Below are 557,018 nucleotides of genomic sequence, written 5' to 3' on the forward strand. Positions count from 1 at the left end.
CCTATCTTTAGGACATCATTCATTACCCTATCTTTAGGACATCATTCATTACCTTATCTTTAGGACATCATTCATCACCCTATCATTAGGACATCATTCATTACCTTATCTTTAGGACATCATTCATTACCCTATCATTTGGACATCATTCATCACCTTATCTTTAGGACAGCATTCATTACCCTATCATTTGGACATCATTCGTCACCTTATCTTTAGGACAGCATTCATCACCCTATCATTAGGACAGCATTACTACTTACATGTACTTTAGGATGATATAGTATTAAACACAGCAGAAGAAGGAGAGGAACTCACGGACGGAAGTAGACGGGAGGGGTCACAAAGAATTGAGGGGGAAACTTATGAGGACAAAGGAGTAACAGGAAAAACTGCATACATGGAATTAAAACCGGATTAGAATATTATTGGTGGTATAACAAGGCTTAAAACATTTACAAGGTTAAAATACATTTCACAAAGTCTAAGTACACGTTCATTTACTGTATCACATTAACTTGGAACCACATAGTTTTCTGATATTCATTGACGTACAAAAGTGTTACCATCTGTTTTCTGTACGATATTGGAGGAAGTGTTTAGAAGTTTCAGCAGACTGGTTACAAATACTTATGGGACTATCGTCCAAGTTACTAAAATGAATGATTATTAAGGGAACTACTGCTCATCCTCAGTCGAGCGTGGTGAATTTGGCCGAATATACTTCTGCAGTAATAGGATGGAACTAACTGACTACAGTAAATGGTCTCAAGGGACTTCTTAAGGTGAAAAGCTGATGGATTTTGCTTAACGTCGTCAGGAAATACATTCCATAAATCAACCGAGGAGGGTAAACATGAATCTTTGTGAAGTTAAATTTAACTAGGAGGAGGATTAGATTGTTCAATATCACATCACGATATTCTAACAAAGAAAGTAAATCAAATAGTGTGAAGTTTTTTTCCGAGCCTTTGTTTATAGTACTGTTGCTGTTCGGCCGTGCGTTTCCACAATCGGCATAGTCTACACTTGGTTAAGCTCGCCCATATCTCACAATATTGGTGTCAGAAGTAGCTCAGACCGGCCAGATGACTACATGTAGAAAGTCAATGGGTGTCCCATTGGGTTTAGCTTTAGAACCTGGTGCTGTCTTGCGTGTGGTGTCGGTCTCTCAGTCTATTGTGACTCAACGTTTAAGAGAACATTCCTTGATGGAGGAAAAGAGGAAGTTGTCTTGCAGTCGTTATTGATCATGACTCATGGCCAGACAGCAAGTGCATGCCCTCATAGTCCGAGTTTGACTTCATACGAAGGTCGGTTCTATGTGGCGCCCTCTTGCGTAGATCAGAGCAACCGCGATGCGCTGGGGTTGCTCCTATTTCATAGACTACCCTTCAGTATGCCGGCTGGCGTGCTTGGGGCTCCGCCAGTAGTCCCAATCCAGAGGGACCGTGTGTCATTGAATCGAATGTCTTTTGCGTAGTATCTCTGTTTACCGTGGTGAAGGGATCGCTGAAGATACATCGGATGGATGGAGAGCAGGGTTTGCTCTATTGAATGAGGGTCGGTGTTCTGTCGGTCGTGCTCATATAGACTGGGACTGGTGTCGACTTCAAAAATGGCTATGTTGCAGTGTGTCCTTTTCCCCACCAGTGGCGGGTGCATCGTCGTTTGTTACGACTAACCCTGGGTACTTTGGAGACGGTTGGGCGCGTCCCTCACTCTGGGTTTGTATATCCCATGATGGCCTCGGACTTGTCGTTGGGGATGATGACCGTCTCTCGGAGATGTTCGTTGTTATGGATGCTGCTGATCCGGGGGGGCAATACCCAAGCTGATGATCTCGGTTTACGAATCAAGGTCCTATGATGAATCGAGGAGAAACACTCCTGGTTGGCAATATTGTCAGATGGTCTGCATTCCTGCACAAGACATGTTATTGGTTGGATGGGTTCCCTGCCTGTTTCCCGTGGTAAGTGGATATATAGTTACCTGTCGGTTGAGTGCCGGTTAGTCAGGGACGCCATCCAATGCTGAGATGCCGTGCGTGACTAACAATCGGCGTAGTCTACACCTGGTCAAATTCGTATTAGGACGTATTTGACGCACCTATACTTGTTTGATTAAGTGAAGACTATGCCGATTGTGGTCACGCACCGCCAAACATCAACTTCGGGACGAAGTGACATAAACACTTCGTTTAGAGAATCAGCTCGCCACGTACGTATACAACAATTTGCTGAATATGATCAGCCATATTTCCATTGCAAGACTCCAAGGTGTTTGTGACATATTATTTCTGTTAATGGGATGATGTCCATAGACAGAGGGAGTGCATTGGTTTGTCATTGTCACTTGCTAGGGCCCTGAAACAAATAGTGTTAAATTGGAGCACGCTTGACGATTCCTATTGAATTCATGAAATGCCCATTTGTACTGCTCACTAGTACTACTACATGTATTTGCGTTATGAGTATTGGCGTGTGCATTGTCAGATCGTATGTCTAGTCTGTTCGCCCTAAACATAACTCAAAGTTTGACCACGTGTATATTTTTCCAAAAACGAATACGTACAAGTGTATGTCTAGTCTTACTAAGCATGTTCTTCTTAGTGTAAGTTGTTCTTTCGTTCATATATTGTTTTTTGCTTTATCGATATTGCTGTAGAATTGCTTATTACGTTACTGCTTTTATCTAGTGCTCTAGTCATGAATATATCAGGGTATGTTTAGGAAAAGAGTCATTCTAGAGATGAAATTAATCAGAAAATACTGGCGTATTAGGGTGTCACTCACTAAATGGGCTGGGATAAAGGCTGGGATAAATCGGGCTATAAAGTGCCCCTTAACTCGGTCACGTTTACAAATGCACTGTTCTCAAACGACCTTAAAGCGTTGGGGAAGGCCGAACAGTCACCACCACCAAAACACTGCTATGACCATATGTTCCAAGGACATTTATAAAGTCAAAGTATCAAATTGATGTTTGATTTTTAGCAAATATTGTAGTGAAACGCATCAATTTTTTCTGGTATTCCAATGGCGCAATATTACTGGTAATCTGGTGGCACAGACTACCTGGTAGTGTATTGGCGCAGTAAACCTGATAGTCTAGTGCCGCAGTATACCTTGTAGTCTAGTGCCGCAGTATACCTGATAGTCTAGTGCCGCAGTATTCTTGGTAGTCTAGTGCCGCTGTATTCTTGGTAGTCTGGTAGCGTAGTATCCCTGGTAGTCTAGTGCCGCAGTATACCTTGTAGTCTAGTGCCTCAGTACACCTGGTAGTCTAGTGCCGCAGTACACCTGGTAGTCTAGTGCCGCAGTATTCACGGTAGTCTAGTGCCGCAGTATTCATGTTAGTCTAGGGCCGCAGTATTCACGGTAGTCTAGTACCGCAGTATTCACGGTAGTCTGGTAGCGGAGTATACCTGATAGTCTAATGGCGCAGTATTCATGGTAGTCTAGTGCCGCAGTACACCTGGTAGTCTAGTACCGCAGTATACCTGGTAGTCTAGTGCCGCAGTATTCTTGGTCGTCTAGTGCCGCATTATACCTGGCAGTCTAGTGCCGCAGTTTTCTTGGTAGTCTGGTAGCGAAGTATACCTGGTAGTCTAGTGCCGCTGTATACCTGGTAGTCTAGTGCCGCAGTATACCTGATCGTCTTGTGGCGCAGTATACCTGGTAGTCTAATGGCGCAGTATTCATGGTCGTCTAGTGTAGCCGTATATCTGATAGTCTGGTGGCATAGTTATGCTGGTAGTCTAGAGGGGCAGAATACCTGTCTTTGTCTTTGGCAACCAGTCTTCGATTACCTGATTGTAGGGGTAAAAAAGGGAGCTCATCTGTTCAATCACGAACGTTTTCTCAGAATTCAAGTGTCGTCGTACATAAAAACTACTGCAGAAAATATGTGATATTTATAATACATTTTGTGTCGCAATTACTATAAAATGGATCAAGTTTAAAGTGTTATTTTTCGAAAGAGAAAAATATCGGAATTCTTTATAGCGAGTCGTTTTTTTTTACTGCGATCAAACACCAATAAACCATCAGATAAATCACCATCCGGTTACTATAAAATGAATTTTGTGCTGAACGATACAGCATTTTACATTTGTATAAGCATTGTCCAAACAATCTCGTCAAACATTCTATCAATTGTATAATATTATAGATATTGACGCCTCGCAATCAATATCAACAATCTAAACCCGAATGACATCGATTATGAGCCAAAAAAAAAAAAAACGTATCAGTGGAATATGCTCCTGATAATAAAATATTAAAATACTGAAGATGAAAACATCCCAAGGAGAGAGAAAACATACAAAAAAATGTACAACATTAATATTTGAATTGTGCTTAACGATTCGAATAACCTTTTGTTTGCATTGTCTTTTGAGATCCTACTCCCTTTATGCGAAAACTCCATTTGAATATTTGCAAACACAAATTGGAACCATATTTAAATTTGCACAATTAATCTATTTATTGCTCTAGTGACATCATAATCGTTCCCGTCGACAGCAAGAATTATGATAAAAACTTGCGATTGTCTAACTCCTCGGCGCTCTTTACAGAAGAGTAGAGAATATCAAAATAAACAACTATTAAACCAGGAATTACAATAAAACCTTGGAATCAATTCATAAGAAAAATGTTTTCAACATCATGATCATTCTTGGCAGGTCGAGTAGAAGAATTCCTCCAAATGTCGTGGCCAGAAGCGCTATTCCAACGTATCCAACATAAGCAGAGGATGGGCGTGGGTCACTGGCACTTGTCCTCGCCCTAATCGTCGATGACAAATTCTCCTCGTCAACCTTGGTTTCTTTCTTCAGAGTATCCAATTTCAACTGTAGCTCCTCGGTGATGTTTACGACAGAGTAAAAAATTAGTCCATTTGCATCACAATCACAAGAACAGGTGTTGCTCTGAGTAGATACAAGCACGGCCGTAGTTGCTTCACCCGTAACGTTATCGCTTGACACTTCTGAACCTGTACATGGATAAAAGAAAAATATGATTAATAAGTCTGTACATACCCTGATCCTTAACATCTAAGGATCATTAATGACATTACACGTTTAGATGAGATATAGAGATCTGTAGTCTGTGACAATATATGTCTAAAATTGCCTCCATCACGCTTTAACTTCCTGAATATGGAGTCTGAGATCCTTTATCTAAGGTTCGGTCAAGAATAATAGACACAAGTATTTCGCTGCTTTTTTTTTTTTTTTTTCTTTTTAATTTGTGTCTTCTGAAAGCAATGTTTTAGGCTGATGGAGATAGAATGGAATAGTATTTGTCTCTATGCGATGGAGGGTATGCAACTTAAATGACATGAATAAGAAAGCATCATCTCGAATCTACAAATTGTCTCGCTGAAAAAGTAAACATTGAAACTGTGTTGAATGGTTACCATGGAAAAGTCTTATCAAATTTATTTTTGTTATTTACCAAAGATTTCCGTCTATTTAAGGATAAAAATAATCTTACTTGTATGATGGCACATAGCAATACTCAGAATCTGCATCCCACAAAACAGCGTTTTCCACGTCATGATAAGCGCATGAATTATGTAATATTCCAATATTTCCATGCAGTATATGTCAACCTAAAATAACCTGCCGTTAGAAGCTCACATCTAAACATTTATAATATGCTGCCTTGTCCGAGTAATCTAATTCATAATATATACTTCTAGTTAATCTATATACTTATGTTGCTACAATGTTTGGCGTATTGTTCTGAGCCATAACCAATGTTTACTCAAGCTCCATCAGCTTTTAGCACTTCAAGGTTCCATTAAACTAATCTACTAAAACTATTCGCGATATCAGTTCTCTATTTACATATGACCTACCGATAGTGGGCAAATTATGTACAAGCAGAGAACAAATAAATCACTTGGTTGTCAGCTTATTGAATACTGAAATTAAGAAAGAAGTCTGTAAAATATATTTCACGAGGCCTTCACAACATTCCATTCATGAAAATGCATAAAAGTAAGCAAAACAATCAAACGTCATTGTCGGCGATGTGAATAATTTTATTTTACAACAGAGTATGTGATTATACTTAGTGAGAATATCACAAATAGTAGCACTCTATTCATGAACATTCACCAAAGCTGATTGTTCACACAACAACACAAGACCACAATAACAACGGATGGCATACCAATGGCATAACAATGTATATTCACGAATCGTATCTGACAACAATGTATTCGCATCCGACAACAAAATTCCTATAAGACAAGTTGTTTCTAACAGATAACACTTTATTCGTATCCGACACTAATTTATAATAGTATCAGAAATTTATGTTTTTATAGCAATGATTATTGCACCTGATTATATACAAATGGGTGCCTGAAGGCATGTTGATAATTTACGTCTGGCAGTAATTAGCTCAATTAAATATATGAATGATCATTTGAGGAACAAATAGATATAAACAATGCGTACTTGTTCACATGCTTCAAATCAAGAAAGAAAATGGATACGTATTGTTAGTTTTCCATTTATAAATTAGAACATCGCTGCTTACCTACCATTCAGTATTCAATGGATTGTTCCCATCAATACGATTTTCGTGGCAGCTATTGACTACTGACGGAGAAATTAACAACACAAATATTCGAGAGAGGAAAGTTGGCGAAGACAATGAGAAAGTGTTACGGTCTACATCAGTATCTCAATTAGAAATGTTATATTGCTTTATGCGATATAAAGTCGGGCGTGTCTGATGCTTGTTTATGCGATATGAAGTCGGGCGTGTCTGATGCTTGTTTAAGCGATATGAAGTCGGCCGTGTCTGATGCTTGTTGTTATGTACAGTGGTTCCGAAGTCATCACCGTAGTTTCCACTTATTCTATCTTGTTCTCTCCTAGAGGTAACAATTAGTATATGAATAAATAAACATTAACATATAATATAATGGGATGTATTTCGAAAATTAAGCATAAAGCAAATACCGAACAAACATAAAATACGTGTTTAAATATATGGACAATATCTGATAATTTTATTAAGATATATTATCTAAACTTACCCATAACTTACCCGAATTTGACCTTGAGACGTATGTTGTTGTCGATGAAGCAAAAGGCGCTTACTCTTCCGAAACACCTTGTCTTATTCTCCTTGTATATTTCCATGGGTATATACTACATCAAACATTACTTTCATTGCGTGACAAACTTACCCTTCTTTATTTTAGGCTTGAAGCATGCTTTCCTCAGTACTTGGGTTATTATCTATATTGATTTGATTTCCTTGTGTGTTTTGTCAGTATGCTACTGAATTATTTGAGTGTTCCAAAACGATGACTATTTTAATTTGCTCAGTGTTCTACCGACATTTTAACATTATATTCTTAACATTCTTTTTTTTTCTTGGTTTAAAAGTTCGATATTTAGATAAGTCTTCACGCACTAGATTCGAAACGAAACATAAGTATCCAGATTTTTATCATCCTTTTTATCTAGCTATGACAATAGATAAACGTAATATTGGTAAAACACATTGCCATTAATGAATTTGTTTGTTTTTAGGGGGTTTTGTTTTATTTATTTATTTATTTATTTATCTTATATTTTATCCGTGCACTCTGGATGATCACTTTTTGCGTTCGTTATTTATTATTAATGGAATATAACTGTAGCTGGTTAGCAATCTCGAACACTTAATATTGGACGATATCTATCGACGTAAGCACAGGATGTTAACATTAGTGGAGTAGATATTGATTTGCTTTTTAATGGTTTCTATCAGTGTATAAAATACCGAGCAAATTAACTTACTAATGTATTGAATTACCAATCATGAAAATGTATCGAATTCAAACAATATACATTTGTATATGAACAACTATAAAATTCACGAAGTGTGAGTTTCAATTTTACTTTTGTTTCGACCTTCTGTTCCTTTACGCTGCCGAAAATTGATATTGATAATTGACTTCAGGTCATATTATAGATACATACCATCAACATACAAAGCTTTATCGGGACATGTTTACTTAATTAAGTGCATCATCAATACGATACCACACCGTCGTAACGCCTGATAAATGATTTTATTAGCACCTCTCTTCTACAGACAACAACAGTTAAAATCTCAGTCTTTGTTGTTGTAGTTGTAGAAGCTTCACCATGCTATGGAACTTTCTGACCAGTATATTATTACTGGCGAATTACCCAGGTAAGATTATGGTCTTTGTATAGATTTCAACATCTTTTGTGTTTGTTGCAGTTGTTCTTATACTATATTACAGAGTAGAAAAAATATTTTCAAATGAATGTCAAAATAGCGTATAAATCACGGACATACTGAATTAGCAAAATTTTTAATCGTTGACAAATATGTCGTTATTGTGTATAATTCGTATCCCTGTACGTATATACATTACAGTAAAGGTATTCATATCATCTAACAGACGATTTGTCACTATGAACAGTGTACCACTCGACCATTTCTCTACCAATGAAATGTTCGATAACAGAACGTGGATGTGGCGCAATGGTATCAGCTGCGGGTATTACTGGCTAGGCGAATAGGTGTCGAAGGTCGTGAGTTCGAGGCTGGGTCAGGGCACATGTCATAAAATTGTCTTCCTTCGTCAGTTGTGACTGTCAGTTGTGTCAATATGTGTCTTGGTTCGTAAACCAGATATATCTTTTATTTTCTAGCATACTGTATTTTCTCTTCAGGGGGATATTCACAATGTCAAAGCGGTGCCGAGTTGTACTACCTTTTCCCACACGGAGATATTTGTTACTGGATACTGAGTTTATATTCGCCGAGAAATGCGGCAGACAGTGAAACTGGCTGTAGGAGTGAGAACGGAGAGCTAGCTTACATCCCCAACATATATGCTCTCATCACAGTGATGCAACTATTATTGAATAATAATGCGAACGTCAGGTTAGTGACACTTAGTCCATTTAAAAACTGTTGTACAATATATTTAAGGAGGAACATCTGTCTGATGACATGTTGTATGATTTCCAGTCTTTATTATATCAATGCCAAGTGAAGCTTTCAACGTATCAATTACGCTATGGGGTAGGAAGCAAGTGCATGATATCTTTATTTAGACTTTTGTTTTAGTATTTCCTTACTTTGATATATGATTTGTTTCCTGATTTTAAACTGATGATTATATTGTGACAAAAAGGTAAGTATTCCATTTTTGTCAAAAATGATATAAAATATATAAAAACAGATTTCTAGATTCTTCATATGTTAGATAAAGACATTGAGAACTAGGCGTGTAGAAAAATAATTTGTACGCATGACAGATGACGTCTAGTGTGGCCGATAAAAACCGATCATATTTTTTTCAGAATATAAGTACTGTGTTGTCAGAGATTCGTTACCAATTTAAACAAAGCTTTATTAAGGTAAACTTGTTAATATTAACAACTAATATACCGCCAAAGCATGTGACACATCTTTTTTAACATGGCTGTGATCGGAATTTTTTATAATTTTTTATAATGTTGAACGCAAGAACACAATTAGTTGATAGTGAATACACGTGTAGATTGAATAAATTTCTTTTCCATTTCCGCATTTTCAGCGGCTGGTATGCTTACTTGGGATATAGTCGGGTAACCTCTTCCACTACATTATTGGAAATACAAAACAGTGGCGTTTACCAAACGTGGATACCATGGGACCAAGTGATGGGCCAACCATTACAAAGCAGCTTGGGATGTATAGCACTTCATGGCACCTCGGGGCTTTGGCATGACATGCACTGTGCTAATAACATAAGGGCAATATGCTCAACGCCTTATCACACAGGTATGCCAGTAGTTTTTAAATAAGCTACATTTCAAATAAAAATGACATACATTTCAATCAGATTTTTTAAAATTAGTTATGTCATTGTGAAAAACTTAAACACACTGTCTTAGCTAGTAATTTCATTGTGAAACACTTTAACATACTGTCTTAACTAGTAATGCCATTGCGAAACACTTGAACACATTGTCGTAACAAGTTATATAATTGTGGAACACTTGGATACAATGTCTTAACTAGGTATGTCATTGTGAAACACTTGAACATACTGTCTTAATTTTTATGTGACTTGGAGGTGAAACAATTTATTTAGCAGCCATCAACAAAACAATGAAGGGTAACAGGTAAAATTATTTGAAAGGACTATAAGCATTCCAGTTACGACAAGATACCAATTTTTAATCGATTCTATTAGTATATCATCTTGTTATTCTGTGATATTGTCGTATTGGATTCCATGTTCATTATTATTACTACAGATACAACACAGGCCCCAACGATCACCTCTACAACGACACGGGTCCCAACAACAACCACTACAACCACCCAAGAACCGACAACCACTACAACAACAACTCAGGAACCCATAACAACAACTACTACAACAACTCAGGAACCCACAACAACAACCACTACAACAACTCAGGAACCCACAACAACAACCACTACAACAACTCAGGAACCCACAACAACAACCACTACAACAACTCAGGAACCCACAGCAACAACCACTACAACAACTCAGGAACCCACAACAACAACCACTACAACAACTCAGGAACCCACAACAACCACTACAACAACTCAGGAACCCACAACAACCACTACAACAACTCAGGAATCCACAACTACTACATCAACAACTCAGGAACCGACAACCACTACAACAACAACTCGGGAACCGACGACCACTACAACAACTCAGGAACCCACAACCACTACAACTCAACCACCAACAACAACGGCAACGACCAAGGAACCGAAAACAACAACGACGACGACTACTGATGTACCGACAACAACAACGACAACAACCGATGAACCCACCACAACTACAACTACAACGCAGGATCTAACAACCAGTAGAATAACCATTGAAGAATTATCTACATCGAGCCACACGGATTGCGTGTGCCCATGCGATCATAGTCCTCATACAGAGTTTTTCTCAACCGTTAATATGACTGAGGAGCTACAGGCGAAATTGGACAGTTTAAAGGAGGAAACAAAAGTTGATGAGGAGACTTTATCGTCAACTATCAGAAAGAGGACCAGTGCCCACGATCCCCGTCCGTCCTCGACCTATGTTGGATACTTGGGCATAGCACTTCTCTCCTTTATATTTGGTGGCCTGATCCTTGCAGATCTGTTAAGTGTGATCATCACCTTAAAACTCATTTTATAAAAGTATATCTTCGTCGGTTTGGATGCATATATACAAATAAGGTTGATCCACGTTGCAATGTGCACGAGTGTCGTTACAACCGATATAGACACACTGTACCGATTACCAGTTACAGCATCTTTCCGACCCGTTTATCTACACAAGATCAGTAGCCTATTCGGCACGGTGTGAATATATATACTCTATGTCGATGTTCCATCGAGCAATAATATATAGTTACCATTTCGTCACATAGACATACAGGTAAACATGATTTTCGCTCACACTGTAAGTCAGAGCTTGAAAAGCAACGACACTCCTACATATTGTTACGTATCTATTTGTGTAAAGATAAACCTGGTTTATACATAAATAGACTTTTTCAAAAGGACAGATGTTAAGTAAAGATAAACCTTGTTTATACAAAAATATACTTTTTTTTCAAAAAGGCAGATGTTAGGTAAAATCTTAAAATTTTAATGCAGATTTATACCGAAACATTCCAATGCTGAATCTCAACGAGGAGTTTAGTCAGGAAAACAACATCTTTGAGAGAATATCATTAGAGATAACAACTATGTTACCGTTAAATAACGTCAGATTGACTCAGTCCACATGGATTCATCATCGGCAAAAAAATGTCTAATCATTGTTTATCGGTGAAGTTGATCAAGAATGTTGAGTTACATGCTGCAAGTATTACAAAGTGTGGAAAAAACTAGCATAACTGCAGTAAAACAATGACTTTAATACCTGTTTATGAGGTAACGCTGGTCGGCTTATCTATATTTTTAAATTAGTTTTCAAGAAGGAAAAAACATCTATATTATTATTCATTTAAGCATTTAACTGCGTTCAGATTCGGGCTATAGGAATATGTACGTCCATTGTATGATTACAGAAAAAAAGCATGAACCACAAACTGGGAAGGGGTCCAGTTTAATACTGATGAACTTAAACATTTTCACACTTACTAAGTGCAAAAAAAATAATAACGAGTGGAAAATATTTAACAGACATCTCCAATAGCCCCGGGAATGATGAATTGACGGAACAGCTCGTAGTACATGCTCACTTTCCCGCCACTTCACAAAACCCGTTGAAAAGAACTGGCATAAAAAGGATTTCAATCATGAATCTGTTCAAACATTTTCATTGTTTGTACTGTTCTTGTTTAAAGTGTTGTAAAACCACTTGGAATAATTGGCGTTATTAAAAATGTCATAGTTTATTACATCATGTTGTGGATGCATGTCTGCTAAATTTGAAAACTCAATAAGCGATCGCAATGAATAAAAAAAACCGTCAGCGTCCTATTTTTACAGCTGACTTAAATTGGGTTACTTGATAACCCATATGCATATTGTTAGCCGACTTAACTACTTATAGGGGCATGAGTCATCTCCAGAGACATGTGTGTCCTGTCAGCTTGGTGACAATGCCTACATTATTTTAAACAATAGGCCTACTGAAACGATACTGCACAATCCGACATTCAGAAGACCCATGGCGGACAGTGAGCGAATAAAGGTTGTTTTTTTTCAAATTATCAAGCAGGTTTGCTTGATTCTGTCCAAAAAGTGATAATTGTCAAAACGGAACGTCATTGGACGTGCATGTTTGTTAACATTCAGATCCTGTTCGTATTCGTAATCATTTATGTTCATAATCCTATAAACCGAAACACAGCTTACTAGGTTTACATTGTATATAGTGACACTGCAGCGCAATTGTAAATATTGCTTTCGAAAACTTGCTTTGGCATGGAGAATATAACAAAATGGTTTATGGAATATGCTGTTATATTTTTACCATAATTGAGTATCAAATAGCTTTATGTAATGTTGTTTATAACTTTGTGTTGATAGTGACTTTCTTAATTGTGAACGAATACAATAAAGGCACAGATTTAACAAAGACACTTTTGTCATTAGCTTTTTTTGTGATAGGACTAGCTGTCACAAGGTGTCGGACTATCAGCACTTCTCAGACAATGTAAACATAGTGATTCTTCACTGCACTGCAGAATTCCACAGTAGTGAAAATCGACAATTCTTTGCCGTAAACACATTTCTCAATGGCTTCCCTTTTGGGAATGGAGCAAGTTCTTCTTCAGACTTGTCAGTAATCACGTGTGGAATTACAAGATCGAGACAATACGTGTTATGCACACGTGTTGTCTACCGACTGAAAGATTTACACGTGTGCATGATTTAACCGACACTGCATCGTGAGGCCTATTACGCATTGATATCTCAAACGCTATCAATCCAATCAGTTTTAGATAATAATTGTATTTATATTAAAACTTGTTTTGTTTATTGGGTAATTTGATTTGGACCATGGACTTCACATTTGGCATTCCTAGGCCTAATACTACTAGTTGTACATGTACATGTATTGGGATTTTTGCATAAATTGTAGATGACAGGTATTTTCATGTTTTCGACATTAAAAGGCCGTAGGAATTTCAGTGTTAAAATACTTGTAACTGAGTGTTTCTAGATCTAGAACTCGTCCGAATATTGCGCGTGTCCTCGGTCGATTTCTTTCAGGAACTTTTAAAGGTTCCCCTCAGACATTTTCGCTGACTGTGTGTAATAACGTTCAGAAACATGCGTTCGTCAACATCGCCTAGGCGCTTGTCATTCGCCCGGGCACTCGTATGACTTTCAATTGAATAAATTATGCAAATGAGAGGTTTGGCGAGCGTCCATCGGCCAATCATAACACGTGTATTAATCACCATTGCATTTGTCTGGTGGCAGAGTCTACCGACAGGTGTGTGATCGTGTACACTTGGGCTTTAGTCGATGTAACACCTAAGGATATCCATAATGATATGGAAGCAACACCAGAGAAAGATGTCCTTCATATGCTACAGTAAAAAGGTGGGTGGCGGAATTTAAGCACCGCCGACAGAGCCTTGAGGATGACCCACGTCCTGGAAGGCCTGTCAATGTTGCAACCCCAGAAATGGTCAATAAAGTGCATGATATTGTTATGACTGACAGACATTTCATAGGAAAGAATACATTCCATTCCAATCTTAACCTTGTTGAAGAAGATCCTTCCAACTTTCTTCAGAGATTTGTCACTATGGATGAAATATGGTCCATCATTTTACCCCAGCGGCCGAACAACAATCGAAACAATGGAAGCACCCTGGCTCTCCCCGCCAAAGAAGGCAAAGACTGTTCCATCAGCTGGGAAGGTTATGGCCTCGGTTGTCTGGGATACAGATGGTATTCTGCGGATAGATTATCTCCAAAAGGAACAAACAATCAATAACACATTCTATGCTTCGCTTCTGAGGCAGTTACGGGAAAATATTCAACTTAAACGCTACGGAAAGCTCACTAAGGTGTGTTATTCCATCCGGACAGTGCTCATGTTCACAAGTCTGTCATTGCCATAGCTGCCATTCACGATTGTGGCTTTAAATTTATTGAACATCCACCTTATTCACTTGATCACACTCCATCAGTCTTGCATCTATTTTCAAAACTGAAAGTGTATAGATACTGAATGTGATTATGTCGAAAAAATAATACAATATGTCCGGCAAAATTCAAATTCTTCAATATGAGACTCATAACATATCAATCAGCCCTCGTAATTAAAATCTAGATTGTCATTCTCACTATGTGACATGGATATCTGACGACACTTGGTGACCTTTTGAATTAACCAATCAAATTACTTCTTACAGCATCTTGGAAATGATTTTTGTATAATCTGTCAATCTGTTTAAAGTCATTTTGTCCAACGAAGCATATAACTATAACCATACTGTACCGACATGGTTAGCTTCAGATGCATGAAGTGACGAATGGTTGAGATCGATGACATCGAAAAATTGAAAATTCGACATGAAAGTGAAATATTGAGATAACGAAAGTCATCCTGACTTGACCTGTTATGCGACATTGTTAGATATTCATGTAACGTAATGAGAATAAGCATCAAGATTTTAATTAGATTGTCAGTCGATCTTGTTACCGACACCTCAGTGCTTGTCGTCGGTGTTGTTGGATGCTTTGACCAGAAAATATAGACATAAAATCAGCATATCTGTAAATATGTAGCATCAGAGTACAGTAATATATAAATCAAATTATATTGACATTAATCAAAAGGTTGTAAAAAAAGACATTAGCATAAATACATATATCACAGCCGTTTATACATCATACTAATACATATATAAAGATATCTCCGCTGATCAATAGACAGCGTTACTATGTACGAAATATAGCATCGTGACAACTTGGTGACTGATTGGTTTGATTTGAATATTGATTAGAAGCACGCCCATGAAAGACAATATCTATATGAACAGGTACAAGGTTACCTTTCACCCCACGCTTTACTCAATACAAAACTACTTACTGACCTTCCGGAGAAGCTCCTTGTTTTGTGGTATAATGTTTGTGTAGTAATTGGTCGATGTTCGTTTATTATGTGGTAAGAGGTGGTATTCTGATCTCTGAACAGTGACGTCCGACATGTCATTTCACGAGTGCATCAGTGTTTAAAAAATGGTAAAAACGACTTTATGTATTAATTGTAGTAATGCATTCATTATGTACTGCATATTGTATGCAACATTGCATCATACAGCTCGTTCAACATTCTAGAACATTTCCAGAGACGCTTTGGAATCAAAAACATGGAAATCCAAAAAAGCATTTAAGAAAACACAATATTAATTTATAATATAGAAGAAGAAGGGCTTTTAAACCTTAATCAAAAGGGAGTAAGCAACCAATTAAAAAATAGACTTTTGAGAGTTGCCCCTGTGTATTGTGATTAAGCCAGTATAAAGGCTCCTTAACAGGGAGAAGACATGATGTAAACATATCAACAATCACGTCAACCTTCATATCACACGTGGTGAGATAATGATGTGAGTAAGAAACTTTCCCATGATCCTCATCATCCAGCATCTTTTAAAAACCTGTGTTATAAGTTGTTTTAGCAAGCTACATATTTCACATTCATCGCTATTGGTAAAAGAGTCCCTGGGCATCGAATCAACTTGGATCATGCAAACAACAGAGAAATTAAAATAATCACGTTAATCGTTTATCATTTGACAAGTTGTAAGTTAGAATTGAGATAAGCCGCTGATGTTAAAGAGTCTGCAGATTCCTAGATTTTAAGTTCTCTACGGTATATCTGACATTTTTATATAAATAAAAAATAACTACCATCAATATGCCAAAGGTCAAACTTGATAACATTGGTTTTATTATATCTTTTTGATCCATTAGTATGTGAATGAAAACAAAAAAACAATCCGCCAAGTGAGGGACATCTGTTTTCATAAATGTAATAATCTTGAGGGACATTTGTTAATTTTGTTCCCACAAGTGTACCAATCATAAGGGACATTTGTTCCCACAAGTGTACCAATCTTGAGGGACATTTGTTAATTTTGTTCCCACAAGTGTACCAATCATGAAGGAATTTTGTTCCCACAAGTGTACCAATCATGAGGGAATTTTGTTCCCACAAGTTTACCTATCATGAGGAAATTTGATCCCACAAGTGTACCAATCATGACGAAATTTTGTTCCCACAAGTGTACCAATCATGAGGGAATTTTGTTCCCGCAAGTGTACCAATCATGAGGGAATTTTGTTCCCGCAAGTGTACCAATCATGAGGGAATTTTGTTCCCACAAGTGTACCAATCATGAGGGAATTTTGTTCCCGCAAGTGTATCAATCATGAGGAAATTTCGTTCCCACAAGTGTACCAATCATGAAGGAATTTTGTTCCCACAAGTGTACCAATCATGAAGGACATTTGTTCCCACAAGTGTACCTATCATGAGGGAATTTTGTTCCCACAAGTGTACCAATCATGAGGGAATTTTGTTCCCGCAAGTGTACCAATCATGAGGGAATTTCGTTCCCACAAGTGTACCAATCATGAAGGAATTTTGTTCCCACAAGTGTACCAATCATGAGGGAATTTTGTTCCCACAAGTGTACCAATCATGAAGGAATTTTGTTCCCACAAGTGTACCAATCATGAGGGAATTTTGTTCCCACAAGTGTACCTATCATCAGGAAATTTGATCCCACAAGTGTACCAATCATGACGAAATTTTGTTCCCACAAGTGTACCAATCATGAGGGAATTTTGTTCCCGCAAGTGTACCAATCATGAGGGAATTTTGTTCCCGCAAGTGTACCAATCATGAGGGAATTTTGTTCCCACAAGTGTACCAATCATGAGGGAATTTTGTTCCCGCAAGTGTATCAATCATGAGGAAATTTCGTTCCCACAAGTGTACCAATCATGAGGGAATTTTGTTCCCACAAGTGTACCAATCATAAGGGAATTTTGTTCCCACAAGTGTACCAATCATGAGGGAATTTTGTTCCCACAAGTGTACCAATCATGAAGGAAGTCCACAGTTAACAGGGAGAAACAGATGTACCAATCAAAGAATTCTGTTCACCTTCATATACAAGTGGTGAGATAATGATGTGAGTGTACCAAAGAAGAATTTTTCCCATGACTCATCATCCAGCAATCTTTTAAAACCTTGGGTAATTGTTCAGTGTACAGCAAAGCTACATTTTCCACATGTACGCATCATGGGTAAAAGAGTTCCCTGGCATGTACAATCATTGGACATGCAACACAGAAATTAAATAATACGGATTATCGTTTCATCATGTGACAATTGAAGTTTTAGCAATTGAGATAAGCGTGAATGTTAAAGATCTGAGATTCCTAGTTTTAGTTTTCCTCTACGGTACATCTGAAATTTTTATCCAAATAAAAATAATAGAATTGCCAGGTCAACTGAGGAATTTCGTTCCCACAAGGTCCATAGAATTGTTCCCACTACAACATAGGGACATTGTTTTCCCAAATGTACCAATCTGAGTCATTGTTGTTCCCGCAAGTGTATCAATCATGAGGAAATTTCGTTCCCACAAGTGTACCAATCATGAGGGAATTTTGTTCCCACAAGTGTACCAATCATAAGGGAATTTTGTTCCCACAAGTGTACCAATCATGAGGGAATTTTGTTCCCACAAGTGTACCAATCATGAAGGAATTTGTTCCCACAAGTGTACCAATCATGAGGGAATTTTGTTCACACAAGTGTACCAATCATGAAGGAATTTTGTTCCCACAAGTGTACCAATCATGAGGAATTTTGTTCCCACAAGTGTACCAATCATGAAGGAATTTTGTTCCCACAAGTGTACCAATCATGAGGGAATTTCGTTCCCACAAGTGTACCAATCATGAAGGAATTTTGTTCCCACAAGTGTACCAATCATGAAGGAATTTGTTCCCACAAGTGTACCTAATCATGAGGGAATTTTGTTCCCACAAGTGTACCAATCATGAGGGAATTTTGTTCCCACAAGTGTACCAATCATGAGGGAATTTTGTTCCCACAAGTGTACCAATCATGAGGAAATTTTGTTCCCACAAGTGTACCAATCATGAGGGAAATTTTGTTCCCACAAGTGTACCAATCATGAGGGAATTTTGTTCCCACAAGTGTACCAATCATGAGGAATTTTGTTCCCACAAGTGTACCAATCATGAGGGACATTTGTTCCCACAAGTGTACCAATCATGAGGGACATTTTGTTCCCACATGTGTACAAATCATGAGGGAATTTTGTTCCCACAAGTGTACCAATCATGAGGGAATTTTGTTCCCACAAGTGTACCAATCATGAGGGAATTTTGTTCCCACAAGTGTACCTATCATGAGGGAATTTTTTCCCACAAGTGTACCAATCATGAGGGAATTTTGTTCCCACAAGTGTACCAATCATGAGGAATTTTGTTCCCACAAGTGTACCAATCATGAGGGAATTTTGTTCCCACAAGTGTACCAATCATGAAGGAATTTTGTTCCCACAAGTGTACCAATCATGAAGGAATTTCGTTCCCACAAATGTACCAATCATGAAGGAATTTTGTTCCCACAAGTGTACCAATCATGAAGGAATTTCGTTCCCACAAGTGTACCAATCATGAAGGAATTTTGTTCCCACAAGTGTACCAATCATGAAGGAATTTCGTTCCCACAAGTGTACCAATCATGAAGGAATTTCGTTCCCACAAGTGTACCAATCGTGAGGGACAGTTGTTCCGCCATGACTACTTATCGCCTGTCAGTCCTTAAACCCCCACGACAGATATTGTTGATCAAAAATTCTGTCATTTCTTTCAAATTTCTATTCGGTCGGGTGTTTGCAATTTTCTTAGAAATACAATTAGAAAGTCGCTTTTGAAGTTGTTATTGATATATAACTAATTTGTTATTACATCATGAAAGACTCGTACAACAAAAGGTCAACGAGATCACATGCACAACGTTTTATCAATTTCCGAAATATCTTCGTTTAAAGAATAAAAAGCAATGGCATAAATATACATTACCTGGAATTTGGGAGTTACCAGTGATTTTGTATTACTTACTAAATAGCGCCTTTAATTATAAATTCCATAACAGATTTAGTAAAGGACGATTGATAAGCATAAAAACCTTGTCATACAGCTGTTCCTGCGTACTATTACTCGTCAGCGAGGTTAATTATAAAACCATAAAGTTCAACAGTAGCACTTATTACCCAGCGATCTCAATATTGATTACAAATTAACAAGTCTGATAAAACATAGCTATAGACATACACATTTTTGTGTTTACTTAACTAAAAGCAGGCCTATACGGGTTGTTGTACTCGTAACTCTCTACCTAGACCAAAATGTAATACTCAGAGCGATGGACACAGATTCATTTACCATACTTATTGCATTATACCTACAGGGAGGCACTTTTGGAAGTCACATAGGTATTTTTTCTTAAAGTAGTCTTATTTTTCAGTTTGTTTAACCGAGATGTTTAATTATTGTTTTAAATATATATTTTCACATTGATGCGGAGACAACTATGATCAGCCATTGATTCTATTACATTTCCAATTCTGCAGATGTTATACTATGATGATATAGGTGTTTACTGTTAAAAACGGTCTGGTTTTACCGAGAAGTACTCCTATTATATATTCACAGGTATCGATTACCTCGCTGTATTATCGATTTGATATTACTGTTTCATGTTAGACCTTTTTCAATATATATGAAATAATCGTATTTGAAATTATTTTCAATGCAAATGTCCCACTAGTATTTCCGGTTTTTCGTTATGTTCAATGCAAATATACCATTTGCATTTTCGGTTTGGCGTTATGTGAATGCAAATGTTGCATTAGTATTTCCGGTTCGGCGTTATGTATATTGGAAATGTCACAGTAGTATTTCCGGTTTGGCTTCGTTCACTGTAAATGTAATTTTCTATTTTCCAGTTTGGTGTCATTCACTTTGTAAATATACATCAGGTTCGGTGGTTCCATGCTATTGTACAATATTTGTTGTCTATGTGTTTGCTACTAGAACCAAACATATTGCTGATTTGTATGTTTGTCATTCCTTCAGGATGCCCAAGCGAAGGAACAGTATTGACAGATAGCATATACAACGAGACATGCTTCTGGATAGTGCAGACTAGACAACAAATCCAAGTTGGGGAAGATAGGTGTGCTACAAATGGAGGACACTTGGCAGTTGTTTCCAGTGAATCCATTGCGATCATGCTTTACTCCTTCATAACGAACACAGGTGTTTCGTATGTATTTATTGATGACTATCTTCACAATGTACATTGTATTCAGAATCATAGTGATTTTGTCACAACAAAGATTTCTTTAATTTTAGCGAGGCTCAATTTGGCGATTTGGCGGCGCCGTATATAGATCGCAAAAATTTAATCCGCCAAATTTTAACACCGCCAATTAAGATGAAGCGAAAATTTCATCTTCATATTTGATAACTCCTCTAATGCTTCGATACTCCGAGATTAACTATTAGTGCGTATTGTTGGTTGTTGCCTGACAACTTTAGACAATCTAGGACGATTTTATTTTAATTTAGGTATGATGTCTTCCTATCCAATTAGTCATGTACATATAATTCAATATCTTTCCTGTAGTAGTCAATGATTTACCTGCATTCCATATATTCGTATAGACTCGCATGAGGTTTTTTTCCGGCCCGCTTGACGACAATTTAAAAATATGATTTTTTTTAAAAGAAAGCCTCTACAATTAAATTAATATTAGCAGCTTATCTATCCGTATATGTATCATACAATAGACGACCGGCAATATTATACAGTTTATTAAACACGCTTCATTATGCCATTTATTCTCTTTGTCTGTTGCATGTACATGTAGCTTATTTGTACGTATTCGTTAAAACGCTTGGTATTACGATCGCGAAAATGTTCCGCTCTCCCCACCCGTTCATTCTAACGACTTGTCCGACAAGGAGTCTCTCCATGAGTTTGGTATTGATGGCTTTATTGCCGTAGAGATCAAAGCAACCTGTTGGTGATAAGAAAAAAGTCGAGATATCTTTTAAAGACGCATACTCCCAAATAACCTAAACTTTTACATACACATGTACTAATGACAATCCAAGATGCTCATTCACGCTCTCCTAACATTAAAATGACCATTAGACTAGACACTTGACCGGGGGAATCCTGGCGACTTCAGTGTATGAAAATACTTTGCGGTATTTATTTTTTATCGCGAGATTTGCCATGAAGCCTAGAACGAGGCTACAAGAACGTTCACTACACATAAACTGCACACTAATCAATATAAACAAACATACAACTAAATACCTGATTTTGAAATATAGCAATATGCATACAACAAAACATCGATAAAATTGAGATCGGTGAAGTGGACACAATGTTCGAGGAATACGGTAAAACCTAACCAGCAATCCAATAGACGTCCGGAAAAATCGGAATTCGAATCTATTTCTATTTCCTCTCCTGATGAGTTCCAACGAATCGATTCTTTTCCCAGGGAAATCCTGAGGTTTTGCCGATTCTAGTCCTTTTTAAGTTTTTTTTTTTTTGGCAGAATCTGTCTGCGTTTCTAGCTGGCCCACGCTTTCGGCGTTTTGTCATTTTGTGTTTTGTTGACCGTTTCATTGAGGGACTAATTTGCATTGAAACCTGGTCCACGGACCCAGTTATTATTTTATGGAATTTTCCGTATAGTTTCATAAAGACACATTTCCTTCCAGTTTTTGATTCGCGATAACTTGTTAGGTATATATATGAAGTCTGAAAACTGTAAAGAGGTCAAAATGTAATCATTTATATATATTTCATTTGGGAAAGAAAAAAAACGTGTGCCACACAGCATGCATTTCCGTTAGTTTAGTTTATTTCATTGCCAATATACAGCAAAAGGATTGAGCACAAGTTATATGAACATTACAGACGCCCGTTGCTAATAATATAATTAAACATATGTATACATCATAAGATGGTTAAATAGTGATAATCATGTACAATACTAGTTTAATTGGATAAGAAAATTAAAGGGGATAGATAATGATATATCCATGAACCGAAGGAAAAATAACAAGGACATAGTCGTCAAGATCCCCCGCCCATGCAAAAATTGTATTACATGAAATTAAAGTGGGCAACATTCATAAAAACATGAAAAACATGACATTTAGCATTTAGAATCATTACATTTATATTCATGTTCAGGCAGCAAGTTCCTGTGAAAGTAATTAACATAATTAGTAACAATTAAATAAGATATTATACTGTACAGTGAACTATCAAAATGGGCTAATCATGCTTGTATTCTCCCTTTCTTCCTACTAGATAGATCTGACTTAATATGGTTGGAAGTGTATCGACAGATGACTGTTTTGACATGAACCATACAATTAAGTTTTTCATTGAGGCTCAGATGGTTGATACAGTGCATTCCTCTTTATATCATGTTGTATTTGTCAGACAAAAACATGATATTAACAGAAATGTGAGCAATCAGCTAATCAGGTCACAGCAGCCTCATTAAATATGCGCGGAATATGCCGATGATCGAACTTGAACGAGGGGTTCAGGTTATAAGTGTACCAAGCAAGTTTCATCAAAATTCAATCATTCCTTCAAAAGATATCGTCCGAAAAGCAATCAGCCAATCAGGTCACAGCAGCCTCATTAAATATGCGCGGAATATGCCGATGATCGAACTTGAGTGAAGGGTTCAGGTTATAAGTGTACCAAGCAAGTTTCATCAAAAGCCAATCATTCCTTCAAAAGATATCGTCCGGAAAGCGAATCCAGACGGACGGAAGGACCCCATTTGTATATCGTACTTCGTTGGGCGGGGGATAATAAATAATATTTGTTACTATTTAGGTAGGTTAGGCAGCGGCATATTGACAATAAACATCAATAACAATCTTGAAAACAAATCCCTAATGGGTGCACGACAGTGAAAAACATTCAGTCTGCGATTGTTTAGTCTATGAATTAAAAAATAATAAGGACATTAAAGTTTGGAAAAACTTATTATTACCATAGGTTTGTCATATGCTTGTCCCTGGCTAAATAAAGAAGTAAGGTCGTTTCCCGTTTACCTTGACCTAGGTTTAGGCCACGATACAGGTAATGAATTACGTGACACCGGTGATTCCCACAGCACCAAAATACACCGCCATGGTCCATTGGCGCGCTGTGTGATATGAGCGGATTATGTAGTCAATCAATAACATATGAAATAAAGTTTATTGACATACCAGATAGGAATTTTACACTATCATGTTTAATGTACATTTAACGTTAAAAATATTTTTTCAAATACGACCAAGAAAAAATGAATGGTGTTAAGAAAAACAAAAACAAATATGAAAACATACATCTTGGTAGGTGATTCGAACTCCGAACCTACGGTTGCCTAAGCGTTGCGGTGCGCCTTTGGTTCTACCATATAAATCAAAATATTTTATCAACTACGCTTTTTCGCTTTTTCGATGTTAGGATTTTAATTGTCTTTTACTACATAGAATAAAATTATGCATTGTAAAAATTGATCTTCCGATGCACTCTATGTCAAATAAAGATTTGAATGCAGGAAAAAAACCCACGAACGTTGCAAATAGCTCGACTCATACCATTATTGTAGGAACATCACACGCGACATGTGGCTGTTTGATACGTTTTTTGTTTCTTTCTCGTTAATTAAGCTCGTGTCATTGTATCTTATGTATCTAACTTGAGTATTATTAACGCCGTATCCAACAACCACTTGTTTCCGTGCAACCTCTATTTCATCTGCTATTAAGTAGTTCTTCGGGAAGTGATAGCTCATTCGGTAGAACTTCGGACAGCAGCTTTAGGGGAATTCGAGGTTCAATCCCTACCCGAAGAGATTTATGTTTCTCAGAGAGCTAAAAACACGAACAGTTCTGTGATGTAGTGGCTGTTTCATGCGGCAAGATATTTCACCCCAAATGATCTTGTTGACATGCAACGGGCCTTCCGTATTGTGCCCAAGGAGATAGTCAACAGCTGTTACAAGGACACTCCGCCTCCAAATTACACTGGCTCTTTACTGAGCAATAAACGCAACAAAATACGCAAACTTATAAGTATTCAACGAATACAACCAAGTTTCATAATGCATAAAAAAAGTAAAAAATACGATAAGTATAAGAGTGAATTAACATCGTAATGATATGCTAATTAAAAGGCTACATTGTTTTATCGTATATTTTTAAACTTATAAATACTGTCTTGTGAATACGTTACACATTTAAATTATGCTGATATATATTCTAATATTTAACCTAGTGAATTGTTAAAGTTGAAAATTTTAATGATGTAGGCATTAATTAAATACAAAGCCTATTTTTTGTTTAATCAGATCAAACTGGCTATATATGGGATACAATGAATACAATAACAAAGTCACAGTGAGACGCACAGGGGAACAACAGTTGTGGACTTATTGGGACAATAGAGAACCAAACGACAGAGTCTCTCCTGAACCATGTATAGCTATCAAGGTGGCCAACGGCAAATGGCATGATATTCCATGCACGTGGAATGTATGTGCGTTATGCTCGAAACATCTCCATACAGGTTTGTCTTACTTGTTAACAAATCTTATGCATCTAAATCTAGCAGGTTTTCTTACCTTTTAAAAAAAATAATATGCATTCATTACTAGATCAATGTTAATGCACACTTGTATCAATTGAAGGCTCATTTTCCAAACATTGTTTCGATTGATTTACAGTAGGAATAAATAAAAAAAACAGTCTAAAGTTGTTAAATGTTTATAGATCTGTTTATGTAGGCTGTGATTTCTGGTCTTGGTTTTCTATGGTAAACATGACGGTAGCACTAATTCACCACTGCACTATTCTGTTGCAGTTCTGTAAAATTTAGATTATATCATTTAAGATGACTGACGCTTTGCATATCCTAACCATTTTTTTAAAATATGTTTGGTAGTAGTATTTAACGTAGAGTGTTCTAACTAGACGATTCAAACAAACAATTGATCTTAGAAATATATATCTATATGTCATCGGTAAAATAGTCAATGTATTTTCTATCTATTGACGTAAATAAGTTTTGGAATTTAAGTCAAAGTGCTTTTGATCCGGCTTAATGACAAAAACTTTTTTTTTTTAAGTGATTATCAAACCGAACGATTAGATTCATTGTTGAACAAAAGAAATAACATTCTCTTCCTACATATTATTTAGTTGACTTTGTAGAATTTCAGCAAGCCATGCATGTTCATTTAAAGATGTAATTAATTATTGTGTCAGTTAAACATAAAGAAAAGCACAAATTGTAAATATTTTTTAAATACTGTTCCCATAGATACAACGACTGAGGAACTAACAACTGAAAAAACAACTCAGAAGCCTTATAATACAACCCCTCCCATTCCGTCAGGAATACCAACCACTTCACCTCAGGAACCGACGACCAATAAAACAACCCAGGCACCGACAATTACTACAACAATTTGGGAACCGACATCCATCAATGCAACAACACAGGCACATACAACAATCACTGTAACTCAGGAACCCTTAACATCAACCACTAAAACAACTCAGGAACCCACAACAACCACAACACCAACTCATGAACAAATAACCACAACCATTACAACAACTCAGGAACCCACAACAACAGCCACTACAACAACTCAGGAACCCACAACAACAACCACTACAACAACTCAGGAACCCATAACAACAACCACTACAACAACTCAGGAACCCACAACAACCACTACAACAACTCAGGAACCCACAACAACAACCACTACAACAACTCAGGAACCCATAACAACAACCACTACAACAACTCAGGAACCCACAACAACCACTACAACAACTCAGGAACCCACAACAACAACCACTACAACAACTCAGGAACCCACAACAACCGCTACAACAACTCAGGAACCCATAACAACAACCACTACAACAACTCAGGAACCCATAACAACAACCACTACAACAACTCAGGAACCCACAACAACCACTACAACAACTAAGGAACCCACAACAACCACTACAACAACTCAGGAACCCACAGCAACAACCACTACCTTAACTCATGAACCAATAACCACAACCACTACAACAACTCAGGAACCCATAACAACAACCACTACAACAATCACTACTACTCAGGAATCCATAACCACTTCGACAAGCACGACAACATCAAAGGAACTAACAACAGCCAGTACAACAATCCAGGAATTGACAACCATCGTTGCAGCATCTCAAGAAATAACAACTTCAAAAAAGCAGAAGCCATCAACCACTACTTCAACAATTCGGGAACTAGCAATAACTACAACAGCTGGGGCTCAAACAGCATCCACTACAACAACTATTGAGAACATAACAACACCAATCCTCATCGCCTGCTTTTGTCCGTGTAGACAGAGTAACTACACGGTCAGTGAGCTTGAAGCCAAACTAGAGAATTTAAAGGAGCAGACAAGAATTGACGAAGAAACGTTATCGTCTACGATAAGAAAGAGGACTTGTGCCGACGATCCTCGTCCCTCTGTGGCCTATGTAGGATACATTGGAATAGGGTTTCTAACTTTCATATCCTTTGGAATTTTACTGCCGGACATTTTTCAAATGATACAAACACTAGAACGACTTCGTGAAACAAATTAAAACAGTGTTAGAAACAATGAAACACTGGTGACATTACCAAAATGGTGGAAAACATTAAACAGTGTGAGAAACAATGAAACACTGGTGACATTACCAAAATGGTGGAAAACATTAAACAGTGTTAGAAACAATGAAACACTGGTGACATTACCAAAATGGTGGAAAACAGTAAAACAGTGGCGGAAAAAATTATAACGGTTGTCGAAAACATTGAAACAGTGGTCGAAAACGTTAAAGTACTGATGGAAAATATCATAACAGTGCTGGATAACATTAAAACAGTTGTGGAAAATATTAATACAGTGGTGGAAAATATTAAAACAGTGTTTGGAAACATAAAAACATTGGTGGAAAATATCAAATCAATAGTAGAAAAACATTAACAAAATGGTGGAAAAAATTAAAAAGGTGATAAAAAACATTAAAACGGTAGTAGAAAACATTAAATCGGTGGTTGAAAACATTAAAACTATGATGGAAAACATTGAAATAATGATGGAAAACATTGAAACAGTTGTTAAAAACATTAAAAGAGAGCTGAAAACATTAAAACAATGGTGGAAAACATCAACACAATGGTGGAAAACATCAAAACAATGGTGGAAAACATTTAAACAGTGGACGAAAATATTAAAACAATATTGGGAAGCATTCAAACAATGATGAAAAAAACTAAAACAGTGTTGGAATCATTAAACATTAAAACAATGGTGGAATCATTAAACATTAAAACAGTGTTGGAAAGCATTAAAACAGTGTTGGAATCATTAAAAAAAGTAGTAGAAAACATTAAAACAGTGACTAAAAGCATTGAAGCATTGGTTGAAAACATTACAACGGCGGAGGAACGCATTAAAACAGTGGGAGAAAACAATGGTAAACTAGAAATTGTCATGGACAATTTAACGGGCTTTTCACACCTCTGACAAACTTAAGGGAACATTTACCTTCATGACCTTGAATGTAGGTAAAGGTCATTCATTTAAACAAACTTGTTAGATCGTCATTCAAGCATGCTTAAGACCCAATATCAACTCCATGGGCCTCTTGGCTATTCAGAAGACATTTAAAAATTTCGGCCAATTTGACACCTGTGACCTTGAATGTAGACCAAGGTCATTCCTTTGAACAAACTTTTAAACCTTTACCCAAGCATGTTACTGGCCAAATATCAAATCCTGGGTCTCTAGGTTTTTGAGAAGACTTCAATTTAAAGATTTATTAATGATTGTGCAATCATGAATTTTTCAAAATGGCGTACCACCTGAACCACCTGAAAAACTGAAGGTGCCAAAATCATCAGAATGATATACGGCATTGATCTATGTAAAAACATTTCAAAAATCAAAAAGTTTTAAATTTTGTGACCTTTGACCTCATAGCTAACTTTATTATCTGACCTCTAACCTTAAACTTTTGGTGAGTAAAGGTTAGCGCCAGGCATTATCTACAAATAACATAATTACGTTGCCTCTGTTAAATGAATCCTTTTTGAGTTATAGCCATTTAAAACTTTTCAATACATGACGTCATGGCAGCCATGTTGGATTTTGGACCGACCCCATGATAATAAGACTTGGTCAGTATCATCTAATAGTCATTTTGTCAAAGTTTGCGCAAAATAGCACCGGTGGAATTTGAGAAGAAACTGAAAATGCGAGCTGTGGCATACCAAATAGAACAAAAATATTCAAAATGGCGTAACGCGTTAACGACAAATGTTACCGAAAAAATTAAACATATCAAAATCATCAGAATGACCTACTGCATCATACTATGAATTTTGTTTTGAAAAAAAATTGAAAAATGAAGATTTTTTTTAAAATAGACAAACTTGACCCCTGGCGAGCTTTTTTATTTTACCTCTGACCTTTAATTTGTAATTATATAAAAGCTAGCCCCAGTACGAATGCACCATAACATTATAACATTACCTTTGTTTTTTTAAATACTTTTTGAGTAATGGTCATTTTTAACTTTTTAGGAATGACGTTATGGCGGCCATATTGGATTCTTGACCGACTTTTAAAACGTTTTTGACACATGTTTATACCTTGGCCAACAACATGCGTGAAAGACAATTAGCCTAATATTTACCAATCAAAATATTAATACCCTACAAAAACGGCAGAAGAATAATAAGAATAAGAATAAGACCATTGGTGAAAAGCCCTAAAAATCAAAACGGTAGCGGAAAACATTAAAACAGTGTTTTGAAACATCAAAATAGTGGTAGAAATGATTAGAAATGGTGGTTATCAACATTAAAACAATTGTGGAAAACATTTAATAATTTGTGGAAAACAGTACAACAGTGTTTGAAAACGTTGTGAGTAGTAGGGAAAACATTGAAAGAGTGGTGGAAATCGGTTTTGGAATATAAATTAGAGAAAAATACATTAATTACTATGTATAAAGCATTCATCAGACCAATACTAGAATATGCCGATGTTGTCCTGGACAACCAGTAATAATTCATGTAAGCAATTAATCAAATCAGTTCAAATAGAAGCTGCAAGGATTGTTACAGGGCTTTGGAAAGGAACATCCCAAAACACACTTTACAAAGAACTAGGATGGGAAACTCTTGAAAACCGCCATAAAAACATAAACTTACATTAATGTACCAAATATTACATAATACTACACCCCAATACCTAAGTGATATTGTCAATCAATACATAAATGATACTGAAAACTCTTAATCTTCGTAGACAACGATTGTTTAATCCTCCTTTATGTAGATCTGACAGTTACTTTACCAGTTTTTTCCCCAACAATGCTGCGTGAATTTAATTCCTTGGACTCTGAAATCCTAAACTCGCCTTCTTTGAGTAATTAAAAACCGTATTTCTCCCTTCAACATAGAACATATTCATACTGATGTATTTAAAAAAAACGGGGGAAACAGGAAAGAAAATATTATACTTTGTCAACTTCGAAATAATGCAAGCAACTTAAATTTTGACAGACATAAAGCCCATCTGGTAGATTCATCATTACGTAGATGTAACAGAGGTGATGAAACGTAATATCACTACTTTAATGCTATCAATATGAACAATTAAGGCAGCAATTAAGGGATAAAATAAACAATTCACAACAGTTTACTCTGAAAGTACTGATTCCATTCTGGAATCTGTTCAAGAATGTATTACAGATCAAAAACGTTTTGAATAATAATAATATTATGAGAAATTTTCTGACCTTTTAACGCTCTAATGCTTTTAATGCATTTTTGTAATGTATTGACATTGTACCAGCAAATTAATGGATTAATTGATTTATGTACATCATGTATGTCTAAATTTAATTAATTCACTATTGCATTATTTATACACGATAATATTCACTTATAAATTTTTATTTTGTTAATTAACAACATAATATTTATGAAAGCTTTGTTGGAGTTTTTGGGAAACCGGTCTGAATCTAACACACCTGGGTGGAAGGCTAGAGAAGGAGGAGTTAATGGACATGTAAGCTAGAACCACTTGTGTTGATAGATTCATGACTTGATGCCATTAAAACACTCCAACAATACATGTAGTTACATGTAATACCTCTTAGAAATTTTAATAATAAAATACATGTAGTATCTACTTTTGGATATACCTACTGCAAATCTAAATGAAGTCATGTCCTCCCTTTAACAAATAACAACTTATCAGTACAAAAATGACATCCCTATATTGACCAATCTATATCGGGATGAACATTAAAAGTGTACCATGTTACACTTTTAAACGGTACACATTTGACTGATTGTTATGCCATTGATGTATCGCGCAACAACATTCTTATTAGACTTCCTTTGCTCTTAAAAGTGCACCGTATCTGACGGCCAAGAATGGCCACGGGACACATTTAATCACAAAATGATAAACGTTTCGTATTCAAATGTGTCTCTTACAAAAAGTAAATAAAATGTGTAACATATGTATAGCCAGCCGGTACAGTTTTGAACAAAAAATGATTTAAATGTGTACCATAGCCGGCCGGTACAATTTTGAACAAAAAAATGATTTAAATGTGTACTATAGCCGGTCGGTACAATTTTGAACAAAAAGTAATTCAATGGATAGTAAAACAAGTCAGAATGATGATTTCATAAAGAATGATCGTTTAGACAATTTATTAAATACGTTGAAGTCCATTCCAAACATTACTTTACGGGCTCGATGTAGCGAGGATACGACTGTTCATTTGGTAGAAAACTATTAGATCTTTGTAAAAACAAGTAGGCGGCTAAGAATTCTAAATAAAAGGCATTTAGATGATTATAATGGTAGTGTAGCTTTTTAATAGTTTGGGTTCTAGTCTGAAAGGTCATTTACTTGTTAATGAGTCGAAACATGTTTGTATATCCAAATTTAAAAGCGGAGGATTTAATAAGTTCTCAGATCATTCGCCATTCATTTCTAATATTATATCTAACTTATGTAATATTGTTAATGTAAACGAGGTATCTGGTTCGAGTGAGTTAAAATTCAATGGAATAAAGACAATTAAGATATTATAAAGGAAGAGTTACGTTTAAATCTATTAGAAGTGATTTGTAATGCCGATGATGTAGCAGTAGATACAGTTGTTCGTCAGTTTACTGAACAATTTAATCATGTGCGTAATTAATTTGGTGTACATAATTTATGTAGGCTATTTACCTAGTTTGATAATTCGGTTATTGCGTTTTGCTATCGCTCAATTTAGTGCTAGAAGCTTATAAAAGGTCAACAGGTGAACACGTGTTGATAAGAATAGTATTTCATCCATAATTTGAAAGTCTGTTGTTTACGATGGTTTGACGGTACCAGTTCATCTGTCACTAACTAGGGCGTTATGTATGCCTTTCTGTTTTCGTTTCGACTTACTCGATTCCAGAATGTCTGGGATCGGATTCAAAATTAGGTGACAGTTCTAGTCATTTCGGGTCATCCATCAAAGTCCATGACATTCCACAAACACGTGAGCATTTTGTATAAATACTGGAGGGGTACAACACCCGCGGCACTTCGGTCAGAACCATCATACTAGATCTGCTGCTAGTCTAGTAGTCTGTTAGTCGAAGAGGCTTGGGGTTACCTTTCAGGACAGGAGAGAGAAGATAGAGAACAAATACATGGATTATACCAGGAAATACCAGGATACAGTGCATTTTTTCTTTCAATGTTCTTTATATTCCAATTCAAGACATCATATTACATCCATTTATAATTTGTTAGGTTATGTAAATCTTCACTCTTTAGTATCTGGTATCCTCAATGCACCTGATCATTTAAATAATTCTATTCTTAATCATGTTAATCTATATATTAAATCTTCAAAGCGTTTTTCTATGTAACATGATAAACTACATGTAATAAAGATACAGTCATTATGCATATAATATTTGCAGCAAGTTTCTTATTCTTATTACTGTACATTATACCATTCTAGTACAAATGTGTGAATGAATTTGCTAATTTTCATTTTTGGGTCTGGCATTGATATGTTATGTTTCCACTCAACTATTTACCAATTCTATTTTGGAGAATTATTCCATTAATTGAAATTATCTCCCTTATATATAAGACAAGAGAGAAATTTTAGTTTTGGCATTTAATGAAACTAAAAAATACAATACAAAAAGCCCTTTCACCCCAGATCGAAATATAGAGTCACATTAAAGCTCATTCATGATAAATCGCTATGAATTCTGAACAGGGTGAAAGGGCTACAAATATGAGAATAATTTAATTTACATATGAGCCCTATAAAGCAGACAATCAATAAATTAAATGTGTTATATTAATTAAGCACATCAAACATACTATACAAGTTTCCACTCTCGCACAAATAGCACCAAATACTAATATTACATACAATAGATAAGCAAAAGTTCTCTAAATTTTATATTAAACCTATGTGAAGACAATAAATTAAAGATAATTTAACATGCTTCAAGGGAGGGTGGTTGGGTTTTTGAAGATTTCTGACCAAATATCAGTACATCCCGACACCTCAGGATTCTAAAATGGAGTGACCCAAGCTACAAAGAAAAAACAAGAGAAAAGTCGCCCAATAGGACTGACCAATGAAATTTCAAGGCTAATAAGGGGTCACCCCACAGACAGGTCAAGCACGTGCCAAAACTGGAAATTGAAACTGGAGGTGTGAACATATACAGGGAGGTAATTAAACATTTTGGAACAAATATCCAAACTATTTCTATTTTTGATATAACTAATACTATACTACCATCTATTCAGTAAGCAATATTGCTTTTTAGCAATATATCATTAATTTAGTATCTAAATATGGAACATAGCATCTTTCTGCCAGATCCAACCGGATTTCTTCAGAAGAAGACTTATATAGGCTTAGCCTGTTGTCTCATTCTTTTGACAATACCGTATTTTATATGTGTATTGTTAATAAAATATTTTGAAATCGAAAAAACAAATACATGATCACCGAGGAACCACTATACAATGTATACAAAAGCTAACAGCAATCCAATATAGACGTCCGGCAAAATCGGAATCCGCTTTTCTTTTCTCGCTAAGTTCCAGCGAATCATTTCCTTTCCTAAGGACACACTCGAGTGTTGCCGATTCCACTCACCTTTACGTCTTTTTTTGGCAGAATCAGTCTGCGTTTTTCCAGGTCCACGCTTTCGGCGTTCCGCCATTTTGTATGGACTGCAACACCCGCTGTTGCATTGTTGGACTAATTTTCAGAGAAACTTGGTCCGGCAGCCACAGTTATTATTTATGGGAATTCCCCATATACTTTCATAAATACACATTTTCTTTCTGTGTCTGATTCACGATAGTCTGTTAGGTATGCATCAAGTCCGAAAACTGTAAAAAGCTCAAAATGTAAACATTGATATATGTTTCTTCGGGAGTATGTGGCTTTAAGTGAAGTATAGAGCTTATAAAAACGGCTTTGTGGAGGTCTTATCAATGTAAATCCAGGCAAATCACAATGAAATTATTGCCAAGAACAAATGTTACAAGAGAATTTAAAATAGACTAAAATAAGAATACAAGAAACATAGATGTTATTTGATGAAATTTCCAAGAAAACATAATCTGAAAAGTTTTATAAACTTTTTAAAAGAAAGAAAAACTATTAAACCAATTGTATATAATAACAAATGAAGAGTTTTTACAAGAATGTGACGAAAATAGTGATGCAATATCGCTGTAATATGGTTGAAACAGAGGTTAAAATGTAGTAAATAATCTTAACCATAACAAGGCATGTGAATTAGATGGTTTGTATAATGAAATGTTTATTTCAATAATAGCTCACCACCATATAGATAATAGCGTATCGCCTCCGGCAGCCCATAATTTGCATAACAAAAATGAAAATAAATATCCCGTGAGAGGACCCTTAATGCCCGATACGAACGCACCGCGCATGACCCAAAACCGCACTTCCGCTTATGGCAGCCATCATCCCAGAAGGATTTTGACGACAGCTCGTTTTCCCAGGGTTTTTGTTGCATTTAATTAGTTTTTCTTTTGCTTTGCTTTCGTAATTTGTTATTCTCATCTTTGTTGACAAGTTTTTCATTTTCGTTTGAACTGTCAGTCCGTTTGTGTGTCGTATTTCGTCTTTTTTGTCGAGTGGTTACTGCACACGTGGACTGTCTCGCTACGGTACCGCGGTCTAGTAGACCACTTCGGTGTCTATTTTTCTCGCTTTATTTGCTACCGTTTTGCTTTTGTCAACTCAGTTGTTTTATTTCTTTTTCATTTTGTACTTTTCTGTACTTATTTCCAGTTTACGGGACGTTTTTCCGTAATTTTATCGGTGGATTTTTCTTCCGTTTTTTGGCTGGATTTTCTCGTTTGCTGGAAGCTGCCCGCCTAGCAGAATGCGAGGTAAGAGACTTACTTCGGGTCCAAAAACTCGGTCAGGAGACTGCGGTCATGTCATCCTCGATGGGGATGACCATGACACCTGTTCTACCTGCCGAGGCTGCTCCCGGGACAACATGTGTTCCGTCTGTTTGACATGGTCAAACACTTTGTGGGACAGGGTGTTGTCCCATCAGTCTGTCGCCCGTAATAAGGGTGCTAAGTCTGGGGCAGACAGTAAACGTCAACCTAAAGTCCAGTGTGGTGCTGTTGTCAGCCTCCCACCTGGCAGTGAGGCATTTTTACCCCCTGAAGGGGAAGTAATTTTGTCTCACAGTGGTAGGCACTCTTTGGCTACAGAGGGGCCTATTCACACACATATTTCTGAGGCGGTAGGGCCTTTGGGTTCTATCGGTCATCAGAAGGGCACTCACCCGGGAATCTCCTTGGAGGTCGAAGGGAGCGAGTGTCCAGGTACCATCTCCGTTAGCGGAATGGTTACCGAACAGGCCAGTCATGCGACCCGGGCCCCATTGAGGGGTGCCGGCGTACCCACTGACAGTAGGCCGGCTGGTACTGCCAGTTTTTACGGTGGTTCTGGAGAGGCTGCACTAGGAGCTGGGAGTGTCTCTGTTTCACTCCCAGGCATTGGTTTACCGTATTTTGAGTCTGGTTTGGGTTCCGGGGTTATGCACCCGTCGGTTCCTAGGTCTGCCTTGCCTCTATCTGGTCCTCCTCCAGTTAAAGCTCCTGGCTCAGTGGGGTTTATGGGTGCTCCAGGGCATCCCCCACCTTATCCCTACCCTCATTCTGCACCCGGGTTAGGTGGTAGTTTGCAGTCTCCTGGCAATTTTGGCCATTTTCAGCCATATTGGCCAGGCAGGTCTCCAGTAGGGGCAATTCATTTCCTGGTCCTGCGGGTGTCGGAATGTTGCCTTCTCCCCAGTATTCTGGCTTCGGTCAACACTGGGGCCCCTCCCAGTCTATGGGATTTCCATACCCTGGGTATGGTCAAACCTTTCCAGGTTACACTGGTCAACCTTGGGTTTCCTCAGCTGTCTATAATCAGTCAGGTGTTGAGTTGGGTCCCCCCCCCCCCCCCTTCTCGCTCACGCCCTGTTAAGTCTAAAAGGGTTCACCGTCCCTCGAAGACATTGGCTGAGACTCCCAGGTCATCGCTTCCCCAGCAGGGTTAAGCGTAAAGTCAACTTCTCTCATCTTAGTGCTGGCCTTTCTTCTGCTTCTAAGTGTAGGAGAATGGAGGCTCCAGACCAGACTGTGTCTCGGTCAACCTCCAGTTTTGGCCAGTCTCCTCAAACTGATCTTCAGGAGACTGAGGATATGGATTTTGAGGAGTCCGAGACTGAGGATGTTGGTCAGCTGACTTTGCCTGATGATGGGGACACTCTGTCGTTGGAGGCTGGGTCTGATGTGGATGCCGAGACTCGCTCATGGCTCCCATCAGTACCTACCGAGGGGTCAGATCATGAGTCTTTTCACTCTGAGGCTGATAACCCCGACTCAGATTTAGGTCTGGCTGCATCTCAGGCAGAGAGGAATCTTGATTCCTTTCGTAGCCTTCGTTTGGAGGTTGCTTCCCTTTTGGGAGTTGAATTTTGTCCCCCTCCCTCTGCTTCTAGCCTCCCAGAAAGGACTTCAACTTTAAGTGCCTTTCTTCCCTCGGAGCCAGAAGCTAAGGCATCAGGTAGGTCTTTGGCTGAAGGGACTATGGTCTCTTCAGCATTGGCCCAAATTGAAAAGGTTCTGCAGGCCAAAGGTTCTTCTAATAGGAAGCAGGATCTTTCTGGTTTGCTTCTGGGGGTTAGCGATATCGAGGGGTTTAGTCCTTCTCGATATTCTGTGCACAATTCCTCAGTTGAACCTACTCCAGCTAAGGTGGATCTTATCTTAGACCATCGCTGGCCTGGGAGATCAAATGATATTGTTCATTTATCTCCTAAGGAGCATAGTCGCATGGAAAGACTGCTTCGTCTTGCCATTCATGTGCTGGCTTATGCAGATTCTTTTTCCTCTGCTTTGTTCGTAGCATCTTCTCATTCTGAGGAGAGCCTACCTAACAAGACTAAGCTTCTGGCTGAACTCAGCAAGGCCATGAACCGGGCCCACATGGATGGAACCGCGCTCATTTTGGCAGTTCTTGCTGATTTTGTTTTGGCCCGCCGTGCAGCAGTTCTGAAGCCCAGACTAGCTGTAGGTGAGCCATTCATTTCCGATCTCATGACTGCTCCCTTGTCTGGCTCAGAAATGTTTGGAGGTATTCTCACCTCTGTCATGGACCGAGTCAACAATGACAAGGCGGCTTCAGCTAGGCTTGAGAAGCATAGGGCTAAGCCTAAACCTGGCCGGGTGCAGCGTCCAGGTAAGCCTAAGAGGGGTGCTCAGACAACTCAGTCTCAGATTCAGACTCAGCCTCCTGTAGCTTCGGCTGTTCGAGGTGGGCACTCTTCTCGGGGTCGGGGCAGTCAGAGTCACAGAGGGGGAAGGGGTGGAAAGAAGAATCCCAGCAAGAAGGGACAGAGTTCCTGACTCTTTCAGGCCCTCGGTTCCTCATTGTCACTTGTCCTCCCCATTAGACGATCCATGGTCAGGTCTCCAGCTTCCAAAGCCAGATCTGCCCGTCGGGGGTCGTCTATCCTCCTTCCTACCAGAATGGAAGGAGCTCACCAAGGACAAGTGGGCAATTTCGGTGGTTTCCGAGGGTCTAGGTATTCCTCTCTTGAAGGATCCTCCTCTGTCTGTGGACCCTATCTTCTTTCCTCCACCAGGCGATGTAGAGAAGGCTCAAGCCCTCTTAGACGAGGTCAATTCCTTGATAGCCAAGGGTGCTGTGGAGGAGCTTCCAAGGTCACTCTGGACTCCAGGCTTTTACTCCCGGATGTTTCTTGTCAAGAAGAAATCCGGGGCCTGGCGTCCGATTATAGACCTCAGTGCATTCAACAAGCATGTAGTCTCGCCACACTTCAAAATGGAGACACCTCGAAGTATCTTGACTTCGGTAGCTCCAGGTATGTGGGCGACCTCAATCGACCTCAAGGACGCTTATTTCCATATACCGATAAAGAAATCGGTCAGGAAATTCCTGAGATTCACTTCTCAGGGCAGAGTGTTCCAGTTCAAGGCCATGCCCTTCGGTCTGACCACCGCCCCTTTGGTGTTCACCAAGCTACTTCAGGTGGTTGTGGGCTATTTACACAGTCGCGGAGTAGATATCCATATTTATTTCGACGACTCCCTGATGCTGCATATAGACCCAGTCTCTCTGCGTTGCAGCACCAGGTCGGTCTTGACAACTCTTCTACGCCTAGGTTTTATCCCTTCACGGGAGAAATCCGAGGTTCTTCCATCCAAGGACTTCATTTTCCTGGGAAACCGTTTCCTTACGGATCGGGGCCTCGTTCTTCCTCCTCAGTCCAAGTTCCAGAAAGCCAAGGAGTTGGTTATTCTGCTCAACAGTCTGGACTATATTCAGGTCAGGTGGTTTCTGAGGCTTCTCGGATTCCTCAATTCCCTTTCGGATGTCGTACCCCTGGGTCGGCTCCATATTCGCCCTCTTCAGATGTTTCTTCTTTCCAAATGGAAACCTGCATCCCTCGAGTGGGATGCTCGGATTCCATTGGAAGCTTCCGTCAAGGCCTCGGCCATGTGGTGGGCTTTGGAGGCCAATGTTTTGAAGGGCGTCTCTCTTCAGAGAGCGTCCCCTACAGTAACTCTGTATACGGACGCATCTATGACGGGTTGGGATGCCTACCTCAACGGTCAGTGTCGTTCAGGGGTCTGGCAGGGGGCTCAACTCCAGGAACACATCAATGTGCTGGAGATGAGAGCAGTTCTGCTAGCCATTCAGTCCCTACAGCCTCTGCTGCAGGATCAGTCCATTTGTCTGGCTACAGACAATGCTACAGTGGTAGCTTATTTGGAGAATCAGGGGGGTACAAAGTCTCACAAGCTATGTGCCCTCACTATCAGGATTCTTCTTTGTCAGGATATGGGTCTGTCCCTCTCAGTGAGGCATCTTCCAGGGCACCTGAATGTTTTAGCAGACACGCTATCCAGATCACGGAGTCCAGTTATCACAGAATGGACCCTGAACAGGTCTATATTCAGGGCCATCTGCATGGTTTGGGAGACTCCTCTTGTAGATCTGTTTGCCACAGCTCTGAATTTCCAGATTCAGACGTTCGTGTCTCCAGTTCCGGATCCTTTGGCTTGGGAAGTAGATGCTCTATCCCTGAGCTGGGAGGGTCTTCTGGCATATGCCTTCCCGCCATTCAACCTCCTGGGCAGGGTACTTCACAAGGTCAGGAATCACGATTGCTCGGTTCTCCTGATAGCACCTCTGTGGCCCAGACAGCCTTGGTTTCCGGCTCTTCTGGATTTGCTGGTAGATCTCCCCTTGGCCATTCCGGCCAGGTGGAATCTCCTCAGCCAGCCCAAATCCAGACAGTTTCACCCCAATCCGGAACACCTACACCTTCACGCGTGGAGGCTATCTCGGTCTGTCTCTTGCAGGCAGGCTTTTCTGCAGAAGTTACCGATGGCATCACAAGATCTATTCGATCTTCCTCATCTGCCATCTATGAGTCCAGATGGTCAGTCTTCTGCAGTTGGTGTATCAGCAGGAAGATTGATCCACTCGGTGCCTGTATTCAGTTAATAGCGGAGTTTTTCCTCTACCTTTTTAAGGTTAGGGAACTAGCGCCTAGCACCATTCGAGGCTATCGTTCAGCCTTAGCCAATGTATTTTCTTTTCGGGGTCGTTCAGATGTTGGAACATGTTCCACTCTCTCTAATCTCCTCAGGTCTTTTTCGTTGGAGAAGCCTAAGGTAAGAATCTTGACACCCCAGTGGGACTTGGCTTTAGTTTTGGACTCTCTTACAAGGTCTCCTTATGAGCCTTTGGCTTCTGCTTCTGTTAAGTTCCTTTCTTGGAAGACTGTTTTCCTGATTGCACTTGCCTCAGGTAGGCGGAGAAGTGAAATACATGCTCTTTCTTCTTCTCCGTCATGTCTCAGGTGGTCACGAAACTATTCCCTAGTGACCCTTCTCACTGACCCCTCCTTCTTGGCGAAAAACCAGGTTCCCAATTTTTCACCAGATCCTATTAAGATTCCTGCCTTAAAGGCTGTCTCTGGTCCCAATGATCAGGATCTGCTACTTTGTCCTTGTAGGGCTTTGAAGTTTTATCTTGATAAAACTAAGGGGGGGGGGGGGGGGGGGGCGGCAGGGTCCTAGACCTCGTCTGTTCTTGTCCATCAAGGTAAAGCAGTCTGATATATCTTCTCAGACTATTTCCAGGTGGATCTGTGAAACTATTCAGAAAGCCTATGAGGGGTCTACTGCAGAGACTCGTGACAGTGTTCGGGTTAGGGCACATGAAGTTAGGGCTCTATCTGCCTCTTGGGCTTTTCTCAATGGAACCTCATATGATGAGGTCATGGCATCTGCCTTTTGGCGAGGCCGCAACACCTTTGCAGACTTCTATCTGCGGTCGCTGTCCTCCCATGCAGATGGGTTATATTCTCTGGGTCCTCTTGTCACTGCTCAGTCAGTCACTTGTCCCCCAGTCAATCCTTAGGGAGGTTCCATTGCGGTTTCTGTTTTTAAAGAGTTTTATTGTAAATATCCCAGACCCTTAAGGAGTTTTTAACTGATGTCTTTGTTGCGGTCTTTTCAAGAGGTCATTGTCCTCGGAGACTCCTCTACGGTAAGACAAATTCGCTATTATCTATATGGTGGTGAGCTATTATTGAAATAAACTTGAGGTTTTTGTAGTAAAACCAATGTTTATGATATAATACTCACCACCATATACTAGAGTTCCCACCCTCCTCCCCTCGTCTCCTCATCCAATTTATTTGGTTGCGGAAGTGAGGTTTTGGGTCATGCGCGGTGCGTTCGTATCGGGCATTAAGGGTCCTCTCACGGGATATTTATTTTCATTTTTGTTATGCAAATTATGGGCTGCCGGAGGCGATACGCTATTATCTATATGGTGGTGAGTATTATATCATAAACATTGGTTTTACTACAAAAACCTCAAATTTATGGTAGATAAAGATATTTTAATCGCGGAATTACTTTGGTTAGTTGTCTTGGTAAAGACTGGTCGTAGATGGTAGGCTGTATTCAAGTGTTGAAACTGGTAGATACCAAGGTTTCTCCAGAGCCCAAAGATTTTGTTTATTACATATATATTTATATGATTTGAAGATGAAACCAATTTTATATTAGTATGTCCCGTTTGTTAAGAGTTGAGAATTTTTACATCAAGCGGTATTTTTATCGGCGGTTCTCTCTTTATATTCTAGTTACAAATGTAACTGAATTATTTACAAGTGAAATGTTAACACATTGAGGAAATTTCAGTAAATAACAATTAGTGTTCCGAAGTGACCGGTCGGTATCGGCTTTCATAGAGCCGTAGTAGTCATGAAACTAGGCGCGTCACTCCATAATCTCCATCGGCATTTCTGGAAAGCTTGTGCATTTCTTTGATATGTCAACGTGAGATAAAACAAAGGAGTATGTGTATGACTTTGTGCTATACAGAAAAAAAACTTCTGGATTACGCAATATAATGCAAGAACCTTTTAATGGAAAATTACGATGTAGATGCATATACGGTCACTCACGTTTTCATGTATATCAACTATTACGACGCTGGCTTTGAATACAAGTGTTCGACTCTATGTTAAAGACAAAATAGCAATTGAGAGCATTCAGTGTAGATCTACCAAACGTGTACCATCACTTCGAGATAAATCATATCCAGAGAGGCTGTTATCACTTGGTTTACCAACTCTAGAATACCGTCGCGAAAGGGCCGACATGCTGTAAGTGTTCAAAATTCTGAACAATATTGATGTTCTTGACCGGGAAAAATTATTTACCCTATGTGACTATAGAGCAACGAGAGGTCATTCGAAAAAGTTGTTCAAGAGACCCTGTAAGAAATATCTTGTGTCCAATTATTTCAGCAACCGAGTTATAAAGCCATGGAATGCTCTACCTGAACATGTAGTCTCAACCCCCAGTGCCAATTGCTTCAAGGATAGATTTGACATAAATTGTGTTTTTAATTCAAAGAAAAGTTCTACACCAGGAATTGTCAAGATACATATATATCAAGTGTAAATAGTATGTGTAAATAAGTGCACATTATTTTAAGTGTACAAAATGTGCATTACCATATGTATATCTATTTAGTGAAGAAACAACCAATCCGAAGTCGCTAACCTTCTATTTGACAAACCTCATTCTGTAATGACATGGCGATAATACATCACACAAGCTATTTAAGGCTTACATCGATGTCATACTGTGATTACTGTAATTCTACTTTTTGTGTGATGATAATGATAATAATTGTTGTTGTTGTTGTTGTTGTTGTTGTTGTTGTTGTTGACGCTTGCTTTTCCGGAACAACTTATTCATATCTTGCCTTTGGCCTGGGTATATAATGAAACATGTAAGGGCAGTTGAATTGTTCATGCATTATTTGTGTACAAAGTAAGGGACTAAAAGCGCATTTAATCCCATATTTTCATAAAAATTAAAATGTCAGTGTATCCGTTATTTATCATAATATTATTTTTATTTATTTATTTTGCTCACTATAGCGGCACCTTTGTATGTAGTTGTAATAGTACTTTAGACATACCTTGTAGAAACTTACAGAATAAGGAACATGCTCCGGATAGGATTTCGTAATGCCAGATTTTTAATGCTATAATGTAGTTATACAGGCTCCTATTGACTGAAATAGTTCTAGGAGTGAAAAGTGCAGATAGTCACTTCCATGTTTTGTATTCGTTTCAGCACTATAAAATCTCATGCTAAGGTATCATTAAGATACCGTCATTTTATCAGGCTATTTTCCTCTGTGATAACATCCTGTATAAGTACGGTGTTATAACGAGGACCGTCCACTATATGGATTTATCTCCTATTGTCGCTTTATCAAACGTTCTCTTCAAAACAAATACTTTCTGACATATTTTAAAAGTTAAGCACTTAACGATTGATTTCTGATTATGATGGAAACAGTGGATTTCACAGAACAGCTCTATGTATACATGTATGTCCAAATATAAGTATAATTCTAAACAATGAGTAATGTGTCAAATCGAGCCATTGGCAGGGTAAATAGGTAAAGAGCGACAACAAATGTATATGAATTGAATATGTTTATAACAACAAGAAATGTATCTATGTATTGATATGTAAAGAAAAATAACTATATATGTGTGAGTGTGTGTATTCATCACAGTTCAACTACGACAGGAAATTCAAATCTTTACCTTCGGATAAACAACAAAAAGCACATATGATACATTGTGCTAATAATTACATATATATAGCATAGTAACACGTATGACGAATGAAGACAACTTAAGGACTCGTGCCCTGGCCGGGTTTCGAACTAACGATCTATGGCACCCAATCGCCCAGCCAAAATACCCGCAACTTATACCGCTGCGCCACATCCACAATCTCATAAAATGTTTCAATGGCGCAGTGGTGGTCGGCACGATATCCTAACATGATCACAGTGACGAATCGGCTATTAGATGATATATGGTAATGCCTGGGACCGCAATGTATATACCTACATGGATTCGAATTGTACACATATTATAAATATTCATCCCAGTACAACCACAAATTAAAATGAGTCATTAAATTGTCTTCCTTCATCATTTGTATTGCTAGTCTAAGGTACCAATATCATTGCGCTGTGTCTGAGTTCAATCATTTGACATGAGAAGACCCTTTATAAGTGAATGACAAATTGTTCAGCGGGCTTAATTTTAAACATTCCATATCACAAGTGACGTGTCATCAAGTTTCTTTTTTTTTCATTTAAGATATTTGTATCATATTTAGGCGCGGAGGACAAGGCTACGCTTTGCGACTCCTTGTTTTATCATACTATAAGTTAAAGCTTGATGTAGACTCCAGTAATGTACGTGTGTGTTTCACTTGAAAAGGCACAACTAGGGCACTGACCTAATGTATATAGGAAGTTTTGGTAAGCTGGAGTAATTCTGTGTTTTTGACTATGTTTCTATGTGGCAACAGAAATAAATAGATAATTAAATAAATAAATAAAATGTCGTCGATATCAAAGGCACAACTAGGGACCTAACCTGATATATACAGACAGTACGGTTTTGAAGTTACATCCCTGAAAAAATATTAGGACGGACGGACGAACGACGCACAGGCGGACGGACGGACGGACGGAACCCAATTAAATAATAAGTGATTTTTTTTGACATTTTTATCACTGTTTGACCATAATTTCGACTTGAATGGTAAACGTTCCATCAACACAACAATCAACGGACGTCATACGCATACCGTTATATGCATACAAATGTATATTTACCATTGTATGGCACTGCCACTATATAACCCTACCAATTCAGTTGCGAGTTCACCAGCTTATGAACTGCCAACTGAAATTTGAATTTAAAAATTTAAAAAAAAAAATCGCACGACAAATAAAAAAATCGCATATGGTAAATATAAGAGCGCGCTTCATGTTGAATTTGCCTCTGTCCAGTTGGCATTCATATTGACTATGAATGCCAACTGAAAGCCGTTCAATGCTTAAATGACAGTACGTATTGACCAAAGGTGCCTGACTCGTTTTTATAAAATAATAGCATATAGAGTACATGTACTCTATATGTTATTATTTTATAAAACGAGTCAGGCACCTGTGTATACACGTATACGCTAGCAACTACTTTCCGGATCTACGCAGCTACCACTGTCAGCTATTAGAATGTACACCTTTACTTCCGGTATATTGATGGCGGAATTTTTAACTTCAAGTTCTGTGTGTCATCAGGTAATAGTTTTGAAAACTTAAGGACATATATCTGTCAATTATATATATTTATCTATGTTTATATCGTGTTAAATTTGAAATTGATTTGAATTCAACTATTACATTGCTGTGGATTAAATGTAATTTGACTGACATTCCAGGAAATGTCATAATTCGAATTCGATGCGTCTCGGCCTGTCTCACGACAGGATGATGGTTGTGAGTTTCAACCGCCCGTATCCTACGTATACTCTCGTCGTTTTCTGTTTTTGTCCATGGTCATGAATCAATATATGGGTATTCTCATTGGCTTGATAAACATGCTTCTCGGTGTGTGTGTGGTGGTGGTGGTGGCTCTATCTCCGACAATACTTGTTATAATTTAGTTTGCTGGTCATGGGTTTATCGACACAATCACGACAGCACTGACCAGCCAATGACTCAGCTTCCCATAGTGCAAGCCAATACGAGTAGCTATATAGGGAGCCAAAAACCGCGGATCTTCACCTGAGGTCCACAGGTACTTGTGGACATGATTATGATGTTTCTAATTCAAATGTTTCATTATAGACGAGTAAATTATTGTATTACAATCGCATGCTTAATTTCTAAAAAAAAATATCGTACCTCGGCCTTATAAATAAGCATGCGATTGTAATACAATAATTTACTCGTCTATAATGAAACATTTGAATTAGAAACATCATAATCATGTCCACAAGTACCTGTGTCATATATATGGCCCCCTAGCAAATCTAACACATCTACCGTTTACTTCTTTTCCAATACCTCCAATGCACATATAAAATATTATTTAATCAATTACAATTTTAATTTTGGAGATGTTTAATTCCTTTGAAAGTTTTTTTTTTTTTTATTATTATTATTTCTGATATTTCATAGGCCTTTCCAAAATTCTTTTATCTGCAGGCAGCCTGATAGTAATCTTATATCAAATTTATAAAAGGCTGACAAAATATCAGAAACCTTAGTATAACCAATAATGTTTGACACTAAAATCAGTAAAACTTCTTTACTTTTAAAATCCAACTAATCCTTGAGATACTTGGTTTAAGGGTATTGCGCATGTCATACTGTTCGGAAAATAATAATCTATAAGCTAGCCCCCTTCCATTTCTTTTGGAACCAGGCCTATATTCTGTAATAAGCCTCCTCCCAGGTAGTTCATGAAAAGGAAGAATAGTAATTTGTATTTTTTTTTCTGTGTGATAAATTGAACATATGTGCAATCTCCCCATAGTTATTGGATATTAAATTGTAACAGGAGAAGGAGAAAATGTAGCAGCCAGACTGGGTTCGAACCAGGGACCCTCCGAACTTGAGACGGACACTCTACCACTGAGCTACCTGGCCGCCGATGATTGACCAAGTCCAGTTCCGCTACATTCCTTCCTCCTTTTTTTCAAGACTTCGTCCCCGAAGACCACAAAGTTCAGATATCACCTTGCTAAGCAACTCCCAATGCTTTAAACAAGGGTAGGCAATGCAAGCTAACCAATTATGTAAAAGGAGAAGGAGAAAATGAAGCAGCCATACTGGGGTTCGAACCCGGGACCCTCCGAACTCTAGGCAGACACTCTACCACTGAGCTACCTTGTCGCCGATGATTGACCCAGTCCAGTTCCGCTAGAACATAATATACATCCCCAGGGGTCTATAGAATATTATTCATGGGGCCGTGGTGGTCGAAACCCATGTGGAGAGCTAGCAGTTGCCTGGTACTGACCATAGGCTGCCGCTGGTGGTTTTTCTCTGGGTACTCCGGTTTTTCTCCACCTCCAAAACCAGGCACGTCCTTAAATGACCCTGGCTGTTAATTACATCATAAGACATTAAGCAAAATAAACCAAACAAAATCAAGCTTTATTAAATACTTATAAAATATATTATTCATTATTGTTGTAGGGGACTAACCATTAACATAAACTGCTGTTTGAAATGGACCTGGTGCAACAAGAAACAGAAATGATTTAACTTGAAGTTGAGAATATAAGTGTTATTGAGAAGGAATAATTGGGAAGATGACATCCACCCGACGTGATGATTTGGATTTGGCTGTGGTGTTACAGAAATGGGCCACGGAAGAGATGCGTTTTCGTCCACAGGGTGTAGGTGTCCGCCAGCCTACTGCAGATGACTTTAAGGAGTAAGAAATTGAATATATATTATGTATGCTCACACTAGTCTTTTGATACATCGTAAAGAGGTTAATCCTTCAGTTTTAAAATTAATTATTTGAGGTACGATTACTGTATGACCATTCAGTGCTGTACAGTGAATCTGTGAAAGTAAAAGTATAATGAGGGATGTATAATAAAAGTTAAAACAGTCAAATATTTATCATAGTCAAAGGTTAGTTGTAAATCATGTATTATTCTAATATTGTTCTCCTAGCTCGATTTTGATGAAAAAGTAAACACTTGATTGCAAGTGGAAAAATAGTTTACCGGTATCATTATTTCTGAAAACATTTTTTTAAAGGGAAATAACTACTGTACAGCAAATGATCTCCCTTGTAAATGAAAAGAAAAATAAATTATGTAAATAAATGATCTCCCTTTAATTAATTGTTATCAGTCTTGCGGATCCCGGTGCGTGTGAAAAAAATGGCACTGCAGGTTCCTCCATAGTAAGATCTGAAGCCATGGTGAACTCTGTAACTATTGAAATAATCAAAACTTTTGGAACTGTTAATTTCACTTAAAAGTGTAACATATTTTAATAAATTTCGAGTGTTTTTAGGTCTAGTAATTGGCTAGAAATGAACTTAATTGTCTGTGTTGCCCAACATCAAACATGGCATTCCGAGCCCTAATTCATGAGCAACAAAACTCTGACATACAATTCAAATTCATTTCTAAAATAAGAAAATATGAGAATAATTATGATTAGGTAACAGACAGCTGCATTTTCCTGTCTGTGTAGGAAGCATTAGGCCATTCAATGCATGACATTGCATTAACAACATGTGATATACTGAAATTGAAACTAGAAAAGTCACATCTGATATGGGGATGATAACATATTTATATAAAATTAAAGAAAAAAAGAAAACAAAAACATACTATAATACATCTGATAATTGTGCTTGATGATATCTTCATTTTTTTTTAATTCAGTTAGAAAAAGTTAAAAAAACATCTAAATACATAACATACAGTAGAAAAACATTTTTAGTATGAAAAAAATAATGAACCTTGGTCATATGAGCATAAGACTGTGGTGCTTTATGATGAGGAGGATCGTAATAACTAATAAAGCATGTAAGAATAAGTATTTAATCTAATAGTAAACACATTCTAAAAGGAAGGGCCAAATTATTTATCAGAAATAACTGTAGCATATTTAAAAAGCAACTAAAAAGATAACTTGAGGCAATATATTTTATAATATGAAACATTTTATAAAAAAAAAAATGATATTCAGATCACCATAACATTAAACCTCATTCACTATACATCTTCCATTACTTTATGATTTCTCATCCGATTCTCAACACTAAGTCAGAATCATTTGAACTAAATTTGTGTATATACAATGTATACTTAATAGCTCATTATGAATAAGGATTTTAATGGTAATTTCATTAATTGTATATATAATGCATTTGTTTTTCTGTATATGAAAATTTTGTTTATACATATTCATGAATGATATCTTATTTTCATATGAAAGTACTCCAAGTACCATTGTATTTAATCACTAGAAATTATGTAACAGAAGTCTAGAAAAAATATGTCTTTTTAATTATTCCATTATCATGATCACGTACATGTATGTAACTACAGTATTTAACCATTAGCTTATTTGTTTCGTTTCAGCGTATGTCGTGGACAGATGAAAGACATATGGAAGTTTGTTACATCTCATGTTTACAGTGCACAGTAAGTCCTTTGTTTAGATGGAACTCAACCTTAAAATGTACACGTAGCTGTTCAGTGATCTCCATTAATCTTTTTTCAGAAATCTTATATTGATTCTTAGAATTTTTAAAGTGTCTGTCAAAAAGCCAACAGAACACTGACTACAGTCTATGAGATGAAATCTAGCAATAATGGGCAGTGTTATGTAGGTGGTAAACCATTACCTAAAAAAATCTGTCAATGATGGCACAGAAAACATTGAAACTGGTACAGGATGTACAATTGGTACAGGATGTACAGTTGGTACAGGATTTACAGTCGGTACAGGATGTACAGTTGGTACAGGATGTACAGTTGGTACAGGATGTACAATTGGTACAGGATGTACAGTCGGTACAGGATGTACAGTTGGTACAGGATGTACATGAGTCAAGTCCAGAATTATATTGTGTGTGACAGCTCAATAACTTATCATACTGCATGTGGTTATTTTGAATGAATCATTGCAGAAGAGATATATACATGTAGACTGAAGATTATTACATGGTATAATTTAATATGCCCCGCTAAATATTGTATATATATATATGAGACTCTTCAAAATAAGGAAAATACTAAATGTTTTTTCTAGCAAAGTTCTAATTTTTCAAATACATTGATTTCTAGGAGTAGTAATAATATCTTTTATTTTACAGGGTCACTTATTTAGACATGGTGCATGTACACTGGCTACTTACTGTAAAACATTATAATGTATTTCTTTTTAAATACATCTACACTGCACAACTGTTTATCAACATCACTAATGTCATTACATAAAACAGAGCACTAATAGAGTGTTTGAAAATATGTGTTTATAATTACTATAGGGACATACAGTCTATGTGATATTATAGAAAAGTATCACCAACAGTAGAACATTTATTCAACGTCTCTGTTTATTTCTTTCAGAACTGTAAAAGAAGTGCAGGGAAATTTAACTTTGTATCCTTGATCATATATTTTCAAAGTGCTATGGGGCACCAGTGCAATTAATACTTGAGTTAAGAACTGTACCATGATACCATATTTGTTGGCAGATGAGGTAATTTGGGTTACATGTAAAGATGTGTGTCTGGTATCCAGAAATCAGATTTGTTCCCTTTAAAATCATTTTAATCGCAATGAAATCACAAAAATAGTGTTAAAATGTATATTATAAAATTCCATTGCGATTATAATGATTTTAAAGGGAAAATTAAGTTAAAATCTGTTAAATTGAATTCTTTAACTGAAAATAAGAAAAGGAAGGAAAAAAAGGACCTACAAAGTTCGTTTTAAATCCGATGAAAAATATGACAGTGAGCGACAAAATTTGTTGGATAAGCGAGTTAGACTAGCAGGAGAAGTAACTAACATCATCACAGATCTGAATCACTTGGAAAACGACTTAAAAAGACAGCAACAAGAACTATCAGACACACGTAAGTGTTCAAATTCAATTCATAATATATATTTTTGGCAACCAATTTTCCTTCATGTTCTGCAAGATACAAACAGAAACTCAAAGGCACAGGATTAGTTGTATTTAGTACCTGTCTATGTTAATCCTGTGATATGGTGCTTTAGCATCCCATGTGCATTTGATTTGGAACTTTGTGTTGTGTGTAAAAAAAATGCCAAGAGTTTTAATGGTGTACTGTATTATTTATTTTGTGAACTGAATTTGGAAATCCATTTCTGCATAATGCACACTCCTAGATTACTGGTCTGCAATTTATTAAGTTTATAAACTGTAACATGTGCAAAGTAAAAGCAAATTGATATGTTTTCTACATGATTTAAACATGCCTATACTTTTCCAATTTTCCTCCTTCATAGAAAGAAGCTATTCTCTGGCATGTTCAGCATTAACAGACCTACATAGAAAGTCGGCCCTGTTCCAGGCTTTCAACATACAGGGACAGAATACTAATCACATGTATGAGGAGTTATCTCACAGAGTCAACCGCCGTATACACCACATCACAAGCAGAGCAAAGTAGGTGTTTACTTATGTCACAGAGAAAGCTGATTATTGATTCCTTAATAAAAATCTGCGATCGGATATATATAAATGTATTTCTCAAAACAATAATTCACAATTCATGATACGAGGAAATATATTTGAATGTTTCTTAATATCTTAATTGAGACACTTTATCACTAGCCCTCCACCTCTGGGTCATGAGTTCAACATCCACATAAGGGCAGTTGTCTGGTACTGGCCGTAGGCCGGTGGCTTTTCCCCGGGTACCTGGCTTTCCTCCACCTCCAAAACCTCCCAAAAATCTTGCGAACAAAAGAGGAGAGTACGAGAGGCCAGATGATCTGTTTTCTAGCCCACCATCTGATGGTTGGCTATTCAAATCTATGTGTGTGGTCTGTTGTCTTGTTATGAACTGTTGTTTATAAACATCTGCATATAAATTTGTTTTCATTGACAGCAAAGCTACTGAGTCTGATGAATACTACAGTCGCAAGCATAGCTCTACAGACGATGACCACTACAGTAACACTTCAGGGCTTGAGACAAGATGCAGTGTTAGTTAATATTTTATGTTTTGACTTGTTAGAAGTCTGTTACTGCAATGCATTCAACTGTTTCATATCTAGACAGGGTTCTCTGTAACAGTAAATCTGTTAACTATTGGAATAAACAATATCTATTGTATATAAAATGTTTTTTTTCTCATTTAATACATATACCTTTTAAAACTGACGTTCATCTATATACATCAGCAGTTTTTTCAATGAGAACTTGTATAAAGATATGGTGGCATGTGCTTCAACAATTTTAGAGGATTACACGAGGAGAAAACTGTGATGGGTACGGTACCTTGTAGCGTGTCATGACAAATAATCAAACAGAGACCTTTAGCTAGCTGAAGTTGGTGGCATAGATAATTTTTAAAGTCTTTTTCATGCAACGGACACTTGATAGGATTTGGGTATATTTTGTAAGTCTTGATTCATATGTACGACATAGAACAACTTAAAAGCTACAGCTTTAGATAAAAAATGAATGCTTAAGTACATTACAACAACAAAGACACACGATATTGGAGTTCAATGATGTTGAAAGTAACAGAAAAGGTATTGAATGTAAAATGTTAATTGATTGTTAGTAACATAATGAGAAACAATTGTTTTACAGAAAAAGGCGAGGGAAACATGTGATTCAGTGGGACTTTTTCTGAACACTCTCCTACAGGGGTCTTATGACACAGAAAAAACTGCCATGTGAGTATTTGATACAATGGGTATACTAAATATATCTTATTTATGAACTCCAATGTTGAATACACAAAGAAAAGTAAATAGAACACAAACAGTCTGTTAGTAGGTAAAAAAAGTAAAAAAAAATTCAGGCATCTTCATGATGTCAAGTCGATGAAAAAAATCATCCTCAACTGTTACATTAATTTGATATCCCACAATAAACTCTTGAGAGTATTTTCTTAATCCTAACATGACTGTTTTACATCTGTTTTGACCCTTCAGATTTCTGAAAACCAAGTGTAAACAGTAAAGCTCTATTATTTGCATTGCTATAAAATTTTTGTGTATATATTGCTGGCTTTTACAATTTTAGTCAACGCAAGAAAGAGTTACTATGGAGTGAAGTGGAGAATGTTCTCCGAGAATTCTCTGTACAACAGACCTACTCCTCCATATTGGTAAACACACAGGAGTCTAGTCTCACTCTCCGTGACAAGACAAGCTCCATTGATCTTCGCAAAGATGCAGAACGCTTACGGTGAGACTTACTTAGGAGACAAGACCTGATAATGTAATAAATATGATAGGTCTGAACCTCATAATGTAATAAATAAGATAGGTCTGAACCTCATAATGTAATAAATAAGATAGGTCTGAACCTCATAATGTAATAAATAAGATAGGTCTGAACCTCATAATGTAATAAATAAGATTGGTCTGAACCTCATAATGTAATAAATAAAATAGGTCTGAACCTCATAATGTAATAAATAAGATAGTTCTGAACCTCATAATGTAATAAATAAGATAGGTCTGAACCTCATAATGTAATAAATAAGATAGTTCTGAACCTCATAATGTAATAAATAAGATTGGTCTGAACCTCATAATGTAATAAATAAGATTGGTCTGAACCTCATAATGTAATAAATAAGATAGGTCTGAATCTCATAATGTAATAAATAAGATTGGTCAGAACCTCATAATGTAATAAATAAGATAGGTCTGAACCTCATAATGTAATAAATAAGATAGGTCTGAACCTCATAATGTAATAGATAAGATAGTTCTGAATCTCATAATGTAATAAATAAGATAGTTCTGAACCTCATAATGTAATAAATAAGATAGGTCTGAACCTCATAATGTAATAAATAAGATTGGTCTGAACCTAATAATGTAATAGATAAGATAGGTCTGAACCTCATAATGTAATAAATAAGATAGGTCTGAACCTCATAATGTAATAAATAAGATAGGTCTGAACCTCATAATGTAATAAATAAGATTGGTCTGAACCTCATAATGTAATAAATAAGATTAGTCTGAACCTCATAATGTAATAGATAAGATAGGTCTGAACCTCATAATGTAATAAATAAGATAGGTCTGAACCTCATGATGTAATAAATAAGATATATATAGGTCTGAACCTCGTAATGTAATAGAAAAAATAGGTCTGAACCTCGTAATGTAATAAATAAGATAGGTCTGGCAGGAGAGTGTTGTTTTCTTATTCAGATCTTGTAGGCCATCATTTTAATACACCTGTCAAATTTGATGGGAGTATTATGGTATGACATCCATCCAGCAATAACTTTTATTGTACAGTTTTCCAAAAATCTCTTCGAAGCGTGGTATGTACATGTATTACAATTTTGTAGGTGTATTTCCCTGAACGACTATTTTTGTGAATGTTATTCCCCATTATCTATTTCAGTATTTGATTTTTTTTGTCCGGAGATCTCCTACATTTTCCGACGGATTTCTTTAAAACTTCATAGGCTTTAAATTCATGATACATAGTTATGTTTCCCTGTATGGAATCTTGATTCAACAATTTTTGCAAAAGTTATTCTCCTTTGCTTATTTCTAGTACATATATGTATTAAATTGAATTGTGTCTGGAGATATGTATTAAATTGAATAATGTCTAGAGAACTTCTATTAACGTTGTTTTAAATCAATTAATTTGAAGCTTGGTAGGCTTTAGTTTTATAGTCATTATATGTGACTGTTTCCCTAAACAGCAATTAGATTCAGCTATTTTTACAAAAGTCACTGGCCTTAGTTTAAATGAGTATTTGATTTTGTCTGAACAGCGTTTTGATTCAACTGTTTTGCAAAAGGTATTCCACTTTGTTATTTCAGTATTTGATTTTTGTCTGAACAGCATATTTATTTTAATCATGTAATACCAGTACCTGAAAAATTTATAATAATTTATAACAGAGACTTAGAATGGAAAAAATACCATTCAAAACCCCAAGTTGCATTTGAATTTTTATAAGGTCACCTGAGACGAAGCTTGATCGTATGCACATGTTGGCCCTGACTGACCCCCTCGGCTAATGGGCTGGGCTTAAAAGGGTCAATTAAATAAATATATTTCAAAACTCAGGTGACCGTTAAGGCCTGTGGGCCTCTTGTTTTGATATCTAACACCATTTACAGGTATGAATTACATTATACCAGTGGGATAATGACACAGCAAAAAGAAAATGTAAAAATATTTCCTCTTTATTTTCAGTTTTAAGTATGAGAAGCCGGGGGAAATGACCAATCTTTCCACCCCACCATCCCTGTTACAAAGTGTCCACCAGCTATTAGAGGTAAGCACATGTCTATGATGCTGAATCACTGATAAACTACTACCATAGTATGTTTCAGTTCATACACCATACCATCAGGCACTTCTTTTGTGCTTGGTGACACCAACTATAAATGTCAGTCTTGATAAATTCTTCTATTTGATTGAAATAATCTATAGCGTTAAATGATTAAATGATGATGTTGGTTAAAAAAAATCAAAGTATTAAACAGGTAATACTGAGACATATATTATAAATTTTAAATGTCATAATTATACATATAAATGAAAACTTCTAAAGTTCCTAGTGTTTTAAAACTTGATGATAAACTTTCATTCTGTATAACATGAAACATTCGTAGTGTATAAACTTTCATTGCTATCGTGGTTGCTATGGAACCACCAATATAAATACAATAAATATCGTTGTATGTATCTTTGTTATATTATTGTTGCATAATTATAATACATGTACTACGAAAGTTTGTACATATGAAATAATTTGACAGCTCCAAACCATGAAAGAAAGTACACTCAGATATTTCATGTTATACATTATAAAACATATAGCACAGATTTGATCTCTCTGCATGTTTTGTCATTATGAAAAAGTTTCATAGAAACAAATTGTGGATATGCTAGGAATTTTTTTAATTTAAGTGTCTAATTTTCTATTTATTCAGATATTAAGAAAGTTTTGGAAAGTTATCGCAAAATTGATCCATTAATTATAATATCTACAAAAATGTTGAAATTAATGGATTCAGGATGACGATCAGAAGGCCACAAAATAATTATGTGAATTTTGAAAATATTCTTAAAGCTAACAAGTCTTTTCATAATTGGCTTGGAATATATCAAAACCAATGTCAGCGTTTGCCTTTTGAAGGAAAGTCAGCTTAAACAAATCCAGAGATTTATAGAGACACAGAGACATGAGAATGAGACATGGGATCTGGACGACCAGCTACACACTGTGAGACAAAAGATTGATGACCAGTTGAAAAAAGTGTTCAAACAGACAGAAAGTCTAAAGAAGGCTAGGTAATTACACACAATCAAACAGACAGAAAGTCTAAAGAAAGCTAGGTAATTACACACACTCAGACAGACAGAAAGTCTAAAGAAGGCTAGGTAATTACACACAATCAAACAGAAAGTCTAAAGAAGGCTAGGTAATTACACACAATCAAACAGACAGAAAGTCTAAAGAAGGCTAGGTAATTACACACAATCAAACAGACAGAAAGTCTAAAGAAGGCTAGGTAATTACACACAATCAAACAGACAGAAAGTCTAAAGAAGGCTAGGTAATTACACACAATCAAACAGACAGAAAGTCTAAAGAAGGCTAGGTAATTACACACAATCAAACAGACAGAAAGTCTAAAGAAGGCTAGGTAATTACACACAATGTAACAGACAGAAGGTCTAAAGAAGGCTAGGTAATTACACACAATCAAACAGACAGAAAGTCTAAAGAAGGCTAGGTAATTACACACAATCAACAGACAGAAAGTCTAAAAGAAGGCTAGGGTAATTACACACATCAACAGAAAAGTCTAAAGAAGGCTAGGTAATTACACACAATCAAACAGACAGAAAAGTCTATAGAATAGGCTAGGTAATTACACACAATGTAAACAGACAGAAGTCTAAAAGAAGGCTAGGTAATTACACACAATCAAACAGAAAGTCTAAAAGAAGGCTAGGTATTACACACAATCAAACAGACAGAAAGTCTAAAGAAGGGCTAGGTAATTACACACAAGTAACAGACAGAAAGTCTAAAGAAGGCTAAGGTAATTACACACAATCAAACAGAACGAAAGTCTAAAGAAGGCTAGGTAATTTACACACAATCAAACAGACAGAAAGTCTAATGAAGGCTAGGTAATTACACACAATGTAACAGACAGAAAGTCTAAAGAAGGCTAGGTAATTACACACAATCAAACAGACAGAAAGTCTAAAGAAGGCTAGGTAATTACACACAATCAAACAGACAGAAAGTCTAAAGAAGGCTAGGTAATTACACACAATCAAACAGAAAGTCTAAAGAAGGCTAGGTAATTACACACAATCAAACAGAAAGTCTAAAGAAGGCTAGGTAATTACACACAGTCAGGAACACAAATGGCAGTATTAAATGTCATGGCATGCATAGGTAGTATACTAGGTGTATATTTGGAGTGAAAAACATTATATTCAACTGTAATCAATATCAGTTCTTAAGAACATTTACATTGTACATTTTGGAAAAAAACACTATTTTTACACGTTTGAATTTTGAAAGTCCAGTTATTAGGGCATGTTATTTAACATGGAAACAAATTCATGATTAGTAGATTTGCCATGGAGATAACTAGAGCTGTGCATTTGATTGATAAAATTAAATTTCCTTTTCATAATTGACATTTCATTTTTAGCTCACCTGGTCCAAAGGACCAAGGTGAGCTTATTTTATTTGACTTCTTCTTCTTAACCGCTGATCAGAATTTAACCAAAATTGCTAGGAAGCATCCCTAGGTGGTTGACTCCCCCCACCTCCCCCCTGACTATATTGCTATAAAGGACTTCTTATATTTTTGAAACTATTGAGATCCCCAACCCCTAACCATATACAGTAGGTGTATAGCATTGCTGGGAATCAGAAGATAAACACATTCATGTTGTAAAAATAGGTTCTGAGGTTTTTTCCCACCCTTGAATACTTGTTTATTTTGTTACGTCTTTGAAACCGTTCATATCCCCACCCCATAACCATATATAATTTTGCTGGGCATCAAGATCAAGAGATGAACACAATCCTGATGTAAAAATATGCCCATTGATCCCACAGAAACAAGTAAAAAACACAAAATTTCTGTTTACTCTCTTTCCAGGCTTCAACTTCAAAGCCGTGTTCCACTCAACTACACAAAGACACCATATTCTATATATATAAGTTAGTGCCCTTGTTGAGCCTTTTCATATTAAACACACATGGGGTCTGCATCAACATATAAACTCTTAAAATAAAGTTGATATATATGTTTCATATTTGGGTTTTCACACCAACAGGTGGGCGTGGGGGATGATGCCATGCTTTTGCAGCTCCTTGTTTAACTAACTTTTAAAAACAAAAAAAGATATACCTTATTTTTCTGTTGCCCTGAACTAGAGAGCTGATTGAGTACGAGTTAGAGCTCTCAGGCAAGCGTGCTGCCCTGACTTGCTGTATAGATGAGGCCGAAACACTGAAGGAGAAGATTGTCAAGTCCCTTCGAGACAAGGATATGTTGATGGTGAAATACCAGAAAATACAGGACTTCAGACAGATTGCTGTGAGTTTGCATCCCACACATTAAAACCATTCAATAACTACAGAATCCCCCTTTTCAGGAACAGCGGTGGAATAAAATAGCATTCAAATTATAAAGAAAAAATGAATTTCTAACGCTGAAACCAATGTCAGTATCTTAAGTTCGTCAGTGGCTATAAATGGCCAAATTTTATAATTGTATATTGATACATTTCATCCACTTTTGGCTACTGAACAGGTAGATCTCTCTTTTGGTGATAAAGATCAAGTAAAATTAAAGATATAAATAAATACAGAAATATGTTTACTCAAAGACAAGATCTGAGCTTTTAAGTAACATTAACATTTGTTAATCTTTTCTTTGACCACATGTGGTTCTGTCTCAATATTTCACTTCATACAATACATGTATTAATTTTATTTTGCTTTATATATGTTTATCGGTATTGAAATATCTATACACATGTACTAAGTTGCTACCATTAAAACACAATACCTTTTGTCCATAATATAATTAGCTATACCATATGTTTATTTCAAACTTGGCTAATTTAATTTTTCAGGATAAAAAACAGAACTTAATCCGTGTTCTTATTAAACAAAATGCAAATGCAAAATCAAGGCTTGATGAACAACAAAGGGAGGTAAGTCTTTCTGCAGATTTTATAGAGGCAAAAATATTATAAGTAACAATGACAGTAAAGTCAATTATGAAAGTATAATAACAAAGGGAGGTAAGTCAATTAAAAAAGGAAAAGAAAGTTTTCCTGTAAATTTTATGGAAACCAAAGTATTACATGTAACTAAAAAGGGAGATAAGTCATTTAGAAAAAAGATTTTTTCCTGCAAATTGTATGGAAACCCAAACCATTACAACCAGGGAAGTTCAGTCAATTAAAAAAAATCTCCTGCAGATTTTATAGATAGTATTTAGAATACTTTAAACAGAAGCTTTGCATTAAAGTGCTTGTTGAATATAAGGATATAAACTTAATGGATCACATGATGTTTGTGATATTGACCCCGATCATATGTGTATTTAATTTGCCAACCATAATATTTACCCTAGACTAAGACATAAATTTATGTTGTTTTTAGATACAGCAGTATATTCAGCGATCACTTCTCTCACATCAATTGGAAGCAAAGTCCTTAGCTAATGGCCTTCATGGATGTATGGTCAGTGAAATGGACAAATTTGTTGGACTGACCCTTCCTTGTTTGCTATTCTCCAGTCAGGCTGACAGGTAAATGCTGACCAGAGTTCTTAGATCTTCCTTAGGTTTTATATGAAGGTTTTCCTTAGCATCAGATTATTAAAAGGAAAGAAGAAAGAATGTAAAAGTAGAGTAAAGATCAATACTACAGAGCACCAATAAAGATCATACAGTGGTGGGTGCTTTTGTTAATATATCCCCACCACAAAGTGAAGGTGTAATACAGGAATCAAGTTGTCATCTTGTCTTGCCATCTATCACAGATTTGGTTAAGCCATATATTTATTGATAGCAAGTGATGCTGATATTTTGAGTACTGTTTGGGTCCAAACATCAATACTACACCACCAAAATGGAAAGTCATTTAAATTTTCATACTCAGTAGAAGTAAAATTAATTTTTGTACCTATGCATGCATACATCCACACAAAGCTTGGATTCAAGAAATCTCACAAACTCAAGACATTTAGTCCAAATTTACACTGTATTACCATTCCACCATCAAGTTCTACACCTGATTTTGGTGATCATCTGTCAAGTTTATAGCCAAAGGTTGCACTTTAATAGACACTTTCTAAATATAAAGCTTGTGTACAAGATATCTTGTGTTCAGAATTTCAGGTCATAGTACCATAATACCGGAATCAATGTCTACACATGATTACATTGCAGTAGTCATCAGTCAAAATTTAGGGTCAAAATATAGAGCTAGTGTAAGATATCTTGTGTTCAGAATGTCAGGTCTTCATACCATACACATGATTTCATTGCAGTAGTCATCAGTTAAAATTTAGGGTCGAAGATCATGCTTGACCAAGTATTATTTTTAAATATATGTATATAATTAGATAATCACATAACACTACTTATATGAGGCCCTGTTCAGTTTGCTTTTATTTTCCAACTTTTCATATGTTTTGGTCATTGGTTGAATTTTGCATTTAGTTTCTGGATTCGCCGTACCAAAATATTTTCACTGTTTTTATGTTCCAGTCCTTTCAAAGTTGCTGTAATGGACTTGTCAATAAACCAGACAACAAACCAGGTTGCCATAGCATCTCGCCAGGCCTTACAAGATGTCTTCCATTGCCTACAGTTTCCTGCTTACCTGGTACATAACTGTTGGAATGCTATTTAAATAATGATAATGGAATTCATTGTTGCCATACTGAGCCTTTGGTTGCTCGTAAACCTGAGTTTGATATTGTAATGACTTCACATTGGGATGGGCAAATTTTCTTTGTTTTTGTATGCTTGATATTGTGCTGTCCTGTTTAATTGGGAAACTGAATGTAGAAAATGTAATTTTTAGGCTGATCCATAGTTTACCCTTTTATATCAGTTTGCTTTTCTAACCATGGTATTGATCTTGAATTAGACGAATATCATCAGAGGATTTTGAATTCCTTTTCATGTACATCACTCAGAATCAAAATCCAGGTGTTAATCAAGGATTTGAGGAATACATGTACAACCCATTATGATATTTAGAATTTTGAATTATTCTTTTAACTTTACATTTTTCATCTATTCTTTGCAATAATTTTTACATATTTCATAAAAATTTGGTATTTCCCCTGTTTTGGAGAATTTTCCCCTATTTTATGGCATTTTTGCTTGATGGGGAATTCGCTTTTATTCAAAGGCGAAAACAGCATCTGTGAGGAATACTTTTTGGTTGTAAAATTGGTCTAGATTAACCTCTGTAATCGTTTGAAATTTCAAATGACACATATTTCAAATGATACATATTTCAAATGAAGCCTATTTCAATAGTTGTGTCTGAGAGTTTCAGCTGGAGTAATGGTCTGTTACAGGGACCAGAGGTGATAATGTCACATTGTCTCGGGGAAAAGTCCAGATCCAGGAATATCTCATTACTGTTAGATCACCATGACAACATGCTCCATCATTTTGGAACAAAGAAAGGCGACAAAGATGCTGTAGAGGTCATCATAGGTAGGTCAAATTAGTCGGCAGGTGTAACTTGCGAAACTCTTTGTTTGTGTTGAATGAGCTGGTCACAACATGCTGTGGATGTATAGAACATTGATTATTCTGTGGTGATATAATACTTATATTGGGGTGGTCAGGTGGTGCAAACTTGTAAAGTATGTAAGACCTTGACCAGGGAACTCATCAGTTTATACTGGTTTCCATGGTTACCATTTGGTTCATACTGTGTTCTCAGCAAGTAAGACATTGATCAGGGTAGTGAGTATAGGTTGATATACCAGGAAAGGTATCATTTTTGAACCGATTCTTTAATTCAGACCTTTGTAAAGACATCAGCGAGCATGACAGGAAGCAGATGGATAAACTACTTCCTGTCATTCAAGACCGAATTGAAAGAGCACAGAGGTGTTTAGTTGGGGCAAGCACTGCAAATCAGACTGTACAGGACTGGTGAGTAAACAACTACTTATACTGTAAATAACTAAAAATACAATTTTACAGACTTTCAGTTGATATGTCCAACTGGCCTGTTACTTAGCTGATGAGGAGTATACCTTGTACATTTCTGAAACTATTGTCTAAGCGTGTTATTACAAGTGGTCTACTGTTAATTCAGATAACAGTGAATGTTTTTGGTTCAATATTTAACATGAATGTTTTTATTTGGTTTTACAATGATGGTATGAATTAAATTTGTGAAAATTTTTTTTTTTTTTTTTCTTAATTGACGTTTTTGACGTTGATGTTTGGGAATTTTTTTTGGAGGGGGGGAGGGGGGATTTTGTGAAACAAATTTGATTTAGTACGGCCAGGTATGTAACTGTGAATTTGTGTGAAGGACTAAAAAACATTTAATATTAAGTAGTTCACTGTAGTTTTAAATACTACATGTAAACTCTGATTACTAGATATTTTGCAAAAGATTCTTTATTGTTAATGATCTATTTGAATCTTCTTTGAAAAGGTGGGAACAGCCAGCCCAGGCCACTGTACCCTGGGTACAAGTGGACCAACACAATCTGCAGCAATGGCGGAACCGCTGGAATGTCGTCGTTACCAAGTTGCGACAGGCTATGCTTCAGAACATGGACCAAAATAAAAAGTGATGCTTTGGTGCTACATGCATTGGCAACTGATCAGACACTTTAAAAAATTACTGTGTTGTTATGAATTGTTATTGAATGTTGCCTTTTATTTCATTTCCTTCAAAGTCTTCATGTATTAGATGTAAAATGACATATATCTTAAATTCTCAGAGTAGTTATGTATGAATGTATGGTAACTGCATTTTTAGCCTGAATTTCTTATTTTGATCACCGTCAGATGTACATTGTAAGGAACATCTCATTTAGTAATTATAGATTTTCTGTAGTTCCTGAATCAACAGTCTCATTAAGTTATACATTAAGGTGCACTCACTCCTGTAAACTACTTGTACACTCAGCTGATGTAGCAGTGTGTAGTTTACAGAACAGGAGTGTAGAGTAAGATATGATTTTTACTGTTGATCAAGTAATGGTAAAACTTAGGAGATGGGTGCTGTGTTTCTCTCAAAAGTGTATGGACACTTAAAGGTGCTACATCTCCGACAAAGAGTTATTATTGATAACTTGAAATGGCTGTTGTAGGTTTTGATACATTAAAATTAAACATTAATTAATTATTTAACATACTTATGCTATTACCACCCTTCAAACATTTGAACTAATTATGTCTTTTGAATTTAAAGTGAATAAAAAATATTTTGTATCAAGAAGAAGTTCTTTTGTGCTCCACCTCTTTTCTTTTCTGTGTAACTTTTGATTTTATAAGTGGTCATTATAAGAGTATGTTATTGATTTTTATGTGCCTGTCAAATTTGACTGGAGTATTATGGTTTGGTGTTGTAAATGTATGTCCCTCCATCCGCCCGGCGTAAACTCCAACACCTTTCAAACTCGGTATACATTATGATCATGATATGAAGTTGTGTCTGTCATTTCAACAACTTCTTCTCAATAACCAAGAGGCCCAGGGACTTGATATTGGGCCTGTAGTATCCTGGGCTGAAGGGCTGCAAAGTTTGTTAAAATGAATGACCTCGACCTTCATTCAAGATCACATGGGTCAAATAGGCTAAAATCTTCACCTTCTGCTCAAAACCTACTCCAACAATGTTAGAGGTTTTACACGGCAAGATAATTTTGACAGGTGCCGTGTAATTACCTCTAACTGCCCATAGCTGATTTTCCCGATGCTGACGATGAAATTTTTCAAGATCGTATTTTGAAAAAAATATAGTGTGTCAACATACATTTAAATGATCAACAGGGTCCAATATATATTCCTTTCCATAATCCCATGATTAAATGAGAATAATTTTGTAGCAAGCACACAAATTATTTTTTTGAAGTTTACTTCTTCTGAAGCGAAGCAGAGCTCAAGAAGACAATATGCCGGTAGTGAAAGTAGAAATACCACATGATTTGCCAGTTAATACAAAAATGGATTACAAGCTATGTCCTACAGGAGGAATACAACAAAATCTGTATCATTTTGTTCCGTTTGAAATACCCAGGACTGTATCAACCTTTAGGCAGCCATTTTTAAAGCCGACTAGAAAAGTGCTACAATGGCATTGACATGTATTGACATGTATTTTGTGTATTTTTTACTGGATTATACTATATATTTGTGTCTGTGACATATATATTGCTTGAATGGTGCGTAGACATCATTGTAATGACCTGTCAACCACTAAGTGGTTTTTCAAGCATATTTCGTTGCATTTGGATTTCAAACGCAAGCTGCATCAAAGAATTAGTACTTAGGAAATAAGAGGTCACAGTCGGCAGAATCATATCTGATAGAAAAAAGAGCCGACCTGCGACCTCTTATGTTATAGGAGTACTCAATAACCAAGAGGCCCAGGGACTTGATATTGGGCCTGTGGCATGCTGGGGTGAAAGGCTACCAAGCTTGTTCAAATGAATGACCTTGGCCTTCATTCAAGGTCACATGGGTCAAATAGGCTATAATCTTCTTCAAACAACTTCTTCTCAATAACCTAAAGGCCCAGGGTCTTGATATTGGGCCTGTAGCATGCTGGGGTGAAGGGCTACAAATTTGTTCAAATGAATGACCTTGACCTTTATTACCTAATGTTCTCTCCAGTACCCAGTGTCACTCCTGTACTTTAATGCCTTCTCCAGTACCCAGTGTTCACTCAAGTACCCAGTGTCCACTCCAGTACCCAGTGTCACTCCAGTACCTAGTGTTACTCCAGTACCTCATTTTCACTCCAGTACTTAGTGTTCACTCCAGTACCCAGTGTCCACTCCAGTACCCAGTGTCCACTCCAGTACTTAGTGTTCACTCCAGTACCCAGTGTCCACTCCAGTACCCAGTGTCCACTCCAGTACCCAGTGTCCACTCCAGTACTCAGTGTTCACTCCAGTACCAAGTGTCACTCCAGTACCTAGTGTCACTCCAGTACTTAGTGTTTACTCCAGTACCCAGTGTTCACTCCAGTACCTAGTGTTCACTCCAGTACCCAGTGTCCACTCCAGTACTCAGTGTTCACTCCAGTACCTAGTGTCACTCCAGTACCTAGTGTCACTCCAGTACTTAGTGTTTACTCCAGTACCTAGTGTCACTCCAGTACTTAGTGTTTACTCCAGTACCTAGTGTCCACTCCAGTACCAAGTGTTCAATCCAGTACCCAGTATTCACTCCAGTACCCATTGTCCACTCCAGTACCCAGTGTCACTCCAGTACTTAGTGTTAACTCCAATACCTAGTGTCCACTCCAGTACCCAGTGTTAACTCCAGTACCCAGTGTTCACTCCAGTACCCAGTGTCCACTCCAGTACCCATTGTTCACTCCAGTACCTAGTGTCACTCCAGTACCTAGTGTCCACTCCAGTACCAAGTGTTTACTCCAGTACCAGTGTCACTCCAGTACCTAGTGTCACTCCAGTACCTAGTGTCCACTCCAGTACCCAGTGTCCACTCCAGTACCCAGTGTTCACTCCAGTACTTAGTGTTAACTCCAGTACCCAGTGTTAACTCCAGTACCAGTGTCACTCCAGTACCTAGTGTCACTCCAGTACCTAGTACCCAGTGTTCACTCCAGTACCCAGTGTCACTCCAGTACCTAGTGTTCACTCCAGTACCTAGTGTCACTCCAGTACTTAGTGTTCACTCCAGTACCCAGTGTTAACTCCAGTACCTAGTACCCAGTGTTCACTCCAGTACCTAGTGTTCACTCCAGTACCCAGTGTTCACTCCAGTACCTAGTGTTCACTCCAGTACCTAGTGTCACTCCAGTACCTAGTGTTCACTCCAGTACTTAGTGTTTACTCCAGTACCTAGTGTCACTCCAGTACCCAGTGTCACTCCAGTACCTAGTGTCACTCCAGTACCCAGTGTCACTCCAGTACCTAGTGTCACTCCAGTACCTAGTGTCACTCCAGTACTTAGTGTTCACTCCAGTACCCAGTGTACTCACTACCAGTACCCAGTGTTCACTCCAGTACCTAGTGTCACTCCAGTACCAGTGTTTTCACTCCAGTACCAGTGTTCACTCCAGTACCTAGTGTTCACTCCAGTACCTAGTGTCCACTCCAGTACCTAGTGTTCACTCCAGTACCCAGTGTCACTCCAGTACCTAGTGTTCACTCCAGTACCTAGTGTTCACTCCAGTACCTAGTGTCACTCCAGTACCTAGTGTTTACTCCAGTACCTAGTGTCACTCCAGTACCCAGTGTTCACTCCAGTACCCAGTGTTCACTCCAGTACCCAGTGTCACTCCAGTACCTAGTGTTCACTCCAGTACCTAGTGTCACTCCAGTACCTAGTGTACTCCAGTACCCAGTGTTCACTACAGTACCTAGTGTCACTCCAGTACCAGTGTCCATCAGTACCCGTCACTCCCGTACCTAGTGTTACTCCATGTACTCAGTGTACTCCAGTACCGTGTTAACTCCAGTACCAGTGTCACTCCAGTACCTAGTGTCACTCCAGTACCTAGTACCCAGTGTTCACTCCAGTACCCAGTGTTCACTCCAGTACCTAGTGTTCACTCCAGTACCCAGTGTTAACTCCAGTACCCAGTGTCACTCCAGTACCTAGTGTTCACTCCAGTACCTAGTGTCACTCCAGTACCCAGTGTTCACTCCAGTACTTAGTGTTAACTCCAGTACCCAGTGTTAACTCCAGTACCAGTGTCACTCCAGTACCTAGTGTCACTCCAGTACCTAGTACCTAGTGTTCACTCCAGTACCCAGTGTTCACTCCAGTACCTAGTGTTCACTCCAGTACCCAGTGTTAACTCCAGTACCCAGTGTCACTCCAGTACCTAGTGTTCACTCCAGTACCTAGTGTCACTCCAGTACTTAGTGTTCACTCCAGTACCCAGTGTTCACTCCAGTACCTAGTGTTCACTCCAGTACCTAGTGTTCACTCCAGTACCTAGTGTTCACTCCAGTACCTAGTACCCAGTGTTCACTCCAGTACCTAGTGTTCACTCCAGTACCCAGTGTTCACTCCAGTACCTAGTGTCACTCCAGTACCCAGTGTTAACTCCAGTACCTAGTGTTTACTCCAGTACCTAGTGTCACTCCAGTACCTAGTGTTTACTCCAGTACCCAGTGTTCACTCCAGTACCAAGTACCCAGTGTCACTCCAGTACCTAGTGTCCACTCCAGTACCCAGTGTTCACTCCAGTACCTAGTGTCCACTCCAGTACCCAGTGTTCACTCCAGTACCCAGTGTCACTCCAGTACCCAGTGTCACTCCAGTACCTAGTGTCCACTCCAGTACCCAGTGTTCACTCCAGTACCCAGTGTCACTCCAGTACCTAGTGTCACTCCAGTACCTAGTGTCACTCCAGTACCTAGTGTCACTCCAGTACTTAGTGTTCACTCCAGTACCCAGTGTTAACTCCAGTACCTAGTACCCAGTGTTCACTCCAGTACCTAGTGTTCACTCCAGTACCCAGTGTTCACTCCAGTACCTAGTGTTCACTCCAGTACCTAGTGTCACTCCAGTACCTAGTGTCCACTCCAGTACCTAGTGTTCACTCCAGTACCCAGTGTTCACTCCAGTACCCAGTGTTAACTCCAGTACCTAGTGTCACTCCAGTACCTAGTGTCACTCCAGTACCCAGTGTTCACTACAGTACCCAGTGTTCACTCCAGTACCCAGTGTCACTCCAGTACCTAGTGTTTACTCCAGTACCTAGTGTCACTCCAGTACCTAGTGTTTACTCCAGTACCCAGTGTCACTCCAGTACCTAGTGTTTACTCCAGTATTCAGTGTCCACTCCAGTACCTAGTGTCCACTCCAGTACCCAGTGTCCACTCCAGTACCCAGTGTTCACTCCAGTACTTAGTGTTAACTCCAGTACCCAGTGTTCACTCCAGTACCCAGTGTTCACTCCAGTACCCAGTGTTCACTACAGTACCTAGTGTCCACTCCAGTACCTAGTGTCCACTCCAGTACCTAGTGTCACTCCAGTACCTAGTGTTTACTCCAGTACCCAGTGTCACTCCAGTACCTAGTGTTTACTCCAGTACCAGTGTTCACTCCAGTACCTAGTGTTCTCCAGTACCAGTGTCAACTCCGTTAGTGTCACTCCAGTACCTAGTGTCACTCCAGTACCTAGTGTTTACTCCAGTACCTAGTGTTTACTCCAGTACTCAGTGTTAACTCCAGTACCCAGTGTTCACTACAGTACCTAGTGTTAACTCCAGTACTTAGTGTTTACTCCAGTACCCAGTGTCACTCCAGTACCTAGTGTTTACTCCAGTACTTAGTGTTAACTCCAGTACTTTGTTACTCAGTACCCAGTGTCACTCCAGTACCTAGTGTTCTTACTTTACCAGTACCCAGTGTTCACTCCAGTACCTAGTGTTTACTCCAGAGTTGTACCCGTCAGTGTTACTACAGTACCAGTGTCACTCCAGTACCTAGTGTTTACTCCAGTATATTACCCATTACAGTGTCACTTCCAGTACCTAGTGTTACTATCATTCCAGTACCCAGTGTCACTCCAGTACCTAGTGTTTACTCCCGTACAGTGTTACTCAGTACCTAGTGTCATCCAGTCCCAGTGTCACTCAGTACCTAGTGTCACTCCAGTACCAGTGTTTCCTCCAGTACCAGTGTCATACTCAGTACCAGTGTTCACTCCAGTATCAGTGTTCACTCCAGTACTTATGTTATCCAGACCCAGGTCACTCAGTACCAGTGTTCACTCAGTACCTAGTGTTACTCCAGTACCAGTGTCACTCCAGTACCAGTGTACTCCAGTACTTATGTTACTCCAGTACTAGTGTTCACTAGTACCAGTTTAATCCAGTACCAGTGTTCACTCCAGTACTAGTGTTACCAGTACCAGTGTCCTCCAGTACTAGTGTTTACTCATACCAGTGTTCACTCCATACTAGGTACTCCATATTCAGTGTATCATTCAGTCCCAGTGTCCTCCAGTACCCAGTTACTCCAGTACTAGTGTTCACCCAGTCCCAGTGTTTCCAGTACCATGTTCACTCCAGTACCAGTGTCACTCCATCCAGTGTCCTCCAGTACCTAGTTCACTCCAGTCCAGTTACTCATACTGTGTTCACTCAGTCCAGTGTACTCAGTACCATGTATCCTCCAGTGTCTCGTACCAGTGTATCCAGTACCAGTTATGTACATACACTGATACTAGTGTATCCGACCTATGTCAATAAAGTGTTCGTGTAAGTGTTCATATATTCACTCAGACCGTGTATCCAGTATAGTTCCTAGATCCTGTCATCCAGTACATATCTCCACCTGTATAGTGTCTACAATCAATAAGACAGTACTGATCTTTTCAATAGTATCATACAGGAATCCATACTAGGTATTACGTTGCCACGTTGTTTCCATCATACGTGTATAGACATTTATATAAATATTTCCAAAGAAGTTACTTACTTTTTCGATTCCACTTCAATTTTGTGACGGATTATCTAACATTTAAAAAAAATACGTCTATGAGTTTTTGCCGTTTCCCTCCCAGTGTTAACTCCAGTACCCAGTGTTAATTCCAGTACCTAGTGTCCATTCCAGTAACCAGTGTCACTCCAGTACCTAGTGTTTACTCTGGTACCTAATAATCACACTGGTACCTAGTGTCCACTGCAATTACTTTCTAAGATGCGGAAATCTTATTCTAGAAACATGTAATACAGATATATTTGAAGAAAATGATCGCATGCATAGCGAATTCAGTATAGGTATTGACGTTGTCCACGAGTGTTTGCACATTCAGCAGGGAATAGAACATTTATATAAATATTTCAAACAGTTAAGTTACCGAAACATTTCCTCAACCCGTGCACATCATTTTAAGTAAAATAGATATGCTTAGAAAAAGTAATTTTGCCTGTCGTTTTGGTGCCGACTCCCCCATGTACCAAATACCACATCCCCAATTGTGAGGCTGCACACGGGGATATGTCCTTGGTAGTGTATGTGTGAGGCATAACAACACTCGGTTAATAAATGTTTGGAAAGGTTGGGAACGCTAACTGAATTCTTAATTCTTTAAATAATTATAATAATAAGGAAATCACAATTAAGTGCTAGAAATATTTGTATTTGGAACATCATACTGTGTTGAGTTATCGACTACTGTGTGATATGAATTACATTTATATATATATAATTATACAAAAATGAAAAAAGAAAGCGTGTGGCATTTTAGCGTTTTCATTGCAGGAATAGTCATTACATATTTCATGTTTCGTGAGAACAAAAAGAGTGAATTTTATTGTGTCTTAAAACATCACAATATAGGTAGGCAATATAAACAGCGTGAACGGGAACTGACGGAGGTTGTTATGCCTGTTTGCTTCCCCGCAGAACATTTAATATACGTAACATGAGGCTTTGCTCTTCGCCCTCGTCTTTCGATGAGCGTTTTGGTGATGGATGGGTTCTTTTAAGTCCTGTCTGACGCCGATCTGGTGATGGTTGTCTCTTCATATCTGCTTTTACTCTGTCAATAAAGGCTTCCATTTCTCTTTTTGAATTAGACGTTCGAGGTGGATGGGTTCTTCGGGAGCCGGCAGGACGGGTTACCCTCGGTCCCGGAGGAGTTGTTTTTGGTGATTTTGGTCTTCCTGTGGGTTTGGATTTTCCATTTCCGCCCGCCTTTTTGCCTCCACGGACAACATTTGATAAATGAAATGAGAGATTTCGCTCGTCATCATCATCATCGTCGTCGTCGTCTTCTTCCGATGAGTCTTTTGGTGGACGGGTTACCTTCGGTCCTGCAGGAGTTGTTTTCGGTGATTTTGGGTTTCCTGTCGGTTTGGATTTGCCATTTCCACCCGCGTTTTTGCCTCCACGGAGCAAATTCAATATACGTAATATGAGAGTTCTCTCATCATCATCATCGTCATCGTCGTCGTCGTCGTCGTCGTCTTCTTCTTCCGATGAGTCTTTTGGTGGACGGGTTACCTTCGGTCCTGCAGGAGTTGTTTTCGGTGATTTTGGGTTTCCTGTGGGTTTGGATTTGCCATTTCCACCCGCGTTTTTGCCTCCACGGAGCATATTCAATATACGTAATATGAGAGTTCTCTCATCATCATCATCGTCGTCGTCGTCGTCTTCTTCCGATGAGTCTTTTGGTGGACGGGTTACCTTCGGTCCTGCAGGAGTTGTTTTTGGTGATTTTGGGTTTCCTGTGGGTTTGGATTTTCCATTTCCGCCCGCCTTTTTGCCTCCACGGACAACATTTGATAAATGAAATGAGAGATTTCGCTCGTCATCATCATCATCATCGTCGTCGTCGTCTTCTTCCGATGAGTCTTTTGGTGGACGGGTTACCTTCGGTCCTGCAGGAGTTGTTTTTGGTGATTTTGGGTTTCCTGTGGGTTTGGATTTTCCATTTCCGCCCGCCTTTTTGCCTCCACGGACAACATTTGATAAATGAAATGAGAGATTTCGCTCGTCATCATCATCATCGTCGTCGTCGTCTTCTTCCGATGAGTCTTTTGGTGGACGGGTTACCTTCGGTCCTGCAGGAGTTGTTTTCGGTGATTTTGGGTTTCCCTGTTGGTTTGGATTTGCCATTTCCACCCGCGTTTTTGCCTCCACGGAGAATATTCAATACACGTAATATGAGAGTTCTCTCATCATCATCATCGTCATCGTCGTCGTCGTCTTCTTCCGATGAGCCTTTTGGTGGACGGGTTATCTTCGGTCCTGCAGGAGTTGTTTTCGGTGATTTTGGACCTCCTGTGGATTTGGATTTGCCATTTCCGCCCGCCTTTCTGCCTCCACGGGCAACATTTGTGTCATCATCATTGTCTTCTTCCGACGAATCTTTTGTAGCTGGAGATGGAGAGGGCTTGTGACCTCCATCTATCAGACCGTGAACCAATTCATTATGAGTGTGTGTGGCGTAGTCTGAAAACAAAATGTTATATATAAATTTAGAAAGACAATTCTCAGAAAGTAATGGTAGGTACAATATCCATGTAGTACAATATCAATGTAGACATTTCTGTATGTTTCATTCAAGTCTATAATACAATAAAGTCAAACACAAAATTTGAATCAAGAAATTGCACACTGGTCGATACATACATGTATATGTATCTCATATGGGTTTCAGTCTTCATTGTACAGGTAAAGTATACATAATGCAAACCCGGAGATGTTTTAATATAATTAGCGACAGGTGACTTACGGTACTTCATTTGTATACCTCTATTTTATAACTTTTCCCTGCATTTTGTGGATTATAACACCGCGATTAATGACGATAAATTATGCAAACATCCAACTCTACATATGTACTAAGTATATTGTGATTTCGTTTACCTTCCTTATTCATGGTTTACATAAACTATTGAAATTTAGAAAAATCATGCATGAAAGAATTGATCGAAAAGCTTTCCTTGTTTTATTTACGCTCATCCAAACTTTAAAGACAACGCACCAGATATGACACGAATCACAAAATCATTTTGGAATTTGAGGAGGTGAGCCATCTCTACTACTGCATCCTCAAGAAAAAGCAGCCGCTCTCCAACAATCTGTTTCGTCAGAGTGTCCCCTAAAACAAAACATAATAACAATGATTGTTTTGATCACAAAAGCCAGGGTCACTTAGACGGGTCGTCAGGTGAATAAATACATGTATAAGACACGTCTAAAAGGGGAATACATTTATAAGACGGGTCTATAGAGGAATACATGTATAAGATGGGTCTATAGATGAATACATTTATAAGACGGGTCTATAGAGGAATACATGTATAGGACGGGTCTATAGAGGGATACATTTATAAGACGGTCTATAGAGGGATACATGTATAAGATGGGTCTATAGAGGAATACATGTATAGGACGGGTCTATAGAGGAATACATGTATAAGACGGGTCTATAGAGGGATACATGTATAAGACGGGTCTATGGAGAGATACCTGTATAAGACGGGTCTATAGAGGGATACATGTATAAGACGGGTCTATAGAGGAATACATGTATAATACGGGTCTATGGAGGAATACATGTATAAGACGGGTCTATAGAGGAATACATGTATAAGACGGGTCTATAGAGGGATACATGTATAAGACGGGTCTATGGAGGAATACATGTATAATACGGGTCTATAGAGGGATACATGTATAAGATGGGTCTATAGAGGGATACATTTATAAGACGGTCTATAGAGGGATACATGTATAAGATGGGTCTATAGAGGAATACATGTATAGGACGGGTCTATAAAGGGATACATGTATAAGACGGGTCTATAGAGGGATACATGTATAAGACGGGTCTATGGAGAGATACCTGTATAAGACGGGTCTATAGAGGGATACATGTATAAGACGGGTCTATAGAGGAATACATGTATAATACGGGTCTATGGAGGAATACATGTATAAGACGGGTCTATAGAGGAATACATGTATAAGACGGGTCTATAGAGGGATACATGTATAAGACGGGTCTATGGAGGAATACATGTATAATACGGGTCTATAGAGGGATACATGTATAAGATGGGTCTATAGAGGAATACATGTATAAGGCGGTCTATAGAGGAATACATGTATAAGGCGGTCTATAGAGGAATACATGTATAATACGGGTCTATGGAGGAATACATGTATAAGACGGGTCTATAGAGGAATACATGTATAAGGCGGTCTATAGAGGAATACATGTATAAGACGGGTCTATAGAGGAATACATGTATAAGGCGGTCTATGGAGGAATACATGTATAATACGGGTCTATGGAGGAATACATGTATAAGACGGGTCTATAGAGGAATACATGTATAAGACGCGTTTATAGAGGAATACATGTAAAAGACGGTCTATAGAGGAATACATGTATAAGACGGGTCTATAGAGGGATACATTGATAAGGCGGGTTTATAGAGGAATGCATGTATAAGACGGGTCTGTAGAGGAATACATGTATAAGACGGTCTATAGAGGAATACCCTTTGGAATTTCTATTGCTGTTCACGTATATTACGACTTTGTATATTATAACATGTGCTAATGGGCAATATGGCCCACAGTTAATAAAGAAATTGAAATTGAAATACATTTATAAGGCGGGTCTATAGAGGAATACATGTATAAGACGGTCTATAGAGGAATACATGTATAAGACGGGTCTATAGAGGAATACATGTATAAGACGGTCTATAGAGGAATACATGTATAAGACGGGTCTATGGAGGAATACGTGTATAAGACGGGTCTATGGAGGAATACATTTATAAGACAGGTCTATAGAGGAATACGTGTATAAGACGGGTCTATGGAGGAATACATTTATAAGACAGGTCTATAGAGGAATACGTGTATAAGACGGGTCTATGGAGGAATACATGTATAAGACGGTCTATAGAGGAATACATGTATAAGACGGGTCTATAGAGGAATACATTTATAAGGCAGGTCTATAGAAGAATACGTGTATTAGACGGTCTAGAGAGGAATACATGTGTAAGACGGGTCTATAGAGGAATACATTTATAAGACGGGTTTATAGAGGAATACATTTATAAGACGGGTCTATAGAGGAATACATGTATAAGACGGTCTATAGAGGAATACATGTATAAGACGGGTCTATAGAGGAATACATTTATAAGACAGGTCTATAGAGGAATACGTGTATTAGACGGTCTAGAGAGGAATACATGTATAAGACGGGTCTATAGAGGAATACATTTATAAGACGGGTCTATAGAGGAATACATGTATAAGACGGTCTATAGAGGAATACATGTATAAGATGGGTCTATAGAGGAATACATGTATAGGACGGGTCTATAAAGGGATACATGTATAAGACGGGTCTATAGAGGGATACATGTATAAGACGGGTCTATGGAGGAATACCTATATAAGACGGGTCTATAGAGGGATACATGTATAAGATGGGTCTATAGAGGAATACATGTATAAGACGGGTCTATAGAGGAATACATGTATAAGACGGGTCTATAGAGGAATACATGTATAAGACGGGTCTATAGAGGAATACATGTATAAGACGGGTCTATAGAGGAATACATGTATAAGACGGGTCTATAGAGGAATACATGTATAAGACGGGTCTATAGAGGAATACATGTATAAGACGGTCTATAGAGGAATACATGTATAAGACGGGTCTATAGAGGAATACATGTATAAGACGGGTCTATAGAGGAATACATGTATAAGACGGGTCTATAGAGGAATACATGTATAAGACGGGTCTATAGAGGGAATACATGTATAAGACGGGTCTATAGAGGAATACATGTATAAGACGGGTCTATAGAGGAATACAATGTATAAGACGGGTCTATAGAGGAATACATGTATAAGACGGGTCTATAGAGGAATACATGTATAAGACGGGTCTATAGAGGAATACATGTATAAGACGGGTCTATAGAGGAATACATGTATAAGACGGGTCTATAGAGGAATACATGTATAAGACGGGTCTATAGAGGAATACATGTATAAGACGGGTCTATAGAGGAATACATGTATAAGACGGGTCTATAGAGGAATACATGTATAAGACGGGTCTATAGAGGAATACATGTATAAGACGGGTCTATGGAGGAATACATGTATAAGACGGGTCTATAGAGGAATACATGTATAAGACGGGTCTATAGAGGAATACATGTATAAGACGGGTCTATAGAGGAATACATGTATAAGACGGGTCTATAGAGGAATACATGTATAAGACGGGTCTATAGAGGGATACATGTATAAGACGGGTCTATAGAGGAATACATGTATAAGACGGGTCTATAGAGGAATACATGTATAAGACGGGTCTATAGAGGAATACATGTATAAGACGGGTCTATAGAGGAATACATGTATAAGACGGGTCTATAGAGGAATACATGTATAAGACGGGTCTATAGAGGAATACATGTATAAGACGGGTCTATAGAGGAATACATTGATAAGACGGGTCTATGGAGGAATACATTTATAAGACGGGTCTATAGAGGAATACATGTATAAGACGGGTTTATAGAGGAATACATTTATAAGACGGGTCTATGGAGGAATACATGTATAAGATGGGTCTATAGAGGAATACATGTATAAGACGGGTCTATGGAGGAATACATGTATAAGACGGGTCTATAGAGGGATACATGTATAAGACGGGTCTATAGAGGGATACATGTATAAGACGGGTCTATAGAGGAATACATGTATAAGACGGGTCTATAGAGGGATACATGTATAAGACGGGTCTATAGAGGAATACATGTATAAGATGGGTCTATAGAGGAATACATGTATAAGACGCGTTTATAGAGGAATACATGTAAAAGACGGGTTTATAGAGGAATACATGTATAATACGGGTCTATAGAGGAATACATGTATAAGACGGGTCTGTAGAGGAATACATGTATAAGACGGGTCTATGGAGGAATACATGTATAAGACGGGTCTATGGAGGAATACATGTATAAGACGGGTCTATAGAGGGATACATGTATAAGACGGGTCTATAGAGGAATACATGTATAAGACGGGTCTATGGAGGAATACATGTATAAGATGGGTCTATAGAGGAATACATGTATAAGACGGGTCTATAGAGGAATACATGTATAAGATGGGTCTATAGAGGAATACATTTATAAGACAGGTCTATGGAGGAATACGTGTATTAGACGGTCTAGAGAGGAATACATTATAAGACGGTCTATGCTGGTAATACATGTATAAGACGGGTCTATAGATGAACGCGTGTATAAGACTCGTCTATTGAATAATACATTTATAAGACGGTCCCTAGGGTAATATATTTATAAGACGTAAGTTCATGTTGTAATAATAGAGTTTTCGCTATAGACCTCACCCAATATCAAATTGGCTACCATGGAAAAGTTTGAGATGAAGGATATGACTTTTAAAACCCTTATTAACTGTTATATGATACCCTATACTTTTTGTTTTGAATCATCATGGCAAAATTGAATTCAAGAATCATAATGACGTAAACAGACCATTTACACTTCTATGGAAAAGCAATTGGGGGTTTGTCCCTAGACTGGAATGCCAACACAACTTCGCTATTCAAGGGTGTTCAAAGGATAGCCTCCTTTTCGTGTTGAAAAGAAGAGTATTGTATTGAACACCCTTGGCTAGCGAGGTTGACAACAATCATGCCGGCATGAAAAACCGAAAAAGATCCTAAAATCGGGGCAACGACATTAATGTGGTCTCTCCAATATCACAAGACACCCTGTACAACCCCTACCCGGGAATAGGTAAAGATCCCTAAATCGTGGCCGCGAGATTAATGTGGTCTCTCCACTATCACAAGACACCCTGTACAACCCCTAACCGGGAATAGGTAAAGATCCCTAAATCGTGGCCGCGAGATCAATGTTCGTGTCTTCACTATCATAAGATACTCTGTACAATCCCTACCAGGAATAGGTAAAACAAATGTCTATTTATAGACATATTTTTGTACGATTAAGCTTCACACATAAATTGGTTGGTATGAATGTAATTATAATATGCTAATTATTGTCTCCCCAATGGTCAAGGGTCATTATTGCCACTGAGGGGCCTAAGTGACCCCCATGCTAAATCCATAGATTTGATTGGTCAAGGGGCCCAGCCCCTGCAACACCAAGGTTATCCCCACTATAGAGTTAATCCCTGTAAGTTTATGACGCCATCTTGGAAAGTTTCTAAATAGGTGAAATCAATTTTGTTTTGATTGAGAAGAATTAAGTTTTAGAGTTATTTTAAAAAGGACATTCTCTGCTCCTTTCATCAAGTGGTATGCCAAGATTTTACAGCCATTTACATTGTTTGGTATTTCATATTTTATAATTTTGGCGCAAACAGAGCTCGAGGTATGGACCAGATTGTGTAGCTGCAGATGTGATAGGTGGATATTGTTTTATAATCTTTAACTTTAGAGGACAAAAATATCCATAAATCGTGGCCGCGAGATCAATGTTCGTGTTTTTACTATCATAACACACCCTGTACAACCCCGACCCAGGAATAGGTAAAGATCCCTTAATCCACAGGCGTCTGAAGTTCTGACAGTTAACTGAGATATAATACCATATAAAAAATAAGAGTATCTACTATATTTTTTATATGGTATTATATCTCAGTTTACTGTCAGAACTTCAGACGCCTGTACTTAATCGTGGCCGCGAGATCAACATGATCTCTTCACTATCATAAAACACTTTAAATCAACTCCAACTCACCGGAGATGTCAGTCAGGTCGACCAGGTCGAAAGCAAACTGGATTCCTGATACTTGACACACGAAAACCTGTCGAAAGACTTCGTTGAGAAAGTTCCTTAGGTCTTTGATCTTATCAAAGTCTGTGTTACGGGCATCTGTGTCAAAGATAATAACTTCTTAACACTTAATGCTAATGATGTATTCAAAGTTGTGTCTCTAATTGTCATACAATGTTCTGATCATTGTCATACAGTGGTCAGATACAATGGTCAGATCATTGTTATACAGTGGTCAGGTCATTGTCATACAGTGGTCAGATCATTGTTATACAGTGGTCAGATCATTGTCATACAGTGGTCAGATCATTGTCATAAGTGGTCAGATCATTGTCATACATTGGTCAGATCATTGTCATACAGTGGTCAGATCATGATCATTGTCATACAGTGTTCATATCATTGTCATACAGTGGTCAGGTCATTGTCATACAGTGTTCATATCATTGCCATACAGTGGTCAGATCATTGTCATACAGTGGTCAGGTCATTGTCATACAGTGGTCAGATCATTGTCATACAGTGGTCAGGTCATTGTCATACAGTGGTCAGATCATTGTCATACAGTGGTCAGATCATTGTCATACAGTGGTCAGATCATTGTCATACAGTGGTCAGATCATTGTCATACAGTGGTCAAGTCATTGTCATACAGTGGCCAGATCATTGTCATACAGTGGTCAGATCATTGTCATACAGTGGTCAGATCATTGTCATACAGTGTTCATATCATTGTCATACAATGGTCAGATCATTGTCATACAGTGGTCAGATCATTGTCATACAGTGGTCAGATCATTGTCATACAGTGGTCAAGTCATTGTCATACAGTGGCCAGATCATTGTCATACAGTGGTCAGGTCATTGTCATACAGTGGCCAGATCATTGTCATACAGTGTTCATATCATTGTCATACAGTGGTCAGGTCATTGTCATACAGTGGTCAGATCATTGTCATGCAGTGGTCAGATCATTGTCATACAGTGGTCAGATCATGATCATTGTCATACAGTGTTCATATCATTGTCATACAGTGGTCAGGTCATTGTCATACAGTGTTCATATCATTGCCATACAGTGGTCAGATCATTGTCATACAGTGGTCAGGTCATTGTCATACAGTGGTCAGATCATTGTCATACAGTGGTCAGGTCATTGTCATACAGTGGTCAGATAATTGTCATACAGTGGTCAGATAATTGTCATACAGTGGTCAGATCATTGTCATACAGTGGTCAGATCATTGTCATACAGTGGTCAGATCATTGTCATACAGTGGTCAAGTCATTGTCATACAGTGGCCAGATCATTGTCATACATTGGTCAGGTCATTGTCATACAGTGGTCAGATCATTGTCATACAGTGGTCAGATCATTGTCATACAGTGGTCAGATCATTGTCATACAGTGGTCAGATCATTGTCATACAGTGTTCATATCATTGTCATACAGTGGTCAGATCATTGTCATACAGTGGTCAGATCATTGTCATACAGTGGTCAGATCATTGTCATACAGTGGTCAAGTCATTGTCATACAGTGGCCAGATCATTGTCATACAGTGGTCAAGTCATTGTCATACAGTGGCCAGATCATTGTCATACAGTGTTCATATCATTGTCATACAGTGGTCAGGTCATTGTCATACAGTGGTCAGATCATTGTCATACAGTGGTCAGATCATTGTCATACAGTGGTCAGATCATTGAACATTAAACCGAACATAAATCAGAAACTGTTTCTTACATGTACGTATTGAAAGAGGTTTAATGAATATGTAAAATTTATAATCGGACGATTTATCAACAATGTACCATCATAGAGTACCATAAAGGCACTGATGGTGTTGATACCGTTCCGTAACCTCGGGCGGAGATTAGAGGTGCGTGGTTCTACGCCCCTTCCTGTGTCAGTTTGTGTTTCTCGGGAAGCCGAGAAACGGAGCGATGTGTTGTGGTATCCTTGAGCAAGACACTTAACCTTAATTGATCTGGATGGCATGCTTCGGGCCTCCCGTATGTTGTTCAGTGAGATAGCTACCAGCTACATCAGGGAGACCCCGCCTCAAAATGATCTCTCTGTTCACAGAACGATAAACCCAATAAACAAACACGAAACCTAACAAACCTTCAACACACTGGTTAAGAAACAGCCAGTCGTCCATATTGCCGGTAAGGTCTGAAATATAAAATAATGCATATATAAATATATATATATCGTGCATACGATGAAAAATAATGAACAGTACTTAATAAAAAGTATGCAAATAGGGTGCAACACAATACCAAGTTTGTGTCAATAACTTTGATATAACGACCTAATGAAACGGCAATTGTATCATAGATAAATACACGTGTATGTCGATTGCATTATAGATGAATACACGTGTATGTCAATTGTATCATAGATAGATACACGTGTATGTCAATTGTATCATAGATAGATACACGTGTGTGTCGGTTGTATCATAGATAAATACACGTGTATGTCAATTGATTGCATCATAGATGAATACACATGTATGTCGATTGTATCATATATATATACACGTGTATGTCAATTATATCATAGATAAATACACGTGTGTGTCGGTTGTTTCATAGATATATACACGTGTATGTCGATTGTATCATAGATACATACACGTGTATGTCAATTATATCATAGATACATACACGTGTGTGTCGGTTGTTTCATAGATAAATACACATGTATGTCGATTGTATCATAGATAGATACACGTGTATGTCGATTGTATCATAGATAGATACACGTGTATGTCGATTGTATCATAGATACATACACGTGTATGTCGATTGTATCATAGATACATACACGTGTATGTCGATTTCATCATAGATAAATACACGTGTATGTCGGTTGTATCATAGATAAATACACGTGTATGTCGATTGTATCATAGATACATACACGAGTATGTCTGTATAAGACGCATGTCAATTACTATGATAACATATAAGATATATTGACATAATGATAAGTTATCTTACCTGGTAATTTATTCACGTCCATTTCAACATCAGTAAATAACGAGCCCAACTCTGCTGACAACTTTTCAAACTTTGGCTTGAGTTGGTAAGATTCGTCAAGGATACCTGTTAGAGAAGTGCATACATTGCTGTTAAACATGTCATTTTGAAAGGTCGTACTTTATAATGCTGATCTGTTGATGTCCACATCATATATTGTCGTTTGATTTCATACTAAATTAAATAATACTTCTAATTACAGAATTGATTAGTTGTTTTGTCTAGATAAGTTTGCTAATATCGCGTAGAAATTAATAGTTTACATGCACACCTACCGTTGATTGCGGCGATTTTCTTGGCGATATCCAATGCCTTGTTGAAATCGTTTCGCAGTTTTCCAGCTCCAACACGGAGTTCCGCTAATGAGATTTTTTCCAGTTCTACATTTTTAAAATGAATTTATATATTGAAGTTGTGATGGAAGAATTTGGTAACAAAAGGACTGTTAAGGTATCATATTAACATTTTCATTATATATCTTTTTATCAAATGTTAGATAGACTTATTTTGTTTTACTAACTGAGAGCAGACTTTGGGAATCTATAGTTTTGAGTTAGGTGTATTTTTGACTTTGGGAATCTATAGTTTTGAGTTAGGTGTATTTTTGACTTTGGGAATCTATGGAATTGAGTTACGTGTATTTTCTTGGACTTTGTTCTGTATCAAAATCGTGACATTTTCAGGAACAAAATTGTCGAAAAGATTTTCTAACCGATGGAAAAGCATGTATTCAATTAACAACAGGATATTTTTAAACCTGTTCAATTAAACGCTATATTTGAAGGGATATAGCTGGTACCGTCGGAGGAATTGTCTGCTCATTAGATTTATAATTGATGGTTTACCTTTTGCTAAATTGGCTTTATCGGCAACAAGATCCAAAACATTTTTCAATGACTGGAACAGAAAAAAAATGTTTACAGTGGGTGAAGTACATGTACATGCATATATTTTAAATGTCGTTTGCCTGAGATTTTCCCCCAGACTTGTATATGTAGAAATGCCTAAATACCGAAATACCTACATACCAGAATAAAGTAAGCAGTGTCTGCTATCATACGTTGCAAACTGGAGGAAAATATCATCAATGATATCACTAAGAAGTTTGCATAGAAACTGGTATTATGATGAAACAATTATAGTTGGGCAATTTCGCCAATAGTAACACAGACCAATGCAATATATTTAGCTTTTTATACTTAGGTTTGGAACTTCAAATAACTCAAAACGAAATATATAGATAAAACATGTACGTATCTATTATCTAGTGATACACAAGTGTCCCTACGTAAAATCACTTAGAGTAATGTGGTAATGCATTCGAATGGAAGGTTAAACATTACATGATAATAAAAAAAACAAGAGGTTTCCCTCCTCTTGCATTCTTGTTTCATTTAAGTTCTATTTTCCATTATAATTTTCCTATTGTGTACACTTGTTATCAGCCAACCTATTTCCTTACTTTCTCTCGCTTTATATTAGAGGTGTGATCACAGCAGCTGAACCCAAATATATTCTCTCTGTATATTTCTGTATACTTGCCATGTATCAAACAATTAAGCATAGACGTTTTGACAACACACGACAATATATGTTTACATTATTAGAAAATTCCTCACAATGTATCGACATATATCACTACAACATTATATATACCAACACATTATAGAATTGCTTTGATTACGTCTTTTAGCACATACTCTGCATATTGAAACTGGTCGATATTGAAATACTGTAAGAAATAAACGTCTGTGCAGAGTTTGTCACTCTGGTGACATAAAAGATGAATATCACTCCCTGTTAATTTGTCCAAATTGTCAAGTTTGAGGATCAAGATGTATTCAAAAGTATTACTGTAAATAAAATCATCGGTATTCAAACTGATCCACTTAATTAGTACAACAAACTAAAGATTTAACAAGGTTCAGTAAATACGTATATGTTGCCACACAATTAAAGAAAATCTTGATATAATGTCTAAATGTGTTAACGGATTTGTCTATTCTCTATACATATTGATACTACACTGCTATATTCGTAAATATCCGAAAATAAACGTAAAAGATCACGATATGAACCTTCGAAGTCTTATATTATAGGACTAATATTTGTATTGACCGACAATGCATTGTATTGTATGCTATCTGTACTGATGAGCTGTAAAGCTCAGTCAATAAATTAAATGTATAATGTCATGTAACTTGTAAACTGTCTGCTAATCTAATTATAACAACCCAGTGATTATTTATATGGTGTTTTGTTTTTATTATTTATTTATTTATCTTTAAACACACATTAGTCGTTTTCGTTTTTGTTTATTGTCATTATGCCAACACATCTGTAAAACTTCCTTGAAATTTTGAAAACCATCTTACAGTATCAGAAACAATACTACATGTAATATCAACCCCGCCTTCAGTTATTGGAATGTATTTAAGGCTGCAGTTCTGAATTAGGCCATACAACCAGATAAAAGAGAAGTTTACATTAAATGTACCATCCCAAATCGTCCTCCTTATACCGTACTATATACGACTCCTTGAACGATCGGTATTTAAAGTTACACGAGTTTCCGATGGACCCAAAACTTGTTAGACTAGTTACAATAATATCAAAATGCCGTTCCATAATTACATCTGCTTAAAGAGATACACTTATTTAGTGAAATAACAACAGGCGAAGTAGCCAATTTGATTTAATCGGCAGGTTATTCTTCTTTGAGTGAATGAATTTTAAATCCGTCGTGCTGGATTTTAAGGATACACCTACGCGTAAAGCGCATTCACAAACCACACAACGTGGAACAGTGGAACAGTGCTGGGTATTAAACATGCTGACTCGTTGTTGTCACACGTTGTTTTCCTTTCCACCATTAATCTGATGGGCACAGGGTCATGAAATTAAAACAGGGATTTACTGCCCACACGTACAGACTGTTTTCAGTTTGTATTACAACAGGAATTTACTGCCCACACGGACAGACTGTTTTCAGTTTGTCTTACAACTGGGATTTACTGCTCACACGGACAGACTGTTTTCAGTTTGTCTTACAACTGGGATTCACTGCCCACACGGACAGACTGTTTTCAGTTTGTCTTACAACTGGGATTTACTGCCCACACGGACAGACTGTTTTCAGTTTGTCTTACAACTGGGATTTACTGCCCACACGGACAGACTGTTTTCAGTTTGTCTTACAACTGGGATTTACTGCCTACACGGACAGACTGTTTTCAGACAGACACAACGCAAACTATAGTTACCCCGGTTCCAGATGAGAGATTAAAAATTGGATTTAGATTGTTTGCGTTGCGGACAAAATATATTCAACTATTAACCTAAATATCAGAGTGTACAACACTCATTTAAAGTGTCTTACTTAGCATTACTACATTTAAATATACATTTTGTGCTTACATATATAAAACTATATTAATTGTGACGTATTTTACAATTATCAAATGTCTCTATTTTACAATTGAGAACCAATCTGAACCCGAACCCCTGCCACCCCTACCTATCATAACAATCTAGGGTAAAATTCAGTATTTTTCAAGGATATACTTCAAACTGAAAACAGTCTGTCCGTGTTGGCTGTAAATCCCTGTTGTAAGTAAAAGTGTCCGTCCGTCCGTTCTTCCACACATTATATTGTTCGGGCTCGATCTACTACAATACATGACACTGGAACTTCATACTTTGGGCTTGCTTCACCAATGTGAGGCGGTGTCATGTATTAAAAGTAGATCATCCTGACCTACATCAAAGACAAACTTTGTCCGGGCTCTATGTCTTAAACTTCTTGTCACTGGAACTTCATACTTGGGGTGTGGGTTCACCTGGAACTTCATACTTGGGGTGTGGGTTTACCTGGAACTTCATACTTGGGGTGTGGGTTCACCTGGAACTTCATACTTGGGGTGTGGGTTCATCTAATTTATTACGAATGTATGCGTTTTCCCCAACATATTCTCACATCCAAAGGAGGACTCGAATTCTCCAAATTGTGCTGTTTTTATTTGCTATCGTGAATTTCACATGGGCTAAAATTATCTAAACGATCTAATGGACAACATAATTGGGTGTTCAATTGAAAATGGGACCCGAAGGAGCAAATTCTAGTCATGTTTTTATATGATAAAATGACAGTTAAAAGTTAATACAAAAACAATTGATAATTCAATATATATTTTTATGATGACTAGTAGGAAATCTCCTTTCATTACAGAAAACTAAACTAAACTAAAATCTTTATCAATAAATATGCCTGATATTAAGTTTAAGCCCTACACACAACTAACACAGTGCTATAATACTACTGTATTCAGATAAGGTACTCACACTTTCAGCCGAACTCCCGAGGACCAGCCCCAGAAGGAGCAGCGATACGGAGACACCCTTCATGACAGCCGACGACAATCCGATGGTCAGTTAACGGTCAAGCTTATATACCCCCTATGAGTTCGACTGTGATTTTATAAATCTTTATTTATATAGTTTAATGTGTTTTTATACTCCGCACTTTCTTAACACGTTGCGAGACGGATTGCTTTAATACGGCTTTATCCCTGGAACAATTGTCAATACACACTGACCTTTAATTGTAGCACGGCCCACTGGACGATAGCCATACCAAATTGTCAAAAGTCTGGTCAACTTGTATTTGTATTATTAAATTAGAAAACGTGATATTGGAATTAAGGAAACTTTAGCAGAGTCAAACTTCTTTATTTTCAACTTTCGCTTTCATCTACCAGTATCAATGTTGGTGTCGCCTCGAGTCAGTATTGAAGTTTTGTGTTTTTAGGATTGTCTAGGTTTGGTGATCTTTAAAGGACCTTCTTTGAGTTTGATGCCATAATTTATTTCTTTAAATCGGTTATCTAAATACAGAATAATGTCACGTAGACCGAGTTAATGTTTAGCATTTTGTAGAACTTACATAATAGAACTGTAAAATCATTGCCACTGGAATGTGCTGACATGCATATTGTATAAAATTAGAGGACTCGAATGAACCAGAAATCAACGAAAAACGTGTTTTGGTTGCTTATTCAAAGGAGCGTCTAACTAGCGATCCTATTACACGGTCTAATGACACAGGCTTCGTGACACATCTGCGGTAACAGTTCTAGTGGAAAGTCGTATATATCCCGAGCAAAGAATTGAAGTTTGACCCAATGTAACAATAACCTTAGACGTATTAACTGATGTAACATATATTGTGTTATAGACATCTATACAATTATCTCAGAGGAACAAATAGACCAGGAAATTTTACTTAGATTTTATATACATTCATGGTTTGTTACTATTTTTATCTAGGCCCTTTAGGATGTTGATGTACAGTCACTCGCTCTTCGCTAGCCAAGGCTACACTCCACCAACTCGTGGGGCCTTGGCTAGCCAAGGCTTCTGATTACGTTACTCTCCACCAACTCGTGGAGCCTTGGCTAGCCAAGGCTTCTGATTACGTTACTCTCCACCAACTCGTGGAGCCTTGGCTAGCGAAGATGTTCATTCCGTTTGATGACGCCTATAATCCTTCCAGTTATTAGTTCTTTGAGCCTGTTCGTACAGCCTTTCTTTTTCGGCATAGCCGTATAATATTCTTTTGGCAACGGATATGACGCGACAGGTGGCGTTACTGGTCAAGATGAAGTATGTGATTGGTCAATGTAGCGGTCAATGCAAAATGCAGATATGCAGATAAAAACGAAATAAAGTTAAGATTGAATGCAAGCTGAATAAGTGGATGTATCTTTTCAAATGACACATTAATAAAATCATATTCCTGATTCAAATGCAGTCTTATTATCACCAAAAATGATTCAAACTGATATAATTTTGTTATCTGTGCTGAAACACATTAGTTCGTTCATTCATTTCACCAGCAGTTTAAATTATAACCACCAGCATTAAAACTATGCCGTTTATCTTTTTTAAGGATATTTCTTGTTTTCATTCCGTTTGATGACGCCTATAATCCTTCCAGTTATTAGTTCGTTGAGCCTGTTGGTACAGCCCTTCTTTTTTCTAATCATGTTTCGCTCTTTACTTTTCAAACATGGTAATCATTTCTTGTTTGCCCATAGCATCGCGTAGGTCCTCTTAGAAAGTTTCAGAGAACACGTATGTTAATTTGATAGTCTTGCTCTAATTTCTGTTTTCGGGAAGTCTTCCTTTAGTTTGTTCCAAAAAGAATTAATATCGGTAGACTACCCTCACTGTTGATGAATGGTAGATATGTTATCATCATGTCTATAACTACCATGGTCCGATATACTGTAGGAGCTCTTGGTAAGACTTAGATTTGTACATATGAAGTCCAGCATATTGGTCTTGCAGTTGTGTCAGTTGTGGCCCAGTTTATAATGTTGATAAGTAGGTTTACGTTTCCTTTGTATTCTGTCGCCTTATTTTACTGTCACGCTGTTCCAACAAATATCAGGGAAATTGAAGTCTCCAGCCAAGATTAGACTTTGTTTTTCCAGTTCAGTTAAGTCCAAGTTATTCCTATATGGCATGTGGAAAGATCCTATAAGACCCCTTTCTCCTTGGAGCTTGATTTTCACCTATTCTACATGTTTAGTTCACAATCTGTAATATGTTTGGATGTTCCCTAATGTTACGGATGCTTTTCACAAGAATAAAAAACACCTCCTCCTAAGGTCTCTCTTTCATTTCTGTAAACGTCACATTCAAGTGGAAACATTTCGCTAGATTTTATTGCGTCCTTTTTGGGGATTGATCCCGGTTTTAATGAGCCATGACTGTTCCACAAAGAACGTCCAGATTGGTGTATACCAGTGCGGCTTCCAGTTCTTGTCTCCAATGCCTCAGCAATATTGCCAGTAAGAATTCTGAGATTATCTTTATGTGGTAGGTGACAGACTGAACCTTCGTTATTTTTTACAGATGTTGTCTGTGATGATTTCGTTTTAAATGAGCTATCCCCCTCCCCACTAATATCTTCGGGATACATTAGAAATATACATGCACACTGCCAATGCAAACAATCTTAAACTCGCTTCATAATTCTTTTTTAAAATTGAATTTCCTGAATGTTCTTGGACATTCGTCGCCATCATCATACACATAACTATCGCCCAATCCTGACGTCGTGACTAAATGTGTGAACGCTGAGGCTGCGGGGTCGGAAACCGGTGTTAGTGACAAGACGTTAAACGTTGGACCATGCAGCCAAACACGCCTTTTATTTTTAGTTTGTATATTTGGATCTGACCTCTGAACTTCCATAAGGCATTGTCTAATGATATGATATAACAATTGGAGCAAAATAGTGTGTAAAGAATACGTGTAAACGGGAGCTTGGGGGAAGCACAATTTTGGTTTGTTTTATTTAACGTCCTATTAACAGCCAGAGAAAAACCACCGGCCTATGGTCAGTACCTGGCAACTGTCCCATGTAGGTTTCGAACTCGCAACCCAGAGGTGGAGGGCTAGTGATAAAGTGTCGGGACACCTTAACCACTCGGCCACCGCAGCCCGAGCACAACAGGGCGGTCGAATTTTCTTTTGTTTTTATTTTTCAGACTGGATTTCATTTAATGACTATCAGTCCTGAAAAGATATTACCAAAATATTGCAATCTTTGTTTCCCAGAGTTTCGTTTTAATTTCAGTTATAATGGGAAATAACTTGTATCGGCCATGTTTAATCCGATAAGTGGTGAGCTCTAAGTTAAAAAAAAAACAAAACAAAAAAACTGACTTTGACTAAGAGCCGCATTATAGATTTTCTGTGATACGCTCTATGAATTCTTTTAGCGCTAATTATAAGGATCTTTCAGTCATAAAATTAAATATCAATGTGTGACTGAAAATGGTTAAATTACTTTCTCAAATTTTGATCCACGCCGTCTATCAAAACAGTTACACGCGAAACTGCCACGAAGGCGATTGTAACCATACTTTTCTTCAAAGTAAAGTGTGAATTGTATGAGTTGAATAATAATTCTTCTTGAAGTAATGGATTTTTATCGGACTTTAAATGCAATCATAACAAATGGTACTCGAGGCCAAACGAACCAATGACATATAGGGTTTGACAAAGTTTAGATTAATTAAAAACCTTACGTTGACGGAAATTTAGAATATAAACCATCTTCACTGAAAACATTAATTTTGTTGAAAGGTTTCATAAACTCTCATATATCACTCAGTTCCATGTTATATTTGTACTGCACTACACATATCTACACTATAACATTGATGCGCTGAACGGATCAAGTAAATACATGTAAGTAAAAATGTACTATGGTAAACCATCGGCTAGATTTGCTGTGTATTCACGGACCTGTGATCAAGGCAACACAATACACATCACGATACAATAACAGTTGTGAACTTAATCTTTGAAGGTCACTCACGGCAGATAATGACTGTTTTGTAGCTTTTATAGGTGGAGGCCTTTTACTGTAAACATTCACGTCTTTATTTGTATAAAATATCCATGTCGGTAATGGGTTCTTTAGAAATGACAAGCATGTTGCATATACGAACAAAATCACCACCCCCGCTGTTAACGTAGTAGTGTCAACAATATCACTGATGCCAAAATTACACAACATTTTTTTTAAACCTTTACACACATCAAGTGTATATTACTTATCATATTCAGATCCAACATCGATAATATGGTTATGTAAATGAGATATTCACAAGACATCTCAAAGCGATAAAAATCCCGTCGCCATTCAACATTGACCAATACGCAACAAAAGCAGGTAAGAAAAGTCTTATCACAATGTCGTCCAGGGAAAAAAAATGCTTAATATCATAATAAGACACAATAGTTGTGTGTAAGTGTTTGAAGTAACATAACTACATATATCCGATAATTGATAAAGTTGGTAGAGGAGTAGGGCGAAAATCTATTGATCGTAAGGGGTTCAAAGTGAATCAATTTATTGTTGTTAAGTGTAACAGGTTTTAGGACAATCATATGAAATTGATAAAGTCGGTAGATTCAGGATATTGAATTTCTTTTATTATATCAGTAACCTTAATTTTGACCCAAGTAGGTTGAAACCCATGATGGTTGTGAAAGAAGTGTATGGGTTCCATGAATATGGGAAAATTAAAAAAAAAAAAAAAAAAAAAAATAGAAATATATTTGTAGTAACAGTGGCCTCAGTTTTGACCTCAGGTTGGTGAAACCTGAACTTACCAAATACAAAAAATGTACAGTTTTAGGTGATTGTTGTGAGCAAGAAAATGAAGTTTCATGATAACCAGTCTTCTAATGAACTCTGATGAGCATGGACTCCAAAAAACTATTTATAGTAACAGTGGCCTCAATTTTGATCCCTGGGGGAGATGATGGATGTATGTGTTTGAAGTTTCAGGGAAAAGGTTATTGATGAAGTCTGTAGAGCAAGGACGTTGAAAATCTATATACGGTAACAATGACCTCATTTGGACCCCAGGTGGTGGAAATGGGAACTCGTAAAAAAAAGTTGATAGTTAAGAGTAATTGATTAATGTATGTAGTGCGATGACGTCACTTGGTTACGTACGTACGAGTCTCTCCCTGGCTCGTCTCGAGCGGATACAAACCGAGCCGATACAAACCGAGCGGATACAAACCGAGCCGATACAAACCGAGCCGATACAAACCGAGCCGATACAAACCGAGCCGAAACAAACCGAGCGGATACAAACCGAGCCGATACAAACCGAGCCGATACAAACCGAGCGGATACAAACCGAGCCGATACAAGCCGAGCCGATACAAACCGAGCCGATACAAACCGAGCCGATACAAACCGAGCGGATACAAACCGAGCGGATACAAACCGAGCCGATACAAACCGAGCCGATACAAACCGAGCGGATACAAACCGAGCGGATACAAACCGAGCCGATACAAACCGAGCGGATACAAACCGAGCCGATACAAACCGAGCCGATACAAACCGAGCGGATACAAACCGAGCCGATACAAACCGAGCCGATACAAACCGAGCCGACACAAACCGAGCGGATACAAACCGAGCCGATAACAAACCGAGCCGATACAAACCGAGCGGATACAATACAAACCGAGCGGATACAAACCGAGCCGATACAAACCGAGCCGATACAAACCGAGCGGATACAAACCGAGCCGATACAAACCGAGCCGATACAACATGCGATGTATAATACCTTCAGTTGAAGTAGAAACATAATTAAAACCGCTGGTAAAACTGTAATTACTTTATAGTCTGGGAAAAGATTTGATTATTATTGTTATTATTTTTAACATTTTGTGATTCCGAGCTTTCCAAAAACGGCTGTTGTTTCCTGTTATTTCCTTTGTCAAAAAAGAGTTCAAATGACCGATTAAAATACTTGACCATCGTTCACTATTCAATATTACATTCTTGCATTCCAATGTTTAAGATACGCATCCCCTAAAATTGTCAAAGTGATACACTAGTAATGCAGGATTTTGCATTCACCTGCTAAAACTCCCACGATGCAACGGCGGGTTTTACAGTCTATACAGAATGGCGGAATGCCGAAAGTGACCTGGGAAAACGCAGACAGATTCTGCCAAAAAAGACGCAAAAGTAAGTGGATTCGGCAAAACCCGAGTATATCCTTAGGAAAGGAAATGATTCGTTGGACCTTATTGAGAAAAGAAAAGGGAATACACTCGAATTCCGATTTTGACAGGACGTCTATTGGATTACTGGTTAGCTTTTGAACATTGTCAACTTCACCGATCTAAAATTTTATCGATGTTTTGTTGTATGCATATTGCTACATTTTAAAATTAATTATTTAAATGTAAACTATACATGTGTTTATTTAGTCAGTTTAGTTTAGTTTAGACCGATTCCCTTAAAATTTGACATGCTTGTTGACAGTTATATATGTGATTAGTTAGTAAAGCTGTTTTTTTTTTCAAATTCAACATGATTTTAACTATCAAAGTTTTTAAACTATTTTTTAAACTATTTTTAAAATTATTTTTGTTTTGTTTTTAATTTAAATATTAGACATGGTTATGTATGTTTGAGGGACTGATTGTTAGATTTGAAAATTTAAAATATATTTATTTTTATTTTTTTAATTGTTTTGAAGGTATTATAACTATTGTATCCAGAGAGACAACATTCCCGACCACCGCCACGGGGAGGCTCCCTCTTTAGGTAGTCATATATATTTGTATATGTAACTTTTTTTGTTGTTGTTACATATTTGTTTTTGAATTTTGAATTCAATGCCTTATTTTCAGGTTTTTACTGTCTCTTAAACAGTTTGTTTTCGCTCCTCGACATAGATGATCCTGAAGCTGATTGTCTCCCCTGCATTTGCTGGATCTAGCTGTCCTCTCCTGTAGTCGGACTTCCGAGCAGACTTGGACGCCTCGCATGATCTTTGTGCTGTACTACCAGTAGCGATAGAGTTCTCTTCTTCATTTTAGGTTTATACTGTGCTGTTAGTTCTTCTGAGCTCAGTTGAACCAGCTTATGCTTCACTTCCCTCCACCACCCTTCTCTGCCTATGGCTGGACAGCATAACAGTAATTGTAAACAAGTGCTGGCTAGTGTGTCTGTGGGTGATCACTCACTGTGATTGGTCACTGCAAGTCTTTATTGTTGCATTTGGATTATTTCATGTCCTTATGAGATCTGATTAATGCTTTGAAAGCAGTTATGATATCAATCTGATAACAAAATTAGAGTATTTTAAAACAAAATTTTAAATTCTTTAAAAATAAAGTTAAAATTTGAAATTGGGAGCAAACTATATATAGTTATATGCGGGGAATATCAAAGTTTCCAAACCAGTTTACAGAATTAAAATATCTCAATTATTGAAAAAAAAACTGTTTCATTTTATCTATCACATGGTATCAGAAATATACATAGTAGCTGTATGTAGAATTGTGTCTTGATTTTCAGTGTCAATGGGGTGTTTTTAGATTTCTCTAATTCCTGTTTTATGTGTCATAGAGTAATTCTGTTTTCACTGCATGATTTCAAATAGCTCAAAGTTTATGAAAAAAAAATATTTTAAGTTTTTGACAAAAATAGTGTCCTTTATGTGCAGCGCACGTTGTTATAGCATCGTTCTCGGCTCCTTGACAAATCTCGCGATAAATATAAATGCGGTGAGTTATTTTTATACACTGATGTCTCGATGACTCCCCCGGTCAAGCGTCCAGGCCAGTGGTCATTTTAATGTTAGGAGAGCGTGAATGAGCATCTTGGATTGTCATTAATACATGTATGCAACAAGAATTTAAGATTGTTTGGGAGTATGTGGCTTTAATGAGTATATTTGTCGTATGTGGAGTTGCAGGAAGCAGTCACTTTCCCTGAAATGTACCCAGGAATCGGTTAAAGGTGATGTTTCAAAATGGCCTAAGAAGCAAATAAGATAGCTTGTATGTGGTATTGGTAGTCCCCGTAGTTCTAAGTTTCCAAATAGGCATGTTAGTCAAAACATGTACATACGCAAGAATCTAGCGCCCTTTTATTCATACAGGTTGACATGTTTGATGAACATCTAATTTACAATTTGGTCCTGATACACAGAATATACATAGACGAATAAACAGGATACAAGCACACAAAAATAAAACACAGGTAGTATCACAAATTTGTTGCACATTTCACATATTTTCTTCATTTTATTTATTTATCTTTTTTCTTTCTTTCTTTATTTTTTTACCATGCAAAGCCAGAAGTTACAATCTTCAATAAATTAGGAACAGGAGATAAAATAAATGAAGAACATGCTCTTTTTACATTAAGCGAAATTTTCTGAAGATTAAAAATACAACGTCCCATTGCAGTCCATTTGTAATTATGTGCTGAAAACAATCTCCAAACAACATACAATAAATTACCTAAAAACAGTTACCCCGTATTAGGATTTTTAGGAGTAATTAGAATTTATTGACAACATTGCTAGGTGATTTGTAGAAGAAAAAACGAGCATAGGGGGAAATCCGCTTTGCATTGAAATATGGTAAAGTGAAGTGGAATATAATGTTTATACTTGGTTTCTTTACTATACAGGGACTGACACCTACAATAATAACGAACTAAAGTGAAATTCCCGCTTTCAGAATGGCCGCAATGTTCCCCGATAACCACAAATATTAAATGTTCTTACAACTTCTGAATCAATTTTCTGACGAGAGCGTTATATGACAGTCGCCTGCGTGCCAAAATGCTTAGGAAAAAAACCTTGTGCTCCAGAATGTTTTCTCTTGTATGATGTTCACGTCCGAGAAACAATGGAAAATAGTTATGTCTAATTTTTTTTACTATGAAATGAAATGTTTTCGATCTACTGGAAACTAACATGTTATTACCTAGAACAGCAGCAGTGCATCATCGTGATTTGGAGTGTAAATATATACCAGTATCAATAGAGGACGAATAATGCGAAAGAATTTCGAGAAACATTTTTCTTGTCCATCCTGTCCAGGCTTCAAAATCTGCAGTATGCAGACAGGAGAAACACAGAGTAAAGAAAGTAAAGGATTATCTTTGATTGGGAAGGTAGCCGAGAAGTCAACATTTCTTTTTCATCATTGCAAATTTCAAAGTTTGGGCTAAGATCTTTCTCTATGAAATGGTGTGAACAAATGTTAAGGACCAAGGACACCACAGTTTGTGATGAAACATGAGTCGGTGTTTCACACGCTTGGGAAAACGTAGATCTTCTATGGATAGCAATGGGATGTTCCGCCTTGTCGGGTCGTTTATCAATTTTAATATATTTTTTTAATGTGGAACTATATTTTGTAGCTATGTAATATTTTGAAATGTGAATTTATCCCGATCAGCTGACTGGATCGGTTGTCATTTAGACGGATTAGCCAAGCTGCTTTCCAGTAGGCAGGTTAGGTAAAAAAAATGAAATCATTTTAAAGCCTCCTTCGAAAGGAAATAAAGTAAAAATATGGCCTTTTTTCACTCGTGCCACGCACTCTTGAAAATATGAAAAAAAATCTGCCATCGTCGTGAAATATGTTGATCAAACGGCATTCCATTGAATATCCTCTAAATATAAATAAGGCTTTCATTGAAGCGCACGATGAGTCGTAATGTAGGAGAAAACCGGAGTACCCGGAGAAAACCGACTATTGTATTGTAGAAAGTGAACAATTACATGATATTAAAGTACACCGTTTGTAGATTTCTAACTGAAGGACACTCTCACGGTACAACCACCGTGTTTTAATCGGTGGGCTAGCCTGGGGTGGGTGTAGTAACAAAACATCCACGTCTATTATCTGAAGTGACAATGCAGTAAGGTATAAACCAGGTTAAATCCGTGGAAAATTGAATGGGCACGTGGTTGTGTACCTGAAAGATACATTTAACCAATGTCACCATCAAAAGAAATCTATTTTGGTATTTGCTTTGTGAGTCAGGCTATTTAAATGACACAACAATTCATAATTGTTTTCACAGCCCCACACGGGTCATCACCTTTTGGATTGGACGACCCGTGTATTGTATCGAAATATTGCTTATATGAAATATCTTGACCGAAATCACAAGATATTACCGCATTTCAATACGATTGAGAGTTAAATGCATTAAAATGTCTTAAATTCAAACCATGGCAAACCTAAGAGATAAGTCCGCCAGCAGTGTCTTAAACCGATCTTTGCACTTTTTAATACAAATTTGGTAAAGCAACCATATGATAAATCAAACTGCATCACACAGCTGTTTTGTCCTTCTAGGACTCGTCAGTGATGTTAGGGACAACATACAGCTCTTTCGTCCTTTAAGGACTCGTCAGTGATGTTATGGACATCATACAGCTCTTTCGTCCTTCAAGGACTCGTCAGTGATGTTAGGGACATCATACAGCTGTTTCGTCCTTCTACGACTCGTCAGTGATGTTAGGGACATCATACAGCTGTTTCGTCCTTCTACGACTCGTCAGTGGGACATCATACAGCTGTTTCGTCCTTCTACGACTCGTCAGTGATGTTAGGGACATCATACAGCTGTTTTGTCCTTCTAGGACTCGTCAGTGATGTTAAGAATAACATACAGCTGTTTCGTCCTTCTTAAACTCGTCAGTAATGTTAGGGACATCATACAGCTGTTTTGTCCTTCTAGAACTCGTCTGTGATGTTAGGGACATCATACAGCTCTTTCGTCCTTCTTAGACTCGTCAGTGATGTTAAGAATATCATACAGTTGTTTCGTCCTTCTTAGGATCCTCAGTGATGTTAAGGACATCATACAGCTGTTTCGAAGTTCTATGACGCGTCTGTTATGCAACGGGCCTTACATGTTTATGGAAAGATCATGTACTTAAACAGTAAGGAAAGAGCATGTACTTAAAACAGTAAGGAAATATCATGTACACTGTACTTAAACTGTAATGAAAGAGCATGTACTTAAAACAGTAAGGAAATATCATGTACACTGTACTTAAACTGTAATGAAAGAGCATGTACTTAAAACAGTAAGGAAATATCATGTACTTAAAACAGTAAGGAAAGATCACGTACTTAAAACAGTAAGGAAATATCATGTACTTAAACAGTAAGGAAAGATTATGTACTAAAAACAGTAAGGAAAGGTCATGTACTTAAAACAGTAAGGAAAGATCATGTACTTAAAACAGAAAGGAAATATCATGTACTTAAACAGTAAGGAAAGATCATGTACTTAAAACAGTAATGAAAGAGCATGTACTTAAAACAGAAAGGAAATATCATGTACTTAAACAGTAAGGAAAGATCATGTACTTAAAACAGTAATGAAAGAGCATGTACTTAAAACAGAAAGGAAATATCATGTACTTAAACAGTAAGGAAAGATCATGTACTTAAAACAGTAATGAAAGAGCATGTACTTAAAACAGAAAGGAAATATCATGTACTTAAACAGTAAGGAAATATCATGTACTTAAAACAGTAAGGAAAGATCATGTACTTAAAACAGTAATGAAAGAGCATGTACTTAAAACAGTAAGGAAATATCATGTACTTAAAACAGTAAGGAAATATCATGTACTTAAAACAGTAAGGAAATATCATGTACTTAAAACAGTAAGGAAATATCATGTACTTAAAACAGTATGGAAAGATCATGTACTTAAACAGTAAGGAAAGAGCATGTACTTAAACAGTAAGGAAAGGTCATGTACTTAAAACAGTATGGAAATATCATGTACTTAAAACAGTATGGAAAGATCATGTACTTAAACAGTAAGGAAAGAGCATGTACTTAAAACAGTAAGGAAAGGTCATGTACTTAAACAGTAAGGAAATATCATGTACTTAAACAGTAAGGAAATATCATTTACTTAAACAGTATGGAAAGATCATGTACTTAAACAGTAATGAAATATCATGTACTTAAACAGTAAGGAAATATCATGTACTTAAAACAGTAAGGAAATATCATGTACTTAAACAGTAAGGAAATATCATGTACTTAAAACAGTAAGGAAAGATCATGTACTTAAAACAGTAATGAAATATCATGTACTTAAACAGTAAGGAAATATCATGTACTTAAAACAGTATGGAAAGATCATGTACTTAAACAGTAAGGAAATATCATGTACTTAAAACAGTAAGGAAATATCATGTACTTAAACAGTAAGGAAAGATCATGTACTTAAACAGTAAGGAAAGATAATGTACTTAAACAGTAAGGAAATATCATGTACTTAAAACAGTAAGGAAAGATCATGTACTTAAAACAGTAATGAAAGATCATGTTCTTAAAACAGTAAGGAAATATCATGTACTTAAAGAGTAAGGAAAGATCATGTACTTAAAACAGTAATGAAATATCATGTACTTAAACAGTAAGGAAATATCATGTACTTAAAACAGTATGGAAAGATCATGTACTTAAACAGTAATGAAATATCATGTACTTAAACAGTAAGGAAATATCATGTACTTAAAACAGTATGGAAAGGTCATGTACTTAAAACAGTAAGGAAATATCATGTACTTAAAACAGAAAGGAAATATCATGTACTTAAACAGTAAGGAAATATCATGTACTTAAAACAGTAATGAAAGATCATGTACTTAAAACAGTAATGAAATATCATGTACTTAAAACAGAAAGGAAATATCATGTACTTAAACAGTAAGGAAATATCATGTACTTAAAACAGTAAGGAAAGATCATGTACTTAAAACAGTAATGAAAGATCATGTACTTAAAACAGTAAGGAAATATCATGTACTTAAACAGTAAGGAAAGATCATGTACTTAAACAGTAATGAAAGAGCATGTACTTAAAACAGTAAGGAAATATCATGTACTTAAAACAGTAAGGAAATATCATGTACTTAAAACAGTAAGGAAATATCATGTACTTAAAACAGTAAGGAAATATCATGTACTTAAAACAGTATGGAAAGATCATGTACTTAAACAGTAATGAAATATCATGTACTTAAACAGTAAGGAAATATCATGTACTTAAAACAGTATGGAAAGATCATGTACTTAAACAGTAATGAAATATCATGTACTTAAACAGTAAGGAAATATCATGTACTTAAAACAGTAAGGAAAGAGCATGTACTTAAACAGTAAGGAAATATCATGTACTTAAAACAGTAAGGAAATATCATGTACTTAAAACAGTAAGGAAATATCATGTACTTAAAACAGTAAGGAAATATCATGTACTTAAAACAGTAAGGAAATATCATGTATTTAAACAGTAAGGAAATATCATGTACTTAAACAGTAAGGAAAGATCATGTACTTAAAACAGTAAGGAAATATCATGTACTTAAAACAGTAAGGAAATATCATGTACTTAAAACAGTAAGGAAATATCATGTACTTAAAACAGTAAGGAAATATCATGTACTTAAACAGTAAGGAAATATCATGTACTTAAAACAGTAAGGAAATATCATGTTCTTAAAACAGTAAGGAAATATCATGTACTTAAAACAGTAAGGACATATCATGTACTTAAAACAGTAAGGAAATATCATGTTCTTAAAACAGTAAGGAAATATCATGTACTTAAAACAGTAAGGAAATATCATGTACTTAAAACAGTAAGGAAATATCATGTTCTTAAAACAGTAAGGAAATATCATGTACTTAAAACAGTAAGGAAATATCATGTACTTAAAACAGTAAGGAAATATCATGTATTTAAACAGTAAGGAAATATCATGTACTTAAACAGTAAGGAAAGATCATGTACTTAAAACAGTAAGGAAATATCATGTACTTAAAACAGTAAGGAAATATCATGTACTTAAAACAGTAAGGAAATATCATGTACTTAAAACAGTAAGGAAATATCATGTACTTAAACAGTAAGGAAATATCATGTACTTAAAACAGTAAGGAAATACCATGTACTTAAAACTACACGTTTGGATAAGAACAGACTGTACTGTTTTATCAAGTTTAAACAAGTAGACCGAACCGGTCATTTCAAAATTAAGAGCAGATTACTAGATTAAAAAAAATGACTGAGAAACACTTTGATCAGTAAACATCTTAACATTAAGAGCAGATGATGTTCTTCTAGGTGTGAAAAAACAGACCATGTGATTTTAATATCTAAAGCAGGTTTTTGTTTTGAAAACTACTAGAAATATCCAATTTTGCGTTTTAAAAAGCATACTCGCCACTTTTATCAGTTAGCACAGGCTGTGAGCTTTAAAGAGTTCAACAGACCCTGTATGTTTAGGAGTTCAACAGACCCTGTAGTTTAGGAGTTCAACAGACCCTGTATTTTAGGAGTCCAACAGACCCTGTATTTTAGAAGTTCAACAGACCCTGTAGTTTAGAAGTTCAACAGACCCTGTATTTTAGGAGTCCAACAGACCCTGTATTTTTAGGAGTTCAACAGACCCTGTAGTTTTAGGAGTTCAACAGACCATGTATTTTAGAAGTTCAACAGACCCTGTATTTTAGAAGTTCAACAGACCCTGTATTTTAGGAGTTCAACAGACCCTGTATTTTAGAAGTTCAACAGACCCTGTATTTTTAGGAGTTCAACAGACCCTGTAGTTTTAGAAGTTCAACAGACCCTGTATTTTAGGAGTTCAATAGACCCTGTATTTTAGGAGTTCAACAGACCCTGTATTTTAGAAGTTCAACAGACCTTGTATTTTAGAAGTTCAACAGACCCTGTATTTTTAGGAGTTCAACAGACCCTGTAGTTTTAGAAGTTCAACAGACCCTGTATTTTAGAAGTTCAACAGACCCTGTATTTTTAGGAGTTCAACAGACCCTGTATTTTAGGAGTTCAACAGACCCTGTATTTTAGAAGTTCAACAGACCCTGTATTTTTAGGAGTTCAACAGACCCTGTATTTTAGGAGTTCAACAGACCCTGTATTTTAGAAGTTCAACAGACCCTGTATTTTTAGGAGTTCAACAGACCCTGTAGTTTTAGAAGTTCAACAGACCCTGTATTTTAGGGGTTCAACAGACCCTGTATTTTAGGAGTTCAATAGACCCTGTATTTTAGGAGTTCAACAGACCCTGTATTTTTTAGGAGTTCAATAGACCCTGTATTTTAGGGGTTCAACAGACCCTGTATTTTAGGAGTTCAATAGACCCTGTATTTTAGGAGTTCAACAGACCCTGTATTTTTTAGGAGTTCAATAGACCCTGTATTTTAGGAGTTCAACAGACCCTGTATTTTTAGGAGTTCAACAGACCCTGTATTTTTTAGGAGTTCAACAGACCCTGTATTTTAGGAGTTCAACAGACCATGTATTTTAGGAGTTCAACAGACCCTGTATTTTAGGTGTTCAACAGACCCTGTATTTTAGGAGTTCAACAGACCATGTATTTTAGGGGTTCAACAGACCCTGTATTTTAGGAGTTCAACAGACCCTCTAGTTTTAGGAGTTCAACAGACCCTGTATTTTAGGAGTTCAACAGACCATGTATTTTAGGGGTTCAACAGACCCTGTATTTTAGGAGTTCAATAGACCCTGTATTTTAGGGGTTCAACAGACCCTGTATTTTAGGAGTTCAACAGACCATGTATTTTAGGAGTCCAACAGACCCTGTAGTTTTATGAGTTCAACAGACCCTGTATTTTAGGGGTTCAACAGACCCTGTATTTTAGGAGTTCAACAGACCCTGTATTTTAGGAGTCCAACAGACCCTGTAGTTTTAGGAGTTCAACAGACCCTGTATTTTAGGAGTTCAACAGACCATGTATTTTAGGAGTCCAACAGACCCTGTAGTTTTATGAGTTCAACAGACCCTGTAGTTTTTAGCCGTAAGATCACGCGTTAGATTTGTGCTGTAAGAACTGACATTGTACTTTGACAGCTACAATTGTCGACATTTATAAAGAGAAGCAAAAATATTTCTACTAAATCTCGTGTAAGAAGTTTTTTTTTGTTAAAGCGACAATTGTACCATATCACTATTATTCACGCGCCGTGCGTCGAGTGTCTTACATAATAATACTGCCTATTTACACCGGGAATCAGATTGTCAAGACTAGGTGTTCAGAGCTTACGGAAGCCGGTTAGTGCCACATAAAGTAAAATTGTAATGGCGTAATTATGACTTATTATGTCGTAATTACGACTTAGTTATCTCGTAATTACGACCTAATATGTCGTAGTAATTACGACATAGTTATCTCGTAATTACGACGTATGGTTTCTCGTATTTGCGACAATGCTCAATATCGTAGACGCTCTCATTGGCCGCGGTGCTCTCTAGGTACCTGGGACAGTTTTTCTCAATGAATTTTCCTGAATTTTGCTGTTGATAGACCGAATTTAACGAAAATTTTCAGTTGAAAGGGATTGTTCATTGATTTCCGTTGCCTTTAACCAAACTATACTATGGTGAGCACATAAAGGAACACAGTGCCGTGGGAAATAATTTGTTGTTTAATCACTGCCTACGTTAAATCTTGTTAATAACACGCGGAAACTATAAATGTTTCAAAATATCATCAAGTAGGACTGTACTGGGCATCGAAACTTTTGTGGCTAGGTTTCGTGCCAAACTACGACGCGTAAAATTGTATGTATTTGATAAGCTATAGCAATGCGAAAGATTTAGTTTACATCAACACTTTGAGATTTTTTTCTGTGTCTCTTACCCAAATTAATTGATTGATAACTGCTAATCTATAGCAATAGAACTTAATCATAGTCACAATTTAAATATACAAATAAGCAATATACGGCGGAGCCTGAAGTTGGTTCCGAGTTCCGAGTTCCGTTTAAGTATACGGAACTCGGAACTCGAGTTCCGTTTTACTTAAACGGAACTCGGAACTGGTTCCGAGTTCCGTTTTACTTCAACGGAACTCGGAACTGGTTAAACGGAACTCGGAACTCGGAACCAACTTCAGGCTCCCATATACGGAGGCAGTAACGTGCCCCGCCAGCCTCTCCAGTTAAGCTTTTATGTTGTGTAGTTCGTATATGATAATCATCATTATGAAATTGCAACAATTAGGTGTTATATATACCGATATTTATATATCCTAATACATCCTATTCCAGGGAAGGACATTGCAATAGAAACAGACTACAAATTTCATAAAGCATTTCACTTAACCTACCGATTTCGTCTATGATATCGAGTATTGCCGCAAATAAGAGATACCATAAGTCGTAATAACTATGTCGTAATTACGAGATAACTAAGTCGTAATTACTAGATAACTAAGTCGTAATTACGACATAAAAAAAGTTGACCTTATGTGGCACTAACCGGCTTCCGTAGGAACTAATTTGTGACATTACGGAATACACGACAAATACAATTATAACTTGATAAAAAAACTTTCCTTTTCAATATTTACGTCCATGGCTGGTCTCGCTTGTGATACGTACAGCCAATGTTATTCGTTATATTGTCCTGTAAGAACTTCAATGCAGCCTCTCTTTGTACGAAGTTTTTCTTAATTTTTTTGTTTTTTTTGTTTTGCTCTCCGGATTTTGTTTTCGTTTTATACACGGTTTGGCCAAAATTTTATTATCAAACCAGTTCAATATCGATTATCGGTACATGGACATATGTATTTTCTAGATTTAAATACATCAATACTATATATCAACGCCGTAGGGCTTAATTCTGAACTAATATTTTTACAAATCGTATATAAAAGTACAGTTACTCAGTAAACAAGATGATGATATCAACGGATTAATTCTTGTGAAAGAACATGAATTATAAAAGGAATGTAGAGAAGAAAAACATTTAATCGAACGATTACATGTGCTCAAAAATTAAAGCTGTTTTGAAATAAGTGTTATATCTCTATAGCAAACAAACCACCGAGATCCGAGTCCTTATGGAAACAAACCTCGGTGTTAAGATAATATTATTATCTAAGCATTTTATTCGGATCCTACACTTTTTTGCTATACATGTACACGTAGATTGGTGGTTTATGTTCTTCTTGATATGGAAATTGATCCGTGTTCATAGGAAAGTCATGTCTATGCTGTTGGCCTTTAGAGATGGTATTGAAATTATGAACATTTTCCCAGTAAAATTGCAGAAGATATCATCAACTTCAGTAATAAAAACCGTTCACTGAGAAAGATACATGAAGCTAACTCCAGTAATGTACACTTTATCTATTTTACAACAATTGCGAAACAACTTATAATTACGCTTGTTGGCCCGAATGGAAGCAGGCGAGGGGTCTTATTATGGGAGAAAATTACAATAAAATAAAGAAAGTTAAAACTCAGTTATCAATTTAAAACTCACTTTTGATTTTGATATTACTTAAAACTCAAATAAATTAATATGCAAATTACGAAAATAGTGGTTTCAGATAGAAGCGCATTTTGAGGCATGGCGCTGTAAAACACTGTCGTCTAAGACTTGGTCGCAGCTTGAAAACGTTTCTTTTTGAGCTATTGAATCCCAATCTAATCAAGATTAGACATGTTCTCCTCTCCTGTTCGATACTCTACTGTGCAGTATTTTACTCTAATTTTAATTAGATTGATGTTGAATTCCGGACCGTTAATAATATAGATGTCAGAATGGATACTGTACGAGTAGAAATGTTCGTGGCGTGGACATTTTCGCTTATTTCGCGATCATTTAATCTCCGCGAAAATATCCACATGCGAACATACTAACATAATGTCAAGCAAATATTTTCACCAAATAAACTAAATACAACAAATTCCAAGACGCAATTTCCTGGTGGTAAACCATATCGGCATTCAAGCCTAATGTCGCCCGAGATAACTTGTTCTCAAATATACATATGTACATGCCCAATGACATCGCAGCGTGAAAATATAGTTTCAGTATGACTGTCAGCGCGAAAATATTCATACCACAGTTTGGAAGCTGAATAAAATTTCAACGCGTGAAAATATCCACTTTTACAGTAGTAAAGGAACGATTGATCGTCGTAACGAAAATCACTAACAACCAATTATAAGGTGAACCATTCCTATCGTTCTTAGCCTCGGCGTACAAATTGGGGGAAAAGTCTAACTCAGCGGCTGACAAAACAGTAACCTTAATTATAAATTGTATAATAATATTAGACCACCCTGTCGGAGGTCACCTATATCCTATCTCCTGTCATGTTATTACTGTAATTGTTTTTAATTAAATTAATTTCTAAATAAAACAAACACTGTTTTTTACGATGTTTGTTATTATAGCCAAGACGGACACTGTTACCACATGAGGTAGCCACGATCCCTGTAGCTGGGGCGCCTATTCTTAGAGTACAGGTAATAGGATGCCGTTTGGGCGCCTATTCCTGGAGTACAAGTAAAATAGTTCCCAGTACTTAAAATGTTATTATAGCGAAGAAGGACACTGTTTTCTCTCATATCTCGCCATGTTGGATAGAGTTTGCCCATGTAAGATAGCTATGTAAGATAAATCTATCTTACATAGCATTTCACGCGCGCGGATTAATATGCGTTCAAGGGGGACAACTCTCACAACGTCGTCTGCTTGTGTTCACATCCGACAGTCCTTATCGTCGGTGTCGGTTTTGAAACGTTGGACTTAACTATAAAAATACATACATTCTTAGATAAATATATATCTTATCAGCAGTAAATCAATAGGGCTACACGGTTAAACGATTAGACATTTCATCTGAGCGAACATATAACTCCGTTACTGTAACAAACAGTTAGACTACGCCTACAGGCCTGTTGTAACAGTTACAGTACAATACAGACTTGCCTACCCGACAGATTTGTCATTTGTCATTAAAAACATGTAAACACACACAATCACCTGGCAATGACAGGAAGTAAAATAAAAGCCATACATAAAAAAAATATAAAAAAAAGCAGGGGGCCCTGGAATTTGTTTACTCTACGGTACTGTCAGTAGGCCTAACTGTTACAGTAGGCCTACTCAGTAACCTGTGTATTTCGAAGTTGGGAATTGGCTCTTAAATGAACGAACATTCGGTAAAAATGACACCCCTCGATGTTCATATAAAAAATATTTATTTCAATTGTAACTCAGAGTCTATATTTGTGTAGAGTAACCATGAAAACTAACTGCCATCCTAGCCTTTCAATATGATCATCGTTAGCCTATCGACTGACCTACCTTCGTCATTCCATCAAGACAACCGGTTAAACACATAACAATCCTATGTCACAGAAAAGATCGAATACTCGTATAGAGTCACTGTTCGCTGGTTCACACACGAAGTTGCCAAAATCACAGTGAATTTAAAATTACCAGCCACGAAACATCGCCGCGTCATGGCGATCGAGATCGACATCACTCTCATTGAACTATGAATGGAATTCCAATGACAGTCGTGACGTCATGCAGTGACGTAGTATTTTATAAAAAAAAAATTTGACTTGACATTTAAAAGTACAGTGTGTTCTGTGAAATGATTAAATATGTCGAGGTGCAAATCAAATTATATGTGAAGTTGGGAAACTCATTTCAGCGTTGGCTTTCAGTATTGTTGATAGAACTTCTTTTTCTCGGATGTTGACAATTTGATCACGGCCACGTAAAAGTCGGTCAAGTTACGGTAATTTTTATCGGCGAATTGTTTATTCGTTCATCACTTAACCATAAAATGAATGAAATTTGTGTGCAAACATTGTTTGCCAAAAATAGGGTATGATCTTTCAGAATATCATAAGTATATTTAGTAAAAACGTCAAATAAAGAAATTAAAAAATTGAAGAAAATGGATGGCTGAGGGACACTTTCGCCAGAAATTCGGTAATGATATGAGAGAAAAAGACTCTTTCATTATGTGTGTATGTAGGATAGGGATATTCCACCCTCGGGATCACAAAATGTGGTAAAACCCTCGGCAAGCCTCGGGTTTCACCACATTTTGTGACCCCTCGGGTGGAATGTCCCTATCCTACATATACACATATGAAAGAGTCTTATAACCACATGAGGTAGCCACGATCCCTGTAGCTGGGGCGCCTATTCTTAGAGTACAGGTAATAGGACGCCGTTTGGGCGCCTATTCGTAGAGTACAGGTAATAGGACGCCGTTTGGGCGCCTATTCATAGAGTACAGGTAATAGGACGCCGTTTGGGCGCCTATTCGTATAGTAGAGGTAATAGGACGCCGTTCGGGCGCCTATTCCTGGAGTACAAGTAAAATAGTTCCCAGTACTTAAAATGTTTAACATATTGGGTATCACGTTCTCTGTGCGTGTAATACTGGCGAGTTTCAATATACACCTGTTTTTATTTTAGCTTATTTAAAGGACTAACCGAAATAATGGACACCTCAACGAAATGATTAAAAGTATTAGCATTAAAGCCATTGATCAAACTACCTATGAACCATACGATACAAAAAGCTACAAAGGTCTTTTGATTTCATATGAGAACAATAACGTATACGTGACGTGTGTTTAGTGAAGGTGAGTTTGAATGACGTGTGTTTAGGGAAGATGAGTTTGAATGACGTGTGTTTAGTGAATGTGAGTTTGAGTGACGTGTGTTTAGTGAAGATGAGTTTGAGTGACGTGTGTTTAGTGAAGATTAGTTTGAGTTACGTTTGTTTAATGAATGTGTTTGTCAGTGACGTGTGTTTAGTGAAGGTGAGTTTGAGTTACTTGTGTTTAGTGAAGATGAGTTTGAATGACGTGTGTTTAGGGAAGATGAGTTTAAATGACGTGTGTTTAGTGAATGTGAGTTTGAGTGACGTGTGTTTAGTGAAGATGAGTTTGAGTGACGTGTGTTTAGTGAAGATTAGTTTGAGTTACGTTTGTTTAATGAATGTGTTTGTCAGTGACGTGTGTTTAGTGAAGGTGAGTTTGAGTTACGTGTGTTTAGTGAAGATGAGTTTGAGTGACGTGTGTTTAGTGAAGGTGAGTTTGAGTGACGTGTGTTTAGTGAAGATGAGTTTGAGTGACGTGTGTTTAGTGAAGGTGAGTTTGAGTGACGTGTGTTTAGTGAAGGTGAGTTTGAGTGACGTGTATTTAGTGAAGATGAATTTGAGCTATGTGTGTTTAATGAATGTGTTTGTCAGTGAGGTGTGTTTAGTGAAGGTGAGTTTGAGAGACGTGTGTTTAGTGAAGGTGAGTTTGAGAGACGTGTGTTTAGTGAAGGTGAGTTTGAGTGACGTGTATTTAGTGAAGATGAATTTGAGCTATGTGTGTTTAATGAATGTGTTTGTCAGTGAGGTGTGTTTAGTGAAGATGAGTTTGAGTGACGTGTGTTTAATGAAGGTGAGTTTGAGAGACGTGTGTTTAGTGAAGGTGATTTTGAATGACATGTGTTTAGTGAAGGCGAGTTTGAGTGACGTGTGTTTAGTGAAGATGAATTTGAGCTATGTGTGTTTAATGAATGTGTTTGTCAGTGAGGTGTGTTTAGTGAAGGTGAGTTTGAATGACATGTGTTTAGTGAAGGCGAGTTTGAGTGACGTGTGTTTAGTGAAGATGAATTTGAGCTATGTGTGTTTAATGAATGTGTTTGTCAGTGAGGTGTGTTTAGTGAAGATGAGTTTGAGTGACGTGTGTTTAATGAAGGCGAGTTTGAATGACGTGTTTAGTGAAGATGAGTTTGAGTGACGTGTGTTTAATGAAGATGAGTTTGAGTGACGTGTGTTTAGTGAAGATGAGTTTGAGTGACGTGTGTTTAATGAAGATGAGTTTGAGTGACGTGTGTTTAGTGAAGATGAGTTTGAGTGACGTGTGTTTAATGAAGATGAGTTTGAGTGACGTGTGTTTAGTGAAGGTGAGTTTGAGTTACGTGTGTTTAATGAATGTGTTTGTCAGTGAGGAATGTTTAGTGAAGATGAGTTTGAGTGACGTGTGTGGAGTTAAGTTGATTTCGAGTGACGTGTGTTCAGTGAAGGCGAGTGTGAGTGGAGTGTGTTTAGTAAATGCGAGTGTATGTGGAGTGTGTTTATTAGTATAGGTGATTGTTTTCCGAAGTTTTTTTTGTATATGCTGGACTTTTTAGTGTTGAAATGTCCTGCATTTCTCAAAAGTCTAAACCCGATCCCTGTGACGAGGTTGGCAAATTTGGTGATTTCGAATCTAGAATTGAATTACATTTGAAACTACTTCATTAAAGTTACATCGTGTCCATCTTAGGATCAATAGTCTGCTGACCTATCAACCCACCGAGATTGTTAGTAAGGGGAGGTAACTCCGACTTACGGGAATTGCTATCGAATTTACTGTACAAGACGTATATAAAAGGACCGAACGCGTACAGGTTTTCTAAATAGAAAGGTACGTGTGACCTGTGTAATTATACATTTTCGTGATTCCATATTACCTCGCATCTGAAATAACATATATGTTACTTTTGAATGATATGATATTGATTGGAGTATTTTAACGGGTATCGTATGGTTTTTACTCTTCAACTTGTTTTTTTTTCATTTTTGTTGGGCCAATTCACAGCTTTAACATCATCTGGTACTATATCACTTGTTTGTACAAAACAGGAAGTCCGTGCGCTGGCTTAAACCAATAACCTTTTAATGACCTTGCAACGATTGCACCGAGTATAAACTCATAAATTTACTCTCATTAAAGCAATAAAGATAGAAAAACTTCATTTGTCGACTAGATTGTCGCGTATATTAGCTATAGTAATACAGACTGTACCTTAGATCAGCTGTGACAAGTTATGATAGATGGATTGATTTAAGGAAGAATAAATGCATGCAAAAATATTCATGGGAATTTTCGGCTGTATTGCGGTTTTGATGTCAGAATACACATACTATTGATAAAATTGTATACCTTTATTCGCTGAAAGTTAACTGCCTAGAGATATAACGATAATAAACTCTAACATAACCGCATGCACTAGGTCAATGAAATCAAACATTTGCATGTAATCGTTGGTGGCTGAATTCGGCCATGTCGCACTGTCGTTTTGGCGCTCCGTCAAGCGAAAAGCGACAGTGGGTCATACGAAGAGCTACAGTGCGACAATGCACCAAGCGAAGAACGGCAGTGCGCCAATTTAGGAGCGACTGTGCGCCAAGTTAAGAGCGACTGTGCGCCATGCGACAAAATGAGCACACTTCGCTTGGTGCATTGTTGCTCTTCGCTCAATCTAATTAAAATTAGACTTGTAATTTCCGTTCCTCTACGATACACTGCAATACAAGATCTAACAACACCCCGTAGGAGGTCATCTCAGCATGACCTTTGAGCTTTAGATATAAGCCAATGATAATTGTTCAATGACGTCATCAGTCAACCAATGACAAACAGCCTTATACGAGCCTTCGGTTGCGTCTCCTTAGTATTGGAGATTCAAATCAGCGCTTGATTTGAAATACGCAAAATTTCACAAGCTTTGGTAGACTACTCAAATAGCTACGATAATAAAAAAAAAGTTGCTAATCCCTGGGCGTTACATTGAAAGAAGAACAGAAAACGATATTGCAGTGTATCGTAGAGGAACGGAAATTACAAGTCTAATTTTAATTAGATTGCTCTTCGCCTTGCGCATATTCGTCCTTTGCTTTGCGAGGGTGTCAATTCGACAGTGTGACATGGCCAAAGTCTGTCACCATATGATATATCTTTGTAAGTAACATACCAAACATAAATGATTGTTATACATACTCGGAAACAAAGTAGCAACGATCGATGGAAGTTTTTAATGAAAAATAGGTATATACATGGTAAATTGAAGACACGTACATGGAAGTATGCATATATTCATGGATATAGGGAGTTACTATATGGCTAAAATAACCTACACACACTCGGGGTACAGGGTTTTCTTTCTTAATTTCTTTTATCGGAATATCATCATTTATGCATATATCATTTCAAATGAATATCCTGACTCGGTATGCCTGCCAGAGTCTGGATAGTTTGATCCTTTTTGATATTCTTTTATTCGTTAATGTATGGAACCGAAATTCTAAAAAAAAGGCATACTTGTATGCATGCTAATCGATGTCTGTGCACAAGTTTTTCTTTTGATATATATAAATCCTTGATTTAGGGGCATGAATTGAGGTGAAACGTTCGTTAACCGCTAGACAGCAGTTTCTATTCTAATTATATATGTTGTTTTATATCGGACGTTTTTACCGGAATATCATCAAGAATTCAGTCATATATAAATATCGATTGCAGAATTCCAAGGTCATCGGTTGTTAAAAAAATAGTTATCCTAACCCCAACTGTCTGTAACAGAGTTCGGATAACTTTATCCTTTATACATCTTCTAATCATTTTGCATATTAAAGTCCTACTGTTGTGACTTATATATAAAGTCAGTCCTTGACACACACGAAGGCATGGTTTCGTATACTACAATGTATGAGATGGTGACCTTCAACTCTGAGTCCACAGTCCCTTAGGAAGTTCTCTGTGTTGTCTACCTGATAATCGCTCTCAGAAACATCTGAATCTCCACTGGGTATACGGTACCAATAAGACACAGCATGGTCGTACGCAGACTCGGGAAACTTGTTGTCACGTGGGTTATCGTCAACTTCCGGTTCGATGTAAATGATATGTCCATCATCTTGTACAATCCGCGCTGCCTCCAGGATGATTTCTTTGGTGTTTGTATTGTCGTGAGGGACTGCTTGGAGCAACGTTACGACGTCATAGGTCTTGCTCCAGTTCGGTGATAACTCAGTAAAACTAGGAACGGTGAAAAATGTAACGTTTTGCGTATCATACGATTTAGTGTTACAATGCTGTATATTGCTAGTGGATATATCACACCCGTGGACTATCTTTGCCGGGAACTCCTCTGCCAATCTCATAGTCAAATCTCCATGGCTACAATTGATGTCTAATATTTTTCTGACCACTCCTAGAAATGACAAATAGAACAAAGCACAAAGTTTGCATTGATGTTTGTCATTTAATTGGTCTTTTAATTAGTTGTCATCGTATTTGACACTTTCTAATTTAAATTTTCATTACGAAATCAATATCCATGTAAATCCATATTATTCAGACATTGATCAGTATATCTTTTGTAATTATTTAATGATATCAATGCCGATAAGTTACTTTTTACTGACCTTCACTTCGTTCAATTGTAGTCTTTACCACTTCAAGAGCCTCGTCTAGAATGATGGCTCTCCACACAAGGGACCTTTGTTCTGGTGTATACCCTACAACACACCACAATGTAGTAACACACAAGGGATCTTTGTTCTGGTGTATACCCTACAACAGTAACACACAAGGGATCTTTGTTCTGGTGTATACCCTACAACAGTAACACACAAGGGACCTTTGTTCTGGTGTATACCCTACAACAGTAACACACAAGGGATCTTTGTTCTGGTGTATACCCTACAACAGTAACACACAAGGGATCTTTGTTCTGGTGTATACCCTACAACAGTAACACACACGGGATCTTAGTTCTGGTGTATACCCTACAATACACCACAATGTAGTAACACACAAGGGATCTTTGTTCTGGTGTATACCCTACAACAGTAACACACAAGGGATCTTTGTTCTGGTGTATACCCTACAACAGTAACACACAAGGGATCTTTGTTCTGGTGTATACCCTACAACAGTAACACACAAGGGATCTTTGTTCTGGTGTATACCCTACAACACACCACAATGTAGTAACACACAAGGGACCTTTGTTCTGGTGTATACCCTACAACAGTAACACACAAGGGATCTTTGTTCTGGTGTATACCCTACAACAGTAACACACAAGGGATCTTTGTTCTGGTGTATACCCTACAACAGTAACACACAAGGGACCTTTGTTCTGGTGTATACCCTACAACAGTAACACACAAGGGATCTTTGTTCTGGTGTATACCCTACAACAGTAACACACAAGGGATCTTTGTTCTGGTGTATACCCTACAACAGTAACACACAAGGGATCTTTGTTCTGGTGTATACCCTACAACACACCACAATGTAGTAACACACAAGGGATCTTTGTTCTGGTGTATACCCTACAACAGTAACACACAAGGGATCTTTGTTCTGGTGTATACCCTACAACAGTAACACACAAGGGATCTTTGTTCTGGTGTATACCCTACAACAGTAACACACAAGGGATCTTTGTTCTGGTGTATACCCTACAACAGTAACACACAAGGGATCTTTGTTCTGGTGTATACCCTACAACACACCACAATGTAGTAACACACAAGGGATCTTTGTTCTGGTGTATACCCTACAACAGTAACACACAAGGGATCTTTGTTCTGGTGTATACCCTACAACAGTAACACACAAGGGATCTTTGTTCTGGTGTATACCCTACAACAGTAACACACAAGGGATCTTTGTTCTGGTGTATACCCTACAACAGTAACACACAAGGGATCTTTGTTCTGGTGTATACCCTACAACAGTAACACACAAGGGATCTTTGTTCTGGTGTATACCCTACAACAGTAACACACAAGGGATCTTTGTTCTGGTGTATACCCTACAACACATCACAATGTAGTAACACACAAGGGATCTTTGTTCTGGTGTATACCCTACAACAAACCACAATGTAGTAACACACAAGGGACCTTTGTTCTGGTGTATACCCTACAACAGTAACACACAAGGGATCTTTGTTCTGGTGTATACCCTACAACAGTAACACACAAGGGATTTTTGTTCTGGTATATACCCTACAACAGTAACACACAAGGGATCTTTGTTCTGGTGTATACCCTACAACAGTAACACACAAGGGATCTTTGTTCTGGTGTATACCCTACAACAGTAACACACAAGGGATCTTTGTTCTGGTGTATACCGTACAACACACCACAATGTAGTAACACACAAGGGATCTTTGTTCTGGTGTATACCCTACAACAGTAACACACAAGGGATCTTTGTTCTGGTGTATACCCTACAACAGTAACACACAAGGGATCTTTGTTCTGGTGTATACCCTACAACAGTAACACACAAGGGATCTTTGTTCTGGTGTATACCGTACAACACACCACAATGTAGTAACACACAAGGGATCTTTGTTCTGGTGTATACCCTACAACAGTAACACACAAGGGATCTTTGTTCTGGTGTATACCCTACAACAGTAACACACAAGGGATCTTTGTTCTGGTGTATACCCTACAACAGTAACACACAAGGGATCTTTGTTCTGGTGTATACCCTACAACACATCACAATGTAGTAACACACAAGGGATCTTTGTTCTGGTGTATACCCTACAACAAACCACAATGTAGTAACACACAAGGGACCTTTGTTCTGGTGTATACCCTACAACAGTAACACACAAGGGACCTTTGTTCTGGTGTATACCCTACAACAGTAACACACAAGGGATCTTTGTTCTGGTGTATACCCTACAACAGTAACACACAAGGGATCTTTGTTCTGGTGTATACCCTACAACACACCACAATGTAGTAACACACAAGGGATCTTTGTTCTGGTGTATACCCTACAACAGTAACACACAAAGGATCTTTGTTCTGGTGTATACCCTACAACAGTAACACACAAGGGATCTTTGTTCTGGTGTATACCCTACAACAGTAACACACAAGGGATCTTTGTTCTGGTGTATACCCTACAACACACCACAATGTAGTAACACACAAGGGATCTTTGTTCTGGTGTATACCCTACAACACACCACAATGTAGTAACACACAAGGGATCTTTGTTCTGGTGTATACCCTACAACAGTAACACACAAGGGATCTTTGTTCTGGTGTATACCCTACAACAGTAACACACAAGGGATCTTTGTTCTGGTGTATACCCTACAACAGTAACACACAAGGGATCTTTGTTCTGGTGTATACCCTACAACACATCACAATGTAGTAACACACAAGGGATCTTTGTTCTGGTGTATACCCTACAACAAACCACAATGTAGTAACACACAAGGGACCTTTGTTCTGGTGTATACCCTACAACAGTAACACACAAGGGATCTTTGTTCTGGTGTATACCCTACAACAGTAACACACAAGGGATTTTTGTTCTGGTATATACCCTACAACAGTAACACACAAGGGATCTTTGTTCTGGTGTATACCCTACAACAGTAACACACAAGGGATCTTTGTTCTGGTGTATACCCTACAACAGTAACACACAAGGGATCTTTGTTCTGGTGTATACCGTACAACACACCACAATGTAGTAACACACAAGGGATCTTTGTTCTGGTGTATACCCTACAACAGTAACACACAAGGGATCTTTGTTCTGGTGTATACCCTACAACAGTAACACACAAGGGATCTTTGTTCTGGTGTATACCCTACAACACACCACAATGTAGTAACACACAAGGGACCTTTGTTCTGGTGTATACCCTACAACAGTAACACACAAGGGATCTTTGTTCTGGTGTATACCCTACAACAGTAACACACAAGGGACCTTTGTTCTGGTGTATACCCTACAACAGTAACACACAAGGGATCTTTGTTCTGGTGTATACCCTACAACAGTAACACACAAGGGATCTTTGTTCTGGTGTATACCCTACAACACATCACAATGTAGTAACACACAAGGGATCTTTGTTCTGGTGTATACCCTACAACAGTAACACACAAGGGATCTTTGTTCTGGTGTATACCCTACAACAGTAACACACAAGGGATCTTTGTTCTGGTGTATACCCTACAACACATCACAATGTAGTAACACACAAGGGATCTTTGTTCTGGTGTATACCCTACAACAGTAACACACAAGGGATCTTTGTTCTGGTGTATACCCTACAACACACCACAATGTAGTAACACACAAGGGATCTTTGTTCTGGTGTATACCCTACAACAGTAACACACAAAGGATCTTTGTTCTGGTGTATACCCTACAACAGTAACACACAAGGGATCTTTGTTCTGGTGTATACCCTACAACAGTAACACACAAGGGATCTTTGTTCTGGTGTATACCCTACAACACACCACAATGTAGTAACACACAAGGGATCTTTGTTCTGGTGTATACCCTACAACACACCACAATGTAGTAACACACAAGGGATCTTTGTTCTGGTGTATACCCTACAACAGTAACACACAAGGGATCTTTGTTCTGGTGTATACCCTACAACAGTAACACACAAGGGATCTTTGTTCTGGTGTATACCCTACAACAGTAACACACAAGGGATCTTTGTTCTGGTGTATACCCTACAACAGTAACACACAAGGGATCTTTGTTCTGGTGTATACCCTACAACAGTAACACACAAGGGATCTTTGTTCTGGTGTATACCCTACAACAGTAACACACAAGGGATCTTTGTTCTGGTGCATACCCTACAACAGTAACACACAAGGGATCTTTGTTCTGGTGTATACCCTACAACACACCACAATGTAGTAACACACAAGGGACCTTTGTTCTGGTGTATACCCTACAACAGTAACACACAAGGGATCTTTGTTCTGGTGTATACCCTACAACAGTAACACACAAGGGATCTTTGTTCTGGTGTATACCCTACAACAGTAACACACAAGGGATCTTTGTTCTGGTGTATACCCTACAACACACCACAATGTAGTAACACACAAGGGATCTTTGTTCTGGTGTATACCCTACAACAGTAACACACAAGGGATCTTTGTTCTGGTGTATACCCTACAACAGTAACACACAAGGGATCTTTGTTCTGGTGTATACCCTACAATACACCACAATGTAGTAACACACAAGGGATCTTTGTTCTGGTGTATACCCTACAATAGTAACACACAAGGGATCTTTGTTCTGGTGTATACCCTACAACAGTAACACACAAGGGATCTTTGTTCTGGTGTATACCCTACAACAGTAACACACACGGGATCTTTGTTCTGGTGTATACCCTACAACAGTAACACACAAGGGATCTTTGTTCTGGTGTATACCCTACAACAGTAACACACAAGGGATCTTTGTTCTGGTGTATACCATACAACAGTAACACACAAGGGATCTTTGTTCTGGTGTATACCCTACAACACACCACAATGTAGTAACACACAAGGGATCTTTGTTCTGGTGTATACCCTACAATACACCACAATGTAGTAACACACAAGGGATCTTTGTTCTGGTGTATACCCTACAATACATCACAATGTAGTAACACACAAGGGATCTTTGTTCTGGTGTATACCCTACAACAGTAACACACAAGGGATCTTTGTTCTGGTGTATACCCTACAACAGTAACACAAGGGATCTTTGTTCTGGTGTATACCCTACAATACACCACAATGTAGTAACACACAAGGGATCTTTGTTCTGGTGTATACCCTACAATACACCACAATGTAGTAACACACAAGGGATCTTTGTTCTGGTGTATACCCTACAACACACCACAATGTAGTAACACACAAGGGATCTTTGTTCTGGTGTATACCCTACAACAGTAACACACAAGGGATCTTTGTTCTGGTGTATACCCTACACTACACCACAATGTAGTAACACACAAGGGATCTTTGTTCTGGTGTATACCCTACAACAGTAACACACAAGGGATCTTTGTTCTGGTGTATACCCTACAACACACCACAATGTAGTAACACACAAGGGATCTTTGTTCTGGTGTATACCCTACAACAGTAACACACAAGGGATCTTTGTTCTGGTGTATACCCTACAACAGTAACACACAAGGGATCTTTGTTCTGGTGTATACCCTACAACACATCACAATGTAGTAACACACAAGGGATCTTTGTTCTGGTGTATACCCTACAACAGTAACACACAAGGGATCTTTGTTCTGGTGTATACCCTACAACAGTAACACACAAGGGATCTTTGTTCTGGTGTATACCCTACAACACACCACAATGTAGTAACACACAAGGGATCTTTGTTCTGGTGTATACCCTACAACAGTAACACACAAGGGATCTTTGTTCTGGTGTATACCCTACAACAGTAACACACAAGGGATCTTTGTTCTGGTGTATACCCTACAATACACCACAATGTAGTAACACAGGCGTTGCCAAAGGTACGAGAAACGCATTTTTTAACGAAAAAGCTTTTGTAGAATGCATTGTTATTTGTACTAAAATAATAATGTTGATGGCAGTCGAAACTCATACTTTATAGAAAGGGGAATATATATGGGTGTCATAGCGAGGACAAATGATAAGAACTGTTCGATATTCTGAGATACTCATCAGTTCATTTAACGGAACTGAAAAGTCTACAACATTATAACTTCCATGTGTATGATGTTTGCTATATAGGTTTCTGTTCTTGCCGTAGATATATCACACATTATTTGTTTACCTTCACTGCCAATCCTTGCGCATGCGTACATGACGTCAACAACGTTTTCAAGTTCAGGAGCAATTTCGCATTCATTGATGACGTCAATCAAGTCGTCAGCGTATTCTTCAGGGAAATCAACTTCCCCGTAACAACCAATGTCCAGTATACGAGATACAAGGAGTGACTGGACCATCGCGGAGACATAGCTGCGTGGAGAAAGACAAATCTAATGAAGATACACTAGTAAGAGTGAACATTTGCACCATGTTTTGCTGGCATGATATTGGGGAAAAAAATTCCGGAGTTTGTCTGTATTGTTACACACGTACATATATGTCTGATGTTGTTTCAAAATTGCACCTTCTACTTCTGTAAAGTTTGCTTAGTCAAGTTACAAATATAATTGTTATACTTATATACATGTATCTATTGTTATACTCATCTAATATATCTATTGTTATACTCATCTCATGTATCTATTGTTATAATAATCTAATATATATATTGTTATAATCACCTTGTATATGTATTGTTATAATCATCTAATTTATCTATTGTTATAATCACCTACTATATCTATTGTTATAATCATCTAATATATATATTGTTATAATCATCCCATGTATCTATTGTTATCATCACCTAATATATCTATTCTTATACTAGTAATCACCTAATTATATATAACATATCTATTGTTATAATCACTTACTATATCTATATATTGTTATTATCATCTAATATATCTATTGTTATAATCACCTTATATATCTATTGTTATAATCATCTAATATATTTATTGTTATAATCACCTACTACATATGTATATTTATTGTTATAATCACCCAACGTATATATTGCTTGCTATAACCATGTATACAGGTGTTATTCACATAATATGTTTATATTCAGAATCTGTATAGACCTCAATCTTTTATTTAGAAATCTCATTGGTGAGCTTATTTACATAAACCATTATCTATCTATCAATATCCAGTGAGTCCATACACAATTAGTTTTATATTTTTCTGTTCATTTCCCTTTGAAGTTTCTCTTGTTATCAGCACCCGTCTAATAGCTGTCGTAATTCAACACGTATACGTGCTTGTTGACATTAAGTTATCAATCATATTAATTTGTTAATGATATATCACAGCGTGGCATTTCTTTCTCCTTTCACGAGTATCCGACAATCGATATCTTAAGTGAGCGCTGAACTGGTTTGGTGGAAGTCGTACCCAACTGCTTTCAATTACGTATTTTTAAACCCACATTACAGAATTTATGGAGAATTTCTGAAAAATAAATCACTAGTGTCTACTGTTAAAGTCTACCAGAGATGTATGACCGACATATTACTGGCATACAAGCTTCACAACAGCACATGATATACTACTAAAGCATCCTTACCTTTGTTTCAATCCAGTATTGTGTATGAATTCCTGGAGTTTGACAGTGTATTCGCCTTTCCGGACACCATCAAACAATCCAACATTATCGAACCATTTTAGACTGGATTGAAGCAGATTGCTCTTATTTGCAAATCGTAGATATTTTCTATAAAGTTCCCTTCCTGTCAGTTCCATTCCTTTGCTCCAATCTCTAATACCATTAAATAATGCATTATTGACACATGTAATCATAATCTATATTCCCATCAGAAATTTAGTATACTATTCATTCAGGAAATCCTGTATGCTAAGACCGATTTTTAATCTGTAAGTAATATTGCTCATATGAAAGTTCTAACAATACGCAATATAGAAAGTACAAATGGTAGTATGGAATCTACAGTAAGTATGTGTTTTACCGTGATATATATCAAATTACTTAATCTTAATGTTATTATTAATCTAAAATTATACCTGTAATCTATAGAACATGACTTCTATAGACTCAGTTTGTTGTCTGATTCCTTCCTTAATACATGTTCTGTTATATCTTCTAATATTATCTTTATTTTGCCACAATAAAATATCTGGCGATGTATGCAAATAATTATGTGATATATATTATGATTAATTACTAATGATGGCATACATATAAGATACAGAACATTAAGTTATCAGAATTACTGATTTGTTAATTAAACATATCAATAACATATTACCTTCACCAGTCACCCTCATAAATACTATCGTGTATTGTGGGTGTCTATGTTGAATCTGTGGTCATACACACTGCTATTCAGGAAGGAAACACCGACTACTGAACGGATATGTATATGTATAGAGCCATATCCAACTAAACACATACAATGCAGTACGTCATTTATAATATCTACTCTATATACTCCCATATTCATGTAGGTGTATACAATTCGACTTTGATTCCACAATATGGCTTTATTGTCACAGTACGACTGTGATGTTGCAATATGACTTCGATGCCATAATACGACTTTGATGCCATAATACGACTTCGATGCCATAATACGATTTTGATGCCACAATGCGGCTCTGATGTCAGTCGACAATATGACTCTGATGCCACAATATTACTTTGATGCCATAATACGACTTTGATGCCACAATGTGACTTTGATGCGACCCATTCTTTTGCTTCAGTGTGCTATTTTTAAAGTCACATACACATCATCACAAACACAACCGTAACAGCCACCTTTGATACATGATAAGACAATGGCTCGTGAAACATAACTACATCGGGGGAAATATAATGTACAAATTAGACTTTTTCGCAAAATGGTAGCATAATGTCATCTCGACTTAAACTTATATACTTTATGGTTCCACAATAGTAATAAACTGATGTATAACTGAAAATTCAAACCAATGCTTCATTACATGTAGAAAACGAACATGAATAAAAGCTAAAGTAACAAATAAAACAAGGAATGGTCTCTACTGATGTGCCCACTATTTACACGCAAGAAAGGTTCTTTAAAACCATTACAACATACCCTTTGTGTAAACAATTCTCTATAACAATGATTTTATTTTAGTTAGATGAGATTAGTATGGAAATCCATTGTTGAAGACCTTTATTAAGTTTGTCAGTAATAGAAATCTATTGTTTAATACCTTTACTAAGTTTGTCAGTAATAGAAAGGTCTAATAAAGGGCCACCACTGGTACACCCTACAAACCATTCAATAACGTATACCGTTACATAACAGAACTGGGAGAAATATAGAGCTGATCTGAAGACATTGCCCAGTGATGGTAGACGTTCTAGGTTTCAATATCAACTGAAACTCATGTATCATAACATCGAAAGAGTAATAGAAAATGGCACACCCTTCATTCCTCACTTTTACTTAATTGATTGTCACACAATGGAAAGTACCGATTTTATAGGCCTTGGTTACGATAGAGCGCCCACCCATTCAACAACCGACTCTCAACACTCGCTAAAAACTGTATGGTTGCAGCAGATTTATCCCATTATTACCCTCGTTTCACAACTGTTATGCCATATGATAAACTCCGTAAACGATATGTTTTTTATAAACAGGGCAATGTTTAACCACCTTTAAAGCCCCGATTGCTTACCTTTGACATTGGGCAGAGTGATTTAAACAAGAGTTTTGTTAATAAAACATGCTAACACTACGTTTTATTGTCATCCTTCTGTAGTATTTAGTACAATTACATATTGTACAGGAATCTGAAATAGATAAAACCCGTTCATTGATGACGAACGATATGTTGCCGCCTAGTGATACAGAACTCAGTGGAGCTTGTTACGTGTATAACTATAAAATGTCTGGGGTAAACAAATTCCCAAAGAGGTGACGGTTGTTATTATCTTCATCCAAATCGAGATAGTTAATTTTCCAATTTAGAAAAGACCCGAGCTTTGTTGAGGAACCTTGTCAACACGAAATGTTTAATAACGACGCAGTTTGTAATACATTTTTTTAATTTTATTTTTTTTTTTTTTTTTCGAATATAATGTTTCTTTTGTACAGGTTTCAACTTTATTCGAATATTCATAGATTTATTTATTACTTGAAAGATTTGGGACCTAGTTCCACAAGCATTGTCTACAAAATACGGTTCTCCGAGAGGACTGATTATCTACCAAATGCAATCTTTCCACGGATACATGTCGTATCAAGACAACCGTTCTGGATTAAATTCCAAAGTTCCATCCGCCAATATAGTTCAAAAGAGTACATTGGACATTTTCAACCGTCTCATCAATTGTGCCCGTATGTTAACACTGTACCTTACCCATATCTCATTTCAGTTTTATTCTTATATTTTTACGTTGTGGTATGCCCAGTGTTATCCAATTAATCAGTTTGTAAGACCATACAAATACTTACATTTTAATAGATGTCTTTTATAATTCATGACTTGGTAATCACCTGATAAGTCTACAAAGGATTGTATGTAACGCTTTGGCTTTCACATGATTGATTTCTCAAATTAAATAGCCAGCAATCGTGTTATAAGGAAATTAGAATTCTTTATCAGTTCGACCCCCTACCATGGAACGCACTGCAGCGTCTGCTACTTAGCTCGTCTCCATCTAACGATCGCGTCCTCTCTTTATAACTGCCCACGTGAGATAAGCAATATGCCCTGAAACCGACCTACTAGTAAAACCGGAGTAATATGGTTATACCCAGTTTGATATCATAAGTGCTGTACCCTGGTGTCCTTATACCAGTTTGGTGTCTAGGTGTTGTACCTGGTATCCTTATACAGTTTGGTATCTAGGTGTTGTACCCTGGTGACCTTATACAGTTTGGTGTCTAGGTGTTGTACCTGGTGTCCTTATACAGTTTGGTGTCTAGGTGTTGTACCCTGGTGTCCTTATACAATTTGGTGTCTAGGTGAGTAACCTGGTGTCCTTATACAGTTTGGTGTCTAGGTGTTGTACCCTGGTGTCCTTATACAATTTGGTGTCTAGGTGAGTACCCTGGTGTCCGTATACAGTTTGGTGTCTCGGTGTTGTACCCTGGTGACCTTATACAGTTTGGTGTCTAGGTGTTGTACCCTGGTGACCTTATACAGTTTGGTGTCTAGGTGTTGTACCTGGTGTCCTTATACAGTTTGGTATCTAGGTGTTGTACCCTGGTGTCCTTATACAGTTTGGTATCTAGGTGTTGTACCCTATTGTCCTTATACAGTTTGATGTCTAGGTGTTGTACCTGGTGACCTTATACAGTTTGGTATCTAGGTGTTGTACCCTGGTGTCCTTATACAGTTTGGTGTCTCGGTGTTGTACCCTGGTGTCCTTATACAGTTTGGTGTCTCGGTGTTGTACCCTGGTGTCCTTATACAGTTTGGTGTCTAGGTGTTGTACATGGTGTCCGTATAACAGTTTGGTATCTAGGTGTTGTACCTGGTGTCCGTACAACAGTTTGGTGTCTAGGTGTTGTAACTGGTGTCGTTATACAGTTTGGTGTCTAGGTGTTGTACCCTGGTGTCCTTATACAGTTTGGTGTCTAGGTGTTGTACCCTGGTGTCCTTATACAGTTTGGTGTCTAGGTGTTGTACCCTGGTGTCCTTATACAGTTTGGTGTCTAGGTGTTGTACCCTGGTGTCCTTATACAGTTTGGTGTCTAGGTGTTGTACCTGGTGTCCTTATACAGTTTGGTGTCTAGGTATTGTACCTGGTGTCCTTATACAGTTTGGTATCTCGGTGTTGTACCCTGGTGTCCTTATACAGTTTGGTGTCTAGGTGTTGTACCTGGTGTCCTTATACAGTTTGGTGTCTAGGTGTTGTACCCTGGTGTCCTTATACAGTTTGGTATCTAGGTGTTGTACCCTGGTGTTCTTATACAGTTTGGTATATAGGTGTTGTACCCTGGTGTCCTTATACAGTTTGGTGTCTAGGTGTTGTACCTGGTGACCTTATACAGTTTGGTATCTACGTGTTGTACCCTGGTGTCCTTATACAGTTTGGTGTCTCGGTGTTGTACCCTGGTGTCCTTATACAGTTTGGTATCTAGGTGTTGTACCCTGGTGACCTTATACAGTTTGGTGTCTAGGTGTTGTACCTGGTGACCTTATACAGTTTGGTGTCTCGGTGTTGTACCCTGGTGTCCTTATACAGTTTGGTATCTAGGTGTTGTACCTGGTGACCTTATACAGTTTGGTATCTAGGTGTTGTACCTGGTGTCCTTATACAGTTTGGTGTCTAGGTGTTGTACCCTGTTGTCGTTATACAGTTTGGTGTCTAGGTGTTGTACCCTGGTGTCCTTATAACAGTTTGGTGTCTAGGTGTTGTACCCTGGTGACCTTATACAGTTTGGTGTCTAGGTGTTGTACCCTGGTGTCCTTATACAGTTTGGTGTCTCGGTGTTGTACCCTGGTGTCCTTATACAGTTTGGTGTCTAGGTGTTGTACCTGGTGTCCTTATACAGTTTGGTGTCTAGGTGTTGTACCTGGTGTGCTTATAACAGTTTGGTGTCTAGGTGTTGTACCCTGGTGTCCTTATACAGTTTGGTGTCTAGGTGTTGTACCCTGGTGTCCTTATACAGTTTGGTGTCTAGGTGTTGTACCTGGTGTCCTTATAACAGTTTGGTGTCTAGGTGTTGTACCTGGTGACCTTATACAGTTTGGTGTCTAGGTGTTGTACCTGGTGTCCTTATCACAGTTTGGTGTCTAGGTGTTGTACCCTGGTGTCCTTATACAGTTTGGTGTCTAGGTGTTGTACCCTGGTGTCCTTATACAGTTTGGTGTCTAGGTGTTGAACCTGGTGTCCTTATCACAGTTTGGTGTCTAGGTGTTGTACCCTGGTGTCCTTATACAGTTTGGTGTCTAGGTGTTGTACCCTGGTGTCCTTATACAGTTTGGTGTCTAGATGTTGTACCTGGTGTCCTTATACAGTTTGGTGTCTAGGTGTTGTACCTGGTGTGCTTATAACAGTTTGGTGTCTAGGTGTTGTACCCTGGTGTCCTTATACAGTTTGGTGTCTAGGTGTTGTACCCTGGTGTCCTTATACAGTTTGGTATCTAGGTGTTGTACCCTGGTGTCCTTATACAGTTTGGTGTCTAGGTGTTGTACCCTGGTGTCCTTATACAGTTTGGTATATAGGTGTTGTACCCTGGTGTCCTTATACAGTTTGGTGTCTAGGTGTTGTACCTGGTGACCTTATACAGTTTGGTATCTAGGTGTTGTACCCTGGTGTCCTTATACAGTTTGGTGTCTCGGTGTTGTACCCTGGTGTCCTTATACAGTTTGGTATCTAGGTGTTGTACCCTGGTGACCTTATACAGTTTGGTGTCTAGGTGTTGTACCTGGTGACCTTATACAGTTTGGTGTCTCGGTGTTGTACCCTGGTGTCCTTATACAGTTTAGTATCTAGGTGTTGTACCTGGTGACCTTATACAGTTTGGTATCTAGGTGTTGTACCTGGTGTCCTTATACAGTTTGGTGTCTAGGTGTTGTACCCTGTTGTCGTTATACAGTTTGGTGTCTAGGTGTTGTACCCTGGTGTCCTTATACAGTTTGGTGTCTAGGTGTTGTACCCTGGTGTCCTTATACAGTTTGGTGTCTAGGTGTTGTACCTGGTGTCCTTATACAGTTTGGTGTCTAGGTGTTGTACCCTGGTGTCCTTATACAGTTTGGTGTCTAGGTGTTGTACCTGGTGTCCTTATACAGTTTGGTGTCTAGGTGTTGTACCTGGTGTCCTTATACAGTTTGGTATATAGGTGTTGTACCCTGGTGTCCTTATACAGTTTGGTGTCTAGGTGTTGTACCTGGTGACCTTATACAGTTTGGTATCTAGGTGTTGTACCCTGGTGTCCTTATACAGTTTGGTGTCTCGGTGTTGTACCCTGGTGTCCTTATACAGTTTGGTATCTAGGTGTTGTACCCTGGTGACCTTATACAGTTTGGTGTCTAGGTGTTGTACCTGGTGACCTTATACAGTTTGGTGTCTCGGTGTTGTACCCTGGTGTCCTTATACAGTTTGGTATCTAGGTGTTGTACCTGGTGACCTTATACAGTTTGGTATCTAGGTGTTGTACCTGGTGTCCTTATACAGTTTGGTGTCTAGGTGTTGTACCCTGTTGTCGTTATACAGTTTGGTGTCTAGGTGTTGTACCCTGGTGTCCTTATACAGTTTGGTGTCTAGGTGTTGTACCCTGGTGTCCTTATACAGTTTGGTGTCTAGGTGTTGTACCTGGTGTCCTTATACAGTTTGGTGTCTAGGTGTTGTACCCTGGTGTCCTTATACAGTTTGGTGTCTAGGTGTTGTACCTGGTGTCCTTATACAGTTTGGTGTCTAGGTGTTGTACCTGGTGTCCTTATACAGTTTGGTATCTCGGTGTTGTACCCTGGTGTCCTTATACAGTTTGGTGTCTAGGTGTTGTACCTGGTGTCCTTATACAGTTTGGTGTCTAGGTGTTGTACCTGGTGACCTTATACAGTTTGGTATCTAGGTGTTGTACCCTGGTGTTCTTATACAGTTTGGTATATAGGTGTTGTACCCTGGTGTCCTTATACAGTTTGGTGTCTAGGTGTTGTACCTGGTGACCTTATACAGTTTGGTATCTACGTGTTGTACCCTGGTGTCCTTATACAGTTTGGTGTCTCGGTGTTGTACCCTGGTGTCCTTATACAGTTTGGTATCTAGGTGTTGTACCCTGGTGACCTTATACAGTTTGGTGTCTAGGTGTTGTACCTGGTGACCTTATACAGTTTGGTGTCTCGGTGTTGTACCCTGGTGTCCTTATACAGTTTGGTATCTAGGTGTTGTACCTGGTGACCTTATACAGTTTGGTATCTAGGTGTTGTACCTGGTGTCCTTATACAGTTTGGTGTCTAGGTGTTGTACCCTGTTGTCGTTATACAGTTTGATGTCTAGGTGTTGTACCCTGGTATCCTTATAACAGTTTGGTGTCTAGGTGTTGTACCCTGGTGTCCTTATACAGTTTGGTGTCTCGGTGTTGTACCCTGGTGTCCTTATACAGTTTGGTGTCTAGGTGTTGTACCTGGTGTCCTTATACAGTTTGGTGTCTAGGTGTTGTACCTGGTGTGCTTATAACAGTTTGGTGTCTAGGTGTTGTACCCTGGTGTCCTTATACAGTTTGGTGTCTAGGTGTTGTACCCTGGTGTCCTTATACAGTTTGGTGTCTAGGTGTTGTACCTGGTGTCCTTATAACAGTTTGGTGTCTAGGTGTTGTACCTGGTGACCTTATACAGTTTGGTGTCTAGGTGTTGTACCTGGTGTCCTTATCACAGTTTGGTGTCTAGGTGTTGTACCCTGGTGTCCTTATACAGTTTGGTGTCTAGGTGTTGTACCCTGGTGTCCTTATACAGTTTGGTGTCTAGGTGTTGTACCTGGTGTCCTTATCACAGTTTGGTGTCTAGGTGTTGTACCCTGGTGTCCTTATACAGTTTGGTGTCTAGGTGTTGTACCCTGGTGTCCTTATACAGTTTGGTGTCTAGATGTTGTACCTGGTGTCCTTATACAGTTTGGTGTCTAGGTGTTGTACCTGGTGTGCTTATAACAGTTTGGTGTCTAGGTGTTGTACCCTGGTGTCCTTATACAGTTTGGTGTCTAGGTGTTGTACCCTGGTGTCCTTATACAGTTTGGTATCTAGGTGTTGTACCCTGGTGTCCTTATACAGTTTGGTATATAGGTGTTGTACCCTGGTGTCCTGATACAGTTTGGTGTCTAGGTGTTGTACCTGGTGACCTTATACAGTTTGGTATCTAGGTGTTGTACCCTGGTGTCCTTATACAGTTTGGTGTCTAGGTGTTGTACCTGGTGTGCTTATAACAGTTTGGTGTCTAGGTGTTGTACCCTGGTGTCCTTATACAGTTTGGTGTCTAAGTGTTGTACCCTGGTGTCCTTATACAGTTTGGTATCTAGGTGTTGTACCCTGGTGTCCTTATACAGTTTGGTATATAGGTGTTGTACCCTGGTGTCCTGATACAGTTTGGTGTCTAGGTGTTGTACCTGGTGACCTTATACAGTTTGGTATCTAGGTGTTGTACCCTGGTGTCCTTATACAGTTTGGTGTCTCGGTGTTGTACCCTGGTGTCCTTATACAGTTTGGTATCTAGGTGTTGTACCCTGGTGACCTTATACAGTTTGGTGTCTAGGTGTTGTACCTGGTGACCTTATACAGTTTGGTGTCTCGGTGTTGTACCCTGGTGTCCTTATACAGTTTGGTATCTAGGTGTTGTACCTGGTGACCTTATACAGTTTGGTATCTAGGTGTTGTACCTGGTGTCCTTATACAGTTTGGTGTCTAGGTGTTGTACCCTGTTGTCGTTATACAGTTTGGTGTCTAGGGGTTGTACCCTGGTGTCATTATACAGTTTGGTGTCTAGGTGTTGTACCCTGGTGTCCTTATACAGTTTGGTGTCTAGGGGTTGTACCCTGGTGTCCTTATACAGTTTGGTGTCTAGGTGTTGTACCCTGGTGTCCTTATACAGTTTGGTGTCTAGGTGTTGTACCCTGGTGTCCTTATACAGTTTGGTGTCTAGGTGTTGTACCCTGGTGTCCTTATACAGTTTGGTGTCTAGGTGTTGTACCCTGGTGTCCGTATACAGTTTGGTGTCTAGGTGTTGTACCCTGGTGTCCTTATACAGTTTGGTGTCTAGGTGTTGTACCCTGGTGTCCGTATACAGTTTGGTGTCTAGGTGTTGTACCTGGTAACCTTATACAGTTTGGTGTCTCGGTGTTGTACCCTGGTGTCCTTATAACAGTTTGGTGTCTAGGTGTTGTACCCTGGTGTCCTTATACAGTTTGGTGTCTAGGTGTTGTACCCTGGTGACCTTATACAGTTTGGTGTCTAGGTGTTGTACCCTGGTGTCCTTATACAGTTTGGTATCTAGGTGTTGTACCTGGTGTCCTTATACAGTTTGGTGTCTAGGTGTTGTACCCTGGTGTCCTTATACAGTTTGGTGTCTCGGTGTTGTACCCTGTTGTCGTTATACAGTTTGGTGTCTAGGTGTTGTACCCTGGTGTCCTTATACAGTTTGGTGTCTAGGTGTTGTACCCTGGTGTCCTTATACAGTTTGGTGTCTAGGTGTTGTACCCTGGTGTCCTTATACAGTTTGGTGTCTAGGTGTTGTACCCTGGTGTCCTTATACAGTTTGGTGTCTAGGTGTTGTACCCTGGTGTCCTTATACAGTTTGGTGTCTAGGTGTTGTTCCCTGGTGTCCTTATACAGTTTGGTGTCTAGGTGTTGTACCCTGGTGTCCGTATACAGTTTGGTGTCTAGGTGTTGTACCTGGTAACCTTATACAGTTTGGTGTCTAGGTGTTGTACCCTGGTGTCCTTATAACAGTTTGGTGTCTAGGTGTTGTACCCTGGTGTCCTTATACAGTTTGGTATCTAGATGTTGTACCTGGTGACCTTATACAGTTTGGTGTCTAGGTGTTGTACCCTGGTGACCTTATACAGTTTGGTGTCTAGGTGTTGTACCCTGGTGACCTGATACAGTTTGATGTCTAGATGTTGTACCCTGGTGTCCTTATACAGTTTGGTGTCTAGGTGTTGTACCTGGTGACCTGATACAGTTTTTGTTATATTGTTTTCTCAACCTGTTTAAACAGTGCAAAGGCCAAATTTCGACAGAGCCATACGTATTGTGTTTGCAGTAAGAACTAATGAATCGTATTCCCTTCAGATTTCAGATTATATTTTGTTTTCTTTTGAATCCAGTCGCAAACTACATCAAGGAACCCGATTACCATAGCCATCAATATACATCCAATCTCTCCTCATGTTAGTAATGTAAATCCTTTTTCATTTGCATGTAAAGGTGTGATGTCTTAATCTTGGCTTAGTTGATCAAAAACTTTTAGAATTTTTTAAAGATGATCTATTGATTACATTCATTATTTAACCGAGTAATTGATTTACATGTACCTGTTGTACCTGAACATGCGTTAGATTATTGTATAAATAACCGCTCCTTTAATTTTAGGTATCTTATTAATCTTCCACGGCTCATATTCTGCTGTTTCTGCGTTGAAATGAAGCCATTGAAGATACTATTTTAAATGGCATTTCAGTTTCACCACATGTTATTGTGTAAACCCATCACGTAAAACAAAGTTATATAAAAACAAACTAACATTATATGGTTTCATAAAAAATTTAATCTATAAAACACCGGGATTATATTTCTGCAAAATATTATATATTTGTAAGTTTGGATTTATAGGGAACAGAAGCTAAACAATGATATTGAATTGAACAAAATATTACGTACAGTATACAGCTAACTTAATACATCATTCCGCGTCCTAGTGGTGGGATAACCTTCCTAGTGAGAAGCATATACAGAAATACCAGACTAAATTAACGGATTGTTAACATTTCTTTGTGTAGTGTATTGCAGAAATTAGTTCCTGAGTGTTACACAATACACTATGATTGAGACAAAAGATATCCTGACGTATCAATCATACTGTGTATTGCTATAGCAACACGTGTCCGCTACTAGCCCCGCTATCTGTTATTGACATTTACAAGTAATCTATGAAGTTTGATCCAAATCCCTTAAGGAATGAAGCCGCTAGGACGCTGACAATGATTTCCTAAAAATAGTAATGATGACCTTGACCTTGACCTTGACCTTGACCCAACAACCCTGAAATTCGAACTTGTCCGCGTAAATATGGCCCGTTATCCTTGTTTGAAGTTTAATCAAAATCCCAAAAGAAATGTTGCCTCGAGCGCTGACAAACATTGGCGTTACGTACATGTACATCACGTCCTAGGACGGTGACCACAGAACCACCAGTAAATCAACAGGCATTGAACTCGTATGACTTCACATCACGTTAGGAAATATAATGTTTATAAATGATATCATAATGTCAGCTATACAACTTTCCCTTGGTCTTCATCAATCTGCAACTCTTGAAACCTTGTGTTGTTAATTTCTTAAACGTCTGTCACAGAAATCGTGATAATTGTTATCAAACCGCTGTTACTCCTGTCCAAAATGCCGAGAACCCCCTATAGAGAGTGACACGGATTTACATGAGCAATATATGACAACACTACAATAAAAAATAGTGATTCAGAGTCAATGTAAATAACTAGAAATAATTAGAAAGAATACATCAATAAATGTTACCGTGAAAAGGGCTGTCTTTGGGGGTAATAATAGTCATATGTGTGTTTTTAACCTAAAAAACCGTGATTTCTTTGTGCGTTCTCTGTGGATTTAATCAATTTGATACCATTCTTTCTGGATCTCAATACGATCAGTCACGGGTATCACTGTCAAAGTTCCCTGGGAGTAGAAAAATACCTTCATGATGCAGTATCACTGAATCTATTATAAAACAGATATTTTGGGTGGTCAGATGGCACAGTAGTAACACCCTTGCCTTTAACCTAGGAGGCCGGGGTTCGATTCCCCGACCGGGGGTTAAAAGGTATGAGGTCACCTGGCCGACCACGTGTGTTTTCTCTGGGTACTCCGGTTTCCTCCCATAATAAGACCCCCTGGCGCGCTTCAATCCGGGCCAATACACGGAATTACTGTACGTTGGTATAACTTGTTTCGTAATTATTGCAAAATAAATGAAGTTTACATTATACATTATGTATAAGAAGTTGTGCATGTTCAAATGTGTTATGTATATTATCCTTTCTGTTAATGAACTCATTGTTATTAGCATAGCTTGTATTCAGTTGTAAATAATGACTGCCATATATAAATAAAAACATACCTTTTATGAAGCAGTATCCGTTAACAGTATCGATATTTATAAGTATTCACAGGTATACGATACGGGTCCCCGTGTGAATTTATTGAACCTGAAAACTCCAATCGAATTTCCGTTTTACGTCGTAGCAAACATTATTTCCGGATCAAATTGAATGAGATATGATCAAAATTGTGATTAGTACAAGACTCCATTAATGGGTCATCACTAAAAAGTTGATTGCCGGATGAAGTAATTGAAGCTTTGTAAATATGCTTTTGTTTGCTGCTGGGAATACCACGCCAGCATTTAATTTCTCATCAAATGTGACTTACGGCATTATAAACATTCTTTTGTGTTGTCTCGTCTTTCTTATTTTATCTTCCAGATGGTATCAGTTAACGAGAAAAATGCGAGGGTTAAAATGTCTCAAGTTGGCACCAGTTAACACTAATGTACGGACATATCAAGTGACTCTGTCAACATCGATAGCATATTTCACTGTTAAAAGAATTCTAAAAATGACTATCACTAATCGACTAAATGAAAATACAGTTAAGTGCAGTGCACCTTCAATAACAACAAAAAACAGTCAAAATCGATCAAACGAACGCAAAATAGCAACAAAAATATAGATTTGCATGAAGCCCTTAGACAAAGGACAAAACAATCGGACCGGGCGATACAATTGATATCAAAACAAAAGGAGATGATTACACGAAGCTGCAGTCACAGTTTTGAATATTTGTATGCATCACACCAGGGGTCTACAAAATGTATTTTAACAGAGAACAGACAACAAACGGCGAGATATGAAATACCGTCTGGAACGATATATCGCACTTACCTTCTGTCAAACCTAACACACATACTGTCACACCTAACACTACCCGTACTGTCACACATAACACTACCCGTACTGTCACACCTAACACTACCCGTACTGTCACACCTAACACTACCCGTACTGTCACACCTAACACTACCCGTACTGTCACACCTAACACTACCCGTACTGTCACACCTAACACTACCCGTACTGTCACACCTAACACTACCCGTACTGTCACACCTAACACTACCCGTACTGTCACACCTAACACTACCCGTACTGTCACACCTAACACTACCCGTACTGTCACACCTAACACTACCCGTACTGTCACACCTAACACTACCCGTACTGTCACACCTAACACTACCCGTACTGTCACACCTAACACTACCCGTACTGTCACACCTAACACTACCCGTACTGTCACACCTAACACTACCCGTACTGTCACACCTAACACTACCCGTACTGTCACACCTAACACTACCCGTACTGTCACACCTAACACTACCCGTACTGTCACACCTAACACTACCCGTACTGTCACACCTAACACTACCCGTACTGTCACACCTAACACTACCCGTACTGTCACACCTAACACTACCCGTACTGTCACACCTAACACTACCCGTACTGTCACACCTAACACTACCCGTACTGTCACACCTAACACTACCCGTACTGTCACACCTAACACTACCCGTACTGTCACACCTAACACTACCCGTACTGTCACACCTAACACTACCCGTACTGTCACACCTAACACTACCCGTACTGTCACACCTAACACTACCCGTACTGTCACACCTAACACTACCCGTACTGTCACACCTAACACTACCCGTACTGTCACACCTAACACTACCCGTACTGTCACACCTAACACTACCCGTACTGTCACACCTAACACTACCCGTACTGTCACACCTAACACTACCCGTACTGTCACACCTAACACTACCCGTACTGTCACACCTAACACTACCCGTACTGTCACACCTAACACTACCCGTACTGTCACACCTAACACTACCCGTACTGTCACACCTAACACTACCCGTACTGTCACACCTAACACTACCCGTACTGTCACACCTAACACTACCCGTACTGTCACACCTAACACTACCCGTACTGTCACACCTAACACTACCCGTACTGTCACACCTAACACTACCCGTACTGTCACACCTAACACTACCCGTACTGTCACACATAACACTACCGTACTGTCACACCTAACACTACCCGTACTGTCACACCTAACACTACCCGTACTGTCACACCTAACACTACCCGTACTGTCACACCTAACACTACCCGTACTGTCACACCTAACACTACCCGTACTGTCACACCTAACACTACCCGTACTGTCACACCTAACACTACCCGTACTGTCACACCTAACACTACCCGTACTGTCACACCTAACACTACCCGTACTGTCACACCTAACACTACCCGTACTGTCACACCTAACACTACCGTACTGTCACACCTAACACTACCCGTACTGTCACACCTAACACTACCCGTACTGTCACACCTAACACTACCCGTACTGTCACACCTAACACTACCCGTACTGTCACACCTAACACTTACCCGTACTGTCACACCTAACACTACCCGTACTGTCACACCTAACACTACCCGTACTGTCACACCTAACACTACCCGTACTGTCACACCTAACACTACCCGTACTGTCACACCTAACACTACCCGTACTGTCACACCTAACACTACCCGTACTGTCACACCTAACACTACCCGTACTGTCACACCTAACACTACCCGTACTGTCACACCTAACACTACCCGTACTGTCACACCTAACACTACCCGTACTGTCACACCTAACACTACCCGTACTGTCACACCTAACACTACCCGTACTGTCACACCTAACACTACCCGTACTGTCACACCTAACACTACCCGTACTGTCACACCTAACACTACCCGTACTGTCACACCTAACACTACCCGTACTGTCACACCTAACACTACCCGTACTGTCACACCTAACACTACCCGTACTGTCACACCTAACACTACCCGTACTGTCACACCTAACACTACCCGTACTGTCACACCTAACACTACCCGTACTGTCACACCTAACACTACCCGTACTGTCACACCTAACACTACCCGTACTGTCACACCTAACACTACCCGTACTGTCACACCTAACACTACCCGTACTGTCACACCTAACACTACCCGTACTGTCACACCTAACACTACCCGTACTGTCACACCTAACACTACCCGTACTGTCACACCTAACACTACCCGTACTGTCACACCTAACACTACCCGTACTGTCACACCTAACACTACCCGTACTGTCACACCTAACACTACCCGTACTGTCACACCTAACACTACCCGTACTGTCACACCTAACACTACCCGTACTGTCACACCTAACACTACCCGTACTGTCACACCTAACACTACCCGTACTGTCACACATAACACTACCCGTACTGTCACACCTAACACTACCCGTACTGTCACGCCTAACACTACCCGTACTGTCAACCTACGTCACAGCTACGTCACAAACACGGATAAACCGTGGGTGTTTTAGCTGACGACAACGCCGCTTCGTAGGGTAAGATTGATGATTTTCTTTTGAAACTTTGAATTCTTAAAAAAAAAATAACCTTGAGCACCGTACCCCACATTACTTTTACTTTATCTACGTCCCACCGAAACTGCTGAAACATGTTTCATTCGGTCATAATTGAAATCACAGATCGATTAAGACCAGGATACACACACACATTTCATGTCACGATGACAAAAGTTGGGGTGAACAGTGGTAATATTACCAGCACAAGTATGTAATGGGCATCGTAATCTGTAAAGAATCTACAAAACATTTCCTGAACACTTCAGTACACACACACACACACTTAGGTTAAGCTTACTAATTTTTCTATATACTTAAATTGTATCATTATCTCTCGTATTTATTTACTCAAATGTGACTAGTCTAGAAAGTACCATGTGATCGAAAATACTTGCCATGCCTCCCACAAATTTTAGCTACAGACCCCGCGGTTGCCCAGTCATGTCACCCAGTCATGTTACCACCCCGGATCTAATGTACAGTAACGATACCCTTGCGTGGTGCTTCACGCCAATTTTGTACCTGGAACTCCTCTCTATTGACGTTATACGTAACAATAGTCCCTGAGCATTACCGCGTCATTGACAACAAACATGGCTTCTGAAGCGAAAAGGTACCTTTTCCCCAGCAGACGACGAAATCAGCGGTATTTGATTCCCAAAAGCACTAAACAAATCGTTGCTGGAGGTATGGAGTTATTTATAAGGATATTTTTACGAATTCAAAGGTTTCAATACAAAATCATCAACCTTACCTTACGAAGCGGCGTTGTCGTCAGCTAAAATATCCGCGGTTTATCCGTGTTTGTGACGTAGCTGTGACGTAGGTTGTACCCCTTGACAAAGTTACTGAAAAATTCTCACGAAAAAAAAAAAAAAAAATAACAAACTACCATGAAACATTAGCTACATTACGTGGGTGAAACCATTGTATGTCTTGTTTAACAACACGCACTCATTGTTGACTGCAGTAGGTTTGTTATGAGTACATGCTATCTTATACAGTAATTGACCGCTAATGACTTCTACGTGACTTTTTAATTGTCACCATGTGAAAATTATCCTCTCATTTCCATGTTTCCTATCGGTAAATATGCTACTTAATGCTTATTAAAATGACGTGTTATGTATAGTTGGTAATTATTTTCTCATTTGAAATGGGTGCGATTTCGTCAATATCATGCAAATTGTTCCATTACATGTGGAAAAGCCGCAACAAATTAGAGGCCAGCCCATGCAATGCTTTTGTAGCATTCTTTTGTACGAGAATAAAGCCATATTTGTATTGGGGAGCGTTTGGTTCGAAAACATATTGTTATGTCGTAGAATATAAGTAAAGCAGGCCAAGGAGCCATAACAGTAACTACTTATTGACACAAATTTGTGTCAGAAAACCAAATCATTTTTCGGCTGAGACAGGATATTATTTAAGCATTGCACTGTTTTTGTATGGTATTTATGATTTATTTGAATGCCAGAGCTTTGCAAGCAAACAACATAATGTGCGTTATCACATTATGATTTGTTTCAAATAAATCATAAATACCGTACAAAACACTTCAATGCTTATATTTACATTCCTTTTACTTTTTTTATTTTTCAAATGCTATAATTCATATTTAAAATTCATAGTTCCCGCCTTACCGACAGACAGCAGATTTTTTGTCAGTCGTTGGAACAGCCGGAACATGGTCGCGTGCTTTTTGGCAAACAAAATAGTACATGGATTTTTTTTTTTTAAACTTAGTTTTGTTAATCATTTTATTTTATTTTTTATAACAAACAATGTAGACAAAACAATTAGTCGTTAAACTTAATTAATCTGGATATTGTAGTTCCGGTTTGTGTTGTATTAATACGCTGATAAGTGTACGTAAGTAAACGTACATCAATGCCAGAGCTCTCAAACAGACTATATAGTGACAATGCCAGACAAATGTAAATATAAACAGATAATCAGACTGAATAATGTTAATGATATGAAATAAATCAAATACAATTAAATGATTTGTTCTACTAGTAATTAGAAATTAGTATATAGAGGATATTGAATGGTTTCCCGTTGAATATAACATATATTTCACTAGTATGACAGAATATCGTGCATTTTCTTGAGAAAAAAAAAGTATTAAAAACATCGAAAAATCAGTAACATAGGCTACTCAATGATGTCTTTTGTTACGTTACTCAATGTCAACTTAACGGCGCTGCTTTGAAAGGACTGATCAACGCAATTTAAGTATTTTCTGCTATAAACAGAGATTCTGTGCATGAAAAGCAAACGTCAAGTGGGTATTTTGTCAGGAACTAGTCTGAATACTTCAGAAATACAGCAAAATAACCCATTTACATAGCTTAGCTTCGATTGTAAAAATCAGCAGTTTTCAATGAGTTGAATACAAAGATTTGCTCTGATTGGTCAAAAACGAAAAACTGATATTTTCACCGCAAAACTGATATTTTCACCACAAAAACTTTCATTTTCACCAACTTTTATTTTCACTGCAAAGTCTTATATTTTCACTGCTCATCGATGCAGTGAAAATATAAGCTTCATCCGTTTGATAAATTTCTATATTACACTGACATACATGCAATAAATACATAGATTCGATATTTTACAAATATAAAAAAAATATATACAAGTAGGCTTATATGGCTATACACGTAGAGACATTTTGTTTGATGGAAATATATTGTTTCATTGAATAATAAACTATTTATACATTATTGCATTCTTTTGAGGGCACTCTGATCTGATAATGTTGTTGAGGGATGGCATAGTACACGAGTTTTAAATTGAAGGTAATATTGTATTTCAAGACATTTACTATATTACGACACTTACCGCATTTACTATATCAGTACACTTACTATATCTCGATATTTATCACATCACGACATTTACTATATCACGATATTTATCACAACACGACATTTACTATATCTCGATATTCATCACATCACGATATTTACTATATCACGATGCCTACCACATTAACTACATCAGGATATTCACTATATCAGGATATTCACTATATCAGGAAATTCACTATATCAGGGTATTCACTATATCAGGGTATTCACTATATCAGGGTATTCACTATATCGGGGTATTCACTTTATCAGGATATTCACTATATCAGGGTATTCACTATATCGGGGTAGTTACTATATCTAGACATTTACTACATCACGACATTTACTCTATATCACGATGCCTACCACATTAACTACATCAGGAAATTCACTATATCAGGATATTCACTATATCAGGGTATTCACTATATCAGGGTATTCACTATATCAGGGTATTCACTTTATCAGGATATTCACTATATCAGGGTATTCACTATATCGGGGTAGTTACTATATCTAGACATTTACTACATCACGACATTTACTCTATATCACGATGCCTACCACATTTACTATATCAGTACATCAACTACATCAGGATATTAACTATATCAGGGTATTCACTACTTTGTATATCAGGATAGTTACTATATCAGGGTATTCACTATATCAGGATATTCACTATATCAGGGTATTCACTATATCAGGGTATTCACTATATCAGGATAGTTACTATATCAGGTATTCACTATATCAGGATATTCACTGTATCAGGACATTCACTATATAAGGGTATTCACTATATCAGGGTATTCACTATATCAGGACATTCACTATATCAGGGTATTCACTATATCAGGGTATTCACTATATCAGGGTATTCACTATATCAGGGTATTCACTATATCAGGACATTCACTATATCAGATTATTTGCTATATCATGATATTAACTATATCAAAATATTCTCTATATCAGGGTATTCACTATATCAGGGTATTCACTATATCAGGATAGTTACTATATCAGGTATTCACTATATCAGGATATTCACTGTATCAGGACATTCACTATATAAGGGTATTCACTATATCAGGGTATTCACTATATCACGACATTCACTATATCAGAATATTTACTATATCATGCTATTAACTATATCACGACATTTACTACATCACGACATTTACTACATCACGACATTTACTACATCACAACATTTACTACATCACGACATTTACCACATCACGACATTTACTACATCACAACATTTACCACATCACGACATTTACCACATCACGACATTTACTACATCACGACATTTACTACATCACGACATTTACTACATCACGACATTTACTACATCACGACATTTACCACATCACGACATTTACTACATCACGACATTTACTACATCACGACATTTACTACATCACGACATTTACTACATCACGACATTTACCACATCACGACATTTACTACATCACGACATTTACTACATCACGACATTTACCACATCACGACATTTACTACATCACAACATTTACTACATCACGACATTTACTATATCACGACATTTACTACATCACGACATTTACTACATCACAACATTTACTACATCACGACATTTACTACATCACAACATTTACTACATCACGACATTTACTATATCACGACATTTACTACATCACGACATTTACTACATCACGACATTTACTATATCACGACATTTACTACATCACGACATTTACTACATCACGACATTTACTACATCAGGATATTTACCACATCACGACATTTACTACATCGCGACATTTACTGCGTCACGACATTTACTACATCACGACATTTACTACATCACAACATTTACTACATCACGACATTTACTACATCACAACATTTACCACATCACGACATTTACTACATCACGACATTTACTACATCACGACATTTACTACATCACGACATTTACTATATCTCGACATTTACTACATCACGACATTTACTACATCACGACATTTACTACATCACAACATTTACTACATCACAACATTTACTACATCACGACATTTACCACATCACGACATTTACTACATCACGACATTTACTACATCACGACATTTACTACATCACGACAGTTATTATACATGTATTAGACATTTACTATATCAGGGCATGGACTACGACACGACATTTCCTATATAAGGACCTTTACTATATCAGGCCATTTAATATATAAGACATTTCCTATATCAGGACATGTATTTAAAAAAGTAACGTAGCTTGGAATAGCGAAACATAACAATGAAGCGTGTCATTTGAACATGCCTGTCGAGTGGAGATGATCCAGCTGGCATAATTACAATAGGAATTGTCAGCTACTAATCCACAGAAGCGTAACTCAAATTATAATTCAAACCATTTTTGTGGCGCTGTATCGACTAATGGGTTTCGTAATGGTTGTGTTTTCTTCTCAAATATTGACCTGTATACCTTTAATAATTATAACACGTTTGTAAAAACAGACATGGTGCTGAACTAGTGTTTACCAAGTCTGTGATTACAATCAATGTCGTTACACTGTAAACACACGGACTGGCATTCTCAAGGACCTGCTGTGTGACAGTGCTGACAATAGATGAGATGGAGACACGGATTTCACACAGGCCTTTGGAATCATCGATTATTTGTACTTACATCATGATATAGCTATGATTTATTGATTGCTTATAGAAAGAAAATGTCCGTAGTGTTGCATTAACGAATTGCACATTTGCATAAACTAAATATACAATGTTAATCCCATTAGATACACCTACAAGTATATGTATATATAATTAACGGAACGATACCCCAGTGTACTTTTACGTAAATTGATAAAATGTTTTTTACATATTACGGTGACCTCCATTGTACTTGTGGGTCGCTTATTGTTGGTAACGTTGGTTATATATTCACACATGCATGTATTACGGTGTCCTCCATTGGCTGTGGTGATAAGTCATACTTCAGGAAAACAAACACATATTGTACTCCTGAATGTTAATATATCGGCATGGTTTTTGTTATATTGTAAGCATGTTTGTATTTATATAAAAAACACACACACAAAACTTAGTTACAAAAGTATGTGTTTATTAGGATATGGTATAATACACAATCAGTAAGCAGGACGTTTCCCCTTTAAACTCTCAAGAGAGAAATTGCAATTACTAGAATTATATGCTTTCAAAATATTTTTATATCGAAATCGAACAAAACTTTGAATACTACCACAAAGTACAAATGTAAATTAATTTAACCAAACTTCATGTCCATATCATTTTATTAGTAATAATTTATTGATTTGTATTTCAACATTAATTCCCTTTACCTACTTCACCTACAACATATAATATTCCAATTAAAATGGCAGTGGCACAATATAGATTAATCTAATAAATAAACGCTAGCAATATATATCGCATTCCTTTTATGACGTCATAATTGTAGCCACGGGAACGGCGACAGTTCGACGTCATGTAAAGCTGTTCCATCTAAAAAAATCGTAATATCGATATCGACAATGCATTAACCATTTCAATTTAAATCTTATGTGAATCTACATAAGGCAACAAAAAGTATTCAACTGTTTTACAGTGATCAAAACGACAACGTTTTGTAGGCAGTCATATCATATTGTGCTAACAGACAATAATATCATATTGTCCTACCATGCAATGATATGTGTCCCTGTAAATCTATTTAAAATATCAAATCTAAAAAAAATAATATGGCAAAACACCATTGTTTAAGCACCTAATGTAGTTAGCAAAAGTGTGTTTTCATTTATATTCTTATTTTTTACTCATCATATCATGTCAAAAGAGAAAGAGTTTATTTACTATATCAGCACATGTAAAAAATACAAAGAATAGTGCTTACTACGTAATGCTCTTCCCGACGATTTCGTTAAATTATTACCGCTTTGGCCATAGTGAAATGTTGTTTAGTTTCCTTGACAACACGACAAAGTTACAGCTGAATTGTTGTATTTGGAAATATATGTATTAACAATGACATTATTACTATCGGTTTTTCTTAATATTAGATAACAACATTTGTATTATGAAAACTATAATCAATTTCGAACATGAACATTTCTAATATAAGTACACAATACTACACTTGTATGTACGTTTACTTACTTACCGAATACAGGCACCATTAAACTTTAAACAAAAGGGTAATATCATCACAGCTCATGTTAAGACGGTTTAGTCTGACATGTAACTTTGTCAAGGTTCAACAGATTCCTCATGGCTGAGTTAAGTGGACGATTGAGAAGTGTATGTAGGACGGGATTTATAGCTATCACAGAACTCCCAAGGGTTCCGAGGAAAATTAACACACGAAACATTGAGTATGACAACACCGAATGTCCTATTATATTGTTACTTAAAACAAATACCGGCAGAGGAATCCAACAACATGTAAAAGTCCCCACCAAAATGGCAATTTTCTTTGAAGCTTTATATTCTACTCGCCTGCGTCCATTTTCTCTATTTTTCTTATTCATGAGACACACGGCCCCTAATACGTTTTCTTCTTTGCGCTTGGTCGTTTTCACAGTTCCATCCATTTCAACAACCTGTATAGTGCTGTCTTGTATTGGCGATGGTGTTGTTTCAGCCGCCCTGTTGTTGTTTTGATTATCACTGACGGGGACATTTAGCGTTATGGACGAACATACTGCATTGATTGTAGTTGTTGAATCTTTTGAATCCTTTGTATTTTGGAATGACACACTGAACATCTTTAAATTGTCCATGTTTCTAGCATCGTGATTGTCTCCTATGAACGACGTACTGGCCATCCCGTCATTGACTTTTCGAGTGTCTGGCGCAACCTTTCGTTTGTGTGTATGCCGTGTCATCTTTAATGAATGCTTGACGAGAGTTTTCAGTATCAGACTGTATAGCACAATAATAACACACAGTAACGTCATTCCGAGAGGAAATATCAAATATTGGTCATAATCTGCCCAATTAGGAGTTCCGTCTATAAAGGAACAAGGGAGATATAAAGCACTATCGACGAACATTATCCCCGATACAACCCCTAAAGTCAAAGCAAACACCCATGAAGTCGTTACTAGAATAGCAGACCTTTTCTTAAGACCAACCTTCTGGAATGGGTTCACCACTGCTTGGTAACGCTCAAAACTAGCCAATGCAAGCATAAAGAACTGCATCGTATCACAGAACGTTCTAAAGAATGTTCCGATTCCGCAGACTACCTGGACGGATGAAACTGTTGTATATCCCGTATACAATTGTATTCTGATTGGAAGAAGACATATGCAACCAATTAAATTAGCAATACTCGAACTCGCCAGATTGATATTGATGTATGTCCGAAGATGTCGGTTTTTAAATATACACACACATACACAAATATTGCTGACCAGCCCGACGGCGATAGTTAACGCCATGACTACATCACTCAACAGTATTGTCACTTTGGATGAATGCATATAATCTTCATACCTAGACCGAAAAACGCAGTCGGCATCTGTTGCATTAGTAACCATTTCAGTTTCACTATTTGATTTTGTTTAAAACCATTTCGGTGGTCAGAACCGTGTTACTGTCGGGAGACCGGCAGCATAACTCACCATTCTCGATACATAGTGTCCGAATCCCGGTCATCAGAAATAATACATTCCCATATATGTCGTAATATCAATCATGTTCAATTTCACGTTGCACAACAAAAATGTTATCATTCACAGTTCTTTTCGAGAAATACCGAATATTCCTACAATGTTTAGTTACAGGAAAGTCGGACAATGTCACTTCAACACGATGAATTAAAGATGGATGCACATGTCATTTTGTTCGATGTCGCAAAGACCAGACATATGCATTAAAGTGTGTTAGGAATCACCGCAATAGTTCTTTCTACACACGTCATTATCAGATATGTCAATAATCCATTTTCTTGCAAGATTGTCGCCAAACTTTGTAGAACTGATTTGAAAATGACAAAGCACCTCTAAACACCTACACATGCATCCAACGGTGTTCTACATCTACCGACAGTTTAAATTAACTACCCTCAACAGGGTTACATACAGGATCCAATCAAATGTCACTTCGGCCGCAATATTTACACAACAAATTATTATATGTACTTCCCATCTTTACAGTTGTGCTGAATAAATGTATTGGAAATTGAAATTCTATACTGAAAAATCTATTTCATTAGCAGCACTCATTGATCGAAAGGAACTTGAGTACCAACCGATTCGAGCTCCGTAAACACTATGTGGAGAGAGATGCAATGGTTTACAAATAGACGCCACTTTCTAAGGTTGATTGTGAGCGCGTTATTTCTGGGCGCGTGCAGCATAGAGCAGCTCCTCCGTACGGATATACTTAAATAAAACGGATCCAATCAGTACAACATGCTATTCGTTGACGTTAATCACCTGTAGGTTGTTTTAAGGCATACTTGAATATGTCACTTCATTTTGAGTTCTGATGATGCTTTTTTAGCTGGCGTTATTAAGCTGACAAGTGGCACATCCTCATATATAATAACTTCTCTTTGTAAATAGGTGAATTACTGATACGATTTATCGTATCCTAGCTCCAATTATCAGATGTTTATACCGATGAAATGACGTCGCTATTATTCAGAGTACCGACTTATGATTATTTTTAACTACATTTCAGGCGTTTACTTCTGTTGTTATTCAATATTCATATTGGGTATTTGCACACATCAACTTATACTCTACAAAATATTTAATATTCATAGATACGCAAATTACAAATTAATATGACGCATCCTCAAAGTAAAATAAGTGGGACACACTTTAAAACTATTTTTGCTCGTGCCCATTTGAAATGAAAATATGTTATGCATTTCACTAGCGTACCATGTCTCCAACTCATCCAATCAAAATAAAAGAACAGAATTAGATCATTCGGGGAAACGTTTAGTATAAAACAACAGTATTCTGGCTTGTTAAACTGGGTATTCATTCATTGGATATTTTCTTATAATATATTTTTACATTTTACTATTATTAGATAGTCAAGTTAAGTTACCAAATTATGTATATGGTTGGACGGGTGGCAAGGTGGCAACACACATGCCTTTACCTTGGCGGTTTCCACCCACAGTAAGACCTCCCAGGCGCTTCCATCCGGGCCAACAAGCGTGGTTAATACAAATATATAATTTGTTTCGTAATTGGTGTAAAATAAATAAAGTTCGCAATTTTTCAATGTTGATGTGTCGTAAAATAATTCCTTGACCTATTTATGCTGTCTGAATTTATATTCCAGGTTTGAGGATATTATTGACCATTTTTGAACGATGTGTATTGCAGAGTTAGAAGATACATATGGTATTTTTCTATCTAAAATAACTATGTTGCAAAACCAGTTATGGTACTTTATTACAGACAAAGGGAAATGAAGGGACATGTATCATTAGTCCTCCAAAATACCCGGTCTTATTCTCGTTGTGTTTTTTCAAGGGTTTCCACGTAACTATATATCTGTTCCTATTTAGCCCTCTTTTTTGCCATTTAACCCTTGTTTTTCCATTTTGCCCTCGTTTTTCTATTTTTCTCTCGTTTTACCGTTTTGCCCTCGTTTTTCTTATTTGCCCTCGTTTTTCTTTTTTGCCCTTGTTTTTTTTTCATTTTGCCCTCGTTTTACCGTTTTTCCCTAGTTTTCCCAGTTTGCTCTCTTTTCGCCATTTTTGTCCATTTCAAATATCCGTATGATATGTTGTTTTCATCTAAGAATAACTCACTTTTTAATGAATTCGGCTACCTGCAAATTATCGTGATTCTTATTAAATAACAATACCTATTGACGAAGTAGGATAAATATACTATACGGGGATTTCTGTATGGTGTCGAAAAATGGTATCTTAAAAAAACCCAGGAAAAAATCAATTGTGTTTATTTATCTTAAATCAACTTTTTTTCCGGCTTACGAACATTTTCGTAGATGAACTTGTTTACGTTTCTTCAAACAGGGCGACGCCCTTACATTACGTTAACGAACAAACTATAATCTAATCTCCGTACAGCTACAAAGGACAGTGATCAATACCTCCATGTATCGGGTATTTAGTCATACAGATATCAAGTATTAGCGACGCCTTGTGATCCAAAGAACTGGTTTATTTTTGAGAAACATTTGCTTCAAGGAGGAGTGTTAACATCATTCTGATCTCCCTTACGTCATCAGATCAGTAATTATCAAAGGAATAATGAAAACATGTAACATTCGTCCTTGGCTCGATATCACGATTAGTACAAATTGCATTAAACTTCTTAATGCCATGTCACTGTTTTGCTTCTGTGTACGGTTCGATATGTTTATCATAGTTTTGAGACGTTTGTCCAGCCTATTATCTGACGCTCATTATATATTGGCCTTCTGTATTATTTTTCCTTTTATTAATGAAACATTTCGTCTTGTTTTAAAAGATGAATGGAATCCTTTATGTTGTCCGTACATTTCAATGCATATATTTATTACAAATGTGTTTTAGTATTCGGTTCACCTATACAAAGTTTAAGATAACAATCAATAAATCAATTGCAGATTTGACAAAATGAAACATCCTGACTCTGATCATACTGGTAACCAATAAGACTGTTTAAATATAACTGATACTTATACAAAGTAGGTCTCACAGATCAATTCCAATGTTATCAGATCTAAAACGCTAGATCCCCGGCCTGTTTTTACGGGTTTGCTATCCAGTATTTTTTCGATAACTGTGCCATGATCATATCTAGGAAACCGTCAACATGAAGGGTTTCAGTCTTCACAGAAAACATAGCACAGACATGACAGAAAATTTCCGTACCTCGAGGACATGCATAATCACTGTCTTCGATCGTGTCTGACCAACATTCATCACCAATCCCATGTTTAGACTCTGGTTCAATAATGTTCTGTCTGTATTATAAAGCTCTGTAAGTAAATGTTCTCGGGATTATCAATTTGCCAAAACATTCGCGCAATCATTCATCATATGCAAGATACTCGCGTCAATTTATAAAAATGGCGATTTGAGTTCCTTAGAACATGCGGAAAAGTTATAAAACGAACTAGAAAGACATTAAATTGGACATAAACCCACACACATGTAACAGTACCGATCACTAAACTGAGGAAATATCAAAAGATATTTTGTAGACATTCAATTTTTGCCATTTAACTTTTTCAGAAATAATACTAATGTAACACAAAACATGCCTTGTCTATACACGGAAAACGTATGAAACTTCATTATACATATGTAATACTAATATAAAATACTAGCATTTGATCTCTTAATCAAGGTGTTGAGATCCCGCATCATTCATGTCGTATTTATATCCACCGATCTTACATTTATACTGTGGAGTGTAACTGAAAAATAATCCTTGTGTTATTTTAAACATACCTTGAACGTTTTGGATGAGATCTTCAGGTTAATAAATCGGATGTTGGTTAATGTTTGATTTTGTGAAGGTATCAGGATTCTTATTATTTATTAAATAATGTTCTTTATGGGAAAAGATTTTATGTTAGTGTTTATTATCCGTATTGGCCATCATCTGTAGTACAAGGTTTAGTACAAGTGTGTAATGACTACATATTGACCATATACTAGTGGAAGCAGGCTGACTATGTACACAGAATCAACGTGAGGAATATCGTTCGTGGATTAGTATTCTACTTAATGTTTGACGTAATTTTGACCCTGATATTGTATTTGCCACTTTTTTTAGCTACACTTCTGTTACTGATGTTTATTGTTAATGTTTTATAGAGGTCTAAAATTGTTGTTGGTGAAGAAAATGACAAACATGTATATAGAAATTCCGAGGTCATCTGGACTCTGTTGCATTTTAACTTTCATGTTAAAGATTCTTAAATGGTTAAACCTATGATATAGGGTTCTTTGAGTCTTTCGGGTGGATGAAATGTGTTGGAATAATCTGAGGATTGGTAAGAATGAAACTAGGTGGTTCCCATTGACTACATGTTATGGGAGAACTTCATTTGTGCGTTATTTTACATCTATGAGGTCCTGAGTTGGAATCCTGATCATCCTGTTTAAAACCACACTTAAATAAGCACCAAAGTTAAACTAATTATGTCCACTACGTTGTTCGGTATTTATATACCATGGGAGTGGACCAGCTGTTTTTGTGAGTTTGTTTGATAGTGGGGTATCACTTTACTAGTCACGACGGTTGATTGTTGACTGGGCGATACCATATACTAACCGTAATGACCTTCACAATTTACTTATTTATTTACTTATTTATTTACTTATTTATTTACTCATTTTATTTTGTTATATTCCTTACTGATAAATGCAATTAACATAAATGTATTCAGTTCCTTATCGAGAATCGAATATTCAAAACGTCTTATTGAAGAAGAAAACTCGCCATAAAGATACATTATTTCACTAGTCCTGAGCCTGAGTACCCGGAGAAAAACCACCGGCCTACAGTCAGTACCTGGCAACTGCCCCACGTAGGTTTCGAACTCGCAACCTAGAGGTGGACGGCTAGTGATAAAGTGTTGGGACAGCTTAAACACTCGGTCACCGCGGCCACGTTTATGAAGACACGGAGACCTATAGTATCTTACCGGAAATACCGGCTGTTCTATAAACTGAACTTGCTGACGTCAGTTTTCATGTAGAGGGAAAATATATTTAAGTTGAAGTTATTTTCATTTGAGGTTAAGAAAAGTAAGACAAAACATAAATGTAGGCATTAAACTATCAGATGCTATTACATAATCGATATGAATATAATGTTGGCGATTTATAAATGTCCTTTTATGCCCTTTTTATCTATCACCCGAATTGTATTCATATCGACTGTATACATGTTCTAGTATATGATAACAGTGCAATGCTTAAGAAAACTTTTCAAAAATGCCTTCATCACCAGTAATTAATACGTGTTTTTTATCATGTGATCAGACAATATTCATCTCACCAAGACATCCGTAATCACAGCTTCAGACCTGCAGACTTATCGATTTTTTACTTGTTTTTGAGATGATACAATGGTATGAAATACATATCGATCAATTTCAATTTGTCATTTTATACCAACAATTTGTACTGTATTCCACTGATAGGCAGAGACTGCCCGTCACCCACTCCTGGTCCACACAGTGACTTAATTAGTTTATATATATATATAGATTTATTCCTTAGATACCATGTTAATTATCCGATTTCCCACTCCTTACAGAGATTTATACAGAAACGTTATTGCGGTATTAGATAATTTTATCATGACAGGTACTTCCCTTACCTGATGTGTCTACCGATAGCCTTACCGACCCCAGAATGATATCTATGTAATGTATACTGATAGCCTTACTGACCCCAGAATGATATCTATGTAATGTATACCGATAGCCTTACCGACCCCAGAATGATATCTATGTAATGTATACTGATAACCTTACCGACCCCAGAATGATATCTATGTAATGTCTACTGATAGCCTTACTGACCCCAGAATGATATCTATGTATACTGATAACCTTACTGACCCCAGAATGATATCTATGTATACTGATAACCTTACCGACCCCAGAATGATATCTATGTATACTGATAACCTTACCGACCCCAGAATGATATCTATGTATACTGATAGCCTTACCGACCCCAGAATGATATCTATGTAATGTATACTGATAACCTTACCGACCCCAGAATGATATCTATGTAATGTATACTGATAACCTTACTGACCCCAGAATGATATCTATGTAATGTATACTGATAACCTTACTGACCCCAGAATGATATCTATGTAATGTATACTGATAACCTTACTGACCCCAGAATGATATCTATGTAATGTATACTGATAACCTTACTGACCCCAGAATGATATCTATGTATACTGATAACCTTACCGACCCCAGAATGATATCTATGTATACTGATAACCTTACCGACCCCAGAATGATATCTATGTATACTGATAACCTTACCGACCCCAGAATGATATCTATGTATACTGATAGCCTTACCGACCCCAGAATGATATCTATGTAATGTATACTGATAACCTTACCGACCCCAGAATGATATCTATGTAATGTATACTGATAACCTTACTGACCCCAGAATGATATCTATGTAATGTATACTGATAACCTTACTGACCCCAGAATGATATCTATGTAATGTATACTGATAACCTTACTGACCCCAGAATGATATCTATGTAATGTATACTGATAACCTTACTGACCCCAGAATGATATCTATGTATACTGATAACCTTACTGACCCCAGAATGATATCTATGTAATGTATACTGATAACCTTACTGACCCCAGAATGATATCTATGTATACTGATAACCTTACTGACCCAAGAATGATATCTATGTATACTGATAACCTTACTGACCCCAGAATGATATCTATGTAATGTATACTAATAACCTTACCGACCCCAGAATGATATCTATGTAATGTATACTGATAACCTTACTGACCCCAGAATGATATCTATGTAATGTTTACTGATAACCTTACTGACCCCAGAATGATATCTATGTAATGTATACTGATAACCTTACTGACCCCAGAATGATATCTATGTAATGTATACCGATAACCTTACCTGACCCCAGAATGATATCTATGTAATGTATACTGATAACCTTACTGACCCCAGAATGATATGTAATGTATACTGATAACCTCACTGACCCCAGAATGATATCTATGTATACTGATAACCTTACTGACCCCAGAATGATATCTATGTATACTGATAACCTTACTGACCCCAGAATGATATCTATGTAATGTATACTGATAACCTTACTGACCCCAGAATGATATCTATGTATACTGATAACCTTACCGACCCAGAATGATATCTATGTAATGTATACTGATAACCTTACTGACCCCAGAATGATATCTATGTAATGTATACTGATAACCTTACTGACCCCAGAATGATATCTATGTATACTGATAACCTTACTGACCCCAGAATGATATCTATGTAATGTATACTGATAACCTTACTGACCCCAGAATGATATCTATGTAATGTATACTGATAACCTTACTGACCCCAGAATGATATCTATGTATACTGATAACCTTACTGACCCCAGAATGATATCTATGTATGTATACTGATAGCCTTACTGACCCCAGAATGATATCTATGTAATGTATACTGATAACCTTACTGACCCCAGAATGATATCTATGTATACTGATAACCTTACTGACCCCAGAATGATATCTATGTAATGTATACTGATAACCTTACCGACCCCAGATTGATATCTATGTAATGTATACTGATAACCTTACTGACCCCAGAATGATATCTATGTATACTGATAACCTTACTGACCCCAGAATGATATCTATGTAATGCATACCGAAAACCTCACTGACCCCAGAATGATATCTATGTATACTGATAACCTTACCGACCCCAGAATGATATCTATGTATACTGATAACCTTACTGACCCCGGAATGATATCTATGTAATGTATACCGATAACCTTACTGACCCCAGAATGATATCTATGTATACTGATAACCTTACTGACCTCAGAATGATATCTATGTAATGTATACTGATAACCTTACCGACCCCAGAATGATATCTATGTATACTGATAACCTTACTGACCCAAGAATGATATCTATGTATACTGATAACCTCACTGACCCCAGAATGATATCTATGTAATGTATACTGATAACCTTTACTGACCCCAGAATGATATCTATGTAATGTATACTGATAACCTTACTGACCACAGAATGATATCTATTTAATGTATACTGATAACCTTACTGACCCCAGAATATCTATGTAATGTATACTGATAACCTCACTGACCCCAGAATGATATCTATGTAATGTATACTGATAACCTTACCGACCCCAGAATGATATCTATGTAATGTATACTGATAACCTTACCGACCCCAGAATGATATCTATGTAATGTATACTGATAACCTTACTGACCCCAGAATGATATCTATGTATACTGATAACCTTACTGACCCAAGAATGATATCTATGTAATGTATACTGATAGCCTTACTGACCCCAGAATGATATCTATGTAATGTATACTGATAACCTTACTGACCCCAGAGTGATATGTAATGTATACTGAAAACCTTACTGACCCCAGAATGATATCTATGTAATGTATACTGATAACCTTACTGACCCCAGAATGATATCTATGTAATGTATACTGATAACCTTACCGACCCCAGAATGATATCTATGTGATAGATACTGATAACCTTTACTGACCCAAGAATGATATCTATGTATACTGATAACCTTACTGACCCCAGAATGATATCTATGTAATGTATACTGATAACCTTACCGACCCCAGAATGATATCTATGTAATGTATACTGATAACCTTACCGACCCTAGAATGATATCTATGTATACTGATAACCTTACCGACCCCAGAATGATATCTATGTATACTGATAACCTTACTGACCCCAGAATGATATCTATGTAATGTATACTGATAACCTTACTGACCCCAGAATGATATCTATGTAATGTATACCGATACACTTTCTGACTCTAGAATAATATATAGGTTATAATTTCCTAAATATATGCTGACATCTAGCCCGAGTTTCCTCTAGCCCTGACACCATATGTCTAGTACATGGTATCAGGGCCAGAGGAAACTCGGGCTACCTGACATCATGATTATATTTGATAGTTTTGTGCTTCCTGTCAAGGTCTGGTATCTGAAATCTGTCGTTGACTTATTATATATGAATCTTAATTTCTCCCATAGACATATCTCCTGTTTATCAAACTCTATATATAACAACAACATACGATCACGTGATTGCATGAAATCCATACAAGTTAATTAAATATTTAGATATGAATTAAGTAATCGTTGTACATTAAATGACGTTTGATGAATGTCAAGCTACTGATACAACTGTCTAAACTCAAGGAAACACGTATCACAATATGATTGATATCTGGTGTTCCGAGGGGTAAGTAGACTAGTAGTCAGCTTAAAGGTCAAAGTTATGGGACACATGACTGAATGGCAACACTAATGAACATAATTGAATTCCGCACAAGAAAGTATATTCTCCGATGACAGTCCGACTTTAATATCAGTATTTATAAGCACGATGTTCGATCAAATTGTTCGGTCAATAAAATATGGTCTTCGTTAGATTGTCGTGTCATTTCAATATAATCCTGGACGGCCTTCGTCAACTCGGCCTGCTTCAGCAGGCATCTATAACGGATAGCTCAATAGTAAAGCAATCCCTTGTATAACAAATCAACATAGACATGTTGACAAAATCTTAGCTCATGATCGGAAAAATCTCAAATCAAAACCGTTTTGTTGGTAGAATATGTTTCGGTAAGTATATATAAATATATGTCATCGTATGCACTGTATGTTTCTAATCCGAAGATTAAAATTTTGAATTTCGTCTAAGTTGACTTGTGTTGAAGATATGCTTCCACATATATATATATATATATTGCGATCAGGTATTCATAACATCTAATAGGTGATGTGTCACTATGGTCATGTCAGGTATCGGACCAACCATCACTGCGGCATTGAAACGTTAGTTTTTTGTTTGTTTTTTTTTCTCTAAGATTGTTGATGCGCTTCTAATTGTATCTTTTGAAATTAAAGTGGAAAAATGATTAATTGTACCCCGAAGAAATTCTATCGGTCTCTTCCTCTACCAACCTGTTGTGTCGACTTTTCCTGGAAAACGCAAAGTAGGCGATCTCATTTGTGCGTATGGATAAAAGTTTTGGTTCGTCGAGCACAACACATACATATGGAACTGGCTGAGACATCATCGTAATGAATTAATGTTATATTATACAATAATACTCTGCTCGCTGTGCATGGTTCCTGTATCACACACTCAATATGCCTATACAAACAATTAAAATGAAATGTAAACACGTACATGTATGAAGACTGCGTCGATTTGTATAGGTTAAATATCATTAATTGGTTAAGGTTATAAAACGTATTAACACATTTTGATAATCAACATTTTTAAAAATCAAATTGAATACTCTTAGTTGTCGGAGTATCTCGTTAAATGCTGTATGGGTCGCTACTGAAATTTAGGTTGTCAAGAAAGATGACGGTGATAATGGCATGTATTGGTGTATATAGGCTGTCGGTCTTCTGTTGTATTGACGGCAATCGAAAGGTGAATCGAGCTCAGATCCAGTTAATGTCTTGTTTTCATAATAAGAACAGCGTGACTCGCCTCGTCTGTCGATACACCCAATATATACCAACATATACTCGCCTCGTTACCAATACACCCAATATATACCAACAGATACTCGCCTCGTTACCAATACACACAATATATACCAACAGATACTCGCCTCGTCTGTCAACACACCCAATATATACCAACATATACTCGCCTCGTTACCAATACACCCAATATATACCAACACATACTCGCCTCGTTACCAATACACACAATATATACCAACATATACTCGCCTCGTCTGTCAACACACCCAATATATACCAACATATACTCGCCTCGTTACCAATACACCCAATATATACCAACAGATACTCGCCTCGTCTGTCAATACACCAAATATATAACCACAGGTACTCGCCTCGTCTGTCAATACAGCCAATATATACCAACAGGGTACTCGCCTCGTCTGTCAATACACCCAATATATACTAACAGGTACTCGCCTCGTCTGTCAATACACCCAATATATGCCAACAGGTACTCGCCTCGTCTGTCAATACAGCCAATATATACCAACAGATACTCGCCTCGTCTGTCAATACACCCAATATATACCAACAGATACTCGCCTCGTCTGTCAATACACCCAATATATACCAACAGGGTACTCGCCTCGTCTGTCAATACACCCAATATATACCAACAGGTACTCGCCTCGTCTGTCAATACACCCAATATATGCCAACAGGTACTCGCCTCGTCTGTCAATACAGCCAATATATACCAACAGATACTCGCCTCGTCTGTCAATGCACCCAATATATACCCACAGGTACTCGCCTCGTCTGTCAATACACCCAATATATACCAACAGGTACTCGCCTCGTCTGTCAATACACCCAATATACATGTATACCAACAGGTACTCGCCTCGTCTGTCAATACACCCAATATATACCAACAGGTACTCGCCTCGTATGTCAATACATCCAATATATACCAACTGGTACTCGCCTCGTCTGTCAATACACACAATACATACCAACAGGTACTCGCCTCGTCTGTCAATACACACAATACATACCAACAGATACTCGCCTCGAGTTAATACAGACGATTACCTGTGATGAGAACCGAGGTAGTGACAGCTGAAACAACGGGTAAATCAACGAACAGCGATCACGTCATTTCGTACAAGACAATTATAAAGATGACAATAAAACTTAAATGTAGTCTTCATTAACAAATTGAGAAAAACAAATCAAGTCTATTGATATTAACTACTTTTATTTGATAATCAGTGAAAAGTACACATACTTTCACTTTCGAAAATTACATATAGTGTCTATAACCAAGCAATGCTCTCACATAAAGTGAATTGTTATATATATGTATGTACATGTATAATGTCATACATGTGCCTAGATAATGATTACGATTATAATGCATCCAATATGCAGGTAAACATCCAGTAATTTACAATAGATTTTGTGACAACCAATGGGCTTTATTACATATTAACAATATACAATGTTAAATAATGGCATATTAAAGCTATAATTCAAAACACACCTGTTTAAACGATAATATACAAACGATTTTTAATTGGCATATCATTTTAAAGTGAAGATTAAATTAGGTATGATATGGAATGATGTTGTGATCAAATGAGATTGTCCAATGTATGTTGGTCGTTCTCTCATGTGCATCAAAGCATGTGTAATTATGTAATGCCGTGATTATCTCCTCATGGTATACACGAGAAGCCGTATTGAATCATGAATGAAAGGCCTAGAGTAAGAGAGTTTCAGAAATAATTTGTCTGTGGATCTACAATGACAACTGTTTATCTGGAGTTCTATAGTGACAACCGTTTATCTGGAGTTCTACACTGACAACCATTTATCTGGAGGTATACACTGACAACCGTTGATTTCTACACTGACAACTGTTTATCTAGAGTACTACACTGACAACTGTTTATCTGGAGCTCTACACTAACAACCGTTGATTTCTACACTGACAACCGTTTATCTGGAGTTCTACACTGACAACCGTTTATCTGGAGTTCTACAATGACAACCGTTTATCTGGAGTTCTACACTGACAACCGTTTATCTGGAGTTCTACACTGACAACCGTTTATCTGGAATTCCACACTGACAACCATTTATCTGGAGGTATACACTGACAACCGTTGATTTCTACACTGACAACCGTTTATCTGGAATTCTACACTGACAACCGTTTATCTGGAGTTCTACACTGACAACCGTTTATCTGGAGTTCTACAATGACAACCGTTGGTTTCTACACTGACAACCGTTTATCTAGAGTACTACACTGACAACCGTTTATCTGGAGTTCTACAATGACAACCGTTTATCTGGAGTTCTACACTGACAACCGTTTATCTGGAGTTCTACACTTACAACCGTTTATCTGGAGTTCCACACTGACAACCATTTATCTGGAGGTATACACTGACAACCGTTGATTTCTACACTGACAACCGTTTATCTGGAGTTCTACACTGACAACCGTTTATCTGGAATTCTACACCGACAACTGTTTATCTGGAGTTCTACACTGACAACCGTTTATCTAGAGTTCTACACTGACAACTGTTTATCTGGAGTACTACACTGACAACCGTTTATCTGGAGTTCTACAACGACAACCGTTGATTTCTACACTGACAACCGTTTATCTAGAGTTCTACACTGACAACTGTTTATCTGCAGCTCTACACTGACAACCGTTTATCTGGAGTTCTACACTAACAACCGTTGATTTCTACACTGACAACCGTTGATTTCTACACTGACAACCGTTTTTCTAGAGTTCCACACTGACAACCGTTTATCTGGAGTTCTACACTAACAACCGTTGATTTCTACACTGACAACCGTTGATTTCTACACTGACAACCGTTTATCTGGAGTTCCACACTGACAACTGTTTATCTGGAGTACTACACTGACAACTGTTTATCTGGAGTTCTACAATGACAACCGTTGGTTTCTACACTGACAACCGTTTATCTAGAGTACTACACTGACAACTGTTTATCTGGAGTTCCTACACTGACAACTGTTTATCTGGAGTACTACACTGACAACTGTTTATCTGGAGTACTACACTGACAACTGTTTATCTGGAGTACTGTACTACACTGACAACTGTTTATCTAGAGCTCTACACTGACAACCGTTGACTTCTACACTGACAACCGTTTCAATACAACATACATACCATAACAAGTAATTTGTGTATGACAAGATAGGTTACCTCCGTTTCTTAAAGTCATCAAAGCCATTGATGATAGTTATCAGTTTCCCTTCCGTGATTAGTCTATTTATTCCATGAAGCAACTGCTGAAGCAAATCATTATATAGATTGTATTGTAAAAACATCCACATGAATACTACTGGCGTATGAGCGGTATGTCTAAGTAATATTGTATATCAAAATACAAATGTATATGCATGTTCATGTTGTATATTCATCGAATTTTGAAATTGATTTTATTTTTGGATTCCTACAACAAAATTCCAAGGATGTCTCCTCCGATTTGGATCTAAAATCTAAAGATTCCTTTCGGAATAGCACGCATTTCGCGTCTTGTTCAACTGATAACTCATTACGACTCTCATTGCAACGACAAAAATGGACGAATAAAGCTTACATCTTATTCATTCTGTAAACTATGTGTATCAAATTACCTATTCAGAGATGAATATTCACCCGTGTGCTTTGAATTCGACCTCGTCTTAAAACGACACACATATTCACCAATGATTAAATAGTGTAAGCCACAGGAGAACAGCACCGTGTATATCCTAGTGTTTACCCAACATATGTATACTAAGGATAAGATGTGAGTATGGTGATAGATTTATAGAAAGGCTAATGAACAAGTGTCAGTGTTACAAGACCAGACGTTCAGGTAGAACAAGCGTCCAGGTTGTCGGTAACGTGTTTATGTCTGTTGTATTATTAATTTTAAACTAATATAGCTAATTAGGGATTTAGGAAATAAAACATATCCCAGCAACATCGTTCATTACGTTAATGGCTGTTTATAATATAACTATAATATATATGTATATGCGTTCAAACTGTAGGTGTGCTTGTTTTACCTGTTGTCATAGCAACCCAATGTTTTATTCTTCTTATATAAACTAGAGCTTAGAATGTATAGAATGTATAGACTGTATAGCCTACCAATGATATAATTGTCAATGGAGATCAAGTTGGACACTAACCTATTGTGCGTGTATGTTAGACATATATACAAATTATCATACGTGTCTTAACCTCATAACTCTTCGTGGCAGACTTGATATATACAGTATGATAAATAAAGAAAATGTAAAATTATTGCATGAGTTTTTAAAGAATCTACTATCATTTAAAACTCCTGCCTATGAACTCTAAATAAACTACATATGTTTAATGCACCACAGCTTACTAGGACCCTGTAGTTAAAATACCCTTCCCTTCGCGACATATAGTACTTTTTGTGCTTACTTTCCTTATCTGCTTGTTACGTTTTTGATTCATTTCAATAGTGACATGATTCAGAATATACACAAGTATTAATCGTTTAAAAACTTAAGGTCTTTCACATCCGCCCATCAAGAATTTGATATTTCAGTTTTATCGAGTGTTTGGGTCGCCTCCTATGACGAGTCCTACAATTACGAAACAGCTGTGCGATGTCATTACCCCCTACTGCATGTAACTTTACTTTTGTTCTGAAAGGGTTCAACACCGTGTGTATGTGTTGTACAATCCCTATAGCATGTTTACGTCAGCTTTAACTAATAAAGGTATCTTTCGGCTTCATCAGGTCTGTTGTATAGCATTGGAGGAATGAAGGTAGAAACAGCATATATACCAATATAATGTACTTCCAATTAACATTCTGTATCAAAACAACACGATTACTCATACAACTACTATAGTTATAACGTATTTATCTCTTCATTATACAGCATCCCATCTATATAATTAAGCGACGTACACTAGGACGACAGCAGCAGCATTACAGCCGGGCGACATTATCACCATAAGTGTTGACAACCGAGTAGGGTGGTGGCGCTCCCAGTCCGGTGGGCAGCTGTACATCCGGTCGGAAGAGATTCTTTATTTTCTAAAAAATAATATGGAAGATAAAAATACCTAAAAAAGATAAAACATTTAAAACTGTATAGTTATACTTTATAGTAATGGTTTGAAACATATAAGAATAGATGCTTTTAATATTTAGGCCTATACGCAATAACAATTTTTATAAAACCGTATCAGAAAAGAAGAATATCAAAATCCTTGAATACGGCATGCAAAATCAGTTCATGATTTTACATTACGAAAAATAGGATTTGGCTTGAAAACAAAACATTAAAATAAATCTTTAGTTGGTTTCTTCTTCTTCCAATATAACTACTAAATTTAACTTGCAAAAACAAACTTACAACTCTGAGAGAATTTCCGGGGATTACGGCGGTCTTGTACATCATGTATAAGGGGATGATCATTACGGACGACAGCGCCATTAAGGCGCCTACAGCATGCGCCCAGGTAGGGTATTCATAGTCCATATACTTCACTGCTTTCAACTTAATCAGTCGAAACAGCAAAACACCCTGCGCAAAATACATAAAACTCCTTTTCAGGTCTAATTTCTATTTTACTTTCAAGCAAATCATGTGCCATAAAACAATTACAGAAAATAATAAAAATATGAAATCTTTAGAAAAACAGTTTTCGAATATGTATTGTACAAAGAAGTTTTTTTTTTTTTTTTTTTTTTTTGTGAGGAGGGGGATTAGTAAAACGGCAGAACAATAAATGATTTATATGTTCTACAAGGTTTTCCTTCAGAAATGTGAAAGACATAGCTATTTTTGTTATTGATCAGTTGTTTTTGATGAGTTTTTTTTTTTTTTTTATGGCTTTTTAATGGTTTTATACTCACAAGACAAATTGCTGGTGTCATGAACGTCCAACAGAACTTGAAGAACCTACTTGGATAGAACCCAAACATACTTCGGAGGTTTTCATAGTACCGATTTACTCCTAAAACAACAATAGGCATTATTTCATTCCTAATCTTAATAATGTGTATTGTAAACAAATGTTATAATATCCCCCCTTACTTTACTATCGAAGATGTTAAACTCCCGTATAGACTGCTTGTCACAAAAATGCATCAAACGACACGTATCGTACAGAAATATATGTAATTAACACAAACAGATGGTCAAAGTTAATAACAGATGTCCAAAACATGTCGCTTAATAGATCGAAAATTACATACCAAATGAAGTACAGAATGTCTTCCTGACGCAACTGATTATTTAGTCTCTGTGAATTTAAAAGATGAAATAATCTCAAACTTTTAGAGGGTGGTAATCGCGGGAGTATGTAATGTTTGGATTGAGATGTAACTAACAGTCTGTTCCTGTTATACCTACCCGAGTATACCTACTCTTTGACGGTACTGTTGCATCTTCACTTTTAAATGGCAAATAAATTATTAGTATCCATACGTTTCAGATTTTAACAATGATACTTATCCCTTTCTGCTAAAACTAGAATTTTATGATGCTCATTTTAAAGCATAATATCGTGTTTAACTGTAATGATATATTAACACCGAATCAAGTACGTTGTAGTTGTCATACCTCTCTGGAAATGAGGTAGAGGTGTATTGATAAAGGGAGATCACTCTACAATACGTCTTCAATGACTCGTCATTCAAGAATAATATGATGTTTTGTTGATTATCTGTTACATTTGTGATAGTGAGTTACGATTTACACGTGTATAATAAATAGTGAGTTACAATTTACACGTGTATTATAGATTGTGAGTTTCGGTTTACACGTGTTTTATAGATTGTGAGTTACGATTTACACGTGTATCATATATTGTGAGTTTCGGTGTACACGTGTATTATAAATTGTGAGATACAATTTACACGTGTTTATTACCCTACTGTTGTCATGTGTCTTACCATAGCCCCAGGAAACAGCAATACACTCAAAGAATACCAGACATAGAAGGCAGAGACCGCTAGCGGAGTAATGGTTGAATAGCTCAAAGACAAATATTCCACCCTGTAGTAAACACAAAAGTCTTTACAAAATACAAACCATACTATCATGTCATGTAGAGTATTACACAGTATGATTATTGAAACAATCATTGTGCATTAGTTGTGTCGTTTTCGAAAGTATCTTTAAAATAAAAGAACTATTGTGATAGACTTTATGCAGTTGTTCGACAGTTTAATGTTGAAAAAAGAAAAAAGGAAACAGAAAAAACAATTGATCGCATTGCAAAGATATTACTTTATCGATGTTGCTACCGGGGATGTTTAATGAGTTCCAGGCCATAATTATGATATATAGTATATTATAGATAATCAGTGTATCTAAAACGCTTATTTCCCTATTTTAGAAATGTAAGGAGGTAACCAAACATTATTTACTTTTAAGTTTATGTGAGTCCGTACTATTTTGCTTAGCATCATTGATTACCATTATCATTATTACAATATTATTGATGCTATTATACTATTTATGTATGCAGTCCATTATATCACCAAGGGGAGAGGGCTTAAATAGGCATATGCCTGTTGCCCAATACCCATTGAATTTATTCAATACAAAATTTGTGAAATAAAATGATTAATAGTATTCGTTGAGTTTACATATTAACACGACTGTGTACATCCTGTGCTGACCCTGATAAGATAATACATGTATATAGTTTGTTAGATCAAGTTATTTGACAACACAAATTGAATTTGGTCTCAAAATAAGATAAAAAAAAATAAGAATTAAAAAAAAATTCAATTGATAAAGAGATGATTGTTGTTTGTTAGAAATGAATATCATGACAAAATGAAATACTTTCATAAAAATTAAAGAACTAATTCTTGATAGGCATTTTGTAATTAAAATTTAAAGAATCCAAAACTCATCCCATACCTCTGTCACCATTGATAAGCCTACAAGATAGGACAAGAAACACACGACAGCAATGAACAGCTCTCTGTTCTTCCGTAGATAACGAGGCCACTCGTCAATCAGCGCAGTGAAGAATCCTTCCATGGTACAGAACTAGGAAAAAAGGAAGACTGAACTTCATTAATATGTGTCGTGTTTAAGTACTATATTTAACTATATTGACATGTGTCGTGTTTAACGCCATATGTAACTACATGTTTAACTACATTTACATGTGTCATGTTGAACGCCAGATGTATGTTTAACACCATATTTAGGTACATTTACATCTGTCATGTTTAAATTCATATTTAACTTTCTTGGGGTGTTAAAGAACTGTTGTCGTGTTATCGATGAAAAAAGTATGATTTAACTAATTTCGATATTTTCAATATAATTTTTTTAATTGCTTCAGATGTAAGTGAGCGGTATGTTACCTGGCTGTCCAGTCCCAGCATGAGAACCATCAGGAAGAAAAGTACGGCCCAGAGAGGCGAGATAGGAAGCTTGATAACAGCGTTAGGATAGACAAGGAATGCCAGCCCGGGGCCTAGGATATAAAAGAATGTCAAATACAGTCAAGCTACTAATATTTAAAAAGGTTTCAATGTTGACAAGTGTAGTAACAACGGGCGTTGATGATAACAAGTGTGTAATAACAACCATTGATGGTTTACAGTGTGTAATAACAACCATTGATGATAACAAGTGTGTAATAACAACCATTGATGGTTACAGTGTGTAGTAACAACCATTGATGATAACAAGTGTGTAATAACAACCATTGATGGTTTACAGTGTGTAATAACAACCATTGATGGTTAACAGTGTGTAATAACAACCATTGATGGTTAACAGTGTGTAATAACAACCATTGATGGTTAACAAGTGTGTAATAACAACCATTGATGGTTAACAGTGTGTAATAACAACCATTGATGGTTAACAGTGTGTAATAACAACCATTGATGATTAACAGTGTGTAATAACAACCATTGATGGTTAACTGTGTGTAATAACAACCATTGATGGTTAACAGTGTGTAATAACAACCATTGATGGTTAACAGTGTGTAATAACAACCATTGATGGTTAACAGTGTATAATAACAACCATTGATGGTTAACAGTGTGTAATAACAACCATTGATGGTTAACAGTGTGTAGTAACAACCATTGATGGTAAACAGAGTGTAATAACAACCATTGATGGTTAACAGTGTGTAATAACAACCATTGATGGTAAACAGTGTGTAATAACAACCATTGATGGTTAACAGTGTGTAATAACAACCATTGATGGTAAACAGTGTGTTATAACAACCATTGGTGGTTAACAGTGTGTAGTAACAACCATTGATGGTTAACAGTGTGTAATAACAACCATTGATGGTTAACAGTGTGTAATAACAACCATTGATGTTAACAAGTGTGTAATAACAACCATTGATGGTTAACAGTGTGTAATAACAACCATTGATGGTTAACAGTGTGTAATAACAACCATTGATGATTAACAGTGTGTAATAACAACCATTGATGGTTAACTGTGTGTAATAACAACCATTGATGGTTAACAGTGTGTAATAACAACCATTGATGGTTAACAGTGTGTAATAACAACCATTGATGGTTAACAGTGTATAATAACAACCATTGATGGTAAACAGTGTGTAGTAACAACCGTTGATGGTTTACAGTGTGTAATAACAACCATTGATGGTTACAGTGTGTAATAACAACCATTGATGGTTAACAGTGTGTAATAACAACCATTGATGGTTTACAGTGTGTAATAACAACCATTGATGGTGTACAGTGTGTAATAACAACCATTGATGGTTTACAGTGTGTAATAACAACCATTGATGTTACAGTGTGTAATAACAACCATTGATGGTTTACAGTGTGTAATAACAACCATTGATGGTTTACAGTGTGTAATAACAACCATTGATGGTTTACAGTGTGTAGTAACAACCATTGATGGTTAACAGTGTGTAATAACAACCATTGATGGTTAACAGTGTGTAATAACAACCATTGATGGTTAACAGTGTGTAATAACAACCATTGATGGTTAACAGTGTGTAATAACAACCATTGATGGTTAACAGTGTGTAATAACAACCATTGATGGTTAACAGTGTGTAATAACAACCATTGATGGTTAACAGTGTGTAATAACAACCATTGATGGTTAACAGTGTGTAATAACAACCATTGATGGTTAACAGTGTGTAATAACAACCATTGATGGTTAACAGTGTGTAATAACAACCATTGATGGTTAACAGTGTGTAATAACAACCATTGATGGTTAACAGTGTGTAATAACAACCATTGATGGTTAACAGTGTGTAATAACAACCATTGATGGTTAACAGTGTGTAATAACAACCATTGATGGTTAACAGTGTGTAATAACAACCATTGATGGTTAACAGTGTGTAGTAACAACCATTGATGGTTAACAGTGTGTAATAACAACCATTGATGGTTAACAGTGTGTAATAACAACCATTGATGGTTAACAGTGTGTAATAACAACCATTGATGGTAACAGTGTGTAATAACAACCATTGATGGTTAACAGTGTGTAATAACAACCATTGATGGTTAACAGTGTGTAATAACAACCATTGATGGTTAACAGTGTGTAGTAACAACCATTGATGGTTAACAGTGTGTAATAACAACCATTGATGGTTAACAGTGTGTAATAACAACCATTGATGGTTAACAGTGTGTAATAACAACCATTGATGGTTAACAGTGTGTAATAACAACCATTGATGGTTTACAGTGTGTAATAACAACCATTGATGGTTAACAGTGTGTAATAACAACCATTGATGGTTAACAGTGTGTAATAACAACCATTGATGGTTAACAGTGTGTAATAACAACCATTGATGGTTAACAGTGTGTAATAACAACCATTGATGGTTAACAGTGTGTAATAACAACCATTGATGGTTAACAGTGTGTAATAACAACCATTGATGGTTAACAGTGTGTAATAACAACCATTGATGGTTAACAGTGTGTAATAACAACCATTGATGGTTAACAGTGTGTAATAACAACCATTGATGGTTTACAGTGTGTAATAACAACCATTGATGGTTAACAGTGTGTAGTAACAACCATTGATGGTTAACAGTGTGTAGTAACAACCATTGATGGTTAACAGTGTGTAATAACAACCATTGATGGTTAACAGTGTGTAATAACAACCATTGATGGTTAACAGTGTGTAATAACAACCATTGATGGTTAACAGTGTGTAAGTAACAACCATTGATGGTTAACAGTGTGTAATAACAACCATTGATGGTTAACAGTGTGTAGTAACAACCATTGATGGTTAACAGTGTGTAATAACAACCATTGATGGTTAACAGTGTGTAATAACAACCATTGATGGTTAACAGTGTGTAATAACAACCATTGATGGTTAACAGTGTGTAGTAACAACCATTGATGGTTAACAGTGTGTAATAACAACCATTGATGGTTAACAGTGTGTAGTAACAACCATTGATGGTTAACAGTGTGTAATAACAACCATTGATGGTTAACAGTGTGTAATAACAACCATTGATGGTTAACAGTGTGTAATAACAACCATTGATGGTTAACAGTGTGTAATAACAACCATTGATGGTTAACAGTGTGTAATAACAACCATTGATTGTTAACAGTGTGTAGTAACAACCATTGATGGTTAACAGTGTGTAATAACAACCATTGATGGTTAACAGTGTGTAATAACAACCATTGATGGTTTACAGTGTGTAGTAACAACCATTGATGGTTAACAGTGTGTAATAACAACCATTGATGGTTAACAGTGTGTAATAACAACCATTGATGGTTAACAGTGTGTAATAACAACCATTGATGGTTAACAGTGTGTAGTAACAACCATTGATGGTTAACAGTGTGTAATAACAACCATTGATGGTTAACAGTGTGTAATAACAACCATTGATGGTTAACAGTGTGTAATAACAACCATTGATGGTTAACAGTGTGTAATAACAACCATTGATGGTTAACAGTGTGTAATAACAACCATTGATGGTTAACAGTGTGTAATAACAACCATTGATGGTTAACAGTGTGTAATAACAACCATTGATGGTTAACAGTGTGTAATAACAACCATTGATGGTTAACAGTGTGTAATAACAACCATTGATGGTTAACAGTGTGTAATAACAACCATTGATGGTTAACAGTGTGTAATAACAACCATTGATGGTTAACAGTGTGTAATAACAACCATTGATGGTTAACAGTGTGTAATAACAACCATTGATGGTTAACAGTGTGTAATAACAACCATTGATGGTTAACAGTGTGTAATAACAACCATTGATGGTTAACAGTGTGTAGTAACAACCATTGATGGTTAACAGTGTGTAGTAACAACCATTGATGGTTAACAGTGTGTAATAACAACCATTGATGGTTAACAGTGTGTAGTAACAACCATTGATGGTTAACAGTGTGTAATAACAACCATTGATGGTTAACAGTGTGTAATAACAACCATTGATGGTTAACAGTGTGTAGTAACAACCATTGATGGTTAACAGTGTGTAGTAACAACCATTGATGGTTAACAGTGTGTAATAACAACCATTGATGGTTAACAGTGTGTAATAACAACCATTGATGGTTAACAGTGTGTAATAACAACCATTGATGGTTAACAGTGTGTAAGTAACAACCATTGATGGTTAACAGTGTGTAATAACAACCATTGATGGTTAACAGTGTGTAATAACAACCATTGATGGTTAACAGTGTGTAATAACAACCATTGATGGTTAACAGTGTGTAATAACAACCATTGATGGTTAACAGTGTGTAATAACAACCATTGATGGTTTACAGTGTGTAATAACAACCATTGATGGTTAACAGTGTGTAGTAACAACCATTGATGGTTAACAGTGTGTAGTAACAACCATTGATGGTTAACAGTGTGTAATAACAACCATTGATGGTTAACAGTGTGTAATAACAACCATTGATGGTTAACAGTGTGTAATAACAACCATTGATGGTTAACAGTGTGTAGTAACAACCATTGATGGTTAACAGTGTGTAATAACAACCATTGATGGTTAACAGTGTGTAATAACAACCATTGATGGTTAACAGTGTGTAATAACAACCATTGATGGTTAACAGTGTGTAATAACAACCATTGATGGTTAACAGTGTGTAGTAACAACCATTGATGGTTAACAGTGTGTAATAACAACCATTGATGGTTAACAGTGTGTAGTAACAACCATTGATGGTTAACAGTGTGTAATAACAACCATTGATGGTTAACAGGTGTAATAACAACCATTGATGGTAAACAGTGTGTAATAACAACCATTGATGGTTAACAGTGTGTAATAACAACCATTGATGGTTAACAGTGTGTAATAACAACCATTGATGGTTAACAGTGTGTAATAACAACCATTGATGGTTAACAGTGTGTAATAACAACCATTGATGGTTAACAGTGTGTAATAACAACCATTGATGGTTAACAGTGTGTAATAACAACCATTGATGGTTAACAGTGTGTAATAACAACCATTGATGGTTAACAGTGTGTAATAACAACCATTGATGGTTAACAGTGTGTAATAACAACCATTGATGGTTAACAGTGTGTAGTAACAACCATTGATGGTTAACAGTGTGACGTACAACCATTGATGGTTAACAGTGTGTAATAACAACCATTGATGGTTAACAGTGTGTAATAACAACCATTGATGGTTAACAGTGTGTAATAACAACCATTGATGGTTAACAGTGTGTAATAACAACCATTGATGGTTAACAGTGTGTATAACAACCATTGATGGTTAACAGTGTGTAATAACAACCATTGATGGTTAACAGTGTGTAATAACAACCATTGATGGTTAACAGTGTGTAATAACAACCATTGATGGTTAACAGTGTGTAATAACAACCATTGATGGTTAACAGTGTGTAATAACAACCATTGATGGTTAACAGTGTGTAATAACAACCATTGATGGTTAACAGTGTGTAATAACAACCATTGATGGTTAACAGTGTGTAATAACAACCATTGATGGTTAACAGTGTGTAAGTAACAACCATTGATGGTTAACAGTGTGTAAGTAACAACCATTGATGGTTAACAGTGTGTAATAACAACCATTGATGGTTAACAGTGTGTAATAACAACCATTGATGGTTAACAGTGTGTAATAACAACCATTGATGGTTAACAGTGTGTAGTAACAACCATTGATGGTTAACAGTGTGTAATAACAACCATTGATGGTTAACAGTGTGTCGTACAACCGTTGTTGTTATCAGTGTGTAATAACAACCATTGATGGTTAACAGTGTGTAGTAACAACCATTGATGGTTAACAGTGTGTAATAACAACCATTGATGGTTAACAGTGTGTAATAACAACCATTGATGGTTAACAGTGTGTAATAACAACCATTGATGGTTAACAGTGTGTAATAACAACCATTGATGGTTAACAGTGTGTAATAACAACCATTGATGGTTAACAGTGTGTAATAACAACCATTGATGGTTAACAGTGTGTAATAACAACCATTGATGGTTAACAGTGTGTAATAACAACCATTGATGGTTAACAGTGTGTAATAACAACCATTGATGGTTAACAGTGTGTAATAACAACCATTGATGGTTAACAGTGTGTAATAACAACCATTGATGGTTAACAGTGTGTAATAACAACCATTGATGGTTAACAGTGTGTAATAACAACCATTGATGGTTAACAGTGTGTAATAACAACCATTGATGGTTAACAGTGTGTAATAACAACCATTGATGGTTAACAGTGTGTAATAACAACCATTGATGGTTAACAGTGTGTAGTAACAACCATTGATGGTTAACAGTGTGTAATAACAACCATTGATGGTTAACAGTGTGTAATAACAACCATTGATGGTTAACAGTGTGTAATAACAACCATTGATGGTTAACAGTGTGTAATAACAACCATTGATGGTTAACAGTGTGTAATAACAACCATTGATGGTTAACAGTGTGTAATAACAACCATTGATGGTTAACAGTGTGTAATAACAACCATTGATGGTTAACAGTGTGTAATAACAACCATTGATGGTTAACAGTGTGTAATAACAACCATTGATGGTTAACAGTGTGTAATAACAACCATTGATGGTTAACAGTGTGTAATAACAACCATTGATGGTTAACAGTGTGTAATAACAACCATTGATGGTTAACAGTGTGTAATAACAACCATTGATGGTTAACAGTGTGTAATAACAACCATTGATGGTTAACAGTGTGTAATAACAACCATTGATGGTAACAGTGTGTAATAACAACCATTGATGGTTAACAGTGTGTAATAACAACCATTGATGGTTAACAGTGTGTAATAACAACCATTGATGGTTAACAGTGTGTAATAACAACCATTGATGGTTAACAGTGTGTAATAACAACCATTGATGGTTAACAGTGTGTAATAACAACCATTGATGGTTAACAGTGTGTAATAACAACCATTGATGGTTAACAGTGTGTAATAACAACCATTGATGGTTAACAGTGTGTAATAACAACCATTGATGGTTAACAGTGTGTAATAACAACCATTGATGGTTAACAGTGTGTAATAACAACCATTGATGGTTAACAGTGTGTAATAACAACCATTGATGGTTAACAGTGTGTAATAACAACCATTGATGGTTAACAGTGTGTAATAACAACCATTGATGGTTAACAGTGTGTAATAACAACCATTGATGGTTAACAGTGTGTAATAACAACCATTGATGGTTAACAGTGTGTAATAACAACCATTGATGGTTAACAGTGTGTAATAACAACCATTGATGGTTAACAGTGTGTAATAACAACCATTGATGGTTAACAGTGTGTAATAACAACCATTGATGGTAAACAGTGTGTAATAACAACCATTGATGGTTAACAGTGTGTAGTAACAACCATTGATGGTTAACAGTGTGTAATAACAACCATTGATGGTTAACAGTGTGTAATAACAACCATTGATGGTTAACAGTGTGTAATAACAACCATTGATGGTTAACAGTGTGTAATAACAACCATTGATGGTTAACAGTGTGTAAGTAACAACCATTGATGGTTAACAGTGTGTAATAACAACCATTGATGGTAACAGTGTGTAATAACAACCATTGATGGTTAACAGTGTGTAATAACAACCATTGATGGTTAACAGTGTGTAATAACAACCATTGATGGTTTACAGTGTGTAGTAACAACCATTGATGGTTAACAGTGTGTAATAACAACCATTGATGGTTAACAGTGTGTAATAACAACCATTGATGGTTAACAGTGTGTAATAACAACCATTGACGGTTTACAGTGTGTAATAACAACCATTGATGGTTAACCGTGTGTAATAACAACCATTGATGGTTAACAGTGTGTAATAACAACCATTGATGGTTTACAGTGTGTAATACCAACCATTGATGGTTTACAGTGTGTAATAACAACCATTGATGGTTAACAGTGTGTAATAACAACCATTGATGGTAAACAGTGTGTAATAACAACCATTGATGGTTTACAGTGTGTCGTACAACCGTTGTTGTTATCAGTGTGTAGTAACAACCATTGACGGTTTACAGTGTGTAATAACAACCATTGATGGTTTACAGTGTGTAATAACAACCATTGATGGTTAACAGTGTGTCGTACAACCGTTGTTGATAACAAGTGTGAACTTGTATTTAATTACTGAAAGCACTATTAAAGGGATATAACGGTAAACCAATTTTTATTTTGTATTTTTTCATATCATTGGGTATATATTTAAAATATATAACTTATGAACAATAACCATTCGAATTTGATGATATCTGTACATAAAAACATCAATTATTAATTATAAAAAGGTTATCACAATTCGTTGATCAACAGTCTGGATATGTAAATTTTGCGGCATACACGATAAAACTCATGCGTACAACAAATTACAACACCTGAAAACAAAAATGGCTTCCCACGTGAATCGACCGCGGTTGAAAACAGTAACAGCTTCCGCAACAAAGAGAATAATGGCCAAATGGGTCAAAGACAACCCTAGAATTACACTGGGGAAGCAGTACAATAGATTGGAACAGTTCAAACATGAAAACAATGACTACAGTAATACGGACGCTGCTCGTATTCTGCTTGATTGCTGGTTAGTAGGGCCATAACAAACTTGGTGCAGTCTGTACTAGTACTTTGCTACTGTCACTACTATATGTACAGTGTTTACACTTATATACACATAAATATTTGCGCCTGAATATATGCAGAACGTGTTATTATAACATTAAAACCAATGTATAACATCGTTATCGAACTAACCCAGATGGAATATTTCGACTTCTAAGCTATTGTGTGTTTGTGTTTACAAATGAAAATACCTCGATTTCAAAACAGTCACGTGATGATTCAAAAATAATTTCCGCGCTAAATTTAGAGGGGGTTTCCCAACTAAATTGAGTGGTCAATCTGGACATGTGGATTGGTCGTCAGCTGAAAGGCCGCCAGGCCGTAATAGCGGATGTAAAACCCGTTGAATAAATAAATAAATATGACATGGGGATCGACTGTGAATATTGGGATAGCACAGAGGTACAAAACACGTACATTTAATGAAAATAACAATGTTTTTACCGTGATGTCCCTTTAAGTATCCTCTGTATAGCATTGATATCTAAAGTTCTAGTGGGGAGAATACCAAACTAAATCAAATTTTCAATATGATATGTTCCATGCGAATCAACCTTTATACTAAAGGGATATTACCGGAAACTGCAACATCAGCAACCGCCATCTGTTGTTGTTTCGCCATGAAGCCGATGACAGAAAATATGACGAAGCCAGCAAACATACTGGTGCAGCTGTTGAGGATGGAGATGAGTACGGCGTCTCTGTTTGATAAAAGAACCGAGTTTTATGTTATTTATTACTTCATAGATCGACCATAAAAAATGGAGGCAGATATAGTAGTTCTGGCTGATAATGAGACTAAATATTTATGTGTGATTCATGCTCGATGAACTAACATGCATTATATTTTTACATCGAAACAGTCCCCTCTGTGTAACTAGTCCGAGACCGAATGGTTCTCCCTGGTAGAGTGGGGAAGTCACTAGCATCCTACAAAAGTTATATATACTGCAGGACGTTCAGGTTCCGAATATATTTGGGAAGAGGTATGCCAAGTCATTGGAACCTATTCAGTAAAAACCCTCAACATTTTATATTTTTGAATCAGAAACTAAACAGTCATCAATGGATATATAATCAAGTTTATGATTACCGACATCCATTATAATAAGGTAATATATGTTACACAGCTACCAACCACAACCGGAGTATGAATTGGTGGATACAGGCTTAAATCTGTAATCAATTAATAAATATGTATTCCAGAAAAGACAACACCTAAATAAATACGACGTATCTGTAGGGGATTTGATGATACAACTTGTAGGAGTAGGATTTCTCGTATAGAGCTTTTGGAGAATGTTGATTCACTGGTTGTTTTGTCGGTATTGTCAGTGAATCAATGGTTCTGTATCAACGTTAAAGGGAATGGCTAGTGTCATATTTACATATGTCATATTGACATTCAACCAACTAGTATCTAATTCCCTTTTCATTCAATTGATTTATCAACATACGTTTTGTACATGTGTACAATTGAATAATATCAGAAACACTTTAGGACAATGATGTCGCCTCAGTTGCTATCTTTAGTTACAAAAGTTCAGATAGATTTTACCGAGAAATACAGTGTCGAAAAAATGAAAAGTAGACACCTGTAATGTTTGTTCTTTCATATTTTGAAAGCAATAACAAAAAAAACATTTAAATCATATCATCAACGTTCCATTTGGAAAATTGTAGAAGAAGCTCACATGTTTATGCGTGTACTGGACGTTAAATGAACAAATACATTACACAGAGGTAGTGAATGAAATCTGTATTAGGAATTCATTGTAAATAAGAGACATTGTATCATTGAGCACTGACTTACTTGTAGACGTTGTTGTTATACTTGTTATAACTGCCCAATGCGATGAGGGAGCCCAAACCCAGGCCATAGGAGAAGAAAATCTGTGTCACGGCGTCCAACCATACCTAAAGTATCGACATTACAAATACAGGCTTCTTACGGGAAAATACTTTACATGAATAGCCGAAATCCCTTAAGTCTGAAACGTTATAGTCATAAACCGTTTCTTTTGATTGGTATTAAGAAACTGTTAAAGTCATTCGTAGTGTAGAGTCAAAAGAAATAGAAATATTCAATTTAACTCTTTTCGTATTGTAGTTCCTGTCCGGCTCATCACCGCACTTGCAAGTAAAATGGCGGAATCTTTCTATGATTTTCAAAGACGTGTAAATTCTGCTGAAATAATGCATGTAACTGTAGTCCAATGCTTTTATCGTTTGTATCTTAGCTCAGGCATTTCCATACAAAATAAGATATGACTAAAGTCTTTACTTTATGTTCCAGACCCTTTTTTCATCTGATACTCGCCGCCATATTGTTTACGTTAGTGACGAAAGAGCGACACATATCGCCGGAGATATATACTGCGTAGTTGATCAAAACCTTATCTATCAACTAACTAAGTCACATTTGTGTGAGAATCACCTTAATATATTTAACGTTGTTTACTAGAATATGATGATTAGAAGTTAATTAGCACTACAGTTAATTGTGATGGGACATAACATTATTTTGTCGTCTGTATACGACAACGGCGATGGGACATAACATTTTTTGTCATCTGTATACGACAACGGGGAGGAGACGTCACGTTTTGTTATCGTCTGTTTACGACAACGGTACGGAAAGAGTTCAAACGTGTTGATCACTTTATTGATTAACTGAAGACTATGTTAATCCACTAATCAAGCTAATCTATGAATAATTAATGAAATCCACTAGTAGATAAATGCTTATTCACTTACATATAAGTTATTCAATAATAACTACGTAACGTCACTGATTACTAAGTTAATACACTAATAGTAACATGAACCAACAAATATATGTACATATAACATCCACTAATAACTACATTATCCGATGATATTTAAGTTAATTTACCTAATGACTAAGATAATTAACTAGTAGCAACGTTAATCCACTGATACCTCAGTTAATCTACCAAAATAACGTGCATCATTTAATACATGTATATATTATCCACCAATTTCGCATATAACTAAGCTATCGACTTATAAATGCAAAGTTATCTCTTATGCTCATTACTGAAGTAAACAACGTATTGACCCAATATGATGACTTTAATTCATCCCTTACAAAATGCCAATACAACAATGCATACATAATCAATTAAATGTTAATCAACTAATTGATCTTAGATCGACTAGGCTGACCGTCCACTAACGTCTACAATTATAATTCCCTGACAGCGTTATTCCACTATATAAATTATGTTATATACATAAATAATCATATTATCTTCCGAATAAACAACCAAAATGTCTTCAACCACTGCGTGATTGAATAATGAACTGTTTACCCCTGATTCCGCCAGTTTCGATACATCCGGGTATATGTAATACCGGATGCCGTCCCATGCCCCCGGAAGTGTGACGCCTCTGATGAGGAGTATGGTCAACAGGATGTAAGGAAAGATTGCGGTGAAGTAAACAACCTGCAATGGATAGAATGATATGGCATTGGTCCTGTTGTATAGCTAAACAAACAAGTCCGTTAATATATTCCCAACATTCCTTATTGCAAAATTTGAATAATTGGTTAACGTTAATTAATAGGATATTGAAAGTAAACATACACTTTACTGTTTGACTTCCAAACGCGTGTCTGTATAGTCACGGACGAGCCAGTAACAGCCTTTCCCGTTCAGTTAATACCTCTCCAGATACTGCAGTACCTACCTTTTCTGTCCATCTAATACCCTTCCAGATACTGCAATGCCTACCTTTCCTGTCCAGGTTATACCCTTCCAGATACAGAAATAACACAGCACCCAGGCAAGGAGTAGACACAGTGCCAGCTGCCAACGGACTCGTCCTGGTTCGTCAATTCCAGGGCTCACTTCCAAAACATGTCGTCTAAAAGATTCAATTGTAGTCTTCAAAATATTGCATTACATTTTCTATTATATCCTAAGGTATACTTCTTTCTGGAACTTAACACAAAAACAAAGCTGACATATGACGGTATTGTGTCGTTTCTAGAATTTTATATATGTTCTTTCAGGTTGAGTATATTTAAATGTATATACGTAACATGTGTTATAGAGTAGTATCTACATGGTTGCCCGTATGGTTGTATGTGTATATCAAACAGATTTGATGAAACACTGCTATTATATTCTATAGAACTCATACGGGTCGGCTTTATCTTCAACCAGGATAATGTTACAGCGAAACATGTGCTTATCAAACAAAATATAACTTATTTTTAAGTCACAACGTCTGTTTTTTTGTCCTGAAGCTCCATTATACTACAAGTTATAAAAGTTACTAAATTGGACTCACTCCCAATACTCCCGAACTGGAGATGTAAATGGCATGGCGCTACAGTTGAACCCCGGATACGACATCTCCATGGCAGTAACATTCCCGCCAACCGTCGTGTTGGCTTCCGTCCAGAAAGTCCCATTCGTACAATTGTAAGAAGACCACTGGCGATCGTATTCGGATTTGCATAAGTCACTGTTCCACCAGTTGTCACAAGTGGACCAGGGAAGGATGTTCGTAAAGGAGTTAAACAGATAGTACAGTGTCCAGGCCAGAATCACAACATAGTAGATATTCAGCCAAGCGGCCATAACCGCGGCGGCATAGCCGACACCTGGAGAGGAGATATGACATTTATAAATTCGGGTATTTCGTATTTACATATTGGGTAGTAGAAAGATGACGATTAACAATGTTTAACTTGTTTCCATTTCTCAACGTGACTTTTACTACCCCAAACTATTACCATTTATTTTACCCGTATTAGTGAGGTATTGTATCAACACTACCATTTTCGTAGCTTGGTAATTACGAGACTGATTATATCTCTAGCAAAAGGTAGCAAAATTTTCTTCAGGACTTTACATAATGAGCCAAAACTATTAATTCTTTTGGAAATTACAATTCATATCACGGGTGTTTTTAAGACATGCCTACCGACAATGGTATTCGCCCCTTATGAACTTGAATATAAATAACAGTTGATGTGCAAATGAATTAAACATATCTCTTAACATTTAACCATTTCAATATACCGAAACAGCTTATTGAGAAGATGAAAACGTGGTGTGAAATGGATTTGCCATGACATTTCCTTCCCAATTACGACCATCTTGCGATATAAGTTTAAAGAAAAACTAATAAATTATAAATCTCATAAAAAAGGTAGAGTATTACCTTTGAAGATAGGAGATATCTTCCAGACACCAAGACCTCCAGTACTCTGCCATTGTCCTAGAGAGAGCTCCAAAAAGTACATAGGTATTCCGGCAAACACAGAGGTCAGGAGGTACGGGATCAGGAAGGCCCCTGGGTGTAAACGAGGGACATTTCATTGTAATATAGATCAGGAAAACACTTATCAAACTGACAAAACAACAACAATACCAACAAAAATAGAAAACACCAAAAACAAAAACAAAACAAAAACAAAAACAAAAACAAAACTAAAACAAAAACAAAACAAAAACAAAAACAAAACAAAAACAAACAAAAAACAGAAAACAAAGATGAAAAAAAAAAATCCCAAAAACTGATTGTCTGTATACTGTCTACTATAGATTGCTTTATCAGAAGTTAGATTCTCTGAAAGGTTCAGTAATCTGTCAATTTCTTAAAGATATGAAGTGTATTTTACCTCACCGAGGATATACAAGTGTACCATTACAGGAATATCAAACTACAGGTTATTAAGTCATGTTGTTTTTCAACATTCTTTGCTTGAGATACCTGCATTATAATTGATAACAACATACAAAGTAATTGTAATACATAAGTTTCATCGTCTAGTTTTGAGACTTATCATATAGAATGAACGAAATCCCTGTGTTTTATAACATTTTCTTAAATCATTGCTGGAGTGCTATATTAGATATGCGTTATATACTGAATATTTATCAGTGTTCCTTATATGTAATGAGTTATAAAGTAAACGTAACTTCTTACATACAAATATCAATATTATATTAAAATTACTTTACTTCACCTCACTGTTAGGACGCCGCATTAACATTGCTTTTCACTTCTCAAGAAAAACGTATTTGTAACCAACCTCGCATCAGGTTTCGGGATACATTGTCATTGGCGTCGCTGCTATTGTCATTGGTGTCGCTGCTATTGTCATTGGTGTCGCTGTTATTGTCATTGGCGTCGCTACTATTGTCATTGGCGTCGCTACTATTGTCATTGGCGTCGCTGCTATTGTCATTGGTGTCGCTGTTATTGTCATTGGCGTCGCTACTATTGTCATTGGCGTCGCTACTATTGTCATTGGTGTCGCTGCTATTGTCATTGGTGTCGCTGTTATTGTCAATGGCGTCGCTGTTATTGTCATTGGTGTCGCTGCTATTGTCATTGGTGTCGCTACTATTGTCATTGGCGTCGCTACTATTGTCATTGGCGTCGCTGCTATTGTCATTGGTGTCGCTGTTATTGTCATTGGCGTCGCTACTATTGTCATTGGTGTCGCTACTATTGTCATTGGCGTCGCTACTATTGTCATTGGCGTCGCTGTTATTGTCATTGGTGTCGCTACTATTGTCATTGGTGTCGCTGTTATTGTCATTGGTGTCGCTGTTATTGTCATTGGTGTCGCTACTATTGTCATTGGTGTCGCTACTATTGTCATTGGCGTCGCTGCTATTGTCATTGGCGTCGCTACTATTGTCATTGGCGTCGCTACTATTGTCATTGGCGTCGCTGCTATTGTCATTGGCGTCGCTACTATTGTCATTGGTGTCGCTACTATTGTCATTGGTGTCGCTGCTATTGTCATTGGTGTCGCTGTTATTGTCATTGGTGTCGCTGTTATTGTCATTGGTGTCGCTGCTATTGTCATTGGTGTCGCTGTTATTGTCATTGGTGTCGCTGCTATTGTCATTGGTGTCGCTGTTATTGTCATTGGTGTCGCTACTATTGTCATTGGTGTCGCTACTATTGTCATTGGTGTCGCTGCTATTGTCATTGGTGTCGCTGTTATTGTCATTGGTGTCGCTACTATTGTCATTGGTGTCGCTACTATTGTCATTGGTGTCGCTGCTATTGTCATTGGTGTCGCTACTATTGTCATTGGTGTCGCTACTATTGTCATTGGTGTCGCTGCTTTTGTCATTGGCGTCGCTACTATTGTCATTGGTGTCGCTGTTATTGTCATTGGTATCGCTGTTATTGTCATTATTACAGCTCCATTGTAAGAAATCAGTTCACGTGAAATTTTTCACGTGAATTTCACATGAAAAAATTCACATAAATTTCACATGCTGTTCACATTAGTTTTACTTGAAAAAAACTAATAATCATTGTATTGATAAAAAAAGATGCTAATATGTTATAATTTATAAAGAAGCCTTTCAAAAATATAGCAAACAAAGCAAAAAAACATCAAATAGATTCATAATGTTTTATTCAATCAATATTTAACAATATAACAACATTTACACACCTTACTTACTTAACATCTTCTACCCTCCCTTCCATTCTCATTTTCGTTTCTCTCACAACACTGTTTTTATTTCTCTGTTTTCCTTCTTACTCTTTAACACTAGCATTTAACATGTTTCTCTATTCACCTTTCCTCTCATATTCTTATCTTCTCCCACTTCTCTTTCTCTTTCTTTTTCAACACACCATCCATTAAATAAATCCCCCTAAAAAGTCTTGAATCCTTTTGCAATTGGCAATTTTTTTAAACAGTCCTCACTCATGGCATGTAGCATCTACTGTCAACTGTTAATTAAATGCTAACATAAAACAATACCTGTGTTACAGGAGAAAGCACAACAGTTATAGATTTTGCAGAGTTGATGGTTTTCTTCATAGTACACAATTCTTATGGTTCGTGTGGTTGAACTGATGTTCAGTTCCACAGACTTTAGAGATTCCAGGGCCCGAGAAGCAACACTGTACATGTAAGTCTGGGTAGAAATCCGGATCTGCCTCCTGGGAATTTGTCAAGACATGCTGATTGCTATTCCATGATAATACCAGTTGATCTGATCAAGCCATTCTCACTCGACAAGCTGACCACAACTCTTTCAGTCGATGATGGTCGATGAAGTTTCTTTTTAGTTTTTTTCCTTTAGGACTACAGGCTGAGGGATCAGATCTACACCTCAACACAACAAAAGTGTTTTGGCATATTGTTTTTCAGTCTGGAAAAGAATTGAAACTTTACATTATATAATTTTGGCACAAAGTGTTAAACCAATAAATCAGTATTTATTACATACTGATTTTGTTAAAAAAGGTTTCATAAATCTTAGTAAGCAAACATTGAGACTTCAAAGAAATTGTAGAATTGAAATTACAAATTACTATTGGGATACTTGATTGACCAATAATATTGATCAAATAACAAATGGCCCAGAGGGCCTGCATTACTTACACCTGGATATTTCAGTAATCATGGCAAAATACTATCATGCAAATTGTACTACAAATAGTTTCCTACTTTTTGAGCTGCCTCTCCTAACAATGGTTCTAACTCAAAGGTGGACTAAATCCTGTTATTCTTTAACAAGAAGGATTTTTAATTGTTTTTATTTTTTTTAAGTTTTTTTTTTTCTTCTATTTTTACCCTATTGAGCCCCTTTTTCTGGCCCTATATAGGAGCCATACCATGTGTTTATCATCAGATCCATTCTGGAATTCAGAAACAGTAGAGATTTAAAGGAAATATTGATGGAAGAGAATGGATAACAGACATTGCGCAAGGCGGCCCTTCAGGCAGTGCTGGTATTTAAAACACATGAGCATATTTTTCATGAGGCTTTGTCTCATCGATACCCATATATACCATTAATTAGAAAAATATTTTTGTTAAAATCAGTTAATTACACATTGTGCTTAATATGATGGTGTCAAATACAGTTTGTCTTATAATAATACAATGTGTTAATTTAGGAAAGCTATACAAACCAACAAACTGAATCATTAAAAACCATGAGACTTATCTTGTCTGGAGATATTAACCTCCTTATAATTATCATTGTGTGAATTTTGTTTTAAATATGATCTCAAGGTACATGTATGAAGATGATAGGTCGCTGGAAAACATATAGGGTGCATACACACAACACCCGACTACTGCATGTTTATGTTTCACTGTAACATGTGACCTTTATCTTTTTGTAATTGACACAAAGACATGTACATTTGTACATGAAAAAAATACTAGAGAACGAGTCGTTTTCAATCTTAATAAATTAATATAACACGTCTTGAAGGTACCTATCATGTTAAGTGAAATCCTCTCTATTTAACATGTTTATCCTTACGCAGGGCCTTAATAAAGAATTGATAAAAAACAATCCTATCAAGTTTAAATCACCGAGTACTTATTGAACATTCCGGTCAATTCTCTTCAGCCATCTCGCCTTTAGTAAGCCCACCAAGGCGATTTGCCTGCGAAAGGATATTCCAATTCATCACATTTGAGGAAAACTATCAACGCGAAGACGATTAAGTTGGAATGAAGACGTGTTTTGTAGTATTTTTGAAGTATTTGTCACATTTGGTTGCGAAAGGGCTAACATTGGGAATTTAAACTATCAACGCGAAGACGATTGCATTAAAAGCCAAAACGGATCCTAAAGCAGTTTGGAATTATATTAAATCTAAATCAACAACAAAGTCGGAAATCGGAGATTTGTATACAAAGACCAACGACAAAACCTCAACAAAAGTATCATCAGATATAGGGAAAGCGAATATACTCTGTAAATTCTTCAGTAGTGTATTTGTAAAGGAAGAAGATGAAGTAACTCCACAACTAAACCAACGGGAAGTTATTGAGGAAATGATAACTCTGAATATTACAAGGGAGAAAGTATTTAAACTACTGATCAACCAAAAACCGGAAAAGTCACCTGGACTGGACGAACTCCATCCAATGTTTCTCAAAAATACAGCCTCGTCATTATCAGGGCCTTTAACAACAATATTCAATCAATCACTATCAACAGGAACTCTACCAGACGATTGGAAAAAAGCCCGTGTGAGTGCTATCCATAAGAAAGGCGATAGAAGTGAAGCAGGCAACTATAGACCAGTCAGTTTAACATCAGTGGTATACAAAATTCTGGAGACATTAATAAGGGAACATTTAACCAAATTCATGAGATCTAACAAATATTTTTCGGATAAACAATATGGGTTTATATCTGGAAGATCAACAAGTCTTCAGCTTTTGGAGGTTTTGGATATATGGACAGAAGCTCTGGATAAAGGACAGGTTGTAGATTGTATTTACATGGATTACCAGAAGGCATTCGATACAGTTCCACACAATAGACTCCTCAATAAACTAAATTCATACAACTTCTCCAACCAAATAATCTCTTGGATAGCAAAATTCTTAAAAGGTAGACAATAAAAAGTAACTGTGAATGGTGCAGACTCTGACTGGACTGAAGTCACATCAGGAATTCCTCAAGGCTCAGTTCTAGGACCATTAATGTTTGTCATCTTTGTAAATGACCTCCCTGAAACAGTTCAATCGGATATGTACCTTTTTGCAGACGACACCAAAGTATTCAAAATAATAAAAAGCGAGCACGACAGTGCAGAGCTTCAAAAGGATCTGGACACAATGTGTAAGTGGAGTGGTACATGGCTACTTAAGATGCACCCAGACAAATGCAAACAGATGAGAATAGGCAAGGGAAAAGGAAGAGGACATGATGAACCCGAACCGGACTACCATCTCAACGGGAAATACCTGCAGAAAACCAAACAAGAGAAGGACATAGGAGTAATCATCGACTCCGAGCTTTCGTTTGACGAACATATATCTGAAAAAGTTAAGAAAGCGAACTCTATGTTTGCACTCATCAGAAGGACTTTCCAGTTTATGAACACCAGGTCTTTTATCCCATTATATAAATGTCTGGTAAGATCCCAACTGGACTACGCTAGTCCTGTGTGGGCACCTCACTTACCAAAACACATCGACAAGATAGAAGGGGTTCAAAGAAGAGCAACCAAGTGTCTCCCGGGAATGAAGGAATTTATGGGGCGCCGTTTTACTTTTTATTCCCATTTGGTGATATCACCTATTCAATCAGTGATATCACCTATTCGAATAGGTGATATCACCAATTCATTTTTCAAATAAGTGATATCACCTATTCGAATAGGTGATATCACTTAATGAAACGAATAGGTGATATCACTTATTCGAATAGGTGATATCACTCATTCGAATAGGTGATATCACCAATTGGAATAGGTGATATCACTTAAAAATATTCTAAAGTGATATCACCTATTTGAATAGGTGATATCACTTATAAAATTCTTAAGTGATATCATCTATTCGAATGAGTGATATCACCTATATGAATAGGTGATATCACTTATGAAATTTTTTAAGTGATATCACCTATTCGAATGAGTGATATCACCTATTCAATCAGTGATATCACCTATTCGAATAGGTGATATCACCAATTCATTTTTCAAATAAGTGATATCACCTATTCGTTTCATTAAGTGATATCACCTATTCGAATGAGTGATATCACCTATTCGAATTGGTGATATCACCTATTCGTTTCAATAAGTGATATCACCTATTCGAATGGGTGATATCACTCATTTGAATAGGTGATATCACCAAATGGGAATAAATAGTAAAACGGCGCCCCATAGGAATTGACCTACAGCGAGAGGCTGGAAAAACTCAAGCTACCAACTTTGGCATTCAGAAGAATTAGAGGAGATATGATAGAACTGTACAAAATAATAAGCGAAATCTATGATAAAGAATGTTTTAATGGTATCATTTTATGGAAGGATGCTGCTGAACGCAACAGTACCAGAGGACATACCAAAAAAATATTCCCTAGACTATCCACAAATACGCTAAGAAAAAACTACTTTTCAAACAGAACAGTGTCAATCTGGAATGAATTGCCCGAACAGGTTATATCAGCATTAAATGTAAACTCCTTCAAAAACAAGCTAGACGATCACTGGAAAAACCAAAAACTTTTCTTTAATTACAAAGCATCAAGTAAATCATAAACAATGTACAGTAGACCGGACAGAAGTACTATATCAATCTCATGTATTATTTTGAGTCTGGTATAGAGGACTTTAAAAGTCCTGAACCAGAAATAAACTTATCTTATCTTATCTTATCTTAAACGTGTCAGGTAGGACTGTCGTCTGGTTTTGTAGATCTCGGGCCGGGCCGGCCAGTTGTCAAACTCGCCTAACATCGATATTAAAAGACCGTATTCTAGATTTTGGATGAACAAACATGTGTATTTACATAAAAACCTACCAATTATAAAATAGTCCGGCTGCAACTGACGAAAAATCCTCTTCTGTGCATTAAAATACCCGCAACGCAGCAGCGCGTTGTTTACACTTTTTCCGAGGTCGTAGTCCAGTAGTTTAATCGACGTAACGTTAGTCCGGAAATTATTATAAAAATCAAACCTTTTATTTTATTTTCGGCTGTTGTTATCATAACACTTTTTTCGTCGCTAAAATAAGAACTGTAAATTAAATTTAAAAAAATGATAATATATAATTTACTATATTTCTATGCTGGTTTAAATAAAATAAAAGCTGAAATATGTTTGTGGAACAAATCTTCACTCCTTTTTAATTTTTATGTTAAACACCCGAATTTCTGCTGTATTCAAAACATTTCAACAATTTAATTCAAACCAATATTAATTTCAGAATATTAATGCATCTTGATTGTAATTTCTAACCATAAAAATACAAAACTTAGATTTCAAGAATGTGAGAATAGTGGGGCAGATGACGGGATATAGCTAGGCTTAGCCTACCACATTTAATATTTATAAGATTGTGAGAAGTCCCAAGAGCCAATCATGTATGCGACGAGAAGTATATAAAAATAAATAGATCTAGATAGATCTATAAATAAATAAGAATCAGATCTTACATTTTTTCTTTTAAACTTTGTTGTGTATAAACCGACATTAAGTACAAAGAGACTTAGGCTCAGGATGGTTTATTAATAAAAAACAAAACAAAAACAAAAAAAACCCATTAGCTATTAGCCATTAGGTATATGGAAAAAAAGGGCCAATCATCTAATTTTCAACTGCAATTTATCCTCTTCATAACGCATAACAAGTAATATTGAATTCATATAATGCCTAATGCATTCAGATAAATAGGACAAATACAACGTTAATCAAGTTTTTAACTTTTTCCCCGCGAACCTGAAAAGGATATACATGTATAGGCCTACATCGAAAATAGGCATAAGCCGTAATATCTTGTGTTAGCTTGCTCACAACATTCGGTAAATGTATTCTACGCTTTTTGTCGTGGTGGAGGAGCTGTTAAATACATTTTGCTAGAATTATTTTTGTATGTGAAAAAATCTCGAAAAAAAAATTCACATGAAATTCACATGAAATTTTTCACGTGAAATTCACATGAAAAAATTCCCGTGAATTTCACGTGAATTTTTTTCACGTTAATTTCACGTGAAAAATTTCACGTGGAAAAAATATTCACGTGAATTTCACGTGAAATTTTTCACGTGTGAATTTCACGTGAAAAAATCTCACGTGAAATTCGCGTGAAGAAATATTGCCTGTGTAACACAAAGCAGACTACGTAATACCAGGTATCTGTAAGATATCGACATAATACAGTTCTTTGGAGAAGCCTTAGTCGCCGCCATAGCTGTATCCGAAACGTTTCGGGCACGGATAATACTGTATTGAAGTATATCACAACGATTTTTATATCACTGTAAGCCATTATTTTATGAGGTTTTACTTATGCGAATCAAAAATAGCAGAAAATATGAAAGAAAAATACCACGAAGAGCAATTTTATAGCCCGATTACCGTCCTGTTTTACATAACCACCGTGTACATGATACACCGTACATATAACCAGTGTACGTACGCTTTGTATACCTGACCAGCTGGATGTGGTTAATAAGATTCCATTTCAAGTTGATCTCGCTTAAGATTACATGGGTAAGTTATACATTGTACGGTGGTACGTATATAGTTGTTGCTACCATCCACGATAATTGCTATCGTCAAGGATGGTATCATTCAAAATGGTCGCTGTACCAGCCATATTGCACATGGATACAAATGTATATAATCTGTCTACTTTGATTGGATCGCTAGCATACTTTATACGCAGTGGTTGGTTACCTGTTGTCTGTACTGTCATCATTCGTGGAGGTATACTTGGGGAAATTAATTACAAACAAAATGTTATTGATAAAATCACGGCGACCCGAATATAGACAGAGATCTCTGATACGGCATTGTAGTTTGTTGTCCTTCTATTCCACGCACGGCGGCACTGTTGTTTGGTTATGGTCGGATAGAAATTCTACCGTACCAACTGACCAATAGGGTGATATCCAGGTCGTGAGACGCACTCAACACCAAATTATATCCATTTCTCATAAATAAATTTTCAGCAAACTACGTGAACTTCCTCATCAATCTCAAACTTTACTATAGCTGCTGACTAATAAATATACGCTTTGCCATACAATCTGGATGGTCTATGTAGCCGGGAGAGACAGCCTAGTGGATGGAGGAAGTATACCATTAATTAGACTCGATTGTCTGCCTTAGTACCATTTCTCCCCGCACGGAAGCGCTCTAAATATACTGCTGCAAGTATGTTAATGCAGGGTACGACACGTAAATGGTGAACCGATTGTCATGAAAATAGACTTTGTATCACCATTTGCTGTTGAGGGCAAAAATACCTTATTACTCTGACAAGCTGTACTCAAAACGTAGGTCTGACCTCCGATTTGAAATAGTTTTTCTCTGGAGATAGCATTTTAATATTTTAATATTTTAATATTGTTTTAATATAATATTATATTATTCATATTAATACAGTAATACGACAATATCTATTGGTATTCACCTTACAAATACCGGAACCGTCCGAAACATATATCCGATATTTTCTGTCTATTTGAATTATTGGCATCCAAGAGCATCCATATTTTATCTAGGTAATAGATAAATGCCTCTTATAAAACCATGTTCATGTTAATTTCTGAGCTTTCTGGTCTAACATACCACTTTAACAGCCATCCAGGTCCGGTACTTGGTACGTACCTACCAGCACGTATAGGTCATGACCATAGTAATAGAAATAACATATTTATTAACAGAGACACATCAGGACATTTGCCCGTTGAATGAATGCCAATATCATATTGCATCTTATAAAATGTTTCACCTGTTTTATGTTACACGATATATCGTAAATAAATGTAAAGGGGGGGGGGGGGGGGGGGGGCTTGTTTAAGATCATTTGTATCATGACATTGCGGATTACTTGTAAAACCTTTAATATCACAAAAGTAAAAAATAATTAAATGAAAACATTTGTCGTGCGTACACGTAGTCCGTCGTTAACAATTTACGTTTTCGACTTCTTCTCCAAAACAGCTGAAGCTTCAATGACCAAAGATCAACAAAAAATTTGAATTATATGATGCCCGACTCCAGGGGCCTGAGGGGCGGGACCAAAAAAAGTCAAAGTGACTATAATTTCAAAAATCTTCTTCTAAACTGCCAGATATGATAGAATAAAATACTCTTCATAGATAGAACGGTGGTAAGGTTCCTTACCAAAAGAGTGAATTTCATGCCCCTTGGGTCTCACGTTTGCCTATGGGGAGGTAGTAAACTTTACTATAGTTTATATGAGGAAATCACATTTTTGGCTATCATTAGTTTCATTTTTTATTGGAATTCATTCTAACTGGGTTAATATTATCAAAATCGGATTACAGCTTGATGGTATGCACACGTTCGCTTTGACCGACTCCCAGGGGCCTTTGAGCAGGAACAACTGAAATATTTCAAAACTCTGGTGACCGATAAGACCAATGGCTCTCTTGTTTATCTTTGGAGTAATGCTGATCTAGTACCGAATTATATAGTATATCTTATGGAGTGAATATAATATGAATTATCATAAAGTATTACGATATCTGATATGTTTATAAGATATCCTTCGTAATTTGGTTAATTACTTGATCAGCATTGCTTTAGGATTAAATGATAATTTGGCTTGCCATAAAAAAACATTTCTGCCGAGTGTCCCGGCAGAAATCGAACCCTGGTCTCTGGCGTGATAAGATACCAGAGCCAAAGAAGCATGCTCCGTCAGTTGAGTTACAGAGGGCCGTTACAGAGACCGTATTTAACATTATGTACAAGCTACACTAACCTACTCCTTTTAAATGTACGACCTCCACGTTATACATTTCGTCAGATTTTTTCACGGTTACACTCATGCAGGAGTTCTATCATATTATACTATGTATGACATTTTCAGAAATCATGACATTTAAGTATGTATTTCCGTCTATGTATAAAGTTGCACCGTGATTTAAACCTATCCTAATATTATATATATTTTCTTTAAATGTTTTTAAAATTTTGCAAAGCTTTCAATCATTCAGCAAATACAGTATTATAACATTAAGAATTGTATTCCTAAGTCATTACAGTATTATTTTTGTCGATTTTGCGTGGCATTTGAGGCAGACAACTTTCTACTGAAATACAAGTTAATATCAATCCGCTGGATATACCTACCGCCTCCGTTACGGTAACACAGGTACGGGAACCTCCATACATTTCCGAGTCCCACACAGTAGCCCACACAGGCCAATACAAACTCTAATTTCCCAGCCCAAGACTCCCTCTTGTCCTGTTCCCCAGTGTTAGCTTCCTGTCCCTGTGATTCATCGTCGTTCCCGATAGTCAGCTTCTCTACTTCGTGAACTTGGCTCATTTTACATGTGTGTTAACTTTAGCCGTAACAGACTGTACGTTGTCGTAGGGCCCAGGTCTGTTTTATTTTATTTTAAAACTAGAACGTGAGAGTGACTTTAGTAAGTATATATAATGAAAACAAGTCATGACCTTTAGATTTCACACCATTGGAAAGTAATTTGGCATATAATTCACTTTTTCAGTAATTCATTTCAGAAGATAAATTAATAAATCTGATGATCTATGTTCCCATACTTTTGCATACTTGGAATAGTATAACTCCAGTGCCTTGTTACATATAGTGCAATGACAGCAATTTGGCTAAATTGTGACAAATCACGCTTGGCGCTGGGTTTACATGAATATATTACACATCTAACTGTTTGTCCCTCGTCACATTGTCTGCATTACAATAAGCCTTCAACACTAGACATGCTACATTCAACGTAAAATTCAATTAGTGAATGACTCGTCCTTCGTTCGCAGATATGATTTCTTCGCATTGGTTTTTATTTTCTACTCAAAAGTTGTGTGATCGGGTGGCACGACGGTAACACACTTGTCTTTCATGTAGTCGGCTGGGGTTCGATTCCCTGACCGGAAGGTATGGAGTCGCCTGCCCGGCCACGTGGGTTTTACCCTGGTACTCCTGTTTCCTACCACGTGAGACCCCTCGCGCGCTTCCATCCGGGCCAACAAACGTCATTAACATAAGTTGATAAACCTTGTTTCGCAATTTTTGTAAAATAAAGTTAACATTTGTAATGTTGTTTTACAGACATCAATATTATATGTACCATCACGCTGCGTTTATCACCATTGTCCCTGTATCTGAATATCAAAACTATCACTTAACTAGTTTTAGTGATGTTCAGGGATTCCTAGTCTCCTGTGAAGTAACAAAATACTAAGGTTATCTTCAATCATGTCATTTTTGGAGTAACTAGACTGGAAACGGCTGGACTTTGGTATGTTGCATATATATTTGTGTTAATTTTATCTTATTTAGATTTATGGGTAGATAATTGGCAGACTAGAATAAGATGTCGGTTATTTTTAATTAAAACTGAAGCAATGACACGTGTCACAGGGTCGTGACACACCTTTGGACTCAGTGGTCCGTATATAAATAAACGAGATGTTGAAAATTCCAGCCAAACCAAATTATGTGTATTGTGAACCAAAGTTGATCTTTTATTTATTTGTTTATTTTCATTAAACATTAAAATATTAAAAAGTATTTTTCAAGTATTCTTCTGCATTGAATGTGTGAAAATATTTGCTTAATAACCGGTTGATAAGTTAAATATTTCACATCAGGCATGACAAAATGTTCCTGTGTATCACAGCACAACCTCAATATTCCACGAACATGTTCTGAAGTGTATATCACGTTACATATGTATTTACACTTATGATTCCAGATTTCACAATTATAAAGGAATATTTGATATACCATGTACACATGATTCATAATGGATGCATTTATCATTAAACGGCATGTATTACAACACATTACATTGCTATAAATCACACCATGGTTTTTATATATACTGATTTTAAGGCGAATAACGATAAAAGTGGATGTCACATTGTGTCAAATGTTTGTGTATTAGTTTAATGAATGTGTTCTAGATAATATAAGTATAAATAAATATATGTATATGGATGATCCGTCCCTGGACTATAAACAAGAATCAATTAGTATATAATATTTGATATAATATTTACATTAATAATCATATAAACACTAAAGAAAACCTGTATATATGATCCGAACGCAATCAATAGTTAATAGTTTATATATTAAATATGGGTAAAATAAAAAATAAAAAAAACAACAACAGAATTTGACATTGACATTGTCACAATGAAAGCCTACTTCGTTTGTAAAACCATTGTTCAGGTTAATAACATTGTTAGTTTAAGGCTTACCCATTCTTTTATTCGAAATATCGTATAATCTTGGCTAATATGTACTTATAATAGCCAAAGTAATTGACAAAATTGGTTGGGGTTGAAACATCAACGAAAAATGACTATAAACTATGTAGTTAGTAAAATGGAGATAACCATGACCTTTGATAAGTTGATATTTTATAAATTCATAGTCACGCCACTCATCCATCCACTTTTTCAGGGACACGTGTCGAACGATATGAATTTAGGTAATGGTTCTAAATACTAAAGCAATGTATGGTATTGTTTATATATGCTAATGAAATCATTGAACAACCAAAACAAGCATCTGTGGAATATCTTAATTGAAACTATGGAACAAACAGTCACAATGATATCTATAGGAAATCTGAAACGGCACAAAGTGTAAGATAATTCACAATAGATGTGGATATAATAACAAAAGTTATATTAAACAATACTGTACGTTAAAACGTGGCCAGTACTATGACTGTGTTAATGCTATCAATAGTAAAACACAATATGGAAAAAGAAAATTATAATAGACCCTATTAGTCTTATATATCACAACAGTGAGTACGCCATCTAACGTGGATTTGGATTGTGGAATACATGTCTATGACTTCGTTTAAATTGATTTTCAATGTTGCTTTCAACGTTTTAGTATATGTTGTATGTTCGGCGTACGTGTAGTATTATCTTTTTGATGAAATAAATAAATTGTTGAAACATACATTGAAATAGCTCATAACACTGCTCAAAACCGCATGGTTTCCTTTTAGGTAAAGTTGATATTGAACACTAAATTACATTTCAGTTTTATATTGAATATTTCAGGGGGAATATATCTAAATAATCATTTATTATTTTAAAAAAACTTCACTCAAACTAACGCTACCTAAGGATGCAACAATTTAGATATAATTTGATGTGAAATAATATATATATCGATCTTACACCGGTAGCATTACATCTTACAATAAGGTAATTAAGATATGCTAGGAACTTTATTTGTATGATAAATAGTAACAATTACGAATAACCAGTTAGTATGTATTAACATTAAATTCTTTGTTTCATTTTCGGATTCTTTTCTCGAAATGTTATTATTTCGATCAAAACATTTCAGCGATGTTCTTAAAATCGTTTTCCGTGAGTTTTGACTCATCCTTAAATGAAAATAGAGACAAATGATTTTGTTATTGTGTATACATACCTCCTCCATTTTTGTAACAGAGATAAGGAAATCTCCAAACGTTCCCTAGGCCGACACACTGACCAATACAAGAAAGGATAAACTCTATCTTGTCGTTCCATGTTTCCCGTTCCTCGCTTGAATCAAGTTTCAGCTCCACCGGACGAGAATTTGGAGTCTGTGGTGATTGGCCGCTGGAGTTTGCCGTAAGGCTTGTCCTTTCATTGTTCGGAGCTTGTTGCTGCAATTCTTTGTCTTGCTGTTGTGGAATATTTTTCTCGTTTTCCATTTTGTAGATTGAAACTTAATCAAACGTTCTTATCATTACTCAAAACCAAAATGTGAAAAATAAAAACGGAAGTCGTCACCAGATCCGGATCTTTTAGAAATATAAGAAATTTGTAGATATCAATTGCGTAAAACTTTCTCCTGTTGTAACAAAACGCATCACTGATCGGTAGCTCTATACAGATGCTGTCTCCTTCATCAGAAATAATATCCCTCCAAAGTAGCACGATCTTTCAGCAAATAAGCAATACAGATTATTGTAATTCTCCAAAATAGTTCGCACTGGATGAAACATCGAAAAAAATTGTCAGAATTTATCCTTGAGCTTTCCTGTTTCTGTTCCCAGTTAGGTAATATTTACATAAATAAGTGCTTGTCTAAAACAGGTTTGTGGCAGAGTGCACAAAACCCTATTCTGATGCCAATGCGACAAATGTCCGTCAGATATTTGTACAGAAAGATTTGGGTTATTAGATCAGAGAGGAAAGGTCCCAACAGTTTAATTCGCGACGTTATGAAACAGAATTGTATTGATAAACAGTTGTGATTATATTTTATAAAATTGCTGTCAGTAACAGCCATCAGTTGTTATTGCCAAACTCTTAATAAAGTCGCAACAAATCGGCGGAAATACCAATAAATCGTTCAGAGGAAGCCAAATTAATTCCGGATTTACACGCCGCTCATTTCGGTGTATCGAAATGTCATTTTGAGAAGTGGACTGTGGAGGGAAAATCGCTAGCTGTTACGGCAAAGGGTTATTGACAGCTGTGTATCTAATTTGCAAGGTCTCAGCAGGCCGCTCTAGAACATACGTTTTACTGATTGAATCGTATTGAATTAAATACGTGCAAAATCCGAAATACCGTTATCCGACAAATACGACTTCTAGGTTGCATAAATTGTCACCAATTTTCTGCAAGCTAGCAAAAACATTTAATCAAAACTTCTGGAATCTGTATAATTCATATCAGTATGTGTACACGTCATGTTCTTCAATTGTTTTACACCGTACTATAAAATGGTACTAGTACTCGAATCCATTACAATCAATCTGTAAAGGATTCTTCATCAATTCCTCTTTCAGGATATCGTAATTGTGCCTAATCGAAATTGATACAAAGCTTTTTATTTTGTATGCAAGTCTCTGCATGTTTTAATATTGTTGTAAAGAAATCCATTTAATTAAACTATTCAGCTGTATCTTTAAAGTGTGAATGTATTCAGCAAAATAAGGCAAAGTTTGATTATAACTTCCATGTGACTAGCGTGCGTGTGTGCAGGTTTGTTTCTAGTACAGAAGTTAATTTGATGCTTTAATTGAACTGTAAACGCGGATGTGTCACTGCCAAACAAAAGTCTTTGTGCGCCTACTGCTGAAGAAATGAATCGGCACCGCTAGCAAAATTACAACATGGAGAGAATGGTCTTTATGAATTATACTATTAAAATCACATGTTGAACCATCTGCGATAGCAGCAACTTCGCATAGACGGAATTAAAAATTGTTTGATGTGGGAGTAGCAGGTCGTCAATACACCATTATTTGGACATCGTGATCTCATTCGATAGAACAGTATCTCCTGATACAATGTAACGTTAGATGTGTTCGATGGCGATTGATAAAAAATGGTTACGTTGTCATCATTTATCTTGAGAGCATGACGTTACCAGAATTTGACCTAGTTTTACATGGTCGTCAATGATGCACAGACACTTTCGTAACATCCGATCTTATTATCTGTGGATATTTCCAAGGCTTCCCATGTAAATCTATTTTGTTTTTACCTCTGTCTGCATCAAAGACGATCGACTGTTCTACATTAAAGATAAATAACAGTCCCAGTTGGATTGTACAAACAAAAAGCAAAAACAACAATAAGACATTTAAAGGCGAATATATGCGCAGATTGATAGATAAACCGTCATTATACAGCTGGTTCATCCTATCGTGACTCCTCAGTTTGTCTTCGTAGTGTCAACGTTTTAACGTATGATGCATAAAAAACAAAAAGTATTCATGACATTCATAATCGTAATTACGATCACCAACAACATACAAGACGAGATTTGTCCTCATTTTCAAATCCTAGTAACTCTTCACGTGTAAGATACGGCGAATTAGAACAAGCAAAACGGTCAAAACATGTTAAAAATGTTAATGTAAACATTTTTCAAAACATTTTAAGGAACATTTAGGAAGAGAAAGCAGATTGGAACCGATTTCTTATCTTTAGCTTTATTTTTACTATTCTTGGGAGAAACTATGTAATTGATTGAATTTTGTTACAGATGATTATAGATGATTACCAGTTACTGAAAAATACCTTTTAACACTTTTAAAGACCTATGTCCCACTTAGTCAATATAGCGTGCAACTTCCTCGGTTTAAGAATAAGCTTGGCTCTTATTTGTGCAACATACATGTAGTTTCCTTCAAGATTTTTCATTAAAAATGTAGGATTCCGATGCATGTGTTACTTTAACAAGCGGCTGTTGCAAAACCTTTTCACTAAGATCAAGAGTTTAAGAGTAAAACAAGTACCAGTCCATTCGTATAGATTAAGCCGAAAATAATGCGTTTTCTTCATTATATAAAAACGCACATAACAGCCAAAATGGGAATCGTCATTTTAGATCACCAAAGACATGCACGTGAATGTATGTAGTAAAATATTTATTTAACAATCACTGTAAAAATGGAAAACAAACTCAAGCAGGCAGGAAGACGGGCATAAAGATATATATGTAAACATATTCACAGAATAATCGTTAACATATATACATCGGCAGCAGCAGCATCATCTATAGAATGTGCGAGTGGCTTCCTTTAAGTGAGTTACAACTGGCTGTCATACGTAAATAAATGGCCATTTCAAAAATTATTGTTTCTTCTCTTTCAGTCAATCACTTATGAGACAGCACGCTAGAAAATCACATTGCTGTCCTTAACACTGAATATTTGCTCAGCTTATCAAATCAAACAATGCCCTTATCACCAAATATTGAAAAGGTGAATTATCTGTCAGCGAATATATGGTGTTTTTTCTCCTTTCATCACGGACTCAATGGTCACCTTGAAATATCTGCCATTGTCCTATCATTGAAAGTATAGGGGTTTTAGTCTTATAGCACATCTGACACCTATATCACAGCAATATCCCCTCCCTTTTTATGTGAGGGAACAAATAGATAACATATCCACATTAAAATTCCTATTGAATAGTCTAATATCTTACATATAATATGTCCTGATGTGCTTGTCAGTGAATATTGGTCATCCTCTGATAGGTGGTTTATGATACATGTACAATGTTGGTCATCCTCTGATAGGTGGTTTATGATACATGTACAATGTTGGTCATCCTCTGATAGGTGGTTTATGATACATGTACAATGTTGGTCATCCTCTGATAGGTGGTTTAGGATACATGTACAATATTGGTCATCCTCTGATAGGTGGTTTATGATACATGTACAATATTGGTCATCCTCTGATAGGTGGTTTAGGATACATGTACAATATTGGTCATCCTCTGATAGGTGGTTTAGGATACATGTACAATATTGGTCATCCTCTGATAGGTGGTTTATGATACATGTACAATATTGGTCATCCTCTGATAGGTGGTTTAGGATACATGTACAATATTGGTCATCCTCTGATAGGTGGTTTATGATACATGTACAATATTGGTCATCCTCTGATAGGTGGTTTATGATACATGTACAATATTGGTCATCCTCTGATAGGTGGTTTAGGATACATGTACAATATTGGTCATCCTCTGATAGGTGGTTTAGGATACATGTACAATGTTAATACAATGATGAACCTTAATTTGCATTTCAAATTTATCAATGTCAGGATATCGTTGTAATTAATCAAACGTTTATTACACTTTTCCTGATCATTTGATTTCTGCGGGGATTTTTAAGATTGCTCTTGCATCCCCTGGCGTGGCCTTCTTCAGTTGGATTTCTCTGAGGGTATTATTCACCTCCGCCTTTCGATGATAGTCCCAAGACAACTGAAGTTCCAGGTTCTTTTTCAGGTCGTAATCGGAAGGGTAAGGATATGTCTACAATATAGATTGGTATATAAACATGATGGATTTGTATTTTTCTCTTCGTTCACAGTTTTGTCTCCCGTTTTACTTATTCAAGATTTCATTGTCACCCCATACGGTCTGATTTCTCTGTCACCCCATACGGTCTGATCTCTCTGTCACCCCATACAGTCTGATTTCTCTGTCACTCCATACGGTCTGATTTCTCTGTCACTCCATACGGTCTGATTTCTCTGTCACCCCATACAGTCTGATTTCTCTCACCCCATACGGTCTGATTTCTCTGTCACCCCATACAGTCTGATTTCTCTCACCCCATACGGTCTGATCTCTCTGTCACCCCATACAGTCTGATTTCTCTCACCCCATACAGTCTGATCTCTCTGTCACCCCATACGGTCTGATTTCTCTGTCACCCCATACGGTCTGATTTCTCTGTCACCCCATACGGTCTGATTTCTCTGTCACCCCATACGGTCTGATTGCTCTGTCACCCCATACGGTCTGATTTCTCTGTCACTCGATACGGTCTGATCGCTCTGTCACCCCATACGGTCTGATTTCTCTGTCACCCCATACGGTCTGATTTCTCTGTCACCCCATACGGTCTGATTTCTCTGTCACCCCATACGGTCTGATTTCTCTGTCACCCCATACGGTCTGATTTCTCTGTCACCCATACGGTCTGATTTCTCTGTCACCCCCATACGGTCTGATTTCTCTGTCATCCCCATACGGTCTGATTCTCTGTCATCCCATACGGTCTGATTTCTCTGTCACCCCATACGGTCTGATTTCTCGTCACCCCATACGGTCTGATTTCTCTGTCACCCATACGGTCTGATTTCTCTGTCACCCCATACGGTCTGATTTCTCTGTCACCCCATACGGTCTGATTTCTCTGTCACCCCATACGGTCTGATTTCTCTGTCACCCCATACGGTCTGATTTCTCTGTCACCCCATACGGTCTGATTTCTCTGTCACTCCATACGGTCTGATTTCTCTGTCACCCCATACGGTCTGATTTCTCTGTCACCCCATACGGTCTGATTTCTCTGTCACCCCATACGGTCTGATTTCTCTGTCACCCCATACGGTCTGATTTCTCTGTCACCCATACGGTCCTGATCGCTCTGTCACCCCATACGGTCTGATTTCTCTGTCACCCCATACAGTCTGATTTCTCTGTCACCCCATACGGTCTGATTTCTCTGTCACCCCATACGGTCTGATTTCTCTGTCACCCCATACGGTCTGATTTCTCTGTCACCCCATACGGTATGATTTCTCTGTCACCCCATACGGTCTGATTTCTCTCACCCCATACGGTCTGATTTCTCTGTCACCCCATACAGTATGATTTCTCTGTCACCCAATACGGTCTGATCGCTCTGTCACCCCAAACGGTCTGATTTCTCTGTCACCCCATACAGTCTGATTTCTCTGTCACCCATACAGTCTGATTTCTCTGTCACCCAATACGGTCTGATTTCTCTGTCACCCCAAACGGTCTGATTTCTCTGTCACCCCATACGGTCTGATTTCTCTGTCACCCCATACGGTCTGATTTCTCTGTCACCTCATACGGTCTGATTGCTCTGTCACCCCATACGGTCTGATTTCTCTGTCACCCCATACGGTCTGATTTCTCTGTCACCCCATACGGTCTGATTTCTCTGTCACCCCATACGGTCTGATTTCTCTGTCACCCCATACGGTCTGATTTCTCTGTCACCCCATACGGTCTGATTTCTCTGTCACCCCATACGGTCTGATTTCTCTGTCACCCCATACGGTATGATTTCTCTGTCACCCCATACGGTCTGATTTCTCTGTCACCCCATACGGTCTGATTTCTCTGTCACCCCATACGGTCTGATTTCTCTGTCACCCCATACGGTCTGATTTCTCTGTCACTCCATACGGTCCGATTCGCCTCTGTCCACCACATACGGTCTGATGTCTCTGTCACCCATACAGGTCTGATTTCTCTGTCACCCCCATACAGGTCTAGATTTCTCGTCACCCCATTACGGTCTGATTTCTCTGTCACCCCCAAACGGCTGATTTCTCTGTCCACCCCATACTGTTATGATTTCTGTCACCTCTACGGGTTGATTTCTCTCACCCAATACGGTTGATTTCTTCTTCTCACCCCATACGGTCATGATTTTCTCTGTCACCCAATACGGCCTGATCGATCTTCACCCAAACGGTATGATTTCTCTGTCCAACCCCTACGTATGATTTCTTGTCACCCCAAACGGTTGATTGCTCTGTAACCCCATACGTCAGATTTTCTGTCACTCGATACGGGTCTGATCGATCTGTCAACCCATTACGGTCTGATTTCTCGTCACCCCATACGGTCTGATTTCTCTGTCACTCTCATTACGGTCTATTCTTCTGTCACTCCATACGGTCTGATTTCTCTGTCACCCCATACGGTCTGATTTCTCTCACCCCATACGGTCTGATTTCTCTGTCACCCCATACGGTCTGATTTCTCTGTCACCCCATACGGTCTGATTTCTCTGTCACCCCATACGGTCTGATTTCTCTGTCACCCCATACGGTCTGATTTCTCTGTCACCCCATACGGTCTGATTTCTCTGTCACTCCATACGGTCTGATTTCTCTGTCACCCCATACGGCCTAATTTCTCTGTCACCCCATACGGTCTGATTTCTCTGTCACTCGATACGATCTGATTGCTCTGTCACCCCATACGATCTGATTGCTCTGTCACCCCATACGGTCTGATTTCTCTCACCCCATACGGTCTGATTTCTCTGTCACCCCATACGGTCTGATTTCTCTGTCACCCCATACGGTCTGATTTCTCTGTCACCCCATACGGTCAGATTTCTCTGTCACCCCATACGGTCTGATTTCTCTGTCACCCCAAACGGTCAGATTTCTCTGTCACCCCATACGGTCTGATTTCTCTGTCACTCGATACGGTCTGATTTCTCTGTCACCCCATACGGTCTGATTTCTCTGTCCCCCCATACGGTCAGATTTCTCTGTCCCCCCATACGGTCTGATTTCTCTGTCACCCCATACAGTCTGATTTCTCTGTCACCCCATACGGTCTGATTTCTCTGTCACCCCATACGGTCTGATTTCTCTGTCACCCCATACGGTCTGATTGCTCTGTCACCCCATACGGTCTGATTTCTCTGTCACCCCATATGGTCTGATGTCTCTGTCACCCCATACAGTCTGATTTCTCTGTCACCCCATACGGTCTGATTTCTCTGTCACCCATACGGTATGATTTCTCTGTCACCCCATACGGTCTGATTGCTCTGTCATCACCTAATATGTGACACATAGTACATTTTGGTAACCATACAATAACTTATCGGAAACAATTTAATCACGTCAGGTAAACATTGTGCTGCATTACAATATATGAACAACTGAACCCTGGTTAGATTGATAGTATAAGTACCCTCTACATCGAGAAGGTGACAGAAAGATCTCAAAATCTCATAGGAGAGAAATATCAGGTCTGGCAACTAAGAGCATCCTCGAGTTGGAGATTTCTGTCACACCCTCAAGATAGGAGTAGATTCTAAACACTGGTTGTCGGCTAGAAATTTCACCTCTAGATAGGCATTGCCTTTGATAAACTTCATATTTCATATTGACTATTAAAAGTTATTAAAATACATTTTATCGAATCAGGACCCCATCAAGTAAGTATTTACTAGTTTAAGGTTATAAAGGGTTATACAATATTGACAAACCTTTCCCATTAATCTGACGAGCATATCATTATTGAGGTATTCCTGGTAGAATTTCTTATTAATCATCATAACCTCCACGCCATTGCTGACGAGGCTGAATCCAGGCTGGTTGTCAAAAACTAGTTCTTCTATTCCCTGTAAACAGTAACGGTTCATTGACAGACACGGTGACAATTTATGTATTTCGAGAAATATAGAAAAATCAGATACTATTCAATTATTACATGAATTCATGAATAGCATACCTCAGCCAGAGTAGTTAGTTCATTTGCTGTATAAAATTATTTTTATTTACTTATTCTTGTTGATAAAAATAAAAATGAACACAAATTGGCATCGCTGTAAGGACACTTACAAATGACATTCCTTTCTGAAGGACTCGAACTTCAATAAACGTCGGCGGGTCTTCTTGTGGCGCCGGGGGCATACTCTAAAAAAACAATCCGATAGCAGATGTATGGTATGTTACTTCACATCATTATAATTATGGATAAAGACAATGAGGAGAGTTTATTGACACATGATAGTGTCATAGGACTGAAATGTAAAAGCACAATGAAGAGGAACTTTGTCAGGAAAGTCGGATGCCTAGGAAGACGTCGAAAGGAGCTAACATAAAAAAGTAAACATTGAAAAACAACATATCCGGGATACAATAGATAGACGTTATTTGTTAAACACATCCGAGGAGTTCCGATTGACATACCTCCGGTGTATCCGAACGGATGGTCACTTGTTTCCTCCTCCACTCCAGCTCGGTCTCAAAATCGTCTGCATATGTGGTTGTAGACGAAGGGCGGTTACCTTAGATTTTTGTACAAGAATATCATATTATTCCCAGTTGTATAACCGACAATTTATTAACTACTACTTCAATATCGATTGAATTATTCCTTATTTGTGGAGAAATGAATAAGAAAGGCTATACATTGATGCCAATAGAAAGATATGAATGGTGGTAAACAGCTTCGACAGCCGAGCTAATATGACGCAAGGAACACTTCAGTCATATACACTCATGTTATTTTGACTAAAATATCTTTAACTTTAGGTAAATCAGATCTAGTGTTGTACAAGTGTAATTACCGTCCTCGGAAATTAGTTGTTTAGGCTTTAGGTAAGGGCCCTGTAATAAATAAGAAAAAGCATTTTCAATTGCTTCATAACTGTATTACTTTTTTGTGATTCGATTTCAATAAAAGTCCCTCGTGAAAAACATTTTAACGCAATAAATTAATAATTAAGTGCATGAAAATAATTTCATTTTTTGTATGGGTTTAGAGAATATATTCATTGTTATCAAGAACACAAAAATTACTTTTGGAAATATTTCGGTTATAGTTTACATGATGTTTACCTTTGCGACTAAATTGTGCAGGTTAGCGATGGATTTTTTCCGGAAATTTTTGACCTCCTCCTGAGCATGTTCTCTATACTTAGATTCAGCCTCAGTCACAACGGACTCGGTGTCCCCACCGTGCATAGACATTGCTCCTAAGTTCCCTATCGCTCGCGTGATGCTGTTCTGGTTTATATGCTGGAAATGTAAAGAAGAAAATGTCTAGTGACAGTGCACCCTATCGCAAGCTCATTTGGAAACTTCAGTTTTAAGGAATACGCATTCGATATAGGCACTTATAGTTCAATTATGCTATGATTATTTATTCGGCAATATATATATCTATATATTTATCAAAAATATGAAATAATTATCATAATTTCCAACAATTGTTGAATATATGATAAAAAATAAATGATTTATTAGTGTAATAGTAATTACCAATTATTTACCTCAAAGTGTAATTTCCTCAGTTCTTGATAGGCAGCATTGGTAGCAATGTTTATTTCCGGAAGTGCATAAAAGCGGAAGTAGAGATTTTTCTGCTCGAGTCGTTTGATTTCGTCTTCCCGTAGCAGAGTTATCTGATCTTCATGTGATATGACTTTATCATTCTTTGCCGCCTCCACCACTGAAGGCCAAGCAAACATTGTATACTTTTATGACTAATTCACCTATAAACCACCGTTAGGGATTACATTCACGCTGTCCTCAATTCAACCAATGAATACACAACCAATGAGTACACAACCAATGAGTACACAACCAATGAGTACACAACCAATGAGTACACAACCAATGAGTACATAGCATAAAAAGATATACAATCCAATGTAGCTTTACAAAGAAATTGTACATTTGTAACATATATACTAACACTATTTAAGGTACCATGAAACAATCTCCTACAAAACGTCGTCATTAACGAACATGTAAATATGAAAATGACTTACATTTATCTCTATACTCCAACGGTCGAGTAGGCCTTTTGAACTTTTTTGCATCCACGTGTTCCAACTTCTTGAATATGCTGCAGCTTCCCTAAAATTCGAGGTGTGGTGTCATCAATGGAGACTGTATCACTTTGTTATATATAGACATTGGATGAAGTGTTTATGGTAGTGTATAACTAGAAGGTTTTGATAATGACCAAAGTGGGAATCGAAATAATAATGGTTGATAAATTTGCATAGTTATCTACAGACGATAAATGTTTCATTACTGGGACACGTTGATGAACTGTTAACTTCGTGGCGTATCCAGAATATCTCAAAACACCAGTATTCATGTCGCCGTTGATAATGGAATCATACGCAATAAAACTGACGTCACAAAATGTTATTGACTGCATGTCAGGTCAAAATAAGTTAATATTGGCCCCACAGATAATACCTCGAACAGTAACACTTACCTATGTATTGTGTTTGTTATATATAAACCAAACTTACCGACTTGACCACAAACAACCACTCGCTATGTTTACTGTCAGGTACAAGGATGGTCCCTCTCCTGGAATGTAAGCCATAATGGTCATCATAAATTCTTCGTTACAAACACTTGTTTTAATATATGGGATATCATGTTGTTCTGATATGTGTATAGGAACATTGTGTTGCCCATTTATAGTTAGAACACACTATGTACAAAATTAAGTTATGTCCAATTAGTGAACCAAACTCAATTCAATATGTACATAAACGTTTCTTACTGTTGGCTTAATAAATAACACTACAAGTAGAATATTCCCAGATAAGAATATGATGGTAACCCTAAAAAACGTTCCATAGTCCCTATTCTAAAATCACGTAAATCATCCCCGCTCCCTGTTATTTGCGATATACAGTTTTTACATATTTTGAATTGATTTCCAATGCATATGTATATGTTAATTCCAACTTGTTGAAATATAAGTGACTAATTACCATAGCAACAAATTTTTTGAGGAAAAAAGTTGCAGGGACAATGATCTATTTGTGTGAAGTTTTAATGGAATCGGATCACCAGTGAAGGACGAGTTGTCCAGAAAATATTTCTACGGACGGACAAACAGACAGACAAGCTAATTTCAATATACAATATTATAATTAGCTGGTTCTTGTTTATAATGTGGTAAGCAATAGTTCAAGGTCAGCAAAGTTTCGTACTTAAAATAACTAAGTATTGCTTTCTTCGGGTGTTCTGCTAGTTTTTCCATCGGCCAATCTTCCAGAAATGGGATAGATCTGAAAAAATACAAAAAGAAAGAAAATGATGTATATGGGCATATGGCTTGAAATTGATGTAGTAATTCGATGTGGACACATGTCTATAGTAGCGAAAATCAAACGTCTATTTGGTTCATACCAATACCTAAGGAAGGGATCGTTAGGATCTCTTAGGCCGCCAGACATGAAGATATCCACAAAATCCTAAAAGAAAAATATAAAAACAATATATAAAGCAATATCAATCCTGATGTGAAACTGTGATGCATTGTACAGTAACCTAATGTTTTGAGAGAAATATATCTGAGCCATTGGATCCTTACTCGCACATTTAAAAAAACGTTATATCTCTTAGTAATGTGGTACGTCAGCAGTGTAACAGACTCTGTTTTTTGTTTATCGTTTGAATTTTTCGATGTTCTTGTTGTTGCTATTGTTATTATTATTATTTTTTTTAATTATTTTTTGGTGAGGGGATGTGTGTGTGTGTTTTCGTTTGTTTGGGGTTTTTTCAGGCAGCGACAAGTCCAAACAACAGGCGCCTATATTTACCGTGTCACCCATGACAAGCAGTTCTATCTGTTCACGTGATATGACCGTAGTTTGACGTAAGGACTGTGTCATTATCGCCTGCTCCCCGAAGCTGTCTCCTCGGTTCAGAAAAAGTACGGTCTTTGCCTGTTTGGTTTTAGTGTCCATCATTGAGACGACAGCTGTAAACACAAACCAAAACACTCATTCTCGGTAAACACAAACCAAAAAACTCATTCTCGGTAAGATACTTCATGTTGGAAAATATACTTTATAATCCCGTTTATCCTATTATTCGATGTTAAAACAGCATATATCTATTCGAAAAATACATCAAAATTTTATGCAGGAATAATTATCATGCTGCATCATAATTTCATAAATAATGAAGGAAAAAATAGTTCTCAAACGTGACGTTATTGATTTACCGAGCCACGTTATCATCATTACCTTGTGAGATAAGAAGAATGTTAAAGTAATAAGAATCTCGAAACATGCTTAGTCTCTACAGAATACAGGCTATCATCGAAATATGCTTAGTTTGTACAGAATACAGGCTATCATCGAAATATGCTTAGTTTGTACAGAATACAGGCTATCATCGAAATATGCTTAGTTTGTACAGAATACAGGCTATCATCGAAATATGCTTAGTTTGTACAGAATACAGGCTATCATCGAAATATGCTTAGTTTGTACAGAATACAGGCTATCATCGAAACATGCTTAGTCTCTACAGAATACAGGCTATCATCGAAACATGCTTAGTTTGTACAGAATACAGGCTATCATCGAAATATGCTTAGTTTGTACAGAATACAGGCTATCATCGAAACATGCTTAGTCTCTACAGAATACAGGCTATCATCGAAATATGCTTAGTTTGTACAGAATAAGGACTATTAGCGAAATTGCTATTGAATGTGAGAAAAAAAGAAATGAATGACGTGTGCAAGCCCTCCTGTGAGAGGATATATTTGTAATATAATACAGATGTAACATGTTTTGCCTGAATAAAGACATTAATAAAAAAAAATTGCTATTGAATTAAAGTCGGGGGGGGGTCAGTAATTTCAGGTAAGTGTCATTACTTTTTTTTTAAGTGGATATGTTGCCATATTGCCAAGAATATCTTGCAATATTTTTATTATAACGATTTTTGTGACTATCAGTACAATATAACACTGATTTGTAATCTGTATGAAATCTTGGCCGAGTTGTTCTCCGGGGAATGACTGTCATAGGTCTTCAACACTTCTATCCATGTAATTACAACTCAAGAGGGGCAAATCGATGGTGCTTAACGCAGAACGATCAAAACGAAGCATTCTCTAGTATATTGGTTAAATCGCATTAAAGGAACATCAGCCGACATCCAAGAAGATAGTCTGTAATGCGCATGCAAGATGAATGGAATACAGGGTATTTTCTATATGGGAGTCGTATTGCCGTAGAAACGTGTGTCCAATGTTTGTGTATGTAGAACGAAAACACGTTATGTAAAGGTACCCAGACATATTTAGGTACATGTCAATTGACACGAGAGAGCGTTTTCTACACAGACACAATACATAGAACAATTCTTTAATTGTCTAGCTTTGTATCATTGAATGGTTTCCTTCCATAGTGTTACACTTCTTATTAAAACATTATGGGTACGGAGGTAGCACACTACAGTAGGACACACCCTGGCCATGGGCGATTTATTTGTTAAGCAAATAACTCCTGTATTATGATATGCATAAAAAAATGAAAAAATAAACGTACACTATAACTGGTATATTCAGTATGAAGTAGTACATACAGGCTTCACATTTGTCAAAAAAAAAAGTTAATAAATTGGTTCCGGATTTTCCGAAAGTGTGTTTACACAGGAAATTTAGTTTTGCCTACAGCGAAAAATGGAGGCTCATAATCAAGGTTGGAGAGCGGGAACACTTAATTTACAACATATGACAAAACAAGATAAATTCTGTCTTTGGGATAGAGATATTTAATTTCAAATTCGTTTCAGAAAAAATATTGTGTAGAGAATTGTCATTTTGGATCAAATATCATAATATTTTGCAATTTTTGAGCAATTTTTAAGCTGTTACCATGGTATTCACAGCTGTAAAAATCACAGAAAAAAAGTAATTAACAAAGTGAAACGGACATATGTTGACCATCCATGGTCACTCTTCTTTTAATGACGTCATTTGATAAGCATGTGCGCCAGCCACTGTATTTGACGTCAATGATAGTCGCATGCCGTTTAATTAAAGAGGCTTGCCCGCAGAGAGATCAGAAAAATTGGCTAATAGAAAAAGATTTTTTACACATGACAGATTGTTGGAATTGTTGAGTTTTTCATTTTATTTTCCTTATAAAACGCTGAAAAGTGATATTAAAACTTCATTTTTAAATATTATTTATTTAATCGCAACCCGCAATAAGTCTAATTTGATTGACACATCAAAGAAACAAGCACGTGCACAGTGCCGCACAGTGATAACTTCAAAGGCAGCGGCGATTTACAAAGAAGATTTGCCGTTATATTCCATACATTTCCCTCTCAGGTTGAGTTTTAAAACGTCTTTTAAATACATATTCTGTAATTGTTTTCAAGAAATAAAGTCGGAAAGCCTCTAATTTTGTCACATAGACTGAAGTTTATTTAGTGATCGGAGATGTGCCGTTTACCGGTCCGTCTGCGGGTAAGCCTCTTTAATCAATTATTAGCTAATTAACTTATAGTCATTCAACAATCCATTGTTTTGCTCTGTCCCAAATGATACGCTGAAGCCCTTTTCTACCACTTATGAAACAAAACATTCGGTCATCAGTGCTCGGCCATAAGTGCTGACGATATTATTTGTGGTAAAGTCGCCGTTTCTACAATTACCTGCTCCTGTCAGAATGAAGTAAAAGCCACGAGCTATGTGTCCCTCTCTTACTATCACTCGTTTAGCGCTGTATCTGTTTAAAAATGAGGTACATCATAATAGGTGTATTTTTCCTTGCAAAATATTTGCCTTATATATTACATACATAGTAATTTCTATTTCACAATACATGTAGGTCTGTTTTCCAGTGAATTCGTCTCTGTTTTTCATTGTCATCAGAAATCTATTGTGACGTCATAAATTGGAATGGCGCAACAAAACGACTCTCTCCGCTTCATTTTGTCCTCCACTTAAAGCCTGTCACAATGTAAGTTGTCTGTCTTATGTAATTAAAGGTATTTTAAATTTGTTTATGTTTCATATCATTTGATGAAAGTCGTCTCGAAGTTTTAATTTTTTGCTCGCCAAGGCTCACAAAAATAAAAACTTCAAAGACTCGTATCATAAAACCAAATATGAAATAAAAAGATTTTAGATAATATATATATAATGACTATGGCATAACATAAAAACAATTTAATAATTTCAAAGAATTCAAAATTTCGACTTGATGAATCGAGGCCAATTCGGGAATTGTACTGGCAATTTATAGCCTTCTAATCACACACATTAGAGACAGGTGATCACATGTAATGATCTTAGATTGTGATAATCTTATCAACATTTAATTGTATGATCCAATGTAGTATATATTTGTTATTTACAAATAAAACTCACGATTCCAGCCAGGCTCTCTGAGCGATGAGTTTTTGCATCCTGACAGGGTACTCTGCTATAGATTTGTAGTTCCTCAGCGCCGTCTGTAACTGTAGAAATAGACAAACCATTGTACCACAATATCAAAATTAAATATCACGTCCTTTTAGCAATTATACAAACCTTTCTAACACAGACATAACGAAAACCGAGTCTTCAAAATAGATGACCATTATAGGCTAAATGGAACCGAAAAACACATCACTGAGCCAGAATGTTTAATCGCAGAACAACTGTTGACTATTCATAATTTTAAATCTATTTTAAATCTACACATCTAGTAAGACGTACAATGCGTAACGGGTAGAATTACAGATACTAGTATTAACAGCTATTTCATCATAATGTCTGTTGAATACGAGGTTTAAGTCAGTTACAGCACCCGGACAAGACAATCCCATTGGGCGACTAAACAATTTATTTAAGAAATAATTAACGATGATTCGTGTATTATTGCAGGATATACAACGAGGACGAGGATATTTTGCAATTAAATTAATAACGAAGGCCGCAGGCCTGAGTTATTAATTAGAATTGCAAAATATCCGAGTCCGAGTTGTATATCCTGCAACAATACACGAGTCAAAGTTGATTATTTATATTCTACCATGTACTGTTTAGTTCTGAGATCGACCTCTTTCTAATAGAAAAACAGCAAAGAAACCCCGGGAAAACTTTGTAATTTATTTCTTGAGTATTGTATTATTGGTTGATGAAATATACATGCAATACAGTACTACGATCAAGAGCATCTATCATATGGCATTGATTTTGAAAATTAAAAAAAAAGGGATAAAAAAAAAGGGGGGGGGGGGGGGGGGGGGGGGGGGGGGCTTCCGTAGGATTTGAACTCGCGTCGTGATAAAGATATATCGAAAGACTAACCCATTAGCCCTATCGGCTATAGTAACCTTTTATGAAACGGGTGAATATTAGATATTTAAAATTGTAACAGCCGTGACTCACGACCGTGTATTATTGGCACGAGCGTGGGTTATTGGAAAATAATACATGGTTTTAAACCAATCAAAACTGGCGTTACATAGCAAACATGGTAGAATAGTGCTTAAAGTATCAATTAGGGCAAGCATCTGATCTCTTTTCAGCGCGACGACTTGCTTAAATTATCCAAAAACAATTTTTTTTAATCATTCGATTGTAACTTACGTAGTGAATCTCCTCTTCTGTCCTTTCTTTGGGTCGTTTTTCAAGTATCCTTCTTGTTTCATTAGACACGCTAGCCTGGTAAGTAAAATCATCGAAAGTCAAGCTAAAATGGTAACATAATTTATTACGTAATTATATTTTAGATATATTCGTATTTACCTAAATTATGTCACGTGATTCCGCCTAAAAATTAATATATTGATTCGCCATACAAAAATAATGGTAAAAAGCTGATCATCTGTTAATTCTGACCATTATACGAATTGTCTGCCATTGACCTTTTTCAAAATGTGTCCAAATGTTTTAGAGAAAGTATGTTATTTACGAAAGAGTTAGGAATGAATTTAAGATGAATAATTCCATTGTTATATCTTATCTAATGGCATGTCAAGATACAATTTCAGACATAAATACCTTTTCATATCACAGTCTGATGAAAAAATAATCAGGTGCTGTGTTTATGATGGTCTATTCTATTGATCCATATAATTTGGACTTATTATATTATTGTTACCTGTTTTGAAGCTTTGTAGTCGGTAATGTCAAAAAGTAGATTGGAAGCCCCCGCTGAATTTGTCATGGCATCCAAAGTGTCAAAATGTCCCAGGATTTCACCCACGCTGAAATCGTAAAAAAAAGACTTTTACCCACTCAGTATCACGGATAAAAAACTTTACATCCGTGCATTCACAGGCATTTGTCGTTTTATACTGAATAAATATAAACAATTAGAAATATTACAAACGCCTGTGATGCGTCGTACGTTATAGGAACCAAAAGGATTGGGAAAATACAAGATACTATAGCTTCATATCAATCTCATCAACTTCGAAACAAGTGAATGTAAGGTAATGTCACTATTTTTGTGAACAAAGGAAATTATAGAAGAAATACATACAGTATGTTTTATGTCGCATTGAAACCAAGCATTGATGCTGAGAATAAACCTAGTGCGAGAAAAAAAAAGAAACAAACAAACAAACAAACAAAAAAAAAAAAAAAGAACAAAAAAACGAAAAAATTAAAAATTAAAAACTTCGAAACAAGTAAAATAGAACAAAAATAGCATCATGAAGAACAGATACCTAAACACCGATACAATTATATTTTGTATATTACCCGTAATAGGAAGGAACTCGTCACACACGATATGTAGCACGTAGGTAGGTCACGGATAAACGAACCAGGGACTAATCGGTACAGGATTCATCTCATCGAAATCAATGATATTATTGTATTTCCAATTCGTTATCTGAAATTATTGTGATTAAATATCACATATATTATTGTGATTAAATATCACATTATCCAAAGTACGACCAGTGAAATACTTTCTCATGTCACATATACAGTTACTTACGACTGGGAGTGAATTCTCCAGGCTCTCAGTAACACGACCAAAAATTTGGCTAGACGTCGAAACCTCTGGAATGGCCTTCCCTGGAAGTTTAACGAACTGATCAATTAAAAACAGTATTCGATATATGTATCTAAAAGAAGAATGGGCAAGACACATTATCAGAGTATTTAATCTTATCTCAGCTTTCATCACTGCCGATTAGATTGAAGTGTGCCTATATCCTGTGTGGCGTTTGTACAATCCGTTCACTAATCAGACATTATGTGGCTGTTAACCCGTGTAGCTAAAAGAGCCAAAGACTAACCACTGAAACGAGCCGTAAATCCTCAGTTAGGACAAAACCAACACAAAAACAAAACCAAACAAAAAAACAAAACAAAAAAACAACAAACAAACAAAAAAGCAAACAAAAAAACAGCGCGACTGGAGAAATTCAACCAAGCAAATCGACGTGCATGTAAAGGTAGCATTAATAAATAAAAGTCAAAAATGCAATTTGTGCCGCCTATGGAACCCTTGAGAAGGTTTCCTGTCACCACATGTGGAACCTGTCAGAACGTTTCCTATCAATACATGCTCAACCCGTCCAAACGTTTTCTCTCACAACATGGAGAGCATGTCTGAACGTTCCCTGTCACCACATGTGGAACCCGTCATACACTCCATGTCACCACATGAGCAACCTGTCAAGACGCTTCCTGTCAGCACATGTGGAACCAGTCATAACGTTCCCTATCACTACATGTGCAACCTGTCAAACGCTTCCTATCAACACATGTAAAACCAGTCATAACGTTCCCTGTCACCACATGTCAGCCATTTCCTGTAACCATATGTGGCACCCGCTGCTGTCAAACAATACTGCACTAACATAAATATATCGCCTTAGCATGATTACTTAAGGAGTTCTCTTAGCATCAGTGTTTGATGAAAGATTTTTTTCTTAATTTCAACATTGGATAAAATTAAGGTGTGAAAATTAGGCATGTTGAAGTACAAATGAACTTTGACCACGACCGATAATTTGATTAACTATAGACGTTAATGTTCTCGCTGTTTGATATGTTGTGGTGTCTTGACCATATGCAGTGTTATACCTTGTTATACAGAACATAGCTTAATCTTATAATCCTAATAGGGAACATGTTTAAAGGTTTTAAGATGGATTAATACATGATTAAAGCTCTGGGTCGAAAACCTTTTAATTACCAGTTATTCCGCCAAGTGACAGGTAATCACAACTCTATATAGCAGGTGTTATTGTCCAGTAGTAGGACTGGCCCTGTGATACACGGATGCTCATCAAACCAAATAATTTAAACATTTTTTTTCAAATTACTAAAGTTCATTTGTTTAGATTAGATAGAAAAGCCACAGCCGACGACTACAGCAATAAACGCATTCTTCTATATTATATTATGTTACGTTACGTTAGGATACACTACGCTACGTTAGATTACGTTATGTTATGTTGAATTATGTTATGTTATGTTGTGTTGTGTTGTGTTGTATGTTATGTTATGATATGTTATGTTATGCTATGGTAGGCTATGTTATGTTATATATTATGTCATATTGTATGTTAAATGTTATGTTATGTTATGTTATGCTATGCTATGCTATGCTATGCTATACTATGCTATGCTATGCTATGTTATGTTATGTTATGTTATGTTATATGTTATGTTATATTATGTTATGTTATGTTATGTTATATGTTATGTTATGTTATGCTATGCTATGCTATGCTATGTTATATGTTATGTTATGTTATATGTTATGATATGCTATGTTATGTTATGTTATATGCCATCAACTGTCTGATGTAAACAACTTATAGTTATAGATGTCTGATGTAAACAACTTATAGTTATAGATGTCTGATGTAAACAACTTATAGTTATAGATGTATTAAGTTTCATCAGTATACTACACATCGTGCCTCGCGCCTGATGTACCGGGGCTATATTTTTTCTACTATGTACAAAATGAACAAAATGGATACAGTGTAATTCATACGTCTGATGTACAATATTAACAGTAGCTGACGTACTGTAAAAACAATTATACATTTATGATATTGTAAAATAAATGAGATATGGAGGTATGATATATGCCGTACTTTCAAAGTCCGGTGTTGAAATAATGGTACAACAGCAAATACCATTTATTTGTGGTATACCGTACATACCAATCATTTCAGTTGTATGTCTGGCCCAGTTTTATGTGTCTTTTGTTTTTTGTTTGTAAAGTAAGGTGTACCAAGTCCGTTTTCTGCCTTTCGAGGACATCATAAGGTGATCAACAGAACGATTAAAGTGATCAACGTAACAAGAAAACGGTTGAATTGTTCCTATTGACACGCAGTTGTGTACCTATTTAACGGTGAAAGCACGTGGAAACTAAGACATAGGTAAATACAACAAATGCTACACAAACAAGGAAATCTGATAAGGAAAAATATAAGTACCGCGTCGGCCACTTGTAAAGAAGATTACTTTTCCTCTGTGATCAATACATTGATATCAACTTCATTTGCCTGTTACATGTTACACCGACATTTCAACACCTGTTACAAGTTTTAATATGACTTAGATGTCTGTTTTACCAAATCTTATATTCAACTACTCTACAACATGAATTGAGCTGAATGCACATGTTATCATTTTCTGTAACATTACAGATCGTTGGTCATGCCCACTATTGATATTGTCCATAGAGACACTTATCTAATACATTATAAGGAGTCATAACAATACACAACTGGTTAACTGTGTATGGCTACTGAAGATTCCACCACGAGCTCTATTGGACATTTGATATGTTTAAGAAAGAGTTATTAGATATTTTAACGACACGTACATGTATATAATTATCAAACTTTATTTCTTAAAAGAGATCAGTGAAATACAATGAAATCGGCAGAAAAAAATGAATAAATAGCGAGAACAGTTCTTTTAACGCGGACTGAGAGAACCTGCAAAGCAGGTTACTTATTTCGCGTTCCGAAAGTGTAAGCTAAATTCGAACTGGATTTTAGTATGTAAATTGGTTATACTACATGTATGTACATGAATGTAATTTTCATGTTATATGTACATGTAGTTATTATGTTATTAAAGCGAATTCATTGAAAAAAGATATTCCTTAAAAATCCGCTCCAGCAATTCACGAAAATGCATCTATATGTGACCATAGCAGTAGCTGTATTGTGATAGCATTGTTTTTTGTTGTTGTTTATTGTGGTGAAAGTATACCTACCATTAAAATAAAAGTTATCAACTTGAGTTTTATCCCATACAATCCGAAGGGATAGACTATCTTAAAACATATTGATCCACAATGTCTCCGTCGGTCTTTGAAATGGTATTATTAAAAATATACATGGAATACTGCTTATGTATGTGAAGAATTTATAAGTGCCATTATAAAAAAAATAACAAAAGGGTCTTTACCTTCCTTTTCCGAATCAGTTTTCGACGGAAATTATTAAAAATCTCGCTTCCAGGATCCGACCCTGTTAAAGATGGACGTTTTGTCGGACCGGAAGCCGTGACTGGTGAGGAGTTAGACTTTTTTCTCATTACGTCGACAATTTGTTTCATTTTTTCCTTGTTTTCCTGTGTCGGTTCTGGTGTCTTCACAGGTGTAGATTGCGAAGTCCGTTCGTTCGAATGACTTCGGCGTCGCGGTCTTGTACTTCTATTTGTTGAAAACCCTAGCATCCTGTTCGTTAGACTTGTCTTCTTCTTTAAGGCAAGTTCCTCGTACATCGCCACTTCATTAGTGGTGGACATCTGGCGGTTCCGGTTCCGGTTTGGAAGTTTCGTGCCCATTGAATTCAGGGACTGGAGCATTGCTATCTTCTTCATTTCATACTCTGTCACTTGAATATCAGTCCCCGAACTGTCCGATAAGGTAGATGAACGACGGCGAGCAGCTTTATCGAGGAAAGAGCTTCGTCTACGATGGACACGACTTGTACTTAATGTCGAGAAGACTTCTGATTGCGCATCGTCCATTGCACTGTCTAATGAATATCGATACTTCCGAACAGCCGGTAGGGAGTCTATCTCTTTTAAATCCTGTCGGAGTATGTTAATCATGGAAGATCTTCTCGACTTCTTTCTTTGATGTATCTTTTTCAACGACGGAACATCCGAGAGTTTCGATTGCTCCCGAAGTGCAGGAAGAGGTTGTAAGAACCTTCCGCGTCCAATTGGCGACTCCGCTAGAATTTGTGCCATTGTGAAAAAGTATTAAAAAAGTCCTTTATGATGATATTATTCTGATTTATAAAAGCACATGATTATTTTTTTTATGTACAAACTCAATACATCCAGGTGGAATATGTTCCTTTATCCATAAAGAAATTCCAGGAATTACTTTAAAATCCCATATCATCGGTTAGAATCGGAATTTTGAAACACGTCATTTTACTGTTGGCTAAGTGACAATTCAAATGTCACATGCCTGGTTCCATCCCAGATATCCCTCTGTATGATATAGGACGATAAAATTCTGTCTGAATGTTTTTCCCTTACATTTTTGCGATTTCTCTCCAATGTATGCTTCAGCAGGTTCACCTAGAATAAAACAAAATAGTTTCGTGGTCTGAGAACACGGCCAACTAATTCAGGATACCGTCAATTACTTAAATATAAATTTGCTTATCGATAAGCCACCTGGGATTACTAAGATCAATCACTGAGCAGGGAGATTAACCCAGGTCTGATCGCTTGGTACGTTTTTAGAATTTATGCTTTATTTGAATAAACCTAAATCAATGGAAAACACTTCCACTTTTTTACGTGCGCATTGATGAGAGAAAAAATGATAACTACATTGTATGAGTAAAATTTCAAATGATTTTGTTTTGTACATTATATAAGAGTTAAGTATGGTATAGGATTAGTATATACAGTATATATAGTAGTACATAGCCGTGTTATATAGCGCTAAGTCGTGTAAGTCAATTAGCGATCAGGCGTGATATCAGTTAATCAGGTCACGTGCATTTACTTGTTACGAATATTAAACACTAATACATACAGCAGGACTGATGTTACGAAACCTGGACATTGTATTTACAATTGTTTTCTCTGTCACAACGTAAATCGTTTAAACTCCAGCTATTGACCTCAGCCAGGCTTTTCTAAGGTCAAAATATTTATGTTTATAAAAATATAACGATTTGCACTAAGTCTATATTAAATCTTTTGGTTGGCATTGCTATATGAAAACTTTTTATATTGAGTCATGGCTTAAGAACAAACATATTTATGATACAATTTTTACTTTCAATCACAAGTCTATCAAATATCATATTAATGGAAAGTCATGTCGAGAATGAATTCTATGTGAATGATTTGAAGGCAAACATGAGTGATGCCATGATATACGTAATATGATTACGATATCATGTTCATCGAAAGGTGCCCGAAAAACAAAATGTCCTGCTAGAGGATACCCGAGTTACAACGGGGTGACAGAAAGACAAACGTCTTAATGTCGGTATGATTTATATAACAAGTATTTGTACGATAACATTTCACAACCATTTATTGTTGCCTAGATTTACAGACTGACATTCTAAATCTCAAGTACTTTAGTTGGGTTTACCTTAGCGAGTATTAAAACACATTATTCATTGTTTCTATGTCCGTTATAATGGACGCTGACATATCGCCATATCTACATATCTACTTGAGAGTGAAAACACGTGAAAGTTTTAGGATATGTCATACTGAGCACACCTGGGCAGGTACATATACTGTATAATGTGGATATAATATCCATAATTCCGAAAAGTCAAAAGATTCCAAAATGGAAAACACACTGTAGTACATAAATGTGTGTGATATCCAAGCAGATAACTGTTACCCTCGTGCCGTAATAACAAACTTTCATTTACATCTGAGTAGAGGAATACATAGATAGACCTACAAAAGCCAGGTCCAGCTTTTCTCTCACTTTTATAAACATGTTTCAAGTGTACATTTGTTTAGGCTCATATGGATTCCCGGAGCTGGAGCGTCGTGATTCCCACTGTTTCGTCCTGTAGTATCACCAAAGTCCCCTACCTGACCGGTAGCTGATGTGATGTCAATGTAATGTTTCTATCCTCATAATTAACGTGTGCCTTGTTTACATGTTTACAATAACTATACGAGTAATCTTAATACGAAGTTCTTAGAGTTATATAGTACTATGAACATATACAACGAATACCTCAGACATGCCTTAAGTTGTCTTCTATGATAGGTTTCTGTATAAGATAGCCTTAGTCGTCCTCCTTTACTATTTTTAAATGATTATTCATGACATAAATGATTATTCATGACATGTGTAAGATAAATCAAATGTCGATGAAAGTGACTGTCACTACAGATCGCTAAAAGTAATGTTCATTTTCTATAGAAAACAACAATCTGAATTTATACATGCTTGTCATTCTTTTAGTGGTAATCAACATTCCTGCAAGGCACAATAATGGGGAATTATTAGAAAGTTTTGGACCAAGATATAGCCACAACATTTCAGTCGCCTTTGTCCTGCGGAACTACTGGGACAGTTTAGTTTAACAGCGTACGATCTGTCTACATACATATGATGGTATTGGTGTAATCAAAATCATGTGATGATAGGATGTGTCCCCATTGATGTGACGGTAGGATGTGTCCTCATTGATGTGATGGTAGGATGTGTCCCCATAGATGTGACGGTAGGATGTGTCCCCAATGATGTGACGGTAGGATGTGTCCCCATTGATGTGACGGTAGGATGTGTCCCCATTGATGTGATGGTAGGATGTGTCCCCATAGATGTGACGGTAGGATGTGTCCCCATAGATGTGACGGTAGGATGTGTCCCCATTGATGTGACGGTAGGATGTGTCCTCATTGATGTGATGGTAGGATGTGTCCCCATAGATGTGACGGTAGGATGTGTCCCCGTTGATGTGACGGTAGGATGTGTCCCCATTGATGTGACGGTAGGATGTGTCCCCATTGATGTGATGGTAGGATGTGTCCCCATAGATGTGACGGTAGGATGTGTCCCCATTGATGTGATGGTAGGATGTGTCCCCATAGATGTGACGGTAGGATGTATCCCCATTGATGTGACGGTAGGATGTGTCCCCGTTGATGTGACGGTAGGATGTGTCCCCATTGATGTGACGGTAGGATGTGTCCTCACTGATGTGATGATAGGATGTGTCCCCATAGATGTGACGGTAGGAAATGTCCCCATTGATGTGACGGTTGGATGTGTCCTCATTGATGTGACGGTAGGATGTGTCCCCATTGATGTGATGGTAGGATGTTTCCTCATTGATGTGACGGTAGGATGTGTCCCCATTGATGTGACGATAGGATGTGTCCCTATAGATGTGATGGTATGATGTGTCCCTATAGATGTGACGGTAGGATGTGTCCCCATTGATGTGACGGTAGGATGTGTCCCCATTGATGTGACGGTAGGATGTGTCCCTATAGATGTGACGGTAGGTTGTGTCCCCATTGATGTGACGGTAGGATGTGTCCCATTGATGTGACGGTAGGATGTGTCCCCATTGATGTGACGGTAGGATGTGTCCCCATAGATGTGACGGTAGGATGTGTCCCCATTGATGTGACGGTAGGATGTGTCCCTTTAGATGTGACGGTAAAAGGTATATATGTTGATGTGATGTGCATCCGATTATGAAAATGACTCTTGAAAAAACAGTCAAGTGAATATGACTTCAAAAATTGATTTAGTAATGGATACAACAGTACGGAACAATTTTATATAAATACAAGGGACTAAATCTCTGAGAGGATAATCTCGAATAAAAGTAAAATAAAGATACAGGCATAAAATAGTTGTTTTTCATATCGAAATCAGAAACAAAAGTCTTACCCCATAACTGCTGTCAATCCGAAGTCATCCCTATGTTGGAATGCCATTCTGGGCGTCTTAAATACCGAAATCCAACTCAATACCACTGTACTATACTGTAATACTGATGGTCGTATTGAGTTACATACCTGTAGTCTGGACGGCTGTTATAACGGTATAAATGACACAACTAATCCCTAGATATTAGCCACCAGTCATTACAGTTATAACGGTATAAATGACACAACTTACCCCTAGATATTAGCCACCAGTCATTACAGTTTTGGTGAATACCATACCCAAAACATTTCCTCGTTCACAAATCGACGACGGTAACAATCTTATCTATTTATTTATAAGGTTTTTAATCACACAATGCCACCTTTATGCAGTACTTTTAACTATTTTATAAAACTTTAACCTATTTTGATTTAAAACCCCATTAACAGAAAATCAGCTTCATTTTTTACGGCATTTTTAATAACGTAAGTCAATCTGATTCGTATCCTGGATATTTAGCAGAATTACAGATATTTATCTTTAGAAAGTGAATATTCTATTAGGTATTTTATGAGCGACATTTTGTAAGGAGTTCATTCGTGTCATAGTCAGAATGCTTTTTAAAAGAGCCTCCGTCTCAATAAATCAGATAATTGACTGGAAACTTTGATTGATAATGTTGTCGCCCGGACACCATATACTTTTATGTACCGTCATCGTAATCGCTTTAGTTTGTCCTCCGCGTGCACCTGCTAGCTTAAGCTATTATGTCAGAGGAATTCAATATAAATAAACGTTTTAACATTATATCTATGAATAAGGAATGAGCAATATAAATATTTTAAACTGCACTGTTCTTTCTCCGTATCGATAAATATGTTGATGTGATTGTTAAAAAGATAGCTGAAATATTTACATTAAATTGTTTTCAATCTAACCAGGTGTATTACTACATACAAGCCGGTAAGATCACAGGGATTTGACGGGAATACCCAATCCAAAGTCGATACGTAATGCAGGTATTAGTATTGGTTTGGGAATCCGTGCCAAGTTCCTGTGGGTATGAACGTGATATACAGCCAGAGGAATCAGGATAGGTTGGTGTGAATCAAAACATTACATATATCGCACAAATAGGATTCAAAAAATATATTACATATTTTGGCACGAATTCCATGAGTTGATAAAATATTAATTGCAGCCTGATTTACGACTTTATCTTTTCTGTACACGAGCGTTACGTGCGTCGAGCGAGATCACATTCAGGACTATACTTTTTTCTTTGATTAGTGATTTTTAAAAAGTATATTTAACATTGTTTGATAACAGAACACAGATGAACTTTATGTGTACACCTTCCCATCGTGTTTAACACGGATGAACTTTATGTGTACACCTTCCCATCGTGTTTAACACGGCGTACTCTGTGTATACACCTTCCCATCATATATAACACGGCGTACTTCATGTGTACACCTTCACATCGTGTTTAACACAGTGTACTTCGTGTGTACACCTTCCCATCGTGTTTAACACGGCGCACTTCATGTGTACACCCTCCCATCGTGTTTAACACGGCGTACTTCATGTGTACACCTTCCCATCGTGTTTAACACGGCGTACTTTATGTGTACACCTTCACATCGTGTTTAACACGGCGTACTTCATGTGTACACCTTCCCATCGTGTTTAACACGGCGCACTTTATGTGTACACCTTCCCATCGTGTTTAACACATCGTACTTTATGTGTACACCTTCCCATCGTGTTTAACACGGCGTACTTTATGTGTATACATTCCCATCGTGTTTAACACGGCGTACTTCATGTATACACCTACCCATCGTGTTTAACACGGCGTACTTCATGTGTACACCTTCCCATCGTGTTTAACACGGCGCACTTTATGTGTACACCTTCCCATCGTGTTTAACACGGCGTACTTCATGTATACACCTTCCCATCGTGTTTAACACGGCGTACTTCATGTATACACCTACCCATCGTGTTTAACACGGCGTACTTCATGTGTACACCTTCCCATCGTGTTTAACACGGCGTACTTCATGTATACACCTTCCCATCGTGTTTAACACGGCGTACTTCATGTATACACCTACCCATCGTGTTTAACACGGCGTACTTCATGTGTACATATTCCCATCGTGTTTAACACGGCGTACTTCATGTGTACACCTTCCCATCGTGTTTAACACGGCGTACTTCATGTGTACATATTCCCATCGTGTTTAACACGGCGTACTTCATGTGTACATATTCCCATCGTGTTTAACACGGCGTACTTTATGTGTACACCTTCCCATCGTGTTTAACACATCGTACTTTGTGTGTACACCTTCCCATCGTGTTGAACACGGCGTACTTTATGTGTACACCTTCCCATCGTGTTTAACACGGCGTACTTTATGTGTACACTTCCCATCGTGTTTACCACATCGTCCTTTATGTATACACCTTCCCATCGTGTTTAACACGGCGTACTTCATGTGTACACCTTCACATCGTGTTTAACACGGCGTACTTTATGTGTACACCTTCCCATCGTGTTTAACACGGCGTACTTCATGTGTACACCTTCCCATCGTGTTTAACACGGCGTACTTTATGTGTACACCTTCCCATCGTGTTTAACACGGCGTACTTCATGTGTACACCTTCCCATCGTGTTTAACACATCGTACTTTATGTGTACACCTTCCCATCGTGTTTAACACGGCGTACTTCATGTGTACACCTTCCCATCGTGTTTACCACGTCGTACTGTATGTGTAAACCTTCCCATCCTGTATAGTACAGCGTACGTTATGTGTACACCTTCACATCGTGTTTAACACATCGTACTTCATGTATACACCTTCCCATCGTGTATAACACGGCGTACTTCATGTGTACACCTTCCCATCGTGTTTAACACGGCGTACTTCATGTGTACACCTTCACATCGTGTTTAACACATCGTACTTCATGTATACACCTTCCCATCGTGTATAACACGGCGTACTTTATGTATACACCTTTCCATCGTGTATAACACGGCGTACTTCATGTGTACACCTTCCCATCGTGTTTAATACATCGTACTTTATGTATACACCTTCCCATCGTGTTTAACACGGCGTACTTTATGTGTACACCTTCCCATCGTCTTTAACACAGCGTACCTTATGTATACACCTTCCCATCGTGTTTAACACGGCGTACTTTATGTATACACCTTCACATCGTGTATAATACGGCGTACTTCATGTGTACACCTTCACATCGTGTATAATACAGCGTACTTTATGTGTACACCTTCCCATCGTGTATAATACAGCGTACTTTATGTGTCGTGTTTAACACGGCGTACTTCATGTATACACCTTCACATCGTGTATAACACGGCGTACTTTATGTGTACACCTTCCCATCGTGTTTAACACGGCGTACTTCATGTATACACCTTCCCATCGTGTTTAACACATCGTACTTCATGTGTACATCTTCCGATCGTGTTTAACACGGCGTACTTTATGTGTACACCTTCCCATTGTGTTTAACACGGCTTACTTCATGTATACACCTTCCCATCGTGTATAACACGGCGTACTTTATGTGTACACCTTCCCATCGTGTTTAACACATCGTACTTCATGTGTACACCTTCCCATCGTGTTTAACACGGCGTACTTCATGTGTACACCTTCCCATCGTGTTTAACACGGCGTACTTCATGTGTACACCTTCCCACCGTGTTTAACACGGCGTACTTCATGTGTACACCTTCCCATCGTGTATAACACGGCGTACTTCATGTGTACACCTTCCCATCGTGTATAACACGGCGTACTTTATGTGTACACCTTCCCATCGTGTATAACACGGCGTACTTCATGTGTACACCTTCCCATCGTGTATAACACGGCGTACTTTATGTGTACACCTTCCCATCGTGTATAACACGGCGTACTTCATGTGTACACCTTCCCATCGTGTTTAACACGGCGTACTTTATGTGTACACCTTCCCATCGTGTTTAATACAGCGTACTTTATGTGTCGTGTTTAACACGGCGTACTTCATGTGTACACCTTCCCATCGTGTTTAATACAGCGTACTTTATGTGTCGTGTTTAACACGGCGTACTTTATGTGTACACCTTCCCATCGTGTTTAACACATCGTACTTTATGTGTCGTGTTTAACACGGCGTACTTCATGTGTACACCTTCCCATCGTGTTTAACACATCGTACTTTATGTGTCATGTATAACACGGCGTACTTCATGTGTACACCTTCCCATCGTGTTTAACACGGCGTACTTTATGTGTACACCTTCCCATCGTGTTTAATACAGCGTACTTTATGTGTCGTGTTTAACACGGCGTACTTCATGTGTACACCTTCCCATCGTGTTTAACACGGCGTACGTTATGTGTACACCCTCCCATCGTGTTTAACACGGCGTACGTTATGTGTACACCCTCCCATCGTGTTTAACACATCGTACTTTATGTGTACACCTTCCCATCGTGTTTAACACGGCGTACTTTATGTGTACACCTTCCCATCGTGTTTAACACGGCGTACTTTATGTGTACACCTTCCCATCGTGTTTAACACGGCGTACTTCATGTGTACACCTTCCCATCGTGTTTAACACGGCGTACTTTATGTGTTCACCTTCCCATCGTGTATAACACGGCGTACTTCATGTGTACACCTTCACATCGTGTTTAACACATCGTACTTTATGTGTACACCTTCCCATCGTGTATAACACGGCGTACTTCATGTCTACACCTTCACATCGTGTTTAACACATCGTACTTTATGTGTACACCTTCCCATCGTGTATAACACGGCGTACTTCATGTGTACACCTTCACATCGTGTTTAACACATCGTACTTTATGTGTACACCTTCCGATCGTGTTTAACACGGCGTACTTTATGTGTACACCTTCCCATCGTGTTTAACACGGCGTACTTCATGTGTACACCTTCCCATCGTGTTTAACACATCGTACTTCATGTGTACACCTTCCCATCGTGTTTAACACGGCGTACTTCATGTGTACACCTTCCCATCGTGTTTAACACGGCGTACTTTATGTGTACACCTTCCCATCGTGTATAATACAGCGTACTTTATGTGTCGTGTTTAACACGGCGTACTTCATGTATACACCTTCCCATCGTGTTTACCACGTCGTACTTTATGTGTACACCTTCCCATCGTGTTTAACACGGCGTACTTCATGTATACACCTTCCCATCGTGTTTAACACATCGTACTTCATGTGTACATCTTCCGATCGTGTTTAACACGGCGTACTTTATGTGTACACCTTCCCATCGTGTTTAACACGGCGTACTTTATGTATACACCTACCCATCGTGTTTAACACGGCGTACTTCATGTGTACATATTCCCATCGTGTTTAACACGGCGTACTTTATGTATACACCTTCACATCGTGTATAATACGGCGTACTTCATGTGTACACCTTCACATCGTGTATAATACAGCGTACTTTATGTGTACACCTTCCCATCGTGTATAATACAGCGTACTTTATGTGTCGTGTTTAACACGGCGTACTTCATGTATACACCTTCACATCGTGTATAACACGGCGTACTTTATGTGTACACCTTCCCATCGTGTTTAACACGGCGTACTTCATGTGTACACCTTCCCATCGTGTTTAACACGGCGTACTTCATGTGTACACCTTCCCATCGTGTTTAATACAGCGTACTTTATGTGTCGTGTTTAACACGGCGTACTTTATGTGTACACCTTCCCATCGTGTTTAACACATCGTACTTTATGTGTCGTGTTTAACACGGCGTACTTTATGTGAACACCTTCCCATCGTGTTTAATACAGCGTACTTTATGTGTCGTGTTTAACACGGCGTACTTCATGTGTACACCTTCCCATCGTGTTTAACACGGCGTACGTTATGTGTACACCCTCCCATCGTGTTTAACACAGCGTACGTTATGTGTACACCCTCCCATCGTGTTTAACACATCGTACTTTATGTGTACACCTTCCCATCGTGTTTAACACGGCGTACTTTATGTGTACACCTTCCCATCGTGTTTAACACGGCGTACTTTATGTGTACACCTTCCCATCGTGTTTAACACGGCGTACTTCATGTGTACACCTTCCCATCGTGTTTAACACGGCGTACTTTATGTGTACACCTTCCCATCGTGTATAACACGGCGTACTTCATGTGTACACCTTCACATCGTGTTTAACACATCGTACTTTATGTGTACACCTTCCCATCGTGTATAACACGGCGTACTTCATGTGTACACCTTCACATCGTGTTTAACACATCGTACTTTATGTGTACACCTTCCCATCGTGTATAACACGGCGTACTTCATGTGTACACCTTCACATCGTGTTTAACACATCGTACTTTATGTGTACACCTTCCCATCGTGTATAACACGGCGTACTTCATGTGTACACCTTCACATCGTGTTTAACACATCGTACTTTATGTGTACACCTTCCGATCGTGTTTAACACGGCGTACTTTATGTGTACACCTTCCCATCGTGTTTAACACGGCGTACTTCATGTGTACACCTTCCCATCGTGTTTAACACATCGTACTTCATGTGTACACCTTCCCATCGTGTTTAACACGGCGTACTTCATGTGTACACCTTCCCATCGTGTATAACACGGCGTACTTTATGTGTACACTTTCCCATCGTGTTTAACACATCGTACTTCATGTGTACACCTTCCCATCGTGTATAACACGGCGTACTTCATGTGTACACCTTCCCATCGTGTATAACACGGCGTACTTCATGTGTACACCTTCACATCGTGTTTAACACATCGTACTTTATGTGTCGTGTTTAACACGGCGTACTTCATGTGTACATATTCCCATCGTGTATAACACGGCGTACTTCATGTGTACATATTCCCATCGTGTATAACACGGCGTACTTCATGTGTACACCTTCCGATCGTGTTTAACACATCGTACTTTATGTGTACACATTCCCATCGTGTTTAACACGGCGTACTTTATGTGTACACCCTCCCATCGTGTTTAACACATCGTACTTTATGTGTACACATTCCCATCGTGTATAATACAGCGTACTTTATGTGTCGTGTTTAACACGGCGTACTTCATGTGTACACCTTCCCATCGTGTTTAACACGGCGTACTTCATGTGTACACCTTCCCATCGTGTTTACCACGGCGTACGTTATGTGTACACCTTCCCATCGTGTATAATACAGCGTACTTTATGTGTACACCTTCCCATCGTGTATAATACATCGTACTTTATGTGTACACCTTCCCATCGTGTTTAACACGGCGTACTTTATGTGTACACCTTCCCATCGTGTATAATACATCGTACTTTATGTGTACACCTTCCCATCGTGTTTAACACGGCGTACTTTATGTGTACACCTTCACATCGTGTATAATACAGCGTACTTTATGTGTACACCTTCCCATCGTGTATAATACATCGTACTTTATGTGTACACCTTCCCATCGTGTTTAACACGGCGTACTTTATGTGTACACCTTCACATCGTGTATAATACAGCGTACTTCATGTGTACACCTTCCCATCGTGTTTAACACGGCGTACTTTATGTGTACACCTTCCCATCGTGTTTAACACGGCGTACTTCATGTGTACACCTTCCCATCGTGTTTAACACGGCGTACTTTATGTGTACATCTTCACATCGTGTATAATACAGCGTACTTTATGTGTACACCTTCACATCGTGTATAATACAGCGTACTTCATGTGTACACCTTCCCATCGTGTTTAACACGGCGTACTTCATGTATACACCTTCACATCGTGTTTAACACATCGTACTTCATGTGTACATCTTCCCATCGTGTTTAACACGGCGTACTTTATGTGTACACCTTCCCATCGTGTTTAACACGGCGTACTTCATGTGTACACCTTCCCATCGTGTATAATACATCGTACTTTATGTGTACACCTTCCCATCGTGTTTACCACGGCGTACTTTATGTGTAAACCTTCCCATCGTGTTTAACACATCGTACTTTATGTGTACACCTTCCCATCGTGTTTAACACGGCGTACTTTATGTGTACACCTTCACATCGTGTATAATACAGCGTACTTTATGTGTACACCTTCCCATCGTGTATAATACATCGTACTTTATGTGTACACCTTCCCATCGTGTTTAACACGGCGTACTTTATGTGTACACCTTCACATCGTGTATAATACAGCGTACTTCATGTGTACACCTTCCCATCGTGTTTAACACGGCGTACTTTATGTGTACACCTTCCCATCGTGTTTAACACGGCGTACTTCATGTGTACACCTTCCCATCGTGTTTAACACGGCGTACTTTATGTGTACACCTTCACATCGTGTATAATACAGCGTACTTTATGTGTACACCTTCACATCGTGTATAATACAGCGTACTTCATGTGTACACCTTCCCATCGTGTTTAACACGGCGTACTTCATGTATACACCTTCACATCGTGTTTAACACATCGTACTTCATGTGTACATCTTCCCATCGTGTTTAACACGGCGTACTTTATGTGTACACCTTCCCATCGTGTTTAACACGGCGTACTTCATGTGCACACCTTCCCATCGTGTTTAACACGGCGTACTTCATGTGTACACGTTCCCATCGTGTTTAACACATCGTACGTTATGTATACACCTTCCCATCGTGTTTAACACGGCGTACTTTATGTGTACACCTTCCCATCGTGTGTTCTGTTAAAGAAAAGAAAGTATACTGATGTGGAAAGAATAGACTAACTCTAGCTCACTCAAAGGTAGAGTGGAATACATGGACACACTACGTAACGTTAACGTCTTATATTACATCTACGACATAAGTGACGTTCTCAAAATGAGAACAGTGTTAGTGTTTACGAAACCAGCGGGCATAACAACGAGCATCGCACACGTAAAGAAAATGTATATTTCTTCTGTTGAAAATAGGAAGGTAATTATTATCGGTGCGACAAAATATCGAATGAAACTCCACCCACATTTATGTGCGCCCAAACTGAATCGAAAGCTGCACGTGCGCACATGTAACGTAAGCATGAGACAAGATGTCACCAAAGCCGACGATGACGTGGTCGTAGCAGGCGATAGAGGACCAAACTCTGACAATTTCGCTGTCGAAAAATTAAAGCGCCCTCTCTGCCAAATGTTACAAACAGCATGCAGGCATGCTCCCTAGCGGACAACTTTTAATTAACTAAATGAAACTACATGTAGGTAAGACAACATACATGTGTTTATACATTTATTCGTCCCTTTACAACCAGGAAATTAGGTTGGAAATGATAATACTGTTTTGTAAAATTATTTTTCGATATATGCTGCAACTAATATCAAAGTAAGTGATATGTCCTTTCAAACACAACTTAACCAATCATATTCATAAACATAATGAAAATCTCATAAAATCAACGTTATCAATCAGTCCCGCCATTAATACAAAATTGAATCTTGTTCACCCGATTTTAAACAATACCCTGACATTCATATAGATTAAGATAAATTTTAAAGCATTTACTAAATTTCCCTATGGAACCCGCCCCTCAGATCCCAGGTGGGTCAGATCAACAGCTTATACAAAATTAATTTCCCTTCACCCAAGGAGACTTCAAACCAATATCCTGTTCCTCCTTAAGAAGAAGACGGATTTTAAAGAATTTACTACACTTCTCCTATTAGGTCTTAGTCCTCTGGCCCCGGGTCAGTCTTATCGTTTATACAAAAGTAAATTCTCTTCACGCAATGATGCTTCAGACTAAAATTTCGACAATATCGTGTAATTCATACAGAAAAAGAAGTATTTTTTAAAGAATTTACTATATTTATCCTTTTGAGCCCCGCTACTCCAACCCCTGGGAGACCTGACGACTCACTGTTTATACAAATTGGTTTCCCTTCATCCAACGATGGTTATGACCAAATATGGAACAAATCACTTCATTCCCACAGGAGAAGTAAGATTTGAAAGAAATCGATATATTTCTGCTTTTGGGTCCGTTCCGCAGGCCCCTAAGGGGCCAGACCTATCATTTATACAAAATTGGTTTCCCTCCATCCAGGGATGTTTCAGACCAAATATATGTTGCCTCCCCACCTGGCAGACGGGAGGACGGGCAGCCCGCTACCAGGACCAACTGAGCGGCCGGGTACTGTAGCCACCAGTAATTTGTAATATGTAAATAAATTTGAAAATAAAACCACACCACACGGGCAAAGTGTGTGAATTCCTCGTAGATGTGATATACAGTGTATATAATTAAATGGTAAATAAAGCTACACCACACAGGTTTTACATCATTCTAGCTCCACGCAAGGCACCAAAGTGTGTTAATTCAGAACTAAGGCAATGAATAAATAGTCAACAAAATAATTCATACTTAAAAAAAAAAAATATTTGGTAGAGTTAGGCTATTTGATAATTTAGAATATTAAACATAACAGTTTATAATGTCTTGTCCTCTATCAGACATGGGAGTTTCCATATCAACCTTCGTATAAATGCATTTCAAAACAACATATACCGATGTCTCCACCCATCCTCATATAACCCAGTGATGGATCTCACCGTGGAGAAGGTCCCCTTGCATTAGGGGGCGCAGCGACGGACTTGGAGGGAGCGCGAAGCGTGAATATGAACTTTTTCGATCCGATCTCGGAGAGAGATATCGATATAGCTAATCTAATTTTAATTAATTTTTCCATGTTCAGCAATAACTAATCTATCGTTGTGGGGTGTTGGTTTCAGCGAAGAGGTCGCGATTTTCTCAAGCTAAGGCACATTAATGACGTGAGTGGAGACGAAAGATCGTTGTTTACGATTTCGAGCCTGTGACGGTCTCGCATATACTATAACATCATAAGTAATCAGATTTAGATGCTATTGTAATCAGTAATATTCTAACATGTTTTTGGAAGTTTACACGTTTTGGTTGCTGTGAAACATGTCTTTGTTTTCATCGGTCTAGAAGGGACGGCAGTATGAGGGAGAGTCCTTGTAACTGGCGACGGCGAATATGGAGCACATTCCTTAGACGACTATTGTAGGTATCATACTGTGTCTGTGTTATAACTATATGAACACAGATATATTAAATACGTTATTGTAAAAAAAAACACTGTCGTCTATCTTCGTCATATAGTTATAACACAAATCAAAACTACGCCATGATAAAATGATATATGATTTAAAGCAAAGTTCACAGAACCATTAAATCCTGGTAATTTACAATTCGTTAATTACTTCCAGGTGTTTTAAAATATTGTGCACAATAAAACTCCTCGCGCACTTCAATCCGGGCCAACAAGCGTGATTAATATAAGTTGATATAAATTGTTTCGCCATTGTTGCAAGATGAATAAAATTACATATTTTAAATTGTTGTGCTGAACTGTCTATAAATCTTTCCGGACCCGATAAAACCGAAATGAAGATTTTGAGGAGCCCGGCAGTAAAACTGTTTTGATTACAAGTAATCCAACAATCTTTTATCCTGGTCTCCTAATATATCGCACCTGTTTGTTTACAACAGGTGCGATCAAACTACCGACAATATATTGCATATATATAACCGTATTGTATACACACACCAAACACGGTAATACACCAGTCAACGCCACAGGGTCAGGTAAAGCACATTCCGTACCGAGAATATCCAGTTATGGCTTAGTCTCCTTATAATGACCAAACAACTATCCAAATCTCATATATACTTTCCACTGTTGCATAAGAATACGGTAAAGTGTTACTATTTCTGATGGCAAAATGTTATCCTAACCTAGCCAATATCCAACAGTTAGTGTAACTATACTTTGCTCTGATCGTATAGCATTGTCATGTGCTTCCTTCTGGGTTGTCAGAGTTTTGTCCCCTGGTAACACTGCCCCGTCGACACCACGTGCACAGCCCCGTCGATAACTCAATCTAGATGTACATTACTCCCATTAAGTCACGAGATACGCTCTAATATACAATATATGTAATACGTGTAACGGTTCCGCTGTTTATTTTGCAATGGAGTCTGTTGCTGAGGTTATGTCCAGTCAAGCTCTGTCCCTTACCCCGATCTATTCATCCTTTTTATGTCCACATTCTATCAGACCTAGTCGTGTCAATGACGATTGGTCGAGCTTCATATCAGGGTGGATTTCAGTCTAACTCTCGAGATGTTTACCAAGAGAATTACATGTTTCGGACGTTCGTCTGGTTTGAGTTGCAACCGAAGCCATGTTTTGCAAAATAAAAAAATGTACATGTACATCGATTGACAATACTGCATAGACGTTTCGTCTTTCTTCGAAAAGAAAGCTACAATGTCCGAAGACATTCGGAAAAGCGCAAACTATGACATGGATTCCACTTCCCTCTCCCTCCGCAACCGTTTTCAATTTCAATTTTAACAAATTGTATTGTCACTGAATACGACAAACGACATCAGAGACAACGCGCTATTCTACTCAAATTGTTTTCCCATCTAAAATATGTGAATGAACACGTTGGGCCTTTGAGGTTTTAACTAAACTTTGCGGTAGTGTAAGAGGGGCGAAGCTACAATGTATATATGTGTCAGCATTGCTATCTTGATTAAATCCCGTTAACACCATCATATCATTGAAATATTTAAAACAGAACAAAATATGTTTTAATCAGATGTTTATTTCTACAAGATGATCCGTACATTGGGAATGTTGTATTCTCTACGACGTCTGACTCAAAACATTGACACAATTACGTAATATATCACGTGCTGTATCAACATACATTTAGACAAACGACATTCACACAATTCTCATGTCTCAACTGACACACAACATTCACACAAATCTCACTGATATCTCAACACAGACAAACGACATTCACACAATTCTCACTGTAATCCCAACACAGACAAACGACATTCACACAATTCTCATGTCTCAACTGACACACAACATTCACACAAATCTCACTGATATCTCAACACAGACAAACAACATTCACATACTTCTCATTTTTCAGCAGACACACAACATTCAAATTATTATCAGATCTCAATAGACACAGCATTCTCACTAACTTTCAAGCACAAATATCACTGATATCTCTCTCAGACACATAGCGTCCACACAAATATCACTATCTCTCTCAGACACACAGCGTCCACACAAATATCACTGATATCTCTCTCAGACACACAGCATCCACACAAATATCACTGATATCTCACAGACACACAGGGTCGACACAAATATCACTGATATCTCTCACAGACACACAGCGTCCACACAAATATCACTGATATCTCACAGACACACAGCGTCCACACAAATATCACTGATATCTCTCACAGACACACAGCGTCCACACAAATATCACTGATATCTCTCACAGACACACAGCGTCCACACAAATATCACCGGTATCTCTCACAGACACACAGCGTCCACACAAATATCACTGATATCTCACAGACACACAGCGTCCACACAAATATCACTGATATCTCTCACAGACACACAGTGTCTACACAAATATCACTGATATCTCTTAACAAAGACAGACAGCGTCCACACAAATATCACCGATATCTCTCACAGACACACAGCGTCCACACAAATATCACTGATATCTCACAGACACACAGCCTCCACACAAATATCACTGATATCTCTCACAGAAACACAGCGTTCACACAAATATCACTGATATCTCTCACAGACACACAGCGTTCACACAAATATCACTGATATCTCTCACAGACACACAGCGTCCACACAAATATCACTGATATCTCTCACAGACACACAGCGTTCACACAAATATCATTGATATCTCTCAGACACACAGCGTCCACACAAATATCACTGATATCTCTCACAGACACACAGTGTCTACACAAATATCACTGATATCTCTTAACAAAGACAGACAGCGTCCACACAAATATCACCGATATCTCTCACAGACACACAGCGTCCACACAAATATCACTGATATCTCTCACAGACACACAGTGTCTACACAAATATCACTGATATCTCTTAACAAAGACAGACAGCGTCCACACAAATATCACCGATATCTCTCACAGACACACAGCGTCCACACAAATATCACTGATATCTCTCACAGACACAGCGTCCACACAAATATCACTGATATCTCTCTCAGACAAAAACATTTACACAAATATTACTGATATCTCTCACAGACACACAGTGTCCACACAAATATCACTGATATCTCTCACAGACACACAGCGTCCACACAAATATCACTGATATCTCTCACAGACACACAGCGTCCACACAAATATCACTGATATCTCTCACAAACACACAGCGTCCACACAAATATCACTGATATCTCTCACAGACACACAGCGTCCACACAAATATCACTGATATCTCACAGACACACACAGTGTCCACACAAATATCACTGATATCTCTCAGACAGACAGCGTCCACACAAATATCACTGATATCTCTCACAGACAGACAGCGCCCACACAAATATCACTGATATCTCACAGACACAGGGTCGACACAAATATCACTGGTATCTCTCACAGACAAAAACATTTACACAAATATCACTGATATCTCTCACAGACACACAGTGTCCACACAAATATCACTGATATCTCTCACAGACACACAGCGTTCACACAAATATCATTGATATCTCTCAGACACACAGCGTCCACACAAATATCACTGATATCTCTCACAGACACACAGTGTCTACACAAATATCACTGATATCTCTTAACAAAGACAGACAGCGTCCACACAAATATCACCGATATCTCTCACAGACACACAGCGTCCACACAAATATCACTGATATCTCACAGACACACAGCCTCCACACAAATATCACTGATATCTCTCACAGAAACACAGCGTTCACACAAATATCACTGATATCTCTCACAGACACACAGCGTTCACACAAATATCACTGATATCTCTCACAGACACACAGCGTCCACACAAATATCACTGATATCTCTCACAGACACACAGCGTTCACACAAATATCATTGATATCTCTCAGACACACAGCGTCCACACAAATATCACTGATATCTCTCACAGACACACAGTGTCTACACAAATATCACTGATATCTCTTAACAAAGACAGACAGCGTCCACACAAATATCACCGATATCTCTCACAGACACACAGCGTCCACACAAATATCACTGATATCTCTCACAGACACACAGTGTCTACACAAATATCACTGATATCTCTTAACAAAGACAGACAGCGTCCACACAAATATCACCGATATCTCTCACAGACACACAGCGTCCACACAAATATCACTGATATCTCTCACAGACACAGCGTCCACACAAATATCACTGATATCTCTCTCAGACAAAAACATTTACACAAATATTACTGATATCTCTCACAGACACACAGTGTCCACACAAATATCACTGATATCTCTCACAGACACACAGCGTCCACACAAATATCACTGATATCTCTCACAGACACACAGCGTCCACACAAATATCACTGATATCTCTCACAAACACACAGCGTCCACACAAATATCACTGATATCTCTCACAGACACACAGCGTCCACACAAATATCACTGATATCTCACAGACACACAGCGTCCACACAAATATCACTGATATCTCTCACAGACACACAGTGTCCACACAAATATCACTGATATCTCACAGACACACAGCGTCCACACAAATATCACTAATATCCCTCACAGACACACAGTGGCCACACAAATATCACTGATATCTCACAGACACACAGCATCCACACAAATATCACTGATATCCCTCAAAGACACACAGCGTCCACACAAATATCACTGATATCTCTCACAGACACACAGTGTCCACACAAATATCACTGATATCTCTTAACAAAGACACACACCATTTACATAAAACTCACTTAATCCAACAGACTCAAAACACACCAAGAATTAGCTTCAACAACATTGATTTCCTATTACATTAACATATCTCAAACATTTTTGGGATAAACTCCAAACAATATATCCTCCGAAATCAAATAAAATCTTTAAGCAATTAAGATTATCACACTTATAATTGAAATCAATTTCATTCTTGTACAAAAATTCAATCATCAATCTTTTCCATTTTTATCTTTCTTTCTTAATAAGTTATTATCAATTAAGTCAATTGAACAATATCCTTATCCATAAAACAGTGCTGTGTAAATCTTGACGAAGGGAGGTAACTCTAGTTGAAGAGCTCCCACAAACACACAACTATAGAAGTACAGTGATTTAACTTTGGGGTATACATACATATAGCACCTTGTATATAATGATTTTCTGATTAACTTGTTTAATCCTGGTAAACAAAAATACTTAACACAAGCATAAATCAACTATAGCAAGTTAGCCTCAAAATCGGTTTGTTTGCAGAGCAAACAAAAAGTACAGCTGAATGGAAATTTCAAGCAAAATGAAATACAAATATTGTAACTGAATGTCCATTGAATATTTTTCACTTGCATCTTTTTTTAAAGATTGTTACATACACAGGTATTACATAATATAACTAAATCATATCATTTTCTGATAAATGTATCTGCATGTTTATATTTCACAAATACAAAAAGATAAGTAGACTTTGAACACCTTGGACTATATACCAGTCAAACCCACTGGATATTTTTTATATCATTAATCACAATAAATATATTCCTGTAATCTCACGAAACAAACACAACCATCTACCAGGTACATTGAACCTCACAAGTCTGACTATACATCAATTTTCTGTCACATTTAATTTCCTGAGGTTATTGTTTTGCACATGGTGATTGAAAAAAATGATGCTTTATGTTTTTGAATGAATTAGATAAATAAGAACGTCCATATGTAATATAAAATGACAGTGTGTAATTCCTGTCAGTAAATAGGTATTGATATTGTCAATTTCTAACAAAACCTAATTTGATTCAGCAATAATTTGATGAGAAAAAAAAAAAATTTCAGCTAAATATAAGTTTTCTAAAACAGTCGTGCCATAATTGTAAGTATACATACCAATGAAGTGGAGAACTAAACATTGATGTAATTTGATAAAACCTTTGTCTGAGTCAGATTGATGAGGTTACAATGCCTCTAATAAAACAAGTCAAAACAAATAAATCAACTACATACAGTAATTAAAGTCATACTAATAAATATGATTAAGCACACTCACAATTCAAAATGGAATGTAAACTAAATTAAACGACAACAATGTGCAGAGATAAAAATAAGAGTCCAAATGTGTGAAGACAAAACTAACACTAGACAAATCAAACTTTAACTTTATAGATACGTTTATTTAACAAAGGTTTGAGGTAAATTAACTACCAGTACATCAAATCCAGGTAATTAATTTTAAACAACTCTTGAACTGTGGATGAAAAACTTACTTAACTAAAGAGGTAGAGACTTTTTCCTCAGAACACAATTAATATAAATATTCCTATCTTTTAATGTAAAGTATATTCCTGTTTGTAAATGTAAATTCAATTCCTGTCTGTTAATGTAAACTATATTCCTGTGTGTTAATGTAAACTATATTCCTGTGTGTTAATGTAAACTATATTCCTGTCTGTTAATGTAAACTATATTCCTGTCTGTTAATGTAAACTATATTCCTGTCTGTTAATGTAAACTATATTCCTGTCTGTTAATGTAAATTCAATTCCTGTCTGTTAATGTAAACTATATTCCTGTCTGTTAATGTAAACTATATTCCTGTCTGTTAATGTAAACTATATTCCTGTGTGTTAATGTAAACTCAATTCGTATCTGTTAATGTAAACTATATTCCTGTCTGTTAATGTAAATTATATTCCTACCTGTTAAGTAAACTATTAAGTGTGATATTAAGTGTATGTAGCAGTTAATCACAGCCACTCCTTATAAGGGTTTATGTTGACACTATCCTAACAATGAATGATAATCAACTTTGGTAATGCTGAATACCTTAAAAAGCTCTTTAGCATTCAAATCTACATTTTTTATTTACAAAATGTTAACTTGTTCAATGAAGCCTTATATATAGTTCAACAATTCTTTTTTAATTTTATATCTACGAATATGTTTTTTGTAACGGTACACAAAGTTCAGATTACATTGACCTCTACATAGAAACCTCCGATATGTGTTTTACTTCAGCATACTTTGAAATGACTGTTGAAGTAGAGTATCAATACTTATATATATACAAGTACAAGTATATCTTAATTTAGCAGATGATTTAACCTGCTGAATTATTTCTTAAAATCTTTAAGTACAACATACCAATAATTTAACTACTTTTTAAGTTACAACATTGGTGACGAGTTATCGACTTTATGTTATAACTATAAATAGATTTTATAAATCGGACAACAGAATTACACTTCTCCAACAAAATCAAACACGACACATGGAATATTTTAACCTGTTATATGATAATTGGAGTAAGATGTTTGTCCTAAATCAACACCAGACATTTCCAATCAAACCTAACATCTACTATACTGATCCTTTACCAGGCCCATGGTGTCACAATATAACCTTTACCAGGCCCATGGTGTCACCATATAACCTTTACCAAGCCCATGGTGTCACCATATAACCTTTACCGGGCCCATGGTGTCACAATATAACCTTTACCAGGCCCATGGTGTCACAATATAACCTTTACCAAGCCCATGGTGTCACCATATAACCTTTACCAGGCCCATGGTGTCACCATATAACCTTTACCAGGCCCATGGTGTCACAATATAACCTTTACCAAGCCCATGGTATTACATATAACCTTTACCAGGCCCATGGTGTCACAATATAACCTTTACCAAGCCCATGGTGTCACCATATAACCTTTACCAAGCCCATGGTGTCACCATATAACCTTTACCAGGCCCATGGTGTCACCATATAACCTTTACCGGGCCCATGGTGTCACAATATAACCTTTACCAGGCCCATGGTGTCACCATATAACCTTTACCGGGCCCATGGTGTCACCATATAACCTTTACCAGGCCCATGGTGTCACCATATAACCTTTACCGGGCCCATGGTGTCACCATATAACCTTTACCAGGCCCATGGTGTCACCATATAACCTTTACCAGGCCCATGGTGTCACCATATAACCTTTACCAGGCCCATGTTGTCACCATATAACCTTTACCAGGCCCATGGTGTCACCATATAATCTTTACTGAGCCCATGGTGTCACCATATAACCTTTACCAGGCCCATGGTGTCACCATATAACCTTTACCAGGCCCATGGTGTCACCATATAACCTTTACCAGGCCCATGGTGTCACCATATAACCTTTACCGGGCCCATGTTGTCACCATATAACCTTTACCAGGCCTATGTTGTCACCATATAACCTTTACCAGGCCTATGTTGTCACCATATAACCTTTACCAGGCCTATGTTGTCACCATATAACCTTTACCAGGCCTATGGTGTCACCATATAACCTATCAGGGGGCGGGCTATTTACAGGACAGTGGAATTACATTTGTTTAGAGGCCCTATGTGTGGGCTTATGACCAGGCATGACCTTCTTGCCAGAAAATGTTATAGTTGCATCTTCAGTCAGTCTTATGAAACAATATTACCATAGATACACTTTACTTTATACAGCCTTCTTATTCTGGAACTGTAAACTCGACAATGATTCTAGGTTTTACAATAACTTGAAAATTAAACTTAGTATTCCTAGAGTTTTTTTTTAAATGAAATTGAATTTAAGATAAACAATAGTTCATTGTCTTGTGACCTTAATTACGTTACAGGTGACAAGTACACCTGATAATTAACACTCAATCACTGTTACCAAATGATTCACACATTCTCAGTTCTCTGTCAAATTCAATGTCTGCCACACACAATTAAAATTATCCAGACACTCAGCTAGTTTTCAAAAGTACAAAGATCTCAAGTCACCTGTACTTTGATCCCCAGAATAAAGACATGGTTGATTTCAATATGACCTACTTCTGTCACAGCCAGATATAAATATATATATAACATCTCATACATATACAGGTACTTGTCCTGTCCCGTTTAGTACACATGTACTGGTACATGTAGTGGCATATAATGTAAAAGCATCTCATTCATTAAACAGATGTATTAGACTGATATTCATTGTAATTCATTGATTGGAACACATGTACACCCCTCATTCACATGTAGAGTAGCAATCTCATTCATTCTAGAAAAGAAACTGGAATATTTAAGGTTTTCAAAAAATGATTTCCATCATTTCTTACTTTCACTTGTTGGTGATATTCAGCAGTTTTAATACATCATCATACCACTGTCTTTATTGTTAGAAATCAGAAGTTTATAATCTAGTGATAATTACAGGGCTATCAGCTGTATCTGGGTCAACATATTCCAGCCATGGAGCCACCTTAAAACAGGAAAGACAACTCTGCCTTCCAGTAGATAACGCATGACATTTTTTTTTAACCATAAGAATAGCTTATAACAGGTGAAAGTTAAAGTAAATTATCATCTTTACTGCGTAATCATAATAACTGGAAAATTTGAGTTATTTTGTGGTATCTATTCTGAATATAATTTTCTAGGTCACAATTTATTTAGCAGAAAACAACATTGGTGTTTTTATTACATGAAAATTATTATACAACTACATCTTACACAAAGTAATATCAATTCCTCCATCTGTACAAGTGTCTCTATATACCAGCCTAATCTATATTGTTGCATACACTTTTTTCGCACATTTTAAATTGCAAAGCATTTGGAACACCAATTTCTCCCAGGGTTCCTTACACAAACTATGGAGGGCACTGCAATGCTCTCTGGGAGCCATTGTTTTTAAGTCTATTCAATAATATCAAAAACGTTTAAATAATCCAATTCTTACAGGTATTTTCAGAGGATGAATTATAACCTAGATACTAATATTAAACTACTTAAGAATTTGAAAAAGATGCATTATAGATTTTTAAACAAAATATTAATAATATTTCATAAATAACAAGATTTAATCTACCAAGTTTTAACATGTTTGATACAAGGACCACATGTACAACAGAAAACTTGTACTATCTACCAATTAACTACACAGGGTTAACATGAATTAGTTTTTGTAATAATAATAATTTTGAACAAGAATGTCTGAAAGACTTTGGTATATACCTGTGTCAAATTGTAACAGTAAAAAACAATACACATTGATAACTTGATTAATAATTTCCTACAATACAAGTATTTGTTCTCTGTGGCTCACCAGTAGACTAATGTATACTCTACATCTATTAAATTAAGGAACTACTTTTTCATATCAAATTGTAATACAAATCTATAGTGAATTAATTTATACAGAAATTAAAATCTATTTTACTTAAAATGCAGTGTAAACTTCCTCTGATGTTGCTTTCATCTTCAAATCAAATGCAAACTTACAAATCATTATTGTGATAGAATGAGGATTTACTAAGCAAACTGAACAAAAGCAAAGTACATAATATACATGTATATACATTGTACATTGTAACATAGAATTTAAAACTTATGCATGCTGAAAGTTTAGGAATTGCTAACTCCATCAATTAAAACACGTACTACATGACAAACAATGGCTTCACATCATTTTTCAAATACTATACCTCTTTCACCTAATAAGTGCACCTATCCCTATAAGTACATCCCAACCTTTAATAAAAAGTTCCCTACCTCATTCATCTGCTAATATCATCATCAGTCTTCTAACCAAAGACTCAGGATTATTTTGTTACATTTTTCCACACAAATTTCACATGAAAGTTTTTCCCTGTACATTCATGGTTCTATCAAACACATCCCTTTAGTGTTTTTGTAAGAGTAGTGTGCTTATTAGGTCAATTACAGTAATAAAGTGAGCACAGATTTCCATATGTAAGCAGTACAACACAACCTTTATATAACTGATAAAAACATAAACATGACTGTCTATAACAAAATAACATATCTCACATTATAATTTATTGTTGATTAAGGGACATGTAACACAATGTTTTGTGTTGAACTGCAAATGTAAAAAATTCTAATAGCATTTAAGCACCAGAGCAAAATAGTCATACAAATGATTTTAATTCACTCACTAGAGGGAAAAAATATACCAAAACAATTTTTTTTTAATACATTGTAGTTGGCAAGGTTCATGTATGTAAAACAGTTTTAGTTTTTTTTTTTTTAAATGTTTATACAATAATAATAACAGACTTTTTGGGATAAAATATTGGCAACATTATGTATTATGACATTTGAGACTTAAGGGAACATTGAGACGTTTACTCCGCTTGCTAAAATTTGAGACAGCCGTTGCTGAATCTTATAAAATTATCATACACTCAACAACAATAAAATGATTGGATGCAACTTAAAGCAGAAATTAGATGATATTTATGCTGGTTTTATTTCCGGATAAACATGCATTTCATATTAGCTAGCCATCTATATATGCAGAACTACATCCTTTTATAATTAAAACTGATGCAGTAAATATTCTGATAGAAGGGAGCTAACTCTTTCTGAATAAAAAATGCCAAATATTTGGATGAAAAATAAAACCAAAATTGTGTTGACAACTGTGGACATTGATACAATTTTGGGTGTGAACATAACTCCCATGTAATAGTTTTGTGTGAACATAACTCCCATGTAATAGTTTTGTGTGAACATAACTCCCATGTAATAGTTTTGACCTACACCTGTTCAAATGCAAAACATTCATGAAGACAGATAAAATATTTCAATCTATCAAAATTAAGAAATAAAAAGATAGTTATTTAAATTGAATTCAAGTTTAACAAAGCACCAGTGCAGTATTAAAAGTCACTTTAAATATTTCCCTATCATTATAATGCTGTGTTTATCATTTGAGGCAAAAGTAAAACTGCTTTGACTTTAAAATAGAATGAAGAAAACAAAATCAATGATAATATAAAACATATACAAATTCAAAGAAGGTCCTTTTTAAATCAAATTACTGAGAATGTATAGCATTTCCTTAAAATGATTTACATGTATCATAGTAAAATATGTCTTAGTATTTCACAATATATGAAAATGTAATAGAAAGAATTGATTGTGTAGTACATGTATATATTTTCCACCAATTTGCAAGGTGCATGCCTGAATCCTGAAAATCAGGTTTTTTCTCAACCATCTACAATATATTTTGACCTCTTTAAAACTTTTTGATTGGGCTTTTCCCCAAAACTCATTAATCAGATATGTGAAAAGAATCTTAAAACATGTTCATTTAAGACAAAATTTGTATATAACAGAATAGGACAAAGGAGCATTGGAGTAAAACCAACGTACTAAGGGAGATAACTGGATCACAAATAAATTACTTTTATATTGAGCCAAAACAAATGGAAGACTTTAGAGTTGATGCAAGACACAGCAAGATAAAAGATAAAATTTGAAGAAGAAAAATTGAACTGGATAAATATGTTGTGCCATTAACATCTTTGCATAGAATTAACTATACATCACTAGTGTGTGTCTTTATAGGTAGATATAGTTTCTGCTACAGAATAAACGTCCGTCATTTTAATTCTACATTCATTTTTGCAATTATTAGGCAACTATGACAAAGGCATTCTAACCATACACAATAAAAAAAGCTGTTATCGATAAATATGAAAAAACCTTTCTTCCAAAACTTTTACAAATTTATCTCGCATTTTCAATTTAAAATTTTCATACCATAATATCAATTCTTTCCTTCGTTTTGCTTTATATTCTTGTGACAAAGTTGACTCCCTTTGAAGTAAGTCTTTTAATTCTTTCCAATCTTTGATATATATAACTGGAGCATTTTCTTCTTTGAGCAAACGGAGCGGAACAGAGTCAGAAGTAGGCGACTCGCCACACTGACCAGTGGTCATCACATCCTCTATGACAGGGACTGATCCATATGACATAGCCTCGTAGATCCTGTAGCACTCCGTGTTGATCCCCACTGGGTTGAGGGTAAGGTCACTTTGGGCGAGGGCCCTTAGGTAGGTGTCTCTACTGTCATCCGACTCGTTTGGCAGCCAGCTGTAAAAGGGAACAATGATTCGTACACTCTAGAACAGTATTCATTGTTGTAATATCAAACAAACTTCATGCATTCAAGTTATATTCCAATCATATTCTGAAGTATTTTATACTCATCCTCAATTGGCTTTAACATTTTTTATCAGCGAAATATGACTACCTGGTAACGAAAGTTACAAACCAGTTTTGAATTTGATCTGTTAGTGTTAGACTTACGTGTGCCGGGCTTTTATAAAACAAGAACTCCCTATTGAGCTAGCTGTGAGAGTCTGTACTAACGTCTCTCTAGTCGAGTTTTTATAGATTGTCCCCAAAAAGTTGCATAAGTATTTTCTGCTGTTCATCACTGGGACGTTGTTACCTTTCACCTTCGGAAACTCACGATACCTGAAGCAAATAAAAAAATCATTAATTTTGACAGATTACTTTGCAGACAAACCTATGTAAAAGAGGGTTAGGCTCAGATCTTTCTCTCTTTTTCAGTCAACACTTATTTTCCTTATCAAATCCTTACAAAGACTAATAACACAAAAAAAAACCTTTTGTCTACTATCATTGTTATCTTTATGTTTGACAATATATGCATTACTAAAAATATTGACACCATAGATGTTGCCTCTTATGCAGCTTTAGATATTGACTCTAGAAGAAAACTTATCTTTTTTTGTCACTGGCTTTGTAATCAAGTCATCAGTGCATTATTTCATACTCTTGCATAACTTTCATCAATTTGGAAATTCTGATTTGATCATAATCAAAAGCAATGTAAATCAATATATTGATGATATTTAAATATGACATCAACAATGACAATAAATTAAATCAATCTCAAATTTCAATTATTTCACTCAATTTTGTATTGAAATAATTTAACACAGAATATACCATATTCAGCATGCCTGGGCCATAATGAGTCCAGCCAATATGTCTACTGCAGTTCAGTTAAAATGCTATTTATGATTCTGTAATAAGCCCACCCTTTACTTTGAGTCCAATTTTAAGTCCCCTAGGCCTTTAACAGGATGGAATTATATTTATGTCATTTGCTGAAAAACATGTATTTTTTATACACCGGAATACATGTTATACTTACGTAGCTACACCTAATGGCCATTGATACAAATATTTATTGTCGATTTCTGAACTATCGTAGGTGATAAAAGCAAGCTTGACTAGTCCGTTACGTCTATCCATATACGGTTTCAGCCAATCATTATCACACCGTTCATTGCCTAAAAGCACCACTGCTGCATTCTGAAGATTCGGGAGGGAAGGGAGATAATCCAACCACGTTTTTGCCAATGCAATTTTTGACGGTTCTCGTCCATTCAACACCAACACAACATTTTGTGCATGTTTGGGAGCTTTTGATGGAATCACTCCAGGACCTGTACGGAATCTGAAACATATAAAAATAATAATCTTTTAATGTTTGAAACAATGCTATAAAAATGCTCCAAAGTATGATGATACAATGAAAGGGACAAATGTTTGATCATTTGTTGGCCTGTCCTTCTAGACTGAGTCACTATACATTATAATGCTAGGGGAGTCAAGGATCAGTTGTTGGAGACTGTCCTCCTGGGCTGTACCACTATACATAATGCTAGGGGAGTCAAGGATCAGTTGTTGGAGACTGTCCTCCTGGGCTGTGCCACTACATGTATACATATACAGTACTCTATAATGGTGGATGAGTTCAAGGATCAGTCTGTCCTACTCAGATTGTGCCACAACATCAGACGGGGGGAGTCGAGCATTACTTGTAAGACTATCCTGTCCGGACTCTGCCAGTCTGTAATACCTGGGGAGTCAAGGATTAGTTGTTTGACTGAGTTAGTCTGTAATACCTGGGGAGTCAAGGATTAGTTGTTTGACTGAGTCAGTCTGTAATACCTGGGGAGTCAAGGATTAAATGTTTGACTGTACCAGTCTGTAATACCTGGGAGTCAAGGATTAGTTGTTTGACTGAGTTAGTCTGTAATACCTGGGGAGTCAAGGATTAGTTGTTTGACTGTACCAGTCTGTAATACCTTGGGAGTCAATGCAAGGATTAGTTCTTTGAATGAGCCAGTCTGTAATACCTGGGGAGTCAAGGATTAGTTGTTTGACTGTACCGGTCTGTAATACCTGGGGAGTCAAGGATTAGTTGTTTTACTGAGTCAGTCTGTAATACCTGGGGAGTCAAGGATTAGTTGTTTGACTGAGTCAGTCTGTAATACCTGGGGAGTCAAGGATTAGTTGTTTGACTGAGTCAGTCTGTAATACCTGGGGAGTCAAGGATTAGTTGTTTGACTGAGCCAGTCTGTAATACCTGGGGAGTCAAGGATTAGTTGTTTGACTGAGTCAGTCTGTAATACCTGGGGAGTCAAGGATTAGTTGTTTGACTGTACCAGTCTGTAATACCTGGGGAGTCAAGAATTAGTTGTTTGACTGAGTCAGTCTGTAATACCTGGGGAGTCAAGGATTAGTTGTTTGACTGAGTCAGTCTGTAATACCTGGGGAGTCAAGGATTAGTTGTTTGACTGAGCCAGTCTGTAATACCTGGGGAGTCAAGGATTAGTTGTTTGACTGAGTCAGTCTGTAATACCTGGGGAGTCAAGGATTAGTTGTTTGACTGTACCAGTCTGTAATACCTGGGGAGTCAAGGATTAGTTGTTTGACTGTGCCAGTCTGTAATACCTGGTGAGTCAAGGATTAGTTGTTTGACTGAGCCAGTCTGTAATACCTGGGGAGTCAAGGATTAGTTGTTTGACTGTACCAGTCTGTAATACCTGGGGAGTCAAGGATTAGTTGTTTGACTGTACCAGTCTGTAATACCTGGGGAGTCAAGGATTAGTTGTTTGACTGTACCAGTCTGTAATACCTGGAGAGTCAAGGATTAGTTGTTTGACTGTACCAGTCTGTAATACCTAGGAGTCAAGGATTAGTTGTTTGACTGAGTCAGTCTGTAATACCTGGAGAGTCAAGGATTAGTTGTTTGACTGTACCAGTCTGTAATACCTGCGGAGTCAAGGATTAGTTGTTTGACTGTACCAGTCTGTAATACCTGGGGAGTCAAGGATTAGTTGTTTGACTGTACCAGTCTGTAATACCTGGGGAGTCAAGGATTAGTTGTTTGACTGAGTCAGTCTGTAATACCTGCGGAGTCAAGGATTAGTTGTTTGACTGTACCAGTCTGTAATACCTGGGGAGTCAAGGATTAGTTGTTTGACTGAGTCAGTCTGTAATACCTGGGAGTCAAGGATTAGTTGTTTGACTGAGTCAGTCTGTAATACCTGGGGAGTCAAGGATTAGTTGTTTGACTGTACCAGTCTGTAATACCTGGGGAGTCAAGGATTAGTTGTTTGACTGTACCAGTCTGTAATACCTAGGAGTCAAGGATTAGTTGTTTGACTGTACCAGTCTGTAATACCTGGGGAGTCAAGGATTAGTTGTTTGACTGAGCCAGTCTGTAATACCTGGGGAGTCAAGGATTAGTTGTTTGACTGAGTCAGTCTGTAATACCTGGAGAGTCAAGGATTAGTTGTTTGACTGTACCAGTCTGTAATACCTGCGGAGTCAAGGATTAGTTGTTTGACTGTACCAGTCTGTAATACCTGGGGAGTCAAGGATTAGTTGTTTGACTGTACCAGTCTGTAATACCTGGGGAGTCAAGGATTAGTTGTTTGACTGAGTCAGTCTGTAATACCTGCGGAGTCAAGGATTAGTTGTTTGACTGTACCAGTCTGTAATACCTGGGGAGTCAAGGATTAGTTGTTTGACTGAGTCAGTCTGTAATACCTGGGGAGTCAAGGATTAGTTGTTTGACTGAGTCAGTCTGTAATACCTGGGGAGTCAAGGATTAGCTGTTTGACTGAGTCAGTCTGTAATACCTGGGGAGTCAAGGATTAGTTGTTTGACTGTACCAGTCTGTAATACCTGGGGAGTCAAGGATTAGTTGTTTGACTGAGCCAGTCTGTAATACCTGGGGAGTCAAGGATTAGTTGTTTGACTGTACCAGTCTGTAATACCTGGGGAGTCAAGGATTAGTTGTTTGACTGAGTCAGTCTGTAATACCTGCGGAGTCAAGGATTAGTTGTTTGACTGAGTCAGTCTGTAATACCTGGGAGTCAAGGATTAGTTGTTTGACTGAGTCAGTCTGTAATACCTGGGGAGTCAAGGATTAGTTGTTTGACTGTACCAGTCTGTAATACCTGGGGAGTCAAGGATTAGTTGTTTGACTGTACCAGTCTGTAATACCTAGGAGTCAAGGATTAGTTGTTTGACTGTACCAGTCTGTAATACCTGGGGAGTCAAGGATTAGTTGTTTGACTGAGCCAGTCTGTAATACCTGGGGAGTCAAGGATTAGTTGTTTGACTGAGTCAGTCTGTAATACCTGGAGAGTCAAGGATTAGTTGTTTGACTGTACCAGTCTGTAATACCTGCGGAGTCAAGGATTAGTTGTTTGACTGTACCAGTCTGTAATACCTGGGGAGTCAAGGATTAGTTGTTTGACTGTACCAGTCTGTAATACCTGGGGAGTCAAGGATTAGTTGTTTGACTGAGTCAGTCTGTATACCTGCGGAGTCAAGGATTAGTTGTTTGACTGTCAGTCTTAACCTGGGGATCAAGATGTGTTGACTTACCAGTCAATATGGATCAATTATTGTTACTATCATTGTATATCTTATGTTTGCAGTTATGAGCATATACTAAAATTATGTGACACCTAGATGTTGCCTTGGATCAGTTAGATGTTGACTCTAGAAGAAACTTATCGTTTTGTTTGACTGGCTTGTAATCCAGTCATCAGTTGCTTATGTTCATACTTCCTGGACAAACTGTTTTCACTTCAATCTGGAAATTCGGATTTGTCTAGTCAAGCATGTAAAATCAAGATATTTTGATGTATTTAATATGGGAGTCAAGGATAGTAATTTAATCAATCTTAATTCAATTAGTTTTACTTCCATTCTGTATCTGGAAATATTTTAACACCAGATAAAATATTGTTGACTGAGGCCATATGAGTACGAGTCAAGGATATTGTCTGACTGAGTTCAGTTGAAAACGGGATTCAGGATATTTCTGACATAGCCACTCTTATACCTTGGAGTCCAAGTTAGTTCGTAGGCCTTGTAAACGGGGAGTCAGGATTATGTTTACTGTTCTGAAAAGTCAGGTATTTTGCTTATAAACCGGACAACATATGTTTACTTACGTCGCTACACCTTGGGCATTGCAAATTATTGTTTGTCGATGTCTGAACTATCGTGGTGATCAAGCAAGTTTTGACTTCCGCTGTAAGTCTATCAAGATAGTTGTTTCAGTCCATCGTATACATCGTTATTGCTAACTGACCAGCTGAATCCTGGGGATTCGGAGGGATGGGCAGTATCAACCTGGTTGCCAAGGATATTTTTGACGGTTCGCAGTCGAAACTGGGACCAACACATTAGTTGTTGCTGTGACTGTAGTCCGTCTGTAATACCTGAGGCGAGTCAAGGATTAGTTGTTTGACTGAGTCAGTCTGTAATACCTGAGGAGTCAAGGTTCGTTGTTTTTGACTGTAGCCAGTCTGTTACTACCTGGGTAGGAGTCAAGGATTGCTTAGTTGTTTGACTGACTGTACCAGTCTGTAATACCTGGGGAGTCAAGGATTAGTTGTTTGACTGAGTCAGTCTGTAATACCTGGGGAGTCAAGGATTAGTTGTTTGACTAGTACAGTCTGTAATACCTGGGGAGTCAAGGATTAGTTGTTTGACTGAGCCAGTCTGTAATACCTGGGGAGTCAAGGATTAGTTGTTTGACTGTACCAGTCTGTAATACCTGGGGAGTCAAGGATTAGTTGTTTGACTGTACCAGTCTGTAATACCTGGGGAGTCAAGGATTAGTTGTTTGACTGTACCAGTCTGTAATACCTGGGGAGTCAAGGATTAGTTGTTTGACTGAGCCAGTCTGTAATACCTGGGGAGTCAAGGATTAGTTGTTTGACTGAGTCAGTCTGTAATACCTGGGGAGTCAAGGATTAGTTGTTTGACTGAGTCCAGTCTGTAATACCTGGGGAGTCAAGGATTAGTTGTTTGACTGAGTCAGTCTGTAATACCTGGGGAGTCAAGGATTAGTTGTTTGACTGTACCAGTCTGTAATACCTGGGGAGTCAAGGATTAGTTGTTTGACTGAGTCAGTCTGTAATACCTGGGAGTCAAGGATTAGTTGTTTGACTGTACCAGTCTGTAATACCTGGGGAGTCAAGGATTAGTTGTTTGACTGAGTCAGTCTGTAATACCTGGGGAGTCAAGGATTAGTTGTTTGACTGAGTCAGTCTGTAATACCTGGGGAGTCAAGGATTAGTTGTTTGACTGTAGCCAGTCTGTAATACCTGGGGAGTCAAGGATTAGTTGTTTGACTGTACAGTCTGTAATACCTGGGGAGTCAAGGATTAGTTGTTTGACTGTACCAGTCTGTAATACCTGGGGAGTCAAGGATTAGTTGTTTGACTGTACCAGTCTGTAATACCTGGGGAGTCAAGGATTAGTTGTTTGACTGTACCAGTCTGTAATACCTGGGAGTCAAGGATTAGTTGTTTGACTGAGTCAGTCTGTAATACCTGGAGAGTCAAGGATTAGTTGTTTGACTGTACCAGTCTGTAATACCTGCGGGAGTCAAGGATTAGTTGTTTGACTGTACCAGTCTGTAATACCTGGGGAGTCAAGGATTAGTTGTTTGACTGTACCAGTCTGTAATACCTGGGGAGTCAAGGATTAGTTGTTTGACTGAGTCAGTCTGTAATACCTGCGGAGTCAAGGATTAGTTGTTTGACTGTACCAGTCTGTAATACCTGGGGAGTCAAGGATTAGTTGTTTGACTGAGTCAGTCTGTAATACCTGGGAGTCAAGGATTAGTTGTTTGACTGTACCAGTCTGTAATACCTGGGGAGTCAAGGATTAGTTGTTTGACTGAGTCAGTCTGTAATACCTGGGGAGTCAAGGATTAGTTGTTTGACTGTACCAGTCTGTAATACCTGGGGAGTCAAGGATTAGTTGTTTGACTGTACCAGTCTGTAATACCTGGGGAGTCAAGGATTAGTTGTTTGACTGTACCAGTCTGTAATACCTGGGGAGTCAAGGATTAGTTGTTTGACTGAGCCAGTCTGTAATACCTGGGGAGTCAAGGATTAGTTGTTTGACTGAGTCCAGTCTGTAATACCTGGGAGTCAAGGATTAGTTGTTTGACTGTACCAGTCTGTAATACCTGGGGAGTCAAGGATTAGTTGTTTGACTGTACCAGTCTGTAATACCTGGGGAGTCAAGGATTAGTTGTTTGACTGTACCAGTCTGTAATACCTGGGGAGTCAAGGATTAGTTGTTTGACTGAGTCAGTCTGTAATACCTGGGGAGTCAAGGATTAGTTGTTTGACTGTACCAGTCTGTAATACCTGGGGAGTCAAGGATTAGTTGTTTGACTGAGTCAGTCTGTAATACCTGGGGAGTCAAGGATTAGTTGTTTGACTGTACCAGTCTGTAATACCTGGGGAGTCAAGGATTAGTTGTTTGACTGAGTCAGTCTGTAATACCTGGGGAGTCAAGGATTAGTTGTTTGACTGAGTCAGTCTGTAATACCTGGGGAGTCAAGGATTAGTTGTTTGACTGTACAGTCTGTAATACCTGGGGAGTCAAGGATTAGTTGTTTGACTGTACCAGTCTGTAATACCTGGGGAGTCAAGGATTAGTTGTTTGACTGAGTCAGTCTGTAACACCTGGGGAGTCAAGGATTAGTTGTTTGACTGTACCAGTCTGTAATACCTGGGGAGTCAAGGATTAGTTGTTTGACTGAGTCAGTCTGTAATACCTGAGGAGTCAAGGATTAGTTGTTTGACTGAGTCAGTCTGTAATACCTGGGGAGTCAAGGATTAGTTGTTTGACTGTACCAGTCTGTAATACCTGGGGAGTCAAGGATTAGTTGTTTGACTGAGTCAGTCTGTAATACCTGGGGAGTCAAGGATTAGTTGTTTGACTGAGCCAGTCTGTAATACCTGGGGAGTCAAGGATTAGTTGTTTGACTGTACCAGTCTGTAATACCTGGGGAGTCAAGGATTAGTTGTTTGACTGTACCAGTCTGTAATACCTGGGGAGTCAAGGATTAGTTGTTTGACTGAGTCAGTCTGTAATACCTGGGGAGTCAAGGATTAGTTGTTTGACTGTACCAGTCTGTAATACCTGGGGAGTCAAGGATTAGTTGTTTGACTGAGCCAGTCTATAATACCTGGGGAGTCAAGGATTAGTTGTTTGACTGAGTCAGTCTGTAATACCTGGGGAGTCAAGGATTAGTTGTTTGACTGTTACAGTCTGTAATGCCTGGGAGTCAAGAATTAGTTGTTTGACTGTACCAGTCTGTAATACCTGGGGAGTCAAGGATTAGTTGTTTGACTGAGTCAGTCTGTAACACCTGGGGAGTCAAGGATTAGTTGTTTGACTGTACAGTCTGTAATACCTGGGGAGTCAAGGATTAGTTGTTTGACTGAGTCAGTCTGTAATACCTGAGGAGTCAAGGATTAGTTGTTTGACTGAGTCAGTCTGTAATACCTGGGGAGTCAAGGATTAGTTGTTTGACTGTACCAGTCTGTAATACCTGGGGAGTCAAGGATTAGTTGTTTGACTGAGTCAGTCTGTAATACCTGGGGAGTCAAGGATTAGTTGTTTGACTGAGTCAGTCTGTAATACCTGGGGAGTCAAGGATTAGTTGTTTGACTGTACCAGTCTGTAATACCTGGGGAGTCAAGGATTAGTTGTTTGACTGAGCCAGTCTGTAATACCTGGGGAGTCAAGGATTAGTTGTTTGACTGAGTCAGTCTGTAATACCTGGGGAGTCAAGGATTAGTTGTTTGACTGTACCAGTCTGTAATACCTGGGGAGTCAAGGATTAGTTGTTTGACTGAGTCAGTCTGTAATACCTGGGGAGTCAAGGATTAGTTGTTTGACTGTACCAGTCTGTAATACCTGGGGAGTCAAGGATTAGTTGTTTGACTGAGTCAGTCTGTAATACCTGGGGAGTCAAGGATTAGTTGTTTGACTGTACCAGTCTGTAATACCTGGGGAGTCAAGGATTAGTTGTTTGACTGAGTCAGTCTGTAATACCTGGGGAGTCAAGGATTAGTTGTTTGACTGTACCAGTCTGTAATACCTGGGGAGTCAAGGATTAGTTGTTTGACTGAGTCAGTCTGTAATACCTGGGGAGTCAAGGATTAGTTGTTTGACTGTACCAGTCTGTAATACCTGGGGAGTCAAGGATTAGTTGTTTGACTGAGTCAGTCTGTAATACCTGGGGAGTCAAGGATTAGTTGTTTGACTGAGTCCAGTGTGTAATACCTGGGGAGTCAAGGATTAGTTGTTTGACTGTACCAGTCTGTAATACCTGGGGAGTCAAGGATTAGTTGTTTGACTGTACCAGTCTGTAATACCTGGGGAGTCAAGGATTAGTTGTTTGACTGTACCAGTCTGTAATACCTGGGGAGTCAAGGATTAGTTGTTTGACTGTACCAGTCTGTAATACCTGGGGAGTCAAGGATTAGTTGTTTGACTGAGCCAGTCTGTAATACCTGGGGAGTCAAGGATTAGTTGTTTGACTGAGTCAGTCTGTAATACCTGGGGAGTCAAGGATTAGTTGTTTGACTGTACCAGTCTGTAATACCTGGGGAGTCAAGGATTAGTTGTTTGACTGTACCAGTCTGTAATACCTGGGGAGTCAAGGATTAGTTGTTTGACTGTACCAGTCTGTAATACCTGGGGAGTCAAGGATTAGTTGTTTGACTGAGTCAGTCTGTAATACCTGCGGAGTCAAGGATTAGTTGTTTGACTGTACCAGTCTGTAATACCTGGGGAGTCAAGGATTAGTTGTTTGACTGTACAGTCTGTAATACCTGGGGAGTCAAGCATTAGTTGTTTGACTGAGTCAGTCTGTAATACCTGGGGAGTCAAGGATTAGCTGTTTGACTGAGTCAGTCTGTAATACCTGGGGAGTCAAGGATTAGTTGTTTGACTGTACCAGTCTGTAATACCTGGGGAGTCAAGGATTAGTTGTTTGACTGAGCCAGTCTGTAATACCTGGGGAGTCAAGGATTAGTTGTTTGACTGAGTCAGTCTGTAATACCTGGGGAGTCAAGGATTAGTTGTTTGACTGTTACAGTCTGTAATGCCTGGGAGTCAAGAATTAGTTGTTTGACTGTACCAGTCTGTAATACCTGGGGAGTCAAGGATTAGTTGTTTGACTGAGTCAGTCTGTAACACCTGGGGAGTCAAGGATTAGTTGTTTGACTGTACCAGTCTGTAATACCTGGGGAGTCAAGGATTAGTTGTTTGACTGAGTCAGTCTGTTATACCTGGGGAGTCAAGGATTAGTTGTTTGACTGAGTCAGTCTGTAACACCTGGGGAGTCAAGGATTAGTTGTTTGACTGTACCAGTCTGTAATACCTGGGGAGTCAAGGATTAGTTGTTTGACTGAGTCAGTCTGTAATACCTGAGGAGTCAAGGATTAGTTATTTGACTGAGTCAGTCTGTAATACCTGGGGAGTCAAGGATTAGTTGTTTGACTGAGTCAGTCTGTAATACCAGGGGAGTCAAGGATTAGTTGTTTGACTGTACCAGTCTGTAATACCTGGGGAGTCAAGGATTAGTTGTTTGACTGAGTCAGTCTGTAATACCTGGGGAGTCAAGGATTAGTTGTTTGACTGTACCAGTCTGTAATACCTGGGGAGTCAAGGATTAGTTGTTTGACTGAGTCAGTCTGTAATACCTGGGGAGTCAAGGATTAGTTGTTTGACTGTACCAGTCTGTAATACCTGGGGAGTCAAGGATTAGTTGTTTGACTGAGTCAGTCTGTAATACCTGGGGAGTCAAGGATTAGTTGTTTGACTGTACCAGTCTGTAATACCTGGGGAGTCAAGGATTAGTTGTTTGACTGTACCAGTCTGTAATACCTGGGGAGTCAAGGATTAGTTGTTTGACTGTACCAGTCTTTAATACCTGGGGAGTCAAGGATTAGTTGTTTGACTGAGCCAGTCTGTAATACCTGGGGAGTCAAGGATTAGTTGTTTGACTGTACCAGTCTGTAATACCTGGGGAGTCAAGGATTAGTTGTTTGACTGAGTCAGTCTGTAATACCTGCGGAGTCAAGGATTAGTTGTTTGACTGTACCAGTCTGTAATACCTGGGGAGTCAAGGATTAGTTGTTTGACTGAGTCAGTCTGTAATACCTGGGGAGTCAAGGATTAGTTGTTTGACTGTAGCCAGTCTGTAATACCTGGGGAGTCAAGGATTAGTTGTTTGACTGAGCCAGTCTGTAACACCTGGGGAGTCAAGGATTAGTTGTTTGACTGTACCAGTCTGTAATACCTGGGGAGTCAAGGATTAGTTGTTTGACTGTACCAGTCTGTAATACCTGGGGAGTCAAGGATTAGTTGTTTGACTGTACCAGTCTGTAATACCTGGGGAGTCAAGGATTAGTTGTTTGACTGTACCAGTCTGTAATACCTGGGGAGTCAAGGATTAGTTGTTTGACTGTACCAGTCTGTAATACCTGGGGAGTCAAGGATTAGTTGTTTGACTGTACCAGTCTGTAATACCTGGGGAGTCAAGGATTAGTTGTTTGACTGTACCAGTCTGTAATACCTGGGGAGTCAAGGATTAGTTGTTTGACTGTACCAGTCTGTAATACCTGGGGAGTCAAGCATTAGTTGTTTGACTGTACCAGTCTGTAATACCTGGGGAGTCAAGGATTAGTTGTTTGACTGAGTCAGTCTGTAATACCTGGGGAGTCAAGGATTAGTTGTTTGACTGAGTCAGTCTGTAATACCTGGGGAGTCAAGGATTAGTTGTTTGACTGTACCAGTCTGTAATACCTGCGGAGTCAAGGATTAGTTGTTTGACTGTACCAGTCTGTAATACCTGGGGAGTCAAGGATTAGTTGTTTGACTGTACCAGTCTGTAATACCTGGGGAGTCAAGGATTAGTTGTTTGACTGAGCCAGTCTGTAATACCTGGGGAGTCAAGGATTAGTTGTTTGACTGAGTCAGTCTGTAATACCTGGGGAGTCAAGGATTAGTTGTTTGACTGTACCAGTCTGTAATACCTGGGGAGTCAAGGATTAGTTGTTTGACTGTACCAGTCTGTAATACCTGGGGAGTCAAGGATTAGTTGTTTGACTGTAGCCAGTCTGTAATACCTGGGGAGTCAAGGATTAGTTGTTTGACTGAGTCAGTCTGTAATACCTGGGGAGTCAAGGATTAGTTGTTTGACTGTACCAGTCTGTAATACCTGGGGAGTCAAGGATTAGTTGTTTGACTGTACCAGTCTGTAATACCTGGGGAGTCAAGGATTAGTTGTTTGACTGAGTCAGTCTGTAATACCTGGGGAGTCAAGGATTAGTTGTTTGACTGAGTCAGTCTGTAATACCTGGGGAGTCAAGGATTAGTTGTTTGACTGTACCAGTCTGTAATACCTGGGGAGTCAAGGATTAGTTGTTTGACTGAGCCAGTCTGTAATACCTGGGGAGTCAAGGATTAGTTGTTTGACTGAGTCAGTCTGTAATACCTGGGGAGTCAAGGATTAGTTGTTTGACTGTACAGTCTGTAATACCTGGGGAGTCAAGGATTAGTTGTTTGACTGTACCAGTCTGTAATACCTGGGGAGTCAAGGATTAGTTGTTTGACTGTAGTCAGTCTGTAATACCTGGGGAGTCAAGGATTAGTTGTTTGACTGTACCAGTCTGTAATACCTGGGGAGTCAAGGATTAGTTGTTTGACTGAGTCAGTCTGTAATACCTGGGGAGTCAAGGATTAGTTGTTTGACTGTACCAGTCTGTAATACCTGGGGAGTCAAGGATTAGTTGTTTGACTGAGCCAGTCTGTAATACCTGGGGAGTCAAGGATTAGTTGTTTGACTGAGTCAGTCTGTAATACCTGGGGAGTCAAGGATTAGTTGTTTGACTGTACCAGTCTGTAATACCTGGGAGTCAAGGATTAGTTGTTTGACTGTACCAGTCTGTAATACCTGGGGAGTCAAGGATTAGTTGTTTGACTGTACAGTCTGTAATACCTGGGGAGTCAAGGATTAGTTGTTTGACTGAGTCAGTCTGTAATACCTGGGGAGTCAAGGATTAGTTGTTTGACTGAGTCAGTCTGTAATACCTGGGGAGTCAAGGATTAGTTGTTTGACTGTACCAGTCTGTAATACCTGGGGAGTCAAGGATTAGTTGTTTGACTGAGTCAGTCTGTAATACCTGGGGAGTCAAGGATTAGTTGTTTGACTGAGTCAGTCTGTAATACCTGGGGAGTCAAGGATTAGTTGTTTGACTGAGTCAGTCTGTAATACCTGGGGAGTCAAGGATTAGTTGTTTGACTGTACCAGTCTGTAATACCTGGGGAGTCAAGGATTAGTTGTTTGACTGAGTCAGTCTGTAATACCTGGGGAGTCAAGGATTAGTTGTTTGACTGAGTCAGTCTGTAATACCTGGGGAGTCAAGGATTAGTTGTTTGACTGAGTCAGTCTGTATACCTGGGGAGTCAAGGATTAGTTGTTTGACTGTACCAGTCTGTAATACCTGGGGAGTCAAGGATTAGTTGTTTGACTGAGTCAGTCTGTAATACCTGGGGAGTCAAGGATTAGTTGTTTGACTGTACCAGTCTGTAATACCTGGGGAGTCAAGGATTAGTTGTTTGACTGAGTCAGTCTGTAATACCTGAGGAGTCAAGGATTAGTTGTTTGACTGAGTCCAGTCTGTAATACCTGGGGAGTCAAGGATTAGTTGTTTGACTGTACCAGTCTGTAATACCTGGGGAGTCAAGGATTAGTTGTTTGACTGTAGCCAGTCTGTAATACCTGGGGAGTCAAGGATTAGTTGTTTGACTGAGTCAGTCTGTAATACCTGGGGAGTCAAGGATTAGTTGTTTGACTGTACCAGTCTGTAATACCTGGGGAGTCAAGGATTAGTTGTTTGACTGAGCCAGTCTGTAATACCTGGGGAGTCAAGGATTAGTTGTTTGACTGGTACAGTCTGTAATACCTGGGGAGTCAAGGATTAGTTGTTTGACTGTACCAGTCTGTAATACCTGGGGAGTCAAGGATTAGTTGTTTGACTGAGTCAGTCTGTAATACCTGGGGAGTCAAGGATTAGTTGTTTGACTGTACCAGTCTGTAATACCTGGGGAGTCAAGGATTAGTTGTTTGACTGAGTCAGTCTGTAATACCTGGGGAGTCAAGGATTAGTTGTTTGACTGTACCAGTCTGTAATACCTGGGGAGTCAAGGATTAGTTGTTTGACTGAGTCAGTCTGTAATACCTGGGGAGTCAAGGATTAGTTGTTTGACTGTACCAGTCTGTAATACCTGGGGAGTCAAGGATTAGTTGTTTGACTGTACCAGTCTGTAATACCTGGGGAGTCAAGGATTAGTTGTTTGACTGTACCAGTCTGTAATACCTGGGGAGTCAAGGATTAGTTGTTTGACTGTACCAGTCTTTAATACCTGGGGAGTCAAGGATTAGTTGTTTGACTGAGCCAGTCTGTAATACCTGGGGAGTCAAGGATTAGTTGTTTGACTGTACCAGTCTGTAATACCTGGGGAGTCAAGGATTAGTTGTTTGACTGAGTCAGTCTGTAATACCTGGGGAGTCAAGGATTAGTTGTTTGACTGTACCAGTCTGTAATACCTGGGGAGTCAAGGATTAGTTGTTTGACTGAGTCAGTCTGTAATACCTGGGGAGTCAAGGATTAGTTGTTTGACTGTACCAGTCTGTAATACCTGGGGAGTCAAGGATTAGTTGTTTGACTGTACCAGTCTGTAATACCTGGGGAGTCAAGGATTAGTTGTTTGACTGAGTCAGTCTGTAATACCTGGGGAGTCAAGGATTAGTTGTTTGACTGAGTCAGTCTGTAATACCTGGGGAGTCAAGGATTAGTTGTTTGACTGTACCAGTGTGTAATACCTGGGGAGTCAAGGATTAGTTGTTTGACTGAGTCAGTCTGTAATACCTGGGGAGTCAAGGATTAGTTGTTTGACTGTACCAGTCTGTAATACCTGGGGAGTCAAGGATTAGTTGTTTGACTGTACCAGTTTGTAATACCTGGGGAGTCAAGGATTAGTTGTTTGACTGAGTCAGTCTGTAATAGCCTGGAGAGTCAAGGATTAGTTGTTGTACTGTGTCAGTATTTACTGCTATTGAAAGAATCTGGCAAGACTGGTACAATGTAAAGTCAACTTGACCACCAAAACTCAACAGTAGCTTGACTAAATTTGTATTGCATAAGTTTAAAATGAAGTGCTTGTTTGATAAAGGTTGAATGACTTGCTTTGTATGATTTAAAATATTCATAAAAGGGACCAATACAAAATTTACAAAATTGTTAAATGATTCTAATATTCTGACAAAACTTCAGATAATGTTTGTGTGTAGATCCTGTACTAGCTAGGTGCCACTGACTTCTCTACTGATCATGAGGTAAGTATTGGAATAGTAAATGCTACAATCCAATTACTGCAGTGGCAGTTTTTCTTTTTTATTTACAAACTCTTAATGTTGACTTCCACATCTAACTTTTAACCATTTACCATTTTGCTTCTTTCGAGTAATTGATTTCTATAAAAATTTTAATTACTGATGAGCCTATAGGACCTGATGAAGACGTCGGTTTGTAAACTTAATTTTACGCTGAAAAATACAGCAGTAAGCATTCCTGGATCAATAACTGCTTTTTTTTAATCACAAACTGCATGCAATTATATCTTCTTAAGTAAAGACAAGAATTAATGCATCTACATTATCGACCTACCCATACTTCTAAGAAAACTGTGAAATGGTTAAAAATGTAAAACTTTCTGTAGCTGTTTCTGAAAAAAGTATCTTCTACAAAAGTTGGATTCTGAAAAATGTTTTCCGAGTCATTTGTATGCCTTCTTTTCTTTTTAAGATATATGGTATATGTATTTTTTTATAGGATTTATTTCCATTTACATGTATGTTGTACACAATACTACCAAAGAGTTAGACTCAATCTATCACAAACACTATCTGCATCAACTTCTAAATACAAGACCAAATCCACTCCTATTTGACTAGGATCAGGAGATTCAATTTCAAAGAATGACCTTGACCTTCATTAAAGGATGCCACAGTTAATGAGATTTTCTTTTCAAACAAAGAATTCATAAAAGTAAGAATGACTAGAGTATATTTTGATATATGTGGCAGTATTATGGACAGTATACAGTATACCAATGATGTGATAGTATACAACATCCTAATACAATTGCTAATTAAACCATGAACTTCATTAACCTTTCTGTATGGTTCGTTTCCCAAACAAATGAACAATTTCTCCCCCATACTCTAGTTTTCTAGGTCAAGGCTAACATCTACATACAGTAGTCATCCCAGTGCAACTGTGTCACACCGAGATCTGTATTTCTTTATGTTTAGATCAAGCATTTTTGTTGAGTGAATATTTCTTTTTTATTCTCCCAGACAACCAGTTATTTGTCCACTTGCCTTTTCCAACTTTCAGTAGTAGCCTTGTGATTACATTTTTGTTTAATCATACACTTTTAATTGTTCTTCTTGATATTGAGAGAAACATTTTGTTGTGCTGTTTTTTGCATTGGGGGAAACTTTGGGGTTTTTTTGGCATTGGGAGAAACATTTTGTTGTTTTTGGGATCGAAAAAAAACATTTGCTTGTTTTTTGGTATTGGGGGAAACATTTTGTTGTTTTTGGTATTGGGAGAAACATTTTGTTGTTTTTGGCATTGGGAGAAACATTTTGTTGTTTTTGGCATTGGGAGAAACATTTTGTTGTTTTTGGCATTGGGAGAAACATTTTGTTGTTTTTGGCATTGGAAGAAACATTTTGTTGTTTTTGGGATCGGGAAAAAAACATTTGCTTGTTTTTTGGTATTGGGGGAAACATTTTGTTGTTTTTGGTATTGGAAGAAACATTTTGTTGTTTTTGGTATTGGGAGAAACATTTTGTTGTTTTTGGCATTGGGAGAAACATTTTGTTGTTTTTGGCATTGGGAGAAACATTTTGTTGTTTTTGGCATTGGGAGAAACATTTTGTTGTTTTTGGTATTGGGAGAAACATTTTGTTGTTTTTGGCATTGGGAGAAACATTTTGTTGTTTTTGGCATTGGGAGAAAAACGTTGTTGTTTTTGGCATTGGAAGAAATATTTTGTTGTTTTTGGCATAGGGAGAAACATTTTGTTGTTTTTGGCATTTTTGTTGTTTTTGGCATTGGAAGAAACATTTTGTTGTTTTTGGCATTGGAAGAAACATTTTGTTGTTTTTGGCTGTGCGAGAAACATCTTGGCTATGGGAAACTGATAATGATCTTGGTTCTAGAAGACACATTATGATCTTGGTTATGGGAGATCATAAGATTACCATAAAAATATTACCACTAAAATAAGATTACCCTTCAGATAAGATCAAAACTATAATAAGATTACTGTAAAATGAGCTTACCACTAAAATAAAATTACCACTAAGATAAGATTACCACTAAAATAAGATCACCACTATAACAACATCACTGTTAAAATAAGATTACTGTTAAAATAAGATTACTGCTTAAATCAAAATTAGCACTAAAATAAGACAACCTCTTAAATAAAATAAAATTAGCACTAAAATAAGACAACCTCTTAAATAAAATAAAATTAGCACTAAAATATGATTACCTCTAAAATAAGACTACCTCTAAAATAAGATTACTCCTAAGATAAGTTTATCACTAAAATAAGATTATCTCTGAATTAAAATAAGATTACTGCTAAAATTATATTACCACTAAATAATATCACAGCTCAAATAAGATTACCAATGATATAAGATTACTGCTACACTATGAAAGTTAACAATATTTACATTTAGGTGCTAATTTTAATGGCTCTGATATACATTTGTTTCCTTTAGTGATAGATCAGTTTTCCTTGTCTATAGAGACCCCCCCCCCCCCCCCCCCGATACATTTTGGAATTTTGGAGATAGAGAAGTTTATACACCTCTTTCAACTAGTTAATGAAGGAAGGTAAAAATATTTGATATGCTTCTGGAAACAATTTTTTCTGAAAAAAAATTGAAACAGAAAATTGATTTGTGTGATTAAACATATTATTAATTGTTTATTATATAGTACATCAGCTACAATATATTTTCTTTGTACAACATAACACAGGGAAATATTCCAGCAGATGTACTGTCCTTCTTGAATTAATTTACAGTAGATCTAGAATTTAGACACTTTTTTTTCTTGAATTAATTACCATTAGATCTAGAATGATCTAATAAGACACTTTCCTTCTTGAATTAATTACCAATAGATCTAGAAATTAGACACTTTCCTTCTTGAATTAATAACCACTAGATCTAGAATGATCTAATAAGACACTTTCCTTCTTGAATTAATTACCAATAGATCTAGAAATTAGACACTTTCCTTCTTGAATTAATTACCAATAGATCTAGAAATTAGACACTTTCCTTCTTGAATTAATAACCACTAGATCTAGAATGATCTAATAAGACACTTTCCTTCTTGAATTAATTACCAATAGATCTAGAAATTAGACACTTTCCTTCTTGAATTAATTACCAATAGATCTAGAAATTAGACACTTTCCTTCTTGAATTAATTACCAATAGATCTAGAAATTAGACACTTTCCTTCTTGAATTAATTACCAATAGATCTAGAAATTAGACACTTTCCTTTTTGAATTAATAACCACTAGATCTAGAATGATCTAATAAGACATTTTCCTTCTTGAATTAATTACCATTAGATCTAGAATTTAGACACTTTTTTTTCTTGAATTAATTACCATTAGATCTAGAAATTAGACACTTTCCTTCTTGAATTAATTACGATTAGATCTAGAAATTAGACACTTTCCTTCTTGAATTAATTACGATTAGATCTAGAAATTAGACACTTTCCTTCTTGAATTAATTACCATTAGATCTAGAAATTAGACATTTTCTTTACATTACTATTTGATATTAGTCAGGTGAAGCCTAAACTCCTTTTGTAATCAAATTAACATTCACCAGCAATCAGTAAGAAAGTGCTCTGTTGATCTGTAATAATCTGAGGGGAGACACTAATCGTTAAAACAGGTTTGGTTTTAAACTGCTACGTACAAACGATTTCTTTTAACTAGAAATAACCTTTTCAATGTACTTTTGCAGCAAATATATAAGTTAATACCAAAAGAGGCCAACAAGGTCTAAGACAAATATTGTTCTATAACTGGATGTACATCAGGGAATTCCACCTGTAATGGACTTGAAGACATAGGATTCCATTAATACTGTAAAAGCCATTCCATTGCCCAGATCCAGTGTTAATACTTCTAAGTCAGGTCAAGTCACAGTGTTTGTCCCAGGAAACTATTCATGTGGTTCGGAGTCTGGAGAGAATCATGCTGTATTGTCAGTGTAGCTGCATCCGTAAACATTAGTCACAAAGACATATCACCGGTAATTCACAAACATACCAGGCAGGTCCGCATCTACATGCTTTACATAATTTTTCTTCGTCTTTTTTTTTTTTGTAGAAATGGAGAATGCTGTTTTGGTCAAAGTACATTCATTAACTGAATGCACTTTTGGAATGCTGACAAATATGGCTGCTTGGTAAAAGTCCATCGTAATTTATCTCCTGTGGAATATCCATATATAGACATATGTAGATATTTTTAGGTCTTGATAATTGTACATGTTTCAGAATGTTCAATGTCTCTTTAATTATGATCACAACCATCGATGTGTTGGCGAATAATTAAGCTTATATTACAATGCTAGTTGTAAATACATATATGTTCATGTTGCCCTTAAAGGAAAGCATGGCAACACTAAAATACTGAAAGACATAATTAATTTTCATCAACTAATATGAATTCAGATATTCATATGTGCATATTTACATGTAAAAGCTTCAGGGCAAAAGCATCCTAAAGCTTGAAGTTCATCAGTACTTCAACAAAAATATTTTAGCCTAACATATAAATCGACCTCGAATGAAAATGTTTTACTGACAAGAATAAACAAACCAATCAGTTTTTTGTTTTCTTAAACCAATTCTTTATAAAGTTTCATCAGAAAGCAATTTGGATGAAAATTAAGTCTCAATTTCAAAAGTAATCCAATCATGAGTAATCCCAAGAGAAAAGTTAATAAGATGAAATTATAATTGTTTTTTATTCAATCTAATTTGATACTTAAACATCAGTAGTTCTTTGACATTACTGTGTTCCCACTGTACTTATAAACTACAGGGAAAAGAAATAATATCCAATACAACTTATTTGCACTCTTTGATGAAACAAAAGCCTTAATCTTACGACCCGATGACATCGGTGTGTGTCACTATTCCCGCCATACCCTCGAGTCCTATAATACAATTACGATGATGATAGGAAAGCTAATACCGCTGAAATGGCCTAAGTGTATACAATGTAGGGAATAGTCTTCCATTATGGTCTAATTGAACTCACAAGACTTGTCCAAGGACAAGACATAAATTCTATCGTAGTGCTTTGTGATTAAATCCTGGGACGCTCGCAGACAAAAACTAACAATTGTCCAGCCAGTGGCCATCGTAGATTTCTCCTAGAACAACCTGAGTTAATCTGATTTAGAGGCTTTTGATTAAATGAACATGGGCAGTGTTTACTGACACTGACTGGCTCGATATCGGTAAGAAAATGAGCAGCCTGTTCCCAGACTTCAGTCAATTCTGACTGGCCCAATATCCGTTAGAAAATGAGCCGTCTTTCCAGAGGCATTTGCCCTCTCTGATATATAAGCAGAGGTTAGAGTAGGGGAACTGCTCCATGCACTGAGGCTGATGATTCGATAGAAGGTAATTTTGAGGTGAATCTGATGACACGGTATTAATATGTTCCTACAGGATCGTAATCCTTTATAGTCAAACAGTGACTGGCTTCATATAGCCAGCTTTGCCGTCCAGTCCAGTCCAGTCGACCCCTGTATATATATATAGCTGTCTACTTTGACCTAAGGCTACTTGTGGAATTGAAGTCTATTCTTTATTGTCTCAGGTTATGTGGCATTACGTTGTTATTTCTCTTGAAGTACAATATCAATACTCTACATTAACGCTGAAATCTTGTTATAAATTATACATGATAATATGATATTCTGTTTATCCTGAATTAAACTCAGGAGTTGAAAAAATACCTAAGAAACTAAAAGAAATTGTCTCAATCATATATTATATACCTAGCACACATACCATTAAGTCCAAAAGTCTTTGTTACCAATTCTAGGTCATATTCGGCATTTCTGTATGTCGGACATAACAATCATTGCAGGACTAGTACAACCTAGCACAAAATGATGGATTTCAGCACAACTGTCAGCCTTATGTATTTTTTATAAATGGATATAAAATTTGATACATAATATCTAATGGTTTTCTCACCTAACAATTAAATGTACATTATCTGACATGAATTTCCTGACAAAAATGGAATGCCTCTCAACAAATTATAAACGGCAGATAAAACCTCCATATATCATTTTACATTGCCCATCGTAAATTACAAAAGCCTTGCTGAAAGCTGTGCTACACCCACTAAACCATATACCCAGAGAGCTGTAGTCTGATAATTAATCTAGCTGGCTATACATGGAATACATTAACAACCATACATCACACAAAGGACATCTATCTTCTACCTACACAAAGTCAAACCCTCCATTTACGGCTGGCGTGTGTCGATAGCTTGATGGAAGTCCGATCTTTTGATTGAGATTCTGATCCCCTTCGCTCTAACAATGCTCTACATTTGGCAAACATCAGCTATCAATTTAAAGCTTTTAGGTAAGATTACCAAAGAGTACCTCTGTGTTTTTAAAATAAAGCTATCTCATCTATACTGAGGGCTCCTGCATGAGTTACATTGTAGACCAGCACTGAGATAACATGGATGGGATGAGGATACTTGCTTGCTAAATGAGACATGACAAAATGTGCAGAGCCAGTTCCCAGTGCACATCTAGATGAATCTATGTCTGATGCATTTCTGGATGATGAGCTGGGGCCCAATGACCTCTGTGTGAGCTGCCGTGTCTGGTGTGCCTCTGGATGATGAGCTGGGGCCCAATGACCTCTGTGTGAGCTGCCGTGTCTGGTGCGCATCTGGATGATGAGCCGGTGCCCAATGACCACTGAGTGAGCCGCCGTGTCTGGTGCACGTCTGGATGATGAGCCGGTGCCCAATGACCACTGAGTGAGCTGCCATGTCTGGTGTGCCTCTGGATGATGAGCTGGTGCCCAATGACCTCTGAGTGAGCTGCCGTGTCTGGTGTGCCTCTGGATGATGAGCTGGTGCCCAATGACATCTGAGTGATGAACCCGTGCCTGGTGCATCTCTGGATGAACTGATGTGCAATGTCCTCTGGACAATGAATCTGGTGTCCAATACACCTCTAGATAGGTCAATGGCCAATACAGCTCTGGCTGAGTTAGTGCCCAATACACCTCTGGATGAGTCAGGGTACAATACACCTCTGGATGAGCCAATGTCCAATACACCTCTGGATGAGCCAATGACCAATACACCTCTGGATGAGCCAATGTCCAATACACCTCTGGCTGAGCCAGTGTCCAATACACCTCTGGCTGAGTCAGTGTCCAATACACCTCTGGATGAGCCAATTACCAATACACCTCTGTATGAGCCAATGTCCAATACACCTTTGGCTGAGTCAGTGTACAATACACCTCTGGCTGAGCCAATGACCAATACACCTCTGGATGAGTCAGTGCCCAATACACCTCTGGATGAGCCAATGTCCAATACACCTCTTGATGAGCCAATGACCAATACACCTCTGGATGAGCCAATTACCAATACACCTCTGTATGAGCCAATGTCAAATACACCTCTGGATGAGCCAATGTCCAATACTGCATCAGTTGCAGCTTAATGTGTTTTAGGAAGAGAGTGTTTAAATGATGTATCATTTGGAATTATCAATTACCGCAAATTCCATGAGGTATGTACTAAAATTCCAAAATTAACCCTGATAATATTTCTATGCCAAAAAATCCCCAAAATATGTTTGGCAAAACATTGGCCTACTTTAGAACCCATGGCTTGAGATGTAAAACAAATATCAGAAAATAGATGTATGTCCAGAAATATTGTTGGAGGGCATGAGTTAAAACAATTGACAGAAATAAAAGAAAAATATTAACCCTAAAATACCAAAAATGTAATATCTGAATGTACGTTATAGATATTTCCTATACAATAACAACTAAGTCAGTGAGACTGTTCTGGTGAATCCCCTCAACAGATTTCAAAGATTGATGGGACCGATCTGGGACTGGCCTTATCCAAATGGAATTCAGAGCCGGAGAGACTTACATAGATATGTGATGATGGCCCTAAGCTATGGACAATGTTACAACTGTATATAACACACAGAGCCGTTCTCAAAGTGATCTATCCTTCACAGATAGCCTACAACGATCTACACCCACTTTACATGCAGACAGGGTGGCCCTATGGTACCCCTTCCAGGAAGATGGCTGATAAGTCGGCAGTGTTTTAGATACGACAATGATTCTATCTATCCTGAATGTCTATGAAGCAGGAAAATCACATTCACTTAACCAATGTAGGGAGAGGGGCACATGTACTTCTATGCAAGCCATACCTCTATGTAGTTTGTATTGTGTGAAGAACAGTTCAGTATGATTTGTGTGAAGAACAGTTCAGTATGATAACAAACTTGTATGATTACCAAAAGAAGAAGACACCTTTAAGCTTCCTGGTATAATGAAATTGTATGTTATGTACAACCAACAGACAAATTATATACATGTATGTAGATATATTTAATTACAATGTACATACCTTCCTGAGTGATAGTTTTTGTATCTCAACTGACTATATTTTACACACAGTGTGTAATTAGGCATGCTCCAAACAATATAGCATGCAAGTCAAACTATTGAAAAAAAATGATGGAGTAACAGGCCAGTAACGCTATTGGTCAATCCCTCAGGGAACAACACTATTGGTCAACAGGTCAGTAACACTATCGGACAACAGGTCAGTAACAGTATTGGACAACAGGTCAGTAACAGTATTGGACAACAGATCAGTAACAGTATTGGTCAACAGGTCAGTAACACTATTGGACAACAGGTCAGTAACACTATTGGACAACAGGTCAGTAACAGTATTGGACAACAGGTCAGTAACAGTATTGGACAACAGATCAGTAACAGTATTGGTCAATCCCTCAGGGAACAACACTATTGGTCAACAGGTCAGTAACACTATTGGACAACAGATCAGTAACAGTATTGGACAATCCCTCAGGGAACAACACTATTGGTCAACAGGTCAGTAACACTATTGGACAACAGGTCAGTAACAGTATTGGACAACAGGTCAGTAACAGTATTGGTCAATCCCTCAGGGAACAACACTATTGGACAACAGGTCAGTAGCACTATTGGACAACAGGTCAGTAACAGTATTGGACAACAGGTCAGTAACAGTATTATACAACAGGTCAGTAGCACTATTGGACAACAGGTCAGTAACAGTATTGGACAACAGGTCAGTAACAGTATTGGACAATCCCTCAGGGAGCAACACTATTGGTCAACAGATCAGTAACACTATTGGACAACAGGTCAGTAACACTATTGGACAACAGGTCAGTAACACTATTGGTCAACAGGTCAGTAACAGTATTGGACAACAGGTCAGTAACACTATTGGACAACAGGTCAGTTACACTATTGGTCAATCCCTCAGGGAACAACACTATTGGACAACAGCTCAGTAGCACTATTGGACAACAGGTCAGTAACAGTATTGGACAACAGGTCAGTAACAGTATTGGACAACAGGTCAGTAGCACTATTGGACAACAGGTCAGTAACAGTATTGGACAACAGGTCAGTAACAGTATTGGACAACAGGTAAGTAACAGTATTGGACAACAGGTCAGTAACAGTATTGGACAACAGGTCAGTAACAGTATTGGACAACAGGTCAGTATCACTATTGAACAACAGGTCAGTAGCACTATTGGACAATCCCTCAGGAAACATGGTAGCAGCACTTCTGTACAATCAGGAACAACAGGAGAATCCGATAATTATAAACACATCACTGTCAAACCTTTTAATTAAAATTAAAAATGAGATAATGTATTACATTATTTCCTTTACATGTAATTAACAGCCACTGTGAAGAACAAGCTTTCAATATGATAAACTGGTCCATACAACCCCCTTTTGGATACAATACCACTGCAGGACTGTTAAAGGTTTCAAAGCAGATAGTCAGGAAACTTACCTAAATCATAAGTATTAAGTAACAAAATACATATAATTTTTATTAGCAAACTGTTTCAATACAATGAGTGCATGCCTATATGTACACCTTGGTGAAGTGAGAATGTTCACTATCTTGCATTGTCTGAATTCTCAGCATCACCTTAATATATGGTTTATAAATTAAAACAATCAAAGAAAGCAGAAATCAATAGTGAGATCAGAAACCATTTAAAAACTAGATAAAAGATTTTGAGAAAAAGAAGAAAATCGTAAAATAAAATCTTGTATTAATGATATGATAAAAAAACATCTGTATTTAATCTCCACCATCAGGAGAGTTCACACACTTTCATCAGTATACCTGTCTGGTGCTATTCTTGTAAAACATTAAAGTGATGGACATACCTTTAACAGAAAATCTACCTGGTGTTTCATGTCTGATTGGCTAATTAAACTAGAAATCTAAGCCAAAGGCTATATTATACTGGCTGCTCCAACATAAAAACTCATGTAAAGAAATAATTAAAGGAGCATAACTCTAAGGAAAATTAACACAAGCAATAAAGGTATTCTTCCTGTGTACCAAGTTTCATAAAAAATATTGAGTATGTTAGACAATCTTTCAGTATAACCATAAACCTCCAACTCTCATCACCATGCAAACTCACTTTGTTATGGAGATGGGTATATGGAAAGCAGACCATTGTTGATTGCTAACTTTTGTTTTTACTTTTGAAGTTCTAGCTCATTTAGTGACATTTTCTATGTACCGTATTTGACCTAATAAGGGCGCAGGGCGCGGGTAATTGACAGTGGGGGCGCCCTTATTAAGATTAGTTATTCTGAAGTTTTATGAAACAGACTATACCTTATAGCAGAATACCCAAGGTTGTGGAAACGGTAAAATATTCAGTCATAAAAATATTCCAGATGAAGATATCTATTCATTATCATATATTAAGCTTAAACATCACTTGAATACTCCTGTAAACTTGTTAACCATGCCAGCTGATCTTTAGACCAGAGAACGTGTGTTCCACCATTTATGTTCAAATGGAACTCTTTTGTGTTCTATTTATAGAAACAGGTGATTTCCCAGATCATATCAGACATCGTTTTCTTTGACCTGATAATTGATTTACAATGTCTTTTACTAGCTTTCTGTTCTGAACAAAAGTTATTTATCAACAAGAATGAAGTCTTTACTTTATCTTCAAATAAAGATGGTAAGTTATTATTTGTATGTGTGTTTAGTTTTGGGTGCTCTTTGCACTGACATGTCATCTGTAGCCTGTAGGAATTCACAAAATGTGGCGAAAACATGTGTTTCAGTTACTTAATTTGTTGAAGAAAATTGAACACATAAAGTAGCAAAATATTTCACATGAATTATTACTTTTGAACACCATTTTGACACCATTTTGACACTCAGTCAAAGATTTATTTCCTTGAAAAAAGGTAGGGGCGCCCTTATTAGGGTAGGCGCCCTTATTAGGTCAAATACGGTATGTAGCAATGAGATCAAATTAAGTTCAAGCTAATAAGGCAAAATTGGGACACAACTGTCTCATAAAATCAGGATTTTTTTAAGATTGATCACATATGATTTTTATCAAAGTACATTCTTTAATTTCACTGTGAATAACAATAACTCTGGCTTTGTTTTACAGTTAAGTCCTGAGTTTCTGTCAACTAATGTTACAAAATCAAGGACAAAGCAATAAAATCAGTGCCAACATTTTAGTTATCTTTACTGTCAGACATGAAAAATAACATAACAAGCACATATTCCTTATATAGGACCATTGTTAGCCATAATACCCAACCATAAATCACAAATTGGAACAGCTAAAATGCTATTTTAATTCTTATTTTACAACAGAACTTGTCAGACATATCTTCATTATTCTCAGATCATTGGACATTTCAAAGTAAACAAATTCAATCCGATCAAGATATCATTTTGTATGTTAATCACCAAAGATATCAATGGTGACAGCGATGGAAGTGGACACTGGGTAATACTGTTGCTATGGAAACTTGGTTTTCATCAACATTCCTCAACTTAAGGAAATTCCTTAACTCAAAATTTTTAACAGGAAAGCTGTTGGATTAAAGAGGAAAACCTAGTGAAGGAAATTTCCTTTCATTCTGTAATGCTTTCCTGTAATTTTATTAAGTTAATGAAAAAATCTGATTTGCTTGTTACAATACCACATCAAAATCTTATTATTTGTTACTGTACCAGAGTTAAGTGTAATTTATTTGTTATTGTACCAGAATTAAGTGTTATTTATTTGTTGTGTACCAGAATTAAGTGTAATTTATTTGTCACTGTACCAGAATTAAGTGTAATTTATTTGTTGTGTACCAGAATTAAGTGTATTTTATTGCTGTGTACCAGAATTAAGTGTAATTTATTTGTTACTGTACCAGAGTTAAGTGTAATTTATTTGTTGTGTACCAGAATTAAGTGTAATTTATTTGTTATTGTAGGTGATGAATATATTTCAGCTGAATACGTGTAACATGTATGTATTTGTTACTGTAGGTGATGGATACGTGTAACATGTAGCACCAAATTGTTTTTTGAAGCTGACAAAAAGATATCAATATAAACTCAACAAAATCAAATTATTTTCCAATTTCAGGAAGGAGTTTTAATCTCCAGTTAATTTCTGACATTTAGCAACAGATCAGACCCTGATGTGTCGAAAATGATCAATCCCAATAAAAAATCAAACCATCACAACCCACATTGTTGAATAAAAATTCAATAAAATTTCAATAAAATTTCAACAAAATTTAAGAAAAGGTGCTCTTTTCAAATACCCTGAAGGCTTGTCAACAAGAGTACTCTTTTTTTATCATGCTGGTTTCCGACCTTCTGATGCATGAAATTTTCAATATCGTCTTAAAATTGGACTCAAATTAGCCAACAGTAGAGTTGAGGTTTCATCAACTTTGAATTAGCTACAAGCTCCTTATTTTCCAGCAAGTATTGTATTGGTACTAGATTGGTTTTCCTAAACCAGTGAGGCAGAATCTAACGTGCTTACATGATATTCTGGAACTATATCCTCTTTATAAAACGATTCAAGATATTGATTGGGTCACAACAGTGTAATTGGTCATTACATTATTCTAAATGATTTCACAGAAACCAAAAGTTGTTTAAAAAAAACAAAAAAACAAAGCGATAACTAACATCTAAACATTAATTCATTTTATAGCTTAAGGTGTTCATGAGGTATTTTTCCCAACTTGCTGTATTCATATCAGATTAAAACATACCCATTATATGTAATTTGACAGCTAGGAAATATTTTCACAACAGACTGCCTAAAGGATGACATCTATATACGGTTACCAGTACTTTAAATCCTTGTTTGGAGGTTGTAAAACATGTTCCCTGAGATTCCAGTAGTCCCTTTTACTCTGTGATTATTACTTTCTATCTGGAAAGAACTGCTTGTGAATACGTGTAAGGCACTGGTATTATCTAACTGTTTCTTTTGACAGTGGAAGATTATATATTGGCTTGATAATACTTTCCATGGTGGAAAATTATATTGGTTTGTGATACTTTCAACGATGGCAGATAATATTGGCTCGCTGATTCTTTCCTTGATGGAAGATAATATTGGCTCACTGATTCTTTCCTTGATGGAAGATAATATTGGCTCACTGATTCTTTCCTTGATGGAAGATAATATTGGCTCACTGATTCTTTCCTTGATGGAAGATAATATTGGCTCACTGATTCTTTCCTTGATGGAAGATAATATTGGCTCACTGATTCTTTCCTTGATGGAAGATAATATTGGCTCACTGATTCTTTCCTTGATGGAAGATAATATTGGCTCACTGATTCTTTCCTTGCATGATGAAAGATAATATTGGCTCGCTGTTTCTTTCCATGGTGGAAGATAATATTAGCTCGTTTATTCTTTCCACGATGGAAGATAATATTAGCTCATTGATTCTTTCCACGATGGAAGGTAATATTGGCTCGCTGATTCTTTCCACGATGGAAGAATGGTTTACCGATTCTTCTACCGAGGTTCTTATCTTGAAGCTAATGGCCAAATAAAATGTTATAGTCTTCAGTCAGACTGCAGGTATGGAGGTCTCTAGGAGTAACATCCTCCCCCCACAACAACAACAAAAACAACAACAATCAGAGACTGCAGGTATCTAGGGGAACCCCACCCCCAACAACCAGAGACTACCGGTCACTAGGGGTAACCCCCTACCCCGACCCCCAACAACCAGAGACTACCGGTCACTAGGGGTAACCCCCTACCCCACCCCCCAACAACCAGAGACTAACGGTCACTAGGGGTAACCCCCTACCCCACCCCCAACAACCAGAGACTAACGGTCACTAGGGGTAACCCCCTACCCCACCCCCCAACAACCAGAGACTACCGGTCACTAGGGGTAACCCCCTACCCCACCCCCCAACAACCAGAGACTACCGGTCACTAGGGGTAACCCCCTACCCCACCCCCAACAACCAGAGACTACTGGTCACTAGGGGTAACCCCCTACCCCACCCCCCAACAACCAGAGACTACCGGTCACTAGGGGTAACCCCCTGCCCCACCCCCAACAACCAGAGACTACCGGTCACTAGGGGTAACCCCCTACCCCAATCCCCAACAACCAGAGACTACCGGTCACTAGGGGTAACCCCCTACCCCACCCCCCAACAACCAGAGACTACCGGTCACTAGGGGTAACCCCCTACCCCAACCCCCAACAACCAGAGACTACCAGTCACTATGTGTAACCCCCTACCCCACCCCCCCAACAACCAGAGACTACTGGTCACTAGGGGTAACCCCCTACCCCACCCCCCAACAACTAGAGACTACCGGTCACTAGGGGTAACCCCCTACCCCACCCCCCAACAACTAGAGACTACCAGTCACTAGGGGTAACCCCCTACCCCACCCCCCAACAACTAGAGACTGTAGGTCTCTATGGATACTCTACAACAAGCAAAAGAAAACAAAGCACAGTAAAAGAGAATAAAGATGGATTAAAAGAACACAAAGTACCTTGTGAGTATAAGCATTGCTTAATTTTTGTGTTTTTGATGCCTCCATTGCAGCAAACACTGAAGAAAGTCCATGATTTATATCTACTAGAATTGATCATTACCTTCGCTAGGCCCGCATAATCAATTATTACATAGAAACACACAGTTTGTGTGGCCAAAACATTAATTCTGTGATGTTTCATACTAAAATGTGGTTTTAAAAAAAAAAACAAAAAAAAACCCAATGAAATTAGAATTCAATAGTTTTTAAAATATTTAACAGAAGCCATATATTCTAAATTTTATGAAATTCTAAACAAAAATATCCTGGAAAAGTAGATGGCTTTCATTAGTCATTTATACACCCAGTAATCTACTATGGACAAAGAATCAATCAGTGTAAAAACAGTTAGAATAATATAAATCACTAGGCAGAGAAAGGAATGGTAGAAATCAGCCGATAGTGTAATTAGAGAATAATGTTAGAAATGTTATCACTGACGACAAGGGATGTATTCCATTATAGCTTGTGTGGCTTTTACTACAATAGCAAGGGGACATAACTCTATACTGGGAACTTAAATGTGGTGGTATATTTGTATGTTTATTGTAACAAACACTGTTTACGATACAGTAACATAGGCAGATAATTACTAATGGTAATTCCAGAAAACATTTGAGAAGACAATATGTACCATTTTGATGGCAAACTGACTATATATCCTTCTAGGGTTGAAATAATGGCATCCTTCCTCTGTTTGGAGATAGCTTATCTGTCCTTGTATGGCACAGAGAGTATAATTAAAATGTCTGTCAATCTATCTTTTTTTCCACACCTGCTTGACAGAACCTGTGATTATCATTTACTTTAGGCTTTGAATTGGAATACTCTCAGACAACTGTATACAAACGGGCATCACAATTAAGAGTTTATAAACGATTGTCTGATTAAATGTTACAGCGACTAAATGTTACAGCGACTAAATGTTACAGCGACTAAATGTTACAGCGGAAACAGCCCAGAAAACCACAACATGAGTCATTAAATTAACGTTGATCATCTTTGGATTTTTTATAATAGAAAGTTTAGAAAACAGACACACATCACATAAATATCTTAGAGGAGATTTTCTATATCCTAGATGATATACACATTGAAAACAGACACACATCACATAAATATCTTAGAGGAGATTTTCTATATCCTAGATGATATACACAATGTAAATTTCAAGGCCACTGTGTCATTATTGGATATCTTCCAACTGCATGAACTTGTGACTGATTGCAATTTGTGATCAGTTTGAGTGGCAGGTAGAGGTCAACTATATGACCTTGTATGTCTATGCATGCAAAAGATCACCAAGGTCACAAGGCAAGACAGAGGTCAGGTAGGACTCATCAGGAGTGGGTAGAAATCAATACATACCATAATTGGTATGTAATATATACATATGTACATAGATTTATTGGATAGAAATTCTGTCTTATAAACACAAGAGGGCAAAGGTCAGTCAAGTATGTTAAAATAAAAATTTCAAAGCAAATTTAAATGTCTAGCTTATACAATGTGTTATTTACAACACAAAATCTGACATTTTCAGAAGGTGAATGAAACGACCATAACACTGATACAGGGAATTCAATCAACTTAAGCAATGTATCCCAGGATGGTTCTCCAGAGAGTGGATACATGCAGATTGAATGGATTTTGAACTGCGTGTCCCTTATATAGAATCAGGATGCTGATATCACATCTGCATTCTTCACTCATGCTTTGTAGAGGAAGTCAATCTATTTCAGAAATCTTTCTGATTAAGTCCCAAACTATTTTTTTTTTTTTTTTTTTTTATAAAACTGGAATATTGAAGGTCAATCAATTGTTGTAGGTAATAACGTCTACCTAAGATAATAAGGTATCATAACAAATGTGCTTACAACATGCATGGAGATTTAATGACCTTATAAGAACGATCATGACGTAAGTACTGTGTCTAGATGATGTTTTATATTAGTAAAGCCAATATCAATATATACACACAATTCACCATATTTTCAACGAGAAATACGAATACAACTGATTACAAGGGGAGATAACATGAATATTATTAACGATTACAATTATCCACAAAATTATCACTCAGGACTGAAAGTTTCACTGGACATTTTCAGCCCAACCAAACTTTGACCATGAATATGGGTCAAGGTCTTTTTTTTGTAAAATTCATTGGGCGTCATGGAACCCGATTCAAACTTTGATTCAGGCAAAACAGAAAATCTGTCCCTCCTACACATTTCGACAAATCAGAAAGCCTGTGAATCCTACACCTTCATACAATCAAAGACCTGGCATATGCAGAATGGTGGTCGGGTGGCACAGTGGTAACACTTGCTGTTTGATTCTACGATAAGACATGAAAAGGTTTGGGGTCATCAACTGCCTGATAACGTGGACTCAACCCCCCCCCCCCCCCCCCCCCCCCCCCCGGGGTACTCCCGTTTGATTAATGTTACTTTGTTTGTAATTGTTGTAAAATAATAAAGTTTAAACTTCTGACAAATGAAAATTGTTAATAGGTGACTGAAAAATCCATGGAGGACAAGACATTGCCCACCGAGGATAAGACATTGCCCGCCGAGGATAAGACATTGCCCCGTCGAGGATAAGACATTGCCCACCGAGGATAAGACATTGCCCACCGAGGATAAGACATTGCCCACCGAGGATAAGACATTGCCCACCGAGGATAAGACATTGCCCACCGAGGATAAGACATTGCCCGCCGAGGATAAGACATTGCCCGTCGAGGATAAGACATTGCCCACCGAGGATAAGACATTGCCCACCGAGGATAAGACATTGCCCACCGAGGATAAGACATTGCCCACCGAGGATAAGACATTGCCCACCCAGGATAAGACATTGCCCACCGAGGATAAGACATTGCCCACCCAGGATAAGACATTGCCCACCCAGGATAAGACATTGCCCACCCAGGATAAGACATTGCCCACCAAGGATAAGACATTGCCCACCCAGGATAAGACATTGCCCACCCAGGATAAGACAAGGAAAAGAGATTGAAGCTGAATTTTCTCCAACTGTAGTATTCTTTATGAAGGGAAACCACCATTGTTTTGGAACTCAATCCTTCCTTATTTAACTTCCTGTACACAAAGGAATAAACCCCCATATTAACAGTGGTACCTCGGGTAAAGATATACCCTCATTAAGAGGATGATACAATATTCTCAAAAATGAGATCAGTTGACAAGATCGGACTTGAAAGGTCACCCCTCAACCATAATGATAATATATGTATATGTTGGTTTTATTCCAACAAAGACCTGAGTCATAATGTATATGGATATGACACACGTACTTACCTAAACTTAATGTTTCCAATTGTTTTCTCTCCATAACTCCAAATCCCTTGAAGTCTTTTCTCCAGAACTCCATCGAAAATGTGTTCCCACAAGTATAGGCCTGCAATGACAGAAGTGGAGTTGAAAGTGAGCACTAGATTAGTATGATTTTTAACAGTACATCGAAGTGTATTTGTCATTTATTATACATCGTAACCAATACACAAAGGTCTTTGAGGCCCGTGGGCTACAGAAGCTATGTAGGGGGCTATGTATTAAGGGGGCTATGAAGGGGGCTATGTAAGGGGGCTATGTAGGGGGTCTATGTAGGGGGTCTATGTAAGGGGGCTATGAAGGGGGCTATGTAAGGGGGTTATGTGGGGGCTATGTAGGCGGTTATGTAGGGAGCTATGTAGGGGGTCTATGTAAAGGGGCTATGTAGGGGGCTATGTAGGGGGCTATGTAGGGGCTATGTAGGGGCACAGTAGAAGGCTATGTAGGGGGCTATGTAGGGGCTATGTAGGGGGCTATGTAGGGGCTATGTAGGGGGCTATGAAGTTAAATAGGAAAATAAAGCATCCAGTTTAAAATGTAACCTCAGAGGAAATCCAAGGTGCGTGGTTTGATTCCACCCCTCAGTAACATGTTTAAATTAATGAGTCCCACCCCTAAGTAACATGTTTAAATTAATGAGTCACACCCCTTAGTAACATGTTTAAATTAATGAGTCACATCCCTTAGTGATGCGTTGAAATAAATGAGTCACACCCCTTAGTAACATGTTTAAATTAATGAGTCCCACCCCTAAGTAACATGTTTAAATTAATGAGTCACACCCCTTAGTAACATGTTTAAATTAATGAGTCACATCCCTTAGTGATGCGTTGAAATAAATGAGTCACACCCCTTAGTAACATGTTTAAATAAATGAGTCACACCCCTTAGTAACATGTTTAAATTAACGAGTCACACTCCTTAGTAACATGTTTAAATAAATGAGTCACACCCCTTAGTAACATGTTTAAATTAACGAGTCACACCCCTTAGTGACATGTTTAAATAAATGAGTCACACCCCTTAGTAACATGTTTAAATAAATGAGTCAAACTCCTTAGTAACATGTTTAAATAAATGAGTCACACCCATTAGTGACACGTTTAAATAAATGAGTCACACTCCTTAGTAACATGTTTAAATAAATGAGTCACACCCCTTAGTGACATGTTTAAATAAATGAGTCACATCCCTTAGTGACGCGTTGAAATAAATGAGTCACACCCATTAGTGACATGTTTAAATAAATGAGTCACACCCCTTAGTGACATGTTTAAATAAATGAGTCACACCCCTTAGTAACATGTTTACATTAATGAACCACACCCCTTGGTGACATGTTTAAATAAACGTGTCAAACCCCTCAGTAACATGTTTAAATTAATGAATCCCAACCCTTAGCAACATCTTTAAATTAACAAGTGTTAAAATGTACAAAATCACACAATGTACTCCATTAATTAGGTTTTTGTCCAATGAAACAAATCTCATGAGGACATCAATTCCTGGAAAAAATAAAGGCTGCAATTCTGTTTTTCAATTTTTGTCTACAGCGTACATTTGTGTTTGATTTTATTTCACAACAGTCTGTCAAACAATGACTTTATGTGAAAAGCATAACTCGTAATTTGTACTTAAATTCAAGAAAAATATCTAATAAAGTAAAAGTATTCCCCTAACCTTGATACAGTATTTGTAATCTGTTTAGGTTTGAAATATCATTGAACTACAGACAAAATGCAAAGACTGCAGATCTATACTACCGCTAGACATATTGAATCCTTGGATGTTGTTTTTTTTTATCATTCATTATAAAATCTTCTTCAGAAAGGCACTTAAACATTCTAACAGACCTCTGTATCTTGATTTAATTCCCTGAAATCTTAAAGGTACAGTGGGAGATATTAAAGGGAAATAACACAGTGGGAGATATTAAAGGAATATAACATAGTGGGAGATATTAAAGGGAAATGACATAGTGGGAGATATTAAAGGGAAATGACATAGTGGGAGATATTAAAGGGAAATGACACAGTGGGAGATATTAAAGGGAAATGACATAGTGGGAGATATTAAAGGGAAATGACACGGTGGGAGATATTGAAGGGATATGACATAGTGGGAGATATTAAAGGGAAATGACATAGTGGGAGATATTAAAGGGAAATGACATAGTGGGAGATATTAAAGGGAAATGACACTGTGGGAGATATTGAAGGGATATGACATAGTGGGAGATATTAAAGGGAAATGACACAGTGGGAGATATTAAAGGGAAATGACATAGTGAGAGATATTAAAGGGATATGACATAGTGGGAGATAGTAAAGGGAAATGACACAGTGGGAGATATTAAAGGGATACGACATAGTGGGAGATATTAAAGGGATACGGCATAGTGGGAGATATTAAAGGGATACGACATAGTGGGAGATATTAAAGGGATACGACATAGTGGGAGATAGTAAAGGGAAATGACACAGTGGGAGATATTAAAGGGAAATGACATAGTGAGAGATATTAAAGGGATATGACATAGTGGGAGATATTAAAGGGAAATGACATAGTGAGAGATATTAAAGGGATATGACATAGTGGGAGATATTAAAGGGAAATGACATAGTGGGAGATATTAAAGGGATATGACATAGTGGGAGATATTAAAGGGATATGACATAGTGGGAGATATTGAAGGGATGTGACATAGTGAGAGATATTAAAGGGAAATGACATAGTGGGAGATATTAAAGGGATACGACATAGTGGGAGATATTAAAGGGAACTGACATAGTGGGAGATATTAAAGGGATATGACATAGTGGGAGATAGTAAAGGGATACGACATAGTGGGAGATATTAAAGGGAACTGACATAGTGGGAGATATTAAAGGGATATGACATAGTGGGAGATATTAAAGGGAAATGACATAGTGTGAGATATTAAAGGGAAATGACATAGTGGGAGATATTAAAGGGAAATGACATAGTGGGAGATATTAAAGGGATACGACATAGTGGGAGATATTAAAGGGAAATGATGTAGTGAGAGATATTAAAGGGAAATGACACAGTGAGAGATATTAAAGGGAAATGACACAGTGGGAGATATTAAAGGGAAATGACACAGTGGGAGATATTAAAGGGATATGACATAGTGGGAGATATTAAAGGGATACGACATAGTGCGAGATATTAAAGGGAAATGATGTAGTGAGAGATATTAAAGGGATAAGACATAGTGAGAGATATTAAAGGGAAAGGACACAGTGGGAGATATTAAAGGGAAATGACACAGTGGGAGATATTAAAGGGAAATGACATAGTGGGAGATATTAAAGGGAAATGACACAGTGGGAGATATTAAAGGGAAATGACACAGTGGGAGATATTAAAGGGAAATGACACAGTGGGAGATATTAAAGGGAAATGACACAGTGGGAGATATTAAAGGGAAATGACACAGTGGGAGATATTAAAGGGAAATGACACAGTGGGAGATATTAAAAGGAATATGACATAGTGGGAGATATTAAAGGGAAATGACATAGTGGGAGATATTAAAGGGAAATGACATAGTGGGAGATATTAAAGGAAAATGATGTAGTGGGAGATATTAAAGGGAAATGACATAGTGAGAGATATTAAAGGGAACTGACATAGTGAAAGATATTAAAGGGATATGACATAGTGAGAGATATTAAAGGGAAATGACATAGTGGGAGATATTAAAGGAATATGACATAGTGGGAGATATTAAAGGGATACGACATAGTGGGAGATATTAAAGGGAAATGACATAGTGGGAGATATTGAAGGGATATGACATAGTGGGAGATATTAAAGGAAAATGATGTAGTGGGAGATATTAAAGGGAATAATGACACAGTGGGAGATATTGAAGGGATATGACATAGTGGAAGATATTAAAGGGATATGACATAGTGAGAGATATTAAAGGGAAATGACATAGTGGGAGATATTAAAGGAAAATGACATAGTGGGAGATATTAAAGGGATAGACACAGTGGGAGATATTAAAGGGAAATGACACAGTGGGAGATATTAAAGGGAAATGACACAGTGGGAGATATTAAAGGGAAATGACATAGTGGGAGATATTAAAGGGAAATGACATAGTGAGAGATATTAAAGGGAAATGACATAGTGGGAGATATCAAAGGGAAATGACATAGTGAGAGATATTAAAGGGATATGACATAGTGAGAGATATTAAAGGGATAAGACATAGTGGGAGATATTAAAGGGAACTGACATAGTGGGAGATATTAAAGGGATATGACATAGTGGGAGATATTAAAGGGAAATGACATAGTGGGAGATATTAAAGGGAAATGACATAGTGGGAGATATTAAAGGGATATGACATAGTGGGAGATATTAAAGGGAAATGACATAGTTGGAGATATTAAAGGGAAATGACATAGTGGGAGATATTAAAGGGATACGACATAGTGGGAGATATTAAAGGGAAATGACATAGTGGGAGATATTGAAGGGATATGACATAGTGGGAGATATTAAAGGAAATGATGTAGTGGGAGATAGTAAAGGGAATAATGACACAGTGGGAGATATTGAAGGGATGTGACATAGTGGAAGATATTAAAGGGATATGACATAGTGAGAGATATTAAAGGGAAATGACATAGTGGGAGATATTAAAGGAAAATGACATAGTGGGAGATATTAAAGGGATAGACACAGTGGGAGATATTAAAGGGAAATGACACAGTGGGAGATATTAAAGGGAAATGATGTAGTGGGAGATATTAAAGGGAAATGACATAGTGGGAGATATTAAAGGGAAATGACATAGTGAGAGATATTAAAGGGAAATGACATAGTGGGAGATATTAAAGGGAAATGACATAGTGGGAGATATTAAAGGGAAATGATGTAGTGGGAGATATTAAAGGGATACGACATAGTGGGAGATAGTAAAGGGATACGACATAGTGAGAGATATTAAAGGGATGTGACATAGTGGGAGATATTAAAGGGAAATGACACAGTGGGAGATATTAAAGGGAAATGACACGGTGGGAGATATTAAAGGGAAATAACACAGTGGGAGATATTAAAGGGATACGACATAGTGAGAGATATTAAAGGGAAATAACACAGTGGGAGATATTAAAGGGATACGACATAGTGGGAGATATTAAAGGGAAATGACATAGTGAGAGATATTAAAGGGAAATGACACAGTGGGAGATATTAAAGGGAAATGATGTAGTGAGAGATATTAAAGGGAAATGACATAGTGGGAGACATTAAAGGGATATGACATAGTGGGAGGTATTAAAGGGAAATGACACAGTGGGAGATATTAAAGGGATATGACATAGTGGGAGACATTAAAGGGATATGACAAAGTGGGAGATATCAAATGTAGACATCAAACACGTACACTACCATTAAAATGTCCCTGAAATCTTTTATTCCACACCTGTACACTAAACACGACAATTCAGTAAAAAACACTTTAAACATTAAGGATAATTCCCTGAGACTTTGTGTGCCAAATTAGGAAAGAAGAAAAACAAAATCAAATTCAAACTGGTTTTGATCATGTTCTTCAGAAATTTGGCTGTCAAGAAGTATTTGGATTGCTTTGCGAGGGGGTATTGATGTTTCTGTATTGGATGAACACAGAGAGGCAGCTGCTGACAATGTATTGACTGAGGCGTGAATCCTGCTGGCTCAAAAGCTTAAGATAGAATGGCCGAATCTGTCTGCCTGGTCTCAAACTTGCAATATCCCTGGAATGCGGAAATTGGTTTTTAATAATTCTGTCATCTTTTGTTGTACTTTATGATTTGGATTTTGACACTGGCATCAACAAAAAAGCGTCCTGACGCCAAGGCTATTGACTTAATGTCACAGTATGGTGAGGCCCATGTTTCCTTATTGCCAATACTGAAATAACACTTTTTTTAATCAAACAAAATTAATATAGTATCGGACACAAAATGCAATATTATCATTACATGACTTATAATTTGGTTGTGTGCTCTACGTGTAAATTTATGGAAATGTGTTGCCAAAATGGAATTGTATACAGTATTTTCCCTGAGAGTTATTGATGAAATAATTTATTGTTGTTCACAAATATAACTCCATCGTTGGCTTACTGTAAAATGTTCAATATCACGGGGCTGATATTTTACAATTGTTCCAGTTGGACTTTGATTGTTATTAAATTTTTCGTATAACTACGCCTTGTAAACATTCTGCAGTGAACACTTTATTATAGCATAAAACTTTTTTTTTTCATGTTACATTTAATAGAATCAAAATCCCCTGAGAATATTACCAAAAATTAGTAGATAAGAAAACTTTCTGCCATTATTTATCACTTTCCATTCATTAAGAATCCCCTAGCTCAGATGGCCATTAATAAATGTCACTGACTAAATATAGGTTTTGCAATTATATGTGATATTCAATAAAAACTCCCGAAACTGAATCAATCAATAATTTCTGAGAAATCTGGTTTTTTCTTTCCAGATCACTTCAATTTTCCTTATAGGTATCATTATACAGTGAGTCTTGCCCTGGTGACCACTTGAATTATGCGACTACCTGTCTGATATGTAAACATGACCCCTAACTGTCTGATATGTAACCGTGACCCCTACCTGTCTGATATGTGACCGTGACCCCTATCTGTCTGATATGTGACCGTGACCCCTACCTCTCCGATATGTGACCATGACCCCTACCTATCTGATATGTGACCGTTACCCCTACTTGTCTGATATGTGACTGTGACCCCTACCTGTCTGAAATGTGTCCATGACCCCTACCTATCTGATATGTGACCGTGACCCCTACCTGACTGATATGTGACCATGACCCCTACCTCTCTGATATGTGACCGTGACCCCTACCTCTCTGATATGTGACCATGACCCCTACCTGTCTGATATGTGTCCATGACCCCTACCTGTCTGATATGTGACCATGACCCCTACCTGTCTGATATGTGACTGTGACCCCTACCTGTCTGATATGTGACTGTGACCCCTACCTGTCTGAAATGTGTCCATGACCCCTACCTGTCTGATATGTGACCGTGACCCCTACCTGTCTGATATGTAACCATGACCCCTACTTGTCTGATGTGTGACCGTGACCCCTATACCTGTCTGATATGTGTCCATGACCCCTACCTGTCTGATATGTGTCCATGACCCCTACCTGTCTGATATGTGACCATGACCCCTACCTGTCTGATATGTGACCATGTGACCCCTACTTGTCTGATATGTGACCGTGACCCCTACCTGTCTGATATGTGACCATGACCCCTACCTGTCTGATATGTGACCGTGACCCCTACCTGTCTGATATGTAACCATGACCCCTACTTGTCTGATGTGTGACCGTGACCCCTATACCTGTCTGATATGTGTCCATGACCCCTACCTGTCTGATATGTGACCATGACCCCTACCTGTCTGATATGTGACTGTGACCCCTACCTGTCTGATATGTGACCGTGACCCCTACCTGTCTGATATGTGACCATGACCCCTACCTGTCTGATATGTGACCGTGACCCCTACCTGTCTGATATGTAACCATGACCCCTACTTGTCTGATGTGTGACCGTGACCCCTATACCTGTCTGATATGTGTCCATGACCCCTACCTGTCTGATATGTGTCCATGACCCCTACCTGTCTGATATGTGACTGTGACCCCTACTTGTCTGATGTGTGACCGTGACCCCTATACCTGTCTGATATGTGTCCATGACCCCTACCTGTCTGATATGTGTCCTGATGATGACCCCTCTCAATATTTTTTACTAGACTAGTTACCTAAACCTGAATAAGAAACCAACTGTCATATATGTGACCTCTTGTATTGCCTTCCATGGAAGGTCACAATAAGGTTTGGCTGTACAGCTTGCTACCTCATAACACTTCTATTTCAGGCAGATCAGCAAACAGTGGCTGCTATTTAACATGATAATCCTCATTAGACTCAGTATTTTACTCCCAATTAAACACATATCATTGCCTGTTAAGATGTTCTTGTTGGTACAACATCAGTCAGTGGGTCATGACCATGCTAGAAAATATTTACCAGCAAAACATATTTTAAAGACTGACAATTTGTCAGAGATGGAATCTCAGAGAGCAGACAGAACCAGAATCTATAAACACAACAAAAGGCAAGTCATCCTGTTTGTCTTATAATTTGACATTGGCATTGTGATACATATCATATTAAAGTCTTACAAACATACTTAATATAAGTTTAGGTAAATGTGCCAATTAAGAACTTGAGATATACAAGACCTCACAATTATCAAAGAAATTGGAAACAGAACTGTGCTGTCTGCAACATTAGCACAGAATTCTCAACAACAACTACAAGTAAAATAAATAGATCCTCAATAGATTTCTGGTGTTTGTTTCGGTAAGTCTAGCCTTCCATAATTATACTGAAAGACAAGTAATCACACCTTTCAATTAGGGAAGGTAACCATAACAATCGGTTTTTATCCCTGCTGTGGTTGACTGATTTTTTTCTCCATGGTTGACTGATTTTTTCTCTATGTTTCGAATTGATTTTCAATCTACTGTGTTTATTTAAATAATTTGAAGTTTGATTAGTTGACAGAAAATATCTAACAATTTTCCAAATTACAACAATGTTGGTTTCTTGAAATGCCGAAAAGTCTGGATAAGCATCAAGCATTACAGCTGACTCAACGATTCCTATAGGACATGTAATCAGCTTCATTAGGTCCAGTTGGTGTGGTGACACTGATTAGACAGAGAACATCTAAAGGTCAACAGGTGCTTTACCAACATCAGAACATTGTTCTTACATTAGAGTAACACAAGTGGGAGGTACTTCACAGAAATATACCCCCCTTAAACTGACAAAATGACTACAATCATGCAAGCTTTGATAAGCTGACAAAAATCAAAATCAGCTTACAAATATATGGCTCAAAATATCAAATTATTAACATTTAATTTGTTTTCATCTCAATGAAATAATGTGTAGCGGGCTATGTCAGCCATCTAGTATATGTACATGTAGGCCACTTTTAGATAGCGTTTGTATATAGTATTTCTTCAGTTTTACAATAATGTAGATATTTAAACTGAATGGACAGGCAATACATATATCCTCAAATTAAAACAGTTTGAATAACAAAGAAAGTCTGTGTAAAAAAAGTAATCCCTATACAGAGACATCGGACAGACACAGTCCTTATACAGAGACATCGGACAGACACAGTCCCTATACAGAGACATCGGACAGACACAGTCCCTATACAGAGACATCGGACAGACAGTCCCTATACAGAGACATCGGACAGACACAGTCCTTATACAGAGACATCAGACAGACACAGTCCCTATACAGAGACACCGGACAGACACAGTCCCTATACAGAGACATCGGACAGACACAGTCCCTATACAGAGACACCGGACAGACACAGTCCCTATACAGAGACATCGGACAGACACAGTCCCTATACAGAGACATCGGACAGACACAGTCCCTATACAGAGACATCGGACAGACACAGTCCCTATACAGAGACATCGGACAGACACAGTCCCTATACAGAGACATCGGACAGACACAGTCCCTATACAGAGACATCGGACAGACACAGTCCCTATACAGAGACATCGGACAGACACAGTCCCTATACAGAGACATCGGACAGACACAGTCCCTATACAGTGAGAGACATCGGACAGACACAGTCCCTATACAGAGACATCGGACAGACACAGTCGCTATACAGAGACATCGGACAGACAGTCCCTATACAGAGACATCGGACAGACACAGTCCCTATACAGAGACATCGGACAGACACAGTCCCTATACAGAGACATCGGACAGACACAGTCCCTATACAGAGACATCGGACAGACACAGTCCCTATACAGAGACATCGGACAGACAGTCCCTATACAGTGACATCAGACAGACACAGTCCCTATACAGAGACATCGGACAGACACAGTCCCTATACAGAGACATCAGACAGACACAGTCCCTATACAGTGACATCAGACAGACACAGTCCCTATACAGAGACATCAGACAGACACAGTCCCTATACAGAGACATCAGACAGGCAGTCCCTATACAGAGACATCGGACAGACACAGTCCCTATACAGAGACATCGGACAGACACAGTCCCTATACAGAGACATCGGACAGACACAGTCCCTATACAGAGACATCGGACAGACACAGTCCCTATACAGAGACATCAGACAGACAGTCCCTATACAGAAACATCGGACAGACACAGTGGTAACATTATCACTGCAGCAAATCTAGCACCACTTCATCACTGTCAATACCTCTGTAGCCATTACATTATCATTCTAGCAGGCAATTCGTTAAAATACTCTATGTCCTTCTAGATTAAGCTAGCTGAGCATGTCTTAACAAATACAGGAGTCAGCTAGGATATTTTAACTGTGTCCCAGAAGTGGTATATGCTAATCCTAACAAGAAGTGGTGCTCCAATACCCTAAATCTATCCCTACAAGACTATCCTAACAGGATGTGGTGCTCCAATACCCTAAATCTGTCCTAACAGGATGTACTTCCTGTACAGACAGATTTAGGGTGTTGGAGCACCACTTCCTGTACTGACAGATTTAGTGTATTGGAGCACCACCTCCTGTACAGACAGATTTAGGGTATTGGAGCACCACTTCCTGTACTGACAGATTTAGGGTATTGGAGCACCACTTTCTGTACTGACAGATTTAGGGTATTGGAGCACCACTTCCTGTACAGACAGATTTAGGGTGTTCGAGCACCACATCCTGTTAGGACAGATTTAGGGTATTGGAGCACCACTTCTTGTACTGACAGATTTAGGGTGTTCGAGCACCACATCCTGTTAGGACAGATTTAGGGTATTGGAGCACCACATCCTGTACTGACAGATTTAGGGTGTTCGAGCACCACATCCTGTTAGGACAGATTTAGGGTATTGGAGCACCACTTCCTGTACTGACAGATTTAGGGTGTTCGAGCACCGGTGTGCTAATACCCTAAATCTGTCAGTACAGGAAGTGGTGCTTCAATACCCTATCTCTTTCCTTACAGTGAGTGGTTCTCTCCGCCTTTATAAATCCATCTGCATGTATTTTTTTCATCATCAATTCATGTAAAATAGAGTATGTTTAATTGGCATGCCAAGTAGCATTTGATATCCAATCATTTAGACAATGCATAAAAACCAACTACTGTGTGGAACCTAACCGCTTCAATAATGTTTCGACATGGCCGGAAAGAAGGGAACACAGGAGTACCATTCATCTCAATTATTGAAAACGTCTCCAATTACCGATGCCAGAAAAGGACCAAAATAGGAATAATGATGTTTAAAAAAAACCACAACTGGTGTACAAAGCTGTATGTGTTTTTGTAGGAGTTTGCAAGAATGAACATAAACTGTACTGTGACTTACTAATCAGGAAGCATGATGGAGTCAGTCCGTTCATCAGGGACGAATACTTAATAATGTATGTCTTCATTACTCCGTAGACATAAAATTTGTGGTTCCAACATAAGAACGGGTTTTAATGTGTTTTTAACAGAGGACCATAATACTAGAGACTACTGGTGTCTCTACCTGAGACACTGGTGTTGGGAATGAACAGCCAAAATATCTGTAGTCTTACTCTTTGTGATACTTCATGCTGAAAATAATGATATCATTAATTCCATTAAGATATAAATCCGGAAAATGTCATTATCACTAATTATTTATAAATATCAACCATTGGACTGGCTGATGCCTATTGTATACATTGTACACTCTTATTCTGTAATTTTAAGCATATCACTAAATTGCATACTGATTTATAATACATATACTGTGGGTGTTAGATTTCACCTATATTCAAACTTGAGATTTGGTAATATTGATTGATAGAGTAGAAGCTTGATAATCACACTGAAGCTACATGTCAATAACATTTGAGCCGAAGATGTTATTCTGAAATCAAGAATTTTAAAAACAACATTTAATGAAGTTTTCTTCAATGGCTAATGTCCTTAAGGTTTGGACCTAAGATGACTGATGTTATCAGGAAATGATAAACTTTAAAAGCAACCTTCAAACTTTTAATGCTCTTGCTAGTACAGGTATTCTGTTTTGCCTACTGAGACTTAACAATTGGGCCTCAGATGTTATATTCCAATGCAATCACCATAAAACGTAGCCAAGATTTGAGGCTGGTGCACTGGGCCTCGACCCATCCACTAAATGTACCTTACCAGGTATAAGACTTCACCTTGCTCACATAACCTGCATCTGCTCCAAAACTGTTTTATTTTCCTCAAGTGCATTCTTCACTATATATAGCCTGCGCAATTTCAAATATCACTCACATGTATCTTTGGAATATCACAAACAGAGCATTTTCATCATCTCTGGACAAGCTGCAGTATTTGATTCTTTCAAGACATTTTTTTTTTTTTTTCTTTCTTTTTTTTTTGGGGGGGGGGGGGGGGGGGGGGATAAAATTAAATACTTGAGGTATAAGGTTGATACAATTTTTGATATTAATATATTGATATTTCAAAATCAATTTCAATGCTTTATTAATTTTGTTTTTGTTGGTTAACAAGCGACCCTCAAAACAGCTCTTTTATCTTCAGTAAAAACTGATCAATATACAATTTATAATAACTTACATTGAATTATATTATCAATTTTCATAATTTGTAAAAATTATAATTTATTTGAACAGTTTGGATATACTGCAATGCATGTTTTAATTAATTTACAATGGCCAACATTTTAGACTTTAAGATTGGCCATCTTTTAATACATTTTGATATTAAACCAACTCTCATTTATTTTGGAACAACTCAATCACACTCCAGCTAGGGCTTTGTGATTTTTGGTTTTTAATGCTGTAAGCAGAATGACTATCCTTTAGCACCGATTCCAGTCCAGTTCTCTGTCTTTATACATACACATATAACCATCACTCACAATTGCCCAGCGATCAAACTTTCACCACTGGCCTGAAGATGTCACAACAATCGTTCATGACAAACTGTCTGTGGCTATTTCAGGAAGCACACAGAAGATATCAATACAGAGCAGAATCCACAACTTTCCCTCACATTACTATGATTTAGAACCAAGCTCTTGAAACAGACAAAGGACACAGGTTGTTGATTTTTCAAATTGCCTGAAATGTCAGCCGACTGTGAAATCAATAGCTACTACAGACTCTGTTGGAACCTGTTGTCTAAGTAGAACAGATGGTGACAGCCAGGTACCACTATCGGTAAACTACTGACACACACGTCTCGACAGCCAGGTAACATTATCGGTAAAATACTGACAGACATGTCTCGACAGCCAGGTACCACTATTGGTAAAATACTGACACACACGTCTCGACAGCCAGGTACCACTATTGGTAAAATACTGACACACACGTCTCGACAGCCAGGTACCACTATTGGTAAAATACTGACACATGTCTCGACAGCCAGGTACCACTATTGGTAAAATACTGACACACATGTCTCGACAGCCAGGTACCACTATTGGTAAAATACTGGTACACATGTCTCGACAGCCAGGTACCACTATTGGTAAAATACTGACACGTCTCGACAGTCAGGTACCACTATTGGTAAAATACTGACATACATGTCTCGACAGCCAGGTACCACTATTGGTAAAATACTGACACACATGTCTCGACAGCCAGGTACCACTATTGGTAAAATACTGACACACATGTCTCGACAGTCAGGTACCACTATTGGTAAAATACTGACATACATGTCTCGACAGTCAGGTACCACTATTGGTAAAATACTAACACACGTCTCGACAGCCAGGTACCACTATTGGTAAAATACTGGCATACATGTCTCGACAGTCAGGTACCACTATTGGTAAAATACTGGCACACACGTCTCGACAGCCAGGTACCACTATTGGTAAAATACTGGCACACATGTCTTGACAGCCAGGTACCACTATTGGTAAAATACTGACACATGTCTCGACAGCCAGGTAACACTATCGGTAAAATACTGACAGACATGTCTCGACAGCCAGGTAACACTATCGGTAAAATACTGACACACATGTCTCGACAGCCAGGTACCACTATTGGTAAAATACTGGTACACATGTCTCGACAGCCAGGTACCACTATTGGTAAAATACTGACACGTCTCGACAGTCAGGTACCACTATTGGTAAAATACTGACATACATGTCTCGACAGCCAGGTACCACTATTGGTAAAATACTGACACACATGTCTCGACAGCCAGGTACCACTATTGGTAAAATACTGACACACATGTCTCGACAGTCAGGTACCACTATTGGTAAAATACTGACATACATGTCTCGACAGTCAGGTACCACTATTGGTAAAATACTAACACACGTCTCGACAGCCAGGTACCACTATTGGTAAAATACTGGCATACATGTCTCGACAGTCAGGTACCACTATTGGTAAAATACTGGCACACACGTCTCGACAGCCAGGTACCACTATTGGTAAAATACTGGCACACATGTCTTGACAGCCAGGTACCACTATTGGTAAAATACTGACACATGTCTCGACAGCCAGGTACCACTATCGGTAAAATACTGACAGACATGTCTCGACAGCCAGGTAACACTATCGGTAAAATACTGACACACATGTCTCGACAGCCAGGTACCACTATTGGTAAAATACTGGCAGACACGTCTCAAGGAAACCAACATGGTCTTAGAGCCTTCCAGGACAGTATTTGGCAGTTGTAAAAGCTTCATATTAAAAAATTTTTTCTAGATTTCACATTAAAGATAATTCAATTTGGTAAAACATAAGATTATATATATATAGAAACATTTTTAATAGTGTATAAAAGATGTTCAGCCACAAATGCCTCTGCATTGGCTTATTGGCCTTTAGAAGTATGATAAGTTTGAGTCCCGAAGAAATCCCAATTTGAACTTAGAAGAAACTGGTAGACTAATCGTTGACCTAGGACTTAATTCAGTTTAATTAAACTTCAGCCACTTCCTGTTGGTTCCTGTCTCTGTCACACTATTTGAAATTCATTTGTATTTAATGAACATTTTACTTTTTAAATGCTTAAATCTAAATCATATCCAGTCCAATGATTGGTGGTTTTGAAAAAGAACAAGAGACCCATGCCAATTGGGCCTTAACGGTTACATGACTTTTGAACAAATTCAGTTAATTTGACTCTTTTTGGTCACACCCATCAGCCAAGAGGGTCAGTGAGCTAGACCAACATGTGCATACCATCAAACTTACATGCCATCTCATGTTGATAATTTGAACAAAGTTAGAATGAATTCCAACAGAAATCAAACAAATGCTACTAAAAAATGTGATTTCTCTTATACTCTATATATCTGGTCATTTTCATCCCAAGTTATTTTCACCCTTAAGGTGGATCATAACACTTGTACTCCCCATATTATGCCAGCATTATTATGTAAGCAACACATAACAGCCCAGAAATTCGTGCAAAAATAGTAATTAATTCAGGAATGGCAATAAAATTGTAAATATAACACGTGTTGCTTATGATTTTATCGAATAAAACACAATTGAAAACTAAGTGGGTGTGTTTTGGATCTGCATGACTACAGATGGCTATGTACGATGGTTTATAAATCCTTCAATTCAGCTTGAGATTTTTGCTTGAGATTTTTGCCTTCATCTTAAATTCACCCTATCTTCAAAGACGAAAATAGCAAAAATTAAACGGGGGCAAAAGGGGTAAATGTTACAAAAGTTGGGGCAAAAATTACCAGGTATACAGCATAAGTATATGGTAAAGTTTACCCTCTCCCAAGGGGCAAACGTTACACAAGTGTCATGAAATTCACAACTGTGGTAAAGCACCTTAATGCCCTTCCATCTATGAACAGTACTTGATTCTACCAATGGGGTCTTGAGAAGATGTCTTATAAAATTTCTGTATTTGACATTTTTTGGCCTGCCCAAAGTTTGGGACCATATAATTCAGTTTTCATAGACCTTTGGCCATAAAGGTTTCTGCAAAGTTTCATTGAAATTGGTTTAGGGGTGTTTGAGAAGAAGTTGAAAATGTAAAATGTTTACAGACACATGGCGACGGACAAAAGGCAATTAGAATAGGTCACTTGAGACTTTGTCTCAGGTGACCTAAAAACACTGATTATATATGCAGTGTAACAAAAAATTCCTTTCTTTAATCTACTTCCAGGTGATTGGCCAGTTAATGAACCTACATGTAAACTCAAATACAGATTGGATCTGATGATCCAACGCTCTCTAATCACAAAAATGTTAACGACGAACATTAAAGGTTTAATGGTGATTGGCTGATTCTGAATTTCCACAACACTGTAAGAAAAACTTCAGTCAGAGAATCACTCAACTTCCTCTTGCTTATTTCAAGATTGCCCCACAATAATTTTTGCCATATTTGCAAGACAATTTTAAAACAGTCATTTAAAAAATTACTATTCCAAACTTACACCATCAAAAGTTAAAGTGTATATATATGCCTACAAAACTCATCCATGCCACACCTACAGCAAGCATTCATCCATCCACAGTCACCGTCACCTACAGCAAGCGTTCATCCATGTCACAGCTACAGCAAGCGTTCACCCATGTCAAACCTACAGCAAGCATTCACCCATGTCAAACCTACAGCAAGCATTCACCCATGTCAAACCTACAGAAAGCATTCACCCATGTCAAACCTACAGCAAGCATTCAACCATGTCACACCTACAGCAAGCGTTCACCCATGTCAAACCTACAGCAAGCATTCACCCATGTCAAACCTACAGAAAGCATTCACCCATGTCAAACCTACAGCAAGCATTCACCCATGTCAAACCCACAGCAAGCATTCAACCATGTCACACCTACAGCACGCATTCAACCATGTCACACCTACAGCAAGCATTCAATCATATGTCACACCTACAGCAAGCATTCACCCATGTCACACTTCAGCAAGCATTCAACCATGTTACACCTACAGCAAGCATTCACCCATGTTACACCTACAACAAGCATTCAACCATGTCACACCTACCGCAAGCATTCAACCATGTCACACCTACAGCAAGCATTCACCCATGTCACACCTACAGTAAGCATTCAACCATGTCAAACCTACAGTAAGCATTCAATCATAGCTCATACCTACAGCAAGCATTCACCCATGTCACACCTTCAGCAAGCATTCAACCCTGTCACACCTACAGCAAGCATTCACCCATGTCACACCTACAGCAAGCATTCAACCATGTCACACCTACAGCAAGCATTCAATCATATGTCACACCTGCAGCAAGCATTCACCCATGTCACACCTACAGCAAGCATTAATTCGAATTCACCCATGTCACACCTACAGGAAGCATTCAACCATGTCTCACCTACAGCAAGCATTCAATGGCCATTTTCTGATATTAAATGAGAACGCTATGAGAAATACATCAACACTGTGAAGCTTAAGACAAGAATGATTTCTCAACTTCATCCCTATATTCTAATGATAGCAGCTATAAATCAATAAACCTTTGACTTGAGTGCACTTTACAATTGATATCCAACAACGGAATCCATTGTGTTGCCTTCTATGTAGCAAACAAAATTAATCTGAAATTTTACCGTATTACAATTTAAAGCAATATCTCTTTGACAACATATTTAAAACTGCGTTCCTGAAGGTGACTTCCTGATAAATCTTGATCTAAAAGACAATTTTGCTGACTTAACTATGACAAAGTGATGATTTATAATGTAAGGCTGGCATCGTTATGGTCACTAAGCTGCTTTCACAAGTGAATCTTGGGATACCGCCTCTGGTAATATAATTACTACTTCAGACCATTTTATCTTTGATTGGCACCAAATACACTCAGCTTCCGAAAAATGTAAATTAATTCAAATATCCTTTTCAGGAATAAAAGCAATGAAATATTCATCTGATGGAGATGAAAAGAAATATTCTGACATGATTTTCCGACTTCAACTCTTCCTTTGAAATTTATTTTACCAGGCCTGCAACAAACTGGAGGTGACAATCAAAGTGTTTGTCATTTCAGATCCAAGCGACTGTCTTAGTTCCTAGTGAGACTTTGTATTATAGTTACTGTATAATAACTAGAAGTGCCACATTCATCCACAGATCCACATACATATTCATCTTGTGGAGTGACCTTAAACACTATGACCGATTATATTTAATTGCATTTTGGTTAAACATTGTATTTAGCTCAATTCCTCAATAAGATTTTGTGTGGGTTTTTTTTCCATTTCCACCAAGCAAGGATCAAAGGCATATGAAAGTCAAAATGTTTGCCTCCTTACTTTGTGAAAGTTCTATTACATTTTGATACGGAGAGAAGATATGAAGTTTTAATAAATATAATAAATAAATGATATTTATATTTAAATCTTAATCCTCATTAATCATTTGAATCCTAACCATACTAACTGAAAAAGTGCCTCATCATCTCCAAATCCACCAAAATGTCAGTTCAGATTATTCTGTCTTGCTCTTCAAACAATGTTTAATGTATACACACCTGAGTATAGTTCAGTGAGACAGCACTATAAAGTCAGTTCCACACTATCACAGGGAGACAAACACGTACATACTACAGCCTCCAAAACACACGCATTTACTACAAACATGCTTTTGGCACACAAGCGAGGCCGTCGATATAAAACCAAACCAACTAAACCAAAACTTAAAAAGACGAAATGACAAACAAAGACGCAGACTTATCTAAAATGTAAATTGTCACAACTCAGAACAATCACAGATCAATTTCCTAAACAATGTCTAATGATAAATATCCTACCATAATTAGCCCTGTCCCTGTATAGATGCATATATTCAGAGATATACATGCAATATCAAAATGAATGTCTGAGATCTGATGTCAGCATTAATGTCCGAGATATAACATGATCTGTTTACTGTCACAAATTACGGGTTAAGTTAGTAAACATGTTGAGATGCTGGGACAGAGATCCATCCGTCTCATTTATCTCGCAACAATCTGTCAATTAATCAAAGCCATTCTGTGAAATTACCCATTTGTATAATGTATCAGTGGTTTATCAAGGAATATACATAGATAGTGCCATGATGGTCAGTATTCCAGTAACTCCTCCTTCACAGCTATGTATTTCTGATTGGCCTGAACCTTGGAGAGCAAAAAAAACGATATCATTTACAAACGTTCCAAGTCATTAATGAAAAGTCAATATTTTGAAAAAGATCAATTTTCTTTTGAATGTCAACAAAATTTGGCTACATGACCTATAATTTTAACCATATATATAAATTCTTTAGAACTCCTAACATCACTGCTGTGCTGTGAATTAAGATATTAGTACCAGGAAGCAGTCATCTTCCTGCATCCATTTCAATTATGGAATAGCTATCGAACCATTATTATGCAATAGATCTGGAAGGCATGTCATTTTTATATCTCATTTATTGATATAGATTTCTATATAACACAAGCTAAACTTGGAACCCATCCATTTAAATTTACCAATTTTCATTAGAAAGATTTTGAAATATTCATGATATTGTAGCTTCACCAGAAAAGAAGAAAGATTGCATTGTAAAAAAAAACCTGGTAATGTGTCTGGGTTTTCTTAAATAAAAAATTGAAGTATTATCAAACAAGAAAATAGCATTGTAGTAATACATTATAGACTGATGTAGGAAGTGAACTACATGGAGTTCTTTACATCTAGCTACCACAGTTTGAAGAAAATTGTGGGAATATTCTAGAAAATTTAAAATACAGAAGACATTTTATTGCTGCCATGTTTTTATAATAACATTAAATACAATTATATTTGATGTATATATCCTTAGTCTATTATCTTCATCTATACTACTTCTATCACCCTCATCATGTTGATGCAAAATTAGGTCACCGTGACCCAGTTCATTCAGACCCAAACATTTATGACTGTGAGCTGATTATACGTCTGAATGCTGTGCCAAAAACCTCTGATCTCTTAGGTAGCAGTGTACAGTAAAAATGCCAAATTCTGAAAAATATGGCACATGCTTTAGATATGTAAACATTGCCAGTTAACCTTACATATAACCTCTAATAAAGTATATATATTTGAAATCTGTACAACATTTGCAATTTTAATAGAGCTCTGAAGGATAAGTAAACTGATATTTTCTGTGATTTTTAGAGCTGTGAATACCATGGTAACAGCTTAAAAAATTCTCAAAAATTGCAAAATATTATGATATTTGACCCAAAATGGCACAATTCTCTACACAATTTTTTTTCTGAAACCTATTTAAAATTAAATATCTCTATCCCAAAGACAGAATTGATCTTGTTTGGACATATGTTGTAAATTAAGTTTTTCCGCTATCTTACCTTTTCTGTGGGCTTCCATTTTGCGCTGTAGGCCAAACTAAATTTCCTGTGTAAACACACGTTCGGAAAATCCGGATATTTAAAATCCGGAACCAATTTATTGATTTTTGTTTTAATAAATGTGAAGCCTGTATGTACTACTTCATACTGGATATACCAATTATAGTGTACATTTATTTTTTCATTTTTTATACATATCATAATACAGGAGTTATTTGCTTAACAAAAAAATTGCCCATGGCCAGGCTGTCTTACTGTGGTGTGCTACCTTATACATCACTTTTGTTAATTCTAATTTTACTAAAAACCCCATGAATGTCTAGAATATGTTCCGACGAACAAAATGACATATCGGGTTACTGTGTATCTTTAATAGTCACCGAGTATTGCTGATTTTCCTGAGAGGTGTATTTTGACAACTTTTTCTCCCAATCCAGTAATAAGGGGAGGTAATTTTAAAGATGAAAACTCCCATAATTCTGTATATCTCTTGAATAAAGTTGTGTTTTGAGTTGAATGTGGTACTTTGAGTCTCTGTGCATGTAATCAAGCAAAACATACTATACAACTATCAAATTTAGCCTTGTAATATGACGTCATAGTTACCATGACGTCATCAGTAACTATGACGTCATCAGATGGTATCTATGACGTCATAAATACTCAATGGGGTCATAATAAATAACCAAATTCCTTTCCAAACCTCAGCTTAGCAACACATGCAATATTCTAACTGATAAATCATGACATGACATCCAAGATTTCAAAATGTCATGCCTATGACATCACAGTCATCTGTTTCCACCCCAGTAATTCAGATATGTACCAATGATCATATGAAAGTGTCCGCTGATCCCATTTTATGCGGAAAATGCTATTTTTTCTGCTTTACCGAAGGAAGTGACAATAATTGACAATATTGTATCAACCGTACACTCCATCAATTGAAATTACATGCTTACCAATGTATAAATAAATTGAAAATAATGGTTTCACCAAATATTTCAAAAAATAACACTTACTGTAATAGTTTCCATGGATACGGGGTAATAAATCAGGTAAAACAAACCAGAATTCAGTCTATATGGTTTGTTAGATACCCAATAAGTTATTTTGGGTTTGTTATAAAACATAGAATATCTTTTCAATTTACACTGACTCATTAACATTATGCTTAATTAACCCACCCTTAAAATGGGTAAATATGCGAGTTACCTCCCTTGATTCCTCTAATATGACAAGCCTGATAATAAACAAGTTTTAAATTGTTTTTATGCATTTTTGAGCAATAATGAACTAAAATGAAGCTTAATCAAGCATAATTAAGCACAATTTCCAAAAAATAACATTTTTCAGCCCTTATAAGGTAGCAGTGTACAGTAAAAATGCCAAATTCTGAAAAATATGGCACATGCTTTAGATATGTAAACATTGCCAGTTAACCTTACATATAACCTCTAATAAAGTATATATATTTGAAATCTGTACAACATTTGCAATTTTAATAGAGCTCTGAAGGATAAGTAAACTGATATTTTCTGTGATTTTTAGAGCTGTGAATACCATGGTAACAGCTTAAAAAATTCTCAAAAATTGCAAAATATTATGATATTTGACCCAAAATGGCACAATTCTCTACACAATTTTTTTTCTGAAACCTATTTAAAATTAAATATCTCTATCCCAAAGACAGAATTGATCTTGTTTGGACATATGTTGTAAATTAAGTTTTTCCGCTATCTTACCTTTTCTGTGGGCTTCCATTTTGCGCTGTAGGCCAAACTAAATTTCCTGTGTAAACACACGTTCGGAAAATCCGGATATTTAAAATCCGGAACCAATTTATTGATTTTTGTTTTAATAAATGTGAAGCCTGTATGTACTACTTCATACTGGATATACCAATTATAGTGTACATTTATTTTTTCATTTTTTATACATATCATAATACAGGAGTTATTTGCTTAACAAAAAAATTGCCCATGGCCAGGCTGTCTTACTGTGGTGTGCTACCTTAGAGAAATACTCCAGAAATCGTGTACAAATACATATAGATTGTCTGCTGATCTAAAGGAAAACATTGTTTGAGCTGAAGGGGCATGTCATAACCATGGCAGTCTGTACTATCCCGTAAAGCCACTGAGGGTATAGGCTGACCACTTCCTTGGCTCACTGGCTTATTTTGGTTGGCTCCAAAGTAACAATTTACTATCATATACAATGTACTAATATTTTCATACCCCCTGGGACATACGCATGTTTACATGTCAATTCTCCAAGTATACAACAAAATCACATGCTAGAGTATCATCTTCATTTACATCAATTTACTGTGTCTACAATTCAGGACTTATAATTCCTACAGACTAAATTACCACGATAATTCATGTTTGTATATTTTATATAATCTCCTTTATAGCCAGGATAATACACATATGTTGGGGGTGGAGCAATGACCAACATAAGCAATGAGGAAGTTAATAGATGTATTAAAGATGTCTCTGTTTCAGCTCACAGGTTAACAATTTCATGAAGAAAATCTTCCGATGGGTTCCAAATTAAAGGAACATAAAAAGGGCAACTGCTAACCTTGACAACAGAATGTAAATTAAACCAAGAGTACTGCAGGACAGAGCAATAGTTGTATATATGTAACCGATATGACATATAGATTTTTGTGTAAAAACCAAGAAAATATGGAAATACAGCAAGAAAAAAATGTTCAATTGTATTGCCCAACGGCTTCTAATACAACTTTAGATCAGATCTGAATACTAAATCAGAACACGTCTTGATGCATTCCAATATAAGAGTAAGCTAAGTTTATTGATTTAAACAAATTTTGCAGTACTTCATCCCTGAGGTTTCATGTTATATGACTCAAGGCCTTTGTTGCCAGAGCTACCGAGAAGAAGTCAATTAAGAAGATTTTTGCACATTTGACCCCAATGACTTTGAAAGTAGGTCAAAGGTCAGTTATTTGAACAAATTGGTAGTCTTTTATTCTAGCAATTGCTGCTGCCCCAAAACCTTATGACACTCCCAAGGCCTTTTGGCTAATTAAAAGATGTCTAAAAACATTTGACCTGGCCTTGTGACCTTAAAAGGTCAAGGATGCTTATTTGAATAGACTTTATAGCCCTTTTCCCCCAGAATGCTACTGGACCAATATCACAGCCCTGTGCTTCTTGGCAATAGACATGTGTCAATTTAACTCCACATGCTACATCAGTGAATGGTAAAAGGCAGTCGTCCATTCCACTGTAATGTCATCAACACATGTACTGATTCTTTATCAAAATAGATAAGTTACAAATGTTATGTATGAATCACATATCATGTAAAAGAAAAGGTTATTGATCACTGATATCTTGTTTTTTACTGTTGCCTCCATTATTCATAGGCTGTGGGATCTTTAGACCTATAGACATGATCCATGCCTTCAGGGACCAGACTTTTACATACAATTATATGACCTACCCTCCGGAAAATCTCCACACATGATTTATTAGGAATACTGGAACATCGTTCAAACATACATTTTCACTCTGATTATTGAATTATGGAGCATTATCATCATACACAGTTTGATTGATCTACACAAATATAAAACAGCCTGCTATACAGACTTTCATCTGAAGAGTTTAAACAGGGGAGACAACTGTGAAATGTCATAACCCTTATAGCCCCTCCATCCATCACCTCACAACTTCCCTACATAATAAAGAAATCACTGCTAGGTATGGTGTCATGCTCACCAGGGGAAATAAATGGAACAACTGGTTCAAATCATGTATGCATCTAGGTTAACTGAGGATTTCTACACAATAATGGTATTCAGGAACTCTGCCTTGCGCATTAGATATGATTTTTTGTTAACATTGCTTCCACCTATAATTCAACTACATTCATCCTGACTATTTCATTATTCAGTACAATTATTGTAGAAGAGTATATTGGGTACACAGTTTGCACTCAAATTCATAATGAATTGGTTTGGTTTGAAGTTTTCCAAAACATATTGACAATCAAACTGGAAAACTTTAAAATGTTTTAACCACAAAGTGAACCAATTTTATATTACACTGTGAAGATCGAGTGCCAGACATTTTAATGAGAGAGACAAAACAAATAACAGCTATGTATGACAATGTGTTTTCTCTACCAGAAAGGTGAAGCTTGAGATCTAAAGAATTTGAAAGGACACTATCAAAGAAATATTCATTTGAATTGCATGATGTTAAGTGAGAGATATACTAGAATACATTAAACAGAGACTGTATGTCCATTATCAGTACTATACACGGTCACTTATCCTTCACTTCCATCTCTCTGAACAAGATGGCGGTAGCTTGCAATAGGCCAAAACTGACACTCTGTAGTACCTCAATCGTTTAAAAACTGAAATTTATGGAAGCATATCTGATCATATGTAAGCAAATATAACTATACAGCAAGATAGTTAATATTGGTAGTGATGTAATTTGCTAAACTCTCTAGGTAGAATAAAAAGCTAAAACTTATCCTTGTGGAATTGTAACTTAACACTTTTAGAACAGATGTACTGGACTATACTCAAAGACAATCAAGTTACAGTACCATATTTAATTTATCTAACATTAAAATCCATTAGTTTCCTCTTATTACATATAAATCTTTAGTAAAATCTATTTATAATACCAAAGAGAATGGTTTGCACAAATGGGGCATGTACCCTTAACAGAACACAGATATAACTGGAGCCTTGATAATCCAGCTACCTCTAATTTAAAAGCAGAAGTGATTGGAATGTATGTCTGCTAGATTAATGGTGTAATGTTGTATCAATGTGTCCCCTAAAACACTATAGCTGGATCGACAGACAGCCGGATTACAATAGTCTGGATCGACAAGGCTCCACTGACTGTATATAATGTTTTTACAATACGGAGAGACAAAGGATGCTCAGCAGTGCGGGGGCATGCATCCCTTAGATAACAGTAAAATTCTAGGAAAAAACAGAGAGACAACAGATACTTAGTATAAGTATCAGTTATACATTTCTTCTCTTGTCAAGATCCATTTGTGTCAGAGAATAATTCCCACAAAACTGCAGTAATTTTAGTTTCAAAATATATCTGTGAACATATGGCATATTTTGATGGGGAAAACAAGCATAAAACTTCTCTGTTGATACTGTTTGACATCAAATAGCAAATGTAATTGTTTTTCCTGCAACATATATATACACTGTACAATTTGAAATTGATTTCTATCTTGCATGAAATATATTTCATCATTTTTATAGCTATTGTAAAATAGAACAAATTGTGAAGCATCAAACTCAAAGCCCTTCATTTATAGTTTGAAAGAAATCACTCACATTAGTAAAAAAAAAAGAGTAGGAAGTTAGTGTTGTAAAATCCTTGTATATATAGTACATTATAGATGATCAATAGGTAATGTCTGAAATCTCGAGTCTGAAGACACAGGATCCTAGTTTATAAAATCTCAAGTCTGAAGACAGAGGATACTAGTTTATAAAATCTTGAGTCTGAAGACAGAGGATCCTAATTTATAAAATCTTGAGTCTGAAGACAGAGGATCCTAATTTATAAAATCTTGAGTCTGAAGACGGAGGATCCTAATTTATAAAATCTTTAGTCTGAAGACGGAGGATCCGAATTTATAAAATCTCGAATCTGAAAACAGAGGATCCTAATTTATAAAATCTTGAGTCTGAAGACAGAGGATCCTAATTTATAAAATCTTGAGTCTGAAGACGGAGGATCCGAATTTATAAAATCTCGAGTCTGAAAACAGAGGATCCTAATTTATAAAATCTTGAGTCTGAAGACAGAGGATCCTAATTTATAAAATCTTGAGTCTATCATGATGAGTCAGATGACGGAGCTAGGATCCTAACTAATAAATCTTGAGTCTGAAAACAGAGGATCCTGATTTATAAAATCTTGAGTCTGAAGACAGAGGATCCCAATTTTGTTCAGGGTCCCTTTTCATCAACCTTCCACCATTTAAGACAATTCTTTAACTTAAAATTTTCCATTAGAGAGCATTGTTGGATTTAAGGAGAAATTCTTAGTAATGAAATTTCCTTAAATTCTGTAATGATTTCCTATGGGAATATCAAAGATATCTCTCTAAGTTAAGGAACGTTGATGAACTGGACCCAGGTGTGGAAGAGTGCACTTTCCGCTAGAGAATCATCAGTTTAATTTGTTATTAGCACACTATGAATGCATTCTCATCACATTAAGTATACAAGTCACCCTATCTCACAGTAATTAAAAGCTCGAGACGTGTTACTTTTCCATACCCATAGTGAGAGCCTGACACTCTCAGACTACTATTTCAATGTAGGTATAACCATCTTGTGATTCAGATCGTCACTTCTCTTCCATTCAGCCCTCCGGCTCTCCGGTTACATTATCTGTAGACAGTTCTTTAGTAAAAATTATTTTGCAACATCCATCACCTAAAATATAAAATTACATGGGTGTTTTCACTGAATAACAGATGTACTCGTACATGTGTTATGTAATTTCCTAAACAACCTTTGACATAAGGGTCACATCTCAGGCTGCTTCCAAACCAACTGGTACTTTACCATATACACTGATAGTCAAGACACCGAAAAATGAGACGTTACAGTATAAATAAACCAGAAGGTATGAGGGACTTTAAATGCTAGCTTGGCAATAAGCACCACAACCGACCATCCATGAATTACCTATACCTTCCATGCATTACAAGGAAAAGTCACACCCTTCTTTGACCTTATATCTAGAGGTAATCTACCTCAGTCTAATCTAAAGAATATTACCAGAAAGTCTTTGTTAAGAAAAAGTTGTCCATTTTTGGAAACAACATGACATTTAGGAATAAGGTTATATTATATGTTACCAGCAGCAATACTTATCCTATGTATAGTTACTTTGGCTCCAAAACTCATCAAATATTCACAACTCAGAGAAGATTAAAGTTAACGTTGGTATACCTCTCAGCCCTAGCAGAGATGCATGATCATTGTAATTTGTCCAAAAAAAAACCCAAATACCAAAAAAACAAAAACAAAAAAATACAGAAGACATTTCTGCAAGCTGATCATTTTTCTCTGAAACGTAAACACCAAGAGTACAGTACATTTGGTTAATTTTGAAAAATAATGCTGTCTCACTTTTATTTCCATGCATCAATTTTGTAATCTAACAATCTTCAGCAGTACTGGCTACATGATTGTGATACTCATCATGAACATCTTTCTTAAAGACTGAAGAATCCTGCCTCAGATGACATTTAGTTAACAAATATTCTCACACAGACAGATAAATTTGAAAATTCTACCTAATCAATATAATATTATTAGTTAAAAAGACTTGTTGCAACTGATTCTTAATATTACTGAACCTAATGTAAATATAACCTCTATTTTACACCACTGTTCAGAATGTCCACCGATACAGAGCTCTGATACACAACGATCATCAACCATTATTAAGTGTTAAATAAAATGAAGAAATTCTAACGACCATCAACCAAGTGTAATATAAAATGAGGACATTCTAACGACCATCAACCAAGTGTAATATGAGGAAATTCCAACGACCATCAACCGAGTGTAATATAAAATGTGGAAATTCTAACGACCATCAACCGAGTGTAATATAAAATGAGGAAACTTCTAACGACCATCAACCGAGTGTAATATAAAATGAGGAAATTCCAACGACCATTAACCGAGTGTAATATAAAATGTGGAAATTCTAACGACCATCAACCGAGTGTAATATAAAATGAGGAAATTCCAACGACCATCAACCGAGTGTAATATAAAATGAGGAAATTCCAACGACCATCAACCGAGTGTAATATAAAATAAGGACATTCTAACGACCATCAACCGAGTGTAATATAAAATGAGGAAATTCTAACGACCATCAACCGAGTGTAATATAAAAAGAGGGCATTCTAACGACCATCAACCAAGTGTAATATAAAATGAGGACATTCTAACGACCATCAACCGAGTGTAATATGAGGAAATTCCAACGACCATCAACCGAGTGTAATATAAAATGAGGAAATTCCAACGACCATCAACCGAGTGTAATATAAAATGAGGAAATTCCAACGACCATCAACCGAGTGTAATATAAAATAAGGACATTCTAACGACCATCAACCGAGTGTAATATAAAATGAGGAAATTCTAACGACCATCAACCGAGTGTAATATAAAAAGAGGGCATTCTAACGACCATCAACCAAGTGTAATATAAAATGAGGACATTCTAACGACCATCAACCGAGTGTAATATAAAATGAGGAAATTCCAATGACCATCAACCGAGTGTAATATAAAATGAGGAAATTCCAACGACCATCAACCGAGTGTAATATAAAATGAGGAAATTCCAACGACCATCAACCGAGTGTAATATAAAATGTGGAAATTCTAACGACCATCAACCGAGTGTAATATAAAATGAGGACATTCTAATGACCATCAACCGAGTGTAATATAAAATGAGGAAATTCCAATGACCATCAACCGAGTGGAATACAAAATAAGGACATTCTAACGACCATCAACCGAGTGTAATATAAAATGAGGACATTCTAATGACCATCAACCGAGTGTAATATAAAATGAGGAAATTCCAACGACCATCAACCGAGTGGAATACAAAATAAGGACATTCTAACGACCATCAACCGAGTGTAATATAAAATGAGGACATTCTAACGACCATCAACCAAGTGTAATATGAGGAAATTCCAACGACCATCAACCGAGTGTAATATAAAGCAGAAATGAAATTTCTCAATCAAGTTAAGCTTGATGTACTCTTAACAGCCTTTCATTGTTGCTGGTGAATGGTACCAATAGCTGGTATCACTGATCGTGGTTCAGTGTGACTATCTTTTGCTGCTGACAGGCCCTGATGGTCTGATTGGGATATAATGTCAGGAAATGTTGAGAAGTTTCTGGTAGTTACAGTAATGTGGAAGACTAGAAGATAACACCAGTACAGTGCACTGTAAGTGATCTCGTTGATTGTTCAAGCATTTACAATCAGATATATATCTATTAAGTTCACACAATGTAGAATTATACTTGTCGTTGACAATAAAGTTCTTAAAAGGCTCACTTCCAATTGGGAATTCTAATCTTCAAATAAAGCCCTAAAGAAACCTTAATGATAAAAGGTTTTAACCTGTTAAAATTCTGTTTCAACCCCAAGTATCAGCAATGATACTGAAATCTTGTCAATGAACCAAATTAAGATCTAGATGTAATCAGAACGGCATTGAACGTTCAATCGCTATACCAAAGATCTAGATGTAACCAAAATTTCTGACTGTTTGGATAATTTTATACCAAAGATCTAGATGTAACCAGAATGACACTGCTTGGTATACTGCTTAATGAAAGATCTAGACCTTGCAACCAGAATTACTGACTGTTTGGATAATTTTGTACCAAAGATCTAGATGTAACCAGAATTTCTGACTGTTTGGATAAATGTTTGTGCAGCCAGAATGAGATGGGTATATGCTTGTCATGAAATACTAACTCTCGATTGGAGTACATGTATACCTACATATATACCTACACCTGTTGAATAGAAAGAACATATGTAACACCAATAAAATAAAGGAAATGCAATCTGGAACTGCTAAGAACAGTAATGACTATACAGATATACTATCAGACATGCAATGTCTATTGTGTAAATGGAAGAAGAAATGTTGCATGTTACATTGTAATGGAGACAGGCCTATATTTATCAGGGGGTAAATGAAATATGGGGCTAAAGATTGATAAAATGTTTCACATCTTAATTAGTACATTTGACCTCTATCGCCTACAGTGATTTTACTGTATCCATTGTGACTGTGACTGATACAGGTGATGTATCTTTCTCACAGAATAGTCCACCAATTCTGATGACACACATGTTCCAGTTAAGAAGAAGCAACTTGGTTTGTTTTCTTTTTCTTTTGCAAGAACATCATATATTACAAACACAGATTCAAGAATATCATATATTACAAACACAGATTCAAGAATATCATATATTACAAACACAAATTCAAGAATATTATGCCAAGCAAGTGAAAATTAATATGTATGCCAACAAAAAAAGCATAAAGAATACCATGGTATGCCAAGAGAAACTCAAGACAATGTTACATGATCATGACTATATGCCAGGTGAATACATAACACTAAGCTTAAGATCCTCACCCTGAACACTATTGATGACAGACAAATACGTATATGCTAGTACAGCAATGCTATATGTATATCATGTCTGCTAGAGTGAAGCTTACAAACATGATGTCTAATGAAACAAGAGGCCCATGGGGCCTGTATCGCTCACCTGGTTGGATTTGACCAAATGTCAAAATAATGTTCATGTTCAATTCCTTTTGTTTGTTAACCTCAAACAATGCTATTCATGGTTATAGCGTGGGGATCCCAACTCCTTTAAAGAAATAATGAAGTCCAGACTCTCTGATTTCACAACATGCATTTATAACTTTATGACTAGTAGTGATTTAAAGGAATTACCTCTATTTCCTATATGGGGCCCCGCCCCTTTTGCCCCTCGGGGGTCAGAGTCACCATTTATGCAAAATCTGTTCCCCTTCCCCCAAGAATGTTTCTTACCAAATTGGGTTCAAATCCATTCATAACTTTATGACTAGTAGCGATTTTAAGGAATTACCTCTATTTCCCCATTAGGCCCCGCCCCTTTGGCCCCTTAGGGGTCAGAGTCACCATTTATGCAAAATCTGTTCCCCTTCCCCAAAGAATGCTTCTGACCAAATTGGGTTCAAATCCATTCATAAATTTATGACAAGTAGCGATTTAAAGGAATTACCTCTATTTCCCATATGGGGCCCCACCCCTTTGGCCCCTTGGTGGTCAGAGTCACCATTTATGCAAAATCTGTTCCCCTTCCCCCAATGATGTTTTTGACCAAATTCAGTTCAAATCTTTTCATAATTTTATGACAAGTAGCGATTTAAAGATATTACCTCTGTTTCCCCATTAGGCCCCGCCCCTTTGGTCCTTTGGGGGTCAGAGTAACCATTTATGCAAAATCTGTTCCCCTTCACATAAGAATGTTTCTGACCAAATTGGGTTCAAATCCATTCATACCTTTATGACTAGTAGCGATTTGAAGGAATTACCTCTATTTCCCCATTAGGCCCCGCCCCTTTGGCCCCTTAGGGGTCAGAGTCACCATTTATGCAAAATCTGTTCCCCTTCCCCAAAGGATGTTTCTTACTAAATTGGGTTCAAATCCATTCATAACTTTATGACTAGTAGCGATTTAAAGGAATTACCTCTATTTCCCATATGGGGCCCCGCCCCTTTGGCCCCTCGGGGGTCAAAGTCACCATTTATGCAAAATCTGTTCCCCTTCCCCAAAGAATGCTTCTGACTAAATTGGGTTCAAATCCATTCATAACTTTATGACAAGTAGCAATTTGAAGGAATAACCTCTATTTCCCCATTAGCCCCCGCCCCTTTGGCCCCTTGGGGGTCAGAGTCACCATTTATGCAAAATCTATTCCCCATCCCCAAAGGATGTTTCTGACCAAATTGGGTTCAAATCCATTCATAACTTTATGACTAGTAGCGATTTAAAGGAATTGCCTCAATTTCCCCTATTGGGCCCCGCCCCTCAGGCCCCTTGGGGGTCAGTCACCATTTATGCAAAATCTGTTCCCCTTTCCTAAAGGATGTTTCTGACCAAATTGGGTTCAAATCCATTCATAACTTTATGACTAGTAGCGATTTGAAGGAATTACCTCTATTTCCCCTAATGGGCCCCGCCCCTTTGGCCCCTTGGGGGTCAGAGTAACCATTTATGCAAAATCTGTTCCCCTTCCCCAAAGGATGTTTCTGACCAAATTGGGTTCAAATCCATTCATAACTTTATGACTAGTAGCGATTTGAAGGAATCACCTCTATTTCCCCATTAGGCCCCGCCCCTTTGGCCCCTTGGGGGGTCAGAGTCACCATTTATGCAAAATCTGTTCCTCTTCCCCAAAGGATGTTTCTGACCAAATTGGGTTCAAATCCATTCATAACTTTATGACTAGTAGCGATTTAAAGGAATTACCTCTATATCCCCATTAGGCCTCGCCCCTTTGGCCCCTTGGGGGTCAGAGTAACCATTTATGCAAAATCTGTTCCCCTTCCCCAAAGGATGTTTCTGACCAAATTGGGTTCAAATCCGTTCATAACTTTATGACTAGTAGCGATTTAAAGGAATTGCCTCAATTTCCCCTATTGGGCCCCGCCCCTCAGGCCCCTTGGGGGTCAGAGCCACCATTTATGCAAAATCTGATCCCCTTCTGCCAAGGATGTTTCTGACCAAATTTGGTCAAAATCCAATAAGAACTTTTTGACTAGTAGCGATTTGAAGCAAATGTTGACGGACGGACGACGGACGACGGACGCCGGACGACGGACGCTGCACCATGGCATAAGCTCACTGGACCTTCGGTCCAGGTGAGCTAAAAATGAAGAAGCTAGTGAATTAGGATTAGTGAAGGGCAAGATATCTGGGGACAGGAATTTCCATAAGTTAAAAGTTTCCATAAGAAAGCATTAGAGAATTTAAGGAAAGTTCCTAACTAAGATTTTTTTCTGAGATTCTGTATTGCTTTCATATGGAACATTTTATGTTTAGCAATTTCATAAAGCTAAGGAACACTGGTGAAACACTTGATACAAACCAGAAATATTCCAAGGTGGTAAATGTAGGAGAAAAATTGAAGATTGAAAGAAATGGTCACATCAGAAATATCTGGTATGATATATATCTGTTTCAACAGAATTTATTTAGACATGTATGATGTACTGTTTATATAACCGCTGACCAGTCGTAAATTACATGATCTCAGCACTTTAGCAGTATCATTATGTATATTGATATTATGATAGCCAGATGAATTTAATAATTATCTAAAACCAAGGGAAGCTAAAAAAAGACTGATGGCACCTGTCTCTGGAAAAACTAGATTACAGATAAGGATGAGACGTAGATTGTTCTGGTCTCACTGACTCTTAAAGTCCAAACTAGGTTGAGATGTATCAGCTGGGAATCTCTGACATACAGAGAAGGTAGGGAAAGAAAACAATATTTCAAACCTGCATCTTAGCCATCTGTTAAATTGGACCTGTTAAATTAATGTTCAATAACATGAACTATAGAAATTTGTTATACCACATTAATGTTTCTAAAGGCAAATTTCCATAGAAAGCTGTTAAGTCACTTCAGCCTAAATCTGAATTAATTATAATCTCCAAAGGTCACTACAATTTGTACTCTTTGATCACTATACTGTATTGTTAGAGAACTTTGATGAGTCCCAGACTTGATCATTAAGACACAATTTCTATCCTTGAGTGTGTTCTCATCAGTATACATAGGTCATTAGTCAGTTAATTCATCCAATGTCTGACCAGCTATTCCTAGAGATAGACTGACCAGAGCTTCACAACAGGTGGTGTCCTTGAGATTCAACTGACCATTATATGGGCAGATGTTGACACTTAGAAAAACAACAAACCAGTTCCTTCATGAGGCATCAGGCACAGCATTCACAAGAACAGTGTTTTTTGACTTGACAGATTGATTGACATCTGACCTAAGATGATACTGAACCTTGTGTATGTAGATGAGGAGATGTGGGAGGAGGAGGCAGATCAGCACGGCCCACACAATATCACTGCATGAATTTCTTCTGTAGTAGTATTTTAAACTCATTCTAAAGCTAATCTGTACACCATGCAATTTTTATGAAATACTGTTTCACAGACAGTCTAAATCCTAAATATGCATGCATGCACTTAAAATTTCTGATTCAGTAGAATTTTCAAACTAATGTGTCAAATTAATTCTGATGGCAGTCAAATTTAGGAAAATTCTGTTTGAAAATTACATAACTGATGTTTGTAAAGTTAATTAAAACCCAAATGTTTCCCACTGATAAAAATCATGGAAGTTGAATTATGCCAATTGAATACAGAAAACTAAATTTTTAATCAAATCCTGCCACATTAAAGATAATTCCCATTTCATGAAGTACTCCTGTTACATCAATCGAAAAGTTTCAAAATAAAACTTGTCCTCAAAAATATAAATGCTTCATGTTAATCTGAATAAAAAGAATACTGTGCCCACGCCTGGATTCTAACTATCTACCTGCAATCTGAGCTTGCTACTCCTGCCTAAATGGCAAGCTTGTAATCAGAGATAATTTGGTTAGTTGTGTAAAATCATACTTCAGCACCAAAATGTTCCCTCATGCTGACGTGAAAATGATGTTGACTAATCAGATTGAAATCTTCTCTCAAATGATATGCAATTTTCTTTCCAGATATTGCTGTCTGAGATGGTTGAAATAAGAACAGCTTCTATAAATTTTCCTTGGTGTACATCATTGCTTGGTTGAAAAATATGCCATACAGGTACAATATCAATATACAGCGATTATTTTATATCATTTTACAAATCAAAAAATTAAATCTGAAGCTAGTTCACATCAATACACACTTTATATACCAAATGCAAAAGTATCACATTAAACGTCTATCCAAACTAACATTGAATTAATTCAGATGCGAGTTAAATTGTGTCTGTCGATCATTTTAGAGTAAGCAGGATATGATTCGGAACACCAGCATTTTTACAGTGTATATAAATTTTAAGGACTATATTGGATATCATTCTTTTTTTTTTCAAATCTGTATTTCATTTCAGTATGTATATAATTAATACAGGAATGTTTTAATTTTGGGACATACACGTTTCTAAACCTGTACAAAGAAATGATCTTCTTATCTACTGCACTAAGCTGGGAAATTAAACCTAAATTCCCACAGAAAGTTGTATTGACAAATTACAAATTCTCATTACTACAAAAAGCTATGTTAGATTTGACATTTCGGTCATTATTAGTGCATATGTAGCATTTGAGTGAGAGTTATTCAGCTGTAGATTAATGCACACTTTGAAATTGACAACAGAATCTGTTTTATTGTAGAAATCCAGTGACAGGAAACTGAATTTCAGCTTTACAGCGATCCTCACCGTGCCGGTAAAATCAAAGTAATCACAGAATTTTTAATGGTGTCATAAAAACACCTGAACATTTTGTTTGCATGTTTTCAAGAAGTTATTGTGCATAATTAACGGCCATATTTGTTCTTCACATGAAATAATGTCCATAAAACAGCAAGCCTCAAGGTGGAAACAAAAGATACATGTCTACATTTACAGTCAACTACGAGATTAGAGTCACGATAACCGCAGTCTGCCAATGCATGTCAGCAAATGAATGCAGCGAGATGTAAACAACTGAAGTGATGTAGATTGTGATGATCCAAACCGTTGGTTATGATTAATTATAAAACCTGCTTATCACTATGGAATGTGTCGCTACAACATCGCAGCCCTACAGCAAATTGGCATCGTCACAGAACACGTCACAGAACACGCAAACAAGATCCATTGCTACGTTCTATCATACCAGTTATATAGTGTGCAGTATATACGTTTCAAGTACCAGCTGGCATTCATTCAAAAAGGTGGCTTTCATATCAGATTTATATTTGGACATATGAGGGAAAACAGAGGTATTTTATTTATTCAATGTGTCATTCTATTTTGATAACTATACAGTTAGTATATTTTATGATTCCCTAATGTACAGTTAATTGTCACAGATCTGCAGTAAAGTGATCTGTCCTCTGTCCGCCCTCCCTCCATAACCTTTTACTCACAATACTAAATATTCCTGGAAAATCAATGACAGGAGTTAGTCAGGGTGTTCCAATGTACTTGTGCCTTTATTATAATTGTCATTCTTCATGAGAGCTTGGAGACAGAGTTCTCCCTTTATGGATATTCAGGGGAAATAACTCCACAAGCACTTCATGTCCCCAATTCAGTGCTAGCAGCCACTCAGATGAGATTTAATCACATCTTAATTAACAGAGATATACAGGTAACAATTGAGTTAATTAACAAAGTTATAAAGGTAACAAATCAGTTGAAGTCGTATTCAGTCCAGGTGAACATTTCTATACATCTCAGTGTATTACATTCTGACATGAGAATGTGCATTTGACATTTTGTTTGTTTGTACTGAGAGGCAGCTTTGTTTGTTTGTAATGAGATAGTCGTGTTTGTTTGTAGCATAGAGAAGAAAATAAATGTAATTATCTAGAGTAAGGTTCTACTGTACTAATAGAATTTTTTGTTTTGTCTCTTGTGTTTTATCACTTGAGATTCCAATCAAATCAATTAATCATCAACTGCATTCATAAATTCTAATACTAAATGGAGTACGATAGATTTCAGACATCATTTCAGAGTTCAGACTTGACATCATTCAGGGTTCAGACATCATTTCAGACTTCAAAGACATCATTTCAGTGTTCAGACATCATTTCAGAGTTAAGACATCATTTCAGAGTTAAGACATCATTTCAGAGTTCAAAGACATCATTTCATACCTTTTTTTTTAATCTAACGATACCAAAACAATCAAACAAAACAGAATAGGTATGCATTAAATCAAATATCATTACTATTTCTGTAAAGATTCTATGACTATATGAGGTGCCAAGATATCTCCTTGTGTGGTGTTGAAGACCTTTCTGTTGACATTCTAAACCATTAGTCACACCATAGGGTCAAGGTCATGTACCAGTAATATGTACATGTACCCCATATATATATCACAGATAATTAATGTTGACCATTAACTACAGATATCAATTTACCCCCACATTGCCATCAACCTTGAGTTAGGGAAGCTGACCTATAAATGTTGGTCCAGCTATCAGGGATTAGAGAATGGCCAGCCTCTGTGATAAGGGATAATACTCAGTCATCTATTACCAGACTAATCTGAGTCACATTATCCTTAATTAAACATAAATTGTACTGATATCTGGACTGTGTAAGGTTTTAGGCTCAGCTCTTGTCGGGAGTAGCTACAACAGTTCTCTGACTGTTGGTCCACGTTTAATAGGTCCAGATTATTGTAGCTTTGACCCATATATCATTATACTATCACTGATATCTCACTGCTACCTATATTAGTGAGCCAGGTATGCTGGGGTAGACATACTAAATCTTGTATCCTCTTAACAAACCACTGACTAAATATCATACCATATAACCGTGCATGACAGTTGTCACCACATGTACAACCAAAGATATTGTAATTTTATAAGGTTAGAGTTGTCACATGTACAACCATTGTATAACATGAGAGTTGTCACATGTACAACAATGATATTGTTATGGTATTACATGAGAGTTGTCACATGTACAACAATGAATCATTGTTATTGTATTACATGAGAGTAACCTTTATAAAAGTGTAGACAGAAAGTAGACCTAAGTAATTATATATATGTATGATAACCAGGTGGACAAAAAGTATACCTAAGTAATTATATATATATGTATGACAACCAGGTGGACAAAAAGTAGACCTAAGTAATTACCTATGATAACCAGGTAGACAAAAAGTAGACCTAAGTAATTACCTATGATAACCAAGTAGACAAAAAGTAGACCTAATTAATTACCTATGATAACCAGGTAGACAAAAAGTAGACCTAAGTAATAACCTATGATAACCAGGTAGACAAAAAGTAGACCTAAGTAATTACCTATGATAACCAAGTAGACAAAAAGTAGAACTAAGTAATTACCTGTGATAACCAGGTAGACAGAAAGTAGAACTAAGTTATTACGTATGATAACCAGGTAGACAGAAAGTAGACCTAAGTAATTACCTATGATAACCAGGTTGACAAAAAGTAGACCTAAGTAATTACCTATGATAACCAGGTTGACAAAAAGTAGAACTTAGTAATTACCTATGATAACCAGGTAGACAGAAAGTAGACCTAAGTAATTAGCTATGATAACCAGGTTGACAAAAAGTAGAACTTAGTAATTACCTATGATAAACAGGTAGACAAAAAGTAGACCTAAGTAATTACCTATGATAACCAGGTAGACAGAAAGTAGACCTAAGTAATTACCTATGATAACCAGGTAGACACAAAGTAGACCTAAGTAATTACCTATGATAACCAGGTAGACAGAAATTAGACCTAAGTAAATTACCTATGATAACCAGGTAGACAAAAAGTAGACCTAAGTAATTACCTATGATAACCAGGTAGACAGAAAGTAGAACTAAGTAATTACCTATGATAACCAGGTAGACAAAAAGTAGACCTAAGTTACCTTTATAAATGTATGGACAGAAAATATAACTAAGTTAAATTACCTTTATAAACAGGTAGGAGGAAAGTAGAAATAAGTAATTACCTTTATAAATGTATGGACAGAAAATATAACTAAGTTAAATTACCTTTATAAACAGGTAGGAGGAAAGTAGAAGGAAGTAATTATGTATGATAAACAGGTAGGAGGAAAGTAAAACTAAGTAATTACCTTTATAAACAGGTAGGATGAAAGTAGAACTAAGTAATTACCTTTATAAACAGGTAGGAGGAAAGTAGAACAAAGTAATTACCTTTATAAACAGGTAGGAGGAAAGTAGAACAAAGTAATTACCTTTATAAACAGGTAGGAGGAAAGTAGAACTAAGTAATTACCTTTATAAACAGGTAGGAGAAAGTAGAACTAAGTAATTACCTTTATAAACAGGTAGGAGGAAAGTAGAACGAAGTAATTATGTATGATAAACAGGTAGGAGGAAAGTAGAACGAAGTAATTATATCTTTATAAACAGGTAGGAGGAAAGTAGAACAAAGTAATTATGTATGATAAGCAGGTAGGAGGAAAGTAGAACTAAGTAATTACCTTTATAAGCAGGTAGGAGGAAAGTAGAACTAAGTAATTATATCTTTATAAACAGGTAGGAGGAAAGTAGAACTAAGTAATTACCTAATATAGAAAGAAAGTAGAAGAAAGAATATATTGCTGCGTGGTAGTTTAATACAAGGATCAGTAAGACTTAGGATGGAATGAATATACCAGCATGTTAGTGCATCATCAGAAGCCGGTGTGTGTAACAAACACAATATATCAATATGTATATATGTAGAGATCCTAGAATCTATTGAGTTCCATAGGGAAAATAACATCCTAACTGTGTGAACCCACATTGTATATACATATCACCAATGTTATTGGAATTCTGTATTCGGTCACCCTGTTCGGTGGGCCATGCTACCTACAACTGAGAGTACAGCTTTATCTTTGGCTACATCAACAGTCTTCAAAATACAGTGACTTTCAATCACACTAGCTCTATACAAGGTCCCAAAGGAAAAAAATACAGGCTTGCAAAAAGTATAATGAACCTTGAGGCTCGGAACCATTCAAATTACACTTTTACAGAAAAGTGTGCAGTAGAAATAAACAAGTTGCTATGGTGACTCTGAGGTTGACAGGCATTACATACAATTAAGTTTACTCTAGCTCAGAATCAGCCAGCATTGTGTTCCAAGTAAATTACAACAAAAAACTGTCTTACCCAAACATGTCATCCATTCTCATCTGTCTCAGGGTCTTAATTCAATTAGGCTAATTGAACAAAAATTAAAAATAAATTGTTTTTTGGGAACTGTCAGGTTCACTTCTCGAACAACTGACTTACATGTATGTAGCGTGGTAACAATGGACACAATGTAGCAAAAAACCTGGCTCAGTAATGATGTCTAGTGGTTAACAATTTCAAAAGCAAGCTACCAGTATGCACTTACTAGACTTGATAGGCCACAGTACCTCTACTCTATCTTGTGCTGCAAAACACTACAGGGCAATTTACAACCAAGAAGTAATAATGCTTCCAATGTTATTTCACATAAAACTCATCCAATCTTTGTAAATACGTTTTGCTGGTAGACTGGCTTATAAAGATATTTAAAAGAAAATACAATATTCAACAAATATACTCAACAAGAAAAGAGATATCAAGATGGTCCTTTATAATCTTGCTTTACCAATGCATGTGGTGGTTCTTATCATTCTCTACCAATGTATGTGGTGGTTTTTATCATTCTTTTCAAATGTATATAATGGTTCTTATCATTCTTTATCAATGTATTTGATGGTTCTAATCATACTTTTCCAATGTATGTGATGGTTCTTATCATGCTTTACCAAGGTATGTGATGGTTCTTGTCATTATATACTTTCCCAATGTATATGATGGTTCTTATCATACTTTTCCAATGTATGTGATGGTTCTTACCATGCTTTATCAATGTATATGATGGTGCTTATCATGTTTTATCAATGTATATGATGGTTCTTATCATACTTTCCAATGTATGTGATGGTTCTTACCATGCTTTATCAATGTATATGATGGTTCTTATCATGTTTTATCAATATATATTATGGTTCTTATCATACTTTTTCAATGTATGTGATGGTTCTTATCATCCTTTACCAATGTATGTGATGGTTCTTATCATTCTTTACCAATGTATATGATGGTTCTTATCATTCTTTACCAATGTATACAATGCCTTTAACCATACCTATTTCTGTGGCAATAGTTTGTCTTACAAATAATTTCTTTATAAAATGATCAATTACTTAGTAAAATATATCACCATATTCATATTCAAAATAGAGGGCATAAAATTAAGGCTCATATCATAAGTTGTAATATTGCATAATGATTAGCTATATCTGAATATTGATTTGTCCTGCGAGTGTTTATTTCTATGAGGACACCTGTCTTGATCTTCGAAGATACATGATATGTGTTCTGTAATATGTATTAATGTTGTTATTATATCACATAGATTAAATTGCACTCCTTAAATATTACTCCAAATGTTGTATTGTGTATTATGAAAATTTGATATGATGCAAACACAACATGTGTTGGGATGATGTATTAGGATCGAGTGATACACTCCTCACATGGATCACCAGACATGGATCACCAGTAAATAGTACATTGTCCTTTTGGGTTAGGAGATTGACCTTACCGAGTCAAAGGATTGGATATTTTTACTTACAGAGTTTGTACTGAAGAAGTAATTAATGGGGTTCTCATGATCAATTCTGTATAATCTAATTAAAATTCCTGACAATAAATGGGGGTCCTTTTTAATGTTTTGGCAAAGCCGTTAAAGATCGATTTTCAAAACCTACATCATACAGTTTAGCAGTAAATGCAGTAATTTTCATGATTGGTCAAAAGTAGCATTTAGTATATATTGTGGAGTCATTCTGGGTGAAATGAAATAACACGTCTGCTTCCTGTAGTGACCACAGGTCACCTGCAAAGAACTGCTGTTTCTGAGAAATAAAAATGAATAACACAATCATGCTTGCAACATGAAATAAGCATTTAAAACACATTTGAATTTTAAAATCAGCCAAATGTGCAAAATTCCATAGAGTGGCTGAAACTACTTAATCTGATCATTGGGATAGCCGCTGTGTCATTGTTTAATTCATTTCTGTCGAGAATTAAAGACATCACCAAAACATACAATTCTGTCAACATTTCCTGTTATACTATATATGACTATATAAATACAAACTCCGACCGATAATATTCTGTATATTACAAACAATATTAAATGAGTTTTCATTTGTTATGAGGTTTTATGAAACAAGTCTTAGAATTTTTTATTTCTGTTAAAACTTTGAGACAAGTCTCATTAAATCTTATATGAAATATGTAAACAAATTTAAGACATTCTTTATTACCTAACTCAGAAAAATTACATTTTGATATACAGGTTTTAAAGTAACTAGAAATCTGTAGGACATAAATGCCCTCTCTGCCACTTGATACTCCAAAACACAATGTCAGAATGGACATGGGTAACACTATATGCCCCCCCCCCCCCCCCATGTCATGTAAAGATGTGGAATACTTTATCTAACAGCCATTTTGTTGTGCCATTCACAATTCATGGTGTCACATTATTGTCCATGTTATGACATCATGCAATTTCTGACTGTTTGATATAATAACAATAATATCAGTAATAAAAGTGATAATAGACTCATAGTAATAGACTTCATTTTCATTCGGTTGCACATAGAGCCTTGAAAAAGAGCTCCAGCTTCTCACATGTGGTCAAAATAAAGGCATTTTTCTTAATCACTTGATATGGTTATATGATATGATATGATATATTTTTTGAGTAAGGAAATTATACATATTATATCATAAGTATAGAAAAAGAATGATAGATGTTAAGTCTACCTAGTACATTAGGGTATGGAAAGAGAGAAAAGGAGTCTGCTTTACAACTCTATAAAATACACGAAAATCTCAACTGTAAAGATAAGAGTGGGCCAAGTAATCCATATAGCACTTTCATTTTCATCTATATTACTAACTTTTAAAATATCTACAATTACACAGATTTCTCAATGGAATTCATTTTATATTTGTTCCATTTTAACCCATAACAATGAAGAACCTTCTCAAGACAATATATCCCTTGCTCTTAGGAAGAGGTCTTTCCCGCAAGTCGGTATAGGATTTATATCATGAATAAATAGACTGTCACTCGAGATATTATCTTTGTCCCTGATATATATATAGATATAAAGTGGATTCCCCAATATCAGGTCTGTAGATTTTCTCATTGTGGATAAATCTGTTTTTCTCCAGCACCACATTGTAGCTGACAGAAGTATCAGGAGTTACGTAATTGCTGACCTAAGACATCAAAAGCGAGATAGATCAGCGATTAGTCAACTTCAAAATTTGTTATATACATTTTAAATTTTCTGAAAGATTTTTCTTAAATTTTCACAAATTGCCTGATTTTTCTTATGAAATGTCAGCCAAGCAATTTAGCAAATATTGATTGTCAATTAAGACTTCAAATTACGAGCTAGATACAGAACATTAATATATCATGATAGACAAAAATATTGACTACAGATGATGAGGCTTGCATTGCTAATCTAAGCCACTGAAGGTATCAAAAGCTATGTCTTTACTAATGGTCTGCAGTATAGATCATCTTAAACATGGTCAAAACATCTAAATGTCTACTAACCTTTACTGTACTAAACCATTACAGAGTAGCCCATTATCATAATACACGATGGTCTGTATGATGCTAAACAGACAACATATCACTCTTATAGTGGAATCAAGAACCACAGATATTTCATAAATATGACAAGGTTTGGCTACTCTACGGGAGAACAACTTTTATATTTAGGGGAGTTCAGAATACAGAATATGACAGTATCCAATGCTATAGTGAAATCTAGAATACAGAAAACTGCATAGATTTGATTCTGGAACAGAACAAAGATTCAGTCTATATTGATCAGGATTTAAAGCCACAGAAAACACATTTGCTATCAGGTTAATACCACAGACAGGTAGCATACATGAAAGGAAATCATTCTCAAATACAGAAACAAGAAATAAAAATGTTCTATCAATTACAAAATCTTCTACTTCAGGAAAACCTATTACAAGATGGAACAGAAAGGTTCATCAATATTCAAGCCATCTTAGAGTAGTTTTCTGGGAAAATAACAGAAAATGCATCCAACATATATTTTTACTTTAAATCCTGTCAGTTCAATATTCTTATCACAGCTTTGCTGACTCACACAAAATAAAAGTTCTTTAAAAGACCAGGGCTGAGCTCATCTATGTGTAAATCTTTGTGTTATTGTTGAGATAAAATTTCCATGTATTTCCTCTTTTTTTTTCTCCCGAGTAACAAGAATTTGTACAAAAGATATATATATGTAATCCTTTATGTATAATGACAGGAAGTCAGCATGGAACTGAGCTACCTTTAAATGTCACTGATATCATGGACCCAGTCCAGTTCCGCTATATAGCTCCCTCCTTTTTTTTCAAGTCTTAGTCGCCCTCGAAGACTACAAGTTCAGGTATCTCCTTGCTTAGCGTACTCCAAATGCTTTAAACAAGGGTTTGCATGCATGCTCACCAATTATATAACAGGAGAAAGACAAAATGTAGTAGCCAGACCAGGGTTCGAACCCAGGACCTTCTGAACTCTAGACGGACACTCTATCAACTGAGCTACCTGGTCGCCGATGATGATCAACCTAGTCCAGTTCCGCTACATAATTATTGAAAATTGTAATCCCCTGAGTACTGGCATAGTCATAGACTGTCTGTTAAAACAGTGTTAACAGCAGCTTGGAATGTGTCTATTGATTTGCTGTAAGTCATTAGAAACCATTAGTGTTCAACACCTCCTAAAACTGGGATAGAAATGTTAAAACTTCTGGGAGGTATCTAGTTGTTAAATGTCAAATCTATTGATTACATAAATAAGGTTCATTTGGAAATTCCTCGTGGTACTGTTTGATCATGTGACACATTAGATGCAGACATGGACTGTTTAAAACTACATAAACCTGTTCTATGTTTTGTCTGGAGAACGAATATAAATGAGATTCCCATCATAATTCTTTTAACAAAAATTTGTGTTGACTCAGCATATATAGCTTACATTAGAATCATTTGAAGGCAATAACCAGTTTTCAATAAATAGTAGAAATAATCAACTACTTTCATTGTCATTTTTAAGTGCTGTAATCTGTAATACAAAATGACCAGAGAAAAAGTCTTCGATGTGCTGTCTGACGTATTGTGAAGGGAACCATACTGTCCATTCTATATCGCACCTGACCAGTTTTGTTACAGAGTCATAACTCATCAGAGGTGAAGTTATGAGCAGAGTTGATGTAGGGTTGCATAGGGTGGTGCAATGTGATGTAGGATGGTGTGAGTGGTGCAGGGTGACATAGGATGGTGTGAGTGGTGCAATGTGAAGTAGGATGGTGTGAGTGGTGCAGGGTGACGTAGGATGGTGTGAGTGGAGCAGGGTGACGTAGATTGGTGTAAGTGGTGCAGGGTGATGTAGGATGGTGTGAGTGGTGCAGGGTGATGTAGGATGGTGTGAGTGGTGCAGGGTGATGTAGGATGGTGTAAGTGGTGCAATGTGAAGTAGGATGGTGTGAGTGGTGCAGGGTGATGTAGGATGGTGTGAGTGGTGCAGGGTGATGTAGGATGGTGTGAGTGGTGCAGGGTGATGTAGGATGGTGTGAGTGGTGGGGTGATGTAGGGTGGTGTAAGTGGTGCAGGGTGACGTAGATTGGTGTAAGTGGTGCAATGTGAAGTAGGATGGTGTGAGTGGTGCAGGGTGATGTAGGATGGTGTGAGTGGTGCAGGGTGATGTAGGATGGTGTGAGTGGTGCAGGGTGATGTAGGATGGTGTGAGTGGTGGGGTGATGTAGGGTGGTGTAAGTGGTGCAGGGTGACGTAGATTGGTGTAAGTGGTGCAATGTGAAGTAGGATGGTGTGAGTGGTGCAGGGTGACGTAGATTGGTGTAAGTGGTGCAATGTGAAGTAGGATGGTGTAAGCGGTGCAGGGTGACGTAAGGTGGTGTAAGTGGTGCAGGGTGACGTAGAGTGGTGTAAGTGGTGCAGGGTGACGTAGAGTGGTGTAAGTGGTGCAGGGTGATGTAGGATGGTGTGAGTGGTGCAATGTGATGTAGGATGGTGTGAGTGGTGCAGGGTGATGTAGGGTGGTGTAAGTGGTGCAGGGTGACGTAGAGTGGTGTAAGTGGTGCAGGGTGACGTAGGGTGGTGTAAGTGGTGCAGGGTGACGTAGGGTGGTGTTAGTGGTCCAGGGTGACGTAGGGTGGTGTTAGTGGTGCAGGGTGCCATAGGGTTGTGTAAGTAGTGCAGGGTGATGTAGAGTGGTGTTAGTGGTGCAGGGTGATGTAGGGTGGTGTAAGTGGTCCAGGGTGACGTAGGGTGGTGTTAGTGGTCCAGGGTGATGTAGGGTGGTGCAAGTGGTCCAGGGTGACGTAGAGTGGTGTTAGTGGTCCAGGGTGACGTAGGGTGGTGTAAGTGGTGCAGGGTGACGTAGGATGGTGTGAGTGGTGCAGGGTGATGTAGAGTGGCGTAAGTGGTGCAGGGTGACGTAGGGTTGTGTAAGTAGTGCAGGGTGATGTAGAGTGGTGTTAGTGGTGCAGGGTGAGGTAGGGTGGTGCAAGTGGTCCAGGGTGACGTAGAGTGGTGTTAGTGGTGCAGGGTGACGTAGGGTGGTGTAAGTGGTGCAGGGTGACGTAGAGTGGTGTGTAGTGGTTGTAGGGTGGGTAGTGAGTGGTGTGTAGGTGGGTGCAGGGTGATGTAGGGTGGTTGTGGTGAGTGGTGCGAGGGTGGGTTTTGATGTAGGTGATGTAGGTGTAAAGTGGTGCAGGGTGATGTAGGGTGGTGTAAGTGGTGCAGGGTGATGTAGGGTGGTGTAAGTGGTGCAGGGTGATGTAGGGTGGTGTAAGTGGTGCAGGGTGACGTAGGGTGGTGTAAGTGGTGCAGGGTGACGTAGGGTGGTGTAAGTGGTCCAGGGTGATGTAGGGTTGTGTAAGTGGTGCAGGGTAACATAGGGTGGTGTAAGTGGTGCAGGGTGACGTAGGGTGGTGTAGGTGGTGCAGGGTGATGTAGGGGTGGTGGTGAGGTATTAGGGTGGTAAGGGTGGGTGAGGTAGGGTGGTGTAAGTGGTGCAGGGTGACATAGAGTAGTGTTGTAAAGTGGTGCAGGGTGACGTAGGGTGGTGTAAGTGGTGCAGGGTGATGTAGGGTGGTGTGTAAAGTGGTGCAGGGTGATGTAGGGTGGTGTAAGTGGTGCAGGGTGATGTAGGGTGGTGTAGTGGTGCAGGGTGATGTAGGGTGGTGTTAGTGGTGCAGGGTGGTGGTGGGGGGTGATGTAGGGTGGTGTTAGTGGTGCAGGGTGATGTAGGGTGGTGTAAGTGGTGCAGGGTGATGTAGGGTGGTGTAAGTGGTGCAGGGTGATGTAGGGTGGTGTAAGTGGTGCAGGGTGACGTAGGGTGGTGTAGTGGTGCAGGGTGACGTAGAGTGGTGTAAGTGGTGCAGGGTGATGTAGGGTGGTTGTGGTAGGGTTAAGTGGTGCAGGGTGAGTAGGGTGGTGTAAGTGGTGCAGGGTGATAGTGGGTGGTGCAGGTGCAAGTGGTGCAGGGTGATGTAGGGTGGTGTTAGTGGTGCAGGGTGATGTAGGTGGTGAGGAGTGGTCAGGGTGAGGTAGGGTGGTGTAAGTGGTGCAGGGTGATGTAGGGTGGTGTAAGTGGTGCAGGGTGATGTAGGGTGGTGTAAGTGGTGCAGGGTGAGGTAGGGTGGTGTAAGTGGTGCAGGGTGACGTAGGGTGGTGTAAGTGGTGCAGGGTGATGTAGGGTGGTGTAAGTGGTGCAGGGTGATGTAGGGTGGTGTTAGTGGTCCAGGGTGATGTAGGGTGGTGTAAAGTGGGTGACAGGTGTGTGTGGTCAGGGATGTAGTGTAGAGTGGTGCAGGGTGACTAGGGTGGTGTAGTGGTCCAGGGTGATGTAGGGTGGTGTTAGTGGTGCAGGGTGATGTAGGGATGGTGTAGTAGTGGTGCAGGGTGAGCGGTGAAGGGTGGTGTAAGTGGTCCAGGGTGACGTAGGGTGGTGTAAGTGGTGCAGGGTGATGTAGGGTTGTGTAAGTGGTGCAGGGTAACATAGGGTGGTGTAAGCGGTGCAGGGTGACATAAGGTGTTGTAAAGTGGTGCAGGGTGACGTGGGGTGGTGTAAGTGGTGCAGGGTGACGTAGGGTGGTGTAAGTGGTGCAGGGTGACGTAGGGTGGTGTAAGTGGTGCAGGGTGATGTAGGATGGTGTGAGTGGTGCAGAGTCACTGACTTTGGTGGTGCAATGCTGCACAAGGTATTGTTATTGCATGACTCCACTGAAAGTGGATAGACCACCAGGAAAATGAGACACGTGGGTGTAGGGTTGTTGTGTTATTTCAATTAAAAGAATTAGTTCAGGTTACTGAGAGTTGTTAAAATCTGTTGTCACCTACAAATGCTTACAATGATATATACCAACTGTTATAAATGCTAACAACCAAATTGGTTGTCACCTACAAGTTCTTACAATGATATCAACTGTTATAAATGCTTACCACCAAATTGGTTGTCACCTACAAGTACTTATACAAAATCTATTGTCATTTACAAACATAAAACCAGAAATAGTTTACCAAATAAGTTAAACACATGAATCATTGAGTGCTGTGCCCACCAATAAACTGTATACCTCGGACAGAGGACCATTGATTACCATCATCAAGAACAATATACTAAAACACACCTACAGGCCAATATCAGAATCCTTCCTACTGAATGTCTGCTGATATATATTCTATAAAATGGCAAGATAATGGGAAAATTATGGACTGATGGCAACCATCAAATTATTTGATCTACCAAGATAATAAAATGATCAGCCGTATAGCCTGGTGATGAGAACTCTAGGAAGCAGTCGTGTCATCTCAGACTATCGTCAGTTTGTAGTTCTCCGGCCCTAAATATCGCGTTTATTGTAGTAGCAGTTGTCATTATTGAATTGTTACTGTGTTCAATGGTTACTATGGATTATTCATCAGAATAAAAGTGTGATATTTCTGCCCATTAGGGACTTTTTTATACACACAAAACACCCTAAGCTGATGATCTACATCAGGAAATAGTCTTAGATAATGTTAGACAGTGGGAATCAATAAATAACTTAACGGGCTAGCAAGTTTGGATAAGTTTGTAAATCTTTTGTGAGAATGGGTATAGAATGTAATTACATCTAAGTGTGCATACACAGTAAGTAGATAGCATAGTCTTGTGAATAGGAAAGGTTTATAGCATAGTCTTGTGAATAGGAAAGGTTTATGGCACCATCTTGTGAATAGGATAGGTTTATGGCACCGTCTTGTGAATAGGATAGGTTTATGGCACCGTCTTGTGAATAGGATAGTCTATCGCACCTTCTTGTGAATGGGATAGTTTATAGCATTGTCTTGTGAATAGGATAGGTCTATAGCACCTTCTTGTGAATAGGATAGGTTTATGGCACCGTCTTGTGAATAGGATAGGTTTATAGCACCGTCTTGTGAATAGGAAAGGTTTATGGCAACGTCTTGTGAATAGGAAAGGTTTATGGCAACGTCTTGTGAATAGGAAAGGTTTATAGCACCGTCTTGTGAATAGGATAGGTTTATAATTTGTCTTGTGAATAGGAAAGGTTTATGGCAACGTCTTGTGAATAGGAAAGGTTTATGGCACCGTCTTGTGAATAGGATAGGTTTATAGCATTGTCTTGTAAATAGAATAGGTTTATAATTTGTCTTGTGAATAGGAAAGGTTTATAATTTGTCTTGTGAATAGGAAAGGTTTATGGCAACGTCTTGTGAATAGGAAAGGTTTATAGCACCGTCTTGTGAATAGGATAGGTTTATAGCATTGTCTTGTAAATAGAATACTCAATAGGTTTATAATTTGTCTTGTGAATAGGATAGGTTTATAGCACTGTCTTGTGAATAGGATAGGTTTATAATTTGTCTGGTGAATAGGATAGGTTTATGGCACCGTCTTGTGAATAGGATAGGTTTATGGCACCGTCTTGTGAATAGGATAGGTTTATAATTTGTCTTGTGAATAGGATAGGTTTATGGCACCGTCTTGTGAATAGGATAGGTTTATAATTTGTCTTGTGAATAGGATAGGTTTATAGCACCGTCTTGTGAATAGGATAGGTTTATAGCATTTCATATGCAATGAAACCTTGAATACTAACAGCTTTCAAATTAGTATATATATATATGTGGACTGACCTGAATGCCTGTGGCCAAATAGCTCAAAATACACAGGTTACAGTATCTGACTAGAGTTCAGACTGTCTTGGTTGGGTGTTTTTTCTCTTGTTGCATTTGGTGCCCAACTATATATACCCACAGAAGGTTTTATAGAGTCTTGTGTGTCTTCAGGGTCAAAGACTTTGTAGAAAGTGGGAGGAATGTATTGGTGATTGGACAGGGTTGACTTCAGGTGGCCAGGTTTATAGCTCGAATGCCTAGAGCATCCATCTTATATATAATGCTGGTTTGAGTCCTGGTGGTCTATGGGGCCAGTGGTGGCTGAGTGGTTACAGTGACACTTTATCACTAGCCCTCCACCTCTGGGTAGCGAGTTCAAAACTCAGGTGGGGCAGTTGCCTGGTACTAACCGTAGATATATAGGCCGGTGGTTTTTCTCCGGGTACTCCGGCTTTCCTCTACCTCCAAAACCTGGCACGTCCATAAATGACCCTAGCTGTTAATAGGACGTTAAACTAATTAAACCAAACCTGGTCCTGGTGGTCTGGTTGTTACATTTGTTTTCTCTTGTTACATATGTAGGATGCTCCAACAAAATGGTGACAGTCCAACATAAAAACTTGTAATATCATTAACTGTCAGTATAAATGATCAGATATCTACAAAGGTCAAGATCTGTTCTATATGTCAATAAAGCCTTTAGATTAGTAGGTTGAACGAGACATAAATTGTAACTTAGACAACTCGTTAATATCTAATGTAATAAGATAGCTCAATCAAACAGAACAGGAATAGTGACAAAATTAAACTGACATTTACTGAATTAAACTTCCGAAAAGATTTTTAGAATCTTTTAAACCTTACTCCAGAAATGGACTAGTCCGAATCTGTAGCTTTATATAGACTGAGGAGATAACAAAAGGGGTGACAAGATTTTTAAAATCTTTTAAACCTTACTTCAGAAATGGACTAGTCCAAATCTGTAGCCTTATATAGACTGAAGAGATAACAAAAGGGGTGACAAGATTTTCAAAATCTTTTAAACCTTACTTCAGAAATGGACTAGTCCAAATCTGTAGCCTTATATAGACTGAAGAGATAACAAAAGGGGTGACAGGATACGACCATCTGATCGATGGAGTTATCCTATCAGCTTATCTTCAGTTCAAAGTCATATCTACACAAACTAGCAAAACTTAATAGAGACATTACATTGGTGTAAATGATACTATATATGTCTGTAAGACTATTCTACAAACTACCATGACAACAAGATTCTTTCCTCAGAATCAACTTCCTGTAGAGGTTAAAGGTCAGGATGTAGCCATAGTGACAGAAGCAACAGAACAAGAAGATGTTAATCAAGAAGAACTTGCTCAGGTCAGAAACTTTATGAATACAGATTCCAACAAAGAAACAGATATAAGAAAGGTTTCAGATCATTTGGTAAACAAGACCATAAAAAAGGTTGTTGGTAGATACAAAGATGATGAAATGAATGAGAGGTACAACCTTCAAGGGACTAAGTCAGCCGATGAGGAAGGAAATATGGAAGACAACGAACAAGAAAATAACCAGGAAGTAGAATTAGGAGAGCAAACAATGTTGAAAATTGCAATAAATGTGGAGGATGTCAATGGAAATGCTGAAATAGGAACAAGTTCGGGAGATGAATTATGTTTAAGAGAAGTGACAGTAATTGTACATAATGATGGAAAGAAACAAGAAAATAACACAGACCTACAGCCAAAACATCATCCAGTAGATAACACAGACCTACAGCCAAAACATCATCAAGTAGATGACAAATCAGTAAACAGTGTTAACAAAAAGTGGCCATTTCTGACCGTCATCCTTCCTGAATACACATATGAACTACTACCAAAGGTCAAGTTTTTGTCAGGTTTTATACCAGTAAGTACCAACATGATATATTCTCTCTGCCCAATAGGTGACGGTGGAGCCTGGGTTTCCTACTATTATAGTCGAACGGTCAATCTTGTGGACAATCAAGGCTCAGTCCATCAGGTTGTATCGCACAGCACTGCAATCAATGACATAAGTGTGGCACCTCGGACACAAGACATCTTGACGTCAGCTCAAGGTCAATATCCATGGATATCTCCACAGGGTCAAAGTTTTCTCACACTCCCTGAGGCACCGCAGCCATTGACACCAGCTGATGAAGAAGAGTTTTGGACATCAACCAAGAAGAACAGATATTCCTGGAATTTACCAAACACCACACATGAACAACATCTATGGATGTGTTCTGGTGAGGATCTCGGTATTTGGGAGTGCTGCACTTGCACATCAATAGAGAAACCAGTCTTGAGGTTCAAGACAGAAAGTTCACCAATGAGTTTGTGTGCTACAATGGATGGTCACATCATTGTAGGCATGGATCAGATTCTAACAAAATTCACCAAGGAAGGAAAACCCTTGTTTTCTACAATGGATTTTCAAGTTGGTACTCGTCCTTTGGTCTATTCACCAAGCAAGATTACAGAATGTCCTGTCACGCAAAACATTGCAGTCCTAGATCGTAACTGGTCAACAGGAGAACAGCAGTACAAAAGTTTTGTACTGGTAATGGACTTGGAGTTCCAGGAAGTTCTCCGCTACAAGGGACAGGGTGTAACACCAAACCTCAAACTATCCTTCAGAAGAGGGCAGCAGCGATTTGACCCAGTCGATATCAAGTATGACAGCATCGGAAATCTTGTGATTGGTGACCGACAAGGTCACAGCCTCCATCTGTTCCTGATCAATGGTGAAGGACAGCTCACACATGTACTTCACACAGACAAACTGCCTACTCAGGCCATTGGCATTGACAGGAAGAATGTCCTGTGGGCAGCCTTCGGTGACTTCAATAACAAGCATATCAAAATTCTACAGTACTCAAAGTAGCTGTGGAGGATCATACCGATACTCAAATGAGTCTAAGAGACACTTAAATCAACTGTGACAGTTGTATTAGCACAACAGACTGATTTATTAACTGTTGATCAGGGATAAAAACAATCAACTCATATTTCCCTTAATATTTTATTTTTTAACTGATTAATTTACCATATTTTTCATTTCAATGATACATTATGTATTTTGAAGACATCCAATTATTGATTAATCGGTATTTTCCAAATATTTCAAAAACTCATATTTTCAACATCTGAGAATTTAATTTCAATGATACTGTCAACATATTCAAGAATTAATTGGATATTATAATTCAGCTAATTTAAAAAGCCCATTACTTTGTTTATCTTTTAGATGATTAAAAAAACACATTGCTTTTAAACATCTACATGTATATCATAAATCACTGATAGAAATACACCCAAATGATTACTGTATCTCTCTTTGTTTCACATTCTCAGGATCCAACTTGGTCATTTTGAGCAACTTGGTCACAAAACCAATTCCTTATTTTTTTTAGGATTATTTGAAAAACATATCTGTTTTATACAATTTAAAAAATAATCTCCTTCATTAATTTTTAACTGTTTGAAGTAACAATGCAATTACATATATATATTATATCAATAAATATCACCCAAATGAGAAAGACTGTGCTATAGAGTAAACAGGTTGGTAGGTCAGCTATGATAACTGTCTGACCAACGTGTCCAGCCCTATCACCATACTGACCAGTGGGAAAAGTATGAATTAAATGCATAATAAAGGTATCATCTTGCTTTCTGTCTGTGACTGGAAATAAAATGAATTCTGACGTCTGTGACAGTTATCTATTTTTGATGGTGTCTACTTCTCCATCCAGATAGACAAAGTGACAGAATTTAACTCCCCTGGAATTCTGCTGATATAAAAGGCAGAACTGTTTCCCACAGGAGACATATACATGGTAAAATGTTCAATGTAACCAAGGCTAAAGTCAGAGTGGGCTTGTTGAACATTTCTATACCAACATGGTGATCTTTATTGAACATTTCTATACCAGCATAGGTGACTCCTTGTTGAACATTTCTATACCAGCATAGGTGACTCCTTGTTGAACATTTCTATACCAACATGGGTGATCTTTATTGAACATTTCTATACCAACATGGGTGACTCCTTGTTGAACATTTCTATACCAGCATAGGTGACTCCTTGTTGAACATTTCTATACCAACATGGATGACTCCTTGTTGAACATTTCTATACCAGCATAGGTGACTTCTTGTTGAACATTTCTATACCAGCATGCATGGGTGACTCCTTGTTGAACATTTCTATACCAGCATGGATGACTCCTTGTTGAACATTTCTATACGAGCAAGTGTGACTCCTTCTTGAACATTTCTATACCAGCAAGTGTGACTTCTTGTTGAACATTTCTATTGGGCGTTATTCCATGACACAGCCTGATAGAGTGGGCATTATTCCATGACACAGCCTGATAGAGTGGGCGTTATTCCATGACACAGCCTGATAGAGTGGGCATTATTCCATGACACAGCCTGATAGAGTGGGCGTTATTCCATGACACAGCCTGATAGAGTGGGCGTTATTCCATGACACAGCCTGATAGAGTGGGCATTATTCCATGACACAGCCTGATAGAGTGGGCTTTATTCCATGACACTGCCTGATAGAGTGAGTGTTATTCCACGACACAGCCTGATAGAGTGGGCGTTATTCCATGACACAGCCTGATAGAGTGGGCGTTATTCCATGACACAGCCTGATAGAGTGGGCGTTATTCCATGACACAGCCTGATAGAGTGGGCGTTATTCCATGACACAGCCTGATAGAGTGGGTGTTATTCCATGACACAGCCTGATAGAGTGGGCATTATTCCATGACACAGCCTGATAGAGTGGGCGTTATTCCATGACACAGCCTGATAGAGTGGGTGTTATTCCATGACACAGCCTGATAGAGTGGGCATTATTCCATGACACAGCCTGATAGAGTGGGCGTTATTCCATGACACAGCCCGATAGAGTGGGTGTTATTCCATGACACAGCCCGATAGAGTGGGCGTTATTCCCAGGCACAGCCCGATAGAGTGGGCGTTATTCCATGACACAGCCTGATAGAGTGGGTGTTATTCCATGACACAGCCCGATAGAGTGGGCGTTATTCCATGACACAGCCTGATAGAGTGGGCGTTATTCCATGACACAGCCTGATAGAGTGGGTGTTATTCCATGACACAGCCTGATAGAGTGGGCGTTATTCCATGACACAGCCTGATAGAGTGGGCGTTATTCCATGACACAGCCCGATAGAGTGGGTGTTATTCCATGACACAGCCTGATAGAGTGGACGTTATTCCCAGGCACAGCCCGATAGAGTGGGCGTTATTCCATGACACAGCCCGATAGAGTGGGCGTTATTCCATGACACAGCCTGATAGAGTGGGCGTTATTCCATGACACAGCCTGATAGGGTGGGCGTTATTCCATGACACAGCCCGATAGAGTGGGCATTATTCCATGACACAGCCTGATAGAGTGGGCGTTATTCTATGACACAGCCTGATGGAGTGGGCGTTATTCCATGACACAGCCTGATAGAGTGGGCGTTATTCTATGACACAGCCTGATAGAGTGGGCGTTATTCCATGACACAGCCTGATAGAGTGGGCACTATTCCATGACACAGCCTGATGGAGTGGGTGTTATTCCATGACACAGCCTGATAGAGTGGGCGTTATTCCATGACACAGCCTGATAGAGTGGGCGTTATTCCATGACACAGCCCGATAGAGTGGGCATTATTCCATGACACAGCCTGATAGAGTGGGCGTTATTCCATGAAACAGCCTGATAGAGTGGGCTTTATTCCATGACACAGCCTGATAGAGCGGGCGTTATTCCATGACACAGCCCGATAGAGTGGGCGTTATTCCATGACACAGCCTGATAGAGCGGGCGTTATTCCATGACACAGCCCGATAGAGTGGGCATTATTCCATGACACAGCCTGATAGAGTGGGCGTTATTCCATGACACAGCCCGATAGAGTGGGCGTTATTCCATGACACAGCCTGATAGAGTGGACGTTATTCCCAGGCACAGCCCGATAGAGTGGGCGTTATTCCATGACGCAGCCCGATAGAGTGTGCGTTATTCCATCACGCAGCCTGATAGAGTGGGCATTATTCCATGACACAGCCCGATAGCGTGGGCGTTATTCCCACAGTTATATTACTGGATGAATATGGTATTACAAAGAAAACAACAATATAAAAAGACAAATCCTCGATTCTGTAAAAACCTTTTCTAATTTAAGACCCCAAAAGGACTGTTATAAAAAACGTAAATCATGTTTAAGAACTGAATGTTTCCTTGTATGAGATTTTGTGCTTTACAACTTTATAAAAAATATTCAAATTTCTACACAAAATCACAGTGCACGTCATTCAACTATGTTTGATGTTGTTCTGATCAAAGAACGATTGGAGCCAGATTGAAATAAGATTTGTCTAGAATGATATGTTTTGGACAACAATCCAACAAAAACTGTAGCTTTTGGCCTTAGATCTATAATAAAAGCAAATGTATTTCTAATAATTCATTCCGAGAACCAGAAGTTCCCGGTGTATGGAGTCACCTGATGTGTAGAGTCACCTGATGTGTGGGGTCACCTGATGTGTAGAGTCACCTGATGTGAGGGATAACCTGATGTGTAGAGTCACCTGATGTGTGGGGTCACCTGATGTATTGAGTCACCTGATGTATGAGTCACCGGATGTGGAGAGTCACCTGATGTGTAGAGTCACCTGATGTGTAGAGTCACCTGATGTATGGAGTCACCTGATGTGTAGAGTCACCTGATGTGTGGAGTCACCTAATGTGGAGAGTCACCTGATGTGTGGGGTCACCTGATGTATTGAGTCACCTGATGTATGAGTCACCTGATGTGGAGAGTCACCTGATGTATGGAGTCACCTGATGTGTAGAGTCACCTGATGTGTAGAGTCACCTGATGTGTGGGGTCACCTGATGTGTAGGGTCACCTGATGTATGGAGTCACCTGATGTGTAGAGTCACCTGATGTGTAGAGTCACCTGATGTGTGGGGTCACCTGATGTGTAGGGTCACCTGATGTGTAGAGTCACCTGATGTGTAGAGTCACCTGATGTGTAGAGTCACCTGATGTGTAGAGTCACCTGATGTATGGAGTCACCTGATGTGTAGAGTCACCTGATGTGTAGAGTCACCTGATGTGTAGAGTCACCTGATGTGTAGAGTCACCTGATGTGTAGAGTCACCTGATGTATGGAGTCACCTGATGTGTAGAGTCACCTGATGTGTGGGGTCACCTGATGTGTAGAGTCACCTGATGTGTGGAGTCACCTGATGTATGGAGTCACCTGATGTGTAGAGTCACCTGATCTGCTCGGTCATCTGATGTATGAGGTTACCTGATTTATAGAGTCACCTGATCTGTTGGGTCATCTGATGTATGGAGTCACCTAATGTGTAGAGTCACCTAATGTGTGGAGTCACCTGATGTGTAGAGTCACCTGATGTGTAGAGTCACTGTAACCCTGGTAAATACTAGCCGCAATATATCGCTCGGCTAGAGAGATCTTCTCTTTAGCTCGATCGGTTGAGCGTAAGACTAGTAAGCCAGAGGTCCCGGGTTCGATCCCTAGCGGAGGCAGTGATTTAAATTTTAATTAATCATGCGCTCTGTTACATTGGCGCCCATGTAGGGACCCGGGGAAAATACTCAGGATTGCTCCACAAGCATCGCTGTTACTCCTGGAAACTCGAGGACGAGTTCTTTCCTGGAGGGGGGAGTATGTAACCCTGGTAAATACTAGCCGCAATATATCGCTCGGCTAGAGAGATCTTCTCTTTAGCTCGATCGGTTGAGCGTAAGACTAGTAAGCCAGAGGTCCCGGGTTCGATCCCTAGCGGAGGCAGTGATTTAAATTTTAATTAATCATGCGCTCTGTTACATCACCTGATGTATGGGGTCATCTGATGTGTAGAGTCACCTGATGTATGGAGTCACCTGATGTGTAGAGTCACCTGATGTGTAGAGTCACCTGATGTGTAGAGTCACCTGATGTGTAGAGTCACCTAATGTGTGGAGTCACCTTATGTGTAGAGTCACCTGATGTGTGGAGTCACCTGATGTATGGAGTCACCTGATGTGTAGAGTCACCTAATGTGTGGAGTCACCTGATGTGAAGAGTCACCTGATGTATGGAGTCACCTGATGTGTAGAGTCACCTGATGTGTAGAGTCACCTGATGTGTAGAGTCACCTAATGTGTGGAGTCACCTTATGTGTAGAGTCACCTGATGTGTAGAGTCACCTGATGTATGGGGTCATCTGATGTATGAGGTCACCTGAATTTTCTTTTGTGGTTCCTGAATGCTGTACACATTTATATCTGGACTGAAAAGAGTTGATGTGTTTCATACATGTTTATAAAATAAATAAGGCTTGTTATTTCCTCTATGTAATGTGAACTGAACAGAAACGTCCATGTGTTGTCCATTTATTCCCTCAATTTCCTCTGTAACCTCCATCAATGTGCTCTCTATCCAATGAATGTTGCCCAAAATATAGCCTTGTATCATCCTTCATGATATCTTAAAACAACAGTACATTGATGACATTGAACATAAAATGTCTTAATGAAATCAACAACCAGGAAGCCTGCCAGGGACCTTAAGATTGTAAGATTAATTTTACCTTAATTAAGCCACTGCACTGAAGTGCTTGGAATTAAATGTTAAATGTAAGACCAAAAAAAATAACAGGTTTAGATCTCAAGCAAAACAAATGGCAATGGTTAGGAACTCTCCTAATTGATGCATCGGTATTTCTGTATCAGATTTGTCAGACGGGTTACTCGGTGTACGCGGTGACAAGGTCACATTGGTTTAGATTACAAGGTATTTTGAGGACATTTCATAATGACACCTGGCCCCAGTTTCATCAATGTTCCTTATAACTTAAAGAACATAACTGAACTGTAATATTTCCAATATTAGGAGGAAAAACGCTTAGTTAAGAAATTTCTTTAAGCTCTGCAATGCTTTGCTTCCTTCACAAAATTTTAATTTAGGAATTACTGGAGCTTAATTACAGACCAAAAAATTACAAAAGTTTAATAAACAAGGAATGGAGGACAAAACAATCATTTAAGGAAACCTGCAACATAAATTGACAATATGAAACTTTGTTTTTTTACAATTTATAAATTTTCAACATTATTTAATCTGAGTTATCTCCCCTGTAATGGGACATTGAAAATGAGTACATGTATTACTGTTTGTACGATATGTCAGTTCCCTAATCAATCACAGGTAAAATACCAAAACCTTTCAATTCATGTTTTCAGTAACAAAAAGACATATTGATAGAATCTTTCACCCCTTTGGGGTGAGAAAGGGGGATTGAATCTGACCCCATGGGTTCAGATCCAGCGTCTCACTCCCAAGGCGGTGAATGATTATCTTTATATCTACCTAATATTGATGCTACATCAATCCAAGATAATGTTGAGGTGATATATGTGACTGAACGGTCGACTTGACATCATTGTGTTATTGCCTCGATGTCCAACAATTGTTGAGAACACGTAAAGAGCATCGATGTACAGCAAAGAGCATGTACATGTAGCTGATCTCAACCACAAAACCCCTATGTCCTGGGTTAGAGAAAAGTTAAACTCCAACAAAAATTATTCATGCATTCAACAATTGTTGGTAGATTTAAAATTGACTGTTTCCTTTGCAAGACTGTGTATGTTTACTTGTATACAGTTGTCTAGTGTTTAATGACATACTGACCTTCAGTAAAACTAAACAACATCATCCAAGGTCTAATGCATAAGAACAGCAGTAAACCTTATAGGCTGACAATATTAGATTGTCTGTATAAACCCCTGCCCATATATTTACAGGTTTTACAAGGTTATCCAATCATTTAAATGACAAACATGCATGCTATACTGATATTGAAATACGAACATCAATGTTATTAAAACCACCTGATTAAAATCAGGACCAATTGGTTCTACAAAATCATACTCTGGAGATCAAATTTCTAACAAAATCTCAGTCACTTTAAAAAAGTAATGTCATGTTTATTTGAAGATAAAATATCACTATTTGATATACGCCGGTTGGAGTGGAAAATTGCTTCACACCAATGAGTTCACAAGGAAGCTCAAAATGTTTTTTCATGTTGGAATCAATTGGCACTTCCTAGAAATGATTAAAGTATGTGTGAAATAAATTTTATATCAGTATAGACCGATCAGGTATCAGATTTTTACATTCCATTTCACATAATAAAATTTGGAATAGAATCTCCATTAAATGATATAGGATCATGTTAATGTGCAAAGCAAGCAATAAACGAATGTCACCAGTTGAAACAGAACTGCTGCAAACGTCAGAATGAAATTGGAGATTTCCTATCATTATTTCGAAATTCAAATTACTTGAGAGCAACCTGTAGCTAGTAATCTGATTGGTTGGATAGATTTCAGAAGTACACCCTTCCGTGTTATGGGATACATTAAGAATATAACATCAGGCCAACCTAGAGAATCAGAAACATTATTCCTGTAGCAATTATGTCTGTATCATAATGTATACATCAGGGAAAGTAAAATCAGACTTTACCTGTAGAATATTAGAAAATTAAAATCAGATTTGAATTTAATAACATTACATGTAATAGCACAAATATAATTAAGTCTGCATTAAATATCTATATACATGTAGTACAATATTTTGCACACTATGTGGGTTGAAAGAGACATTTTAACACACACTTTTTTTAATACTGTAGAATTTTACAAGAGGCCAACAGGCCTGTATCATTCACCTGACTCTAAGTAACTTTGAAGTTGATCTAGGTGATTTTTGCAGATACTATGCTGATAACCACTTTATTCAAATATCTGAGTAAACTAGGTTTATTCATTTCAATTAATGTTCTAGTCTTTCATTCCAACATACTTAAATAACTAATATCAGGTCTCGGAGTCTCTCGGCTATCGACAAGTCATGATCATTGCTAAAAAATTTAAACCTATTTGACCCATATGACCTCTAATGTAGGTCAAGGTCATTCATTTGCACAAACTTGGTAGCCCTTCACCCATGCATGCTAAAGGGTCTACTATCGAGTTCCTGGTTATTGAGATGAAGCTGTTAAAAGGAAAACGTTGATGTACGCAGGACAGGACGACGGATGACAGACGACGCACCATGGCATTAGCTCACTTGCTCTTCAGGCAGCTGGGAAGCTAATAATTACTGCCATTGAACCCTATGAGATGATGAAATGAAGTATAACACTATTAATGAAACAGTATATCAATAGAACATTATCCAATATGAATAAACTGCGGCTGACCTTACCAGACCTATAACTGTTATACTATAATGACGTGACCTTACCAGACCTTTATACCGTTATAATGACGTGACCTTACCAGACCTTTATACTGTTATAATGACGTGACCTTACCAGACCTATAACTGTTATACTATAATGACGTGACCTTACCTGACCTTTATACTGTTATAATGACGTGACCTTACCAGACCTTTATACTGTTATAATGACATGACCTTACCTGACCTTTATACTGTTATAATGACGTGACCTTACCAGACCTTTATACTGTTATAATGACGTGACCTTACCTGACCTTTATACTGTTATAATGATGTGACCTTACCAGACCTTTATACTGTTATAATGATGTGACCTTACCAGACCTTTATACTGTTATAATGACGTGACCTTACCAGACCTTTATACTGTTATAATGACGTGACCTTACCAGACCTATAACTGTTATAATGACGTGACCTTACCAGACCTATAACTGTTATACATGTAATGATGTGACCTTACCAGACCTATAACTGTTATAATGACGTGACCTTACCAGACCTATAACTGTTATAATGACATGACCTTACCAGACCTTTATACTGTTATAATGACGTGACCTTACCTGACCTTTATACTGTTATAATGACGTGACCTTACCAGACCTTTATACTGTTATAATGACGTGACCTTACCAGACCTATAACTGTTATAATGACGTGACCTTACCAGACCTTTATACTGTTATAATGACGTGACCTTACCAGACCTATAACTGTTATAATGACGTGACCTTACCAGACCTATAACTGTTATAATGTCGTGACCTTACCAGACCTTTATACTGTTATAATGACGTGACCTTATCAGACCTATAACTGTTATAATGACGTGACCTTACCAGACCTATAACTGTTATAATGACGTGACCTTACCAGACCTATAACTGTTATAATGACGTGACCTTACCAGACCTTCAGTTGATACTGCTACCAGACTTTCATGTTAGGTCGACATTACCAGATCTTTGTAATATATAGATATAGTTTTATAACCAAATTTGGGTCCATTACTAAGCGAACATCCATTTGCCAAATCAACTTGTCTGAGTAGAATGTTACCAAACTGTGATACAAATAAGGGTTGGCATTATGACATCATATCAGATTAAGTGTGATGGCTCACATAGTAATTTGACAGCTTGCCGTTAGTATACTGCGTACTGACATCGGTATATGGCCAATAACGCCCCTTCACATCACCACTACTCCGTCTAATGAGCTTTCTGTGTATGAGGAATAAATAACCATAATCGACAAAAAGGATCTATTTAAAAAAACTTCCAGCTTCATACGTAAATTTCAGTAACATAATTCTAAATAATTCCATTTAATGCCCATCAGTGAAGCTTCAAATCACACTGCAGCACAGACAGAGGATTTGGGGGGAATTATGCAATTCATTGCTAAACTGTCAGACCATGCATTGATCTAGCCTGGTCAATTCTTCAAATTATCTCCAAATGGCGAGAACTGTCCACATGAGCGAGTACACAGGGCAGTCTTTAGTCACCTCACAGAGATTTTACATACAGTGATCCATTCCCTACAGAGTCATATCTGTCTCCCACTTTATACTGCCTTATCAAGCTTAATACAATGTATGGTTAAAACTTAACTTAAAGCTTATCAGTAAGTCATATTAAGTGTAATCTTTATCAGTAAGTCATATTAAGTGTAATATTGATCAGTAAGTCATATTAAGTGTAATATTGGTCAGTAAGTCATATTAAGTGTAATATTTATCAGTAAGTCATATTAAGTGTAATATTTATCAGTAAGTCATATTAAGTGTAATCTTTATCAGTAAGTCATATTAAGTGTAATCTTTATCAGTAAGTCATATTAAGTGTAATCTTTATCAGTAAGTCATATATTAAGTGTAATCTTTATCAGTAAGTCATATTAAATGTAATCTTTATCAGTAAGACATATTAAGTGTAATCTTTATCAGTAAGTCATATTAAGTGTAATCTTTATCAGTAAGTCATATTGAGTGTAATCTTTATCAGTGAGACATATTAAGTGTAATATTTATCAGTAAGTCATATTAAGTGTATCTTTATCAGTGAGTCATATTAAGTGTATCTTTATCAGTGAGTCATATTAAGTGTAATCTTTATCAGTGAGTCATATTAAGTGTAATCTTTATCAGTAAGTCATATTAAGTGTAATATTTATCAGTAAGTCATATTGCGTGTACTCTTTATCAGTAAGTCATATATATTAAGTGTAATCTTCATCAGTGAGTCATATTAAGTGTAAACTTGATCAGTGAGTCATAATAAGTGTAATCTTGATCAGTAAGTCATATTAAGTGTATCTTATCAGTAAGTCATATTAATTGTAATATTGATCAGTAAGTCATATTAAGTGTAATATTTATCAGTAAGTCATATTAAGTGTAATATTTATCAGTAAGTCATATTAAGTGTAATCTTTATCAGTAAGTCATATTAAGTGTAATCTTTATCAGTAAGTCATATTAAATGTAATCTTTATCAGTAAGACATATTAAGTGTAATCTTTATCAGTAAGTCATATTAAGTGTAATCTTTATCAGTAAGTCATATTGAGTGTAATCTTTATCAGTGAGACATATTAAGTGTAATCTTGATCAGTGAGACATATTGAGTGTAATATTTATCAGTAAGTCATATATATTAAGTGTACTCTTTATTAGTAAGTCATATTAAGTGTAAACTTGATCAGTGAGTCATAATAAGTGCAATCTTGATCAGTAAGTCATATTAAGTGTATCTTATCAGTAAGTCATATTAATTGTAATATTGATCAGTAAGTCATATTAAGTGTAATATCTATCAGTAAGTCATATTAAGTGTAATATTTATCAGTAAGTCATATATATTAAGTGTAATCTTTATCAGTAAGTCATATAAAGTGTAATCTTTATCAGTAAGTCATATTAAGTGTAATCTTTATCAGTAAGTCATATTGAGTGTAATCTTTATCAGTGAGTCATATTAAGTGTAATATGTATCAGTAAGTCATATTGAGTGTAATCTTTATCAGTAAGTCATATATATATATATTAAGTGTAATCTTGATCAGTGAGTCATATTAAGTGTAATCTTGATCAGTGAGTCATAATAAGTGTAATCTTGATCAGTAAGTCATATTAAGTGTAATCTTGATCAGTGAGTCATAATAAGTGTAATCTTGATCAGTAAGTCATAATAAGTGTAATCTTGATCAGTAAGTCATATTAAGTGTAATCTTGATCAATAAGTCATATTAAGTGTAATCTTTATCAGTAAGTCATATTAAGTGTATCTTATCAGTAAGTCATATTAAGTGTAATCTTTATCAGTAAGTCATATATTAAGTGTAATCTTTATCAGTAAGTCATATTAAGTGTAATCTTTATCAGTAAGTCATATTAAGTGTAATCTTTATCAGTAAGTCATATTAAGTGTAATCTTTATCAGTAAGTCATATTAAGTGTATCTTTATCAGTAAGTCATATTACGTGTATCTTTAAATATATCAGTAAGTTTTAATTTAAGATTTTTCTCATTTGGAAGTCAACTACAGCGAAAAACCTTTAGTGGCACTAAGTAAAATATTGCTGTCTTATCAGAAGAATTACCTATTCCTTTCCTATTGAAAATGTCACGTTAATGCTTTGTCCTATTTTATGAGTAGAAGTAACCAGAGATTATACTCATAACATCACTTAACACTGTTGCAGTCCTGGGTTGGTTGTCTTGTAGTCTTTCAATCCTAATTAATTATGCAGAGCCAGCTACGGGGGGAAATATTGTTTCAATGAAAATCTATACCTCCCGCCCCAGAATTAAATACATTACCAAATGTACAGTACACACAATTTAGCTATAATTTCTGCCTCAACACAAGAATGATTGTAAACCATCCCAAACTGTCAATACTTTTTGATCTGGATCCACAATTTATACCCTATTTTGGACCAAAGTTTGCACAAAATCTATATAGCTAATGCCATATTTAGCAAATTTAGAAAGAAAAAGAAGGAAAGGAAACCAATCATAATTAAACACTATACAAACACAAATGATGGATGTGTACCTGTTTATTACAAGGATCATTTATTTTCTAATATAGGAGACCAATACAACAAGCCAACATCATCTCATTTTGACAGGCAATCAATGACTCTCGATCATTTTCTAAGGAAAGTTTGACAATTGCAGTTTAAGCACTACATGCATAAAAGTAGAGAGAGAAAATATGCTGATAATGCATGCCTGGAAGAAAATGATGGGGGGGTGGCTGTACCCTCCTGTACTCCAGTGACATGTCTGTATGGTGAATCATAATGATTTTATCCCTACCAGCAGGACAAATGTACAAGTAAGGAAATTAAAGACCTTAACAAGGTATTAATGACCAATTGTGTTGCTGGTCAGTTTGACAATCGGTCACTCTTACTGACCAATGCACAGTATCAGGTCAGCCATGTATATGTAGGGTGCGACCATTACTGGAGACATGGCTTGTCCTTAGGTTGACCCCAGAGATCTGACAGTACACCTGCATCACTTATTAGCCACAGTTTAAGGATCCTGACCAGTCCTTTGACCAGTCCTTTGACCAGCCCTTTGTTGTAAATGTTTTGTTAAGGAAGTCCTAAAAGAAAAATCAATGAAATTTTATCACCAAAACTGTCGAAACATTAAGACAATTTATGCCATCTTTTATTTGTATCTCAGCTGCACAAACAGATTCTTGTGTCCCTAATTTGCAGATTTAAGCACCATGGGAAAAAATTCTAAATTTTCATGCTCTATAATTTTCTCTGATTAAAACTATTTTCTATCATTAAATCTAAAACAAACTTCCAGCAAATGGTTTGAAAATCATTATTAGTTAAAATGTTTATAGACTCAAATCAAAGTTTTAGTGAATGTTGATTAGGTATAAACAGTAGAGCCGTTCTAATGTATGTTTAAATGTATCTGTTATACCATATAAATATCACAGAGAATTTAAACTAAGTGATATGAGACAGACACTAGGTTTTTTATTCATTATAACAAACTCACCCTCAATGCAGCTGTGTTGGGTGTTTCTCAATTATCCAATTACTCGCTTCCTAAAACTGTAATTCCAAAAATTCTTTAGAGCTTAATGTTAAAAGACCTCAATTATCCTTTGAAACCTATTAATTTTTTTAATTTTTTATTGAAAGAAAGAAATCCATATAATTATGTTTACAAACTTGAGCTGAGTTAAGGCGGAAATGTGACAGGCTAAATTTCCGTATGACGGATGTACACCAGTTGACTGTCAGTTTGCAGTGATATTGCACTCAGCAGAATGTAAACCTTTAAGTCTGGTTTTCTCCAGGCCATAAATTAGAGAAGTGAGATGGATACTGCAAATTGTTTGCCAAACAACTTGTTAAAATAAGTGTTAAAAAGTGCTGCAATAGATCTGCTAATTAAGGTGTCCAGACACTTTATCACAAGCTCTCCATCTCTAGGTCATCAGTTCGAGTCCGCGCGTGGGGCATTAATTGTAGGTCAGTGGTTTTTCTCCGGGTACTCTGACTTTCCTCTACCTCCAAAACCTGGCACATCCTTAAATTACCCTGGCTGTTAAATAAATATAATTGGACGTTAAATAAAATAAACCAAGCTACCAAAATGTTCTTGATGGATGTAAAGTGTTCATCTATTTATTTATTTATTTATTTATTATTTATTTATTTATTTATTTATTTATTTATGTGTGTAATTGGTTATTTCTTTTGTGATTCAATAATTATAATATATAATTATGTTCTACATAAAAGGGATGGGGACAGTCTTATAGTTTAGGAATCTCATAGCATTTCATTTACACAATGAACTTTATAACCTCTTGACCCTAATTATGTAACTACATGTATCTCATCTTTCCATTTGTACATTTTTATCAGTATATATATATATATATAGTCACAGAAACACATTAAATTGTCATAGCTGCAGTATGAGGACTACACAGTACCATTCAGACTCTCATCAGCTGAACTCATGATCAGATACAATGTCAAATAGTTGTCAATGGCCAAAGTTTCAAGTCACAAGCACACTGCAGGTCTGACAAATAGGGCAAAATGAAAGTTGGTACCTATAATTAAGAAGCAAATTTTATGTAAGAAGGTAAAAATCACAGCTTATGACACAAAAACAAGAAAATAAAGGTGAACATACAGGGAACTAGAGATTCTTAGAAAAAGGAAATTTTAGCTTCAGCAAGTTAACACTAGGGACAGATTTTAAAGATACAAATGTATTTAAATATTCATTAATACATGTTATTCATCAATGTTTACAATCTATTATATATTGTGTCATTTTTACCATTAGATCAACTTTTATTAATATGGAGACAATGGTCATTTTCTTTAAGTGATATAGTTAAAATGTAATGCTTGCCCTGAAATGTCACAAGGAAATGACTCCCCTTAACCAAGAGGATTACAAATTGAACTGAATTTCCATATAGAGATACAAGAGGAAATTACATGTCTATACTGTATATATCACCCAATGTTCTCAATCATCTGTGACAACTTCGGAGTTACCCTGAAACTGTTAACCCTAATTAGATGGCAATGTCTCTGCATCTGAGAGGCAATCTCGAATAGTTATACAGTAGCAGTGTAATTGAAATCAGAAAATGGCTGTAAAAAGGGTTCCTAGCTAGCTATATAGCTAACTGACAATTCATGTTAACATACACAGGTATATAGCTAATCATTATGATATATTTTAATACTCAGCATCAATTAATGAAAACATTCAGACAACATTTGTTGAAAAAATTGTGAAGTGTTTCTTTTTTATATGTCACCTCATGAAATCAAAATAAAATTCTAATAATATAATTTTTTTCTGTTGTAAATTTTTTGGAGGTAAATAAGAATAGTAGATTAGAAACATTTTGAAATTGAGGTTATATTTTCAGATTGTGAAGCTTACATCCTAAATCCATTCTAAGGTAACCTTGGCCAGAACTGACACCTGTTGATATGAACGGTTTTGACAATATCAATTACTAATGTTTATGTGTTGATGCAGAAGAAAAAACTATCAAATTAAGTGGTTATCACAATACAATGAGTTCTTTATTGGCCTGCGGAGACACAGTTATCATTTTGAGGCAATGCACATGTACACGTGGAGGCACAGAGGTGAACGTCACACCAGGTTTAATTGTTCCTATCAAAATACCACCAGTGTAAAGTTCAGGGAGGGCAATACCGACAACCAAGGTTTGTCTGACAAGGACCATACCCAGTAAAAAGTCTGACAAGTATAATAAGGTCACACCCAAGTACATGAGTAGGTATAATAAATATGTAATGTATTTTTTTTGTAAAATTTAAACACATATATTTTATTACTATATTTTGTGTGAATTTGCATAAAACCAGTTCATCAAATGGACCAATTAAAACAAAACATCATCCATCTGACATACATTAAACCAGAGAACAAAGAGAACATATGTTATCAAACCAGAGCAGGCTGAACATCTAGGGACCCTCTCATAATACCTCAGGGACCGAATATCTATAAGGAACCCAACATACCTCGGGGAGAATCAGGGACCCCAAGCCCACCCCCATACCTCGTGAAGTATTAGGGACCCTGAGGCCCCTATATATACCTCGTGAAGTATTAGGGACCCTTAAAAGCCCACAATTACCTCGTGAAGTATTAGGGACCCTAACGCCCCCATACCTCGTGAAGTATTAGGGACCCTAACGCCCCCATACCTCCTAACGCCCCCATACCTCGTGAAGTATTAGGGACCCTTAAAGGCCCCCAATTACCTCAATGAAGTATCAGAGACCCTAAAGCCCCAATATCAAGTGGTTGTTACCCCCTTCCTCTCTACAAATCTCTATGTACCATATTTATTATATATACACATGTATTAAAAACCAAAAACCTTAACTTTTTTTATCGTAAACAACTCACTTGATTACATGAAACTTGATTATCATTTACTCACTTAATTATCAGACTTGATTATCACTTACTTACTTGATTACCAGACTTGATAATCACTTACTTGATTACCTGACTTTTTAATCACTTACTTACTTGATTATCAGACTTGATAATTACTTACTTGATTGCCAGACTTGATTATCACTAAATTACTCAATTGATTACCAAACTTGATTATCACTTACTTACTTGATTATCAGACTTGATAATCACTGACTTGATTACCTGACTTGACCATCATTTACTTACTTGATTATCAGACTTGATTATCACTTATTCACTTTATTACCTGACCTTTTTATCACTTACTTACTTGATTATCAGACTTGACTATCACTTACTGACTTGACTACCAGACTTTACTCTCACTGACACTTACTGACTTGACTACCAGACTTGACTATCACTTACTGACTTGACTACCAGACTTGATAATCACTTACTGACTTGACTAACAGACTTTACTCTCACTGACACTTACTGACTTGACTACCAGACTTTACTCTCACTGACACTTACTGACTTGACTACCAGACTTGATTATCACTTACTTACTTGACTACCAGACTTGATAATCACTTACTTACTTGACTACCAGACTTGATAATCACTCACTGACTTGATTACCAGACTTGATAATCACTCACTGACTTGATTACCAGACTTGACTATCACTTACTGACTTGACTACCAGACGTGACTCTCACCGACACTTACTGACTTGATTACCAGACTTGACTCTCACTAACACTTACTGACTTGACTACCAGACTTTACTCTCACTGACACTTACTGACTTGACTACCAGACTTGACTATCACTTACTGACTTGACTACCAGACTTGACTCTCACTGACACTTACTGACTTGACTACCAGACTTGACTATCACTTACTGACTTGACTACCAGACTTGACTCTCACTGACACTTACTGACTTGACTACCAGACTTGACTATCACTACAAAGTAATCTAGGACCATCTAAATAACGCTATTTACTATAAAACAGAAGGCAGGACTTTTTAGATACCGTATTTGACCTAATAAGGGTGCCTGCCCTAATAAGGGCGCCCCTACCTTTTTTCAAGGAAATAAATCTTTGACTGAGTGTCAAAATGGTGTTCAAAAGTAATAATTCATGTGAAATGTTTTGCTACTTTATGTGTTCAATTTTATTCAGCAAATCAAGTAATTCATAACTGGAACACAAGTTTTCGCCACATACAAATAATAACTTACTATCTTTATTTGAAGATAAAGTAAAAGACTTCATTCTTGTTGATAAAGTAACTTTTGTTCAGAACAGAAAGCTAGTAAAAGACATTGTAAATCAATTATTAGATCAAAGAAAACGATGTCTGATATGATCTGGGAAATCATCTGTGTCTATAAATAGAACACAAAAGAGTTCCATTTGAACATAAATGGTGGAACACACGTTCTCTGATCTAAAGATCAGCTGGCATGGTTTACAAGTTTACAGGAATATTCAAGTGATGTTTAAGCTTAATATATGATAATGAATAGATATCTTCATCTGGAATATTTTTATGACTGACTATTTTACCTTTTCCACAGCCTTGGGTATTCTGCTATAAGGTATAGTCTATTTCATAAAACTTCAGAATAACTAATCTAATAAGGATGCCCCCACTGTCAATTACTCGCGCCCTGCGCCCTTATTAGGTCAAATACGGTATATGAAATGGTTCAGAACATGTCTATGATCTATATCCAACTAATTCAACAATCTAATCCAAATCTGGGGAGTTGAAAACATACCATCAAGAATCTACTCAAAGCTATTGTAATATATACATATCACATCCTACAATAAACCTCGCTCTCTTACACAAAAATTCTTGAATCAACCTCGCCCTCCTAAAACACTTGTATTCTCAACATCTAACAGTGAATGATGATAGCAGCATTTGAGAGCTTTTCACCAATATAATGAAATATTTAGTATATGTTACAGCCTCAAATTTCTGTGAAGAAAAAACTATTAGCAATATAGCATTTATACCAAGTTTTTTTGTCCACTATCAAATGACACTTTGGAGCTATGGGGGCCAGCATCATAAATGGGAATGTGATTATCACTTTTTTCTTGATGTGACCTTTTAAAACTCTGCTCTTTCTAAGAAACCCTCCCAGAGGACAAAAAATGATGTTATTACTTTATGGTATATAGGCTTACAAACCAAAGGTCAGATGATCGAAACAAGTATTAAAACAAACATTGACAGGCCCCTGGGCCTAAACAGTCATCTGACAAAGACTTACAGCAGGGTACACACCCCAGGGTCAAACCAGTCTCATTTTATATAGATTATGATCATGACTGCTCTTCTCCGCTGATGTCTCAAGCCAAATTTGGTTGCCACTTATATAGAGGAGTAGCATTTAAGCAAACTTTCAGTTAAATTCCCCTTTTGGTGCCCCTCTCCTCTGTAGCCAGAAGACGAACCAGCCTATCCACATAGGATATGATTTCCCACTTTAATATGATGTTTCACACCAAATTCGATTATATTCCATTTAGACATTATAAGGAGGAGTAGGTGTGCATTTTCAATGAACATTTCAGCTAAGTTCCCTGTGTAGCTAGGGCCTTGCAAATTGTCCCTCAGTGTTCCAACCAGCCTCCTATGAATTATGACTGCCCTCCTCCAATGATGTTTCAGATCAAATTTGGTTGTAATCGATATCCATTACAGCATTAATTCAGTCACATTCCATTTTTTGGCCCTGGCCCTCTGTCCCCATGAGGAGTCGAACCATCTTCATTCATATATTTCAGACCAAATATGGTTGTTATCGATTAAGGCATTAAGGAAGACTGACTCAGTAGTGTTTTAAAGCAAAATTTCAGCCAAGTTCCCCTTTTGGGACTCCACCTCTCTGTCCCCAGGGTTAAACCCGCCTCATTTATATAAATCATGATTACCCTCCTACAATGATGTTTTAGACCATTTGGTTGAAATCCACCTTGGGCGTTATAGGAGAAGTAGCAATTTGAATGTATATGTTTATAATGCACTGTGCATGGGTGGACAGTACTAGTGCACAGTGCTTGATGCCAGATCTAGATGAAACACATAATGGCTACAGTAACTAGTTCATCCTGACCGATCAGATGTCTGTGTCTGCATGGACAAAGCATTAATAAGCTCACAGCCTGTTGCAGTTTATGGATATATTTAATTTACAATTAATGCCGGACAATCTCTTTATATTTTTACCAATTATTCTTAATATCAGACTCAGGGACCTACACTGAAATATATTTAACTTATTAGACAAGGATTACAGTTTTCTAATTAATTCCTAATATTGTCTTGCAAAATACATGGATATGTAATACTAACGAAATGTCCTTACTAAACTGCTAATGGACCATCTAGATCTATATATGTTAAACAAAAAATATTCAGCTCATGTACTTGGTACAGCAAAGAACTTAATACATGTACGTACAGCTACCATGTTGGAATTATAGTCGAAACATAAGAAAAATGAGATGAAATGATATACCTCATTCTCATCATTTCAAACATTCAGATGTCCTTAATATTATCATACAACTTGTATAAAACTCTAGTACAGATTAGGGAGAATGGAGTTGTCATCTTGTTTAGAATGATGAGATTCTTCAAAATACAACACCTTTTTGGAATACAAGATGTCTGTTTGATTTAGGTTCCTCTCTGACCTATATAACAGCTTTAAAACTCAATATTGTCTGAAATGTATTGAGACATGAACTATAAATGCATCAGAATATTTCATAAATATTGTGGGGCACTTTAATTGTCACTGAACTACTTTGTCAATTAGAACTAATGATTGCCTGGACCATTTAGGTACAACACGTTATGTCCAGTAACAATTGACCTATCACAATAATCGTCTTTTAATGTCTGGACCATTGGTGACTATGACCTGTTATCAGAAGACAAGCTTTTCTCTGACTTGGACTCAAATCATTTTACCGAGCGTCAAATCAGCTGATGTAGTATCAATCACTACACTTAACGTCGCTGTTAAACCAACCATCGAGGCCGAACAGCAGCCTGACAAAAACATTACGAAGAGCGATCGCCAATCACGCTGCAACACATGTTGATTAAAAGAGATTTTTATGTTTCGTTGATGATCACAGCAGAATCACTGGTGTATATTTATTTTCTTCAGAGGTATAACATCAAAGAAATTTGGGTCTGTAAATTACCACAGACAGTGATTAATTCAGAGGTGGACACTATATATGTTTTATTTAAAATCCTATAATCCACTGAGTATAGATCTAGACTGGTACATGTACAGGAGAAAATCGAAAAAACCTGTCTGGTTTATATCTACCGGTATATGGTTTTGTATCATCAATATCTAAATTGATTTCTATCCTTATGGTAAAAGAAAAAACAAAAGATTTGTATGATATACAATGTATATAGATAGGGACTTTGGGATATAACATTGATGGCTGACAATTGTCATGATAAAACAGGACATGAGATTATTCAATTCCCTAAATTTATCAATTAACTTAAATTACAACTGATTTTACCAAACTTTAGTCAGTCTATCAATAATGCCTTATGTTCATTATCTATAAACAATTTTTCACTGTTTGTGTGTCTGCATCTACCCAATCAGCATTGAATATTACACATACCTCTCGGTATATGGATACTGGAAATAATTCAAACTTCATTTCTTTCTCTGGCAAAATGAAAGAAAGCGTGTTACTGTAAATGAAAGGACTGATGTTGTGACATTCTTTATGAGGAACTAACATATTGGAATGTTGACAATGACTATGTATGGCTTTGTTTAACTGACAGAGAATGAAATGGAACAAACAGACCAAAACCAATGTGTGAGAGGACACTGAAACACCCATATATTTGCTTTTTACTTCTCTGTACAGACATTGTACATTATCACAGCTAAGTTTATTACTAGAAATGTTTGGCTATTTCTCCTCACAATTGGTCTTTATTTTCACAGACATTATGACTATTATAAATTCTGATTCACCAGACAATCATCATCAAATGTCAAGACAGCAGAATTTGTCTTTGACATATATATGTATATACCGATATCAGATACTGTCCAATTAAGTAATGATACCTGGCCATCTGACTAACTGGTGTATAAAATCAACATTATAAGGTGTCCATCAACCCTAAGTATACACTGACATAAAAACTCAATCTTTAGATAACATTATGTCTCAAATTTGAACCACACATCTTTGTAACTAACTGTACATAACTAATTTAAGGACCGATATTAAGTATATATATGTATCTATTAATTTGGTATTTAGACAGCTAGTTGTGTCTTTAATGCTGTTCAAATTAAAATCATGAAGTTTTAACATAGAAAACAGTTTCTATATAAAAACACTAACATACAAGTGACACCCTTATAACCATGTATACGTACTTGAATATCATAAAATAGATTATCTAGACCCCCTCCCTCCACCCCACCTTGACACTCTTTACACAACCTTTAATGGCCACCTAATATATAATCATAAGTCCGCCGAGGCCTATATTAATGAAGCATGAGTCACACCTTAAAGAACCTTTGGACCTCCCTTTCTGGGTTACACCCCTAGAACCTGTATTTAGACAGTGATAATGGTTAAATATTAGTAAGCAGGCTCACAAAGATACAATCGTACTCTGCAATGCATCAAAATTTGTCTTGTTTTCAAATGTATCGACTGCATTCACACTCTAATATCTGTAAGTAGATTTTTTCCAAGTTAATGTCTTGATGACAGATCTTATAAAGGTTAAAGCTAAGAATCTATGTGGAGGCTCAAAACAGAATGTCAACACAAGGTCAAACTGTTGTACCAGCATCAAAGCCGTAAATCAACCAGCAACGTAATTACACAAAGTCATTGTTGTGAGTTCTGGTGGTTCCTCAACATCTTGTTTTGCATCTTGTCAGTCATTAGTTCCTATTGATGAATCCAATATACTGTAGTAGTATATTTTATCACAGATAGAGCCTCTACCAAGGGGAAGGTGTAAGCCACTATGAGGGGGATGTGTAGCCACTACATATATACTAGCTATATAATAGGGGATGTAGAATTCAGAACAAATAACTCAAAAAATCAAAAAAACACTCAGAAGTCATAAAAGTTAAAAACCACAAAAATCATAGAAATTCTGTCATGTTTAGTAAAAACCATATAATCATGAATTTCAGAAGTCTTGTATGTACGCAGTAAAAACCACTAAATCATAGAAATTCAGACCGACATAATATCAGGTAAATCACCAATTTCCATGAACTTGTTTTAATTATAGCCGAAACACTTCAACAATGCTCTTCAATGAATGTGACCATTGAATGAATCGCCATGTTCTTAATATGTTCTTGTATAAATTTCAGAACATTTTAAGAACAGTTCAAGAACTGAAATATGTTCTTGAAATGTTCTTGATGTGTTCTTCAATGTTTTTTTCAATATTTCCAACTGAACAATTGGTTCAAGAATTGTTCTTGAACATATTAGTTCAAGAACTGTTCTTGAAAAATAGTTCAAGAATTGTTCTTGAACATTAAGTTCAAGAAAAATTAGTTCAAGAACTGATGTTCCATTTAACGTTCAAGAACTGTTCCTGAGCATTTCAATAACTATTCAGGAACAGTTCAAGAACAGTACTTGAAGAAAGATTCCAGAACAGTTCAAGAATATTTTTTTAACTGTTCTTGAAATTTTCACTGGGGACCTCGTGTATACATGTACATATACTAGTATATCCACGGCAGATCCGTCTGGATTGCTACATATACTAGTATATCCACGGCAGATCCGTCTGGATTGCTACATATACTAGTATATCCACGGCAGATCCGTCTGGATTGCTACATATACTAGTATATCCACGGCAGATCCGTCTGGATTGCTACATATACTAGTATATCCACGGCAGATCCGTCTGGATTGCTACATATACTAGTATATCCACGGCAGATCCGTCTGGATTGCTACATATACTAGTATATCCACGGCAGATCCGTCTGGATTGCTACATATACTAGTATATCCACGGCAGATCCGTCTGTCTGGATTGCTACATATACTAGTATATCCACGGCAGATCCGTCTGGATTGCTACATATACTAGTATATCCACGGCAGATCCGTCTGGATTGCTACATATACTAGTATATCCACGGCAGATCCGTCTGGATTGCTACATATACTAGTATATCCACGGCAGATCCGTCTGGATTGCTACATATACTAGTATATCCACGGCAGATCCGTCTGGATTGCTACATATACTAGTATATCCACGGCAGATCCGTCTGGATTGCTACATATACTAGTATATCCACGGCAGATCCGTCTGGATTGCTACATATACTAGTATATCCACGGCAGATCCGTCTGGATTGCTACATATACTAGTATATCCACGGCAGATCCGTCTGGATTGCTACATATACTAGTATATCCACGGCAGATCCGTCTGGATTGCTACATATACTAGTATATCCACGGCAGATCCGTCTGGATTGCTACATATACTAGTATATCCACGGCAGATCCGTCTGGATTGCTACATATACTAGTATATCCACGGCAGATCCGTCTGGATTGCTACATATACTAGTATATCCACGGCAGATCCGTCTGGATTGCTACATATACTAGTATATCCACGGCAGATCCGTCTGGATTGCTACATATACTAGTATATCCACGGCAGATCCGTCTGGATTGCTACATATACTAGTATATCCACGGCAGATCCGTCTGGATTGCTACAACTCTCTATACCTACTGGAATGTTGTGTGTCTCCACCCCCTGTATTGATTTGTTTTAATTAGTTTATTTTTGTTTGAAGACATCTGCCATACTCACTTCCATTGGGTATATATATATATGTCGGACATGCTATTTTGTCTGGTCATTATATGACAGACTTTTGTCTATATCTCTGGGCAGAACTGTCCATAATTTATTGCTGTCTACCCTTACCAATTTCCAGTAGCAATTCAGTAGGGTATCAGTAGTTTAGCAGTAGGATTTTGCACTAGCATTGTAGTACTTGGGAAGTAGTATGCCAAATTTATTTTCCCCTCATCTACATACAAATACTGTTAGTTGAAGAATTCTAAAAAGAATTCAACAAGCAATCTTCTCACTACAAAGAAAATCAATCTCACCATATAATGTTCAGCAACACTTTGTTAAAAATGCATTCATGATAAACTTCTGCACTACAAATAATGGTAGCTGTGTCTATTGCACAGTTGTGAAAGAACAATGAGGAAGTGTCTTAGGGTTGTCTGTGGGCTGTGATTGAAGCTTTAAAAACAGGAAATAGCACCTACCTATGGCAGCCTTCCCCCAAATTTCAACAACAAAGTCTGTGGAAGTCGAGACATTGGGGCGTCCAACATCAGGTTCCTTGTAACTCTTGTAGTTTGTTTTTGACTCCTGTGGGACGTGTGCTTGCTGTTTTTGAGCTCTTCCATCCTCCTTCTCAAACTCTTCCCCCCAAGGATTCCAATCTGTATCATCGTCAGTGAATGCTGAAATGGAAATTTACATACAACTGATCATTTTTCCTTATGTGAATTATTAAGTAATAATATCATGTCAATATCTCATATCTTAAGATATTATTTGGAATATATTCATCATTTCAGAAAATCCAAATCACTTGAAACTGGCATGGTATCTGCAAACAAGTGTTTATAGTAAAAATATTGAGCAAGTAATAACTTCGTATACATAAAATTGTCTCAGTCGTTTAAATTTGGTAAAATGCTGTGTGGTGTATAGTGTGGCAGGTTGAGCTATAGATCCTAGGGGATTTTGACCAGCACCATGCTGTGTGAGAGCCCTCCTGTGGGAGGACAACACTATTGTTCAGGGAGATGAACCCAGGGCTCCCCAACCCTGGCAACTCCTACCAATTAAGGATGTGTGTATACAATTATTGCTTTGCCATAATTTTATACACACATTAAAAGTTTTTCCTGCTGGGGGAATAAAATATTTGTACCATCAAAAAAAAAACGAAAAAAACACCATTGTATGATCTTAATTGGTGTCAATATAAAGGTTTGACTTTTTTTATATACAGTATATAATTTGTTTGTGCTTGTTTACCTACTCTATTGACAAGGTTACATTGACATGAATATGATGGTTTAGCTTTGTTCGGTGTATTGTAAGCTATATAAATAAAGAGCAGCTTAAAATGAAGGATATCTAAACGTACAAAATTTCTTAAGACTTAAAAAGTAAATACATGTATGTGCAATCACTCTCACGGAAATTTCAAATAGTCAGCAAGAATGGTATGAAAGAAAGGCATGTAATCAGCCAATAACTAAGTTTCCATCGGATATTCACATGTAATGGTTCTGATACCCTTGTGATACCTGTCGGCGAAGGGATGATGCTCGCAATATAAGTACAGAATAACATCCTCGCTCTAGACCGACCGACTTTATTATTATCATTAATGATTCAATTTTCCTGAAACTCCAGTACACTTACTCAGTACAACCATCATCTCATGGACAAGTTTGGGTTTCAACCACCTTAGGTTAAAATTGAGGTCAGTGTTCCTATAGATTTTCAATATTCCCCCTCTTCATATACACGTGATCAATAATCCATTAGTACATATATATATAATGAAACTTCACATACTCACAGCCATATATCTTGTACAAGTCTTCATTTAACCTCCAGCTCAAGTGGATAAAAAGTTAGGTCATTGATATAATAACTATATATCAATAGATTTTCAATATTTTTGCTCTACATATGATATCTCATTTTATCCATCATAGTACTCTTGTACAAGTCCATGATAAGGTTTTACCCACCTTGGGACCACTGTTACTATAAATAGATTTTCAATGTCCTTGCTCTACACAATTTCAACAGCTCCTTAAATTACCCACACCAATCATGGTTTTATAACCTCCACAGGTCAAAATTGAGGTCAGTAATATAGACATTAATTACTATCATAATCAATAGCTTTTCAACATCTTAGAATTGCTCTACTGACTTCATTACTATAGAGGTGATTATATCTATTTGTCCTGAAACTTCTTACACTATTGTTCTAGCTGTTACGTCAAACTTTAACTTACATTACTGTCATCTCTTGTTATGATATTTATTAGCAGTGTTTTCCTCAGTGGCATTGTGCTAAGACAATTGTTACTATCTTCTATAATGTATTGGTCAATGTTGATTGAATATAGCGAGGGGATTTTTATCACTTGACATGTATGTTGTGTTTGTTGATAACATTGGTTGGTGAGGATTAACTACGAGGAATATAATCCAGTTATCAACAAAATCTTCAATATTACATGTACCAATATTTACATTTGCTACGCATTTCCCCATTGACACAATGCTAAGAGGCAGTTTCCATCATACGCCTATAACACCCAGTGCCTCAGGCTATAACACCCAGTGGGTCCAATGTGACATTAAAAAGGCAAGAATTTTGTTTTGTTGGTTCAGTTTTTTTCAAAGTTGACGAAAATGGTAAGACAACGTATAAGTACTGAACAGTGGTTTAATGCTGCTACAGTTTTTGAATAATGCAGCATGGGAACCCTAACAGGTTAACGGGTTCCCATGGCAACCCTAACAGGTTAACGGGTTCCCATGGCAACCCTAACAGGTTAACGGGTTCCCATGGCATTTGCCCACCATACATCTTGCTGTCATATCAACATAGCAACATTAAAACCACTGTTCATTGCTTAAACATGCACAACGGCAGTATCAGAATCCTCGGCGTTATTTAACAGATACCATTAGTTTTGTCCGTCTTTATATCAATACACTAACTCTAATAATGCCTGTACAGAGTTCTCCCCGTGAAATATTTCAGTTGATCATGCGATTTTATCAGACTGCAATTCCCTTTCTCTGGCATTAACACTTCATAAAATAAAATGTCTACAACTCAATATATGTTTGCCACGGTTTTGCCAATATAACAGCCTCGACTAGTCGCCTGTTCAATATACATCAGGAAGGTTGTCCCACAGGAACCCCTAATGTATAATGCTTCAATGTTATATTTTGCAGGGATATACAAAGAAAATCGGAGTGTCAATGTAAACTGATAAAAAAAAAACCAGTATGACAGTAATTTTATATATCAGACAGCATCTACACTGCAGAAATTCAAGAGAGATTGGCTTATTGTGTCGGACTTTTGTCTGTGTAGAATAACAGGATATCACTTTTTTAATTAAAGATCACATTTAATTCTCCATGAAGTTAATAACTATGATTTTTCTCCATAAACATATAAGCTTTCTCCATCAAGATCACCTTTCTAAATAAAAATCACCTTTCTTCCATAAAGATTACCTTTCTCCATGAAAATCAACTTTCTTCTAAAAAGATCACCTTAAGCTTTCTTCCATAATTATATAAAGATCACCTTTCTTATCAAAGATCACCTTTCTCCATATAAAAGATCACTTTTCTTCCATAAAGATCACCTTTCTCCATATAAAGATCACCTTTCTTTCATAAAGATCACCTTAACTTTCTTTCATAAAGATCACCTTTTTAATTAAAGATCAACTTTCTTAAATTGAGAAACTCTATATTAATGTCTTTGCAGGTTACTTTTTGGCCTGATTTGATTGCAGGTTACTATTTGATCTTGAGAACCCTGAGTGTCACTTGGTCCTATACATTGAGAAACTTCAGGTTAATATGTCTTTGGCATTTTTGCCTTGTTAAATCATCCCCTGTTGAGTGTGTACATCTTTATTACATCATCACATAACAGGAGGCAGTTCTCACAAACAACCACTGACTCATCAAATATCTTTTTAAGTCTAAAGAAAAAAAAATTCTCAAAAAAATTCTCTTAAGACAAATTACTGAAGAAAATATACAAGATTCGATCAGATTGCAGCTGTTATCGTCTTCTTTTTTCTTGACATTATCTTTTACATATTCAAAAGATCACAGGTACCCGCAAGGATCATAGGTAATATACAAATGTATACATATGTTAAAATATATCTCCAAAAATATTTACAAAATCTTTACTTAATGAAGAATATTGTGGGTTTAAAAAAAACATCATTTATAATTGATCATGTACGTACATATATTATACTGGAGAAAAGAAAAAAATGCATAAATTTCCTCCTAAGAACACGTTAGAAAATGAAATATTTGTTCAACACCTTAGAAAATGAAATATTTGTTCAGACACCAGCTTAATTATATATATACTACAGCAGGGAGGATCTCCTTCCTCTACAATAAAACCTCCCCCAATTAAAACATAGCAATTGTCTGGCTTTGTAAGCGTCTTCAATCCAAATAATGTAACCAGATTAAGCTAGGCCAGATCTTTTCCATTTCAACAAGGACTTTGGGTTTAGACATTTTGATTTTGCCACTGACTATAAAAAGTCAGCCCACGTCAGCCCACCTCTAATATAACTAAACGTGTAGGTAGCAATTAAAGTGCATTGTCTTGATTAGATGTGCAGATATGGCCTAGAGACTTGGGATGTGTCAGTGTATGTGGTCAGGTATATGTTATGTTCGCCTTAAATGAGTCTAGATTCTCCCTGTATTGCTCAGATGGGAGGAATAGAGTAAAATTACAAACATGGTGAGCGTTTCACTGACACATTCACACATTTAATTTGTGGTTGAATGACTTGGTGGGGTTACTGTAATGGTTGTAGGAGTTTGATTCTCCCACAGAGTAAAATCCTACTTCTGGTTAACATTCTGAAACAAAACCTCGAGCTCACTGCCATTAGATACAGTGACCAGATCCTGGACTAACCACATATCCTTCCACTTCTTACCTCATATTCTTATAATTATGTCATAACCTCAATTTGTAGCAAGACACCATGCTCAGCCACATGTTGCCAGAGTCTCTCACCATTCCCACAACATGTCCAGCCTTTATGGCCCCCATATGACTGTACTTAGCACTTTGTGTAATATATGGGACCATTATGCTACAGCAACTTATACATGTGTCCCAATGAACATCATTGGGATGAGATGTGTATCACAACTGTCAGAACCCTCCAACTAACTCTACCTAATAGATTACAGCAATGGAACAATATTCCCTTAAAAGGAGTTAACATTCTAAAGAGTTCCATACATAAGAGAATCCATGCAGGAATTATTTGTACAAGAAATATAACCACAGCAGGTATATTTGTAATTGGGGAGCTTGCAATTGGAGTGACTTTAACTAGTATATAAATTACATCAGAAAGACTTTTCTTTACAGTATTGTAACGAGTATAGACATGTCTCTTAGTAAATATATATTGAAATCAAATTCCAAGCAATCATAAGTGATTAATTACATATAACTGCATAATTCAATTATATGTTTCTTTTGGTTCAAGTATGTAGTGTTATTTTTTTAATTTGCATGCAGTTTGAAAGTATAAGTTTTTGTCAAAATTTTTAACATACATTTATACATTTTCTGTTTTACTCGTATAAAAACAGGACACACTGTAGGTGTACTGTGTCTGGGAAAGATGTCCTGAATGACCCAGCTGCATGCTTATATAATCACTGTATTTATGTACATGTCCGTGTAATGAAGAGAATGTAATAGATAGATATAGGGGTTAAAACATTAATGGCCTGTTCTGACAAATTCATCACCAAACTATGTGTGAGAACTTTAATGTTGATGTGGAGGGAGGAATGATGTAATAGTCAAACTACATTGATGGCTACTCCATTTACAGAGAACTGCCTGGGGAGCTTACAACAGCTCAGAAATGGTAGCCTAGTCGTTATCTGTTGAACATACAATTAAATTGTTTTCCTTCTACCAGAAAGACACATTGTGTCTTGTTCATCAGTGTTTCTAAGTTGAGTATGATCATTTCTTACCCGGACGGCTTTTAGTAACTATTACATCAATACACAACCAGTTACAGCATTTGTCCATCTTGTCTACTAGAGTGAGTGGACAGAATTACAGACAGAAATCTATATATAGTTCCCCCCTGGTTTTACTAGTAGTATAGGGTGTGATATGGGAACAAGATGCTACAACGCATCACTATAAGCTTGGAGGAGTTATATGGCCTTATAAATATCACCTAAATTCTTATATGTATCAGTGGATTTGACCCATTGTGGCCCCCGGCCCATCAGTCCCCGGGGGTCAGTCAGGGTCATGAAATTCACAATTTTGGTAATTTAGCATCATAAGGCTCTATATTAAGACCAATAATCATCTATGAAGAGTATTTGATAATAGCGTATATGGGTTTTGAGATAATAGCGTATATGGGTCTTGAGAAGAAGATTTTTGAAATTTCAGGCAATTTAACCTATTTTGGCCCTGTCTATTGGCTCTGTCATACACGCCCCTGGGAATCAGTCGGGGCCAAATTGCAATATGTTCATACTATCAAACTGCCATATCCCACACTGATAAATTATGCTAACAAACTTTTGATTATTTCCACAGGCAATTCAACAAATGATGCTCAAAAATGTTATTTCACTAAATAAACTATAGTAAATAACATTTTACCCCCTCCCTAAGAGAACCCCTTTTTGTCCCGCCCCTGATGTGGGGACCATATAAATCACAATTTTGGTTGATCGTTAGCCATGGAATGTTTCTGCAACATTTCATTGAAATTTGTTCTGGGGGTTTCTGAGAATAGAAAAAAGGTAAACTGTTTAGGACAAAAGGCATTTGGAATTATTGATATAGGTCACTCAAGACTTCATCTCTGGTGATATACTCGAGTTAAAATTAAGTGGAACAGGAGCACAAATATAAACTCTGATATTGTTAGTTTAAACTGTTGATACTGAGCTATAGGTATTAATGTCAGAAAATTAGTGTTAATATTTGGTTTTCACTTTATGCTTATATCATATCACACTGTAGGAATGTAAGATCTTAAATGAAATTTCCTTTCATGAGATGAAACAATTAGAACTTTTTATTTTTGTAGTACTACATTTAGGTTACATATATTACTAACAGTAACCTATATATATATAGCTGAGGAAGGTCACAGTAAATCACCATATATTACTAACAGTAACCTATATAGCTGAGGAAGGTCACAGTAAATCACCATATATTACTAACAGTAACCTATAGCTGAGGAAGGTCACAGTAAATCACCATATATTACTAACAGTAACCTATATAGCTGAGGAAGGTCACAGTAAATCACCTTATATTACTAACAGTAACCTATATAGCTGAGGAAGGTCACAGTAAATCACCATATATTACTAACAGTAACCTATATAGCCGAGGAGGTCACAGTAAATCACCCTATATTACTAACAGTAACCTATAGCTGTCGAAGGTCACAGTAAATCACCATATATTACTAACAGTAACCTATAGCTGAGGAAGGTCACAATAAATCACCCTATATTACTAACAGTAACCTATAGCTGAGGGTCACAGTAAATCACCATATATTACTAACAGTAACCTATATAGCTGAGGAAGGTCACAGTAAATCACCATATATTACTAACAGTAACCTATAGCTGAGGAAGGTCACAGTAAATCACCATATATTACTAACAGTAACCTATAGCTGAGGAAGGTCACAGTAAATCACCATATATTACTAACAGTAACCTATATAGCTGAGGAAGGTCACGGTAAATCACCATATATTACTAACAGTAACCTATAGCTGAGAAGGTCACAGTAAATCACCATATATTACTAACAGTAACCTATATAGCTGAGGAAGGTCACAGTAAATCACCATATATTACTAACAGTAACCTATATAGCTGAGGAAGGTCACAGTTAATCACCATATATTACTAACAGTAACCTATAGCTGAGGAAGGTCACAGTAAATCACCATATATTACTAACAGTAACCTATAGCTGAGAAGGTCACAGTAAATCACCATATATATTACTAACAGTAACCTATATAGCTGAGGAAGGTCACAGTAAATCACCATATATTACTAACAGTAATCTATAGCTGAGGAAGGTCACAGTAAATCACCATATATTACTAACAGTAACCTATATAGCTGAGGAAGGTCACAGTAAATCACCATATATCACTAACAGAAACCTATAGCTGAGGAAGGTTACAGTAAATCACCATATATCACTAACAGTAACCTATAGCTGAGGAAGGTCACAGAAAATCACCATATATCACTAACAGTAACCTTAGATATAGCTGAGGAAGGTTACAGTAAATCACCATATATTACTAACAGTAACCTATATAGCTGAGGAAGGTCACAGTAAATCACCATATATTACTAACAGTAACCTATATAGCTGAGGAAGGTCACAGTAAATCACCATATATTACTAACAGTAACCTATAGCTGAGGAAGGTCACAGTAAATCACCATATATTACTAACAGTAACCTATATAGCTGAGGAAGGTCACAGTAAATCACCATATATTACTAACAGTAACCTATAGCTGAGGAAGGTCACAGTAAATCACCATATATTACTAACAGTAACCTATATAGCTGTCGAAGGTCACAGTAAATCACCATATATTACTAACAGTAACATCACTAACAGTAACCTATAGCTGAGGAAGGTCACAGTAAATCACAATCATTACAGGATGTATTTCGATGACGTATTATAATTATGATACAAAACAATAGCATGATAATTTACTTCACTGATATTTTTGTTTCCTCGCGATCGTGAACTATGGAATTTTGAGGTAGCTGTTCGTAATTTCGTAGTACATGTCAATACTGAATCTGTTTAAATGGTCCTATACATGTCTGTGAATATGTCCTATTTCTAATGCAAACATTTCTCACTGTTAAAGCTAGCTGTGTCAACAGTGACTATTTCTTTGTAAAGATGGATTGAACTTTTTTTAGCTTACCGTCCATAGGTACATGTATACGTATACGTGTGAGTATACATCAATCATAACAACCATACAGCCATTTAACTTATATTACCAACAACCGCACACACTCATAAATGTACATTTTATGTAAAAGAGAATTATCAATACCTGAGTTATGCAACAAGCTGGTCAGTTTACTTTTAAAAACATATTTTACTACATGTACTCAGAATTTTTAAGCATACATATACATATATACATGTACTATACAGAATAATTAACATATAATAAGAAATCAAAGATGCTTTCATTGATCAGTACATCACCGAATTCTTATATAATTAATTGTCAAAAAAAAAAAAAAAAGAATACTTAGATAGTATGGATATCTAATGAACACCAACAAATTAAAACACAATCCTAACTAGATTTGATTAAGATAAAAACACAGAATTTCCATCAAGGAAATGATCGTAGACATGTTATCGTTTTTGACAGTCGCTTTGATACGTATACCTATGTTTTCTCTTCATTTTCTTTTCACTTCCTTCTTTAACCGGTCATTTGAATTTGAACCATGTACATGACCTTTGAACTTTGGCGGTCAAGGTCAACGATTTGCATACCTTTTGTAGCTAGCTATAGTCATTAAAGCTATATATGTGCCAATTATCAAGTCTGTACGTGGTAGTGTATTGAAAGAAAAACATTTGAAATGTAATTATTATATTCTGAATTTTGGTGGGAAAAAGTTTTTCAAAGTGCCGTTTCTTTATTATTATTCGTGATTTGACGTTGAAACGTTGCACACATCTTCATAGGAAAATTTTCTTCTAAATATGATCAAAACCATTTTAAAAAGGATTTTTAATTTTTTATTTTTTATCAATTGACTTCTGTGATCTTGAACAAAGGTAAAGGTCAATGAAAAGCAATGAGTCTTGAAGGCAATCGTACATGGTATCAAAGTGCCAAATATCAAATCTGTATGTGTAAAGATATAGGAGTAGAAGGAAATTAACTGCATTTTGGGAGAAATTTGCCATTTAATTTCTGCACCATTTTTTTATTGCACTATCATAAAACTTGCTCATTTTGTCTCAGTGAATCATGTTCTTTCATATACAATGAAGGGGCCGCGGTGGCCGAGTGGTTAAGGTGTCCCGACACTTTAACACTAGCCCTCCACCTCTGGGTTGCGAGTTCGAAACCTACGTGGGGCAGTTGCCAGGTACTGACTGTAGGCCGGTGGTTTTTCTCCGGGTACTCCGGCTTTCCTCCACCTCCAAAACCTGGCACGTCCTTAAATGACCCTGGCTGTTAATAGGACGTTAAACAAAAACAAATTCAAAACCCAGTGTTCGAAAGTAAAGGTGGTCCGATGGCCCGAGGCTATAGAAAACCTGGCCGGTCTATGTAAAATTTCTAAATGTTGGCCCGATTGGCTATGAAAAGTCCTGACATACATTTTAATTCATGTTAACAACATTCCTACATTTTCTGACAAACGATCATATGAAATCAGAGTTTACAATCAAGGTGTTTTTACTGAGAATAGCGTGTTATTGGCTTCAAACATTTAAGTGAGTATGAACTTGATGATGCAATCTTTTGCGTGATGCAGTTATGCTACTTTAAACAATATATGTTTACAAAATAGGTCTATCGAAAAATGACTTGGGCTAAGGGATTTAAATTTTCTGTAGACCAATTGTCTAAGGAATTTTCATACATACTTTCAAACACTGAAAACCAAATCATATACAATGAAAAAAATATCAATTCTTATTTTCTTTATTTTTGACCATATTTGATCCCTTATGATCATGATCATGACTATTCTGGGATCTTGACCTTGATTTGTTTTCTGATAACATATATATATTACAAAGAAAAGTTAACCCCCAACCATTCACTACACCATGCACTGTGCTAACCTTTTTTGAAGCCACTCTTACATGCAGTTGTTGTGCCAAATATCAAATATGGAATTGAAGTCTAGCTGTATAGATGAACAATTTTTACTACATTTTTTACTTCATTTTTTCAATTTTGGCTGAAAAACTTTTTTTTTCAAAATGTCATTGTTCATCTGATGATAAAAAAGAAAAAAAAGTTACCTCAGACCATGATCTACATGACACACTGAACGCAAATGAAATAGAACGATCTTTGAAGAAGTTATGGTTGTTCGAAAAAAAATTTAAATTATATCTATGACCTTGCATGACCTTCGATTCGAATCACTAAAATGTTAAGGTGCACTTGCATTGACTGCAGCTTGCTGTTCTCTATCATGTGCTTTAAATATAAATGCTTTATCTGCTATTGTTTTTAAATGAAAGCGTTTACAAGACGGGTTAAGAATAATGATAACATGATTGCCACAAAACTTATTTTTCATGAATTTTATCACCCATTTAAAATAACTCTTTTATAGTGATAGAGAACTGTGTATATAATGTCAAGAACATACCGATATTTAACATTGCAGTCCATGGGGAGATCAGCGAGGAAGTCACATGGACAAATTGAGTTACAGAACTGTGTCGTAAATCACTGAGGACATTAGATGACAAATGAAATCCAAATACCAAATGACAATTTCCAGGTACTGACGACAACAACCATGCATACAGAAGTTATATTTGGAACATATATTTTGCCTCCTATAATTCTAGGGGGAAAAGGCTGGCAATTTAGGCAACTCACTCAATGACACTTTCATCTTCAGTGTACACAGTTCAGAACTGGTATATAGCCTACCCACCTAGTGCTAAATTTGTTATAAAATCAATTTGAAATAACTTGACAAATACCTAACTGGTAAATACGTATACTTCGAGAATTCCCTACCATTGTACAAGTTGACAGCACACAAGTACCTCTTGTCCTAGCTACAGATAGCGAAACAAGATGTGTAACCCATGGTAACTCACATTGTCATGATGGTAGAACAGTAACATTAACAAATTATCCATGAAAATGAAAAATAAACAAGAGACCAACAGGGCCTGAATTGCTCACATGGCTATAGCACTTAAAAGGAATAAATTGTAAATAATTATATTTCAAGCTTTCATGTTGACTTTATGCCAATGATGTGTGGGAAGAACATTCTTGAAATTTTGAATTGAAGTTTTGAAGGTCGCTGAAAAACCAGCTATCATAAGGTACCAGTGCTGGCATGAGGCCTTTTGGCCTTACGTATACGTATATATGTACTCTCGAGCAGAAGATTTTTGGAAGAAATTTTCTCAATATTATTCAATCACCTTGAAAAAAGTCAAGGTCAATTACCAGTATATGAAGAAAACTTATACCAATTTGTCCTAGATACCTATATAGCTACTGACAAATCAAAAAGACCCTGTGTCTTCTGGAACTTGTGAATAAGATTCTTCAGGTTTAACATATTTGAACCCTGTAACCTTGATAATAGGTCAAGGTCAATGGCACTAGAAATTTCGATAGCACTCCGGATCCATAGCAGGTACTTTTAACTAGCTGAAGATGAGTACCCAGGTCTTTTAGAACATGAGCAGAGGATTTGCAAAGGAACTTTCAACTATTTAATGGCTCCTATGACCTTGCATGAATATAGATATGTCCAGATCATTTTTATGAGGAAATTTTAATGTACTCTTCCCATGATTGCCTCCTGGCTAAATATCAGTATTCATGAAGGTTTTCTAGAAGAATTTAGTTAAAAGTTGAAGGACAGATGGATAATGGACTACCACATGCACTAGCTCCTGCCCCCATACCTTCTGTAAGCTCCCAGCTGGCACTAATAAAAGAGCTACACCATTGAAAACCAGGGAAACTGATCATGATAACAAAAGAACAATGCTCTCTTATACAAGCAAATAATCTTGATATGGAACAAATAGTATCTGAATTTCCAACGATTCTCAATAAAAAGCCAGAAAATTGCAGCCATTTTTCATGAATCCAAAAATAGAACTGCAATGCAGTCGTGTTAGTTGTACTGGTGTACTATGTAATATAACATACCAAATTTTACAAAAATTGAACAATTCAATACTTTCAATGATTTTTTTTTTTAAATGCCATTGCATGGAGTACAAATAAAAATTTATACAGGTATTTACATTTCTATCAATGAGAAATTACACCTCTAAATTGTCTGATCAGAAAATGGATTTCACCATGGTTTCTCATGTCAATTACCACACCCGTATTATCCACTTTTCATCCTAGGCCTATTCACTGGTTTACAATCTACATGACTCTGCTAACTGACAAAACCTAGCGATGGGCGGAGTCATGTGGTAAACCCGTAAATCTGACAATATCTGAATTTCAACCAATCAGAAGCCTCTAATGGGTGGCCATATATTGTGGACATTGAAATGTCCATTTTCTTTTTGTTTCATCTTGATTATGTCATAACTTATCCATTCAACTAATTTATATTTAGATGTGCTATTTAGAGAAAACTACATGACTCGGTCAATCAGAGGCTGTGGCGGGCCATCTTATAGTTTTGAGAAAAATGTTGGAGAAATTTTCAAGGCAGGAAAAATATAATTCAAATTGTATTGTAGTATGATAGCATATGCACATATAAAATTAAGTACAATAGTTGAACTTTGAAAATTTAGTGCTTGTGAAATCGAAGAGTTCCCCCTTTTTTAACATTCTATAGATCCCATTTCACTCCACCTATACCAGCTGTAGCCGACAGAGACACACAGTGTATGTGATATTGACTGTCAGTAACACCTGAAGATTCTATGGAAGAAATTAAACTTATGGAAATCCTGACAAAAAAAATTCTTTCTGGAATTCCAATCATCCTTGGTACAAGAATGGAGTTGTCTACACACTGCTACCCAACAGTCTGAGCTTAGCCCTAAATAGGCCTGAGGTGACATTTTAACAGTTTCCCAGACAAAATATCCTTTTCTTCTCCCAACAGACTGCCTAATCATTAAAACAATTCATGTACTTGTTGCAGACAATTTATTCCATAAAAACTTGCTAGAATGAAATTCCTTTCTCTCCATACCAGTCACATGTGTTTTATATGGCTGTAAGACTTACAGATTCTGTATTTACAGCAAAAAACTACCTCCTATATATAATTCATCCATTCGGAATTTATGCTACTGTACGTATTGTAGGAAATGGAAACACTGGTTGCGGTCCTTTTGATTTAACGGTATGACCTTTGTGGGTTTATTTGAAATGGAAGCCGACCTGAAAGTACATGTGTAACTATGAAGATTAAAAGATGTCCACATATCCAATATTATTTACATATAAAGAGGATGTTGAATGTTTTCCCATAGATCTTAACACATTACGAGAGCATGACAGAATATCGATATATTCCGTTATAGGATAGAAACATATGTTTATTTCATGGAAAACCATTCAATTTTTTATCTATTTCATTTCTTAAAGAGTAAAATGAGAAAAAAAATATATGCGTCCAAAAACCATGGGAATCAACAGCATAACTTGACATTGTACCGTGACATTGTACCCTGACATTGTACCCTGACATTGTACCCCGACATTGTACCCAGACATTGTACCCCGACATTGTACCCTGACATTGTACGTATATACCCCGACATTGTTCCCCGACATTGTACTCTGGCATTGTACCCCGACATTGTACCCTGACATTGTACCCCAACATTGTACCCTGACATTGTACCCCGACATTGTACCCTGGCATTGTACCCTGACATTGTACCCTGACATTGTGACATTCCCAACAAGACGACACCATTTCAACATTTTTCTGTTGTTGAATTACCTGATATGTTTTGCTTACAAAATTGTTGTGAAATGAGTGTTTTATCACAAGCTGCAATGTATGTTGCAGAAATGCAGCAAAGTTCCCAATCTTCTCCAGATCAGAACAAATAGATGACAAGAAAGTGGTCAATAAACACCATTAGCTTAATATTTACAGCATTCATATTATAATAATTTGCAAAAACATCTTATTAGGTACAATATTGCAAAATGCCAGTTAAATTGCAGGAAATGCGAGTTAAAATTTGGTCTATACTCACAAATTTTTGCTAGTTTGTTTCCCACAACCATCTGTTCATATTCATGATTCATGAGCATAAATAGTGAAAATATGAGTGGAAAATAGATACCAACATTAGAAATTATGATTTTATGACAAATTAAACCTTTCTGATAAGTGGTGTGATTCCTGTATGTTTTCTACTTTGCATTAAAATCAATGACATCACTGCTATAAAGTTTGTTAGTTCAAAATTTCATTTTGTTAGTGGAAATTTTAGGCACTCGCAATATGATAACCTTATATATATGATATAATTAGATAAGCTAGACATGCTGATATATCGACTTGGTATAGAGTGCCTTGTAATTACATTATTACTCCCCCTGTTTCTATATTGAGAGCCTCACATTATTCAGATACAACCTAATTCACAGGAAGGATTCAGTTGTACACGTAGATTAAAGCAGATACAAAATATATGGTACAGGTAATTATCGTCTGGGAACACCTGATTTGGCTCTGTGCTCTCAGATAGATCTCCGTTTTTTGTATCATTTCTTTTGCTTTATTTTGATTAATTGTCAGTTGTGTTGTCATTTTACATTTTTGTTATTTTTGAGGAAATAGAAAGCTTTTCACCACTTTAATTACACTTGGATTCTTACTTCCTAAAGAACCAAAATATGAATAGCTGGGGGAGGGGTTGGGGTGGGGGAGGAGAGGGGTTGGCACACACAATGTGAAGATCGACAAGCTTAAAGCCTCGTGTTTGGGAATTCAACAATCCCTCCCCCCACCCCCGACGGGTTGAGATCCCCCTATCTCACCCCAAAAGGGTTGAACTTTTTCCTAGCTGTGTGAACCATGGGATAACCCTGTGAAAAATGTGAGAAATATTATATACTCACAAACAACTTTAACTTTAATTGTGCTGTCTGTGCATGCATTCAGGAACATGTCTGATGATAATACAATTACTACCAGCACCCTATAATCCACCCATATAGATTCTACTATATCAACCAAAAATCCCTTTACTTCTATTCCAGATCCTAGACCTGTTTCTTATTGAATACTAGCAGACGATATACTCATCATACAAATATATGGTTCACTCAATACAATAAGGTACTGGCAGGCCTATAGCTATAGGTTTTACTTGCTGATAAGACACCTAATTATGAAAATCTAATTATCCGCTAATTCTGAACATGACCTTGTGACCTTAAGGATTGGTGGTACAGTACACACATTCATGTAGTAAAATAGGCTTGGGCATACATAGGCTCTAAACTTCCAACCATGAAAAATGAAACTTGTTATTGACTTTCCAAGTGATTTACACTTGGATTTCATTGGAGAAATATGTGCCAGAATTCTGGACTTATTTTACACCTGTGTTTCAATTGAAATTTTAAGAGAAATTATATACATTAAACTGATTGATTTTCAGTTAAATTCAATTCTGACAGTGACGGTGGAGGTCACAGGATCACAGGCCTAGGGACACCAGATGAATCTCACCTGCACCTTAAATTTGAAGGCATATAATGATCGATTTTTCGTGTCTTGTTTCAATTATTGCATTTACAAAACAACTTTCAAAAACATTGCATATAATGATTCCTTTCCACAGGTATATTTGAATGTCAATATTTTGTTCCTATTTTCTATGTAAATTTAGTTTTCCCCCAAAAAACTGAAATAAAATACCAACAACGATATACAGTACAGTATACACATTTACACTCCATCTCTCGATGGATCAGTGACTAACTTTTTTCTGTGTGAAAGGAAACAACTTACAGGATAAACATTTCTGTATCGATTTTTTATGTGTCCTTGTCAAGGACAAAATGCAGAGTTAAAACATCACGATTCAGTTTGTCATGCAAGAAAATAACACCATATCAACATGTCTGCAAACTTTCAAGATTTTGTAAGAAACTTACTAAATAACACACCCTGGACGGCCATATGTCACTGATATGGTATATCAACACGTGGAATATATATATATATAGTATGCCATGTATATAGTGTACTTTTAAAATGTATTAAAGGTATATAAAATCATTGTCATTTATGATGAAGGAAAAAGAAAATGTCTGTCAGATCAGTAATTCCATCATTTAAAAACAAATACTTTTCAAACTTTGGGCCCTTACTAAAGTAAACCTTTGGCAGCTAAAAGCATTGATAAATACATTATTTGTATGCCAATCAAAGCATCAACTTTAACACTGTCAGACAATTAAAACTATATAATTAATTAAACAATTAAGACAATCCAATCATTATGTTAAGTTGTCAGTTTCTCTGTTTCACTGGGGTAAAATAATTTTGATTTGGTCTTAAACTGTATATATAGTTTTATCATAGACATATCACATTTACGATCACTTACAACTTTATCAGAACAATACTGCATCAGTGGTAATCCCTTTAACTGTGAGATATCATTTTCATTAGCTAATATATAATATATATATAATGTCACAGAATTCAAAACTTGCAGCTATTTTTAATAATGATAAAATATTATTTAATTATTTTTTATACATCATTGTAATATGACTCTGACCCTTTCAGCTGTCACATATAAATATGTATGCCATTACTTTTTAAAGCATCATTTTTAAACAAGCTCCGGTTACTTAGGTGATGTAATAATGTACAGTTTTTGCAGTTGTTGTTCACTGTATTTGATGTTTGAATTAATTGTATATATATGCAACAGGAAATAGGTTTTTAATCTGCAGATAATTTACATTAAACAAAACATGTACAAGGTTCAAAAGAATTGTCAACATTCATTAAACATTGATCATTAACTTTCTAGCCTGAGGAACAAAGCTTTAGTTTCATACCACATGACCTCTTGTTCACCTTTTTACACCTGACAGGTAAAAATCAAACAAGTAACAAACAAGCTGCTCCTCCTACAGGTAATATACAGGTACAGTATATACGTACAGGTGATATGTTGTACTTGATGTTGAGGATGTGAACTAAAACTATGAAGGACCGTGGAGCCGTTACACCAGATAATATATTACACCTAAAGTGTGTAGATCAGATTTTAAATTGTGTCTTTTGATCTTGGAGTAACGACACGGTCAGCATCCATATGGATAATCAGGAAATTGGATCGTTAGATCTGCTAAAACCATCAAGTTTATAAACTCAAACATTTGCCAATTTTTTCTCTATTTTAGAATTTTAAACATGTATACCGTATTTCTTTTTCAAATTCAGGGGAATTAGCTCTGTCCATGTCTTACTTGAAACTGAGACCTCCAATTATGTAGAATAGAAATTAAAAACTGCACTGCTTGATGAAATTGAATACTGATATAATTTTCATACACGTCTAATAATCAACATCTGATTAGTTACGTCATCTTTACATATATATACAACCCCGACAAGGTTGCAGTCATTTTGTGAATTTTGTACCCATTAACATTGTATTATGTTTAATTGCTGTATTTCCTCCCAATAAATAATGCAGACACAGCCCCTATTATACCTGTACCTGTATAAGGGTATTAGACTATCAGGTGTAAAAGTTGTAAGTAAAATAAAATGGATTCACTTAAAAAAATCAATCAAGTATACATTTTACATCAACAGGGACTTTTAAAAATGTTAGTGACAAATGTCAGTGTGTGACACAATACCTATAGAATCAAAGGTCGCATTGTGTTCAACATGTTTTGACACCCTGGTCATAAAAATAGTAATTTATCAAATATCTCATGCTATATATAGCAGGGATATTTAGAAATCTCACTTTAAAGTGCTATGAATGGTATCGTGATCCTCCCCTTGTCGTCACGGACAATATCTATCTAAAGGCTAAAGAAGTGTGTTAGAAACAGGTATTGGACCTAATGTAGCGTGGTATTACATGTAACAGGTATAGGCGATTGTTTGTTACAATAGGACAGGTATATTAGGAGTATGATTTAGAACTGTGTCAGTCTGTGTACAAGTTCACTCAGGCATGGTTCACACTCAAATGCTTGAATTCACAATGAAAGATAACTCGCTTTTATACCCAAGTTTTTTTCCGACTATCTTTATCATATTTTTTGTCGACCACAAACAGAACACTGGTCCCATTTACAGCCTTCGTGAGTCACTTCCTTTATAAGGTGACTATCAACATCTATTAAAGTTATCCTTTTCAGAAAGTCATCTTAAATGTCTACAAGAAACTTATTCGTCAAATTGTCTATAAAATGTATCATATATATAGAACACAATATCATTTAAGACAACACTTTTTTATACCAGAAATGCAGGCAAATTTTCCCCGTGGTAACTGAAGACCGTGGTAACTGAAGACCGTCGAGCTGCATGATACATAAATGTCAGGTCCAGTGAATATCTGCATGCATAATTACAGTATACTCTGTAACATGATCGTTAGCCAGTTATTTATTCAGGTTCCTTATTTCTGAGGGCCCTGATGCATGAATTAGGTTTTGAATTGAATTTGCATTTTCTCCAGTTCTTAAATAATGCACCAGTATATGTACTGATTTATTGAAAACTTTAAAAGAAAATATTGCATTAAAAAGAAATGAAAAATCTACACTGAAAAAAAAACAGTTTTTTGATCACTTTAAATAGTTCTTCAATTGTTTAAAGCCACATACTCCCGAACAACCTAAAATTCTTGTTGCACACGTGTATTAATGGCAATCCAAGATGCTCATTCACGCTCTCCCAACATTAAAATGACCACTGGCATGGACGCTTGACCGGGGAGTCCTTGAGACATCAGTGTATAAAAATAACTCGCTGCATTTATATTTATAGCGAGATTTGTCAAGGAGCTGAGAATGAAGCTATAACAACGTGCACTTCACATAAACTACACACATGGCCGTTGTTTACATATCGAGCATACGTGAACTTTGCCTTATAATGCTTTCAATTAAACATATTAACAGAATATTCGCGAAATACCCAGGTAACTGAACAAAATAAACAAACATAGTTTACATTTAAATACTATAATTTTAAAATGTAGCAATATGCATACAAAACATCGATAAAATCTTAGATCGGTGAAGTTGACAATGTTCAAAAGCTTAAGTCTATAACCAGCAATCCAATAGATGTCCGGAAAAATCGGAATTCGAGTCTATTCCTTTTTCTTCTCTTGTTAATTAAGTTCCAACGAATCATTTCCTTTCCGAAGGAAATTCATACTTGGGTTTTACGGATTCCACACACTTTTGGTTTTTGTTTTTTGTAGAATCTGTCTGCGTTTTCGCAGTTCCACGCTTTGTATGAACTGTAAAACCCACTGTTGCATTGTGGGACTAATTTTCAGAGAAACTTGGTCCGGCAGCCAGTTATTATTTTTGGGAATTCCCTGTATACTTTCATAAATACACATTTTCTTTCGGTTTCTGATTCACGATAATCTGTTAGGTATATATGTATCAAGTCCGAAAACAGTAAAAAGCTGAAAATGTAAACATTGATATATGTTTCTTTGTGAGTTTGTGGCTTTAAGAGTCCATTTTTATACGACAGTTCCATATGTACATCCATACTGGTAAAATCATAAGCTCCTCATGACTAATAGTAATATCTCACTCTATACATAAACGCATACTTTAAACATATAACATAATGTCATACTGGTCTTAATTAGGGCAAGTTAGTCTGTTACTTACTGAGGATTATAAATCATAAGTTTTACATAATCCTATTTCTGTAGTTACATCTAGATCTATATACACATATTCAAATTCATTTAATTCGATTAATCTCTCTGAGTCTCATAATCTTGTGTCCATTCTTATAATTAGGTAATACCGCCCAATAGACCTCACAGCTGTCAACACCCTCGGTGGCAGACATATACATGTATATATATATATAATAAAGACTAAAGTTATCTGGTCCGTGGTCAAAAATCAGAATTGTTGAATATTATTTACTCATAACACATTAAGATGTCCTGAAAGTATTCAAAACGTACAGAATTCTTCTCATCAAACTCAGTAATTGAAGCAGTACATCATAAATCTTAATAAATTCAAACTATCATATCAATAATATCCAGCAGGCAATATATTTGGTCTTACTACCGCATAATTATATCATCCAGCAGACAAAATACTATCTTACTACTGAATATGTCAGTATCCAAAGTTACCATAGACTTAATTCAAGTTTCCATTGACTTCAAGTTACCACAGACTAATTAAGTCATCGGTACCATTGACTTCAAGTTACCAAAGACTTATAAGTTACCATAGACTTAAGTATAGAATTAAAGTTACCATAGACTTACCTAAGTATAGACTTGAAGTAACCATAGACTTAAGTTACCATAGACTTCAAGTTACCACAGACTTAAGTATAGACTTATAGTTACCATTGACTTAAGTATACTCTTAATGTAAACATAGATTTATGAATAGACTTTGTTACCATAGATTTAAGTATAGACTTAAAGTTACTATATATATAGACTTAAGTAGACTTAGTTACAACAGACTTAAGTTACCATAGACTTAAGTATAGACTTAAAGTTACCATATAGACTTAAGTAGACTTAGTTACAACAGACTAAAGTTACCATAGACTTATAAGTATAGACTTAAAGTTACCATATAGACTTAAGTAGACTTAGTTACAACAGACTAAATAAAGTTACCATAGACTTATAAGTATAGACTTACAGTTACCATAGACTCAAAGTTATCAAAGACTAACTTTAGTAAGTTACAATAGAATTTAGTTGCCATAGACAATTGTCTGATTTCTCCTTTGTAAAAGCGTAATATTTCTTGGACAAAGTTATTCCTCAGCAACATTCGAAATGCACGACATAAATTTGCAGGTACATGACCTATCTGTTGATCTGAACAATGCACAACAGAATTTTGTGTGAAAGTTACTATAAACCATAACTTTTGTGTGATGGAATGGAAAACCGTAACTTTTTCAAGAAAAGTTATGAAAAACTATGACTTTATTTTTAAAAGTATGAATAATAAATGCTCCCTGAATGTGTGGAAGCTAAAAGAGATGGATATTCACAACTTTTAACAAAGTGATGGTAAACCATAACTTGACCCACATGGTAAAAGTGATGGTTAGCCATACTTTTTGAAAAGTTATAATTATGGTTTACCATAAACTCCCAGACTGATAGACATAAAATTACCTTTGACTTAAAGTTGATATAGTATAGACATAAATTTATCATAGATTTAAAGTTACCAAAGAAGTCTAATAACACATGGAAATGTTATCTACCTCTGTTTACTGGCATTAATCCGTGTAGATAAAATGGCTTGAAAACCTGCTGGTCTTACACTCTATATGCCTAACAACACCAACATGTACATGATGATTAACCTGTATTTAGGCTAAGGTCTTCCGTGAAAGGCAAAGAATTTCAATTATCCATATATATGTATACTGTAGATCACTTTAGCATGCCTACAAAAAAAAGTTACAGTTATTTGAAGAGTTACACATTCAATAATTGAACATTTTAATCTGGCATATCCATGTATATCTAAAAGACAGTACTTATATAGTCTAAAATACTGCTACCTATAGAACACTAAACATTCTGAAGCTTTTGATCAGTATACATATATATATATAGGCTATTGATTCCCGGACATTTTAATTACATAATTATAGTCAAATGAATTTAGGATCAACCAAACTGTTTGACAACTCAAGCATATTCTTGGATGGTTATTTAAGTCCAAACAAATTTTATATTATATGATATAATGTTCAAGGTATATATACATAAAAAAGGTTTAATATATACGCCTGGTATGAAGAATGCATCACGATGATCAGACATCATAATGCTTCAAAAACACTTTTGCAAACATGACTCTCCTCCAAAACTTTTTCAAAAGACTTAGCTTCTTAGTGAGAAACAAAATCTATGTTCTTTAATTATATAATACTGCTTTTCATAGGAGTTAAGGGTTGTATCAGAAGGAGGATACTGAGGGTCGTAATTATAAACTAGCTCAGTTTCCTGACTTTAAGCTACCTCAAACACAAATGCCTCATTATTTTGGTCTATTTTCAAGATCTTGGCCATCCCTGGCCATTAAACTCTTACCAAATTAACTTCTGCACACAGTTCACCTGTTTGATGTATCATTGCAGCTCTTTAAGATCGACCGTAAAGTGGAATTCTAACAGGATTGGCCCATTGTAACCAATTGCAAACATTTCACAAACTAGTCGTGTCTACGTCAGAGTTAACGTTACTGCATGACTCTAAATTAGACTGGATTATTTAGTCATAAATGGTATATGTCATCATTACTTTAATAAAGGTCTTTCACTATACCCACCTGTGTCCAAGATATACTTATCTAATTATATATATATCTATATAATGTCTCAATCATGTTCTAAAATATATATTTTATTAGTATAGTGTATAGGTACAATTTCAGGAACTGTACTTCCGAGTCAGATATGTATAATTAAACTATTTAATTGCCATGCTGATACAGTGAAAGAATTATACAAAATAATTATGTTAAGTACACCATCTGAACTTTGACTCTCGATAGACTCGAAAATGATTTTCTTCTAATGAATCATTTGAAAACAAAAAGAAATTTAGAAGAAAAAAAAACCTGATTGAATGACCAAAGTTTACAGATATTTGCATGAAAAACATTTCATTCAAATATGATGTGACATAAAAGCAAATGACAAAACCCAAAATCTAGACAATCTGACACATACAGGTTATAATGAAATAATTGTTGAAGAAAGGCCTATAACTCTGGATATAGATAGTACTGCCTGCATGGCTCCAGTAGTGTCTGACTGACCCTCATTAATAGACTTAGTCAGTTAAAACATCACTTTTTAATGTCCAAAGAGGTTATAAACTTGTATAAGTATATATGCAAAATCTTATCAATTATAGAGAATCATATCTGATCATATCAAAAATACTTCAGACAGATCTAGACCAGAAAGAATGAGTCAAAAGGTAATTCAATGAAAATTATGTATATTTTACTTTAGAGAGACTTATGCAAGTCTAGCTTGCAGTGCAGTTTCTATCATAGCTACAATGTATAGGTAAATCAGACCATTCCATTCAACAGGTACTGATGGCCATTCACAACTAACAGGCTATAATAGTATCTAGCATATATACAGGTGAGTGTATAAGTAACATATTTACAGGTAAGTAAATCATCACATAATCAACAGGGTACCTATAATGGTATGTAAATCTCAATTAACAAGCACCTGTCTATAGAACTGATAAATCAACCAGGTGGTGCTGGGAATTCTGGACAAGCTAAATCAGGTTACTGTGAATTCTGGACAAGCTAAATCAGGTTACTGTGAATTTCCCTTGTCTTTCTGTATCAACAACTACACTATTTCTCCAGCATCCCGATACTGCTGGGGCCAGGTAGATCACAATTAGGTAATGGATGATCAGCTGGGATATTATAATTCATCTAATATTGTTACCTTGTCTAATAAGTGTAACATTGCCTTGGGGATAAAACTAGTTGATTAACAAGCATACACATCCAATTAGAGAGCTATTGGCTCATAATTATACAGCTAGGAAGCAGTGCTTTGATTGTTATGACTGATTAATTCACACAGTAACACTATAGAAAGTCAGACACAATATAGCTAGGAAATAATTGCATTTCCACTGACAATTGTATTATGATTTTCAGTTACAACCCTTTATAGTTTAAGTTTCCATAAACATAAGAATTCTCTGGCATATTCAAATTCACTGCCAGCTAGCTTAATATTATGACATATAATCACATACCTAATTATGTCTGATACTACAGGTGTACATGTAAAAAATATAATTTCATTGAAAACCTACAGATTGACCAACTTCTATCCAACAATTAGCACAGCTAGTACATGTACAGTTAACTATATATGACTCACACAGTACATGTACAGTTAACTATATAACTCACACAGTACATGTACAGTTAACTATATAGCTCACACAGTACAAGTACAGTTAACTATATATAACTCACACAGTACATGTACAGTTAACTATATATAACTCACACAGTACAAGTACAGTTAACTATATAACTCACACAGTACAAGTACAGTTAACTATAGCTCACACAGTACAAGTACAGTTAACTATAGCTCACACAGTACATGTACAGTTAACTATATAGCTCACACAGTACATGTACAGTTAACTATATATAACTCACACAGTACATGTACAGTTAACTATAGCTCACACAGTACAAGTACAGTTAACTATAGCTCACACAGTACAAGTACAGTTAACTATATATAGCTCACACAGTACAAGTACAGTTAACTATATATAACTCACACAGTACAAGTACAGTTAACTATATATAACTCACACGGTACATGTACAGTTAACTATAGCTCACACAGTACAAGTACAGTTAACTACATATAGCTCACACAGTACATGTACAGTTAACTATATAGCTCACAGAGTACATGTACAGTTAACTATATATAACTCACACAGTACATGTACAGTTAACTATATATAACTAACACAGTACATGTACAGTTAACTATATAACTCACACAGTACATGTACAGTTAACTATATAACTCACACAGTACATGTACAGTTAACTATAGCTCACACAGTACAAGTACAGTTAACTACATATAGCTCACACAGTACATGTACAGTTAACTATATAGCTCACACAGTACAAGTACAGTTAACTATATAACTCACACAGTACATGTACAGTTAACTATATAATTCACACAGTACATGTACAGTTAACTATATAACTCACACAGTACATGTACAGTTAACTATAGCTCACACAGTACAAGTACAGTTAACTGTCTTTACAAAGAAGTCCATCCCATGTCTTTAATGATTACAAAATCATTAACAGTATTTTATTGTTTAAACTTACAATTAATGATTCATTCATCCATTGATCAACCTGATGCTGGATACTGGGTAGTGAAAGAACGATAATCAAAGAAAACATGTGAATCACTAGGTCTGCATCAAAGGAGATCAAGACATACATTCAAACAAGCTACTATAAAGCACAGCCAGATAACTGAGCCAATATGTCCAATCAGAGATGAGCAGGCAGCAAAAATACTCGTCTAAATCCTGAAATCTCACTATGGACTGTAATATTCATAAATAGATCAGTGTGTGCACTTTTTAAGTATTATATATACTGTATAGCCATTAGTTAATAACATTACCTGTTTGAATTTTTTTTTTAAAGTATTGATTCCTGGTAATTTCAGTTTCTATATACTTCTTTAAATTTGGTATACATCAATTAAATTCAAAAAATGTTTTGTAGGTTTCATATCATTTTTTTTAAATGTTATTATTTTTCTTTTAATGATATTATTCAATATACTTTATACTTACATGTAAATCAAACGGCTGAATTATAATATACATAACCTGAAAGTTTTTAACTCCTTTGTAAGGATAATAATTCAACAACATGTACAAAGGTCTGGAGTTATAACTTATATAATACCAGTAAAGATGTAGACACATACCTCAGGTACATCAGTAATGGTGGATTCTTTTTTTTCATAAAAACATATATATATATAGAGGTTACACAACCAGTGGTTGTTGGATATGGAATTTATTTCACACGAGTAAGTTATTTTTTTAAAGTTACAAAAGACACGAGCTTTAGCGAGTGTTTTTTGCAGCTTTTAAAAAATAACTTACGAGTGTGAAATAAATTCCATATCCAACAATTTCGAGTCGTGTGACCTGTTTCTACCACAATAATATTGGTTTGAATCAAAGGGAAACGTGGCCAAGTATAATTTCGCGTATGCAAATAAAGTGTACCGGTGACGTCCGGGACCCGGTGATGTGACGTCATTAGATTATTTATGATGTCAATAACAATTGCAGCTTGGGTCAAAGTTCACCGTGTTAGCCAATCAAAATGCGTACAGAGTTTATACCACGTGTGGTATAAACAGATTGTTAATCAACAGCTGTAATGATTAACTGATGGTCTGAGAGTTGAATAACACAGGGTATTGTGGTAGAAAGCAGTGTTACTTTATTTCTTAACAGCATGTTATACTCTCAGAATAGTATTATAACTTTTGCAAGCAGATTAAAGAATTAAATGAATAGGTCGAAACACAATGATAGATTTAAACAGTAGATGATAGCTAGAATGGACAGTTATTACCTAAATTAATTAACATAAATTGATTTCTAAAGCAATCCCAATGTCACTGTGAACATTATACCAACCAATCAAATGAACCCAGATGGTTTTGGTCAGATAAAATTTCTGACCATTTATGTCTAATGTTAGGTCAAATTACCAGCTGTCTAGACTCTATACACTATAGACTTCTATACAAGTTTCTGGTGGCCAATGCCTGCAGTAGGACTTAGATCGTGGTGGTTTAACACTGATGCCAATAGCCTCGAGCTCCCTGCCATTTCCAGATAGATCATGGTCCTCCTGTATATTTTACACTTCGTGAAAAATGGCAGTCTGGGATATTCTTTCCATTCTAATTTTTTTATTTTCTTCAAAAACTTCAACACAACTCGGTAAATTCTAAGTACAGATAATAGAAAATCATCACTATTTGATGTAGTTTGAAACCTAAAGAAGAAGTTTTCAGGTTATACCATACTATATCACATACTACTGGTTATACCACACTATTTTATTTACTGATGCTTATACCACACTATATCACTTACTGCTGGTTATACCACACTATATCACATACTGATGGTTATACCACACTATATCACTTACTGCTGGTTATACCACACTATATCACTTACTGCTGGTTATACCACACTTTCATTTACTGATGGTTAGTAAATGAAATTGTGTGGTATAACCATCAGTAAATAAAATAGTGTGGTATTATTTAGTTAGGTTGGCTTATCATGTAAAATTTTACTCTCCTGCAGTTAGGCTTAGTGTAGAATTGCTATATGTCTTAAAGATATTATTTTTACCCGTAACTATTCAGATAAAATCCACATAAAAATCTGTCCTGATTTCAAGATGACAATGCTTTATGCGTGCATATGTTACATAATGATACAGGTGGTCGGTTCTGCTGTCATAGACACCAGTGTGGACACAGATGAACCGCGATCATGACGTGAGATAGCATTGTTTACATTACACAAAAGGTCAAATAGTTCTGACACGAGTCACCAGGGTCAACACGGTCCGATACTATATGCAAGATAACGCACGGACTGGAGAGAACAACTTTAAAACGTAAACTTACTCAACGAAAACTAAACACTAGAATTGTTGTCAGCTTATCTACAAAACAATGTCTACGTTTTCTTTCCATTTAACAGATTAATCTTGTAAACATGTGCTTGTGTACTTACCAGTAAGTTCTCTGATGCGTTGTAGGTCATATCGAGATTTGCTCAAAATCCTCCTTCGTATCAACAGGTAACCGGTGTAACAGGACACAATAAAATAGATCCCTAAAATTCCGAAAGCGATCTTTCGCCAGTTTCGGAAATAAAGCCTCATGTCGGTACCTCCATGGGTCACGAACTGTCACCTCCGAATTCTTGACAAGAAAACGAATACACACAAGGCTTAAATCCTGGTTACACTTGTCGTTTTTTATCCTCAGACTGTTGATATTACCGTGAGCTGACCGATATAATAACAGTCAGCGTGGTTTAGCAACACCTGCTGAAATATCGACCAGTGGAGAATGTGGCCCTCTCGGATCAGCACGTTGTGTGTGTGCACTGAGCGACTGAAAGCTGGGATTTCCCCCCGGAAATAAACTCGTGTGTATATATTTCTAGAGACTGTCATGTGACCAAAAACGAGATTCAAAATGGCGGCACCCATGGAAAACGTGGCCGGTGAAATGTCAGCAGACGAAAAGGAACTATTCTGTCGGATTGAAGCAACTGTACCAACTGGATTTGAGACTACAGCAAAACTTGAAGCTCTTGAAGTATTCAAGACTGAAGTTAAAGTTGCAAGAGGTCATATAGTCGTCAAGGTTCCGATTAAGGATGTCAAAAAGGTAAGCGATGCTTACACGTTAAACATCTTCTGGCATATATTATATAGGCCTAAATCAACGGGGAGGAGGAACGCATTAACTTTATAGTCACAGTGGAGACGAGACAAAAGTTCTCCTCGGTGGTCGACTGGAAGTTGGCTCCAGTCTGTGATGATCTTTATAGAGAAATAACGTTACAAGAGCATTTCAGGGGGCCCGTTTTCGTACATACACCTACAGTATGCTACACAGTCCACATATCTTTGTACACAGCCTTCTAGCTATAGGTTTCTGTATTTTTTTTCGTACAAAATCTTCTTGAAAAGATGTTTATAAGAGTTGCCTCCCCTATATCACCCGTTGAAAGGGTCAAGGGCAACAACACCATGAAGCCTGAATCACTGTTTGAAGAGTATGTCCCACAAAAATGTGTTTGTCCATTAGGCCTACAATCAGACATGATCACTAAATTTCCTTTATTGTAGGTACTGGAACTTGGATGTGTGGACAACTGTTTTGTTATCATGACGGAGATTAAGAAATTTCCATTTGCTGATGATGAAGTAAGTAATTTATAATGCATTAGGAGATGGTAGGTACAGATTTTATTAGACCATGGATGATATTTTCCAGATCAGTTAGAAATCAAAGATGGGCACCATGGAAGCCATCTTGAAAAACAGATTTTAAAATTCTCCAGTTCCACTTGTGCCAGAGAGCTGAAAATATGCAAGGATGTTAAGGAAGGGGAGCCAACAAAGTGTTCTCTAATTTTTCGCCCCCGTGAAAACATTGACATGGCAGCCATGGCGTCAATTTTGTAACATGATTGTACAATCCAATCATGTTTTTCCTGAACACCTATGGGATTCAGCTCTAACTTATCAAAATGATCCTGAGATGGTCCTGACCAGGTGTTGTTATTTTATGGATCGGTCTGAAATCCAAGATGGCCACCATGGCTCCCATCTTGAAAAAAAAAAACACAATTTAAGCTTCTCCTCCAGTTCTGCTGGTGCCATCGAGCTTGAAATTGGTGGGTATCTTAGGACCGGAAGGTAACAAAGTGTTGTTATTTTTTTATATGGTAAAAACTTTGACATGGCAGTCAAGACACTCACTCACTGCCATTTTGTAACATGACTGCGCAATCATGGTTTTCCTGAACAATGCCTATTTTAAACTTCTTCGCAAGTTCCACCCATGGGATTTAGCTCACACTTGCCAGAAATGATCCCGAGATGGACCTGACCAAGTATAATTTTCCAGGTCAGTCTAAAATCCAAGATGGCCACCATGGCCAACAAACAGTATTGCACAATCCCAATTGATGTCTACCACTATATATGTCTACTGTTTATACTACAGGAGTATTAAAGTCTGAATTTATCTAACACAATTTTAGAGCATGAATGGATATTCAAGATGGCGGTCATGTGCTCATTTTTGAGTTAGACATAAATTCTACATATTTTTTGAGAACATTTAAAACTTTTTTGAAGTTAGATGAACAAATATGGCAACCAAGGACCATTTGGATATTTGAAGTTTGAAAATGTGATGTTAATGAAACTTTCAACTTTGGTTCATAGATCAAGCTTACAGTAAAAACTTGTGTAATTTGCGCAGATTTTTGTACTGAAATAAAGTTTAAAGTTGGGGGTGCACAAATTATACAGGTAGAAACGTTTTCAAGGTTTTTTACAGAAAAAAGATCGTCAATTGTCAATGTCCGCCAATCTTGGAAAACGACAGAAATTCCCATTAGGAGCTTGAAGATTAATAAACATACACACAGCAATTTATTCTTGTCAAATATGTCAGATAATGAAGTGATGTATAGCTACCTACTATATGTGTTGATACTTGAGTTAATTAGGGATTCATCACAATTAAATAGAAATCAGTCCTTGTGGCGATATATGCAGAAGTGATTACAAACGTACTTAATTTTACTTTTCTTTGAAAGTGTGTGTAAGTTTGAGCTGACAAATGTTCATAATTCTGTGTGCACGGCGGTTACCTTAGCTTTTCCTCTTACGGTCGATTTAAAAGAAATAAACAATACAGAATTTTGCTATTTTCTCATAACAAATACAAAATAATCAGAATTTTAATCAAGTATTTAGTAGAATGATTTTAAGCAAAGTTTTGTGCTAATCTGTGTTAGTGTCATTTTCATACATCGTTTTTGGTCAAAATTTTTCATGTGCAAAATATACAGATAGAAAGATTTTTTCAGCATTTTCAGCCCGAAAAAGTACCTGCACAAATTAGACTGGTGCGCAAATTACACATGTTTTTACGGTAGTTATTTATGCTTTGTTCTTAGCTCAATGGGATTTTGAAGATGGCCATTATGGGAAACAGATAGCTATACAAATGTACATAGAAAGTATCAGAAATCATTAATAGTATATGTATTGAAAAACCTTCATTCAATTTTGTATAATATTTTCAAATGCAAAATTCAATATTTAGTATTGTAAATATATGCAAAGTTTATACAAGATATTTGTTTGAAACTACATAACATGTGAAACAGAAAATCTTGTCACTGATAAACAATTGTTACCATTCAATTTTGTACATTAACTGTCATTACAATGATTTGGTTTTACAATAATTCTAATATTGTACTGTGTAGTCTTATTAACATTAATGTATTGATTCTAAATGTTTTTAGTTTGGATTTCATGTGTGAAAAGAGCTGATGTTGTTATTGCTTAAATGAAAGTTTAACATGTATGACAAAATGACAGAATTTGTTTACTATCAGAAATGTAATTTTATTTCTATGTTCTGACATCTTAATGTGTCCATAGGGAAATTACATCTCGAAACTTAAGTAAAGTGACTCTCAGATCACTTACTGAAATAAGTGTGATGGAAGCCAATTTATAATTCACGTTTTCTTATGCCATACATTACAAAAAGATTGACCTAACTTGTCAAAATGTCTCACATAAATTGTGTTTTATCTGTTCGCTAATTATATTCTCATGACAAAAGGAAACAACTTAAATGCTAGAGGTACGACTAGCTAGTGTAGTAAGTTCAGAAATAGGCAATTCTGTAATTCTGTTGAAAATAAACCTGAAGTAGATCCAGTACATTGTATTTATATTTAAGTGTCACCACCCCACTATAACAAGGGAAAATCTGTAATTACGAAATATTACTACTCAAGCCTTATAACTCCCCTTGTTCTGCCACACAAACAAATATGGAAATGGTGTCAAAACAAAATTCTATCACTAGAATAAATATTGCACTATAAATCTCTGTTAAAATTTTGCACATATCTGCAACAGCGAAGTGAGGAAAAAAATTTTGGCAATGCAACGGTCCTGAATTTTCATATGTAATACTTTCATGTACAATAACCCGGAAGTATAATTGTTGTCTGAGGCCTATATATATATATATATATGTATCAGACAGTGACATTGCTGCCTCTATTAAGAATACTTATTGTTATGATGCTTGTAACATGATTATTTTAAACAGTTTTTAGCTCGTCTCTTCGGAGAAGAGGGAGAGCTTATGTTTTCACTCAGCGTCGGCGTTGGTTTTTCAAATGTTAAGTTTTTGGTGCAAGTGTTGAAAGGCATAGTAATTTATGGTAATATGGTCCCTGCGTGGATTAAACTTTCCCCTGCCGGACTTAACTAAAAGATTTTTTGGGAAAAAAACAGATTTTTGAAATTTTTTGGACTTGGAATATTTCTGCGTTAATTTTTTGGTGCAAGTGTTGAAAGGTATTAATACATCACTTTATAATTGTACTAGGGTGCTAATATAATTGGCAATAGAGTCTCTCTGGAGTCGAACTATGCCTGGCCGGAGTTAAACTAAAAGATCTTTTGGGGAAAAAACCAGATTTTTGAAATTTTTGGTCTTAGTATATTTCTGCGTTAAGACTTTGGTGCAGGTGTTAAAAGGTATTAATGCATCACTGTATAATTGTACTAGGGTGCTGATATTTGGCATAAGAGTCCCTTTGGAGTTAAACTATCCCCGCCGGAGTTAAACTTAAAGATTTTGTTGAAAAAAAACCCAGATTTTTCAAATTTTTGGACTAAGAATATTTCTGCGTTAAGTTTTTGATGCAAGCGTTAAAAGGTTTTAATACATCACTTTATAATTGTACTAAGGTGCTGATATTTGGCAGTTGAGTCCCTATGGAGTAAGACAATCCCTTCCTGGAGTAAAACTAAAAACAAAATGGATTTTTTCTTTTTAAATCTGTGTTTTTTTGTTATGTTTTTAAATCTTTGGACTTTGTGTTAAGTTTATATTGTGAGTGTTGAAAGGCATAGTAATACATGGTATTAGGTTCCCTGTGGGGGTTAAACTATCCCTTGCCGGAGTTAAACTGAAAGATTTATTTTGGGGGGAAAAAACAGATTTTTTAAATTTTTGTGCAAGTGTTGAAAGCTATTAACACATCACCTTATGATTGTACTAGGGTGCTGATGTTTGGTAAAAGAGTCCCTCTGGAAGTACACTATCCCTTCTTGGAGTGAAACTGAAAATAAAAACGATGTGAAAATACTCACATTAGACAATTTACACCGGTCCACATTTTTCAAGGGAGACAACTCTCATTAGGATAATATTTTATCAAAAAATTGAAGAAATAGGTCCAAAAGCAATTACATTTGTATTTAATATATTCATTCAATCTACAACAGCATAGCTTGTCTCCCAAATGTTTGTCAATAAATAATTTACATATATATATAAATTGGTATGGTTTTGAAAATTGCATGAATACACAATCTGAGTAAGTAAATAATATAAATATTATTAATGCAATTTGCGAAACCATACCAATTAATATAATTTAATTATTTATTGACAAACATTTGCGAGATTAGCTATGCTGTTCTCCCAACAGCTCTTGTTAGTTGGGTGGTGTATATATAGGGCCTCTAGGAAGGAGGTCAGTTCCTCTCGGGTGTGGGGCTATATGAAAAAATGTCATTGATGTATCTCCACCAAACGTGGACAGGTCAGTTTCACAACGATATTGTCTTTTTTTTAATTGATAAATGAAAAGCTTATTTGAAGACAATAGTAGTTTTTCAGAACCCTTTCTATTTCTCCTCCATGATCGTCTTTTGAAGACTTGACAGGTATGTAAAAAATATGGCCTCCATCCTAGAAATTCGAATGACATGGTGACAGCATTTTAGATGTTGGTGAATTGTCTAGTTGTATGGCCCTGCAGTGGACTGCCATATACATATGTACGCAGTATAACATGTTTCATTCAGACAGAAATATGCTGATGTTATAAAAGTATGTGATATAATAATTTTATATTTTCAGATGAAGTGTATGTCACAGTTGCGGAACCTTGTACCAGATTTGGATTGGGATGTGGGACTACAGGCCTGGAATAAAGTTTATGACTTCCCTCACTCCATCGCCTCTCGTCCTTCTGTCATACCAGCTGATCTAGGAGAACCAATCAGCACTAAGAATATCTTCAGACCAAAGAAACAACCAAAAGATCGTGATGCCAGAGATTCTCGTAAAAAACTGTGGACAGCAAAGCGCAAGGATAAAAAGAAACGTAAAGTAGATGATGTCCCATCACCAGAAACAGACACTGTAAAGAAAGAGGATATTAATGTACCGTCACAAGGGGGTCAAGGTGACAGCCAATCAGATGTAGGAACTGTGTCATGTGATGTAGATGCAAATGTCACAGATAAAACTTCTACAGAAGGAAATATCTCTGGCGACACTGACAAAATGGCGACAGGTTCACCACCTTCAGAAAAACCAGATGAACCTCAGTCATATTTGCAAACAGAAGAAGGACCGACCAAAAAACCAAGAGTTAAAATCACATCCTGGGATCCAAACATGCCAGCATTCCGTGTGACGTGTAAGCGAGCAGGGGCAAATCACACGTTTGACTCTATGTGTGCTGCTTCTAATTTTGGGGCGGCCGTCAACAACTACTTCAACTGGAATGTAGATATGATAAAATTTGACATTGAGGTGGTGTTAAATATAAGTGAGAATGACATACGCGTGTGTTTGGCCCTCACCCGAGGTAGTCTACACAAGAGGAATATTGTCTCCTTCGGGCCCACCACTCTCCGGGCGACTATTGCTTACAGCATGCTACGGTAAGACTAGAAATATCCTACGAATCTGATCATGAGTTGGAATTATTTGGGTGACTCTTTTCGATTCTTCCTGTAGCTTGTAAATTCAATATGTAAAACAATTTTATACATTTATATCATTTTGCTTCAACATTAACTAATTAAAAAGACCTATTTCCCTCACAGTTTTATGGGGGTGATAGTGATATCCATGCCTGTCTGTGACATCATGTCACATCCTAATCCCAAATTATAGACATTTTCTAGTAACATTGATTTGTTTATCATACTTTAAGTTTTGTTTTGGCTATATATAGATTTTGGACACTATATTTAGGTCATCTAATAAATGTTAAATGGTAAACTATTGTCATCACTCATTGTCAATCATCTTTCAAAAAATAAATTACATAATTATGATATCCGATACTGCTTGTGATAACCGCTATTAACATACATACAATACTTTTATTTCCAATCTGACATATAACTAAAAGAGAATAATCTTTTAGCTTTCAACATTGAAAGTTTATTTCAATTTTTACTTAGTTAATAAAACCAGGAAAAAAAAGATAAAGAGAATTATTTGTCATACATAAGCTATCATGAACCAAAAATATGCTTTGACATTATTTATATATGAAAAAAATTCAAAATACATTAAGAGTACAATTTGATGTCATTAGAACAAGACTTTTAAACTTTTTGACCAGCTATCCAAATCTTATGATCTAGACCTGACGTTTTTATGCGTCTGACCGTCTATGTCGGTATACATATATATATTACGTCAGAGAAATGACCTAGAGAATCGTCTAGAACTTTCTGATGCTGGCCTATGACATTGTGTTCCAGACAGTGTCAAGTCTCTGAGCTTCTGTCAGTCCCAAAGCTGGTAAATGTTGGTAAAAGTTTGATTTCCATTATAACTCCAGCTAAGTTAATGTCTTTGTAACATGTGTTGTACTAACAACATTCAGTTAAGTCTCCTCATTCTCCTCTCTTCACACCTGTTTGACACTCTTGCTCTAATGTTTTCATTCCTACTGTTAAACACCTGATGTGATCAAAGATTGGATTTTGACTCTGATTTTACTATCCTATAGACTTACAGATTATCAAGCATTGGATCTCCTAATTAGAATTAAAAATACGTAAGCATTGATCTCCTAATTAGACATAAAGATATCCAAACCTTGGATCTCCTAATTAGACATGAAGATATCCAAACCTTGGATCTCCTAATTAGACATAAATATATCCAAACCTTGGATCTCCTAATTAGACATAAATATATCCAAACCTTGGATCTCCTAATTAGACACATAAAATATCCAAACCTTTGATCTCCTAATAAGACATAAAGATATCCAAACCTTGGATCTCCTAATTCGATATAAAGATATCCGAACCTTGGATCTCCTAATTAGACCTAAAGATATCCAAACCTTGGATCTCCTAATTAGATATAAAGATATCCAAACTTTGGATCTCCTAATTAGACATAAAGATATCCAAACCTTGGACCTCCTTATTAGACATAAAGATATCCAAACCTTGGATCTCCTAATTAGACTAAAGATATCCAAACCTTGGATCTCCTAATTAGACATAAAGATATCCAAACCTTGGATCTCCTAATTAGACATGAAAATATCCAAACCTTGGATCTCCTTATTAGACATGAAAATATCCAAACCTTGGATCCTCCTAATTAGACATAAAGATATCCAAACCTTGGATCTCCTAATTAGACTAAAGATATCCAAACCTTGGATCTCCTAATTAGATATAAAGATATCCAAACCTTGGACCTCCTATTATAGACATAAATATATCCAAACCTTGGATCTCCTAATTAGACATAAATATATCCAAACCTTGGATCTCCTAATAAGACATAAAGATATCCAAACCTTGGATCTCCTAACTAGCATAAAGATATCCAAACCTTGGATCTCCTAATTAGACTAAAGATATCCAAACCTTGGATCTCCTAATTAGACATGAAAATATCCAAACCTTGGATCTCCTTATTAGACATGAAAATATCCAAACCTTGGATCTCCTAATTAGACTAAAGATATCCAAACCTTGGATCTCCTAATTAGACTAAAGATATCCAAACCTTGGATCTCCTAATTAGATATAAAGATATCCAAACCTTGGACCTCCTTATTATAGACATAAATATATCCAAACCTTGGATCTCCTAATTAGACATAAATATATCCAAACCTTGGATCTCCTAATAAGACATAAAGATATCCAAACCTTGGATCTCCTAACTAGCATAAAGATATCCAAACCTTGGATCTCCTTATTAGACTTAAAGATATCCAAACCTTGGATCTCCTAATTAGACATAAAGATATCCAAACCTTGGATCTCCCAACTAGCATAAAGATATCCAAACCTTGGATCACCTTATTAGACATAAAGATATCCAAACCTTGGATCTCCTTATTAGACATAAAGATATCCAAACCTCGGATTTCCTAATTAGATATAAAGATATCCAAACCTTGGATCTCCTAATTCGATATAAAGATATCCAAACCTTGGATCTCCTAATTAGACCTAAAGATATCCAAACCTTGAATCTCCTAATTAGACATAAATATATCCAAACCTTGGATCTCCTAATTAGACACATAAAAATATCCAAACCTTTGATCTCCTAATTAGACATAAAGATATCCAAACCTTGGATCTCCTAATTCGATATAAAGATATCCAAACCTTGGATCTCCAAATTAGACCTAAAGATATCCAAACCTTGGATCTCCTAATTAGATATAAAGATATCCAAACTTTGGATCTCCTAATTAGACATAAAGATATCCAAACCTTGGATCTCCTAATTAGACTAAAGATATCCAAACCTTGGATCTCCTAATTAGACTAAAGATATCCAAACCTTGGATCTCCTTATTAGACATGAAAATATCCAAACCTTGGATCTCCTAATTAGACATAAAGATATCCAAACCTTGGATCTCCTAATTAGACTAAAGATATCCAAACCTTGGATCTCCTAATTAGATATAAAGATATCCAAACCTTGGATCTCCTAATTAGACCTAAAGATATCCAAACCTTGGATCTCCTAATTAGACATAATAATATCCAAACCTTGGATCTCCTAATTAGACATAATAATATCCAAACCTTGGATCTCCTAATTAGACTAAAGATATCCAAACCTTGGATCTCCTAATTAGACATAAAGATATCCAAAACCTTGGATCTCCTAATTAGACTAAAGATATCCAAACCTTGGATCTCCTTATAATTAGACATAAACATATCCAAACATTGGATCTCCTAATTAGACATGAATATATCCAAACCTTGGATCTCCTAATTAGACATAAAGATATCCAAACCTTGGATCTCCTAATTAGACCTAAAGATATCAAAACCTTGAATCTCCTAATTAGACATAATAATATCCAAACCTTGGATCTCCTAATTAGACATAATAATATCCAAACCTTGGATCTCCTAATTAGACTAAAGATATCCAAACCTTGGATCTCCTAATTAGACATAAAGATATCCAAACCTTGGATCTCCTAATTAGACTAAAGATATCCAAACCTTGGATCTCCTAATTAGACATAAAGATATCCAAACCTTGGATCTCCTAATTAGACATAAAGATATCCAAACCTTGGATCTCCTAATTAGATATAAAGATATCCAAACCTTGGATCTCCTAATTAGATATAAAGATATCCAAACCTTGGATCTCCTAATTAGACATAAAGATATCCAAACCTTGGATCTCCTAATTAGACATAAAGATATCCAAACCTTGGATCTCCTAATTAGACATAAATATATCCAAACCTTGGATCTCCTAATTAGACATAAAGATATCCAAACCTTGGATCTCCTTATTAGACATAAAGATATCCAAACCTTGGATCTCCTAATTAGACATAAAGATATCCAAACCTTGGATCTCCTAATTAGACATAAAGATATCCAAACCTTGGATCTCCTAATAGACATAAAGATATCCAAACCTTGGATCTCCTAATTAGACATAAAGATATCCAAACCTTGGATCTCCTAATTCGATATAAAGATATCCAAACCTTGGATCTCCAAATTAGACCTAAAGATATCCAAACCTTGGATCTCCTAATTAGATATAAAGATATCCAAACTTTGGATCTCCTAATTAGACATAAAGATATCCAAACCTTGGATCTCCTAATTAGACTAAAGATATCCAAACCTTGGATCTCCTAATTAGACTAAAGATATCCAAACCTTGGATCTCCTTATTAGACATGAAAATATCCAAACCTTGGATCTCCTAATTAGACATAAAGATATCCAAACCTTGGATCTCCTAATTAGACTAAAGATATCCAAACCTTGGATCTCCTAATTAGATATAAAGATATCCAAACCTTGGATCTCCTAATTAGACCTAAAAATATCCAAACCTTGGATCTCCTAATTAGACATAATAATATCCAAACCTTGGATCTCCTAATTAGACATAATAATATCCAAACCTTGGATCTCCTAATTAGACTAAAGATATCCAAACCTTGGATCTCCTAATTAGACATAAAGATATCCAAAACCTTGGATCTCCTAATTAGACTAAAGATATCCAAACCTTGGATCTCCTTATAATTAGACATAAAGATATCCAAACCTTGGATCTCCTAATTAGACATGAATATATCCAAACCTTGGATCTCCTAATTAGACATAAAGATATCCAAACCTTGAATCTCCTAATTAGACATAATAATATCCAAACCTTGGATCTCCTAATTAGACATAATAATATCCAAACCTTGGATCTCCTAATTAGACTAAAGATATCCAAACCTTGGATCTCCTAATTAGACATGAAGATATCCAAACCTTGGATCTCCTAATTAGACTAAAGATATCCAAACCTTGGATCTCCTTATAATTAGACATAAAGATATCCAAACCTTGGATCTCCTAATTAGACATAAAGATATCCAAACCTTGGATCTCCTAATTAGATATAAAGATATCCAAACCTTGGATCTCCTAATTAGATATAAAGATATCCAAACCTTGGATCTCCTAATTAGATATAAAGATATCCAAACCTTGGATCTCCTAATTAGATATAAAGATATCCAAACCTTGGATCTCCTAATTAGACATAAATATATCCAAACCTTGGATCTCCTAATTAGACATAAAGATATCCAAACCTTGGATCTCCTTATTAGACATAAAGATATCCAAACCTTGGATCTCCTAATTAGACATAAAGATATCCAAACCTTGGATCTCCTAATTAGACATAAAGATATCCAAACCTTGGATCTCCTAATTAGACATAAAGATATCCAAACCTTGGATCTCCTAATTAGACATAAAGATATACAAACCTTGGATCTCCTAATTAGACATAAATATATCCAAACCTTGGATCTCCTAATTAGACACATGAAAATATCCAAACCTTTGATCTCCTAATTAGACATAAAGATATCCAAACCTTGGATCTCCTAATTCGATATAAAGATATCCTAACCTTGGATCTCCTAATTAGACATAAATATATCCAAACCTTGGATCTCCTAATTAGACACATAAAAATATCCAAACCTTTGATCTCCTAATTAGACATAAAGATATCCAAACCTTGGATCTCCTAATTCGATATAAAGATATCCAAACCTTGGATCTCCAAATTAGACCTAAAGATATCCAAACCTTGGATCTCCTAATTAGATATAAAGATATCCAAACTTTGGATCTCCTAATTAGACATAAAGATATCCAAACCTTGGATCTCCTAATTAGACTAAAGATATCCAAACCTTGGATCTCCTAATTAGACTAAAGATATCCAAACCTTGGATCTCCTTATTAGACATGAAAATATCCAAACCTTGGATCTCCTAATTAGACATAAAGATATCCAAACCTTGGATCTCCTAATTAGACTAAAGATATCCAAACCTTGGATCTCCTAATTAGACCTAAAGATATCCAAACCTTGGATCTCCTAATTAGACTAAAGATATCCAAACCTTGGATCTCCTTATTAGACATAAAGATATCCAAACCTCGGATTTCCTAATTAGATATAAAGATATCCAAACCTTGGATCTCCTAATTCGATATAAAGATATCCAAACCTTGGATCTCCTAATTAGACCTAAAGATATCCAAACCTTGGATCTCCTAATTAGACATAAATATATCCAAACCTTGGATCTCCTAATTAGACACATAAAAATATCCAAACCTTTGATCTCCTAATTAGACATAAAGATATCCAAACCTTGGATCTCCTAATTCGATATAAAGATATCCAAACCTTGGATCTCCAAATTAGACCTAAAGATATCCAAACCTTGGATCTCCTAATTAGACATAAAGATATCCAAACCTTGGATCTCCTAATTAGACCTAAAGATATCCAAACCTTGGATCTCCTAATTAGACATACCAATATCCAAACCTTGGATCTCCTAATTAGACATACAAATATCCAAACCTTGGATCTCCTAATTAGACTAAAGATATCCAAACCTTGGATCTCCTAATTAGACATAAAGATATCCAAACCTTGGATCTCCTAATTAGACTAAAGATATCCAAACCTTGGATCTCCTTATAATTAGACATAAAGATATCCAAACCTTGGATCTCCTAATTAGACATTAAGATATCCAAACCTTCGATCTCCTAATTAGACCTAAAGATATCCAAACCTTGAATCTCCTAATTAGACATAATAATATCCAAACCTTGGATCTCCTAATTAGACATAATAATATCCAAACCTTGGATCTCCTAATTAGACTAAAGATATCCAAACCTTGGATCTCCTAATTAGACATAAAGATATCCAAACCTTGGATCTCCTAATTAGACTAAAGATATCCAAACCTTGGATCTCCTTATAATTAGACATAAAGATATCCAAACCTTGGATCTCCTAATTAGACATGAAGATATCCAAACCTTGGATCTCCTAATTAGACTAAAGATATCCAAACCTTGGATCTCCTTATTAGACATAAAGATATCCAAACCTTGGATCTCCTTATTAGACATAAAGATATCCAAACCTTGGATCTCCTAATTAGACCTAAAGATATCCAAACCTTGGATCTTCTAATTAGACCTAAAGATATCCAAACCTTGGATCTCCTTATTAGACATAAAGATATCCAAACCTTGGATCTCCTAATTAGACTAAAGATATCCAAACCTTGGATCTCCTAATTAGATATAAAGATATCCAAACCTTGGATCTCCTAATTAGACTAAAGATATTCAAACCTTGGATCTCCTAATTAGATATAAAGATATCCAAACCTTGGATCTCCTAATTAGATATAAAGATATCCAAACCTTGGATCTCCTAATTAGATATAAAGATATCCAAACCTTGGATCTCCTAATTAGACTAAAGATATTCAAACCTTGGATCTCCTAATTAGACATACAAATATCCAAACCTTGGATCTCCTAATTAGACTAAAGATATCCAAACCTTGGATCTCCTTATTAGACTAAAGATATCCAAACCTTGGATCTCCTAATTAGACATAAAGATATCCAAACCTTGGATCTCCTAATTAAACTAAAGATATCCAAACCTTGGATCTCCTTATAATTAGACATAAAGATATCCAAACCTTGGATCTCCTTAAAGAGAATGTAGAAATGACACTCCAGTGTATCAGTCTGTAAAAGATAAAGTTTTTGCTGACAAATAAATGCTCATGACGTCCTAACCTAACAGGCATTACTGTTTATCTGTCACCCAGATTGCATTCATATTGACAATAAATACAATCTGAAGACTGTTCAATAGGTAATTGGCTGACATGTCTAGTTCTCAGTAAGCGAGAGACCTAATTATACAATACGAGGCTAGTGATATGTTCCTATGAAAGTAACATTATGAATTATGTTAATAAATAAACTCAACCTGTATGTTAAAACCTTCAAACAAACAATTCAGAAAAGCCAAAAGGCCCATACATATGCATGGTTATTATATGTGACCTACAGTATTTTCAGGTCAATCATGATTATTAATTTTGTTCACATATATGAAGACATTGACACACATTTTCAAGTTCACTAGGGTAAAATATGTTAAAATATTTAAACTTCTTCTGAATAACATAAGAGGCCTATAAAGTTGTGATCAAATTTGTGTCAATTTGACCCACTTTTAATGTCTTAATTTTGGTCAAATGTATCTAAATATTCCTTCTGAGTAAACAAGAGACTTAGTTTAACCACTTCTAAAAAACCCAGAGGTAATTGGTCATGAGATTGCAATGGCAGGCTGTTTGCTGGAATCTATAATCTTACACTAAATGTTTCTTTGACAGATTATGTGAAATCAAACCTACACTAAATGTTTCTTTGACAGATTATGTGAAATCAAACCTACACTAAATGTTTCTTTGACAGATTATGTGAAATCAAACCTACACTGAATGTTTCTTTGACAGATTATGTGAAATCAAACCTACACTGAATGTTTCTTTGACAGATTATGTGAAATCAAACCTACACTAAATGTTTCTTTGACAGATTATGTGAAATCAAAACTACAGTAATATAAATGTTTCTTTGTTCGACAGATTATGTGAGATCAAGCCTGGTGACGTTGTGTGTGATCCGATGTGTGGTACCGGAAGTATACCTATAGAGGTGAGATTTGTATGCTATCAGAGGGGAGAAAATCCCCTGTAAGAAAAATAGGTTTAATTCTCTGTTTTGGGCTATTTTTCAAGGTTCTTCCAGCAGTTCTTAAACTTCGCTGCTCAACAGGTGAAGTATTCAATTGCTGGGTTTTAACACGTGCAATCAAGGTTTGCTTAGGGTTTGGTCCTTTCGATGGTAATGCTTAGGGTTTGGTCCTTTCAATGGTAATGCTTAGGGTTTGGTCCTTTCAATGGTAATGCTTAGGGTTTGGTCCTTTCCATGGTAATGCTTAGGGTTTGGTCCTTTCAATGGTAATGCTTAGGGTTTGGTCCTTTCCATGGTAATGCTTAGGGTTTGGTCCTTTCCATGGTAATTTAAAGTCTTAAACCTTGGTTCTTATATCGTGGTTCATGGCATTGGCTTAAGGCCGTGTCACAACGTTCCGTGCCTAGCCTTTGCGTACTACTTGAGGGGACACAAAAACTCTCCACAGATGGCCCGAACCTGGCAGTATTTCACACCAGGGATCTTGTCTGAATTTGCCTGCAGGCATGAAAATAAGTCTGAGATACTCGTAGCCAATTTTTGAACATTCTCAAAACATGATTCAGGTAAGTTGAGTGAGTTTTCCCACGGAGATCCCCACAAAAACACCAGCAGGATGCCTTGGTGGCCACAAGGCACATCAGGCAGTTATACCGCTTGAAGAAAGTTCAAGTAGGTTAACTGTGGACCTATGGCCATGTCATGCCAGCCCTTGTAAGCTGAGGGCATGAAGCGGGTGTTTTGTTGGTAAGGAACAGTGTTGTTACTACCAACCCACATGTGGGCTGTCATTTCTGCAGACATGGAGCAAGGTATACAAGGAAAGTGAGGGCATATTTAGGACCAGTTGCTGCCTTCATGCTGGTAATCTGAACACTGGCTGTGGCCAAAATTCTGACATTCTGCAAAAGGACCCCGGGCACGAAACACACCCAAATCCAGTATTTGTATGATCTCACATTTTCCTGACAACTATTGGTAGCCTGTAGTGATGTTTGTGCCCCAGAGCTAACCAAGGCCTCTCTGGAACTTCTCGCACATTATTCAAGCGTCTGGCATGCAGGTCACATGAAACACACAAATGAGTACCATGCATGCACACAGGTACCATGTGTCCAACTGGCATGCAAGCCAGGTTCATGGTGAAACTCACCCAAATCTCTGCCTGCCCACAAAAATTATCCTTGGTGCTGCAAATCCCTAGATCCTAACCATATCAGCATTCTTTCCACATACCCTGCCTGTTCTGTAATTGATTATGCTTACATCAGTTATATCACATGACAACTATGTAATGACAGATTTTTAGCACACCATTATCAGATGTGGTCCGTCGCCTGACTGTCGTCTGTCCGTCCATAAACAATCCTTGTTAAAACTATTTCTTGAAAAGAACTGGAGAGGTATCCCTCAAACTTCATGTGTAGGTTCCCCTTGGTCCCTAATTGTGCCATTTGGATATTGATTTTTGGTCAGGAAAAACAAAATGGCTTACTGGCAGCCATCTTGGTTTTTGAGAATTGAAGTTTGTTATCGCTATTTCTTGTAAAAGTACTGAAGGGATATTCCTCAAACTTCATGTAAAGGTTCCCCTTGGTCCCTAATTGTGCCATTTGGATATTTGTTTTGATTAGGAAAACAAAATGGCTGACTGGTGGCCATCTTGAATTTTGAGAATAGAAGTTTGTAATCGCTATTTCTTGAAAAGTATTGGAGAGATATTCCTCAAACGTCATGTGTAGGTTCCCCTTAGTCCCTAGTTATACAATCCAGTTGATATTTTTTTATCAGAAAAAAAGATAGCCGACAGATGACCATCTTGGATTTTGAGAATTGAAGTTTGTAATGCTATTTCTTGAAAAGTACTGGAGGGATATACGCGATATTCCTCAAACTTCATGTGTAGGTTCCCTTTGGTCCCTTGTTAAACAACCTAGTTGATATTTTTGATCAGGAAAACAAAATGGCTGACAGCTGCGATCTTGGATTTTGAGAAAATAAAGATCACATTTGACAGGTCAATAATTCAGGGGTTTTATATTGATTACAAAGTGTTAACTGATAAAAGGTCAAAGGTCACATCTCAGTCCTTTCAGAATTTTGATTTTGGTGACATTTGCTGAATACGTATATGACTGATTGCCTTCTTCCACAATCCCCAGGAACTTTTTTTTATGGCTCACACAATAAATCTAAAATATGCATTGAGGAAGTAAACATACAATGTAATTTATGTCTGTGTCTTTGCTGGGTGTAATACGGTCATCTTCATCTGTCATAAATGTTTCCATTTCTCATTTTTAAGTGTTTTGTTCAGAATTTATTCGACATTATTTTGGAATTCCCTCTCCTGATAATCGGCTGTAGTTTGGTATACAGGATTTCCCTACCAAGTCTGATCATTACATAACAGTTTCTCCGTCATGGTAATTAGCTGTAGTTTGGTATACAGGATTTCTCTACCAAGTCTGATCAATACATTACAGTTTCCCCATCGTGGTAGACAGCTGTAGTTTGGTATACAGGATTTCTCTACCAAGTCTGATCAATACATTACAGTTTCCCCATCGTGGTAGACAGCTGTAGTTTGGTATACAGGATTTCTCTACCAAGTCTGATCAATACATTACAGTTTCCCCATCGTGGTAGACAGCTGTAGTTTGGTATACAGGATTTCTCTACCAAGTCTGATCAATACATTACAGTCTTCCCATCGTGGTAGACAGCTGTAGTTTGGTATACAGGATTTCTCTACCAAGTCTGATCAATACATTACAGTTTCCCCATCGTGGTAGACAGCTGTAGTTTGGTATACAGGATTTCTCTACCAAGTCTGATCAATACATAACAGTTTTCCCATCGTGGTAGACAGCTGTAGTTTGGTATACAGGATTTCTCTACCAAGTCTGATCAATACATTACAGTTTCCCCATCGTGGTAGACAGCTGTAGTTTGGTATACAGGATTTCTCTACCAAGTCTGATCAATACATTACAGTCTTCCCATCGTGGTAGACAGCTGTAGTTTGGTATACAGGATTTCTCTACCAAGTCTGATCAATACATCACAGTATTCCCATCATGGTAGACAGCTGTAGTTTGGTATACAGGATTTCTCTACCAAGTCTGATCAATACATTACAGTTTCCCCATCGTGGTAGACAGCTGTAGTTTAGTATACAGGATTTCTCTACCAAGTCTGATCAATACTTTACAGTTTCCCCATCGTGGTAGACAGCTGTAGTTTGGTATACAGGATTTCTCTACCAAGTCTGATCAATACATTACAGTTACCCCATCGTGGTAGACAGCTGTAGTTTAGTATACAGGATTTCTCTACCAAGTCTGATCAATACATTACAGTTTCCCCATCGTGGTAGACAGCTGTAGTTTGGTATACAGGATTTCTCTACCAAGTCTGATCAATACATTACAGTTTCCCCATCATGGTAGACAGCTGTAGTTTGGTATACAGGATTTCTCTACCAAGTCTGATCAATACATTACAGTTTCCCCATCATGGTAGACAGCTGTAGTTTGGTATACAGGATTTCCCTACCAAGTCTGATCAATACATTACAGTTTCCCCATCATGGTAGACAGCTGTAGTTTGGTATACAGGATTTCTCTACCAAGTCTGATCAATACATTACAGTAACCCTTTTGTAGCATTATATTTTTAAGAGACTTGCATTTTGTTAGAGCTTTGTCCTTTATCTGTACTGACAGTCTAGTTGAAATATTTTTGAGAAAACTCATATAAAACTAAAAATATTGGGCAAAATGCTTTAAATTACTAGGCATCAACTTTTATCACAAATTCCAAAATCATCAATCTTTTCATGACTAGAAAAAATATGGCAATTCAGCTGAATGTGTATGCTAATTACTCTTCAAGAACTTGAGCTGCATATTTCATAAAACCTGTTAAAAAGTTGAAGCCTGCTAAACTCTGGGGAGCAAGACACGAATAAAGAAAAGAACCAGATAATAGAGGAACAATAGGAAAGTGACAAATTAATGGGTGGTTGGTGATTGGTTGAAATTACTTTGGCAACGTTTCTTATTAAGTGTCCTTCAGCATCTTAAAACAAATTTTGGCTTGTCAAGTTTTAATGAGATTATTGATGAGACTAAAGCAGTATTTCTGTCACTGTATAGCAAACAGTAGAATATGTGTATTCAAGAATTGCAAACAATTCTTTGACATAACTTCACTGTAGACCCTTGTAATAGTTGATGTATAATTTATGAAAATATTCTAATTTGTTTTCTCATTTTCACTGTTTATTTTTTATATTGTGTACCTGACTTAATTACTGATGGTCATCTTATTAAATGATGCATCAATGATTAAATCAATGATGAAACGGTACATCCACAATAATTACTGATAACAATATGCAGAATTTTAAAGCATTTCATTTTCAGAAAATGCTTAAATAGTTTATATTAACATTTTTGCTAGATGTACTAAATTTCCTTGTATTTTTTATTTTTATATCAATATTTATGAAACTGGGTTTGGTTTGGTTTATTTTGTTTAACGTCCTATTAACAGCTAAGGTCATTTAAGGACGGCCTCCCATGCGTGCGACATGCATACGTTTTGTGAGTGCGTATGTGTGTTTTGGGAGGCTGCGGTATGTTCGTGTTAAGTCTCCTTGTGATAGGCCGGAACTTTTGCCGATTTATAATGCTACCTCACTGAAGCATACTGCCGAAGACACCCAGCAGCACACCCCACCCGGTCACATTATACCGACAACGGGCGAACCAGTCGTCCCACTCCTAATATGCTCAGCGCCAAGCAGGAGTAGAAACTACGATTTTTAAAGACTCTGGTATGTCTCGCCCAGGGGACAGAACCCAAAGCCATCCTCACAGGGGCGAATGCTCAACTAAAGGCCAAAAGTGAGGCATTGTCAAGGGAGACATTAGGAAGAAGAAAGCTGATAAGAAAGAAGAGAAAAGATAAGATCCCAAATTTAGTTGCCTCCTACGATCATGCAATGGGTGATATATCATGGAAGTATCATATTGTATAGGATGAGACATAGAGGCAACATTTAGTTTGATTCAAAAAAAGGGTGTTGTTTATTCCAGGGCAATTAAGCATCATTTGCTAGCATTTGACTGCAATAGACATGGTCGTGCTTATCATCAGGCATATTGTTAATGAGATAAATAAATATATATATTTGACAGGGGTACATGTAATTGACAGATATTTAATGGTGAAACTTGCTGATATCCAGAAGAAAAAAAATGTGAGCCTTAAATCCACTATAAGGTTTGATCTCTTCCTATATTTGGTCATGGTTACATGCTCTGCTTACAATTCTGCATAGTGATGTACAATACTGTGCTGTAGGTAAATGAATAGGAACGTCTTAGGCATGCCCTTTGGCAGGGACACAGAAAACCGTTAATGATGACACCATGATGGATGCCATCTCACCACTGATTGCGCTCGACATGAAAATTCATTCACATTCTCTTTTCCCTCGACACTATGAAATTTTCTGATCCATTCCCATGACAACAAGGTCCACCTATATAATTTCAACTAAAAGCTATGTTTTCAATCCTCAATCAATGCTGTACTGCCAGTATGCCAGCTCATGGCCTTGACAAACATCTGTATTTCCTTTGCTGTTGGAAGAATACAGAGGCTAAAATCTAATCAGATTTACCAGTAATACATTTTAGAATCACTCATTAGTGTGATACATTTGGTCTATTTAATCTTCAATATATAGTCCTTGTCCATTTCCATAGAAACTTATATGGCTTAATCATAGCTGGAGTTAGCCCAGATTATTTAATCTGTAATGTATAGCCGTCCACCAGACAGGACTATATATGACTATGTATCTCCTAATACTTCTTCACATAGAATCAGATTGGCTAATGCACTTATGTTTATTGATGGTACAGTGCAACTTCCGAAAACCGAACCTTCTAAAAACCGAACACCTCTGCATACCGAACGAATTGTCATTGTACGGAATTGGTCCTTCTTTATTATAGTATTAAAAAACTTCCAAATACCGATCCCTCTGAATTCCGAACACCGGACTGATTTTGTGTCCGGTTCCTGTTAAAATATACCAAAAATTACTTCTGAAAACCGGCCTTACCTGAGCGATTATGACACGAGGTCAGGCCAGTCAACCGTGAAACAACAACTGTGACGGGTATTGTGTGAAGCCTTATTGTCTCGGGACCTAAGTAGGTGATTTGTACCGGTATCCAATATAAACCCCAAGGGGGCATTATGACGGAAGGCCTAGTGTATAATCAACACGACAATTATGAAACAATGCCACACTTCATTGAAGCACGTCGGTTCGTTTATCTTCTCAATGCAAGTAGAGCTAGAAGCCCGAGTTTCGCATTTAATTTAAATGAGGCCCAAAAGGGGTTGTTTTCGTAAAGAAGCCCGTGATGTTTTTTTTAAACAACAGCGATGTCGGAAATACGACCAGTATCATCTGATCAATTGTAATTGATATTGAAACAAAAGATCTTCACACCCTTTACTATTATTTGATGTGTAAAATATTCTGTATCGGACTATTGGCCCCATCCACATGACGAGGCTTCACCGGATGTAACAAAATGTAGGCCGATCGTAAAGTGTAGTTGTACATGTGAAAATACTGTTTAAAACTATTGTTATAGTCATTTGCCTTTCTTATATATTCTGCAATATATACATTGATTAACTTTCATAATATGCATATTATTCAGACAATCCAAATTGTCTAAGTATGTACGTGCCATTTTGCAATCGGGTGCATTCTAATAACACATCTTCCAACCAATTATATCCGGAATTTGACCGGTCATTTTCGATCAACTTCTCCAAACCGAACCCTCTATAAACCGAACAAATAGTCATGTCCCATGCATGTTCGGTTTATAGAGGTTCCACTGTAGAATGTTGTATTTCAAAAGTAGGTCACAGTGACTTATATTTTTATGGTACTTGGCTATTCAATTCATTCTTTATCCATGGTCAATGGTCTGTCTGTCCATCTGTCCTTAAATAGAAGGATTGTTTTCAAATTCTGTATGTTCAGGTTAATCCCTTGTCCTTAGATGTGTTCTCAATTTTTTGAAACTCATGATCAGAAAAACGACCTAAGGTGGCAGTCTTGAATTTTGACAGTTAACTTTGTACTGAATGGATCTTCATCAAATTTCATGTGTTTATTCATTCTTAGATCTGATCTTCTTTGTCTCTAGTTGTGCATGCTCAATGTCAGAACTAATTATAATATTTTGTGAATACCACATATTGATAGAACCAATCATTATTAAGAGGAAAGAAGAGAAAAGTACTGAAAAGATTAGACTTAGGAACCAATAGCATACAACATGGTGGGCGCCAAGATCCCTCAACCTCGATCTGCATGGATATCAAGTTTGAAGAGAAAGGATCTGGTATCCACCTAACTGATACACTTTATCCTTAAAGCCAAGTTGATTATAGAAAATGAAATTGTGATAAGATATTTGACAATAACAAAAGTTATTGAATTTAAGCAACAAAACAAAATTTACAAGCCAACTTCAAAATAGGTTTAAGAGATTCTTGGTGAAAAAGAATCTATGTTTCCCATTTTTTTAGCTGATCAGTTGTCTTAAGTTAAGTATGCAGTACCATAACAGGCTTGTTGTCTCAATTTGCAGGTATACGTAGGGCGTAAGAATTACCTGCTGCCCCCATTGCATGATTGTAAGAGGTGACTAAATTTGGGATCTTTTCTTTTTTCTCTTAACAACTTTCTTCTGCCTAATGTCTCCCTTGACACTGCCTCACTTTTAGCCTTTAGTTAAGCGTTCACCCCTGTGAGGAAGGCTTTGGGTTTTGTCCCCTGGTCGAGACATACCAGAGTCTTGAAAAATGGTAGTCTCTACTCCTGCTTACCGCTCAGCATTTTGGGAGTGGGACGACTGGTTTGCTCATTGACAGTATAATATGACCGGGTGGGGTGTCCTGCTGGGGATCTTCGGCAGTATGCTTCAGTGAGGTAGCACTATAAATCGGCAAAAGTTCCAGACTATTACAAGGAGATGCGACACGAATATACCACAGCCTTCCACAACACACATTCACACTCACCACACGCATGCATATCACACACACGAGAGGCCGTCCTTAAATGACCTTAAATGTTGATAGGATGTAAAGCAAATAAAACCAAACCAAACCAATGTCTCAACTTTAAAAGCTTCGAAGACTAAAACAGTGTATCTTGGATATTGCTGATCTTTGGTCAGGCGTACAAATTGGTGAAGGGGACTAATTTTCTTTATGAATGTAGAGTCTTGCCCCACATCATAGGGTTTGGCCCAATGATGAGGTTCAATATTCAATCTTTAAAAGTATTGTCCATTTGTACAGATAAAGGGATATTGCCGAAACCTTTGTTAGCCATCAGTGAAGGCCAGGCCTTCAATAACCCCCGGGCTTCTGCAATTTCAGTACACATTCAATTTAAAAAGGATTTATGATATTTTACTATTCATATATATGGAAAATGTTGCATTTTATCTGTAGATCAATTCAGAACATTCTATAAGAATGATAACCAGATCGATATTTAAGGATTGTAAAGACTACTGACAATTTAACCTCCATTTATATATACATGTAGGACTACTGACAATTTAACCTCAATTTATATATACATGTAGGACTACTGACAATTTAACCTCAATTTATATATACATGTAGGACTACTGACAATTTAACCTCAATTTATATATACATGTAGGACTACTGACAATTTAACCTCAATTTATATATACATGTAGAACTGCTGACAATTTAACCTCAATATATATATAGATGTAGGACTACTGACAATTTAACCTCAATATATATATAGATGTAGGACTACTGACAATTTAACCTCAATTTATATATACATTTAGGACTACTGACAATTTAACCTCAATTTATATATACATGTAGGACTACTGACAATTTAACCTCAATTTATATATACATGTAGGACTACTGACAATTTAACCTCAATTTATATATATACATAGGACTACTGACAATTTAACCTCAATTTATATATACATGTAAGACTACTGACAATTTAACCTCAATTCATATATACACGTAGGACTACTGACAATTTAACCTCAATTTATATATACATGTAGGACTACTGACAATTTAACCTCAATTTATATATACATGTAAGACTACTGACAATTTAACCTCCATTTATATATACATGTAAGACTACTGACAATTTAACCTCAATTCATATATACATGTAGGACTGCTGACAATTTAACCTCAATTTATATATATACATGTAAGACTACTGACAATTTAACCTCAATTTATGTATACATGTAGGACTACTGACAATTTAACCTCAATTTATATATACATGTAAGACTACTAACAATTTAACCTCAATTTATATATATACATAGGACTACTGACAATTTAACCTCAATTTATATATACATGTAGGACTACTGACAATTTAACCTCAATTTTTGTCATTTTTTTCCTTTTCAGTTAGCACAAAGTTGGAAAAATAACTTTGTCATTGGTGGAGATGTCTCAAAGAGATTCCTGGCAAGAGCCGTGGAAAATATAGACGATGTTAACAAAAAGAGGGCAGAAAAAGACAGGTTTGTCTCCCTTGATCTCTGATATAACCACAGACTGTTGTGGGTAACGTTGCCAGGCCCCAAAGGATATAAAATGGTATTTAACATAGCATGTAATACAGAGCAATCTATATAAATACAACACTAGATCGACAGAGTTTCCAGACATCTGTCTTCAGTGATTTAGCACCACGACAGTGTAGGGGGTATTGTTAAAACTATAAACTTGTGCATTTTTTATCAAACTATCTCTAACTTTTAAGTGGTTCTAGCAATAATAAATGAACATGAGTTTTCACAAACATGCAGACACCTTTTCTTTTCTTCTTTTTCAATGTACATCCCAGTGTTCAATAAACACCTAATGTAAACCATGTGGGCATACTTACTATAGCCTATCCGCAGCAATAAATACAATGACTGTCATTGTTTTTTTATGCCATACTTTATAACAGAGGAAAGCACCATAACAAAATCAAATCAAATCACAGATTTTATGTGATGTTTCAGGCGATTAAAGTTAAGGTATTTTTCAGAATCTGTGATAATTTGTTGATATTCCTTTAATGGTGTCGGTTATTCTTGCTTTACATAATATAATTGTGTTCTTTGATGGCAATAAAAATCAATATTATTGATGCACAATATAAATGTCCTCAAGAGTAAAGTCTGGGGGAAGTAGTCCCCAAAGGTATCATTACAGGTATACATGTTGATCACTGTAGTCAAATTGTTTGACTGCCAGAATGTTCATTTGTACGATAGAGTATGTAGTTATGGACTTAAAACCTGCTGAATGTGCTGGGATATCGATAGAAGTTTTACTGTATAGTTTATATAATTCATGCATTGTATTAAAAAAAATATGGATAACAATCAGATATAATCAAAAGAGAAAGTTGTGGTCAATAGCACTTGAAAGACGTTATGTGTAAAAGTATGCGGCTGTTATCACTAACCTAGAAGAAATTAAAAACTTCAAAATTAGGGAGATGAGGCTGGTATTAGAATTCTACAAGTCAATTCTTTACAATAGATAATGGGTGGGTGGTGTGTCTATTTTAAAGGTGAAGTCTGTTTGTTTTGTACAGGGGCACTGTAGCTGCAGATCTGATGCACTGGAATGCAAAGAAACTGCCACTAAAGAATAGTTCTGTAGACGTGTTCATTTCTGACCTGGTGCGTATCAAAATGATTCATATAGACTCTGTATGTTGATGTTTTTACCAGTATAGGACGGACTACAGTCGAGTCTTGTTTATTGGCTGTTCCATTATCCAGCAAGAGAGATTTTCATGAACAGGTTTCTTCTCTTTTGATTGAAAAACTTCCCAATAGCCCTGTAAGTCCACAATCAAGACTATTATATAGCTAGGACATGGGTCTAGGGGAAGAGTAACTGTCCCGTCACTACATGAGGGGTATACTGGAATCAGGCTTCTCCTTAAATTTTTAATGAAAATTTGTGAAGCTCCATAGCTGCATTCATCATGCACAGAAGTTGTGTCACTGTTTTTAGTTTTTGGCTCCAGCTATTTGCCCATATACACCCCTCCAAATTTGATGAGTTATGGACATAGCATGTTCATCCAGTGTAATCTTGTGTTTGTCTGTCTAGTGTAGACATTTGTTCGTCCATCCAGTGTAAACTTTGTTTGTCCGTCCAGTGTAAACTTTTGTTCGTCTCTCCGGTGTAAATTTTGTTCGTCTGTCAAGTGTAAACTTGTTTGTCTGTCCAGTGTAAACTTTGTTCATCTGTCCAGTGTAAATTTTTGTTCGTCTGTCAAGTGTTAACTTTTGTTTGTCCGTCCAGTGTAAATTTTTGTTTGTCCATCCTGTGTAGACATTTATTCGTCTGTCCAGTGTAAATTTTTGTTTGTCCGTCCAGTGTAAACGTTTGTTTGTCCATCCAGTGTTAACTTTTGTTTGTTCGTTCAGTGTAAACTTTTGTTTGTCCGTCCAGTGTAAACGTTTGTTTGTCCATCCAGTGTAAACTTTTGTTTGTCCGTCCAGTGTAAATTTTTGTTTGTCCATCCAGTGTAGACATTTATTCGTCTGTCCAGTGTAAATTTTTGTTTGTCCGTCCAGTGTAAACGTTTGTTTGTCCATCCAGTGTAAACTTTTGTTTGTTCGTTCAGTGTAAACTTTTGTTTGTCCGTCCAGTGTAAACGTTTGTTTGTCCATCCAGTGTAAACTTTTGTTTGTTCGTTCAGTGTAAACTTTTGTTTGTCCGTCCAGTGTAAACTTTTGTTCGTCTGTTAAGTGTAAACTTTTGTTGTCCGTCCAATGTAAACCAATGTTTGTCCAAAAATCTCCTCCTGCATTTTCCAACTGATCTCTTTGAAACTTTGTAGGCTTTATAATTCTGATATGTATTTGTGTTTTCTTGAACAGCATTTTGATTCCAATATTTTTTCATAAGTCATTGTCATTGTGTTTGTGTATTTGAATTATTTCATGATTTGAATTTTGTGTGGAGATCTCCTATATTTTTACAGACAATTTCTTTGAATCATGGTAGACATTATATAAGATATATAGTTGTGTTTTACCGATTTTTGCAAAAGTTACTGTATTTTTTTCAGTGTTTGAGTCTTGATGATGATGTATGTAGATCCTCTCCCTAAATTTCCAAGCAACTTTTATCAAACTTTGTATACTTTGCTATGATATGAAATTGTACTCAAGGGTTTCTGATTAGACAATTAATGTCTCATTTACATGCAACAATGAATGCATTTCTTCAGTATGTGGTGGCCATTACATTGTTCCGCCCTGCTGTACTTTTGTTTTGATATTATTCTGATGAAGCTACTTTAATGTCTCTTTTACTATGACTGTACACTTATACTTGTCAGAACAACTCCTCATACAGTTGTTATCAGAACAACTCCTCATACAGTTGTTATCAGGACAACTCCTCATACAGTTGTTATCAGGACAACTCCTCATACAGTTGTTATCAGGATTGTGAGCTCCTCATACAGTTGTTATCAGGATAACTCCTCATACAGTTGTTAACAGGACAACTCCTCATACAGTTGTTATCAGGACAACTCCTCATACAGTTGTTATCAGAACAACTCCTCATACAGTTGTTATCAGGACAACTCCTCATACAGTTGTTATCAGGATTGTGAGCTCCTCATACAGTTGTTATCAGGACAACTCCTCATACAGTTGTTAACAGGACAACTCCTCATACAGTTGTTATCAGAACAACTCCTCATACAGTTGTTATCAGGACAACTCCTCATACAGTTGTTATCAGGATTGTGAGCTCCTCATACAGTTGTTATCAGGACAACTCCTCATACAGTTGTTATCAGGACAACTCCTCATACAGTTGTTATCAGGACAACTCCTCATACAGTTGTTGTCAGGACAACTCCTCATACAGTTGTTATCAGAACAACTCCTCATACAGTTGTTATCAGGACAACTCCTCATACAGTTGTTATCAGGACAACTCCTCATACAGTTGTTATCAGGACAACTCCTCATACAGTTGTTAACAGGACAACTCCTCATACACTTGCTATCAGAACAACTCCTCATACAGTTGTTATCAGGACAACTCCTCATACAGTTGTTATCAGGACAACTCCTCATACAGTTGTTATCAGGACAACTCCTCATACACTTGCTATCAGAACAACTCCTCATACAGTTGTTAACAGGACATCTCCTCATACAGTTATTATCAGGACAACTCCTCATACAGTTGTTATCAGGACAACTCCTCATACAGTTGTTAACAGGACAACTCCTCATACAGTTATTATCAGAACAACTCCTCATACAGTTGTTATCAGAACAATTCCTCATACAGTTGTTATCAGAACAACTCCTCATACAGTTGTTATCAGGACAACTCCTCATACAGTTGTTAACAGGACAACTCCTCATACAGTTGTTATCAGGACAACTCCTCATACAGTTGTTATCAGGATTGTGAGCTCCTCATACAGTTGTTATCAGGACAACTCCTCATACAGTTGTTATTGAGACAACTCCTCATACCCCCACAGATCTGTACATTTTGATGGTAATTCTTCTACTTCTAGCTTTGTTTTGTTTAACTTAATAATAAACAGGTTTTATGGGAAATTGGGAATTAAGAGTGGATTGGAGTGTGAGTCATCCAGGCAATAGCTTGTTTTGTATAGAATTTACTACTCAAGACCTAATAAAGCTAGCTGTAGATTTAGTGTTGAATTCTTTTGTAGAGGACGAAAATGGTCAGAGATTTAATATCTTTATCTGTTCAGATTTTGATCTCTTCAATTCAAAATCTGTTCACATTATCCTAGAATTGCAGTAAAAAAATGACATGCTCAAGGGTTTTAAAGCTCAACAAATGTTTTGAATGCCAATATAGCACGATGACTAACTCAATTAATACATATATGTTTTATTTTACAGCCATTTGGAGTGAGGTATGTATGATAATGGATCCCAATAATTAAGTTGATCATAGAAGTTTTCAGTAAGTTGGTAAAGGTGTAAAATAGGTTTACCCTATTTCTGCCATGAGAAAAAAGTGTGGTCATAAGCCCTGTTTATACACATCCAAGATAATGTTATATGCTGTTAATATTGAATCTGTTAAGGATATTTTGTCACATAACCTTTTGTACTAAAGCAGATACAATGTAGTTAAATTAAACATGTTTATATGGGACTGTATGTATGCTACAGGATGGGGTCCTTTACAAAGAACTGGAAGCTGTATGCTGACTCGATGGAGGAGATGGCAAGGGTCTGTACCCCTTCTACTGGACGGGCAGTTCTCTTAACCCAGGACCAGAAGTGTATACATAAGGTACGTCCTACCCCTCATGTCCCTGTAACCCAGGACCACAGTGTATACATAAGGTATGTCCTACCCCTCACGTCCCAGTAACCCAGGACCACAGTGTATACATAAGGTACGTCCTACCTCTCACGCCCCAGTCCCCCAGGACCACAGTGTATACATAAGGTACGTCCTACCCCTCAAGCCCCAGTATCCCAGGACCACAGTGTATACATAAGGTATGTCCTACCCCACGTCCCAGTAACCCAGGACCACAGTGTATACATAAGGTATGTCCTACCCTCAAGTCCCAGTTTCCCAGGACCACAGTGTATACATAAGGTACGTCCTACCCTCACATCCCAGTTTCCCAGGACCACAGTGTATACATAAGGTACGTCCTACCCCTCATGTCCCAGTAACCAAGGACCAAAGGTGTATGCATAAGGTTTGTCCTACCCCTCACATCCAAGGTTAATCAGGACCAGAATTGTATACCGAAGGTACGTCCTACCCCTCATGTCCCACTAACCCAGGAACAGAAGTGTATATCTAAGATATGTCCTACCCCTCATGTCCCAGTTCCCCAGGACCACAGTGTATACATAAGGTACGTCCTACCCCTCACGTCCCAGTTCCCCAGGACCAAAGGTGTATGCATAAGGTTTGTCCTAACCCTCACGTCCCAGTCCCTCAGGACCACAGTGTATACATAAGGTATGTCCTACACCTCACGTCCCAGTTCCCCAGGACCAAAGGTGTATGCATAAGGTACGTCCTACCCCTCTCGTCCCAGTTCCCCAGGACCACAGTGTATACCTAAGGTACATCCTACCCCTCACGTCCCAGTTTCCCAGGACCACAGTGTATACATAAGGTACGTCCTACCCCTCACGTCCCAGTAACCTAGAACCGCAGTGTATACATAAGGTACGTCCTACCCCTCACGTCCCAGTTCCCCAGGACCACAGTGTATACATCAGGTACATCCTACCCCTCAAGTCCCAGTTCCCCAGGACCGCAGTGTATACATAAGGTACGTCCTACCCTCACGTCCCAGTAACCTAGAACCGCAGTGTATACATAAGGTCATCCTATTACATAAGGTCATCCTACCCCTCACGTCCCAGTAAACCAGGACCAAAGGTGTATGCATAAGGTTTGTCCTACCCCTCACATCCAAGGTTACCCAGGACCAGAATTGTATACCAAAGGTACGTCCTACCCCTCATGTCCTACCAACCCAGGAACAGAAGTGTATATCTAAGATATGTCCTACCCCTCATGTCCAAGTTCCCCAGGACCACAGTGTATACATAAGGTACGTCCTACCCCTCACGTCCCAGTTCCCCAGGACCACAGTGTATACATAAGGTACGTCCTACCTCTCACGTCCCAGTTCCCCAGGACCACAGTGTATACATAAGGTACATCCTACCCCTCACGTCCCAGTTCCCCAGGACCACAGTGTATACATAAGGTACGTCCTACCCCTCACGTCCCAGTTCCCCAGGACCACAGTGTTTACATAAGATACGTCCTACCCCTCATGTCCCAGTCCCCCAGGACCACAGTGTATACATAAGGTACGTCCTACCCCTCACGTACCACTAACCCAGGACCACAGTGTATACATAAGGTACGTCCTACCCCTCATGTCCCAGTTCCCCAGTGTATACATAAGGTACGTCCTACCCCTCATGTCCCTGTAACCCAGGACCAGAAGTGTATACATAAGGTACGTCCTACCCCTCATGTCCCAGTTTCCCAGGACCACAGTGTTTACATAAGATACGTCCTACCCCTCACGTCCCAGTTCCCCAGGACCACAGTGTATACATAAGGTACGTCCTACCCCTCATGTCCCTGTAACCAAGGACCACAGTGTTTACATAAGGTACGTCCTACCCCTCACGTCCCAGTTCCCCAGGACCACAGTGTATACATAAGGTACGTCCTACCCCTCATGTCCCAGTTCCTCAGTATATACATAAGGTACGTCCTACCCCTCATGTCCCTGTAACCCAGGACCAGAAGTGTATACATAAGGTACGTCCTACCCCTCATGTCCCAGTTTCCCAGGACCACAGTGTTTACATAAGATACGTCCTACCCCTCACGTCCCAGTTCCCCAGGACCACAGTGTATACATAAGGTACGTCCTACCCCTCACGTCCCACTAACCCAGGACCACAGTGTATACATAAGGTACGTCCTACCCCTCATGTCCCTGTAACCCAGGACCACAGTGTATACATAAGATACGTCCTACCCCCCATGTCCCAGTCCCCCAGGACCACAGTGTATACATAAGGTACGTCCTACCCCTCACATCCAAGTCCCCCAGGACCACAGTGTATACATAAGGTACGTCCTACCCCTCATGTCCCAGTTTCCCAGGACCACAGTGTTTACATAAGATACGTCCTACCCCTCATGTCCCAGTCCCCCAGGACCACAGTGTATACATAAGGTACGTCCTACCCCTCACATCCAAGTCCCCCAGGACCACAGTGTATACATAAGGTACGTCCTACCCCTCACGTTCCAGTTTCCCAGGACCACAGTGTATACATAAGGTACGTCCTACCCCTCATGTCCCAGTCCCCAAGGACCACAGTGTATACATAAGGTACGTCTTACCCTCACGTCCCAGTAACCCAGGACCACAGTGTATACAAAAGGTACATCCTACCCCTCACGTCCCTGTAACCCAGGACAACAGTGTATACATAAGTTATATACCTTACCCAGTTTACAAATCAATATCTTCATTGAAGTGATATCTATGATAACTTTGTTAACATTTAAGGGTGTCACACCTAATTTCCTATGACCTGACAGGGATTATATTAGATCAGGTTTTCCTCCAGTCATTGCCACCCCATGTTTCATTCTACAATGACAGATTTATAAAGAATCGGATATGAATAATTTAGTGAACAGTGTTTTGGTATTTTTTAACATGCCTTATCAAATTAAAATTAGACTTGTAATTTCTGCTCCTCTACTATATCCTCAGTAAAATCAAGTTTCAATTTGATTAGATCCATGACATGCATTGCGAATTTATGACCAATATAAACCCACTGGCTTAATTGTGTTTGTCAGCAACAGAAAGTTTTTCGGATCATCTTGTTTAAATACTGAATGATATGAAATTACATTCTACTGAAATGATTTTCAGACTATGGCCATGTTCACCAAGTACTGGACCAGAAAAGCCACTGTCGGCATCAACCAAGGTGGCCTGGCCGCGGCCGTGTATGTCCTTGTCCGTACAGCCGAGGCCTATTGCCGAGAACAAAAACCAGACACTGGCACTGCAATAGGCACAATTACAGGGGATGAACCACAAGTCAAAATTCCTGAGGATAATTGATACGTTATTGTCGGAATTAGTCACTGTGATGAGACTGATAATAAAGGTTTTTTGGGTTTCACAAATACACTGTAATAATCCACAAACAAGTCCCCGCCCAGAAATAAGCCTCCTTCATTTTTTGCTAAGTCATCAATTTTAAAATAAGTAAGGTAAAAGTGGTTCAGAAATAAGCCCAGCTCCCCTAACTTCAATACTTAACTTTTACATTACTTTTATTAGGGGAGGTGGCTCATTTAAGGATATATATACATCATGTTAAAATTCTGCTCCTGATGCAGCAGTATGATTCAGTGGTGTTGGTTTGCCATTGTTGTCTGATAAGGTGTATACATGTATTAAGGAAACATGTGGGTCGTCATTTCACATTTCCAAAGTTAACCAAGCCTTCAGTGTAAATGGAGCTTTAACTGTGTACCAGTGTGGTGGACATTGTGAGAGTGTAGATGGTATCGGCATTTATAGTTATATATAGATAGAAAAATAAAAGTGTTTTGTTTTGTCTTCATGACTTCTTTTGTTGTCTGTATCAGTTCTTTTTTATTCGCCCGATGAAAGACGGGATGTTATCATGTTTGCGGGCGGGCGGGCGGTATGGTGTCCGGACCATAACTCCAATACTACTCGACCCAGGCTCTCCATACTTGACACAAATATACATCTTGATGAGCCAGAGTGTCGCAAACCAAAATCATGCCCCTTACTCCTGTATTTGCGGAGTTATTCCCCTTTGATGATTTTACTTGTCCGGACCATAACTCCAGTACTACTCGACCCAGGTTCTCCATACTTGACACAAATATACATATTGATGAGCCAGAGTGTCACATACCAAAATCATGCCCCTTATCCCCTTATTTGTGGAGTTATTCCCCTTTGATGATTTTACTTCGGGCACATATGGTGTCCGGACCATATCTTCAGTACTACTCTACCCAGGCTCTCCATACTTGACACAAATATACATCTTGATGAGCCGGAGTGTCGCATACCAAAATCATGCCCCTTACCCCCGTATTTGTGGAGTTATTCCCCTTTGATGATTCTACTTGTCCGGACCATAACTCCAGTACTACTCTACCCAGGCTCTCCATACTTGACACAAATATACATCTTGATGAGCCGGAGTGTCGCATACCAAAATCATGCCCCTTACCCCCGTATTTGTGGAGTTATTCCCCTTTGATGATTTTACTTGTCCGGACCATAACTCCAATACTACTCAACCCAGGCTCTCCATACTTGACACAAATATACATCTTGATGAGCCGGAGTGTCGCATACCAAAATCATGCCCCTTACCCCCGTATTTGTGGCGTTATTCCCCTTTGATGATTTTACTTGTCTGGATCATAACTCCAATACTACTCAACCCAGGTTCTCCATACTTGACACAAATATACATATTGATGAGCCGGAGTGTCACATACCAAAATCATGCCCCTTATCCCCTTATTTGTGGAGTTATTCCCCTTTGATGATTTTACTTCGGGCACATATGGTGTCCGGACCATATCTTCAGTACTACTCTACCCAGGCTCTCCATACTTGACACAAATATACATCTTGATGAGCCGGAGTGTCGCATACCAAAATCATGCCCCTTACCCCCGTATTTGTGGAGTTATTCCACTTTGATGATTTTACTTGTCCGGACCATAACTCCAGTACTACTCTACCCAGGCTCTCCATACTTGACACAAATATACATCTTGATGAGCCGGAGTGTCGCATACCAAAATCATGCCCCTTACCCCCGTATTTGTGGCGTTATTCCCCTTTGATGATTTTACTTGTCCGGACCATAACTCCAGTACTACACGACCCAGGCTCTCCATACTTGACACAAATATACATCTCTTGATGAGCCGGAGTGTCGCATACCAAAATCATGCCCCTTACCCCCGTATTTGCGGAGTTATTCCCCTTTGATGATTTTGTAATTGCTCACCATTCACTTAATAATGGTATTAGGAGGCTGATTCTTTGCAAAGAGGTTCTTTTAATGTATGTATTCTGTATATAAACATGTGAACTAATTTTTGTGTTGTTGTGTCTAAACCATTAGGGTTTCCCATATTTGCAACATATATACATCTCATCATTTAAAGTTGCCCTTCGGTTTCGACTACACACCATTATGTGTATCAATATCTCCTTCCAACTTTCCAACAATGATACTTCATTTTAAAGCATTACAACCTGTGAAACTACCCCCTTCCAAGTGTCAAATATTGCGGCGGGTAAGAAAACAAATTAAAATGGTATCCATTTTAAGGGGACGAGAGGTACAAATGTTCTACCATCTTCAAAGTCCAAGGGTTTTTGTTCACAATATATTCAGAACAAATTTCCTCTGCATCGGTGAAATATTGTCTTGACAAAATCATTGACTAACAGTAGGCTTCTAATTTAGAGGTTTACAGAAATAGGAATAATTACAGCGGAGATATGTTTTTCATTTATTTATTTTTTTCTCATAAGTATCAAGGTAATAAAACTGGTTGTTGCTTTTGTTGCATCATTGCAGTCTTCAAAAAAGGGCTCATAATTCAGCCTAGTGGACATCATTCTATTTATCTGTCACTCAGATAGCGACATCATACTATTTTTTTGTCACTCGGATAGCATTCATATTGACAATGAATACAATCGGTCCATACTGTTCACTACATTGTAATTCAATAAGTGGTGTGTGAATAATACAATCAGCCCACCCTGTCAATATATTCCGATGACTACAACTTTTTAGCCCACCGATGATGGTGGGCTATTCAAATCGCCCTGCGTCCGTGGTCCGTCGTCCGTCCGTCCGTCCCTCCGTCCGTAAACAATTCTTGTTATCGCTATTTCTCAGAAAGCACTAAAGGGATTTTTCTCAAATTTCATATGTAGGTTCCCCTTGGTGCCTAGTTATGCATATTGCGTTTTGAGACCAATCGGAAAACAACATGGCCGACAGGCAGCCATCTTGGATTTTGACAATTGAAGTTTGTTATCGCTATTTCTGAGAAAGTACTGAAGGGATCTTTCTCAAATTTCATATGTAGGTTCCCCTTGGTGCTTAGTTATGCATATTGCGTTTTGAGACCAATCGGAAAACAACATGGCCGACAGGCAGCCATCTTGGATTTTGACAAATTGAAGTTTGTTATCACTATTTCTGAGAAAGTACTGAAGGGATCTTTCTCAAATTTCATATGTAGGTTCCCCTTGGTGCCTAGTTATGCATATTGCGTTTTGAGACCAATCAGAAAACAACATGGCCGACAGGCAGCCATCTTTGATTTTGATAATTTAAGTTTGTTATCACTATTTCTGAGAAAGTACTGAAGGGATCTTTCTCAAATTTCATATGTAGGTTCCCCTTGGTGCTTAGTTATGCATATTGCGTTTTGAGACCAATCGGAAAACAACATGGCCGACAGGCAGCCATCTTGGATTTTGACAATTGAAGTTTGTTATCGCTATTTCTGAGAAAGTACTGAAGGGATCTTTCTCAAATTTCATATGGAGGTTCCCCTTGGTGCCTCGTTATGCTTATTGCATTTTGAGATCAATTGGAAAACAATATGGCCGACAGACCGCCATCTTGGATTTTGACAATTGAAGTTTGTTATCTCTCTTTCTGAAAGTACTGAATGGATCTTTCTCAAATTTCATAAGTAGGTTCCCCTTGGTCCCTTGTATTGCATTTTTGGACCAGTCTGTCCTGAAAACAACCTTGCAAACAAACAGCCATTATCGTTAAATCTCAAATTTCTTATATAGCTAGGATTCCCTTGTTTGAAAAGTACTGGAGGGATGTCTCAATTTGCACAAATTAGTAAAATGAAGGGAAAAGTAGAGAAAAGATCAATCTGACATGGAACCTATGAAGATCATTCAATGGTGGGCGCCAAGATCCCTCTGGGATCTCTTGTTTATGGACTCAAGTTTCTCCACTGGATTGATGTTTTACACAGGCCGAGACACAGGGGCAAATGAGAGAAGCTCAATTCCCAAGTAAGGGAAGAAAGACAACTCTGTTTTCTAGGATATCCAATTCTTTAGTTAGCTTGCCAGTATCCAGCAGACACAGTGTATGTACGTGTACATTCAACTTTTGAAACATCACCTCCATGTTTTCTTGAGAAATAGCAATTATTTTTCAGAGGACAAACTGGTGAAATTGGATATCCCTTTGGTATATAAGTAGTAACGATGACAAAAATATTGCGTAGTTACAACCAGAAGGATCATGTCCCGCCATCAGATGTTGCATAATTCAACCACATTACTAAGGATCCAGAGACCATTAGTACGTTTATAAAACCACCCTTTGTTTCCTTTCCCTGAGCATTAAATGTCTTTCACTTATTTCCAAACATTTGATTTGATATCAAAAGCTCAAATACAAAACGTACATTTCTGTAACAGTCGCGCACGCGCTCACAGCCACAAGGTCAGGCAAAGCTGCACACATCAGGATGAGAGCTGTACAACATGTATGTCCATTGCTTTGGAAATTCCTCAAGTTAGAACACAATGTTTTGAAGATTGTCAAGCATCAGGTGATCCTCAGTATTTGTATTACTTTATGAGCCGATGCCATATATTTAATCATCATTTGTTCATACTTACTTTTTTTCAAAATTGATTCTTTTTTATTTTGAGAATTTCTATTGCAGAAAAATGAAAACAAAAAAATGAAATTATCATGTTTTTAATATTGTTTTATTCACAAAAATAGCATAATATCTTAAAAAGCAACCTTCACATAACAGTATTCAAAATATACTAAAGCTTGATAAACTATAATACAGTGTATGGCCTATATCAGCATAACGGTAAACAGTACTGAATCGGTACCTCAATACAAAGTTAACATGAAACATCAAGTCAACAACTATAACCAATTATAATATGCTTCAATTCGATATGTTTTATATTTTGATTATTATGCTGCGTTTTGAAGATTTCATTTCTGAATCCAAGTTAAATAATATTTTAAAACCTAGGTATTTTTCAGTTTTCATCTACAGTAAACATTTTAATCCCATGATAGTCAGGTTGAAAAATTGTATTTAACACTAAGATGTAGCGATACTCAATCTTCCTAGAAACTAAACACAATGAAATCCTAATCACAAAGCTTTTACTAGTACTTATCAGTGCTATTGGAACTTGATTCACAACATCCAACAAAGCCAAGTGGACTATCCCTCACTTTCCATTTGAGTATATTAAGTACTTAAGCTACACATATACATTAACAGAAAAATGTTTTGGCTAAACTTTAAGTAATAAACAAATCTCATCACATTTAGGGCAAACAATACAGATTTATGAGCATTAAATAAAACACAGTTTCAGCATGATAAATATTTAAACTTAGTACATCTACATGTAAAGTGCATTTCAGTAAATAAAACAGAAATTAACATTGAATATTCACTTTATACAGTAAAATGTCTTCATTAAGGCCATGAGAGGTGAAACATTTTAGAGACCTAACATAGGATCTTCATTTTCATGACAATATGCTGTAATTAAATCATAAGAATCTGGAATGTTTAAATAATCAGGAACAACAAACTTCTTGGCAAAACAAAAAACTAAAACATAGCACTTGTATACTTTACGTACATTGTTTTCATGTTTTTTTGTCTGAGCATATTTATCCTCAAATAACCCCTCCCACTTTCGCAAAAAGTGTTAAAAGTGAGGAGGGGGCACATTTGTAGGAATCGCACTATTACCAGGGGGTGCGTTTTCAATTCCTCATAAATGTCTGACAATGCACTACCGGGAATTGTGTTGTGGTTAATTAGCAGATAAATACAGTAATAATCAATGATATGTATTCCATAAAAAGCAAACGTCACTAAACTGAAATCATGTAGTATTTAACAGTTGTTCTACTTAAATTTGAAGTCAATGAGTCTCGTCCTGTCACTAGTGACAATGTGCTCCTTTTATTGTTAAGACAGAATTATCTCCCTTTTGCTGCCTCCAGTACAGAGCTTGATAAAAAAAAACTATAAATATACACATCAATGTATGTAATTTTTTAAATACCTTTAACAGGCTGTATATGTACAACTGACAGTTGTTGTTACTGCTTTACATCAGCTTTGATATCTTTTTTTAACAAAGGTTCAATTTTTTTAAACCAGATCATCAAGTGGTACATTTTTATTGTTTTTCTATTTCTCCAATCATTTGAGAAAATTGAAGGTGAGATAACAAGTAATTAGAAATTTAGATTATTCAACTTAATCAACCATCTTATAGTACTGAATCTTAAGTGGAACTGTTATTTATATCTTATTTTTCACAAATCATTGTTCCTGAAAAAATACAAAAAGTAAAATTACAAAAGTAAAGGAAAAACAGTCAGTATCTGTATAAAGGTCATTATTAACTCCAATAAATACAAATTGCATTAAGATATCTTTCCCATGAAAAAGGAATAATGAAATTTGACAATATCATTTATTTCTTCCAAATTGTTGTTAAAATATTGTTAAAGCTAACATCATGTATAATATTACGATACGTCTATAGTTCCTCTCTGACATCATATAATAGTACATTTTATTTATTTGACTAGTAACAATGACTTCCTTCTAAATAATCTTATAAATTCACTCCACTTCCCCCCTCCAACTAAAATAACAATCTTGACTCAATATAAGAACTAAAAATACATGTACTTACTACTTTATATACATATCAAGAGTATAACATAATGATGATGTTACATGTCAAGCATCAAGTCACCTAAACAGTCTCACCTACAAGCAAGGCACATTGAAGTTTTATCCCACAAAATATTACATGGCCCTCTAGGAATCAGTACTGAACCTTTCTCCAAGGAATAAGTACTCTCTAAGTTACAATACAATAGTATTTAAACTATTTATTGAAAAAAAAAAGATTTATTACATATATAAAAGTAACAATGATTACATTTATGTAATAGCAGCTTTTTGTAAACAATCTAGTGCTGGTATATCAATAGATTTATTTTATCAAAACAATTATTTGCAATGAAACAAATTTGGTCTGTCACCAGAATTTTACCTGAATTTTCTTATTTGAAAAGCTACATATGCGTAGACGTATTGTGTACATAATTATGCTTAAGTGTAATTCAGAGAGTGCTTCATATTTCAAAATTTAACTAGAACTGTCGCCAGGATGGCTGACTAATACCCCCGCAATCTGCACGAGTCAATGGTGAATTGGAACTGTTAATTAGAGGCTAACTAAGATAACCCAGTAAAATAGTGACCATAGCAACCATAATTTTGAAAAAAAAAATAAAGTGGCATGCACATCTACACATGGCCCTCTATATTTGTGCGAAGTTTCATTGAAATCGGCCCTTCGGTTTAGGAGGAGTTGTCCGGACAAACTTAAAGTTATGGTTCTTATCGGAAAACCTGTTTATAGTGACGAGCTGCCATAGCAACCATAATTTTGAGAAAAATAAAGTGGCATGCACATCTACACATGGTCCTCTATATTTGTGCGAAGTTTCATTGAAATCGGCCCTTCGGTTTAGGAGGAGTTGTCCGGACAATCTTAAAGTTATGGTTCTTATCAGAAAACCTGTTTATAGTGACCAGTTGCCATAGCAACCATAATTTTGAAAGAAAAAAAAAAGTGGCATGCACATCTACACATGATCATTAATATTTGTGTGAAGTTTCATCGGAATTGGCCCATCGGTTTAGGAGGATTTGTCCGGACAAAATGCGTCTACAGACAGACGGACGGACGGACGGACGGACAACCTGATTCCAGTATACCCCCCTAACTTCATTGCGGGGGTATAACAAACTAAAATGTTCCTCTTAGGAACAGGAAGCCTACAGCTTTTATCTTCTTCTTTTCTCTTAATTATTATGAACAATATTGGCTCAAACATGTATCATATTTTTATGACTTTAACAAATAATGTATTTACAAAGTAACAATTGTATTGTGAACAAAACTGAAATATCACATGGCACATGATTGGTTGTGAGATTCCATCCTAGAGTGGTGATGAATTCCAGCTGAGTACTCCATTACACTCCTCTAGCATGTTACCTGCACCAGGTAAATAGCTTTTCACCTGTTGGTGGAAATAATACAAATTTCATTACCATGGCAACAATTTCATTGTGTCCAATTAAGAATGAATTTGATTTTTTGTTGTTTTTTTTTTTGCTCATTTTTTGCTGACCGACAATAGATCAAGTTTTTGTTTCTTTTCAACTGCCTTAATCAGTTCAATATTTAGCTCACTATCAAAATTATTTTTTTTTTAAAAGAGAAAAAAATGAAACGGGAGAACTTTTGTAGTTTTTTTTTTAAATGTAAGTGGTTTGATATTATCTGTTCTGATAACCAATTCATCAAATCAATATAATACTACACAGAAATTTAGCATCCATCTCTTTTAAAGCTGAAAAATTATCCAAGAAATTTGAATGTTTTAGTAACAAATTGCATAAATTCTTCATATCATTTGAATTAATTTTTGGTATTAGTTCAAACATCAAATACAACAAGAGGCCCCTGGGCCTTGACGGTCACCCGAGTTTCGAAATATATCAGTTTATTCAATTGACCCATTTTGGCCCCACTCATCAATCCAAGTGGTCAGTCAGGGCTAACATGTGCATACCAATATGCTGTCATCCCATGCTGATAATGTTAACAAAGTTATAAGAAATCAAACAAATGATAGTCAAAAATGTGATTTCCCTATATTAACTATAGTAAAGTTTACCCCCTTACAAGGGGCAAACATGAGACCACAGGGTCATGAAATTTTCAATTTTGGTAAAGCACCTTAAGATCCTTCCATCTCTGAAGAGTGTTTGATTCTACCTTATTAGGGTCTGGAGGAGAAGATTTTTGAAATTTCAGTTAATATGACCCTTTTTGGCCCCACCCATCAGCCCCTAGGGGTCAGTCAGGGCCATGAATATGTGCATACCATCAAAATGTCATCTCATGCAAATAATGTTAACCAAGTTAGAATGAATTCCAATAGAAATCCAACAAATAATAGTCAAAAATGTTATTTCCCTATATAAACTATAATAAAGGTTACTCCCTCCCCAAGGCAAACATGAGACCCCAGGGTCATGAAATTCACAATTTTGGTAAAGCACCTTAAGACCCTTCCATCTATGAGGAGTGCTCGATTCCACCATATCTGAGAGTAAAGAAGATTTTTGAAATTTTAGTCAGTTTTACCCTTTTTTGCCCTGCCCCTCACAGGCCCCTGGGGAGAAGGGACCATATTATCAACAAGTTTGGTTGACCTTTAGCCATAGAAACTTCCTGCCAAATTTCATTGAATTTGGTTCAGTGGTTTTGGAGAAGAAGTCGAAAATGTAAATTGTTTACGGACGCACAAGCACGACAGATCATACAGACAAAAGGCGATTAGAATAAAAAATTCTCAGTCTAAAATTAGTTTCTGAAAAGTCTCAAAACAGAACAAACAAATACAGGTACATTATATAAATGAAAACAAAAACCATGCAGTCATGGATGGTAGTTACTGATGCTGACATGCTTATGTACCACATCTATCAAAATCAAATCACAGCCAAAGTGTCGAGAACGCTGATGGAGGATGAAATTATGATTTCAGTGATTGTGGTAAAGTGCATCTACATGGGCGCCAATGTAACAGAGCGTATGATTAATTAAATTTAAATCATTGCCTCCGCTGGGGATCAAACCCGGACCTCTGGCTTACTAGTCTTACGCTAAACCGATTGAGCTAAATAGAATATCTCTCTAGCCGAGCGGTATATTGCGGCAAGTATTTTACCAGGGAGTAATGTTCAGAGATGAGGTGTAACAGTAAGTAATTTCGTCTCATGGTCAGTGTAACAGTTATAGGTTGACAGCTGCTTACAATATACTAGCCAGAGTCTCATGGTTAGTGTAACAGTTATAGGTTGACAGCTGCTTACAATATACTAGCCAGAGTCTCATGGTCAGTGTAACAGTTATAGGTTGACAGCTGCTTACAATATACTAGCCAGAGTTTCCTCCAGACATATCAGGCCACCTCACCCTTGTTACAATAGTACTAGTCCTGATCTACCATTTTGGAATGTCCATGGTATAATTGTCTATATTACCCGATGAAATAAAACAGGAATAAAAATAATCTACCAAACAACAATGGTGTTATTAATCATTATGTAATATCCCAGAGTTTTACATAATGTTAGAGAAAATATTAATAAGATTGTAGCATCCAAATAAGTTGGTTAAATATTAGTATAAATTACAAGCAAACACAAACCTAACACCATGCAGCAGCTCATATGATCACACACTTTTTCTCTTTATCACGTGGACATTTACATCTTTCCTCGTCCGGTACATCCTCCAGTATCACCTCAATATGCTTCCCACATCCTATAAAACAATGCCACCATATATATATTTATACTAGAACTGTGACCAGTTCCTGGGGTTTCTGTATAGATAGACATAAATAGAAAAGACACACAACTGCCATAAAAAAATGTAAAAACAGTAAACACAGGTACACAACTTCAGTGTGTGTTGTCTACATCAGTAAAGTTTGGATAAAACCTGTAGCAGATGGCCAGACAAGATTCAGTCTACAGTCAGAATAGTTTAGGGTAATAACTGTAATAACAAGAGGCCCTGCAAGATGGAGGCCATCGAACTAAAGGCAATTGAAATAGGACACTGAAGACTTTGTCTCGATCAGGTGACCTAAAAGTAGGCAGATTCAAAAATAGGTGCAGGTACACTCATTCAGTGTGTGATGACTACATCAGTGAATTGATTTTTCGAGAAAAAAAATTATGAAAACTATAGGGGGATTTGCCTAAACAAGACTTCAACACAGACATATATATGGGACAATATGATATAGTGTACACAGACATATATATGGGACAATATGATATAGTGTACACAGACATATATATGGGACAATATGATATAGTGTACACAGACATATATATGGGACAATATGATATAGTGTACACAGACATATATATGGGACAATATGATATAGTGTACACAGACATATATATGGGACAATATGATATAGTGTACACAGACATATATGGGACATATGATATAGTGTACACAGACATATATATGGGACAATATGATATAGTGTACACAGACATATATGGGACATATGATATAGTGTACACAGACATATATATGGGACAATATGATATAGTGTACACAGACATATATATGGGACAATATGATATAGTGTACACAGACATATATATGGGACAATATGATATAGTGTACACAGACATATATGGGACAATACGATATAGTGTACATATATATACACGGACATATATATGGGACAATACGATATAGTGTACACAGACATATATATGGGACAATACGATATAGTGTACACAGACATATATATGGGACAATACGATATAGTGTACACAGACATATATATGGGACAATATGATATAGTGTACACAGACATATAACATGTATACGAGACAACCTAGACAACTGTTACAGGAGAGTACCATGAAGATTTATCAATACAAAAGGATACATTACTGTCATATTATTATATTGTAGATCATGCTGCTGACAAGTTCAACATATATACAATATGTACATAATTTACAATCCTTTGACAGTCAATATTATACATTATCATATTCCAATAATATTTCTAATAAGCACTGTTTCTGAATCGATAGCCTAAGCATTAACTTTGATTATTTCTCATGTCAATAACGTGAGTGTTGAATGTGACCCATCCACCAGTTGGCTACATATGAATATGATTATATATTGGTAAACTTCTTGACGCAAATCACGAGTCAAATCACGTGTCAGCTAGTGTTTACTAACAAATGCCATGCCTGATTTTGAATTTTTCTTTTCAAAAAATCAATTATTTATTTCATAAAATACTAAGACAGCTATAATTTTGTGATCTATTGTAATTAAAATCATTGAAATGCAGGAACTGATTTCTTCTGTTTCGCTGGCAATGGCTTTTGAAAATCATGGCAGTACTAGTGTTGTCCATGGATAAAACTTGATATCAAAATAATAGATCAAATGAAAACTGTAATTGCTATAGATATATTGAGAAAATATCATAAATGTATATTAACCTTGTTTTATCCTTGTTATATCATAAATAATTTATGACATTATCAATCCAATGGAAGAGTTCTAAAACGCTTATGAAATGATCTCATAAAACAAACAAAATATCTAGCCTTTCGGCCTTAAAAACTGTATTTTTTCTTTTAAATACATCATGTTATATTTTTGTACAGGACAGAAACATGTTAACATAAAATATGAACGTGACACTTCTAACTATCTATGAAGCAGATGAATAAGCATAGAAATAAAGTCAGAATATAATACGGTACATGTACACTAAAACAAATACAATTGTTTATCAAAGTCATGGCTGAAAATTTAAGGGCAGAGCTGTGAATGTTAACACCATCTTGGTATGAATGCCAATCAATATGCTGGGGCTATTCTTGCAGGTACTGAACAAGCTTTTTTTTCAAAATTTGATGATTTTGTTGCAAGATTATTATATCTAACACATTTAATATCATTTTGTGGCAAAATCTTTTTGTATTATCTCAAAGTAGCAAAAATTATGTGGGAGGAATTTAAAGGCTATAATTATTAAATTACAGGCAATAATAATTAATCTGTCGCTACTATAATTAGACATATATCAAATATTAAAACTACATACATGTAGTGTAATGAGTTATCTACTGGTTTTAATTTGACTGCATCAGGATAATCCATATTACAGCTGATGATACTGAAAAAGAGAGGTGCTGAGCTGTTGTTCTAAGTTAATTCTCAAAAAAACTTCTAAAATCTAATTTACTGGGCGTGGGAGCTAGGGACATAACCACAACTGTATATACACCATCTATATGTACAAGACACATGATCAAAACACAGCATGAACGTGACAATTGTCAAAACATGAACGTGACAATTTGAACTATCAATGAAACAGATGGATAAGCACAGAAATAGGTAAGGTGACTGATTTATAAACATGACCTTGAAACAGGTATATCAATGATATATTGGCACATAACCAGTCAAGGATAAATTATATATAACAATATAGCATATATATTACCATCTGCTTTATAATCATAACATAATTATATTAAGATAAAGTTAATATTCCATGTGTTTTATCGGATTATACCAATATGTCTTCCACTTAAGAGGGATCCGGAGAAACATTAAAAACAGCAGGAAAGAACAGTTTAAACATTTTTCAAATGAATTTTACGAAGATATACATGCATTTTCTGTTTTTGAGACAGCAATGGGGATTAATGGTTTTGTTTTGTGAATTTGTTTCTAGTATGGAAGTCTTGGTCAGCAGTGGGTAACTTCTTGTCATGATCAATATACCAGAAGTCATCAAATTCATTTAAAGCCAAATTGTTTGTTTGAACTAATTTCTACATTTTAGCAAAAATACAATAAAAAAATGACCAAACTAATAAAACATATATTTTCAATGCAATGATGAGCTGTGAAAATATAAGATTTTGCAGTGAAAATATACCAAGTAAGCTTTTCCTTTTTTAGCAAGATCAAGAGTTAGTAAAACTTTGTTTTCCACTGAGTTTGAAAAACAAAATTTGTTGACCCTGATAAAATCCCAGCCCCCCCCCCCCCCAACCCTTTGAAGTTAAATGGTTGGTGCCTAAATAAATGAAATATTCTTTATTTTCATCATTTCCCTGAATTAATGCTCATTTGACAGAGCAGCTTTTTTAAAATCAACGAATCTAACACACTGTACAAAGTCTTGCCGTGAAAACGATCAATATAGCGCACAATCCTTTTTTCCTCGAACCATTATTGACTGGGATAAATTACCATCCGATATCGTTAGTACACCCACTTACAACTCCTTCAAAGCATCTATTTCTTCAACAGACTATCCATAATCTTCTCTTTTTTCTCTCTTCTCTTTTCTGAGCAAGCTTTATGTAGGAAGGGGAGGCCCAATCACTGGTTTGCTCAGTATATTCTCTCCCTCTTGTATAACTTTTTCTTCATAACATATTCTATTTATTATGTATGATTCTACCATGCTTGCTATGCAAAGCCAGTTTTGATTGGTTTAAAACCATGTATTATTTTCCAATAACCCACGCTCGTGAGTCACGGCTGTTACAATTGTATACATGTATATCTAATATTCACCCGTTTCGTCAGCGGTCACCATAGCCGAGTGGGCTAATGGGTTAGTCTTTCAATAAACTTATATCACGACGCGAGTTCGAATCCTACGGAGGCCCCCCTTTTTTCCTTTTTTTTCTTCTTTTCTATCCTTTTTTTTCAAAATCAATGCCATATGATAGAAGCTCTTGATCGTAGTACTGTATTGCCTGTATATTTCATCAACAAATAATGCAATACTCAAGAAATAAATTACAAGGTTTTCTCTGGGTTTCTTTGCCGTTATTCTGTTAGAAAGAGGTCGATCTCAGAACTAAACAGTACATGGTAGAATAGAAATAATCAACCTTGACTCGTGTATTGTTGCAGGATATACAACTCGGACATATTACTGCATTTATATATTGCAATTTTAATTAAAAAGTCAGGCCTGCGGCCTTCGTTATCAATTCAATTGCAAAATATCCTTGTCCTCGTTGTATATCCTGCAATAATACACGAATCATCGTTAATTATTTCTTAAACATAGTCTGTCACTTGTAAAACCAAACCCCTCATGTGAAAAGTCTTCAACTGGTTGAAGGTGGTCACTATGGCAGAAGTAGAAGTAGATCTTATGTCATAGTAAAACAATATTGTTCTCAATCATTATCCTTTCTGCGTTTGATTTGTTTATAGTGCATAGTGAAACATTTCCATGATGTTGATCATAATGATATAACAATCATGCCATGTGATCTTGGCTGCATCTATACGCTCATAGATGCAACCAGACAAACACTGAGGCAATGGGAGACTGGGGTGCCAAAGAGTCACATAATATTTGATGTTTTTCACTCGTTCTTCGCACTAGTGAAAACAGCAATGTAGATCTCTAGATGTTATATATATTCAGACAGAGACCTATATACTAATGGGATTAGTATAGGTCTCTGATTCAGAGACCTCTTGATATATTGAAAGGAAACCATTCAATATCCTCTTATTTGGTATTAATAATTGAATTATTAATATATATGATATAATAACGATTTCTTGGACTAAACGAACTATTTCAATCTGTAGGTACACGTGATCAGCAACGTTGTATATAAAGTTCTGAAAGCGACAGCTAGCTAGCCGATATGTAGAAATCTTTGACTAAAAGAATCAAACAATAAGTTAACTGCTTGCACGGTCTATAGTGAGTAGGCCTTTACGCTATATATCGCCCATCAGTGGCACCACGTATTCTCATCAACACTTACTTACCTGACCATGTGTATTTGCCACATTTTTCGCACTTCACTTTAAAACACATGCTGTAGGTCGGTCTCTTTTCAAATCCCACAGCGTTATAATATCACACCTCCTTCTGTCACAACCAACACAGTGTCAACTGTTTGTGTCGACATATGATACGGACGCCCGTAGGGGCCTTGAGCCAACTGGACGTGGGGACAACTCTGGCGGTGTATGTGACCGAGAACATCCCGTTACGATTTTATTGCGTTCAAATTCAACCAGTTCTAAATAGGTTTATCACCTACGTTAGTGATTCGAAAATTTTGGTCAACACCACTATGCTTTAAAAAATAACCTTACACAGGTAAAATTGTTAGGGAGTTCCGCTATTACCGGCATCCATATTTTACCTGTACAATTTCTAGGATGTCACGCACCTGAATAAAGGACGTACAAATTTAAACTGCATGTGATGCGATAGATCTACAGACGTTATTATTTATCATGACAGACGATAGACTAGCTATAGATACGGTCATATATATCACGTTATCTTCGTCCACTAGTGTAAAATTTGATTTAGAGACACACACGCGCGAGCGCACACACATCCCCTCCCTCTCGCTCTCTCTCTCTCTCTCTCTCAATCAGTCATTATTTACTAGTAACACTGTAGATATTCTACAAGCACTTCAAAATTTGCTGACAATATGGATCATGTATACTACTATCACCACGGTGTAGAAATTGGGGTGTAAAAGTGAAATGTAATTCTGATTACAAAAAAAAAACAGAGACGTATCTGTAGTACCGTATCACCAGAAACATGTATATATATATGTCTTATATGTCTCTGGTAAAAGTTACTGTTTATTATGCTCTAGAAGGCGTAAACTTGTGTAGCAAAGCACATGATCACTTAAAGCTGACAGCGCAAGTTAAAAAGCATCCAATTGAGATTTCCAAAAATCGGTTCCGAGACATCCCTCAGTAACGGGTTTTTGTTTACACTGTGTACGCAATTGCAGAACTTGGATATGGAATTTGAAGAGGTAATTTTATATATACATATATATTTTATTTTACAATAAAAGAAAATATTGACAATACAAAATGTTTAGACCTCAACAAAACATGCACCTAATGAAATTATAAACAGAGTAAATATGAGTAAATTCCTACCTGAGAATTTCCAGTGGGATATGCAGCAAGAATAACTTCACACTTACAGTATTATATCCGAAGTTTCCATCGAAATATTTTCCGTGTCTTCGTATCATTTGTGCACCTGTCATAACGTGATAAAACTGCACTACTGCCCTAGAGTGTAGTGTAGACAATATGAATACATCCGAGGAGTTCCGAGTGCTAGTGTAGACGCGAGTAAAAATCGGACTGTTCACTTGTTATCAAAATGGCTGCACCCACGCATAACAAAAAATAAAATGTCTGCCCGTCCTTAGAAACGAATGTAGGAAATAATATTATTTTTCTTAATCGCAATTGAATGCTTTTTAACTTGCACTGTAAGCTTTCATATTTATTCACTGCCTCCGCTAGGATCCGAACCCGGAGCCTCTGGCTCACTAGTCTTACGCTCAACCGTTCGAGCTAAACAGAAGTATTCAATACCGCTGCCTAAATAGTTTCGTAACTGCTTACACCCCGTGAAGAAAAAGTCTCACTCTCTCTTATTTTAATCTCTAAACATCAATGTCTGTCACTGCTTTACTTACTCAACATAAAACTATATACCTATTAAACCAGTACGATTTTTTACTTTAATTTTCAATTAATGAAGTAGGTAGATATAGCTATGTCTGTTTTGCCAGTTTTATTATAATTTACGATACTTATCAAAACAAACGGTTTAGAGGTTACAATAGACTTTACGTAAACACTAACCATGTGGGTTTTGCGGGAAAATTGCGGTTGAAGGGGCATAAAAGATCTGGTGACTGTGAGTTAATCTTTCAGATATAAGTATGTGAAGGAAACGAAAATTGTTTCAATTAATTGTCTGGTAGCGCTTCTACACACCTTTTTGCATGTCTAATGGCAAATATTCTAAAAACCGGGTCCAAAATCAGGATCCAGAAGCGTACATCGTAGTGTACAGTACAGGCACTTGTTTGTTGTATAACCAGAATTGAAATCCAATAATATCCACGATTCAGCCAGAGTTAAATCCAGTATCAACAATAAATATTATATCGTTGATACTGGATTTTAAATCGGATTGTTAATTGCCATGGTGATGCAGATATATACAAGCCCATGTGCATATACCGGTATATGAATTAGAGGATGTAAGCGCTCTATATTATACTAACTGCATTAGAAGCAACTGAATTAGAGGATGTAAGCGCTCTATATTATACTAACTAACAAAAATAACAAATATTCCAAATATCTGGTTTGTAATACTAACTCACAGTGGCCTGCAAATATGCAACCAGTAAAATGTACAACAGTTTACATTTTAGTTGTTATACACTCAGCTTTTGATGAAGAGTACAAACATCTACATTAATTACAAGTACTGTATAACATACACAGATATGTAATTGTGGCATTTAATGTCGCAGGATATTGAAATGTCAGTATTAATTTATATGTGACCATGATGCAGACCGAATCACTGATAAAGACCCAAGAAAATGCCACTGCTTTTTCTCACTGGTTTGGGAAAGGGACTTTTTGTTTCATTTTGGGAAAAAAATTGGTGAATTGGGAAAGATCTTTTCAGGAGTAAACTGCAAATTTTGTGAATTTCACTTAAATATGAAATAATTTAAAGAAAAGCCCCGAATGCTCACAATATTCTGCGACATTTAACGTCACGATAATATATGTTCGTCGTTGATAATAGGCATGGACACTGTATAGCATTTCCAGTTTAGGATTTCAGTCTCCAAGTTCAGTAAAAATAGGTACATTTGTGGGTTTTTAGGGATACCAAATAAGGTGGTTACTTTATGAGCTGTAAGGGATGCTTAACATAACTACAAATGGGGGGGGGGGGGGGGAGGTGGGTGGCATCTGTAATTGTCACTGTTAACATCAGTACTTGTTAATTGTTATATTTCTACACACTTTCAGAAAAAAACCGACAACTTAGGCCAAACTGAGAAATGGCGCCTAAGAGGAAAGCATCTACTTTAAAGGAAGAAAAATTACAAGAAGTTACAGAAAATACCACAAATGTGAGAAGAAAACGCCAATGTAGAAGTAGACCCAAAAGTAAAATTACTAAACTAAAGGAAGAACAGACAGAAAATGCTGTCATAAGTGGAGGAAGTCCAAAATCACAAGATAAACCAAACAAAATTGCAGTTAACAATCCTTTGGATACTAAAGATAGTGGTTCGCAAGAGAAAAACTTTGGTAAACGTAACAAAAATGCATCAAAACAAGTTACCACTGAAAAATCAAAGCAGCCAATTCATACCAAAAAAAGGAAAGAAAAGCCTGTCAGTAAAAAAAATGACAATGTGAAATTACCATTAGAAGAACCTGAACCAATAAAGTGTGAAATTGGAGTAAATCAGACCAAGATATCTAATGAGGCAGAATCTAGGGAGACATTCAACAAATGTAAAGACAAAACTGTTCAAGTGTATTCTAATCCATTAGGGTGTTTTAGTAGAGAAACAAAAAACCTACAGAATACCTCAGGTTTTGACATTGACTTCATGAGCTCTTGCAGTAGTGAAGACGGCGACTGTGAAGAAGACAACAAAAAGGTGTCATCTTCCTCAATAAATGGTAAAAAATGTTCCATCAATGAGGGTGCAAACCTAATTAAGTATTCAGGAGAATCTGTGGAAAAGGAAAAAACTTTTATTCCAAATTCACCAAAAGTGTCGCATGTAACAGATGGTACAAGATTGTCTTCAGATGATGACTTCGAAACATCACAGATTACAACATCAGGTAGAAAAAGGAAGGCTTATTCAAAGATGAAAGGGAGGGTCAAGCAAGAAAAGGCAATTAAAATTATCAAACCAAAAATTGGAAAACGAGATTCATTGAAAACTAGCACGGGCAAAGGTAATGAAATCTATTCCAAATCTCGAAAATAATGAAAATGTTTTGGAAATGAAAAGGAAGGATGTGAAAACAAACATTGTCAAGACAGTGAACAGAAAAAATCCATTGAAGCATCTGGATGAATCTGATGTGGCGTCAATATTGATGTTGATGGAGGGGGAAAAAAATGCAGATAACTCTGATTCAGTTCCATCAGGGTCTGCTAACAGGTCAAGTCTATCAGATGAAGAGAGTTTAATGGAGAGCAGTGAAGATGAAGAAGGTTGGGAAGATGTCCAAGGTACTTATTTCTAATTAATTTACTACCTTGGTTACTATATGGTATCACACAAGCGGTGGCCGAGTGGTTCAGGTGTCCCAACACTTTATCTCTAGCCCTCCACCTCTGGGTTAACATTGCGAGTTCAAAACCCATGTAGATCAGTTACCAGTTACTGACCATAGGTCGGTGGTTTTTCTCCGGGTACTCTGGCTTTCCTCCACCCCCAAAACTAGGCACGTCCTTAATGACCCTGGCTGTTAATAGGACGTTTAGCTAAATAAACATCATCAGATGGTGGGCTATTCAAATCGCCCTGCGTCCGTAATCCTTCGCCTGTCTGTCCCTCCCTCCGTTAACAATTCTTGTTATCGCTATTTCTCAAAAAGTGCTGAAGGGATGTTTCTGAAATTTTATTTGTAGGTTCCCCTTGGTCCGTAGTTATCAGAAAACATCATGGCCGGCAGGCAGCCATCTTGGATTTTGACAATTGAAGTTTGTTATCGCTATTTCTCAGAACGTACTGAAAGGATCTTTCTCAAATTTCATATGTTGGTTCCCCTTGATCATAAGTTGTGCATATTGCATTTTGGAATTGATAAGAAAAAACATGGCCGACAGGCAGCCATCTTGGATTTTGACAATTGAAATATCATATGTAGGTTCCATTTGGTCCCTCTTATTGCATTTTGGGACCAATCTGAAAACAACATGGCCGACAGACAGTCATTTTTGCTAAATCTCAAATTTCATATATAGGTTTCCCTTGTTTGAAAAATACTGGAGGGATGTTTCTCAATTTACATAGATTATATAAGAGGAAAGGAAAAATAGAGAGAAGATCAATCTGACATGGAACCTAAAAGATCATTCAATGGTGGGCGCCATGATCCCCATGGGATCTCATGTTTAAGTATACATTTTACATAAGTATGTGTCAGATGTGTACACAAGTATTTAACCTTTTGATATAAAACCTTTACCATGAGTGCATAGTAATTGACGCCCTTGAATGATATCTATATGTAGTTCCAGCTCCTATTATTTCCTGTCCTACTTTGGGTATTGGGCTGTAGATCCTAATCAGTGTTTAGAAATGGAGATGTTTTCTCTCCCCTCTTGATCTCTTCCTAGGCCTATATCTCTTTGAGAAAAAAAAATAAATTAAAAAAATAACCTTGGGGGATTAAACCAAATTTCAACCCCAGTTGGAACCTTATAAACACATACACCACTGAAATATACGTGGTTGTATACTGATTTCTCATAGCAAAATTGTTCTGAATGACAGTTTCAAATTGCTTATATATATGGTGACTGTTTTATTAAATATTACCCATTATTTCTATAGATTACAGAAATATGATAACAATTTATTGATTTTACATTGTATGAATACATCGTTCTGTCTATGTACATTAAAAAGGTATGTATTTAATGTGTTTTGCAGATGACCCATCCCAGCGTTCCCCTAAGAAGAACCATCTTCCTGAAGGAGGTGTGGAAATCACAATAGATGCTCCTCAACTTTTCAAAAAGAGGTAAGTTTGTTGATAACCTGGATTTCTAGGCACCAAACCCATGTGAAATAAATAATGTTACAAGTCAGTTGTAGCTTTGAATAGTTATGATGCTTGTATCCGATGTATTGGATATGTACCAATGAAGGACTATGTGGGTGTACTTGTATCCGATGTATTTGATATGTACCAATGAAGGACTATGTGGGTGTCCTTTTCTATTAATTTTTATACAGCCTAGGTGTCTATGTAGCAGAAAGATTGGAACATAAGGAGATTGAGTTCTTATTTTGTAGTTTATTTTTGATCAGGAAAAAGAAACAGTTTGACTGGAAGCAATATGTACAGCGTCAAATCAACAGATTTCAGAAGGGAGTACGAGAGGATATTCATAAGGTATGAAGTAATGAAGGGTATTCATAGGGTAGGGGTTGATCCCAGGGCGATAGTCACAGGGTACATAACTCTGGCCACCCTTGATATAGTTCAGGCACAAGGCACTAGTCACAAGGTACATAACCCTGGCCATCCTGGATATGGTTCAGACACAAGGCACTAGTCACAAGGTACATAACTCTGGCCACCCTTGATATGGTTCAGGCACAAGGCACTAGTCACAAGGTACATAATTCTGGTCACCCTGGATATGGTTCAGGCACAAGGCACTAGTCACAAGGTACATAATTCTGGTCACCCAGGATATAGTTCAGGCACATTAGGCACTAGTCACAAGGTACATAATTCTGGTCACCCAGGATATGGTTCAGACACAAGGCACTAGTCACAAGGTACATAACTCTTGTCACCCTGGATATGGTTCAGACACAAGGCACTATTCACAAGGTACATAACTCTGGTCACCCAGGATATGGTTCAGGCACAAGGCACTAGTCACAAGGTACATAACTCTGGTCACCCAGGATATAGTTCAGACACAAGGCACTAGTAACAAGCTAGGTACATAACACTGGTCACCCTGGATATGGTTCAGACACAAGGCACATAACTCTGGTCACCGAGGATACAGTTCAGACACAAGGCACTAGTCACAAGGTACATAACTCTGGTCACCCTGGATATGGTTCAGGCACAAGGCACTAGTCATAAGGTACATAATATTGGTCACCCTGGATATGGTTCAGACACAAGGCACTAGTCACAAGGTACATAACTCTTGTCACCCTGGATATGGTTCAGACACAAGGCACTAGTCATAAGGTACATAACTCTAGTCATTTTGGATATAGGTCAGACACAAGGCACTAGTCACAAAAAAAAATTAAGGTACATAACTCTGGTCACCCTGGATATGGTTCAGACAAGATGTGTCATTCCTGATGATTTTAAAACTGACCAAATGAAGTTAAATATATAACACATAAGAGACTAATGATCAATCTGAAATCAGCTTTGTAAAATGTAAAAATAACATACTGCTTATACAAAAAGAATATTCAGTAATTCTAAATGATGAATTTGAAATGGTCGACTCAGATTTTCCTGTTTAAAGTCAAGTTGTTAGTTAATTACCTTCTTTATATAGTATGTATGGAAGTGGGATGTATCTGAAATGATTTTTTATGAATGAAAATCTGAAGTACCATAGACTTTATCCTATTTTTTTACAACTCTAAAAGTATTAAATTACTCTAAGATGAAATGTTTGTAAGTGCTTTCTGTAGTTTTTTGTTGAATTTTGCAAAAAAAAACACCAAACAGATGTTTTTACATCACAAACAGTTCACGTCTAACAATAAATTCTAATGGTTGAGCCAGATATACGTTTTCTCATGATATCCTAACTAGTAAATTACCTTGAGTCCCTGACCTCTGACTTTGACCTTATAATTAGGTTCATCTGATGTGCCTGCTGGTAAGAGGTATGTTCCTGAGCCAGCTGTGTAACTGCCCTGAGCTGACAGCCCAGGCAATCTCTATCACACCTAATGAGTTCAGCAATCGTCGTCCGGAGACCATCACCATGGCAGCACTCCATAGAATGGTCCAGTGGTTCAAGTCTGTGATCCCCATCTCAGAACGACAGTCTGAGACAGAACAAATGGTAAACATTAGGGTATTGATCATGTTCTCTGGAATCTGGTAAACCCATTGGTTCATGTATGTCACGTGATGGCTGTAGTTGGTTCCTGTCAAAATAACTGACATAATGTTATGTAATAGTAATACCATGCAAAAGTTCGTTCTCTGCAGCTGGCCAGCAACATCTGCATTTTAAATACTTCACAAATCCACAACTTCATATTGTGCCTAAATTTTAAAAAAACCTGTGTTACCATGGAAAAACATAAACCTTGGGTATTACTTTTTAGGCCTTATGTTAACATGATATGATTTGTGTTTTAGGCATGTATATTACAAAAGGACTTTGAAGAGAAGAAAGCAAACAATATACTGGAGTTTGTACTGGTGAGTAATAACATGAGTGTGTGAATTAAATGAGGCCAATGATGATAAATGCTGTACTCTATACAGATAGACTGGTGGTCATACTGTGGGAGTTAACCGTCTGTGTAATGGATAGACTGGCGGTCATACTGTGGGAGTTAAACGTCTGTAATGGATAGACTGGTGGTCATACTGTGGGAGTTAAACGTCTGTGTAATGGATAGACTGGTGGTCATACTGTGGGAGTTAACCGTCTGTGTAATGGATAGACTGGTGGTCATACTGTGGGAGTTAAACGTCTGTGTAATGGATAGACTGGTGGTCATACTGTGGGAGTTAACCGTCTGTGTGATGGATAGACTGGTGGTCATACTGTGGGAGTTAAACGTCTGTGTAATGGATAGACTGGTGGTCATACTGTGGGAGTTAACCGTCTGTGTAATGGATAGACTGGTGGTCATACTGTGGGAGTTAAACGTCTGTGTAATGGATAGACTGGTGGTCATACTGTGGGAGTTAAACGTCTGTGTGATGGATAGACTGGTGGTCATACTGTGGGAGTTAAACGTCTGTGTGATGGATAGACTGGTGGTCATACTGTGGGAGTTAAACGTCTGTGTAATGGATAGACTGGTGGTCATACTGTGGGAGTTAACCGTCTGTGTAATGGATAGACTGGTGGTCATACTGTGGGAGTTAAACGTCTGTGTAATGGATAGACTGGTGGTCATACTGTGGGAGTTAAACGTCTGTGTAATGGATAGACTGGTGGTCATACTGTGGGAGTTAACCGTCTGTGTAATGGATAGACTGGTGGTCATACTGTGGGAGTTAAACGTCTGTGTAATGGATAGACTGGCGGTCATACTGTGGGAGTTAAACGTCTGTGTAATGGATAGACTGGTGGTCATACTGTGGGAGTTGAACGTCTGTATAATGGATAGACTGGTGGTCATACTGTGGGAGTTAAACGTCTGTATAATGGATAGACTGGTGGTCATACTGTGGGAGTTAACCGTCTGTGTAATGGATAGACTGGTGGTCATACTGTGGGAGTTAAACGTCTGTATAATGGATAGACTGGTGGTCATACTGTGGGAGTTAAATGTCTGTGTAATGGATAGACTGGTGGTCATACTGTGGGAGTTAAACGTCTGTGTAATGGATAGACTGGTGGTCATACTGTGGGAGTTAAATGTCTGTGTAATGGATAGACTGGTGGTCATACTGTGGGAGTTAAACGTCTGTGTGATGGATAGACTGGTGGTCATACTGTGGGAGTTAAACGTCTGTGTAATGGATAGACTGGTGGTCATACTGTGGGAGTTAAACGTCTGTGTGATGGATAGACTGGTGGTCATACTGTGGGAGTTAAACGTCTGTGTGATGGATAGACTGGTGGTCATACTGTGGGAGTTAAACGTCTGTGTGATGGATAGACTGGCGGTCATACTGTGGGAGTTAAACTGTAAAACTATCAGTAGATAACCTGCATCAGCAGACTTTGGTAATTTATTTCAAAAGTGATTGTTAAAAATTGGATGACCTCAAAAAGATAGGTGAATAAGCCTTGAAAAACATGCATGATGAATATGAAAGTCAACCAATATTAGCTAAATAGAAATTGTAAACGTGAAGTGATTGTTTATTCAGTATGAAAATTTCAATTAGAATTTAGTTAGGGTCTTGCACCCTGTTATCATACATGGTCATCAATAACAAGATAGACTAAATCCTCTATTAGGATATTTCAGTTTAAATGTGTGAGAGTGTTACTATAACTAGCATTTACGATTTTCTCTTACAGTTATTTGTCATTTTGCTTCGAAGTCTTGGTCTGGATGTACGTCTAGTGATGTCTCTACAGCCAATATCTGCCAAACCACAGAAGGTATGAGATCTTAGTTATCAAATAATGTGTATGATATATAGGCTGATAAAACAAAGTAGTTAAAATATCAAATAATGTGTATGATATATAGGCTGATAAAATCAGGTAGCTAAAATATCAAATAATGTGTATGATATATAGGCTGATAAAACAAGGTAGTTAGAATATCAAATAATGTGTATGATATATAGGTTTGGCCACAGGATTTTGCACTGTCTCAGCCCCTTTTGACTGAATCTTAACATTGAATGATCAGGATGCCACCCCCATAACCATATCCTTTATTTGATGAACATGATAAGAAGGACACTTTTCATGCTGCAAGGAAGGATCCTTGGGTCTGGCCCTCCCTGCTACTGGCAATGGTCACTTAGTTCCTGGGTCATATATGTCCATAGCATTGAAATGGTTGATTTCCTAGCTCCATGGGTCATATATGTTCATAGCATTGAAATGATTGATATCCTTGTAACAGTAAGGATAACAAAGTTTGAAATAAAATTACTTTGTATGAATTTTATTATCTATCAGGATGATGCATCTTCGAAGATGAAGACGAAAAAATCGTCAACAAAAGGAAAAAATTCTGTGGCTTCTAAACCTTCAACACAATCTTCAAAGGCCAAACAGATAACAACACAGCTTGACAAAAAAAGTAATTCTCAAGCTAAAAAGGTAAAACAAAAGAAAATCGCAAAGTCATCAAAAAGCAAAACATCGAAATATTTCAGCAACTCCGAAATGAAAGTTGTGAAATTGACAGGTAAAAATAAAACTAGGAAAAAAAATACAGAGGAGCAGAAATGTGATTTAGACGATGTATCGAAAAAATACAAGGTGAAAAGTAGAAGTTTGAGATCGCGGGGTTCAAAGGTCAAACCATCTAGTTACAAACAAGGAAGTGATGAGGATGAGGAAGAAGAGGAGGAATCTGATGAAAGTTTTTTATCAGTTAGTGACTATGAGGTTTGTGATTCAGACAAGCAGGAGAGGAATAGGAAAAACAAAAGACAGAAATGTAGAAAAAGTAAAGTTTCAAGAGAAGTAAAGTCAGCAGAAGCTCCAAGCAGTGAGAATGAGAGGTAAGGACTTAGGTAGATAACTTACCTTTGTATAATGTTTCTTCTATTTAGATAATTGTTGAGGATGTTAGCCACTGTTGTTAATACCTTGAAGCCAATTGTAGTTTTCATAATTTGATAATTTTCTGAATGATCTACTTTTAGTATATTTACTATAGCATGGTACATGTAACAGACAGACAATAATTATATGATAAATATTTATCACATTGTCACCCTTGCTGTCCACTGAATTCATCTGTGTAATTTTATTATCTTACCGGTTACGAATAACCGAGAGCTAATGCTGTCACTCCGGCATCCGCGTCCGCGTCCCACCCCAAAACTTTAAAGTTTTTGGGATATGTTTTTGGAATTTTTTCGCATTTTACGATTTTGTGGACTTAACTTTTTTGGCACCAAAACCCACTTTAAAGTTTTTTGGGTCAGCTTTTGGAAAGTTTGTAAGTCCAAAAGTATACACCTCATGCCCTTCTAAATTGATTTATTCAGTTTTGGCAAAATCATGCAGAAAATTTTTTTTTGATTTTTTTTTTGGCATTATACCATTTAGTGGACTTACTTTTTTGGACACAAAAACCCATTTTAAAGATTTTGGGGGTTAGTTTTGGAAAGCTTGTAAGTCCACACCCTTCTTATTTGGTTTATACATCCATTAGAGGTTTAGGAACGATATTATGTGACATACAATTTCAAAATGACATGCTTATACATACATAAAAAATGAATGCATAGTGTGATTGCTGCCGCCGGTGAGCTTTCGCAATCATTGATTGCACTTGTTATTATTGCGCATATGTGTGTCACTAGGTAGTGTAATATACTCTTGGGCATTTTTAGCCCACCATCATCAGATGGTGGGCTATTCAAATCGCCCTGCGTCCGTGGTCCGTCGTCCGTCCGTCCGTCCGTCCCTCCGTCCGTCCGTCCCTCCGTCCGTCCGTAAACAATTCTTGTTATCGCTAATCCTCAGAAAGTACTGAAGAGATCTTTCTCAAACTTCATATGTAGGTTCCCCTTGGTGCCTAGTTATGCATATTGCATTTTGGGACCGATCAAAAAACAACATGGCCGACAGGCAGCCATCTTGGATTTTGACAATTGAAGTTTGTTATCGCTATTTCTGAGAAAGTACTGAAGGGATCTTTCTCAAATTTCATATGTAGGTTCCCCTTGGTGCCTAGTTATGCATATTGCATTTTGGGACCGATCGGAAAACAAGATGGCCGACAGGCAGCCATCTTGGATTTTGACCATTGAAGTTTGTTATCGCTATTTCTGAGAAAGTACAGAAGGGATCTTTCTCAAACTTCATATGTAGGTTCCCCTTGGTGCCTAGTTATGCATATTGCATTTTGGGACCGATCGGAAAACAAGATGGCCGACAGGCAGCCATCTTGGATTTTGACCATTGAAGTTTGTTATCGCTATTTCTGAGAAAGTACAGAAGGGATCTTTCTCAAATTTCATATGTAGGTTCCCCTTGGTGCCTAGTTATGCATATTGCATGTTGGGACCGATCGAAAAACAAGATGGCCGACAGGCAGCCATCTTGGATTTTGACCATTGAAGTTTGTTATCGCTATTTCTGAGAAAGTACTGAAGGGATCTTTCTCAAATTTCATATGTAGGTTCCTCTTGGTGCCTAGTTATGCATATTGCATTTTGGGACCGATCGGAAAACAACATGGCCGACAGGCAGCCATCTTGGATTTTGACCATTGAAGTTTGTTATCGCTATTTCTGAGAAAGTACTGAAGGGATCTTTCTCAAATTTCATATGTAGGTTCCCCTTGGTGCCTAGTTATGCATATTGCATGTTGGGACCGATCGAAAAACAAGATGGCCGACATGCAGCCATCTTGGATTTTGACCATTGAAGTTTGTTATCGCTATTTCTGAGAAAGTACTGAAGGGATCTTTCTCAAATTTAATATGTAGGTTCCTCTTGGTGCCTAGTTATGCATATTGCATTTTGGGACCGATCGAAAAACAACATGGCCGACAGGCAGCCATCTTGGATTTTGACCATTGAAGTTTGTTATCGCTATTTCTGAGAAAGTACAGAAGGGATCTTTCTCAAATTTCATATGTAGGTTCCCCTTGGTGCCTAATTATGCATATTGCATTTTGGGACCGATCGGAAAACAAGATGGCCGACAGGCAGCCATCTTGGATTTTGACCATTGAAGTTTGTTATCGCTATTTCTGAGAAAGTACAGAAGGGATCTTTCTCAAATTTCATATGTAGGTTCCCCTTGGTGCCTAATTATGCATATTGCATTTTGGGACCGATCGGAAAACAAGATGGCCGACAGGCAGCCATCTTGGATTTTGACCATTGAAGTTTGTTATCGCTATAATTCTGAGAAAGTACAGAAGGGATCTTCCTCAAATTTCATATGTAGGTTCCCCTTGGTGCCTAGTTATGCATATTGCATTTTGAGACCAATCAGAAAACAAGATGGCCGACAGGCAGCCATCTTTGATTTTGACAAATGAAGTTTGTTATCACTATTTCTGAGGAAGTACTGAAGGGATCATTCTCAAATTTCATATGTAGGTTCCCCTCAGTGCCTAGTTATGCATATTGCATTTTGAGACCAATCAGAAAACAACATGGCCGACAGGCAGCCATCTTGGATTTTGACAATTGAAGTTTGTTATTGCTATTTCTCAGAAAGTACTGAAGGAATCGTTCTCAAATTCCATATAAAGGTTCCCCTTGGTGCCTAAATCTTAAATTTCATATATAGGTTTCCCTTGTTTGAAAAGTACTAGAGGTTTCTTCTGAATTTACACAGACTAGTAAGACTTAGAAGAAGAGAAAAGTAGAGAAAAGATCAATCTGACATGGAACCTATGAAGAACATTCAATGGTGGGCGCCAAGATCCCTCTGGGATCTCTTGTTTATTGGTTGTGCCAATCAGAAATCGATGGTGATGTTATAATATGGACAATAATGTGACATCATGGTATGGCAAACAAGATTTTTGTCTTCATTTGAATAATTTCTCTACATTTTGAATTTAAAACCTGCCAAAATGAAGTTTTCTGAGTTATAGGATCTTCAATTTGTTTTTAGCCCACCATCATCGGATGGTGGGCTATTCAAATCGCCCTGCGTCCGTGGTCCGTCGTCCCTCCGTCCGTCCGTCCGTCCGTCAGTCCGTCCCTCCGTCCCTCCATCCGTAAACAATTCTTGTTATCACTATTTCTCAGAAAGTACTGAAGGGATCTTTCTCAAATTTCATATGTAGGTTCCCCTTGGTCCCTAGTTATGCATATTGCGTTTTGAGACCAATCGAAAAACAACATGGCCGACAGGCAGCCATCTTGGATTTTGACTGTTGAAGTTTGTTATCGCTATTTCTGAGAAAGTACTGGAGGGATCTTTCTCAAATTTCATATGAAGGTTCCCCTTGGTGCCTAGCTATGCATATTGCATTTTGAGACCAATCGGATAACAACATGGCCGACAGGCAGCCATCTTGGATTTTGACAATTGAAGTTTGTTATCGCTATTTCTGAGAAAGTACTGAAGGGATCTTTCTGAAATTTCATATGTAGGTTTCCCTTGGTGCCTAGTTATGCATATTGCGATTTGAGACTAATCGGAAAACAATATGGCCGACAGGCAGCCATCTTGGATTTCGACAGTTGAATTTTTTATCGCTATTTCTGAGAAAGTACTTAAGGGATCTTTCTCAAATTTCATATGAAGGTTCCCCTTGGTGCCTAGTTATGCATATTGCATTTTGAGACCAATCGGATAACAACATGGCCGACAGGCAGCCATCTTGGATTTTGACAATTGAAGTTTGTTATCGCTATTTCTGAGAAAGTACTGAAGGGATCTTTCTCAAATTTCATATGTAGGCTCCCCTTGGTGCCTAGTTATGCATATTGCGATTTGAGACTAATCGGAAAACAATATGGCCGACAGGCAGCCATCTTGGATTTTGACAATTGAAGTTTGTTATCGCTATTTCTGAGAAAGTACTGAAGGGATCTTTCTCAAATTTCATATGTAGGTTCCCCTTGGTCCCTAGTTATGCATATTGCGTTTTGAGACCAATTGAAAAACAACATGGCCGACAGGCAGCCATCTTGGATTTTGACTGTTGAAGTTTGTTATCGCTATTTCTGAGAAAGTACTGGAGGGATCTTTCTCAAATTTCATATGCAGGTTCCCCTTGGTGCCTAGTTATGCATATTGCATTTTGAGACCAATCGGATAACAACATGGCCGACAGGCAGCCATCTTGGATTTTGACAATTGAAGTTTGTTATCGCTATTTCTGAGAAAGTACTGAAGGGATCTTTCTCAAATTTCATATGTAGGCTCCCCTTGGTGCCTAGTTATGCATATTGCGATTTGAGACTAATCGGAAAACAATATGGCCGACAGGCAGCCATCTTGGATTTTGACAATTGAAGTTTGTTATCGCTATTTCTCAGAAAGTACTGAAGGGATCTTTCTCAAATTTCATATGTAGGCTCCCCTTGGTGCCTAGATATGCATATTGCGATTTGAGACCAATCGGATAACAACATGGCCGACAGGCAGCCATCTTGGATTTTGACAATTGAAGTTTGTTATCACTATTTCTGAGAAAGTACTGAATGGATCTTTCTCAAATTTCATATGTAGGTTTCCTTTGGTGCCTAGTTATGCATATTGCGTTTTGAGACCGATCTGAAAACAACATGGCCGACAGGCAGCCATCTTGGATTTTGACAATTGAAGTTTGTTATCACTATTTCTGAGAAAGTATTTAAGGGATCTTTCTCAAATTGCATATGTAAGTTTCCCTTGGTACCTAGTTATGCATATTGCGTTTTGAGACCGATCTGAAAACAACATGGCCGACAGGCAGCCATCTTGGATTTTGACAATTGAAGTTTGTTATCACTATTTCTGAGAAAGTATTTAAGGGATCTTTCTCAAATTGCATATGTAAGTTTCCCTTGGTACCTAGTTATGCATATTGCGTTTTGAGACCAATCTGAAAACAACATGGCCGACAGGCAGCCATCTTGGATTTTGACAGTTGAAGTTTGTTATCGCTATTTCTGAGAACGTGCTGAAGGGATCTTTCTCAAATTTCATAAGTAGGTTCCCCTTGGTCCCTTGTATTGCATTTTTGGACCAGTCTGTCCTGAAAACAACCTGACAAACAAACAGCCATTATCGTTAAATCTCAAATTTCTTATATAGCTAGGATTCCCTTGTTTGAAAAGTACTGGAGGGATGTCTCAATTTGCACAGATTAGAGTAAAATGAAGGGAAAAGTAGAGAAAAGATCAATCTGACATGGAACCTATGTAGATCATTCAATGGTGGGCGCCAAGATCCCTCTGGGATCTCTTGTTATCCCATGGGAGATTTTATGAAAACTCCTTTAAGATCCTGTATATATGTCAATCAGAGCAACATATGATTGCTTAGAAGAAATTTCATGAATACCTGGATAAATGGATGTGTTTACTGCTGAGATATATGACAAATAGTTGGTCTTACAATAAGTGTGACCATTTCTGTTATAAACAGTGACTTTGAGCCGGATCAGACAAAGTTCCGTAGCCCCCAGACAACCAAGAAACTTAAATACAACAGGAAAGTTTTGTCCTCTGATTCTGATGACATTAACAGAAGTGACACATCTAGAGAAGGTAAGACTTCTATTTGTAAAAGGAGTGGAAAAATGTACGGCCAGACAGGGGTTTGAACCCGGGACCTCCAAACACTAGCCAGATGCTCTACCAACTGTGAGCTACCTGGTCACCGATGATCGATCTGGTTTAGTTCCACCACATTTATTAACAAAGCTTAAGTTTTTTTCCTAAAATAAATATGCAGCTCTAGGTAAAAGAGGCACTCTATTATGTATGTATAAAGTGGGACAATGCTATTTTTTATAGTGGTCTCAAAGAGGGAGGTATTAGTACATAGGAAAAGGGAGGGAGGTCAAAATCTTCTGAGACCTCTTACAGGTATCCTCTGTATGCATCAAACTTATGTACAAATTGTACCATTGAAATATCTTATCAAATATGAAATAGTTTGGTAGATTGGGTAAACATTGCAATATATATGTTATTTTGCTGCCTTCTTATTGGTTACATGCTACCTTCTATTGGCTACTGTTACAGTTCTGTGTTCTGATTGGTTACTGTTGCAGGTTGTGACCAGTGGGCGGAGGTTTACCTCGAAACAGAACACAAGTGGATCTGTAAGTATAAACACAATACACCATTACAGAAATACCTAGCAGTACTTTACTTGCCACATTTTTTCCATTCAACTAAAAAAATTACCATAAAAAATCTGAAGGTTATATATAGCCAAGCTTCATGGATATTTAACTGCCACCTGAACAAAATATAACTCTGACTTCTGTTTATGGAAGTATCTTGCTTTCCTGATTACCTTTTAAAGTAACAGCTTCAATCTTACTGTAAAAATACAGTCTTATCAAGACATTTTCTTTCATCTTATGAAATAACAAAACAAAACCTGACATCATTAAGAAGTTCTACTCCTCATTGTCAGAGATAATGGAGTTTGATGTGTGATTTTTATCAGTAAGATGAAGTGACGTTTGTTCTTATCATTTTATCTTCAGGTGTGAATTTTGTAAAAGGGGAACTCAATGCACCCTATGCTATAGAAAGTCATGCAACACAGCCTGTCCATTATGTCCTGGGATTCAGCAATAGTGAGTGTAAACAAATATTGAGGATAAATAATTGCCCCAGTCAGACATCTCAAGCTACCTGGTTCAGGTTATGGATATTTCAGTCAGTACTTTAAATGTGGAGATTCAGCAGTCTATCGTTCTCTTCAGACACTGATTTCATACAATATTACCTTAGTAGCTGTAATGGGGACATAAATTCCATTTTTCTAAAGCATGAGGACTACCTTATGCAATCTAAAGAATTCTGCCTGGGCTCAATACAGGCATAATAACCAAAGGACTGTAATGATGTTCTATATTATCTCACCGAAGGCTTCTATGTCAAGTCCATATTTAATATCCTCTATTGTATTCTTTTTCTCCAACCCTCTCAATCCATGCTTATATTATGAATATTTGTGCCTGTTTTGTACCTATTTTCCTGTTTAAACCTTTAGTAACATTAATTCATTGTCGCCATGATATTTCTTTCTGTGTATAATGTGATATGTCATTGCTTTGGCCATTAGAATTCACAGTCATATATACTTGGCAAAGGTTATCAGAGGGGTATATAAAGGATGTGACAGCCGACAGAGGTTATCTCCCTTTTGTTAGGTATAGTTAAGTAAATGTCTACTGTTATCAGAGGGATATATAAAGGGTGTGACAGCCGACAGAGGTTATCTCCCTTTTGTTAGGTATAGTTAAGTAAATGTCTACTGTTATCAGAGGGGTATATAAAGGAAGTGACAGCCGACAGAGGTTATCTCCCTTTTGTTAGGTATAGTTGAGTTAATGTCTACTGTTATCAGAGGGATATATAAAGGGTGTGGCAGCCGACAAAGGTTATCTCCCTTTTGTTAGGGATAGTTAAGTAAATAAAGGGTGTGACAGCCGACAGAGGTTATCTCCCTTTTGTTAATTACAGTTAAGTAAATAAAGGGTGTGACAGCCAACAGAGGTTATTTCCCTTTTGTTAGGTATAGTTAAGTAAATGTCTACCGTTATCAGAGGGAGATATATAAAGGGTGTGACAGCCGACAGAGGTTATCTCCCTTTTGTTAGGTATAATTAAGTAAATATCTACTGTTATCAGAGGGTTATATAAAGGATGTGACAGCCAACAGAGGTTATCTCCCTTTTGTTAGGTATAATTAAGTAAATATCTACTGTTATCAGATGGATATATAAAGGATGTGACAGCCAACAGAGGTTATCTCCCTTTTGTTAGGTATAATTAAGTAAATATCTACTGTTATCAGATGGATATATAAAGGATGTGACAGCCAACAGAGGTTATCTCCCTTTTGTTAGGTATAGTTAAGTAAATATCTACTGTTATCAGAGGGATATATAAAGGATGTGACAGCCAACAGAGGTTATCTCCCTTTTGTTAGGTATAATTAAGTAAATATCTACTGTTATCAGAGGGATATATAAAGGATGTGACAGCCAGATATTCAGCCAACTGGCTGACTGACACTCGTAAACTGAGAACAGACCCGGATTGGATAGAGGAGACGTTTGTCCCGTATGTAGACCCTGATACAGGTGCTGTAGACCGGGAGGATACGGCCATTAAAGGTAAATAGTTAAAAGGCTTAGATATAGTTAGCACCAAAATTCTAAAATCACTACCAGTTCGTCCGTGTTGGAATATAATGATGTATCAGAAGGGCAAGGGTCACAGAAGCTAACATCATTATTATATACTTTTATTATGTACTTTGATCATGTCTTACTTTCTAAGTGAAATATCCTGTCTATTATTGGGTGTATACTGGTCAGTATTGGAATTTTAACAGTTTACAGAAATCTCATGAATTCTTATTCTTAATTAAACATTATTTGCGATGTATGTATTTTTTTCAAAGACAACCTGATCAGACGTCCAATGCCGACGAGTGTGGGAGCATTTAAAGGACATCCTTTGTGAGTAAATCTCCTGCTCGTCAGAAGAGTCAGACTTTGGTGCTTTAGTTACAATGTAGACAATACTATACAAAAGTGAATGGTTAGACGTTTGGCTCTTTATTGATCTAATGTTTAGCCAAGTCACTGAAACATAACTTCTTAATGCAATGCTTAATTAAGTCATTGAAGTATAAATTCTTACCCAATATTTTGTCAAATCATTGAAACATAACATCTCCAAGTCACTGAAACTGTTCATGTGGATAGATGGAGGTGTTTCTGTATTTCCACCAACTAGTCTTATACTAATACCCAATTGATATGTATGTGGTATAATCGACAAAGATTAACTTCATCATCTACTTGTACACTACGCCCTTGAGTGTCCCATTTGAGGTTAATGCCTCAGCAAACCTGAGTTCTGATCCATACTATACCCACAGACAGAATATTCAATGTGTCAGCATTTGACAAACTTTATCAATATTCATCTCTGTTTCAGAACTAAAATGTGATGTGTTGGACAAATTGTTAACATTTTCTCTATACAGATTTGTATTCTATGTTGTTGCTCATTAAAATTGTGACAATCTTTTTTTTATTATTATAAAGGTATGCGTTAAAGCGTCACCTGCTAAAGTTTGAAGCGATCTACCCTAACTCTGCTGTACCACTGGGGTTTATCAGGGGAGAGCCTGTATACGCACGGGATTGTGTCCATGTGGTAAGTAGTATCGTAGAGAGGGGATAATAACCGCATCATATGTTACCAGTTAGCTTCATCTTTATTTGTCGACTATAGTCTCGACTCTGTCGCAGGGTCGTCATCAGAACAATTTCTTGAGAAAACAGTCCCCACGAAGTACTCTTCAGGAGGATAACTTTTAATTGTTGGTTATGACGTACAATTTACCCGAAACAGATATACTTTCAGACATTACTCCTGTTATATGTGTCATATTATCATCATCCATTGTTTCATCAATAACAAAATTTCATTTTGATGACTTTTTAACAGACTTTCTTGACTCATGGACATTATTTGGGTGTGTGTAGAACAAATGACTTCTCTAGAACTATGAAGAACTAGCAAGTTAGATTAGTATTTTACTATTGAACGCTTTTGTTACATCTGGATTTATATAAGCGACAAAATATTGTTGCTTTTTAACTAATTACTGAGTGGTATCAATTCGAAAGGATTATATGTATGGTAATGTTTTGTTTTGTAGTTACATTCCAGAGAAAACTGGCTAAAGGAAGGACGTGCAGTCCGAGTGAGTACTTGACCATGAGACAGAGAACAGATTATTTAAGTGTTCTGACAAATTTAATGTGTTATATCATAGTTTTAAGATGCCTACATGGTATATACATTATGAAATAATTTGTTTTTACTTTAAATTTATTATTTAAAATTACTGGATCTCATGTATCCAATTGAATGAAACTGGAAAATTTTTGAGATTTGAAATTTTCCAATAATTAGTCATTTTAAATGGAATATGTAGGAGTAAGAGCTGGAGTACATTATGTATCAATAACAAAAATGTATTCTTAAAGCTAAGAGTATTCATGTATGTAGTCAGTGAGGTGAAAATCTCTTCATACATGATACTGATTTCTGAAAGAGTCTGTAAGAGTTAATTCTCTCTTAAGAAGTCAAATTTTCCATGTACATATGCTAGGTGATGAGAGTGGTTTATTATATGTAATGAGATGTTATTTGTTGACAGCTCGGTGAGGAGAGGTTTATTATATGTAATGAGATGTTATTTGTTGACAGCTACGTGAGGAGTCCTACAAAATGGTTAAGTCCAGACCTAAATGGGTAAGTCCATACCTAAGTCCAGACCTAAATGGGTAAGTCCAGACCGAAATGGGTAAGGCCAGACCTAAATGGTTAAGTTCAGACCTTAATGGGTAAGTCCAGACCTAAATGGGTAAGTCCAGACCTAAATGGGTAAGTCCAGACCTAAATGGGTAAGTCCAGACCTAAATGGTCAAGTCCAGACCTAAATGGGTAAGTCCAGACCTAAATGGGTAAGTCCAGACCTAAATTGGTAAATACAGACCTAAATGGTTAAGTCCAGACCTAAATGGGTAAGTCCAGACCTAAATGGGTAAGTCCAGACCTAAATGGTTAAGTCCAGACCTTAATGGGTAAGTCCAGACCTAAATGGGTAAGTCCAGACCTAAATGGGTAAGTCCAGACCTAAATGGGTAAGTCCAGACCTAAATGGGTAAGTTCATACCTAAATGGGTAAGTACAGACCTAAATGGTTAAGTCCAGACCTAAATGGGTAAGTCCAGACCTAAATGGTCAAGTCCAGACCTAAATGGGTAAGTCCAGACCTAAATGGGTAAGTCCAGACCTAAATGGTTAAGTCCAGACCTAAATGGTCAAGTCCAGACCTAAATGGGTAAGTCCAGACCTAAATGGGTAAGTCCAGACCTAAATGGGTAAGTTCAAACCTAAATGGTATTTAGTTGATGGTTCTGTACTTCATACTTCAATAGATTGTAATAGCAGCTGTACATACAGTTGTGACTTTGAACATTACTTCACAAACTGTCCGATGTTATGCCAAGTTCCACAAATTAATTTAAAAGCAGAGGTTTAATTTGACATTCTGAAAACTTAACTGATTAACAAAGGTTTAAAAGGAAATACTGATATCAATACTGATTCACAGAGGTTTGATACACAAATCTGATATCTATACTGATTCACAGAGGTTTAATACACAAATCTGATAAACTATATTGATTCACAGAGGTTTAATACACAAATCTGATATCTATACTGATTCACAGAGGTTAGATACACAAATCTGATATCTATACTGATTCACAGAGGTTAGATACACAAATCTGATATCTATACTGATTCACAGAGGTTTGATACACAAATCTGATATCTATACTGATTCACAGAGGTTAGATACACAAATCTGATATCTATACTGATTCACAGAGGTTTAATACACAAATCTGATCAACTATACTGATTCACAGAGGTTAGATACACAAATCTGATAAACTATACTGATTCACAGAGGTTTAATACACAAATCTGATATCTATACTGATTCACAGAGATTAGATACACAAATCTGATATCTATACTGATTCACAGAGGTTAGATACACAAATCTGATATCTATACTGATGCACAGAGGTTTAATACACAAATCTGATATCTATACTGATTCACAGAGGTTAGATACACAAATCTGATATCTATACTGATTCACAGAGGTATATACACAAATCTGATATCTATACTGATGCACAGAGGTCGAATATGAAATTTTGAAAACTACTAATTTCAGTCTTATTTACTTTGATATCTAATGCTTGATCTGATCATTATCATATCAAAATTTTTTTTTGTGTATTCTCACTTTTATTTTATTACCTAAATTGATATGATGGGCAGAACAAGTCGGTTGTTTGATAATAATTTAATGTTTACATACATCTATGTATTAGCAAATCTGCTAAAAAATCATCAAATGTATTTTACACAGCAAATGTTTCATCCTATACATTGATACAGGATTTGATAAATATTCATTTTAAGAATCGACCAAAGGAAAATCCAGACGCCCTTGACCTTGAACTATTTGGAGAGTGGCAGACAGAGGTTTACATTCCACCACCAGCAGTCGATGTGAGTTATTTCCCTTAGATGTATCATGGACATCAGTGCTTACTTCCCTTAGATACGATGTGGTTTCTTATGATATTATAAAACTTCATAAAAATGGTTTAAATCATGTCTAAAGTATTAAGGAATAAAAGGAACAGTTGAAGTCTTTACATTTAAATGCAGGTTGTCTGTATTAACAAATAGAATAATATTGGAGAGGGCTTCATGAGGTAATATTTTTGACATTGATTAAGAAATTAAACAACAAAAAAAGATGGCATAATGAAAAAGATTGTATTGTAATTGATTATTGGTATAATTATTATAGATTATTTAAGTATGAGAGTTGTTTTATTTTGTAATTTTAGGGTAAGGTTCCAAGGAATGAGTATGGGAATGTAGAACTCTTCAAACCATCCATGTTACCTGCTGGAACTGTGCATTTGAAAGGTGAGTTTATTGATCATAGTCTTTCACATATCCATAAACAACAACAAAAACTTTTGAAATAGAATTGAACAGACTTACATAATGGATATATTTAGTTGACCTTGTCTGAAGGACCAGTACGCGTATGCCATGGCACAGCGTGCTTCGTCCATCAACGTTTATAGCAACTAGTCATAATGTACTGAATGGATTTTGACTGTCGGAAGCATCCTTTGGGGAAGGGGAACAAATTTTGCATAAATGTTGACTTGCTCAAAATGTTAACATTCAAAATGTTCACTGTACTTCGTGAATCCTGCACATATAGCATAATTAGAAATTAGTGGTATGTGTTCCTCCTGAGATGACAGCTGTGGAAGTGAAGTGAGGTCCAGTTTAGGGGTTTGTGTTAGATATCATTGCAAGAGTTCAATGAACCTATTCAGAAGAAACTCTTCATATAAACTTTCTAAGACACCATATGGGAGAGAATTGACCTACCCCGTTATAATTCTAAATTACTTTACTCTTACACACCTACTAACCCTGGAGTTTTACCAGACATGCTTTTATCTTACTTTTACCGGAATATTGAATATTCCAAATAAATGTTTATTTCATAAATATTATATGTTATGTGTTTCAGTACCTGGATTAAACAAAGTAGCAAAAAAACTGAGTATTGACTGTGTCCCAGCCATGATGGGATGGGATACCCACTGCGGCTTCTCTCACCCCATGTAAGTACTGGATATTGACTGTCCCAGTCATGATGGGATACTCACTGCGGCTTCTCTCACCCCATGTGAGTACTGGGTATTGACTGCCCCAGTCATGATGGGATACCCACTGTGGTTTCTCTCACCCCATGTAAGTACTGGGTAATGACTGTCCCGGCCATGATGGGATACCAACTGTGGTTTCTCTGACCCCATGTAAGTACTGGGTATTGACTGTCCCAGTCATGATGGGATACCCACTGTGGTTTCTCTCACCCCATGTAAGTACTGGGTATTGACTGTCCCGGCCATGATGGGATACCCACTATGGTTTCTCTCACCCCATGTAAGTACTGGGTATTGACTGTCCCGGCCATGATGGGATACCCACTGTGGTTTCTCTCACCCCATGTAAGTACTGGGTATTGACTGTCCCAGTCATGATGGGATACCCACTGTGGTTTCTCTCACCCCATGTAAGTACTGGGTATTGACTGTCCCAGCCATGATGGGATACCCACTGTGGTTTCTCTCACCCCATGTAAGTACTGGGTATTGACTGTCCCAGTCATGATGGGATACCCACTGTGGTTTCTCTCACCCCATGTAAGTACTGGGTATTGACTGTCCCGGCCATGATGGGATACCCACTATGGTTTCTCTCACCCCATGTAAGTACTGGGTATTGACTGTCCCAGTCATGATGGGATACCCACTGTGACTTCTCTCACCCCATGTAAGTACTGGGTATTGACTGTCCCGGCCATGATGGGATACCCACTGGGGCTTCTCTCACCCATGTAAGTACTGGGTATTGACTGTCCCAGTCATGATGGGATACCCACTGTGGTTTCTCTCACCCCATGTAAGTACTGGGTATTGACTGTCCCGGCCATGATGGGATACCCACTATGGTTTCTCTCACCCCATGTAAGTACTGGGTATTGACTGTGTCCCAGTCATGATGGGATACCCACTGTGGTTTCTCTCATCCCATGTAAGTACTGGATATTGACTGTCCCAGTCATGATGGGATGGGATACCCACTGCGGCTTCTCTCACCCCATGTAAGTATTGGTTATTGACTTTCCCAGTCATGATGGGATACCAACTGCACCTTCTCTCACCCATGTAAGTACTGGGTATTGACTGTCCCAGTCATGATGGGATGGGATACCCACTGTGACTTCTCTCACCCCATGTAAGTACTGGGTATTGACTGTCCCAGCCATGATGGGATACCCACTGCGGCTTCTCTCACCCCATGTAAGTACTGGGTATTGACTGTCCCGGCCATGATGGGATACTCACTGCGGCTTCTCTCACCCCATGTAAGTACTGGGTATTGACTGTCCCGGTCATGATGGGATACTCACTGCAGTTTCTCTCACCCCATGTAAGTACTGGGTATTGACTGTCCCGGCCATAACGGGATACCCACTGTGACTTCTCTCACCCCATGTAAGTACTGGGTATTGACTGTCCCAGTCATGATGGGATACCCACTGCGGTTTCTCTCATCCAATGTAAGTACTGGGTATTGACTGTCCCAGTCATGATGGGATACCCACTGCACCTTTTCTCACCCCATGTAAGTACTGGATATTGACTGTCCCAGTCATGATGGGATACCCACTGCGGTTTCTCTCACCCCATGTAAATACTGGGTATTGACTGTCCCAGTCATGATGGGATACCCACTGTGGTTTCTCTCACCCCATGTTAGTACTGGGTATTGACTGTCCCAGTCATGATGGGATACCCACTGTGGTTTCTCTCACCCCATGTAAGTACTGGGTATTGACTGTCCCGGCCATGATGGGATACCCACTGCGGCTTCTCTCATCCCATGTAAGTACTGGGTATTGACTGTCCCAGTCATGATGGGATACCCACTGTAGTTTCTCTTATCCCATGTAAGTACTGGGTATTGACTGTCCCAGTCATGATGGGATACCCACTGCGGCTTCTCTCACCCCATGTAAGTACTGGTATTCACTGTCCCAGTCATGATGGGATACCCACTTCGCCTTCTCTCACCCCATGTAAGTACTGGGTATTGACTGTCCCAGTCATGATGGGATACCCACTGCGGCTTCTCTCACCCCATGTAAGTACTGGGTATTGACTGTCCCAGTCATGATGGGATAGGATATCCATTGCGGCTTCTCTCACCTCATGTAAGTACTGGGTATTGACTGTCCCAGTCATGATGGGATACCCACTGCGGCTTCTCTCACCCCATGTAAGTACTGGGTATTGACTGTCCCGGCCATGATGGGATACCCACTGTGGCTTCTCTCACCTCATGTAAGTACTGGGTATTGACTGTGTCCTGGTTATGCTCCACTGTCATTCCCGACAGACTTTACCGACACATTTGGTACCTCACTTACCCAGAATGTTCCCTGTTTCATTGAAAACATTTAAGTTATCTGTATATGTCTTTAACTGTACACTCAGACATATCTATATATTCATACTAAATATACCTGGTACCACACCGATCTGTTTTATAGGATGTGTCTGTGGTTATATTATTTCAATGTGTAGTCTGAAGGGGTATGATGATTTATGACTTTGTTGTAGACTGGAAGGTTTTGTGGTATGTGAGGAACACAAAGATATTCTGTTGGCTGCCTGGGATGAGGATCAGGAGGTACAGCGTCAAAAGGAGGCTGAGGTCAGTAACTTAAGTATCCATGCTCGATAATGACCTGTAAAATGAGCTAATAACCAGAATTTATGACCCACACAAATAAAGATGTACAACCCTGTTTGCTCACCACCATGCCTTTATTATGCTGTGCTCTGCTTCTGTGCAATTTTTGATTTTTTCAAGAAGGCATTTCTTAAACTTTCTTTTCATTTAAATACATGTATTATCATAGCAATATAAAGTTCAGTACAACTGAAGGGTTTTAATTTCACAATTTTGATAGGTAAACTAAAGTGTTGTACCTTTTTTATTTTGCATGTGTTCTATCAATACAATATAACATCACAAAATAATATGTGTTGGGGTAATTTTCACAGCCGAATGATCTTTAGCAGATTTTGTCTAAATTTTCCACTGGCGTTAATTTCCACATTAACTGTAATATCTTGATCTCTGGATTTTTATCTCATTTTCACATCAGTCAAGACTTAGGATCAGTTGTCGATATTTCACTGAGAAATAGTGAACTCTTTCCCTGAAAAGTGATTACAACTGGCTGTCAATGAGTATCATTTCTCACATACTTCACAGGGTTATCCGGCGGTTGCTAGGGAAAAGATAAATCCATCTTACACAGGGGGCTAAAGACAGCCGGCCCGCGCTATATGACGCTGCTCACAATAACATAACGTCGTCATTTTACGTTGAGTAACCAAGTCGTAAATGATGACTTCATAACTTTTGACACACATTCTAAGAAGCATTGAAGATGGCGTGATCAAAAACTTTTATAAAAACTTACTTTTGGTTGCAAGTATGTGAGAAAAATAATCAATCATGGGTCTGTTCTGCAAACAAGGATATCTCAACCCTCGTGTAAGAGTTTGGCTGGCCAGCCTCTTGCTGACTGGCCAAACTCTTACACTCGGGTTGAGATATCCTTGTCCACGGAACAGACCCGTGATAGATTATACTAATGTCTAGACCTGTATTCTAAACTAAATAGCCCTCTTTTTAATTAGTTCCCTATAGACATTAGGCATGATGACCACAAAAGGAAAATATGTTGGTGACTATATACAATGTAGCATTGAATAATGAAGCCTGGTTATACTTATAATGTAACAGTATTTAGTACTTCCTTCATATTAGTTTGTTTAGAAACTGCCTAAAATCCACTTCAGCATATTCAAACAATATGTACCCAAACTGATGATGAGAGCCTCAACAACTTTGTTACTGTCCAAGTAACATACTTTGGCACTGACTAGTGGAAAACAAACTTAGAAGTTGAAATAACATCAACATAATCGGTGTAATTTCAGAAAAAGGAGAAACGTGTGATAGCTAACTGGAAACTGCTCACAAAGGGTCTCCTGATCAAGGACAAACTAAAAAAGAGGTTTGACCTTCAGGCTCAGGTAATTATATAACATACCTCTTAGTATCTCGTACATATCATCATCATACATGTATACTGTATTTGTGCCAGAATCTTAGGAGAACGGAATATATCAAAGGGGTTAACAGTTTATCTGTTGAGGTCAAATGAAACTGACATCAATATTGGAACAAATATAATGACTTAGATACTTGAATGTACAGAAATACATATTTTGGATATTGCATTAATTATAGAATATTTATAGTTGTCTGTTCTCAAGGAAAAGTTCTTTCAGTAGGAGGTTCAAGTAAGTTTATGTTTGATGTCACACATGTACATTGTAGTTTCTTTGATGACAGAAAGACATTAAGACATGTCAGTACAGGTATCTAAATGTTGTGGCATTGTCTTAATGGAGTCCATCATATGTTAGGTATGTGGCATAGGGAAATTCTACCCGAGGGTGTAGAATTTGGGTCAGAACCAAGGCTTCATGAGGTTCTGGCCCCAAATTCTACACCCGAGTGTAGAATATTCCTATCCCACAGTTTGTTAAAAGACAATGAATATATATAGCATTGGAGAATAGAAATAATGCTACATGTATGAATAGTTGTTATAGGCAAATTTCTAACTTAAACAATCTTCTTTACTTGTAAGGCAAGTTCAGAAAACCAGTTGGAAAAATGTGAGGATCCTCAAGCTGTTAAAGCCGAAGACTTTGAGAAATCCTGGCCACAGAACAGACAGACAAAGAAAAAAGGAAAGAAAAAGTATGGTGACACGGAAGTGATCTGATGTCAATACCATGTGATGCAAAAGTGATCTGAAATTAATGTCATGTATAGGTATGTGACACAAAAGTGATCTGGCATCAGTGTCATGTGACAGAGGTGATCTGATAACAGTGTCATGTGACAGAGTTGATTTGACATTAGTATCGTGTGACACAGAGGTGATCTAATAGCAGTCGTGTGGCAAAGAAGTGATCTGAAATCAGTGGTTTGTGACATCCAAGACGTGTGACAGAAGTGATCCGAAATTAAAAAGTTGCATTACACAGAAGGAAACTGACACCAATGTCATGTGACACAAGTGATTTGACATCAATGTCATGTGACACAAGTGATTTGACATCAATGTCATGTGACACACAATTGATCTGACATCAGTGTCATGTGACACAAGTTTTCCAAAATCAGTCAAATGACACTTAAGTGATCTAACATCAAAGGAATGACGAATGTGACTGAAGTGAACTGCAATCAGTGTCATGTGACAAAGAAGTCATCAGACTTTGGTAATATGTGACATCTGGAAGTCAATGAACTGAGAGTTACAAAGAGGAAATGTTTAATTTGGTGCTAAAGTTGACAATATTAATTAAGTATTGTTTATTGTTTAATTTGTTCAACTGAGATATACAACAGGGTTTGTCTGTTTGGTGGATACTATTTCCAGTGTATATCTCCAATAATGGTCAAGATTACTCAATGCAATAATCTCCTATATGCATGTGCCGTTTGCTACTGTAGCATTTTCATGGTAGAAAGTGTCCGTAACCATGGAAACATAACTTTATCACTAAGTTTGTCATCGCAGGACCATGCCTCAGATATGGTTTAAGAAACTTCATATGCACATCAATCGGGATACAGAGTGCATTATGCTGAAAACTATGGATACTCACCAATTTTGCCATTTCTGCATACTATAGAAACTATTTAAGATGCAATTCATGGTATCTTTGTTTGCAAATTTCAAAATATTTAAGTTTGTACATGTAAGCAGGACTGTATTCCTATTGGTAGGGAGAACCTTTTCTCAGTAATAATTGTCAATTACTGCTTAGATTGTTTGGCATTATCAGACATGATATGTATATCTATGTCGGTGGTACTGTCTGTGACTCGCTCAGTATGGCCTTACATAAACGATCCATGTCTACTCTCTACTTCATCTTCCTGCTAATCAGGCCAGACTTGTGATCACTGCCTTAAAATGACAGACAAGATTCGCTAATAAGTGCAGTTATTTTACCTTTATAATTAAAACATGGTCATTGAAATTGGATAACTTATACCTGACAATAATAACCTAACTAGGTGTTGTACCTGACAATAATGACGTAACTAGGTGTTGTACCTGACAATAATGACGTAACTAGGTGTTGTACCTGACAATAATGATGTAACTAGGTGTTGTACCTGACAATAATGACGTAACTAGGTGTTGTACTGACAATAATGACGTAACTAGGTGTTGTTCCTGACAATAATGATGTACCTATGTGTTGTACCTGACAATAATGACGTAACTAGGTGTTGTACCTGACAATAATGATATAAGTGCAGTGGTTATGTTCAGGTACCGGTAACCATCGTGGTCTGTTCTTATAATACTCAGGATCTGACAGCTGTTGTGACAATGTGATTATCACCCTGGGTATGATCAGGATCTGACAGCTGTTGTGACGATGTGATTATCACCCTGGATATGATCAGGATCTGACAGCTGTTGTGACGATGTGATTATCACCCTAGGGTATGATCAGGATCTGACAGCTGTTGTGACGATGTGATTATCACCCTAGGGTATGATCAGGATCTGACAGCTGTTGTGACGATGTGATTATCACCCTAGGGTATGATCAGGATCTGACAGCTGTTGTGACGATGTGATTATCACCCTGGATATGATCAGGATCTGACAGCTGTTGTGACGATGTGATTATCACCCTGGGTATGATCAGGATCTGACAGCTGTTGTGACGATGTGATTATCACCGTGGATATGATCAGGATCTGACAGCTGTTGTGATGATGTGATTATCACCCTAGGGTATGATCAGGATCTGACAGCTGTTGTGACGATGTGATTATCACCTTGGATATGATTAGGATCTGACAGCTGTTGTGACGATGTGATTATAACCCTGACAACTTCAGTTTTTGGTATACCACTTCAAATACCTTTCAGGCTACTGTGCTTAAGAATGTCAATCTCAAAGACACATTACTATAATATCGTATGGCTTTATATACACTTTGATTTTCTGTTTACCTATGACTTGCTATGTCGCTGTGGTTTTCTGTTTACCTATGACTTGATATGTCCCTGTGGTTTTCTGTTTACCTATGACTTATGACATGTCCCTGTGGTTTTCTGTTTACCTATGACTTGATATGACGCTGTGGTTTTCTGTTTACCTATGACTTATGACATGTCGCTGTGGTTTTCTGTTTACCTATGACTTATGACATGTCGCTGTGGTTTTCTGTTTACCTATGACTTATGACACGTCGCTGTGGTTTTCTGTTTACCTATGACTTATGACATGTCGCTGTGGTTTTCTGTTTACCTATGACTTATGACATGTCGCTGTGGTTTTCTGTTTACCTATGACTTGATATATCGCTGTGGTTTTCTGTTTACCTATGACTTGATATATCCCTGTCGTTTTCTGTTTACCTATGACTTGATATGTCGCTGTGGTTTTCTGTTTACCTATGACTTATGACATGTCGCTGTGGTTTTCTGTTTACCTATGACTTGATATATCCCTGTGGTTTTCTGTTTACCTATGACTTGATATGTCGCTGTGGTTCTATACAAGAAAACATAAATCCTTAAACACTATTCATTATAAATACACACCTGGTAATTTTGATTCACAACATATACCATGTATTTTAATGTTAAGAATAAAACTTGTCAGCTCACATATATAACATGATATTCCATAAATAATTATCAACGTATTGTCAAGACAACGCATGTGCCATAGAGCAACGAATATCGTCTCTGATTTGAAATCGGGAACAAGATACATTAAGGCTGTTTGATGTTATGATCATCAAACTGATTCAAATAAAAGAAGCATGTCCCGCGGCCATCATCACCTTGGTTTCACCATGGCTCAGCCTCAACTGTGTACGGGGGAGGGACAGATTTTATTGAGTCACTAGGTACGTAGTCACGGACATAAGGTGGCAGGCCAGGAAGCTTGGATGCATCTGGGGACTGATGAACTTGTTGGAACGAACCTGGAAATGAAATCAGTATTCAATTAAGGGCAAGCTAAATATAGCCAGTAATATTGCAACAAGGCTATAAATCACTACTTTGTGCAATTTAATATAAGTAACTTGATCAATTGCAAGTATTACATAAGAGGCCACTGGTCAGCCGATTTATAATCCCACATTATTGTGCCAATTTTCGACAGTGCCTGTCTAAAGTTTCCAGTTGTACTGAACATCTAACATTTTTCGACTAACCATAAGCCTCGGTTTTCAACATGTAATTTGTTAAGCTGTTTGTTAATTTCGCCAAAACGTAAGAAAATGCATGTTTACAGAGAACTTGTGAGCTCATGTTTATGACATATATGTTGCAAAAATCAATTATTTCATTATGCTCACATGTGTCAATAAGCTGCAATAGGGGTATTTATTTGACTGGATAAGAATCTAAAACGCATGCACATTCATTCTTTTTTTACCTTAAAATACAAATGGTAGCTTTGAACTATATTATGCAAAATACTGTACATCAACAAGTATTTCAGTCATCAAAAATGTTTTTATAAGACACTATCAAGAACTCTGAACTCAGCAACATAAACTGTTGTTAGGATAAGTAAGCAAATTTTACTGTATGTTCAGAAGTCTTGGTGGTATCCAAACGGAGCATTGTGATGATTGAAATATGTACATTCCTGCTATATCTGTGTGTATTCATGTACATCCCTGCTATATCTGTGTGTATTCATGTACATCCCTGCTATATCTGTGTGTATTCATGTACATCCCTGCTATATCTGTGTGTATTCATGTACATCCCTGCTATATCTGTGTGTATTCATGTACATCCCTGCTATATCTGTGTGTATTCATGTACATCCCTGCTATATCTGTGTGTATTCATGTACATCCCTGCTATATCTGTGTGTATTCATGTACATCCCTGCTATATCTGTGTGTATTCATGTACATCCCTGCTATATCTGTGTGTATTCATGTACATCCCTGCTATATCTGTGTGTATTCACAACCTCCATTTACATTTCATGTTCCAAACACAGTCAATATGTATGTCTTTACCCCTATTGCATCCTACAAGCACTTCTAAGTATAAAGACAAGATTGTTTTGTACAAAATATGTGAACCACATGCATGTTCTCATGAAACTTCCATTTTCCACACATTTTGGTTTATTCAACCAAACATTCTTAAAAATTACATGACAAAAGCTAGATCTGTCTTTAAATTTGATTCAGTAATCTCTGTGAAATTTGGCCTGAGTAGCCATATTTAGCATATACAGTTTTAACTGTCCTGTTTCGATGACCTTGAAGATAGAATGTTGATTCTAAATTAATTTCCCAATACACACTTTTCTGGAACACAAGAAAACAATATACACAATATACCTATGCTTTGATTGTCGACCACAGATACATGCGTATGAAGTGGGCGTGTGTGTGAAGACTCGGGGCCTGTGGCCTGTACATGTGGGGAACTACACCAACCACACTGTCTACACACCAAGATGATTACTACCAGGAAGATTCCGAAAGCTATCAGGGACCCCACGACAATCCAGGAAAGCTGGTCAGTCGAGCTGAAATTAAAATAGATTCTGTAAGTCATGGGGTACTACACACGACAAATATATCTCAGTCCATGGGGTTCTATATAAACACAAAAAATTGTATCGTTAGACCAGGGCCCTACACATCACAAATACAAGAGGCCCATGGGGCCTGTATCGCTCACCTGGTTGGATTTGACCAAATGTCAATATAATGTTCATGTTCAATTTATTCATACACATGATACTCTCTAAGGGACTGAAAGACCCTATGGATTATTTTTACAACCTAATTGTGTTTGAAGAAACTAAGTCCCTTAGGGTGGGGAAAGACCCTTGGGCCTCTTAGACTCCGCCCCTCAGGCCCCTGGGTGTTCAGAGTAAAATTTATACAAACTCTGTTCCCCTCCCCCAAGGATGTTCCTGACCAAATATGGTTCTAATTCATTCATAACTTTATGACTTGTAGCAATTTAAAGACTAATCTCTATTCCCCTATTTGGCCCCACCCCTCAGGCCCCTGGGGGTTCAGAGTAAAAAATTATACAAACTCTGTTCCCCCTTCTCCCAAGGATGTTCCTGTTCAAATTCATCCATAACTTTATGACTAGTAGCGATTTAAATGATTAACCCTATTTCCTCTATTTGGCCCCGCCCCTCAGGCCCCTGGGGATTCAGAGTAAAAATTTATACGAACTCTGTTCCCCTTCTCCCAATGATGTTCCTGACCAAATTTGGTTCAAATTCATTCATAACTTTATGACTAGTAGCGATTTAAAGGATTAACCCTATTTCCCCTATTTGGCCCCGCCCCTCAGGCCCCTGAGGGTTCAGAGTACAAATTTATACAAACTCGGTTCCCCTTCCCCCAAGGATGTTCCTGACCAAATCTAATTAAAATCCATGAAAAATTGTATGACCAGTAGCGATTTAAAGACTAATCTCTATTTCCCATATTTGGCTCCGCCCCTCAGGGCCCTGGGGGTTCAGAGTAAAAATGTATACAAACTCTGTTCCCCTTCTCCCAAGGATGTTCCTGACCAAATTTGGTTCTAATTCTTTCATAACTTTATGACTAGCAGTGATTTAAAAGATTAACCCTATTTCCCCTATTTGGCCCGGCCCCTCAGGCCCCTGGGAGTTCAGAGTAAAAATTAATACAAACTCTGTTCACCTTCCCCCAAGGATGTTCCTGACCAAATCTAGTTAAAATCCATTAAAAACTTGGACTAGTAGCGATTTAAAGACTAATATCTATTTCCCCTATTTGGCTCCGCTCCTCAGGCCCCTGGGGGTTCAGAGTAAAAATGTATACAAACTCTGTTCCCCTTCTCCCAAGAATGTTACTGAGCAAATTTGGTTCAAATTCATTTATAACTTTATGACTAGTAGCGATTTAAAGGATTAACCCTATTTACCCTATTGGGCCCCACCCCTAAGGCCCCTGGGGGCCAGACCAACCGTTTATACAAAATTGGTTTCCCTTCACCCAAGGATGTTTCAGACCAAATATGGATCAAATCCCTTTATTCCTACGGAAGAAGAAGGATTTCAAAGAATTTGCTATATTTCCCCTATTGGGCCCCGCCCCTAAGGCCCCTGGGAGGCCGACCCACCGTTTATACAAAATTGGTTCCCCTTCACCCAAGGATGCTTCAGACCAAACATGGATCAAATCCCTTTATTCCTGCAGAAGAAGAAGGATTTTAAAGAATATGCAATATTCCCCTATTAGGCCCCACCCCCCCAGGCCCCTGGGGGGCCAGACCCACCGTTTATACAAAATTGGTTCCCCTTCACCCAAGGATGCTTCAAACCAAATATGAATCGAATCCCTTCATTTCTACAGAAGAAGAAGGATTTTAAAGAATTTGCTATATTTCTCCTATCGGGCCCCGCCCCTAAGGCCCCTGGGGGGCGAGACCCACTGTTTATACAAAATTGGTTCCCCTTCACCCAAGGAGGCTTCAGACCAAATATGAATCAAATCCCTTCATTTCTACAGAAGAAGAAGGATTTTAAAGAATTTGCTATATTTCCCCTATTGGGCCCCACCCCTAAGACCCCTGGGGGCCAGACCCACCGTTTATACAAAATTGGTTCCCCTTCACCCAAGGATGCTTCAGACCAAATATGAATCAAATCCCTTCATTTCTACAGAAGAAGAAGGATTTTAAAGAATTTGTTATATTTCCCCTAAGGCCCCTGGGGGGCCAGACCCACCGTTTATACAAAATTGGTTCCCCTTCACCCAAGGATGCTTCAGACCAAATTTGGTCAAAATCCACTGAGTAGTTTAGGACTAGTAGCGATTTAAAGGAAAAGTTGACGGACGGACGACGGACGCTGCGCCATGCCATAAGCTCACCGGCCCTTCGGGCCAGGTGAGCTAATAACCGTCAGTCCAGGGGCGCTACACATCACAAATATAACCGTCAGTCCAGGGGCGCTACACACCTCAAATATAACCATCAGTCCAGGGGCGCTACACATCACAAATATAATCGTCAGTCCAGAGGCGCTACACATCACAAATATAACCGTCAGTCCAGGGGCGCTACACACCACAAATATGACCGTCAGTCCAGGGGCGCTACACATCACAAATATAACCGTCAGTCCAGGGGCACTACACACCTCAAATATAACCGTCACTGAAGGGGCGCTACACACCACAAATATAACCGTCAGTCCAGGGGCACTACACACCTCAAATATAACCGTCAGTCCAGGGGCGCTACACACCTCAAATATAACCGTCAGTCCAGGGACGCTACACACCTCAAATATAACCGTCAATCCAGCGCATGTGGGTTAATGTTGCGTCCTGTTTTGTTGCTCATTAGTGTATTCATGTAAAATATACATTGTTGTACATTGTTGCAACTTGTACATTCCAATGACGTCACATTGTTTACAGATCCCGCGTTGTGTCTGCACTGCCTGACACGAAGGCTTCATTCTGTGTTTTTTAATGTTTTTGTTAGTTTTCTGATAATTCAATTGATCAGGTATGATGAAACAACCCCAATCAATATGAGGTGTGATTGTAATTTTAAGTTTAAACCGCATGTTGCGAAAACTACTTCAACTTTCACTTTGTCAGTGCATTCGTGATCGCAGCTTCGATCGGCTGTCATGGCAACGACGAGGACGATGGTTTCATCACAGTGACGAATTTACAAACTTGCATGTGTACAGCCGAAAACTTCTAACTATACCTTATGTCTTTGGAAATCATCTGTAAATAATTAATTGAATTAATTACGATCCATTGCATTCGTTTATTAACGTCTGTTCGTTACTATATGCCGATTTCGATACTTAAAACACTGAAGAGTTCCAATATTGGAGAATGAACATTAACACTTGCTCTATGAATCGTCCTAGAGCACCCGACTACCCTAAATCAATACTTATGAAACAGGTACGAGCGTGAAGGTAATTGTATGAGAGCAACGAAAAGTGCTGTACATTCTTACGAAAATGACAAACATCGTCAAAATTACTTAAAAAGTAGTCAATTAATCGGCATTTCTTCAATTAACACCAGTTTATAACACCGTTATGTAACCATACTTGAATAAATAGAAGAATGTACAGCACTTTTTCTCGGTTTCTTAGCACGATGAATAAGTGTATCATATTGGTTTGTACGACAAAATACGTTGGTCGGGTGCTCTGGCCATATTTACCGACCAAGTGTTAATGTAGTCCTTCGTGCCGGTCACGTGACCACGCGAGAACACGAGGAACGACGAAAACATCCCGATAAAGACGTTGGACACCTAACATTAAAATCCGATCACAAAAAAACAAACAGAACTAACCGGGAAATCATTAAATATTGAATTTATATTAAAACATGATGTTTTTTGTTCTTTTTAATTATAAATGCAACATTAACCCACATGCGAGGGGCGCTACACACCACAAATATAACTGTCAGTACAGGGGCGCTACACATCACAAATATAACCGTCAGTCCAGGGGCGCTACACACCTCGAATATAACGTCAGTCCAGGGGCGCTTCACACCACAAATAAAACCGTCAGTACAGGGACAATACACATCACAAAAATAACTCTCAGTACAGGGGCCCTACACATCACAACTATAACCGTCACTGAAGGGGCGCTACACATCACAAATATAACCGTCAGTGCAGGGGCGCTACAACTCAAATATAACCGTCAGTCCTGGGGCGCTACACACCACAAATATAACCGTCAGTCCAGGGGCGCTACACACCACAAATATAACCGTCAGTCCGGGGGCGCTACACATCACAAATATAACCCTCAGTCCAGGGGCGCTACACACCATATATATTTAGTATTCAAGCGAAATAAAACCGACGATAAAAATATGTCATTATAATAAAATGGGATTAATTTCCGATATGGACGTGTCGCCTATCAACAAACATTCTGGTAATTACTTTTCAAAAATAACTTACAGTCCGTAGTCGTACACGCTGTGGTATGTGTAGGCTCCAGCACTACTCGGAGACACCTTCCCTGGAAAAAAAAATATTGATCTATGATAATTGTAATCATTATACCTATGGGGATTTAAACAATACTATCAGTGGTCATTTGTGTTTTAACGGCGTTGGGTATTGAAGAAGATAAGACGATAGCGATGAATATGACTACTAATAAATTACAAATTGGTCACTTTCTGAATAGACGTAATTAAGCTTGTTAATTGAATTCCTTGACAATCTATTTCAGTAAGTAAATTGAGAGGTACTATTTTCTGTTAATTTATATTTATCCTTCATGTAAAACGGTTCATATACATATGGACTTACATAACAATAAAGAAAGTAGTAAAATCGTCCTCATTGTCGCCTGGCCATATCCACAATACCGAAAACGTCACAAACAATGGATTAGTATTGACATGCTACTTACCCGTCACATGCGAGATATCGGCTCGAGGTCTTCCTGATAAACTCATCAGAGGTCAAACAAAGGTCAATCTATCCAGATTATATAAACTGATTAGCGTAAGCCCAATGATAAAACCTGAGAATCACACAAACAATAGGATCTACGGCCTGATAAAATAATAATGCAGCCAGATGAGTGTGAACAAAGTGGCAGGGCTTCTTAATCTATGGACTTTTATTTGGCTTAAACTAAAGGTTAACAATGCTGAAAACATCAATGTGACAGTTACAATGTAATTGTCTGTGACTCCTTCAGTAATTTTTGGAATGAATTATTATACATAGTTATTAATATCCTCGCCAGGTGAAGAGTATAACTTATCGATGACTGAATACAAATTCTACTGGTACTGTTTACTGTTGGAACAAAAATTTTAAAATACCCCACAAAAGCGAGGTAGATTCTACATTATATTTGTCCAGAAAGGTGTGCGTATGGTCTTACCATAAGCTATCTGGAACGGGTTTCATTATTATCATACCAAAGAAACAGCATGTGTCCATAACAGGAGAAATACGGTAAGCGATAATAATTATATTTTAACAACAGGCACAATAAGAACACCAGTTTGATGCATATATGCCTTTCTGAAAATATTAGGTTAACGGAGAGCACAGAGACAATCTACGATCTAGAATCTACTGCTATAACAGGCATATTCAATACTCGTCACCCTGATGGACGTTGTCATCACCCCGGTTTCATCGTATCACGGATGTCGTCAATGAAGCAGAACTTGAAATACCGATCTTCAGAAAGGCCTCGTCTTATTCTCCTTGTACCCTTTCAAGATTCTCCGTGTTAATCCATACTTAAATATTTGACATTCAATTTATCGATTTTGAGTAAGAATTGTGGTTTTGAGTAAGAATTACGGTTTTGAGGTAGACATGGTTTTCAGTTAGAATTACTAGAATTATGGGTTTGAGATAAAATATCAGGTATTCCGTAAATGAAGAGTGTGTTTAGGTGTCTACTCTGTGATGTGACAATACATTATATACAATGTAGTTATACCTTTCGAGCAACGGACCTAAACGTAAAACTATAAAAGGAAATGTTGACGCCACCAAGTAAGTAAAACCTATCATCTCGCTTCACGACGGTTCATTAGTTATCGCTGTACCAGAAACATGCTTGTTTTAATTTTCTAATTAGCCAGAGATAACAAATGGCAGTCTAAAATTGACAATGGAAGCTTCTGTACGATACCATACATCGCCGTATGACGGGAGAGAGTACGAACCGCATTTTTCGTAATGGTAATGAAGAGAATATATCTATGTCTTAGATTGTATACAATTTCTTCACATTAATCAAAATATTGTAGAAATGAAATATTCTCTAGATGTCATCACTGAAGTCTTTCTTTCTGTGATATAGAAAGTCTGAACATTCTTTGATTAAGGCTCGCCGCCGAAGGGAATTGTCAGGAATTATTAAAATAACCCGATAACAAGAGTTAAAATAGCATGTTCTTTATTGATATCGTATGATCATCTTTACGTCTAAACAATTGTAATTACATCAACACTTCATTTGATTGATAATTATGTATATGGGCAAACCACGGATAACATGAAAAAATCATGGATAACATGAAAAAATCACTGATAACATGAACAAACCATGTATAACCAATCTGATAAATAATATATAATATAGATAATGCCAATCAATAGTGATTATCAATACATTAAAAATGACTGATTTGAACAACAAATCGGTGTATATTTCAACGTAAGTTATAGATACAACAATCTAAGCCTATGTGAGAATGGCAAGAAGTTCAAATGGTTAACAAGATTTGAAATGGTTAACAATTGGTTATTAACTGTATTTGTGTATTATTACACATATTTATGGACTGTGGGCTGGTATTTTGTCCATGTAAGTTGTACCGAGTGCTGATGCTATGATTTGTAAGAGTTGTCCTAATTTATATCAATGACAAGACAAAGTGTTGTACCTGGACGTTAATGACGTAACTAGGTGTTGTACCTGAGCGTTAATTAGGTAACTATGCGTTAACGACGTAATTACTGGTAGTTGTTGTACCAAATAAATATTAATGACTAACTAGGTGTTGTACCTGACGTTAAACAAGTCAATATTAATGACTAACTAGGTGTTATACCTGATTTTAGGAACAAATCAATATTAATGACTAACTAGGTGTTATACCTGATTTTAGGAACAAATCAATATTAATGACTAACTAGGTGTTATACCTGATGTTAAACAAATCAATATTAATGACTAACTAGGTGTTATACCTGATTTTAGGAACAAATCAATATTAATGACTAACTAGGTGTTATACCTGACGTTAAACAAATTAATATTAATGACTAACTAGGTGTTATACCTGACGTTAAACAAATCAATATTAATGACTAACTAGGTGTTATACCCGACAACATAGAATGATAACTACATGTATATAAAGTGTAATTGTTAGTGGACAACTGGACGTTATGTTCAGCACATCTGATAGTCATCGTGGCCCTAGAACACTAGTGATAGTCATCGTGGCCCTAGAACACTGGTGATAGTCATCGTGGCCCTAGAACACTGGTGATAGTCATCGTGGCCCTAGAACACTGGTGATAGTCATCGTGGCCCTAGAACACTGGTGATAGTCATCGTGGCCCTAGAACACTGGTGATAGTCACCGTGGCCCTAGAACACTGGTGATAGTCACCGTGGCCCTAGAACACTGGTGATAGTCACCGTGGCCCTAGAACACTGGTGATAGTCATCGTGGCCCTAGAACACTGGTGATAGTCATCGTGGCCCTAGAACACTGGTGATAGTCATCGTGGCCCTAGAACACTGGTGATAGTCATCGTGGCCCTAGAACACTGGTGATAGTCATCGTGGCCCTAGAACACTGGTGAGGATCTTCACAACAAGCCAGACTGAAGTGGGAAACATTACAATATTGCAGGGTCTGGTCAATATTCTATAATGAGGTAATTGTGGTAGAGCACAGCTTGTGACCAACTCTGACCAGTTAGGGAGAAGGGGAGGGGCGAGGGAGATGTTTCACCTGGATAACCCCAACACCACTATGGAAGGTTTGATACTGTAAGGCTGATACTTTCGAGTTCTAGTTTTTAGAAGAAATAACCAATACAGTGTTATTACAAATTACAGAGAAAAAATAAGGATTATTTCATATTTTCCTTTTTTTATCAAACTTTTGGTCAACCATCCATGTGTATCTAGGTACAAATTATCCTACATCACATACATAATTCATAAACTTTGGTAAAGGTGACTAGATTCACATACATGTGTGTTATGTTGAACAATCTTTGTAGCTCACGTCCTTGGGAGATGAAACCAAGCACAACTTTTTCATCAAAAAGCATCTTACGTATTCATTAATTTACTAACCATATATATAGCTATCAAATAAAATGTTTACATATCCTCTTACATAAATAGATGATACATTCATTGTAAAACAATAAAATACTGTATCAAAGGATAGATGTGTGTTAACAGAATGTAACGCATTCTAAAATTGTCCTAGTACAACCCTGGTAAAAAGATACAGATATAATGACTTTTCAAAAATAAATTTGAATGTACTTCAAAAAATTTACAACCAGTAACAAAACAGGAAAGTTCTCCCCTTGAGGACAACCTCTTCCCTTGACGACAAATGTAATCCTCATTTCATCGGAGCACCTTCTGTACGTAATAACATACGAGGATGTAACAGTAAGTACAGGTAATACAACTACATACACATCAGATATATTCCTATATATGTTTCTATTACTGCTCACGATATATGATAAATAATACATAAATATAGTTTGGGTATAAACGTTCCTCTATCTATCTTCCTATTCCATCTTTTTGTAATATAGTTACCTGCTCTTATATCGATTGTAATGTCATTTGTTTGTGAGAGTAACGTCATAAATGTTATAAAATTACATAATTTTCTCATGCAAACTAATGATGGAACGATTAATACCTGCTCACAAGAGCAGATAACTTTGCATTACGAAAAGACGGAATACTTCTTAGTGATATTCAATTAACACTTTATAAGTCATACGTATATATATCTAACATAGTAACACAACTGATGAAGGAAGACAACTTGATGACTCATGCCCTGACCGGGTCTCAAACTCACGATCTACAGCACCCAATCACCTAGCCAGAAATACCCGCAGCTATATATATACCAGGTATATATATGACTGTTTGTGTGATATCTGAATTTAACAGTAATTCTGAACAAATACTGCAGCAAAAATATAGACAGTGTATCACAAAAAAAAATATACCGGTATACAATGTAGTAGGTAATTGTATGCCAGATCATAACAATATTTCAAGTCCATATAGGTATACATATATGTATATTGTTTATATCACAGAAGCATGTACATATATATGTATAACATATTCCTAAATTGTTCAAGTAGAACAAAATCACATAATACATACACATAAAACAACGATCTACAAACACATCATATCAAATATTCTGTATTGAAGTAATAATTTACAAGCTCTGAATTTTTTCTTGACACTAATCGTATAACATCTCTATAACTTTCTAATCATATAACATCTCTATAACTTTGATTTTGATCCTTCCATTATAAGCTCCTTCAAGTACTTGTCGTATGCCGGATCAACCTGAAACATGTCAGAAAATCTATTATTCAAATCGAAACTTAACCGACATTGATTACGTCCATCACAGTTTAACAATACCATTATCACCAAGATTACATCCAAATGAAATACAAATGGTTTCTATGAACAAGTTTTTGTGATGCTTTCAATATCCGGATTTACAGAAAATAACAGGGTTAAATCACCTACCTCTCTTTGATTCATTGGCTCCTTCAATGCAGCCTCATACAGCCGTTCATATGCACGTCCATCATAGCAACCAATAGCTGAAGAGAGAGTCTCGTCATGGAAGTCGAACGCATCCACTAACGTAACAGCATCAGGTCTACAAAGGGAGATAATTTTCAAACTATCATTCTTGTACAGTGTTGAAATGTTTTAGAAGTTAAATTATAGAAAATTTTCTTTTTACAATTGAATCAAAATCAATCCAGATACTATGTTTAAATATTCCAGGTAATCTCTTGTTTTGAAATTAAACAAAAATTATTTCAGATTTTAGCAGAATTTACCGTATCTCAGCGAGAAGTTGTAATTCTAAATCCTGAAGCCACTGCAACTGTTCCAAACCGATAGCTTCCGACTGAAAATATTATCATCAGATGTTTTAAAACTATGAAGTTAGAGTAGTAAAAAGTACGACGAGAGGAAACTGGGACAAATGATGCTAAAATCATAAACTCTTTCATAATACAAAGACAAATGGCCACTGATTATGAAGCTAATTCAGAAATACAATTAAAATATTAAATGTAATCCATACAGTGTTATTTTCTTTTGCATTATTTTATCAGTACCATACATGTACATTTCATAAGTTAAACTTCATTGAAGGTACCTAAATCCTTTTATGTATGTATCAGTACATCCAGAAAGTCCTGAAAGATTGTAATTTTACCTCCCAGGGCAGTGTATAACTTTTATTTGTGGAAGTTACCTCAGATAGTACATATACCTAGTGTGTGACCTTACCTCAGATAGTACATATACCTAGTGTGTGACCTTACTTCAGTAAGTACATATACCTAGTGTGTGACCTTACCTCAGATAGTACATATACCTAGTGTGTGACCTTACCTCAGATAGTACATATACCTAGTGTGTGACCTTACCTCAGATAGTACATATACCTAGTGTGTGACCTTACCTCAGATAGTACATGTACCTAGTGTGTGACCTTACCTCAGATAGTACATATACCTAGTGTGTGACCTTACCTCAGATAGTACATATACCTAGTGTGTGACCTTACCTCAGATAGTACATATACCTAGTGTGTGACCTTACCTCAGATAGTACATATACCTAGTGTGTGACCTTACCTCAGATAGTACATATACCTAGTGTGTGACCTTACCTAAGATAGTACATATACCTAGTGTGTGACCTTACCTCAGATAGTACATATACCTAGTGTGTGACCTTACCTCAGTAAGTACATGTACCTAGTGTGTGACCTTACCTCAGTAAGTACATGTACCTAGTGTGTGACCTTACCTCAGATAGTACATGTACCTAGTGTGTGACCTTACCTCAGTAAGTACATGTACCTAGTGTGTGACCTTACCTCAGTAAGTACATATACCTAGTGTGTGACCTTACCTCAATAAGTACATATACCTAGTGTGTGACCTTACCTCAGATAGTACATGTACCTAGTGTGTGACCTTACCTCAGTAAGTACATGTACCTAGTGTGTGACCTTACCTCAGATAGTACATGTACCTAGTGTGTGACCTTACCTCAGTAAGTACATGTACCTAGTGTGTGACCTTACCTCAGATAGTACATGTACCTAGTGTGTGACCTTACCTCAGTAAGTACATGTACCTAGTGTGTGACCTTACCTCAGATAGTACATGTACCACTGTGTGACCTTACCTCAGATAGTACATGTACCTAGTGTGTGACCTTACCTCAGATAGTACATATACCTAGTGTGTGACCTTACCTCAGTAAGTACATATACCTAGTGTGTGACCTTACCTCAGTAAGTACATGTACCTAGTGTGTGACCTTACCTCAGATAGTACATGTACCTAGTGTGTGACCTTACCTCAGATAGTACATGTACCTAGTGTGTGACCTTACCTCAGATAGTACATATACCTAGTGTGTGACCTTACCTCAGTAAGTACATATACCTAATGTGTGACCTTACCTCAGATAGTACATGTACCTAGTGTGTGACCTTACCTCAATAGTACATATACCTAGTGTGTGACCTTACCTCAATAGTACATGTACCTAGTGTGTGACCTTACCTCAGATAGTACATATACCTAGTGTGTGACCTTACCTCAGATAGTACATGTACCTAGTGTGTGACCTTACCTCAGATAGTACATGTACCTAGTGTGTGACCTTACTTCAGATAGTACATGTACCTAGTGTGTGACCTTACCTCAGATAGTACATGTACCTAGTGTGTGACCTTACCTCAGATAGTACATGTACCTAGTGTGTGACCTTACCTCAGATAGTACATGTACCTAGTGTGTGACCTTACCTCAGATAGTACATGTACCTAGTGTGTGACCTCACCTCAGTAAGTACATATACCTAGTGTGTGACCTTACTTCAGATAGTACATGTACCTAGTGTGTGACCTTACCTCAGATAGTACATGTACCACTGTGTGACCTTACCTCAGATAGTACATGTACCTTGTGTGTGACCTTACCTCAGTAAGTACATGTACCTAGTGTGTGACCTTACCTCAGATAGTACATATACCTAGTGTGTGACCTTACCTCAGTAAATACATATACCTAGTGTGTGACCTTACCTCAGTAAGTACATGTACCACTGTGTGACCTTACCTCAGATAGTACATGTACCACTGTGTGACCTTACCTCAGATAGTACATGTACCACTGTGTGACCTTACCTCAGATAGTACATGTACCTAGTGTGTGACCTTACTTCAGATAGTACATGTACCACTGTGTGACCTTACCTCAGTTAGTACATGTACCTAGTGTGTGACCTTACCTCAGATAGTACATGTACCTAGTGTGTTACCTTACCTCAGTAAGTACATATACCTAGTGTGTGACCTTAACTCAGATAGTACATGTACCTAGTGTGTGACCTTACCTCAGTAAGTACATGTACCTAGTGTGTGGCCTTACCTCAGTAAGTACATGTACCTAGTTTGTGACCTCAGATAGTACATATACCTAAGTGTGTCACCTTACCTCTAGGAAGTCCCCAGACAAAGTAACGATGTAGTGGACTCCAAACAGACAGCACATCTTGTCCAGGATCTTCCTTGCTGATGGACTTACTTGGACACTGGCCAGACCATCTACATAACTCGTAAAGGCCAAGAAGTAACTGTGGGCCTATAGATATGAAGACAGCAGGATTCATATAATTATGAATGCAAATGGATATATTTCATAGTTAATGTTATTGCTGTTTTCAGTAGTAGAGTTAGATGTTCTGTTGATGTAAACAGATTCTCTCCTACAAGAGAAGTATCCTGACATTTCCCTGAAAGTATAACTCTAGGTCATTGATGTTACAGGAGAGTTTCAGTGTTTTGATAAACTGGATAAGACTTTTCTATATATTCTCATCGCACATGAGATTTACAGCAAAAAGTCCCTAAATCTCTCCCCAAAAAGAACCCTGCCTCTGTGAAATATTAACCTCTTTACATGAAAAATGCTTTTCTGATTAAAAAAATAAACAACTTATGTGACTTTATGTACATTTAAAGCTAAGTTTGGTATTAAATTGATGTTTACTGACCGTTGCCATCCTGACGAGAGGTTGGAGGTTTTTATTCATATACACAGCCTGTTCCTTCCCAGATTCCATGTCCTGTTGTAATACTTGAGCAACTTTTAAAACCATTCTACAAAAATTAATGTGATAAATATGACATCAGATATGTTAACCCACATAATCATATCAATATCATGTATATTTATATATTATACACTATTTAGTGTAGTTGGAAATTTAAGTTATAGAATTAATTTTGTAATTAAATTTTCTCTTTGATGTGTTCTGTAAATCCCTTGTAGTGGGTCTTACATGTTGAGGTAAATACAAACTTTGGACAAACCAAGAACGATAAATCTCAGCCTTTTCAATTATAGGTACTGGAATTGATGGGTTTTTTTTTAACCTTTCAACATTTTCTTTACATAAGAATAAATTACACGACGAAAATATGTGTCCTTCCCTTGTCTAGAGTATTAGAGAGAATGGTATACAATATGTATATCATAAATGTATGGCCTTCTCTTGTCTAGAATATGAGAGAGTATGGTACATATCATACCTGTATGACCTTTCTTGTCTAGAGTATGAGAGAGTATGGTACATATCATACCTGTATGACCTTCCTTGTCTAGAGTATGAGAAAGTATGGTACATATCATACCTGTATGACCTTCCTTGTCTAGAGTATTAGAGAGTATGGTACATATCATACCTGTATGACCTTCCTTGTCTAGAGTATGTGAAAGTATGGTACATATCATACCTGTATGACCTTCCTTGTCTAGAGTATCAGAGAGTATGGTACATATCATACCTGTATGACCTTCCTTGTCTAGAGTATGAGAGAGTATGGTACATATCATACCTGTATGTCCTACCATGTCTAGAGTATGAGAGTATGGTACATATCATACCTGTATGTCCTACCATGTCTAGAGTATGAGAGAGTATGGTACATATCATACCTGTATGTCCTACCTTGCCTAGAGTATGAGAGAGTATGGTACATATCATACCTGTATGTCCTACCATGTCTAGAGTATGAGAGAGTATGGTACATATCATACCTGTACGACCTTCCTTGTCTAGAGTATGAGAGAGTATGGTACATATCATACCTGTATGTCCTACCATGTCTAGAGTATGAGAGAGTATGGGATATCATACCTGTATGACCTTCCTTGTCTAGAGTATGAGAGAGTATGGGATATCATACCTGTATGACCTTCCTTGTCTAGAGTATGAGAGAGTATGGTACATATCATACCTGTATGACCTTCCTTGTCTAGAGTATGAGAGAGTATGGTACATATCACACCTGTATGACCTACCTTGTCTAGAGTATGAGAGAGTATGGGATATCATACCTGTATGACCTTTTCTTGTATATTTCACATAAGAATTCTACATTTCCTACAATCTGAAGGTTTCTGTAGAGGACAAACATAGGAGCCTTCATTCATGGTAAGGTACTCTGTTGTCCCTGTGGTCCGCTGACCAGTTAGTGCCTTAGCGATCTGCTTCAGTAGGTACCTGGAATACCAAAGGCAATGAGTCAGAAAGTACTACTTACTGAAATCTGAATTTAACAACACCTAAACATTTTTAATCATTTCATTTTGCTTCAACCCACTGATTTTGAATAGGTAATTCTTCTTCACCTGGTTTTGTCAATTCTATATATCTATATATATTTTTCTATTCCAGATTTTCATCAGTTTATGTTTTAATATGTCGATATTACTGATTATGGTTTATACCTGACTGACTTTTACCTAGGTCGATATTACTGATTATGGTTTATACCTGACTGACTTTTACCTAGGTCGATATTACTGATTATGGTTTATACCTGACTGACTTTTACCTAGGTTGATATTACTGATTATGGTTTATACCTGACTGACTTTTACCTTGGTCGATATTACTGATTATGGTTTATACCTGACTGACTTTTACCTAGGTCGATATTACTGATTATGGTTTATACCTGACTGACTTTTACCTAGGTCGATATTACTGATTATGGTTTATACCTGACTGACTTTTACCTAGGTCGATATTACTGATTATGGTTTATACCTGACTGACTTTTACCTAGGTTGTAAAATAGATAAAGTTTAATACCTGGCCACCTGTAGATACAGAACAGTGTTCTCTCCCTCAACAGTGACGAGTGGTGTAGCACCACAAACCATGTCAGAGATTCCTGCAGCTCGCAGATAGCCGTGACCACCACATGACCGTCGACAGATCTCCATGTTATAGGTGGCTATGTCTGTTAAAAGTGCCTTCATTCCTGATGACCAAGCATGCATCTTGGAAAAACAAAGATCTTATTATATAAGTATAAAAGTAAAAAATTGAAAGTCACAGACTTAATAAAAACCAAGAGGTCCAATGGGCTTGTATTGCTCACCTGCTTCTAATGCAACTTTAAAATTGATTCATTTAATTTAGATGCTAAGCGAATTTAAATAAAGAAAACTAATTTTGTAGCCTTTCATCTCAGTAGCTATCTTCCTTATTCAGAAAAAAGATAACACAAATATCAAAAACATGACAGCTGTCACATTGATGTAAGTCAGGATTATCTCTGAATCATTTAAACAAACTTTGTAGCCCTTCATCCCAATATCATGAACCTGGACCACTTTGTAATGGAGAAGTCATTGTAAGATTTTAGCACATTTGACCCCTATAACTTTGAAAGTATGCCAAGGTTAATCATTTGAACAACAAGAGGCCCAATGGGCCTTTGTCACTCACCTGGCATTAATCTGATAAGTGTGTTTATGGTGAAACATCCTTATACTAAGGCAGTTTATTTGAATGCCAATGTAAATCAAAGTCATTCATTTGAACAAATAAGTAGCACTTCAGTACAACATGCTACAGGCCCAATATCAGATCCCTGACCCTCTTGAATATATTGGGAAGATGTTGTTAAAAGATTTTAGCACATTTGAATAAACTTGGTAGCCCTTGCATGCTGCAGGCCCAATATCAGATCTCCAGTCTCTGGGTCTTTTGGTTATTGTGAGGAAGTTATTCAAAGGGAAAAGTTGATGCTAGACAGACAACATGCAGTGAAGAATTTTGTATACTTAATAAAGAATATAATTGACTTACTGGGTTATAAAGGAAATTGAGATAGAAATGAGAAGTGTTTTTGAGCCATGCTATATATGAATCATATTTTAGGAATCAGCTTTGAATCTATCATATTAAGAGTGATATTGTGTATAATGACATGCCAGTTTGATTTTATCATACACTACAGTCAATCTACAGTAAATCATCAATACAATGCCCCTCATATAATACAGTATACCTAAGTACCAATGGCATCTTACATGAGACCCATTTCTTCTTACCAATTTCTTCATACACTTCTCAATATATGGTACCAAACTCACTTGAAGGATTTTTTCAAGTTAAAGAGTTGAAACTAAGTCATCATTATACATACCTCAGGTAGGGCCTTGGCATTGCCGCTCTGCATATCCACCAGCATGGCCTCGTACTTTGCGGACAGAACCTTGTGAATGAAGAAGAAGCCGTAGCCACTAGCCATGGCAGGGAATAGTTTGTACTGCTGGGTCTGGTAATCTAGTACCTGGCTCTCCTCCTTTCTGTAGTATAATACCATGGTACATGTATATATATCACTGATCTCTAGTACACACCATTCGATCACATACAGAATTAAACATAGTTATCATACTTAGTTATCATCCTTAGTTATCATACTTAGTTATCATACTTAGTTACACTTCTATATTTGATTTACTAAGTAGACTTGTAAACTTTATATGTAGCATATCACAAAAATTTTAAATTAGAAACTTGTTGGAATTAATATGTGTAGTTTGTTTTACCATTATCATACATATTTTTTGCTATTATCATGCATTATGTATAATGTATTATTATATTTTGTTATGTGAAGTGCATTAGAGTAATTTTGCATATAAGATATAGTGTGCTATATAACTGTTGTATATTATTATTATTATTAGATGAAATATTTGCCATTATCAGATATTTTGAAGCTAAAAAGCTGTTTCTGGTATCCAGGCCTTTCTCGACAAGATATTTTGTACCAGTACATTTGAAATTTTAAAGCCATGTAGCACTGAAGTATAAGAGGACATTTCGTAGTACTGACCCTGGTGTGAGTGTAGACTGGCGCCGGACACTGCTGTAACGAATGGCTGCAGTTACAGCAGCAGTGAGAGCACCGAAGGACCAGGAACAAATCATCACCCGAACGTAGATCATAGTGGCATAGTTAGCCTTATTTGGGCCAGAAGAGTGGAATTTTCCTGTCCGGGTTACCTGTGAATATATACATTACATTACTAATGGATACCAGGAAAATACAGGGCCAGATGTGACGTTAAGGTAGATGTAACCTGATAAAAAGGTCAAGGTCATGTGTGACATTAACGTAGATCAAGAAGATTGCATGGCAACTGATGTGACATGACACAAATGTCAAGGTCATGTGTGACATTAACGTATATAAAGATCTACAACTGATGTAACATGACACAAAGGTCAAGGTCATGTGTGACATTAACGTAGATCAAGAAGATTGACAACTGATGTGACATGACACAAAGGTCAAGGTTATGTGTGACATTAACGAAGATCAAGACGATCGACAACTGATGTACGCAACATGACACAAAGGTCAAGGTCATGTGTGACATGATGGTAAGTCAATAATGTCAGAAACAGGTGAAACATCAATGTATTCCACCATTATTTTGCTCTACCTGTGCATTCTTCATCAGCATGTTTTCCCGTGGAATCCGAACATTGTTCAGGAACAGGAATCCATTGTCGTTATAGTTACCTCCCATCTTCTGTCCAATCACACCCAGCTTAATACCTACAACACAGGCAGGACACATACACCAAGTCATAGGGGCTCAAATACTCCTTGGTAGACATACATTTATTCAGGTAAATTATTGTGATTAGCTATGATAACCCCTAAAAAGTGCATGGTCAAATGTGTCTTTTGTCCATTTAATCTTGACCAATGGCCACCAAAGTCTAAGTATGTGAAGAATTCAATGTCATGACATGTACCAGATTGTTTTGTAGATTAAATCTATTAAAGAGTTCAAAATACAAATTAGACATTGTGAACAAGGATTTTAATTTTGAAAGGTCATATGTAAACTTTAAACCTCTAGCTTTGACCAATGACCACCAAAATTGTATAAGGTATAGTCTGATGTAAATGTTATCTTATCAAAATTTATATTACATGTTATTAGAAATGTTCAGAAATTCACAAGATTGATAGAATCTTTTTAACCCCTTGGGGGTGTGACAGGGTGAGGTCAACCTGAGTGAGGATATTTTTTATTTCCCAAACACATGACCTTGCTGAGGGTTTTACAGTTAGGAATCCTACATCTTGTTATAAATGTAAAACATAGTATTGATGATTGGATTGTCAATGTGATACATCATAGACTTGTTTGGGAAGTTTGACCTTCAACTCTTTCAACCGTGACCATTGAACACCAAAATCTTATCCGGTTTAAAGAAGGTGGTTACTTCGAAGCTCAATCACAGGAGAATCATTATACATGTAATATGGGGAGAATCACATACATACAATGTAAAACATGGATCAAAATCAGACGGAATAAGTCACACGAGTACAGTGTTACGTACCTGCCATGGGTGTATGGTCCACCATACTCCGGAGCTGGACCATGAACGGATGCATACCATGCCTTTTATTATCAACCACCAGCTGAGCGAGCACGATAGCGTGGTTGCTTGATTTCCCCACTATAATATAAATCAGGTCTGTTAGCTACTTTGACCTTTATAAACAGTCCTTCAACACAAGGTCAAACAGAACCACACAAATGAAACATATGAGTTAAGGTCAGGTGAGAATCACACAGGAGAAACATGATTAAAGGTCAGGTGAGAATCACACAGGAGAAACATATGATTAAAGGTACGTCAAGTGAGAATCTTACAGGAGAAACATATGATTTAAGGTCAGGTGAGAATCACACAGGAGAAACATATGATTAAAGGTCAGGTGAGAATCACACAGGAGAAACATATGATTAAAGGTCAGGTGAGAATCACGCAGGAGAAACATGATTAAAGGTCAGGTGAGAATCACACAGGAGAAACATATGAGTTAAGGTCAGGTGAGAATCACACAGGAGAAACATGAGTTAAGGTCAGGTGAGAATCACACAGGAGAAACATATGAGTTAAGGTCAGGTGAGAATCACACAGGAGAAACATGATTAAAGGTCAGGTGAGAATCACACAGGAGAAACATATGATTAAAGGTCAGGTGAGAATCTTACAGGAGAAACATATGATTATACATGTACATTGCTCTATTGTTCAAATATGTATTGAAACAATTGTGCCAAAATGTACTCACAAAAAGAAAGTTAGAGCATCCCCCCCCCCCCCCCCCTTAATACATTTAAATACTGGCAATTTTACAAAGCCAGTTGGCTATAATCCAATGTTGTCTTAGACAAGCTCAGTAACTTACATGAGCCGGGCCACCATTTAATCAAGGAATATACACCACTTACATGAGCCGGGCCACCACTTAATCGAGGAATATACAGCACTTACATGAGCCGGGCCACCACTTAATCGAGGAATATACACCACTTACATGAGCCAGGCCACCACTTAATCGAGGAATATACACCACTTACATGAGCCAGGCCACCACTTAATCGAGGAATATACGCCACTTACATGAGCCAGGCCACCACTTAATCGAGGAATATACACCACTTACATGAGCCAGGCCACCACTTAATCGAGGAATATACACCACTTACATGAGCCAGGCCACCACTTAATCGAGGAATATACGCCACTTACATGAGCCAGGCCACCACTTAATCGAGGAATATACAGCACTTACATGAGCCGGGCCACCACTTAATCGAGGAATATACACCACTTACATGAGCCAGGCCACCACTTAATCGAGGAATATACGCCACTTACATGAGCCGGGCCACCATTTAATCGAGGAATATACAACACTTACATGAGCCGGGCCACCATTTAATCAAGGAATATACACCACTTACATGAGCCGGGCCACCATTTAATTAAGGAATATACACCACTTACATGAGCCGGGCCACCATTTAATCGAGGAATATACACCACTTACATGAGCCGGGCCACCACTTAATCAAGGAATATACACCACTTACATGAGCCGGGCCACCATTTAATCAAGGAATATACACCACTTACATGAGCCGGGCCACCACTTAATCAAGGAATATACACCACTTACATGAGCCGGGCCACCACTTAATCCAGGAATATACACCACTTACATGAGCCGGTCAACCATTTAATCAAGGCATATACACCACTTACATGAGCCGGTCAACCATTTAATCAAGGATACGGAATATACACCACTTACATGAGCCGGGCCACCATTTAATCAAGGAATATACACCACTTACATGAGCCGGTCAACCATTTAATCCAGGATCAGGAATATACACCACTTACATGAGCCGGGCAACCATTTAATCAAGGAATATACACCACTTACATGAGCCGGTCAACCATTTAATCCAGGATCAGGAATATACACCACTTACATGAGCCGGGCCACCATTTAATTAAGGAATATACAGCACTTACATGAGCCGGGCCACCACTTAATCAAGGAATATACACCACTTACAAGAGCCGGGCCACCACTTAATCAAGGAATATACAGCACTTACATGAGCCGGGCCACCACTTAATTAAGGAATATACACCACTTACATGAGCCGGGCCACCACTTAATCAAGGAATATACAGCACTTACATGAGCCGGGCCACCACTTAATCAAGGAATATACAGCACTTACATGAGCCGGGCCACCATTTAATTAAGGAATATACAGCACTTACATGAGCCGGGCCACCATTTAATCAAGAAATATACACCATTTACATGAGCCGGGCCACCATTTAATCAAGGAATATACACCACTTACATGAGCCGGGCCACCATTTAATTAAGGAATATACACCACTTACATGAGCCGGGCCACCACTTAATCAAGGAATATACAGCACTTACATGAGCCGGGCCACCATTTAATTAAGGAATATACACCACTTACATGAGCCGGGCCACCATTTAATCAAGGAATATACACCACTTACATGAGCCGGGCCACCATTTAATCAAGGAATATACACCATTTACATGAGCCGGGCCACCATTTAATCAAGGAATATACACCACTTACATGAGCCGGTCACCACTTAATCCAGGAATATACAGCACTTACATGAGCCGGTCACCACTTAATCCAGGAATATACAGCACTTACATGAGCCGGTCACCACTTAATCAAGGAATATACACCACTTACATGAGCCGGTCACCACTTAATCCAGGAATATACAGCACTTACATGAGCCGGGCCACCATTTAATTAAGGAATATACAGCACTTACATGAGCCGGGCCACCATTTAATCAAGAAATATACACCATTTACATGAGCCGGGCCACCATTTAATCAAGGAATATACACCACTTACATGAGCCGGGCCACCATTTAATTAAGGAATATACACCACTTACATGAGCCGGGCCACCACTTAATCAAGGAATATACAGCACTTACATGAGCCGGGCCACCATTTAATTAAGGAATATACACCACTTACATGAGCCGGGCCACCATTTAATCAAGGAATATACACCACTTACATGAGCCGGGCCACCATTTAATCAAGGAATATACACCATTTACATGAGCCGGGCCACCATTTAATCAAGGAATATACACCACTTACATGAGCCGGTCACCACTTAATCCAGGAATATACAGCACTTACATGAGCCGGGCCACCACTTAATTAAGGAATATACAGCACTTACATGAGCCGGGCCACCATTTAATCAAGGAATATACACCACTTACATGAGCCGGGCCACCATTTAATTAAGGAATATACACCACTTACATGAGCCGGGCCACCATTTAATCAAGGAATATACACCACTTACATGAGCCGGGCCACCACTTAATCAAGGAATATACAGCACTTACATGAGCCGGGCCACCATTTAATCAAGGAATATACACCACTTACATGAGCCGGGCCACCATTTAATCAAGGAATATACACCACTTACATGAGCCGGGCCACCATTTAATTAAGGAATATACAGCACTTACATGAGCCGGGCCACCACTTAATCAAGGAATATACAGCACTTACATGAGCCGGGCCACCACTTAATCCAGGAATATACAGGACTTACATGAGCCGGGCCACCACTTAATCCAGGAATATACAGGACTTACATGAGCCGGGCCACCATTTAATCAAGGAATATACACCACTTACATGAGCCGGGCCACCACTTAATCGAGGAAAGCTTTGGTGTACTCAGGATAAACTCATCCGTGGCCTTAACATAGGTAGCGGTGGTCTCCAACTCCATCAGATTTGTGCCTAAAAACAGAAAATATATGAAAACATTTAACAGAACTATATATGATTATTGTATATGTCTTTATTATCAACAACTGATGCACAATGTCTATTATGGGACACGTGATCATATAATTTGAAAATATCTTTCAGTTTCCAGATAAAACCCAGACAAAAATTATACTAAGTTTTCATTGTGTTATCACGCAGATAAATAGCATTTAATCCTGTTAATTTGGTATTGTCAGATCGGTCAGTTATTCTAGTTGTAACACAACTGTAGAAAATCAGCTACAAAATAACTCACCGTGACCTAATTCTGTCTGAGCATAAGTACCAACCATCTGGTACCTCCTTGCAAGTGGAAGCCACCGTGCCTTCTGCTCTTCTGTAGCTAGCCTTTCTAAGGCCGGCACAAACATAGAGTGGTGAAGAGTCAGGCAGTTCTGGTCACGGATGATCCTGTACAAAAAATATCCTTTATATTCAAAGACAATATTACCTAGATGTGAATTTGTTGGTACCAAGAGCAGAGATTACTTCTACTATTCTTATAACCCTGACTGAATTATGTCAGTTAGAATGATTTTAATTACATACATGTATATATTGGAATCAATTATAATAATACATGTACATGTACAACATGATTTTATAAAATATATAACTAGCATTTAGACAATATTATATGTCAACATCAATTTTATCATTCACTTAAAGGTTTATTTCTAATTAAGTTTTAATTATCCTTATCAACAGTACTAGTGATTACTTTAATGCTAGGTGCAGGTCCTTCTCACTCCAGTTCTGATCACGCTTTAGACGGTATAGTTTGACTGATCTTGCCATGGTGTTGGAGTAAAGCTCAGACGTCGACAGGTATATGGTGTCCCGCAGACAAAATGCAGGATCACTGAATAGCATGTTCTCTGAAATCACAGAAACAGAAGTGACATTTTAATAACGCAATACTGAGGGAGAGAATTTCTGGAATATTTATCAAAATTAATATGTAGGATCCCCTTGGTCTCTTATTGTGCATGATCATGAAAAATGGGGGCTCAAGTCTTCATTAGTAGTAATAATTTACATATTTTTAATATTATTATTGAGAGACTATCATGGCTAGCACATTGTTGTAATTGTATATTATGTATAATGTACATTATTTTTAATGTAACAGAGTGCATGATTAATTAAATTTATAAATCACTGCCTCCGCTAGGGATCAAACCCGGGACCTCTGGCTTAATTACTAGTCTTACACTCAACCGATCGAGCGTAAAAGAGAAGATCTCTCTAGCTGAGCGGTACATTGCGGCCAGTATTTATCAGGGTTACATTAATGTAGGAAGATTGAGCTGCTGATTATGAACAACAAAATATATTAAGTGATGAGTTCATATTATAAATCAGATTGAATCAGTTTACAACATTTAATTCTGTAATTTAACAGCTCTGTTGACAACTGTAAATATCCTAAAATGATTAAGAAATATTGACACGTTATGAAATTAGACATGGTTATTGCATCATAGACACGGTTTATCACTATGTGTATGTGTTCATACTGTACAGTATATATATATATGTGTGTGTGAATGTACAAGACTGTCAAGAGTCCCAGTTTCTGACCCACACAAGCTAAGTGGGTCAGAAATTGAATTAAACTGGGATAGATATAGAAAATTTCTCAATGATTTACTACAGTAAGAGTTTTGAGCAAAACCAAAAACCAAACTCAGTAATAACATTACATATCGACAACTTCATTAAAAGAAAGGCAATGTGTTGTATAACAGGAAGCCACGTTTTTCTCTGATGTCCAAACCGAAGTTTGACTTTGACATCGTGTTAAGTGTCGGTCGTGCAGATTATAAATCAATATTACCTAATTCTTTACGGCGAGCAGTTATTTCTTTTCCGCCATCGATCATGTGAGTTAATTCCTGTGGATCAAATGTGGCCTTAAGTCGTTCTCTAGCAATATCTGAGTTTATCGAACTGGACTCCATCTCTGTTACCACTTCGTTCGCCATTTTGAAATAACTTTGATCAGCGTCACATGACACATCACATGACTACATGATAGCATAAAATAGCGGCTTTCCACTGTCACCTCATAAATGTAGACTGCATGGCCCCTGGTCTCTAGAATATTTTGAAAGTTTTTCAAACATATATCTTGACGGACCTGCAAATGTCGATACTGGCATTGGAAGTCTTTGTCAAGGCTCGTCTGAAAACAATGTGAATATACAAGAGGCCCAGAGGGCCTGTATCGATCACCTGGTTGGATTTGACCAAACGTCAAAATAATGTTCATGTTCAATTTGTTAATTTTTTGATGTCAAACAATGTTATAAATATATTTTTGTTATTGGGCGGGGATCTCAACGGTTTCAAAAATATAACCAGGGAACTAAGGCCCTGTTGGGGAAAGACCCCAGGGTCTATTTGTCTCTTTATGCCCAATAATGATATACAAAATGTACAAAATGTATATGGTTATAGGGTGGGAATCCCACTAGTTTCAAAGATATATCAAAGAACTTAAGTCCCTAGGGGTGGGGAAAGACCCTAGGGCATATTTTTACATCATGGTTGTGTTTATCTCTTTACACCTAAACACGACAATGCTACATTGTATATGGTTATACGGTTGGGATCCCAATGTTTTCAAAGGGGTGGGGAAAGACCCCCAGGACCTATTATTAGATCATGATTGTGTTTATCTCTTAACGCCCAACAATGATTCATGTATATATCGGTAAATGTATCCCACTGGTTTCAAAGATATACCAAAGAAACTAAGTCCCTTGGGGTGACGAAATACCCCAGGACCTATTTTTAGATCATGATTGTGTTTATTTCTTTATGCCGAACAATGCTATACATGTTTATAGGGTTGGGATTTCAATGGATTCAAAGATATATAAAAAAATAAGTCCCCAGGAGTGGGGAAAGATCACAGGGTCTATATTTATAACAGGGTTGTGTTAATCTCTTGATGTCCAGCAATGCTTGAGTTTGACCCCCTTTGCCCCATAATGCCTCAGACCGAATTTCATCAAAATCCGTTTAAGCGTTCAGGACTAGTAGGTATTGAAAGGATTTATCTCAATTTCCCCTACTGGGCCCCGCTCCTCCGGCCCCAGGGGAGCCATACCCTCCGTTTATACAGCGTTTGATCCCCTTTGCCCAATAATGCTCAAGACTAAATTTCATCAAAATCCATTAAAGCGTACAGTTCAGGACAAGTAGGGATTTAAAGGATTAACCTCAAATCCCCTATTTGGCCCACCCCTTCGGCCCCAGAGGAGCCACACCCTCCGTTTATACAACGTCTGACCCACTTTGCCCAATTATGGTCTCTAGGCCAGTCTAGGGTATGGCCGATTCTAGTTTTAATCTGGGGGAGATAATATCATATCACGACGATAACAAATAGTTCGTCAAACAACATACAATCACAGCGGTAACAGCTAGACAAAAAAAAATATATATCATATATTACCGAAACATTTGGCTGGATTTTTTTTTAAAAATTCACATTTCTAAAAATGTTTGTGTTTACATATTTTGGCAGATACTTATTTCCTTTCAACAGTTAGTCTAAATCAGTGATAACCTCCAGATTTAAATTTTCTAAATTAGAAAAAAAGGGTACGTCTTTGTATAGTATAATGAGGACATGTAAAAAAGAAATGATAGGCATTTTCACAGGGATTTCCACAAGAACACTCCGAAGTTTCAGTTAGATTTACTCTGAAAAGATCCTTGTTTATAGAACTATATTTGTACCTCAACTTTGTATTCAAACTAATTAACTTTCTTTCCTCAAAACTGTAAAAGGAAAGTGCATTTTGGCGATTAACTGGATGTGAAATAGAGGATTCAAAAATTGATAGAGAAGCAGACGATCTTGTTTCCAAGTTTAAACTGTTCAAAGAAAGTAAAGTTGAGGGTAAAAAGGAAGATTGAGTACTGTTCAGTCTATAATTTGGAACCGTAAAATCATTTCTGTTTCTTAATGGATAAATAACAGTTGTAAGGAAACGATTAACTCCAATAGGTTCCAAAGATTTGATTAAGAATATACTAAAATCAAATTTGATCACAAAATAGCCAAATGGATTTAAAATAAGCAAACCGACAGAAGAGCATGGATCACATGTATTGACGTGAAGGTCAAATATATCTTACTGCTTCTTTAAAACAAGCAAGAGTTTTGGATACAAGTTATGGCAACATATAGAAGCCCTCTCCCTCACAATTTATTTCAGAAATGTGACAGCAACAATAGACATATATGTATATTATATACAATGAAACGAAATTTGAAATCTGTGGAGTGAAAGAAGAGACGATTTAAAATGAAGGGAAATGGCAATCATATTATAAAGAAGATTTCATCATTTACAACAATATATTGTATAATAATATATAGAATATGAAATTTTATCTGCTTGGCACACACTAGCTACACACTCAAGCTACTTTTTCTGTTCAAATTGTCCACGGAAATGCTCCATACCTAGTAATCATTTTCAAATTTACACTCTTGCTCCTTCCAGGATTTGTTTCTTTGTGCTACGCAGAAATTCAACAATTTTATTTCTATCTTTAAACATATTCAATAGAGAAACATAGATAACGATATTGTGATAATATGTTTCGGATAGGTAGTTAGTGATATGATTGGTAGGTTGTAAAGAAAGACAGGGCAAAGACGATAGTTAATAGGCAACCTCACCTGTACTTACAGACGCTGTCCGTGGTGGAAAAAGAGAGATACGAAAGTTAATAAAATTCCATTATAAAACAAAATCTAGTTGAGTGAATTTTTGTCAGCAACACTAGGAAATGTCTTTTAACCTGCTTTTGAATTTTGACTTGTTCTTTAAACTTTCGATGTCATCTTGGGTGGAGTTCTGATGGCATTATGAGCATGCAGTTTTCCACTCCAATTATATTTGGAATATCATAATTAAGAGTATTTTTCCTGGTGTAGTGGGGTTTTCGACATCAGATAAAGGTCTTGTTCATACAGACCGGACATTTCATGTTGTGGATACCAAACAAATGATTTAATTTCAATTGTATTACTAGTACTCTGTGTTCGGCATTACGCATGTTCTATCTGTCTGGTACCTTATATGTGATCCTTGCTCTGGTGTCACGTTCAAGAGTAAATCGAGCAATTTATCTTATTTCGTGTAACTTAAAGTTTACGTTTTAGTTTTTAAGTGATACTTCATAGTAACAGCTGCATGCAGAGTCAACATGACACTGGATTAAGGCCGAAACTAGAGTTTTTTTTCAGGAATTGTGAGATACGCATCAGCTCTTTATATGCTATAAGTCCAATCCCTGGTCGTGTGTGATATTACTCCTAGGTATTGACATATGCCTGTGACATGAGTTCCTTACCGTAACAAGATACTTCAAATTAATTTTCGTGTATAGAATTGAGTTTTTCTTCTAGATCTTAACAAAGAGCTTTCAGTTTTGCCAAGACCAGGGACGCGGAGAACCAGTCTACCGACTCAATGCCGAATATTCTCAGTTTATTACATAAAATCATGTGATCAACGAAAGAACCTAGCTTTGCCTGAAGGTCATCGTCGATGGAGTAAAATAAGCTTACTCTTCCGAAACACCTGGTCTAATTCTCATTCTACTCTAACTAATGTCTCCTTACACATCTTTATTTTGTTCTTATTTTCCCCTCGTTTTGGACTTACGATGTCAATTTGTCAGTGTTCTCTGTGGTTTTGTAATGATGGTGTATATATGATATAGATAAACAACTTCCTATCCAGTACCACCCCGTTTCTTCAATTACTATGTCGAGCTATTGTGAGTTTATGGACAAAGTTATTCCTGTAGATAGCCACGGGTCCAAAGTATTGCTAGCTTGATATTTTTTTGTTACAAGCAATTTTTAGCGATTAATGAAGTTTGTAGATCTTTTATTACGAAATATCTTGATAGATTATTTATAATCGACAAATTTTATAACAATGGCAAGGTGGAAAGGGGAAGGTATAATGTTCGCGTCATAATGTACTATACTCATCCAGTAAAAACAGTTGTTTTAATCACTAATGAAAGAAGGAGAATGATCTTCAAAATATAGAAATGTGACCTTTGACCCGGTTATGCTCTTGTAACATCGTAATATTTACTTTTCAAACATTACTATACCGCAATTAAACTCAGATTCTATACGTGTGGACCAAACCTCATCTGAAGTAAATAACTAACATATGGATATTACACTGAAAACTCACTATGAATCACGCCATGCATTTGTAAATATTCATGGTAAATTTGCTTTTCGTTGGTATAATAAAACTATTAATTTGCATTGGCCTCATGTTAGTATAACATGAATACGACATCTCGACAGTCGATTTATACACATTCTATGTACCTAGTACTTGTCTGTGCCAATTACCATAAACACCTCATAGCTAAATCAGCGGTTACATCAGGTATTCTTACGCATCAAGAGGTCTTACAAATGGTAAATGTATCTTAACTCACACATTATACATTGATAAGAATCGTCTAAAATTAATACACAACACCCGAATATTAGCATGTTTTAGCTCCCTAATGAATTAACGAGAACAATAGAGCATCTCATTGTAACGATGGACTAGGAAGTCATGATTGATTGTAAGGGGTGATTAGACTTTGTTATTGGGTGATTGACAAGGTAATCAGAGAGGGATGGTGGCTATAATGTTATGGGATAACTTGTCGGAACTGTCTTTTGGATGGTGGTCGTGTGTGATAAATGTTGGGAGTACTTGTTTTCTTGTATTAACAAGTAATGTTTTATTTCTAGGTGTGTCAAAAACGGTAAAAATACATCAAGTTAACCACTAGACAACGACTACCTGACAGCACATTTGTAATATCCTACTAACAGGGCGACTGTCAGATTACGTGGTTTTGTGATTTTTGAGTATGATGAGGCATGCTGTTGTTACAGGTTAATGAAATGTACGTATTTGTATAATGTTGACACGCGTGTGACCTTGTGTTTCACAGCTGGTACAGGGTCATAATCCCGGGAATCATTATACATAGCACATGCATATTATTTATTTGATTAATTGGTTCATTATATAAATGTGTTAAACGATACATCTATTTGCAATTTAATTAAACGATTAATGTTAATGATATAAAAACCAGTGGTTAAATTGTGCACGTCTCTGTGACAAGAACCGACATATGTTGTGGGAACTACTAAACAGGCCGGAGAAATAAATGACAAAATGCCGTGCCGTCCACCCTAATTAGCACGTCAGCCCTGTACTTGATTTCAAGACTGGACGTGAGAGGAAACTTACTTCGTTGTTGTCCAACCAGTGAAAGGTATGTCCTTTTTATTAAGTACTTATAACGTTCTCTTGTATGCTACGTGTGAAGAGCAGACAGTCCACTCAGTTCGGATGCTCGTCTCAGTAGGGAATGCTCATAAGATGTCAATTGACCATCAGACCGCATCAAAGTTCATTACCCAAAGGAAATTATTTCACTTCTCTTTTCCATGAGGAAGTATTATTAGATTAAGTGGGAAATTTCCGTTAAGAAGCAGTCTTTTAATTCTGTAATGCTATCATAAAATATGGAAATTTGAAGTCATTGATTTTCCTCTTGGTTCAAATATAGATATAGCGAGTTTAGATTCAAGATGCTATCATATTCGGATATCATGGGTAATAAAAGGAATCTTTTATTAATTCATGGCTGTGTGCATGCTTTATATGTTCGTTCTAAATAAAACTTTATACTTTCATTCTTAATATAACTTTATAACGTTCGTTCTTTATATACATCTACAGCGTTCATTCTATTCAATTTCAACATATTTTATTGTCTGATGTTATATCAATATAGGATTAGACATCAGGCAGAGCCTATATAAGTCCTCTCCTAACATAAAACAGGTAAACAAACTTGAAACATATTTACATACAACAATGTGGATTATACAATAAGAAGGGAGGTATCTTCTTAGTTTGTTCGGATTTTTACATGATTAGAAGAAAGTAACTTCTTAAAAGATCATTGAATTGCTGTGAGATGTATAGATATCCCTATTTGGTCGAATTGAGTTTATTCCCACAACAGCTACAGGCCGACATTCTATATAGAACTGTATACGTTTTGTCTTTTTATAACTTTAAAGTGTTCGTTCTTTATATAACTTTATAACGATTGTTCTATATATAACTTCATGATGTTCGTTCTTTATAAAACTTTATAACGTTCGTAGTTTATATAACTTTAGACGTTCGTTCTTTATATAACTCTATAACGTTCGTAGTTTATAGAACTCTATAACGTTTGTAGTTTATATAACTTTAGACGTTCGTTCTTTATATAACTTTATAACGTTCGTAGTTTATATAACTTTAGACGTTCGTTCTTTATAAAACTTATAACAATCGTTCTATATATAACTTCATAACGTTCATTCGTTTCGTTTGCTTGCTTTCTTTCTTTCTCAAAACCTTGAATAATATTCTCAGTAATTAATTCTCAATAATCTGTTTTGTTGTAGTTCACTTTAAAGCAATGTGTTTTTAATGGAAAGGTACATTTGTATATTGTTGATACATTACGTTACATTTAACCTCCCATTGGCCCTTAACGCTGTATTAAAACTTACTTCTATAATTACATACGCCAGCTGTTTCTTTCATTAGGTGGGTTATTCTTATACGTTTATCTATTTGTAACGGATACTTATTTAACTCGTTCAATTGCTAAGGTTAAACAGTACATAGATCCGCCTATTTATTGTTTTGTTTATTTTGTTTCGTACATATTACTCATCACAAGGCAAAACTAGTTTTCAGGTTGGTGTGGTCACTTTCATTACGACACAGTTCATACATAATACCATCATGACGTCACATGTAGCAAGGCGTTTCAATTTTAATTACGCAGGATTATTGAAGTGACGTCGTAAGCGAGACCTTCGCGTCTGTAACGCACTATCCTCCATATATTATTTGCTTATTGGGCATTCTCTAGCGGCGTATAAATATATAGCACACTCTACCGCTGACACTTCATCTGCTAACTTCTGGATAGTATGATTGATCGTTTCTGTCACATCTCCGTAGTGTAAAACAAGTCTTTGTGACAGATTTCACATGTCGTCTGCTTGGAAGGCACGTGCTTGCTGTAGACTCCTCACGTGCGTTCCAGTCTTTAATTCCACGTTTTTTCCGCTCCGTCCAATCAGATATTGGCCTGCAATACCGGAAGTCGAGTTTAGACACTCCGTGACACCAGTGAGTACGTCATCTTTTTTAAATAAAACTATTTTTCACATATGTATGCATAAGTAATTTTCAAAATTTAACTCTTAAAGTGTATCCATTATGTTTTGAACATCTTTCTACTACAGTGGGTATTTTTTTATGTTGTATATAAATACCTTTTTGATTTCCGATGATTGAGTGAATGAGAAAACAGGAGTACCTAGGTGAAAGGCAAGTGTGTTAAGAATTTCTTATTCGAATTTTGCAGTTGTCTTCCTTGATTATTAAGACATTGGTTTTAATAAGTTCCAAGTCTTGACTGGAAGTTCCTTTTGTGATTCTGTGTATTTGATGCCCCGTCTGTAAAAGTGTTCATTTGGTGTCTGTTGGTTGAATGTGTCTAGTGAGTGTTCGTTGAATGTGTCTAGTGAGTGACTATTCTCTTAATGTATCTAGTGAGTGTCACGTCTTCTCTTTGAATGTGTTCATATGGTGCCTATTCTTTAAATGTGTCTAGTTGGTGTCTTTTCCGTGAATATGTTTGTTGGCTGTCTCTGATCTAATCAGTCTGTTTGATGTCCCTTCTGTTGAAGAGTCTGTTTGGTGTCCCTTCTGTTGAAGAGTCTGTTTGGTGTCCCTTCTGTTGAAGAGTTTATTTGATGTCCCTTCTGTTGAAAAGTCTATTTGATGTCCCTTCTGTTGAAGAGTCTATTTGTTGTCCCTTCTGTTGAAGAGTCTGTTTGATGTCCCTTCTGTTGAAGAGTCTATTTGATGTCCCTTCTGTTGAAGAGTCTGTTTGGTGTCCCTTCTGTTGAAGAGTCTGTTTGGTGTCTCTTCTGTTGAAGAGTCTATTTATGTCCCTTCTGTTGAAGAGTCTGTTTGGTGTCTGTTCGATGATCCATTACATGACAGCAGTACTATTTCAGTGTGACCGTTATCAGTATTGAGCTATCGGTAAAATGATGTTTCCTAATCCATTCCTCTTGCTTGTGGATAACTTTTATATAATACTTGTGTTTAAGGTCTGAATAACATTGAATTATTAGTACATTTATTACGTTTGGCCTATATGTATGTTGACACATACTGTTTTTCCCATAAACGTGTATACGTGTCATTAGTTGTCTGTTATTATGGCTAATTACCTGGCCATAATTACAGTGTATGTAGATAACCATGAATGTCTGTCTGAGGGCTAGGTGTGCTACTTAAACGTGGTGACATTAGTAGTTAGGGTAACCATGAATTACGAGTCTGTTGTATGTTGAAGGTGTGATTAAGTGTCATACAATTATTTTCTGGTAAATTCACAATTGCATATTTGTATACTATTCAGACACATATGTAAATAGTGTTTAAAAAATAAAATAAAACATCAAACACTTTAATATAATTGCATAAATTCTCCTAAGAAGTTTCTGACCTTAATTACACGTCAATTAATGAAATAAAATGGCGTGTTGAAACAACAGAGAATACTGACTTAACAAAACATGTCTGTGCACCTTTTAGTTCCCCGGGTTTGCTTCTGCTGTAACAAAACAAAAAACAATAACAAAAACAAAAATAAACAAAAATCTACATTATTCAAATGTCTTTTTAAAGCAGATTTTTATTTCAATAAAATCCACAAATCCTTGACTAGAACATTTTATATTATAAGCAGCCGTCATTTAAATAAGAACACACCTGTATTCACATTAATTAATTATGCTACATATCATATATGTATGTACTTAGGTTGTGGTGGGGATACAGTTTTGAGCGCTATATCCTTGACATACTGACCTTTTGTTGTAGTATATATCAGACACGCTATGCACATGAAGGGGATTTATAAAGATATTATCATATGCATTGATTACAATGTGTACTGAGCTGTGTATAGTGGGTTGATCAACATATAAAGCCTGCTTATTTATGCTATATACGTTAACTGGACATATAGGGTTGTTATATTATCACAATAACTTTCCTAAATCATTATGTCAATACATCAGCATGAACATGGCTCTGCGATCCTGAATAAGTAGGATTCAACAAAAATGTATACTTTGTATTCATTCAGTTCTTTTAACAGGAGATAAGTTAAGTACGTGTAAACGGAACCGTAGTTCTGTCTTTAAATGATTAATTTAAGGACAAATATGAGTATTATACTGCGATCATTGAATGTTCCGGAAGGGAAAGCGTCTTTTGCTTCAGAAAACGACATATGAAAATGTTTTTTTCTGTGATACATCAAAATCCATTTAAAGCAGCTTAATGTTATAAAATTGTATAAAAAGTTTGTAATGAAGATAAATGTATATGACTAAACGTGCCTGAAGTTGGTTAATATGTCGGCAAGTATTACATAAGTTACAGCCGAAAGCGTATATGGGTCAGTAGGGACAATTTATTGCTTGCCAACGGCATTCCAATGAAGTAGGCCAATTGAACGCAGTAAATTACACGGCTGTTGTAATAAAGACTTTAATCTGAAATCAGGTCTCAATCAAACGAAATGCAAACGCTGAGACACACTGTGGTTATGTCAGGTTTGAGGAACTTTGTTGATGACAACATGAATAATCAGCTCATCTGATGGCCGGGAGTTGATGCATCTAACACTGACCTGTCTGTATACTACCGAAGGTAAGGAGCTGCGTGATCATTGTCCGTCAATATTGCAGATTCTTTACATTTTGATATGACACATTGTATATTTTAGTGCCAAGAGACAATTAAAATCTCTATTGATTAAATACTGTTACGCCTTTACATTATTCAGTACAAATATCAATAAGGGTTTTATTGTTCATGGATGTCGTTAAACACGTAGATGTATAATTAGGAGCCTTTGTGTTATATATTTAACAATTACTGAATTTGTAAAAGATAATAGTGGTACACCAAAAAATCTTTATTACATGTTCTCTCCCTTTGATTCATCTTTACAACTTTAAATTGGATACATTGAAGACGTATGCATTTATAATTTTTACTTGTAAAGGTTTTAGAGACCCGAACTTTGATAATATCATGCATCATAATTATCTAGGCAAAATTATATAATTTGATTGAGAATAGTCGTTGCCGACTCTTAAATGCTCAACTAATTTATTCGTTGCATATGAAGGTTAACAAAGAAAACATGCTTCTTGAAATGGACTTTTTATGCCTAATTATTTAATTGATGTTGTAATAGTCATACAATGTTAACCTGTCACTATTGTGTCATATAGGACTCGCATTTACAAAGCGGTAATAACCCCACTCAGAAAATATCCTGTATATATAGATTTTTATAATTATTTTTATGAAATCAAATCCTGTAAATTGAAAGTATTGACATGTGTATTTGAAATTGTGTGACTTTTAAAAAATGGGATTTCTCTAATATGGTTATTTGATAATCATTTTTGTTACTTGCTTTGCAAAACGCTACGAAATATATTTTGGCATGTTAATCGTTTTAAAATGATTAAAGTGTGACAATAAATTCGAATATCTCAAATTTTGAAACATCAACATTACCAATTTAACTTTGTGTTCCCTGACTCAGTGCTGGTAAATATGTCTGTACCAAATAATCTGTTCAGTTAATCTAAATTTGCAGTTTTATTCTAATACCAACCCCAAAAAGATGAATTGTATATATTCATGCAGAAAATATTTCATATTAATGAGGTCGATAAAACATAGAAACATTTCCAAAATTTTCCACAAGTTTCTCTAACTTTACTCCGAGAAAAATACAAAGACGATCTCGACGTTCTAAATTAAATATCAAATAATTTTCACGGAAGACATGATGAAGATTGATGCTCTAGCATTGTCAATTGAGTTGCTAGGCGACCAATGTGATAATTGTAAAAATCAGTTGTCGGTGACCTACTCACCATAAATCACCATTACGTCGGTAAGTAATGATTCAGGAAATGAACCGAACGAATCACAAATCATGTAAGTGTTGCTATTTTTTAACAATTTAAGCAAAAGTGATTATAGTATTCTAAAAATGAATATTTTAACTAGTTAAGGCAATCAACCATCTATCTATCATCTTCCCCGGAAAGCCTAGCTTATCTAGGTACATCTTCAGGAAATAAGAATGAAATATATTGAGGTGTTTTCATTGGTGGGTATTTCCTGTATGGATAAATCTGATCGATCAAAGATATTAAACATTCATGAAACGATCATGGTATTTATAACAATCTGACATAGGTTCTTAAATGATGTAAAAAAAAAAAGAAAAAATGACCATATACACATGCTATGTCATTGTCAGTGTTTATCCCTGACATAGAAGCGCTAACACCAGTGTTCATGAAATGGTGAGATTGTTGAACGTGCTTATCAATTTGATAAGGAAACTGTCCTTTGACGAGATAATCAATTAAATATAACATGAACACGAGTATTATATTGATTGTATTTATTATATAGCTAGAGAAACATGGTTACAATGCATTTGTAATGCGTCTACACTATATAGCGACGGGGACAATAACATGACGTCACTTACATGACGTCACAATAATGTTCCTACAAATGATAATGAAATAACTTATATCTTCCTATAGCTACTCTGTAATGAATAGATTCATTATGAATTCCGCATGTATCAGCAAAATGACAATTTTCAAGATAAAAAATACCCAAAGATTTTAGATATTTAACGAAATTGTGATCTTTAGTTCTCGTTCGTTAAAACAGGCAGTGTCCACGTTTTTTAGGAAGTTTTATATTCATTATTCGCCACTTTATTTATTACTAAAATTACACTTTAAACAGGTATTCATCTGTGTCTTTGATGAATTATTTTTCACTTTTGTAGATCTACTGTGAATAGAACACCATCCAATGAATCTATTCAAAGTCTCTATCTAAAGTACTGAACACTATATTTAATTTGTAAAGAAAAGTGTCGTAACAACAGTATTCAATGACCCTCTGACACACATATACAATATAGCTCGCAGGTGTTAAGAAGATGGATGGTTCTGTAAATAAGGTCATTCTTTCTGCCTCGATGGTGTTGGATGCCTGGTTAAACAGTGATGATATGTTGGCCTGTAGTTCATTCACTATATCCATATAAAAAGTCTTCATTCACTTCCGTGAAACGGGGAGATATATATGTCTGAGCATAAAAGGTCGGCCAGCGCCGCTTTAGGTACAGAATACAGGTCTGGTGTCAGTGGGACAAATCCTAGAGCAATATTAAATAAAAAATATATACCGATGATAGATGCACCGACTTTCAACAATAAACACACAACATGTATTCTACAATTAGTGGAGCATGGAATGCCATTTAAATTTTCTGTCAATGTTTGCACAAAATAGGAAAAAATTGATAATGAGCAAACTCGTCAAAAGACATTACTATCAAAGTAGTATGGTGTATTGTAGCAACTATAAATGGTTTCTCATGCGCATTTAACAAGCTTAACATAATGAATATATGTTATGTATTTTTGTTGTCTGGAAAACTGGACATTCCTACATTACAGATCAGCTGATACGTTCTGAATGTAATGATTGTACATACTTCTTAAATAACAATGAACTTTCAGTTCAATAAAGTGAATGTAGTGTGAGTCTTAGCGAATATTAAGAAATCAAAATAATCAAGAAAGAAAACTTCAATAATACAGAAGAAAACGAATTTCTTGTTTCCTGTGTTGTATCAATAACTACCGCACACATAATGATTAAACGTAATCACTGGGTCACCTGATTGCGAAGTCTGGCCATTGGCGTTTACTACTTAGAACTGTCAAATGACGTGTCATGTCGTTTCCTGTGTGAACCACATGTTTATAGATATCTTATCCATTCATACTTTCGTATGACCTGCATGATGTAGAAACCATATCATTTGAAATTCAAAACTTTTTTTTGAATGGAATTGGCATTTGATATTAGCATTGTACAAACGGATTTCCATATGAACTAGTAACCTGTCAAAGGCCTGAGACACCTCATGGCCCAGGAACATAATTTATGTTTCCAGTTGCAGTGTTCTTTACATTTCAAACTATTTTATCATTAACCACATTTAAATATACATATGTATATATTATATGCATCATGCTACATGTATATATGATATTTGTAAGGTAAAGAGCCAGAGGTGATAATATATGTAACTCGTCATTTAATGGCCGTTTAATATTGACATCACTTTGGACTATTCTGGAGTTATTGACCGCGTCATCTAGACCTTTCGACCTTTTTTTTTTTGTGTCAGTCGCCTCCTTGGTATCAACAATTTAAGTCATTACAATAATTGACTTGTCCCAGAAGGACGCAACAGAGTTGGAATTATAATTTGATTCCACTGTACAGTATATAAATCCCAATTTGTACCGAAAGATGCTATTATTTTTGTTCAGTTCTTGTAATTGACTTTGAGTGATAGTTCCACTGGCCCAACAGAGTATTTATTAAATGCTATATTTGTTATACAGCACTATAAATTGTCGTATAGTATCATAAACATATATGCTTTTATAAACTCGCTGAGACAGTCATACACTATAAATATATGTGATATACAATGAGAAACCATTCGGTCATCCTTTATGTACAACATCAGTTCAATAGTATATCGTTCGTATGGGAGTGTTTACTACTTTAATGACTGTGTATCCATATCACTGTGCTCCTGTACATTTGTGATTCCCAAAAACTCATTCTATGGTATCTAAGTACGATATTTGTGACATATTTCTGCTTCTAAAAATCAGAATCCAAGAAATGAACCGTGACACGGGGTATTGCCGACAAAGATTCAGCTCACTATTTCTGTTTTTTTTAAATTATATTCCATCCCAGTATACAAATCAATTTCATATGGTTTTTATATCAGGCATCAGGGAATGGAATAGTGTCTCATGTGAATGTTATGGAGCAGGTCATATAGAGATATCACATTCGTCCAAGTGGGTTATGTTTTTTAATAACATGTGGGAGGGAAACTAATGGATGTGTCCATATAAACTCTGTACGTGCCAAAAAAGACGGGGGAGGCAACCGTGAAAGGCTAATAAACTACAACACACTGTCATATAGCCGCTCATTTTACTTCGATAGTGAAAGGTTTTCTCATAACCTTCAGTTCAACAAAACGGTTCACGAAATGATGGATCATATCTATATCTATATTAATAGTTAATATGTATTGATTTATCATTATAAACTATGACTAGTGGTGGAGTGAGTTATCTGTAAAATGTGAATTTAATAACGTCCGAATTAAATATCTTTGTTCAACTACTCAAGTAAACGTGATATGTATACTTGCAAATTCCCACACGTCCTAATAAATTACATACTGACACTATTTTAGAGATGGGAATCGATAACTTTTTTATGTTCCGTGAGCGCGTGGGCGGATTAATTAACATTAGTATTTAGGGAATAGCTAGATATAGAAATCGATTTTAAATGATAATAGTCTATTCGTACATGGGAGCATATGCCTGCGGTAAGAACTTTTTTTTTCTGTGCGAGTGGATAATTGTTAAAGGATGTCGGCATTTTCTTAATCATTGTTGATGTGCACGATTCCTCATCAACATTTGTAGACATTTTCACTAGTTCTGAATATCTTTATATATGGGTGACATATAACCAGAGCTAATACCCCGTATGTTACCAATAGACAATGTTTACGAAATGTTTGTCCATTCAAATTCTATCATTTGTACATTTACCTTAATCTTACTGTCCGTTCGTGAAGCATACCATTATCTAACAGCACATGCACACTGACAGGGAAATCTGTCATCTTACTGGGCACCGTTTTAATTGAATATATGTTAGTCATGAAGTTGAAATAAAACACAGATGTCCAAATGACTGCATATAAACAAAAGGTAAATTACAATTCACTTATTATAATAAATGTCAGTTTATCACGTAAAGACGATGATAATTTTTTATTACCAAAGTAAAACAACGATAAATAACGATTGTTATTTGTCACCAGTAAGAGGGACAGGTCATCGTATATCTAAGGAGAATGATTAAATACTTGAGCTATAAAAAGTTATGAAAAGCTATGTTATGAAGCAATGCGTACGTTTTAATGAAGTCCTGACGAGGTCAGTCAATTAATGAGTCATGCAATTTACAATGAGAAGTGGAAGGAAGTCTCGCCTTCCTATAGTGGAAGTGCTAGCTCAGGGGAATGCTTGTATATTATATAAGTATTGTAAGCTTCTGAAATAGTATTTCAAATAACTTCATATATCTTCATATATCTTCTATACATGCACTATCGATATAATACTGTCTAGAGAATGTAGTGATATTGTATCATGTTACATGAATGCCATGTTATATTAGCGATAACGAATTACAGTGTTGTTTTCGCTTGTTTCCCGATCTAACCAATGCATAACGTACGTTCAAATTATCAAATATAATTATGTATACATGTATTATACTATTATATCTTAAAGCATAGAATAGCGTTTAATTATACACGATATTTTACAAAATATATACCATTTTTTTCATTTTTAACCGTGATATCCATCGGGTTTAATTACGAAAGGTTACTAATTGTCTTTCGTAACAATAAAACAATGTTGCATAAAAGATCATATTTCGGCGAAACACATTATTATCATTGAGGCCGTTTTTTTAACAAAACTTTACACATTTAGTTTTTTGTGGGCATCCTGTGAGGCCTATTTTACTTCTGTACTTTCTTAGTGTAAGGCCGGTACATAATTATGTATGTATATCTTTACCTTATCAGCATCACTATCCGTACTTTATAGATAAGTGGTATTTTCATACCCCACTTTCTGCCTACATGTATGTGCATTTTTTCAACATGCAGTAATATCTTGTGTATATGGCACGGTAATATGAAATTGTTTTATTTCCGAAGCTTCACCTATGTGTGAGAATTTAAATCAATTTCAAGAATGAATTGCACTTAAGTTGCCTCGAGTCATCATTTACATTTGTTATGAATATATAAAAGGAAAAAATAAGCTATTTTAGACATATATCTCGACTGTTTCTTTTAATTTTCGCAAAGATACCTTTTCACAAGAAATCTACATCTCACTACAATCATCTGACATTTAAAGAAATAGTTTTACTCGGCTCATCTTGCCTGTAATTTTCTTAATGGCGGTATTGGGTTTTCCAAGGTTCAAACTTAATTAAATCAAACTGTCAATGAAAAGAGATTAAACTTTCCAACAAAAGAAAAGAAGATGTATCATTTGAATTATTCATAGCCATAGGTACGATCTCTCGGCAGCTGCGACATAGCTTAGGTGCTGGTGATACGATTGTCACATAAGGTAGCAGATGAACTGAAGCGTCAGCATAAATGCCTCATCCAGAGTAGATACACATTTTGTTACCGTGCATGTGTTTGACTCTGGAATGTGCATACAGCTGTGTGCATCAGCGTAGAATACATACCTGCTACGAGCACTTAAACTAATCAGGTATGCCACTCATTTATTTTTTAGGAATGAGCGGATTGTTTATGATAATCTCACATATGAAATTTTAAAATCGCCAAGTATATGCATGTAACCATATTTATTTGCTTATTTTAATTTCAGACGTAAAATGATGGCGTTCCAATGGAGGACAATTGGAGTGCTACTCTTGACCTTAGCAATGGATTGCACAGTATGCGCTCCGACCACTCACGACAAACCATCTACCTCAAGATTTAGGCAGGCTCGAGCTGTCAATGCTGCATCTCAGAATTCCATTTCTTCTACCTCAACAACCCCATCTCTACCTCAGGACGCTCCGGTAACCACAAAGAAATCCACCACCACCACCACCACCACCACCACATTGCGTGTTACCAGGTCGACGTCTCGACCATCGTCTACAACATTTTCCTCTTCCGATCCAGGTAACAAACCTAAAGTTTATCACAGCTTCACACCTCTTTACTGATATTTGTACCGATACGTTTGCAAGAAACAACAATGATGCTCTTTTTGTTGGAAATATTCTTGCTAACAGTATGGAGATCTATTCATATGTTCTGATTTTGAGTATGTGACTCGGATTTGGTGGGTGTAGTAGTTAAAGTAAAAGACGATACCCGGTCTTTATCATCCTTTTTCTTCTTCTTCAACGGTCTGCATGTGAATATGTTGTCCTTATTGTATCGCTTTGATTTAGAATAATCTGATATTTCATATAATTTTACCTGAATGTATTTGATGTTTTATTACACAGCATGCATGCACAGACCGCATCCAACGAATCCAAGACTGTTTGAAATTGCACGAACACCGAATCAATTCGAGGGCGAGTACCAATCCTGTGCCTCAACGCTTGTATGGAACCAGGCTACTTGTGCTTGCGACTGGCCTACACAGATTTCTCTGAAGGATCCTATATGTGGGGAGTACCGTAAACATCCGGATTTAAAAAAGCCATGGATGTATCAGAGACTGGTCAATACAGAATGGATAGATTACTCATGTAGTGTGTTTATCCGGGGACTCTTTTCAGAAAGAACATGCAAATGCGATTATGGAATACTCGTAGACAGTCACACTACACTAAAAATTCCAAAAACGGATCCAGTACCGAAAAGTAAGTTATGTTCATCACTTGATATATTCGATATACTTAAAATATTAACAAAATACCAACTTTTGTGCAATTGAAATGCATGTTTTATTCGTAAAATTGTTATCATGAATATTTGAAATTCTGCCAGTTCCTGATAGTCCGCCCTATATTGAGTGAATGGAAGTTGTGAATAGTGGAATCTGTCCTTGGTTGGATTCTTCGTTCAGTCTTGTGGGCGATGGAAGATCACACGAGCTACTAACGTTCTTTCGCTGCTACTTACTTACCATAATACAATACTTTCTCTTCTTGTACTTTCGTTTTGACTATATAGATCACTTATACAATATATTTATATTTTAAATGTATATTATAGGAAATATTGGCGTCGGCCATACATGATTAATTGCGCTACGGGATAAATGGTATCACATTTATATGCTAAAATCTATGGAATCTGTTGTGTATTCATGTCTTAATACGCAGTGATTATCATTATTATCATTATTTTGCGATTTTGTTCCAATCACGAAATTTGCGATTATAAATCGCACGCTAAAGGGAGATAATTTACATATCCCCTTGTTTCCCTATGACAACCCCATAATAGCATCATCTGCACCATCAGCGTTTACAAGGGCTATTGAAATGGCTTCACAATTTTGAGTAATTCCTACAATGTTTAATTAGACACTGTTTAATGTATATCTATTTTCAACAACAATATCAGTTAACACTGCAAAATCTGCATGTGTCGAAACATGATGCTAACACTTATCCATACAGCTTTGTCCTTCTAGATTGCTGTTAATATTTCAAATTACTGATTTTAACATTTCATATTTCACTACAGCAAAAACCAAGTGTGTAGTTGTTGCAAACATAACCATGGACAGACGTATCAAAGACGACAGCGGGGGTCATTTGACATTATCACGGAACCCACACATTCGGATAACAAGCAGGGTTAAAGGGTCAAAAGGTGGAGCAGCCCTTATACGCAGGTCACCGATCCAAGTCGAGTCATTCTATGCAAACGACCTTACTGACACTGTGCGGTTTGCGTTCAATTTTAAAGTGCACAGATTCAGTGTAAACTCCAGACGTCACATGGTCTTGATGAGCAATGGATGCTGGTCTACATCTTCGTCCATGAGATATAAGATAAGACCATCGGTGGAGGTTCGCTTCAGGCCATTTGATCAAACATTCGGAATTTCATTTGAGACATTTGGAAACCGTATCTTCAAAAACATCAGAGCAAATAGAGTAAGTATTAAACCAAATCGCCACCTAAAGATACTTACATTTAAAAAAAAAACCACGATAAAACACTTAAAGAGTCTATCATCTATCACTATTATTCTAATACCATATTGGTATGTGACGATCAGGTTTAACATCCCTTGTTTAGATTTAGATTAATATCTCTTTTTGACCCTGTTTTGTTATTTTTATGTTGTCCCGTTAGTATTGCCCTTGTAGGGTGAAAGTTGTATACTACTGTTATTTTACGGATATGATAAATATATCTTTTTCTGCTTTGTTGATGCTCTGGCAAAAACATTCTACTTTTAATTTGACAACATATGGACGTTAAGGCTTATGCTTTTTGTGGTAAATATATTTGCTGACCTTATATTTTAGGACAAGGATGGCTGGTACAAAGTCGTGCTATATCTTCAGGATAATACACTTACATTTATAGTCAACAACAGAAAAATCTTCACTAGATCTGGTATGAGAGGTAAGCATAGTATTCGATTGGAAAGCTTGCTTATATATTTTCTTTCGGTTTAAATGTAATCATAGAATCAATGAGAGTAATCACGCAGATTCAGTAATTCGTTTTCTGCACGAGATCTCCACAATGTAACATTTTAAGATATACTATAAAACTGCTTAGAAATGAAATTAACGCCAACAGTTTTAGTATCGTTGTGCTCCATTTATTAATTGCATTAATTATAATCCATTAAGGAAAACGATAAAGCGCTGAAATTCAGGTAAGGACAATTTATTAACAATGCTGAAGGTAGTTCTTACATTCTTGATTTAGTGATAATCATTTGTTGATTTACGTTTTATATTACAGGTTCACTACGCAAACGTGATTGTAAATTAACAATAGCGGGGTCGCCATACCAAGCAATGGACCATTTCGATGGATATTTTGACGAGGTAAGTTATAACGACAAATCTGCGATCAGTGGTGAAAATAGAAATGACACTCTGGCTGTTGCTAATAATTGTGAAGATTCAGTGTATTTACTGTAAATATTTGAAATGATTCTAATGGATTATTAGTGAACTTTGTATATATATTTTGAAGTCGTGCAATGCTTTAAGTGCAATATACTGGGAAATAACCATTGCTATTTTTTCATTACAGTTTCTCAGTGTCAAGCAATGCAAATGTGATTGCATGAATAGTCCATCAAAGAATTTGCCAAACTGACTTTAAGGAAATTTGCAGTATCATTGCACTTCTGCAAAAAATGATGTAGCTGATCAATCTCTAGGTCAGCACACAAATGTCACTCCAACGCCATATCCTTCCTCAGCAAATGTCGATAAAATCCTTGCGTTTGCGGCTTGCGTATTTCCGGTGTTTGTAGCAAATGATCCAAATACGGATAAGACAACATATGGGGAAACCTTCCGCTGCTCCTACTAAGCTATAGTTCATAAATGAGACTACTATTTACATCTGAGATGGACAAATCACTCTCCCGCTTAGTGTTGTCAAACCTACGATATAAAGGACATCACAGATAACTGTTGGCAGATGATTAACTAAACTTAGATAGAGGGGACTTCTCTTTATTGTGATTTAATCAAATGGGTCAAATGATTTCTTAATGTTACGAGATTCAAATCTTGTACATACAGCATCAGCAGGAGGATTTGTAGATTTTAAATAGTAATATTGAAGATAGACCTCGAATTCGCTTACTAATACTGACGAGCCTCCAATTCTGTCTATAATACGGAGGACAGACCTCGAATTATGTTAATAATACTGAAGACAGACCTCGAATTCTGTCTATAATACTGAAGACAGACCTCGAATTCTGGTAATAATACTGAAGACAGACCTCGAATTCTTTTAATAATACTGAAGACAGACCTCGAATTCTGGTAATAATACTGACGACAGACCTCGAATTCTGGTAATATTGGTGAAACAATACTAAAACAGCAAAACTTTTCAATGTATAGAGTATATCTATATGGTATATGAGAGTAACGAAAGCTGTATTAAAAGTTATTCATAAAAAAAAAAAAAAACATATGTAACGGACATTTTCGTCTCGTGTAAATGTCACCAATTAGGTTGTGTTTTGCTTTCATATGAATTATGTAACGTCTCCCACCACACCAGCGATGGATTTGTAGAAAAGCTGTTCTAATTGTTTGAAATACAAGGATTTGACAGCACTGGGTCCTCGTAACAATCGGGGCGACAAACCACAATTCGGGTCAGGTGAATGTCAAACCAATGTAATGACCAGGTCAGGTGAGAAAAGAGACAGCGTATATGAATGAAATATGTTAATTACAAATTTGAATATTTTCAAGTGATATATAACTCTAATTCCATTTAGACGACAGTTATATTGCTTACAGGAGACAATTAATGTTTGGTTAGGATATTGTCAGTAATTTTAATTTATTTCAAGTTAAATGAAAATGATTTACTATAAATTATTCAAACCGTGCATATGTCAATAAATCATCAACGACATCATATATAGCACGTACCTCCATAAGTTAAATTCTAGAATAATGTTCACGTTCCCTAGGAGGATGCCACTTTTTGCTAACAGAGAAATGATCAAAGAGTACTTTGCAAATTGACAACATATCAACAGGGTTTAATTGGATACTCAGTGATTCTGTTAATGGATTCACGTGACATATACAACAATTTGATACATTGTACGTAATGTAGGGTCAACAACGTAACCTTTCCGTTAATGAGGTGATTTATTTATGTAGCTATAATTATATCAATTGACTTATATTTATCTGAATATCGCATGTGCCAAGAATATTAAAAGTTCATCATTGTTCATCATCATATGGATACATTGTATTCATGGTTATTATGGAGTATAGGTGCTGAAACAAACGTGTTTAGGCATCGAATACCATTGCAGAATGAATCCGCCGTGGTAGATTAAGTCCCGTATCTGTTTCCTTGTATTTATATTACTTGGTATTTGTATGTAGTTGATGTCATTGTAAGTATTCTATAACTATTGAGTTACTGTAAATGAGAATTGTTTGTAATATTGTAATATATCATGTTTGTCTATATATTCTGTAGCTATTTGAGAACTTTAATAACGTGACTATGTCTTGATTACTTTTTATGTGAATGTTTTCTTGACGATGATATGCCACTATTTTATACTGTATCACCTACTACTGATATATGTAATACCTCAAAGTATACCAATACCAACGTATACGTTTTGTTTTAAGATTATGTGAGATTTGAGATGTAGAACTGATGAAGCATGCAGTCTCACTCTCACAGGTTATTAAACTTAATAAACAAATAAAACCATAATGTTTTGTCAGCATTTTACTGTATATATTTAAATGGAGAATGTGTGTATGTTGTGTGTACCGTATTGGTATTTTATCGATAAATTACTGAATATAATAGTTAAATCTAACTACAAATGGACAGCAGTCATGATGATACCTATAAAAAGGAAACATTTTGAAAGACGGAATTAGGATGCAACTTTAAAAAGATGCGACGAAACTCTATTGAAATGGTTGTTAGAGCGATGCAGTTCACTGATGTAGTCTTCTATTTCATTAATATCATCAATGGTAGTAATTGATAACTCCCTGACATTCTGGGCCATCTTCAGATCCTATTTTTGCATTCTGTTGCGCCATTTGTCTATTTCCGGAATATTGACGCTATTTTAGCGTCTTGTTTTTCTAAAATACCATTTCTATTAATAATAGTATTTGCAAAATGATATCGTTTATACGTTGATATTAAACATGTGCATGGATAAATGTTGCGATATATTTATTTTTTGTTGATGCATCATGCACATTGTAAGGGCTCAGGTTTAGTTCAACATATATTTTAACAACTTGTAGATTCATTTGACTATTACCAGTGTCTACACACATTTTTTCTATCATTTTCTCTAGTTTAGTATAATTATTGAAGACAATATTTGATTTAATGACGATATATCACGCAATTGTAAGGATTCATTTAGTACAACGTTTATGATCTGTTTTAGCGTATGCTAAAAGCATGACATGACATGACATACGTCATTGTTTATGGATTTCAGCGGTCTATCTATATAGATACTTAGTTATCTTGCTGACATTCAGTCATTGATTGTTTGTTCTGATAGACGATTCAAACATAATTAGACCACAGACGATACAGCCATTGACAGATTTATAGCAGCAAATGGACGCCGGTAATAGGCTTCAGTGTGAGGAGAATATTGATGGAAGATGATATTTGGTACAATTGACACACAACGTGAAGGAATGTAGTTAAAATCTATTTATACAACAGAGTACACAACAATCGCCACGCCTATCTTGTAGACAAAGACGCTCTTATGTGCAAAACGTACCGCACTGCGTGAAGACAAATTAATTGGATATCAATTAATTGTTAAAAAACCTTAAAGACAACACAATCTATCACAATTTATGACAAATCAAGCACGGACTTGTAAATTATGCCACAGGCAGACAATTTCTACCTATCAATCATATTTACATGGCCTGTCAATCATTGAAAATAAGGATAATTCGAGAATATGTGTCGATCATACTTTACTTATACAGTAATTTTGACCCCATATACCATTCGTTTTTATATGGTGTTTCATAGCATTTTTCAAAAAGATCGACATTTCAAAGCAACGTCTTTAACTGGTATATATCTCAAAGTCGTCATTATAATGGTAGCGTTTGTGTCCTCCATGTTCCCGTTTAGTACGTAGTGTAAGTTGTAAGTAGGTATGCTGTTCTACAATGCATATGCATTACTTTCTCAGAAAGTGGTGAGTTGTGTAGTATGTTTTGCTACCATATGCTTTTATTGAAACTCTTAAAACTTTCGGACGTCGTGGATAATGTTACCAATATACAAAAACAAACTCAGTGAACCGTAATTATTTTATTTCATCGTAATAAGCTGCATCGGAGATAGAAATATCAAATTGTAAGTCTTTTCGTATGCCTAAAGTGTCCTGATATGACTAATGCGTAATAGTTGGTTAATTTGGTTCTGCATCACGTAAATTCAGGCTGTGCTATTTTACATTATTGCCGAAAAAATCAAACTACGAAACATGTGAAAATGACAAATAATTCTAAATTAACAGTACATATATTATGCGTATTAGTAATGATATTTCGTAGTAACAACTAAACGTCAGTCCGAGGGAATATATCCAGACCCCAGGAAAAGAAGCATACGCCAATTAATCTGTTTAAATTCGAATATGCCATAAAATTTGAGTGCGCAAAGATACGTATATATATAGTATCATGTTGACACCATTCCATTGTTTCCAGTCGAACTATCACAAGATGTTGTGACAAGATGAAGGATTCGCATGGAACATATATGTCATGCAATCTGCAAAACCATTTTAGACATTTCACAATATAACATATTAACAATATAATGTCTGATACATAGCTTCGCCGTCAATCTTCTGTAAAACGAATCGTGTTACCATCGCAGGTGATTGTGGATACAATCAGAATGTGACGAAATTAGTTTCTGAAATTTTCATCGAAAACTTTTTCATTTGAAACCAGGAAGCACTTAAGGACGAACATAAAGTTCGTCCGATCATATCAGACGGACGCTGTATACATTTCGACATCAATGTGCAATTATCAACAATGTCTGTTTTGCATAAGTACAATAAATATTGATTGTCAGGTCCGCAACAGTAGCTCCCAAGGCATTAAGTTATTCATCCTTTGGTGGTAACTTCTACACCAAGCGCGACATTATTGGTTTCATACTTAATTGAAATCCTCCAAATGCAAGAAACTTTCATGTCTGACAATATGTTTTGTGTCGCCTTAAACATGGTGTGCGTCATTTTAGTCTATCTAACCCTCGATGGGAATCTGAATAACAACGCCACGTGATCAGTTTTTGCCAGATTTTTATATATATCTCATATTTGGTTGGCGTGTATTTATGCTATTACTGCATCAATATGATGCATTGTCGTGTCCTTTACCTGATATTGACGTAAACATCTACCATTCCCATACAAATGTCTACTCTTCATTGTGTTTATGCTTCTGACATAATCCGATAACTGTATCTAAAGGAGATATTTTAAAGCAGACATATATCGCAAACATAATAATGATAATCAGTAAACAGTTTCCACATTTACATAGCACATTGCATGTCAATCAAATAATAGGATTCGTCCGATATATTCGGAAATTGCATATGTTTTACCGTACAACATAATGGTTAAATGTGCAACGCCAAATGTAATGCATCAAACTATAAGAAGTTATGAGTTATGAAGATCAATGAAGGTATGGGCTAACCCATGAAGCCGTATCGGTCATCCACCAGTAATGTAATTGACATGTCTAGTCAGTAGACTGTATTTGCCAGTACTTACCATTTATGGAATTGAACTACGTCATAAGGTTATCAAACCAATATGACACATTGTGGTGTTAGATGACACAACCACTTTACATCTCTATTGAAAACAGTGTGACCATTTCACGTACATTATATTATCAAAAATCCCTACACAGTCGCCATTATATTCCGAATCACTTTGAACCGCCTACCGACTTCATGATTCGTTTCCGTCGTCCCTTGCGTTTTGTGGTGACAGTAGAATTTTTATTACGCACTAAATAGTCTTTATAATTCCCATCTAAAAGTTTCTTGCCGTTCCGCTGTACCATCCAACATGGTGTGTCCCTATTAGTAGCTAGATTAAGGCGAGTACCAAGAGAAGCTGTCAACTTTCTTGTCTTCTTCGTGTTTCCTCTAACGAGAAGTTTGCCCCTTGTTTTGCCGTCAATCTTCTTGGTCTTTTTCAGTGATATGCGTCTGTGCAGTAGTTGGCCTAATATAGAAAAACATGACAAGGAAATAATAACGCAAAATGAAAAAATGTGCACGGGACTTTTAAAATAGCACAAAAGTCATAGAAGGTACCCGCCATGTTTAATATAGGTCAATTCAAAGAAATTTCACGTTCTGAAAATTATAACCAAGGTATTGTCAATGAAACTGCATTAATATGAATAAATAAATAAAAAAAACAAAAATAGGTAAATAAATGTTATATCATACGCAGAACGTTGAGTTCATTCAATAAAAGGTGTGTTCATATTAATTAAAACCCCTATCATATTTCTTCCACATTTAATATGTCAGAACTTAAGAAGGAGTAAACTCCATATACAGTACATATCAATTAACATGATGGCTTTATTGATGCAAATGCAAATATGATATTCATGTGGTTAATAATTTTGGAAGTGCATTTAAAATTTGGTTTACTATGCTATATATATATGATTTAATGCGACGTCAAACTTATATTTTATAACAATAGTATGTTTGTTATGTTCACAGGTAATCTATATCAGAGGATGAATATATATAGGCAATCATAAAGTTTCAACTTTTCTTTACCAGTTGATCATATTCTGTGAAAACATTCTATAGATATTTTACTACTATACCATTAGCGATGTATTTTATAACCGAAATAGTAACGGTATCAACAAAATCAGACTTGTTGGACCGATTTTATAATTCAGTAAATATTGAACAAATTCGAACTTTCCGGTCATTTAAAGTTTTAACAATTTGAATCATTCGTTCGTACAATGACCCGTCCTAATGATCCCGGCTTTTGCGAGGACATTAAACCCATAAAACAAGCAATTAAATAATCGTTCAATGTAAATCTCAAACACGTGCTACTATATTACGAAATCATTGAAATGTTTTTATCTCAAATTCTGCTGTAAGGCACAAAACAGATGCATATATTGAAGAGACGATGATTATAAGTGTTTTCATCAAATCATATGAAATTATATGCTGAACTCCTACCAAGAATTCCATGCGTGTGCCACGAGAATCCCTTCTCCTCGACGATATAAAAGCCAAGAAAGGGCACCTTGCCCATCCTGAGCTGTGACTTGGTTCGCATGTGACGTATGACAAGAAGGAGCACTTTATTCGGGAAGATGATTGCAATCTGCTGACCAGTTCCGTCTGTCACAACTTTCGTCCTGTGAGATTTCAAGGCCTCAGAGCTTCTCCACTTGTACAACTGGCCATCCATAGTCCAATTTGTAGGTGTAAAGGATAGACGCGTCTTAAGACCCTCGATTTGTATTTCTCCAATATATGTCTTTAGTGTCTCCTTGCCCTGATCATTTGACCCTTCCTTCCTCTTTCTCCGTGACCTTGGAGTGTCCTTGTTTGATATTATGGTTGCCGTGACACTGATACCTGCATTATGATACGGATGTTTGTAAAATAATATATCATATTTGGAAATATTATATAAATATTTAACAGTTTTACGGTTTTTAACATTGGAAAAGTGAAAACAAAATGATTTATAATAAATCGTTCAGTTTATCTGATTTTAATATCGTTTCTCTAATACAGTAATTAAAAAGCGTAATAAACCACGGCGGCTTTAGTAGTCATTCCATGAGTGTAGTACGATCTTAATACCTATAACGGCCAAGGACTAATCCCTGATAACTCGAATTCCTCGAATTGTTAACACGGTCCTGAACAGTTAGAGTTAGCGGGGGTTTACTGTAATGTATATATACGTCTGTTGTAATGTTGTAACTGTTTTCTAAAGACGGATACAATCATAGCTAAATAATGCATTACCTAAAGCACAGGTTTGGTCAATTATACTACTTATAAATGACCACAAACTTGGTTCTATTCCTTTGCTTTTTAAAAAAGAAAAGCTCAATAGAAATGTAATCCGTATCAGGGTTTTAAATTATGTAAATTTTCTCCTTATAAGATCAGCTGTATTTTGCTACTTTTCAGAACACTTACATGGAATAAGTATCAACTTTTTAACATCATCCAAATGATTGCTTGCCCAAAGTAGCGAATGATCAAGTATGTGCTGCCCCTAGTATGCTATCAAAATGTGCTGCCCCCTATAATAATTTCAACATATGCTGCCTTTAGTGTGATATTATCATGTGCTGCCCCTAGTATGCTATCAAAATCGACTGCTCCTATTTTAATATCAACTTTTGCTACACTCTATCATGATATCAGCTTGTGCTGTAACATTTTTATATAATATCAACATGAGTTGCCATGTATTACACTATCAACATATACTATACCAAATACCCCATGTGCTGCCCCCTAGCATAATATCAACAGGCGCTGCCCCGTGTACCTGAAACGTCGTCGGAGACTAGATTGAGTCGATCACCAGGCTGTCCCATGATGTCGAAACACACTGAGGTGTCCAGGCCCTTGACGTGCACGATGAAATGGGGGTCACTGTCCACTGAAATATGATATCCAAATGGAACACAATTTCGATATGTCTGATTGACCTCATAAAGGGTTGTACAAAAGACACACAATATATTAATACCTTTCATTAAAGATTGAGATTCGATACAGTATAGCTAAATACATTACAAATGTAACTGGCATCCTACAGCTGTTTCGTCCTTTTAGGGACTCGTCAGTGATGCAAGGGACATCATGCAGTTGTTTCGTTCTTCTGGAACTCGTCAGTGACGCTGAGGGCCTTAAGTGTGAGGCGACTGAGGAACTTGAATAGGTAGACAGAAATGTAGATATGGAAGTACGATAGCCCCTTAATTCGATAAATTCCATAATTAATAAAACCCTTAATATATCTCCTTTGTGGTTGTAATATGATTAAAGTATGAACGTCATTTCTGACTAACATGTTATGGATTCACACAACTAAATCAGCCAATCAGCTGGTGTTTCACCTGAACCAAGTCTCTGAGGAAAATGTGTTTCTTAGGTTTGTAGCTGTTTTCCTGAGTAAATAACATATGAAATGGGTACTTTCTATATACGAGAATAAGGAGTAGGGTCTTGAGATTTAAAAAATCAAAAATATACACTCCTACTGTAAATAGAGTGACGTAGGATTACAGGTGCAAAAAGGCGGGTGTTCCCCAGGTAGGGGTTCCCAAGTGCACTGTAAGTGTCAGGGTTACTGTCTTTCGAGTACCTGTGTGCTCTTAAATGCAATTAAACCATACAATAACAACTTTTATCTGATAGAAAAAACTTCAAACTTTAATTTGATGTAAATTTCACATCATTTGAACTTGAAAAGAGCGAATAACGGGATGGAGGCACTAGTTATAACATATATAAATTAATTAGTTGTGCGAGTCCTTAAACAATCCATAGTTTTGGAAAAGCATATAAGAATGACATTGAAACCATTTTGATATAATTTCAATTGTGGTTAGTTTATCAATACATTGTCAATTAATCCCGATAGCCATAAATTATATGTCACAGAGTGTTGACACAATTGATCAGTGGTAACCGGCGGTGTTACAGAATGCATTTGAGAACATATCACGTGTATACACAAGGTTAACAATGAACACCGTACTAAATGACTACCAACACACTTCCTCACCACATAGTGTTAATGTGACAATTATAAATGTATTATAGGAGCTAATATGTCACATTCTATTTACTATTCTTAATTCATGAGAGAGATACGCGCACTACCCTAACCTTACTTCATGAACTACGTAGTATATATTCTAGATGACAGGTTTACTAGATCATTTGGAATCGACGATGAACCTTTGATGATCTATAAAAAACCCATATGCAATGAAAATCGCGATTTCATCCATCGAGTCATGGACTATTCCCAGATTACAAAAGCACGCATCGTTAACGGGTTTTTTTTCCATACAAAATCAAATTGGTAATACTGGGCAGAAGGACAAAATGTCACATTTGAATATGTGCCAATTCTTAGATATGTTAATTAAACATTATATATTTGTATTAATGAAACTCTTTCAATTGGCAATTTTTGTCTGAAATCGGTGAATAACCATGCATATTAATAACAGAAAACGAAGCTTTGGACAAATTTGTACAACACCAAACCTAAGAGGCACGTTAAACACTTCACAATGGACCTTCCTCATGTAATAACACAATAACGTGACATGCCATCACGATGGCGCATCCAATGCACTAAAGAAAGAAAATCGTTCTATCATACTACATAACTACAAAACGTTATTGCTTTATAGTTCGGTGGTGTTATGTTTGATCATATTGTCAGAGGTATTTAAAGACACATTTTTTTGACAATATCTTACTTAACGAAAAGAGAGGGCAACTTGATCGTAACATAGTTTACCAGCAGATGAAAGCCCGACCTGAAAATCGCCACTGTGTTAGAACAATAGATGTAGATGAAGGCCAGTACTTTAAACCTCCATGGCGTTAGACCAATACAATGCCACACCAAACCAGTATATGAAGGCCAGTACTTTAAACCTCCATGGCGTTAGAACAATACAATGCCACACCAAACCAGTAGATGAAGGTCAGTTCTTTAAACCTCCATGGCGTTAGAACAATACAATGCCACACCAAACCAGTATATGAAGGCCAGTACTTTAAACCTCCATGGCGTTAGAACAATACAATGCCACACCAAACCAGTAGATGAAGGCCAGTACTTCAAACCTCCAAGGCGTTAGAACAATACAATGCCACACCAAACCAGTAGATGAAGGCCAGTTCTTTAAATCTCCATGGCTTTAGAACAATACAATACCACACCAAACCAGTAGATGAAGGCCAGTTCTTTAAACCTCCATGGCTTTAGAACAATAAAATGCCACACCAAACCAGTATATGAAGGCCAGTACAATACAATGCCACACCAAACCAGTAGATGAAGGCCAGTACTTCAAACCTCCAAGGCGTTAGAACAATACAATGCCACACCAAACCAGTAGATGAAGGCCAGTACTTCAAACCTCCAAGGCGTTAGAACAATACAATACCACACCAAACCAGTAGATGAAGGCCAGTTCTTTAAATCTCCATGGCTTTAGAACAATACAATGCCACACCAAACCAGTAGATGAAGGCCAGTTCTTTAAATCTCCATGGCTTTAGAACAATACAATGCCACACCAAACCAGTAGATGAAGGCAGTCAGTATCATAAAAGATGGCGGACAAGTTACTATAAGCATTTTAGAAGATGACGGCAACTGTTAATCGACATTCATAACATAAGAACTTCAAATTTATATTTTGCCAATATGCGGTTTTTGCCATCAACAGGATTTAAGCGCCTGGTTATTTTCCATCAAATATTTAACAAAGATGGCTTGTTGTCTTACCAAAAGAGGGCGACTTGCCGATGAGTGCCTGACCGGGAGAAGAGCCAGAATGCCAGGCAGACTTATTGGTTTTCTCGTCCTCTACAAAAGTAGTGAATTTCCATTAGCAAGGTAACCATTTTTATTCTCCAAGTAAAACATCGTTGATGGTATATTTCGAATTATAATTATTTTTTATAATTTAATCTTATAGGTATGTTTTCTTTTAAATTTTAAATTGGCTTGTTCATAAAAAAAGTAAATATTACTGATTGATGGATTCAGATATACGCATATGTTAGTAAATTTCTGTTAATTGCATACCCCATATACAAAGAAAATTATGAAATTGATAGGGATAAGAAATTACATTACTCATATATTGCTTTTCTTAATATTTTCTTAGGAAAATAAACCAAGATAGGACTGACAATACATATACCAGGTATATCAATTAAAAAATAGCACGTGTAAAATAAAATATATATAAAGTATTATACGTATGGATGTTAAGCTCACTAGTGTCTAACATTTAAGGAAGAGTTATATCCCTTTCTTTGTTAATTGCCAGACTTTAACATTATTTTTATTTTTATTTTTAAGTACATGTATTAAGGTAGCAAATCATTCGGTAAAGTTTCATTAATTGTATTTCCTGTTATAACCACAAAGTTAGACTTGTTAATGCTGATTGCTTACTTACCGTCTGGGTCCACCATAGTCTCCTGTTCCGGCTTTGTAACCACCATTGACGTCAAGGGTGTCACAAAATTATACTGAAATTAAAACAGAAAAAAATAGGTCGACATTTGTTACTACCATAGGCGTCAAGAGGGTCACAAAGTTGTACTGAAATTAAAACAGAAAAAAATAGGTCGACATTTGTTACTACCATAGGCATCAAGGGTGTTACAGAATTGAATTGATATCAAAACAGAAAAAAAATAAGCTCAACATTTGTAATCACCAAAGGCATCAAGGGTGTCACAGAATTGAATTGATATCAAAATAGAAAAACTAAGCTCGATATTTGTAACTACCTTGGCGTCAAAAATGACACAAAATTGTATTGAAAGTAAAACAGAGAACCGTTTGAAATATGTTGTTACTGTCGTGAACAACACGCCATTTTAAGAAGAAAAGGATGTTATCCAATAATACTTATAAATACATTGTGGATTGTAGATTAGCTTTCTTACTGCTTCCAAGAGGATTAAAGTGTAGATAATCACAACCTATTTCTTTATAGTTTGTATGTGTACAGTATACATGATTACGTCACTATGTGTCCTTGATTGGTTACCTTAAGTGCCAATTCCGTGGCCCTTTCCTTGATCTCGTCTCGAATGGTCTGATTAGTTTCCCTCAGTCGGTCGTCCAGTAGTTGCTTAATAGTTACATAAGCCCATATTTTCTCGGCAATGTCCGTGAAATTCACGTTCGGCTGCGAATCGCCTTCAAATGACGTCACATCAACATCATTCAGTATAGCACTACCAGAGGAACGCAATTCCAGGAGGCCGTTCGAACTCTCGCCGAAAATAGAGACAGGTATGTCGGTCATCGCCGTGTCCATCAACTGACCGGTCACAACTAGCTCGGACCCCGCGAAATAATTAGGAAATATCACATTTGAAATTGTATTTTTTATCACAGTATCATCTAAATAACGGAATGTAACGTTAGACACGAGAACTGACGACACTTCGTCGTAGAAACCAGTAAGTTGAATATCGGCGTCAGATGCCTCGTATATTTTACGGGCGAACCCATTGTTCTGTAGGGACAAGCGCTTGAGGAAGTCAAAGTCTGCTCCTTCGCCAAAGGAGAGCGAGAAGAGGGGAACACCGTCTGTATTACGCGCCTTGATGTTGGCGAGGATTTTGTTCACGTTAGTTTCGCCAGCTGTTGGTTCTCCGTCCGTCAGGAAGATGACGATTGGGACGCTGTCGTCCGAACTGTCGTCAAGGACGTCCTCGATACCCTGCATCACAGCGCCATCTATATTCGTCCCTGCGTAAAAACAAGATGGGTCGTATTAAACCTTAGTTATTTTCTATTCGGATCAATCGAATGATAAGAATAAATATGTATTACTAAAGACAGACATGGTAGAAAGCTCCGCGCATAAATAATTAATATGGCCGCCCATATCAACCTGATATCACAAGTCTAGCGGTGCACTACGTCAGAATGAATTTTCTCAGCTATTTTGCAGTATACGCCATTTTCGTTAATATCTTGTTGTATAAAAAAATCAAACATGTCAGATTTCCCCAATTTAACGAACTGTTCATTATCCCGGTATTATCTGCTCAAAGCTTTTGCGTGTGATGTTCGGACGGTAGCAAGAGATACAGAGCACTGATCATCTTATGACTGATCTTCACATTAAATAGTCTATCAGTTGCAAACGTGCTGAAACTTATGAGATTAAAAGACTGCTGTATGAATATAATAGGCTGATCACAAACCTTTCCGATTTCTCCTAATTACCTTGGCATTGCATGTATTAAGTACTAAAATTATTGTATTGAAAACTAAACATTTTGAAATAAAGTCAAGAATCTACATTGGATGTCCCATTTTGTTTTATTTTGTTCTGTGTGTTATATACAAGGATATTGTTCCTTGTTCTCTGCCACAAGGGACAAGATAAAAATGTTTTGGGAATCATAGCTCAAAACCTCAAACGCTAATGGCAACATGAAATGGGGACAATAAACATACGTATTTATCACGAGCTCTGGATGCTGAGCCTTAGTTTGAATTACAAATACACCGGTGTTAACTCCAGCCTTTAACTGTTTATATACTTACATCCATCAGCCACCAAATTTTTAACGTACTGCTTGGCTGACGCTATAGACTCCTGGGTGACAGGAACAGCCGACATGCCGTCCTGCCATTTTTGGATGTCCCCGTCAAACTCAATGATATTGAATTTGTCCCCTTCGTGTAGATCATCCAGGATTTCTGTCATGGCGGCCTGCATTTGTTTCATCTTCATTCCTACCATCGACCCACTGGTATCCAGGATAAACAGGATTCGTCTGCGCATGCGCTCTAACCCATATGGAGCAAAGAAGTGGACAAAATATCCGTTGACAACCTGTTGATGAAAGGTAATTTTTTTCTGGGGATTATTTTGTGTATTAAAAAGTTATTGTAACTGGTTAACATAAGTGATATATGCTTTTGTTGAACATAAAAATATAATTAATTTTTCTTTGTTTTCATGGTAAATACTCAAATGTGATTGGTCGAAAAATTCTTTTCATTCTTCTATGAAAGAAATTCCGAGAATGGCGCGAAAAATGTTACGTCACAATACGACAATTGACGTTGCGTATTGATTTGAGAAAAAGAATCCCAAATAAAACCCGTAAAATTGTCGTAAAACATGTTTTGAATTAGAAAAAGACAATTAACTGAAATTAATCATAAGCATTGAGGTTGCGTAGCGGATTCTTACAAAGTTTGCAAAAAAAGAATAGACATCAAATATTTATATTAATATAAGAAGTGAAACATGAAGAATGAAATAATAAAAAAAAAATAAGGATAAAACTTGCACGATGATGATATGAAAAAACCTACTTCAGCAGATATGAACAAATGCGACATGGAATAATTATTATCTCAAAAACATATAACAACACAAGAAAATTATACAAATAAAATATTCAGATATTTAGGTCCTTTGAACTTTTAATCCTAACATACCTTTTTCAATCGTTTGTATGTGATATTGCAAAGATGAGTTCGGAGTAAGATTGAGCGTGACTTACATGCATAAACAAATAAAAAGAATGAAAGAACAAAGAGTTTTGAAAGAATGTTCTGGAAGAAAGGTTATATATTTCTCTTTAGCTATCTACCTTGAATATTTCCTACTCCTTATATTTTAAGCTATTCTCCTATCCTTACCATGTATCATATATTCAAATTATTTCCATTTCTGACATATATTTGTATTTGTCACAAGACACTCTCTCTCCTCTATTCAACTCAACACACATTCTTTCGCTCTCCTCTCAATCTCTACCTCCTCAGCTCTCTGCCTCTCGTTTTTTTTCTCTCCTCCTCCTCCCCCACGTCTCTCTCCCCCTCCAGAGTCTATCTCCCCCTCCAGATTCATCTTTCTCCCCTCTCTATTATCTTTCTGTCTTTATATGATAATGTTAAATAAAACATAATTGAATAAATTAACAATATCACAAAAATATTACATATATTATTTGTATGTCGCTTTGTACCCATATAATAGAGCTAACAATCAGATCATTTCTGAGTGCAATAAAAAAAAAAAAAAAAAAAAAAATGTTTGCAAAAAAAAAAATCTTTTCATACCCCGATGAAAATTTAAAAAAAATCAACCTCAATGCTTAAATGAAAAATAAAACTTCTTTTATGAAAAATTTGCGTCTGAAATATGGGTTCAAGAAACAATGGTAGGACAAGACAGGCGAATGATGTATACACTTACCAGAACGTCACCTGCGTCCAATCGTCTATCGACGTCATACTCCACAACAAACAGTCCAGAGAGACCCTGCTGGGACACGAGGCTTTGCTCATGGGCGGACGGCTCGTATAAGATATGAGCGGATGTCGAAGACGGACGGCTGACCTCTGCGATCCGATTCTGTTCTGTGAAGTTAAAACAATTATTTGAAATTTAACTTTCAGTTTCAATAGCTCAAGTTAATTGTGTGGTATGAGTTAAAGAAATCTAGATGTTGCACTGGTTTTGAAATGCAAGAACAAAAGGCCCAGAGAACCTGTATCGCTCACCTGGTTGGATTTTACCAAACGTCAAAATAATGTTCATGTTTAATTCTTTAATAGCTTTAATTGTTGATGTCGAACAATGCTATATATGGCTAATTTCGTGGGGATCTCAGCTGCGTTAAATAAATAACCCAGAAACGAAGTCCAGACTCAATAGGGGTGTGACAAGAGCACAGGGGTTGTTTTTACGATACGAGTGTGTTTAAAGGAACCAAGTCCCTTGGGGCGGGGAAAAACCCCTGGGCGTATTCTTACATTAGGAATGTGACCTCTTGATGCCTAACAGTGCTATAATGGTTATGGGGTCGGGATATCAACAGTTTCCAATATAACCAAGAAACTAAGTCCCTACGGGTGGGGAAATATCGCAATGCCTATATTCACAACAGGATTGTGTTTATATCTTGATGCCCAGCAATGCTACATATGGTTATAGGGTTGGAAAACTCAACGGTTTCAAAACTTCAAGTAGCGATTTGAAGGACTTGCTTGTATTGAGCCCGCCCCGCTGGCCCCAAATGTGTACACGTCACCATTTACACAAAATATGTTCCCCTTCCTCTAAGAATGTTTCTAACCATATTTCGTTCAAATACATATAGACAAACAACAAGCGAAATCCCCTCACCGCCCCCCCCCCCCCCCCCCCCCCCCCCCCCCCCCCACACACACACACACACTTGTTTAAATCTACATCCGAGTACAAATGGCCAAGTGTTGCTTATTTACAAAGAATGAGTAATTAGCCGCTGATCATTGGGATAGTTTTTTTCATGTGTGTAACATTTCTTTCCAAGAACCTTCTAAACATTTATTAGATCTGAACAAATATGCCGTTTGGTATCCAAAAAAAAAAAAAAAAAAATTAAAAAAAAACAAACAACGTAGAAATTAAACAACTCATACCTATACTGTTATAGTTAATCAGAACATCATCTCGTAACGGCGGGACTCGGAGATACGTGATTTGGCGAGATTCCTGAATATAAACTTCCACCCGGAAGTCGTTGACGATCTGCCTGGGCCGGATATAGATGGTGTGATCGTAGCTTCCACGCCGCCGCTGGAGAAGTTCGTTGTAGGTCAAAGTAAACTTAATCTTGGCTTGTGCTGCCACATTTACAGACACTTTGAATCGATTGGTATCTCGGGGTCTGTAGTAGACAGATGTTTGATAAGTACATGTACCTCATTCCCGGAAACGAGCATAATAAAAGAAAATGTATGAGACACTAGGAAAGCTTGTCACGGTTCTATCAGTCCCTTAGCTTAAAGCAATTCCTTAATCTTAGGTAACTTTTCCATAGAAAAGTATTGTTGGAATTGACGTGTAAGGAACTTTCCAACTTTCTTAAATCATTCGTATGGACAATTTACAGAAAAATTAATGAAACTGAATCGTAGATAAACAAAATTAGATATATTTGATATAAAGAATTGCAAATTCAATTTCGAAATAGTTTAAATGTTAACATCTAATATCAACACTCGCTGTTTGACCGTTCGTCCTCGTTGTCGCGAGGTACCTACTTGTTGGTAGAGATATGGCCGGCTGTCTGTCCCTTTTTCTTTGCCTTGTCGTACTGAGATTTAGCAGCTTCTCGCTCCTTGACCACTCCCGGATACACCACCCCACCGATCTCTCTGTGGTCAGACAGAAAACAAGACAGCTTGAATTAAAAAACAAAACCATAACAAACTACATATCGATTTGCTGATGTGCAGAAAGACCCAGAACAACGAATATATGAACTGAACATCAATCAATATATGTTATAAATTTCTCAGCATTCGTTTTGTTTTGTTTTTGTTTTTTAAATTTAATTCAGAATTAAAACGTGCAAGTGCCCTTTACTCTATCACCATATACAGCTGTCGGAATAAGTCGTTAATCTCCATAGAAAATGGTCCTTAAGTAAATATTATCAGTGTACATATTTTGTCTGAGACTATGTCTATATTACATTTGTATTAGATGTATTTAAAAGCTATCTGGGGACGTTCTTTCTTACTAAAACAATATACAGGTGTACTTATAGATGAAAAACGTTACAACATCCTGTAATTTATGTTATCAAAAATTGCGATTTATATTCATTAACTTATGAATTATATTGTAAACCTCTATATTCATCGTATATATTACAATAATTTTTCGAATATACAGCACATGTTTTCGATAACAAATCACAAGGTATTTGATATAAAAGACAAGTCTACCGTATAAAACTGATGAACAAGGATGAATGATGGACAAAGGATTTTTCCGTGAAAAGCACCGAATTTTACCATTCAGTTCATATCGGGGTCATATGACATATTTCAGTTTAGGTTTTACTGTTGACAAGCAAATAGAGATTACAGTGTAAAGTTTGTGATGTAAGCAGCGTCCGGAAGTGTGACGTCAAACGTGGTCTCGTGGTCAGCAATGTCGGCGTTGGCGATGGAACTGTAAACTGTGGTGGTGGCAAACCGGAACCGGATGTCAGACCGTATGTGGAGGGAGGTGATGGAGGGATTCTGTAATGGATGAAACGATATTCAACAATTACGTCATGGTATCGTGTGATATATAATGAGTCTCGAACAAATGGCATCTTAAATGTCTTATACATAAAAGTATCTAACACTATAAGATTATGAAATAAATGTCTCATATATAAAGATACAGGAAGAGGGACCTAATACTGAAACAAGACCGAGCTTCATTAAATTTGTCTTTTTCCAGTTGGCATATCAGCCCAAAATTGTAAACTGAAAACAGTTCAATGCTTATATTAAATTTTTTTTACTATATATTCAACGGATTTCAAGTTTCCCCGTCATTCTCGTCTGTGAGCCTGTTAACAGCTCTACCATGTTGTTCCGCGTAAAAAAATAGTGCGTAAGATAATATAACTGAGATAAGAATAATCGATGTGTTACAAATATTTAATGTAAATTAACATTATGAAAATACAAAAAATATACTGTCCGTATAGTTTTTCAAAAGGAAAATGTATTCAATATTTTCCCGCAACTGTTGTGTGCTTCACTTGACACATTATTAATGCGCCGGATGGCAGTTTATGAGATGGTAATGCTCAACTACTGTTGGTAAAGTTATATAATGTCAATGTTAAAGAGCGGTAAATATTACGAGATAAATGTCTCATACAAATAGATACAGGAAGAGAGACCTTAATACCGAAACATTACGAGATACATTTTTCATACAAATAGATACAGGAAGATAGACTTAATACCGGAACATTACAAGATAAATGTCTCTTACAAATAGATACAGGAAGAGAGACCTAATACTGGATAATTACGAGATAAATGTCTCTTACAAATAGATACAGGAAGAGAGACCTTAATACTGAAACATTACGAGATACATTTTTCATACAAATAGATACAGGAAGATAGACTTAATACCGGAACATTACAAGATAAATGTCTCTTACAAATATATACAGGAAGAGGGACCTTAATACTGGAACATTACGAGATAATTTGTTCATACAAAGTTACTGGCGTTGATAACGAGAAGGATTTGTAATCACTGGAAACACATGTACTCGCTGTGTGGATAACATTGCGTCGTTATATAATCATCTATCAAAAGCGTACGGCATCCTAGCATTAATCGGTATTATATCGTCATCATTCATTAGTGAAGGAGGCGGAGGAGAGAAGGAGGGGCCAATAACCAAAGGATTACAGACGACGCTACTTGAGGACACAACCGTACACCAGAGAGAAATGCTGTCTCCAGTATGGTATTTTGTCTGAAGTCTCGTCTACGTATGGATCCTTCGCTAATCATCTCTTGTCGATAATTGGCACCAGAACGGTACCTATTCCACCTGTTGTTGTTTGTTGTTATCTATCATGATATAATCTGTGATAACATGTCCTATGTCGACTTGCCAACTTTAACGGTAGTGACCCTGATCTGCAGGCCCGCACGGATCAGAGAGGCTTTGTGCTACTTTTACACAGTGCATCTACGAATATTGATGACCAACCTTTCAATATTTTATCCATGGCAACATTTAAGACCACGTACACACCCTCCGCATAAGTTGTTAGGAGAGCATTATACGTGTGATCTCAGAGTAAAACATGTACTTTGATTAAAGGTTAAAATGAATTGCGAGGTTCCCTAATTTCTGAGTTGATCTGATGTCAGAGTAGTCGTTTGATTAATATTCAAAGTACATGTAAAATGTTTGTTTTTTTTCTTTTGACAGCTTTTTGAAGCATAGAAATCAACTAATTACCCAACTGTGAGCCTTCTATCATGAATGTACCAGTGCACCCTTTTACAAACTTGATTTGTATGCTTCTCCTGTGTTTACTTTGGATATGTGATTTTTTGAGACACCCAGATAAACAAAATGGCTGTCAGACAATTTTAGAACTTGCCGAAGAGCAGAAGATATTTATGGCAAACAGCCATAAGAAATCACTTTTTATACTTTACTATTTTAGTCCACAGAGACCAAAAATAGTGAAATACCCAACCCACAATCCATGGTATGAGTTGGCAGTTTGTATCAAGACCCTTTGTTTTAGTCGAAGAGAGACGGGAGTTTGTACCAAGGCCCTTCGTCTCAAACAAATAGATCAATGCCATTTTTTAAAGATCACGTTATCTATACACATAGGTACAGCAATGTGAATACTGGCCATGTTAACATCCGATCCAATAGAATCCCTGTCACTTCAACTTATTATTACGAGAAAATGAGAGTAAGGGTAAAGAATGATCTTGGGCTTGTTTCGTATGTGATATTGTATATCTTCTTGACTGCCTTGTGTTACATTCGTTTTTTTTTCTTCTAAATTACGTTTTCCCAATTGTTGATCCGTTTCTGTTTGGCATGAAGTTCCACAAGATGCCTCCGTAAGGTCGTTTTGTCATGTCCACACACAACGCTTTGGGACGACTACTCCACTGCATGTAAACTTTACACACACGGTATGGGACCCTTCAGCATTGATTCCTATAGCCACATACAACATTCCAGTATGTTGCTCGATTGTTAATTCCTAGGTGTTTCCTGTGTCTACTTGTATGCCAAACAGTAAGCCGCTGGGAACCGTGTGTAATTTGTAGGCATTCTGTAGGACTGTTTATAGCAATACGAGACTATATTATTGTTACGGATAGTATTTCTACAGAACCATGATCGTACTTAGATGATGTAAAAATGGAAATGACATCTGTTAGTTTATAAAAACATGACTTCCGTTTCACAGCCTACTGGGCTTTGTTTAACACCGTTGATGTGTTTACAATCCGACACTTGCATGCCAGATGCAGATGGCGAAACCTACGCATTCGGAACACCTCTCGCTATTTCACGCGCCATTAAGTCATTGTTGTTTATGATAATAGAAGGATAAAGCAACAAAAGCCTCACTCAATACGCTCCCTTTACACCATTACACCATTTACAGCCCCTCACGTGTATACGTACGTGAAAGCATTAGTAGGCATTTTCATTGGCTAAAACATTGTATGTTTGTAGGGAATAATCCGGTTAATTAATATGGAAACAAACAAATTCCGTCTATCATTTTAGAAGTTTAGTTCCAAATTCCTCACATATATACTGATCAAAGCATAGCACGACTTCATTCTGAGCATACCGTACTCGACGACGTGCTATAAAAAGTAAATATTTTCGCGTTTGGAGTTTTCCAACTACATGTACAACGTATATTGCGGCGATATCAAAGGTCTTATTGGAAGAGTTCGGTCATGAGATATTTTACTGAATAGGTGTATATTTCATAAATATTTCCCTGTTTTACAGAGTAGAACATTACTGCGAAAACCATTGTATTGAAAATCGTACAGACCACATTGGAAAATGATAACGTCATGAAGCTGGTCAATACCTAATGGTGTCACTTAGGGTTGGTTTGTATTGTGTAACGTCGTATCAACAGCTATGGTCATTTAAAGACCATCTACCATATATGCGAGACACATGCGTGTATGTTATGGGAGACTTGTCGTTGTCTCCTTGTGTAGCGCGGAACTGATGCCGAATTCTGCCGGGGAGACCAAGTAGGACACCAACCCCAGATACATTATACAGACCTACAATACTGAGTGTCAGCAGGAATAACAACTGTCATTTTCAGAAACTCTGTTAGAAAAGGGACAGAACCCAAAGGCGACAATGGCAATGGTTGAGAACATGTTCCAACGTTGTCAATAGTTGTTACTAAGACTGGGTATCTGAAGCACACTGTAGGTGACTGAGAGCATGTTCCATGTGTTGTCAATGGTTGTTACTAAGACTGGGTACCTGTACCACACTGTAGGTGACTGAGAGCATGTTCCAATGTTGTCAATGGTTGTTACTAAGACTGGGTACCTGTATCACACTTTAGATGACGGAGAGCATGTTCCATGTCAATGGTTGTTACTAAGACTGGGTACCTGTATCACACTTTAGATGACTGAGAGCATGTTCCATGTCAATGGTTGTTACTAAGACTGGGTACCTGTATCACACTTTAGATGACGGAGAGCATGTTCCATGTCAATGGTTGTTACTAAGACTGGGTACCTGTACCACACTGTAGGTGACTGAGAGCATGTTCCATGTCAATGGTTGTTACTAAGACTGGGTACCTGTACCACACTGTAGGTGACTGAGACCATGTTCCAATATTGTCAATGGTTGTTACTAAGACTGGGTATCTGTAGCACACTGTAGGTGACTGAGAGCATGTTCCAATATTGTCAATGGTTGTTACTAAGACTGGGTATCTGTACCACACTGTAGGCGACTGAGAGCATGTTTCAATGTTGTCAATGGTTGTTACTAAGACTGGGTACCTGTACCACACTGTAGGTGACTTAGAGCATGTTCCAATATTGTCAATGGTTGTTACTAATACTGGGTATCTGTACCACACTGTAGGTGACTGAGAGCATGTTCCATGTCAATGGTTGTTACTAAGACTGGGTATCTGTACCACACTGTAGGTGACTGAGAGCATGTTCCATGTCAATGGTTGTTACTAAGACTGGGTACCTGTACCACACTGTAGGTGACTTAGAGCATGTTCCAATATTGTCAATGGTTGTTACTAATACTGGGTATCTGTACCACACTGTAGGTGACTGAGAGCATGTTCCATGTCAATGGTTGTTACTAAGACTGGGTATCTGTACCACACTGTAGGTGACTGAGAGCATGTTCCATGTCAATGGTTGTTACTAAGACTGGGTACCTGTACCACACTGTAGGTGACTGAGAGCATGTTCCATGTCAATGGTTGTTACTAAGACTGGGTACCTGTACCACACTGTAGGTGACTGAGAGCATGTTCCATGTGTTGTCAATGGTTGTTACTAAGACTGGGTATCTGTACCACACTGTGGGTGACTGAGAGCATGCTCTATATGTTGTCAATGGTTGTTACCAAGACTGGGTACCTGTATCACACTGTAGGTGACTGAGAGCATGTTCCATGTCAATGGTTGTTACTAAGACTGGGTACCTGTACCACACTTTAGATGACGGAGAGCATGTTCCATGTCAATGGTTGTTACTAAGACTGGGTACCTGTATCACACTTTAGATGACGGAGACCATGTTCCATGTCAATGGTTGTTACTAAGACTGGGTACCTGTACCACACTGTAGGTGACTGAGAGCATGTTCCATGTCAATGGTTGTTACTAAGACTGGGTACCTGTACCACACTGTAGGTGACTGAGAGCATGTTCCATGTCAATGGTTGTTACTAAGACTGGGTACCTGTACCACACTGTAGGTGACTGAGAGCATGTTCCATGTCAATGGTTGTTACTAAGACTGGGTACCTGTACCACACTTTAGATGACGGAGAGCATGTTCCATGTCAATGGTTGTTACTAAGACTGGGTACCTGTACCACACTGTAGGTGACTGAGACCATGTTCCATGTCAATGGTTGTTACTAAGACTGGGTACCTGTACCACACTGTAGGTGACTGAGAGCATGTTCCATGTCAATGGTTGTTACTAAGACTGGGTACCTGTACCACACTGTAGGTGACTGAGACCATGTTCCAATATTGTCAATGGTTGTTACTAAGACTGGGTATCTGTAGCACACTGTAGGTGACTGAGAGCATGTTCCAATATTGTCAATGGTTGTTACTAAGACTGGGTATCTGTACCACACTGTAGGCGACTGAGAGCATGTTTCAATGTTGTCAATGGTTGTTACTAAGACTGGGTATTTGTACCACACTGTAGGTGACTGAGAGCATGTTTCAATGTTGTCAATGGTTGTTACTAAGACTGGGTACCTGTACCACACTGTAGGTGACTTAGAGCATGTTCCAATATTGTCAATGGTTGTTACTAATACTGGGTATCTGTACCACACTGTAGGTGACTGAGAGCATGTTCCATGTCAATGGTTGTTACTAAGACTGGGTATCTGTACCACACTGTAGGTGACTGAGAGCATGTTCCATGTCAATGGTTGTTACTAAGACTGGGTACCTGTACCACACTGTAGGTGACTGAGAGCATGTTCCATGTCAATGGTTGTTACTAAGACTGGGTACCTGTACCACACTGTAGGTGACTGAGAGCATGTTCCATGTCAATGGTTGTTACTAAGACTGGGTACCTGTACCACACTGTAGGTGACTGAGAGCATGTTCCATGTGTTGTCAATGGTTGTTACTAAGACTGGGTATCTGTACCACACTGTGGGTGACTGAGAGCATGCTCTATATGTTGTCAATGGTTGTTACCAAGACTGGGTACCTGTATCACACTGTAGGTGACTGAGAGCATGTTCCATGTCAATGGTTGTTACTAAGACTGGGTACCTGTACCACACTGTAGGTGACGGAGAGCATGTTCCATGTCAATGGTTGTTACTAAGACTGGGTACCTGTACCACACTGTAGGTGACTGAGAGTATGTTCTATGTCAATGGTTGTTACTTAGACTGGGTACCTGTACCACACTGTAGGTGACCGAGAGCATGTTCCAATGTTGTCAATGGTTGTTACTAAGACTGGGTACCTGTACCACACTGTAGGTGACTGAGAGCATGTTCCAATGTTGTCAATGGTTGTTACTAAGCCTGGGTATCTGTACCACACTGTAGGTGACTGAGAGCATGTTCCATGTCAATGGTTGTTACTAAGACTGGGTACCTGTACCACACTGTAGGTGACTGAGAGCATGTTCCATGTCAATGGTTGTTACTAAGACTGGGTACCTGTACCACACTGTAGGTGACGGAGAGCATGTTCCATGTCAATGGTTGTTACTAAGACTGGGTACCTGTACCACACTGTAGGTGACTGAGAGCATGTTCCATGTCAATGGTTGTTACTAAGACTGGGTACATGTACGACACTGTAGGTGACTGAGAGCATGTTCCAATGTTGTCAATGGTTGTTACTAAGACTGGGTACCTGTACCACACTGTAGGTGACTGAGAGCATGTTCCATGTGTTGTCAATGGTTGTTACTAAGACTGGGTACCTGTAGCACACTGTAGGTGACTGAGAGCATGTTCCAATGTTGTCAATGGTTGTACTGGGTATCTGTACCACACTGTGGGTGACTGAGACCATGTTCCATGTCAATGGTTGTTACTAAGACTGGGTATCTGTACCACACTGTGGGTGACTGAGACCATGTTCCATGTCAATGGTTGTTACTAAGACTGGGTATCTGTACCACACTGTGGGTGACTGAGACCATGTTACATGTCAATGGTTGTTACTAAGACTAGGTATCTGTACCACACTGTGGGTGACTGAGACCATGTTCCATGTCAATGGTTGTTACTAAGACTGGGTACCTGTACCACACTGTGGGTGACTGAGACCATGTTCCATGTCAATGGTTGTTACTAAGACTGGGTACCTGTACCACACTGTAGGTGACTGAGACCATGTTCCATGTCAATGGTTGTTACTAAGACTGGGTACCTGTACCACACTGTAGGTGACTGAGAGCATGTTCCATGTCAATGGTTGTTACTAAGACTGGGTACCTGTACCACACTGTAGGTGACTGAGACCATGTTCCATGTCAATGGTTGTTACTAAGACTGGGTACCTGTACCACACTGTAGGTGACTGAGACCATGTTCCATGTCAATGGTTGTTACTAAGACTGGGTACCTGTACCACACTGTAGGTGACTGAGGGCATGTTCCATGTCAATGGTTGTTACTAAGACTGGGTACCTGTACCACACTGTAGGTGACTGAGAGCATGTTCCATGTCAATGGTTGTTACTAAGACTTGGTACCTGTAGCACACTGTAGGTGACTGAGACCATGTTCCATGTCAATGGTTGTTACTAAGACTGGGTATCTGTACCACACTGTGGGTGACTGAGACCATGTTTCATGTCAATGGTTGTTACTAAGACTGGGTATCTGTACCACACTGTGGGTGACTGAGACCATGTTCCATGTCAATGGTTGTTACTAAGACTGGGTACCTGTACCACACTGTGGGTGACTGAGACCATGTTCCATGTCAATGGTTGTTACTAAGACTGGGTATCTGTACCACACTGTGGGTGACTGAGACCATGTTCCATGTCAATGGTTGTTACTAAGACTGGGTACCTGTACCACACTGTAGGTGACTGAGACCATGTTCCATGTCAATGGTTGTTACTAAGACTGGGTACCTGTACCACACTGTAGGTGACTGAGACCATGTTCCATGTCAATGGTTGTTACTAAGACTGGGTACCTGTACCACACTGTAGGTGACTGAGACCATGTTCCATGTCAATGGTTGTTACTAAGACTGGGTACCTGTACCACACTGTAGGTGACTGAGGGCATGTTCCATGTCAATGGTTGTTACTAAGACTGGGTACCTGTACCACACTGTAGGTGACTGAGACCATGTTCCATGTCAATGGTTGTTACTAAGACTGGGTACCTGTACCACACTGTAGGTGACTGAGGGCATGTTCCATGTCAATGGTTGTTACTAAGACTGGGTACCTGTACCACACTGTAGGTGACTGAGAGCATGTTCCATGTCAATGGTTGTTACTAAGACTGGGTACCTGTACCACACTGTAGGTGACTGAGACCATGTTCCATGTCAATGGTTGTTACTAAGACTGGGTACCTGTACCACACTGTAGGTGACTGAGACCATGTTCCATGTCAATGGTTGTTACTAAGACTGGGTACCTGTACCACACTGTAGGTGACTGAGACCATGTTCCATGTCAATGGTTGTTACTAAGACTGGGTACCTGTACCATACTGTAGGTGACTGAGACCATGTTCCATGTCAATGGTTGTTACTAAGACTGGGTACCTGTACCACACTGTAGGTGACTGAGACCATGTTCCATGTCAATGGTTGTTACTAAGACTGGGTACCTGTACCACACTGTAGGTGACTGAGACCATGTTCCATGTGTTGTCAATGCTTCTTATAAAGGCGTCGTTCATGCACCACGTGGATGACTATGAGCACGTTTCATACATTTTCGCTATTTTTAACAAAATTATTGGAAAATGACAATTTACATCCGTAGTCATGGTAACGCCTATATAAACGTTCATAATTACTGAGTAATACGCTGTTTTCTTGCCAAATTCTGTTATATCTTCATAATATATATATATATATGTACTTTCATCCAAATATGCCGGATTGTCAGTATGGCAAGACGCCGTGTTTATGCACTATGTCACCTCAGATCTGCACATTAAAGACGCATGGTTTTAATCCAGTTTAGTGTATCCGTGTTCAAGTTCATTTATTACTTTGAGCTATACCGCTCATCAGTTGTAATGCAATAAGTGATGTGTGCAATCTTGCTTGACTGTGAAAAACATGGCTGACCTTCCTCTCGAATCAATCATCTCTACACTTTAATGTCACGGACCTTCACCGATTAAGGACTTATTCAATTGAATTTGGCAAAAATCTATTAAAAGGATTTTTTGTTAAAAACCGATAAACAAAACTGTTATGTTTTGTGTGTGGTAAATCGATATGATGTGTTAGTGATAAACCTGTGTGTATATAATGGATTATTGTGTGTTGTGTGGTATATCGATATGATATGTTAGTGATAAACCTGTGTGTATATAATGGATTATTGTGTGTTGTGTGGTATATCGATATGATATGTTAGTGATAAATCTGTGTGTATATAATGGATTATTGTGTGTTAGTGTGGTATATCGATATATGTTAGTGATAAAACTGTATGTATAATGGATTATTGTGTGTTGTGTGGTATATCGATATGATGTGTTAGTGATAAAACTGTGTGTACATAATGGATTATTGTGTGTTGTGTGGTATATCGATATGATGTGTTAGTGATAAACCTGTGTGTACATAATGGATTATTGTGTGTTAGTGTGGTATATCGATATGATATGTTAGTGATAAAACTGTATGTATAATGGATTATTGTGTGTTGTGTGGTATATCGATATATGTTAGTGATAAAACTGTGTGTACATAATGGATTATTGTGTGTTGTGTGGTATATCGATATGCTATGTTAGTGATAAACCTGTGTGTACATAATGGATTATTGTGTGTTGTGTGGTATATCGATATGATATGTTAGTGATAAAACCGTGTGTATAATGGATTATTGTGTGTTGTGTGGTATATCGATATGATATGTTAGTGATAAAACTGTGTGTACATAATGGATTATTGTGTGTTAGTGTGGTATATCGATATGATATGTTAGTGATAAAACTGTATGTATAATGGATTATTGTGTGTTAGTGTGGTATATCGATATGATATGTTAGTGATAAAACTGTGTGTATATAATGGATTATTGTGTGTTAGTGTGGTATATCGATATATGTTAGTGATAAAACTGTGTGTACATAATGGATTATTGTGTGTTAGTGTGGTATATCGATATATGTTAGTGATAAACTGTATGTATAATGGATTATTGTGTGTTGTGTGGTATATCGATATGATATGTTAGTGATAAAACTGTATGTATAATGGATTATTGTGTGTTGTGTGGTATATCGATATATGTTAGTGATAAAACTGTATATATAATGGATTATTGTGTGTTGTGTGGTATATCGATATGATATGTTAGTGATAAACCTGTGTGTATATAATGGATTATTGTGTGTTAGTGTGGTTTATCGATATGATATGTTAGTGATAAACCTGTATGTATATAATGGATTATTGTGTGTTGTGTGGTATATCGATATGATATGTTAGTGATAAACCTGTGTGTACATAATGGATTATTGTGTGTTGTGTGGTATATCGATATGCTATGTTAGTGATAAAACTGTGTGTATATAATGGATTATTGTGTGTTGTGTGGTATATCGATATGATATGTTAGTGATCAACCTGTGTGTATATAATGGATTATTGTGTGTTGTGTGGTATATCGATATGATATGTTAGTGATAAATCTGTGTGTATATAATGGATTATTGTGTGTTAGTGTGGTATATCGATATATGTTAGTGATAAAACTGTATGTATAATGGATTATTGTGTGTTGTGTGGTATATCGATATGATGTGTTAGTGATAAAACTGTGTGTACATAATGGATTATTGTGTGTTGTGTGGTATATCGATATATGTTAGTGATAAACCTGTGTGTACATAATGGATTATTGTGTGTTGTGTGGTATATCGATATGATGTGTTAGTGATAAACCTGTGTGTACATAATGGATTATTGTGTGTTAGTGTGGTATATCGATATGATATGTTAGTGATAAAACTGTATGTATAATGGATTATTGTGTGTTGTGTGGTATATCGATATATGTTAGTGATAAAACTGTGTGTACATAATGGATTATTGTGTGTTGTGTGGTATATCGATATGCTATGTTAGTGATAAACCTGTGTGTACATAATGGATTATTGTGTGTTGTGTGGTATATCGATATGATATGTTAGTGATAAAACCGTGTATATAATGGATTATTGTGTGTTGTGTGGTATATCGATATGATATGTTAGTGATAAATCTGTGTGTATATAATGGATTATTGTGTGTTAGTGTGGTATATCGATATATGTTAGTGATAAAACTGTATGTATAATGGATTATTGTGTGTTGTGTGGTATATCGATATGATGTGTTAGTGATAAAACTGTGTGTACATAATGGATTATTGTGTGTTGTGTGGTATATCGATATATGTTAGTGATAAACCTGTGTGTACATAATGGATTATTGTGTGTTGTGTGGTATATCGATATGATGTGTTAGTGATAAACCTGTGTGTACATAATGGATTATTGTGTGTTAGTGTGGTATATCGATATGATATGTTAGTGATAAAACTGTATGTATAATGGATTATTGTGTGTTGTGTGGTATATCGATATATGTTAGTGATAAAACTGTGTGTACATAATGGATTATTGTGTGTTGTGTGGTATATCGATATGCTATGTTAGTGATAAACCTGTGTGTACATAATGGATTATTGTGTGTTGTGTGGTATATCGATATGATATGTTAGTGATAAAACTGTGTGTATAATGGATTATTGTGTGTTGTGAGGTATATCGATATGATATGTTAGTGATAAAACTGTATGTATAATGGATTATTGTGTGTTAGTGTGGTATATCGATATGATATGTTAGTGATAAAACTGTGTGTATATAATGGATTATTGTGTGTTAGTGTGGTATATCGATATATGTTAGTGATAAAACTGTGTGTACATAATGGATTATTGTGTGTTAGTGTGGTATATCGATATATGTTAGTGATAAACTGTATGTATAATGGATTATTGTGTGTTGTGTGGTATATCGATATGATATGTTAGTGATAAAACTGTATGTATAATGGATTATTGTGTGTTGTGTGGTATATCGATATATGTTAGTGATAAAACTGTATATATAATGGATTATTGTGTGTTGTGTGGTATATCGATATGATATGTTAGTGATAAACCTGTGTGTATATAATGGATTATTGTGTGTTAGTGTGGTTTATCGATATGATATGTTAGTGATAAACCTGTATGTATATAATGGATTATTGTGTGTTGTGTGGTATATCGATATGATATGTTAGTGATAAACCTGTGTGTACATAATGGATTATTGTGTGTTGTGTGGTATATCGATATATGTTAGTGATAAACCTGTGTGTATATAATGGATTATTGTGTTAGTGTGGTATATCGATATGATATGTTAGTGATAAACCTGTGTGTATATAATGGATTATTGTGTGTTGTGTGGTATATCGATATGATATTTAGTGATAAACCTGTGTGTATATAATGGATTATTGTGTGTTGTGTGGTATATCGATATGATATGTTAGTGATAAACCTGTGTGTACATAATGGATTATTGTGTGTTGTGAGGTATATCGATATATGTTAGTAATAAACCTGTGTGTATATAATGGATTATTGTGTTAGTGTGGTATATCGATATGATATGTTAGTGATAAACCTGTGTGTATATAATGGATTATTGCGTGTTAGTGTGGTATATCGATATGCTATGTTAGTGATAAACCTGTGTGTACAAAATGGATTATTGTGTGTTGTGTGGTATATCGATATATGTTATTGATAAAACTGTATATATAATGGATTATTGTGTGTTGTGTGGTATATCGATATGATATGTTAGTGATAAACCTGTGTGTATATAATGGATTATTGTGTGTTAGTGTGGTTTATCGATATGATATGTTAGTGATAAACCTGTATGTATATAATGGATTATTGTGTGTTGTGTGGTATATCGATATGATATGTTAGTGATAAACCTGTGTGTACATAATGGATTATTGTGTGTTGTGTGGTATATCGATATATGTTAGTGATAAACCTGTGTGTATATAATGGATTATTGTGTTAGTGTGGTATATCGATATGATATGTTAGTGATAAACCTGTGTGTATATAATGGATTATTGTGTGTTGTGTGGTATATCGATATGATATTTAGTGATAAACCTGTGTGTATATAATGGATTATTGTGTGTTGTGTGGTATATCGATATGATATGTTAGTGATAAACCTGTGTGTACATAATGGATTATTGTGTGTTGTGAGGTATATCGATATATGTTAGTAATAAACCTGTGTGTATATAATGGATTATTGTGTTAGTGTGGTATATCGATATGATATGTTAGTGATAAACCTGTGTGTATATAATGGATTATTGCGTGTTAGTGTGGTATATCGATATGCTATGTTAGTGATAAACCTGTGTGTACAAAATGGATTATTGTGTGTTGTGTGGTATATCGATATATGTTAGTGATAAAACTGTATGTATATAATGGATTATTGTGTGTTGTGTGGTATATCGATATATGTTAGTGATAAAACTGTGTGTACATAATGGATTATTGTGTGTTGTGTGGTATATCGATATGCTATGTTAGTGATAAAACTGTGTGTATATAATGGATTATTGTGTGTTGTGAGGTATATCGATATGATATGTTAGTGATAAAACTGTGTGTATATAATGGATTATTGTGTGTTAGTGTGGTATATCGATATGATATGTTGGTGATAAAACTGTGTGTATATAATGGATCATTGTGTGTTAGTGTGGTATATCGATATGCTATGTTAGTGATAAAACTGTGTGTATAATGGATTATTGTGTTGTGTGGTATATCGATATATGTTAGTGATAAACCTGTGTGTATAATGGATTATTGTGTGTTGTGTGGTATATCGATATATGTTAGTGATAAACCTGTGTGTACATAATGGATTATTGTGTGTTAGTGTGGTATATCGATATGCTATGTTAGTGATAAACCTGTGTGTATAATGGATTATTGTGTGTAGTGTGGTATATCGATATGATATGTTAGTGATAAAACTGTGTGTATATAATGGATCATTGTGTGTTAGTGTGGTATATCGATAAATGTTTGCCATGTTTTTTTGTGTATTGTTCCTTAATTGTTTCGTGTGATTGCGTTCCTGGAGCGAGAGGTATATGATACACGAGAGGTTCAGTCTCATTCATCATAGCCATCTCATTACCGAGGGTACCACAGCGAAACACACACCAGATCTGCTCCATGAGTCAGTAGTTGTGGAGTGACATGTAAGCGAACATGTTCTGTAGTGAACAGTCTAATTAAAGCCTTATCCTAATGACTCTTTTGAGCTTAGTAGCATGTTTCCTATTCGTACGCTCGTCTGTGTGAAATTCTTGTTCACCAAAATAATTATGTCACAGCCAACTTTGTAAAATAAAACGAGTTAAATTGATGCACATCATATTGCATTCATACTGCCATGGATGTTATTCAATCTGGTAGAGTTCGTGAAACAATGGGTTCTTTTTTTTCGAATAAACGCGGAAAATTATCCAGCGTGCTGGATGCTGACTTCATATGTAATTACGAAACATCTATGCAGTGGCCCTGTATTGAAATATGAACCGCTACTCCTGAAAATAGCTCAGTCCGTAAAGGCTCTCTTAGCGACACTACTCGGCTTCCGTATATTCGTCTCTGCCCATTACATTAATATCGGTACGTTACGTAAATGAGCGTAACTGCTTTATGACCGTGCGTCTTACACTGTAACCATGTAATGACGTCACATTAGTGTTTTATGTGTCAGTCGGGTCAGACACAATGGTAGATATGGTGTCCTTATTTTTTACAGCCGGAAGTATAAACTCCTACAAATAAATATATGTAATAGATAGACAGTGTGGTAAATTAATTCTGTTTGGTAAGACCTATTCTTAATAAGAGTTTCTAGATGTCATAAGTTAACTAAGACACGTGTCCATAAGATATGACGTCAGACAACCTCAGGCAAGCTTTAATGAAACATACGCTACGAGAACTATGAATCTATATAGTATATGTTGGATGTCGACATGAAAAAATTGTCCAGAATTTGTGTAATTTTCTCAGCAGGCGACCGTATCTTAACAATTTATTGTCAATTCGTTAGAAATAATCCTTTACTTCATTTAGGGTTGAACGGAGATTAAAAAAAAGTACCAATAATAACGGAAATCGTAAGTCTATTAACGTTCGTACCGGCACATGAATTTAAAACGAAAAATCTTTGCTCAATAATTAATAACATCATGATGGTGAACTATTTACATTTAAGCGTCTCTATTATAGTCTAAAAGGTGTTGCTTATGAAACTGTTGTCAAACGAGAATTTGTGTCAAAACTGCAATATTTCTGCAAAGATGAAGAAAAATAATCACTCATATACCTTCCCTTGATTTGTGCCATCTGAACTAAATGATTAGCGGAATTCAATACAATAAATATAACACATTGTTGTGATTTACTAATAAATCAGTGGTTTTATGCTATTTCTCGGGTAAAAATGTGATCTATAGAGACCCTCCTTCCCCCCGTTGAATTCCATAGTTTCATACTAGAGGGCGAGGTAGTAGCAGAACTCAAGGCGGCAGTAGATATTATATGATTTTCTTTGGTTGTTCTTATAGTCCGTACCTTTTTGTTTCTGCGTGGTGGCAGCATAATTCAATTTTAAAGTCTGATACGTTATTTTATTTATCACTTATCTACGCCATAATAACTCATAGGCTAGGAGATCAAAGGCAAAACATACGACATGGGCGTGTTCAGTAAATTATCGGGAGGCACGCAGCCATATTGTTCTTCAAACTTCAATCTCCGGTGACGTTTGTGAGGATAAATTGCACCTCACTGTCAACTCACAAGTCATGTCTGTGTTTTTTACACCGACAGATGATCGAAGAGATGTTCCAGGACTTATCAGGAACTCACGTGAACGGAAGAAAATAGAAACAATGTTATACGCAGTTTATCTATATATAAGATGATTTATGACACAACGCTTAAAATTCTACTGCGTCGGAAACCATTTTCCTTTAAAATGTTATCATATATGTTGCATTGTGTGCCCAGCGGTATATCACATGTTTGGCAGCAGAATCGCGTGCTCTTGGGAGTGGGGAGGGGGATACAAGTGGCCAGTTAATCTGTCAGCGATCGCTATCCTGCCAAGATGCAGTTGGCGAAAGGATATATCCCCTTTTTGACCCATAAATCGTATCACTATTGAAGTTCGGATTTTCTGTAGCAGAAATATAAACGTACAAAGCGCTGTATGTGTTGAGTGGCCCCGGTGAGCGATATCAGGTAGAGATGTGGTGCGAGAGAGTAAAGAACTAGTCTAGTTAGGTTGGTAGGATACGTAATACGCCGGAAGTGATAACGCATCTACACAAAACATACCAAGATAATACGCACGCCAGCCATGTTAGCCGGTAAATAAAGCATGTGTAATGATTAAGATTACCAGATAATCTGATATGTTCAGCCGACAAATGATTCCATCCCTTACCAGATCATCGATACAAGATTTCGTTCGTGGTGTCAATAAAATTAGCCGAAATATTGGTTTACTGCGCCATAAGTGTTGAAATATTTCCTTCTAGGTATCTAAAAAACTCCTGTAGATGACATTTAAATTTATTCATTTTATTATTTTATGTAGCATGTATTCCAAAACGTAAATCAATTCATATTTCATGATAGAGGAATACTTACTTTTAAACGGTATGATTCTAGATAGCATACATGGACAAGGACTTTAACGGGGAAGTGCTCACCTGATAGATTTGTCTTATCCAGTCTATACAATGACAATAAAAGGTTACAAGGTCAAGGCCATAACAAGTGGTCAATGCTAAGGTTAAAGCCCATATTTTACTGACAGTACTTTTATATATCAATAGGCTAGAGCCAGACACTATCCATTATCATAGCATCGAACATTCCATCATCACCAGTCCAAAACAAGAGTTTAAACACAATGTCTGATAGTGCTGAACTAGGTATAAACCTAAAGAGTTGCCGGTGTAGCAGAGATGTCTCCGTCCCTATTTCAATGTATTTGGCATGCAGTGTCCCCGTCAAATGTGTAGTTACCATCTGGATTTATATGAATTCCATGTCGGTAGTGCATGAGAAAATTGCAGTCGTATATAAGAGGTTTCCTGCTCTGCTCGAGATTTCCCTGGTTAAGGAACTTCCTGTGTTAACACTAAACTACCATACATTTATACGTAAAAACGCTGTCATATCAACGTCAAGAGCAAACGGATGTGAAGATTGCAAGTGATACATTCCTTCGTGCATGTACTTGATAATGCACGTTGATATATACAATACAACATCTGCTAGGACATAAATACCCACGGGCCACACAATCGTCCCTCTATTACGGATATAGAAAACACAGACGTCAATGTTGGCGATGGAAGATATGACAGGCCTGGATATAACCAACAAAAAAATAATGACAAACAGAATAAATAGATACACGTGTCAGTGGGAGACGTAAGACAGGGCGAACGTTTGATAGAACAAGGGATGATAGTAAGGACAGACAAGTAAAGACGAGTAGGACGGACATTGAGGGCAAACGGGAGAGAAGCTGATGGAAGGCAAGACGAAAATAGAGACAAAGGCCGGACATCGGTGGGGTAAAAGACGGACATGAAAGGTTGACAGGACAGACATAGATAGGGACGTTGCTAGGTGACATACGGATATTTGTTGTTGACGGATATTGTGAGAATAAGGACATTTATTGTGGACATGAAGGACTTTGATTGGTAGAACGTAAATAAATGCTACACGAGACAGACATTGATGGTGGACACGACGGACATCAATGGTAGACAGGACATACATCAATGGTAGACAGGACGGATATTGATGATAACCAGGACATACATCAATGGTAAACAGGACGGACATTGGTGATAATCAGGACAGACATCAATGGTAGACAGGACGGGCATTGATGATAATCAGGACATACATCAATTGTAGACAGGACGGACATCAATGGTAAACAGGACGGACATCAATGGTAGACAGGGCGGACATTGGTGATAATCAGGACGGACATCAAGGGGTAGACAGGACGGACATTGATGATAATCAGGACGGAAATCAATGGTAGACAGGGCGGACATTTGTGATAATCAGGACGGACATCAATGGTAGACAGGGCGGACATTGGTGATAATCAGGACGGACATTGGTGATAATCAGGACGGACATTGGTGATAATCAGGACGGACATCAATTGTAGACAGGGCGGACATCAATGGTAGACAGGGCGGACATCAATGGTAGACGGGGCGGACATCAATGGTAGACAGAACGGACATTGGTGATAATCAGGACAGACATCAATGGTAGACAGGACGGACATCAATGGTAGACAGGGCGGACATCAATGGTAGACAGAACGGACATTGGTGATAATCAGGACAGACATCAATGGTAGACAGGACGGACATCAAGGGGTAGACAGGACGGACATTGATGATAATCAGGACGGAAATCAATGGTAGACAGGGCGGACATTGGTGATAATCAGGACGGACATCAATGGTAGACAGGGCGGACATTGGTGATAATCAGGACGGACATTGGTGATAATCATGACGGACATTGGTGATAATCAGGACGGACATCAATTGTAGACAGGACGGACATCAATGGTAGACAGGGCGGACATCAATGGTAGACAGGGCGGACATCAATGGTAGACAGAACGGACATTGGTGATAATCAGGACAGACATCAATGGTAGACAGGACGGACATCAATGGTAGACAGGGCGGACATCAATGGTAGACAGGACGGACATTGGTGATAGCAATGGCGGACATCAATTGTAGACAGGACGGGCAATGTATGTGGAGAGTACTGATATTGATGGTGAACGAAACGGACATGACCAGAAGACAAATGTAAGGAACGGTAGACAGGAATTACAGAAAGTTAAAAAAAAAAAACATAGAGAGAGAGTACGATGTAGACCTCAATGGTAGACTGACAATATAATGTAATACTTTTACTTGGGACAAAACTCAGTTCATGATTTATGTGAGTTGCAGGACTACTATCTATCTACTAGACAAATCTCGTACCATAAGAACATGTGTACACACCTGATATCCCAATACATACCGGTCACAACCCTATTTCACAGTCACATCTAGATTCTCTTTCGGAAGCCAAAAGACACAAACAGATACAAAAACCCAGCCAATCAGCGGACATCAGATGGTTAACAATATTGGCGAGGAAATTCGGATGGTCAGTTGGGTGCAACAACATTATAGAGGAAAAATGCCAAATTCTCAACAACAACTACAAAAACTATTCATACAGGATATTATGTTGTTTGTTCGTCCGTTCGTAGGTCTTACTGTATGTTTGCAACAATGCAAGCAATCTATATAGAAATGAAACAAGAAGGTAAATGACCCTATTCGAGCACACGACAAAAAGACAAGGCAGAAGAAATGTTGGCTGAACGGATGAATATTATTTGTACAAGGGTGATCAATTATTCATAGAGATGTGGCCGATACCGTATCAATCTAACAAATAAAAATGACGTTGATTTCTATTGATCTTCAAGTCCTTGACGTCCTGACCACAAAGTGACACATAATTGTATCAAGGTCATATAGTACTGAACATTGAAATGACACATACTTGTGTCAAGGTCATGCCGATAAAACAACTGCAATGACAATTTTGTCAAGGAAATAATGCTATAATCAGAGAAATTACACTCAAAGTGTTAAGATACTAAATTATTGACAGCAATGACAAACATCGATGTCAAGGTCGAACGAATTCACCATAGCAATGTCACACATCGGTGTCAAGGTCGAATGAATTTACCGTAGGAATGACACGACAATAATGGTCAATGCAATCGTGAATGTACCGTAAAATAACACGACAATTCTTGTCAATACCATCTCGGTGTGTCCCGTAAAATGATACGACAATTAAGGGTCAATGCCATCGCGGTGTGTCCCGTAAAATAACACACACTACGAAATGACATATTGTAACGCCAATTCATATGACATAATGCAATGTACCCATACTAATTTCACTCTACCGACACTAAGCTCAGTGATACTAATTTCACTCTACCGACACTAAGCTCAGCGATACTAATGTCACTCTACCGACACTAAGCTCAGCGATACTAATTTCACTCTACCGACACTAAGCTCAGCGATACTAATTTCACTCTACCGACACTAAGCTCAGCGATACTAATGTCACTCTACCGACACTAAGCTCAGCGATACTAATTTCACTCTACCGACACTAAGCTCAGCGATACTAATTTCACTCTACCGACACTAAGCTCAGACAACCAACTTTATCCACCCTGTGCAAAACGAATTCCCTTGTAAATGTTCACGTCCGGCGTTACATTTTAATGTCAGTCTTTGTTTGTGTCGGTATACAGTGAGAACGCCGGCTAGTATTGAAGACATACTTACCTTTTGAAACCCATCTATGATGTTATTGATAGCTGCACATGCTGCCGACACAATGGCCATAAGGAATAAGCACAATGAGACGAGTTTCCGTAAATCCATGGTGTCATTCGAATTATGTCGCCATGTTTGCGAAACAGTTGTCCCTGGACGGCATTAGTATGAGGCAAGAATATGTTAAACAAGATCACAACATCATACAAAGAAAGACATTTTGACACTGATATTATCCAATAATTAATCTCCAAACGAGGAAATCCATCACCCCGACATACGGAGCACCTCTCCTATGGTTCGTCGCATTCAAAATTACACTATGGGCCAGAAGTACAAGTCTGAAGTAGTTAACGTAACACGCAATGTTCAAGAGCAGAAATAGGAAGTTTGAAACTGGAGACCTCCTCTCACAGCACCGGGATTCATGGCCATGTTCTCACGTACTAAGCGCTGACAAACCGTAACTCGCTGGTCGCCGCCGGAAATTATGGGTTTTCCTTGTAAGTGTGAATGCATACATAGCCACGATAGCACATCTCTTTGGCGCGACTCTCCACAGCCACTCTCAAGCGTGTATTCTTAACTAACACTTTATTTATCAATGCAAATTAAACTAATTTCTATTGTCGTATATGTGTCTCGCTGTTAAGGATGCTATGTTGATCTGTCCCCGTAGGATTCACCACGCCTTCATCCACCCATTGTCGCTGTAACTCGTAAGCTAGATACTCTATAATCTTCACTGTCTGTAGAGCTTAGCGTCCGGGGATAATTGACATTTTCTGGCAAACACTTAATTATCAAAGTCTCGTCTTTTAGCACCCTAATCTTGGTTGATATACATGTATATAAATTATGTATTTGGTTGAAAAAAAAACTATCTATTCTATGTTGGTGAAGTTTTCTTCAATGAATTACTGAAGAAATTACACCAAGCTGTGGTACCGATATAGACAGGGATGATAAGCGGAAGGATCTGAGATACAGCTCGATGGTAACGTGTTTGATATTTTGAGGTAACACGGCAAGCTCGCCACTGGTACGGACGGTCCGTACTGTTTGATGGCGCACTGCTCCATGCATACATCTGTCGAGCACCGTCCCCTCCAAATGTCTGGTCGATGTGCGGTGCTGCAATGTAGTCCCACAGCAGACACTCAGGATTGCAGAGTTTTGTTTTCTTGAGATTTTACGCTGATTGTGCGAGTGAAGTTTGGCAAACGGCTATAATATTGTCAATCATATTTTTTTCAGCAGCCAAATACAAACTCTACCTGACATGTGATAGACAAAAAGGTACCGAAAATTGGATTCGAGACAACTCCATCAAGGGTTTCACGAAACATAAAAAGATTCTATAATATAGATTTCGTTTAAAAGCTGACAAACTTGTTGCCTAAATCTTTCCAAACAAATGACGAATCTTTGGACAGGTTCCAAAATGCAGGGTAGATACTTAAAGTGATATGAAGATATGGTATCTAGTCCATCGGTTTGTTCGGACATCTGCAAGTAGGAAATACATGGCCCGCCCGTAGAGCCATGGTCAGTCTACATGGTCAGATGTCGGCGCCGTACGTCTATCACTGACCGGTCGGTTGGTCTGATTGCGAGTTAAGGCTGATTATTATTGAATTGTTGATTGATACACTACTCGTATATGATAGAGCACGTGCAATGTTAACGATGAGGTTTCCGACACACTCACATCAACGCTATCAACAAAGTAACAGGACATTAGACCAATGAATGTTCCAATATAGGGGAAAGGATTCGATACTGTCCCTCGTTAACTATACATCCGGTACCTGATAACAAGAGAGTAGGTCGAACTCATGATAATTTCAGAACGAATTGAAAATATTCTTTGAAGACAGATCAAAGCTCTCTTTTCAACACGTTATGAGGAAAGGTTGACTGTATGGTACAGTACTGTAGTTCGAGGATTGACGGGATCTGTGGTAATATAAGGGCATGTTGGATCCATGATCACTTAAAATGGGTTGAAGTCGTTGTTGTTTGACTGCAATGACAATGTGATAATTTGCAACAGGTTGCATGGGCATGTTGATTCCTTATACTTTGGAACAAAAAGACGCAGTCATCAATAGGTAATATGTACTCGTATGAATTTGGTTCTTTGCATAAAGTGCATAATTGAAGAAACGAAGGAGAAAATATCAATAAATAGATAAATAATAGATATAAACAAGAGGCCTAAGGGCCTTAACTTCAAATTTACTTGAACACAGAATTTATCATATATATGACATGTTTGTAGGGAAAATGAATTAAACAGGAGGCCCATTGGACTTAACAGTCAGGACCAGATATGACATTGGCTTTAACAAAATGCAGCGTTTCTAGAAAAGGTCATGACTAATGTGAAACATCTCCAAAAGGCACTACACTGCCATTAGACCAATGTGTGTAACATTCGATGTGTAGATAAATGTATCTTACACAGCTTTGGAGTAAGTACTATTTTGGCACTGACTTAATACTAAAATGAAAATCTCGTGATTGCAAAACGAACCACTATGTCACTATAGCAATTCGTTTATCAGATTTCGTGAATTTATAATAAATGGGGTTGGAGAAAAATAAAACATTTCATATATTGACAATTGGTTTCCATGACTACATATAAATTATCAAAATGAAAACCTCTTGATAACAATAGACACAACTAGACAGCGATACATGTTACGTGAGGTAATGATTCGTGGAGTAATCTTAAAATGATTTTGGATTTACGCTTCGTAAATGGTAATGTTAAGGTTTTTAACCATATGTTTCTATGGTTACAGGAAAATTATGAAAACTGCAAACCACTCTATACAAAATTACACCATTAAACCACCAGAGCAAAGCGTGTACAAGATTTCGTGAAGTTATATTAAACGGTTTTGGATGGAAATGGACTTTGTTTATTTGTTTCAAAGACCACAGAAACAATATCTTAAATGAGAATCCTCTTGATTACAAAAGGCACCACTGGACAGCTATGCATGTTACGGAAGGTGGTGTTTCGTGAAGTGATATTATATTAGGTGATGTTATGTGAAGTGATGTTATGTGAAGTGATGTTACGTGAAGTGATGTTATGTGAAGTGATGTTATGTGATGTTATGTGAAGTGATGTTATGTGAAGTGATGTTATATGAGGTGATGTTATATGAGGTGATGTTATATGAGGTGATCTTATATGAGGTGATGTTTCGTGAAGTGATGTTACGTGAAGTGATGTTATGTGAAGTTATGTTATGTGAAGTTATGTTATGTGAAGTTATGTTACGTGAAGTGATGTTATGTGAAGTGGTGTTATGTGAAGTGATGTTATGTGAAGTGATGTTACGTGAAGTGATGTTATGTGAAGTGATGTTATGTGAAGTGATGTTATGTGAAGTGATGTTATGTGAAGTGATGTTACGTGAAGTGATGTTATGTGAGGTGATGTTATGTGAAGTGATGTTATGTGAAGTGATGTTATGTGAAGTGATGTTATGTGAAGTGATGTTATGTGAAGTGATGTTACGTGAAGTGGTGTTATGTGAAGTGATGTTACGTGAAGTGATGTTATGTGAAGTGATGTTACGTGAAGTGATGTTACGTGAAGTGGTGTTATGTGAAGTGATGTTATATGAGGTGATGTTACGTGAAGTGATGTTATATGAGGTGATGTTATGTGAAGTGATGTTATGTGAAGTGATGTCATGTGAAGTGATGTCACGTGAAGTGATATTAAATGTTTTTGGTGCTTCAATAACAATTACAAGTTGTATTCGTTTTTTGACGGTAGGTTCATTCTCAAAAAATCAATTAATTTATTTATTTATTTTAAAATTTTTTTTAGAAAAGATTGAATTCGTTGGAATTTGAGGGACATGTGGAATTTAAAGGATATATTGATATGTGATACTTTTTACAGTTAAAACCGCGTAGAATACAAGGTTGAATTCAGGAAAATTTGGAGACATGTTGAATCAGCGAGAGTTTAAGAATATGCTGAATGAATAATGACTCTGATGTAAATCCGGTATATTTGCAGTTACAGTATCCAGACGCAGGGCGATAAATTATAGTATTTATAATAACATGGTATATTGTGGAGTATATCATTATTGACTTTCTCGTTTCACGGCTAAAAAGGTGTAAATTTCAAGAAGCACAACACAGCTTATCTTAAGTAGTTTTATATCTTCTTCAATATCATGAAAATAGTATCAATTTGATAAGAAATGTTTCGTTAAACCTATTCCATTTCGTCTATAAAACGCTTATCGTAGATTCATATTACTAACGCGTACCCTATAACCCTCCAATATAGCACGAGTATATGGATTCTTACAGCACCACGACAAGGACCTGTGATCTAGCCGGGAATTGTGTTATCAGGACTAGGTCTTTGGGGCTAGGTAGGTAAACTGTATGTAACGGGATGTCTGATTAACGTCTGGTTACAGTTAGTCGGTAGCTCACGAATTCAAAATTGTACCAATGTTATTCAAACGACAAGAACGTATGATATCGGGCATTGTTTCCTATTCGACAACAAATCCACCTTAATCTTCGTTAATAGAAGAACGAAAACGACAAAATCACTTTCAAAAATCAGTTAAAATTAAAACAATTTTGAAATATCAAATATCACGTAAAACCAATTTATTAATGTGCCATAGTCATGTAAAATATATAATTTTCATAAAACGTGCATTCCGAAACAGGTGACAGGAAATCGGGCCAAACATTACTTTGGCAGTAATTGTTTCTCTTCAGGTGTAAAGGCCGTGCTATAATTATCTAGTTGGCTCGTCATTCCAAACACACGCACCGCTGAGACTAAATATCTTCTCCATCTGTATCGTATACCGGACATACATGTACATAGGGCGGGGGAGCCGGAGAGTAGGGCACAGTACTGATTAAAGGTGACAGATGCTGTACAGAGGGAGCAGGTTACTAAAGGGAGGGATACTCTACAGAGGGAGGGAGTACTGTATACAGGGAGGGATACTCTACAGAGTGAGGGAGTACTGTATACAGGGAGGGATACCCTACAGAGGGAAGGGAGTACTGTATACAGGGAGGGTTACTCTACAGAGGGAGGGAGCACTGTATACAGGGAGGGATACTCTACAGAGGGAGTACTGTATACAGGGAGGGATACTCTACAGAGGGAGGGAGTACTGTATACAGGGAGGGATACTCTACAGAGGGAGGGAGTACTGTATACAGGGAGGGATACTCTACAGAGGGAGTACTGTAAACAGGGAGGGATACTCTACAGAGGGAGGGAGTACTGTATACAGGGAGGGATACTCTACAGAGGGAGGGAGTACTGTATACAGGGAGAGATACTCTACAGAGGGAGGGAGTACTGTATACAGGGAGGGATACTCTACAGAGGGAGTACTGTATACAGGGAGGGATACTCTACAGAGTGAGGGAGTACTGTATACAGGGAGGGATACTCTACAGAGGGAGGGAGTACTGTATACAGGGAGGAATACTATACAGAGGGAGGGGGTACTGTATACAGGGAGGGATACCCTACAGAGGGAGTACTGTAAACAGGGAGGGATACTCTACAGAGGGAGGGAGTACTGTATACAGGGAGGGATACTCTACAGAGGGAGTACTGTATACAGGGAGGGAATACTATACAGAGGGAGGGAGTACTGTATACAGGGAGGGATACCCTACAGAGGGAGTACTGTATACAGGGAGGGATACTCTACAGAGGGAGGGAGTACTGTATACAGGGAGGGATACTCTACAGAGGGAGTACTGTAAACAGGGAGGGATACTCTACAGAGGGAGGGAGTACTGTATACAGGGAGGGATACTCTACAGAGGGAGTACTGTAAACAGGGAGGGATACTCTACAGAGGGAGGGAGTACTGTATACAGGGAGGGATACTCTACAGAGGGAGTACTGTATACAGGGAGGGATACCCTACAGAGGGAGGGAGTACTGTATACAGGGAGGGATACTCTACAGAGGGAGGGAGTACTGTATACAGGGGGGGGGGGGGGGGATACTCTACAGAGGGAGTACTGTATACAGGGAGGGATACTCTACAGATGGAGGTAGTACTGTATACAGGGAGGGATACTCTACAGAGGGAGGTAGTACTGTATACAGGGAGGGATACTCTACAGAGGGAGGGAGTACTGTATACAGGGAGGGATACTCTACAGAGGGAGGGAGTACTGTATACAGGGAGGGATACTCTACAGAGGGAGGGAGTACTGTATACAGGGAGGGATACTCTACAGAGGAAGTACTGTATACAGGGAGGGATACTCTACAGAGTGAGGGAGTACTGTATACAGGGAGGGATACTCTACAGAGTGAGGGGAGTACTGTATACAGGGAGAGGATACTCTACAGAGGGCAGGGAGTACTGTATACAGGGAGGGATACTCTACAGAGGGAGGGAGTACTGTATACAGGGAGGGATACTCTACAGAGGGAGGGAGTACTGTATACAGGGAGGGATACTCTACAGAGGGAGGGAGTACTGTATACAGGGAGGGATACTCTACAGAGGGAGGGAGTACTGTATACAGGGAGGGATACTCTACAGAGGGAGTACTGTAAACAGGGAGGGATACTCTACAGAGGGAGGGAGTACTGTATACAGGGAGGGATACTCTACAGAGTGAGGGAGTACTGTATACAGGGAGGGATACTCTACAGAGGGAGGGGGTACTGTATACAGGGAGGGATACTGTACAGAGGGAGGGAGTACTGTATACAGGGAGGGAGTACTGTATACAGGGAGGGAGTACTGTATAAAGGGAGGGATACTCTACAGAGGGAGGGAGTACTGTATACAGGGAGGGATACTCTACAGAGGGAGGGAGTACTGTATACAGGGAGGGATACTCTACAGAGGGAGGGAGTACTGTATACAGGGAGGGATACTCTACAGAGGGAGGGAGTACTGTATACAGGGAGGGATACTCTACAGAGGAAGTACTGTATACAGGGAGGAATACTGTACAGAGGGAGGGAGTACTGTATACAGGGAGGGATACTCTACAGAGGGAGGGAGTACTGTATACAGGGAGGGATACTCTACAGAGGGAGGGAGTACTGTATACAGGGAGGGATACCCTACAGAGGGAGGGAGTACTGTATACAGGGAGGGATACTATACAGAGTGAGTACTGTATACAGGGAGGGATACCCTACAGAGTGAGTACTGTATACAGGGAGGGATACCCTACAGAGGGAGTACTGTATACAGAGAGAGATACTCTACAGAGGGAGGGAGTACTTTATACAGGGAGGGATACTCTACAGAGGGAGTACTGTATACAGGGAGGGATACCCTACAGAGGGAGGGAGTACTGTATACAGGGAGGGTTACTCTACAGAGGGAGGGAGTACTGTATACAGGGAGGGATACTCTACAGAGGGAGGGAGTACTGTATACAGGGAGGGTTACTCTACAGAGGGAGGGAGTACTGTATACAGGGAGGGATACTCTACAGAGGGAGGGAGTACTGTATACAGGGAGGGATACTCTACAGAGGGAGGGAGTACTGTATACAGGGAGGGATACTCTACAGAGGGAGGGAGTACTGTATACAGGGAGGGATACTCTACAGAGGGAGGGAGTACTGTATACAGGGAGGGATACTCTACAGAGGGGAGTACTGTATACAGGGAGGGATACTCTACAGAGGGAGGGAGTACTGTATACAGGGAGGGATACTCTACAGAGGGAGGGAGTACTGTATACAGGGAGGGATACTCTACAGAGGAGGGAGTACTGTATACAGGGAGGGATACTCTACAGAGGGAGGAGTACTGTATACAGGGAGGGATACTCTACAGAGGGAGGGAGTACTGTATACAGGGAGGGATACTCTACAGAGGGAGGGAGTACTGTATACAGGGAGGGATACTCTACAGAGTGAGGGAGTACTGTATACAGGGAGGGAGTACTGTATACAGGGAGGGATACTCTACAGAGGGAGTACTGTATACAGGGAGGGATACTCTACAGAGGGAGGGAGTACTGTATACAGGGAGGGATACTCTACAGAGGGAGGGAGTACTGTATACAGGGAGGGATACTCTACAGATGGAGGTAGTACTGTATACAGGGAGGGATA

General features: G+C 37.1%; 16 protein-coding genes, 1 long non-coding RNA gene, 1 other non-coding gene and 1 pseudogene across 20 annotated transcripts; 6 read left to right on the forward strand and 13 right to left on the reverse strand.

Annotated features, from left to right (window-relative positions):
• Positions 1 to 4,463: 4,463 nt before the first annotated feature.
• LOC117331064 lies at positions 4,464 to 5,676 on the reverse strand. Its single transcript, XM_033889660.1, has 2 exons — positions 5,502 to 5,676; positions 4,464 to 4,998 (listed from the first exon to the last, which is right to left on the reverse strand). The coding sequence occupies exons 1-2, from the start codon at positions 5,602 to 5,604 to the stop codon at positions 4,646 to 4,648; spliced, it is 456 nt and encodes a 151-aa protein (XP_033745551.1). The 5' UTR covers positions 5,605 to 5,676; the 3' UTR covers positions 4,464 to 4,645.
• A 2,418-nt stretch (positions 5,677 to 8,094) lies between these two features.
• On the forward strand, positions 8,095 to 13,124 carry LOC117331762 (salivary glue protein Sgs-3-like). The gene is made up of 4 exons (XM_033890638.1): positions 8,095 to 8,213; positions 8,723 to 8,936; positions 9,595 to 9,821; positions 10,301 to 13,124. Exons 1-4 carry the CDS (start codon positions 8,165 to 8,167, stop codon positions 11,224 to 11,226), a joined length of 1,416 nt encoding a protein of 471 aa, XP_033746529.1. The 5' UTR covers positions 8,095 to 8,164; the 3' UTR covers positions 11,227 to 13,124.
• Positions 13,125 to 25,476: 12,352 nt separating this feature from the next.
• LOC117331092 (mucin-2-like) lies at positions 25,477 to 27,713 on the forward strand. Its single transcript, XM_033889688.1, has 2 exons — positions 25,477 to 25,522; positions 25,978 to 27,713. Exons 1-2 carry the CDS (start codon positions 25,477 to 25,479, stop codon positions 27,306 to 27,308), a joined length of 1,377 nt encoding a protein of 458 aa, XP_033745579.1. The 3' UTR covers positions 27,309 to 27,713.
• A 17,268-nt stretch (positions 27,714 to 44,981) lies between these two features.
• Positions 44,982 to 62,975, forward strand: LOC117331763 (AUGMIN subunit 5-like). Its single transcript, XM_033890639.1, has 18 exons — positions 44,982 to 45,041; positions 46,947 to 47,187; positions 48,863 to 48,925; positions 49,856 to 49,888; positions 50,186 to 50,367; positions 50,765 to 50,924; positions 51,370 to 51,466; positions 52,080 to 52,165; positions 52,518 to 52,682; positions 54,675 to 54,756; positions 55,624 to 55,778; positions 57,898 to 58,060; positions 58,602 to 58,682; positions 59,137 to 59,285; positions 60,249 to 60,366; positions 61,073 to 61,214; positions 61,529 to 61,661; positions 62,176 to 62,975. The coding sequence occupies exons 2-18, from the start codon at positions 47,063 to 47,065 to the stop codon at positions 62,315 to 62,317; spliced, it is 2,076 nt and encodes a 691-aa protein (XP_033746530.1). The 5' UTR covers positions 44,982 to 45,041; positions 46,947 to 47,062; the 3' UTR covers positions 62,318 to 62,975.
• Positions 46,324 to 46,394, reverse strand: Trnal-caa. The gene has a single exon. It is a non-coding gene; the product is annotated as a tRNA-Leu (tRNA).
• Positions 62,976 to 70,697: 7,722 nt separating the features above from the next.
• LOC117331764 lies at positions 70,698 to 85,545 on the reverse strand. 2 transcript variants are annotated; one of them, XM_033890641.1, is made up of 9 exons: positions 85,418 to 85,545; positions 81,922 to 81,973; positions 81,352 to 81,456; positions 81,038 to 81,142; positions 80,154 to 80,204; positions 77,990 to 78,124; positions 72,175 to 72,291; positions 71,195 to 71,639; positions 70,698 to 70,837 (listed from the first exon to the last, which is right to left on the reverse strand). In XM_033890641.1, exons 1-9 carry the CDS (start codon positions 85,478 to 85,480, stop codon positions 70,819 to 70,821), a joined length of 1,092 nt encoding a protein of 363 aa, XP_033746532.1. In that variant the 5' UTR covers positions 85,481 to 85,545; the 3' UTR covers positions 70,698 to 70,818. The 2 variants fall into 2 exon arrangements, with proteins under 2 accessions (XP_033746532.1, XP_033746533.1); XM_033890642.1 differs by lacking the exon at positions 70,698 to 70,837 and having other exon boundaries at positions 71,076 to 71,639; positions 85,418 to 85,543.
• Positions 85,546 to 110,125: 24,580 nt separating this feature from the next.
• LOC117331765 lies at positions 110,126 to 122,758 on the reverse strand. The gene is made up of 4 exons (XM_033890643.1): positions 119,152 to 122,758; positions 117,760 to 117,947; positions 111,537 to 111,629; positions 110,126 to 111,322 (listed from the first exon to the last, which is right to left on the reverse strand). The coding sequence occupies exons 1-4, from the start codon at positions 119,382 to 119,384 to the stop codon at positions 110,772 to 110,774; spliced, it is 1,065 nt and encodes a 354-aa protein (XP_033746534.1). The 5' UTR covers positions 119,385 to 122,758; the 3' UTR covers positions 110,126 to 110,771.
• An 18,500-nt stretch (positions 122,759 to 141,258) lies between these two features.
• On the reverse strand, positions 141,259 to 144,225 carry LOC117331835 (5-hydroxytryptamine receptor 1A-beta-like). Its single transcript, XM_033890761.1, has one exon. It carries the CDS (start codon positions 143,267 to 143,269, stop codon positions 141,944 to 141,946), a length of 1,326 nt encoding a protein of 441 aa, XP_033746652.1. The 5' UTR covers positions 143,270 to 144,225; the 3' UTR covers positions 141,259 to 141,943.
• A 12,819-nt stretch (positions 144,226 to 157,044) lies between these two features.
• LOC117331093 (sodium- and chloride-dependent GABA transporter 1-like) lies at positions 157,045 to 191,543 on the reverse strand. Its single transcript, XM_033889689.1, has 13 exons — positions 191,276 to 191,543; positions 176,543 to 176,674; positions 175,664 to 175,979; positions 175,102 to 175,234; positions 174,679 to 174,813; positions 173,157 to 173,260; positions 171,920 to 172,044; positions 162,475 to 162,587; positions 162,020 to 162,151; positions 161,041 to 161,143; positions 160,000 to 160,100; positions 159,497 to 159,667; positions 157,045 to 159,174 (listed from the first exon to the last, which is right to left on the reverse strand). Exons 1-13 carry the CDS (start codon positions 191,541 to 191,543, stop codon positions 159,067 to 159,069), a joined length of 1,941 nt encoding a protein of 646 aa, XP_033745580.1. The 3' UTR covers positions 157,045 to 159,066.
• A 2,659-nt stretch (positions 191,544 to 194,202) lies between these two features.
• Positions 194,203 to 214,244, reverse strand: LOC117331767. Its single transcript, XM_033890645.1, has 18 exons — positions 213,067 to 214,244; positions 209,612 to 209,691; positions 208,766 to 208,871; positions 208,252 to 208,326; positions 207,046 to 207,134; positions 206,328 to 206,401; positions 203,465 to 203,625; positions 203,058 to 203,116; positions 202,853 to 202,930; positions 202,157 to 202,217; positions 201,662 to 201,749; positions 201,161 to 201,339; positions 200,727 to 200,906; positions 200,456 to 200,495; positions 200,076 to 200,173; positions 199,725 to 199,799; positions 199,370 to 199,504; positions 194,203 to 195,624 (listed from the first exon to the last, which is right to left on the reverse strand). The coding sequence occupies exons 1-18, from the start codon at positions 213,856 to 213,858 to the stop codon at positions 195,454 to 195,456; spliced, it is 2,541 nt and encodes an 846-aa protein (XP_033746536.1). The 5' UTR covers positions 213,859 to 214,244; the 3' UTR covers positions 194,203 to 195,453.
• Positions 214,245 to 216,191: 1,947 nt separating this feature from the next.
• On the reverse strand, positions 216,192 to 217,563 carry LOC117331094 (stress protein DDR48-like). The gene is made up of 2 exons (XM_033889690.1): positions 217,517 to 217,563; positions 216,192 to 216,996 (listed from the first exon to the last, which is right to left on the reverse strand). The coding sequence occupies exons 1-2, from the start codon at positions 217,561 to 217,563 to the stop codon at positions 216,192 to 216,194; spliced, it is 852 nt and encodes a 283-aa protein (XP_033745581.1).
• Positions 217,564 to 230,244: 12,681 nt separating this feature from the next.
• Positions 230,245 to 381,670, reverse strand: LOC117331769 (ribitol-5-phosphate xylosyltransferase 1-like). Of its 2 annotated transcripts, XR_004533648.1 has the most exons (7): positions 381,489 to 381,670; positions 353,505 to 353,705; positions 275,490 to 275,589; positions 242,786 to 243,091; positions 241,909 to 242,079; positions 237,071 to 241,692; positions 230,245 to 237,008 (listed from the first exon to the last, which is right to left on the reverse strand). XR_004533648.1 is itself a non-coding variant. In XM_033890647.1 (6 exons), the coding sequence occupies exons 1-6, from the start codon at positions 381,637 to 381,639 to the stop codon at positions 241,278 to 241,280; spliced, it is 1,344 nt and encodes a 447-aa protein (XP_033746538.1). In that variant the 5' UTR covers positions 381,640 to 381,670; the 3' UTR covers positions 230,245 to 241,277. The 2 variants fall into 2 exon arrangements, 1 of the variants encoding a protein (XP_033746538.1); XM_033890647.1 differs by having other exon boundaries at positions 230,245 to 241,692.
• A 169-nt stretch (positions 381,671 to 381,839) lies between these two features.
• LOC117331768 (THUMP domain-containing protein 3-like) lies at positions 381,840 to 415,339 on the forward strand. The gene is made up of 9 exons (XM_033890646.1): positions 381,840 to 382,153; positions 382,618 to 382,695; positions 387,470 to 388,281; positions 396,894 to 396,963; positions 406,561 to 406,676; positions 407,747 to 407,834; positions 411,081 to 411,094; positions 411,357 to 411,480; positions 414,641 to 415,339. Exons 1-9 carry the CDS (start codon positions 381,959 to 381,961, stop codon positions 414,833 to 414,835), a joined length of 1,692 nt encoding a protein of 563 aa, XP_033746537.1. The 5' UTR covers positions 381,840 to 381,958; the 3' UTR covers positions 414,836 to 415,339.
• A 7,206-nt stretch (positions 415,340 to 422,545) lies between these two features.
• Positions 422,546 to 430,691, reverse strand: LOC117331770. The gene is made up of 3 exons (XR_004533649.1): positions 430,322 to 430,691; positions 425,145 to 425,260; positions 422,546 to 422,942 (listed from the first exon to the last, which is right to left on the reverse strand). It is a non-coding gene; the product is annotated as an uncharacterized LOC117331770 (long non-coding RNA).
• Positions 430,692 to 432,175: 1,484 nt separating this feature from the next.
• LOC117331771 (DNA repair protein complementing XP-C cells-like) lies at positions 432,176 to 462,680 on the forward strand. The gene is made up of 22 exons (XM_033890649.1): positions 432,176 to 432,254; positions 433,397 to 434,627; positions 436,057 to 436,147; positions 436,438 to 436,522; positions 437,979 to 438,188; positions 438,491 to 438,553; positions 440,340 to 440,423; positions 440,955 to 441,505; positions 447,061 to 447,182; positions 447,692 to 447,742; positions 448,136 to 448,228; positions 449,621 to 449,776; positions 450,067 to 450,124; positions 450,719 to 450,830; positions 451,339 to 451,383; positions 451,893 to 451,937; positions 453,693 to 453,782; positions 454,130 to 454,211; positions 454,837 to 454,930; positions 457,499 to 457,592; positions 458,894 to 458,989; positions 459,613 to 462,680. The coding sequence occupies exons 2-22, from the start codon at positions 434,351 to 434,353 to the stop codon at positions 459,748 to 459,750; spliced, it is 2,637 nt and encodes an 878-aa protein (XP_033746540.1). The 5' UTR covers positions 432,176 to 432,254; positions 433,397 to 434,350; the 3' UTR covers positions 459,751 to 462,680.
• Positions 462,617 to 469,498, reverse strand: LOC117331772. The gene is made up of 4 exons (XM_033890650.1): positions 469,366 to 469,498; positions 469,009 to 469,069; positions 464,388 to 464,578; positions 462,617 to 462,998 (listed from the first exon to the last, which is right to left on the reverse strand). The coding sequence occupies exons 1-4, from the start codon at positions 469,397 to 469,399 to the stop codon at positions 462,862 to 462,864; spliced, it is 423 nt and encodes a 140-aa protein (XP_033746541.1). The 5' UTR covers positions 469,400 to 469,498; the 3' UTR covers positions 462,617 to 462,861.
• Positions 469,499 to 470,964: 1,466 nt separating this feature from the next.
• LOC117331095 lies at positions 470,965 to 489,452 on the reverse strand (annotated as a pseudogene).
• A 16,811-nt stretch (positions 489,453 to 506,263) lies between these two features.
• On the forward strand, positions 506,264 to 511,860 carry LOC117331773. Its single transcript, XM_033890651.1, has 6 exons — positions 506,264 to 506,607; positions 506,940 to 507,302; positions 508,135 to 508,550; positions 508,929 to 509,028; positions 509,377 to 509,462; positions 509,674 to 511,860. The coding sequence occupies exons 1-6, from the start codon at positions 506,310 to 506,312 to the stop codon at positions 509,737 to 509,739; spliced, it is 1,329 nt and encodes a 442-aa protein (XP_033746542.1). The 5' UTR covers positions 506,264 to 506,309; the 3' UTR covers positions 509,740 to 511,860.
• Positions 511,861 to 513,447: 1,587 nt separating this feature from the next.
• LOC117331774 (inter-alpha-trypsin inhibitor heavy chain H3-like) lies at positions 513,448 to 549,689 on the reverse strand. The gene is made up of 12 exons (XM_033890652.1): positions 548,892 to 549,689; positions 527,886 to 528,043; positions 527,054 to 527,167; positions 526,430 to 526,677; positions 525,219 to 525,382; positions 523,550 to 523,841; positions 522,033 to 522,742; positions 521,433 to 521,505; positions 520,751 to 520,831; positions 517,757 to 517,870; positions 516,418 to 516,822; positions 513,448 to 515,416 (listed from the first exon to the last, which is right to left on the reverse strand). The coding sequence occupies exons 1-12, from the start codon at positions 548,988 to 548,990 to the stop codon at positions 515,115 to 515,117; spliced, it is 2,760 nt and encodes a 919-aa protein (XP_033746543.1). The 5' UTR covers positions 548,991 to 549,689; the 3' UTR covers positions 513,448 to 515,114.
• Positions 549,690 to 557,018: the final 7,329 nt, after the last annotated feature.

The sequence above is a fragment of the Pecten maximus genome, chromosome 7 (assembly GCF_902652985.1).
Source record: "Pecten maximus chromosome 7, xPecMax1.1, whole genome shotgun sequence".
NCBI classification, from domain to species: Eukaryota; Metazoa; Mollusca; class Bivalvia; order Pectinida; family Pectinidae; genus Pecten; species Pecten maximus.

Coding starts and splice junctions, on each gene's coding strand:
- LOC117331064 (XM_033889660.1), bottom strand. CDS start 5,604: ATGGAAATATTGGAATATTACATAATTCATGCGCTTATCATGACGTGG. Junction 4,999..5,501: donor TGCTATGTGCCATCATACAA/GTAAGATTATTT, acceptor ATCCATGTACAG/GTTCAGAAGTGTCAAGCGAT.
- LOC117331762 (XM_033890638.1), top strand. CDS start 8,165: ATGCTATGGAACTTTCTGACCAGTATATTATTACTGGCGAATTACCCA. Junction 8,214..8,722: donor ATTACTGGCGAATTACCCAG/GTAAGATTATGG, acceptor TTTTCTCTTCAG/GGGGATATTCACAATGTCAA. Junction 9,822..10,300: donor CTCAACGCCTTATCACACAG/GTATGCCAGTAG, acceptor TTATTACTACAG/ATACAACACAGGCCCCAACG.
- LOC117331092 (XM_033889688.1), top strand. CDS start 25,477: ATGACGGTAGCACTAATTCACCACTGCACTATTCTGTTGCAGTTCT. Junction 25,523..25,977: donor CACTATTCTGTTGCAGTTCT/GTAAAATTTAGA, acceptor CTGTTCCCATAG/ATACAACGACTGAGGAACTA.
- LOC117331763 (XM_033890639.1), top strand. CDS start 47,063: ATGACATCCACCCGACGTGATGATTTGGATTTGGCTGTGGTGTTACAG. Junction 58,683..59,136: donor TTGATGAACAACAAAGGGAG/GTAAGTCTTTCT, acceptor TGTTGTTTTTAG/ATACAGCAGTATATTCAGCG. Junction 59,286..60,248: donor TTCTCCAGTCAGGCTGACAG/GTAAATGCTGAC, acceptor TTTATGTTCCAG/TCCTTTCAAAGTTGCTGTAA.
- LOC117331764 (XM_033890641.1), bottom strand. CDS start 85,480: ATGAAGGGTGTCTCCGTATCGCTGCTCCTTCTGGGGCTGGTCCTCGGG. Junction 81,457..81,921: donor TAAAGCCAATTTAGCAAAAG/GTAAACCATCAA, acceptor TTAAAAATGTAG/AACTGGAAAAAATCTCATTA. Junction 80,205..81,037: donor GGACGTGAATAAATTACCAG/GTAAGATAACTT, acceptor TTTATATTTCAG/ACCTTACCGGCAATATGGAC.
- LOC117331765 (XM_033890643.1), bottom strand. CDS start 119,384: ATGATTACATGTGTCAATAATGCATTATTTAATGGTATTAGAGATTGG. Junction 117,948..119,151: donor AATACTGGATTGAAACAAAG/GTAAGGATGCTT, acceptor TTCTCCACGCAG/CTATGTCTCCGCGATGGTCC. Junction 111,323..111,536: donor TACAATTGAACGAAGTGAAG/GTCAGTAAAAAG, acceptor TGTCATTTCTAG/GAGTGGTCAGAAAAATATTA.
- LOC117331835 (XM_033890761.1), bottom strand. CDS start 143,269: ATGGTTACTAATGCAACAGATGCCGACTGCGTTTTTCGGTCTAGGTAT.
- LOC117331093 (XM_033889689.1), bottom strand. CDS start 191,543: ATGGAAAACGAGAAAAATATTCCACAACAGCAAGACAAAGAATTGCAG. Junction 176,675..191,275: donor CTGTTACAAAAATGGAGGAG/GTATGTATACAC, acceptor GTTTACACCCAG/GGGCCTTCCTGATCCCGTAC. Junction 160,101..161,040: donor TGCTGTTTCCTGGGGCTATG/GTAAGACACATG, acceptor TTGTTGTTTTAG/GAGTAAATCGGTACTATGAA.
- LOC117331767 (XM_033890645.1), bottom strand. CDS start 213,858: ATGGCACAAATTCTAGCGGAGTCGCCAATTGGACGCGGAAGGTTCTTA. Junction 202,931..203,057: donor CCTAACGATCCCTTCCTTAG/GTATTGGTATGA, acceptor GTATTTTTTCAG/ATCTATCCCATTTCTGGAAG. Junction 199,505..199,724: donor TTCAGAAAGGAATGTCATTT/GTAAGTGTCCTT, acceptor TACTGTTTACAG/GGAATAGAAGAACTAGTTTT.
- LOC117331094 (XM_033889690.1), bottom strand. CDS start 217,563: ATGGCATTCCAACATAGGGATGACTTCGGATTGACAGCAGTTATGGG. Junction 216,997..217,516: donor GGATTGACAGCAGTTATGGG/GTAAGACTTTTG, acceptor TCACATCTATAG/GGACACATCCTATCGTCACA.
- LOC117331769 (XM_033890647.1), bottom strand. CDS start 381,639: ATGAGGCTTTATTTCCGAAACTGGCGAAAGATCGCTTTCGGAATTTTA. Junction 242,080..242,785: donor TGGCCATTAGGTGTAGCTAC/GTAAGTATAACA, acceptor TATTTGCTTCAG/GTATCGTGAGTTTCCGAAGG. Junction 241,693..241,908: donor TTTATAAAAGCCCGGCACAC/GTAAGTCTAACA, acceptor TCCCTTTTACAG/CTGGCTGCCAAACGAGTCGG.
- LOC117331768 (XM_033890646.1), top strand. CDS start 381,959: ATGGCGGCACCCATGGAAAACGTGGCCGGTGAAATGTCAGCAGACGAA. Junction 382,154..382,617: donor CGATTAAGGATGTCAAAAAG/GTAAGCGATGCT, acceptor CCTTTATTGTAG/GTACTGGAACTTGGATGTGT. Junction 406,677..407,746: donor AAGAGGGCAGAAAAAGACAG/GTTTGTCTCCCT, acceptor TGTTTTGTACAG/GGGCACTGTAGCTGCAGATC.
- LOC117331771 (XM_033890649.1), top strand. CDS start 434,351: ATGAAATCTATTCCAAATCTCGAAAATAATGAAAATGTTTTGGAAATG. Junction 448,229..449,620: donor TGTCCTGGGATTCAGCAATA/GTGAGTGTAAAC, acceptor TACTGTTATCAG/AGGGATATATAAAGGATGTG. Junction 450,125..450,718: donor GCATTTAAAGGACATCCTTT/GTGAGTAAATCT, acceptor ATTATTATAAAG/GTATGCGTTAAAGCGTCACC.
- LOC117331772 (XM_033890650.1), bottom strand. CDS start 469,399: ATGAGGACGATTTTACTACTTTCTTTATTGTTAT. Junction 469,070..469,365: donor ACTACTTTCTTTATTGTTAT/GTAAGTCCATAT, acceptor TTTTTTTTCCAG/GGAAGGTGTCTCCGAGTAGT. Junction 462,999..464,387: donor GGTCGACAATCAAAGCATAG/GTATATTGTGTA, acceptor TTTCATTTCCAG/GTTCGTTCCAACAAGTTCAT.
- LOC117331773 (XM_033890651.1), top strand. CDS start 506,310: ATGATGGCGTTCCAATGGAGGACAATTGGAGTGCTACTCTTGACCTTA. Junction 508,551..508,928: donor AAAACATCAGAGCAAATAGA/GTAAGTATTAAA, acceptor CTTATATTTTAG/GACAAGGATGGCTGGTACAA. Junction 509,029..509,376: donor CACTAGATCTGGTATGAGAG/GTAAGCATAGTA, acceptor TTTATATTACAG/GTTCACTACGCAAACGTGAT.
- LOC117331774 (XM_033890652.1), bottom strand. CDS start 548,990: ATGGATTTACGGAAACTCGTCTCATTGTGCTTATTCCTTATGGCCATT. Junction 526,678..527,053: donor GGCCATATCTCTACCAACAA/GTAGGTACCTCG, acceptor TGTCTACTACAG/ACCCCGAGATACCAATCGAT. Junction 521,506..522,032: donor CCACGGAATTGGCACTTAAG/GTAACCAATCAA, acceptor TTTTAATTTCAG/TATAATTTTGTGACACCCTT.